Source organism: Trachypithecus francoisi, unplaced genomic scaffold (assembly GCF_009764315.1).
Source record: "Trachypithecus francoisi isolate TF-2019V2 unplaced genomic scaffold, Tfra_2.0 Lachesis_group0, whole genome shotgun sequence".
Lineage (NCBI taxonomy): Eukaryota > Metazoa > Chordata > Mammalia > Primates > Cercopithecidae > Trachypithecus > Trachypithecus francoisi.
The window spans coordinates 77,781,099-78,357,814 of record NW_022681453.1 but is presented as its reverse complement, the minus strand read 5'-3'; the positions used below and the strand labels follow the sequence as shown (position 1 = coordinate 78,357,814).

The 576,716-nt window shown below is 37.2% G+C and overlaps 1 protein-coding gene, 1 long non-coding RNA gene and 2 pseudogenes across 8 annotated transcripts; 2 read left to right on the top strand and 2 right to left on the bottom strand.

The window, feature by feature from the left end:
• Positions 1 to 164,095: 164,095 nt before the first annotated feature.
• Positions 164,096 to 356,712, bottom strand: LOC117083551. Its single transcript, XR_004437120.1, has 4 exons — positions 356,494 to 356,712; positions 204,416 to 204,487; positions 170,263 to 170,338; positions 164,096 to 164,378 (listed from the first exon to the last, which is right to left on the bottom strand). It is a non-coding gene; the product is annotated as an uncharacterized LOC117083551 (long non-coding RNA).
• LOC117083550 lies at positions 184,869 to 186,498 on the bottom strand (annotated as a pseudogene).
• A 2,269-nt stretch (positions 356,713 to 358,981) lies between the features above and the next one.
• NECTIN3 (nectin cell adhesion molecule 3) lies at positions 358,982 to 489,473 on the top strand. 6 transcript variants are annotated; one of them, XM_033211346.1, is made up of 9 exons: positions 358,982 to 359,400; positions 395,751 to 396,092; positions 402,336 to 402,632; positions 405,945 to 406,062; positions 410,591 to 410,742; positions 430,038 to 430,176; positions 432,223 to 432,304; positions 487,664 to 487,726; positions 488,512 to 489,473. In XM_033211346.1, exons 1-9 carry the CDS (start codon positions 359,241 to 359,243, stop codon positions 488,689 to 488,691), a joined length of 1,533 nt encoding a protein of 510 aa, XP_033067237.1. In that variant the 5' UTR covers positions 358,982 to 359,240; the 3' UTR covers positions 488,692 to 489,473. The 6 variants fall into 6 exon arrangements, 5 of the variants coding, with proteins under 5 accessions (XP_033067237.1, XP_033067239.1, XP_033067236.1 ...); XM_033211349.1 differs by lacking the exon at positions 358,982 to 359,400 and adding an exon at positions 359,518 to 359,745; XM_033211348.1 differs by lacking the exons at positions 487,664 to 487,726; positions 488,512 to 489,473 and adding an exon at positions 474,876 to 474,981.
• Positions 445,431 to 447,349, top strand: LOC117083549 (annotated as a pseudogene). The gene has a single exon (XR_004437119.1). The product of XR_004437119.1 is annotated as an E3 ubiquitin-protein ligase Mdm2-like (transcript).
• Positions 489,474 to 576,716: the final 87,243 nt, after the last annotated feature.

Here is a 576,716-nt window from a genome sequence, read left to right as displayed (position 1 = left end):
TACATAGTAAATATTTTAGATGTTGGGAACCATAGGTTCTCTGTCAAAATCACTCAACTCTGCTGTTGCAGCACAAAAGCAACCAAAGAAAATACATAAATGTAGGGATATGGTTGTGTGCCAAAAAAATTTTATTTACAAAAATAGGGATGGCGCAGGATTGGTTCCTCAAGCTGTCATTTGCTGACCCCTAGTCTACAACTGCACTATGGGTGGAAAAGACTATTTAACAAAGGGGTGGGGCAAGATGGAGGGGATAATCATCTCCGGTATTCTCACCAAGCACTGAATATTGGAAGCAGAGGCCTTTCATGTATGGGGAAACCTAAAGCATGGCTGCAAGTGATAAAGCACTCACATCATGTTCAGTGAACATTTCTCATTCTATCAACAGAATTCCACCCTCAGGAACATGCCTGCCTTTCCTCAGGATAAACAGGGAAGAGAGAGCTCAGAAAGAAAGAAGAGAATTCAGCAGACTGAGTTGGAATAGAGAGATTCATACCATTGTAGGAAAGGCAAGTTTTCAGAAAGATATGCCTAATGATCTCATACCTAGCTATAGCCCTGCTGGGAATTGTACGTTGTAGGGAAAATGGTAGAGCAATGCACAAGGTGAAGTTAGAAACAAGGCAGTAGGCAATTTTAAAGTCCCATTTTGAGCTAGGAAGAAAAAGGAGATATAAATACTGCATAAAGTAGTATCTTAAAATGCTGTTCTATCCCTTTCAGCAAACTAGATACTCAGTGTTTAATAGCACCGGAAGCCAGCTATAATGAGGAGGAAGGAGAGAGATGTGCACCAGTGGAGTAGCCACCTCAACAGCACCGATAATACCAAGAGCTAAAAGGTCATGTTTGTTTGATGCTTCCCATAAGCAACTGGTCTGACCAAAATAATTCTGCAGGAATGATTAAGCTTTCTTTAGCACTTATTGTAGCCTAGATATGGTCAGCAAGACCAAGCTCTGCAATCAGTAGAAGGGAACAATCACAGATATGTTTCAGTGACCTCTCTTGGCAGCAGTTTTCCTCTCTGCCCTCACTGGCTTCAATAGATTCCCTGGTTTGCAGTTATTACCTTGGCAGGACTGTTCTGCCCCTCTCTGTCATGTAAGATAGCCTGGGATAAAAAGGGAGATGGCAAAAACTGAAGCAGGTGGATATTATAGGGGGTTATTAAAATACTGAGTACTTGATATTTTAAAATAAAAAATTAAAAGCAAATGGTTTCCAAATACCTGCCAACTTTGGAGATACTGGTGATTTGTTTCCAGACTACTGCAGTAAAGCAAATATCAAAATAAAGCAAGTCGCATTTATCTTTAGTTTTCCAGTGCATATAATAGTTATGTTTCTATACACACACACACACACAACACACACACACACATATAGAGAGAGAGAGAGTGAATATACAATAGTCTATTAAGTATGCAATGGTATTATTTATAAAAAAACAATGTTCATACCTTAATTAAAAACACTTTGTTGCTAAAATATGCTAACAATCATCTGAGTCTTCAGCAAAGCATAATCTTTTTGCGAGCAAATGGTCTTGCCTCCATGTTAATAGCTGCAGACTGATCAGGGTGGTGGTTGCTGAAGATTGGGTTGATTGTGGCAATTTCTTAAGATAAAACAACAATTAAATTTGCTACATTGACTGATCTTTCCTTTCATGAAAGATTTCTCTGCAGCATACAGTGCTATTTGACAGCATTTTACGCACAGCAGAACTTTTGAAACTGGATTCAATCTCCTCAAACCCTGTTGCTGCTTTATCAAGTGAGTTTATGAAATATTCTAAATCCTTTGCTGTCATTTCAGCAATATTCACAGTATCCTCACTAGGAATATATTTATTCTGAAGAAACCACTTTCTTTTCTCATCCATAAGAAACAACTCCCCCCATTCATTCAAGTTTGATCATGACATTACAACAACCCAGTCACATCTTCAGGCTCCCCTTCTAATTCTAATTCTCTTGCTATTTTCACCACACTGACACTTACTTTATTCCCTGAAGTCTTGAACCCCTTAACGTCATCCATCAGGGTTGGAATCAACTTCTTCCAAACACCAATTAGTATTGATATTTTGACCTCCTCTCATGAATCAAAAATATCCTTAATAGCATCTAGAATGGGAATCTTTTCCAGATGGTTTTTAATTTACTTTGTTTAAATCCACCAGAGGAATCCCTATTTATGGCCGCTATAGCATTAACAAAGGTATTTCTCGAGTAATAAGACTTGAAAGTCAAAATTACTCCTTAATCCATGGGCTACAGAGTGAATGTGCTGTTAGCAGGCATGAAAACAAGAGTAATCTTCTGTGCATCACAATCAGAGCTCTTGAGTGACGAGGTGAATTGTCAATGAGCAGTAATATTTTGAAAGGAATATTTTTCTGAGTAGTATATCTCAACAGGGGGCTTAAAATTTTCAGTACACCATGCTATGAAGAGATGTGCTCTCACCAAGGTTTGTTGTTCCATTTATAGAGCAAAGGCGGAGTAGATTTAGCATAATTCGTAAAAGCTCTAGGATTTTAGGAATGGTAAATGAATACGGGCTTTCACTTAAAGTCACCAGTTGCGTTAGTCCCTCACAAGAAAGTCAGCCTGTCCCTTTGATGCTTTGAAGCTGGTCATTAATTTCTCCTCTCTAAGCTATGAAAGTCCTAGATGGCATTTTCTTGCAATAGAAGGCTGCTCCAAAATTTTCTTCTGCAACTTCCTCACCTCTCTCAGTCTTCATGGAACTGAAGTGAGTTAAGGCCTCGTTCTGCATTAGGCTTTGACTTAGTGAAATGTTGTGGCTGGTTTGCTCTTCTGTCCAGACCACTAAAAACCTTTTTCCATATCAGCAATAAGCCTGTTTCACTTCCTTATTCATGTGTTCACTGGAGTAACACTTTTAATTTCCTTCAAGAACTCTTCCTTTGCATTCACAATTTTGCCAACTAATTGATGTAATAGGCCTAGCTTTTAGTCTATCTCAGCTTTGTTTTTTTTTTTTTTTCCTTCTTTTCTTTTCTTTTTTCTTTTTTTTGAAACTGAGTCTTCCTGTGTTGCCCAGGCTGGAGTACTGTGCAGCCTCAAATTTCTGGGCTCAAGTAATCCCCCCACTTCAGCCTCTAGAGTAGCTGGGACTATAGGCACACACCAGCACATCCAGCTAAACTTTTTAGTTTTTAATAAAGACTGAGTCTCACTACTTTGCTCAGGCTGGTCTCAAACTCCTTGTCTCAAGCAATCCTACCACCTCAGCCTCACACAGTGCTGGGATTATAGGCTTTAACCACCATACTGGGCCCTATCTCAGCTTTCGACATGCCTTCCTCACTAAGCTTAATTATTTCTGGCTTTTGATTAAAAGTCTGTTATGTGGCCAGGCGCGGTGACTTATGCCTGTAATCCCAGCACTTTGGGAGGCTGAGGCGGGTGGATCATGAGGTCAGGAGATCGAGACATCCTAGCTAACACAGTGAAACCCCGCCTCTACTATAAATACAAAAAATTAGCCCGGCGTGGTAGCAGGCGCCTGTAGTCCCAGCTACTGGGGAGGCAGAGGCAGGAGAATGGCATGAACCCAGGAGGCGGAGCTTGCAGTGAGCACTCCAGCCTGAGTGACAAAGCGAGACTCCATCTCAAAAAACAAACAAACAAACAAAAAACAAACAAAGTCTGTTGTGTGACTCTTCCTTTCACCTGAAAAATTAGAGGCCATTGTGAGGTTATTAATTGGTCAAATTTCAACATTGTTGCCTTCAGGGAATAGGGAGGCCCAAGGAGAGGAAGAAAAATGGGGGAATGGTTGGTTGGTACAGCAGTCAGAACACATTCTACATTTATTGATTGTTCGCTATCTCATATGGAGATGGGTCATGGCACCCTAAAACAATGACAATAGTAACTTCAAAAATTACTGATCACAGATCACCATAAAAGTGTAATAATAACAAAAAAGTTTGAAGTATTGTGAGAAATAGCAAAATGTGTCACAGAGATATGAAACACATGAAGTGAGCTTGTGCAATTGGAAAAATGGTGCCAATAGATATGGTCAACACAGGACTGCCACAAGCCTTCACTTTGTTAAAAAAAAAATTAGCTTAATATCTGTGGAACACAATAAAATGAGATGGACCTGTAGATTTTCCACGGTTTGGAGGCAATATAGCACAATGGCCAAAAGCAAGCCGAGGGTTTATTTTATTTTATTTTATTTTTGAGACGGAGTCTGGCTCTGTCGCCCAGGCTGGAGTGCAGCGGCCAGATCTCAGCTCACTGCAAGCTCCGCCTCCTGGGTTTACGCCATTCTCCTGCCTCAGCCTCCCGAGTAGCTGGGACTACAGGTGCCCGCCACCTCGCCTGGCTAGTTTTTTGTATTTTTTTAGTAGAGACGGGGTTTCACTGTGTTCACCAGGATGGTCTCGATCTCCTGACCTCGTGATCCGCCCGTCTCGGCCTCCCAAAGTGCTGGGATTACAGGCTTCAGCCACCACGCCCGGCCAAGCCCAGGGTTTATATCTTAGCACTAGCCAGCTATAGGATTCTGAGTTATTAATCCTCTCTCAGACATAGGTTCCTTATTTGAAAAATGGGAAGAGTAATTCTACCTCTTAGAATTACCGCATCTCCTAAGTGAGATTAAATACGTAAAAAGCTGAACTTAACATCCTTGTCCTTACTGCAAATGTTAGTTATATTATATATTTTATATTATATTAACAAAAGTTTTAAACTAGGTAGCTACAGAAAAGTCGAAGAAATATTAAATCATCACTGTGATTGATATGTGAGAAAATTAGGGCTCAGAAATGTTGAGGGGCATTTTATTACTCCTTGAGTCAGTATATACAAAACTCCAGAGTCTTGGCTACTTCTTTGAGAAGGTTAATGATATGGACTAGCTTCATTTGTCATTACCTTACCTGTTCTCTTATATGTGGTATGTTTCATTTTACTATGCTATGGGATTCCTTTAGAGCCAGAAAACAAACATCCAATTGTTAATTGTTTAGCAAGTATGTCATCTATCACAGCATCCTGCATTACTATGTCATGCACTTGAAATATAATCATGGCAGAAATCTGGCCCTGTTTCCTAGGGAATTATTATCTAATCCGTAGGTGTGTCCTATTGCAGAGTGCCTTGAGGCTCATCTGTACACTGGGAAAAACTTTACTGCAAAGGTTTAGTGGGTATGATATTTCAGACCATAAACTCACAAAGGAACAAATGGAGTTAACTTTATTTTTCTATAAATGAATTTAGTTCATATCTAGAGGCCTCATTCTGTCTGGTAGTAGAAAATGTAATCCTGGTTAGTTTGGAGTCCACTCCGTAACATCCCAGAGTCTTCTCTATTTTTTTCCCATGGAGTTTCATCTCCATTCCTCGGGCTTCATAACACCAAGATATTTGGTTTTCTGGTCCCAGGGAGCTGTCTGTCCACTCTGACATTCAACAAAAGATGTATCACATTATCTCCTCCATCATTACTATGCCCTTAGGCCAGCAACGGCAGGATTATTCACATTCCCCCTAATATCTAGCTGAATAGCCTACATTTCATCCTTCCCCCAAGACCTTATGAAGTGTACGAGTTCGCCCTCTCAGTTATGCATTTTCACCCTTCTCAGATTTACAGAAAATATTGCTCATACACTCCGAGGCTATCTTAGGCTTTCTCTGTTCAATATCTCTTGAACTATCTTTTATGGAGATTCCACATCATGTTAAAGCAAGAAAATCTGCAAGGCTGTCACACCCAGAGTCCCCAGTTAAGTGAGGGCAGATCTCCTTTACTCTCATATCCCTGAATCTATGTGGAAATTCTATTGCTTTCACAACCCAAGGAGGCAGAGGTAGGTTCTCCTCTGAGACATCCATACCAGCAATTTATTCTACTGTTTTTTTCTCCTCAGTTTTAATATATTAATCTCTTACAGAATTCTTTGCTTCTTTCCCAGATAATACAATTTTTATCTTTTACTAATTTAGAAAAAATTTGGAATGCGAAACTGTTCTTTCAATTCCTTTTTTTTTTTTTTTTCTGAGACAGAGTCTTGCTCTGTCCCCCAGGTTGGAGTGCAGTGGCGCGATCTCTGATCTTCCCTCACTGCAAGCTCTGCCTCCCGGGTTCATGCCATTCTCCTGCCTCAGCCTCCGAGTAACTGGGACTACAGGTGCCCGTCACCTCACCTGGCTAATTTTTTTTTTTTTTTTGTATTTTTAGTAGAGACAGGGTTTCACCATGTTAGCCAGGATGGTCTCGATCTCCTGACCTCATGATCCGCCCACCTCGGTCTTCCAAAGTGCTGGGATTACAGGCATGAGTCACCGCGCCCAGCCTATTCTTCCAATTCTATTGTTTTATTCAAGGTCGTCAGTTTCTGAAGTATAAAAGTCAATTAATAAGTAATGGCTCTTTTTATTTTAACTACTTATAAAGTTTATGAGTTATGTCCAGATACCTCAGTGAAAAAGTATTATGGGAAAAAATAAATTTCCAAAGGTGAAAGCATCACAACATCCTATTCTGCTACAGTGTTAAGAGTCTGAGTCCTGTTTAAAGGAATGGAGCCTCCTTTGTGGAATTTGTGAGAATTCTGCAGTAACCAAAGCTGGGTCCTGGTCTTCATGTCAAGATAATGATGGGATGGGCTGGGCACGGTGGCTCATGCCTGTAATCCCAGCACTTTGGGAGGCCGTGGCAGGTGGATCACCTGAGGTAGGGAGTTCGAGACCAGCCTGGCCAACCTCGGGAAACCCCGTCTCTACTAAAAATACAAATATCAGCCGGGTGTGGTCGCGGGCGCCTGTAATCCCAGTTACTTGGGAGGCTGAGTAATGAGAATCAGTTGAACCTGGGAGGTGGACCTTGTAGTGAGCCGAGATCCCGCCACTGCACTCCTGCCTGGGCGACAAGAGGGAGACTCCATCTCAAAGAAAAAAAGATAACGATGGGATGTTTTCTCAACACTGAGCTAAATCTTAAGTCCTATCTCCATATCAACTGGTATGGGTAGAATTGTGCACCACTCCCCCCAAAACATGTTGAAGCCCTTACCCCTGGAACTTGTGGATATAATTGCATTTGGAAAAAGGGTCTTTGCAGATATAATCAAGTTAGGATAAGGTTATTAGGGTAAGCCCTAACTCAAAATGGCTGGTGTCCTTATAAGAAGAGGAGAACGGACAGAGAAACACAGACACACCTAGGGAGAACACCACATAATAAATGAAAGCAGAGATCAACATACAGCAGCAACAAGCCTTGAAATGCCAATGACTAACAGCCACCACCAGAAGCTAGGAAGGATTTTCCCCTAGAGTCTTTGGAGGGAGGATAGCCTTGCAGGCATGTTGATTTCAAACTAACTTCTAGAACTGTAAGATAATACATTTTTGTTAAGTCATAGGGTTTGTGTTATTTTGTAGTAGCAACCCTAGGAAACTAATACACCTAAGCTCAGCACCCCAAGAGTTGCTCATTTGGAAGAATATAATATTCAAATAGATTGACTTATACCATCTAAGGTCTCCTAACATCAATTTTCAGAAAACTAAAGAAAGCCCCAGATAGAGCCACAAGCTGATTGTAATGAACCTCTCCTCAGGACCTGATTACCTGAGTCTTAAGAAGCCTAAAGAACACAAGAGCTAAGACAGAGCTGACTCTAGAACATAGTTGGAGTTTCTTTGAGTAGCCACAGTTTTTAATCCCTGTGAAAAGGTAGGGAGAGTCTGACCTCAAGGCACAGCCATGGTCCTTCTTTCCTTCACATTTAAAATTTTCTACCTAGGTAATATCATACAGTCTAATGAAGTTAAGTGTTATCTATATGCTAATGGATTCCAAATATATTGTTTCAGTGTATGGCCTCTACAATTAAGGCCAGACTTCTACATCCAACTCTCTGCTTGACATTTCCATTTGATTGCTGCCCTGCAACCCAAATGTTACATTACTAAATCAGAAATCTTGATCCACAGATACTCTCTCTACCAAAGCTCTGCCTAGTTTAATATTCCCCATCTCAGTAAACGACACCTTCATTCATTCATTTAATTGGTCCGAAAACACAAGTGTATCCCTAGATACCATCCATAAGTAATTCCTGTCAATTATATTTCCAAAATATATCCTCCTCAATAATTACCCCCCTCCCTATGACACTATAATCTATCGCCTAGACTTCTACAATAACGTCTTTAGACCTTACAGTCCATTTTCTACTCAGTCATCAGAATTTTTTAGTTTAATTTTTAAAAATTTAAAACACCATTCAAATATTCACACTTAAAAGGCTGAACAGATTACATAGTGTTAACCTAAAATGAAGGAAAGCTAATGGAAAAAATTAATCAACCCACTAAAAATGTTTATATTGGAATCTATAACAGGCCTGCACTTTATAAAATGTGGTCTGAGGAAACGGCCTTCTAATACACAAGAACAGACAAAACAGTTTGAGGTGCAGAAGACACATTATCTTTTTCATGGAGTTTTACAATACGTGTTAGTGTATTTGAAGTCTTTGAGATATCAGAAAGCAAAGACAAACACTCAACATCGTTTAACCCAGAATTTTATGTGATAGTTCTTATTTGTAACATTTATTAATATACTGTAGTATTTAGGAATACATTCTGGGAAATACTGCCTTAAATCAGAGAATTCCAGTCAAAGACCAGCATCAACAAATTTCAAAGCCTAAGCTGGCAGATACGCAAATTCTGTCCAGCTCCACCTCTTCATAGTTTGCAGAGATGTGTAGCACACACAGAAGTGCTAAAAGTGGCACCTCTCCTTTAGGGGGAACTTACTGTCAGTGCCTCCAGCCCTGTGGTCTGAAATCTTAAGGGAGGTTAAGGTAGCTCTTCACGATGAATGGGCCAAATAGAACCCTCACCATCTGGAATTGATAAAAAAAGAAAACAAAAGACATGGGCCCTATAAGCAATTTGATTATAAAGAGGCAGATGCTTGACTAAAGCTCTATCAGAAGACGTTGAAAATCATTCTGTAAGATTGAAACAAAGAATAAAAATCTGGGGTTCACTTCTCAGTAATTAAGTTCAAAATCATAGTAATATGACAAGCTGTTATTTAGTAATAAAATTGTTAAGCTACATGTATTAATCAAGTATCATCAAAGATTTGCAGAGGGTCACAAAAAAAGAGGGCATCTCTGAAAGACTTAGTGTCAATCTTTTTTCTGTAGAAAAAGGAAAGAATCAGGATGTATATTACATAATCTGAAAATAACAGTTTCAGGTGACATTTAATAAATTAAGCTTTTACTAATAGAATATGCTTAATTCAGGAAAATCAGTTGCAAGAAATCAATTTAAAGGATTATGTACTGGAATAAAATAAGTAATACTTTATTATATATACATACAGAATATGATATAGAATAACATATAGAATATTGAAGGAAAGTTTATTCTATATGTAAGTACTTTTTTATTACTAGTAGAAAAGCAAAAAGTGTCAATAAATGTTTTTTGTGTATCTTAAAACTGGAGAGTGAAGGATAAAATGGTGGTAAACAAACAAAAAAAATGATACATTAAGCTATAAAAATTCAGAATGAGTAAGAGATTGTTGTAACTATTTTAAGGAGAAAAAGAGAAAATATAGTGTACGTGAGCTCCTTAATAAATTAGACCTATTAAATCCATGATGGGTAAAACACTGAGCCACTGAATTTCTTTTAATTGTCCTTTAGGTAAAAAAAATAAAGTGAAACTTTTAGGAGCAATAAGGTGCAAAATGAGAGTAGCATGGTCCTTTGGGGAGATGAGCAAAACATACTCAGTTAAAAGAGAAAGGTGATGGCCAGAAAGGTGGGGATCAGGTATATTCAGTATAACCTCCATTTATTTGGCTTTCTATTTCTATTAATTTTCTATTTCTATTAACTTTCTGTTGTTGAAACTGGCCAAAGTTACCCCATTCTGCACAAAGTATGTGGTGGAGGAGGGAGGGGAAGAAAGGGTTTGCCTAAGCAAATTACTAGTGTAAACACTGTTAAAGAGCTATTGTTTAAACAAATCTGGCAGGTACTCTGCTTGGAAACCCTTCGTTAGCCATTAGTTGGTGTTACTAATTAACCTACTCCTTCTGCCATCTGCTCTTTTCTCTTCACAGTCTCTCCCTTAGAGAGTGGATCTGTTCTCATGACTTTCCCTATCACCTTTTTGCTAATGTCTCCCAAACTCAGGTATCCGTCTCTCAATTCTTTCCAGGTGCCAGCCTCAAAGTTTCAAACACTAAATAAAATTCTGTATTCATAAAGCCAAGTTCATTGTGTTCTTCCCAAAAAATGCCACCTGTCCTAACTTCCCTATTTTAGTCAATGACACCATCGTTCTTCCAGCCAGTCAGCCTTGATATCTTGGGGCAATTTAGAATTGCTTTCTTTCTTATAATGCACATATAGAAAAGCTCCCAAATGCTCCCTTCTAATAAGACCACCCTAGGCCATTTAACCATTGACCCATACTGAAATACCTCCTGGAATCCCTGACTCTTACTTTTCTCCAATATACACTTTTTTTCTGTATAGAAGGGTATACACACACACACACACACACACACACACACACACTCTTCTAAATTAAAGCTTACATATACATGTATATACTTTAATATATTACATAATATATTAATTTATATATATATTAAAGTGTATATTGTATATACTTTAATTTAGAAAGTGTGTATGTAAGCTTTGTGTCCATCCCTTGATCAAAAACTTTCATTTTCTACCTGCACTGTACCTTATCAAGTATTATAACAGTAGTGATAAGAGTATGGACTCTAGAGCCAGGCTGCTTGAATTCAAACACCAGCTCGGCAACATCTTAGCCATAAGGCCTTGGTCAAATGATTTAAACTTGCTGTACTTCAGTTTTTCCCTCTGTAAAATAGGAATAATAATATCTAAATTATAATGTTGCTATGAGAATTAAATGAGTTAACACATTATTTAGAACAATGCCTGGCACACAATTAATGTGGAATAAATAATAGCTATTATTATGAAAAATCATTTCTATTTTCAAGGTCCTCTAAATCAAATTTTACCTCAACCTAATAACCTTCTTTCACATGACTTTATAATAAGACCTTCTATTCATTAGGCTGGGCCACTTCACCATTAGATAAGATCATGCGATTTCCTGCCTCCAGGCCTTCCCTGTAAGAAACATTTGTGTTTTCCATGTCTCAAAGCCCATTGACTCCTATCCTATTCCAGCCTGATTGGTCAATCCATTTGTTAAGATCCTCAGACTTTATCAGTGACAGGCTTGATTTCAATTGCATATTATTTTACAATAACTTAATATTATTTTATTTATTTTATTATTATATTATTATTTTATCTTATAACCATTTATTATTATTTATTATTTTACAGAGTTCCCTATTGTTTTATTTGTATGATTGTTTTTTCTTGCTATCACCATGTACGATGAATAAAAGCTCTAGACTGGAGTCAGGCAAAAGAACTTTATGACCTCAGCTAGTAATTTAAGCACTGTGTTCCTTATTGCCTCCATTTATTAAACATTACCTGGTAAATTGTAAGCACTTAAGAAATATATGATGTATACAGTCAAATTCTACCAGATATAAAAGGAAGAGGTGGTACCATTCCTACTGAAACTATTTCAAAAAATAGAGGAGGAGGGACTCCTCCCTAACTCATGCTATGAGGCCAGCATCATCCTGGTATCAAAACCTGGAAGACACACACACACATACACACACACACACAAACTTCAGACTGATATCCTTGATGGATATTCATGCAAAAATCCTCAACAAAAATACTTGCAAAATGAATCCAAAAGCACATCAAGAAGTAATCCAGAATGATCACATAGGCTTTATCCCTGAAATGCAAAGTTGGTTCAACATACACAAATCAATAAAGTGATCCACCACATAAACAGAACTAAAGACAAAAACCACCTGATTTTCTCAATAGATGTAAAAAAAAAAAGGGGGGGGGCTTTTTATAAAACTCAACATTCCTTAAGGTTAAAAACTCAAAAAAATCTAGATATTGAGGGAACATACCTTAAAATAAGAACCATCTACGACAACCCCACAGCCAAGGTCATACTGAATGGGCAAAAGCTGGAAGCATTCCCCTTGAAAACCAGCACAAGACAAGGATGCCCAGCTTTCACCACTCATATTCAACATAGTATTGGCAGTCCTGGCCAGAGCAATCAGGCAAGAGAAATACATAAAGGGCACCCAAATAGGAAGAGGAAAAGTCGAACTATCCCTGTTTGGAGATGTCATGATTCTATTAATATACCTGGAAAACCCCATCATCTTAGCCTAAAAGCTCCTTCAGCTGATAAACAACTTTAGCAAAGTTTCAGGATACAAAATCAACATCCAAAAATCACTAGCATTTCCATAAACCAGCAACAGCCAAGCTGACAGACAAATCAGAAATGCAATCCAATTCACAATTGCCACAAAAAGAATAAAATACTTGGGAATACGGCTAACCGGGGAGGTGAAAAATCTCTATAATGAGAATTACAAAACAGTGCTCACCGAAATCAGAGAAGATACAAACAAATGGAAAACTGTTCCATGCTCATGGGTAGGAAGAATATGACCATACTGCTCAAAGCAACTTATAGATTAATTGCTATTCCTATCAAACTTCCAAGGACATTCCCCACAGAACTTGAAAAAAACTATTTAAAAATTCTATGGAACTAGAAAAGAGCCTGAATAGCCAGGCAATTCTAAACAAAAAGAGCAAAACTGGAGGCATCACATTACAGACTTCAAACTATATAACAGAGATACAATAATCAAAACAGCATAGTACTGGCGCAAAAACAGACACATAGACCAATGAAACAGAATCTAGAGCCCAGAAATAAAGCCACACACTACAATCATTTGATCTTTGACAAAGTTGACAAAAACAAGCAATAGGGAAAGAACTCTGTATTCAATAAATGGTGCTGTGGTAAATGGCTAGCCATATACAGAAGATTCAAACTGGGACCCTTCCTTACACCATACACAGAAATCACTCAAGATGAATTAAAGACTTAAATGTAAAACCCAAAACTATGAAATCCTGGAAGACAAACTAAGCAATACCATTCTGGATATGACAACTGGCAAAGATTTCATGGTGAGATGCCAAAAGCAATTGCAACAAAAGCAAAAACTGACAAATGGGATCCAATTAAAGTTAAGAACTTCTGCACAGCAAAAGAAATTATTAACAGAGTAAATAGGCAACATACAGAATGGGAGAAAATATTTGCAAACTATATATGTGACAAAGGTCTAATATCCAGCATCTATAAGGAACTTAAACAAATTTACAAGAAAAAAAAAAAAACATTAAAAATGGGCAAAGGTCACAAACAGTTTTCAAAAGAAGACATACATGCAGTCAACAAGCATATTTTTTAAAAAGCTCAATATCACTGATCATTAGAGAAATGGAAATGAAAATCACCATGAGATACCATCTCACACTAGTCAAAATGGTTATTATTAAATGTCAAAAAATAACAGAGGCTGGCGAGGTTGCAGAGAAAAAGAAACACTTATACACTGTGGGTGGGAGTGTAAATTAGTTCAAGCATCCTCAAAGAGCTAAAAACAGAACTACCACTTGACCCAGCAATCCCATTACTGGGTGTATATATATATATATACACACACACACAAATGAATTATGAATTATTCTGCCATAAAGACATATGCACACAGATGTTCACTGTAGCACTATTCACAATAGCAAAGACATGGAATCGACCCAAATGCCCATCAGTGGCAGACTGGATAAAGAAAATGTGGTACATATACACTGTGGAAAACTATGCAGACATAAAAAAGAACAAAATCATATTCTTTACCAGAACATGGCTGGAGCTGGAGATCATTATCCTTAGCAAACTAATGCAGGAACAGAGAACCAAATACCACATACTCTCACTTGTAAGTGGGAGGTAAATGATGAGAAGACATGGACACAAAGAGGGGAACAACAGACACTGAGGCCTTCTTGAAGTTGGAGGGTGGGAGAAAGGAGAGGATCAGAAAAAATATCTATTGGGTACTAGGTCTAGTACCCAAGCATTGAAAAAATCTGTACAACAAATCCCCATAACTTGAGTTTACCTGTATAACAAATGTAAACATGCACCCCTGAACCTAAAATAAAAGTTTTAAAGAAGAAAAGAAAATGAAAAAATGAAATACATAATGTATAAATGAGTGAGTTAAGAAAAACAAAAAGAATTAAGGAGTAGATCATGACAGAGGCCATTTCAAATAACTCTCAGTAATTTTAATTTGTAGTCTATCATTTCTCTTTGCTATAGCTCAGACAGACATTGAGAAAAGCAGGTGAAGGGCAGTGGCAGGCTAAGATTGAACAGCTGCTTTGTGACAAGCAGTTTATTTAGACAATCTCATTGAATCCCCTATGGAGGGAGTATGATTACCACTATTTTATGACAAGGGAAGTTCTGTTCAGAAATATGAATAAATGTGGAAACACTGCATTAGGAAGTTCCACAGCTTTCCCGGATCCAAATCAAGAACAGTTTAAAGGAAAACCCATTTCTTTCCACTGCCCCACACTACTTGTTTCATAGTAGTTGCCCAGTGAATAATTCTGGCAGGTCAGTTTACTGTAAGTACTCTCATTTACTTGAAATGAGAGTCACATTTATGTTAACATATTGCCATCTTATCATACTACACTATGTACTCTATAATGTTTAGGAAGCTGACGTTTTATATTTCAAACATTTTAATAATTCATTCATAACTTTTCCAATATTATCCAAAGTGGTAAGTGTTTGGTGAGCTTAATAGGTTGAAAATGTGTGTTGGTTTATGCTCTTTTGTATCCAAGGCTAATTTTCTTAAACATCTGCCTCTAAATGATAAGGCATCAGTAATTAGAACAGCAGCTATCAGTTGAACAAATTGATCTTTAAGTTGTAAACCTGAAACTACTCATGGGTAAATTACCAATTTGGTGATTATTGACTAAGTATAGGTTTTGAAGAAATTCTCTAGTTTATAAGCCACAAGCAGCTTGAAAATGAGATAAGTTAGAAAAACAGATGCCAAAAAATTATAACAGAAATGCAAACAAGCTACACAATATGTTAAAAAGAAAGGCAATCTCGGCAATTATCACTGGACAGAATAATGTAAGCAGCGATGGCATTGGACAAAGAGTACGCAAACCTGAGTCTGCAAACTAACTGAGCCACTTCCTGAATATAAAACATTGGAAAAAATCACTCCACCTCTTTCTCCTAATCTCAGGTTCTTTATCTGTGAGATTTATTACCTAATTTGCATGTATGCCTATGTGTGTATACCATTAATCTTATTTACTGCCACATGAAATTACACGCAAATATAGATATATTAACACAATTGCATATGTAATATCTATATGTTTAATCTATAAAGTGTAAAGTAATATTAAATAGCAAACACTAATATAAACAGTAATTGAAAGGTTAGAGTTTCTAGAAGAAAATAATCTTTATGTATATCAATGGGATATTTTTAAGATAATCCAGTTAAAAGCAAAGCATTTTTTCAAAGAAATTATTGGGTAGTAATAAAATTGATAGATTATATATAGTAAGCTTTAATCAAGATTTTTAAAACAATGCTACCAATTTTTTGCAGGGAAATATTCAGTTTGATATGACGGAATGCTACATAGCCTGAAAACAATTTAAAGCAGGGGTCTCCAACCCCCAGGCCACGGGCCTGTACTGGTCTGGGGCTTAGGAACCAGGCGGCATAGCAGGAGCTGAGTGGCATGTGAGCATTAACACGTGAGCTCTGCCTACTGTAAGATCAGGTTCTCATAGGAGTGCAATCCCTATTAACCCTGTTGTGAATTGTGCATGCGAGGGATCTTGGTTGTATGCTCCTTATGAGAATCTAACTAATGCCTGATGATCTAAAGTGGAACAGTTTCATCCCAAAACCATCCCCCACAACTCCCCACCCATGGAAAAATTTTTTCCACAAAACCGGTCCCTGGTGCCAAAAAGCTGGGAACTGCTGATTTAAAGGATATCTTTACATGGCCAGAAATTGCAGTAAAAAGGGAAGAATTCCAGAAAATAATGTGAGCCATCAAGCTGGGTTCAAGTTGTTTTTGTCTTTCAGATAGTCTGAAAGAATAGTACCAGATCGTGTCTTCAAATGCAAGAAATACAGACGCGTAGGCAGCAAGAGAGAAATAATAAATGCCTTTTATATGTAATATCACAGCCAGGAAGAGCAGAAGCCTAAACCCTTGCCACTTTAAGTGATGTGAGCTTCAATTCAAATAGTTGGCAAATTAATAGAACTATTTCCCATGATTCATCTTTGTGTCATTTCTCTGTATGAACTACCCTGTTTAATCTCATAATCTCTTCAGCCTATTCTTCTGAATATTTCCTTTTTAAAGGTAAGGGAAAGGAAGGAAATTAACATTAATGTCTAAATCCCTCATCTACTATCAACTCTTGAAATTACAATAGCCTTTGAGATTCTTCCTTCATTTACTGAATAGCAAAGACTCATGAGAATTAAACAACTGTTGGTGGAAAGTTCACAGTTATCCAGCATTTATAAGATTTCTATTTGACGTAAAAATCTCACCAATACATTTAAAAAAAAAAAAAAGTTGCTTAAAGCAAAGTCTGCTTAATAAAGTTTGTGGGTATTTTTGTGAAAAAAAAAAAGACAGGAAGATAATTTGCATTAATTGAAATATAGTTTGTATAATGCATCCATTCAAATTTCAAATTTTGTCTCAAATTTTATTCTAAAGGGAAAAAGGCCTAGTAATTCAGGCACAGTTGAATGTTATGATTTTGCCTATAAGGGCAGAAGTGAATTAAGAGAAAACACTACCAAATGGCCAGTCTATGAGAAGGGAAAGGAAGGAACAAGGACTTGAGAAGCAGTTGGTAATAGCAGAGGAACAAGTATTGACTAAATCTCTTCCCACACATCACGATTAAGCAGCTGGTGACACCCTTTGTTTTTCTTCACAAGGAGAAGGCACATTTTGGTCATTAAATCATCCACTAGTGGTTTGGTTGTTACTTAAAAAAAAAAAAAAGAAAAGTGCTTATGTTGAAAGTAGCAAAATGGACTCATGTAAAGCAAATAGCTTACCTGAGATTCTTTCCAAAATGCAGACGGAAAGAAATATTCTGGCTGAGTTAGAATACATGAGCCAATTCAGTAATTCATGATTTAAAGACTTAAACAAAGTTTTTTATGTAGCACCACCTGCATAAATGAGATCAATTCTGTGACATCTTTGCTGGACAACAGCAACCTTTTTTTTTTTTTTTTTAACTATTACAACTTCCTGCTCATCTATAGTTTTCTCTTTTGCTTGAACTGTGACTTAAAATTGTCTAGAATATCACTCCCTTGTCTGATCATAAGAAACCCCATTGATACTTGTTAAAAATACAGGTTCTTCAGCTCCATTCCAAAGTTACTCACTCAGAAACTTTCCCAGAGAATTTTTAATCTCCAGGTAATTTTAATGATGAGGAAATTTGGACTAACTGCCTCCAAACATTTCTGTGACCCTTTCTGACCCTGATCTGTATCCTCCTGTACCTTCACCTAACATATACATATCAAAGTGAGGGAATAAAAAATATATAACTTTAATTCAAATTGGTTTTCTGTGCTCTAAGCATAATTGCATCATTATTTTATCACCACTTAATGTCAAAGTATCCAATAAAAAGTTGCAGAGGTCTTTTTTCTAACGGATAGAACTTAAAATACTTTAAAGATCAAGTCATACATTTTAACTTGCATTCTTCAAATGATTCAAGGTGGAAAATGAGAAGCAACTTTGTCAGACAATAATGCACCATGTTTTTCTCTTTGCCTGGGGTGAGCCAAAAGGTTATGAGAAGCCTGTTCCATGTCATAAAGTGAAATTATGCATAGATGATTAATCTTAAAGGTTGTAGAAACAGTCTGACCAATAACAATACAGATTCCTTGTATATAAATAACTATAACACAAGAAACTAGCTGCTTCATAAGCCAGTTTGTAACCATGAAATTCTCTAAGCCAACATAGTCATTTTCTCTGCCACTCTCTAAAGATTTCTGAGGACAAGGACTCCTTGGGATTACTATTCTATCACCTGTATATCATAACTTTTTCTGATGTATAATGAATACATAATTTCTTTCCACAGCTCTAATTCATTAGGTTTGTTCATTTGGGCACACTGGCATTATAAGATTGATAATGAGGAATTTCAGGGGAAAAAAAGTCACAATCAGCTATTAAACCTAACTGCCCATCTGAGTTCTCCCTACAAGATTTCTTCAAACTAATCATTTAGCTTTGGCTTGAAATTTCCAGAAAGACAACTTTCTGGAAATTTCCAATGCATCTGTTGCCATTTCTGTGAGAAAGCTTTTGTCTTAATTTGAACAAGGCCATGTTCCTGCATCTTGTACCAATTCTAGTTCAACTCACTGAAAGCTTTATCTTCTTCCATTTGACATCTACAAACATTAGCATCAAACCAATTTGAAACTTCATATCTGCTGGTTAAATTTCTCTGGTGGCTTTCACCCTTCCATATACAATATCATGTAGCTTGCTGTTTATACCATTCCGGTTTGCTTTTGTCTTACAAATTGTAAAGACGCAATCATACCCCAAGAGGACAATACCTTCCCTTTCTTCATCCTTTGTACTGTGCATCCACCAAAGCATCTAAAGTAGCACAGGGAACTTCACCCCAAAATATATTTCTTTGACATTTTGAGATGGCTATTCAGGACAGCTGGAAATAGAAGAATAGATGAAAGGCGATCTTTTGTTGGGGAGATTTGCCTTTGTAGAGACAAATCTGTAATGCAGCCAGTTCTCTGAAGCGTTCCTTGGTCTGATCTAGGAAGATTAACTGAGAGTCTGACATCTTTAAAAGGTCTGAAAGAAATATTCACTATCTACTTGCTACCTGTAAGGTTTCAGCTTCATAACAAAACCATATTTGCAAGCCAGGCCTCCTCTTCACCTCTCACAACCTGTTTTACCACTATAACCTGTTTTGCCACAATCCAAGCCCCCATTCTTTCTGTAAGCTCAAGAAGGTATATAAGCTACTGTACCCCATTGGGGGGTTGGAGTGATCACACTGTGGTTGTCCCTAATGTGCACATTTGTATGCCTCTTCTCCAACTGATCTGCCTTTTGTGAGTTGATTTTTCAGCAAACTTTCAGAGGGCAAAGGGAAAGCTTTCCCTTGGCCCTTGCATCCCTAAGATTGCAATTGTGTTATGGTAGCTGCATTGCTTTGGTGCCTCACATTGCCCATGCTATGATACAAGATCACCATTTGTAAATATCTCTGTAAAAGAAACATCTCCTACATTATTTCCTGGTGAAGTTATTTTTAAGTCCAGGAACTGGCTCTCAGATTTGTTCCTATTAAGGTTTGTTTTGATAAATTTGGGTCTGTTATTTCAGCCTGTAAAGATCATATTAGTCTCGGTTGTATCATCCAGTATATTTAGCATTGTTCCCATTTTGGGGTTACCTATGAATCGGATTTAAAACTCTGAGAACACAGGGCTTAACAATACCACAAGAAGTTCCCACTGCAGGATAACTCTGTGCCACTGAGTTATTGTGTCTGGAATTGGTTCCTTCTAGTGGGTTCTTGGTCTCACTGACTTCAAGAATGAAGCCGTGGATCCTCGTGGTGAGTGTTACAGTTCTTAAAGATGGTGTGTCTGGAGTTTGTTCCTTCAGATGTTCAGATGTGTCTGGAGTTTCTTCTTTCTGGTAGGTTCGTGATCTCGCTTGACTTAAGGAGTGAAACCACAGACCTTCACAGTGAGTGCTACAGCCCTTAAAGGTGGTGCATCTGGAGTTGTTTGTTCCTCCCAGTGGGTTTGTGGTCTTGCTGACTTCAGGAGTGAAGCCGCAGACCTTCACAGTGAGTATTACAGCTCATAAAGGTAGTACAGACCCAAAGAGTGAGCAGCAGCAGATTTACTGTGAAGAGCAAAAGAACAAAGCTTCCATATTGTGGAAGGGGAGCTGACCAGGTTGCTGCTGCTGGCTTGGGTGGCCAGTTTTTATTCCTTTATTTGGCCCCACCCATGCCTGCTGATTGGTCCATTTTACAGAGTGCTGACTGGCCCATTTTTACAGAGTGCTGATTGTTGCGTTTACAAACCTTTAGCTAGACATAGAGCGCTGATTGGTGCGTTTTTACAAAGTGCTGATTGGTGTGTTTACAATCCTTTAGCTAGACAGAAAAGTTCTCCAAGTCCCCACCCAACCCAGAAGCCCAACCGGCTTCACCTCTCATTATCTTATTGTGGAAAGTCCTTCAACCACTTGAAATCTCCAATTGTACTATAATTAAGGTAACTGTCACTGTTCTCTATTTCTCCATTGTGTCCCAGGGGCTACCATGGAAAGCTTTATTCAGAAGAAAGAGAAAATTTGTATAAATCAGAAAAGAAATCAGGAAAAATAACTTACAATTGGATGGGAACTTCTAAATCATTTAATATCTTTTCAAGCAGAATTTTTAGAAATTCAAACTTTAATAGTTCTAAATTCCAGATGAATATGTAGTATTTATTAAACTCCCTTGCAATACTGCAAATCTTCAGAAGAATAAATCTCTATTTAGTGTCATTTGTTCATCAGAGAAACAGACAACTTTCTCTCAGAGAAAATAATCTGAAGCTTACATAAACATCAAGCATACATAGCAGAAACAGATAATGGCTGATATTGGTAAATCAAAGATTTCTGAAAGCAATATGGTGCCCTTTCCATACCTAAGCCAAAGGCTCTATGCATCAGCAGGTAACCAAAAGCAGGATTTCTAGATTTCAAATGCAATTTAGAACCAAGTAATTCACTATTTTCACATGTGACAATTTGATTTGGTCTCAACACAGAGGGAAACAAATCCAGCTGGCAGCAAATGCTGCACCAGGCAGGTGGAGAAGCTAACTCTTCCTTCAGATGGGTCTCTCGTGACACTCAAGCTCACACATTCCAGCTGGCTTTGAAGATTACCCAAGTTCCTCAGAATCTGGAACTCCAATTCAGAAACTCAGTTCATCCATTATTCATCATTACTTCACACCAAATTTCTAAATTAGTATCTGACCTGGAAAAAAAAAAGCCTGGCTCCTTTGAATTTGAGGGGTTGTGCAGGAATGTGATGGAACGGAACACAATGTGGCAGATCAACGGAAGGAGGGGCACCAGTTGAGATTTTCAAACTTAAGTTGAGATGTTTTTTAACCCACTCATAAAAAATCTAGTTGCCAACCATCCCTAAAGATCCCCATCTCCAGCTGTCAAAATAATAATTGTCCAGAAAAAAAAGTGCATTAGAAATTGTAAATTCCCACCACGATTTCTAATACAAAGTTTAACATTCCATTGATTTTTTACTATGGACAAGAGCTGAGTTCTTATCATTTGAGTTCAAAGAGAAAGAGCATTTGCTGAGAAAAATGAAAAATGAGACCAGACCAACATAATTCCATGGTGCCAATATCTCATTTTTTTCTTTTGGTCCTAGGAAGTATGTTTTAAGGAAACCCAATAGTTATATAACCAATGCCATTAGGTAGTTTTCAACTGGATTTGTTTCTATGGCAGGGTCACGCTCAGCCTGTAGCAGCACAAGTAATGAATGAAATGCAAACGTTCAAAGTGTTTGCTGTTGCAAGTCAGAGAGAATCTACTTACAGACTGCGGAGGTCTGAAGGAGAGAGGGCTCCCTGAGCCTGTAGAACCTAAGATTGTCAGTTTAAATAATAAGACCACACACAACTGTGTTAATTGCCAAGAGGCAGGTCTGAGAGGTTCTCTTAATTAGGATGAATAGATTTCTACCTGAAATTTTCAGTTTACTGTCAGGGTTTCCATTGTCTTCTCTAAAGCTGTCTTATTTAGGAGCCAGGTTTGAATGCTGTGTGCAATGAATGTAAATGATCTCAAGCTGAGGGACCTCTGCAGACAGACCCAGGTAGTCTTATTACCAATGCTAATAACACTCTGCTTGTCAAATGCTGGGCTGCATGTGTCCCAGGTTTTGACATCTCTGCATGTCTTCACATTTTATACAGATGTGCTAAGGGTCTTGACTTGCATGGAGAATATCAACACCAAATCTTAGAAGCAGGACAGAAAGTTATGTCCACTGTGTGATAATCATAGTGGTGTGTGCTGTGTAGACTGGAGGAGAAGTCCACTGCACCCCCATCCACCCCATTAGGACTTGTATAAATAAGTAAATAACAAAAGGACAGATTGAGAATCAGCTAAGGGATCTAAATGATAAATCTAGCTAACATAATGACAATAAAGCAGGCTCAATGAAGTCTCTTCAATAGGAGCCTGCTACATTCTTTAAAGTGAGTGAATACACACATAATAAAGGGAAATAAGTACTGCATTTTCTTTAATAGGCAAAATCAAACCACAAATAATAGAAAGGTTTCTTTACACGTGATGAGTGAAATCAGATTCACCAAATTATCTATCTAAATTACCACTAACATGATTAAGCACACCATATTTTAGCATAATACTGGGTAGAACAGGTGCGACAAAAAATATGTGAAACAATCTTTGTCTTTGTTGGCCCTTAAAAACTTCACTTATACTGCAAAGATTGACTGAGTAGTTGCGAGCAAAGCAGTGTCCTAGGTTTCGGGAAAACAAGAAAGTTAGAAAGTAAGAGAAATCCCCTTCTCCACAGTACTCGCCCTGGTGAGAGAAGAGACTGGTGATCACAATTCATTGTGGGTGGTGGGGCCTGAGGTCAGGAGGCCATGTGTACTTTGAGCTGAGGCCTTGGATGTTTGTCTTACAGCAAACGCGATTTCAAATCATGGCTCTGCCTGCTTGGCTCTCTAAGTCCCTCGAACAAGTTGCAGTTGTCTCATGCTTAAAATAGTGATGCCAAAACTCAACTCCTAAATTGCTGTGAGAATGAGGCAAAGCAATATATGTAAGATGCTTTGAAGCGGGCTTTCTTCTATGGTCTCAATAAATGGTAGTTTAAATTGTACTAGAAGGGAAACTGGAAGAAATTTCGTGCAAAACTCTGTTACAAAGATCTGCTAACTGTCAAAACAAATTATATAGAACATAAATTATTTTTTAGTTACTGACACGTATCTTGATGACTTGTTAATTAGAACATATCTACAATTTTATTCCCCCTTACCTCAAAAGGCTTAATGCAGGAATTTTGAGTGGTCTTAGTAATATTATTCTGTTTCTTGTTGAAGTTTAGAATAAACTAAGAGACAAACATTGAGGTCGAAAAGATGGAGATCAGCACATCTGAGAAACGTAGCAAGAAGAATCTCCCTAATACTGGATCCTAGAATTAATCAGGAATTAGTCACTGACAAAGCTGGAAACTTACATCATAGAGAAGCCAAAGATATACTGCCTGAAGGCGGGCTGCTTCTCCAAGAAGGCTGGCAGAGATTGAATAACAAGGGCTGGGTTCCTTTCCCTAATCACACAGAGACCAAAGACACTCCTCAACCAGAGTAAGAGTTAGTGAGCAAGCAGAAAGAGGTCAAAGATATTATTCTAGGGCAGCAGCTCTTAGCGTGGTCCCAAAGACCCTTTCAGGGATCTACAAACCAAGACTATTTTTATAAAAATACTAAAATGTTTTCTCTTTTCAGATTTATCCTCTCACTAGTGTACACTGTACACTAGTGTCACTAGTGTACCGTGGAGCTCTCCAGAGGCTACATGGCATGTAATATGACAACACAATGGTTTGCAGAAGACAGGAGACTCCAGTTGTGTTCCATTAAGCCAGGCATTTAAAAGACTTGCAAAAATTTAAGCAAGGCCATCTTTCTCACTAGTTTTAATTTGGGAAAATACAGTTTTTTATTGAAAAAGAGAAAAAGACAAAAGAAATGAAAAGTAATGGGCTTGTTATTGTTACGTTGTAAGAGTTATTAAGAAATTATTTTAGGCAGATAGAGAGGAAAAGGGGTTCTTGCGAAGTTTTTGTTTTTTAAAGCATCTCACAAAAAGTTTCATGTAAAGCTCCGGCTCTTAGAGCCAGGCCAGCAACCTTTGATATGCAAATGCAAGCCATTAGAAACTGGGTCCACCCAAACATGGTAATTCCTGAGGCCTTCTTGCCCTTGCCCCACATTTTCCTGGCAACATGGCAGCCCCCACATATCCCCACATGTGTATAATATCAAGGCGCCCTGTATTTGCATATTAAAATGCTAGGGTGGGAGAGCCAGGACTATGTGAATGACATACCTGGTCAAACCAATCCCCTAACCCCTATGCAAATCAGACACTGCCTCCTCCAGCCTCTGTATACATCTTGGCTGGTTTCTGCCCCACTTGGGGTTCCCTCTCTCTCGACTTTGGAGCTCCCCTCCCTCTGTCTCTGTGTAGGGAGCTTCTTCTTTCTGCCTTCTTTCTGGCCTATTAAACTCTCCACTCTTTAAAACCACTCCACGTCTGTCCATGTCATTTTTTCTAATTTGACTGGAGACCAAGAACCCTGGTGTTCCTCCACTCATCAGAGATGTATCAATTGTTTTTGAATAAACAAACTATTTAAAATTTTACAGTTATTTCTAGTATGGTAAATATATATACATAAAATTCAAATAAAGGAAAGTTATCTGAGATTCTCAATAATTGCAAATAGTATAAAGAGATTCCAAAACCCAAGAGATTGGGAACTACCCTTCCAGTGGAGATTCCTCCACATGGAATCCCAAATATTGGGGAATAAGTCTTTACATGTTACACTCAATACAGATACTTATCATAGTATATGTGATATTAGGTAAATATGTATAGGTTGGTTAAAATACACAGATTTGAAAGGCTGTAACCTACCACTAATTCAGGTTTCTTTCCCTGTCAAATAAGAGAAATAGAGTTTAATTTGCATGTTTACTTTGGAGACTGTGATTATTCTAGGGATTTGATTAGTCTTCTTGTGACATTGCCCTATGGAGAGCATCTACTTTCCCAACCCCCATATCACCTCCCCAAGTTCTTTAGAGGTCTGCTTTTAAATGTTAATAGAAAGTGTGGTATTTGTTGTAATATTAGGGAGGAAACTATCTAAACAGGTCTCAGTAAACATTTTCTGTAAAGGGCCAGATAGTAAATGTTTTAGGAACTGCAAGGTACACAATCTTTGTCACACTATTCAACTTTGCTATTATAGAACACACACAATCATAGGCAAAACATAAACACATGAATAAGGCTGTGTTACAATAAAACTTTATTTACAGAAACAGGCAGCGGGCCAGATTTGGTGGCCTCTGCTCTAGGGGAACTGTAAGAATATGTTTGAAACAAATAAGAAATTTATGAATAAGTATCCTACAACAGAGCTTTGCGCTATGAGTATAGTATTCTAATGAGTTACATGAACTACACAGTAGTTCCCTGAGTGTAAAGCTAATAAGATTGAAACTTGTTCCTCAGAAGAGTTTTTCTCAGGAAAAAAACAAAAAAACAAAAACGAGACTCATTGCAGCTGCTATGAGACATCTCAGCAGAGATGCTGCTGAAAAATGAACGAGAAACTGAGTATGTGGGAGATTCTAGGAACCATTTGAAAGCAGCTGAAACGCTTGCTGATGAGTTTCCACAGTGAATCATACTAGTAGGATCTAGAATTGTAGAATAGGGAAATCTCTTGATTTCCTTGCTTCTTATAATAAGAGTTAGTCACAATGAAGGATAAAGGAATAATCTCCACACTTTACTCAGTATATTCCAGGGAAGTTTGTAAAATGATTGACCTAAATCTCTCCCAAAGAAAAGAATAATATAGGCCTCCATTGGGAAATATGACAGGTTTGGAAACCAAGAAACTCTGAGTAAGTACTTGAGCCATCCCACACAAAGATCAAACCAAATATTCCCAATCAGGAGTTTTGAAACTATATGGATTGACAAGATGATCAGCTATTTCAAATCTTTTTATAACTTCTTGTATTGGTAAAATATCAAACATACTGAAAAGTTACAAGGAATGCTTGTGTACCCTTTGAACATTCTCACCAATTGTTTACATTTTGCCCTATTTGTTTTATCATTCTGAACCATTTGAGAGTAAGTAGGATATAATGTCTCTTTACCAGTATATATTTCAGTATGTGTGTGTCTCTTGCATAGCCACAGTACAATTATGAAACTCATGATGTTAAACATTCCTACAACATTATTATCTAAACCACAGTCCATATTCAATTTTCAACAATTTTTTCAACAATATTCTTCATTTTTCTTGGTCTAGACTCCAGGATCACACATTGAATTTACTGTCTACACTGGAAAAGCTCTTCAACTTTTATATTTTGAAAAGGAAGGGCCAATTGTTTTTGTGAAATGTTCATCAATTTGAGTTTGATCATGTGTGTCATGTCAGGGGGCATAGGAAATTAAATTATTCCAATATTTGACACATATATTTGATCACATTTAAAATACAGTCTGCCAAATTTTGTCCCCTAAAAAACTACCTATTTTTTATTTCTTTTTTTTTTTATTTTTATTTTAAGTTTGGGGTTACATGTGAAGGTTTGTTATATAGGTGAACTCTAGTCATGGGGATTTGCTGTACAAATTATATCATCACCCAGGTATTACCCTAGAACCCAATAGTTATTTTTTTTGCTCTTCTCTCTCTTCCCACCCTCCAGCTTCAAGTAGACCCCAATGTCTGTTGTTCCCTTTCTTGTGCTCACAAGTTCTCAACATTTAGCTCCCACTTATAAGTGAGAACATGCAGTATTTGATTTATCTGATATTTTGCTTGTGTGTTAGGTTGCTGAGGACAATAGCCTCCAGCTCCATCCACGTTTACGCAAAAGACATGACCTCTTTCTTTTTTATGGCTGCATAGTGTTCCATAGGGTATATGTACCACATTATCTTTTTCCAGTATACCACCCATGGGCATTTAGGTTGAGTCCATGCCTTTCCTAAAGTGCATAGTGCTGCAGTGAACATTTATGTGCATGTGTCTTTATGGTAGAATGATTTATATTCCTCTGGGTATATATCCAGTAATGGGATTGCTGGGTTGAATGGTAGTTCTGTTTATAGCTCTTTGAGGAAATGCCACACTGCTTTCCACAATGATTGAACTAATTTACACTCCCACTGACAGTGTATAATATTCACTTTTCTCAGCAACATCACCAGCATCTGTTATTTTTTTACTTTTTATTAACAGCCATTTGGACTGGTGTGAGATTGTATGTCATTGTGGTTTTGATTTTCATTTCTCTGATGATCATGATATTGAGCCTTTTTTCATATGCTTGTTGGCCACATTATGTCTTCTTTTGAAATGTGTCTGTTCATGTTGTTTGTCCACTTTGTTATGGGTTGCTTGTTTCACTCGTGTAAATTTGTTTAAGTTCCTTATAGATGCCGGATATTAGACCTTTGTCAGATGCAAAGTTTGCAAATATTTTCTCCCATTCTGTAGGTTGTCTGTTTACCCTGTTAATCCTTTCTTTTGCTGTGTAGTTTTTGCTTAAACTCTTAAGTTTAATTAGGTCGCATTTGTCAATTTTTGCTTTTATTGTGATTGCTTTTGGCGTCTTTGTCATGACATCTTTGCACATTTCTATGCTTAGGGTGGTATTGCCTAGGTTGTCTTCCAGGGTTTTTACAGTTTTAGGTTTTACATTTATGTCTTTAATCTACTTTGAGTTGATTTTGGTATATGTTATAAGGAAGGTGTCCAGTTTCAATCTTCTGTATATAGCTAACCAGTTATCTCAACTCCATTTATTGAATACAGAGTCTTTCCCTATTGCTTGTTTTGTGTCAGCTTTTCAAAGATCAGAATAGTTGTATATGTGCATCCTTTTTTCTGGGCTCTCTTTGTTGTTCCATTGGCCTATGTGGCTGTTTTTGCAATAGTACCATGCCGTTTTGGTTACTGTAGCCCTGTAGCACAGTTTGAAGTCAGGTAATACGATATCTGCAAGTTTATTCTTTTTGCTTAGGATTGTGTTGGCTATTCAGGCTCTTTTTCAGTTCCATATAAATCTTAAAATAGTTTTCTCTAGTTCTGTGAAGAATGTTGTTGGTAGTGTTTGATAGGAATAGCATTGAATGTATAAATTTCTTTGAGCAGCATGCCCACTTTAATGATATTGATTCTTCCTATCCATGACTATGGAGTGTTTTTACATTTGTGTCTTCTCTGATTTCTTTGAGCAGAGTTTCTCATTGTAGAGATCTTTCCCCTTGGTAGTTAGCTGTATTCAGAGGTATTTTCTTCTTTTCATGGCAACTGTGAATGGTATTGTGTTCCTGATTTGGCTCTTGGCTTGGCTGTTGTTGCAGTATAGGAATGCTAGTAATTTTCATACATTGATTTTTAATTCTGACACTTTACTGAAGTTGTTTATCAGCTGAAGGAGCTTTGGGGCCCAGATGATGGGGTTTTCCAGATATAGAATCTTGTCATCTGAAAATAGAGATAGTTTGACTTCCTCTCTTCCTATGTGGATGCCCTTTATTTTTTTCTGTTACCTGATTGCTCTGGCCAGGTCTGCCAATACTATGTTGAATAGAAATGGTGAGAGAGGGCATCCTTGTTTTGTGCTGGTTTCAGCTTTTGCTTTTGCTCACTCAGTATGATGCTGGCTGCAGGACTGTCATGGACGGCTCTTATTATTTTAAGGCATGTTCCTTCAATACCTAGTTTATTGAGAGTTTTAACATGAAGTGGTCTTGGATTTTAGAAAAAGCCTTTCCTGAATCTATTGAGATAATCTGGTTTTGGCCTTAATTCTGTTTATATGACGAATCACATTTGTTGATTTGCATATGTTGAACCAATCTTGCATCCCTGGGATAAATACTTGATATTGGTGGGTTAACTTTTTCATGTGCTGCTGGATTTGGTTTGCAAGTATTTTGTTGAGGATTTTTGCATCAATGCTTACCAAGGCTATTGGCCTGAAGTTTTCTTTTTATGTTATGTCTGTGCCAGGTTTTGGTATCAGGATGATGCTGGCCTCATAGAAAGAGTTAAGGAGAAGTCCCTTCTCCTCAATTCTTTGGAATAGTTTCAGCAGTAATGGTACCCACTCTTCTTTGTACATCTGGTAGAATTCGGGTGGGAATTCATCTAGTCCTGGACTTTTTTTGGTTGGTAGGCTATATATTACAGATTCGATTTTGGAGCTCTTATTGGTCTGTTCAGGGAATCAATTTCTTCCTGGTTAAGTCTTTGGGGGGTATATGTGTCCAGGAATTTATCTGTCTCTCCTAGGTTTTTAAATTTGTGTACATAGAGGTATTTATAGTAGTTTCTAATGGTTATTTTTATTTCTTTTGGGTCAGTAGTAATATCCCCTTCATCATTTTGAATTGTGTTTATTTGGATCTCCTCTCTTTTCTTCTTTATTAGTCTAGCTAGTGGCCTGCTTATCTTTTGTGTTTGTTTGTTTGTTTGTTTTTTGTTTTTAAAAACACCTGTTTTTTGAATGTTTTTTTTTTAATTGTTTTTCACATCTTGATTTTCTTCAGTTCAGCTCTGATTTTAGTTATTTGTTGTCTTCTGCTAGCTTTGGGGTTGATTTGTTCTTGACTCTCTAATTCTTTCAGTTGTGATGTTAGGTTGTTAGTTTGAGATCTTTCTAACTGTTTGATGTGGGGATTTAGTGCTATGAGTTTCCCATTTAACACTGCCTTAGCTGTGTCCTAGAGATTCTGCTATGTTGTATCTTTGTTCTCATTAGTTTCTGCCTCAAATTCAATATTTACCCAAAAGTCATTCACTAGCCTGTTGTTTAATTTCCATGTAAATGCATGGTTTTGAGCAATTTTCTTAGTCTTGACTTCTGTTTTTTTTGCACTGTGATTCAAGAGTGTGTTTGGTATGATTTTGGTTCTTTTGCAGTTGCCAAGGATTGTTTCATGTCCAATTATGTGATCACTTTTAGAGTATGTTCCATTTGGCTATGAGAAGTATGTATATTCTGTTGTTTTTCAGTGGAGAGTTCTATAGAGGTCTATCAGATCCATTTGGTCCAATGTTGAATTCCAGCCCTGAATATCGTTTAACTTTCTGTCACAAATGCTGTCAGTGGAGTACTGAAATCTCCCACTACTATTGTGTGGGAATCTATGTTTCTTTTTAGGTCTCTAAAGCTTGCTTTATGAATCTGAGTGCTCCTGTGTTGGGTGCATACATATTTAGGATGATTAAGTCTTCTTGTTGAATCAAATCCTTTACGATTATGTAATACCCTTCTTTGCCAGTTTTTTTTTTTTTTTTTTGTCTTTATTGGTTTAAAGTCTATTCTGTCTGAAATTAGAATTGCAACTTGCGCTTTTTCCTTTTTCCATTTCCTTGGTAGATTTTCCTCCAACCCTTTATTTCGAGCCTATGTGTATGATTACATGTGAGATGGGTCTCTTAAAGATAGCATACCATTAAGTCTTGCTTTTTTCTCCAAATTGCCACTCTGTGCCTTTTAAGTGGGGTATTTAGCCAATTTACATTCAAAGTTAGCATTGATATGAAATTGATTATGTCATTGTGCTCTTAGCTGGTTATTATGCTGGTTTCTTTATGTGTTTGCTTTACAGTGTCACTAGTTCTGTTTAAGCATGTTTTTGTATTAGCTGATAGTGGTCTTTTCTTTCTATATTGAGTGCTCCTATTTAGATATCTTTTAAGGTAGGTCTGGTGGCAACAAACTCTCTCAACATTTGCTTATATGAAAACGATCTCATTTCTCTTTCACTTATGAAGCTTACTTTGGCTGGATATAAAATTCTTAGTTGATTTTTGTGTGTGTCTTTACAGATGTTGAATATAGGCCCCCAGTCTCTTCTGGTTTGTATGGTTTCAGCTGGGAGGTCTACGGTTAGCCTGATGGGTTTCCCTTTGCAGGCAACCTGCCCTTTCTCCCTAACTGCCTTTGACATTCTTTCTTTTCATTTCTGCCTTGGAAAATCAGATCATTACGTGTCTTGTGTCAATCTTATTGTGTAGACTCTTGCAGGCATTCTCTGTATTTCCTGAATTACACTGTTGGCCTCTCTAGCAAGGTTGGGGAAGTTTTCATGGACCATATCCTGAAATATATTTTCCAAGTTGTCTGCTTTTTTTCCTTCCCTTTCAGGGATGCCAATGAGTCATAGATTTGGCCTGTTTACACAATGCCATCCTTCTCAGAGGTTTTGTTCATTCCTTTCATTCCTTCTTCTTTATTTTTTTTCTGTCTTATTTTAGAGAGCCAGTTTTCAATTCTGAGATGATGTCCTCAGCTTTGTCTATTCTGCTATTAATACTTGGAATTACATTGTGAAATTCTTGTATTATTCAGCTGTGTCAGATCTGTTAAGTTCTTTTTCATATCAGCTATTTTGTCCTTCAGCTTCTGTACTGTATTATTGTGAGTCTCAGTTTCCTTGGATTGGGTTTTGCCATTCTCCTAAATCTCAATGATCTTTGTTTCTATCCATATTCTGAATTATATTTCTGTCATTTCAGCCAGCTCAGCCTGGTTAAGAACTCTTGTTGAAGAACTAGTGAAGTTGTCTGGAGGACATATGACACTCTGGCCATTCACGTTACTGGAGTTCTTGTGTTGGTTCTTTCTCATCTCTGCATGTGAGTGTTCCTTTAACTGCAGTGTAGATTGAGTAAAGTTAATAGATTTATTTCCGGATATTTTCACAAGGTCAAGGCTTTGTGCAGAGTCTTTATTAGAAGCTGATTTCTTGTCTTTTCTTTCAGAGGTGGACATATTAGCAAAGTATTTTTGGGGTTGAAACTTCAGGGTATGACCCAGTAGGTGGCATTTAGGCATATTGGTCAGTTGGTCGACTCTTGCTCAGTTGCATTGCTCGCCTATGTTTCCTCACAGTTGCAGCCATGTTCCTTCTCAATCCTCTGAAAGTGTGGGCTTCTCTCTCCCTTGAGTGCTGGCTGTCAATCATAGCTTGGTGTTCCTGGGCTGCCCACTGCAGCTCTGGGGCAATATCATGGTTTATATTCCTTCTCCAACTTGAAAGCAGCAGCAGAAGAGAACTTAGTAGTGATTGTGGCCAAGGTTCTTTTCCTTATATTCTGGTGGCTCCATCCCAGAGGGATGCAAGTCAGCACTTAGAGCAATCAGCCCAGGATGGAAGGTCTGTGCTATTGGCCCAAGCCAGAGCCTCCTTGTTAGGTGACAAGCAGGGGTTGTGGTTGGGACCTGTGGAAGATGGGCTGGCCTCTTCTCCTTGGGTCAACTGCAGCTTACTGGAAGTATGGATAAAGCACTTATGGTCTTTGCTCCTTCATTAGTCTTATGGTAGCAAGGGCAGTTCCACTTCAGAGATGGTGGCAGAGAGGCTTTCTATTGCCCCGGGGGCTCTATCTAGGGAGTTGCCAAGCTCTTACTGCCTCAATAGCCCCAGTGGGGGATGGCTGGAGACCCAGGCCTGGAGGACCTGCCAGGTGAGGAGGTATGGGAATGGGCACCCTCAGTCTGGCCAAATTTCTGTAGGGCTGCTGTGGTATGCTGGGGGTCTGCTCCAGTCCCTAATCATCTTGAATTATCCAGTACCTAGAGGTTATTAACAGTGAAGGCTGTGAAACAGCAAAGATGGTGGCTTGCGCCTTCTCCTGGGAGCTCCATCCTAGAAAGGTACAGACCTGTTGCCTCCCTGAACACACCTGTAGGAGATGGCTGGATACACAGTTGAGAGGTCCTGCCTGCTGAGGAAGAATGAGATTGGGGACTCAAAAAAGCACTCTGGCCATGTTTTGGTAAAGTAGCTGTGCTGCACTGAGGGTACCTTTTAGCCTCTACTTGCCTCAAACTCTCTGAAGTCCAAATGCCAAAATGACTAAGTCACTCAAACAGCAGAGATGGTGGCCTCCCCCTCCCTCTAGAAGCTCCATCCCAGGGAGGTTTGAAACCTTTGTCAGGTGGAGAACACCAGCAAAACTAGCTGGAGACCCTAGTTGTGAGGTCCCACCCAGAAAAGAGGAACAGGATCAGGGACCCACTTTAAAAAGCATTCTGGGTATGTTTTTGTAGAGCAGGTGTCCTGTGCTGGGGGCCCACTTCAGCCCTCGGTCGCCTTGGACTCTCCAAAGCCTGAAAGCCAGAATGACTGTATTGCACAAACAGCAAAGATGGTGGCCCACTCCTCCCTCTGGGAGCCTGTCATCCAGAAAACACTAGCAGGGGTAGTGGGAAGTCCCCAGCTGGAAGGTCCTGCCCAGTGAGGAGGAAGAGGATTTGGGACACATTTCTAAAAGCAGCCTGGCCATGTTTTCACAGAGCAGCTGTGCTGTGCTGGGGGTCCATGCTGGGTGCCATGGAAGCCTGCAGCACCCCACAGGGGCCTGTAGACTATTGCTGCTCTGCTCTCTAAATTCAGCCTCTTTCCTAGGGGTGTGTATGGTGGTATAACCTCCTGTTTTTTCATAGTTGCAGTTACTTTTGCTGGGAAGCCCAGAAAAAAAAAAAAAAAAAGCTTGGATATCTAAGGCTCCTGGGTCTGTGCATGTGCCTGAGCAGCTGCTTTGCCAAGACTCCACATAGCTTTGTGTGGAGTGAGGCCCTGATGGAGTGGGTTCACGAGGGGATCTCCTGAAATGAGGATTACAAGGACCCATGGGAGAAGTGTGGATTTCTGGAGTCACACATTCACTCACCACTTCTCGGGGTCAGGGAGGTTCCCCTGGCTCCACGTCACTCCTGGATGACCCATTGTCCTGCCTTGCTTTTCTTCATTCTCCATTGGTTAAGTTGTTTCCTTGATTAGTCTCAAGGTGTATACCTGGGTGTTTCTGTTGAAGGTGCTGTATTTACTCACTCCTCCTCTTCCTCTCTGTGAGAATGGCACACACCAGCTCCTTCTAGTCAGCCATTTTGTCCATCGCCCTCTCTTTTTATTTTTAATTAACAAGTAAAAATTTCATATGTGAATGGTGTACACTATGACATTTTTATACATGTATACACTGTGGAATGGTTAAATCAAGCTATGTAACATGCATTACCTCATATACTTATAATTTTTTTGTGGTGAGAAAAAATTCTACTTTCTTAGCAATTTTCAAGCATACAGTATATTGTTATTAACTGTAGTCACTATGTTATACAATAGATCTCCTGAATATATTCCTCCTATCTAACTGAAATTTTGTGTCCTTTAACCAACATCTCCCCAATTTTGACCCTCCACACCCAAGGCTCTGGTAACCACCATTCTACTCTCTGCTTCTCTAAGTTCAAGTTTTTTTGATTCCACATGTAAGTGAGATTATGCAGTATTTTATTTATGTGCCTAGCTTATTTCACTTAACCTAGTGTCCCCAAGTTCATCCATGTTGTTGCAAAAGACAGAATTTCCTTTTTTTAGAAAAGGCTAAAGAGTATTTCATTGTTTACATATGCCACATTCGCTTTATTCATTGATTGATAGGCACTTATATTGATTCCATATCTTGGTTATTGTGAATAATGCTGCAATGAATATGAAAGTGTAGATATCTCTTCTACATGTTGATTTCATATCATTTGTATACATACTAAGTAGTAGGATTGTTGGATAACATCATAGTTTTATTTTTAATTTGCTGAGGAACCCCTGTATTGTTTTCCATAATGGCCGTATTAATATACATTTCCATTAGCAGTGTACATGGGTTTTCTTTTCTTTATAACCTTGCCAACACTGCTCTCATCTTTTGGATAATAGCCACCCTACTATGTGTGAGGTGATATCTCATTATACTTTTGATTTGCATTTTCCTGATAATTATGTTGAGCATTTTTTCATACACTTGTTGGTCATTTATATGTCTCTTTTGGGAAACATCTATTTGGGTACTTTGTTCATTCTCTAATGAAGTTTTTTGTTTTCTTACTATTGAGTTGAGTTCCTGAGATATTTTGAATATCAACCATTATCGGAAATATAGTTTGCAAATGTTTTCTCCCATTCCATAGGTTATCTATTCACTCTGTCAATTGCTTCCTTTGCTGTGCAAAAGCCTTCTAGTTTGATGTAATCCCATTTGTCTATTTTTACCTCTGTTGTCTTTGCTTTTGGGGTTATACCAAAAAAAATATTTTGTCCAAACCAATGTCATGAAGTTTTTACCCTATGTTTTCTTCTAGTAATTTTATACTTTTAGATTACATTTAGGTCTTTAATTTATTTTGAATTGGTTTTTGTATATGGTGGGGGATGAGAGTCTAATTTTGTTTTTATGCATGTGCACAGTCAGTTTTTCCAGAATATTTTATTGAAGAGATTGACTTTTTCCCATTGTGTATTCTCGGCACATTACCAAAAATAAATTGACTATAAATGCATGGACTTATTTCTGGACTTTCTATTCTGCTTCATTTGTGTCTATGTCTGTTTTTATGACAGCCTCATGCTGTTTTGATTACTATAGCTTTTTAGTGGACTTTTAAATGAAGTAGAGTGATGCCTCTAGCTTTGTTCTTTTAGCTCAAGATAGCTTTGGCTATTTGGGGCCTTCTGTGGTTCCCTACAAATTTTAATATTTCTTTTCTATTTATATAAAAATGTTATTAGAATTTTGATAGGGATTGCCATGAATCTAAATTACTTTGGATGATATGGACATTTTAACAACATTAATTCTTCTAATCTATAAACAGAATATTTTTCCATTTACTTGAGTCTTCTCTTTCCATGAATGTTTTATTATTTTCAAGTTACAGATTTTTCACCTGCTTGGCTAAATTTACTTCTAAGTATTTTATTTTGGGTACCTATTGTAAATGGGTTATTTTCTTAATTTCATGTTTGAATAGTTCATTGTTAGTGTATGAAAACACTAATGATTTTTAATCTTAATTTTATATCTTCAACTCTATCGAATTTATTAGCGGTAAGTTTTTTGGGCATCTTTAGGGCTTTTTTAAAATGTAAGATTGTGTCATCTGCAAACAGAAAAAAAAAACTTCTTTATTTTCTATTTGGATGTCATTTATTTATTGCTCTTTCTTAATTGCTCTGGCTAGAACTTTCAGCACTATGCTGAATAGAAGAGGAAAAGGTGGGCATACTTGTATTGCTTCTTATCTTGGAAGAAAACCTTCAAAGTTTCACCACTGAGAATATAAGTTAGCTATGGGCTTGGTGTATATGGCTTTTATTGTGCAGAAGTACATTTCTTCTATACCTAATTTGGTGAGAGCTTTTATTGTAAAACATTGTTGGATTCTGTCAAATGTTTCTTCTGCATCTATTGAAATGATTATATGATTTTTGGTCTTCATTTTGTTAATGTAGTAGATCACATTTACTGACTTGTATATGTTGAACCATTCTTGCATCCCACTTGATCATGGTGAATGATCCTTTTCATGTGCTGTTAAATTTGATTTGCTAGAATTTTATTGAGGATTTTTGCAACTATACTTATGAAGGAATGTTGGCCTGTAATATTCTTTTTTTATAGTGTCCTTGCCTGGTTTATTATCAGAGTAATGCTGGCTTGTAAAATGAGTTGGAAAGTACTCGCTACTCTTCAACGTTTTGGAGGAGTTTGAAAAGGATTGGTAATAGTTCCCTTTAAAGATTTGGTAGAATTCAGCAGGGGAGCCAGAAGGTCCCAGGCTTTTCTTTGATGGGAGACTTTTTATTATTGATTCAGTCTCATTACTTGTAATTGGTCTGTTCAGATATTCTATTTCTTCATGATTCAGTCTTGGTAGGTTGTATGTGTCCTGGAATTTATCCATTTCTTCTAGGTTACCCAAATTTTTGTCATATAATTGTTTATATTAGCCTCTTGTGATCCTTTGTATTTCTATGGTATCCATTGTAATGTCCCTCTTTCATTTCTGATTTCATCTTTTGAGTCTTTTCTCTTTTTTCTGAGTCTAGTCTAGCTAAACATTTGTCTGGGCCTAAACGAAAATGTATATTATAGTCTTAGCCTACATCTAGTCTAACTAAAGTTTTGTCTAAACCTTTAGCCTGAGGAAAGGTTTGTGGATTTTGTCTATTTTTTTTTAAACCTACTCTTTGTTTTGTTTTCTTTTTTCTTTTTTGCCTTTATTTTATTTATTATACTTTCATATTATTACCTTCTTTCTGCTAACTTTAGACTTTGTTCTTGATTTTCTAGTTCCTGAGGTGTACCATTAGTTTTTTTGTTTGTTTGTTTGTTTGTTTGTTTTTAATTTGGGATCTTTCTTCTTTATAACTTAGGTGTTTATTGGTATAAACTTTCCTCAATGAACTGCTTTTGCTACATCCCATAAGTTTTGGTGTATTGCATTTCCATTTTTGCTTGTCTCTAGGTATTTTTAATTTCTCTTTTAATTGTTTCTTTGACACATTGGTTGTTTCAGAGCATGTTGTTTAATTTCCACATATTTGTATGTTTCTAAAAATTCTTCTTGTTATTGATTTCTAGTTTCATACCATTGAGATTAGAAAAGATACTTGATAAGAGTTTTTCTTCTGGGTAATTTATAATGAAAAGTAATTTATTGGCTCACAATTCTAGAGGCTAAGCAGTATAATATCAAAGTGCCAGCACCTGATGAAAGCCTCGGTGACTATGATATAACATGATAGAAAGCATAATATGGCATAAGGGCAAAAAGAAGGCAAGAGTGAGATAGCAAGAGAGGGCAAACCCGGTTTTGTGATAGCACACCCACTCCCACAATAATGGCATTGGTTCCCTCATGAGATTGGAACTCTAAGGACAATAAACACCTTTTAAAAGTCCCACCTTCTAATACTATCACAGTGGCAATTTTCAGTGTGAGTTTTTGAGGGAATAAATGTTCACACCATAGCAGTGGCCTAACATATAACGTACCCGGAACAAAATTATGTGTGTTCTTGAGAAAAATATGTATTCTGCTGCTACTGGATAAAATGTTCTCTATATGTCTGTTAAGCCCATTTGATCTAGAATATATTAAAATCTTAGGTTTTCTTATTGATTTTTTGTCTCTGTGATCTGTTCATTGTCGAAAGTGTGGTACTGAAGTCCTTAACTGTTACTTTATTGTCTATACCTCTCTTCAAATGTATTAATACTTGTTTCATATATTTAGGTACTCTGATATTGGGTGTGTGTATATTTACAATTGTTATATGTTTTTGACAGACTGATCCCTTTATCATTATATAATGACTTTCTTTTTCTTGTTTTGCAGTTTTTGACTGAATGTCTATTTATCTGATATAACTATAGCCACCTCTGCTCTCTTTTGGATTTCATTTGCATGGAATATCTTTTTCCTTCCTTTCACTTTTAATCTATGTGTATTCTTCGAAGTGAGTTTCTTTTGTAGGTGGCATATAGTTGAGTCTTGTTTTTTTTTTTTTTTTTTCATTCATTCATCCACTCTATGTTTTTTTATTGGATTATTTTATCTATTTACATTCAAGGTGATTATTGATAGGCAAGAATTTGCTAGTGCCATTTGGTTAATGGTTTCCTCATTGTTTTATAGATTATTTTCTTTTGTTGTTGCTGTCTTCCTTTGTGGTTAGATAATTTTCTATAGTAATATGTTTTGATTTCTTGCTCTTAATCTTCTATAGCCAGACATGGTGACTCATGCCTAAAATACCAGCACTTTGGAGGCCAAGGCAGGAGGATCACTTGAGCCCAGGAGTTCGAGACCAGTCTGGGCAACAGAGAGAGACCCCATCTCTACTGCAAATTTTAAAAGTAGCCGGGCATGATGATGCATGCCTGTAATCCTATCTACTTGGAAAGCTGAGGTGGGTGGATAGCTTGAGTCCTGGAGTTTTACGTCGCATAAACCTATGCACACATAGCAATACACTGGGAAACAGAGTGACACCTTATCTCAAAAAAACATCTTTTGTGTATCTACTATGAGTTTTTGCTTTGTAGTTACCATGAGGCTTACATAAAACACCTTATAGTTATAACTTCCATAAGTGCTGCTGGGAAAACTGGCAAGCCACATGTATAAGGATAAAACTAGATCCTCATCTCTCACCTTATACAAAAATCAAGTCAAGATGGCTCAAATACTTCAATCTAAGACCAGAAACCAGAAAAATTGTAGAAAATAACATTAGAAAAACTCTTTTAGACATTGGTTTAGGCAAACAATTTGCGACTAAGATCCAAAAAGTAAATGTAACAAAAACAAAAATAAATAAATGGGACCTAATTAAACTAAAAAGTTTCTGCAAAGCATATAAAATAATCAGCAGAGTAAGCAGACAACCCACAGAGTGGAAGAAAATATTTGCAAACTAGGTATCGAACAAAGGACTAGTATCCAGATCTACAAGGATCTCAAATCAACAAGAAAAAAAATAACATCATCAAAAAGTGGGCAAAAGACATGAATAGACATTTCTCAAAAGAAGATATACAAACAGCCAACAAACATATGAAAACATGCTCAGCATCACTAATCATCAGGGTAATGCAAATTAAAACCACAATGAGATACTGCCTTACTCCTGCAAGAATGGCCATAATTAAAAAGTCAAAAAACGATAGATGTTAGCATAGATGTGGTGAAAATGGAGTACTTTTATACTGCTGGTGAGCATGTAAATTAGTACAACCACTATGGAAAACAGTATGTGGATTCCTTAAAGGACTAAAACTAGAACTAACATTTGATCCAATAATCCCTCTACTGTGTATCTACCCAAACAAAAATAAGTCATTATATAAAAAAACGGGCCGAATAGGAACAGCTCCAGTCTCCAACTCCCAGCGCGAGTGACACAGAAGACCACGGATTTCTGCATTTTCAACTGAGGTACTGGGGTCATCTCTCTAGGGAGTGCTGGACAATCGGTGCTGGTCAGCTGCTGCAGCCTGACCAGCGTGAGCTGAAGCAGGGCGAGGCATCGCCTCACCTGGAAGCACAAGGGGGAAGGAAATCCGTTTTCCTAGCCAGGGGAACTGAGACACACAACACCTGGAAAATCGGATAACTCCCACCCCAATACTGCGCTTTAAGGAAACAGGAACACCAGGAGAATATATCCCACACTGGCCGGGAGGGTCCCACGCCCACGGAGCCTCCCTCACTGCTAACACAGCAGTCTGCGGCGATCTATCCACAAGGCAGCAGCGAGGCTGGGGGAGGGGCGCCCACCATTGCTGAGGCTTAAGTAGGTAAACAAAGCCACTGGGAAGCTCGAACAGGGTGGAGCTCACAGCAGCTCAAGGAAGCCTGCCTGTCTCCGTAGACTCTACCTCTGCGGACAGCGCACAGCTGAAGTCCAATAGGGGAAGCAGCGGGGGCCGGTGCAGACGCGAACGACTCTGTCTGACAGCTTTGGGGAGAGCCGTGGATCTCCTAACGTGGAGGTTGAGATCTGAGAACGGACAGACTGCCTGCTCAGGTGGGTCCCTGACCCCTGAGTAGCCTAGCTGGGAGACATCCCCCACTAGGGGCAGTCTGACACCCCACACCTCACAGGGTGGAGTCACCCCTGAGAGGAAACTTCCAAAGGATCAGACAGGTACACTCACTGTTCAGCAATATTCTATCTTCAGCAACCTCTGCTGCTGATACCCAGGCAAACAGGATCTGGAGTGGACCTCAAGCAATCTCCAACAGACCAACAGACAGTCCTTCTGACCATCAGACGGAAAACTATCAAACAGGAAGGACACCTATACCAAAACCCCATCAGTACGTCACCGTCATCAAAGACCAGAGACAGATAAAACCACAAAGATGGGGAAGAAGCAGGGCAGAAAAGCTGGAAATTCAAAAAATAAGAGCGCATCTCCCCCTGCAAAGGAGCGCAGCCCATCGCCAGCAACGGATCAAAGATGGTCAGAGAATGACTTTGACGAGATGAGAGAAGAAGGCGTCAGTCCATCAAACTTCTCAGAGCTAAAGGAGGAATTATGTACCCAGTGCAAAGAAACTAAAAATCTTGAAAAAAGAGTGGAAGAATTGACAGCTAGACTAATTAATGCAGAGAAGATCATAAACGAAATGACAGAGATGAAAACCATGACACGAGAAATAGGTGACAAATGCACAAGCTTCGATCAACTGGAAGAAAGAGTATCAGCAATTGAGGATCAAATGAATGAAATGAAGCGAGAAGAGAAACCAAAAGAAAAAAGAAGAAAAAGAAATGAACAAAGCCTGCAAGAAGTATGGGATTATGTAAAAAGACCAAATCTACGTCTGATTGGGGTGCCTGAAAGTGAGGGGGAAAATGGAACCAAGTTGGAAAACACTCTTCAGGATATCATCCAGGAGAACTTCCCCAACCTAGTAGGGCAGGCCAACATTCAAATTCAGGAAATACAGAGAACGCCACAAAGATACTCCTCCAGAAGAGCAACTCCAAGACACATAATTGCCAGATTCACCAAAGTTGAAATGAAGGAAAAAATCTTAAGGGCAGCCAGAGAGAAAGGTCGGGTTACCCACAAAGGGAAGCCCATCAGAATAACAGCAGACCTCTCGGCAGAAAATCTACAAGCCAGAAGAGAGTGGGGGCCAATATTCAACGTTCTTAAAGAAAAGAATTTTCAACCCAGAATTTCATATCCAGCCAAACTAAGTTTCATCAGTGAAGGAGAAATAAAATCCTTTACAGATAAGCAAATGCTTAGAGATTTTGTCACCACCAGGCCTGCCTTACAAGAGACCCTGAAGGAAGCACTAAACATGGAAAGGAACAACGGGTACCAGCCATTGCAAAAACATGCCAAAATGTAAAGACCATCGAGGCTAGGAAGAAACTGCATCAACTAACGAGCAAAATAACCAGTGAATATCATAATGGCAGGATCAAGTTCACACATAAAAATATTAACCTTAAATGTCAATGGACTAAATGCTCCAATTAAAAGACACAGACTGGCAAACTGGATAAAGAGTCAAGACCCATCGGTCTGCTGTATTCAGGAGACCCATCTCACATGCAGAGACATACATAGGCTCAAAATAAAGGGATGGAGGAAGATCTACCAAGCAAATGGAGAACAAAAAAAAGCAGGGGTTGCAATCCTAGTCTCTGATAAAACAGACTTTAAACCATCAAAGATCAAAAGAGACAAAGAAGGCCATTACATAATGGTAAAGGGATCAATTCGACAGGAAGAGCTAACTCTCCTAATATATATGCACCCAATACAGGAGCACCCAGATTCATAAAGCAAGTCCTTAGAGACCTACAAAGAGACTTAGACTCCCATACAATAATAATGGGAGACTTCAACACTCCACTGTCAACATAGACAGATCAACGAGACAGAAAGTTAACAAGGATATCCAGGAATTGAACTCATCTCTGCACCAAGCGGACCTAATAGACATCTATAGAACTCTCCACCCCAAATCAACAGAATATACATTCTTCTCAGCACCACATCGCACTTATTCCAAAATTGACCACATAATTGGAAGTAAAGCACTCCTCAGCAAATGTACAAGAACAGAAATTATAACAAACTGTCTCTCAGACCACAGTGCAATCAAACTAGAACTCAGGACTAAGAAACTCAATCAAAACCACTCAACTACATGGAAACTGAACAACCTGCTCCTGAATTACTACTGGGTACATAACCAAATGAAAGCAGAAATAAAGATGTTCTTTGAAACCAATGAGAACAAAGATACAACATACCAGAATCTCTGGGACACATTTAAAGCAGTGTGTAGAGGGAAATTTATAGCACTAAATGCCCACAAGAGAAAGCAGGAAAGATCTAAAATTGACACTCTAACATCACAATTAAAAGAACTAGAGAGGCAAGAGCAAACACATTCAAAAGCTAGCAGAAGGCAAGAAATAACTAAGATCAGAGCAGAACTGAAGGAGATAGAGACACAAAAAACCCTCCAAAAAATCAATGAATCCAGGAGTTGGTTTTTTGAAAAGATCAACAAAATTGACAGACCGCTAGCAAGACTAATAAAGAAGAAAAGAGAGAGGAATCAAATAGACGCAATAAAAAATGATAAAGGGGATATCACCACCGACCCCACAGAAATACAAACAACCATCAGAGAATACTATAAATACCTCTACGCAAATCAACTAGAAAATCTAGAAGAAATGGATAATTTCCTGGACACTTACACTCTCCAAGGCTAAACCAGGAAGAAGTTGAATCCCTGAATAGACCAATAGCAGGCTCTGAAATTGAGGCAACAATTAATAGCCTACCCACCAAAAAAAGTCCAGGACCAGATGGATTCACAGCTGAATTCTACCAGAGGTACAAGGAGGAGCTGGTACCATTCCTTCTGAAACTATTCCAATCAATAGAAAAAGAGGGAATCCTCCCTAACTCATTTTATGAGGCCAACATCATCCTGATACCAAAGCCTGGCAGAGACACAACAAAAAAAGAGGATTTTAGACCAATATCCCTGATGAACATCGATGCAAAAATTCTCAATAAAATACTGGCAAACCGGATTCAGCAGCACATCAAAAAGCTTATACACCATGATCAAGTGGGCTTCATCCCTGGGATGCAAGGCTGGTTCAACATTCACAAATCAATAAACGTAATCCAGCATATAAACAGAACCAAAGACAAGAACCACATGATTATCTCAATAGATGCAGAAAAGGCTTTTGACAAAATTCAACAGCCCTTTATGCTAAAAACACTCAATAAATTTGGTATTGATGGAACGTACCTCAAAATAATAAGAGCTATTTATGACAAACCCACAGCTAATATCATACTGAATGGGCAAAAACTGGAAAAATTCCCTTTGAAAACTGGCACAAGACAGGGATGCCCTCTCTCACCACTCCTATTCAACATAGTGTTGGAAGTTCTGGCTAGGGCAATCAGGCAAGAGAAAGAAATCAAGGGTATCCAGTTAGGAAAAGAAGAAGTCAAATTGTCTCTGTTTGCAGATGACATGATTGTATATTTAGAAAACCCCATTGTCTCAGCCCAAAATCTCCTTAAGCTGATAAGCAACTTCAGCAAAGTCTCAGGATACAAAATTAACGTGCAAAAATCACAAGCATTCTTATACACCAGTAACAGACAAGCAGAGAGCCAAATCAGGAATGAACTTCCATTCACAATTGCTTCAAAGAGAATAAAATACCTAGGAATCCAGCTTACAAGGGATGTCAAGGACCTCTTCAAGGAGAACTACAAACCACTGCTCAGTGAAATCAAAGAGGACACAAACAAATGGAAGAACATACCATGCTCATGGATAGGAAGAATCAATGTCGTGAAAATGGCCATACTGCCCAAGGTTATTTATAGATTCAATGCCATCCCCATCAAGCTACCAATGACTTTCTTCACAGAATTGGAAAAAACGGCTTTAAAGTTCATATGGAACCAAAAAAGAGCCCGCATTGCCAAGACAATCCTAAGTCAAAAGGACAAAGCTGGAGGCGTCACGCTACCTGACTTCAAACTATACTACAAGGCTACAGTAACCAAAACAGCATGGTACTGGTACCACAACAGAGCTATAGACCAATGGAACAGAACAGAGTCCTCAGAAATAATACCACACATCTACAGCCATCTGATCTTTGACAAACCTGAGAGAAACAAGAAATGGGGAAAGGATTCCCTATTTAATAAATGGTGCTGGGAAAATTGGCTAGCCATAAGTAGAAAGCTGAAACTGGATCCTTTCCTTACCCCTTATACGAAAATTAATTCAAGATGGATTAGAGACTTAAATGTTAGACCTAATACCATAAAAACCCTAGAAGAAAATCTCGGTAGTAGCATTCAGGACATAGGCATGGGCAAGGACTTCATGTCTAAAACACCAAAAGCAACGGCAGCAAAAGCCAAAATTGACAAATGGGATCTAATTAAACTAAAGAGCTTTTGCACAGCTAAAGAAACTACCATCAGAGTGAACAGGCAACCTACAGAATGGGAGAAAATTTTTGCAATCTACTCATCTGACAAAGGGCTAATATCCAGAATCTACAAAGAACTCAAACAAATATACAAGAAAAAAACAAACAACCCCATCAAAAAGTGGGCAAAGGATATGAACAGACATTTCTCAAAAGAAGACATCCATACAGCCAACAGACACATGAAAAAAATGCTCATCATCACTCGCCATCAGAGAAATGCAAATCAAAACCACAATGAGATACCATCTCACACCAGTTAGAATGGCAATCATTAAGAAGTCAGGAAACAACAGGTGTTGGAGAGGATGTGGAGAAATAGGAACACTTTCACACTGTTGGTGGGATTGTAAACTAGTTCAACCATTATGGAAAACAGTATGGCAATTCCTCAAGGATCTAGAACTAGATGTACCATATGACCCAGCCATCCCACTACTGGGTATATACCCAAAGGATTATAAATTACTCTACTACAAAGACACATGCACACGTATGTTTATTGTGGCACTATTCACAATAGCAAAGACTTGGAATCAACCCAAATGTCCATCAGTAACAGACTGGATTAAGAAAATGTGGCACATATACACCATGGAATACTATGCAGCCATCAAAAAGGATGAGTTTGCGTCCTTTGTAGGGACATGGATGCAGCTGGAAACCATCATTCTTAGCAAACTATCACAAGAAGAGAAAACCAAACACCGCATGTTCTCACTCATAGGTGGGAACTGAACAATGAGATCACTTGGACTCGGGAAGGGGAACATCACACACTGGGGCCTATCATGGGGAGGGGGGAGGAGGGAGGGATTGCATTGGGGAGTTATACATGATATAAACGTCATGCACATGTACCCTAGAACTTAAAGTATAATAAAAAAAAATAAATTAATTAAAAAAATAAAAACTAAAAAAATAAAATAAAAATAAAAAAACACATATTCTCAGGCATGTTTATAGCAACACAATTTGCAACTGCAAAGATATGGAACCAACCTAAGTGCCCATCAACCAATGAGCGGATAAAGAAAATGTGGTAAATATATATACACCACAAAAAAGGAATGAAATAATGTCTTTTGCAGCAATTTGTATGGAGCTGGAGGCCATCATGCTAAGGAAAGTAATTCAGGAATAGAAAGCAAATATTGTATGTTTTCACTCATAAGTGAGAGCTAACCTATTAGAATGCAAACACATAAGAGATACATAATGGACTTTGGGTACTCACAGGGGAAGGCTGAGAAGGGGATGAGGGATAAAAGACTACAAATTGGGTACAGTATACACTGCTCAGATGACAGATGCACTAAAATCTCAGAAATTACCACTAAAGAACTTATCCATGTAACCAAAAGCCACCTGTATCTCTAAAACTATTAAATTTTTTTTAAAAAGCTTATCATTATAACAATTTTAAGCTAAAAACAACTTAACTTTTATCACATAAAAATAGCTACACTTTTACTCTACCTTCTCATACATTTTATGTCTTTGATAGCACAATTTACATCTTTTATATTATATATATCCCTTAACAAATTATTGTAGCTATTAATATTTTGATAGTTTTGTCTTTTAATCTTCATACTGAAAATACAAGTGATTTATGCACCATTACAGTATTAAAACATTCTGAATTTGACTGTGTATTTACTTTTTCCAGTGAGTTTTATACTTCTATATATTGTTGTGTTACTAAGTTGGATCCTGTTCTCTCAGCTTTAAAAACTCCCTGTAGCATTTCTTATAAAACAGGTCTGGTGGTAATGGGCTCCCTCAGCTTTTGTTTGCCTGGGAAAGTCTTTATCTCTCTTTCATTTCCGAACAACAGCTTTGTCAGTGTTCTTGCTTGGCAAGATGTTTGTTTTTTGGTTGTTTTTCCCCCTTCAGCCTTTTAAACATACTATCCCACTCTCTGCTGGCCTGCAACCCTTCTACTGAGAAATCTCCAGCTAGCCTTATTTAAACTCCTTTATATGTGACTTTTTTTTTTTTCTCATGCTGCTTTTAGGGTTCTCTTTATCTTTTTTTTTTTTTCCAGTTTCATTATAAAATGTCTTGGTACAGTCTTCTTTAGATTGAGTCTGATTGGGGACTTTGGGACTGTACCAAAGTCCAGGTACTTTTAAATATCCAGGTATCTTTATCCTGTACCTGGATATTTAAATATTTCCCTATATTTGGAAAATTTTCTGCTATTGTTTCCCGAAATAGCTTTATACACTTTGTCTCTCTCTTCTTCTCGAACTCCTACAACTCAAACATTTACCCTTTTCATGATGTCCATAAACCCCATAAGTTTATTCATTCCTTATTCTTTTTTCTTTTTTTTCCTCCTCTGACTACGAATTTTCACATGTGTCTTCAGCTTAACACATTCTTTCTTTTATGTGGTCTGTTCTGATGTTGATGCTCTCTATTGCATTTTTCATTTGTTCCATTGTATTTTTCACCTCCAGAATATGTTTGATTTTTGTTTACAATTTCAATGTCTTAGATTTCTTATGTTGTTAATTTATTGGTTTTTTTTTTCTGATTTCATTTAATTGTTTCCTGTATGTTTTTTTGAAGTTTATTAAGTTTCTCTAAAATAATTTTAAATTATTTGTCAGACAGTTTGTATGTATATCTCCATTTCTTTGGGATCAGCTTCTGAGAGATTATTGTGTTATTTGAGTGGTTTTATGTCTCCTTGGTTTTCCATGTTTCTATTGCCTTATGTTGATGTTTATTTATTTAGTGTAGCAGTCACCTCTTGAAGACTTTAAAGGTTAGTTTTACTGTGGAAACATTTCCTTAATGAAAGGGATACAAGGGCACTTGCTAGATGTGGTACATTGGTTCTGCATTAGTGAATATTTCAGCTGTTTTGTCTCTGTGCAGCTCTGGCAGCAAAAATCAGTGTTGATGAATATTGCAGGGATCCAGTATCTAATGCTATAAATTTTGCTGTAGCAGCAAGGCTCACTGGGGTCTTCAGTGACAGTAACTGCCAAAGTGGCTTTGCTCTCTTTTTCGCCCACTGGGAAGTTGTGGCTGAGGGGATTCTTCCTAACACTGGATCTGGTTTGTGCGCTCACTTGCAGTAATGATGGCACCAGTGTCTGATGAGTGGCCCCTATGAAGAGGCCATGAAGCTGAGGCCGAAAACATTGTCACATATGGAAGAACTATGGTTTTGGGATCCAGGGCAGTATTGGTATTGGTGCCTAGGTTGCAGACACCTTTGCTGCTATGTTGGGGACAAAATGTGAGGTTTGGATTGTTATGAAGCAGACTGGGGAAGCAAGAATAAGAGCACCAGTGGGCACAGTATTAGAGTGGCTCTGGGGTTGGGCAGGACCTTGCTCTTTATGGCAGCCAAGCTAGTGCCTGAAGTGCAGTCACATGCAGGCTTTGACTCCAAACCAGGATTATGAACTACCTCTCTCTGGCAGTGGCTCTGATGTTTGAGATGTGGGTGCACACAATGCAGCCTTACAGCCAGGATCCAAGGTATAAGCATGTGCTAGCCTCAGCATCTATAAGGTCAGAGTGAATCTTAGTGAAGCATCTACAGGGTCAGAATGAAGCTCTGTGGTGGCTGAGCTGGTGCCTGGGGCATGAGCATAAGCAGCAAGAACTTGGCTCCAGAACCCAAAATGCAAATTAGCTTACTATGGCAATGGCTCCAATGTCTAAGACATAGGCAGATCCAGTGTAAACACAGAGCTCAGGTCTGGATGTGGATACCACAGAGTGGCCAAAGCTCTGTTGGCACTCACTGGGCTCATGCTGGGTTCAGAAAGGTGACAGTTCCTCTCCCAACATGGATAATCAGTGGCTGCTTATTAAGTCACAAAGGGGTATAGAGCCACATCTCCCTCTCTAAGGTATCCTTGAGGGAATGGCTATTGGTTTCCTCAGTGGCAAGTGATGTCTATATTTTCTCAGGACCAGGCTGCTATAAACCATGATGATTCCTGCCACAGGACTGAAACTAAAAAGCTACATTAAAGTCTTCTAATTCCAACTTCTGACTCAGTTCATCATCTGTTTCTTCTATTATTTTTCTTGATCATGGATATCATTTTCTTCTTTTTTCAGATGTCTAGTAATTTTTATTTTATACTGAATAATGTGGATAACATATTGTAAAAACTGTGGGCTTTATTACCTTCCTCTGGGATGAGTTTATTTTCTTATTGGAGGCAATTATCTTTCCAGACTCAAATTCAAATCTCTACTTTTCTTGTGATAGTCTTTCAACCTTCCAGTTGGTATTTTTTGTTTGTTTGGTTTTGGTTTTGATTTTACTCATACATCTTCTTGTAGTCTTCTCTGACTGAGAAGACTACAAAATTTGGCTGATCTTTCAGGGATCAGCCGAATTTTGATCAATGTTTATAGATTGATCAAAATCTGTAGATTTTGACTCCAACCTCTATTGTTACTTCCATTGCTAGTTTGTTTTTTTTTCTCTCTCTCTCACTTTCCACTACTCTAGAAGTCTTGAATGCTATCCACCTCCTCAAGTCATTGTGATTGTACCTTAATGCTCAAGTTTTAGTCATACCAAGACACTTGGACTTGGGAATATTCTCAGGTGAAAAGCTGTATAAAATTCAAATGCACTGTTTGGTATTTTTCTTTCAAGGATTAATGCTGCTACAATTTTTGTTTTTGTCAGTAACCTTTGCCTTCATACTTACATATGTTTTTTGTTTGTTTGTTTGTTAGATTTTGTCCAAAGGTTATAATTGTTATCTGTATCTGTCAGAAGGATAGTCCAATAAAAGCTACTCTATCATTACAAAAAATATAAGCTTGCAAATTTTAAACTTGCAAAACCCAAACTTTTTCTGCCATAATGTTTCACAAGAGCACTAATGGCATTTTTTCTACTTTGAGCTAAACTTTTATAAATTAAGTATATAGATCCTACTGATCTCATCTGTCTTCCAATAGTCTTTCAATGTATGTATTGTCAGATACTTCTGTAAGTACTGGGGATATGATAGTGGATTACATAAAGGCTTGATCAATAGAACTTCTATCTAAGGACCATTATATTTAATTTTAATTTCAGAAAATATAAGTTATAAAAAGAGATTAATTGAATAAAGAGTGATCAGGTTATAAGAGAGGTGGAAGTATTTGTTTTAGGTGGCTAGAGAAGGTCTCTCTGAATAGGTTATACAAAACTAAAATGTAGATTACAACGATCAGAAAAAATCAGCGATGAGAAAATTTAAAGACTAGTTTCTTTATCTTGGCAATGTTAACATTTTGAGCCAAATAATTCTTTGTTGGAGAGAAGGATGTACTGTGTGTTACATAATATTTAGCAGCAGCATCCCTAGCCTCTATCCAGTTAAAGCCAGTGGCATCCTACCCCTAACTGTGATGATGAAAAAATTCCTGCAAACATTGCCAAATGCCCCATCAGATGCAAAATCACCCCTAGTTGAAAAACCACTTGTCTAGATGAAGAATAGTCCAAGTATAAGTTATACTAAGAGCAAAGATTTTGAGGCAGGAACAAGTTCAGCAAGCTGAAAGAAGAAAAGGAAGGCTGGTCGATCTGATGCCTGGTGAGCCAGGAGAAATATGGCCAAGATATGCAAAAAGGTAAAGGAAAATCACATAATTGCTTACTTTAAAAGAAAAGGAAAACAAAGCATTATTCACTGAATGCACATTTATTGGGAATATATATATACACACACCCCTATATATGTATATATAGACACATATATATTCCCAATTAATGTATACATGTACTCCCAATAAATCAGTATATAGTGAATAATTATATAATATACCAATCCTAAATATATATATATGTGTGTGTATATATATGGATTTGAAAGAGTATGTTATTATACATGCTGAGACTTATCTATAAAATTGCTATAATAACATGTCAACATTCTAAAACAAATTCTTTACATTTAACAGATGATAAAATGCATTGAAATTTATACTACTTGAACTTAATTCTACCATAAAGTGAAAGCAAATAATGAAATTTAAAATGGAATTGGCCAATCTGAAAATAATCTATTTCAAACTCTCAATATTTTCCCCAAAGTAGAATTTATTTCTTAAACAAAGAATACTAGCCTTCAAGACTGCTATTAGCAATAAGGCAAAGGGGAACATATACATATATACATCTATATATATATGTGTGTGTGTATATATATGTGTGTGTGTGTATATCTAAACATACATATATATATATTTCGAATGCAAGATGTGACCTGAAGGAAAGTTATAGTACAAAATCAAGAAAACTTCTGGTATACAGGAGTTTGCCTCATTTTTTAACTTGGATTCTTTCTGCCATAGAAAATTCTGCATGATTTTCTTCATAGAGAAGCACATGATGACAACCCCTCCATAGTCAGATCCAAAGGTCATTTCCTTGGTTAACATAAGAATCACACATAATAAAATCAAGGCAGATTCATAAAAATCTAACTAGGATCCAGATAATATTTGAATAGGCATGATAGCATATTTTTATTTAAGAAATTTCAAGCAAGGAGCATAAAGAGAGTTAAAGAAGAAAAGAATACACCTTCTAAATTGAAAAATAATCTCAAATTCCATTCACTCCTAGAAAATAAAGCTCTGGCTTGTTCTCCTTTGCCTTGTTGCTAATAGTAGTCTTGAATAGTAGTCTTATTCTTTGTTAAGAAAGAAATTCTACTTTGGGGAAAATATTGAGAGTTTGAAATAGATTATTTTCAGATTGGCCAATTCCATTTTAAATTTCATTATTTGCTTTCACTTTATGGTAGAATTTAAGTTCAAATAGCATAGATTTCAATGCATTTTATCATCTGTTAAATGTAAAGAATTCATTTTGGAATGTTGACATGTTATTATAGCATTCTATAGATATGTTTCAGCATATATAGTAACAGATATTCTTCCAAATCCCTTTATCTTATGTAGAAAGGATGACATGGGTTTTTCCATGTCTATAGTAGTATTAAGATGTCAGTCAGTGTCAAATGCTATTTTAAATTTCTAGTATCCATTTCTGTCTTGAATTCCTTTAATGCTGTGTATTTAGGTTGCACCTGAACATCTTCTAATCTTATAAGCTTATGGCAGACTAGAAAGAAATACCATACATTTATTTATAGCCTCAACATAGCATTGGACTGAATAGAAATATAAAACACACACGAAAAGAATGGTTTGCATTTTGGTGATATCATATGCTTTGCACCAAATGGGCACTTAAATATGCTTAAATGAATGAATGAATGATTAGTGTCTCAGGGCTGCATTAAAGACCATCAAGTTTAACCTTCTCAGTTTATCAAAGAAAAAAACTTAAGTCCAAAATATTTACTCAAAAGTAAATACATTTCCCAAAGCATTACTAATTTCAGACCAAGTCAAAGAATGGGTCTGATAATACCCTCTGACTGGTTTTGCTCATATTAATTATGTTTAACATAGTTATATCCAACTACTCATATATATCCATTAAAATTGTCATTTATTCATCTATTTTTTAAAAAAATCTCTGGGCGTTCCCTAAGTACTAAGCATGACCCGAGGTACTGTGGATACAGGAGTAGGGGAAACATAGTCTTTATGCATCAGTTGCTTAGAATCTGGCAGAGAGAAATATATGTATAACCTAATTGAAGGGGCACATGTGCTATGACAAAGAAAGGGACAGTTTTATGAGTACCCAGATGAAGGATACATTGGTTCTACCTGAAAAAAAACAGTAAAGATGAGTTGTTGTTGGGTCTTAAGGTTAAGTAAGAATATGATGGCCTCAAAACATGCAACCAGGAACACACAGGCCCCAAATGTATGAATGCTCAAAACATATTTGAGGAGATGTCATACATACAGAGGAGTGGCAGAGTTGAGGTTAGATATGGGCATCAAAGCCAGATTCTAGAGAATCTTGTAAGAGGCCAGACTTCAGAAGAAATATAAACTTGAAAGGATATTTTAGTATCAGAATACAGATTTGTGTTTTTAAAAAATATCAGTTGATGGTGAGAAGGATGGATTTGTGATAACAGGGAGACAGAGGCAGCGAAAGGAGAAAAGAGGTCAATGCAAGACTCCAGATGGCAGATGATGAGGGTCTGGACAAAGAGTAAGAGAAACTAAGCCCTGGGTGTATGATTGGATCAAGCAAGAGATGAGGGGGAAGATTAAGGTAATTAAGGTCTGAGGGTTCTCTAGGACAACTTGTTGCATTAATTTTCTTTGCTGATATTCTTGAAAATATATAGACTAATTGCTTTAATCCAAGTAAAAGCCAAAATCCTTGTAACACTCTAGAAAACCTGCATGATATGGCTCCTATTGCCTTGTTAACCACATCTCCCACACCTTATCCCCCCTCACCACCAGCTCTGCCACAGCCACACTGGCCTCCTTTTTTTCCTGCAAAAATGCAAGGCACAGTCCACCTTCGAACTTTCCTGACCCAATTGCTTGAAACTACAGCCTTCTCCTTCAACATCAGTATCTCCCCTGCTTTAGGTTTTTCATAATTGTGTGTGTGTGTTACTCTATGAGGACTAGGGTTGTTTTCAGGTTTTATTCACAATTATATCCCACATAGAAGAATAGAAGAACATCCAATAGATATTCAATACATATTTGATTAATATTCCCTTAAGCAGAAACATTAATTAATGTTTCAAAAAATGTTAAGCAATGTTTCTAAATTTGACAATTTACATGTCTTTATTCCAGATAGGGGCATAGGAAAGGAAGGAATTTGCCTTTTACCATCTTCACTTACTTCCAGACAATGTGCTTGATGAGTCTATTTTTAGTTTAGTTCAGGCTTTCACCTCTGCCTCTTACATGGCTTTTAGAATCTGAACAATGTTGACTAGACTTATGGGTTCATATTAAAGGTTTTTATTTTTCATTGTCATGGAGTCTATCTTAAAACTTAACCCTTGAGAGTATTATTTAATTTATACTTCAAGTCTCTATATAAATTCACTCCCATCTCCCTTCTAGAAATTTTCAAGCACACATTCTTCTTCCTTCACTTCAATATCCCTATTAATACTCTGAAAATTTAAAATAAAGTAAATCCTCTTTTATTCTTCTAGTACTATTTCCTCTTCCATCTAGACACCTGTATCTAACCTCACAGTTACTCTTACAATCTCAGAATAAAGAAGAAAGTGCTACTATAAAAAGAGGATACACCTTATAACCTTATTTAGATGCTTCATAGTATACACTATTTTAATTTAAAATTAAATTAAAATGGAAATAAAGCCTGTTATTATAGTGTCAGAGGGAAGAAAGCACAATTATTGAGCTAATATTCTGTGCCAAGGCCTGGAGCTAGGCAACCCTATATATATTATGTTACTACTTTGCACAGATCATACAGATCTATATAATGTTGTAATTGACCTTTTTCTTATATATATAGTTGAGGATACTTAGGCTGAAGGAAGTTTGATAACATTCTGATGGTTAAATGGCTACTACATGGCAAGAAAAAAATTTCAATCTAATTCAGATGCTAAAATTCAAACTTATTGTAAGGGATGGAAGAAATGTTGTGATAACGTTTTTAGGCTATATTATCTCTAACATTGCTTTAAGCATTATATTCCATGGGTCTAGAAATCCACACAGTGATATTTGCCTATGACTACAGTAATTCCAAAACAAAGCAACCTCAAATTAATATTTATTTTAACACTAAGGTTAAGCAAAGATAAAATCATCTGAAAAATTTCTAAGAAGACAATAAAAGTATGACTCTGGAGCTGAAGAAGTAAAAAGTACAGTTCCTAATTACTTTTCCATCACATTCCAAGTCTATTTATGACAAGTGTTTGGAGTTTAAGTGACAAGATTTAGACAAGTGGACAAGCCATGGTTTAACTTAATATCATATCGAATATCAACAGAATGCATAGTATAAACTTGGGTACTCACTGCATGCCTTGTCATCACAAAGGCATGCTATTATTACCAAGTTAAGATGCATAAGTGTGCTTGTACTCTGCCCTTCAGCTTCAAAGCAGAGTTGCTGAGGATCAAGACACCAACATTTCAGTCACTGGTAATCCCAGTTAACTCCCGCGCCCAGTGTGCTATCCCCATATACGGCAATGGCATGCCCTGTGATTCACAGCCAAGGGGCTCTTCAAATAAAGGAGGGTCTGGGAGGCCCATAGGTCACGAACATTGAGCTCCACACAGGCAAGAGAGCAAATGTCCCATTCTTCTCATTTGCCAAATATGCCTCTCATGAAGTAAAGAATAAAGTTCCTTCTGAGATAACGCCCACCCCATCACCACAACAAATAGACCCCGAAGGTAAAAAAAAAAAGGAATGTTTGAGCTTGAAAGGAAGTTGAAGTTACTTAACACACTCTCCTTGATTTATGTGATCATAAGTAAGTACGTGGCCAGCATAAAGGTGCAGTGAGGTTGAAGAAGAATCAGGGCCCCAATTGTCTTTCTTTTCATCTCTTTCTGAGGGTGATATTACAAAATGGTTAAGAGCTCTACATTAGGGTATAATACTCATGATTTTTGCAATTCTGCTTCTGTTTATGTTACCTGTATGCATGATTCTAGGTCTGTTATTTGCATCTCATTGGTGAAGATTAAATAGGATGCTGCATGAAAGGTATTGCCATCAGAATTCATACAAGGTGGGTGTTTAATAAAAGCTAACTATAGATATAAATTATATTCTTTATTCTCAATATCGAATATAACATGAATTATTATTTATAAGGGAAAAATAGGAAGAGTAGTTTATGCCTTTGTTCTTTTGGGGTATTACTTTATTCTGTATGTATTGTAAGAAACTCCTGAGATCTCCCAATGTGACTATGGATGCTTGACCCAGCATTTCCGTCATTAACCAGGATCACTCCTCCCACAGGCTGCAGAAAGTCCAATTAATTTCAATTAAATTAAAATTTAAATTTAATTAAAGTAATTAAATGTAGTAAAGTAATTTACCTACATTTGTAAAATGTAGTAACTAGATTTATCAAACAGCCATAACATATAGCACAACATTACACTTAGAACAAATCCTAGTGAAGTTTGGCAAACATGTCTCCTCCTTACTCTTCTAAAACCTTATTCCCTTCTTTTGAGTCTGCCTCTTACTGAACCACATGAGCCGAGGTTCCCCTCCATTCCAGGAACATTTGCAACTTCCCTGTATTACATCTCACTGACTTTGAATAAGCAAAATATTAGAGGTCTGAAAAAGACCAACAGACTCACCCTCAGATGTTGTAATTCATAACAGAACAATGTGTGAGCCTTCCCAGGGTCACTTGCATTCAAAAATATTGACGGTTTAGTAAAGAAATTATCCTTCAGTTGTAGAATTTTAAGTAAGAAAAATAGAGGAATATATTTTGAGGCAAATTGTTTTTCCAGTTCCTCCCAGAAAATGTCATTTCAAGATCTGCTTACTCTGTTGATGATGTCAGGCAAAATTATGGAAAAAAAAAAAAAAAAAACTTTGTAAAGCTGAAAAGGAAATGACCTTTCTGGATATTTAATTTGCTGTTATATGATTCAGTCCCCTGAATAAAACTAATGCTATTAGGCTACTAGGCATCTATCTCAAAAACAGTGAAAAAATGAATGCGGTCTTCTCCATGACGCTCTATGGCAAGATGGCTCATGTGCCTGTACTGACTTTAAGTCAGCCCAACAATTCAGCACTTGCTATACACAAGACATGCTAGGCATCATGGGAATAGAAAAAAATTTTTTTTGGTCAAGTGACATGAACTCAGTGGCTTTTCTCAGTAAGATTTAACCTTATTTACCTGTTTACCCCCCAATTTTTTTTCTTTATTGGTAGACATCAGTATCTACTACATTGAATTATGTTGTCAATTGTGTCTGCCTTCCTCATTAGATAAGCTGTCCCTCCACGGCAGGCACCATTTGCTAGATGCATCTGTAGGCCCAACACTTAACATAGTACCTGGTTCTTAGTAAATACTCGTTGATACCTAGGCCTGAAAATCCCAACATTATATTGCCCAGAGCTGATAAGCAGGTGCCAGTGAATGAATTCTCTGGGTTTAAAGGCCCACTTCCAAAATGAAGAAATTAAGTTACCGTAATGAAGCCCTGGAGTCAAAACAGAAATCTAAAACATGTTAATTATTATCTATGTGTTTCAAGGTAAAGTTTAAGACAGATTGTTAATATTTTTCTACTTTACAGATTAATATTTAAAGACATAATAATGTAAAATAACATCACCCACATATTCTTTCCTGAAAAAATAAAATTATATGTAACACAATGCAAAATCCTATAAAACAATTATTTAAAATTAGGGTGTACTTTCGTTATTTTATTCCTGGTAAGATTGATAATATCTTACTAGATTTAAGGACTTCAGGCTTTAAAAAAAATACTTTTTTCTCCTAAAAACCTTGGAAATTGTGGATTTGCCAATTGATTTTCATGTGAATTATGAATATTTTTCAAGTACAGGTACTCCTTATGGCTAAAAGTCATTAGAGAAAATTATCTTATCATAGCATGTATACATAACAAGGCAATGAATTCAGATAATTTCTTTATGTTTGAAATCCTAATATCCTCATGCCATTTTAATATCTTAGCTCTCTCTGGTTTGTAGTCTTTCTTCTCACCTCATTCTGCTCACAAATTGTCACTAAAATATAATTTAAGAACATGTTTATTTAAATGATCATTTCCTTAAAAAGTACTAAAACCCTCTTTGAATTTACAAAAAGAAAAAACACCTCCCCTTTTCTACCTGTAAGTTAATAGAGCCTAAAATGAATCAATTTTTCTTTGTGCGCATAAAAGCATATCAAATTCCCAATGCAAGCAATACTTATCACACTTCTATATTGTATATAATATCACTTGTGATTACTGGTTATTTTTTTAAGTGGAATATTCTTTTTCCTCAGTTGACTTGAAAGCATACCTTTCCTTGATTTTTTACATTCATTTTGACATTAAAATGAAATATAATTTCTTTTGAACACATTTCAAAGAACACTAGCATTGTAAGAAAAGTAACTGTCTTCAATTATACTTGGAAATATTTGCCATCCTTTCACCTTGAATCAGTGACTTAACTTTACCTTACTCAAACAGATGCAACAATTGCTCTGGCGTTAGTACTACGAAAGTGTTCACAGAGAGTATGTAAGCTTCTATATGTGTTTTTGTGAGTATTCTATTTTTCTTCAGTCTATTACTTGAGTCATTTCATTGTTGCCAAAATATTGGGATTCCTGGAACATTTTGATGTTTTAAGGCACAAACAAGGTAGAATATCTAAAATCAGGACTATTCTGGAAAATTTTTCAATCTGATTAAGAATAACAACACAAAGAAATAACAAATAATGTTTTGTAGAGAAATCTTCACAATAACAGCTGACAAGATAGCCCAGTACTGGCCACTGAATTTATACCCCTTGCTCAGAAAAAAAGAAGCACTATGACTACTTGAATAATATTAAATATCCATAATTACCACTTATCTGCCAATCAACTATTGTCAGTTGTGTATGTATTTTAGGAGGAAGAAGACTATTATTCTAAAAGTATAAATTTGCTAACTTTTCTTGTATTCAAGTTGCAGAGAAAACTCTTATGTGAACAGCATGGTGGCTAGGCCCAGACTGGCAGCAGTCACTTTCATCAAGGCTTTGAAATAATGCATCATGTGACCACACAGGTCCACAGGCTAGTCCTCCTTATAAAGCTTCAATGTGACTGGGGCGATACAATTCCTACTTACCATAATATAATTTGTGGTCCAGGAAACAAGAAACTGGAGGTAAAGTTAAAAGTTGAACATGATATCTAGATCATAGATCCAGGTGATACAGCTTGCTAAAGTTAGAGTTCTAAGTTCTGTGATTGGGAGTAATGAAGCTCAGCAAGCTCCTTCCTGGGACAGAGATACTGCAGGACTTTTCCCTGGAAAAGTAGAATACCACTGCCCCCAATCAAGCATGTCCGTTCTGGGGAACTGGGAGTTCTGAGGAGCCACACCCAGTTCACATCAATAGGCCTGCTGGGTGTTGCTAAGAATACATCCTTTTAGCTTATCCCAATTAACTATAACTTCTAAAAGAAAAATTTACAAATGGGCCGGGTGCAGTGGCTCACGCCTGTAATACCAGCACTTTCGGAGGCCGAGGCAGGTAGATCACCTGAGGTCAGGAATTCGAGACCAGTTTGGCCAACAAGGTGAAACCCCTGCTAATATAACAATATTAGCCAGGAGTGGTGGCAGGCACCTATAATCCCAGCTACTTGGGAGGCTGAGGCAGGAGAACTGTTTGAACCCGGGAGGCAGAGGTTGCAGTGAACCGAGATCACGCCATTGCACTCCAGCCTGGGGACAAGAGCAAGTCTTTGTCTCAAAAAAATATATATATTTATATATAAAGTATTTATATATATATAAAATATTATATGTATTTATATATAAAATATTATATATATTTATATATAAAATATTTACATATATTTATATATAAATACATTTATATATATAAATGAATTTGACCTTTGCATGTTGTCTAACCCATTAAATGTTTTCCCTTTGTTTATAGGTATATATTAATGATATACAATATAATTTTAATACAAGGAGGAAAATAGTACATATGTGAACATGAACTAAATGACCATCTAATACCAGCTCTATTTCTGGATGGCTCTCTGTATCACAAGATTTGAATTGAAATTCATGTCAAAACATGTGTGTGTCTCATAAAAATTTAACAATACTTATTTTATTAGGAGAGTCCAGGATATCCTCAGGAGACATTAGATTCAATCTGGAGTTTAGGGTTCCAATTTGAAACAAGACACAGCTATGTGTTATGGGACTGCTACTAATAGGAATAGAACAGCCTACGTTATGTTGCCCGAGAAGTGATTGGGCTAGATTAGAACTGTCCCAGTTTGAGCATGTAGGATTCAAATAGCTTTTAAATTATCTTTATTCTAAGACAATGAAACCAAAAGTCAAGGACATTTGGTTTCACACTGGGTTTTGCCATGAGCTAGCTTTAAAACCTTATAAATTAATTTCTTCATTTATTCAATAGTTTATTGGCTGCCAACTCTGTGTCAGACACTGTTCATTACTGGAGCTAGAGTCAAACAAATGCTACAAGATCCCTGCCCTCATGAACCTTACAATCAAACAGGGATGACAAATATTAAATATTATCACATAATATACAATAAATACTATAAGCAAAAATTACAGTCAGTTTGGGATTCTAACAAGGGGCCTGTTGAGTTAGGGAAGGCCTTTCTGAGATAGTGACATTTAAACCAACAGTTCTAAATTTTGCATATTAGAATCACCTGGGGAGCTGTAAAAACTATGAGCGTCTGGCTCTACTGCAGATAAAAAGAATTGAAGCTAAGAATGAGGTCTGGGTAGTAGCATGTATTAAAATTTTTCCTGAGTGGTTATAATTTATGGCCAGCATTGAGGGCCACTGATTTCAGCAGATACTGGAAAGCAGGAAGAAACTGAGTAAAAAGAAAAAAAAAAAAATGTTTTCAAGGCAGAAAAGCCCACCTTTGGCAAAGCACAGGAAACAGCCTGCCACATTTAGGAATTAGAAGGCAGGCAGTGAGAAATAGACTAGGCAGGGACTCTGGAGCTGGGTCCCTATGTGAGCAATTTGAAAGATTTGGAGTTTTGTCATAAGTACAATGGAAACCTACTAAACATTTAGCAGGGAATTGGCGTGACCAGTTGTTAGTGATCACTGTAGCTCCTCTCTAAAAAAAAAGTATTGGTTAATAAGGAGATGAGAGAGGATGATGATGACTTGCACTGGACTTGTAACAGTAGAGATGGAGAGAGAATTATATTAAGCTGTTTCAGAAGTAGAGCTGATGTTTTGCTGAATAAAATAAATGAAGGTGAAGGAGAAGTGTGAGAAAAGGTTCCCAGGTTTATGGTTGGAACAGCTGGGCAAAAGAATGCACATTTGCTGAGATATTTAACACTGAAGGAGAAGATGAGGGGTTGGTTTGTACCTGTAAATGTAAGATACCTGTGAAACATTTGAGTAAAGGTGTCAAGTAGGCTGTTGGATATATGGGTCTTAGGAAACTGTCTAGAGATGCTAATTTAGAAGTCAGATGCATATATATAGTATTTGAAGTCATGTGTGGTATAAAAGCCTGGAGACAGCATAAGAGAACTCAGGTAGTTTCAATCTCTTTTTAATTATTATTAAATGAAAGAACTGGATATGACCAGTGGTTCTCAAACTTCAGTGTGCCTCAGAGTCATCCATAGAGAGTGTTACAACATTCATTGTTTTAATCGGAAACATTCAGTTTCTGATTTTGTGGGTCTGAAATGGAGCCTGTGAGTTCGTATCTCTAACAAGTTTCCCAGATTACACTAACGCTTCCGGTAGAGGCCAGACTTGAGTGCGAGATGATCTAAGATTTCACTTCCTTCTCTGTTATTCTACAGTAACAACACTGTGTCATCTGCAAAAACACACAGGAAAACTTGTCCAAATACTAGAGAGAGACTTCATTATTGTAAGATGAAAGGATTTTAAAATGAAAAGATAGAGATATGATCACAGGAAAGGTAGGTTAAAAGATGTTTTATGCCTTCATAATTTGTTTTCAAAATGTTGGACAAATAGAAAAGTTGACAAATACATATTGAGTATATTCTTCATGCAAAACATTTTATAGCAAGATGAATCTCTAACTCTCTCAAAGTAAGGTGTATACATTGTCCTGTTAGTGTTGCAGTTGTTTTTGAGGAACATGAAGAAATTTAGAGATTTCATTTATTTAAGCATCATTCTTTTGTACATTGCAAAAGGAGCATGAACTATAACGACAAGGGAGAGGAGCACCTCAGACCACAATGTAGACATTTTGCATCCTGCACACACACATTCATGCAAGATCAATTACTATTGTGAGAATATTGTTTTACTTTACTCTTACTATTATAATTCATCTAATTTATGCTTGACATTAAGTAAATAAATACCTCATCATTTACAAGAAGGTTTAAAGTACATGACTGTTATTAGCTATTGGCAACTAACATTTATTTTTTAAAAACACTCCCTTGCTAGATTTCTCCACTGCCACATCATCGAAGTTTGATTATACACTTTTCATAGAATTGTCAGGATAGATAAGTTATTCAACTTCAACTTACCTTTTCTGTGGATGGTTCATGGATAAGTATAGCTGATGCTTCCAAAAGGAGGCAGCTAAGCCAACTTTCCATACCTACTCAAGAGAGCTATCTCCATGCTTCTACTTTCTAAAGAAGCATAGTGATCATATCAATGCAGATATGACCACAAACTCTTCCTCCAAAATCCTAATTTTCTACAGGGTTGTGTTTGTGTTTAGGCATAAAAATCACAAGGTACCTGATGTAGATGAGGGGCCCGTTCTGTGAAAAAATGAAATAGATCCCTTTTAGAGCCAAGCTAAAGTGAATATCAACTCCCCCATGTTGGGTGAAGCATTTGCTCTGATTTTTAAAGTATCACTAAATAAAATTTTCAAGCTACCAAGAGACAAAAAAACAAAGATTTCTTTTTCTGTTCCTTTTTTTCCTATACAAGACACACAAATAAAATTTCCGTTGCTTTCAGCCCCCAGCTGAAGGTGGGCTTACTTCAAACAGTTAAAGTTCAGGACTTTTAAATTGGTAAACTGACTTGGACCAAATGGCATACCCTACAGACAATATCTTATGCACACAGAGCAAGTATTTCAAAGACAAGAGGTAGTCTGCACCCCTTTTCTTATCTCCCAGTGAGAGAAGGCATGAGTCTTGGGTGATATCCAGTCACGCTCCTACCTCATTTGAGATGTCTTCAGTGTGACATCCAAATACAGTTCCTAACCTCAGTGAATGGGTTGACTTCTCTCTATTCTCTACCAGAAATAGTATGCTGTAAATAAGCAGATTTCTGGACAATGAGGGTCTTCTCATGGGAGTTATGCCAGCATTACACAACCTGTTCCCTTGCTGAATAACAAGTGAAGGGGCATAAAATCTTGGTGACACTTAATGTTTCTGAAATAATTCATTTCCCATGAAAAAAGGTATTACTTTTTATAGGTCTTCAGTCTATTAATTTTAATTATGAAGTCTTCAGCCTCATAAAGGGAAATTTGACAGAGGTATCCTGTTACGTAAGATTAAGTGTTTGACAAAGGTGTGGAAACATAATTAACAGAATGTTCTGAACAAAAATAATGAAACTTAGCAGAGGTACAGGATATATATATATATACACACACACACATATATATACATACATATATACATATATGATATGTAAATAGATGTAAACACAATGTTTTTGAAACTAGGTAGGTGTGCTAGTTCAAGTCCTCTGAGAAACAGATGTCAAGACAGGATTAGATATATAAGAGATTTACTGGAAATACAGGTATAAGAGTCCCATTTCCCTTTCCTGTCTAATAAACAATAACCCCACTCCTAATTCTTGTATAGTAATATTCTTTACAACAATTACATTTCAGATGAAAAGAAGATCATTTTTTAGCTGCATTAGTAAAAATACAACCAGTATTCACTGAGTTCCAAATTCCTAGCACATTGTGCTGTATATTTTACACGTACTATGTAATTTGATTCTCACAACAAACCTTTATAGGGGAGGAGGGGATATTTGTATCCTTATTTAACAGATAAGAAAATTGATTTAAGCAGTTTAAAGGCTACAGCTAATAAACATTGAGGTTTTAGTCTAGATATTCTGTTACGATAGCCACCCATTCCCTTAAACTGATTTGTCTCCTTAAACAAATGAGAAAATCAGTAAATCTATAAACAAGCATTTTAGGTAACTAGTATATTCTCGGTGTTGCGGAGAATGCTAAAAAAAAAAACAAGGATTCCTTGCTTCTATGGCCTTTTAATGCAAGGTTGCAACCAGGAAGACACATCTTTTACAGACAAATTTTATAAGAGACTGTGTATCATTAAGTTCTATATTATTTGGCCTATTCTGGAAGTACTGTCAGAATTCAGAGAAAAAACTGTTCACTAAGTACTGAAGTGAAACAGAGCAGGATTCCTAAGGAGATAGGATTGGAACCCTTTGGATCGTGCCTACAGTTTAAATTGGCAGGGAGTGCATGAGAAGACCTTACAGCCCAAGAGAAAAACAGGAACAAAACTTTAAGGGCAAAAATGAGAGGCATAGTTTTAGGATTTTAAGGGGTCGAAGACACAAGACAGGCAGTATATCTATCCAATTACAGTGAAAGGTTAATTTTGGAAAGCCAGGTGTTCTATAAATGTTCTCCAAGTAAGTAAATCAATGAATAAGTGGATGACTAAATGATTACTATATTTCCAAAATTATAAAGGACAAATTGTTAAGATTAAATTATCACTTTACATTTAATTCCTTCTGTCTTTTTTTCCCTATCTTTAATGATTAAATGCTGTTAAAAAGTTAAAACAGAAAATGAAATCTCTAAAGTATACCTTCTATTTTGACTGGTTTTACTTCCAAATACACCATTAAAACTCAGAAACCTAGAACCCTAAGAGAAAATGCTGCTTTATCTATTTCTCTGATTTCACCCACTCTGTGATTTTAATGGGAAAAGAAGTCATTAGTAATCTCCCTTATTGAAGTTGAATCTTAAAAAGAAAATTTCTCCCAAGGGCTGGGCAATATCAGGGAAATATGAAAAACATAAGGGAACAAAATGAGCTACACATTTTTAATGGAAAAAGAAACCTGAACACCCAAGTATTTTCTTTTAAATAAATTGAGAAACATTCCCCATATATATGTGGGAAGTTAATGGTAACTTGATAGGTCAATTTAAAATTTATAATGTGAAGCATTGTTCCACGCTTGAAGGAATTGGGGTCAGAGAATACAAACTCTCTTTCTTTATCAAGCAATAGATCACGCAATGACAGTCTGTGCGAACAAGCAGCATCTTCACAATCTCAAGGCTATACACAAGAAGGTCGGCATGTGGCACAGCATTCTTTGTTTCCTATCTCCAATCAAGTTTAGAATGTTTTGTGCGTAACAATGTGAGAAAGGAAAAAAAAAAAAACTTAAAAATGACCTTTGCCATGAGGGAAAAACTCCCTTAGCATTGTCGAAAAAATCACTACTATTCAATTTGCACTACTCATTCGGCCAATTCTCCACCCCTGCTAATGAAACATCCACAAAAATGGATGCAGGTGAAAAGAAAATTCAAACGCTTCAAACCTCATACTTCCTGACACTGTGAAGCCAATGACAGAAAATGCAATTAGTGAATTAGGAAATTTGTTAAAAGAATGTCTTAACCAATCAAGTTCAATATTTCCAGGCCTGGGACATCAGCTGTGGTATTGCTTTGTTAGCAAGGATTCTCAAGACAACATGAGACAGTAATACCCAATTAAAACATTTTAAAAGGCCAGGTACAGTGGCTCATGCATGTAGTTTCATTGCTTTGGGAGGCCAAGGCAGGAGGATCACTGGAGGCCAACAGTTTGAGACCAGCCCAGGCAACATAGTGAGACCCTGACTCTACAAAAAAAAAAAAATATGTAGCAGAATGTGGTAGTGTGTACTTGTAGTCCTGGCTATTCAGGAGGCTGAGATGGGAGGTTCACTTGAGCCCAGGAGTTCAAGGCTGCAGTCAGCTATAATCATATCACTGAACTCCAGCCTGGGCAACAGAGCAAGACCCTATCTCCAAAAAATTAAAATTAAAATTAAAGCAATTTAATAAGAAAACACATTATATTTTCCTAACCAGAGAATCTCCAATGGCTATTTAAATTGATGGAAAGACAAATAAGTCTTATTATGGTATCTCCCAAAGTGTGTTAAATGAAACCCTGATTCCATTAGATGTTTACAGCTCTGACAGAATGAAATGGTTCTGTGATTAAAAGTCTGGGAGAAACAAAATGGCTTTACAACCGGGTTTCTCTGACTCCTTCATATGATGATGTGCACTATTAAAATCAAGGGGAAATAGTATGTGGTATTTTCCCAATTTGCTTGACTGAAGAACTCATTTTTAATGGAGCATAAGATAAACATGCTGATAGTCTGGTTTAGGCATTTTTTTAAAGGAGGAGGAAGAAGAACATGAAACCACTAATGATGAGGCAGTTCATTTTACTTTTTTACATTCCAACTTTATTTTAGGTCATGTGTTACATGTGCGGGTTTGTTACATAGGTAAATTGTATGTTGCTGGGATCTGGTGTGCAAATTGTGTTATCACCCAGGTAGTGGGCATAGCATTTGAGAGGTAGTTTTTCAATCTTTACCATCTCCCAACCTCCACCCTCAAGTAGGCCCCAGGGTTGTTCTCTTCTTTGTGTCCTTATGTACTCAATGTGTAGCTCCTACTTATAAGTGAGAACATGCCATATTTGGTTTTCTGTTTCCTTTCTTAATTCACTTAGGACAATAACTTTCAGCTGCATCAATATTGCTGCAAAGGACATGACTTTGTTCTTTTTATGGCTGTATAGTATTCCACAATGTATACATGCCACATTTTCTTTATCCAGTCCACTATTAATGGGCATCTAGGTTAATTCATCCACAATCTTTGCTATTGTGAATAGTGCTGTGATGAACATATGGGTGCATGTGTCTTTATGACAGAACAATTTATATTCATCTGGGTATATACCCAGTAATAAGAATGCTGGGTAAAATAGTAGTTCTGTTTTAAGTTTTTTGAGAAATCTCCAAACTGCTCTCCACAGAAGTTGAACTAATTTACATTGCTACCAGTAGTGTATAAGTGCTCTTTTTTCTCTGCAACCTTGCCAGCATCTTCTGTTTTTTAACTTTTGAATAATAGTCACTCTGACTGCTGCAAGATGGTATCTCATTATGGTTTTGATTTGCATTTCTCTAATGATTAGTGATGTTGACCATTTTTTCATACGCTTATTGCCCATGTATATGTCTTCTTTTGAGAAGTGTCTGTTCATATCCTTTGCCCACTTTTTTTATAGGGTTGTTTGTTTTCTTCTTGTAGATTTGCTTAAGTTTTTTAGAGATTCTGGATATTAGACCTTTGTCAGATGCATAGTTTGCAAAAATGTTCTTCAATCCTATAGATTGTTTACTCTTTTGATAGTTTATGCTGTGCAGAAGCTGTTTCATTTAATTAGGTCCCATACAACAATTTTGTTTTGTTTTAATTGTTTTTAGAGTCTTTATCATAAAGCCTTTGCCAGGGCCTATGTCCGGAATGGTATTTCCTACATTTTCTTCTAGGATTTTTATAGTTTTATAATTTTAGGTTTTACATTTAATTTTTTAATCCATCTTGAGTTAACTTTTGTAAATGGTGAAAGGTAGAAGTCCAGTTTCAATCTTCTGCAAGTGGTTAACTAGTTATCCCAGCACCATTTATTGAATAAGACAGTCCTTTCCCCATTGCTTATTTTTGTCAGGTTTGTTGAAGATTAGATGGTTGTAGATGTCCAGCTTTACTTCTGAGTTTTCTAACTTGTTCCATTAGTCTATATGTCTGTTTTTATACCAGTACCATGCTGCTTTGGTTACCGTAGCCTTGTAGTATAGTTTGAAGTCGGGTAACATGATGCATACCACTTTGTTCTTTTTCTTAGGATTGCTTTGGCTATTTGGGCTCTTTTTTTGGTTCCATATGAATTTTAGAATGTTTTTTTTTTTCCAAATTCTGTAAAAAAAAAAGTCCTTAGTAATTTAATAGGAATATCATTGAATATGTAAATTGCTTTGGACAGTGTGGCCATTTTAACAGCAATGATTCTTCCTATTCATGAGCATGAAATTTTTAAAATTTGTTTGTGTCATCTCTGATTTTGTTCAGCAGTGTTCTGTAATTCTCTGTTGAGATGTATCTCCTCTTTGGTTAACTGTATTTCTAGGTATTTTATTCATTTTGTGGCTATTGTGAATGGAATTGCACTCTTGATTTAGCTCAAAAGTTGGATGTTATTGATGTATGGAAATGCTACTGATTTTTATACATTGATTTTGTATCCTAAAACTTCACTGAAGTCATTGATCAGATCTTCTATTAAGTTCTTTTTATCTCTTACTCTTGCCTGGTTGCTCCGGCTAAGACTTCCAGAACTATGTTGAATAGGAGTGGTGAGAGTGAGCATCCTTGTCTTGTCTTGGTTCTCAAACAGAATGCTTCCAGCTCTTTCCCATTCAGTACAACATTGGCTGTGGGTTCATAATAAATAGCTCTTATTATTTTGAGGTATATTCCTTTGATGCCTAGCTTGTTAAGAGTGTTTAACATGAAAGGATGTTGAATTTTATCAAAAGCCTTTTCGGTGTCTATCATGATGATTATGTGGTTTTTGGTTTCAGTTCTGTTTATGCAATTAATCACATTTATTGATTTGCATACATTGAACCAATCCCAGTTACAAAGTCTACTTTATCTTAATGATTAACTTTTTGATGTGCTGCTGGATTTGGTTTGTTAGTATTTTGTTGAGGATTTTTGCACTTAGGTTCATCAGACATATTGCCTGAAGTTTCCTTTTTCATTGTGTCTCTGCAAGTTTTTTTATATCAAAATGATACTAGAGTCATAGAATGAGTTAGGAAGGAGTCCCTTTTCCTAGATTATTAAAAATAGTTTCAGAAAAACTTGTACCAGCTCTTCTTCATACATCTGATAGAATTCAGCTGTAAATTTGTCAGGTCCAGGGCCTTTTCTGGTTGGTAGCTTTTTTGTTACTGATTCAACTTCAGAACTTGTTATTGGTCAGTTTAGGGTTTTAATTTCTTCCTTGTTCAATCTTGGGTTATTTTATCTTTCCAGAAATTTATCAGTTTCTTCTAAATTTTCTAGTTTGTGTGAATAGAGCTGTTGTGTACATAAGTCTCTGAGGGTTTTTTGTATTTCTGTGGGGCCAGTGGGAATGTCCCCTTTGTCATTTCTGATTGTGTTTATTTGAATCTTCTCTCTTTTTTTAATTAGTCTAGCTAGAAGTCTATCAATCTTATCTATTCTTTAAAAAAACCAAATTGTGGTTTCATTAATCCCTCATATGGACTTTTGCATCTCAATTTCATTCGGGTCAGCTCTGATTTTTGTTCTTATCTTCTGCTAGCTTCAGATTTGGTTTTTCTAGTTTCTCTAGGTGTGATGTTAGGTTCTTAATTTGAAATCTTTCTATCTTTTTTTACATGGGCATGTAGTGCTATAAACTTTCTTCTTAACACTGTTTTAGCTGTGTCCCAGAAATTCTAGTATGGTGTTTCTCTGTTTTCATTAGTTTCAAAGAATTACATTATTTCTGCCTTAATCTCATTATTTAACCAAAAGTCATTCAAGAGCAGATTTTGAGAGATCTTCTTTGTATTAATTTCTGTTTTATTGTGCTGTGGTCCAATAGTGTGGTTGGTATGATTTCAGTTTGTTTGCTTGTTTTTTTTAATTTGTTGAGAACTGCTTTATGGCTGAGTGTGTCATAAATTTTAATATGTCATATGTGAATGAGAACAATGTATGTTCTGTTGTTGTTGAGTGAAGTATTCTGTAGATGTCAATTAGGTATAATTGGTCAAGTGTTAAGTTCAGGTCCTTAATATCTTTGTTAGTTTTCTGCCTTGATAATCTGTCTAATATTGTCAGTGGGGTGTCAGAGTCTCCCACTATTATTGTGTGGTTATCTAAGTCTCTTTGTAGGTCTCCAAGAACTTGTTTTATGAATCTGGGTGATCCATGTGTGGGGTGTGTGTGTATGTGTATGTGTGTATTATATATATATATATAAATTAAGCCTTCTTATAGGATTGAGCCCTTTGTCATTATGTAATGACTTTCTTTGTCCTTTTTGATTGTTGTTGTTTTAAAGTCTGTTTAGTCTGAAATAAGAATAGCAACCAATCTCTCCTCTTTTTTGTTTTCCATTTGCTTGATAGATCCTTCTCCATCCCTTTGCTTTCAGCCTATGGGTATCATTGGATATAAGATGGGTCTCTGGAAGATAGCATACAGTTGAGTCCTGCTTCTTTATCCAACTTGCCACTCTGTGCCTTTTTTGTGGGGGCATTTAGCCCATTTACATTCAAAGTAAATATTGATATGTGCAGATTTGATCCTGTCATAGGGTTGTTAGTTGGTTGTTATGTAGAATTGATTGTGTAGTTGCTTTACAGTGTCAACAGTCTATGTACTTAAGTGTTTTTTGTGGTGGTCAGTTATGGCCTTTGATTTTTATGTTTAGCACTCCCTTAGGGACATCTTGTAAGGTAGGTCTGGTGGTGAATTTCTTTAGCATTTGCTTGTCTGAGATGGACCTTATTTCTCCTTACTTGAAAGCTTAGTCTGGTTAAATATAAGTTATTGGTTGGAATTTCTTTTCTTTAAGGATGCTGAATACAGGCCCCAATACCTTCAATCTTACAGGGTTTTTGCTGAAAAGTCTGTGTTTAGAATGAAGGGGTTCCCTTTGTAGGTGGCCTACCACTTCTCTTTAATTGCCTTTAACATTTTTTCTTTCATGTTGACCTTGGAGAATATGATGACAGTCTTGGGTATGGTTGTTTTGTATAGTATCTTACAGGGCTTCTCTGAATTTCCAGAGTTTGAATATTGACTTCTCTAGTGAGGTTGAGAAAGTTTTCATGGGCAATATCATCAAATATGTTTTCAAACTTGCTTGCTCCTTCTCCCTTTCTTTCAGGGATGCCAGTGAGTCATAGGTTTGGTCCTTTACATCATCTCATATATCTTGGATGCTTTGTTCATTTTTAAAATTCTTTTTTCTTTATTTTTGGCTGACTGAGTTGAGTCAAAGAACTGGCCTTCAAGCTCTGATATTCTTTTCTCAGCTTGGTCTATTCTGCTGTTAATACTTTTGATTGCATTATGAAATTCCTATAGTTTTTCATCTCCAGTTTGGTTCTTTCTTAAAATTGCTTTTTGGTCTTTTAGCTCTTGAATCATTTTACTGGACTCCTTAGATTCCGTGGATTGAATTTCAACTCCTCCTGAATCTTGATGATACTAATTGCCACCTAGCTTCTGAATTCTATGTTGCCATTTCAGTCATTTCAATCTGGTTAAGAGCCATTAGTGGGGAGCTAGTGTGGTCATTTGGAGGTAAGAAGACACTCTGCCTTTTACTGTTCAGGCAATTCATTTTAAATCCACTCAGATAATTTTGTGATTTTTCTTTTTTTGCTTAATTTAAAATGAAAATTAAAAATTCTTTGATACCAATTACATTTGAATGTGGCAAGCATAATGCTTTTTTAAGGTTCTATGTTTTTCTAGCTTTCTTTTTAGTTTCCCTAAACACTCTGGAAATACAAAAATATTTTTCTTAAAGTAGAATTTTTTGTGCAAATTCAAACAGTAGAAAACTTAAAGTGACATACCTATAAATTAATTTTTCTTCAGCAGAAAAATTGTTAAAATAGAAAAAAAATGTACCATAAAGCATGTCAGAACTTGAAAAAATGTGGCTATTTTGCTACCCTTAAAGTATCATCTTAACAAAACCATCCAAAACTAAAATTTATTATTTACATTAGTTGTTAATGAGTAAAAATTAAAACTACTCAACAATAATCTGCACACAGATATTTACTGTCCTTTGAATATGTTAACCTAAAAATTTCTAGCATCATATGCTTTCTATAAAATGAGATGAAACTAAGTCTACGTATTTATACTATTTTGAAAAATAATACATATATTGCATACCTTTTATAATATTAATTATATCAGAAAATTATCCTGAAAATTTATCTTTCTAATAAAATTTTGAATATTTTACAAGAATATCCAATAAGAATCAACTGCTTTAAAAAATTTTTAATTTTCCCACATTGACTTCAAAGATGAAATGAGTGAGCTGATCTATCTGAAAACAGCTGAGAAAGAAGAATTTATAGAAAAGTAGATGGAATCGTAAAAGAGGAAAATATGATGTGAACAGAATAAGACAGTCAGAGAAGCAAGACATCTCTGTGAAACAAGGAAGAGAATAACCAGGGTCTTAAGTGTTCTGTGGCTTACTAGCAGCAGGATAAAATATAAAGATATGCCTTGTTTTGGAATAAGAAACTAGAAACAAAGTGTTTCTTGTGTCATCTTCAATCAAATTCAGAATACAGTATATCCCTGGTTTCTTTTTCCAGATCTTCATTAGTATTCAAGAAATAAGTATTTATTTTGCAAAGCACAGCCATTAAAGAAAAGAAAGCATGAAGAATGGCATGGAAGGAAATATTTTCTTATTTGCTTGCATGAATAGCCACGAAGGAAAAAAATAACTCAGTAAATTTTCAAATGTTTGGCTCTAAAGATTTTTACAACACATAGAAAATGAAAAGGTATTCCAAATATTCACATGAAAAGCTCACTCTAAATGCCCAAATGTTTATGTTACCCTGATTCCTCCCAACCCTTCTTTTTAGTCATTTACTGAATTAGATAGGTATATCTTTTTTAAACAGTTTCTCAAATAAATGAATTTACTGACATTATATTCAGTTAATACTACACTCACAAATGCATTTGGATTGTTGTTTAATTTAGCATGTTTTTAGCTGTAAGGAACAAAAACCTTGTCTCAAGCGAATTTAGCCATTAGAACATGTATTATCTTACATAACAGGATTTCTGTATGTAGGGAAATTTAAGGACTGGTTGATTTAGCAGATCAATGACACTAACAGTAGCCCAGGTTTCCTCTTCTCAGTTCAGCTGCATTCACAATTAGCACCATCCTTAGATATAGTGTGATATGGCTACCCCGGTTTCCAGAAACATGTAATCATGACAATGTCCAGAGACATTATTTCCTCCTGCGGAATTTTAAAGTAAGGAAAACTCTTTCCAGACACTCTTTTAAAAATCACCCTTTAATTTCATTGGCCAAAATTGGTTTATGGGTCCATGTCTCAGAGTCAGTAAGATTACCCTTAATCTAATGGGTCCAGTACAGAAACTGGAGTGGTGATTAGCTTTTCCATAGGCACATGGCTGGATTAGGAAGAGGAAAATATCTGGAAACAATTTTATAAAGAAGAAGATTTTATATAGGAAGAAGAAAAGAAAAAAATGAAAGCTAAATAGAAGCCAACAGTGCCTTCCACATGTACATGTGTTGCCTGGACTTTTAAAGACAAAAGACACATAATATTTCTGGGGCTTACGTAGTAATACTAAAGAAAGATTAACTTAAATTGAATATATGAATAAACAGTTCATGTTTGCATAATGTTCTTCTTCTGAGAAACCCAATAAAATCCTAAAAGCTCAGTTTCTGGGAAACTCACTTCTTAAGCATTTACTTGGGCATCCTGTTTTTTTCTTGCAAATAGCCTGCCTACACAGATCCTTGTAATAACTCACTTAAGAATAATGCTATGCTATCAGGCAGTTAATTTCATCAGCTTCCCCAGGAAAGAGAAATCATGACCTAGTGATGTTGCTGGCTCCTGGAGGTCTGTCATGGCACTGTTTCCCCTGCATGTTCATGAGAACCCCCACACATATCAATCATCTAGTGTCCCATTTTTGTCTTGACAACTGGTTATTTACTGTTATTAACAGTTCCCTGCTAAGGTGGTCACAAATAATTAATGTTTCAGTGAGTAAACTCAGTGTTAGGACTGAGATTGAAAGGATAACACCCCCCCCCCCACACCATAGTAGTCACTTTAAAAAGACAAAGATGAATTATCTTTTATTTTCACACAGCATGAGACTAGAGTGGCCACCAAGATTTAATGAGATCAGAAGTGACATCAGATAGGAATGACAAACTACTATTAGAGCATGAAGAGAGTATCATTCAATCTGCCTAAGAGATACAGTGATAGTATTCACAGGTCTCTGCCTGTTTGAGATTTTTGCTTCACCCTAGTCCCACCACTGGTAGGAAGGGTGTCTTTAAATTCAATAGCTCACAGAAGTTCTTCTATAAAAGCTGATGGATATTAGCAAGACAACATGGTGTTTTTGTTTAGTAGGTTCTCCATTTTGAGAAATACAAGAATTGATGTAACATAGAAGCTGCCAGCTTGGAGCATGGGGCATTGCAACAGGATTAAGTTGAGACAGAGGAATACACAAGGGGAAAGAAATAAAAAGGACAGGGGATTTCTAGTGCCTATGAGAAGTTTTGTGCAGCACTGAGAAACAAATATTTAAGGTAAAGTATAAAGAAAGGTATGTGCCCTGCTTTGGATCCCCACTCAGTCATAAAAAAGAGTAGATTTTTTTTTTTTTTTTCTGATGATGAATCAAGTCTATGATCCTCTGAAGGGCATAACAAGGGTACACATGCTATAGGGAAACTTCAGTCAGAATTCAAGTTTGAGCTACTCCCAAAGTTCAATTCTGGCTCCAGAATCAAGGATAGCATAGGCAGCTGGCTTCCCCTTCACTCATAGGAAGACGCTTCACCCTTATGCAATCTTCCTTGGTCTACATAAGGAATTATGTTTACTCCATTATCTAAGAGGCAAAGAGGCAAATCAAAGCTACGTATTCCCGCAGACACTCTGTAACTCACCTTAGTTCCTGAACATTGGCCATATGACAGCTTTAGTGTTAAGCCAGCCACAATGCTATCATCTTCATCTTTTTTATGGAAAGGGAAAATAGAAGCTTTCAAAGATTCCCTGTTAATCTCTGAGGAAAGATACTTGAAAGTCCAGCTACAGTGCCATGTCATAGGGGACAACAGTGGTCTCTGGGTCTACGTGCGCTAGATCTCTTCATTTAAAATAATATTGTAACTTCAAATTTGTACCAGATCAAAGGTAAACTCTATTACCTGAGAAACATTCACTGGCATGTCTTCTGTCCATTCAGTTGTTATCAAATACTTATTAAGCACATACTCTGTGCCAGGAATTGTTCTAGGTGTTGGAGACACATTGTTAAACAAAACTGGCCTGTTCTGCGACTAAATGATATTTAAAAAAAAAAAAAAAAAAACCCACAGTGATGTTATGTCTATATCCTTTTCTATTTGACTCATTCCAAACATGTTTTAGTAAGAAAACCATGTTCAATGATAAAACATGTTATACGGTATAAATGCAACAAAATAGTCCAAGTGACAATAGACTGATTAAGCAGGCTTGGTAGGGTATAAGTAAACTCACAGTAAAAGGCCACTGGGTGATCTAGGACTACCTTTCCAGAGCCAGATTGAGGCATTCTCATTTCTTGATGAGGAAACAGATGAAATGTATTTGTATAAGATCATTCAGCTACCACCTGTTGGAACAGAATTTTAAATGGTTTATTTTCTGTAAGGTTACCCAAGAGAAAGGATGAGAGAGAGAGAGAGAGACCCAAGGTCAGGCTAGTACGTTTATTAACCTGCCAGGCTGCTCCACCAGTCAGAGGAGACAGCCCTGAGCTTACAAAATGAGGGGTTTATATGGGGAAGAGAGACCCTGGGGTTGTCAGTTAACTTTACCACATAACATCTCGTGACTGGCTTACAATATAGGAATTTACAAGAGAGTGTAACTCAGGTTTATCCATGTTTCTGGTGACCCCCCCCCCCCCCCATGCCACCCACAGGGCTGTAAGCAAGTGTGGTAACCTTGCTGTAGAACCTAGATAAGGGTCCAGGAATGCAGCTCCTGAGTGTTCAGGGTAAGGATCAGCTGCATTGCAAGTGGGTGGGGGGAGGGCGGTGGGTGGTCCTGGGGCAGCTTGTCCCTAACACTTTCCACCTGAGACCATGCCCCCTGCAACCCTTTACCCCTTTCTTCCGGTCATCCCCTAATTTCTTCACGTTTGTCCATAACTCTCTGAGCAGGTATTAGCGTACTTACACAAAACTGCTGTGATTTTTGAATAACAACTTAAACTTAAAGATCATTAGAATAAAAGAGGTCAGTTGCAGTTAAATATCACCTGAATCAAGTTTAGCTCCTCAGGTTGTTCCAACTTTGAAATATAAATTAAACACAGCAGTTTTAGTCCATGCAAAAACAACAACAACAACAACAACAACAACAAACAAACAAAAAAAACACCTTTCTGGATATATTCCACAGCCAGTCCAAGCAGCTACTGCCTCAGGGTTCTAAGTCTTTGTTAATTTGTTTCCAAAGCTTCTACCTAAACCCAGACCCTTGACTTTTCCTTAAGACCTGAGACAGTCTTCTCTGCTTTCTTTGGCACCTAATTACCCATCCCAGGAAGTTAGTAGCTGCTGTTAAATTAAGTTTAGCCTAAAGCTGCCTCCTTACATATTTTAAGTTCAGCCTAAAAGTTTCTCTGTACATCATGAACTATAACCTAAATGGAGTTGTATACAGAGTGTAAACAACTCTTGTGCTAATTACCAAGTTTAGGCCAATGTGGCCAACTTGAAACCCTGTTAAAATAAGACAAATGCCAAGCTGTAACCAATCTGGCTGTTTCTGTACCTCCCTTCCATTTTCTGTATGTTACTTTCCTTTTTCTGTCCATAAATCTTCTTCCACCATGTGGCTGGGCTGGAGTTTCTGAGTCTTGTCTGGCTCCGGAGGCTGCCTAATCAGCGAATTGTTCTTTGCTCAATTAAGCTCTGTTAAATTGAATTTGGCTAAAGTTTTTATTGTAGCACTGCCATCAAGTTCATATTCACTTCTGGATTGCATCTCCTTTCAAATTTGAGGATGTCTTCTGCCAAAACCAGTTCATTCTTGTTTTTAATTTATAGGTCAATGGTTCTCATACTCCAATATGCATCAAAAGCACCATGAGGTCTTTGTTAAAACAGATTGCTGGACTCCACCCCCAAGAGTTTCTGATTTAGTAGGTCTAGGGTGGGGCCTAGGAATTTGCATTTCTAACAAGTTCCCAAGTACTGCTGATGCTGCAAGTCCAGGGACTGCGTTTTTTTTTTGTTTTTGTTTTTTGTTTTTTTTATTATACTTTAAGTTCTAGGGTACATGTGCATAACGTTTATATCATGTATAACTCCCCAATGCAATCCCTCCCTCCTCCCCCCTCCCCATGATAGGCCCCAGTGTGTGATGTTCCCCTTCCCGAGTCCAAGTGATCTCATTGTTCAGTTCCCACCTATGAGTGAGAACATGCGGTGTTTGGTTTTCTCTTCTTGTGATAGTTTGCTAAGAATGATGGTTTCCAGCTGCATCCATGTCCCTACAAAGGACGCAAACTCATCCTTTTTGATGGCTGCATAGTATTCCATGGTGTATATGTGCCACATTTTCTTAATCCAGTCTGTCACAGATGGACATTTGGGTTGATTCCAAGTCTTTGCTATTGTGAATAGTGCCGCAATAAACATACGTGTGCATGTGTCTTGTAGTAGAGTAATTTATAATCCTTTGGGTATATACCCAGTAGTGGGATGGCTGGGTCATATGGTACATCTAGTTCTAGATCCTTGAGGAATTGCCATACTGTTTTCCATAATGGTTGAACTAGTTTACAATCCCACCAACAGTGTAAAAGTGTTCCTATTTCTCCACATCCTCTCCAACCCTGTTGTTTCCTGATTCTTTATGATTGCCATTCTAACTGGTGTGAGATGGTATCTCATTGTGGTTTTGATTTGCATTTCTCTGATGGCGAGTGATGATGACATTTTTTCATGTGTCTGTTGGCTGTATGGATGTCTTCTTTTGAGAAATGTCTGTTCATATCCTTTCCCCACTTTTTGATGGGGTTGTTTGTTTTTTTTCTTGTATATTTGTTTGAGTTCTTTGTAGATTCTGGATATTAGCCCTTTGTCAGATGAGTAGGTTGCAAATATTTTCTCACATTCTGTAGGTTGCCTGTTCACTCTGATGGTAGTTTCTTTTGCTGTGCAAAAGCTCTTTAGTTTAATTAGATCCCATTTGTCAATTTTGGCTTTTGCTGCCATTGCTTTTGGTGTTTTAGACATGAAGTTCTTGCCCATGCCTATGTCCTGAATGGTACTACCTAGATTTTCTTCTAGGGTTTTTATGGTATTAGGTCTAACATTTAAGTCTCTAATCCATCTTGAATTAATTTTCATATAAGGGGTAAGGAAAGGATCCAGTTTCAGCTTTCTACTTATGGCTAGCCAATTTTCCCAGCACCATTTATTAAATAGGGATCCTTTCCCCATTTCTTGTTTCTCTCAGGTTTGTCAAATCAGATGGCTGTAGATGTGTGGTATTATTTCTGAGGACTCTGTTCTGTTCCATTGGTCTATATCTCTGTTTTGGTACCAGTACCATGCTGTTTTGGTTACTGTAGCCTTGTAGTATAGTTTGAAGTCAGGTAGCGTGACGCCTCCAGCTTTGTCCTTTTGACTTAGGATTGTCTTGGCAATGCGGGCTCTTTTTTGGTTCCATATGAACTTTAAAGCCGTTTTTTCCAATTCTGTGAAGAAAGTCATTGGTAGCTTGATGGGGATGGCATTAATCTATAAATACCTTGGGCAGTATGGCCATTTTCACGATATTGATTCTTCCTATCCATGAGCATGGTATGTTCTTCCATTTGTTTGTGTCCTCTTTGATTTCACTGAGCAGTGGTTTGTAGTTCTCCTTGAAGAGGTCCTTCACATCCCTTGTAAGCTGGATTCCTAGGTATTTTATTCTCTTTGAAGCAATTGTGAATGGAATTCATTCCTGATTTGGCTCTCTGCTTGTCTGTTACTGGTGTATAAGAATGCTTGTGATTTTTGCACATTAATTTTGTATCCTGAGACTTTGCTGAAGTTGCTTATCAGCTTAAGGAGATTTTGGGCTGAGACGATGGGGTTTTCTAAATATACAATCATGTCATCTGCAAACAGGGACAATTTGACTTCTTCTTTTCCTAACTGGATACCCTTGATTTCTTTCTCTTGCCTGATTGCCCTAGCCAGAACTTCCAACACTATGTTGAATAGGAGTGGTGAGAGAGGGCATCCCTGTCTTGTGCCAGTTTTCAAAGGGAATTTTTCCAGTTTTTGCCCATTCAGTATGATATTAGCTGTGGGTTTGTCGTAAATAGCTCTTATTATTTTGAGGTACGTTCCATCAATACCGAATTTATTGAGCGTTTTTAGCATAAAGGCTGTTGAATTTTGTCAAAAGCCTTTTCTGCATCTATTGAGATAATCATGTGGTTCTTGTCTTTGGTTCTGTTTATATGCTGGATTACGTTTATTGATTTGCGAATGTTGAACCAGCCTTGCATCCCAGGGATGAAGCCCACTTGATCATGGTGGATAAGCTTTTGGATGTGCTGCTGAATCCGGTTTGCCAGTATTTTATTGAGAATTTTTGCATCGATGTTCATCAGGGATATTGGTCTAAAATTCTCTTTTTTTGTTGTGTCTCTGCCAGGCTTTGGTATCAGGATGATGTTGGCCTCATAAAATGAGTTAGGGAGGATTCCCTCTTTTTCTATTGATTGGAATAGTTTCAGAAGGAATGGTACCAGCTCCTCCTTGTACCTCTGGTAGAATTCAGCTGTGAATCCATCTAGTCCTGGACTTTTTTCGTGGGTAGGCTATTAATTGTTGCCTCAATTTCAGAGCCTGTTATTGGTCTATTCAGGGATTCAACTTCTTCCTGGTTAGTCTTGGGAGAGTGTAAGTGTCCAGGAATTATCCATTTCTTCTAGATTTTCTAGTTGATTTGCGTAGAGGCATTTATAGTATTCTCTGATGGTTGTTTGTATTTCTGTGGGGTCGGTGGTGATATCCCCTTTATCATTTTTTATTGCGTCTATTTGATTCCTCTCTCTTTTCTTCTTTATTAGTCTTGCTAGCGGTCTGTCATTTTGTTGATCTTTTCAAAAAACCAACTCCTGGATTCATTGATTTTTTGGAGGGTTTTTTGTGACTCTATCTCCTTCAGTTCTGCTCTGATCTTAGTTATTTCTTGCCTTCTGCTAGCTTTTGAATGTGTTTGCTCTTGCCTCTCTAGTTCTTTTAATTGTGATGTTAAAGTGTCAATTTTAGATCTTTCCTGCTTTCTCTTGTGGGCATTTAGTGCTATAATTTCCCTCTACACACTGCTTTAACTGTGTCCCAGAGATTCTGGTATGTTGTATCTTTGTTCTCATTGGTTTCAAAGAACATCTTTATTTCTGCTTTCATTTCGTTATGTACCCAGTAGTCATTCAGGAGCAGGTTTTCAGTTTCCATGTAGTTGAGCGTTTTGATTGAGTTTCTTAGTCCTGAGTTCTAGTTTGATTGCACTGTGGTCTGAGAGACAGTTTGTTATAATTTCTGTTCTTGTACATTTGCTGAGGAGTGCTTTACTTCCAATTATGTGGTCAATTTTGGAATAAGTGCGATGTGGTGCTGAGAAGAATGTATATTCTGTTGATTTGGGGTGGAGAGTTCTATAGATGTCTCTTAGGTCCGCTTGGTGCAGAGATGAGTTCAATTCCTGGATATCCTTGTTAACTTTCTGTCTCGTTGATCTGTCTATGTTGACAGTGGAGTGTTGAAGTCTCCCATTATTATTGTATGGGAGTCTAAGTCTCTTTGTAGGTCTCTAAGGACTTGCTTTATGAATCTGGGTGCTCCTGTATTGGGTGCATATATATTTAGGAGAGTTAGCTCTTCCTGTTGAATTGATCCCTTTACCATTATGTAATGGCCTTCTTTGTCTCTTTTGATCTTTGATGGTTTAAAGTCTGTTTTATCAGAGACTAGGATTGCAACCCCTGCTTTTTTTTGTTCTCCATTTGCTTGGTAGATCTTCCTCCATCCCTTTATTTTGAGCCTATGTATGTCTCTGCATGTGAGATGGGTCTCCTGAATACAACAGACTGATGGGTCTTGACTCTTTATCCAGTTTGCCAGTCTGTGTCTCTTAATTGGAGCATTTAGTCCATTTACATTTAAGGTTAATATTGTTATGTGTGAACTTGATCCTGTCATTATGATATTAACTGGTTATTTTGCTCATTAGTTGATGCAGTTTCTTCCTAGCCTCGATGGTCTTTACATTTTGGCATGTTTTTGCAATGGCTGGTACCCGTTGTTCCTTTCCATGTTTAGTGCTTCCTTCAGGGTCTCTTGTAAGGCAGGCCTGGTGGTGACAAAATCTCTAAGCATTTGCTTATCTGTAAAGGATTTTATTTCTCCTTCACTGATGAAACTTAGTTTGGCTGGATATGAAATTCTGGGTTGAAAATTCTTTTCTTTAAGAACGTTGAATATTGGCCCCCACTCTCTTCTGGCTTGTAGAGTTTCTGCCGAGAGGTCTGCTGTTATTCTGATGGGCTTCCCTTTGTGGGTAACCCGACCTTTCTCTCTGGCTGCCCTTAAGATTTTTTCCTTCATTTCAACTTTGGTGAATCTGGCAATTATGTGTCTTGGAGTTGCTCTTCTGGAGGAGTATCTTTGTGGCGTCTCTGTATTTCCTGAATTTGAATGTTGGCCTGCCCTACTAGGTTGGGGAAGTTTTCCTGGATGATATCCTGAAGAGTGTTTTCCAACTTGGTTCCATTTTCCCCCTCACTTTCAGGCACCCCAATCAGACGTAGATTTGGTCTTTTTACATAATCCCATACTTCTTGCAGGCTTTGTTCATTTCTTTTTTTCTTTTTCTTTTGGTTTCTCTTCTCGCTTCATTTCATTCATTTGATCCTCAATCGCTGATACTCTTTCTTCCAGTTGATCGAGTCGGTTACTGAAGCTTGTGCATTTGTCACGTATTTCTCGTGTCATGGTTTTCATCTCTGTCATTTCGTTTATGATCTTCTCTGCATTAATTAGTCTAGCTGTCAATTCTTCCACTCTTTTTTCAAGATTTTTAGTTTCTTTGCGCTGGGTACGTAATTCCTCCTTTAGCTCTGAGAAGTTTGATGGGCTGAAGCCTTCTTCTCTCATCTCGTCAAAGTCATTCTCTGACCAGCTTTGATATTGCTGGCGATGGGCTGCGCTCCTTTGCAGGGGGAGATGCGCTCTTATTTTTTGAATTTCCAGCTTTTCTGCCCTGCTTCTTCCCTATCTTTGTGGTTTTATCTGTCTCTGGTCTTTGATGACGGTGACGTACTGATGGGGTTTTGGTGTAGGTGTCCTTCCTGTTTGATAGTTTTCCGTCTGACAGTCAGAAGGACTGTCTGTTGGTCTGCTGGAGATTGCTTGAGGTCCATCCAGACCCTGTTTGCCTGGGTATCAGCAGCAGAGGTTGCCGAAGATAGAATATTGCTGAACAGTGAGTGTACCTGTCTGATTCTTCCTTTGGAAGTTTCCTCTCAGGGATGACTCCACCCTGTGAGGTGTGGGGTGTCAGACTGCCCCTAGTGGGAGATGTCTCCCAGCTAGGCTACTCAGGGGTCAGGGACCCACCTGAGCAGGCAGTCTGTCCGTTCTCGGATCTCAACCTCCGCGTTGGGAGATACACGGCTCTCCCCAAAGCTGTCAGACAGAGTCGTTCGCGTCTGCACCGGCCCCGCTGCTTTCCCTATTGGACCTCAGCTGTGGGCTGTCCCCAGAGGTGGAGTCTACAGAGACAGGCAGGTTTCCTTGAGCTGCTGTGAGCTCCACCCAGTTTGAGCTTCCCAGCGGCTTTGTTTACCTACTTAAGCCTCAGCAATGGCGGGCGCCCCTCCCCCAGCCTCGCTGCTACCTTGCGGATAGATCGCCACAGACTGCTGTGTTAGCAGCAAGGGAGGCTCCGTGGGCGTGGGACCCTCCCGGCCAGGGGTGGGATATATTCTCCTGGTGTGCCTGTTTCCTTAAAGCGCAGTATTGGGGTGGGAGTTTCCCGATTTTCCAGGTGTTATGTGTCTCAGTTCCCCTGACTAGGAAAACGGATTTCCTTCCCCCTTGCGCTTCCAGGTGAGGCGATGCCTTGCCCTGCTTCAGCTCACGCTGGTCAGGCTGCAGCAGCTGACCAGCACCGATTGTCCGGCACTCCCTAGAGAGATGACCCCAGTACCTCAGTTGAAAATGCAGAAATCACCGGTCTTCTGTGTCACTCGCGCTGGGAGTTGGAGACTGGAGCTGTTCCTATTCGGCCATCTTGCTCCCCAGGGACTGCGTTTTGAAAACCACTGCTGTAGTTCAGTGATTCTCATTCCTGGCTATACAGTAGAGTCCTCTGAAGAGATTTTCAAAATAGAGATGCTTAATTTCTTCAGAGACTCTGAAGGTCAAAGTTCAAAGGCCAAACTGGGATGGGGCCCAAGAAATATATTTTAAAAAAATTCCCAGATGTTTCCACATCTATGAGAATAGCTAAAATTTAAAAATTCAGAAAATTCCAAATGCTGGCCAGACTGTAGAGAAACTGGATCTCTCATACTTTGCTAATGGTATTGTAGAAAGGTACAGTCATTCTGGAAAGTGGTTTGATAGTTTCTTAGAAAACTAAACATATACTTCCCATATGACCCAAAAACTATACTCCTGGGCATTTATTGCGAGTAAGTGAACACTTATGTTCACACAAAAACCTGTATATAATAGTTCATAGCTGTTTTATTTGTAATAGCCAAAAACTGGAAACTACCAAAATGTCTCTCAATAATTGAATAAACTGTGGTACATCTATACCAAGGAATCCTACTCAGAAATTTTAAGAATGAATTATTGATACATGCAACAACTTGAATGGATTTCAAGTATATTACAAGGAGTTAAAAAAAAAAGCCAATCTCAGAAGTTCACATATTGTATGATTCCATTTATATATTATAACATTTTTGAAATGATGAAATTAAGAAACGGAAAAGAGATTAGTATTGTCAGGGGTTAGGGGTGATGGGGAGAGGGAAGAACGACTAAAAAAGGATCAGAAGGGAAATCACTGTGGTGATGGAATAGTTCTGTATCTTGATTTTTGGTGGTAGTTATGTCAGAGGAGTTTGAACCAGAGTGACTCTGTCTTGAATAAAGGCTGGGTCAAATAAGGCTGAGACTTACTGGGATGCATCCCAGGGGACTACGCATTCTAAGTCACAGGATGAGATTGGAGGTCGGCACAAGGTGTAAGTCACAAAGACCTTGTTGATAACACAAGTTGTGATAAAGAAGCCAGCCAAAACCCACCAAAACAAAGACGGTGATGAAAGTGACCTCTGGTCATCTTCACTGCTCGTTATATGCTAACTATAATGCATTAGCACGCTACAAGACAATTCCACCAGCACCATGACAGTTTACAGATGCCATGGCAATGTTCAGAAGTTACCCTATGTGGTCTAAAAAGGGATAGTGCCCACCCCTTTCCCAGAAAATGTATGACTAATCCACCCCTTATTTAGCATATAATCAAGAAATAACTATAATTAGTCAAGCAGCCCATTTCACTGTTCTGCCTATAAAGTAGCCATTCTTTATTCCTTTACTTTCTTAACAAACTTACTTTCATTTTATCCTAAGGACTTGTCCCAAATTCTTTCTCGTGTGAGGTCCAAGAACCCTCTCTTGGGGTCTGGATCAGGACCCCTTTCCAGTAACAGTTACAGGAATCAGCATATATATATGAAAAATGACATAGAACTATATACATACATTGTACCAATGTAAAATTCCTTGTTTGGATATCATACCATAATTATGTAAGATAGAACCAATGGAAGAAACCAGGTGAAGGGTGCACGTGCCTTTTCTGTACCTCTGTGTAATCTGTATAACTTCCAGTGAATATATAATTATTTCAAAATAAAAAGCTAAGGAAAAAAAATATATCTGTTGTCAGCAGCAGCCAGGGTTTGGAAACATTGTTTCAAGCCTGTTTCTTTCTTGAGGTCCCTACACAGCTCTGCCCACAGCTGGCTCAATCTGTGTTAGATTGTTCCCTCTTTTACAATTACCCAAATTGACTGATCCTCTACATGCTACTACAGGGAATTAATCGGTATCATCTGTCAGGAGAGGCAACTAGGCTGTGTCCATCAAGGTCCTTAAAAATATTCACATCCTTTCACCCAGTGATTCCAGTCCTAGCAATCTATCCTAAGGAAAACACCAGAGATGTAACCAAAGATTGTCTGCAGTTCTAATTACAGCAGCAAAAATACTGAATGTAAACAAAATAGTTAAATAAATGTAGATAAACCTATATGCTAAAATGAGGCTTTTAAAACAAAGTTCTTGAGAAATTTTTGCTAAGTCTCCTAAAGTATGATATAAAAAATTACATATAGATTTTGTTCCCAATTACATTAATTTGTATTTGTGAAGGAAACACACCAAATAGTAAATGGAGGTACTTTTTGAGGACTTAGATAAGTAATTTTGAATTTTCTTTTTACAACTTTTTCTGAATTTTTTGATTTTGTATGATGAACATGAGCTTTTATAATATAAATAATGCTGCCCAAGGCAGGTACGAATTAGCAGTCACATTTACAGGCTTTCAGAATGTTTACAGAAGAAAACGTTGTCCCTGACCATATACAGAAACATAATCTACTTCTGTCCAAACTTTATACCAGGCTCTTTTTGGAAATCTCTCAAATCTCCCTGCTGACATTATCTCCCAATCAGACCATTATTCCCAAAAGTGTGATCAAGGCCCTTTCCTCTGGCTATCCTATCACTCCTCTCTCAGTCTATGCCCCCACCATTTAGCCATCTGCTAGCTGGACAGGATTGCCTCCCTCCATTTTCTCAGATGTGAATGTATTAGAGTTATGTAAAACAGGAAAATGGAGGAATATTTTCTGGTATTATATAATTAAAAATTCCATTTAGTTGACAAGCTTTCAGCAATATTCCTATAACATTTGGCTGCCAATAAAAATTTCTTTAAATTGATATTTTCAATGTTTGTGATTTCAAAATACATTTTTAAGTGCCATGGTATTTTGTTATCAGCTTTCTTTTTCTATAAGTTTCTTTCTAGCAGTTTGAACTATTCTAATAAAGTGCTTTAATTACAAATAGTATTTTTGTTTTACTTTTCCTGGATTCAAGCTTTATTTTTAAAAAGGAGTACAAAATGAAGTTATCTTTATCTCCTCAATTTGATTATATTCTACCTGTCAAAATATTTATATTAATATCATTAAAATATGAATGCATTTTTATAGTGCTTGATTTTACAGAGTTCCCTAGAGCTCTTTTAAATGTCTTCCTTTGTATATTTTCTACATGATAGATCACCACAGTGCTGTCCTCCACACTGCCTCTTTCATCTCAATAATCTAAAAATCTTCCAGTAATTACAGTTCAGAGATATGCTTTCAGTCGAAGTTCTAAGCATCACAATAGTCTCACTCTTTTATTTTAACCCTTTGAAAAATAGATATATCCAAAAAGTGTCACAGGGTAACCACCAGAATCCCAAATTCTAATTCAACCCTCTTACTCATTCTGTCAGCTTGGGGGATAGCTTGCAGTCAGCATTCTCATGTATAAACTGAAAACACTGGACCAGATAAACCTCCAAAAGCGGTTGATGGGTTGCATTCTGTTTGTTGAATTTAAGATACTTCTTAGCCATGTATAGCAACACTCCCATCATTGCAATTCATTTCTCAGCAGTACTGACATTGAATAGGCTTGTTTTAGAAAGTAAGCACAGATCAGAGAGACCTGGACTTCGAATGCCAAAGCCTAATTCCTACCTATCCACTCTAAAGGTAACAGAAATTTTTGTAAAATAATAGATTTCAACCTTAAATTCAAATGTTCTCAAGTCAGTTCCATAGTTTCAACCTTGGATAGAATTTTACTAGTGTAAGGAGTCAGGGAACCAAATCTTTGAGGTAGTGTGGGGCTAGTGGACAGTCATATGACAAGACTATGATTAAGCTTCAGTGAATCTTGCAACACTCCAGGTGAACAAACTTAAGGAGACTGTCATTACAAGCACTACAGTGACTGGCCTAAGGCCTTTCTTTGGTGATGATTGAAAACTAACTGTGAGACTGTCAAAGGAGGGAGAGCCAAGAGCCTGCAACTGATAGATGGTTAACTTAGACTGCAATCCAGAGCATATTTTTCATTTAAATCTGAAAAACTTAAATATTCATTAAAATTGAGTTAAAATTGAACATTTTCATCTGAAGAAAAATAAATCAGATTAATAATAATCCCCAAATCAAATTATGGAGCTTATTATTTATGCAGAGCAGCAATTTGTTGACTACATCTATTAATATAAGGAATGAATTATTAATAATTTTTAGCAAGCATTTATTGAGTATCTAGATTGTATATTGCTCTGTTAGAATGAATGTAATCAAGAAAGCATTATCTTTGGGTTTGTACCCAGAAGAGGGATTGTTCTATTTTTGTGTGTGGTATAAGATAGGGGTCCAATTTTATTTTATCGCATATAGAAATTCACTTTTCCCAGCACCATTTATTGGACAGACTATTCCTTCCTCAGTTGTCCTCTTGGTATCCCAGTCAAAACTTAGTTGACCATATATATGCTTGGGTTTATTTCTGAGCTCTCCATTCTATTCCACCTGTGGAGCAGAATAGAAAGTTCAGGGTTTTTTTTTTTTTTATTACTATAGCTTTGTAATATAATTTCAAATCAAGAAGTATGATGCCTCTAACTTTGTCTTTCTCAGAATTGCTTTGGCTATTTGGGAATCTTTTATGGTTTCATATGAATTTAGGATGTTTCTATTTCCATGAAGAATGCCATTGAAATTTTGGTAGGAATTGCACTGAATCTATGTATCACTCTTATGAACATTTTAACAACACTAATTATCCCAATATATAAACATGGAATATCTTTTTATTTATTTGGGTCTTCTTCAATTTATCTAATCAATGTTTTACAGGTTTCAGTGTGTAAGTCTTTCACCTCCTTGGTTAAGTTTACTCCTAAGTATTTTTATTTTTTGATGCTATCATAAATGGGATTGTTTTCTTGATTTTTTTTTCAGAGAAGTCATTATTTCTATACAGAAGTTTATGGAAAGAGCAATCCCTTTTCTGGGTACATACCCAAAGGAAATGAAATCACCACTTCATAATGATAGCAGTACTCTCATGTTATTTCAGCATTATTCACAATAGACAGGATATGGAAACAACTGAAGTGTCCAGTAATAGACAAGTGGATAAAGAAACTGTAGTGGAGATATATGATGATATATTATTCAGCCTTAAAATAAAAGTAGATCCTTCCATTTGCCACAACAGGGATGTAACTAGATGGCATTATGCTAAATGAATAAGCCAGACACAGAAAGAATAATACTGAATGATCTCACAATATATGTGGAATCCAAAAAAAAAAAAAAAAGTCCAATACAGAGATAGAAAATAAAACAGTAGTTACCAAGGGTAGGACAAGGAAAAGAAATAGGGAGATTTAGGTCAAAGGATACAAAGTAGCAGATAGATAAGATGAACAAAACAACATGAGAAATATATTTTAAAATATTATATTGTTTTGGGATTTTTGCTTAACAAAGTGGATATTTGATGTTCTTGCCACAAAATAACTGTGAGACAATGGATATGTTAATTTGCTTGACTACAGTAACCATTTCACTCTCTACATGTATTTTAAACATCATGTTGTACACCTTAAATATATACAATAAAATTAAAAGCTGAAGAAAAAACACATTATCTATTCAATCAGTTATTTCTACAAATATTCCTATGATCTCTATAATATTTAAAATCCTATGGTAGATAAAACATGAATCTTAAGTAAATAACAATAATAACAATAGCTTATAATTATAAAGTATCCTACCACAATTAGAGCATCATAAACTTATATAAATTAGCTCATTAATCTTTCCAGCAACCCCATGAGATTGGTAATATTATCATACCCATATTGCAGATGAGAAAATTGAGGCATAGGCTGTTAGGAGCCATGCCCAGGGTCTGGATCCCAGATCTATTATTTGGCATAAACTCTGAGTTTTAAGTTCCAGCATTTTAACTATTACAATCCAATATAATGGTTGAATTATTAAAACATAAATTTGCCATTTTTTAATCAAAATGGATGAATATCATCAATTAGATATAATTCAACGATATAGGTTTGCATGCGTGAAATAACAGATTAATTCTCCTAACAGGGCTATAAGAATTTAGAGGTAGTAGAAACAATTCAAACAGTTTGGTATTATCAAAGAACACTTAATGGAGTAGGTGGAAACTGATCTCAGTTTTAAAGGATAGGATGTGAATAAAAGAAAAACCAGGAAGGGGTTTCTAGGTGACAGGATGACTTATACCAAGCCAGGGAGGTAAGAATGCATGCATGTCTTCTATAAGTATTGACATTAATTTGATTTCTGCTATGGAGTCTTGATACTTATCTCCTGCCTAATTTCCTGATTCCAGGTATCCCCACAGTACCACTACCAACTAAGTTGCCCTAAACAGGGGCACATGGATTTACTTGTGCCCCCCCTCCAAAATGTGTATGTTGAAGCCCTAACCCCTAGTACCTCAGAATATGGCCTTATTTTAAAATAGGATCATTGCAAATACAATTAGATAAGATGAGGTCAGTAAGATGGTCCTAATCCAACATAATCAATTGCCTTATAAAAAGGAAAAATTTGGACACAGAGACATATACCCAAGAAGAACACATGTGAAGGTGAGGGCACGGATTGAATAAGCAGCACAGAGGTACTTCTACAAGCCAAGGAATACCAAAGATTAGGGAATGTCAAAGAATACCAAGGAATGCCAAATCACTAGAAGCTAGACAAGAAGCATGAAACAAATTTTCTCTCACAACCTTCAGAAAAAAACCAACCTTTGACCTGAGACACCTTGATCTGAGAACACCTACTTCCCAGAACTGTGAGATAATACATTTCTGTTAAGTCACCCAGTGTATTAGTCAGGGTTTTTCAGAGAAACCAATCACATAAATGAAACTATCTAGAGATATACTATGAGGCATTGATTCATGTGATTATGGAGGCTGAGAAGCCCCATGATCTGCTCTCTGCATGCAGGAAACCCAGGAAAGCTCTAGTCTACACCCACAGGCCTGAGAAGCAGGATCATCAATGTCAGAGGGCAAGATAAGATGGACGCTGCAGTTCAAGCAGAGGGTGAATTTGCCATTTCTCTACCCTTTGGTTCCAAGTCCTCAGCAGATTGCAAGATGTCCACTCATATTGCCGAGGGCAATCTTTACTCAGCTTACCAATTCAAATGCTAATCTTTTTTCAGAAATACCCTCACAGATACACCCAGGAATAATATTTTACCCACTACTTGGGCATCTCTTAGCCCAATCAAGATGACACATACAATTCACCATCACATTTGGTTTGTGGTGCTTTATTATGGAAGACCTAAGCAAACTAATTTGAGGGAGAAACCCAAAAAGCCTGCTTGAGTGTTTTCATTCTTTCTCCCTTTCTCCACAGGAACCCTGGGAAGATGTAGAGATTCAGAGAAATTCTTCTGGCCTCCAAATTCTGAGCCTCGATCAGCACCTCAGTCCTTCTCTCAATATTTTATCATAATAAAAACTTGGCCATTAATCCAAACACTATTTTTTAGACATCCTGATTTTTGCATCTTCCAACTGACACATTTTTGTAGTAAAGAATCAACTGGGATCTATGATCACACTAGATCTATGTCTTCAGTCATTTCTTTCTTTGTGTTAGCATTTTTATCTCCCAATTTAAGAATTGTTTATAGACCATACAAATATGTGACATGATTTTATATAAAATAAAATTATGTCTTATATAATATTTTATATAAATAATTATAACCTATAAAATATAGATATGCCCACTTCTAAATATAACCACTTTGGATCTTTTAGAAAGAATGTACAATTTCTTGAGACAATTCCAAGAAAATGAAAATAGCTAATGTTATTTATGCTTGTAAAAGATACTTTTTAAAGCAGATTTACTTGTGTTACCTCATTTAATCCTCACCACAAGCTATGAAGTAGTTTCTATAAATTATAGTGAAGACAGTAAGTCACAGAGATCAAAGTCATACAGCTACTTTGTGTTATAATCAATAAAAAAATTAAACATTTATGAGTAACTACTGCATATGTAGAACTGTATCACCTGGTTTGATTAGTTATCTTCCTTAATTTTACTTAATCTTTGGTAGCATTGACCAAAACTGTGTGACTAACATGTTATTATATCTAAGATGTTATTGCATCTTTTTTTCCCCAGATAATACAGCTAAGGCATAGAGAATTATTTTGCAATTTGTCCAGTTCACATTGCTAGTAATTTGGGGGATAATATTTTAGGCCTGTGTTTGGAACGTATTTTCTCTTCCAAGTTAATTATATTAGTCAGTCTCACACATCTTCATAAGTCTTTTTTTTTTTTTTACCTCAATCTTCCTACTGGTGTTCCCTAACCACTGTTGTAAACAGAGCCCCACCCAGCTCTTTGGATCCAGGGTAAACTCAACAAAGGGCAAACATAAGAACCACTTTATCCACAGCCAAGCAGTCGGTCTTCAAAATTGACATACTGCTTTTCTTACTGCTTTTCTTCTCTGGTCTTTTATTCTGGTTTCAGAAACCAAGCTCATTTTTTCTTTCTTTGTAATCAGATGTCCACTTTAAGTCACATACTGAGTAATTAGACCCCTAATTTGATATCCTCACTCCAGTATGTTGCTTGCCGGCAGAAAATTTCCTCCACAGATCAGTTTTTTATATTAATTTTTATTGGTGCTGGTTAAACGCTTCTATTTTGAACTGTTAGAGGCACAAACAAAGGTTTCTGAAATTTCTTGAGAGTCTTCTGTTGATTACACCATAAAAGAGACACACTGCACGTTTTGTTTGTCCTCTTGTTTTCATGACTGGTGCTAGGAAAATCCCCACTGTTGAAGAAATTTGATCCCAGAAAGAAACATAATAATCAGCTCAGACACCAGAATGAGGAGAAAGAGGTGGAGGACACAAGTAGAGACTGGAAGCATGATGCCACTTTTTTTTACATTACCTACTGTTGTAAAATGTAGTGTATTAATATAAATTTGAAGAATAATAAGGCCAACAGATCAGGAAATGGCTGTCGTTGAAAACACAGTTTATTACTCACAGTTCCCAAGAGGAGGCAGCACACCATGCCACAGGAGGCCACAGGGAAGCACCAGGTTGACCAGGAGGCAGAGGGAGAGGGAAGAACTGTGGACAAAACCCTTTATGGCAATTTTCATAAAAAAAATAAGGAATGAGACACAGTAGGCAGGCTTAGGATTGGCTAATTTGAATTCCAGTGGGTTCTAGGACATAAGAACTGACCTTAGTTGTTTGGTACCTGGCCCTGGAGTAATTAAGGTAGATGAATAGTGGCTTAGAGTGTGAGAAACCTGTAAAGGTAGTTGGGCTGTAGGTTGGCTGGTTTGTATTTGATAAGTGCACTCACAGGCTAGTTGTTTACAATCTCTGTGAATTGGCTAGCCCTGGGAGAAGCAGTTCTTCTAAGGCCCCAGATGTCAAAGCATCTGAATAAAGAAAATAAAAGACATAGTTAAGACACCAACACATGACCACTCAGTTGTGGAATAGTAATTTTTTTTAATTGTAATGTTTAAAAAATATTTTTATTTTATTTTTTGACTTTTAGGTTCAGGGTTACATGTGCAAATTTGTTACATGGGTAAATTGTGTGTCGCTGGGGTTTGGTGTACAAACGATTTTGTCACCCAGATAGTGAGGATGGTACCCAATAGTTAGTTTTTGATCTTTTAAAATTATAATTTATACATGTTTTTTAGTTGGAGTCTCACTCTGTCACCCAGGTTGGAGTGTAGTGGCTTCTAGCCTCAAACTCCTATAGCTTTTATTTTGATATTTGCTAATATTTTCAAAGAAAAAATAACTTTTTATGAACAAAGAAGCATGTAAGAATTACCAGATAGATCTAGATATTACTTTAACAACATTAAAAAAATCACAATATAAGTAATAATTATTAATTTAATCTATTCATCATATGCAGCATCATTACAATGTTTGGACATGGTATGCAAATTTTGTGGTACATTTTTAAAGATATATGAAATTGTTGGTTATTGTGTTGCATAATTACCATGAATAGTAAGCATTTGGTGTAAGGGCTTGAGAGCTGAATTGCATTAAGTGAGACTTTCTGAGATTAGTGTGTGGGCAATGAAAGAGAAGAATGGTCTCAATCCTGGAGAGCAGGCTATCACGGCAAATCTGTCCTCAGCCTACCCCAACCTGCTTCCTGACCCCAGCCCTCTTCCCTGCTCTCAGGGAAGTTTTTTCTGACAATGCTGCTGCCCCCACCATTGCTGCCCAGATGCTATCAAGAAACATTAATGCAAAAGAAGGTGAAAGCTCTATGTGTCTCGGGAGAAAAGGTCTTGTTCTGTGATCTGGGCTGGCATTATAATACGATTAAGTACATCTTTTCAGGACCACAGTCCACATTACTCTTTACAGTTTTCTCTTTCAGGAACTCTGAGCTGACTCATCAAGGGAACAAATGTCAGAAGCTATTGCTAGCTAGTGTTCCCCAACACATACGCCTTTCCTATGTCTTGCAAAAGAGTTTATGTACATTGACCCTCAGCTACAATTCTATGTGCTCTCTCTCTTTCCCAGGTTAGACCTAATCAAACATTCCCCCTCAATTTAACATTTTTCTCACCTAGAATTTTAGGGATCCTCATGCAGATAGAAAACCTCATGAGAAGATACAACCTTCCAGAACCTTACTTCTAGAAGTGGCTATGCTTCTCGCATTCTCCTGAAGCCTAGACAATATTCTATACTGCTTGGAACAACAAATTACACTTCAAAAAGATATATTTCAAATTATACAAATATAATATACAATATAATACAAATTATACAAATGTACATATGTATCAATGAGTTCCAGACTTAGAGCTAGACAGCTGAATTTAATTCTAATACAGAAGAGATTAATTGGCTAATCAGTTGTCTCCTGTTGCCGTCTTTTCCTCATCTGTAAAATGAAGAGAGACAATAACCTCCCATTGTGATAATCAAGTGAGATAAAGTGTAGTTATTACCCGCACTATAAAAGCTGGCGAGAAAACGCCCCAAGGAAACCACTCCAGGGTTCTGCTTTGCCCAAAGCTTTTCTTAAAGACTTGTGGCCAAAGTCTTAAAAGGGCAAGGGTTTGAATGTTGGTTTTCAATAGAATTGAACAAGTTAGGGGACAAGGCCAACATTCACAATCAATTATGGGTAGAGGCAACCCTGAAGAAAGAGATGACGTGTTGATAGTTTTAATAAGAAAGAGTAAGAAGACTGTATTTCGGTTTTTTGTTTTGTTTTGTTTTGTTTTGTTTTGACGGAGTCTCGCTCTGTTACCCAGGCTGAGTGCAGTGGCCAGATCTCAGCTCACTGCAAGCTCCGCCTCCCGGGTTCACGCCATTCTCCTGCCTCAGCCTCCCTCCCGAGTAGCTGGGACTACAGGCGCCCGCCACCTCGCCCGGCTAGTTTTTTGTATTTTTTAGTAGAGACGAGGTTTCACCATGTTAGCCAGGATGGTCTCAATCTCCTGACCTCGTGATCCGCCCGTCTCGGCCTCCCAAAGTGCTGGGATTACAGGCTTGAGCCACCGCGCCCGGCCTGCTGAGAAGAAAGGAAAGAGAAGAACAGGGAACTGGCTAAGCAGAAGTCACAACCAAGAGCTGCATTTGCCCAACAATGATATACAGGTAAGGTCCAGTTTTTATTTTTTGTTTTGTTTTGTTTTGTTTTGTTTTGAGATGGAGTCTCGCTCTGTCACCCAGGCTGGAGTGCAGTGTCGCGGTCTTGGCTCACTGCAAGCTCCACCTCCCGGGTTTACGCCATTCTCTTGCCTCAGTCTCCCGAGTAGCTGGGACTACAGGCGCCCGCCACCACGCCTGGCTAGTTTTTTGTATTTTTTTAGTAGAGACGGGGTTTCACTGTGTTAGCCAGGATGTTCTCGATCTCCTGACCTCATGATCCACCTCCCAAAGTGGTGGGATTACAGTAAGGTCCAGTTTTTACATTAAAACATTTTCAACAAGGGGTTGTATTCACATTAGGGATTTTGCGTTTTGCTTGCCTCATCTACCCAGGTAAACTTTTAAATTACTATGGTAAGCATTGTTTCCTCGTAAGTTAAAATAAGCAATTCTCTTATAAATATTTAAAAGAAATCACCATATTATGCCTTAATATAGCAGTACACATACCAAAGAAAATTTCTACAATCAAAAAATAGAAAAATATATTTAAATATGCCCCAAATCCTCCAGAACTACGTAAGTGCTACAATAGCTTTAAATACATTCCATTAATTTCTGGGACAATAATCCTACCACAAAAACACAAACTGTATTCTCTCAAACAGAGATATCACTCAATCAGAGAAATAACTTACTCCAAAACAAAAAAGTAGATCACTGAAATGGGAAGCTGATACACACACATATTTACATACACATGTATATGAACTATATAAACAAATACATAGAAATGTTACATAAAATCTAAAATTTGAAGTATGAAAATTTCTGTTTGTAATTCCATATTATTTTAATGCAATTATAGAGAAGAGTTGTTCCTTTTAAAGCATCACTTTGACAGATACTAGAACAATATCCCTGAGGAAAGGCAACAGTAACTATTCTTAAGGCAATTTATAGGCTATATTCTTTGATTCACTGAATACATAGTCTTGCTAATATGGTGAGAAATTAGATAACTGTGTATTCCCCATAAAGTGGACAGTTGTCTGAAGCCAATTGCTAAGTCAACTGTATAATTGTTGTAAACATTTCTTATACATTAGTCATTTTTCCACACTATAAAATTAGTTGAGACTTAAATTTTCAGGTTTTAGTCCCCTGATTGGAAATTTATTTACCAAAACAAAGCCCCCAGAGCACTATATACTATCATATAATTAAATGCCTGCATATGCTTTGAAGATAAAGCAATTATTATAAATTATTTGAAGGAATTATTTTAGGAATAAATTCAACAAGTACATTAAGTAGATATATTGGTATTTAGGTGGAAGTATGCCTTTTTACACCCTGTAATATCAACCATAATGAGCACCACTAGTTTTGAACACTGTTAGTCTTTAGTTGGCCTGTCTCCATTCTGGAAAAGGCCATCAATAAGAGCTGATAACTTCTAAAATGCAAAGATATTCAGGGTTTCTGCTGGTTCTTTAATTGTCTGTAACTGTTCTCTCTCTTCTTCTTCCTTAAAATGTTAAAGGAGATCAAATAGGCTGGAGTGCCCAGAAAGAATAGGCACCTGCCATGAAGAATTCTTAAAGCTGTTGAGTGAGAATATTCACTATCAATATCATTAGTGCTTTTATTCAGTTATCCATTAATATATCTATTCAGTTACCCGATATTTTCTGAACAATTGTTATAGGTGCAAATTATGGAGACAAAAAACATCCCCAGATTTTTACCTCAATCAACTGATGCTCTAATAGTCACATAAGTAAGAAATACTATCAAATCACTGAAGACCTGGGATATTTTCTATAAGATTCACCAAGACAGGAAAAAATGATAACAAAATCTTAAAATAATACTGTAATACTTAATTATTTTTCGTGGTATACAATCTTATGATCTCTGGGTGTTGCTTGAAAACCATCCACATGAATAATTGCAATTATTGATGTGGATCAGGATCAATGCTGAGCCTCTTTGCTTGATAGAAATTAAGAGAACAGTGAATGTTGGGCTAGCCTCAATTTCCAATCTATCCCCACCCCTCAAACGGCTGAGCACAAAAGAGGTTTTTATATTAAATAGAAGAAGTACCCTCTACCCCTGTCCTGGCAATCTTGTTTTCAGTCTTTAGAGATCACACTTCAAAAGCAAAATTTATACTTTTCAATATAAGTCAGAAAAGGAATTTGTTTCCTGAAGAAATAATTCTATAAATTTGAAAGTCACCTATAAAGGGATAATATCCAAATTAGTTTTCCAGTATCCAATAGATAAGAGAGCTGGTGAAATATGGACTATTTACAAATTCATCTCCAAATTATTGAGTGCATACTAGACCAGATTTTAAAATCAGTGCCAAATGAACATAACAACTATAATATTGTATAACTTTCTTTGTTAAAAATTTAAAATTCTGAACCAAACTCTTCAGTTTATTGATGCAGTATACCTGATTAGAGACATGAGCTCTTGCTGTTGAAAAATGTTTTTAGGGAGATGAAAGTAATTGGTTTCTACAAATTGTGTTCTTGCTTCCTAAAAGTAATATTACCTATTTTTCTTTATACAGATGCTATATGCCAGCTGAAAAATAAAAGATAAAAGAATCAGAGATGGAGTACGGAATCTGGATTTGGAAATGTGTAAGGGACAATGATTGTCTGGGGAACAATGGGAGAGAATGATGCAGGAAAGGGAGAATATGTGTTAGCTTAGAAGTTTCATTTCCATTTGGAAAAAGAAAGAAAATTGGATACTTCTTGAGTTTCAGTGATGAGTCAGGTCATTTCGTAACCTTGCTTAATGTTCATGGCAACTGTGTGAGAGAGTATTTTTTCCTATTTTACAGATTTAAAAAATGAACTTAAATAAAATATCCAAGATCCTATAGTGGCCAAGCTAGGAATGGAATTGACTCTGTATGATTCCAGAGCCTGTCTTCATTCTCTTCTGGATAGAACAGGGATCAGAGAAGAATAGATTATTTGGGAAATAATGATGTATGCTGACATCAGAGGACTCAAACTATAAAAATGTAATTTATGTTTCAATGCCTTAGTGACGTTTTATTCAAAATGCCAAATAATTATATTATTTTTTGCAATAATCTTAATGTTCTAGCATGGGAACTTTCTCAGTGTAACCAGTGCTAGACCACCAAGGGAATTAGGAATTTTTGTTTCAGTTCAGGCTTTTACTGATAAACTTTCCAAAGACTATTAAAATAGCTCCTTTCTTTAACTCTAAAATGCTTTTCACACTGTGAGAAAATTATAAGATATTAATGAGTTCATGCATGTGATGTCCTTTGAGTTCCCTGAAAGAAGGGACTTTTTAGAAAAGTGATGCTGTCCTCTTTTGTTCTTTTTTATTTGGTATCTTGCCTAAGTTGACTGAATGTTTGTGGCTTGTTGATTCTGTTAGTCACAAGAAAAAAATGAAGCCATGCTTCAATGGCCAAATTAGAATAGAAGTCAGTTAATGATTTAACTTCTACCTCCAGACTTTCAGGAATAAAGATTTCGTCTATGCTTTGATTGCCATTGCTTTAGTGTGTGTAGATTGGTACTTCACCATGATGTTAGATTTACTTAGTAAGAATTCAGAAGTTATTTGTAAGAGCATGTGATGTGAGCATCAGCGAGATTGTGACAGAACTTGAGAGCTACCTTTCAAAAATCCAGAAGGTAAAGAAGGAGTGGAGAGGGTATAAAAGTAGCTGTTAATAGACCCAGCAATATTCCAAGTAAGCATATTTAACTTCATAAAGCACTGAAGATGTCATCAGTTTGGTGACCTGGAAGACAAGCTCACATGAAGAAATATCTTTTTGACAGGAGAATGGTTTGTATGTAAATGGACTTTAAATGTACCAGAGATTGTTTGTATTTGGTATTACATTACTTGAAAAACTAATCACACAGTTTATAACTAACAGGCAACACTCTCTTTGGAGGAAATAATTTTAACTCAATATCTGGAGTTGCTAATTTCATTTTCTCAACTCTTCTCAACCTCCCTTGATCCTAGTCTTCTTTGTACTTTCTCACCAGTCACCTTCTTCTCACTTTCTATTGGTTTCTTTCCAGGAACATTTAAACATAATCAATAGGTCATTTGTCTAAAACAAATAAACAAAACCCTCTCAACCCCATAACCTTCTCCAGAGATTGTCCAATCTAATTATTTGAATTATTTTTGTGTTTTATACATAATAAATACTCAATATGTATTTGTCCAATCAAATAATGTTTGCTAGAACATAATGCAGTCTTTTGTAAGTTTTATCACTTGCATCATGATTCTTTCTATTTATATGTGCCAAGGTTGTTTTAATTCATAAATGACACCTAAATCTATACTCCCAGGCTATTGTCTGGATTTACAATCCAATTGCATATATTTTCAGCTATCTATTGGACTTTTTCACCCATGTGTCTCACAGCACTTCACACTCAGCTTGTCCAGAGCTAACTCATCAGGTCTCCTTCCATATGCGTGTGTGTGTGTGTGTGTGTGTGTATATAGTCTTCCCTATCTCAATGAAAGACAGCAAAGCAGTTTCATCCACTTCATTTTCCAAGCCATTTATCTAGGAGCTATCTTTAATCTCTTCCAGCTCCTCGTCTCCAATATTTTTGTTAACTACTGCATATTCCCAGTTGTATCCCCTTAATACTTCTTAGATCTCATTTCCCTCCATCTCACTGTACTCTAAGCCATGCCATCATTATCTCCCTAGATTATTGGAGCTGCCTCCTAATGCTTCCATCTATTCTGCATACTTGATCTAGAATAATCTTCCTAAACATAAATATGGTATTAACACTATCCTGCCAAAATCTTTGCCCATTGACCTAATAATCAATGAACAATCCTTTAACACAGCTTGTGAGTCCCCACCTGCATCATTTATCCCTACTAGACCAACCTAGTCTATAGTGATACTGAAGTATTTTTCTATTCCTTGAACCTGCCATATTCTCGTGTTAGATCTTCAAGCATGCACTTCTCCCTCTCTGGAGCACACTTTCCCCATTCTATTGTCCTCCAACCTGAGAGGGGAAAAGTAAAGTCTCAGCTTCTATCAAGAGACCACCTCTAGTTTGTCTGGATAAGATTAGGTTCTTGTCTATGTCTTTTTTCTAAGTTATTATTGATCATATTTTAATTATTTTATAGTTGTCTTTTTCAATAGAATCCATAATTATTATGAAAAGAAATCATGTCTCTTCTTGATCTCACACTATCCTCAGCTTCTAATACAGTGCTTTGCAAGTAGTGGACGCTTAATGAAGTTTTTATATAAGTAAGTTTATCTGAAATAAAATGTAGTATCATTTAAGCATACAAGTTTTGATAGTTGATTGCATCCTTTCCTTAGACAGAACAGATTCAGAGTCCTCTGAATTGTTCATTCCCACCAGGCCATGTTTTAAAACCAAAGGGGATAATATTAATGAATTATAGGTCAATAGGGTAAATGAGATTCTTACAGGCAGACTAGGAAATGTGGTCACCCTCCTTTAGAAGTTAGGCAGATAAGTAAAGTACATGTACCTCTCCTTTTTCTGGGGAAAAGGAAGGATTCTATTGATCTAGAGATGGCTGGAACTATGCAACTCCAGACAATTACTTGTATGTAGGAATACAGACCCAATCTTACCCAATCTTCTGATTTGTCAAGAAAAAATAGGAAATTCCATCTGAATTCTATTTTATCTGAAATATATTAATGTTTTAATGTTAGTAATGCAGTGAATTTATAATTTTTTTTTGAAAAACAAAGAAGTTCTAGGTATGGGCAGGAGATAAAATAAAAATGAGTAATAATCTGCATAGACCAGACACACAGATATCAGTATTAGCCACTTCGTAAGAGCAGGGTACTCCAGGCATTATACCTTTAGTTTCTGAGTCATGGGGGAGGTTTGGAAAGTCCTAAGCAAGGGGCCTATTCAGCCAGGATATTAGGAAGACATTCAGGAGGCCTAAAAGCATCATAATATTCTAAACCCAGCACAGCCACACCTAAATATTCGTCCTGGTATAGCTATAAGGAATACTTCATGAGGCCCTCCAAAGTGACATTGTTAACTTCTGAAATCATGTGATAATTTTTATTTCCCTACTCACTCACTACACGATCATTTCCTAATTGTTGTCTGTGTTTGACTTGCCCCTATATTAGGTAACAAAGATTCAGAATTTTATTCACTCTGGTTCCACTACAAAGTTTTACTAGTCAATTGAGAAACAGATACCGTTAGTTGTCAATTCCAAAATCATCAGTTTGGTGACTACAACTTGGGTCAGAAAGATTTAGCACTGTTTCTCCTTCCACATCCACAACTTCTAGCTCACAGTTTGCCCCTTAGAAGTATCTAACACTCTTAGTTTAGCCTGTAAACTGTTGCTCAGTCTAGTAATGATACATACAGAATGGTTTTATGGTCAAGCACTGAGTCATTCCCCAAGCTGCTTGTTTTAGTTATATTCTCCAAATGTATACAATATAGATTTATAAAAGTGATTATGCTGAGGTTATAATTTCAAAATGAGTCAAAAGTACATTTGACGTACTCATCTGGTCTTTTCATTTTACAATGAGGAAATACCCACAGGCGGTTGAGCAAATTCCTGAAGATCGTGCAACTTGTGAGATGATGGCTTCAAAGTTCTTTGAATGCTATCAGGATTTGTGAGTAACAGAGGCTTCAGCCTATGGATGGGGATGGAGGCTACACAATTTGAGATAGGGAAGGGTGGGAGTTTGGGAACCAAAAGTAGTTACTAGCCTGTTACCAAAGATAGATTTTGTTTGCAAAGAGGCAAAGTAAACTGCCAGTGACCTCACCACAAGGCAGGGGCAGACTTCCTGCTAAGGCATTAAGACCTTCTCAGCCATCTGGGGAACAAAGTGGCATTCACAAGGAAACGCCTCTGACCGCAGACCTACTGGGTACCGGAGGTTTTTCATTCTTAAGTTTGTTCTTTCATTCCTATCAACTTGCAAATTTTCTACTATCATCACTCACCTCCTCTCAAACCCTCATTTCTATTCAGCTTAGATCTCCTCTTTTCCTTTTGTTTTCTCCTTGATTATTTTTATCTTATTTTATGCCATCATGTCGCATTTCAAAGAAATGTTCTTATTTTCTTAAAGCCTTCCATGTAAGATCCATTTATCTCCTCACTCCTACTGAAACCTGGATTTCCTGTGGCAAAACCACTTCCCTCACAAACTTCCAAGTACACTCTTTTTATTCTCCATCCTCCCTCCCGTTCCCTTGGTCACTGAGTCATCCAAAGCCTAGGTCACCCATCCTGGAATCCTATCTTCTCTGTCAGCAAGATTCTGTTTCAAAAAAGGAGCCATTGCCCCCTCTTCATGTCTAGTAACAATGTCTTAGTTCATACACTTAGAGTTTCTAACTCAGAACATTGTGATTGACTTTCGAATGATTTTTCCACCTCCTTCTTCCCTTTCAGCTCATTCTTCTAGCCACCAGAGCTTTTTGTCTAAACCACAACACTGATAATGTCATTACAGCACATGTGTCATCACTTCCAAGATAAAGTCAAAATGCCTTGGCAGTAAAAATGCTTTGACCTAGTGAATTACATGCTTTCTTATGTTTTGATCTAGTGATTTAGTTTATAAGAACTTCTTTTAAAGAAATAATCAGATATAGAGAAATGTTTATTTTAACAATACTCTCTGTGATGCTATTTAGAAGAACCAAACAAAGAAGAAACTCAAATGTTCCTAAATAGAAAAGTCATTTTAAATTTTAAAATATCCGTAAAGCGAATTATGATGTAACCATCCAAAATTATGTTTATAAAAAGTTCTGTTGCCAGCCAATATGGATAAGCCTACTATAGCTTAATTCCCTAACTGATTACAACTAAAATCTGTAGACAAAATACAGAAAGTAATTATCTGAAGAGGATAAAAAAGCAGGCAGTTTGGAGAGAGAAAGTCAAAACTGAAAAGGGAAACTCAGATGAGTATAATTTTCTTGGGAGTTTTTTTCATCTTTTCTTTTCTTTCATGAACTAGGCCTGAGAATGAACTCCAATCACAGAAATCTGGGGGTAGCACAGACACCTAAGACTGCAAGACAAATCTAATCTTTTTGGTCAGAGGATTGGGCAAGACATCCCCTGCAAAACAGAAAATGTAGAGGAATCCAGTAGAAAAGAGAGCAGAGGAAGGAAATTTCCTAATTCTATGTTTAAATTAGCTAAACTCCTGAGCTCGTCTCTGAGCTGTGATTGCATAGGAAAACTGCAAAGTAACACAGAAAAAACTTTAAGAATTGAGCCTCAATATAAAGCACCACCTCTTAGTTTCTGACTAATCCCTGGTGACATATGATTGGCACAGGCTCAAAGCAATGTAGCAAAGGTTTAGAAACTAAACTGATATTAAAACCACTAATCACCTTTTGAAACCAAAAAGGTAAGAAAAATTTTAATAAGTCACTAAATATGTCAAATGCCTGCTAAAAACAGTAACTTTCTATATTTTGTTTAGAAGTTTGAGTTACAATCAGCTGGGGAGTTAAGCTATAGTGGGCTTATCCATTGTGGCTGGCAATGGAACATTTTATAAATTAACAATATTGTCAACAGGCTTTTAATAGAACCTACAGTGTCACAGAATAATATCAAAAATGTGTAGTGTATACTCCAAACAATTCCATGTGCATGAATCCAGGAAACTATGATGAATTGTCCAGGAAAAATACAATAAACTAATGCTAACCACAAGGCAACCCAAATGTTGGAATTACACAGAATGACTTTATAGCAAAGAACATAACTATCCTTTAGTTGTAGGTGCATTAGTTAAAAGTAGACACACTGGAAATAAATGGAAATGTAGTAATTTTCAGCAGTGAATTAAAAAAATCTAAAAATGAAAACGTTAGAACAAGAAAATGTAATAGATAAAAGTTTTAAAATTCACTGGTGAGTTTACTTGCTGAATCAAGAAAACAGATGAAAGAGACTGGGAACTTGGAGATAGCCCGACAGAAATTATCTGTTAATTAATTTATTTGTTAGTTAAGAAACTTAAGGAAAAATGTTGAAAAAAAAATAGAACTCTAGGTGCCTGTGGGAAAAATATCAAAAGTCATAACATCCATGTCACTTGAGTCCTATAAGGAGAAACTCAGAAAACTTTTAAAAGGATAAACTCAAATTAAATTAGGATTAGACAGATCATGATCAAAGTGATAAATACCAAACATTACATGAAGTGAGCACAAATTCAAATGATTGAAGTTTCCTCATCAGAAAACATGAAAGCCAGAATACAACAAAACAAATCTTTAAGATACTGAAAGAAAAAAAAAAAAAACTATCAACACAAAATTATATAGCCAATGAAAATATCTTTTAGATATGAATGCGAAATGAAGATCTTACCAGATGAAGGAAAGCTAAGAGAATTTGCTAATAGCAGATCTATTCCAAATGAAATACCAAAGGAATCGCTTTAGGCTTAAGAGAAATAACATCACAGGGAATCTTGAACTTCAGAAATGAAGAAAGAACAACAGAAATGATAAATATCTGGTTAAATAGACTATTTTATTTTATTCATTTTTTTTAATTTAAAAAAGTGAAGATGCACAATAAGTGTATATATTTGTGGGATATATGAGATATTTTGATATGGGCATACAATGTGTAATATCCTTTCTTGGTGTTACAAACAATCCAATTATATTATTTTAGTTATTTTGAAATATACAGTAAATTATTGTTGATTGTAGTCACCCTGTTGTGCCATCAAATACTAGATCTTATTCATTCTAACTACATTTTTTGTACCTATTAGCTATCTCTACTTCCCCCTTTCCACCATTACCCTTCCCAGCCTCTGGTAACCATCACTCTTCTCCCTATCTCCATGAGTTCAATCATTTTAATATTTAGCTCCCACAAGTAAATGAGAACATGCAAAGTTTCTCTTTCTGTGCCTAGCTTATTTCACTTCAGATAATGTCCTCCAGCTGAATAGTACTCCATTGTATATACATACCACATTTTCCTTATCTATTTGTCTATTGATGTACACAGGTTGATTCCAAATCTTGGCTATTGTGATTAGCGCTGCAATAAATATAGAAGTGCAGATATCTCTTTGATATACTGATATCCTTTCTTTTGGATATATACCTAGCATGAGATTGCTGGATCATATGGTAGTTCTATTTTCAGTATTTTGAGGAACTTCTAAACTATTCTCCATAGTGACTGTGCTAATTTACACTCCAATCAACAATATATGAGGGTTACCCTTTCTCCACATGCTCTTCAGCATTTGTTATAGCCTGTCTTTTGGATAAAAGCCATTTTAACTGGGGTGATATAATATCTCATAGTTCTGATTAGCGTTTCTCTGATGATCAGTGATTTGAGCACGTTTTTATATACCTGTGTGCCATACGTATGTCTTCTTTTGAGGAATGTCTATTCATCTTTTGCCCATATTTTTATTGGATTATTAGATATTTTTTCCTATTTTGTTGAGTTCCTTATATATCCTGGTTATTAATTCCTTGTCAGATGGATAGTTGGCAATATTTTCTCTATTCTGTGGGTCCCTCTTCACCTTGTTGATTGTTTCCTTGGATGTGCAGAAACTTTTTAACTTTATATGACCTTTCTTCGATTTTCAAAAAATATATATAACTGTTGAAAGCAAAAATTATAAAAGTATTTTGTGAGACTTTGAAATATAATTAGATGAAATGCACATGACACCTAGAAAAAGTAGATAGTAAACAAATCTATATGGTTGTAAGACTTCTACATTTATATTTTAAGTGGTAAAATATTAACTCAAATAGACAGTGAAATGTTGAGTAAACATACTGTGATCCATAGAAAAACTACTGAAATAAATAGAAACTTTACCAAAAAGCCAATATGTTAATTAAAATGAAATACTAAAAACAGTTTAATCACCAAAAATGTCAAGAAAATTAAACATGAAACAAGAAATAGAGGGGACAAAGAATATTAGTAATAAAAACATAATAAATTAATAATCAACTAAATCTAATCATATCAACAATTAAATGTAAATGATTAAACACACTAAGAGATAGATTTTCAGGTTTTTTGTTTTTTATTATTTATTTATTTATTTATTTTTTGAGATAGAGTTTTGCTCTTGTTGCCTCCGCTGGAGTGCAATGGCGGGATCTCGGCTCACTGCAACCTCTGCCTCCCGGGTTCAAGCAATTCTCCTGCCTCAGCCTCCCGAGGAGCTGAGACTACCGGCATGTGCCCCCATGCCCAGTTAATTTTGTATTTTTAGTAGAGAGGGAGTTTCTCCATATTTGTCAGGCTGGTCTCAAACCCCCGACCACAGGTGATCCTCCCTACTTGGCCTCCGAAAGTGCTGGGATTACAAGCGTGAGCCACCACACTCAGCACTGTGCCCAATCCAGCCCAATTTTCAGGTTTTTAAAAAAGAAGGCTCCTTTGGGAGGCCGAGGTGGGCGGATCACGAGGTCAGGAGATCGAGACCATCCTGGCTAACACGGTGAAACCCCGTCTCTACTAAAAATACAAAAAATTAGCCGGGCGTGGCAGGCACCTGTTGTCCCAGCTACTCGGGAGGCTGAGGCAGGAGAATGGCATGAACCCGGGAGGAGCTGGTAGTGAGCCTAGATTGCGCCACTGCACTCCAGGCTGGGTGACAGAGCCAGACTCCATCTCAAAAAAAAAAAAAAAAAGAAGGCTCAAATATATGTTATCTAGAAGTAACCCAATTTGAATATAAAATAACTGGTTAAAAATACAATAAGTAAAAAGATATACCATGCAAGCATTACTTAAGAAAGCTAGAGTGTCTATATTAAAATCAAACAAAATAGACTTTAGAACAAGAAATATTAGTATGGATGAAGAGGGATATTACATAATGATAAATATGTCAACATACCAAGAAGAGATTACAATCAGAATTGTTTATGAACATAATACCAGGGCTTTAAAATAGCTGGAGCAAAACCAGAAAGAAATCTGAGAAATAGACAAAACAGCAATTATAATACTTAGATATTTCAAAACTCTTCTCCCCAAAATTGATAGAACAGATAGACAGAAAATAAACTAATATATGGAATATCTGACCAACACTATAACCTTCTGTCCTAATTGACATTAAGAAAACACTCTACCAGGCCGGGCGCGGTGGCTCAAGCCTGTAATCCCAGCGCTTTGGGAGGCCGAGACGGGCGGATCACGAGGTCAGGAGATCGAGACCATCCTGGCTAACACGGTGAAACCCCGTCTCTACTAAAAATACAAAAAACTAGCCGGGCGAGGTGGCGGGCGCCTGTAGTCCCAGCTACTCGGGAGGCTGAGGCAGGAGAATGGCGTGAACCCGGGAGGCGGAGCTTGCAGTGAGCTGAGATTGCGCCACTGCACTCCAGCCTGGGCGACAGAGCGAGACTCCGTCTCAAAAAAAAAAAAAAAAAAAAAAAAAAAAGAAAACACTCTACCAAACAAGAGAACAATATTTATTTCCAGTGCACATGAAGCATTAACTAAAATCGACCATATTCTAGGCCACAGAACAAACCATAGCAAATATGAAAAATCAAATCAAAATCATACAATAAATATTCTCAGTTCATAAATAAATTCAACTAGAATTCAGTTACATAAAGATATCCGAAAATTTCCACAAATATTTCAAAATGAACTATTTTCTTCTAAAAAACCTATGGATCAAAAAGGAAGTGATAAAATATAAGAAAATATTTAGAGTTGAATAACAATGAAATTAATGCAGCTAATGCAATGTTTAAAGGGAAATTTATTAGCACTGAATGATTATTTTAGAAAAGAAGAAGAAACTTATAATCTAAACTTCTACAATAAAGCACACGAAAGAAGACCAAAGCAAACAAAAATAAGGAACTAGTCAAGAACAAAACTCAGTAATCTTGAAAATAGAAAAATTTTTTAAAAATCAATAAAACCAATAGATGGTTATTTGAAAAGATGTATGAAATTCATAACTATCTAGCAAAAATAACCAAGGAAATAAGAGATACGTTGCAAATTACCAATATCAGAAATGAAAAAGGGAACATTACCACAGACATTTAAAAGACAGTAAGAGAAAGCCATGAATAGCTCATACATAAAAATGGCAATGTGGATAAAGCAGACCAATTTCTTGGAAGATAAAAGCTACCTAATTTTACTTAAGATGGAATATAAAAGCTAAATACCTCTGTATCTATAAAAGATATTTAATTGATAAACACTTTCCAAAAAAAAAAAAAAATTAAAAAACTACAGGCCAAGATGCTTTCACTGATGAATTCTAGCAGACATTTCTGGATGAAATAAAATCAGTACTATACAATGACTTCCAGAAATCGTTAAGAGGAGGAAAATCTTCCCAAATCGTTTCACGAAGCCAGAATTACCATGATACCAAAACCAGAACATGATAATAAAAAAAAAACTATAAACCAATATTCTTTGTAAACAGACACACAAAAATCCTAAACAAAATAATATCAAACTGAATCCAGAAAGGTATGAAAAATATAATCCATCACAGATAAGTGATGTTTGTCCTGGAAATGCAAGAGTGGTCCAACATATGAAAATTAATCAATGTAATTCACTATACCAACATTCTAAAGATTAAAAAAGTGATCATCTCAATAAATGTAGGAAAAGGCTTTAAAAACTTCAATATGTATTCATGATCTTAGTAAATGAGGACAGGATAATTTCCTTAGTTTGAAAAAGGTCATCCACCAAAATACACACACACACACACACACACACACACACACACACACTACAATTAATATGATATACGATGGTAAATGTCCAAATGTCTTTTCCCTAAGATCAGGATCAGGAATAGGACAAGGATGTCCATTCTCACCGCTCCTATCAACATTATACTGAAGGTCCTGGGAAGTGCAATAAAAACAGTAAAAAGAAATAAAAGATGTACAAATTAGAAAGGAGGAATATAAACTTTATTCTCAGAAATAATTGTCTACATAAAATAATATTTAAAAATCTGCAAAAAGCACTTATTACCAATTAGTGTGGTTAGCAAAGTCAGAAAATACAAGATCAAATATGTCTAGAATAAGCATCCTTAAAACTACAAAATACTGAAGAAAGAATCAAAGATTTAAATAATTGAATGATAAATCATGTTGTTAATGAATTGGTGAACTAAATAAATAAATATTTAGTATTCCAATTATTCCCAGATTGGTCAACAACTTTATTACAAAAATTCTCAGTAAGATTTATTCTGGACTGGGCGCGGTGGCTCACACCTGTAATCCCAGCACTTTCGGAGGTCGAGGACGGTGAATCAACTGAGGTCAAGAGTTCAAGACCAGCCTGACCAACAAGGTGAAACCCCGTCTCTACTAAGATTACAAAAATTAGCTGGGTGTGGTGGCAGGTGCCTGTAGTCCCAGCTACTTGGGAGGCTGAGACAGGAGAATTGCTTGAACCCGGGAGGCAGAGGTTGCAGTGAGCCGAGATCACACCACCGCACTCCAGCCTGGGCAACAGAGCGAGACTCTGTCTCAAAAAAACAGAATAAAGGTTTGTTCTGTAGATATTAGTAAGCTGTTTACACAATGTATATGGAAAGGCAAAGGAACAAGAATCAAAAATTTTTTGAAAAAGAAAAACACAGAGGATGATTTAATTTCAAGACTTACTATAAAAACCACAGTAATAAAGACATTGTGGTATTGGGGTAAGGATAGACACAGAGGTCAATCAAATAGAATAGAGAGTCCAGAAATAGACCCATATTAATATGGTCAATAGATTTTGACAAAAGTACAACGTCAATTCAGTGGAGAAAAGATAGTCTATTATACAAATGGTGCTAAAACAATTACATACACATATGCAAAATAAAGTGAACCTCAACACACACTTTATACCTTATACAAAATTTAACACAAAATAGTACATAGACCTAAATGCAAAAACTAATACAGTAAAACTAATAGAACAAAATGCAAGAAAAAAAAGCTTTTTAACAATAGACAAAAATACTTTAGATAGACCAAAAATGCAAACTAAGAAAAAAAAAAAAAGACAAACTAACCTCATTAAAAATATAAACTTTGCCCTGTTAAGTAAAAGCAAGCCACATACTGGGAGAAAATATTTGCCAATGACATATCTTAATCCATATTATATAAAGAATTCTGAAAATTTGATAATAAGAAAACAAACTGCCTAGTTTTTTTAAAGGGAAAGATGTTTGAAAAGAAACTTCACAAAAGACGTATGGATTCACATAAGCATGTGAAACAATGTTCAACAGCAGCCATCAAGTAAATCCTTATTAAAACCACAATGGGATACCATTACACCTATTGAAATGGTTCTAAATGATTTAAAAATACTGACAATATCAACGTGCTGATGAGAATGCAGAACAACCAGAGCGCTAACACGTTGCTTGTGAGAATGTAAACTGCTATGGTTACTTTGGAAAACAGCTTAACAGTTTGTTTTAAATTTAAATGTAGATGCACATTTATGATACAACAATCTCACTCCTAGCTATTTACCCAAGAGAAATTAAAGCTTATATTCACACAAAAACCTGTGTGGAGGTTTTAACAGCTTTATTCATAATCACCAAAAACTGGAAGAAACTCAAATGTCCTTCAGTTGTCAAATGAATGAACAAACTCTGTTACCTTCACACGGGAAAATGCTAATCAGCAGTAAAAAAAAAAAAAAAAGAAAAAAAAAAAGAAAAAACTTGACAATTAAAGGTAACAACCTGAGTGAATCTCAGATCATTTTATTCTATACTACTGTAGAAAAGGAAAAATATAGTGATGATTACTGGTTAGTAATAGTTGCCACTTTTGACGTTTTGAGGGCTGGGGAATGGATAAACAACAGAACAAAATATATGAAATAAATGAAAATGTGTGAAAATGTGAGGGCAGTGATGAGGGAACTGCTCAGTCTTGATTATGGTGGTGGTTGTGCAACCCCGCAGTTGTCAAAGCTCATAGAACCACATACAAAAATGAGTGATTTTGACTCTATATAATTTTTGTAAATAAAAAAAATTAAAATATCACATTTGGAAACTTATTTAATTACCTGGGAAACTTTCATTACAAAATCAAGACAAAATTATTTCTCAATTTTGTGAAGGAAAAAAGTCAATGGAAAAAAATTACTTCCGAACATTAGTCCCAAAAGCTATCATGTCAAGATAGAGAGCTTATAGATGACTTTTATTTCCTCCTTTCTCCTATTTTCCCACAAAAGTGTCTATAAAGAGCATATATTACTTTTGAAATCGGAAACAAATCAATGCTTTTTAAAATAAAAAATCATGGCTAATAATTGTCCATTGGATTTCTCCATATAAATAACCCAGAGGCTTTTAGAATACATATGTATACATGTATATATGTATAAAACTAAGTTATTTTCCCTACTAAACTTTCTCTTCTCTTTATCTTTGCTGTCTTAGTGAAAGGCTCATCATCCATCCAGTCTCCCATTCCTCAAAACCAAAATTGACCTTTGGTCCTCTGTATTTCACATCTATCCTCCTGATTTCACCCATTCTCCTAAATTCTCTGTTGCTTTAAATTCCTAAGTATTTTTTGAATTTATTTCTTTCTACCTGCACTGGTAATATCCAGCTATAAGGGCAAATTATTTGCCACTAGAAAACTGCAACATTCTGTTTCTCTTTGTTTAGAATGACCTTCCTCCAATCTAACATCCACACCACCATTAAACTAACTTTGTGAAAATCAAATTTGACCATATAGAGTTTCTGCTTTAAACATATGAGTAGCCACCTCTTGCCTGTAGAATAAAGTGTAAGCTTTCTAATGTGGTATATGAAGTCCTTTATTACATTAGATATTTCATAAATAAATTATAATTAAATTAATAAGTGAATGAGCAAAAGAACATATTATACTTAGTGGGTATATTTGCAAACGATGCAGCATAAATGTATAATTAACTAAGGACTTTCCACCCATTTTACCCTCACCCCAGCTTAAATGCTTCTCTTATGCTTCTGGGGCAAGCAGGTGAGACTATGATATGAAATTCCTGCTCAAAGAGAGTCTTTACTTAGGTAAAGTCAACTTTATACTTATTCTAGTGTTTTTCTAGAACTTCTTAAGACCCTTTATTCTTTTTAACTTCCTCCCCTCAGAACTTGACTCAGGAAGGAGGTCCAAAAACAGGCCTAAACAGCTATCATCCATTCATACCTCTCGAAGCACTCTTATGAATAAGAGATAAAGGGGAACAAAGGGCATCTTTAATTTTTGTGAAAAGAGAAAAATTAAGGTTCCTTTGCAATTTATAAATCTACTTATTTAATGACAGGGCATTTATACCTTGCTATGTTAAAATAACATCTCACATGCTTATTTCCATTTGCAACCACACGATCTGATAAACTTATCATAAAAATTTGGTTATTATAATGTATTGCAACAAATCAAATGCCACCTCTTTGTATTAGGGCCTTATACTTTATTGTAGATGTGTAAATGAAACAGAAACATTGATCTAAATTAAATGTGGTATTAAGGCAGGAAATATGCCCAAAATAATATTCATTCCATTAGACTGGCATTTAGATTTTAGAGTCTCCATCATGGCTCTTCTCTGACTTAATAGATGCTGAAATGGGACAGACTCTTGTTTATTAAACACTTCTTGGAAGGCTTTGTGCTGGTCATCTCAAAACACGTGTTTTCTCAAAAATAGTGGCTTCAGAATGGTAAATGGATATTTCATGTGTAATTCAGTGGATTTTGTTTAACTCTAATTTTATTGTGTTTTATCAACAAATAATATTTTGTAATCCAGTTCTATTTCACAAGTGATCTTTTACATTATTTTACATTTGGATATTTAGTAAAAACAAAAAAAAGGCAATATGTAGAAGAGCAACAATAAGAATAAAAGTAAAGATTTATTCAAGTACATTTATTCATAAATGGCATAGAATTTTAACATTTAAAGTAGAATTATAATTATGCCTTTGTTAAACTAATGATTGTAAAAATGTAAGATATGTTGTAAGATATGGATCATCATTTTAATAATGACAATTATTTGTTTTTAAGTTAGAAAAATAAAACCAAAATGAAACGAAATGGTCAATAAGTCCAGCTGTCATTTTAAAAATTAATGAATAAATTTAAAACTAATACATTCATATAAAAATATAATGAATGGGCCGGGCGCGGTGGCTCAAGCCTGTAATCCCAGCACTTTGGGAGGCCGAGACGGGTGGATCACGAGGTCAGGAGATCGAGACCATCCTGGCTAACACGGTGAAACCCCGTCTCTACTAAAAAAACACACAAAAAAACTAGCCGGGCGAGGTGGCGGGCGCCTGTAGTCCCAGCTACTCCGAGGCTGAGGCAGGAGAATGGCGTAAACCCAGGAGGCGGAGCTTGCAGTGAGCTGAGATCCGGCCACTGCACTCCAGCTTGGGCGACAGAGCGAGACTCCGCCTCAAAAAAAAAAAAAAAAAAAAAAAAATATATATATAATGAATGTATATAATTTGTAATGTATATAAGGAAAATGTAAAACTACTTCTCTCTCTTTCCACTAGGTTGTTGGCCCTAAATATAACAACACTTAATATTTTTGAAACTCAGAAACAGCATTTCTTTAAAAAAATACCCACTTTTGTACTTTGATTTTTTTTACCTTTGCTATTGGCTTATTAGCATATATCTCTCTGTCTTACCCTTTAATAGTAGCTCTAGTATTTACTATACAGCTTTCATGTCTCACAGTCTCACCAAATAATATCAAAGCCACATATGTCATTTTTTGTTATTGTCATATGTTGTTTCTTCAAATGCTATAGAGTTTTATTACTTTGTTTAAAATAATCAATTATTCGTTACAGAAATTAAAATGGAAAAAATGTCTTTTATATGTACCCACAGATTTAAAATTTCTAGTGCTATTCATTTCTTTGTATTAACCCAAATTTCCATCTGGTATCATTTATTTTTACCATTAAGTTAATAGTAGTGCAGGTTTGGTGGTGATTAATTCTCTAAGATTTTTGTCTAAAAATATCTGTATCTACTCTCATTTTTGAGAGATACTTTTACTGAATATAGAGTTTTATGTTGAGTTTTTTTTGTTGTTCTTTCAATATTCTAAAAATGTCCTTACCTTGTTTTTTGTCTTATACCGTTTTTGGCAAGAAGTCATTTGCAGTTTATTTATCTGTATGTAACATTCTTTCTTTTCTGGCTACTTTCAAGATTTTTTGGCAATTTTTTTCGGAAATTTTTTCCAGCAATTTGATTATAATTTTTGGTGTGGTTACTTCTGCTCAGGTCCACTGAGGTTTTTTGATCTCAAGGTTTATAGTTTTCAACAAATTTTAAACAATTGTAATTATTATTTCTTCAAATATTTTTTTCTATGCCACCAATCAAATTATGTAAATTAAACAAATTGATTTTATTCCACCACTCACTTAATGCTGTGCTCATTTTTTTTCAGTCAATTTTGCCCAATATGTGCTATTTTGAATAGTTTCTACTCCTGTGACTTCAAATTCATTGATCTTTTCTCTGCAGTGTCTAATCTCTTGCTAACCCCCTCTGTTATGAGCTGAATTATGTCACCCCTAAAATTCATATTTTCAAGTCCAAACCCCAAGGTACCTCAGAATGTGACTGTATTTGGCAATAGGGTCTTTAAAGAGGTAATTATGGTTAAATAAGCTTGTTGACCTCATTCCAATATGACTGGTATTATTATAAAAAAGGAGATTAAGACTCAGAGGGAAAACCGTGTGATGATACCAGAAGACAGCCATGTACGAAACCAAGGAGAGAGAGGTCCAAGAATGAAACTAACCCCGCTGACACCTTGTTATTAAAGCTTCTAGACTTAAGGATGATGACAAAATAAACTACTGTTTAAGCACTCCAGCCTGTGGCACTTTGTTATGGTAGCCCTACCAAACTATAATAATATACTGTCTAAACTATTTCTTTTTTTTTTTTTTTTTTTTTGAGACGGAGTCTCGCTCTGTCGCCCAGGCTGGAGTGCGGTGGCCAGATCTCAGCTCACTGCAAGCTCCGCCTCCGGGTTTACGCCATTCTCCTGCCTCAGCCTCCCGAGTAGCTGGGACTATAGGCGCCCGGCTAGTTTTTTTTTTTTTTTTTTTTTGTATTTTTAGTAGAGACGGGGTTTCACTGTATTGGCCAGGATGGTCTCGATCTCCTGACCTCGTGATCCGCCCGTCTCGGCCTCCCAAAGTGCTGGGATTACAGGCTTGAGCCACCGCGCCCGGCCTGTCTAAACTATTTCTTATCTGTAGAAGTTCTACTTGGGTCTTTTTTTCTTTTAAACCTTTTTCCACTTCTCTCTTCATCATGTGCCACTTTCTTCTATGTTAAATATGTAGAGCATGTTTATAATATCTGCTTTAATATTCTTCTCTGCTAATTTCATCATTTGTGTTATATCTGGGTCTGTGTCGATTGATGTTTCTCATTATAGGTCATATTTTTCTGCTTCTTTGTATGTCTGATAATTTTTTACTGGATAACACATTTTGAATGTTACATTTTGGGTCCTGGATTTTGTTGTATTTCTATAATAATATTTTACTTTATTGTTGCATGATGTCATTTGAAGTCAGTAGGATCCTTTTGAGGCTTGCTTACAAGGATTATTAGGTCAGGCACAGTGCAGTTTTTAGTCTAGGATATTTTAGCAGAAGTAATAAAGCAATACTTACTGAAGATCTACCAAATATCCTGCATATTAAGATGTCTTATTACTTTGCTGCTGGAATCATAAACATTCCTCAGTCCTGAGCTCCAAGACTTGTTAAGCCTACTGCTTTCTGGTGTTCTTTCTCTAGTCTTGAGCAGTCTTCTTCATGTACGTGTACAGATTAGAATTTAGTCAAATACTTAAAAGCCCTCCACTACAGATATATGAAGCTCTGTCTCTGTGTGGCTCCTTTCTCTCTGGCACCCTGACAGTAAATTCTAACCACTTTGACCTTCTCAAAATATAATATCTGTCTCCTGAACCCAGTGAAACCTCCAGGCTCTATTTAGGTTCCCTCTCGCTGCATCGCAAGATAGGTATTACCTCCAGAGAGAAAATAAAAACCATAAAGTTTACCAACTTCATTCATTTACCTTCTCTCAAGGATCACAATCATATGTGGCCTATGGTCCAATGTCTGAAAACTACTGTTTCATATGTTTTGTCCAATTTTCTAATTGTTTAAGAACAGAGGGAAAATATGTTCCCTGTTATTCTGTTGTAGTCAGAAGAAGTTTGCACTTTCATTCTAAACTTTTCATATCATTATATTCAAATCTAATCCATTGTATATATTATATATATTCCATTCAATTAATATAATAAATGTATTAACAAATATAATAAATGACATTTAGGTTATAGACAGTATTTTGCTATCTAAAATACGGTTGCAATAGCATTCTTATTCTTACAATACAGAATAATTTTGTGATATTTTATTTTATTGGACAAATTTGTAGAGTAGAATTTTCTGGATCAAAGAGTATAGATATAGATATTTTTAAATAAACATTTATAAATTATCATTTGAAATTTGCAAAATTAACACTAATTTGAGTAGTGTAGAAGACCATATTTTTCCACAGTTTTCCCCAGCATAAGAAAATTAAGTTTCTTATGAAAATACCAATATGAGAGGAAAAAGTGTGTTTTGTTTTGATTTTTACTTATTTAATTATATGTAAGACTGGGAATATTTTGTATTTTATCAGCAATTTATTTTCATTTGCTGTCAACTGACCATTTTCTTTATCCAATAGGTATGAGCTTCTTGCAAAGAATAAATTTAGTTTATTGCCATATTTTTGGAACTATTTTTCACAGTTTTGTTTCTTTTAACTCATATTATTTATGACATACTGAATTTTTGAATATTTAAATTTTTCAATTATTTTGTGTTTTGTGCTCTTCTTTATAAGCTTTCCTCAAAGATACATTTTCTCATCTATCATTCTAAAACTTGAATTTAACTTTTTACGATTAAATTTTTTAAACATTTAAGCTGAATTTTGGTACAAAGAGTAAAGTAGAAAGTCTAGATTTATTTTTTTCCCAAATAATTATCTAGCTGTTTTAACTCTATTGACCTCCTTTTCCCAATGCTAATTCACCTACCATATTTATCATTTAAAAAAAATCCTTTTTGTGGGCTTTATATACATTACTTTGGATATATATTTTATCTCTACTATCAAATTTCCATTATTATAGCCTCTTAAGTTTCAGTATGGACTTTATGTTTCTTGGTTTTTCAGCCCTAGGCAAGAAATCCACTTTTCTATTTCTATGGATTTGTTTTTTCTTTTTTAAAATTACACTTTAAGTGCTGGGATACATGTGCAGAATGTGCAGGAATATATATGTATATTCCTGATTTTTTCGAATAGCTTAATACGCTTCAATATTTAATAGAGCCAGTGTACCCATTTTTCTTCTTTTAATAAATTCCCTGAATAATGACATGTACTTACTTTTCTAGATGAACTTTACTTTGAGTAGAAATTTATAGATTAATTTATAAGTGATTTATAAACTGGCAATGTAAGTTGTCCTTTGAAAGAATATAGTGTATGTTTATACTTACTTTAGTCTTCTCTTATATTGTAAACTATTGTATTTGAAGTACTGTATATTTTCTGCTACATTTATTCTTATGTATTTTGACTCTTTGATATCTGTATCAATCAGGGAAGGCTAACTTCTGTAACAACAAACTCAAATTCCCAATCACTTAGCAGAACAAAAACTTGCCTCTTGTTCACACTATAGTCCATTCCAGTATGGAGAGCAGCTTTTCCTAAAAGGATGCAGAGACCCAGGGTATATCCATGGATGTGGCTCTTGCCTTGGAGTCATCCACTGGATCATCAGCATTTTTCCAGGAGATGAGAAAATATAGTCATGGGAAAATATTTGGTTGTTGGTCTAAAAATAACATACATTATTTTTGTGCATATTCCATTGTCTAAAACTAGTCACACATCTTGACCCAGCAAAAGCTGTGAAATGAAGCCTTCTTCTAGGCCCAAGAAAATAAAAGGGGGAAAAATAGTCTGATAAACATTGTCTCTGCTGCAATGATTATTGTGATGGGATATTTCTCTATTTATCTATCCTTTTAAAATCATAAATAGCTTTCAGGTTTTGTCAAATAACTTCTAATTATATGTTGAACTAATCAACAGGACATTGTTTTTACCTTTATAATTAAATATGTATATAGCTTTACTAAAATATATTTTTATATAGCACAACGCACATATTTAAAATATATCATTTGATGAGTTTTGACATATCTACACTGTAAAACTATTGCCACAATCAAGACAATGAAGATTTCATCACCCTTAAAAGTTCCCTTATGCCCTTTTATAATTAATTCCTTCTCCCACATTTGTACCTAGGAACTAAGGTTATGTTTACTATTACTATTGATTAATGCATTTCTATACTTTTATGCAAATTAAATCATACAGTATATCATCTATTTTGTCTAGCTTTTTATGCTCTGGAAAATTATCTTGATTTCCACCCAACTTGTTGCAGGTGTTAATAGTTGCTCCTTGTGATTTCTGAGTAGTAGTATATTCTATGAATATTCCACAACTTGTTTATCCATTCTTCTTTTGATCGACCTTTGAATTATTTTCAGATTTGGCTATTATAAATAATGCTACTAAGAATATTTATGTACTGTTCTTTCTTTGAAATTATGCTTTCCTTCTTTGGGATAACGGTATAGGATAGGATGGCTGGGTTATGTGGTAGATGTATATTTAATGTTTTCAAATAAATATATTGATGTATAATTTATATACTATACAATTCACCCATTTTATACATACAATCCAATAGTTTTTAGTGTATCACAGAGCTGTGTAACCATCACCACAGTCTGATACTTAAATATTTTCATCATCCTAAAAAGTGACCCCATACCTATTAGAGTCACTGTCCAATCCCCACTCTCCCCTGTCACCATTCTCAGCCCTAGGCAAGTAATCCACTTTTCTGTTTCTATGGATTTGTTTTTTTCTTTCTTTCTTTTTTTTTTAAAAAATTACACTTTAAGTGTTGGGATACATGTGCAGAATGTGAAGGTTTGTTACATAGGTATACATGTGCCACAGTGTACCCATCACAGATGCTGCACCCATCCATCAGTCATCTACATTATGTATTTCTTCCAATGCTATCCCTCCCCTCACCCCCACCCCCTGATAGGCCCCAGTGTGTGATGTTCCTCTCCCTGTGATGATCTATTCTCATTGTTCAAATCTCACTTAAAAGTGAGAATATGCAGTGTTTGTTTTTCTGTTCTTGTGTTCGTTTGCTGAGAATAATGGGTTCCAGCTTCATCCATTTTCCTGCAAAGGACATGAACTCATCCTTTTTTATGGCTGCATAGTATTCCATGGTGTATATATGCCACATTTTCTTTATCCAGTCTATCATTGATGGGCATTTGGGTTGGTTTCAAGTCTTTACTATTGTTAATAATGCTGCAATAAACATGTGCATGTGTCTTTATAGTAGAATGATTTATAATCCTTTGGATATATACCCAGTTATGGAATTGGTGGGTCAAATGGTATTTCTGGTTCCAGATCCTTGAGGAATCGCCACACTGTTTTCCACAATGGTTGAACTAATTTACACTCCCACTAAAAGTGTAAAAGCATTCCTATTTCTCTACATCCTCTCCAGCATCTGTTGTTTCCTGACTTTTTAATGATGCCATTCTAACTGGCGTGAGATAGTATCTCATTGTGGTTTTGATGTGCATTTCTCTAATGATCAGTGATGATGACCTTTTTTTCATATGTTTCTTTGGCTGCATAAATGTCTTATTTGAGAAGTGTCTGTTATATCCTTCTCCCACTTTTTAATGGATTTTTTTTTTCCTTTTAAATTTAAGTTCCTTGTAGATTCTGGATATTAGCCCTTTGTCAGTTGGATAGATTGCAAAACTTTTCTCCCATTCTGTAGGTTGCCTGTTCACTCTGATGATAGCATCTATTGCTGTGCAGAAGCTCTTTAGTTTATTTAGATCCCATTTGTCAATTTTGGCTTTTGTTGCCATTGCTTTTGGCGTTTTAGTCATGAGGTCTTTGCCCATGCCTATGTCCTGAATGGTATTGCCTAGGTTTTCTTCGAGGATTTTTGTGGTTGTAGGTCTTCCATTTAAGTCTTTAATCCAACTTGAGATAATTTTTGTATAAGGTGTAAGGAAAGGGTCCAGTTTTAGTTTTCTGCATATGGCTAGCCAGTTTTCTTAACACCATTTATTAAATAGGGAACCCTTTCCCCATTGCTTGTTTTTGTCAGGTTTCTAGAAGATCAGATGATTGTAGATGTGTAGTGTTATTTCTGAGGCCTCTGTTCTGTTCCATTGGTCTATATACCTGTTTTGGTACCAGTACCATGCTGTTTTGGTTACCGTAGACTTGTAGTATAGTTTGAAGTCAGGTAGTGTGATTCCTCCAGCTTTGCTCTTTTTGCTTAGGATTGTCTTGGCTACACAGGCTCTTTTTTGCTTCCATATGAAATTTAAAGTAGTTTTTTTCTATTTCTGTGAAGTAAGTCAATGGTATCTTGATGGGGAAAGCATGGAATCTATAAATTACTTTGGGCTTTGTGGCCATTTTCACAATATTCATTCTTCCTATCCATGAGCATAGAATGTTTTTCCATTTGTTTCCTCTCTTATTTCCTTGAACAGTGGTTTGGAGTTCTCCTTGAAGAGGTCCTTCACATTCCTTGTAAGTTGTATTCCTAGATATTTTATTCTCTTTGTAGCAATTTTGAATGGGAGTTTACTCATGATTTGGCTCTCTGTTAATCTATTATCAGTGTATAGGAATGCTTATGATTTTTGCACATTGATTTTATATCCTGAGACTTTGCTGAAGTTGCTTATCAGCTTAAGGAGATTTTGGGCTAAGACAATGGAGTTTTCTAAATATACAGTCATGTCATCTGCAGACAGAGACAATTTGACTTCCTTCCTTCCTATTTGAATACATTTTATTTCTTCTTCTTGCCTGATTGCCCTGGCCAGAACTTCCAATATTATGTTGAATAGGAGTGGTAAGAGAGGGCATCCTCGTCTTTTGCCAGTTTTCTATGGGAATGCCTCCAGCTTTTGCCCATTCAGTTTGATATTGGCTGTGTGTTTGTCATAAATACCTTTTTAAATTTTGATATATATATTCCATCAATACCTAGTTTGCTGAGTGTTTTTAGCATGAAGGGGTGTTGAATTTTATCGAAGGTCTTTTCTACATCTATTGAGATAATATGTGGTTTTTGTCATTGGTTTTGTTTATGTGATAGATTATGTTTTTTGATTTGCATATGTTGAACCAGGCTTGCTTTTCAGGGATGAAACCGACTTGATGTGGTGGATAAGCTTTTCAATGTGCTGCTGGATTCGATTTGCCAGTATTTTATTGAGGATTTTCGCATGGATGTTTATCAGGGATATTGGCCTGAAATTTTCTTCTTTTGTTGTGTCTCTGCCAGGTTTTGGTATCAGGATGATGCTGGCCTCAAACAATGAGTTAGGGAGGAGTCTCTCTTTTTCTATTGTTTGGAATAGTTTCAGAAGAAATGGTACCAGCTCCTCTTTGTACCTCTGGTAGAATTCGGCTGTGAATCCACCTGGACCTGGGCTTTTTTTGGTTGGTGGGTTATTAATTACTACCTCAATTTCAGAACTTGTTATTGGTCTATCTAGGGATTCCACTTCTTCCTGGTTTAGGCTTGGGAGGGTGTATGTGCCCAGGAATTCATCCATTTCTTCTAGATTTTCTAATTTATTTGTGTAGTGGTGTTTATAGTATTCTCTGATGGTAGTTTGTATTTCTGTGGGATCGGTGGTGATATCCCCTTTATCATTGTTTATTGTGTCTATTTGATTCTTTTCTCTTTTTTATTAGTCTGTCTAGTGGTCTATCTATTTTGTTAATTATTCAAAAAAACCAGTTCCTGGATTAATTCGTTTATTTCGAAGGGATTTTCATGTCTCTAGCTCCTTCAATTCTGCTCTGATCTTAGTTATTTCTTATCTTCTGCTAGCTTTTGAATTTGTTTGCTCTAGCTTCTCTAGTTCTTTTAATTGTGATGTTAGGGTGTCGATTTTAGATCTTCCCCACCCTGATGTGGGCATTTAGTGCTATAAATTTCCCTCTAAACGCTGCTTTAAATATATCCCAGAAATTCTGGTTCGTTGTGTCTTTGTTCTCATTGGTTTCAAAGAACTTTATTATTTCCACCTTAATTTTGTTATTTACCCATAGGCATTCCAGAGCAGGACATTCAGTTTTCATGTAGTTTTGCGGTTTTGAGTGTGTTTCTTAATCCTGATTTCTAATTTGATTGCACTGTGGTCTGAGAAACTCTTTGTTATTATATCCATTATTTTACATTTGCTGAGGAGTGCTGTACTTCCAATTATGTGGTCAATTTTAGAAAAAGTGTGACATGGTACTGAGAATGTATATTCTGTTCATTTGGAGTGGAGAGTTCTGTAGATGTCTATTAGGTCTGCTTGGTCCAGAACTGAGTTCAAGTTCTGGATATCCTTGTTTTTTTTCTGTCTCATTAATCTGTCTAATTTTGACAGTGGGGTGTCAAAGTCTCCTACTATTATAGTGTGGGAGTCTAAGTCTCTTTGTAGGTCTCTAAGAACTTGCTTTATGAATCTGAATGCTCCTGTATTGGATGCATATATATTTAGGATAGTTAGCTCTTCTTTTTACATTGATCCCTTCACCATTATGTAATGCCTTTCTTTGTCTCTTTTGATCTTGTTGGTTTAAAGTCTGTTTTATCAGAGACTTGGATTGGAACCCCTGCTTTTTTTTTTGCTTTCCATTTGCTTGGTAAATCTTCCTCCATCCCTTCATTTTGAGCCTATGTGTGTCTTTGTGTGTGAGATGTGTCTCCTGAATACAGCACACAAATGGGTCTTGACTCTTTGTCCAATTTGCCAGTCTGTGCCTTTTAATTGGGGCATTTAGCCCAGTTACATTTAAGGTTAATATTGTTATGTGTGAATTTGATCTAGTCATTATGATGCTAGTTGGTTATTTTGCCCATTAGTTGATGCAGTTTCTTCATAGTGTTACTAGACTTTACATTTTGGTTTGTTTTTGCAGTGACTGGTACCAGTTTTTCCTTTCCATATTTAGTGCTTCCTTCAAGAGCTCTTGTAAAGCAGGCCTGGTGGTGGCAGAATCCCTTAGTATTTGCTTCTCTGAAAACCATTTCATTTTTCCTTCACTTATGAAGATTAGTTTGGCTGGATATGAAATTCTGAGTTGAAAATTCTTTCTTGAAATTGTTGAACATTGGCCCCCACTCTCTTCTGGCTTGCAGGGTTTCTGCAGAGAGATCCACTATTAGTCTGATGGCTTCCCTTTGTGGGTAGCCTGACCTTTCTCTCTGGCTGCCCTTAACATTTTTTCCTTCATTTCAACCTTGGTGAAACTGACAATTATGTGTCTTGGGGCTGCTCTTCTTGAGGAGTATCTTTGTGGTGTTCTCTATATATCCTGAATTTGAATGATGGCCTGTGTTTCTAGGTTGGGGAAGTTCTCTGGATAATATCCTGAAATGTGTTTTCCAACTTGATTCCGCTCTCCCCATGACTTTCAGGTACACCAATCAATTGTAGGTTTGGTCTTTTCACATAGTCCCATATTTCCCAGAGTGTTTGTTCATTGCTTTCCATCTTTCTTCTCTAATCTTGTCTTCATGCTTTATTTCATTAAGGTATCTTCAGTCTCTGATATCCTTTCTTCTGCTTGACCAGTTTGGCTATTGATATTTGTGTATGCTTCATGAAGTTCTCGTGCTGTGTTTTTCAGCTCCATCAGGTCATTTATGTTCTTCTCTAAACTGGTTATTCTAGTTAGCAGCTTCTGTAACATTTTGTCAAGGTTCTTAGCTTCCTTGAATTGGGTTATAACATGCTCCATTAACTTGGAGGAGTTTGTTATTATCCACCATCTGAAGCCTTCTTCTGTCAATTTGTCAAACTCATTATCCATCCAGTTTTGTTCCCTTTCTGGTGAGGAGTTGTGTTCCTTTGAAGGAGAAGAGGCATTCTGGTTTTTGGAATTTTCAGCATTTTTGCTCTGTTTTTTCCTCATTTTCGTGGATTTATCTACCTTTGATCTTTGATGCTGATGACCTTTGGATGGGGTATTTGTGTGGGCATCCTTTTTTGTTGAGGTTGATGTTACTGCTTTCTGTTTGTTAGTTTCCCTTCTAACGGACAATTCCCTCTTCTGCAGGCGTGCTGGAGTTTGATGGAGGTCCTCTCCAGATCCTGTTTGCCTGAGTATCATCAGCAGAGGCTACAGAACAGCAAAGATTGCTGCCTGCTCCTTCCTCTGGAAGCTTCATCACAGATGGGCACCTGCCAGATGTCAGCTGGAGCTCTCCTGTACGAGGTGTCTGTTGACCCCTGCTGGGAAGTGTCTCCCAGTCAGGAGGCATGAGGACTCACTTGAGGAGGCAGTCTGCACCTTAGCAGAGCTCAAGTGCTATGCTAGGAGATCTGCTGCTTTCTTCAGCCCTGGCAGGCAGGAACATTTATGATTTGTTTTTTCCAGACTTTTTGAATAAATGGAATTCTACAATATATGTTTTCTGTGACTGGCTTCCTTCACTTAGCAAAATATCTTCAAGGTTCTTCCATGTTGTAGCAGGTATCAGTACTTTATTGCTATTTTATTGCTGAATAATAATCCATTGTGTGGATGTATCGAATTTTGTCTATTCATCAGTTTATGGACATTTGAGAAGTTTTCACTTTTTTGCTATTATGAAGAATGCTGCTATGATCATCCATGTACAAGTCTTCATTTGTAAATTTTCTTTAATTATTTTGGGCAAATACAAAGAATATAATGGCTGGATCATATGGTAGATGAAACTCTAACTCAGTTAACTCTCTGAGAAACTTCTGAACTCTTTTCAAATCAGTTGTAATATTCTACATTTCTACCAGAAGTTATGAGAGTTCCAGTTGTTCTACATTTTCTCCATCACTTGGTGTGATCTAGATTTTAATCTTAGCCAATATAGTGGGTATTTAACTGTGGTTTTAATTTGCATCTCCACAGTAACTAATGACACTAAACACATTTTAATATATTCATTTGCTATCCATACATCATTTTTGGTGAAGTATGTGTTTAAATTTTTTGCCCATTTTTATTGGGTTTTCAGCTAATTATTCAGTTATAAGAGCTCATCATATATTCTGGATATAAGTCCTTTGTTGGATTTGTATGTTTGTCAAGTATTTTATCTCAATCTGTGTCTTGCCTTTTTCCATTTTTAATACTGTATTTTAAATAGCAAATGTCTTTTATCAGCTTTATTGAGGTAAAATTGACAAATAAAAATTGTTTATATTCAAGATACATAATGTGATGTTTTGATATACGTATACATTGAAATGATTTTCAAAATCAAGCTAATTAGCCTATCCATTCCTTCACACAGTTACTTTTGTGTGTGTGTTAGTATAGTGAGAATACTTGAGATCTACTCTCTTAGTGACTTTCAAGTATACAATAAAATATTAACTACAGTCCTCATGATGTAATAGGTCTTTAGAAATTATTCATTTTATAACTTCAAGTTTGCACTCTTTGACCAACATATCATTTCCCTGTAATGTCTAGTCCCTTAGTAACAACTCTTCTACTCTCTGTTTTTGTGAGTTAGTCTTTTTTAGATTCCTCATAAAAGTGAGATCATATAGCATTTATCTTTCTATGTCTGGCTTATTTCACTTAGCTTAGTGTCCTCCATTTTCATCCATGTGGTCACAAATGGCAGGATTCCCTCCTTTGGAAGGCTGAAAAATGTGTGTGTCTGTGTGTGTGTCTGTGTGTGTGTGTGCGCGCGCACGCGTGTGTGTGTACATATATATTTATATATCACAACATCTATTTATGCACTGATGGGCACTTAGGTAGTTTCCATATCTTAGCTATTGTGAATAATGTTGCAATAAGTATGGGAGTAAAGGTACCTCTCTGAGATAGTGATTTCATTTCCTTTCAATATATACCTAAGTGGGATTGCCGGATCATATGGCAGTTCTATTTTTAGTTTTCTGAGGTGCCTCCATGCTATTTTCCACAATGACTCTGCCAATTTACATTCCCACCAGGATTGCATGACATCTGTAGATTACCTTGGGCAATATGGCCATTTGGCAATATAATTTCTCTGTTTCATGAACTAGGGATTTATTGCTATTTATTTGTGTCTTCCTTAATTCCTTGCATTAATATTTCAGTTTTCAGTGTACAGATTATTCAACTCATGGATTAAATTTAACCCTAAATATGTCCATTCTTTTTTGATACTATTGTGTGCCAATAAATTGGATAATTTAGAAGAAATGAATAAATTCCTAGACACATACAACCTACCAAGAATTAATAATAAAAAAATAGAAAATTTGAACAGATCAATAACGAGGAAGGAGACTAAATCAGCAATCAAAAACCTCCCATCAAAAAAAAAAAAAAGCTGAAGATTTGATGGTTTTGCTAGTTCATTTTACCAAACAGCTAAAGAAGAATTAATAATACTGTTTCTCAAACTTCTCCCAAAAATGGAATCGGAAAGAACACTTCCATACTTGTTTTTACAAAGCCAGCATTATGCTGACACTAATGCCAGACAAAGATACATGAAAAAAGAAAACTATGAGCCAATAACCCTCCTGAAAATAGATGCAGAAAGTCTTCAACAAAATGCTAGCAAACCAAATTCAACAGCACATTAAAAGGATCATACAGCATGATCAATTGGAATTTATTCCCTGGATGCAAGAGTGTTTTAACATAGCCAAATCAATAAAGGTGATATACCACATTAACAGAATGAAGGACAGGAATCATATGATCATCTCAATAGCTGCAGAAAAAGTATTTCACAAAATTCTGCATCGTTTCATTATTACAAACGCTCAACAAATTAGGTATAGAAGGCATGTACCTCAACACGATAAAGGCCATACAGGACAAGCCCACAGCGAGCACCATATTTAATGGGGAAAAGGTGAAAGAATGGTAGCTACAGTGAAGAGTCTGTTAATTCAACTGCAGACATGTCTGAGGAAAATGATATTTGGAATAAGGAAGAAGAAAAGTATAAGGATCCCCACTTATGCATATTTTTATATAAGATCAATCTGGCAAAAAAAAAAAAAAAACTGAACAGCAAATCAGCCCTAATAAATAATACTGGAGTGAAGAATAAATATAAGTCTCTCAAAGGCAGTGATTATAGTCTCCTTAGAAGAAGATCATGTCTTTTTGGATCATCATTATATACGTAGAGCTTAGTACCCAGAAGTTGCTCTAAAAATATTGAATGCTGAGTGACCAAGAAATAAGTAGGAAGGATGGGATAAACAGCCAACTGAAAGGATTACAAGTGAAAGATCACTACACATCATACATCTTGAAATGTTACTATGTACTCCATGAATATGTACAATTATTTGTCAATTAAAAAATAATGTAAAAATTACAAAGTAAAAGTAGACATTTAATAATATTTATCGTCATCATCATCATTGTTTTACTGATTAAATGAAATTTAGTATCCTGGATTGGATTCAAGAAAAGAAAAAGGACATTAGTGGAAACACTGACAAAGTCTAAATAAAACTTGTAGTTTGATTAAAAAATAATAATTGATAAATTCTGGATTTAGATGCTGGTCCTTTGGAAACACTGATGAAGAAAGGACACAAGTGAGATCTAAATGCCTCTAATGTGGATGTTTTAGAGTCTGAAGAAGGAGTTTCAATCAGGCAAGAATTGAAACCAGTCCTGTGATATGGGGCCTGGGACTGGACCTTCATGGATTCTGGGTGGTGAAACTTCAGAGGCCCAGTAGGACCTCTGAGCTTTTGGGGGAGTCTCAGAAATAAGGATATATTTGGGAAGGGCTTATAATATTGGTCTTTCGAGAACAGTTCTGGATTCTAACAGATGTGAGTATAAAAGTACTGTGAGTATAACAGTGTGAGGAGACTTCAGGGTTTGTAGACGAGGGAAATAAAAATGACTCCTATGGGTTTGTGGATGGTGGGACATCGATGTTGCTCCCTGGATACTCCAAAGCCATGGTTGTCACATTTACTTTGTATCAGAATCACAGGGGAGCTTTCCAAAAAATGCAAAGCCCTGAGATTCTAATTGAATTAGAGCAAGATTCCGGCATCTATAGTTCTTGAACTTTCCCAGATTATTCTAATGTGCAGCCAAGGATTGAGACTGACTTAAACCAAGTCAGTCTAAAGACCAAGGAGGCTTTAGGTTAGCTGCACTGATGAATCTTTAGAAATGTATTGCAGGTTATAAAGTCTGTGGCTGGACCTGAGAGCGCTGGTGGAAGAATCTAGGATTATGAGGTGAAAACATTTGGAAAGTGGAGGATGAGGAAAGGAGAAGATCAGTCATTGGGCATACTTCATTCAGTTATATTTCAAGTACTGGAATTTACTCTATCCCTTACAAGCTAGCAGATTTTGTGGAAAAGGTAAAGAATCTGCAGTCAGATACCATGAACTTAAGTTCAGCCTTATACCCTTACAAACTACCTGACTTCAACAGATTACTCCACCTTTCTCAACCAGATTTTTGTCATCTGCAAAGTGAGAATAATAATTTTTAAAACCAAGGAGTCACTGGGAATGGAGGAATTATGGAATGTCTATGTTCATGTCACTTATTATTAAAGTATGAAAGGCCTCCCCAAGCTGAAGTCATTGTCAATTTTGGGGACACTGCTCACAAACCCAATTCCAAAATAAGAGTAGAGTTATACAAGAAGTACAGTGATGACCAGAGAGAAGTAACAAAGGAATACGAAGGCAGGTATCTGAGGTCTCCATGATTCAGAGTTGAGGAGCTAGATAGGAAAGAAAAGTAGAGTTTAGGTCCATTGAGGGTTTCAGGCTGAAAATGATAATGTGATTTTCTCTGAGGTAGTTCAAAGATTAGATAAATGAAAGCTGCACTTCAGAGACTAAAATAACTGAGTTCACTGGAAAGCTGGGTTTTTTTCTATCCATGAGTGCCTTCAGGGACCACCCTTCCCATGCACTTCTCCACTTGTACACAAAGATCCATATTCACAAATAAAGACCCTATGTTGGCTGATGTAAAAAGGCAAAGGAACCATCCTTTTCACTGTAGCTTCAAATAAAGGAATTTTTTTTTTTTTCTAAAAAGAATGGTCAATAATTGAAATTGAAATAAGAAACACCAAAAATAAAGTTTTTCATCATTTTTTAGGTAGAAGGTAGGGCTGAGGACTATAACCACATTAATCATATTTCTACTATGAGAAAGTATTTAATGAGCTTCCCATGAAATGCTACCTTGAGGAAATGTCATTATTAAAATTGTATGGGCTGCTCTGAATACATAAAATTTTTTACCAGAAAACAAAACCAGACACACTAAGAGTATTGTTGTTGAGGCTGGCATTATTATGATGGTTGCTCGGTGCCCTACCTCTCCCACCTCTTCCTGTCCAGTCATTGCTTATCAGTGTCAAATAACTCCATATCTACTTCAGTAGATGGAAAAGAATATTCAAACATGAAAACTCATTCTATGACCATATTTGCTCCTTTAAAGGCCTGCTTCTTTATGATCTGCCTTCGACATTTTTACCCTTCAAGCCCTTGAGCTTGGGATGCAAGGCTGGTTCAACATTCACAAATCAATAAACGTAATCCAGCATAGAAACAGAACCAAAGACAAGAACCACATGATTATCTCAATAGATGCGGAAAAGCCTTTTGACAAAATTCAACAGCCCTTCATGCTAAAAACGCTCAATAAATTCGGTATTGATGGAACGTACCTCAAAATAATAAGAGCTATTTATGACAAACCCACAGCCAATATCATACTGAATGGGAAAAAACTGGAAAAATTCCCTTTGAAAACTGGTACAAGACAGGGATGCCCTCTCTCACCACTCCTATTCAACATAGTGTTGGAAGTTCTGGCTAGGACAATCAGGCAAGAGAAAGAAATAAAGCGTATCCAGTTAGGAAAAGAAGAAGTCAAATTGTCCCTGTTTGCAGATGACATGATTGTATCTTTAGAAAACCCCATTGTCTCAGCCCAAAATCTCCTTAAGCTGATAAGCAACTTCAGCAAAGTCTCAGGATACAAAATTAATGTGCAAAAATCACAAGCATTCTTATACACCAGTAACAGACAAACACAGAGCCAAATCATGAATGAACTTCCATTCACAATTGCTTCAGAGAGAATAAAATACCTAGGAATCCAACTTACAAGGGATGTAAAGGAACTCTTCAATGAGAACTACAAACCACTGCTCAGTAAAATAAAAGAGGACACTAACAAATGGAAGAACATACCATGCTCATGGATAGGAAGAATCAATATCGTGAAAATGGCCATACTGCCCATGGTTATTTATAGATTCAATGCCATCCCCATCAAGCTACCAATGACTTTCTTCACAGAATTGGAAAAAACTGCTTTAAAGTTCATATGGAACCAAGAAAGAGCCCGCATTGCCAAGACAATCCTAAGTCATAAGAACAAAGCTGGCAGCATCATACTACCTGACTTCAAACTATACTACAAGGCTACAGTAACCAAAACAGCATGGTACAGGTACCAAAACAGAGATATAGACCAATGGAACAGAACAGAGTCCTCAGAAATAATACCACACATCTACAGCCAGCTGATCTTTGACAAACCTGAGAGAAACAAGAAATGGGGAAAGGATTCCCTATTTAATAAATGGTGCTGGGAAAATTGGCTAGCCATAAGTAGAAAGCTGAAACTGGATCCTTTCCTTACTCCTTATATGAAAATTAATTCAAGATGGATTAGAGACTTAAATGTTACACCTAATACCATAAAAACCCTAGAAGAAAACCTAGGTAGTACCATTCAGGACATAGGCGTGGGCAAGGACTTCATGTCTAAAACACCAAAAGCAATGGCAGCAAAAGCCAAAATTGACAAATGGGATCTAATTAAACTAAAGAGCTTCTGCACAGCAAAAGAAACTACCATCAGAGTGAACAGGCAACCTACAGAATGGGAGAAAATTTTTGCAATCTACTCATCTGACAAAGGGCTAATATCCAGAATCTACAAAGAACTCAAACAAATTTACAAGAAAAAAACAGACAACCCCATCAAAAAGTGGGCAAAGGATATGAACAGACATTTCTCAAAAGAAGACATTCATACAGCCAACAAACACATGAAAAAATGCTCATCATCACTGGCCATCAGAGAGATGCAAATCAAAACCACAATGAGATACCATCTCACACCAGTTAGAATGGCAATCATTCAAAAGTCAGGAAACAACAGGTGTTGGAGAGGATGTGGAGAAATAGGAACACTTTTACACTGTTGGTGGGACTGTAAACTAGTTCAACCATTATGGAAAACAGTATGGCGATTCCTCAAGGATCTAGAACTAGATGTACCATATGACCCAGCCATCCCATTACTGGGTATATACCCAAAGGATTTTAAATCATGCTGCTATAAAGACACATGCACTCGCATGTTTATTGCGGCACTATTCAAAATAGCAAAGACTTGGAATCAACCCAAATGTCCATCTGTGACAGACTGGATTAAGAAAATGTGGCACATATACACCATGGAATATTATGCAGCCATAAAAAAGGATGAGTTTGCATCCTTTGTAGGGACATGGATGCAGGTGGAAACCATCATTCTTAGCAAACTATCACAAGAACAGAAAACCAAACACTGCATGTTCTCAGTCATAGGTGGGAACTGAACAATGAGATCACTTGGACTTGGGAAGGGGAACATCACACACCGGGGCCTATCATGGGGAGGGGGGAGGGGGGAGAGATTGCATTGGAAGTTATACCTGATGTAAATGACGAGTTGATGGGTGCTGACGAATTGATGGGTGCAGCACACCAACAAGGCACAAGTATACATATGTAACAAACCTGCACGTTATGCACATGTACCCTAGAACTTAAAATATAATTAAAAAAAGAAAATATAATTATCATAAAAAAAGTTAAATGAAGGTGTTTTCTATATTCTACCTTTACGACCTTTTGCGAGAGGTAGGAAATTTCAAGAACATATCATAATATGCATTGTCTTTCCCTGCACTTGGCTAGAGGAAAAGATATAAAACAAACTCAAAGGAAAGAACAACAAGAAAAATAACACCATCTAAGCAGATGTCAGATGGAATATCCGTTTAGCCTTCTGAAACCGACACCACAACAGCTACTCCATGGGTAGGGTCAATACAGAGCCCAGGAGCTAGCTGGGATGCTGATTCTCTGACACAGCTTTCTCAGACTCTGGTGCAAATCTGCAAAATAGCTCAGACTTAGAGGCACACCAATAACGTGCATATAATTATTATGGGAAATTTATAAGTTATTTACTCAGTAAGCTTGAAAATATCAAAGGATGAATTCGGCTCTGATTAGCATGAAGCCTTTTAAAATGACACTCAGGAAATTCTTTTCTGTTCTTTTATTTGCAGTTTATTTCCTGAGTACCTCTGTACCACATCTTGAGATTACAGAACCACCCAGAAATTTTATCCTCTTCTTTTAAACAAATACTGATTTTACCAGTCCTTCTGAGCCCAAATATTTCAGATGGGATGGAAATGAATGTCATATTTCTTTTTAGGGCTAATGATGAGATTCCCTCGGGTGATATGGCACTAGCCCAAGAGTCAGTTATGAATTTTGGAAGGGGGGTCCAGATGAGGAGAGCAGCTTCTTTGGTTTTAAGCTCTTGCTTGAAAACCAAGGCTAAAACCTGGTGATGTGGCATTTCGTCTGAGAGTGTTATTTCCATGCTGAAGAGCCAGTCCCTCCCAAGTGATCTACACTCAAACTATCTTATCTAGGATGAGCTGAATCAAATAAACTTTGGGCTCCATCACAAAGGTTCTGTGTAAAATTCCCTTTGGGCAGAGTCACTGGGCATAAGAGCTGGTTAGCACAGAATTTGAGCAAATTTCCTGGGGCCTCCCAACTGTAGAGTAAGTTTTTCTGGGAAATCTGTATCACCACTCCTCTCCACTATGTGTAATCTGTAAAGGCTATGGGAAGGGAGGATATGCATTTCTAAGGAGTTAGCTTGCAATTGTCAAAACTAACCCCGTCTTGTGGTTTTTGTAATTGGTTCTGTTTATGTGATGAATTACGTTTATTGATTTCTGTATGTTGAACCCGCCTTACATCCCAGGGATGAAGCCAAATTGATGGTGGTGGATAAGTTTTTTGATGTGCTGCTGGATTTAGTTTGCCAGTATTTTAAAGAGGATTTTCACATCGATGTTCATCAGGGATATTGGCCTGAAATTTTATTTTTCTGTGTGTCTCTGCCAGGTGTTGGTATCAGGATGATGCTGGCCTCAAAAAAATGAGTTAGGGAGAAGTCCCTCTTTTTTATTGTTTGGAATAGTTTCAGAGGGAATGGTACCAGGTCCCCTTTGTAACACTGGTAGAATTCAGCTGTGAATTCGTTTGATACTGGGATTTTTTTTGGTTAGTAGGCTATTAATGACTGCCTCAATTTCAGAACTTGTTATTGGTCTATTCAGGGATTCGACTTTTTCCTGGTTTAGTCTTGGGAGGGTGTATGTGTCCAGGAATTTATCTGTTTCTTCTAGATTTTCTAGTTTATTTGCGTAGAGGTGTTTATAGTATTCTCTGATGCTAGTTTGTATTTCTGTGGGATTGGTGGTGATATCCCCCTTTATCATTGTTTATTGTGTCTATTTGATTCTTCTCTCTTTTCTTCTTTATTAGTATAGCTAGCTGTCTATCTATTTGGCTAATCTTTTCAAAATATCAGCTCCTGGATAGATGCAAAAAAGGCCATCAATAAAATTCAACACCCTCCATGCTAAAGACTCTCAATAAACTAGGTATTGATGGGACGCATCTCAAAATAATAAGAGCTCTTTATGACAAACCCACAGCTAATATCAAACAGAATGAGCAAAAACTGGAAGCATTCCCTTTGAAAACCGGCAGAAGACAAGGATGCCCTCTCTCACAAACTCCTATTCAACATAGTATTTGAAGTTCTGGCCAGGGCAATCAAGCAAGAAGAAATAAAATGTATTCAGAGAGGAAGGGAGGAAGTCAAATTGTCTCTATCTGCAGATGATATGACTGTATATTTAGAAAACCTCATTGTGTCAGCCCAAAATCTCCTTAAGCTGATAAGCAACTTTAGCAAAGTCTCAGGATACAAAATCAATATGCAAAAATCACAAGCATTCCTACACATCAATAATAGACAAACAGAGAGCCAAATCATGAGTGAACTCCCATTCACAATCGCTACAAACAGAATAAAATACCCAGAAATAGAACTAACAAGGAATGTGAAGGACCTTTTCAAGGAGTACTACAAACCACTGCTCAAGGAATTAGGAAGGGACACAAACAAATGGAAAAATATTCCATGATCAGGGATAGGAAGAATCAATAGCATAAAAATGGCCATAAAGTCCAAAGTAATTTATAGATTCAATACTATTCCCATCAAACTACCATTGATTTTCTTCACAGAATTAGAAAAAACTACTTTAAATTTCATATGGAACCAAAAAAGAGCCTGTATAGCCAAGACAATCCTAAGCAAAAAGAACAAAGCTGGAGGAATCATGCTACCTGACTTCAAACTATACTACAAGTCTACAGTAACCAAAACAGCATGATACTGGTACCAAAACATATATAGACCAATGGAACACAACAGAGGCGCAGAAATAACACTATAAATCTACAACCATCTGATCTTCCAGAAACCTGACAAAAACAAGCAATGGGGAAAGGATTCCCTATTAAATAAACGGTGTTGGGGCAAGATGGCCGAATAGGAACAGCTCCAGTCTCCAACTCCCAGCGTGAGCGACACAGAAGACCGGTGATTTCTGCTTTTTCAAATGAGGTACTGGGTTCATCTCACTAGGGAGTGTGGGACAATCGGTGCTGGTCAGCTGCTGCAGCCCAACCAGCGAGAGCTGAAGTAGGGCGAGGCATCGCCTCACCTGGGAAGTGCAAGGGGGAAGGGAATCTCTTTTCCTAGCCAGAGGAACTGAGACACACAACACCTGGAAAATCGGGTAACTCCCACCCCAATACTGCGCTTTAAGCAAACGGACACACCAGGAGATTATATCCCACACCTGGCCAGGAGGGTCCCACGCCCACGGAGCCTCCCTTATTGCTAGCACAGCAGTCTGTGATCTAATCTTAAGGCAGCAGCGAGGCTGGGGGAGGGGTGCCCACCATTGCTGAGGCTTAAGTAGGTAAACAAAGCCGCTGGGAAGCACGAACTGGGTGGAGCTCACAGCAGCTGAAGGAAGCCTGCCTGTCTCTGTAGACTCCACCTCTGGGGACAGGGCAAAGCTAAACAACAACAACAACAACAACAACAACAACAACAACAAAAGCAGCAGAAACCTCTGCAGACGCAAACGACTCTGTCTGACAGCTTTGAAGAGAGCAGTGGATCTCCCAACACGGAGGTTGAGATCAGAGAAGGGACAGACTGCCTGCTCAAGTGGGTCCCTGACCCCTGAGTAGCCTAACTGGGAGACATCCCCCACTGGGGCAGACTGACACCCCACACCTCACAGGGTGGAGTACACTCCTGAGAGGAAGCTTCCAAAGCAAGAATCAGACAGGTACACTCGCAGTTCAGCAATATCCTATCTTCTGCAGCCTCTGCTGATGATACCCAGGCAAACAGGGTCTGGAGTGGACCTCAAGCAATCTCCAACAGACCTACAGCTGAGGGTCCTGCCTGTTAGAAGGAAAACTATCAAACAGGAAGGACACCTACACCAAAACCCCATCAATACGTCACCATCATCAAAGACCAAAGGCAGATAAAACCACAAAGATGGGGAAAAGGCAGGGCAGAAAAGCTGGAAATTCAAAAAATATGAGCACATCTCTCCCTGCAAAGGAATGCAGCTCATCGCCAGCAACGGATCAAAGCTGGACGGAGAATGACTTTGACGAGATGAGAGAAGAAGGCTTCAGATCATCAAACTTCTCAGAGCTAAAGGAGGAATTACGAACCAAGCGCAAAGAAACTAAAAATCTTGAAAAAAGAGTGGAAGAATTGATAACCAGAATAATTAATGCAGAGAAGGCCATAAACGAAATGACAGAGATGAAAACCATGACACGAGAAATACGTGACAAATGCACAAGCTTCAGTAACCGACTCGATCAACTGGAAGAAAGAGTCTCTGTGATTGAGGATCAAATGAATGAAATGAAGTGAGAAGAGAAACCAAAAGAAAAAAGAAGAAAAAGAAATGAACAAAGCCTGCAAGAAGTATGGGATTATGTAAAAAGACCAAATCTATGTCTGATTGGGGTGCCTGAAAGTGAGGGGGAAAATGGAACCAAGTTGGAAAACACTCTTCAGGATATCATCCAGGAGAACTTCCCCAACCTAGTAGGGCAGGCCAACATTCAAATTCAGGAAATACAGAGAACGCCACAAAGATACTCCTCAAGAAGAGCAACTGCAAGACACATAATTGCCAGATTCACCAAAGTTGAAATGAAGGAAAAAATCTTAAGGGCACCCAGAGAGAAAGGTCGGGTTACCCACAAAGGGAAGCCCATCAGACTAACAGCAGATCTCTCGGCAGAAACTCTCCAAGCCAGAAGAGAGTGGGGGTGAATATTCAACATTCTTAAAGAAAAGAATTTTCATCCCAAAATTTCATATCCAGCCAAACTAAGTTTCATAAGTGAAGGAGATATAAAATCCATTACAGATAAGCAAATGCTTAGAGATTTTGTCACCACCAGGCCTGCCTTACAAGAGACCTGAAGGAAGCCCTAAACATGGAAAGGAACAACCGGTACCAGCCATTGCAAAAACATGCCAAAATGTAAAGACCATCGAGGCTAGGAAGAAACTGCATCAACTAACAAGCAAAATAACCAGTTAATATCATAATGGCAGGATCAGGTTCACACATAACAATATTAACCTTAAATGCAAATGGACTAAATGCTCCAATTAAAAGACACAGACTGGCAAACTGGATAAACAGTCAAGACCCATCAGTCTGCTGTATTCAGGAGACCCATCTCACATGCAGAGACACACATAGGCTCAAAATAAAGGGATGGAGGAAGATCTACTAAGCAAATGGAGAATAAAAAAAAAAAACAGGGGTTGCAATCCTAGTCTCTGACAAAACAGACTTTAAACCATCAAAGATCAAAAGAGACAAAGAAGGCCATTACATAATGGTAAAGGGATCAATTCAACAGGAAGAGCTAACTATCCTAAATATATATGCACCCAATACAGGAGCACCCAGATTCATAAAGCAAATCCTTAGAGACCTACAAAGAGACTTCGACTCCCATACAATAATAATGGGAGACTTCAACACCCCACTGTCAACATTAGACAGATCAACGAGACAGAAAGTTAACAAGGATATCCAGGAATTGAACTCATCTCTGCAACAAGCAGACCTAATAGACATCTATAGAACTCTCCACCCCAAATCAACAGAATATACATTCTTCTCAGCATCACATCACACTTATTCCAAAATTGACCACATAATTGGAAGTAAAGCACTCCTCAGCAAATGTAAAAGAACAGAAATTATAACAAACTGTCTCTCAGACCACAGTGAAATCAAACTGGAACTCAGGACTAAGAAACTCAATCAAAACCGCTCAACTACAAGGAAACTGAACAACCTGCTCCTGAATAACTACTGGGTGTATAACGAAATGAAGGCAGAAATAAAGATGTTCTTTGAAACCAATGAGAACAAAGATACAACATACCAGAATCTCTGGGACACATTTAAAGCAGTGTGTAGAGGGAAATTTATAGCACTAAATGCCCACAAGAGAAAGCTGGAAAGATATAAAATTGACACTCTAACATCACAATTAAAAGAACTAGAGAGGCAAGAGCAAACACATTCAAAAGCTAGCAGAAGGCAAGAAATAACTAAGATCAGAGCAGAACTGAAGGAGATACAGACACAAAAAACCCTCCAAAAAATCAATGAATCCAGGAGTGGTTTTTTGAAAAGATCAACAAAATGACAGACCGCTAGCAAGACTAATAAAGAAGAAAAGAGAGAAGACTCAAATAGACACAATAAAAAATGATAAAGGGGATATCACCACCGACCCCACAGAAATACAAACTACCATCAAAGAATACTATAAACACCTCTACGCAAATCAACTAGAAAATCTAGAAGAAATGGGTAATTTCCTGGACACTTAAACTCTTCCAAGACTAAACCAGGAAGAAGTTGAATCCCTGAATAGACCAATAGAAGGCTCTGAAATTGAGGCAATAATTAATAGCCTACCCACCAAAAAAAGTCCAGGACCAGATGGATTCACAGCTGAATTCTACCAGAGGTACAAGGAGGAGCTGGTACCATTGCTTCTGAAACTATTCCAATCAATAGAAAAAGAGGGAATCCTCCCTAATTCATTTTATGAGGTCAACATCATCCTGATACCAAAGCCTAGCAGAGACACAACAAAAAAAGAGAATTTTAGACCAATATCCCTGATGAACATCGATGCAAAAATCCTCAATAAAATATTGGCAAACCGGATCCAGCAGCACATCAAAAAGCTTATCCACCATGATCAAGTGAGCTTCATCCCTGGGATGCAAGGCTGGTTCAACATTCGCAAATCAATAAACGTAATCCAGCATAGAAACAGAACCAAAGACAAGAACCACATGATTATCTCAATAGATGCAGACAAGGCCTTTGACAAAATTCAACAGCCCTTCATGCTAAAAACGCTCAATAAATTCGGTATTGATGGAATGTACCTCAAAATAATAAGAGCTATTTATGACAAACCCACAGCCAATATCATACTGAATGGGCAAAAACTGGAAAAATTCCCTTTGAAAACTGGCACAAGACAGGGATGCCCTCTCTCACCACTCCCAATCAACATAGTGTTGGAAGTTCTGGCTAGGACAATTAGGCAAGAGAAAGAAATCAAGGGTATTCAGTTAGGAAAAGAAGAAGTCAAATTGTCCCTGTTTGCAGATGACATGATTGTATATTTAGAAAACCCCATTGTCTCAGCCCAAAATCTCCTTAAGCTGATAAGCAACTTCAGCAAAGTCTCAGGATACAAAATTAATGTGCAAAAATCACAAGCATTCTTATACACCAGTAACAGACAAACACAGAGCCAAATCATGAATGAACTTCCATTCACAATTGCTTCAGAGAGAATAAAATACCTAGGAATCCAGCTTACAAGGGATGTAAAGGACCTCTTCAAGGAAAACTACAAACCACTGCTCAGTGAAATAAAAGAGGACACTAACAAATGGAAGAACATACCATGCTCATGGATAGGAAGAATCAATATTGTGAAAATGGCCATACTGCCCAAGGTTATTTATAGATTCAATGCCATCCCCATCAAGCTACCAATGAGTTTCTTCACAGAATTGGAAAAAACTGCTTTAAAGTTCATATGGAACCAAGAAAGAGCCCGCATTGCCAAGACAATCCTAAGTCAAAAGAACAAAGCTGGAGGCGTCACGCTACCTGACTTCAAACTATACTACAAGGCTACAGTAACCAAAACAGCATGGTACGGATACCAAAACAGAGATATAGACCAATGGAACAGAACAGAGTCCTCAGAAATAATACCACACATCTACAGCCAGCTGATCTTTGACAAACCTGAGAGAAACAAGAAATGGGGAAAGGATTCCCTATTTAATAAACGGTGCTGGGAAAATTGGCTAGCCATAAGTAGAAAGCTGAAACTGGATCCTTTCCTTACTCCTTATACGAAAATTAATTCAAGATGGATTAGAGACTTAAATGTTAGACCTAATACCATAAAAACCCTAGAAGAAAACCTAGGTAGTACCATTCAGGACATAGGCATTGGCAAGGACTTCATGTCTAAAACACCAAAAGCAATGGCAGCAAAAGCCAGAATTGACAAATGGGATCTAATTAAACTAAAGAGCTTCTGCACAGCAAAAGAAACTACCATCAGAGTGAACAGGCAACCTACAGAATGGGAGAAAATTTTTGCAATCTACTCATCTGACAAAGGGCTAATATCCAGAATCTACAAGGAACTCAAACAATTTTACAAGAAAAAAAACAAACAACCCCATCAAAAAGTGGGGAAAGGATATGAACAGACATTTCTCAAAAGAAGACATTCATACAGCCAACAAACACATGAAAAAATGCTCATCATTACTCGCCATCAGAGAAATGCAAATCAAAACCACAATGAAATACCATCTCACACCAGTTAGAATGGCAGTCATTCAAAAGTCAGGAAACAACAGGTGTTGGAGAAGATGTGGAGAAATAGGAACACTTTTACACTGTCGGTGGGATTGTAAGCTAGTTCAACCATTATGGAACACAGTATGGCGATTCCTCAAGGATCTAGAACTAGATGTACCATATGACCCAGCCATCCCACTACTGGCTATATAGCCAAAGGATCATAAATCATGCTGCTATAAAGACATATGCACCCGTATGTTAATTGCGGCACTATTCACAATAGCAAAGACTTGGAATCAACCCAAATGTCCATCAGTGACAGACTGGATTAAGAAAATGTGGCACATATACACCATGGAATACTATGCAGCCATAAAAAAGGATGAGTTTGTGTCCTTTGTAGGGACATGGATGCAGCTGGAAACCATCATTCTTAGCAAACTATCACAAGAACAGAAAACCAAGCACCGCATGTTCTCAGTCATAGGTGGGAACTGAACAATGAGATCACTTGGACTCGGGAAGGGGAACATCACACACCGGGGCCTATCATGGGGAGGGGGGAGGGGGGAGGGATTGCATTGGAAGTTATACCTGATGTAAATGACGAGTTGATGGGTGCTGATGAATTGATGGGTGCAGCACACCAACATGGCAGAAGTATACATACGTAACAAACCTGCACATTATGCACATGTACCCTAGAACTTAAAGTATAATAATAAATAAATAAATAAATAAACGGTGTTGGGAAAACTGGCTAGCCATATGCAGAAAACTTAAACTGGACCCCTTCCTCACACCTTATACAAAAATTAACTCAACATGGATTAAAGACTCAAATGTAAAACCTAAAACCATAAAGACCCTCGAAGAAAACCTAGGCAATACTATTCAGGACATAGGCATGGGCAAAGACTTCATGACTAAAATGCCAAAAGCAATGGCAACAAAAGCCCAAATTGACAAATGGGATCTAAATAAACTAAAGAGCTTCTGCACAGCAATAGATACTATCATCAGAGTGAACAGGCAACCTACAGAATGGGAGAAAATTTTTGCAATCTATCCATCTGACACAGGGATAATATCCAGAATCTACAAGGAACTTAAACAAATTTACAAGAAAAAAAAAATCAAAAAGTGGGTGAAGGATATGAACAGACACTTCTCAAAAGAAGACATGTATGTGGCCAAAAAACATATGAAAAAAAGCTCATCACCACTGTTCATTAGAGCAATGCAAATCACTGTGGAATGAGATACCATAGGGCATCTCATTGTGGAATGAGATAGGGACCAAGAGAAGAAAAAAATGAAACTCAGCTAAATAAAAATACTCCAATGCCAAGTGGAAGCAAAAGACTCAAACCTTGCCTGGCAAAGCAATTATTGGAAGGTGTGCAATATTGTGGAGTAACAGATAGGGTAAGCAAAGAAAGTCACATGGAGTTCTCACGTGACTTTGAGGTCAGGTTGATCTTGGAGAAATTGATTCGCTTCTTTGAATTTCATAATGTGTTTCTTAATAAGAACATTTACAGAATGTCTCAGGCCTAACAGGGAATGTTTTCATATCTATTTTCTCTTTTGTTCATATCTATCATGCCATGGAATGAGGACGAGGAGAAAGAAGAAGAGAAGAAACATTCAGCTAATTATCTAAGTCAAATTCTAAGTGCTAAGGTATATTCACTTCTTTTTTCAACAACCCTATGAGGTACCTACCAGTATGAAGCCTATTTTATAGAAGAGACATTGAAGTCAGAGGGTTATATAGTATGCATGTTGACACTGTCAGTAAGTTTTGAAGACAGAATTCAAACTGGGTCAGCCTAGTTTTGAATTTTAATACCAGATCTATAATTATTGCTACTTTCACAGGAAAATAATAAAAATATGATGATGACAAAAAAGCACTACAAAATAATTATGCAGAGATTGAATTATATTTCCTGAGACTCAAAACTGCTTTCCTCTTGTAAGCAAGGCAATGTTGAGAACTAGGTGAATTGATGTCAGTGAATCCATATAGCAAGTGGCATCGAAGAACCATGCACCTTCCTAAAGTGCTTCACATTACTCAGAACACTGGGGGAAGTCACTTCCAAGACGAGAGAGAATGTGGGCATTATGGTTATTATTCTTATTACTCAGTTGAGTAAACTGAATTCACACAAGTGTAAAGAATGGAGTACACAAGCGTAACATAGTTCAACCTTGTTGATACCAAAGTACAGTGTAATGTTCCATGAACATCTTTTCAACCAGCTTCAATCCAGAATTATACTCCCATTACAGGAGCGGGAGGATTCCACTTGTGGGGTTTACTAGGATGTTTCCAGAATACTCTGGCTTTCTTTCTTATCACCTAGTAGGATTGTCCTTCCCAATCCCTTGAAGTTAGGTATGATCATGTGACTTATTTTAGCCAATGAAATAAGAGTGTGACGTGTCATTTCTAAACAGAAGTTTTAAGCACCAGGGTGATTCTCCAGCTGTCCATTTTCTCTCTGATGTGGGTAACAGCAATGTTTCACAGGAGGGTGCTATATAAGCTCACGACTGCAAGTAAGGAGACACAGAATAGTATCCTCCGCTGACTGACTTTTGATGTCTAGTGTGTATGAGAAATTCATCTTTTGCTGTGTTAAGTCACTGAGACTTGGAGACTGTTCCAAATTTCAATCAAGGGACTGTTCCCATCCTTACTGATACACAAGCTTATCTCTGTATTTGTCAGAGGTCAATGAAAGAACCAAAAACGCTTCCCAGCGGCTTTGTTTACCTACTTAAGCTGCAGCAATTAAAAAAAAAAAAATGAACCAAAAACGACCATACATATTCTTTTAGCAGCAACATTATTAACAAAGTGGACTAGGTGCTACAGAATGACTGGAAAGCTTGAAGGAGAAAGGTTTAGGTCAGAGGGCGGCAAACTGTAGCCTGAAGATCAAACACATAACTGCTATCTGTTTTTGTAAATAAAGTTTTATTGGGACATAGCCATGTCTATTTGTTTATGTATTTTCCATGGCTATTTTTAAACTATCACAGAGTTGAGTAATTGCAACAGAGACTGAATGGCCCACAAAGCCTAAAATATTTACTATCTGCCCTTTAAATAAAAAGTTTTCCTATTGCTGATTTAGGGTAAGCTTCCTGGAATGGCTTTTAACAGCATTCAGAACCAACAAACTTAGGAAGTTACTACCTCTAAGGCTACAACTGGAGGTTGCCAGATGAAAGAAGGCAATTTTACCTCCAACAGATAGCTATCCCTCAACAGAGAGAAGGCTGGAGAACAAACACTGGACAGCTGCTGCATAAAAAACTGCGCATTGGCCGGGCGCCATGGCTTGCGCCTGTAATCCCAGCACTTTGGGAGGCTGAGGTGGGCGGATCACGAGGTCAGGTGATCGAGACCATCCTGGCGAACACCGTAAAACCCCGTCTCTACTAAAAATACAAAAAATTAGCCAGGCGTGGTGGTGGGCGCCTGTAGTCCCAAATCCTCGGGAGGCTGAGGCAGGAGAATGGCGTGAACCCGGGAGGCGGAGCTTGTAGTGCGCCGAGATGGCGCCACTGCACTCCAGCTTGGGCGACTGGATGAAAAAGATGCAAAAAGACAGCCTCTGCCTCATTTGTGTCTCCAAAATATTATGCAAGTGAACCTAATTGGTATAATCTGGTTCTCATCCAGAATTTTAGCTTTTAGGGCCTGAAAAAAAAAAAATCATAAAGTTCTTAGCTCTCCAACTTTTTATCTAAAAGTACAATGAAAGGGGAATTGAATTAACCAACTCAGAGTATTTGGCTTATGGTTACTGTTTTACTGTCCTCAGATTTCCGGGATAGTCCATCCTCTTTATGATTTCACGTAAATCCTTGCAATACACACTTTCTTATTTAGACTAATATGAGTGCATTCCTTGCAAATCATTAGAGAAGAACTTGAAATTGAGCTATCAAAAATATGTGTCCTGGCTCAATTTTATAAAAACAGACATAGATGTACACATTACATCTTCATTTATGTATCAGTCACAGCAGAGTTACCAAATGACAGTAAGTGGTTAATAAATGTACATTACTAAATTGTCAAAAACCTTCCCAGTCCATCCATTTCCCTCTACATCAAATAAAATTATTTTCATTTCAGTTTCAAGAATAATCATATTCTGGTCCTATTCTATTTAACCATGTACCCATCAGCTCTTAAGTCAGTTTCCCTGTCTCTGCTCAGAATGATCTGGCTACATTCTGTCCCCTAAATCCATGTGAACACCTACCTCACCTACCTCTGTGCTTTCCTGATGTTATTCTCCCTTTCTCCTTTCCTTTGCATCCATCATATCAAAGTTGTTCAGAGCCACCTTCTCAAATCAGCTGTCTACATTTGTTGTCTCAATTCCACCCTGATTATCAATTCCTTCAGTCCAGGGGACAGCAAAATTATGGATGCCATCAATTTAGTGAACATTTGATCCTCATATTACTTGCCCCCTCAGCCACATTTGAAGCTACTGATTGCTCCTTTCATGTTAAAATTCTCTCGGTCCTTAGTTTCTGTGAAAACACCCTTGCCCAGTGTTTGTGACAACATCCTTCTTCCCCTCTCTACTGGCAGCTTGTTATCTTCCAACCAGGAGCTAGATCAGATCTTTCTTCCATCATCTGACCTAGACTCTTCACACTCTGTATTCTCTTCCTAGGTAAGTTTGTACAAACCCACAGAATCAATTACTATCCTCACACTGATGATTGATTTTGGTTTATGTTCTAGTATGAAGAAGATAATTCTCTCATTCCTTTTGTTTCTTTTCTTACAGATTTCCATTATAGAGAAACCCAACCCTTTCTTGTGCGTCCCCGAGAAGAAATTATTTGTCAAATACTAATTTTGAGAAGAATAAACTAAAATTGCTTGGATCATCACTTTCTACTTTCTCTTTAGAAATCAGACACAAAGAGCATATATTCTGTTTCCTTCCTCCATTTGCAAGTTTCCAGGCATGGGTCCACTCACGTGTGATACAGCACTGCCTATGACAGAAAAGGTAGGTCTGTCTATTTGTGGGGCTCACTATTAATAAACAGAGTGCCTGCAGTCAAAAGCCACGTTCATCAGTATCATTCTTAGCAGTAATAAAATCAGTTTACCTTTCCATTTTCTCTCTTGATTTATGTCTCATTAAATTTGAATTGAATAGAGAAAATGGCACTCTATAATGGGCCCACATACAACAACTCTGAAAGAATTGAGTCCCATTTTCAGAGCAACCACTTCACTCATTTCAGAAATTTTTATTGAACATTTACTATGTCCAGACACTGTACTATGTACTGAGAATACATAGTAGGTATTCCCAGTGAACAAAACATCTAGCTTTGCTTCCTTATTCATTTATTTGTTTGGTCAACAATTACATATTGAGCATCTGCTCTACGTGCTTGATATGCATCGCTTAAAGTAAACAGACAGAAAATGAGATACATGCCCTTGTGGAACTTTATTTTACTAGGAGAAGATATGCAATAAATATAATAAATAAACAAATTACATAAGATGTTAGAAGGTATTACATACTATAAAAAAGAAAAAAAACAGTACAGAAGGGTAGGGAATAAGGAGAGTTGTTATAGTATTATGATTTGTAACAGGTTAATCAAGGTAAGTCTCCTTAGGTGGTTGAGCAAAAAAGTGGAAGAACATGAGCAGTTAGCTTTGTAAACATCTGGGGAAACTATTTAGACAGAAAGAACAGCCAGTGCAAAGGCCCTTAGGCAAGATCATGATTGGTGTGCCTATAAGGGAACAGTAAGGAAGACTGTGTGGCAGGAGTAGAAAGAACCAAGGAAAGAAATACAGGAGATGAGGGTAGACACAAACCCTGGGGCCAGAGCATGTAGTGTCTTGCAGGCCATTATCAGGACTTTGATATTTAATGGAGTCACTCTGGCTCCTGTATTAAGAAGAATGACTCACTGGAAATAAGGATAGAATCCCAGACACCAGTTAGGTGACTTTCGCTGAAAGTATAGTGGCTTAGACCAGGCTGGTAGCAGCAGAGGTGGTGGAAAATAGTCAGAGTGTAGATATAGTTTGAAAGTAAAGCAAGCAAAATTTTCTAAACAATTGGATCTGAGATGTTAGAGAAAGAGAAAAGCCACCGATAAAACCAAAGCTGCTTTTGCTTGTGTCTTTTAATTTTTAGTGTCCCATTTTACTTTCTGTTTTAGCTTTTTCATTATACCACTTTGCATTAATTATTGTTTTACTTGTTTCTTTAGGAATTATAATATGCAGCACTTTGGGAGGCTGAGGCAAGTCAAAAGTCACATTCATCAGTATCAGTCTTAGCAGTAATAAAAGCACTTTACTTCTCCATCTTCTCTCTTGATTTATGTCTCATTAAATTTGAAATTGAATAGAGAAAGTGGCACTCTATAATGGGCCCACATACAACAACTCTGAAAGAATTGAGTCCAATTTTCAGAGCAACCACTTCACTCACTTCATAAATTTGCAGGTGAATCACAAGGTCAGGAGTTCAAGATCAGCCTGGCCAAGATGGTGAAACCTACCTCTACTAAAAATACATAAATTAGCTGGGCATGGTGGCGGGTGCCTGTAGTCCCAGCTACTTGGAAGGCTGAGGCAGGAGAATAGCTTGAACCCTGGAGGCGAAGGTTGCAGTGAGCTGAGATCATGCCACTGCACTCCAGACTAGGCAACACAGCAAGACTCCATCTCAAAAAATAAATAAAAATAAATAAAAATTACTGTCCTGCCACTTCACATAATATGGAACGATTTTTCCACAGTATAATTCCAACTCCCATCCTATGTGCTACTGGTGTCACATATTTTACTTGTATCTGCATTGTAAATAACAAAAGAAAATATTTTTATTTTTGTGTTAAATTGTTATCTATTTTTTAAATTTCAAGAATAAAAACATGAGTAGTTGCTTATGTTTGCCCATATATGTATTATTTCTCAAACTCTTCATTCCTGTCTATAGATCTGAATTTCCATCTTATATTATTTTCATTCCACCTGAAGAGCTTCCTTTAGTATTTCTCGTAACCCTAGTCTGCTGGCAGCAAATTTTGCCAGTTTTCCTTTATCTAAAATTGTCTTTATCACATGCCCATTTGAAAAGATGTTTTCGTGGAATTGAGGCTCTAAGATGACAATGTTTTTTTCTTCTAGCTTTTTAAAGCTCTTTCTATCATTGTTCTTCTGTATATAAAGTCTTTTTTTCCTCTGGCTATTTTTGTGATTTTTCTCTTTCACTTTAGTTTTCAGCAGTTTGTATGACTATGATGTGCATCACTGTGGCTGTTTTTGTATGTTCCCTGCTTGCGGTTTGCTGAGTTTCTTGCATCTGTAGGTTAATTTAGAAAATTTTGGCCTATATTTCTTTTTAATATTTTTCAGCCTCGTTTTTTTCTCTCCTGTTTCTGGAAGTCCAGTTACATGTATATTATAGTTACTGATACTGTTCAATAGGTCGCTAAGGCTTTATTCCTTTTTTATTTCCTTTCTTTTGGTTCAATCATTTTTTCTCTCTCTTCTATGTCATACTGTGATCCCCTAAAAGTTCTTACTGAAAATGTGTCCACATATATATATATATCACTCTTAACAATCTATCCCAATGGTCAGACGTACCCTAGTCTTCATGGTGGTAGAAGAAACACTTCTAAGAATAGCAACTAGATATTTGTATAGCTGCTTTTGGAAGAAGATAATTATCTTTCTCTGCCAACAGTGAACCAAATAAAAGTCTAGCATGAACATTTGGCAAATACGTGAAACCTTGTTGCCATGGACTTGGAGGATGCTCCATATAGCAAATTGAAAGACATTTCTGTGTTGGGTATTCTGTTAAAAGTGTGGCTCATTTAGTCATGCCACAGCATTCAATGATATTTTACTTATTTTGCCAAGATTTAAAGCAAATAGGCATTAATTTGTAGTTTATTATTATAGTTACAAAAAAACTCAAAATATTTCCAGTGGACACATTGTGATAAATGAAACAACTAACATTCATTAAAAAGAAAAATATTTACTTCCTACCCTCAACCACCTCTTTTCAGTCTCCCAAATTGCTTATGAAGGGAGTTTTTGTTGCTGCTTGTTGCAGTGATCCAGGCTTGCTGCCTAATTTTCTTTTCTATTTCTCACTTGACTCTCAATCACAGTGCCCAAATAGGTGCTTAAAAACAAAACCAAAGTCCCAGTGTTTTGGGTACATCACAGAGTGGATATGTGCTCTAAACGAGAGAGTGTTTCTCTGAACATTATTAATGAAAAAGGCCCTGAAGATGTCATCTTGGATTTTATCTGCTTTAAGCAAGTGTTCATCTGTTGCTAAATTCACAAGACAGAATTGCAGAGACTAAGGATATACAGAGGGTTGAAAAAACAGTGACAAATCTTCTCTGAGGTGAATATGGGAATCAGGCTGCTAGTTCATCATTGAAAAATCCAAAGTAGTAAATGGACAGGGTAGATGTTGGGGGAGACCTACTGAACTATATGCCACTAAGGGAAGAAAAGAAGACATAAAGGTCATAGTTCTTGGCCCTGATATTCTCAGGATCTACTAAAGTAGACAAGACATATGCAAACCCACCCAAGGAAGAGAGACAAAGAAAACTATGTAAAAAATCAAGAATAGAAAAAAAAAAAAAAAAAAAAGGTTGAAAAAAATAGATCAAATTCTAGAATGATTTGTTTTGGAATTTTTGTATTATAATATTAATAAAGTTAAATAAAACTAGAACCCCAGAGCAATGATACATGCTGTGGGTTAAACTGTAAGGTATAGGGATTTAAGGGAAGAAATTCATTCATTTATTAGTTTTCTCAATAAATATTGCATTGAGTATTTATTACACATCTACTATGGTAAAAAAGCAGTGCAAGATAATTGTTCTTGATATTCATGGAGCTTATTATGGTCTGCTGGGTATGAATTGATATTGGCTAATTAACCGTAATATAAAGAATGTAAGCTCCACTTTCTCCCTTGATTCTAGGACAAAAATCTCTTGTTTTTTCTCCCACCTCTCTGATCACTAATTTTCAATCTCCTTTCCTAGTTTCTCCTCTCATCCCTGGGCTTCTAAAGGTGAAGTGCTAAAAATTCCATCCTTGGGCCTCTTTTCTCTTTTAAAAATCTATGGTTGGTTCCTCGGTTGAGTTGAGTTCCCTCAAAATTCACATGTTGAAGTCCTAACCCCTTCTATCTCAGAATGTGACTTTATTTGAAAACAAGGTTGATGCAGATGTAATCCGCTAAAATTAGGCTATACTGGAATAGAGTGGACCCCTAATCCAATATAAATGGTATCCTTTTAAAAGGGGAAATTCGGACCCGGACACACACACAAGGAGAGCACCATGTGAACCTGAAGACAGAGATTAGGGTGATGCATCTATAAGCCAAAGAACTCCAAAGATTGTCAGCAAACACCAGAAGCTGGAAGAGAGGTATAAAACAGATACTTGATTCTCCCTCATAGCCTTCAAAGAACCAATCCCTCTGACACCTTAATCTCCAGCTTCTAGCCTCCAGAGCTGTGAGACAATAAATTCCTGTTGTTTGAGCCACCCAGGTTGTGGTAGTTTGTTATGACCTCCCTGTCAAACTAATACAGTCCCCAAGTAATCACATTTTGCCTGTTTTAAATTACATATCTATGCCAGAATCTCCCACATTTACATCTTTTATAAGAATATCCTTTCATCTTCCAGATTCATATATGCAACCACCTACTGACATTTCCACTTAGATGTCTTAAAAACACCTCCAATTCAACGTGTCCAAAATTGAACTCTTGATCTCTTACCGTAAAACTTGTTCACCTATAGCCTTCCCTGTCTTATTAAATGGCAGTTCTATTCTCTTGGTTTTCAGGTCAAAATCCTTGGTGGGTGTAATTCCTGGTTCCTTTATTTTTCTCATATTCTATATTCAGTCTTCCAGGAAATCCTGTTGACTTCACCTTCCAAATACATCCAAAACGTATTATTTTGCCCATGACCTCTACTCTATTACTCAGATCTGAGCTAGCATCTCTCTCCCCTGGATTCCGGCAATAGCCATCTAACCCCCCTGCTTTTACTCTTAACTCCCTTAATCCATTCAACACAGCAACTAAAATGATCCTTTTAAATATAAGTTGCCTTGTGTTGATCCTCTGCTGAAAACTTATAATAGTTCCCCCTTTCCTTCAGTGGAAATGTCAAAGCATTCACAATGGCCTGTGATGTTGGTTTAACACACAGACCTTTTCTCCTCTGTCACATTCTCTTCAACCACACTGATTAAACAACTTCAGACTTTTATCAAGTGTTTTGAGTTAAATTTAATTGTATCAATTCAATTGTCATTTCTGAGAACCTCAGTTTCTTCACTTGTAAATGAAGAGGTTTAAATAATCCATAAGGATTCTTTCAGCTCTAACACTTACAATTTTTCACTAACAAGAGAATTCACTCCACTATGTATTATGGTGACACTGTGTTGAAGGAGTCCAAATGAAGCTACTGTTTTGTAATTATAGAGTTGATCTAATCACCAAAGACAGAGCACTAGGTAATCTAATCCCCAAAGTGAATTTTATTCTGTTTAGCTGACTACATTCAAACAAATTAGATAATTTGATAACCTCAGCCACTATGTAAGAAACTAGTAATCTTTAGACAAGCTGCATGTTCTGAATGAACTGGTCCACATTTTACATGAATCAAGAGGACATATACACATGTAAGAATACCTACATGTGAGATATATATATGTGTGTGTGTGTGTGTATATATATATATATATATATCACCATAATATTGTAAAGTATACCTAGCATGCTGCAGTATAAATACATCACTATAATATTATAAAGTATCTCAATATTGCCAGATCACATATAGTAATATATTATCATGAGATAATTGCCCCTTATCTCATGACTTCTACTAACCTGCCACCTCCAAGACTGAACCTTGAGTATTATTGCCCCATGAAAAGTAAGGGCAGATATTTGGTTTATTTATTGGTAAAATAATAAATAAGCTTGAAAATCAAGCATGGAAAACCAGAATTTTTCTAACTTTCATAATATATTTGGCCAAGCGTGCTCAGACCATAGAGTTTCCATCAGGGACAAGACAAAAAAAAAAAAAAAAAAGCTAGGCCAAGGGATTTGCTGCCCTAAGGTAGAAGGAAAGAACCTTCTCCATACTTGACAATAGGATGTGTTTTAGATAAGGTAAGGGACACACTGAAAGTAGATGCTGCTCACATAAGAGTCTGGAAAACACCATGGTGGAGAACAGTTCTATACCCACATAAGGCTACAGCAAGGTAAACAGCGTCGGGCAACTTGATGGGCAAAGTGAGATACAGTTGGTACTCCTAAAGTAGCCTCTGTTTCTCTGTGGCATTTTGATACATCAAGAGAAGGTAGATTTCCTGTAAGGACAACTCTGTTCTCACATTTAAGCTAATCATCTGTGTTTTGCTGGCACTTTCTGTTATCTGCATCAATTCAGAGACAAAATTCTCTGTGAAGCTCTCATGTGTTCACAAATCATCCACTCCTGTCCTTTCTCTCTGGCCCGCACACCAACGTTTATGGCTTTCTGAGACACTTGAGGGAAAGGGCCACTTTGGCTGGAAACCAGCAAAGGGAATTCCAAGGGTGCTTTCTCCCGATGCTCCCAAAGTACCCAACCCTCAATATTTCAAAGCCTCTTCGTTGAGCTACGCATCAGCACTTCACCATCCTCATCCTACTTACAAATTTTAAATGACTAAGATGCCACTGTGTATGTGTCAAAGTCATGGTCAAAAGGCAGAAACTGAAGCAATCATAGTTGGTATTCATTCTGGAATGTGCTAAGAGTGTGCTGGAATGACTAGGGTAATCATATCTGTCTGACCTTAATCCAGAAAGATAACAAGGAAAAGGTGAGTTATGAGCCAAAATTTTAAAGAAGATTGGAAGGGAAGAAGTTAGGGCATTCCAAAATAGTGCAAGTTGGAGGCCACTTATCTGAGATATACAAAAGAAGCACATTTGTTTTACTGGAGCAGAAACTGTGTCAGCGAGGAGACATGGAATAATTACAGAGTAAAAACTGATGGCAGCTGTGGAGGAATCATTTGATATAACTTCCTTAAGGCCAGATCTCTCCACCTCAAAAAAATAGTATTTCATACTTCAGAACCAAAATATAGCTAATACTACCTTTCAACTGAGATTATATATAGAAGAATATTCATTTTTTAATGTTTTTGCCCCAAAGTATTTTCTCCTTTGAGAGGCACTATTAGAACTATGGTGATAATGAAACCACTCAACAACTGTAGCCACATTTGTAATGATTCAGCACTACTTAGCTGAGGTACCATGACATCAGAAAACACAACAAATGCTTTGGAGGGACAAGGAGTGTCGTCTATACTTAGCAACACTGTGCCTGCATATGTTATAGATGGAAAAGCCTCCTGAATAAGCACTGGATAATAAAGAATTTGATTCATCTTTGCTAAAAATTCTGATAAAGAGGCTAAGTTCAACTTCCTGGCTATGGTAGCAAGTATTTAGGTCAGATGTATGTGTGCATAGCACTTATGGTATATGTTCTGTGTATATGCAAGCACATTCATAAATACATATACACAAATATTTCTGGGAGGCAAACTCACTTTTGTTTGAGAACTTACCTTAGATAGTAGCCGTGTCATTGACTCTAGATCCATCAAGCAATATTTATTGAAAAATCTGTATATTATTTGTGCTACATGAGATGGAAGCTTGAAAAACTGTCTCAGACCCTCAGAGAGCTTTTATCTGTCTTACCTTAGAGCAGCAAAGGCAGGAAGAGAAAAGATGGTGCTTGAACCTGGCACATGTCCAGATAACTGTGCAGTCCAAGGTGCAGAGGGCTTGACAAGACCTTAGCATGCTGCAGGCAACAGTGAGCCCTTTACCACCAAGAGGACATGAGCTTCCAACAGGTAGGCACTCTTCGTCCTAAGAAATCCAACAGTTGTGAACATTTATTCCAAGAACACAAGAAGACAAGGTCACATGAAACTTACCCCATCGGCCTGATAATCATGCTAGGATTCAGATTTATAGGTCATTCAGAAATCTCACAGACACCAATAAAATGTGTTCAGCATCTTCTACCTGGGACTCCCACAGAAGCTATACATTTCAAAATAAAAAAGGTCAACATGCTGTCATTCTTTATAGTGCACCCATTGTGTAGAATTTACCCCAAGCCACTTTAGAGACCCCTGAGCTTCCTCATGGGCACCCTTTGTACTTATCTCATGCTCCTGTCTCCAACCTAATTGTATCTGGCTATTGCACCAGAGTTACTTTCCCTAAAAATCCACACTGTGAGCCCTACAGTAGCCTCCAAAAATAACAGTATTCTTGCCACTTTCCCTTTCAAAGTTAGTTGCATACAAATAAGCCTTTGAGGCACTACAGACTCTAGCAGCCTGCAATGGAAAGAACTGTGAGTTCTAGCAGCAAGAGTCAATATCTGTTCATGGGTGACCTCCTCAGTCAAGAAAACCAAAGGGAACAGGTATCACCTATAATGAACCAAAGTAGAAGCAGAGTTTTAGGAAGTGAAATGACAAAGCACAGGTCATTAGTGGGCACCAGAGCTGGGTCGGGTTGTAAGTGAATGATATCATGGTCAAGGTAAAGCTAAATCTTCATGAAAATAAAAAAAAAAAAAGATGGTCTTAGCTGAAGAGCGTGATCATAAAAGCAAAAGATAAAGTTCGAAGAAGCAAAGGAAGACACAGCATAAACAGGTGTACAGCTAAATGACAGTATAGGCCATAAATCATGAAACATGGTACCGAGGCAGTGCTAGTGTTCCTCAGGCCTCCTTCAGTCACTGCCATCACTCCAGGAGCCACCTTCAGAGCAAAGGAGAGGTTTGGACTCAGTCTTAAATGAATAGGCATCATCAGGGAGTGGGAGAGAGGGGTGCGGGGTGGGGGAAATCAATGTGACTACAGCATAGGGTGGGTATAGGGAAGGAGCAAAGATAAGCATTGTGTAAAGAAACAAAAGATGAGTGCAGGCACACCACCAGAATGGATTTAATAAAGTTTGTCTCCACTACATGAGGCCTGAATGAGAAACTGTCGTTCTGTGTCCACATTTATTTGAATATCCAGAAAGAATATTCAGAAGAAATCTCATAAACACTTTACATTCTTCATACTGAAAATAAAACAAAAAAAAAGGCAAGAGAGTCTACAGATGTAGTCAGCATTGAGTCTGCCTTAATGAGGCATGGCATAATCTGTCAACTAACCCAGGAACTGAAGCCCACACTACCAGCCAGGCATATCAGGAGAGCACTGCATCAGACATCTCAGTTCGTCAGTCTAATAAATGAGTTCTCAAATGTCATTTTCCTTCTATATGCAGCAAATATTTTTCTATTATTTAGTTACACTGTTTTAACTGTATTAACTCTCAGTGTACCAGCATGGTCTTATCTGAGAGAGAGATTTACGTCACTTAATGGAGAAAAAGAAAGTTGCACAAGGAAGGGAATCACAGTTCAGAGGGACATGCGGTATATGCTTGTCAATACAGAAAATAAGCATGCTAACTTCATATTTTTTAATTAAGGATCATAAAATCAACTGGGGATATACCTTTTATTTCTTTAAGAGAAACATTATCCATGTTAAATATCCTTCAGCAAAATATGCATTTTAATTAAATGCTACAGACAGGGGCTATGCTCCTGGTCTCTTTGCCATATGTGACAAATATAAGAGAGTTATTAATATAATTTGAGAAAAGAGTACAAAATGATATATATCACTTATAAACCTGGGTAAAATAACTAGCCAGGCTACACCTTGGCAAATGGAACCTGCTCATGTGCAGCAAAATTCTGAATGATAATGAATTCAGAATTTCATTTCAGAATTTCATTCTGAAATGATAATGAATTGGGTTATTAAAATATTTTGCTAGTTCAGAAGTGGTTAAGTCAATAAGATAATATTTATTGTTTCAACAATAAAACAAACAACGTATTGACAGAAATTTTCCAAGTCCCAAAGTGTTTTATCAATTTCTAAAGTTTAATATTAAATATGTTTGAAACCATTTTCCTCTGTAAGACTGTGAATCAGGTTTTTCCAGCCCTTGGTGACTTTTCTATACATGAGCTTGATATACACAGCACTTTCATATGCATAAGCCTTGAGTGTGTGTGATCTGTGTGAAATGTGGGCAGTGCCTTCAGAGTCCACAGCTTGACTGCAGATTGCTGGCTTCTTACACAGAGACCATGGTTACCTAATCACTCAATTTATGTGATCACTATAGACAGTCAAACTGAACAAAACCCACTTCAGGAGTGAATTATATGGTTTAGTTGCCTGCATTGATCAGATTTACTGTATTATTACAAAATGGTCATTTCCATTTGTGCTAGCTCCACATACCATGTAGTATATTCCCTTGTTCACAAAGAATTATAGAATTTTTTAGCCAGAAGGGGCCTGAGAGATTAATTCCTTATTTTACAGATGAAGAAACTGAAGAATCAAAATTTGTTCAATTCAATTGGCACAGTTAAATCAGGAGGAAAACACTTGCTGGAATCTGAATCATTTCAATTTGTTTGCTAGGACCAGTATCATAAAACAGCGTATCAGACCCCTTGGCTAGAATGATTTTAGGTAAGTTTCCTAAACCGGATGGCATAAATGGGTGAAGATATTGATCCTTTAGACCCTAGTATGCCTGAGAGGACCTAAGGCAGACCGAACTCCCAGGCCAGTCACCCCAACCCTTGAGTAAACACGACTATTTATCCAGATGTGCCAAATAAATACTATCATCTTTTGTTAGTGAAGTAATATGCAGGGATTGGAAACAATGTGATCTTTAGTGCTTCAAGCAATTAAATCTAGCCTATCTGTATCTCAGATACTTACTTTATAAAGTTATGGGCTCTTACTATATTATGTGTACTGTATTACTCATATTACTTTGTAAGAAATTTCTTACTTACCAAAAAGTTCTTTCATTTATCAAATTATGCTAGCATAATATTGACTAGAAGCCTTACTGACAACATAAACGGTCAATTAACACATATTTTATATATTATATGCATTATATACTGTACACTTAACAATAAAGTAAGCTAGAGAAAAAATGTTATTAAGAAAACTGTAAGGAATAGAATATATATTTACTGTTTAGTAAGTGGAAGTAGATCATCATAAAGATCTTCATCCTCATCATCTTCACATTGAGTAGGCTGAGGAGGAGAAGGCACAGGAGGGGCTGGTCTTGCTGTCTCACAGGTGGCAGAATCAGAGAAAATCTGTGTAGAAATGGGCCAGCGTAGCTGAAACCTGTGTTGTTCAAGGGTCAGCTATATTTTTACGTATGTGGAAAAAATTTAAAAATTCAAGGGGATGTATTGATATGAACTTTTATGAGAAGTATTATATTTCATCTAAATAAAAAATATTATGTTTTATGTTAGGAATCCCCACCCAATTGTCATATATTTTGAGGGTACTAAACCAGATTCATTGGGTGAATAAATATTATCCTTCAGGGGAGGATATAATTATGAGTAAGGCACAGTGCACTGTGTTAGCCAGAATCGGCAAGTCTATGCTGTAATAAGAAATAAATAATAATATCTCAGTGGCTTACTGCAACTCAATCAAGTTCAATGCAAGTCAAGTTTCCCTCCTCCATTTTATTGTTATACCATCTGGGACATATGTCCTCCAAGATCATGACTGCAGGAGAAAATAAAAATGGGGGAGACATATCTACTCCTTAACTACTTGACCCAGAAATGATATACATTAATTCTGCTCACATTTCATTAGACAGGATTGATTACATCTTTGTATCCTACTTCTCAGAGTTCTAGAAAATGTAGGAGATCACATAAATATTTGGTGACCACTGATAGCCTCAACTTTATTCACACAGGAAAAAAATATATGTATACATATGTGAGTATATATATATGTACATAAACTTTTCTAGAAACTTTATTTTAAAATAAGATGTCATGCTTCTGTTTTTTCTTATATAGATGTTAATAAGCACAACATTTATTTACCCAATGGACCTCGTTTAGTACCCTCAAAATATATGACAGTTGAGTGGGGATTCCTAACATAAAACATGAGTTATTTTTCATTCAGATGAAATGTAATACTTCTAATAATAGTTTGCATCAATATAGCCCCTTGAATTTTTAAGTTTTTTTCACATATATGAAAATAAAGTTGACCCTTGGACAACATAGGTCTCAGCTGTGCTGGCCCACTTATATACAGACTTTCTCTACCTCTGCCACTCTGAGACAGGCAAGACCAAGACCAACCCTTCCTATTTCTTCTCCTCCTCAGCCTACTCAATGTGAAGATGATGAGGATGAAGACCTATATGATGATCCACTTCCACTTACTAAACAGTAAATATATGTTCTCTTCCTTATGATTTTCTTACTAACATTTTCCTTTCTCTAGCTTACTTTATTGTTAAGTATATAGTATATAAAATATGTGTTAATTAACTATGTTATCAGTAAGGCTTCTAGTCAACAGTAAGCTATTAAGCATTAAGATTTGGGGGTGTCAAAAGTTATGTGCAGATTTTGGACTATGCAGGGAGTCAGCACTCCTAACCCCCACCTTGACCAAGGTTCAACTCTAATAACAACCACTGTTTTAGTCAATCTGAGTGGCTATAACAATACAAAACACCACAAATTGGGTCACTTAGAGACAACAGAAATTTATTTCTCATAATTCTGGAGGCTGGGAAATCCAAAATCAAGTAAATCTGGGTGTGGTGAGGGCCCATTTCCTGGTTTGTAAATGATGCTTTCTAGCCATGTCCTCACATATCAGAAAGAACAAGGCAGCTCTCTGAGAATTCTTTCATAAGAATATTATTCCCACTGATGAAGGCAGAGCCCCACGAATGAATAACTTCCCAAATGGACCCAACTTCTAATACCATCACCTTAGGCAATAGGATTTCAACATACAAATTTGTGGGAAGCGGGGAGGTGGACAGCCACAAACATGCAGACCATAGCCCTCATCTTATATGACTGTTGTAAGAATTAAGTGTTGTTGTTGTTGTTGTTTTTGAGATGGAGTTTTGCTTTTGTTGCCCAGGCGGGAGTGCAATGGCGTGATTTTGGCTCACTGCAACCTCTGCTCCCCAGGTTCAAGCAATTCTCCTGCCTCAGCTTCCCAAGTAGCTGGGATTACAGGCATGAGCCACCACACCCCACTGTGCCCTGCTAATTTTGTATTTTTAGTAGAGATGGGGTTTCTCCACGTTGGTCAGGCTGGTCTCGAACTCCTGAACTCAGGTGGTCTGCCCACCTCAGTCTCCCATAGGCTGAGCCACCACGCCCAGCCAAGAGTTAAGTTTTAAAACAAGTTTAAAACACTTTGCACAATAACTTTGGAAGAGCTAAATAAATGTTATCTTTGTCACCAGCAGTGTCATTGTTGTATTGTTGCTTGGTCTCATCTGACTGTCTGCAAGCCATATTTAGCCTCACTAAAAGAAGTTACATTTAAAAGTTTAAGCCATTGGCCCAACAACACAGAGCTTAAAGTACAAGAAGTATAAGTGCAGGGTTGCCGATCTAAATTACCCTAACATCAAATTCAGTAAGCTCCATATTTTTTAAAAGGAATAAGTAAAACAGTTCTATGTTTGGACCCCAAGTTTATCAGTAATTTCTGAACAATCTTTTAGTTGTGTAAATTAGTGAGTTAACTAGGAGATACTCTGAACTCTTCCTGTTCCAAGATTTCAGCAGCACCCAATTATTTTATAATCATATAACTTATGGCATAAAAATTGAAATAACTTTTTAAAAGTAGAAACATAAATGTGATTTGGAATGGCACAATTCTTATGACATCTTTGCCTAAATTGATAACTGTAAAAGTCCCTCTTAATCCTCAAATTTGATGATTCTGCATTAATGAAGTGTACCAGAAACTGTTCTCTTTACTTGTTGAACTGTGTGTGTAACTCTCACACTTAATAGTAATATAAGCTTTTACTTAAGCTCATGTAATAAAAGATATTTCTCACTTTTTAGTGGGACATACCATCCAGGACTCAGACGCTGACAACTCTCTTGCATCTTTCCAGGCTTATTGGGTTCACTCTTTATCCTCTATATAACAAGTTAAACTTTAAAAATTATCTGAGTTTCCCCCTTGCAGTATAGATCAATGCGACTAGTGTAGCTCTTTCTAGTGTATTTTAACTAATAGTCTAGTATCATTTTATACATTTGGAAACAAATTTAGCCCAATAAAAAGCTAGTGTTTCCCCTTTTCTTATTTTCTTCTTTATTTAAGAATGGTTTGGCGTGTCTTTAGAATCAGGATACTAGAACACAGAGCAACAATGTTCTCCTCACTATCTCCCACCCTTAAGACTCAGAATTGGCCAAGAGAGTTGTGTAAGTCAGGTTTTCCAGAGAAACAGAGTCAACAGGATATATATAGATATATAAGAGAAAATTTATTATAAGAATTGTTTTACATAGTTATGGAGACCAAAAAGTACCACAGCATGCTGTCTGTAAGATGCAGAATCAGAAAAGCCAGTGGTAGAATTTAGTTCAAGTTCAAAATCCTAAGAACTAGGAGCTCCAATGTCCAAGGGCGGAAGAAGAAGGATATCCAAGGTCAAGAAGAGAGAAAAATAATTTGCCCTTACTTTGCCTTTCTGTGCTATCTGGGCCCTCCATGGACTGGCTAATGCCTATCCACATTGGTGAGAACAGATCTTTACTTAGTACTGATTCAAATGCTAATATTTTCCTGAAACACCATCACAAACACAGCCAGAAATAATGTAATAATGTTTCACCATCTATCTGGACATCTCATAGCCTAGTCTAATCAAGTTGGCACACAAAGTTAACAAATACAACATTAAAAGCAAGAACCAAATTAATTTTTAATAATGTTCCATATAAACAATCAATCTTAACAGTTATTTCCTCAGTTTTTGGTAATTTTTCAGTTTAGTCAGTCCAAACCATTGAATGTTCTATTTCTTCATAGGTTTTCTTAATACATATAAAGATTTTAGAGAATATGGAGGGACCAATTTGTATATTTGTTACTTCCCGTCTATCCTATGATATAAATAAAAATGCATACAGCAATCTAGTCTACTAAACCATTGTATCAGTGACTAAGATGAATATGTAGAAGGTAGGCATAATTCAAGCTGCAGATGATACCAAGAAGGGAAAGCTAGCTTTTATGATGAAAGGGAGAATCAGATTTAGAATGATTTCAACAGGTTGAAACAGCATAGAAACACCAACAGGAAGAAATGTGAGGGGTGTTCATTTATTTTTTTTAATTCGTCTAGCAAATATTTACAGAGCATACCTATATATTGTGTTATGTAGAGGATGAGTAGGGAAATACATATAAGACATGCTTCCAACCTCAAAGAATGACAGTCATGAATCTGCACCATACCTCCTTGTTTTATAGTTAAAGAATATTAGAACTAGAAGCCTTAAGTGATTTATCCCAAATAACACAGCAAGCCAGTGAAAGAGCCCAGAGCAAGCTCAAGTAGAGAGAAATCCGCACTCTCCACATAGCAGTTAAGCAATAGTTGCATACGTAAGAAGATATGGTACAAAAGAAGTACTTTAAAGGGTAATAACTAACAAGAAATAAATAACTTTTTAAAAGAAGAAACATAAATGTGATTTGGAAGTGGCACAATTCTTATGACATCTTTGCCTAAATTGATAACTGTAAAAGTCCCTCTCAATCCTCAAATTTGATGATTCTGAATTAATGAAGAAACATCCATCTAACTTGCTTTTCTCTTTCATATCTTTGAAATGAGGTATAATTTAGAGTGACTGTCTGCAACACAAGGGTAAGTGGCCAAGGCAATATTGGCACAGGATTGCTGGGATGGCATCCCTTGGAGAAAATTCCATGAAGACATCATGAACAGTAGGTATCCAGGTCTCCTCTTGCCCATTTTTTTTTTCTGGGATTGTTTATGGAACCCTTGACTGTGGAATTTAAATGCATGATTATGGATGTGTAAGCCCATCCCTAGTATAATCAGGGCCAGGATACAATAGCACTGTAATAACAGAGAGTCCCAGGTCATTGGAAGAAACCAGGAAGCAATGATGCCTGTGATGGTCTTTTCTCATTCTCCATGTTGAGGTTCAAATAATGACCCTGTTATACTTTGCAACTAGATATCTCCAGGGCTATTCAAATTAATGGCCCTACCTACTCTACTTTAAGTAAATATGAATTCCTCTGGCAGTACTTACTCAGCCATTTCTAACTGTCCTCCAGTGTCAACCACAGTGACGCTGTGACTAGCCACACAACTCTTATCGATTAAAATGATAGCTCATAATGCCTAGACACTGCTTCTTTGGGGAGAAGAGGAAGAATTGAGAGGAAAGGTTATCTTGACTGACTCTCTGAAAGCTAATCTCACATAAAAAGAGGTGATCTTTTGCAAGGCCCCATGAGAATTGCCTACAGCCCAGTGATTAAGGCAATCAATCACAGTCAACTGCAATGCTTGGCCCCCAGGTCCTTGAAAAAGTCAGGCAAGAGGCCCAACCTGAAACACAGGCAGGTGACAGTAAGGCTGTAGCCAATGTCCTGCCAGTTCATATAGTTTTGTAACCCAGATTCGAACACACTAAAGAAGTGCTTGTCCACTTTTAAATTATTCAGTTTAAAAGTCCATCACCTAAGAGACAAGAATCCCTCTCTTGGAGTCTGATGAACAAATCTAATAGATCACTGTGCACTGCCCTAGAAAGAACAGTTGTGGAAGGTGTGGAAGATGTGCCCGCAAATCTATTACTGATCCAGTACCAATGCATGTTCCAGAACACTACACCAGTAGGCCTTGTGTGAGTGCTATTTTGCAATTAATCTTTTCTTGCACAACAGGCACATTACAATTTATTGTTAAAACAAGAACATTATTAAAGGTGAAAGAGAACATTATTACTATTTACATCTGAACAAGGAGATTGTCCCTGGAAATCCAGGACATATGGTCACCCTAGATACCTTGCCTTTCAGAGGAGAAAAATGAAGCAGTGAAATGCCTGGAATCCTGGAAATCATATAATATGAGTACACGAAGATATTCAGCATGAAGATAAGTCTGACTGAGGACGTGTGTGTCTGTGTGTGTGTGTGTGTGTGTGTGTGTGCGCGCGCATGCATTGGAGACCAAAAAAGGGCAGCTTACTCAAAGGGCAATCATTTGGCAAAGTGAAAAGGTTTCTTCCCTCCTGTGCCAAAAATCAGAATTGTAATCAAGAAGCACATCCAGGCTCCATGTAAGAAAGAGTTTTTTTTCAGAACTGCCCAACAACAGAAGAAGTTGCCTTGCCAGAGTGCTATCCTCATACTTTGAATGCATTCAAGCTGAGGAAGAGTAGATACCTTTCATGGGTATAGTGAGATGTTTTCTGCAGTTACTGAGGAATTGTATAGATAGTTCCTAAGACTCTTTGAAGATCATAACAAATAGCTATTATCATAAAAATATATGATAACTTGTTGGTTTTGTAATACCAAGAATCTCATGCATTAGTAAATAGACTACATTTAAACCAAGGCAGACAGGGAAAATCTAACGCAGGAGAGAAAAATTACAAATTTTCCTGAGTGAGATGGGTCATCCCAACAGGCCATGGAAGATAATAAAATTCTATGCCTGATTTGCATCCATGAAGGAAAATCATAGCACTAGATCATTAACAAGGATGTAATTAACTTGTATTACTTCAGCAATTTGAAAATTCAAAATTTCATTCAAAATTTATGGTTACTTATGTGGAATTAAAAGATTTAAACACTAATTGAAAACTGATGAAATTTTATTAACTCTTCGATCCTTTGGCTAACTAGCATATTTCTTTATAATATTAATTCTTCTGAAATAGAGTTGAACTTTGGCTAAATTATGAAGGTGGTAAAATTTAGCTTTAAATAAACTTCACTTCCTCACTCTCTGCTTTCTCTTCCTTGAGGCAACTCTTTCTTATGTATAACTTCCTAATGCTTATTGCCTCTCCTCTTTCCTGACTGTTTACTCTCAGGAAAGGGTAGAATCAGATCTGGTTTCCTACTATTAAACTGACCAAAAAGGGTAATATGCTACCACCTACCAATGATTTTATATTTAAAAAGCATTTTTGAACCTTAATCCCAGTGTAATAAATTCTAATAATGGAATTCCAGAAATCAGTCTTATAAACAGTTATTTGGAAGAGAATTCTTGACTTCTGAATTTATGCCATGTAGGAAGCTACCATTCTTCAAACTTGTTAATCCTGTGCTATATTTATCTACCCTTGTAAGACCAAAGAAAGATTTTGTTATGATCTTCATCTTTTAATAATCATAGTATCACTAATTTAAATTTCATGTGCTAAACACTGTACTAATTACACACATATATTACCTCATCCTGTAATCCTCACAACAATCATATAAATTACATGTTGTCACAGAGCTAAAGAAATTTTGGTGTAAAAAGATTGAGAAATTTTTATAAAACCATAGGAGCAAGTGATGTGATTGGAACTTATCACTAAGTCTATCAAATTTCCAAGCCTGGGCTTTCAACCTGGAGGTTCTATTCCACATTAGCATGCCAAAACTAACTCGACAAGTATTTCAAATGTGCGTACTGAGAAAATGCAGAGAAATGAAAGACTGACCTTTCTTTGTAAATTGTCCAGTGTCTTATATCTTGCTTTCTTCCACTGATGCCTATGCCTGTGGCAAATTTAATCAGAATTCACCCAGACATTTCAGGAACAATTAGAAAGTATTAAGCTCCTCTCAGACTTCAATATCCAACAACCCCCTCACATTTCTTTTTCAAAAATACATGAGTTTACTGTCTCATTCTTCTTTTGATTAAATTATTTTAGGTAAAAGTGAATTCTTCCTTCTGGAAATTGAAATTTATGATTTCCTTCTTTTCCCAGATTCCTTTTAAACAGAAGTCTGTGTGATTTAAAAGGAAAACAGAATCAATTATCTCCATGTTAAGCCAGAGGGGAAGATAGCAGAGATGGAAAAGGAAAGGAAAAACTGCTGTCTCTTTGTGTTTCCCTTACCCCCACCAAACTGATCAATATCAAACATTTAATCAAATTGTATGGTTAACTGTGCACAAAGTGGTCCTCCACTTTATTGCTTGTTAATGAGGAGAAATTGGGGAGATGTTTGCAGATTGGACAGCATGAAGTTAGTTCAAAGACAGCTGCCTATGGGAGAGCAAGGAGACTTCCTTGTCAGTCTCATAGTCAGTTTCAGGTCCACCTTATTGTAATATAAGATTCATCCTGGGCCGGGCGCGGTGGCTCAAGCCTGTAATTCCAGCACTTTGGGAGGCCGAGACGGGCGGATCACGAGGTCAGGAGATCGAGACCATCCTGGCTAACACGGTAAAACCCTGTCTCTACTAAAAATACAAAAAACTAGCCGGGCGAGGTGGCGGGCGCCTGTAGTCCCAGCTACTCGGGAGGCTGAGGCAGGAGAATGGTGTAAACCCGGGAGGCGGAGCTTGCAGTGAGCTGAGATCCGGCCATTGCACTCCAGCGTGGGAAACAGAGCCAGACTCCATCTCAAAAAAAAACAAAAAAAAAAGATTCATCCTGAATGAGCATAATATTTTGTTTCCTTTTAGGCAAGTTACTGAGGGGCACACTCACTAAGTGTTCAAGGAGGAAAATTTGTGAGCATTATGGAGAGAAAAGCAGGCAAATCATTGGAATTCTGATTGATTCAATCAGATGAGGGTTGAGGTGGGTGGGTGGGTATGCACAATGCTTATTAAGAAAAGATGGCAACAGCTGGGCTGTGTATGACCCAGCCCTTCCCACAGTCTATCACGGCAATCTTAAATCCATTCAAAGGCAACAGTAAGAAGTACCAGAGATGTCTTCACTTGATCCTGGCTTCTTTAAGAGACTGTGCCTGTCTGGGGAGATTTCTCTGAGACAGGCAAACATGTGTGAGAAGTCATGGAGGAGGCACTGACTACTATTCAGACCCTTAGTACCCTGGATTGGGTTTGCAATGTTGATGAAAGTAACTCACTAGAGAATGAGAAACTGTTTTAAGAAAATCTGGAGAAATTCTTGCTGTCAGCCCTGCTGCTTTGAAAAATTCCCCTATTCCTTATGTTGAAACAAAGTAAGAATTTAAGAGAAGTTACCTTGATGAGGTAGCATCAGATACCCCAGATTAAGGTGGACTCCTTTATAAAAATTGCCTTGATGAGAATCAAGACCAAGTCAGACGAAGGACATAAACCTGGATACCCCAACTAGAAACCAATGTGGCTCAAGGGCCTTCAAAGCAGTAATTGATGGTGTTGGTTGTGATGACCTTCATGCTTCATACTGGTTTTTGATTGGATCAAAGACAGTGGAGGTTCATTTGGTTTAGCCACACAAAGCTGCTGCACCACTCAAAATGGAAAGTAAATATGACTTGCTTACTGGAGCCAAGTCATTGTCTCCCTATGTGACCCCTGTCCTCTCTCCTCTAATCCAAACTTAATCACATTAAAGAGAAAGCCAACTAGAGGTAGGGCCAAGATGTCCCTGTCCTCAAGGAGCATACTTTGTTGTCAAGTCAGTGTTGTGGCTTTCACTGCTGAGTGTATAACTGCTATTGATGTTTCACATGCTTGGACTCTAAATATTTATTAGTACTGTGTCTTCCTAGAGACATGCTAGGGAAACACCAAAGTGGCTCTCTAATCCATCTTCCAGTTCCCTCCAAGGTATTCCAACAGAAACAGTATAGAATCCCAGGAGAAAAAAAGAGAAATTGCCACTCTGTGATTAAAGACTTAAAAGCATCAAGGGTGGTAAAAAATGCAACAGCCTATATGGCAAGTGAAAGTGCCAGCTGAATGTTAGAGTGCCATTATCACCAATTAAATCAGTATTTACTGATAATGTGAGTTTTTTACATATATTGATTCTTCAACCATCACCATAGAGAGGATGCAAAACAGTTGCAGCATTCAAGAAAGATCTCTTCTACAACCATTTTTTTTTTTCACAACCTCCTCACTCCTAAGCCCTGGTAAACATAGTTGTGTTCTCTATTCTTTTTTTTTTTCTGGAAGGTAGAGCGGGAACATTTCCAGAATTTTATATTAATAAAATAATACAGTATATAATCTTGTGAGTTTAAGTTCTTGACCTTAGCATAATTCTTTGAAGATTCACTCAAGTTCTGGAGTGTATCAATAGTTCATCCTTGTCACTGGTACTAGTATTTTATTATGTAGATGCACCACAGTTTGTTTATCCATTCACCCACTGAAGGACATCTGTGATACTTCTGGTTTTAGATCATTAATAATGCTGCTATAAACATTTATGTGTAGGTTTTTGTGTGAACATAAACTTTGATTTCTCTAATATGCATACCTAAAAGTGAGGTTGCTGAGTTATATGATTATGTCATAAAATATTTTGGCATTTTTTAAAAAAGCTAAGCGTAAGTATATATTCAGCTTTTGAAAAAACTGCCAGAATATTTTCCAGAATGGCTGTACCATTTTGCATTCCTATCAGCAATGTATGAGAGTTCCCTTTGCTCTGCATCCTCATCCACACTGGATATTATGGGTATTTTTTAATCTTAGCCTAGTAAATAGCTATGAAATGCTATCTCCCGGTGGTTTTAATTTTCAGTTCCCTAATGACTAATGATAAAAAATATCTTTTCATGTGCTTATTTCTCATTTGTGTATAATTTTTAGTGAAGTGACTGTTTCAATCTATTCCCCATTTTTTCAAATTGAGTTGTTTATTTTCTATTTTTGAGTTCTGAGAGTTCTTTACCTATTCTGATACAAATTGTTTGGTTATTAATATCATAAGTATTCTAATGTTCAGCATACAGATTCTGTACATCTTTTGCTATATTTATCTCAAAGTATTACATTTTCAAACCATCATAAATATTACTGCTTTTTAAAAAATCTCAATTTCTAACTGTTCATTGCTAGTGTATAAAAATAAAATTGAATTTTGTCTATTGATCTTGTATACAGCAACCTCACTAAACCCAATTATTAATTCTTGTAGTTTTTTAATAGATTTCTTGAGATTTTTCTATACAGACAATCGTGTCATTGCAAGATAGAATGGTTTTATTTTTTTCTTTCTAATCATTTAGAAAGAAAATAAAAGGAAAATATCTTTTATTTCATTTTCTAGACATAACTGCATTTGCTAGATTTCTAATAAAATATTGAATAGGACTGGTAAGAACAGACATTTTTGCCTAGTTTCTGATTTTACGGAGAAAACAGTCTTTGACCATTAAGTACAATGTTAGCTGTAAGATTCTCATAGATGTCCATTAACAGATTGCAGATGTTGCCTTCTATTCCAAGTGGGCTGAGATTTTTGTCACCAATTGGATGCTTAATTTTGTCAAATGCTTTATCTGCAACTATTGATATGATCATGTGTTCATTCTGTTGTTAATGTGATTACACGCACTGATTAATTTTAGTGTATTAAATAAATCTGGTGTTTCTAATATCTTAAGATTTTCCCAGGATAAAGTTCACATGCTCATAATTATTATTCTTTTTATATATTGCTAGATTTGACTCACTAAAACTTTGTTGAAGATTTTTCTATCAGTGTTCAAGAGGAATATTGATCTGTAGTTTTCATTTCTTGTGCTATCTTTGATATTAGAGTAATGTTGGTGTCACAAAGTAAGCTAAATATGTTTTCTCCTTTTCTAACTCTAAGACAGATTGTGAAGAATTGATGTTATTTTTTCCTTATTTAGTAGAGCTGACCAGTGAAACCATTTAGCTTGGAAATAAATTTTTGAAGGCTTTTACATATGTTTTACAATAGCTATAGGAAGACATATTATCTATCTTTTTAATTCAATTTTGATATTTGCATCTTCAAAGAAATTAGTCTATTTCATCTAAGCTGTAGATTTATGTGCATAAAGCTGCTCATAATTTCCTCTATCTTTTTCTAACCTATTGGATCCATGATAATATTCTCTCTTTCATTCTTCATGTTGATCATTTGTGTTTTCTCATATTTTCTTGGTCAGTCTCACCAGAGGTTTGTCAAGTTTATGATTTTTTTTAAAAAGAACCAGCTTTTGGTTATATAGATATTATGTTTTCAATTTTATTGATTTCTGCTTTTTTGTTTGCTCTTTTCTGCATTTTCCTAGGAAGAAGCTTAAATTGTTGATTTGAGACATTTCTTTTCTCATATGAATTTTTAATGCTGTAAATTTCACTCTATGCACTGCTTTACCTGATTCACATAAATTTTGATTGGTTATATTTTCAGTTTTATTTTGTTCAAAATTATTTCTACTTGCCCTTGAGATTTCCACTTTGACCCATTGATAGGTAGTAATGTTTTATTTAATTTTCTAGTATGTAGGGGGTTTGCCAGATATGATTCTGTTACTTTTTCTAGTTTAATTTGTTATAATCAGAAAGCATATTTTCAATAATTTCAATTATTTTAAATATAACGAGGTTTGCTTTGTAACTCATAATATGGACTATCTTAGTGGTGAATGTTCCATCTTTGTTTGAACAGAATTTATTCTGCTATTGTGAGTTGGAGTGTCCCATAAATGTTAATTAGGTAAAGCTGGCTGGTGATGTCATTTAAGTCTTCCATATACACTTTGAGTTTTTTGTGATTTTTTCAAATTTCTCTTCTCTTTTTAAGTTCTGAATTTTAGACCTGTTGATATTGTCCCACAGATACCTGAGGCTCTGTTTCTCTCTCTCTCTCCAACCCTCTGGCTCCTTGCCTTCCTTCTTCGGTTCCTCTCATTGTTTAGACTGAATATTTTCTATTGCTATATCTTCAAGTTCACTAACCCCTTCCTCTCACATCTGTTTTCTGCTATTGAGCCCTTCCAATGACGTTTTAAATTTTTATTATTCTAGTTTTCTGTTCTAAAATTTTGTTTGAGTTTTTGTTTGTTTTATTTTGTATTTTTTTGATATAGCTTCTATTTCTTTGCTGAAAATTATATCTTTCCATTGTTTTTAAGAATGTTTGCCCTTACTTGTTGGAGCACAGTTAAATAACTACTTCAGAGGTTTCTTTCCTGATAATTCCAACCTTTGAGTCCTCTTGTAGTTGGTGCTTGTTAACTTTCTTTTGCCTGTTAGTTGAAAGTTAGAATAAGAAAAGAATTTTTCTTATTCTTTGTATATTGAATACTTGGGGGTTGTATCTGGGATATTTCAAATATTATATCCTCAGGCACTGGATCCTATTTAAATCTTCTGTAGAACATTATTTTTTTGTTTTGTTTAACAGGCAGTAAATACATATCCTGGCCCATATTCTGTGGTTTATCTTTCCCATATCAATTTAATTTGCAAAGAATGTACAATCGTATCTGGTTTGCCCAGTGTGTGAGCCACTCAGAGTTCAAACTGAAACCTAGACACTGGTCTTCACTGAAGTTCAGTTTACAAAGTTTTTGTTGAGCTGATTCCATTTAGTTTCATGCCTGAACAACTTGGGGGTTGTCCAAGACTTTAAATGCAGATTTAAATGGTCACTTTGTTTGGCTACTTGCTTTCCATTATCATTTCTCTGACTTTGGTTCCCAGGGTTTCCCCTTCCAGGTGTTCTTGTTAGAAATACGGAAAGTTAGCCTCCCCGCACTGATGCCAGTGTTCTGCCCCTTATGAGTTCTGCCTCTTCAACACCAGTGAGGAGTGGTAGCAGGTCCATCTTTTTACTGGCATTCTGAAGGGCAATAGGGCTGGGCAGTTTTACAGGGCTCAACCCTGTGGTGTTTGCTGCTGCGATGATAGTGGGAAGTAAGGAGGTCCTACCTCTTTGTTGCCACTTTCTGGGTGTAAGGCAAGGAGAGTTCACCGGGCTCCTTTCCTCAGGATTTGCCGCAGCATGCTGGGGGGAAGGAACTACTTTTCACCTTCTGCCATGATTGTGACGCCTCCCCAGCTGCATGGAACTGTGAGTTCATTAAACCTGTTTCTTTTGTAAATTGACCAGTCTCAGGTATGTCTTTATCAGCAGCATGAAAATGGACTAATACAGGTAAGTATTATTATTATCTACATTTTACAAAAAAGGAAAATGATGACCAGAGAGAATAAGTGACTTGTCAACGGTCAGAGAGCTAGTGACAGATCTGTGATCGAAACTCCTGAACTTAGCTCTGGAGTCTGTGGCTATATTGAACACACCATGTCACCTCCCAAAAAGCCGTCCCAATAACTTGTTCATCATGATCAGCAACCCCACCTCTTTGTCTTCCAATCATGCATACCTTAAAATGTGGCCTGACCACATCAATTATATCATCTTTTTTCATACTTCAAACAATCAGAACTATCCAACCAAAGCTAGCACTCTCTTCACAAACTGTTAGTCTCTACCCAAAGGATTGGCCTAGCTATTTCGCACCATCATCAGCCTTGTTGCAAGCCTATTAAAAATCCTTTGTCTTCAGTTCTTGCCAATTAATAGGATCGTGATTTGAGGGCAAATAGCCAGTTGGAAGGGAATTTTAATGTGTATGTTTAATGCAGCGGTAGAGAAGTTATGGCACTTTATATAAAATATCTTGGCCGGGCGCGGTGGCTCAAGCCTGTAATCCCAGCACTTTGGGAGGCCGAGGCGGGCAGATCACAAGGTCAGGAGATTGAGACCATCCTGGCTAACACGGTGAAACCCCCTCTCTACTAAAAAGTACAAAAAACTAGCCGGGTGAGGTGGCGGGCGCCTGTAGTCCCAGCTACTCTGGAGGCTGAGGCAGGAGAATGGCATGAACCCGGGAGGCGGAGATTGCAGTGAGCTGAGATCTGGCCACTGCACTCCAGCCTGGGAGACAGAGCAAGACTCCATCTCAAAAAATAATAATAATAATAAAAATAAATAAATAAATAAATATAAAAAAATAAAATAAAATATCTTGCATCTTTCTTTTTTTTTTTAATTATACTTTAGGTTCTGGGATGCATGTGCAGAACATGCAGGTTTGTCACATAGTTATACATGTGCTGTGGTGGTTTGCTGCACCTATCAACCCGTAATCTACATTAGGTATTTCTCCTAATGCTATCCCTTCCCTTGCCCCCCCTACCCCCGATAGGCCCCAGTGTGTGATGTTCCCCTCCCTGTGCCCATATGTTCTCATTGTTTAACTTCCACTTATGAGTAAGAACATGTGAACACCTTGCATTTTTCAACACTGTTTCTCTTGACTAAAATACCTGTCCAGGTACAATACAGACAGCTGTGATTTTTTTTCACCTGCCACCAAAGCCAAAAGAAAGGTGTAACAGGTTAAAACGAAGCCATTAATAGAAGTAACCCAATCTTAATAATCTGGTCCTTTCATAAATTAAATATGTGAGATCTAAATACATTTTGAATATTTCTTAGAGGAATTATGGAAAAAGTAAAAAGCAAAATAATCTGGAAGCAAAATCTAGAAAAAAAATTTCCTGTGGACCATAGACTTCAGATAAGTGCTGACATTTTAAAGAAATTAATGTCCTATCATTCAAGTCCCACAATATCCTATCATAGTGTGTGTATGTTGTCTGTTCCAGTAGTTCTCAGACTTTGTTGTACATTATAACACATTTAGGGAGGAGGGCAAAGAATGTTGTTAAAAACACTGGTTCTTGAAGCCTAGCCCAGATGTACTCAATAAGATTTTTTGAGGGTGGAGCTCAAGCAAAAATATTTTTAAGAAGCTTCTCTGGTGATTCCAATGCTCACAAAACTTGAGAAACATTGACTGTATACTTGACTTTTAGGGTTGAGAAATCCTGGAATAGACAAATGTTAAAGAAATTTCAATTAATTAATCTTTATAACATCTCTACTCCAACACTGGACACTTATTCATATTAATATTATGTTGATTTTCTACTACTTAAATATTCCTTTGAAGAAAAGTACAGTGTTGGTCCCCTAAAATAAAAATACGTTTTCTCACATTCCTTTCTAGAAAAAAAAGCATATAAAATTATGATTCAAAGAGTCTAGTTCTCTCTGATATAGATAAATGTACTACTCTTTTTTTTTTAGTGTATGATATTCCAATCAGATGTGCCTTTGTCTTTCCTACCAGTTATAAAATCACAACCTATCTTGCTGATTTATTTTGTGGAATGTGGGTGTCTCTCTCTCTCTCTTTCTCTGTGTGTGTATGTGTGTGTGCATGCACAAAGTTTTAAAATGTTTTATATTATATACATATATATGTATATATATAACAAGTATGTGTGTATATACACGTGTATATATATTTTAAACTATTGGCAGCTAGACAATTAAAACGTTTTTCGTATCATGTAGCCTTTGGCTTTTTACATATCATCTTCTAAACCTCAATCAGCAAACGGACAAAAGAATTGTATTAAAATCATTGGAGAAATGCTGAAAAATGTCATGTGCAATTGCTACAAAACATCTTTAATAGTTCTATTAATACTTGTCAGTCACCAAGTGTCCTTGAACTTCATGGATTTTAAATATAATTTTCAGTTCCTTGTTGAAGTCTTTTTTCAATACCTTCAGTATCTTCTACATAACTGCACATTTTCCATACTAATATCAAAATTCCTTTCCATTTGATTTGTCATCATATCCCTTCAAATGCTAAAGATGCTACTACAATTCACAAAACATTCAAATTCTAAACTTTCCTGTCAATCGTTGAATCAAAACACTCACCTGAATGCTTTTTGGATAATTTTATTGTATGTTTATTTCTGCCAGGCAAACCATTTCAGAACGCCTAACAATAAATTACTACCTGTCTAAAGAAGTCATGCTGTTTGAAGGGTTTTCTAAGTCTAAGTCCTTGAAGCAAAATGTAACAGGTTCATTTAACGTTTCTTCTGAAAGAAGAGAAGCATATACACTGCAAAACTAAACTGTTTATGTGGTCTATGTCATATTAGTGTTTCAAGACATCTAAGAATGACTTTTCTGAAAGCAAAGGTAGTCATTTGAAAACACAAATGGAACTTGGAATAGAAAAAGAATTAAACTTGAAGAAGAGAGAACACCGAGCTTCAAAATAACTCCTTTTGGAACATGCTTCCAAGCACAATATTAAGTGCATGCAATCAGTTACAGGTCATAGGTTAAAGGACTTGTGTTACTCACAAAAAATGTACAATTTTCAACCTTATGGACTGTCTTCACTAAAGGAGATGAAATAAAAACTCCAAGTTTGTTTTCAATCTCTGCCTAGTGTCAGGGAGAGTAACCTTAGCAGTTAACGCAGTCGCACAATTTTTATGCCCTGGCAGCCTCAGAGGGTGTTGAAATTTAGGTTCTGTGATCAAGGCAATGTCTTTAATCCCGTACATGAAGTTGTCGAGACTCAATAAATTATCAGATACAAATCAGTAAATGGTAAGAAGGCTTAAATAACATTGACAGTCATATGATCCTGTTTCTACCTCAGCTCTCCTAGGCAAATGCACCCACAGATCCATTCTAAGAAGTGCCCACATAAAGAGATAAAAATCCTTCTTTTATGTATGTTTCTAATTCTTCAGGTCTAGCATTTTCCCTTGAGGTACCAGAGATTCCCCATCCTGACGACAGTGGTCAGATACAGAGTACACATGACTTTTACAAATGCATCATCATTTAACTACCCTGGTTCTTCATCAGGAATCTAAATGATTAAACAAAAGAAAATTACTGAAGCATATTAGATCAGTTAATACAACGGTGGAAAACAAATGACAAGAATACTTCTTGGAGGTCAGTAAAGTGAGAGATCAAACACAATTAATTTTTTCTTCTGCCAGGGCACATTCTGTCTGCCAAGTTAACATTCCATAAGAAAGAGAAAAACATTGTCATGTTCAATTATAACTTGCCTTTGATAGTCTTCTTGGCATGGAAGAAAGCAAGCTGAAAGTGACAAATATATTTTGAGGAAGAAAATGTATTGTTTATGGTCTCTTTCCTGCTCCAAATCCTAGACAGAGAAAGGATATGGCTTTTGGGGAAGCTATCACTTGTATGCTATCGCCTCATTATACAAATCAATAGCAGTGCACTTGTGAATAAAACAGATGCAGGCAGAGACTAGCAAAAGCCACCTGGGCCAACTGGTATAGATTTCAGCAAACTGATTTTGCCGGGTTTCCACACAAAGTCCTAAAATAGATCCTTTAAAAGCCCATTTAAATGGCTCTCCTCTGGCAGAAGGGTCAAAGCTTCTGGCATTTGATTTGCTGATCACTGTTTTTGGCTGAGCTCTAACAGGCCTTGAAGGAATACTCCAGTGATTATTTATATTTCACCTGCAAGAGCTAAATAAATATTTACTAAATAAGAATGTTGATACATACTTTAGATATACATTTACCTATGATTTTCCTGTCTGCTTTCAATTTGGTGGGTCAGATTCCTGTCATAAGATTTTTCTGAGCCTCCAGTCTTCATGGAAAATGTTTAGTCACAGAAAAGGAAAAGCTAGATTTAGCAATGTGCACTCTATGGTGTCTCAAAAGACCCATGGCGGCAGGTCCTCGGCTGCTTATAATATTCCCTTTCATTGACATCAGCAGGGCGAGGGGGTTTCCTAACTTCAGTTTTTAAATTGTTTACCCTCAGTTCTTCTTGTTAAATTATCTGTCAGCGAATGCCCCATCCCTTTATTCTATTCATGGCGCCTTTTATATCTAGTTGAAATCTCCACAGAAATATTTCCTCCCTTGGAATGTGTTTCTTTCTGAAAAGATTTCCTACATACCACAATAGTCTGGTCACTTTCGGGAACTCAGAGGTGACTGAATTAAAAATTCCTTTAAATAGTGTCCAAAAATGTAGAGCTCACTGTGGCAGATTGTATTATCCAAGACAGCCACAAGATCTCCCACCCCACGCGCTCTTCTAACAATGTGACGGATACGGTTTGACTCTGTGTCCTGACCAAAATCTCATCTTGAACTGTATTCCCTTAATTCCTACATGTTGTGAGAGGGGCCCAGTGGGAGATAATTTGAATCATGGGGGCAGTTTCCCCCATACTGTTCTCCTGGTAGTGAATAAGTCTCATGAGGTCTGATGGTTTTATCAGGGGTTTCCACTTTTGCATCCCTCTCATTTTTTCTCTTGCTGTCACCATGTTAGAAGTGCCTTTTGCCTCTTGCCGTAATTCTGAGGCCTCCCCAGCTATGTGGAACTGTACGTCCAATTAAACTTCTCTTCCTTCCCAGTCTCGGGTATGTCTTTTTCAGCAGCATGAAAACAGACTAATATGGTGACACCGACAGTCATCCCATAGAGATAAAGGCTGGAGTGATCGGGGAGAGGTTCCCCTTGAAGATGGGTGGCCTGTGACTATAGCAGAATTGAGTATAGGTGCTTTCTAAGACTAGATCATAAAATCTAGCTTACACCTGTTTCTCTTGGGAAGCTCATCCTTGGAACACTGCCACCATGCTGTGAAAGGAAGCCAACCAGTCTGTAAAGGCCCATGTAGACAGGAACTGAGGACCCTGGCCTACAGCCCAGCTTTGCTTCCAGCCAACGGCAAGCACTAAGTTGCCAATTATGTGACTGTGCCATCTTGAAAGTGAAACCTGCAGTCAAAATTCTAGCCAGCTTAGCTGATGCTACATGGAGCACAGATAGTCTTTTCAACCAAATTGAAGAGTCATATGTTAAATAAATGATTGTCATGGTTTTAAGCTACTAATTTTTAAGGTGGATTGCTGTGTAGCACTTAAACAAAAATTAATAAATGGATATTTTAACTGTGATATATTTTTGTATTTGTGCCTGTGCATGTATGTTTGTCTGTCTGTCTGTGCACCTGTGTGCATTTTAAAGCAAACTACTGAGAGGACTAAAAAGAGGACTGCATTACTTCTTCTTAATCACTGAATATAGCAGCTCTGAATTTATTTTCTAAAATCAGCCCAATGCTGATCTCATTCAATCCCATTTAACTGATGAGTAATTCATACTCAATCTCTTTGGGGGATCTCCCCCAATGTGTCACAATCAGAGTTATCTTCAATGCCAAAGACTGCAAAAGCTGTCTTTGGATGAAATAAATTGTTGTTTCTATGAGTGATACATCTAATTGTTTACATACTGGAATTCTTTTCTTCACTGAATCATTTACTCATTCACTTAACAGACATTTACTGAAACGTTGTTATGTACTTACTGTGGTTGACACTATGCTAACCACTGGGTATGAATAGGTGAGTTGGACTCCTTCACAATTAGGTATTAAGAACATGCCCCATAAGGCCCAGTGTGGCGGCTCATGCCTATAATCTTAGCACTTTGGGAGGCCAAGGAAGGCAGATCACTTGAGCCCAGGAGTTTGAGACCAGCCTGGGCGACACGGTGAGACATGGTCTCTACAAAAAATAGAAAAATTAGTCTCAGCTACACAAGAGGCTGAGGTGGGAAGATCACCTGAGCCTGGGGAGGTCGAGGTTGCAGTGAGCCAAAATTGCACACTACAGGGCAACCTGGGAGATAGAGTGACACTCCATCTCAAAAAAACAACAACCACAACAACAAAAAAAATGCCCTATGGTCATAAAATAACTGGGGTTCTGCTTACTGAGATAACTTATGTTTTACCACATAGAATCCCTTTAGGTTTGTTGATTCTACCATCTCTGAGCCATGTTCAGAATATTTAGTGACTCTGGGAGCCCCTACATTTAGGGTCAGTCTTCTCATGTACTTCATGCAACCTTCCCCTTGGAGACTTTACAACCTCTCCTCACACAAATAAGTATTTTTTTTTAAAAAAAAATCTTGCCTGTATGATGATAACAGATGAGTATTTGTTGAGCTGACACTCTTTATGCTAATCTCCATTCTAAGTTTTAAAAATGTGTTATCTCATTTAATTCTCACCAAAGCCCTGTAAGATAGGTATAACTATTCCTATTTTTCAGACGAGCAAACTAAAGCATGGAAAAGGTAGTTCTGTTTAAGGTAGATATTAAGTGATAAAGCCAGGATTGGACCCAGAAACTATCTGCAGATGCATTCTCAAATACTAAGTTATATTGCTCTGTTGTCTTATGGAAGAATAAATATTTGGAACTTTCCAACAAATGTATCACATTTAATTTTTATGTTTCATTTGACTAATGTAAAATGTAAAACCATAAGTCAAGAGGTCATAATTTTCCACAGTCTTAAAAATACAAAATACTGTGTGCTTACACATAAGGGGTTTTTTTGTTTGTTTGTTTGTTTGGTAATTGTTCCTTTAGTTTTATCCACTATTCTTACAAAAATATACTAGTTACAAGCAAGTGGTGAAAAAGAGGCAATCATCTAGGTCACATGCAGTGAAAGGCAGCTAACCAAACAACATATTCCTAGAGGTCAGTATTGAATCTAGGTCTATGCCCTTGCACATCTCTCCTACACTCGTTCCTTCTTGAGCTTACTAACTTGGGCAATGTTATCTTCTTAGAGAAGATTGAGAATCTACAGTGGCTCCTTTTCATCTATAAAATCAAAGCCAAGTAGGGAATTCAAGTATCCAATTCAACTGGCCCCTAACTTATTTCTTGTTACTCCCACTATACATTTCTATGCTATTGCACGCCTTCAATATATGACGGAAATTGCTACATCTGTACGTAATGCTCTTCATCTACATTATTTGCTTTCATGTCCTTTAATATTGCCCACCCTATTTTTCATTTGGAAGGGACCTCTCCACCAAAACCATTTCATGGCCAGCACCCCATAGACCTTTCTCTTGTTCAGATAAAAGTCCTGGGCCCTCTCTTTATTTCAGCCTTTGTGAATGCCTTTAAACCATTTCTGCCTTTATTCAGACCCTAACTTTCTAGCTCTCTCTTCTGCTCCTCACTTAGGCAAACCTGTCCATAATGGTTTCACAATTTCTATCAGCTTTATGTCCTGGATCTGGTTCACAGTTGTGCTTTGGTTTGACTAGCCTCCAAAACGACTCTGCCCAGTAAAGTGGTTTTATCCTCTTTGCATGTGGGATTGGATAAATCTATACCATACTCTTTTCCTTCAAGGTCCAGCTCGAAAGTTACCTATTCAGAGAAACCATCCTATATATTCTACCTTGCAATAATCCTTCCTTTTCAAGACATTCCATCAGTTCTTACTCACATTGTATAACATTCTCTTGAGCTCCTTTGGATACCTTTGCGGTTGTTCAGTGGTCATTATATAAGTGATTGCCTTATTTTCTCTGAACACATTGTATATTATTTAACAGTACAGACATGTTCTTCTACTTTTTATTTATGCTTACTTTCTTTGACTTTGAGATAAAATAGCTTCAGTTTAGGCACAGATGTTCCATAACTGCCTCTTGAGTGGAACAGAATAAAATTCCAGATCATAAAATTTTACGGTCCCTTACATAGTCAGTCTTGGTGTAAAATTCAACAGGTGGACAGAAGAAATGAAAAAGGGGAATATTAGAATATAGGGGAGATTTTCCAATGAAAATTTTTTCAAAAATCTAATATATCTTAGAGGTCCTTCTATCCTCATTTCATTAATAATCATTGACATACTGAAAGTATTGCTATTGATAGAATAGCTCCTATCATTCAAGAGGGTTGAAGCAGAAAAAATAATCATTAGATTATGACAGCCATTGAATAAACTGTCTTTACAATTAAGTCTTTTTAGAAAACAATAAGGACAGCCAGGCGCGGTGGCTCACGCCTGTAATCCCAGCACTTTGCGAGGCTGAGGTGGGCGGATCACGAGGTCAGCAGATCGAGACCATCCTGGCTAATATGCTGGCTAACCCCTGGCTAACGCCTTCCGGGTTCACGCCGACAAAAAATCAGCCGGGCGTGGTCGCGGGCACCTGTAGTCCCAGCTACTCCGGAGGCTGAGGCAGGAGAATGGCGTGAACCCGGAAGGCGGAGCTTGCAGTGAGCAGAGATCCTCCACTGCACTCCAGCCTGGGCAGCAGAGCAAGACTCTGCCTCAAAAAAAATGAAGACAAAGGCCCAACTAATATGGATTTCACAGGTTGCAACAATAAAGGGTTTTTGGCTTGTCTAATTCTGGGGTAAAATATTTTTCTAGGTACACACAAACTGGGAACAAACACATATTAAATCTATTTGCCTGCACATTATTTCCCGAGATACAAATTTCCTTTCCTTTCAGATAAGAATTTAGATGAGTAGCTTACCCTCCTGTAGCACTTAGTAGAGTTTACGTTTTGCTTTATAGGAATTCAATAGACATTATAATGGCAAAAGCTTTCTACTATAAAACAGCCACTAGGCTCTTTCAGAGATATTATCTCATACGATTCTCAGAAAAACCACCTGATATGCTAATACCCTTCTTTTTTTAGAAGAGAAAACTAGAGATAAATGAGTTTAAATAAATAGCCAAAGTTACAGAGTAGTAAATGGCAAAACTATGAGCTAATATCTGCTTTTTAAGTCCAGACTTAGGCAGATATTTCACAAGTACTTATTATGTAAGTACTTACTGTGAAATATTTAGGATTAGATAATTTATATAATTGGATTTAGACCTTTACTTCATAATTTTAACTTTAATATGAGACTACATTTTAAATTAAGGTGAATGGTAGCTTTTAGAGAGGAGGTTACATGATTACTCTTCTATTTTTTAATCTATTATTGTTTGTATATAAATTTTAGCCAGAGATTATTTTTGAGCATCGCTGGCCAAGAAGTTTTAGTACTACATACTGGTTGAAATGTGTGTGTGTTTTTAAAAACTTTTCAAGGGATTTTAATTATTTCTTCCAAATAAAAGGAGAAATATAAAGGAATATTTCTCACAGTAGTTATTAAAAATCTCAATTGCTGTTTCATCACTCTTTTGTGAATGGATGTTTTGTGTCAGCCACCAGAAGAGTTACCATCATAAGGATCCAGTACTGAGTACTTTCACAGGCATTCTAGAATCAGAATGGTGATTACAACTAGAAAATAAGTGAAGTTCACGTTAGAAATCATTTGTAATAGAATCGCAGAATGTTGAATTCATTTAAAATTATGCAATTTGTGTAAAGAATGTTGTCATTTGTTTTGAAGTTTATCTTTTTATGTAGAGTATTGAAAATCCTATTAAAACAGCCATCATGGCCCTGTCACCAACTGCAGGACTAACTCTAAGGCACAAGGTGTTGTGGGATGGGAGAACCAAGGATCATAGTCAAAGCCCTTCTCTAGATGAGCACTGTGAACTGGGAGGGTGATAACTATATCTGTGTCTGAGACAGTCCATCACAAAGGTTCCAGTCTGGGGGCAGGGCTATCATTCTTTATAGCTGTCAGAAAATAGTTCAAGAAATCTGCACCAATCTGCTCTCCCACATACAACGGCACTTGTCCTCGTGTCTTGAATCTGCAAAAATGAAGAACCAAATCCCTTGATCATACAGCCAAGTGGTTTGAATCTTCCAGTTCTGTTGTTCTTTTATTCTGTCTTGAAAAAGGCCTTGTCATATCAGAATGAAAAGAATGTTTTGAAGCGTGAGAAAATTCAAATTTCCTATGTAAAGCCTGGAGTTCATTAGCAGGAGTATACTTACTTATTTCAAGGGTCACTGGGTTATGGTGAAGAGCCTGTCTTTCTGCTACCCAAGTCTCAAACTCTTTACCTGAAAACATTTTAGAAATGCCTTTAAGTCCATTAGCTTTCTATGGAGCCTAATTCGACTTTGTTGTGCCTTGTCTTGTGACCGTGTCAAGTCTGACCCTGCTTTGATTATGTGCTATTCCTTCTTCCTTAATCACTTTTCAGTTAAGTAATTGTCTCAGTTTAATTGGTTGTAATGATTAAAAGTTTATTTATATTACACTGAAGTTTTCTTTTATCAATCCCTTAGGTTCTATTTTATTATTTACAGCTCAATACAGAAATGTTACCCAAATAAATAGTCTTTTTAATTGGACTTTTTAAAAATTAGAACCTTTTTATTGTATATGTGCTAAAGCTAAAATCTAAATTTTGGCAAATAAGAGAAATTATTTATTCTTAATATTACAGTTAGACTTGTAACAGGCATTTTATATTATAATACTGAGAGGCACAATGTAATAAGTATTGGCTTCAGAGACTAACAGACCTAGGTTTGGATTCTGCATCAAGACTTGCCAGTCCTGGGACCTTTCTGAACTTAAACTATCATTTTAACCCTATGCAGATTGCCTGAAGATGACTGATGTGTGAATAAGCACAAGATTTAATCTAATGGTAGCTATTATTTATTTTAGCTTTGTCACTAACCAACTGTGTCACTTTGAGAGAGCTATTCAATTTCTCTGCTTCAGGTTCCTCTGATAAATAAGAGGAAAGGACTAGATACTTTCTACTATTTCTGTCAAAATTCAGGTAATAAGTAAACCCTTTTTATTGGTTTATTTGGGGGGTATAATTTTACATTAGTCAGGGTTTTTTCATGTTAAAATTTTCCCAGTGAGTAATAAAGGCATTAGTTGGAATTTGGACACTAATATGAGAATAAGTTGACAAAAACAAAATAGTCAGTAGGAAATGTTTTGATACTGAATGTTGGGACAAGAACCCAGAGCAAAAAAATCTCATTTACAAGACAAAAGCACAAAACTACTAGTTCGATAATTTGGTTTAAAAACTTGTATTATAATTCTTTTTCAAACAAAACAAGTGATCTAGAAAAATTGCTGGAAAAGTTTTATTGACCTGTTTAATCTCAGCTTAATCAACCTGTAGCAACGAGTACAGTAACATCTGATACCTACCTAGTTCTCTAAGTTCCCGTGGGGATAAAAAAGAGAACTAAATACATTAAATACGATCACTTCTATACTTGTCAATTATGTATGTTTATAATACATGTGCAAAACTGTTTATCCACTTTGCAGGGGAAACAGTTTTTTTAAATGACTAATAAGCTCTATCATCAATAGCAGCAAGTTTTATTTTTAAATTTGTTTTTGCTTTGAAACAGCTATACTATTTTTCTAAGTGTATTTTTCAAAAGCAGCTCTATTAAGTCATAAATCATGTTTAGTAATTCAAACCATAAAGACAGCAACACAAAATTTGAAACACAGAAACATACACTTTCCCATTTACAAACTGCATCAGAGGAGATAGAAACACCCTTTCTTGGCCGGGCGCGGTGGCTCAAGCCTGTAATCCCAGCATTTTGGGAGGCCGAGACGGGCGGATCACGAGGTCAGGAGATCGAGACCATCCTGGCTAACCTGGTGAAACCCCGTCTCTACTAAAAAAAAATACAAAAAACTAGCCGGGCGAGGTGGCGAGCGCCTGTAGTTCCAGCTACTCGGGAGGCTGAGGCAGGAGAATGGCGTGAACCCGGGAGGCGGAGCTTGCAGTGAGCTGAGATCTGGCCACTGCACTCCAGACTGGGTGACAGAGCGAGACTCCGCCTCAGAAAAAAAAAAAAAAAGAAAGAAACACCCTTTCTCTTGTTTGTGAGTAAAGGGTCAAGACACAGAGCAGAAAAATTTCAAAACTAAGTGCTTATATAGATCTTTCCTTATTTTAAACCTATGTACCAAATTTGTAGCAAATAACTTTTATGTGAAAATCAGTATTGTAGATGGGGCTGAAGATATGGCTAACTAGGTTCCCACTAATAGTTTTTCTATGATAGAACAACTAACCTGAAACACTTATTATGATAAATAATAACAATAATAAAATATAATAGCAACACTAATATCTGCATTCTGGTGAGCTTTTAATAACAGGCTCTATGACTCAGGACTTTCATACATTATGCCTTACTTGGGAGTGTGCTTCTTGTATTAAATGGAGAAAATATGTATGTAAATATAGATATAGTTTGGATAATTTGAAATTTTATGTACTAAAACCCATTTATCATGGTCAATTAACTCAAGAAAACTCAATACTGTTTAAAATGAGAAACCAACCACTTTTTAGACAACTAAAAGTATCAAAGCATGACTGACTTTAGAAAGGTGTCCTATTTTACTCTAAGTACTATGACATTTTGCAAAATTTCTCTAATTCTAATTTGAAATCCTCACCAAACCATGAAACTTCTTCAAATGTGGTTGTAACCTGTTACCTCCAAAGCATCCTTGAGGATATTTGCCACCACTCTTGCAAGTCATTCTATTCCCTTCCCCACTACAGCAACACAATCTTTGAAACCTGGAAACATATACTTTCTCCTTTATGAATGCATCAGAGGAGATGTAAACTCCCCTTCTCTTGGTTATGAGTAAGGGGTCAAGACACATGGGAGCAGAAAAGTTTCAAAACTAAGTGCTTGTGTAGATCTTTCCTTATCTGAAACCTGTATTCTTCCAACAGTACAAAGCCTTGTTCTAGGCATGAAAAGAACCAACATACTGGTCACATTTCCAATTTTCGTATAGTAATCATCAGAGTCAGTGCTAAGGAAAAAAGAAAATTAGTTATATTATTTCTTTCTTATGTAGATACTTTGCACATTTATTTATATTTGCATTTCTATTTATTATTCTTACATGAATTGGGAAACTGGGACAATTAGGAAATAACAACAAGTAATAAAGCTACAGGGAAACTCCTCAACTCTTCTTAAACATACTCCCTCAAAAGAAGGTGTAAGATTAATTTAAACTCTTACATCCTGGGAAAAGGATTAACCTAGCATACCAGAACAAGAGGGAAATGAAATGATCTTGAACTTTTCTTAAAGAACTTATCTTGTTTAGGATTCTCAGAAGAACTCAGGATTCTGTGAAAGTCTGACTACAGAATGACAAGGAAGAAACATTACCTTGTGTGACTATGCTTTCAATACAGATGGCTACAGAACACCAAAGGTACATTTTAGAAGGGAGAGCTAGGTACCTTACTACCAAGTGACAAAAAAGAAACCAAATATTGGTTAGAGATGGAGGAAGTGAGAGCTGTGTAGCAACCAGGACATCCTGAGGCTTATTCAAGTTAGAAAGTGGCAGAATTGGCCAGGCGTGGTGGCTCACGCCTGTAATCCCAGAACTTTGGGAGGCCGAGGCAGGCAGATCCTGAGGTCAAGAGATCGAGACCATTCTGGCCAACACGGTGAAACCCCCTCTCTACTAAAAGTACAAAAATTAGCTGGGTGTGGTAGCACTCGCCTGTAGTCCCAGCTACTCGGGAGGCTGAGGCAGGAGAATTGCTTGAACCTGGGAGGCAGAGCTTGCAGTCAGCCAAGATCATACCACTGTACTCCAGCCTGGGCAACAGAGCGAGACTCCATCTCAATTAAAAAAAAAAAAAAAAAGTGGCAGAATTTCAACAAAATAGTGAAGAAGAATATAAAATGAATCTGTAGTCGAAGGTAAGAGAAAATGAAAGGAGTTGGACATGAAAGGTCTCCATTTGGTTGTTGGTATCAGGAAACACTACTGAAAATGATGAAATTGTATCACTTCAATCCTGAGTGAAACACACATGAATTTTGGGAACAATCTTCTCCAGAGAGAATCACACCTTCAACCTAATAGGAAGGAAGTAGGAAGTAATTCCACCACTGAGTAAAAGTTGAAAGCCTCAAAGTTTTGCTTTGCTTTTACTATGGGTTTTGGCTTGAGGATCTCAGCATAAAAGCAGTTCTCTATCTCCTTGACAGGCAAAAACTCAACTAAGAGGAACAATGACATACAGAGAGAACCATAAAACTAAACACAAAGGAAGGCTCTATCAATTTCAAGTGGCTACACGTTTTGCTGAGGCTCAACTCTGATTTTGCCTGGCCAGGTCTCAGGACCTCAGCATCACCTCCTGCCTCAGCCTGGTTGTTACCCTTTCTTCTGGGTGCCTTCTGCTTCTAGACCTTGAGAAGGTCTGACAGACACAGCTTAGGAAACTGCCAAAGCAGAGTGGTGGTTATGCTGAGAATGTCACTGCAGGAGAAGAGGGCCTGGGCTTCTGAGCCACTGAGAGCTCTCAGGACTCGAGCTGACATTCCTGATGCATCACACTGGAACCCTCTTCCTGCAGACACTGTAATCTGTCCTGTAAGTAAAATAAATAAGTTCAAAGCCCTCAAAGACAGCAACCATGTGCAAAAAGGAAAAACAACATGACTCTCTGAGCCAAGCCTTTTTTTCTTTTTTTTTTTTTGAGAGGGAGTCTCGCTCTGTCACCCAGGCTGGAGTGCAGTGGTGCAGTCTCGGCTCACTGCAAGCTCTGCCTCCCAAGTTCAAGCAATTCTCCTACCTCAGCCTCCTGAATAGCTGGTACTACAGGCGCCTGCCACTACGCCCGGCTAATTTTTTGTATTTTTAGTAGAGACAGAGCTTCACCATGTTAGCCAGGATGGTCTCAATCTCCTGACCTCATGATCTACCCACCTCGGCCTCCCAAAGTGCTGGAATTACAGGCATGAGCTACCGTGCCAGGCCACCAATTCTTGTATGTTCTGTCTGGGACTAATGATCCCAGTTTGTTTCTCAAGCTCCTTACCCCCAATTCTTCCTACTCCAGGTAAAGAGCTGTCACTATTTTTCCTATGGAAGAGTGACAATCCCAGGATTTTGCCACCCCTACTTCATGGAGAAGGTCAGGATTATCTTCCTGGGCACTGAGTAGAGTTGGCTTTTTGTCTACAGCCTCATCTTCTTCACTTTGTGGTGTTGTTGAAGGTGTTGGAGGAACGGGGGGCACTTGGCCTCCATCTTCTCCTTCCTCCTTCTTTTTGTCCTTGTGGCCTTCTTATGATGCCTATACTTTTTGGGGAGTGGGTCTAGATTTCTCCTCTGGACTGGAAGCATGGTGGGATCTTGTGAAACCTCAGCCACATGACTCTCAGGTGTCCCCTCCAATGGCTTTTTTGATGATTTCACACTTCTTTTCAAAGGGTCATTTTCCCATAGATAAAATCTCTCTTCTGCATCTGGAGCTTCTGTTGATGTGCTCAAGTCATTGAGAACATGTCTTGGGATAGAGATTGGAGATTCCCTATCTCTGTCATTGATGGATTTTTTGACCGACTATGGTGACCCCAGTCAACTTTGCAGGAACAAGGAGCTCACAAGGACCAAGAGTCAAATGCTGAAGGAAGTAGTAAGTACAGTGAATCTTTCAAGTGATGTATCCTTAGCTATCATAGATACAAAAGACGTACCGATCTCAGATTTCTCCTCTGGACTTGCTAAAGGAGTTCAATTACCTCCAGAAATAGAGTCCTCAGGTTGTTCTTCTTGGCCTAAGAGATCTCACATTTCCTAAAAAGAGAAAGTCACTGAAGTACTTACTCCATGGACAATGGAGTTCCTTCTAGTCACACATAACTACAGTTCACAAAAACTCTAGCAAACATCATAAATTCCTGGGTAGTAATATATTTAATGACTTATCAGAATGTGTATCAGAATTATCCACGGTGTTTGTGAAAATACTCATGTATAAGCGGTACCCCAGATCTACTTGGAATCTTGAAAGCTGGATGTAAGGAATTTGCATTTTTTTCCTACTAATTCAGGTAATTTTTATGTATCCTAAAATTTGAAAACTACTGCTTTACAGGGACATTGAATCCAGTATTTTACAGGGCTATGAAGATGACTGTAAAAAAATACAAAATCTCACTTTCCCCTACAGATATTTCCCTAATCATGTCAGTCCATAAAGATACTTCTCCTCTGAAATCTTTTAAACATTATCACTTAATTTGGTATGTTATGCCTTATTACCTTCTATTTTAATTTAAGTTTGAAACCTTGTAGTTATATCTTCTAACCAGATTATAAGTTTCTTAAAGGCAGGGATGCTCTTAGACTTTGTGTTCCACTCTGGTATTAGGAGCTTAGTAAATTGAATGAATAAAAGTATGAATAGGTTTATGTCCCAGTATAAAATGACTGACCTGAGATGACACTGCTCTGTAAGAAGAGTTCTAGAGTAACAATGTAAAGAGGACATGAGCCCTGGGAACAACCTAGTCCAACTCCCCAATTCTACAAATGGGAAAGATGAGGCTCAAGTAATAGAGTGACTTGCCTAAAGATGAGGTTGATAAACCTTTTCTGTAAAGGGCCAGGCAGTAAATATTGGAGGTTCTGTGGGCCATATGGTATTATCAGAAGTATTCGTCTCAGTATTATAGCAAGAAAGCATTCGTAAACAATGAGTAAACAAAAAGTCATAGCTGTGCGCCAATAAAACTTTTTTTTCCCAAACAGATGGTGGTCAAGATTTGGCCTGCAGGCTATAGTTTGACAACCTCTGGCCTAAAGTCCTACAACTAGTTAGCCACAAAATTGAGATTAGAAGTCAAGTCACCTAACTCCCAGCAAGTTCTCTTTCTACAAAAGAGCAGAAGACTAGAATGAGAAAGAATTTTTCTTCAATGAAAAGAAGGGCTGTCAATGAAGAGGTCAAAATATGCCTGGGCAAATAATACTTCTATGCTCTCTAATGACCCTTAGTCATTTACACAATTAGTTAGCTAAATTCTGAAATTGGACAATTTTCAAACAAATTCATAGATTGGCCTTCAAAAGGATGAGGGAGGGGAGTTAGGCTCCACATTTTCTATCACACTTGCCTAGAAAACCATGCTATTTAGTCTCTTTATAAGCAATAGAAAAGCCTACAGATAGATAATGGAAAACACTTTCTTTGCTCATCTTTCAAAATTACTGTGACCTGTGAATATGGCTCCACATTGAAGAGTCCAGGGATCAAAGTTTCAAGTAACTATCAGAGAAACATGAAAACAGAGATATGATTCCTAGGTTATCAAAGAAGCTAAAACTTTATTCCCTAAACCAAGATGCTCTTTAATAACAAAAGTCGTCAGAGTATTAAAGATTAAGTTGCCCAAAGTTCTGAGAGTATTTTTAAATTTGGGAATTTCTGAGAACTTTGAAGTCCACTTTGAACTTTCTGTTCTATTTTTACTCCACCTCTAATGTGTTCCTCACCTCATGCCATTAATTTGCCTTCACATAGTAAATGCTGAACAAATATTTGTTGACTTATAAATTGAAGGATTAGTGAATAAATGAACCAAATGCTTTGAGAAAGTTCCTTGACTTGTGGCTATAGAGAATAAAGCAGGCCTGGCAATTTCTGCCAGAGGATGATATTCAGTGCTTTTTTGTTACCCTTCGGTGAAGCTAATAGTGCCTTCACATCACAAATATCAATGAAAGTTTTATGAATGAATTAATACATTTGATATAGGCCACTTCAGCTATAATTACCTGCCACAAAACATGGTATCAAAAGACAGAATTTATTTACTAATATATTAACATGAAATTCTTTATATTAGTAATTGGGTTTAGTTTAACACTGTGAGGAAAGTTTGGTAAAATCTATGAGAGGGAAAAAGGCCCATGTAATATGAGAGAATGCTGGCCCACCTTCTCTCTGTTCCCTCTATCAAGAGCAACTATAAGAGCATCAACCACAGAAGCCCCCAAAGAGGTGGAGATAGGACTAAAAAGGGAGTCAACATGACAAATTCAAGCTTCAAAAAGTCAACCTGGCTTCTCCATCAGCTTAGCAATAGCCCTGAGTTAGGCCTGAATCATGCTTCAAGCGTACTTTTACAAGGTTCTACTCTGAGTCTGGCCTCTGTTCTCTGGAATCCACCCTCCATAAAAGAGCCAGAATGTATCTTTCTAAAAGAAATCTGATCATGTGACTCCTCTGACTAAAGCTCTGCTCCCTGCAGGTCCTTGATGATCTGATTCCATGCCATCTGTCCAACTTCAACTCCACCACTCACCCTCAGGTATCTTATGCTGCTGCAGAAACAGACTGCTTGCCATTTCCTGAGAGCACCATACTTGTTTAAACATTCATCCTTTTACCTGCCATGCCCTTGCCCCTCTTCACTACCTGGCCTACCTATATTATCATTTCTAAGAAAACTTAGCTGACTTCTTCAGGCAGAAAAAAATTGATTTATATTCTTGCATAACACTCTGTCCCTAAAGATACCATTCGACTGAATTATAATAAGGTGTTTAAATATCTATCACTTTCATAAGGCCTGGAGTCCCCTGAGGGCAGGAACTCTCTAATTACTTGATCCCTAGCATCTCCATGGTGCTTGGCACCAGGAGGGCATTCAGTCAATGTTTGTGGACTTCAAAATGCAAATTTTTATAGACTGCCTCCCAGAACCTGGGCTCTAGGGATGAATTCTCCCCTTTATCTGGGCCTCTTTCTGAGGAGGACAAAGCTGAACAGGTGTGGTTAGGTACTCAGAAAAGAGCTGCTCAGGTAGTGGCTAACACCACTCAGTCCAATTCTATCCTAGAAGCATTATTCTACCCACCTACCTATTAGAATCATATGAATAAGGGATGCTACCTAAGGAGGTCCTTTGGTCATTCAGACCCCTGGCTCCCCTGCAGGTCCACTTCCTTCCTGCCTTACCAGATTTCTCTGTATTCCTGGTAGACTCTCAGCATGCTATGGCCATCCCTACCTCCCTATGCTGGTCCATGTGGAGCCTCCTTGAAATCTCAATGATCCCTGGGTTTTCAGTTTTTAACCCAGAATCACCTATCTCATCCCCAGAGAACACATACCCATTGTTTGGTGTCCCTATCCTGAGGAATCTCTTCCCCAAGGACTAGATGTACTGACATGCAAGGATGCTATTCAAACCACATAGATCTTTTACCTGACAAGATGCAAAAGAGGTTTGTACCACATGAATCTCGCTGAGTCTGGAGCACATAATTTCCCTGGATTTCACACATTAGAAATAATTGAGTGTATAAAACATATGAATTCACATCACAATCTGAGTCCATTTGTCTCCCCAAACCTGTTACACTTCAACTTTCTTTGTGAATTTTATTTTCCCCCATTTTCACCTATTACCTTAGGCAAAGCTGAGAGGTTCAGAGCCCTTGGATGAATTTGCTGCTTAAGCAGACTCAAAGCCGACTTAGAAGTCTTAAACAACAAACTTTTGGCCACTGAAGTTTTTAATGGTCCTGAAGTAGAGACTAGAGGAAAAATTCACTAATCATTATTGACAATGAAGTGACTTTCCTTCTTTAATGGGAAATAAATGATTGGCATGAACCAACTTTGCTACTCAGTGACTCGTTAGAGAATTAAATAACTGAAGCATCAAACAACCATTTTCTTTGAAGATGACCTTTTTCATATTAAATGAAAAGCTGAAAAGCTAGTCTCAAAGGAAAAGAAAATGAATAATCTGTGAGGGCAACTATTCATTCCTGAGCAGACAGTTAAAAAAAAAGTAGAGAGAGAGAGAGACACTAAAATATAATAGTAAACATCACAGACTGTTGCATTACAAATTAAGTGCCTCTTCCATTTTCAGGGTAACACTGAGAGTCTACCATGAATCACTGGAATAGGAGCTCTTCAAGATGGTTATCAAAAAACTTACACTCATCAGCATAATTTAAATAGTTGTTTTCTAATGTAGCAGACATCAGGATCACATGGAGGGCTTTTAAAACACATCACTGGGCTCCATCCCTAGTGTTTCTGATTCTGTAGGTCTTGATCCAATAGAATTTGCATTTCTTTTTGTTTGTTTGTTTTGATTTTTTCTTTTACTTTAAGTTCTGGGATACATGTGTAGAATGTGCAGGTTTGTTATATAAGTACACATGTGCCATGGTGGTTTGCTGCACCTATAAACCCATCATCTAGGTTTTAAGCCCTGAATGCATTAGGTATTTGCCCTAATGTTCTCCCACATCTTGCCCTCCACCCTCTGAGAGGCCTCAGTGTGTGATGTTCCCCTCCCTGTGTCCATGTGTTTTCGTTGTTCAACTCCCACTTATGAATGAGAACATGTGGTGTTCGGTTTTCTGTTCTTGTGTTAGTTTGCTGAGAATGATGACTTCCAACTTCATCCATGTCCCTGCAAAGGACATGATCACATTCTTTTTTTATGGCTGCATAGTATTCCATGGTTTACATGTGCCATATTTTATTTATCCAGTCCATCATTGATGGGCATTTGGGATGGTTCCAAGTCTTTGCTATTGCAAAGAGTGCTGCAATAAACATATGTGTACATGTGTCTTTATAGTAGAATGATTTATAATCCTTTGCGTATATACCTAGTAATGGGACTGCTAGGTCAAATGGTATTTCTGGTTCTAGATCCTTGAAGAATTGCCACACTGTCTTCCACAATGGTTGAACTAATTTACACTCCCACCAACAGTGTAAAGTGTTTCTATTTCACCACAGCCTCGCCATCATCTATTGTTTCCTGACTTTTAATAATCATCATTCTGACTGGCATGAGATGGTATCTCATTGTGATTTTGATTTGTTTTCTCTAATGACCAGTGATGACGAGCCATATGCAGAAAACAGAAACTGGACTCCTTCCTTACTCCTTATACAAAAATTAACTCAAGATGGATTGAAGACTTAAATGTAAAACCCAAAACCATAGAAACCCTAGAAGAAAACCTAGACAATACCATTCAGGACATAGGCATGACCAAAGACTTCATGACTAAAACACAAAAAGCAATTGCGACAACAACCAACATTGACAAATGAGATTTAATTAAACTAAAGAGCTTCTGCACAGCAAAAGAAACTATCATCAGAGTGAAATGGCAACCTACAGAATGGGAGAACATTTTTGCAATCTACCTATCTGATAAAGGTCTAATATCCAGAATTTGCAGGGAACTTAAACAAATTTACAAGAAAAAAACAAACGACCCCATCGAAAAGTGGGTGAAGGATATGAACAGATACTTCGCAAAAGAAGACATGTATGCAGTCAACAAAAATCTGAGAATTAGAATTTCTAACAAGTTCCTGGGTAATGCTACTGGTCTAGAGACTGAACTCTGAGAACAGCTGCAAGATGAGGCACACTGACACAAAATAAGTTAAAAAAAAAAAGGAATTTCTAACCACTTACAATGACCAATGTAAGTACAATTTTGTAAGATGCATGGATTCTGAAATGATTATCTGGGGAATTTTGTAAACTCCAGCCAAGCTGTCCACCATCTTGGGGCTTTTCAGAGAATATAGCCAAAGGGTATATGCCTGAAATGTGGGTATGTTTGACATTGGATTTGCCAGCAGGTCTTTTCTCCATGAGGACCTCTGCACTCAGCACCTCCCCTCCCAGGTTCAACCTCAGACTAGTTACAAAGCTCCAGAATGTGAATGCCAATGAAGTTGTCTAACTATTTAAAGGCTAGGAATGCACATATAAAGTAGTCATAAAATAGTTTTACTTTTCTAAATAAAATAATTGAGTATTATCCTTTTATTAAGTACTTGCTTAAAACTTTACCCCTCTGGGCTGAAAATCAAAGCAGAAGATGAGATACTATAACCTTTGATTTAGCATAATAAAAGAGTAACAAATAACGTACTCAGTGGGTGGTTAAATCTGATAATATTTTGTGCTGAATTTTTTGTGGTAATTCAATTAAAAATTCTATTGGCCAGCCACCAGAAAGTATACAGATCACCAAAGTTTTATAGCATTCCATATTTATTCCTAAAATAGCCTATATTAATTTGGTTTCTTTATTTACTAACTTAAATACCTCAAGTAGAGTTTCTTCCAAATATAATTTAGAATAACCATTTATATTTGTGCTATTTAGAAATCTCTGTTGGCTCATGCCATTGCAGTCCTTAAAATTCTCAATAAAGAGAGAAAAAAACAATTAGAAAGAGAATACATTACAAAAGCTGTATTAATATGACCACCACAATATTTCTTCAAGGTTCTGAAGAACCAATTTACTCTGGCTCCTCTATGCTTTCCTCCAATTAGTAGGGCCCCAAGAAAAGCAAAATTGCCACCCAAAGAAAGCTGAAGTCATTCAGAATCACTGAATTGTTTGGTTGCATTTAATCCTGCCAGCGTTCCTAGCCAAGGAGTCAATGATCCTAGGCTCTCTTCATGCCTTTTCTAATGACAGCCTTGAAGCATTCCAGAAAACTTTAGCACTTCCTTTTTTAACCATAAATTGAACATAACTCTCCCAAATTCTTAGTCTATAATTTCTCATAAAACTCTTTGAGATCCTCTTGTGAAGACAAACGGTAAGAATTATTGGACTTTAAATTGTGATCCTTCAATGTTATATGCACTGGATCATAACTCTATGGCTTTGGTTCCCTCATAAAACTAAACCACAGAGTCATTCTTTTCATTTCAAGCTTAACAGCACACAGGCCCACGGGTGAAGCAATATAAACACTCCGGAGTAATTTCTCAAAACCAAATCTCTTCTCAAAAACAGACTGGCAACTCAGTGGTGTGTAATCTCTCCTCTGAACCTGTGAAGTTTGTAGCTCTCAGGGCACCCAGGTAGAATAGAGAGAATAATGTTCATGTGTTAAAGTGGGACAGGTCTAAGAATTGTCTGTAATTATAGAACTGGGGGTTAGAACCAGCTCTACCATTTTGTTGCCCTAGATAAGTCACCAAGTCAGGTGATTGCTTTTGGGGGAGAAAAATGAGGTCTCAGGTTTACAGATATTTATTTTTTACCTTAGTTCATATAATTCGTTTAATCAAAATCACTGGTTTATGACACCCTCTGGCCATTGGTCCATGCATGGCCCTCTTTTTTAATTTATTGCTTTAAATTAGCATTTTAAACACACATACTCTACGGTGTGTAGCTGAGAAAAAATTTTGCAAAATATGCACTAGAAGTATTCATATAAATGTTCATAGAGGTACTATTACAATAGCAAAAACCTGGAGAAAAATCAGATGTCCATTGTCAGGATACTGTAGCAGACTTTCACAGAGGAATAGTAAACAAGAGTCAAATGAAGAAACTACAGCTACACACAACAATATGGAACTATTTAATGTTTCTGAGTCTCTGTTTAGACCTCCTAAATGAAGACAATATCATTTACCTTATTATTTTCTGAAAATAAAACAGATACTGTATGCAAAAACCCTTAGAGAATTATAACTAGTAAATGTTACTATAACTAGTTAGTGTCACTTATTTTCCTCCATATTCATGATCACTTCTCAGGTTACACAAGAATAATCTGGAAACATCATACTAAAGAAGAGGAAAGCAGTATAATCTGGAGGTCTCAAATTCAGAGTCACACCAAAGGGGTCCAAATCCCTGATTCAGCAATTATCTTCTGTGTGAACTCAGGTAAATTAACCTCTCTGAACCTCAGCTTTCCCACATGTGAAGTAGGAATAAAATTAGTAACTATTTAATTGGACTTAAATGAAGTAATTCCAGTTCTTATTAGCGCACTGCCTGAAACACTATAATAAGTGCTCACATCAGTGATAGGGTTATATTAACAGGGATCCCTTTTACATTTGTCAAGTGAACAGAGTTGCTTTCCCCTACCCTTACCTTCCCCTCAGTCTCAACACAAGACACACACACATACACACACACACACACACACACCCCTCACTCATGCACACATATATTTGCTTTGCTTTTTCTTTTCTTGCTCTTCAACTCCTCATATCTAGAATATAATTGAGAGTGGTAAATAGGCACAATAATTAGGCCCAGGGTTTCTGCCTTGAACATCAGGCCATAAATAGACACAATTCAGTCAAATTAAAGCACCCTTAAATGTAAAGTTACCCTAAGAACTTTTCTTAGAATTTCAATTAAAAGTGAGGTTCATTTGCATGTTATTACCTAAAAGAACTGCAGATAGAGAAAGGCAACAATTTCCACAATCCACATAGAGTAATAAAAAGTATGGGAGTAATTCTTTAAATGTGAACCTAATTGAAACAGAAATGATTAAATGATTGTATTTAAAACAAACATTTCAAAGGACATGTTTTACATTTGCTGAATTTGGTAAACCAGACACCTGCCTGGTCAGGTCATGAGGGAAGAAACTGGGACCTGAAACTAGACCTACCCATGAGAGAGGATGGCTCAGTTGCAGGTGCTGGGAGGATGTCCACTCTGGCAAGCATAACAAAGTATCTGAAGAATATGGCAGAACACAAGGATTGATAATGCAGCCAGGAAATTGGTAACAGGAGGCAAACATGAAAGAGCAGAAGTTCACTCAATATGAAAGCACGGCTTGGTGCCAAGAAGCAGCTAAACGTGTCCCAAAATTCAGGCAGGCAGCATCAGAAAGCCTTATCTACAATAGTAGAGCCACAGTCAGACTGTGGAGCAGGAGCTGGACCCCGGTGGCTGAGAGAAAGAACAGCAAATGTAAGGTTGGGTCTTAGGTGTTCTCAGAGGACCTGGACAGACCTGGCAAACTTTTAAAACAGGAACTCAATTCTGGGTAATGAGAGAAGAATGCAGGTATGAGAACTTCAGCATAAGGTAGACACTGAATCCAAGGAATGAGAGACATACATGACTCTAGAAATTACAGCAAAAGCCAACGGCAGACCAGAAGCCAAACTAACTTGATGCTAAGGAACAAAAGTGTTGGATTGGAACTCTTTAAATGCCTCCTCTCCCAGGTAAAGCCTGGCCACAGGGAGCTTAGAAGGCTGAGTGAACAGGCTGAAGTAATGGTAAGCAGAGGTCTGCAGAGACTGGAAACTAGGAAGGACTTGACAATAACAAGATCAGGAAAACCAGGCCCATAGTTCCAATTTTGTAATCAATATAATTATCCTGAAACTTTCTAAGCAACAAGTAGCAGCACTCTTATTTAAATCAAATCTCAGTACAACAGTTGAACATATAATCAAGAAAATTCATGTACGTTTGTTTTAATGAATTTGACCTATACTAACAAGATAGGTTATTTTTGCTGCTCAGTCCACTGTCCACAGAAGATGAAAAATAAAAGTAACCCTTTTCCTATTTTCTCTCGTTTTCATTAGTGTATACATTTAACCTATGAAAATGAATCGCCTGTCTGAATTTCTTCTCATCTCTGAAATACAAAGATGTCTTTTGGCCCTGTCCTCTCTCTAAAAAACAATAAATACATTTTTCAAGTTTTTTCATTCTTCTGAGAGCAACATCTTCTAATGGGGCCCTAAAGCATTGAACCCTAATAATAAAAATGCAATATCAAAGTTATTCATGTATTTGGCACACCACTATGTGTTACTGCCTGCCACAAAGTGGCATGCACACACAAAATGTCTGTCATACCCATGGCCCAATTCATTTTGGAGAAGAATCACCACATAGCCATCCTTGGAAGTCAAGGATCTCCTCTTTTGGTATGAACACTCATAAGATGAAGAAGGATTAGTTTCATAAGCCATACATGCCCATTTCTGTTGTGACGGCCTACCCCTAAAATGTAACAGCCAGACCACTGGCAGCCTAGACCCCTAGACTACACAGAAGCAACAAGAATCAACAACTGGCAGTTGTCTTCATAGCCAACGTCAGCATGTCCTAATGAGCAAGTGATGTTTAGCTGAATAAGTATTCATGAGCAACTGCTTCTGGAATGCTCCAAAGCCTGATAATGAACAGCTGCATGCTGCAATTAATTTTTATTTATGCTTTAGATATCCAGGCAAGATATATTTCTTGTGTATGATGGATTCATACTTCATGTCAAATCTCAAAGCAGCAATAAGATAAAAACACCAATGTTGTTTTTGTTTGTATTTTCTTCTCAATTCAAATGCTCTGCTATTTGTATCTCAAACCACCACACTGCCTTGCATTCAGTAAGAAAATTCCAAAGCCCATGCAAAGACCATGAGGGAAAAGCTGGCAATGGCATCTAAGGCTTTCCCCAGGTATTCACAAACCCTTGGAGGGTGTCCAAAGCAATGATCTAAATTAAGATGATGACACTGAAGTCTCGGCAGTCTCAATTCACCTCAGGGGCCCCTGTGGGCATGTTATTTCATTCAACAAATGTTCATTGAATGTCCACTATATGCATGGTACTGTTCAGAAGTTTGCAAAATTCAGGGGTTGCTTTTCCAGGTCCTTTCTAGTTTTATGATTTTATAGTTAAGAAAACACACAGACCAATACCTCAAGAAGTTTACAATTCTGAAGGTGACATCAGATTATACAAACAAAATAACAATAACATATGACAGGATGAATAAGTGCCATACAATTGGCAATACAAGAGGCAAGTGTTGTAAGACAGCAAACGAGAGTGCTCTGAATATTAAGTGGAAGAGCTCTCTATGGCAGTGGTTCTCAAACTCTAGTAGACAGCTGGGTTTGTTAAACAAATCACTGGGCCCTACCAGCAGAATTTTTTTTTTTTTTTTTTTTTTTTTTTGAGATGGAGTCTTGCTCTCTCCCCCAGGCTGGAGTGCAGCGGCCCAATCTCGGCTCACTGCAACCTCCACCTCCCAGGTTCAAGTGATTCTCCTGCCTCAGCCTCCCAAGTAGCTGGGACTACAGGCGTGTGCCACCATGCCAGGCTCTTTTTTTGTATTCTTAAGTACAGACAGGGTTTCACCATATTAGTCAGGATGGTCTAGATCTCCTGACCTCGTGATCCACCCACCTCGGCCTCCCAAAGTGCTGGGATTACAGGTGTGCAGTAGGTCTGGGGTAGGGCCCCAAAATTTACATTTCTCACAACTTTCCAGGTAATGCTCATGGGACTGGTTCAAGAACATCTTGAGATCCAATGTTCCATAAGGAGCCATTAAAGTTTACTTACTGCAGAGGGGGAAAATAAAGCAATATGATGAAAACAGTGTTTTGAGAAAGTTAATCTAGAGAGAGTGGGTAGGATCTGGTAGAAGGAGAGTGACAGATTTACAGCCAGCTCCATGGAGGGAAATGATCCAGGACAGAAGGCTGAGATTTCAAAGATCTGGCTTGACTAGCACAAAGCTGCTGTTTGGTGACTTTAGTTCAAAAGGATTCCCAATGCCTGGAATAGAATTAGGCATTGAATAAGGATAATTTGGTCCTGCTGTGTCCAAGTCTCTCCAGAGATGATAGAGAATCTCTTGAAAACCACACACAGCCTTAACATGGAGCTGTTGAGATTATCCAGATAGAAGAGGTTCAGAAGCCTCTATTCATATTTTTCTCAAGTTGCTCCCTGCATTATAAACTCCTACCATTTGAGGCACTACTTTAGGTAAAGGCACTGACTCCCTAAGGCCTGTTAAAGTTGCACCTCAAATGCTTACCCCTTCTGTCACCACCAGGGAACAAAAGTGGTATTTCTCTTGAAACTCCAGTTTTAGGAACTCAGCTCTCCATAATGTTCTTTTTCATAATGAGCCATTTGGATCCTCACACACTCCAACCAGTAACTGAAGACATAAGAATCTCCACAGCTTTACTGCATGAAGGGAAGTCTTTGAACACATGTTATATGCATGTCAGCAAATTGAAGGTACGTGGTGGTTACCAAGTTGTCTTTTCTCACTTTCCCTCAAAAGAGAGGAATAATAATAAATATTAAATCATCATCATAATAATAAAGGTGGCTTGCTTTATTATTTCAGGTCAGCCAGCTAAGGCCTCTTAGCACCATGTCATACCATCCACCTCTTATCTCAGCCTCCTCAAGCCAAATGTCCCAACAGCTTTTCTTAGCTACTTGACATACATCTGCCCTTCCCCTCACCCCAAACCCAAAGGCCATTCCTGACCTCTAAGTTTATAGAGTTTCACTCAATAATAGGGGGGTCTATCTGAAGTCACATTAAGCTGATTGTTCCCAAGACCTGGCCCCTCTTTGCTTTGTTCATCTGTTCTGGTCATTCATATTGTATGCCAAAGTCCCTGTCTCCATTTCTTGCAGATGTGTGGCCTACATTTGTCACTTTGTCAGCTTGGGCCCTGTCCCAACCCTTTCCGAAACATTTTAGAGTAAATGTACAGTCATCTGTAATCCATCCCTTTCAATTAAAAAATGGGGAGGGGAGAACAAGCTAGAGAGCTTTATCAATGTTCTTTGCTATGTATTGTCCAAAGTATGAAGCCTTCATACTTTAGTAATGACATGCAAGAGATTCCAGCCAGATTCCTCAGCCTTCCTCTACCTGCTCCTCCCCTATTTGCCCATATTTTGGCAGGATCTACTCGGTTCCATTTTGACCAGGTTTGTCCTTCAGGTTTTCTCTGTCCATCAGGGTACTGACACCTCAGGGAGAAGGGAAAAGAGCTTTGTTCTGTATCCTAGTCAGTTGGCTGAAGGGCTTGCTTCCACCTTGTTCTGTTGGCACTTAGTAAGTTATCAGGCCATAGACTAGATGCTGAGGATACAAAGATTAATTACAGACAAACAAGCAAAGAAACATGATTCCTAGTGTCACGGAGCTTTCAGTCTAGTGGGCAGGTACCAATGCCCTGACTTCCTAAATATATATAAAAGACCAGAAATATTAATGTGGAAGTAATAATCCTATTTGGAAATAGGCCAGAGGTTTAAAAATATTAAATGTGTATCTCAATGTGTAAGAAGTCTCCTTAAAAATTACTTTAAAAAATAGAAAGGATTTACACCTTTTTCAGTCTGTTTGATGGCCCAGAGAGAAAGGCGGTTCTAAAGATTTTGTCACAGTGTAATGCAATCTCCCTTGATTGTTACCCCAGGTGCCTTTTCCTCAGTGAAATCTATCATTAAAAGAAACTCCTACATGTCAGATGAAGTGAAATGGGGGGAAGAATAAGAGAAGGTCTTTTTCCCAACTTCCGGAGTTGGCACTAGTGAAAAATGTATTCATGAAATTGTGTTTCTAATACAAACACCAACTTTTCACCTAGCAGCAAAGCTCTTTCTTTCACTTTCTTGCTACCTTTTTTTATGATTATAAAAATAATACATGCACATTGTAGATAATTTATAAAATATAGGGAAGTATAAAGAGAAGAAAACCTGTAAGCTCACTAACTGGTGATAATCACTTGTAATATTTTGGTTTATTTCCTTCCAGTGTTCTTCGTTTTTCTATGTAAATAAGTATTCACAAACATACAAATATTTTGCATATCTATTATCATGCCATATATGTATAGATTTATATTCTGCTTTTTTCTCTCATCATTAAATATAAAACACGTTTGTACAATTAAATATTATTTTAAAACATCAGCAAGGCTATCTTCATACTTACAATGACTTTATTTCTCCCGTTAATCTAAGTCCAAATATTTTATAAGAAAGACAGAGTTACTTCTCATTTATGTTAAACTTTACCTTGAGAACACATCAACTGGAAAAGTAAAAAGAGGAAAATCCTGTTAATAAAAATCTCTGAAATCGATTAAGAAATAGGACATTTCTGCAAACTTCACTTTCCTTCCTGAAGAGAATTCCAGAAAGTCACAAGAGGTGAGGGTGGTGTCCAATTCTCTCTTCAGATCTAACAGGTAGGTCTTTATGATTTTATAGTAAAGTCCAGGGTCCCGACTATAGACCCTCATCCTAGAAGCATATAAGGCTTTTTTTTTAAGTTTGGAATTTCAGTTCAAAGACTTGGTTGCACAAATATAGCACAAAATAACCTGAGTAGACAACAATCTATCTTTTAACAACAAATTCAGAGATTTTTAAAATCTGGCTGGATCTCCTCCGCATCTTTACTGAAATGTGGAGGTTTCATACTTTGGAAAATACAAATTCAGAAACTTTTTAACATAAAGTTAAGAGGGAAAAAAACAGTATTTAAATTATATCTTAGTTTTTAATAACTATTTATTATTTTGAATACAGTTTTTATGTTGACTTGGTGATAAAAGTAGCACATAATCATTCAAGCCACTTTGTTTTCTGTCTTATTCTCTGAACAACCCTATGAGATCTGTGTGTAGGCAGAGAAATATTGCTATCCCAGTTTCACAGACAAGGTCTTTAAGATTCTGGAAATGTTAAATGACTGGTCCGCGCTCACACAGTAAGCCAAAGAACTGGGGTCAGAAACTTTTATTGTAAGCACATCATTCTTTTCAAATAATTTATTTTAAGCATCTTTAAGAGAACTATGGTTTGCCTATATTCTGTCTTGTTCAGAAATGTATGGTATTCTGTCCAATTCTGTCACAAAGCATATTTTAAGTGGAAAATTGACAATCTCGAGTTGGCTCCAGAGGAGGGTGATCAAGACTGTGAGAACTATAGAGACCATGTTCTATCACCAATAATGGATGAAGGAATTTGGTATATTTAGCCTAGAAAGAGAATATCAAGAGGAGATAAGAGAGTTCTTTTAATGTTTGAACGGCTGTCAAATGGACAGACAAGCTGACTCGTTCCACATTGCTCCAAATATCAGGCAAGAACAATGAATAGAACTTCAAAAGAAACAGGTTCCTGCACAATAAGAGATTTGTCTTTTGAACCAATGGAACTGTTCAAATGTGGAGAAAACTACTCTCTATAAGAGAGTGAATGCCTCTGCCCTGGACACATTTAAGGAAAAGCTGGCAGGGACACTGTGATGACTTTTCTGGTTCCTAATATCTTCCATTTATTTTTCCTTTGTTTTTCTTGGCTCACGAATGCAATATACAGTACACAGTATATGACAGAAGAGAAGCTGCTATGAGTCAGGTGCTTCCAAACTGTTTCCCAGAGGAAAAAATCACCTGGGGTAGTTGAACAAGGAGCCTGGGAAAGTTGGGTTTAACAAGTGCCCCAGGTGAATTTTATCATCATAGAAGTTTAAGAATACTTTTCAAAACATCATTTCATTTAATCCTCACAACAATCCTGTAGGGCAGATGAGAAAATTGAGGTTCAGAGTTATTTAGCAATGTGCCCAAAGTCACATAGCTATTAAATGATAGAGAGGGATTCACAGTGAGGGAGTTTGACCTGGAGTCTGAGATATTACCCTCTACAAGACACTGAAAGGAAGACACTAAGAAGGAAATGGGTAACTTGAAGAATGGCTTTATTAAATGTGCATGTTGAATTTTTAAAAATTAAGTCATGATTCCTTTGCAAGCATAGTAAAATGTGGAGGTTTGTAAATGATAGTGTTCGGACTCAGGCAGGAACTATGTTGAAGTTCACTTTTTTGTCTTTCATGAATAATTATGAAAAGGGTGTACTAACCAAATAAATAATTTCAACATGATTACAAAGAGAACAACATTTTAATGCACTTAGCAGAAGCAATTTACATGCACACAATTAATGTGCTAATTTCAGTGATCTTTAGCTATTCATTAAAACAGGCCTGGCAGGTCCTGTACTTGGCAACACTTTGTTAGTCATTTCCTGCTATTACTTTATGTACTCAAAAGTAATCAGCCATCTATAATTTAAGACTTTTCACTAATTAAATAGCCCTTTTTCTAATTATGTCCAAATTAGAGAGGTTAGTGTGTGGATAAATATATTTGTGTTTGGTTCATGTATTCAGAGATGGTGATTTCTCTGCATGTGGCAACAAAGAACATGTGATCAATAGTCTTTAACGCAGAGCACAGGGGATTGTTAAGTGAGCAAGAAGGACCTTTTGACTTAAAATCTGAGCAGCAGAGAAAAAGTATTGTTATTGAGACGGGTTTTATGTTCAGCCTTGTAAACCTAGCAAGGTCTGGATTTGTTGCCCTTCAGGGAATAATACGAGGATCATCTGTTTTTTCAGGCCTTTGCCCAAGAGATGAAATGGAATGAAGGTTGAGGGAGAAAAGGAGTTAAAGGTTGTGTTTGCAGGAATGCGTTTGCTGACATTGATCTATGGGTAATTTTGTGATTGTAGGTTTATTCACAAAAGGAGTTCAAAAAACAAATCAATAAGAAAGCAATGGTGAAGATGCTTGAAGAAAAGGTGATTAATGAAAAATATGGTGAAGGTGCAATCTGCCATGTAGTATGAATGCTCCTTCTTTCAGCACCCTATAAATAAATATGCATCAGATAGAACAAGAACATTCCCTTGGAATATCGTTAGGGCCAGGCAGAATCTCATCAGAGCCCATGCTTCAAAGAGCCGTTCCTCATGTCCATGGAAGCAAGTTTAAATTCTCTTGTGTAAACTATGTAAGCAGTTCCACTCTTGCATTATGCATGATTCTGACATCTTGTAACATTAGCAGTGTTCTAAAAGTGATTTCCAATTTTATTTCATGTGTTATGTTTTAACGATGCTATTTAGGTTAGGATTTTACTTTGGCCACATAATATCTTGTTACATTTCCTCATATAGCATCTAATTATGGTAACATTACTGTAACTTAGTACTGTATAGATAGACAAGGATTTAGTGTAGCCTTAAAAGAATTTGTTGCCTTTAAAGCCAATGCTTTCTTCTGTCATTTTTATTGCGCTGATTTAATATGTAATGATAAGTGTTAGGCTGAATCCCAGCTCCTTATACCAGGGAACTGATAATGAGTCGTGCTAAAGTGAATACCAAAATCTAAGAAAACTAAACGTTACGGTGGGTTATGTGTCTTTCCGAGGATAACAACACTCAAGTTCTTAAATACAAAACTCCGAGAGGAATTAATCCTCCATAATCTTGTGACGAAGCAGAAAGCTTTACTCGTCCCATTCTTGGGTCTCTGTCCTTATCCTCTTTTGCAGAAATCCAGGCTTTTCTGCCTATTGACCCCTGCCCTCAAGAAAGGATTTGAAATCAGGCTTTAGCGCCTAGAAAATATCATGTCACAGAACTTACTCTCCTTATTTCATATGTATCTAAGTCTTATTATTTTGAAATAACAGTTTCCCATTTAAATTATTTAATCAGCTAGTCATCCTGGGTAGGACCTGGGTAGCAAATGTCCTGGCAGATTTCTTTCAGATCTCTCTATGTTTTAAAGATCCAGGTAGAGGCTATATCTACACTGCATGAAGGATACAATTAAATGCTTTCAATTAAATTCTTAATTTGGTCCATGAGTCAGAGAATTGAGAAATAAAATAACTATTTTTAAATTTACTATAGGAGATAATCTAAGCATCTTTACTGATAACCAAATGATTACATATGTTACTCTCCCTGGACTATAATTGATACATCTAAGAAAAAATATTTATGTGGAATATGTGTTATGTATGTAATACACTGTATGAAAAGCAAGTGCTATATGCCAACTGCTTTACGTACATTATTTCAATCAAGAACTCTGCATACAATCTTACCTTGGACAAAACTGTCCAGATGAGCAGGCAGAAGTCAGGACTGAAATCCAGTTCAGGTTCTCTTTGCCAAGTCTGAGAAGAGACATGGGCAATGTTAGCCCTAAGAAATGAATGCTTTTTCCTAATTGGTTTCCCCAGAGAGGGCACCTTTTTCTAATTCACTGTATGACCTAGTATTAGCCCTGATCTCATTTCATACTCAGAACAACACCTCAAAGAATATATGTTTATAGGTGAAGAACACAAGAGCTAGAGGGGTTAAATCACCCACCTACTGAGATACATCAGAACTTGCAATTAGACTTGTCTGCCTTTAAATACCATGCTTCCTCCCAAAATAAAAAGGGAAAGTGGGAGGAAACTCACTTATGTCCTTGGTCGTTTTATAAGTAGCCCAATTGTTTGTAGCATTGTGCTAACGAAACTACAAAGCCATCAGGTTTAGTTAAAGGCAGTAAACTATATTTTGTGTTAAGTTATAACTGTATTCTACGCATGGTGTGCTTCCAGATGCAAAACAATGAGAGGAAGGAGTCTGACAGTGTAATGCAGTGGTTCTCAAACTTTAGTGGGCTTCAGAATCATCTTGGAGGGCTTGTTAGAGATCACTGGACCCCCAGAACAGTGTTTCTGACTCAGTAGGTCAAGAATTCACCTGAAAATCTGCATTGCTAACAAGTGTTCAGGTGATATTGATGCTGCTCATCCAGAGACTACACTGGCATAGTTTAAAGGATCTATCAATTAAAAAGAAACCAACCAACCAACCAAAAAAAAAAAAAAAACCCCTCAAATTAAAACTAAAGAAAAGCCACTAGTCTGCAAGTGGGTAAGGAGTGTTGCCTAAGAACATAAAAGCAGCATGGGTTTTGTGTCTCATTTTTCTCTTCAATCAAGTGAATCAGCTTGCAGGATTATAATGGTATACAGAGCTTTCAATTTACAGCCAAATTGTATTAAAGATTAAAACAACAATAAAGGATAACAAGGTATCAATCTGACAAGATTTGGCATTAGATGCCCTGCTTAATATTATCATCTTTGGGAGAAGATACTGCTGGAAATGTCAGAAAACAAATAAAGAATAGGAGGCCTGCCCTATTAATTGCATATTTATTCTTATCCTGCCCTCATTTTTCATATATGGACAATCACAGTTAATCACAAAGCATTTCTCTCGGGATCCTTTGTGAAGTGTGAAATAAATTTTCCAATAAAATGTTTAGTATAGTGTCTGGTTTCCAATTAAAGAAACATACTTGTATAATATCACGAATTCCTTCCACGAAACATTTCCTTTGTATAGAAACACTTCGCAATAAATTTTAAAATAACCCTATTGTCAGGAAAACTTAGCAGAGTGCCTGGTGAGTGCCCCTACCCTTACTCCCCCAACACTCCCTAAGGAATAGTCTATACAGAATAACTTGATCTTGTCTGTATATGCAGTCAGCCAATGTGGTGTGAAAACACTGTTAGTCATCACACTAATCTATATGTATCACCCCATAATCAATACGGCTAGCACACCGCCAGAGTGATCTCGTAAACCAATTCTGTCAACACATACCGAATGATTACCTACGGTAATGTTTTCACTCTGTTTCCTTTTGTCCCTTCCATGCTTTTAATCTTCCTTTAAAGAATCCCAATCTCTCTCTTAGTAACACGGAAAAAACACAGTGAGGCAATCCATTTTCTGAATGGTGGAACCACAGATTCACAACATTTAATTAGAGCTAATTTAAGAGGGTTTTCTTAGTCTTTAGGACAAAATCCCTCAAGGGAAATAGTGATGCAATTATTTGATGTCTTTCACTTGGTTTGTTGGCTCACCTTTGGAGTTCTTAGTTATGTCTGGAAAAAATCAGACAGGTGGGCTTGTCTTGATTCTCATGGAAGCAGCATTGTCCTGACAGTTTGATCACGGTTCTAGAAATCAAGTTTTTCCGGCTGTGAGTTACTGACAAGTCTGTCTCCAGCTTTAAGGACAGCCTTGCTTAGAGAGCTATTTTCTTTGATGTGGATGTCAAACTAACACACTGATCATACTGTAACAACTAGGTTTTTTCTTCCTTTATTAAACCCACAGGTCAAAAGAAGTTACCTGGCTTTCATGTGAACTATGAGAAGTGAGAATTTCCAAAGACTTTTTTAAAGGAACAAACTACCAGGAAATTTTTAATTGAAAAAAAAAAAAAAAAAAAGATAACTGTGGTCATGTGAAATGAACCTAAAATTCAATATATCATTTGAGAAACCTCATTGAAAGGCTAAAGTATCTTCCTGTGTATGATAGACCAAAGTCAGAATGGTAATTGACTAGAGTACAGGATTTTAAAAGAATCAGATTTGCTGCTTTATCTCAAGTTGTCTTCTCAAGAGACTTTTTAAACTCCTCAATTTTGAAATGAAAACAATAAGAATAAAAATAATAGTGTAGATGGATGACTATTGAGGCAGAACTTGAAGTCTTCTAATGAGAAATTATGCATTTTAAAAACTGCCAAATACTTTGACTTTTACCAGTGTAGACATTACTTCGCTGTGGGAAGAACCATTTTTAATTAAGTGGATGTAAGACAAATAGGCATCCATTGTTCTGGGGCAAAAGTGCATTAGGCTTCTTTTTAATTTTTCCCCTGTGACTGAAGCTGCTCCATTCTAAATCCCTTAGAATATGAAATTCTAAGAATGCCATGAGGGGGATGGGCAAATTTCTAAAATGATTTCTGGAAAGAAAGTAATGGAAAACCTCACCCCTGTTTCCTTTGAGGTTGCAGGTTGTTCACACACCTTTAGTTGACTGAGGATGATGTAGCTGAGGTTAGCTGGAAGTTTAGAAGCCCCTGAAAAACTTATCACAAAGAATAGATTCTGGACTATGGAGTCAGGTTGCAGATTAGGCCTGGGTTTTCTTAGGCGCAGTTCTCTTCCATGGAAAACTTTCCTGAACCAGCCACCTTGACACAGTGGGTTTGCCACAAAAAGAAAATAAATAAGTAAGCTGTGTGAGCACCTGTGTGTTTAAAGTGGGTGTCTGTACGTGGCTGCATGATGTTGGGTCCACTGTCTTCTGGCAAGGGGTAACCACGGCTGAGGCTAAGAAAGCTTCCTCCCCCTACTCAGACCTACACCTGTGGAATCTCAGCAGGGCACAGTGAGAAAGCAGCATCATTTTTAACAGCCAATACCTACCCACTGAAGCCAGAGGCTGAAGACAACCAATCAACTAATTTCCTCTTGATGGAATTTGGTTATAATCTCAATTACCCACAGAATCTGAGATAGTCTCTGGATTATTGAGCTCTGCTAGAACAGTGGTATCCTTATAATGCTAAGATGGCTGCTCCAGGTCAAGCTGAATTGAATATTTAAAGAGATATGTCCCCATTTGGTTCTGGGGTTCATAACTGCTAGTGAATCTATGCCAAAATACATCATTTAACATTTATTCCAAGCTTAGTGTATGCCAGACACAGCAGCAAACATTTCACACATATTAACCTTCATCATGTCTTATTCTTATCTTCAGCATGTCATGCTTTGACAAAAAATCATGCAATCATTAAGTGAAAGGCAAGCATTCAAACTCAGTCCCATCTGATTCAAGATCAGTTTAGCAATATAGAAGAAATCAGCCAGCATTATCAATCTCAAATTTCAAATGCTATTATGAAACTCTCTTAGTAAAGAAAATAATAAATAGCTGAAGCCCTGTTCATTTAAGGCATTAGCTACTTAATCTCTTAAAACCAATCCTGATTTATTAGAGAAAAAATGAATGCAGTACAATGTAAACATTATATTTTCAGAGAATAATTTCTAAGAAATTCTAAGCGAAGAGCAGTCAATGATGTTGTCAGTACACTTAATACTTTATCTTTCTATATGTTTTACACTGTATAACCCACCCTCCCATATGTAATTTTAATTGCTCTCCATAGGTGGCAATTTGATTGGAATTAAAGTTTAACTTGCCAACTTAAAAAGGTTTATTTCTTATTTAAAAAAAAAAAAAGAAGGACACATTGGAAGTATTAGCAATAATCCAAGCAAATACCATTTTCCCCTCCTATTTTCCCACTTCTCTTATTGGTCCCACTGTGCTCTCAGTCATTCAATCCAAGCTTAAAACCCTGAGGTCACTTCTCTTTCTCCTTCTTCTTTCGTATTTATATATACACCAAGGCCTGTGACTTTTTACTTACTTATTTAATTATCCCACATTCTTGAGGTGACTTTTCTTTCTAGATTAAATATTAACTACTATAAATTCTACTAATGATCACCTCACATTATATCCCAAGGCTCTTCATCAGCCTGCCTATCTTCAGTCTTACCTCCTTGATCCATACCATACGACCCCAAAATTGACTCACCAAACACCATGTATATCAGTTTCAATGGAGCTTTTTTGACTATTCAAGAATATATTAAATCATTAGCCTAATATTCAAGAAAACCCACAACCAAGCCCCAACCTGCATTTCTATCTCCCCTTTCACCTCTGTTCTCCTAAAGTCATTCCTCTTCCATCTTTCAAAGTTCAACTTAGATCGTATTTCCTATAGGAAAATGCTCTGACCATGCCAAATAAAATAGATAGTCCATTGTAAATGGGAGGTGTCTATTCTACTTACTTAGCACAAAATTATTTCATGGAATTACCAGTTTCTTTCCATGTATATATCTTTATTTGAACTAAACTGCAGAAACTTGAGAGTAGGAACTGCATCATGTATGTTGTTAATTCTTCATGGCACTTCTTATTACATATACATTTATACTCTTAATATTGAGTATAAATTCTATATCATATATAAATATACTATATATAAATATTACTATTTTTGCCTCAGAAAGTTCCATTTAACTTATTTTGGGAAACCCTCCCCTTTGTGAGATTTGTTTCCCTGACCTTAAATGAAATAGAGCGATGGCAGCAGATTGGAACTAGTCAGGAACTAGTCTAGGAGCTAAACTAAAAAAAATTTAGCTCCTATTTTAGTTGTTACTTAACATAAAGCTCTTTTTTTCAGGGCCCCATGGTGGAGTTCTGTTAGTCTCCACGTACAGAGTCTGTAATTGGCATAAATGTTCAGTGTCTATAGATGTACCAAGTGTCACAATCTGACTTTGTGACTCAAATGGATTTTGCAGCTCATACCACAGAAAAAAAAAAAGACTATTTGATGACCAGTGACATCCCTTAAGCTGACAAATCACTTCCTTGTTATCCCTGGCATCTTCCACACCTAGCCCATTACTAAGTGACAGCTCTAAGGGATACTGAAAGTTGAAGCAAAAAAATGAAAACCAATATCATTAATTTAAATACTGACAGGCCTTAGGCAGACTGGAGCTTTAAGCCAACCATTTTGAGACAGATACAGGATTTTGCTGTTAAGATCAAAAAGCTAAGTCCCATAGCTTTCCTGTGTGGCAGGTTTTAATGCCTAAAAGAAGTTTTAACAGTGGCTCAGCTGGTGGCTGATCACATACACTGTGCCTTATGGTCCTCCTCTTAAATGGGTTAACATCTTCTTTAGCTTAGATAAGTATTATTGATATGAATTCTGCTATGTCACATTAAAAGGGCATAGTAGGGGTCTCACAGCTGAGATTCAAACATCCTTGGGAGATGCTGCGGACAAGAGATCTGGCTGCTAGTCTATCTGCCCGAGGCAGTCTGGAACCTCTTGGAAAATAATTCTTTCTAAGAAAAGAAGGAATCAGGCCCAAAGCCTCAGCTGACAAAATCAGCATGGTTTCTGTCATGCCATCTCTCCAGGGACTCATATCTGGGTCCAAAGAAAACAGAAAGCTGTCAGTAAAAACTAGACAACATTGGGGTGCAAGTTACTACTACTTTGAAAGAACCTCTAATAAAGGATAGCTCCCAAAATGGAAAAGGTAGTCCCCAGCAGAAGAGGCAGCAGTGCAGGAGAGACTAATGCGAGCAATCAGTACCACCTGCACCCAGAGGATGGCGCAATGCTGTGTAAATGCACCAGCGGCGCCCAGAAGACATCATAGAGTTTATGATCGTCTTGGTCACAAGCACATAGCCGTCACCCTTGTTGCCTTCTCAGAAATACCTGAGAAGGGTGATTAAAGGCGTGTAGAGGGCTGGAGTCTGGCAACGACCAGTGACAGCAATGAAATACCATAAAACTACCAAACTGATCCCATTTTTACTCAGGGTGCACTGAGTGGAAATAATAATATAGCTAATGTTTATTGAGTGCTTTGAACAGACATTTTTTACTTACTAGTTTATTTGATCCTCAAGTCAATTCTATGAGAAAGGTACTACTATCGTCTTCATTTTAGAGGTGAGAAACCTGAGTTCTAAAAAGGTGAAGTAATTGGCCCTAAAGCTAAGAGCTGATCAGTAATAGCCTAGAGATTTTAATGAAGTTCCAGAGCCTGATAGATAGCCACAAGTAATATAAGCTACTACTTGCTCGCACTATGGAAGGAGTTAGGAGGGCTTGTTATAAAAGCTAAATACAAATTCTTTGTTTCAATAAAGGCTAAAATTGGTACAGCTGTTTAACATTAGCTAAGTATGTACTACAGCTAGGTAGGGGATAGGACCTCACTCTTAAAATGAGCCACAAAAATCTCCATAGCCTGGTAACAAAACATCCCAGAGCAGGTAGCCTAATATACAGCAGGATAGGCTGAGACCAGTACAGCACTGTTCAGCATTCCTGCAGCTGCTGCTACGCTGTCTGAGACTCCATGGGAACTGCTCACAGATATTGGGAATTCTTTTTTTCTTTTTTCTTTTTTTTTTGGATACAGAGTCTCACTCTGTCGCCCATGCTGGAGTGCAATGGCGCTGTCTCAGCTCACTCTGCCTCCCGGGTTCAAGCAATTCTCCTGCCTCAGCCTCCCAAATAGCCACCATGGCCTGGCTAATTTTTGTATTTTTTGTAGAGATGGGATTTTACCATATCGGCCAGTCTGGTCTCAAACTCCTGGCCTCCAGTGATCAGCCCACCTTGCCTCCCAAAGTGATGGGATTTCAGGCGTGAGCCACTGTGCTCACCTGGGGGGAATTCTTATTCCTTTGATGTGGACAGAGCAGGAGGTAGATACTCTCTGCATATTGGGAAGGCCACTGTTGGTACTTACCTGGGCTAGGCTTAAGGAGACTTTAATTCTTCCTGATTTTTCCTACAAACTTACTTCCTCTCTCTAGGTATTATTTTCCTTTGTTATAAAATGAAAGAGTTGGAACAGCTCACCTCTGAATTTCCGTGTGACAAAGAAAGAAAGACTCTCTGAATTAGAAAACTGGGAAAGCAGTTTTTATATTTTTACTATAAACATTTAGCAGGCAGGCAGGAAGGAAGGAAGGAAGGGAAGGGGAGGGGAGGGGTGGGGAGGGGAGGGGAGTGAGGGAAAGAAGGAAAAGAAAGATTAACACTTCAAAAATAAGCTAATAGAGGCAGGGCTTTAGGATTGTAGTGACTCTAGTGACTCTAAGAAAGGTAAAACAGATGACAGAAAGAGAGGGGGGAGAGAAAAGACATCCCAAAGTTAGTAGCTCCTAGAAAGGGGTGAAAAGTCTTCTCCAGGTTTTAATAGAAACAGATTAAACCTTTCCTTAGTGTGTTAAAACAGCCTGTAGGGTATTTTATGGGCCAAGACAAATCACAGCCTTCTCCATTCAAGACCCAATGTACAAAAGAAATGAGGTGGAGAATACCAGGAAGCTTTAAAAGTGACTCTATCGGCTAACAATCAGGGACACGCTTCTTGACCTTGTAAACAATGGAACTTCTGGATTCATCTCCTTTAGAAAAGAGTGAAGCCTTTGTCCCTTAGAATGTTCTAAACTAGGCTAGACAACGACTGCACTGTTTTAGAAATGTTCTATATTGTATTGAAGAGCTTATGGTAGAGAAAGATCTGATGGGGATCCCTGGGGTAGAACTGGGTGACCTATAACTTCTTTATTCTTGTGGATTTCTGCTATCTTAAACCTTTTGCTGCAAGTATCACGTCCCTGAGGAATGGGGAATTGAAATGCAACAGGTGGCTTGGCTGGCTTTTCCAACAGATGTAGGAGACGCATGCCAAATGTTCTGTCACCAACATCACCTAAATCACATGCATGCGAGCTCACCCTTGCTCTCTAATAAACACACACACACACACACACACACCCCTACACACTTTTCTCCTGCCCTGTACTTCTGGCAGGGGACTACAAAGTCAAAGTGAGGAAGAAGGCTTTGCTGCTGTGCAGTGTTTAGAGTTCCCCATAGAAGTAAGACACAGGGAGAGGGCCAGTCATACTTCTTATCTCATCATTGCCCTAACAATGTACCCATTTTAGGATAGAAACCTAAACAACAACAACAAAAAAGACATCCTACAATGTATCAACAATATAAGAATAAGAATAAATTCACTCAGGAATACCTCAATTCTCTGATCCTAAATACAAACAAAAATAAAACAAAGTACCAGTTAAACAAACTGAACTGAGATTATGCTACTCTCTGTTACAATTTTAGTGTCATATAGATTCTATAGCCTCCAATCCTAGAAAATGCCTGAAAATAATGCTGGATACAGAAAATTGGGTGGTGTGGGGAGGAGAGTGGAAAGGAATCATGTAGCTCCAATTTAGTATATGTCATCATGTTTTTTATTGAATATTTGGTATGCACTGGGCAAAATATTATCCTTGCCCTCATGGGGCTTTAGCTCATCAAAAATAAAATAAAATAAACTGGACATGTAAATAGCCAATTATAATGAAACAAAGTACTTTTATTATTGAGGCAAAGCAAGCATGGTAACACATAGGAAGGATTTTGATTGTGAGGTAATGGTTAGGGTAATCAGAGGTTTCACAAATGGAGGAGGTTAAAGAGGAAGAAGAAGAAAATATTTTTTTCTTGCCTAATAGTTTTATACCCAATTTACAGATTAAAAATTAAAGCTCACAGGAATTTAAAAACTTGCCCAAGATAGCTGAACTGAACTATAACAGACAGTTGTGTCCAGGCCTCTCTGTGTTGAATGCCATGTCACCACACCAAGGAGACAACTTTGAACTGATCCATCAAGATGTAGAAAGATTCAATAGATGGAGATAGAGAGATCAACATGAATAAAGAAACAGGGGAGTAAAAGTGCATTGCAAATTTTGAAATTGAATGAAGTTGAAGCATCAAGCACATGAGTGGATACAGAAGATGAGGCTGGAAACATTTCAAGTGGTAAATGTAGACACAAAAAGTTCAAATCTTAGAAAAATATAAATCAGTCACTCTCCCAGTTATTCATCTGTGTCTCCTCCTCACTCTGATCAATCTTGAATTAAGAAAATTCCACTACATTTAAGGCATATATGTTAGATACTCAATACTTACTAGATGGCTAAAATTGTTGGGGTTGGCGTTGTTTTTAGCAATCAGATGAGCAATAAATGGAATATTTTAATATTTAATATTTAAATATTTCTTGAAGAAAGAAAAGGAAGGAGGGAAAAGAAGAGAATGGGAAAACCAGAGCCTAAAGAAATCAAATCTATAGATTATTCTCATGCTCTTATAGTCTTCAAAGTACTTGAAATTCATCATGCTCTTACAGTCTCCAAAGCACTTGAAATTCTATCATTGGCACATGTTAACCTACTGACAAAGTTTTAGTAAATGGGGTAGGAGAAAGAAGTCATTTGATATACAAAATTTGTACTAAAAAATACCAGAAAAATGAATTTCTCTTCAGCTATTGCCATAAATTCAAGTTACTTGGAAACTTCATCAAATTTGCCCTAATTCGTAGGCTTCTCAAAATACTTTATCTCATGACTCGATTTATTCTCAGGCTATGATTATACCAAGTATGTACTAAGTGTACATGAGATGTACATTTAGTTACAATATGATTATTGTAGTCAACCAAATATATACTATATGCTAAAAATGATTCTATATATATAATCAAATATTAAATAATAATTCAATGAATACCCAATTTTTCCTTTTCAGAGACGAAGTTTCTAAATATATTTTCATTAATATTACTTCATTATTTCTAGAATATGTATGTTCTTGTTTGTATGCCTTACCGTCTCTATAAAATATCAAACAAAATTGTTTTCCATATTTCCCTGCCAAGTCAAGAGAAAAAGAATCCAGAAATTTACCAGGTTTCTATTGACACAGTAAATGTAAGATAGAAATCTAAAGGTTCTTAACATTGTTTATGCTGAAAGTGTACCAAATTCTATTCTCAAAGGATATTGACCTGTAAAAAGTATTTGTCTTGCTTTGGTAAATAGAAGCCCTATGTAAAAGGATATCTCAACTTGAACTGAAGATTGCTTTGTTCTAATCAGAACTGATGTATCAGATCACTTCAGCAGTGTCTTTGTCACAAAGAAGAATCATCCATTCCCCAGATTTGTATTGCAGTATACGGTACCTCACTAAACTCAAAATGAATAAAGAAAACACAGTCATGTGTCACTTAACGACAGGGTTATATTCTGAGAAATGCATTGTTAGGTGATTTCAGCTTTGTTCAAACATCATAAGGTGCACTTCCACAAACTTATATTCTATAGCCCACTACACACCTAGCCTATATGCTATAACCTATTGCTCCTAAGCTACAAACCTGCACAGCATGTTATTGTACTGAGTACTGTAGGGAACTGTAATACAATGGTATTTGTGTATCTAAACATAGCTAAAACTAGCAAGGTACAGTAAAAATACAGTATTATATCTTATAAAACCACTGTCTTATAATTCGCCTGCAGTTGACCAAAATGTCAGTATGTGGAGCAGGACTGTAGAATTCTGTAATTCTATAAAATAGATGTCTCTCTGAAGATAAATCATAATAAAAATATAATTTTTTGAAGTTGTCATCCTCAAAAACAGGCTCCTCAGAAATAAAAATAACAAACAACTTTCAAAATGGATTTTGTTCAGTCCTGCGGCCCAGAAGTTCAAATATCCAAAGGCATGGTGGGTACTCAATCTCCAAGATTAGCAGCTCTATCAGGCCTGTGGCCTTGTAAGAGACTTAAAGGGTATTGGGGATCTAAATTTTCATTTAGCATCCTATCAGAATAACTTTTTTTCACTTTTTCTCCCCCTTTGCTGTGTCTACACCAAAGCAAAATATGAAATAACCACATCCCTTAAAAACTCAGCTCAAGTGTCACCTCAATGGCAGGCAAGTGCTCCTTTAAGTACCAAGTTCTACTTAAATGTCTCCCCTCTGTGCTCCCATAGCTTCTTATGTACAACTCTGAAGCTGAATTTACTTACTCTATCCTATAGTTTTTCACTTTCTTGTCCTTAAGAACAAGGAGTATGACTTACTCAACTTTGTTTTCCCATTGCCAGCTCAGAATGTGGAACAAAGCAGCTGCTCAATACATGTTTTGTTTAAATGAATAAATGGCAACTAAACAATACCTATTCACTTAATAGGTAGTTCCCTCTGCATACATGCTCAAAATTGTATCCTCAGACCTTTCTATTTATTCCCTATCCTACATTTCAATGTTATACAAAGATATTTGAATTTTGGCTTCTGTGCATAATCTGACACATTTTGGTTTTCAACATTATAATTTGTATCCGATAATACATCTCACCAAAAGGGTTTTTAAAAAGCAAAAATAAACATACATTTTACCTAAATATTACTTGAAACAACAGCAAGGACTTCTGAACACAATGATGAATTTATAATCTGAAACTCAGTGATTGTGTTCCACTGTGACTTGGGTATATAATTCTTCAGGCAAGGAGTTATCAATAGACAGCTTTGAAAAATAATGAATGTTTGCAGTAATAATTTCATGGGTTGACTGAAACTTAATAGCCTTGATTTCCAATTTGGGTTTCTGATATGTTCCAGTGGAAGCAGTCTCAAATGAAATACAGTCTATTACAGTACTACTTAACCCTCTATTATTTTGTTAATCCTTTTTTGATATTTTATTTGGTTTTATGTTTACAGCTATGGCAGACTGTTAGCCACTTCAGTTTTTACTTTACTGCATCTATCTCAGCCTTCCTCAGTCTATTCTCCATTACCCAAGAGACACCTGTCTAGTGACTAATTTTACCTGAGTGATGAGGACTCTTGCTTCATCTTGATACAGCCAATCTCCTTCTTGACCCTTTCACTATTCAAGCATCATATCCAGCAGAGGATAAAAGAGGAAACAAAAAGGTAAAGGCTAACTTAATTTGTTTTGTCAGTAGTAGGAAGGTAAAGACTGTCACATTAATAAAAGTTTTTGGTGTTCATAGGTGTGGAAATGTTTGACTACCAGGAATATAAAATTTGAGGGGTTTAGGTGTCCAGACCTACACATACATACAGAGAGACAACTGAGCAACTTGTTACCAGGTACAGAGTACAATCTTAGCATTTTGAGGGAGGAAGAAGTGAGACAAAAGCAAGGTTAGTATTGAAACCTTTGGTTGCTAAGTATATAATATACAACAGAACATACTTGCAAATAATGGTTCTTATTTAGGAGTATGCATCTAGTCACTCGAGCTGGTTTTGCAAAAATACACATAGCTAGTGTCTACCCTAAAAGAATGAACCCAAAGCTCCAGAGGTTGCCTAAACACAAGTATTTTAAAAACAATATATCTAAGTATCCAGGTGGGTCTGATGAACATTTTAAATAATAATAAACTACTGCTTAATTATTGTCAACATAGTGCCAAGACCTATTAATTCAATAAAAATTAATAAAATACTTTAGAATAGTTAAAGAACAAAAATTCCTTGGCAAGATGTTTTCTTTGGATCCTCTGCCTGTGCTCATGGTGACAATGGCTAATATGCTTTTCATGATACTGATGCACAGTGAAGTGTCTAATACCACAGACTCATTCTGTAAGAGAACAGATCAAGTCAATAAACACAGCAATCACCTTCAATTACCTTGATCTAAACTAGACTAAAAAAATTACACATTTAATTAAAGCCAGAAGGAGGTATCACCTCACACTTGTTAGGATAGCTATTATAAAAAAGACAAAAGAAGACAAGGGTAGGCAAGGGTGTGGAGGAAAGAAAATCCTTGTTTACTGTTTGGTGGGAACATGAATTGGTACAGTCATTACGAAGTTTCCTCAAAAAATTAAAATGGAACTACACAATATGAAAGTCCCAATTCTGAGTATCTATCCAAAGGAAACCAATATCTGAGAGAGATGGCTCACCCACATGATCACAGCAGCATTATTCACAACAGCAAAGATGTGGAAACAACCTAAGTGTCCACTGACGAATGAATGGACAGAGAAAAATGTGTTTATATATAGTATATATATTACATATTGTGTATGCAAAGGAATATTAATCATCTATAAAAAACGAGAAAATCACACCATTTGCAACAACATAGATGAGTCTGAAGGACATTATGCTAAGTGCCAGACACAGAAAGACAAATACTGTATGATCTCACTTATATGAGTAATCTAAAAAAATTATAATTTACAGAAGCATAAACAGTGGTTAGCAGGGGCTGGGGCCCAAGGAAAATGGGGAGACGATTGTCAAAGGGTACAAACTTTCAGTTAAAAGACAAATAAGTTCTGGAAATCTAACATACAGCATGGTGACTATAGCTAATACTGCATTGTTTACTCGAAATTTGTTAAGAGAGGAGATCTTAAGTGTCCTCACCCCCCCAACACACACATGTACACACATGCACACACATATACACAGATATATACACATATAAATGATAACTAAGTATGGTAGTGGATATGTTAATTTGATTGTGGTAAACATTTCACAATGTATACATATATCAAATTATCACATTGTACCCTTTGAATATGCATAATTTTTATCTGTCAATTCGACTTTAATAAAGCTGGAAGAAAAAAATTGTAACCCTAAAAATATCACATATTTAGACAAAATTTCACCAAGAGCACATTTTAAACTCGGTCTTAGTCCATTTGGGGTTACTCGAACAGAATGTCACAGACTGGGTAATTTATAGAGAACAGATGTTTATTTCTTCCCATTCTGGAGGCTGAGAAGTCTAAGATCAAGGGACCACACGTAGTGAGGGCCTTCTTACTGTGTCATAATATGGCAGAAGGCATCACACATCAAGAGAGCAAGAAATCAGACTGGCAGCCTCGAAGCCCTAATGCCTTCAGGAATGGAATTAATCTATTCTTGACGGTAGAGCCCTCGTGACCCAACCACCTACCAACACTGTTTCATTGGGGATTACATTTCTAACGCATACATTTTGGGGGCACGTTCAAACCATAGCAAACCCAATGAATGGACTATAATAAAGAATGAGAGTTTTTTCAGAGTTCCTTTTTGCCTGTTCTAGAATTAATGAGGTACCTATACAAACCTAGTAAATTCGTAATTTATGAAAGTGAAGCTGTAATAATTTTACTAAACTACAGTATCCAGAAGATACTACTAGAAAAGATTTAGGCTATCCAGGATATGTTTCTTTTATTCTAGAGTTGATGACAAAGTAATGAGAGTAGAGAGACAATGACAGCAATCACAGAGGAAAGCTGTTTTCAATGGAAACATAACATCTGGGATGGGGTTGATAAAAGGAAATGGTTGATCTCTTTGATTCCAGTCAAATGACTCCTCTGCTGAGCAAAAATTTAAGGGGAAAAAACACCAATAGTTGACCTCTCTACCAGAATGATTCTCTGGACAGAAATCAAGAATGCTTCTATGTTCTCAACGGTACTCATCATCTTGCTGGCCTTCAGTCAGTGTTAATAATTATAACATGTCTGTCCCTACTGTGACCTCCAAGAGAACTTGTCTTCCAAGTCCCTTCTCCTAAGAAGACCATCTTTTTCTCTCTGCTCCAGGGCCAGCCCACTTCCTTAGGCAGGGATGAACTTCATCCAAATCCAGACCATTCCCACTGGCAGCTCTTGTCTGGATCCAATTGGTCTCAGCTGGAGGTCCAGATGGCTCATTCCTCATTCCCCAGCAGGGTTTCAGCAGCATCCACCCCTTCCTGATCTCTCTGCCATTAGTGCCATCAGGCTTCATGTCTTCCCTAAATTTTAACAGCAGCTTAGTAGAGCATTTATTCCCATAGAATAGAGTCAGCTTTAGAAAAGATGAAATATCTTTATACAATATAATGAGGTCCAAATATGGAGTATTCTAAAAGTTGATTTTTATTCATAGCATTTTCCTAGGTATATAAATGACCCTTATATCAACATATCTATATCTTGAATTGATCTTATGAATGGCAGATAGCTATGTCGAACTGACAGACGAACAGACACTGTTTGAAAAATACCATATGTAGAGATATAGACATATGTATATATAGATATCCATATCTACAGCTACATCTATACAGATATAGATATAACATTTTCAAAACTGACAATAGACACTATTATAGATAGTGGCAATAGACACTATTACAGATAGATATATCCATGTTCATCTATCCATATGAAGATTTTTAAAGAGTTTCTGACAATTTATCAGTTTACCTGTGGTTGCCATAACATGTGAGGCAAGCTAGCTATAAAGATTTTCACCAAATTTAAAGAGTGTGTTTGGGATGATCTGACTTAAAACATAGATTCCGTCAAATGCCAGATTCAATCCAGGAGGCTTTCTAAGGTAGCCAAAACTGAGGATGGATTGTTACCTCATTTGAAGTACAGGTAACCTCTGAACAACACAGGGGTTAGGGATGCTGACCCTCACACAGTAAAAAACCTGTATATAACTTTTGACTCCCCAAATACTTAACTGCTAACAACTTACTGCTGACCAGAAGCCTTATCAATAACATAAACAGTTGATTAATGAATTTTGTATGTTACATGTATTGTATATTGTATTCTTACAATAAAGTAAGCTAGAGCAAAGAAAATATTATTTAAAATCACAAGGGAGTGAAAATAAATTTGTAGTACTGTATTTATCAAGATCATAATATCATATTGTGTGTTTACAGGATGAATCACCTATCTGAAATGGCAGGCAACCATAGCTGCAGACCTCAATCTAAGGCACACATCAAGCAATTCAACTTTTTCTGCTAATATCATGACTTTGCTTCTTGGGAGCACTTCTAGCATCAGTGTGGCACTTCATATGGGTCCCATAGTGTTACTCAAGTTTTATGGTATTGCACTAAACACGATGCAAAATGCTGAAGAACCATGATAGATCACTTTTTACTGCAGTATGCAATTTACTGGAGACAATCTGCGCATGTGGAAATAATTATCATCACATGATGTTTTTAAGAGGATACTCCCAACACCTGGGCTTAATGTACTAGCAATAGGAAGTGCCTATGAAATTATTACAGTAGCATGGTATATACTACAGTTAATTTTATACATCTATGATTTAATACTGCATCTTTATATTTGTTTACATTTCTCTCAACTATGAATAGTGCCATATATGGTCTTCATTTATTTGTATATGTTTTGATAAATTTTAACTTTTTATTGTAGATTCATGTGTATGTTAGGGAAGTAAATGATAAAATAAGTTAGTATCTACATATATTTTAAACACTCACAACATATCTAATTTTTCTTCATTTTTCAATGTTTTTAGGCTATGAGGTTTACCTGTGAGCTTTTTCAAATTGTCAAAAATCTCCAAAAAAATTTCCAATATATGTATTGAAAAAATTCCATGTGTAAATGGACTCACACAGTTCAAAGCTGTGTTGTTCAAGGGTCAACTGAATACATTTAGGATGCTGTGAATTAAGATGTGGGTTATATGGAGTATACAAATTTCACTTTTTGAGCCCCAAAGAACCCCTCAGTCATCTTTCAGAACAGATGAATAGAGGAAATTATTAGTAGTTTCTTACAGCTGCTCTATAAAAAATTACCACAAACTAAGTGACTTAAAACAAATTGATCTCTTATTGTTTTGGAAACTAGAAGTCTGAAATCAGGATGTTTCCATGCTTCCTCTAATGGCTTTAGAGGAAGCTTGCCTCCTTGCTTCTTGCTTCTTCTATCTTTACTTGCTTCTTCTATCTTTTGGTGGTTGCTGGCAATCTTTTGCGTTTCTTGCCTTGTGAAAACATGACTCTAATGTCTGCCCTGGTCTTCACATGGCCTTCCTCCCTATGTCTCTTCTGTGTCTTCAAATCTTTCTCACCTTATAAGGACACTAGTCACTGAATTTAGGACCCACCCTCAGCCAGTTTGACCTTATCTTAATTTGGTTACATCTGCATCACATTAATAGTTTCCAGGGATTGAGATCTCAATGTATCTTTTCGATGGACACAATTCAATAAACGTGAACCATGTGCCCACCATGAGTGGAGAAGCCACTTTATGCCAGGCTCTAAATAACAATCTAGGAAGGTGGGCCCCAGGATATAAGATGCTATGAACACAGAAAACAAATAGGATTGCAATTAGAACTCTAAAAATAATAAAGAAAAAATTACCATCCAAACTAAATTAATTGTGATAGTGACAGTGAGTGCAATTAATGTCAGGACAACAGATATAAACCAAACTATTCTTAACAAACTGTAATGAATGGTCACTTTAGCCCTAAAGGGAAAAATCACAAAACTAGACTAAGGAGTATTATTCTGCACTTGAGTTGCTTCTGGAATGGGCAATGCCATGTATGGTGTTCTAGACTGAGGCATAGGAAGAATTTATATATTTAATGATAGATAATAATTTCTTCGGAGCAATACTAGCTAACTGAAACAAATACATTGTTTGTATTACAGTGTTTCAATTTACCTCATAATCTGCAAATGTTTTTCCTGTGAACTTTTCCATGTATTTATAAATAGACTTGGCTACATTTAAGTCTGAATCTCATATTTTCAATTTATGTTAGAAGCTTTCAAAGAACTGTTTCTATGTTGTTCTTCCCCAGTATATTTTACCACATTTGGCAGGAATGTTACTGATTAATTTTCCTGAAACTTGTTTGTCATGCCACCAAAATTAAATCTACCATCTAAATACTTAAGGATAGAATCAGTGACTGCACAGCAAGTGCTTAGCTATCCAAAGTCACTGAAATTCAAACACAATCACAGAATGAGAAGTTATGATTTTGTTTTAATTTTTGCAGGAAAAAAAATGTTTAAAAAAATCCCCAACCAGATGATAGTTTATCTTAAAAAGTAGGTCATCTCACACAATCAAAGGATGACTATTTAATTAACTAGAAGCTATAAATCCCAAAGTGGGTAAGCCACTGTGTGTCCCACATTAGAGGTTAGCATTTTAGATATTTTATAAATCTAGGTGGGTCCTACATAATAATAATCAATTCCACAGTTTATGGAACCCGCATTACCTAGATACATGTTAGTTACTATGATAGTTACATAAAAATGAAATGCCACAAGTCTACAGACATTTTTATTGAACACTCTGGATATACTTACACATATAACTAGAAAAATATAATAACAAACTGATGACCCAATTAAAAATAAGAGGATTTTAGTCCCAGCTACTTGGGAGGCTGAGGCAGGAGAATCGTTTGAACCTGGGAGGCGGAGATTGCAGTGAGCCGAGATGGTGCCACTGCACTCCAGTTTGATGACAGAGAGACTCTGTCTCAAAAAAAAAAGAGTATTTTAAAGCAGAAGGCCACTCGGTGTGGACTGGAATTATAAGGAAATTCTCAGAGTAAGTGTTATAAGTGCTATTCCTTGAGGTAAGATGGTAGAAGAGAATCTACTAAGAGGGAAAAAAAAAGTGCAAAGGCGCAGAGGAGAGAAGAAAGAACTAACGTTTATTAAGTAACATTACATGTTAGCCAGAGCACTGGACACCTGACTTACATTATTTAACTTGATCCTCACAGCAAGTCTAGGAGGTAAAATATAAGTGATAAATAAATTGTAAAAGTAACCCAGCTGGAAGGCAGCAGAGAGAATATCTGAGCAAAGATCGTCTGAATCCAGAATCTACTTTTGTGCTGTACACCATGGTACCTATTCCAGATAATAAAGGGACTAGCCTAGTAGGAGCCAAGACTTAATGTTGGAAAGGAGTGGGCTCTCCCAAGCAAGGGGAACCTCAGCTCTCTGGAAATAGGTAATGCACTGAGGTAAAGTTTCCTAGTTTGGAAACTGGCACATAATCTCCATTTTCTCTTCTACAACTATTTAAAGAAATTACTGTAAAATTTCAGTTATTACAAGAAAACAAGTGAAAAAAGTGACTTTACACAGCTGCCTGTGGGAGTAATTTTTAGCAGCTTGAATTTATATTAATATAAGCTAGAATGTAAGTGTAACTGTGATGAGTCAGTACTGCCATTTGGTATATTTCAGGGTCATTTTTCTTTACTTGTTTGACATCAGTTATCAGGTGTTTTCTTCTTTTCACATACAAAGTACCATACAGGAAAGGATGGAAAAAAATAATCACTTTGCTCTTCTTAGGGGTTTTTGGCTTGGCTATACATACAAGGATCAAGCTTTTCAAAGTTTTCAAGTAGCCTATATAGGAATGGATAGTCTATATGGGAATGACTAACTACCAAAGAACAAGAAAGGTTCCTATATAAATAAATGATTTGAACTACTAAAACTTTAATGTATACTTTCTCGTTGATGGATAAGAATCTATAGGTTTCTTAATTCACAGTGGCAAAAGGAGCTATTGATGCCATCCCCTAATCTCTGCACATGGGAACTTGTTTCTACCAGTTAATTAGTGTTGGTAACCCATGTGATATCCTAAAATAAAAATGCTAAACAATATACATAGACGTTGGTGAATGTATTAGCAGCAGTATTTGTATTTTCTTGCATTGAAATATGGATTCTTCTTAATGTGTTTTATATTCCTTAAGGTGAAGATTTTTTAGCAAGGTAAGTTTCAACTCATTTAACTCAAGATTTTACAGGAAAACTTAAGTAGCTAATAATGTGTAAAGATGTTTCTCTCAATCTCTTGGATTGGGCAAATGTGCGCCACATTAACTCACAAACAGGTTAAGAGCAAACCAACTTTCCTTCCTCTGAAATATACTGGAGAAAACTGTCTAGGCAAAGAAAAAGGGGGAGGTGGAAAAAGCTAAATGCTTCTACAAAGTTATTGGACAGAGTAAAAGAAAATCTCTCTCAATCTAAGAATGCTAGCTCATTGGAAGACATTTTACTAGGTTATAGATTCTATGCTAGTCATTCAAGGTACGACTTGAACATGACAGACACAGAGCCTGCAATCTAGTTGAGGAGGCATACAATGAAGCCAGCAATAAAAGTAGTGTCATAAGCATTTTTCTCTGACTTGGAATATCAAGGAATATTTTTTAGAGACATAATATATGAAGGTGAGTTATTCAGATGAACATTTGGGATAGATTATAATAGAGTGGGGAAATTGGTTTACTGGGGATGTTCCAGGCAAAGGTAACCATATGTTCAAGAGCCTATGGTATATTCATACTCTAATCAAGAAACTAAGAAACATTCAGTATGCCTGGAGCATAGAGAGTTCCTCTTATAAGGCCTGCTTCATATAAATACATTGAATGGACATAGCTGTGAGCCTTCCTCTCAAAGAGATTAACTCCATTTGGGCAGATAAGACTAAAACGTGACTCAATCAAGGATTAACTACATAGAGAAGAAGTGTTCAAAGATTATTAAATCAGTCAGAGAAAAGGGGACCTCACCTCCCTTTCTCCTCTCTTCAGCATCTCTGTGAACTATAAAGGAAGTTCTGTGAAAATGAAGAACAGGATCCCATGTAACTCAAACTCCTTAGAAGAGGTTGGAAATTTGTCTGAGTATGAGTATGCTCTCTGGTAATCTTACAAGAAGAAGTAAGTCAAAAGTATGCAAGGAAATACTAGTAAATGTCAGTATTTGACTGAAGGTAGGAGCATGTGATGAAGAAGCCACATGGCAAAAGCATCAGGTAACCTAGCAGAGGGCAAGAGTTGGTCAAGAATGCAGTGAGTCAATACATATGGCTCTTTGATCTGAGTGGGAGTTCAGTAAGTGGACTGGAAAAGTACAACAGAATACGATAGATATATAGATAAATAGATATGTAGATATATAGTAAAGAGGATAATTTTATTATTCTCTAGGAAAATTCTAAGACCTAGCACAAAACTATCGGGGAAAAGTGGGTCCTGGGATCTTTTTAAGTGTCAAATCCCTTATATCCCTGTACAAGTTGTAAGAAACTCCAGCTACTTCCATCCGCAGGAAAGATGAAGCAGCCACATCATCATTCACTGGTCAATTTTCACAGGGCTTACCTATCACCCACAGATGGCTCATTTTCCATAAGAGGATTATTAGACACTTGAGTTAGTCAAGAGGTTAGAGACTCCATGCTCATCTACTTCTCCTCCTTTCTTGGTGCAGACTTAGTGTTCTTTTTTGTGGTAGTAGAGGTTACATCACCCAAGGTATCTCTGGGTAGGTCTATCAGCAAGAGGATACGTGAAGCCTGCTATGCTGATCTTTCCTCTGTACAGTTTAGATGATCAAGTATGTTTGTCTTAGAAGTAAGAAAATAGGACAAAGATGAGGGAGGGAAAAAATGAAGTGTATGGAGTAAGCTACATATAAGTATAAATGAGGATAAAGAATATACAACAAAAAAATGAAAGACAGGGATACAAAAGTATAAGTTTACAAAGTGAGGAAATAAGCGGTTCGGTGAAGTACATGGGACTATCATTTATATAAACTTTCATATATAACAAAAGAAATTATATGTTGTTTTAGGGACACATTTGTAACTAAGTTTTTTAAACTGACTGGAAAAATTACATTCAGTTCATGAAATGGCTCCCTCTGTGAGAGAAGTAGGGAGAAGAACGGGACTGAGAAAATGAACCAAAGAATGTCAATTTTATCTGCACTTTAAGTCCAATGCAAAACGTGACAACAGCCACATTTGTAAATTCCAGGTGAGTACATGTGTGTTTGTTACATTACTCTCTGTATTTTCACAACGTGTGTTCTTATCTTGCTGTTTTAAAGTTTCTAAAATCAAATGTGAGAGAGAGAGATGGAAAGGATTTTGAAGACAAAATGTGATATAGTGAAGTACATGGTCTTACCCACTAATTACCAGCCAAGGGAGACAGACAAGTATTTAATGTCACAGCATCTGGAAGTGACTGGAGGGCAGTTTCTCACACAGACTAAGGAGAATGATGTTTGGTTTCTCTTCTAGTGTTGGTATGTTTTTCCTAACACCACCTTCATGAAACACTCTGGCTGCTTCGCAATTGTTGTCTGTAGCTCAGCTTTGTTTACTTTCTGAGATTGCTGATTAACTGACATGTTTTCTGTCAGGTGAAATTTACAGACACATTACCATGTTTGACAGGCACTGTGAGCTAAAGTACAAGAATTTCCTGAGGAGCAAAGTTTAGCATGCACTATTGGAGGGCTTTTATAGTCATCTAGCTAAGGTGGTGCTCCCTAGGTCTATTCACACCACTGGTTTGAAAAGTTAAAGTTCCCTCACTTAAAATTCTTATTCATTAGATGTCTGTATTTCCAAAAGGAAACTTTTCTTGTAAATCAAGATGAGGGTATAACAGATAGTTCAAACAAACATTATTACTAATAGGGTATGCTTAGCAAGCAAGAGAGCTGCTTCACATCATATGAGAGCAGTGTTTTAAAAGCTTCAAGCCAATAAGTTTCCCAGGACTCTAAATAATTGCAGAACTGGGAGAAGGAAAACTGAGGTGCTTTGAAAGACAAAATAATAGAAGCAAGTACATAGAAAACAAACTGATTTGTGTATTTTATTGTGCAGGAGACATAGTAGCCCAACGAAGTAGATAGGTTTATGAATTTCCTGGGGTCACATACAATGAGGTTAACAACAGCAGATAGAATCAATGGATAACCCTACATCTGAAGGAGAAAAAAACAATGACATACAAAGTAATTTTTAGATATCCTTCAAGCACAGAGGGAGCCTTGAATATAAAATTCAGACTGAAAAAGTTTCTGAAGATGAAAGTGGGATTCTGTGATTTAAGGAATAAATACTTTTTGCCTATTACAAACCACGTCAATACCCACTATCAGCCCACTAGCCCCTACTTACCAGAAATAAGGCAAAAAGTGGCTGAGGGTCACACAGTAATGCAGATTATAATGTATCACTCTAGGCCTGTTGCTTAGCTACCAGAATAGCCTGTCTTCTTATTCATATATTCCCGGCTGCATCATTAGCAGTTACTTACATATATTTGAGTGAATTCTGAGGCTGAAGTAGAGACCAAGAAACTATCACATGGATACAATTAAATGAAAGAAAAACTGAGTTCTTAAGATAAAATCTATGACCTGGGCTATAGTTTGGAAGTACCGAAAGAGTAAATTCTTGCTTTGGAGTATTTCTGGTCCAGGGTAGAAATCTCACTAGTAGAACTGGAAGCAAAGGAACAACTGGTCACTCACCTGAAAGCAACTGTAAGATAGAACTGTCTCTGTGATGGTTTTGTGCTAAAGAAGAGGCAGGTTTGTTTCCTCACTGATAAAAATTGACAGTTAAGCTGCCAATCTTCTAACCTTGTTGTAAATAACATATTACATATGTGACATGTGCATCCATATGTGTTACACATACACACATATAGAAATATTACTTCCAAATATATTTACACAAGTATAAATTTATTAAGGAAATACTAGTAATTTGATACAGTAAGGGCCAAGTATTACAAAACTATGGCATAGTTTCTCTCGTTACTAAATGAGTCACAAAATTAAAAAAAAAGATAAATACAATAAAATTGAAACAAGAACTGGACCTCTGGCAGATGCTTTTCTTATGTGTAGTTTCTTCTAAAAGGGATGAAATGCAGATGAAACTGAGAAGTGAGAGTTTAAATGTGTTTTGTATAAATGTGTGGAGTAAACATGTTGAGCAGCTGAATTACTAGCATATGTGTTGAAAGAGAAGTGTGATACCATTTGAAGATCTAAAATTGGAGGTGAACAATGACAATGACCAAGAAACAAATTGTCTAGGTGTTAGTTTCAATATAGGAGATGAGAAACAGAACCAGAGGCTAGAGAGAGGATAGGAGAAATGTTCTGAACCAATTATATTTGGCCAGTATTTGAGAAATGTGTGGGGAGAGGAAAGTAGGCTAAGTGGATGATAAAAAGAAGGCAAGAGCAAGAAGCCCATACCAACATACTTTCTTAAGCAACCAGTTAAATACAATTTCAAGTTAACTTGTAATCATGATGTTAAAATATGGTTAAAAGGACCAATGTGGCCTGGCACGGTGGCTCATGCCTGTAATTCCAGTACTGTGGGAGGCCTAGGCAGGTGGATCACCTGAGGTCAGGAGTTCACGACCAGTCTGGCCAATATGGTGAAATCCCATCTCTACTAAAAAATACAAAAAAAATTAGCTGGTTGTGGCGGTACGTGCCTGTAATCCCAGCTACTCAGGAGGCTGAGGTCAGAGAACTGCTTGCATCTGGGAGGCAGAGTTTGCAGTGAGCCAAGATTGTGCCACTGCACTGGGCAACAGAGTGAGACTCCATCTCAAAAAAAAAAAAAAAAAATGGACTGATGCAAGTAGCAAAGTAGACGAGGAAGAAGCATGCTATTTGGTAACTAAGACAATACCAAATGTTTGTATCATGACACCTTAGTTATCCAAGGTAGCATCCCTACAAGATGATGGGTGGGTCTTACAAGCGAGCAATTAATATAATGAAATATTTTCCCCTTAAATCTCATTACAAAACAATATAATTATTTTGTTGAAAATCTAACTGAAGAGCAAGATGGTAAATTAGGAAGTATCAGCCTTTCTTATCCCCCAAAGAAAGTTCCACTAGCAACTATCCAAATAGATAACACCTATTTCACTAGGTGTTATCCAATAACACCTTGGTGAAACTCCAAAAATGGGAAATAAGCCTGAGTAACCTGCATAGATGATCCACTGAACAGAATAAAAACCACATAGAAAAGGTAAAAGAAATGGTCTCAGTCTGACCATGTCTTCCTTCTCCCATCTGCAAGTCAGCGCAACATCACACAGAGGGGATTCCCCAGGGACCGTGGTCTTGACAGAGTGAAAAAAAGAACCAAAGGCAGATATGCAGATTCCCTAGCATTCCCAGATGCTTTCCAGGAAATTGGTCTCACCTAATGGAGAAAGCAGGGGAAAACAGCACAGCGAGACTACCTGGAATCAGGTAGAAATAAAGCAAGAAAGCAAAGCCCATAGCAACCAGCATGCAGATCTTGGTGGTAGCCCTGTGTACCTGCCAGCAGTAGTGTCCAATCAAAGGTATCAGCTAACAGCAATGACCACCCAAAAACCCAAGCCAGTTGCTCCCATAGGTGGTGGGTGGTAAGAAGTTCTGCCTGGCTTGAATCCCTAGACAGCTAGCCTTGTACACTATCGCAGGACCCCAACCAGGGAGGGAGACAACTACTGAAGTCATCTAGAGAACCCAAAAGCAACTCTACCTGCCCTGGGTTATTACCAGTTGGTCCATCCTGAATCACACACTAGACTAAATAGTGAAGATCTATTCCTGTCAAAAAACATCTGTATAAGCCAGAAAAGGTGGCTGTGTCCTCAGATGCACAGAAACCAACACAAGGGCACGAGGATTAAAAAGGCTCAGGAAATATGACACCTCCAAAAGAAACTAAACTAGCAAAGCTTCAGTAAAGAACCAGAAAGAAATGGAGATCTATGAAATGACAAAGAATTCAGAATAATCATCTTGAAGTTAATGAACTATTAATCTAAGAGTATATGGATTAAAATGAAATAAAATTTGGAAAACAATACACAAAATGAAAAGTTTGGCAATGATCTAAGAACAATTAAAAAATAGAAATTCTAGACCCCAAGCTGGCAGGCTAGGGGCTTTTACACTGTGCCTCACTCATTTTGAAGAAGTGAAATAGTGTGTAGAGATTGAAACTGTGACCTTTTATCCAAAAAGGAACACAGAAGTTCAACAGCAAAGCAAAAGAAAACTTCAGATACCAGAAAAGAGAAGATAGGCAGGCACACTACATGTTGCAATCTGGCTGAAAACTGTGAGTGAATCCCCAATACAGAAGAAGGGGAATGAGTGTCTCTCTGCAATCCACTTCTTACAGGGGAACCATGTAATCCAGGCAACAAGAGAGCACCCTGACCTTCTCCATCCCTGGATCTAACTTAAGGAGTGGCTGGGAGACTGTCAGAAGGAATGGCACTAGCCAGTATCTCACACATTTTCCCAGACCAAAGCATTGATACGAGGATGCCATTCTCAATCCCATTTTAGAGCAAGCTGCACAGAATCCTGAAAACTAGCAGCAGCAGTAGCCATTGGCATTAGAGAATCTCAGGCCAGGAAATGGAGATCTGGGTCTCAAATCAGCAGGCAGGTGGGGAGAGGATCCCACTGCCAGAATGAAAAAAACAAGTGTAGTATGGTGTCCACTCATGGGTGCTGGACTTTGGCCCCATCCTTCAAGGAACCAGAGAAGAAGGCTATTTTCCTGAGAAGTATGATTTGCACCTGCGTGGCAAGTTTTATAGCTCAAGGTAACTATGCAAACTGAAAGCAAACTGTGTGTGACTTAACTGTCTCTGACAGTTGAGACAGTGGAATGTGCCCTGCTGGGTCTGGAGCATGAGAAGGAAGCATGTCCCACTCTTGCTCACCTATGCTATGTACCCTGGGTCACCCCTAGTTTCCCAGGCTGAGACCTTGGTGCAGTTACAGTTGTTTCACTCCTTGCCCAGGCATCTATACAGGAGCCAAGAACTTCTCCCAGATCCCCATCAGGGCCAGTGCTTATGCCTGCCATTGGGAGGCCCAAGTGCAGGCTTGCCCAGTCCAGCTCTACCCAGCTCCCTCCCAGACCCTCCACTGAGACAGAATGTGGGACCCAGACCACAGAGTGTTCCATGGCCCAAATCATTACCTGGGACACCCAAACACTTCTCTGAGATCACAAAGGTCAAATATAAATTGTACTGCTACCACCACAGCCATTTCCTATCTGCAAATGCCATCTATTGGCCTGGAGTTTGACCCACACAGCCCATTCATTACAACATCTGCTGACGCAAGTGCACACCTCTTGGGAACAAGATAAGCTTTTTGCAACTTCTACTACAACCATTGCATCTTGCCACCTCAGCTACTCAAGAGGCTATGAGCCTGCTCATCTGTCTGGTACACTACTGTTAAAACTGACATTTGAAAAAGTCATCTCACTAAGGCTATTTATAACAAAGAAAATCATACAGAGTCTTTGCCACTGAACATATCTAGAAGCAGAGTCAAACAGCCCAATTCAGTATACACGATAGTCACATTTCCAGAAAAAAAAATATACCACTGTAAAAAAAGTAAATTCAAAAAACAGACAAAAAAGTGACTGTTTCTCCAGTTGTGAAGAAATCAGTATAATAACGCTGGAAAAATAAGAAAGAAAGATATTATGACACCTTCAAAGAAACACAGTAATTTTTTAGCAATAGATGCTAACCAAAAAAAAAAAAAATCCTAAAAATGCCAGATAAAGAACCCAAAATATTAATTTTAAAAAGATCACTGAGATGCCAGAGAAAACTGAAAACCAATACAAAGAAATCAGAAAATCAATTCAGAATATGAAGAAGAAACGTAGTAAGGAGATATATATCTTTCACAAAAACAAAAAGAACTTCTGAATATAAAAAATTCATTAAAGGAATTATAAAATATATTTGAAAGTTTCAATAATAAACTAGAAAAAGAATAAAGAATCTCAGAACTTGAAGACAGGCCTTTTTAATAAATGCAGGTGGAAAAAATTTTAAAAAAGAATTAAAAAGAGTGAACAAAGCCTTTGAAAAGTATGGGACTACATAAAACAACCAAACTTATGAATCACGAGTATTCCTGAGGGAAACAAAAAAAGCAAAAATTTTAGAAAACCTATTTAAGGAAATAATTGATGAAAACTTCCCTAGTCTAGCAGGAGATTTAGACATCCAGATACAGCAGTCCCAAAAATTACCGAGAAAATAAATTGCAAAACAGACAACCATACCATATAATCATCATGTTTGTCTTTCATGTTTGTCTTTCATGTTTGTCTAAAGGAAACATGAAAGAAAAAAATTCTAAAATCCAGAAGACAAAGGTATATACTCACCTATAAATAAAACCCAATCAGACTAACAGCAGAATTCTCAGCAGAAACCTTACAAGCCTGAAGAGAACTGGATGTTATTTTCAAAGTGCTAAAAGAAGAAAAAAAAAACCTGCCAGCCAAAAATGTTATAACCAGCTAAAATAAACTTGATAAATGAAGGAGAAATAAAGTCTTTCCTGGACAAGCAAACACAGAAAATTAATCAACACTCACCCAGACTGACAAGTGCTCAAAGAAGCCATAAAAATGAAGACAAAAGTTTCATGTTTGCCATCATTAAAACAAACAAAAGTATAAAATAAAATTCACAGATATTATTTTAAAATTACACAGAGGAGGAAGAGAAAGGAGTCAAATGGCAATACAAGAGAACTCCACCAAACCACAAAGACAGAAAAATAAAAAAATGAATTAATAAAACAAATAGCTAACAATCAACAATATGAGAGAAACAAAACATCACATATAAAAATTAACCCTGAATGTAAATGGACTAAATCCTCCACTTACAATACATAGATCGGTGAAATGGATTGAAATAAAACATGATGCAACTATACGCTATTTACAAGAGACTCACCTTACCGGCAAAAACACATATAGCCTGAAAGTAAAGAGGTGGAAAAAGATATTCCATACAAACAAACCAAAAGCAAGCAGGAGTATCTATACTTAAGTCAGATAAAACAGACTTTAAGTAAAAAAATTTAAAGAAAACAGTTAAATAAATTAAAGAAAGTCATTATTTAATGACAAAAAGATCAACTTACCAAAAGAATATAACAATTCTAAATATATATGAACCCAATACCTGAGCACCCAGATTCATAAAACAAATTGTACTAGAGCTAAAAAAATAGATACATAGCAGTACAATAACAGTGGGGTTCATCAATACTCTAACAGCACTAGACAAATAAATGAGTCAGAAAAATTAACAAAGAAACATTGAATTTCAGACAAAATTAACCTAACAGACATTTACAGCAGCAGAAAACATATTCTTCTCAAACACAAACAGAACATCCTCAATAGATCATGCTTCAGGTCATAAAACAAGCCTTAACAAAGTTAAGAAGATTAAAATCATATAAAGCATTTTCCTTCCATAATGATATGAAACTAGAAATCAATAGAAGATATTTCTAAGAATTCACAAATATGTGAAAATTAAACAACACATTCCTAAACAAAAGCTCAGGACTTGATAGCTTCACTGATAAATTCTACCAAATATCTAAAGAACTAATACCAATCTTTCTCAAACTCTTCCAAAAAATTGAAGAGGAGGGATGATATATTTTGGGTGTGTGTACCTGCCCAAATCTGATATTGAAAAGTCCCAGGCTGGGTGCTGTGGCTCACGCCTGTAATCCCAACACTTTGAGAGACCGAGGTGGGTGGATCACCTGAGGTTGGGAGTTTGAGACCAGCCCAACCAACATGATGAAACCCTATCTCTACTAAATACAAAAAAAATTAGGCGGGTATGGTGGCACTTGCCTGTAATCCCAGCTACTCAGGACGCTGAGACAGGAGAATCACTTGAACCTGGGAGGCAGAGTTGCAGTGAGCAGAGATTGTGTCATTGCACTCCAGCCTGGGAAACAGGAGTGAAAGGAGAGAAGGAAGGAAGGAAAGAAGGAAGGAAGGAAGGAAAGAAGGAAGGAAGGAAAGAAGGAAGGAAGGAAGGAAGGAAGGCAGGGAGGGAGGGAAAGACAGAGAGAGAGAGAGAGAGAGAGAAAGAAAGAAGAAAGAAAGAAGAAAGAAGAAAGAAAGAAAGAAAGAAAGAAAGAAAGAAGAAAGAAAGAAAGAAAGAGAAAGAAAGAAAGAGAAAGAAAGAAAGAGAGAGGAAGAAAGCAAGAAAGAAAGAAGGGAAGGAGGGAAGGAAAGGAGGAAAGAAAGAGAAAGAGTTTCGAGTGTTGGAGGTGGGACCTGGTTTGAGGCAACTGGATCATGGAGATGGATTTCTCATGAATGGTTTAGCACCATTCCCTTGGTGTTGCTCTCATGGCAATGAGTCCTCATAAGATCTAGTTGTTTAAAAGTGTGTAGCACCTCCCTCTCCATGCTCTAGCTCCTGTTCCAGCCATGTGATGTGCCTGCTTCCCCTTTCCTTTCTGTCATAAGTTTCCTGAGGCCTCCCCAGAAGCTGAAGGATACCAGCATCATGATGCCTGTAAAGCCTACAGAAATGTGAGCCAATTAAACTACTTTTCTTTAAAAAAGAACTAGTCTCAGATATTCCTTTAAAACAATGAGAGAAGGAACTAACACAGAAAATTGGTATGAGGAGTGGGAAATTGCTATAAAGATATCTGAAAATGTGTGTATTAGTCTGTTCTCACACTGCTAATAAAGACATACCTGAAACTGGGTAATTTATAAAGGAAAGAAGTTTAATTGACTCCCAGTTCCACATGGCTGGGGAGGCCTCACAAACATGGTGGAAGAGCCAGGGTCATCTTACATGGCAGCAGGTAAAAGAGAAATAAGAGTCAGTCAAAAGAAGTTTCCCCTTATAAAACCTTCAGATCTCCTGAGACGTATTCACTACCATGAGAATAGTATGGGGAAAACCACCCCCATGATTCAATTATCTCCCACCAGGTCCCTCCCATAACATGTGGGAATTATGGTAGCTACAATTAAAGATGAGATTTGGGTGGGGACACAGCCAAACCATATCATTCCACCCTTGGCCCCTCACAAATCTCATGTCTTCACATTTCAAAACCAATCATGCCTTTCCAACAGTCCCCACAAAGTGTTAACTCATTTCAGAATTAACTCAGAAGTTCAAAGTCCAAATTCTCATCTGAGATAAGGCAAGACCCTTCTACCTATGAGACCTTAAAATCAAAGGCAAGTTAGTTACTTTCTAGACACAATAAAGGTACAAGCATTGGATTAATGTACCCATTCCAAACGGGAGAAGTTGGCCAAATGGAGCTGCTGAAGGACCCATGCAAGTCCAAAATCCAACAGGGCAGTCAAATCTTAAGGCTCCAAAATGATCTCCTTTGACTCCATGTCTCATAACCAGGTCACACTGATGCAAGATGTGGGTTCCCATGGTCTTGGACTGCTGAAGCTTTGCTGGGTACAGCCTCCCTCCTGGCTTCTTTCATGGGCTGGCATTGAGTATCTGCAGCTTTTTCAGGTGCATGGTGCAAGCTGTCAGTGGATCTACCATTCTGCGTTCTGGAAGATGGTGGCTCTCTCCTCACAGCACCCCTAGGCAGTGCCCCAGTGGGGATACTGTGGAAGCTTAAACCCCATATTTCCCTTCCACATTGCCCTTGCAGAAGTGCAGGCCCTGCCCCTGTAGCAAACTTTTGCCTGGGCATTCAGGCATTTCCATACATCCTCTGAAATCTAGGCAGAAGTTCCCAAACCTCAATTCTTGACTTCTGTGCACCCACAGGCTCAATACCACATGGAATTTGCCAAGGCTTGGGACTTGCATCCTCTGAAGAAATGACCTGAGCCATACCTTGGCCCCTTTTAGCCATGGCTGAAGTGTCTGGGACACAGGGTTCTAAGTTCCTAGGCTGTAACAGCACGGGGGCCCTGGGCCTAGTCCACAAAACCATTTTTTCTTCCTAGGCCTCCAGGCCCATGATGGAAGGGGCTGCCGTAAAAGTCTCTGACATGCCCTAGAGACATTTTCCCCATTGTCTTGGTGATTCACATTTGGCTCCTTGTTACTTATGCAAACTTCGGCAAACAGCTTGAATTTTTCCTCAGGAAATGGGTTTTTCTTTTCTGTCATATTGTCAGGCTGCAAATTTTCAAAACTTTTATGCTCCACTTCCTCTTCAATGCTTTCCCACTTAGAAATTTCTTCTGCCAGATACCCTAAATCATCTCTTTCAAGTTCAAAGTTCCATAGATCTCTAGGGCTGGGGCAAAATGTTGCCAGTCTCTTTGCTAAAGCACAGCAAGAGTCACCTTTGCTCAAGTTCCCGACAAGTTCCTCATCTCCATCTGAGACCACGTCAGCCTGGACTTCATTATCCACATCATTATCAGCATTTTGGTCAAAGCCATTCAACAAGTGTCTAGGAAGTTCCAAACTTTCCAACATTTTCCTGTCTTCTTCTCAGCCCTCCAAACTGTTCCATCCTCTGCTTGTTACCCAGTTCCACCATCACTTCCACATTTTTGGCTATCTTTAGAGCAGCACTCCACTCCCAGTACTAATTTACTCTATTAGTTCATTTTCATGCTGCTGATAAAGCCATATCTGAGACTGAATAACTTATTTAAAAAAAAGAGATTTAATGGACTCACAGTTAGACATGGCTGGGGAGGCCTCACAATTATGGCGGAAGTCAAAAGGCACATCTTACATGGCAGCAGGCAAGAGAGAAATGACAGTCAAGCAAAAGAGGTTTCCCCTTATAAAACCTTCAGATCTTGTGAGACTTATTCACTACAAGAACATTATGGAGGAAACCGCCCCCACGATTCAATTGTCTCCCACTGGGTTCCTCCCACAACATGTGGGAATTATGGGAGCTATAATTCAAGATGAGATTTGAGTGGGGACACAGCAAAACCATATCAATGTAGAAGCAGTTTTGGATTTGGGTAACAGATAGAGTTTAGAAAAGTCTGGAGGACTCAAAAGCCAGGAAGATTAGTTACAGTTCGGAACATCTTAGAGACTGGTTAAATGGTTGTGACCATAATACTAATAGTGATATGGACAATGAAGTCCAGGCTGAGGAGGGCTCAGCTAGAAATGAGGAACTTATTGGGAACTGGAGCAAAGGTCACTTTTGCTATGACATAGCAAAATAACTTGGCTACATTGTGCCCCTGCCCTAGAGAACTGTAGAAGTTTGAACTTGAGAGGTTTGGTTTAGGGTATCTGGCAGAAGAAATTACTAAGCAGCAAAGTAGCTGAAGCTGTGATGTGGTTGTTTCTAACGATGTATGCTCATGTGCTTGGGCAAAGAAGTGATCTAAAGTTGGAACTTATATTTAAAGGGGAAGCACAGCATAAAAGTTTGAAAAGTTTGCAGCCTGGCCATGTGGTAGAAAAGAAAGTCCCATTTTCAGAGGAGGAATTCAAGCAGCCTGCAGAAATTTGTATAAGCAAATGGGAGCCAAATGCTAATAGCGAAGACAATGAAGAAAAGGCCTAGAAAGCATTTCAGAGACCTTCAGGGCAGCCCAGCCCCTCATAGGCCCTAAGGTCTAGGACAACTGAATGGTTTCAAGGGCCAGGGCCAGGGCCCCACTATCTTACGCAGTCTTGAGACACTGCTCCCTGTTTCCCAGTAACTCCACTTCCAGCCATGGCTCAGATGGGCCCAGGTACACCTTGAGCTGCTGCTACAGAGAGGGCAAGCCATAAGCCTCAGTAGTTTCCATGTGTTGCTAAGCCTGCAGGCATGTAGAGTGCAAGAGTTGAGGTTTGGAAGTCTCCACCTAGATTTCAGAGGGTGTATGGAAAAGCATGGGTGCCCAGGCCTGCTGCAGGGGCAGAGTCTTCATGGAGAACCTCTACTAGGGTAGTGTGGAGGGGGAATGTGGGGTTGGAGTCCTCACACAGAGTCCCTACTGGGGCCCTGACCAGTGGAGCTGTGAGAAGACAGCAACCACCCTCCAGACTCCAGAATGGTAGATCCATCAGCAGCTTATACCCTGTGCCTGGGAAAGCTGGAAGCATTCAGCTACAACCTGTGAGAGGAGCTGCAGGGGTTGAATACTGCAAAACCACAGGGGCAGAGCTGTTCAAGGCCTTGGGAGCCCACCCCTTGCATCAGGCTGCCATGGATGTAAGACATGGAGTCAAAGATTATTTTGGAGCTTTAAGATTTAATGACTGTCCTGCTGGGTTTTGGACTTACATGGGACCCACAGCATCTTTCTCTTGGCCAATTTCTCCCTTTCGGAATGGAAATATTTACCCAAGACCTATAACCCCATGGTATCTTAGAAGTAACTAACTTGTTTTTGATGTTGCAGGCTCATAGGCAAAAGGAACTACGCTTTGTCTCAAAAAAGACTTTGAACTTTTTGGTTAATGCTGGAACAAGTTAAGACTTTGAGGATTATTAGGAAGGCATGATTGTATCTTAAAATGTGAGAAGGACATAAAATTTGGGAGGGGTCAGGACGAAATGATATAGTTTGAATGTGTCTCCACCCAAATCTCACATTGAAATGTAATCCCCAGTGTTGGAGGTGGGGACCTGGTTTGAGGTAATTCAATCATTGGGGTGAATTTCTCATGAATGGTTTAACACTATCCCCTTCATCCTGCTCTAATGGCAGTGAGTGAGCTCTCACGAGATTTGGTTGTTTAAAAGTGTGTGGCACCTCCCCCCTCCCCCTTGCTCCTGCTCCAGTCATGTGATGTGCCTGCTCCTTTTTCACCTTCTACCACAATCATAAGTTTCCTGAGGCCTCCCCAGAAAACATGCAGATACTAGCATTATGCTTCATGTATAGCCTATGGAACCATGAGCCAATTAAACATCTTTTCTTTATAAACTGCCTAGTCTCAGGTACTTATAGCAATGTTAGAATGGACTAATACAAGGAAATACTTCCAAACTCATTTGACAAGGCAAGCACTGCCTTGATACCACAGTCAGTATATTAGGCTGTTTTCATGCTGCTGATAAAGACATACCTGAGACTGGGTAATTTATACACAAAAAAAGGTTTAATGGACTTACAGCTCTAGGTGGCTAAGGAGGCCTCACAATCATGGCAGAAGGTGAAAAACATGTCTCCATGGTGGCAGACAAGAGAAGAAAGCTTGTGCAGGGAAACTCCCTTTTAAGATCTCATGAGACTTTTTCACTATCATGAGAACAGCTCCCACTGGGTTCCTCCCACAACATGTGGGAATTCAAGATGAGATTTGGGTGGGGACACAGACAAATCATATCAGCCAGGTAACAACATTACAGGAAAAGAAAGTTACAGTCCCAGTATTCCTCATGAACATATATGCACAATTCTGCAACAAATACTAGTATATGGAATTCAATGTCACCTTAAAGTGATCATTCACCATGCTTAAGTGGGATATATCCCCAGGATTCAAGGATGGCTCAACATAAATAAATGAATAAATGTGATACACCACCTTAACAGAACAAAGGAAAAAAATAGATGATCATCTCAATAGATCCAGAAAAGGAATTCAACAAAATACAACATACATTCATGATAAAAATTCTCAACAAATTAGGTATAGAAGGAAGGTACATCAACACAATAATGGCCATATACAAGAAGCTCATACTTGTATGCTGTAAAGTTGAAAGCTTTGCCTTTAAGATCATGAACAAGACCAAAATGTTCACTCTTGCCACTTCTTTCAACATAGTACTAGAAGTCCTCGGCAGAGCAATTAGACAAGAGAAATACAAATAAAAATAAAAAATAAAAATATAAACAACACTATAGAAAGAAAACAATCTGATTAAAAATGGGTAAGGTACATCTAGTTCTAGATCCTTGAGGAATTGCCATACTGTTTTCCATAATGGTTGAACTAGTTTACAATCCCACCAACAGTGTAAAAGTGTTCCTATTTCTCCACATCCTCTCCTCCACCTGTTGTTTCCTGACTTCTTAATGATTGCCATTCTAACTGGTGTGAGATGGTATCTCATTGTGGTTTTGATTTGCATTTCTCTGATGGCGAGTGATGATGAGCATTTTTTCATGTGTCTGTTGGCTGTATGAATGTCTTCTTTTGAGAAATGTCTGTTCATATCCTTTCCAAGGATCTAGAACTAGATGTACCATATGACCCAGCCATCCCACTACTGGGTATATACCCAAAGGATTATAAATTATTCTACTACAAAGACACATGCACACATATGTTTATTGCGGCACTATTCACAATAGCAAAGACTTGGAATCAACCCAAATGTCCATCTGTGACAGACTGGATTAAGAAAATGTGGCACATATACACCATGGAATAGTATGCAGCCATCAAAAAGGATGAGTTTGCGTCCTTTGTAGGGACATGGATGCAGCTGGAAACCATCATTCTTAGCAAACTATCACAAGAACAGAAAACCAAACACCGCATGTTCTCACTCATAGGTGGGAACTGAACAATGAGATCACTTGGACTCGGGAAGGGGAACATCACACACTGGGGCCTATCATGGGGAGGGGGGAGGAGGGAGGGATTGCATTGGGGAGTTATACATGATATAAATGATGAATTGATGGGTGCTGACGAGTTGACGGGTGCAGCACACCAACAAGGCACAAATATACATATGTAACAAACGTGCACGTTATGCACATGTACCCTAGAACTTAAAGTATAATAAAAAAAAAAAAAAAAAAGAAAAGAAAAGAAAAAAGAACATGGGAAGGGAATCTAGAAAAAAAAAAAAAAATAGGTAAGGGACCTGAGTAAGCATTTCTTAAAAGAATACATACAAAGGGCCAACTGTTAAATGAAAAAAAATGCTCAACATCACTAAATATTAGGGAAATGCAATGAGATAGCACCTCATACTTGTCAGAGTGGCCATTATCAAAACAAACAAACAAACAAACAAAACAAGTGTTATCAAGGATACAGAGAAAAGGAAATCCTCATATACTGTTGATGAGATGGTAGGTTAGCACAGCCATTACAGAAAACAGTATGGTGGTTTCTCAAAATACTAAAAACAGAACTACTATATGATCCAGCAATTCCACTTCTGGTTATTTATCTGTAAGATTTAAAATCAGTATGTCTAAGAGTTGTCTGCACTTCTCTCCTATGGTCACTGCAACACTATTCATAATAGCCAAGTTATAAAATCAATCTAAGTGTCCATCAGCACATGAATAGATAAAGAAAGTATGTGATATATACTCAATGGAACACTTATTCAGCCTTAAAAAAGAAAGAAATTCTGTCATTTGTGACAACCTGAATGGAACTAAAGAACATTATGCTAAGTGAAATAAGCCAGGCACAGAAAGACAGATACTCCTGCATGTTCTCACTTACATGTGGAATCTAAAACAATCAAACTCAAAGAAGCAATGAGAATAATGGTGGTTACCAGAAAGACCACTGGGGTGGGGTGGAAAGATGATTGTCAAAGACAATAAAGGCTCAATCAGTAGACAGACTTTTTTTTTTTGAGATACACTTTGTTGCATGATGAATATAGTAAATAATAAGGTATTGTACATTTTAAAATTCCTAAGAGAGTAAATTTCAAATCTTCTCACCACAGAAAGTTAAGTATTTGTGGTGATGAATATGTTAATTAGCTTGATTTAATTATTCTGTTTCATAATTCATAATTTATGATATCACTTTGTACCTCATAAATATATACAACTATAATTTGTAAACTTATAATTTTAAAATATATTTCAAAACAAAACTCACCAAGTATAATATTCTTGCCTATTCAAATCAGCATACAGAATAAGATTTAACCTTTTCCTGCAACACAGAATCCTTATCGTGAGCATATCATGCTGTTCTGAACATCTCAATGCCAGTGAGGGCTACGGATTTCAGAACGGATTCACTGAATTCCTCCCACCTACTAAGTCTATTCAAGTTGACAATTTTGGTATCTCTTCCCTATGTGGTAGTACAATGGTATAGAGGGCAATTTGCAACACCAATGACATTAGACTGTCTGCTGCTCCAGTTATTTAATCAGTTTTTTTCCCTTAATCCCCAGGCTGGCTTTCTAGACAAGCCCCCTCCACCTTGCTTGCTTTCTGGTTGTAACTTCACATTAAGTAAAGATTGACAGTGGTAAAATTAGTTTTTATCTTATGTAGTATTGACTCAAAAAAAGGAAAACTGTGGTTTTACTTTAGGTGGCAAAATGTATCTTCATGCACTGGCTGTTATTTAAAGGTATTTCCTACTAAATTTTGGATAATGGAAGTTATATACTACTTGACACTGATAGCTACAGGGGTAGTGTGCCTTGGTGTTACCTTGCTTTCCCTCATCTCTGATTTTCCCCTTGCATTCAACTTTGTTCCAATTGTCCATACTCAGCCTTGATCATTTTCCTATTTTTCACATGGCTACTTCTGTGTTCACGCAAAAGCTCCAAGGAAGCCCTGATCTATTACAAAGTTCAGGATAGGTGTTACACAAATATAATACAATTGGAAAACATATCACAACCGTAAATGCAAAATTTTTCCCAAGTCCTATTTCTTGTTCATTTTTCCTTCTTTCAGAAGGGAACGGGAGGAATTAGATGCAATGAGGTAAAGCATTTCCCCACTTGAAAATCTGTTTGCTCAATAATTTGAGCTCTTGTTACTATAGCTTTTTTTTTCTTTATTTTTTGTTTTGTTTTATTTTGTTTTGTTTAAGAGTATTTGTTACAGGATATAGCCACACAATGTAAATGTATACCCAAACTTAAGGAAAATGACTTGAGTGCCTCAAGATGAGGTTTTACTTTTACAATTCCTTCTGAAATCAGAAGGTAGAGATAAATAACCCCTCTTATTCTAGAGGGAAAGAATTTTGAGTTTGTCATTTCTTTGTGTTATTTTGTCTTCTTTTTTAGAAGTGAGGTATCCTGAACTTAACAGCCAGACAAGTTTCATCATTGCTTAGAAAGTATCTAAATGTAATGGCAAAGAGCCATAAAGAGCAGCATTAAGTGTTTTCAATTTATAGAAAAGTTATCATGGCTTAATAACTAGACATGAAACTCTGAAAATTCCTCCAAGTAAAAGGGCAACATGGTACTCAAGAAGTCATCAGCATGAGTAACCGAAGAAGAGAAGGCTAGATAACAACAGACAAGAATGAGACTCTAACCTAGAGTCAGGCCAGAGAGATACTACTCATTATTCTGAAGAAGCAGCCGGTGGTAAAAGGAAGAACTCTCCTTACACAATATGTTTGTTTCCCAAATGACTAATGACAAAATGCCTCCAACTCTAGGTCCTCCTGGCTTCTGGGGTCAGTCTTCCTTTAGCTGTATTTTAAATAACTCAAGCCTCCATCCTACTTTATCTTCTGAGAATTTGGACTCTTTTCACAAGAAATCTGAGAATTTCTGGAGTCGAATGCTCTCATAGTCACCTCTTATCCTGCTTCATAACAGCACTACCAACAACCTAAAATCAATTATTATACTTCTGTGTTTTTAAAGTCTTTCAACCCACCCCTCTTCCTCCCTCCACCAAGCCCTCTCCCCAAGGAAATTTTTCATGGGAAAACATTTTCTCTCCAAGTGAAGCTTCCTAATACATTGCTATATCCCCCACCATATAGATCCTTAAATTTCTCCTTTTTAAGTGTCCTTAACCTCAATCTCCCAGGCTACCTGAGCAAACTGTGGATTTTTTATGCAAAGTTAATCAGCATTCAGCTTTGCCCTCTATTTCACAATCATGACCACACACTGGAACCATCTGAGGAGCATATGGCATATCAAAGACCAGGCCCCACCATACATCAGATGAATTACAGTCTCAGTAAGGAAGGCCAGAATATCATTATACTTTAAAACTTCCCCGGGAGATTCTAATGTACAAGCTAAAAAACTTTTCTAGCCCAGCGCTTCTTGAGCTTTAGTGTCCGTAAGAACTACCTGGGGATCTTGTTAAAAGGCAGATTATGATTTAGTAGACCTAGAGTGGAGCCCAAGATTCTGCAATTCTAACAATTACTCAGGACCACACTTTGAGTAGCAAGATTCTAGACCAGTGGTTTCCAAACTTGTTCCACATTAGTATCACCTGGACATCTTTAGAAACTACTGCTGTCTGGCTTCCAGCCCCAGATATTAGGATTTTTAAAATTTTATAGGTGCTTCCAAATCCTTATTTTAAACCATGAATTCAGGAAGGGTGAGTCTATCTGTCATCGTTTCCATTTCCAAACAAATAGCAGCTCACTGACAAGAATCTTGCAACTTCCCTGGTATACTAAAACTTCTGTAGTTGGCTCTTATTCTAAACATAAATTTTCCTTCCCAATTATAGAATGTTATACATGTGTGTAAGACAACTATTCAGTAAAATGTGTTGATTTACACTTTTATTTCCAAAGGCCCAATATAATAATGTCTTTAAGTATAAACTTTAGCAGAAATTTCTAAACCCAGGTGGATTTTTTTCACGCATCAGGTATTACCAATAAGACCAACAGGAAAGAGGCTGCTCTACAACTGGTACCCTGTCATGTGCTCTTTACAAAATTACTAATTACTACATAAACTAATATGCCAAGCTCTTACCCTTGGAAGTGGTCAATAAGTAATTCATTGAATAGGCATCCCATCTTGACTTCAAGATAATCACTGGTGAGTTTATACAGCACAAACTATATATTAATAGGTGAACACTTCTTTGTTTAAATTCTCTCTTTCTAAGTATTACATGAGTGATCTTGAAAAAGTTTATTAACTTTGAGCTCATTTGTCCCATCTATAAGGATTAGAATAACAGACTGCCATATACACATGTACACACACACACACCACATATACATATTGGGAATTTAAAGAAAAATAAATATTAAGTTAAATTACTCCCTGTCCATTACCCTGTGCTCAATAAACATTAGCATCTTTCTTTTGCATACCCCAGCCAGTCCGTTTGCAATTATAATAGGCTAGTAAGATTTTCCAAAATGTCAGTACTTTGTAGCTTGATTTTTATATCTATTTCTAATTCCAAGGAAAAACATGATACTAGAGCAGCATAACAGATGTTGTAGAAAGCTGTGAAGGGAGTAGATATGTTTTCTGTACTTGAAAAGCATATCATTTACTGCTAGATAAAATAAACATAAATATGTAAGTATATAAAAACACAGAAAAAAACACACAGCTAGTTTCAGCTATGCAAAGGATCAAACATGAGGGCTGCACCATTGCTGAGAGACCAGGCTCTGGGGCCATGTATCTGAAAGCTGCATAAAAATGGATAGTTTGTGCAGAAATTTTAAGGCACAAAGGATGGGCCTTGGTGTGACAAAAGGCAGAGAAATAGAACAAAGAAGACTACTATTTAAAGAGTATCACTGGCAGTGTTCAGTAACAATACAATCCCATCAAGTAAACTGCACAGAACATTAGGTTTTAAGGACCCATATTTTTTATGACTGAATATAAAATGAATTCAATTTTTAAAACTTAAGATCCAAAGGTACTATGGGATTCTCCGTCCTCTTCTCTGATACTTCTGTAGTGTCAATATACAAAATAGACACAGTTTAAGGGATTTAAAGAGTATCCTTTTACCTTAAAAATCAGTCTGATCTGCAATTGCCTTGCTGTTATGTGTTCTTATTGCAGAAACTGGAGACCTTTGTATAGCTTTCACTTCAGAGTACTTTTAAGTCTTTTCCTAAAGTGAAATGTGTGTTCATAGTGTATATTTGACAGGAAGGACAGGAAAGCAGATAAAGCTTTTTGTATACTTGATACTGTGACAATTTGAGTTTCGTTCACCTATAATGAGATGGCTAAATTTCACAATACATAATAGCTGTACTGTCTTTTAATCAACAGGGCTCCATGCTTGTTTATCCAGCTGGTATGTATGTATATGCCAAAAAGTCACCAGTCTTGCTGAAACAGGAGAGTTCCCAGACCCCCTCACAGGACATGTGACAGGGGTGTGGCTCATCTGTTCCATCGTTGCCACTGCTGAAATCCCTGATGGGAGGGGGGATACGCAGACAGACAGGTGTAGAAGCCCAAATGGGCATGTGTTACAGTGTGTTCTTTTAGTCTTGTTGTCTGTGCAGGACAACAGTTAACCAGCTCGGTGGACCCTCTGTCTTTCTGCAAGGCAGATAACCAGCTCAGTGGACCCTTTGTCTTTCTGCAAGGCAGAGGACCAGTGTGACAGTCTTCTGTATCCTGAACTCTTGTCTAGTGTCCTAGAAGAAAAGGGTCACACATGAACTTGAAGGATGAATGTGGGAGTTTTATCGAGTGGTGGAAGTGGCCCTCATCAGGATGGATGGGGAGCCAGAAGTGGTGATGGAGTGGGAAGATGATCTTCTCCTGGAGTTTGGCCATCCAGCAGCCAAACTCCTTTCTGACTGCCCCCTAGTCAAATTTCTCTCAGTGTTCAGACATTTCTCCTCTTCTCTGTTTCTCTGCTGTGTCGTTTCATGGTACATCTGCTTGTCTCCTCGTCTGTTTGTCTGCTTCTGGAGCCTGGGGTTCAGGTTTATATGGGTACAGGACAGTGGGCGTGACAGGCCAAAAGGCAACTTTTTGGGCACAAAAACAGGAATGCCTGTCCCCATTTAGGGTCGTGGGTCTCCAGGCTTGAGGGTGGAACCTTTGTCGGAGAACCACCCTCTTCTACCCAGTATTGTCCTGCATCCTGTCTGTATCATTGCTACATATTAACCATGTTGAATTTGTCAAATATCCTTTAAGATTATAGGTAAATGGATCCTGTGATATGAGATAACTGGGATGGCCAAGAGGTTTTCCAGCAACATTTAGCATTATTCGGAGCTCAGTTGTCATTTTATCATCTTTTTTCTTCTTTTTGTTTAAACATGTATCAAGGGCACTTGAAAACAAGAATTGTAAAATCCAATTCTTTGTGTTGTCACTACTCTAAAGAGATCAGAAATCACTGTTCCCACTTCTTACAAGTAGTCTCAACAAGACATGTCTTCTCCTCTAGAAAAGGCATAAGACTTCTCAGTTTTAATATATAAAAGGCTCTAGTGGAAAAATTAGACAACATGCAAAGCCAGATAGGTAATTTCAGTAACAGAACTGAAACCGTAACAAAAAATCAAATGGAAATCCAAAAAATTAAAATATAATAGAGATGAAGAATGCCTTCAATAGACTCAGCAATAGACTTGACACAGCAGAGAAGAGAATAGATGAAATGTAAGATAAGTAAGAGAAGTCAATAGGAATTAACCAAAAAAAAAAAAAAAAAAAAGACACAGGGAACTATGGGTGGAAAAAAAAAAGTGAGCAGAGCATCTGGGAGTAATGAAGTAATATCAAACAGTTTAAAGTGTGTGCAATTAAAATATCAAAAAGATAAGAGAGATAGGACAAAAAAAATGAAGAAACAATGGGTAAAAATAATTTCTGAATTAATGACAGGCTCCAAACTATAGATCCAAGATGCACAGAGAACATCAAACAGGATAAATACAAAAATGAAACAGAAAATAACTAGGTATATCATACTTGTACTGTTGAAAACCAAAATCAAAGAGAAAATCTTGAACATAACCAGAGGAGGAAAACAGATACATTATGTACAGAAGAACAAATATAAGGATTGCACTAGATTTCTCATCAGAAACAATGCAAGAAAAAAAAACACTGAATGACATCTTAGGTACCAAAAGAAAAACTGTTAATCCTCAATTCTCTATCTAGTGAAGTATCGGTCAAAAATAAAGGAGAAATAAAACCTTCCTGAAACAAATAAACTCAGATAAATAAATAAATTCAGATAGATAAATAAATAAATAAATTCATGGCCAGCAGAAATGCGTTATACTAAATTTTAAAAGAGTTCTTCAGGCAAAGGTATATGATACCAGTCAGAAACCTGGATATACAGAAAGAAATGAATAGCACTAGAAATGGAATAATGAGTGTGGATATAAACTTATTTTTTTATTTTTAATTGGTTCTAAAAGATAACTGACTGCCTAAAGCAAAAATAGTAGCAATGTATTTTATGCTTATAGCGTATGTAAAAATAAAATGTATGACAATAGTACAATGCGAGTGAAGGATTGAGAGTATATTGTTATAAAGTTCTTATAATACATGTTAATTGCCATAATATATTCCTTGACTATTTAAAAATGAATACTAAAAATGTTAGGAAAGTCACTAAAATATTTTATGAAAAAGAACAAATAATAAGGCAATAGTAGTTAAAAATTGAATCATAAAAAAATGCTCAGTCTAAAATAAGGTAGAAAAAATAAGAAAAAACAAATAGAAAACAACCAGCAAAAGGGTAGATTTTAACTAATCATCTCAATAATTACATTATATGTAAAGGGTCTAAATATATCAATTTAAAAGGCAAATTTATCATACTGGATAAAAGAGTACAACACAACTTATTTTTGTCTGTAAGATGTCTTAAATATAAAGCCATAGAGGGGTTAAAGTAAAAGATTTATTGTGTAAGCACTATAAAAAGAAAGATTGAGTACCTACATTAATATCTGTCAAAGCTAACCTCAGAACAAGGAATATTGCCAGGGATGAAGAGAAACGTTAGAAAATTATAAAGAGGCCAACTCTTCAAGAAAACGTACTAATCTAAAAGATAATAATCCCAATGTTTATGCATTTAACAACAGAGTTTCAAAATACATAAGGTAAAAACTAATAGAAATGAAAGAAAAAATAGATGAATTCACAATTACAGTTGAAAATTTCAATTCTCCTTTCTTGGTAATTGAAGAAATAAGTAGACAAAAGATATGGAAACCTAACACCAACTTGGCCTCACTGATATTTTATACGACACTCTACCCAATTATAACAGAATACATATGATTTTTAAGAGTACATGAAACATTCACCAAGATAGGCCATATTGTGGGTTATAAAACAAAATTTAACATATATAAAAAAATTAAACAAATATATTCTCAAACTTACCATATAATCAAAGAAAAGCACATTAAAAAAATGAATCTACCTACTAACTTGGAAATAATTTTTTAAATACTAAGGTACAATTTTGGAAAAAATTGCTAAAATAGACCCACTCATGTACAGCTAATGGAAGTGTATATTGGTATAATTATTCAAGAGGATTTTAGGTGATTTATTATAAACTTTAAATTTTGCATAATTTGACTTAGAAATTTACCTTGTAAAAAATGTATACTAAACAAACCATAATGTGCACATATATGTACTTTCTATGCTAGTGGGAGAGACAAACCATTAAAAACTAAACTAAATACAAAATTTCTGGTAGCAGTAAGAAAATGTAGGAAGTTGCTAAGTAAATTTTGGTATATTTATACAATAGCATGTTATGTAGCCATTAAAATAACATTGAAGCAAGCAAATAAGCAAACAAAAATAATGACATGAGAAGACGTTGCCAATATATTACAATCTGTAATGTGCACTATGAGATATATGTAAACTGAATAATACCATATTTGTCACAAAAAAAGTACAGTATTAGAAAAATAATGTAAGAATATACCCTACAAAGTTAATAATCTTTTGACTGTGGATGTCCTTCCTTTGAGTGCTTTGTTTTCCAAGTTTTCTGAGGTGTATATTACTTTTGTAATTAAAAAAAAAAACAAACATGAAGTTTTTAAAAAATGAGGTTAGGCAATAAAAGGAAGTAGAAAAATAATAAGTATAGAAGGAGACATTTTTGCGTGAGTGGTCCTTGTTTTTTTTTCTTGTTTTAGGACAGGAGAAATTTCATAAAATGAATAGGTTCAGGAGAAAGAGTAAATATATAAGGAGATGGTAACAGATGCAAGAGATACTGGTTGTTTAGACAAAGTCCAAAAAAAGAGGTTATGGGGTCCTAGGCACAGAAGGTAAAACAACTTTGAAAAGGAAAAGGAACACATCTTTCTTTGAAACAAAAACAATTAGAAGATGAATGTAACTGCAAAGACAGTTTAGAAGATGCATAAAGATACAAAGACAGTTTAGAAAGAAACAAGGCTGGGAAACTTCATAACAGATATATTCAATGTTCTTATTTAACAGGTAAGCAATATTTTTGCTCACAGTTAAAAGATCAGAAACCAGTATACACGTTTGACAAAGCAAAAAAGCATTGAATGACTGTTAGGAGCCAGTGCTTGGTGTCACAAAAATAAATACTGAGACAAGGGATCTCTCAGCAAGGCTAGTTTACTTTCTGCAGAAAGGGTGCCACTCACTAGCAGTCTTGCCATGAGAGCACACACGAACAAAGGAGACAGGGTCATTTATAACATGACGCATCCACATTACTGCTCTGTCTAGTTTCCACTGGCTGAAACAGGACCTCACATTCTGTACTCAACCTGATTGGCTAGCAACTTAGAATTTCCCAAAAGAGGCAAAGACAGAGAAGAACAAAGGAAGAGAGGAAGTAACTTGTGGAACACTGAGAGAGGCAAAAGCACTTCCAAATAAGGAAGAGGAATAGGCTATGACCTAATGCTTCCTTGGACTGGTTCAGGCATGCCAGGGCAAATATCTAGGCTAAAATGTGGGAGCTAAGAACACAGAGTATATTGATTTCTTTATGACAGCTAGAAGATGTTAAAGAATATTAGCACAATTCTTTGAGTACATTTTGCTTCTAAGAGAGGTTACTATCTCTTCTCAATGAGACTGGGAGGAAAGTCCCATTGAAGAGAACCTCTACTTATTTCATTTTCTACAATTCCCCCCTTTTATTTTATAATTCCTCTTCAAACTTGTTTACTATGTCTTGACTCAATTGCTCTGTTTGTCCTTCTAAGAGAAGTAATCTTTCCAAATAGGGTGGAGGAGAGTTAGGAAATAATTTTGTGAGAGTAGCAGAGACAAGTTTTGTATAAAACTTTGAAGACAGGGAATAACAACAGCAGCCTACAAGATTAAGTACACTAACAGCAAGAGTGAACAAGGTGAGAACTGAAGTCAAAATTCCTTTTCATTTGCTGAACCAATGTTCTATTATTTTAGAAAAAAGATCATTTATTCCAGAATTTTTGGCAAGTTCATCGGATAAGTCTGTTAATCCCTACAGTGTTCTCTTTATAGTTCCATCAGGGGCAGTATTATTAGGAATAAAGGTACAACATTACATCACGATCATAACACAAACACCTCCTTTTTCCGCCAATATCATATCTAAGGCTATTCTATTTTCTCAGGCCATCTGACCGGTAGGTCCTAATTGTTTTGCTGTCCCTTTAATGGCATCCCTGGTGCAATTTATGAATCATTGCTGATTGTAATAGATATAGTTTATCCAGTCTACATTTTTATTAATAGTTACCCACCAGAATAACATAGACTCAAATCCTGCAGCTATTTAATTTTGCACTTTGAATTTATCTGGCACTCCTTGTGGAGCCCCAATAGCATCTTTATAAACTGAGGATCAAAGGACTTATAAGGAGTTTCTTTTGGCTTATAGTGTGTTGTTTTTACTTTCCCAGACTGGTGAGATGGCAGGGTAAAAGGGATAACCAAGTGGACTAAAGCACAAGTTCTGCTCCAGTTACTTGGCAGAGTGTCCAGTAAAAGTCTACCACAATACCAGCATACATCTGCTTGGCAATGGCTAAGTACAAACTGATGGGCAAGCTCTTGGAAAGGTTTGAGCTCCTTGCATCCTTTTATGCTTTCAAGGAACACCAAATTTTCCCCTTGCTGTGAGAGGCACAAAGTAAACTTGGCATTTAGAGGTGGAAGCTTGATTGCCCTCGGGGGTTGACCCACAGGGTGTTGAACTTCAGGAAACAGCAGAGAGAGCTCAGCATGATGGATTATCCCAAGCAGTGGGATTCTGAAAGACAGCCACCATACAGTCTGTACCTGGTCAATGAGGAGACCATCCAAGTGGAAAGGTGACAATTTGAGCTTCTGGCCTACCACGAGCACAAGCAGAACAATCACTCTTATTTAAAGTGTGAATGGAATATTTATTCCATTCCAGCCAGGCATTTGCATCTTGATATTCTGTCTCAATGGCTAAGGTCTGTCTTAGATCTTTTACCTTCACAATAGACACCCTAGTTTTATTATTATGTGTAGGAGCAACCGGTGTGGGATCTAAAACTGAAGCTACTGAAGAAGGGGAAGACAGGGTAATATTGCATATCTTAAAAATGCCTAGGGGCTCTTTCCCATTTACATCACTCTCTATACCAGAGAAGCAACTAAGGGCAGGTCTAGAGTCAGTTAAAGTGGAGGAGAAGGGGTAGTCCCTTTAGTGAAATAGATGAGGGGTTTTAGATCTGCACAAACCTCTTCTGTAGAAGTCCAACCTTGCTCCTGAGTAGTCCAAAGGACGTAGTCCCATCTACTACAAGGTTGCCAGGCTGTAGGAGCAGAAAGTCAGCGTCTCAGCTACAGGTGATCACAATGATGAGTACTAGGAGTAACTATGTCAATTAGAGGGCTGGGACATAAATATTTGTGTGAAAAGGCTAGCTATTGTTGATCCATCACATCTCCACAAGGTATGACACAGCAAGCATCAAAAGTCTGAGGTGAGTCAGACTTAGTTACATGAATAACAAAGGAGCCAGTAACAGAATAAGGAAAGGAAAGGAAAGGAAGTAATATACAAGTTATATGAAAATTAAGCTTTCTTTAACTTTAACTTGGTAGGGCTCGATCCTGGTACAGTAACCCATGATTCTGATGAAGAAAATTATTTCTTGACTCGAGTACAGCGGATTCATCCTTTCTCTGCTATGCAGACAGGAGTCTCAGTGGTTAACAGCACAAGATAGTGGCCTTCCCAGGTGGGTTCGAGTTTCCCTTCCTTCCACCCTTTGATGAGAACATGGTCCCTCGGTTGGTGCTTGTGTGCTGGAAATTCTAGTGATGGCACCTGTGCTAAGAGACCTTTGATCTTAAGAGAAAAAAAGGTAGAGGAGAGACCAAGTATATAATTTCTGAGGAACTGATCCTTAGTTTAAAACATAGGAACATCAGCTCAGGAATGTAAATAGGGCAATCCATATAACATTTCATATGGAGACAGGCCTATATCTTTTCAAGGAGCTGTCCTGATTCTCAATAAGGCAATGGGAAGACATTTGGTCCATGGTAAACGAGTCTCTAGAATTAATTTAGTCAGATGATTCTTAAGGGTTTGATTCATTCTTTCTACTCATCTGGAGGATGAGGGATGCCAGGGAATATGGTATTCCCATTTTATGTCTAGCACTTGGGCCAGCTTCTTAATAATATGTGCCATAAAATGGGTTCCATTGTCTGAGTTAATACTCTCTATTAACACAAGGAGCAGTATATTCTCAATTAATGTTGTAATTACATTATTAGCTGTTACATTTGGAAAGGAGATAGCTTTGATCCAGTGAGTGAGATGATCTGGTATTACAGATGAATACTTCAGGTGACCGATTGGAGGCACTTTGGTGTAATCAATTTGAACACTTTGAATGGTCTTAGCTCTGGATCTCGTCCCCCAGGGGGGTGATTTTCTTATGGCTTATTAGTTTTCCTGCATGTTAGACAACTGTCTGTGACCTGCTTGGCTAGGGTATAAATTCCAATACACCCATAAACTCTGAGAACCGTAGTTAAGACCTCCCTTATGAGAGGTTTGGATAATATCTCCCTTTGATCTGGTAATATCCATTTTCCTTCTGTGTTCTCTTTAGCTCTTATTTTTATTAACTTTTCTTTTTCAGTGGAAGAGAAGATGGGGACTACAGTACGGGAAGGAAGGCAAGGAGTTAAGTGAAAGGCATTTCAGAAGAAATAGCAGTTTGTTTGGCTATCTGATCTGCAAGATCATTTGGTTATTTCCCCAACTTGTGGGGGGAAAAAAAAAAGTCCTTTTTATGCCTTGGGACATGTACAATAGCTATCTCTTCTGGCAACTGGAGATTGTCTAGAACACAAACAATTAGTTCTTTGTGGACTAGATCTTAGCCTTTACTGTTAATAAGACCTTGCTCAGCCCAAAGTTTTCTAACTGTATGTGCTACACCAAAGGCATACTTAGAATCAGTATAAGCAGTTCCTTCTTTGCTCTGCAAGTGTTTCAAGGCTTGGTTGAGTGCAAACAGTTCACAGGTTCAGGCAGACTAATTATTGGGCAGTCTTGCTGACTCTACTTCTTCAAGAGTTTCTCCACCAATTATTGAAAACCTGTTATGTTTTTCTCCTTTGACTATTTTGGAGGAACCATCTATAAACAAGTGTCGCCCTGTTTCCAAAGGGGCTTCTCCTAGATCTGGCCTGACTTTTGTTTGGTAGTCAATCAATCTAGACACAAGTGTTATTTTTTATTTTTTTATTTTTATTTTTTAGATTTGGGTCTTCTGACAAGAAACCTGCTGAGTTGAGTGAATTATCAGTAGTCAAGGTTAAATCATCTTTTCCTAGCAAAATAGCCTTATATTTTAAGATTCTGGAGTCAGTAAGCCACCTTCCTGCTTTTTATTTTCATTGATGTTGGTTTTTTTTTTTTTGAGATGGAGTCTTGCTCTGTAGCCCAGACTGGAGTGCAGTGGCCGGATCTCAGCTCACTGCAAGCTCGGCCTCCCGAGTTTATGCCATTCTCCTGCCTCAGCCTCCCGAGTAGCTGGGACTACAGGCACCTGCCACCTCGCCCGGCTAGTTTTTTTGTTTGTTTGTTTGTTTTTTGTTTGTATTTTTTAGTAGAGATGGAGTTTCACCATGTTAGCCAGGATGTTCTCCATCTCCTGACCTTGTGATCCACCCGTCTCGGCCTCCCAAAGTGCTTGGATTACAGGCTTGAGCCACCGCACCTGGCCCTTTGCTTTTTGATTTAAAATAGCTCTACCTTGGTGGGGCATGCTTACAATTAATTCCACCCCCCCCAAAGGTTAATTTTCTACCTTCTTCAACTAATACTGCTGGAGCCACAGCTCTTTATTTTCCCTGTTTTACTCGGAACATTCCCTCTCTTGAAGGTTTGGGGTGGTGCCTAACTAGAATAGGCCTTTTCCCTGGAGCTTTCAACCCCCCTTGCTGGAGGTTTCCAGCACTCCTGGGTGCATGGAAGGGGGCTCAACCTCTCCTACTAGAGGCTTCTCACCCTCCCTTCCTCTGGAGGCTTGCCAAGGGCCTTTTCCCATGTTTGATCCTAGATAAGCCCAATCTCACATACTAGAGATGTCTTGCCTATCTTTCTCCCGGGGAGGCCCAATCCTCCAGATCCTTCAGACTGGAGATTTCTCACCTGTCCAGTCTTTAAAAGCTTGCTAAAGGCTCAATCTCTCACACCAGAGATGCCTCCCCGATTCTCTTTCCCAAGAGGTTAACCTTCCTCCCTTTCCTGTTTGGAGGTCCCTTACACTCTTTCTGTCTATGTTCACACATTCTGCCGAACAGCAGGACTCATAGCACAGATAATCATTCACACATACACATAATTACTCAGCCTCGAAAGCTGACCACCAAGGAAGTACTTTGCCGCCTTCTTGTGACTTTTCCTACCTTGGCCTGTGCATGAAGTCACCTGGTCACCGTGGTCCCGCAAGCCTCTCTCTTTCCCCATGTTGCTGAGAATCCAAGTATATTCCTCGCACAGGGTAGGTCCTGGTTCTCCTCCTGGGGCCACCGCAACAGATGGCAGGGTGCCTCCCCATGGGAAAAGATTGTCCCAGAGGGGAATGTTATTCCCCATATGGGCCACCAAATTGTTGGGAACGGGTGCTTGATGTCACAAAAATCAACACTGAGACAAAGGATCTCTCAGCAAGGCTAGTTTACTTTCTGCAGAAAGGGTGCCGCTCACTAGCAGTCTTGCCAGGAAAGCACACATGAGCAAAGGAGACAGGGTCATTTATAACCTGACACGTCCACCCTACTGCTGTGTCTGGTTTGGTTTCCATTGGCTATAATGGGACCTTACATTCTGTACACCACCTGATTGGCTAGCAACTTAGAACTTCCCAAAACAGGCAAAGGCAGAGGAGAACAAAGGAAGAGAGGAAGTAACTTGTGGAGCACTGAGAGAAGCAAAAGCACTTCCAAATAAGGAAGAGGAGTAAGCTATGACCTAATGCTTCCTTGGACTGGTTCAGGCATGCCAGGGCAAATATCTAGGCTAAAATGTGGGAGCTAAGAACACAGAGTATATTGATTTCTTTATGACAGCTAGAAGATGTTGAAGAATATTAGCACAATTCTTTGAGTACATTTTGCTTCTAAGAGAGGTTACTATCTATTCTCAATTAGACTGGGAGGAAAGTCCCTTTGAAGAGGAACCTCTACTTATTTTTTTTCTATAATGACCAAAATTAGATAAATTATTTTTTCTCCGTAACATTCATTATCTTCTAACATACCATATGTTTTACCTACTTACGGTTTATTCTCTTAGAAAGTAATCTCCATCAGAAAGTAATCTCCACAAGGGCAGGGATTTTTGTCTGTTTGTTCACTATTGTATCATCATCATCAAATTTTGTATCATTATCATTAAAACAGTGCCTGGCACACAGAAGATGCTGGCACATAGGAGATGCTCAATAATTCTATGTTACAAAGTATGCTTTTTATATAAATCAGTTACCTAATTTAAGATGACCAACTTCTCTTGGGATACAATATGAAAATATATGACATTTTCATTATCTTTTCCCGTAACTGAATCCTCAAATTACTAACTTTCATGTTTTCCCAGGAGGAGAATGTAAAGTGTTATTCTGTCTTTCAACTGATAGCTTTTATTTACGTTTTCAATGTTGGTTGCTTGCAAATAAAGAAAATCTAACTTAATCTCTTCATTTTCTTCATTAAGTAGTTGACTTTACAACCCCAATAAAGAAAAGAAATTTTACATAAGACCGTAATAAGCATTTAAAATTTACTAGAATGGTATTTATACACTGCCACCAAGTTGACCACAGAAAATCCCACAGGAGAACCAAGAAACACAAAGACACCACAGTCAGATATTTGACAAGAGTTAATGTTGAATTAGGTCTGGCCCACAAATAATAACTAAGGACAATTGGATAGTTGGCTAATGGAACCAAAACATTACCTTTACTACTACTGAAAGCTCCAGTAGAGGTATGGGGCAGTAATGGACTTCCTAATTGTGAACTGCAGAACTGAGCAGACTAACCCACACACTCACTGGCAGCATTAGATGAATGGCTAGACTTCCCCATTCAGAGCCTTTGGGTTAGAGATGTTACCTGGTACAACACGGAGGAGCAGACTTCGGTTTGCATATCCTTAGAAGTGCGCACTTTCAAGATGACTGGAAGGAACAGAAATAGGCATGCCTAGTTCCTCCTCTCCTATCCCCTAATATGATCAAGTCCTTCATCCTTGCTCAGGGAGGAGCCAGTGAGAGGTAGAGGATACTATAAGGGTTACAAGAAAAGTCTTCCTCCAGGAAACTAGAGGAGCTGAAAATGAAGATTGTTGCTTACAGGGATCCTGAGCCTTGCCTCTGAGAACATCAGTGTGGCCTTTTAAAAGAATATTAGGAAGGAGAAAGGGCCCTCTCTCTGGGATGATCTTTGAGATCATGGTATGGAGGTAGTGTGGAGGCTTGCAGTTTACACTCCAGGCGATATTTCAGGGTGAAAGGAGAAACAGGGGCCTCTCTTTTCCTTGTCCCTCCTTTAGGGAACCAGAGACCTTTGGACACCATAGGCAACAAGGTAAAATAGACTGAACCTTCTTATTGTAAATAAGTTAAATCCCAATATTTAATAATTAGTTGTTAATCCTTACATTTATCAGAGTAATATATGCACAGAATTTAAAGGCTTGTAATGGAAACAGCAGTCCCCTGCCTCTAACTTATCCTACTATACAGTCACTTACAAGGTTGTGGATTTTTTTTCTGACATTTAACTTCATGTTAAAAAATAATATGCCTATTCTGTTATATCCTGATTTATCAAGTTAGACTTCTGATTTTTTCATATTTGAAGACAATAGCAGTCTTACTCTGCTTTCTCTTTCTCTACCTAATAAAATTAAAAATATATTTTTATAAAGGTAGTATTTAGTATCTACATTGTTTTCTGCAAGACCACCTACTATTACATTTTCTTTCTTAATTTCAGTTTTCCCTAAAGTTAACAATTTCTTTCTTTTTTATTTGTACATCTTTAACATTTTTTGGTTCATTTATAACTTTACTTGCAGCTTCCAACAATTTCTTGTTTCACTTTTCCACATAGTCACATTTTTAAAAAAAAATCCATGAGTTCTATGCTTTTCCAAAGTCACTCTACCTTCTCTTAGCTTGTTGCTAAGTCTGAAGCACAAAAGCTCTCATCCTGGCACTTTTCTTTGCCATCATTATGGAAAGTGCTTTCACCTCCTTAATGCTGAATCTACTATTTCAAGATTTTGTCTTGTTTTTGTTTGGTGGTTGTTGTTTTGGAATTAGCCCCTCATTTTAGAGTAACTACCTAAAAAATAGGGTAGGAGAGTAAACATTTTTAGACATTATGGTATTCTCACAATTTCTTTATAATTTGTTTGTAGATTGAGTCTGGGGAGTGAAAATTGTTTTTATCAGAGTTTTTAAGGCATTCCTTCTGATGACAGCTGTTGAAAAACATGATGGCATTTTTAATCCCAATCTTTTGTACGCAATCTGTTTTGTTCTGTGAAGAATTTTAGGATTTTCTCATTATCCTGCTGGTATGAATTTCATGAGGGCATACCTTGGTTTGGGTCTATTTTACCTTTTTTCCTCTACTTTTTGTTTTTGTAAATTAATTATCCTAATACCTCAGAAGTCCCTTTCAGTCTCGAGATTCATGCCTTTTATTAATGGAAATTTTCTTGTATTATTTTTTTGAGATTTTTTTTCCTATTTTATTTATTGTCTCTTTCTAGATCATCTATTAGACATCTATAATAGATGGGGGATGTGTTCTCATCCACTGTAAAAACTACTGGATTGATCTTTGATTTTTCTAAGCTTTTCTCTCCTTTCTACCTTTTCATTCTATTTTCTGAGAAATTTCCTTGATTTAACTTCCAAGTAGTATATTGATTTTTTTTATTATTTCAGGTATCATGTCTTATTTTCTAAGACTTCATTCTTAATTTTCAATAATTTACCTTTTTGGCATTTAGTTATTTAATGAAAATGACATCATTTCTTTTTTCTGAGAATGAGAATCATAATTTGTTTTTAGCTTTTCTCTGATTCTTGTATTGCTTCTATTTTTGTCAATTTCCTTTACTTTGTTTTGTCTTCTTTCTTGTTGGGAGGAGTTCCTCAAATGTCAGGTTACCCTTGATGATTTATTCATATTTGAAAGTGATATATGATAAAGCTTATAGGAAACTCCATAAGTCTTTCAAATATGAATAAACAAAGAAAAGTCTTTTCAGAATATTCACTTCACTGTGCAGACTGGGTGGCCAGCTAACTTCTTTTTTAGGGTATACAACATGTCAATATCTGTGGTTAGTTTCACTTTGGCTCTTCAATATCCTTAGAAAGGTACCCTCCAGGTTCCTGCCTCAGGAAGGAGGTGACTGCTGATTTTCTGAGAGCTGTGCAGGAAAAGGGGGAAAGATGTGTTCTCATCATATATTGCACACTTTCACTTAAACTATTCTGATTTGATTTCAACAACTTACCTTTTATGACTGCTAACCACAAGTCTAGTCCTTATGGTGACATTTCTGTGAAATCAAACCTTTCATCGCCTCTGGAGGTGGCAGAAGGATGGGCACGTGCTTCTCAGATGGGGGTGAAGGCCTGGATGTCTGCCTAATTTTAATTCATATCTTAAATCTATATTTCAAACCAATTCCTTTGTTTTTAATCTCCATCATACCCCTCCTTCTTGATAACCGGTACCTCTAATATCTCAATATTTCCATGGTTTGACACATCAATAGGTTTGCACCTTGTTATTTCCTTCTGCCTGCTTTTAAGATTCATTTTCCTGTGCCTTATTTTTTCTTTCATCCCTTTGTCATATTCCTTTCTAACTTTTCTCTTTCTTGCCTGTTGCAGTCTTCTCTTCCATTTTCATTATCTTGTCATGTATGAATCAGTACATTTTCCATAACTTCTTGTAATTTTGCTGGAAATTTGAGAGGGAGCAGAGATTAACACATTTGTTTAATCACCCATGTTTATCTGACAGGTTTCAGTGAATTTTAAAGTTTCTCTACTATGCTAGGTGATAGGAGGCATAGCAATAAGTAAAGGATTTGCTTTCTTCATGAAAACCTGAAGAATTAAATTAGACTTTTAGATAATAGTTCAGGAGTATCCCCAGGTAGTCTAAATGAATGGTCTAGATGAGAAATAATATGACTGTTCAGATGAAGGATTGAGTGATATGTGACCTTGATGTTGAAGAATCAGTAGGCTCTAAAAATTTAGAAAGAATTGAGACTGTATTCCAGCCCCAGGGAGCTAAAGAACTATGTGTATGAAAGATTACACAAGTTCTGATGAAATAGGAACTTCAAATTCTAACACATTTTACACATGATTTAAGTCTAGAATTGATCTATTCTAAATTTCCTTCTCCCTATCAGCTCTCATAACTTCTAAAATGCTGTAAGTCACTTGCTATAATAATTTTTATGCAGTCAACATCTGAAATTATGATAATTTTTTAGCTAGTTCTTGCCTAGTGTTCATCTCCAAAATATTTTGTTAAAATTTACTCATCTAGCCTCATAGTCTATTAATTTTGCTTTAATCTTCTGAATAACAAAATAAAGTAATATAATGGGTATATTTCTCAAGGCTTTTCCCCAAAGTTCTAATAAATATCACATATGCATATTGAATTCTTATCCATTACATATCTTTAGATACGTTTCTCTAGAACAAGAAAGGGATGCTTGTATTTGAGCAGGTAAAAGAGCCAGAAGTTGCTGTTGTTTGATTTTACAACATAAAAACTTGAATAAATCCTTTCCTAGCTTAAAATTTTAAAGTTTTAGGGCTTTACAGGAACTTAGAATTTCAATCAAAGATTTCTGATATTTTACACTGCTGCCAAGATAAACAGCAACAGTTGTGAGATTTATCTGTAGAACACATGGTTAATGACCTTCAAGGCAATTCGCCTCATATGTCAACAAGAAAAAAATGTGAGCTATAACTATTGAGATGAGTTGCTCTTGTTATTTTTGCCCACTTATGTTACTCAATGTCTGGTAAAATAGATGTAACATAAGGGCCTAGAGGTGTTTTTAAGAACAGTTTTTAATCTTAAATATGTCATGTCTAAAACTAATTATTAAGAAAATTCATTTTTTGGCATTTTGATCTAAAATATGTCAGTGTTCCTCAAAGTAATTGGGTTACGCTTTTCTACAAATGTGTATATTGGCTCATGTTAATCTTGGATGAACAAACTGTTACCATGAGATTGTGTTTAAAACAACTGGTGGTACTTGTGGAAAATACATTTCAACCACTAAAAACTTGCCTTCATATTACACATTTCTTCAAGCAACTTAAAGGGGTTTATAAGGCATTTGTTTGTGTTACAAATATCTCATAATATCTCACAAATATTTTTTATTCTCTCCTGTAAGGAAAGATTATGAATAAAATATTACAAATAAGAAAACTGGAATATTGCTGGAGTTACTCACTAGTAAAAAAACTAACAGGTAGTAACAATTCTTACATTAGATTCTGTGTTTACGATCCATGGTTATCAACAAAAGTAGGATAGTTTTGACAACTATCTAGGTTAACAATAGTCTAGTGCATGAAAACAGAAGAGGTTCTGGTACTCCAGAGCATTTAGTAAGATACTTACAGGGTTTATAGTCATACAGGGCTGAGGTTAAATACCATCTACCACCTCTGTTTTACCTGAGGCAAATTGCTTCACTTCTCAGTTTACTGATATATATAAAGGTACCAAATCATGGCAAATAACAAGTAGAGACGATTATTAACTTTTGTAACAGAGGTAAGAGTTAACAATGGGTCAAGACTTGTTGATCCTTACCCAAAATGGCAGAACCTGCCTGTCTTAAAAGAGATAATTTAAGTGAAGAGAAATTTTGACAGATTTCTTTGCAAGAAATCTCTGTTCCCTTCTGCTCTATATTTTAGACAGTGCTTTGTAATTTTGCCTAATAACCTAAGGTTTTCTTGTTTTCTTCTATTCTATACAAGAAAATGGTTGTCTTCATTGTTGCTAAAAATATATAACTAAAAACAAGTTACAGCTGGAATTCTAGGAACTGAAAGAAGTTTGGTTTGGCACTTTAATGGAGTACAGGTCACAGCATTACAAGAAATAGTAGTGGAGAAGTAGGCATAGACTAGAAAATAAAGAATTTTGAATGCCAAATTAGGAGTTTGACATTTACCATGAAGACTATTGGAAGCCATTGGAGATTTTAAGGAGAAACTTACAGGATCAGACTCACATTTTGGAAGGATGATTCTGGCAGAAATGTGAAGAGTAGATACCAGGACAATGACATTAGTGATAAAAGGACAAGTTAGGGACCAACTGAAGGATTCCTGGTAATGCAGGATCTAATGACCCTGGAGGTGTGGCCATGGCTATGGGCATAAAAAGACAGGGATACATTTTTTAAATGAGTAAATCTGTACTACAAGAAATCTTAAAAGAAGTTGTTTAGTCTGAAGTGAAATGAGACTAGATAAAAACTCAGACTTATACCAAGGAATGAGAGCACTAGAAATGGTAAATATGAAGGTAAATAGGAAACATTTTTTCCTGTTTCTCAATATCTTTAAAAGAAAATTTACTTTTTAAAACAAAATATAATTAAAATTAATTGTAGGAAATATAAAAGTACAAGTAAAATGAATAACAGCAATGACACAATAATCTAGAAGAGGATAAATGTAAGTATATTCTAAGAGTCTGAAATTATGTATTCTATGATAGCATATTAACTCCAGGTAGACTGTTATAAGTTGTGGATGGATACAGTAAATCTTGCGGAGACCATACACAACAAGAAACCAAAGAGTTATATCAAAACCACATAGCCACAAAATGAGATAAAATGAAATACTTATAAATATAAATTAGTCTAAAAAAGAAAAGGAAGAAAAAAATGAACAAAGAACAAATGGAACAAATAGAAAATAAAAAGAGAAGTGGCATAGTTAAATATTATAATATCAATATCTATCAATATCAATAAACATGTTAAATGTAGTAGCACTGAACATACAAATTTAAAAGCAGAGATTGTCAACTGGATTTAAAAAGTGAGATAAAAATACATTCTGTTTAAAGGAAATGTCACTGAAATAAGTTGACATAGAGGGTTAAAAGCAAAAAATAAGGAAAAAAAAACAGGAAAATGTGACAAACTGCCATTTAAGTGACTATGTTAATAGCAGACAAAATAGACATTGGGACAAAAAGTAGTAGAGATATAGAGGGACATTTGATAATTAAGAAGGAATTAATTTACCAAAAAGACATAATGATTGTTAATGTGTATGCACCGAGTAACAAAGGTTCAAAATAAAGCCAAAATCAAAAGAGTGAAATAGAAATAGCTAAATTAGAGAGGGAGGTTCTAAAACTTCTCCTAAGGCATTGATAGAAAAACTAGATTGGAGAAAAGAAAGTGTAATGTGTATGGAAGATTTGAACAACAGTAGCTACCAACTTAAACTAATTGATTTTATAGAACACTACCTTCAAAAATGGGAGGATACAAATTCTTTACAAATACAGATGGAATATTTACTAAGACAAGGAATATGCTTGACCTTCCAGAAATAAATTTCAAAGAATCAGAACAATATGCATCATATTCTCTGGCCAAAATAGAATTAAATTAGAAGAAAAAAATTAAGATGCTTTAAATAGATGCATATGCTTAGAAATTACACAACATAATTCTAAATAACCTTTAGGGCAAAGAAGAAATTATAAGAGCAATTTTTAAAATTTTGAATTAAATGACAATGAAAACAAAATATACACAAATGTATGAAATATAATTAAACCAGGGCTTGGAGAAAAAATAATAGCGTTGAATATTTATATTAGAAAAGATAGCTGTTTTAAAATTCATTATTTATGCTTCTACCTTAAGGAGCTAAAGAACAAATTGAATTTAATGTGAGTAGAAGAAAGGGCATAATAAAACTGAGAAGAAATCAATTTTTTAAGAATGAATTCAACAGAAACAAATTTGGTTCTTTGTCAGGATTAACAAAACCAATAAATCTCTAGTTAGACTGATTAAGAAAAAAATAGAGAGAAAACATTAATTACCCATATCAAAGTATAAGAGTATATTCAGTGTACATTAGGAGATCTCATGGGGTAACTCAGATATAAAATTATAGTAAAGAAATACTATCGGCAAGGCGTGGTGGTTCATGCCTGTAATCCCAGTTCTTTAGGAAGCCGATGCAGCAGAATCCCTTGAAGCTAGGAGTTTGAGACCAGCCTGAGCAACATAGAAAGACCCCATAGTTACAAAAAATAAAAACATTAGCTGGGTATGGTGGCAGGTGCCTGTAGTACTAGCTACTCAGGAGGCTGATGTGGGAGGATTGCTTGAACCCAGGAGTTCAAGATTACAGTGAGCTATGATTGCATCACTGCTCTCCAGCCTGGGTTTGAGAATGAGACCATGTCAAAAGAAAAAAGAAAAAAAAAAAAAAGAAATATGAGTAACTTTATGTCAATAATTTGGATAACATCACTGAAATGAACTAATTTCTTGAAATACAAATAATCCAAACTAATACAAAAAAAAAAAAGAAAATATGGCTAGGTGCTGTGGCTCATACCTATAATTCCAACACTTTGGGAGACTGAAGCAAAAGGATTGCTTGAGCCTAGGAGTTTGACAGCAGGCTGGGCAACATAGTGAGACCCCATCTCTAAAAAAAATACAAAAATTTGCCAGGTGTCGTGGTATGTAACGGGAATCCCAGCTGCTCAGGAGGCTGAGGTGGGAATATTCCTTGAACCCAGCAGGTTGAGGCCACATTGAGTGGTAATCACACCACTGCACTCCAGCCTGGGTGGCAGCGTGAGAACCTGTCTCAAAAAAGAAAGAAAAAAGAGGGCTGGGCGTGGTGGCTCACATCTGTAATCCCAGCACTTTGGGAGGCTGAGGCGGGTGGATCACAAGGTCAGGAGTTCAAGAGCAGCCTGGCCAAGATGGTGAAATCCCATCTCTACTAAAAATACAAAAATTAGCTGGGCATGGTGGCAGCCGCCTGTAATCCCAGCTACTCGGGAGGCTGAGGCAGAGAATTGCTTGAACCCAGGAGGCAGAGGTTGTAGTGAGCTGAGATCACGCCACTGCACTCCAGGCTGGGCGACAGAGAGAGACTCTGTCTAAAAAAAAAAAAGAAAGAAAGAAAAAGAAAAATAAATAAAATTTGAATAATGGTATATAAATTAAGGAAATTTAATTTAAAACCCTACCACAAGAAAACTTTAGTTCTTCCCATAAGAGCTTTAGTTCATGTCATACATTTTGGTTTTATTTTTTGTTTCGGTCTACGTTCTGGGGAGGTGAGGTTACTGGCAAAGTTATAAGTAAGTAAGTTATTACTGTACATAAGTAGTATAATAAAATTACTAAATATAATTAATTTAAATAATTAACCTTTAGTAAATTTTAAATGAGTGATACTAAGCCAAAACTCCTTCAGTCCCAGTGGGGTTTTTTTTTTTTTTTTTTGGCCTATATATTTTTTCATAATTTGGAAAGTAAACTAAAGATATTTTTAGTGAGCCAAGATCTAAATTCAAATGAAATTGATTCCTTTGGGAAAACCACTAATAGTATCATTGAAATTTTGAGCTCAGCCTGAAGCTATTCTTTACACTGGATTGAAAATAATCATATCATAATTTGTAAGGACAGCATATACTCAAAATATGGTCTAAGAAGGGTCAGAAGACAGATATTTAACTGTAGAGCCACATACATTGTGGTAACGTCTTAGAAATCTAACAAATATCCTAATTGTCTATGAATATCATCTCTCTCCATATCACAGACTATCATCACATTGCTTTAAGCTACAAAATGAAGTCTTCTGGTCTAAACTATTAATGTCTTTGGAAAAACATATAGGAGACATATTCTTGTAATATTTGGATTATATATAATGAACATGTATTACTCCTGTACTTAAATAAAAGAGAGAGCATGAGAAAAAAACAAGATAAGATTTATACAATCTGCTAGATGCTCAAATTACACTGGAATAAAATTGAAGTTCTACTAATTCGGAAGTTGTGTGACAATTAATGAAGTAAATGGCTTTTGTAACAAGAGCTAGCTCTAAAGCACTGTGTGGGACTCAGCAAATCACGTGTCTGCCACATTTTTCTACAGGTTAAAATACCTTAACAAGAAGATCAAAGAGTATTTTAGGAAGCAAATAAATAAATATGTAAATATTATCCATATATATGTACATTTTTGCTTATGTAGTTATATAGACATTAAAAAAGACCAGCCTTGCCCTAAGGATGTGAGAAAGACAGAGTGTATACTCCCATCCAATTTTTATTTGGTGAAAACTGATGTCTGAAGATAGGCTAGGAGGATGGATGCCATGGGTTTTCTTTTATTTTTCTGACTACCTTCTGTAACACTGATAAATCATCCTATTCTTGTACTAAAGTTATAATATAGATAGAGTTGACTTTATTTTTAGTACTATCATTACCACAAGCAAAAGAAATGTTAATTTGCTTGTGTTATTTTTTTCCAGCTTCTTCAGAATAGGAAGGAAATTGATTTAAGATAGAGGTAGTTTTCTACTTTACATATAATAGGCCTATGTTATAATTTATAAATAAACCAAATTTGTCAGTTGCTTTTACCTCATTATTTAAATACAAAACAGTTATTTTTGGTGGTTGTTGCTTTTTTTAGAAAAATTGTATCTGTACACATTCAGTGTAATCTTGAATTCCAACTTTGATTTAGTAATCAACAAATTTTCATTTGAAATTCTGAAGAATAGTATGAGTAAATGTTGTTACTGTTTTCTCCCTCTCTCTCTTTTATATATTAAGTACGTTATATTTAAAGTTGAAGTTGAAATCTTGGGCAATTCATATATGTAGTGATGGGAATTATATTGTAATCAACATATTTGAGTTTGTGTTTCCTAACCGTGCTATTATGTTTACATGCAGAATATAAAGTGGAGAGCTTTCTAAAAAGAAGGCATTCTAAGTAAATTTAACCTTGAAAAATGAATTATCTCTTCAAGTATTTATAGAATTTTATGAATATTTACAGAATTTATATTAGAATTGCTAGAGAATGTGCCGGAAAATCTAGGGATATATTGCTTTAAAAAATAACCTTAACATTTAACATTGTCTATGTTATATTGATTTCCTTAGTACAAGTTTTATAAAGCCAAATTGCCTGTGCATGTTTTCCAGCATGTAATATTTGAAAAAAATCATTCCACTGGAAATGATGATAAATGAATTATCTTATAATTCACCCTGGCCATAGCCATTAGTCTGGTTTCAATATCATGAATATTGGTGCAAGGACCAGGCAGTAGATACCAAATCAAACCACAACTGCAGCAACAGGTGAAAGCAGGCATGGGACTCCAAACATTAGATTCTTCCCTTAACATTTGATTTAGAACCACAGAATGCCGAAGTTTGATATAACTGAGGACCAAAGAGATGAGTGCAGAAAGATAATTTCTTAATTCCTCCTGCCCTGAACCTACTGTTTTCCTAGTTACCTCCTACAGGAGGGCCTCCACTGCCAACAGTGGAGTTACCAAAACTCTCAAACACACAAACTTATTTTTTTTTTTAAGATCAAAAGCCTTGATCCAGGTGTAATGTGGAAAATATTGAAAAATTATGCCATCAGATTTATGTTTTCTTAACTTTTCTGCAACCAGTCTAAAAGCCCTGTTTGAATATTGTTGTTGCTGTCATTTTCTCAGCACACCAATCTTCACATTTCTCCAGTGATGGGTTTGCGTGTAGTGTGGGGCATGAAAGTGCTGAAGGGCTCTTCTCAGTGCCCCTGCTCTACCGCTAGATTTCATCAGACCCTGAACACACATGCCTCACAGGGCATGTCTCTCCAAACTCTTGCCCCCTCCCTCAGCAGTAGACTTTTATTGCTTATTATTTGGTGCTAAGCTAATGCTGGGAACTGTAGTAATGCCCCGTTCTTCTGGTCTCGCCTTAGTGTTAGGCAGAATATGTGCACCTGGGCCTTGGAAACAGGGCCCTCTTAGCATGCCTGCCTCTATCTCCTTGCAAACAAACCTCCTCTTGTTTCTAGCAGCTCCAAGAACAGTTATTATTGTTCTTTTTCCTTGACCTCCAATCTTTCTTGTGAGCATCCAGTGTAAGCCCATGGAGAAGATTTTGTAAATGACTGTGAATGGAGCTCCCAGTTATTCTAAATTGATATGCTAGCCCACACTTGGCATTTAGAAATGTGTTGAAATTTTAGCTGCTCTCTTCCCTGCTTTTATGGAAGCCACCTCTTCCTCCCATACTGTGCTAAAGATGAAACAGATCATGTGGCCTATCCCTGCACAGAGGGGCGTGATGCTCATTGGTATTCAATTTCCTTAGCTGTTTTGCAACTTCAGTTATATGATGAGTTTAAGAAAAGATTTTTTTTTAGATTATATCTGGACTTTTCTTCTTGTTAGTATGGGGGCAACATTTTTTTGCATTTTTCTACATCCTTAAGCAGAAGTGGAACCTCCGCTTTTTCATTATTATCTAAAACAAAACATTCTTAAAACTTTCTTATAAAATGTTTAAATCAGACTATAATATTCACAGTGAATTGAAAGAAAATGAGGAACAACAGTGTCTTTGCCTACAGAACTTTCTCTGTATTTTTCCTCAAAGGACTTAGAAAAACACATTATTGCCTTAGGACAAATACCCTGCTGGTAAGCTCTAAAAGATGGGTATGAGAAGTATTTCCTCTAGCTTCTCATACTCAGGCCTGCATAACTCAGGGCCCTGATCACTCAATATTGAGCAGTCAAGAATCTTGTCTAGAAAAATTCCTTAACAAAAACTGTGATGGTTTGACAGTGGACTATGAAAATCTCTAATCTAGAGAGTTTTAGTTACAAAGTGGCTTTTGTGTAACATCAAGATAGCCTTGCTTGGGTAAACCAAACCATTAGAAGAGATACGTAGGATGGATCTATGTGCCTCGAAGATCCACAAGTCACTCCTATGAAGACGGCCAACAAAGCGGGGACAACATCTTCAAAAGATTCTGATTAAAACACTTACATTTTCCCATATAGAGTATCCTACTAAGGACGTCCCTTTCCTGTGTCTCTTCTTTGCATGTGTAGAAACCTTCTTTTTAAATTGATTTATTCATTTAACAAATAATGTTGAATATTTACCATATTCTAGGCACTGCCCTGGGATGCTGGACTATATCAGAACACAAAATTAAGATTCTTACCTCTGATATGGAGTTTCTATTCTAGTAATGGGAGTCAGAATTAAACAATGTATGTAGAGGGGGCAGAGCAAGATAGCTGAACAGAAGCCTCCAGCAATCATTCCCCATACAATAATACAATATTGAACAACTATTCACACTAAATGCCCCATGGAGGGGGCATTTAAACTAGCCCTGGCCAAAGGCAAGTTGTTCATGCCACCGGTCAGAACTGGAGTTCTGGGAAGCCCCACTGCCACATGCTGAAGTGCTCTAGGGTCCCAAATAAACTTGAAAGCAGTCTAGGCTACAAGAACTGCAATTCCTGGGCAAGTCTTAGTATTGTGCTGGGCTCAGAGTCAGTGGAAGTGGGATGCACATTACCTAGTGAAACACGAGCAAGGGAAGCCAAGGGAGTGCTTGTGATACCCTTCCTCAGCCTGGGGCAGTTCAGCTTGCAACTCCAAGGAGAATCCTTCTTTTTGCTTGAGGACAGGAGAGTGGAGAGTAAAGACGATTTTGTTTTGCAACTTGGATACCAATTTAGCCACAGTAGACTAGGGCAACAGGTAGTCCTCAGAGTCTCAACTCCAGGCCCTGGGTTCCAGACAGCATTTCTGGAACTTCCCAGGGCCCAGAGGAACTCTCTACCTGAAGGGAAGGACACAAGCCTTCCCTAGATTCCCTACTTGCTGGTTGTAGAGCCCATGGGCCTTGCGTAAACATAGGCAATAGTCAGACAGTGGTCACCACCAGCCTCAGACAAGACCCAGTGCTGTGTTGTCTTCAGATCTGACCCAGCACAGGCCTGGAGGTATTGGTCACAGAGGTCTTTATGTCAGCCCTCCTCCAGCTCCTGGGAGCTCAGCACAGAGAATGAGACTCCCTTTGGAGGAAAGTAAGGGAAGAGAACAAAAGTCTCAGCTTGCTAATCCAGGGAATTCTGCCAGTTCTTACTCAAGACCAACAAGGGAGTACTTCTAGAAGTCCCCAAGAACCACAGTATTACTGGGCTTAGCGTGCCCCTAATACAGTGACCAAAAACTTAGAATACAACACCAAGTCCCTTTGAATCCTTGGAAGGTCTTCCCAAGAAGGACGGGTACAAACAAATCCAGGCTGTGAAGACTACAATAAATACCTAACTCTTCAATGCCTGGAAACTGACAAACATCCTCAAGTATCAAGACCATTCAGGAAACATGACCTCACCAAATAAACTAAATAAGGCATGAAGGACCAATCCTAGAGAGAGAGATATGTGACCTTTCACACAGAGAATTCAAAATAGCTGTTTTGAGGAAGCTCAACACAATTCAAGATAACACAGACAAGGAATCCTACCAGATACATTTAACAAATTCAGAATTCTACCAGATAAATTTAACAAAGAGATAGATCCTACCAGATAAATCCTACCTGCAATTCAGAATCCTACCAGATAAATTTAACAAAGAGATTGAAATAATTAAAAAGAGTCAAGCAGAATTTCTGGAGCTAAAAAATGCAATTGACATATGGAAAAATGCATCAGAGTCTCTTAACAGCAGAATTCATCAAACAGAAGAAAGTATCAGTAAGCAAATGTTAGAGGCCAAAGGAATGAGGGTCATGATCAACTCAGTATACCATGGAGGCTATATAAGCAAACAGCAAACTGTTCTCATGAAAGCAGGATGTTGGCAAGCTGGCAAACTGTGTCTGCCACCCAGAAGGAATACTGAGGGCAGTCATGCCCCAGGTGCAGTGTTTCTTATGAATATATACAGGTGCATCTGAAGCCTGTTAGCAATCATGTGAACCTGTGATAAATCAAGCAGCTGGCCAATCATTAACTCCTTCTCCCTGCTCTTTCTACCGAATAAATACAAAGGGCTGTGGAAGCTCAGGGTCCTTGCTCATTAGAAGCAAGGAGCCCTCTGGTCCCTTCTTTAAAACAGATTATTTTATCTTAGTTTTCATTTCTGCATTCACCCCCCTTTGTTCAATCCAGTAGTAACCATCACAAGCAAATGGCAGGCTATTTGAAAATATATAGTCAGAAGAGACAAGATAAAAGAAAAAAAAAGTATACCAACAAGATTTAGAAAATAGCCTCAAAGAGGCAAATTTAAGAGTTACTAGCTTTAAAAAGGAGGTAGAAAAAGAGAGAAAGGGGTATAAAGTTTATTCAAGGGATAATCACAGAGAACTTTATAAACCTAGCATTAATATTCAAGTACAAGAAGGTTATAGCAGATTTGATAATAGATTTGATAGTAGATTTAGATAGTAGATACTTGATAGTAGATTTAACCCAAATAAGACTTACCTCAATATATTAAACAGATTCCCACAGGTCAAGGGTAAAGAAAGGATCCTAAAAGCACCAAGAGAAAAAAAATAACATACAAAGGAGCTCCACTTCTCTGGCAGCAGACTTCTCAGTGGAAACTTTCAGGCCAGAAGAGAGTGGCATAACATATTTAAAGTGTTGAAGAAAAAAATATTTTACCCTAGAAATATATATCTGGTGCAAATATCCTTCAAACATGTAGGAGAAATACAGACTTTCCCATACAAAAGCTGAGGTACTTTAACAATACCAGACTGGTCCTACAAGAAATGCTAAAGAAAGTTCCTCCATCTGAAAGAAAAGAATGTTAAGGAGAAATAAGAAGTCATCTGAAGGTGGAAAACTCACTGGTAATAGTAAGTACACAGAAAAACAGAAAACATTATAACACTGTAATTGTGGCATGCAAACTATTCATATCTACAGTAGAAAGATTAAAAGATAACTCTATCAAAAATAACTTGAAAAACAGCTTTTCAAGACACAGTATATGTAATAAGATGTAAACAGAAACAACAAAAAGTTAAAAAGTTGTGTGGGAGATGGTGCAGAATTTTTATAAGTTGTCTCATTGTTAGTTTCTTTATCCAATCTGTGGTAAGTTGTCATCTGTTTAAAATAATGGGTTATAAGATATTATTTGCAAGCTTCATGGTAACTCAAATCAGAAAACCTACAATGGATGCATAAAAAAATCAAAAGTAATAAATGAAAACATACCACCAGAGAAAATCACCTTTAGTAAAAGGAAGATGGTAAAGAAGGAAGAGAAGGGCACAAAACAACTAGAAAACAAATCATTAAGTGGCGAGAGTCAGTTCTTACTTATCAATAAATACACTGAATGTAAATGGACTAAACTCTTCAATTAGAAGAGATACAGTAGCTTAACGGATAAAAAAAAAAAAAAGAAAAAAAAAGAGCCAATGATCTGTAGTCTACAAGAAACCCATATCACCTATAAATACAAACAGAAAGTATCATAAAGGAATGGGAAAATATATTTCATGTAAATGGAAACCAGAAAAGAGCAGAATTAGCTATACTTATATCAGACAAAATAGATTTCCAGACAAAAACTATAAAAGGAGTCAAAGAAGGTAATAAAAAGTATCAATTCAGCAAGAGAATATAACAACTGTAAATATACATGCACCCAACACCAGAACATGTAGATATATAAAGCAAATATTATTAGAGCTAATTAGAGAGATAGACTTCAATAAAATAACAGTTGGAGACTTCAGCACCCCACTTTTAGCATTGGGCAGATCATCCAAACAGAAAGTCAACAAAGAAACACCAGGCTTAAGCTGCACTGTAGACCATATGAACCTGATAGATATCCAATAGGGATAGTGATTCAATGTCTTCAGAATACATTTTCTCCTCAACACATGGATCATTCTCAAGGGTAGACCTTATGTAAGGTCATAAAACAAGTCTTTAAAATTTCAAAAAATTGAAGTTATGTCAAGTATCTTCTTTGACCACAATGGAATAAAAGGAGAAGTCAATAACAAGAGAAACTTTGGAAACTATACAAACACGTGGAAATTAAACAATATGTTCCTGACTCCTGAACAGCGAGTCAATGAAGACATTAAAAAGAAAATTTTAAGTTTCTTGAAACAAATGAAGATGGAAACACATCATACCAAAACATTTGGGATAGAGCAAGAGCAGGAGTAAGATGAAAGTTTATAACAATAAGTGCTTACACTGAAAAAGCTTTTAAAAATTCAAATAAACAACTTAACAATGCTTCTTAAAGAACTAGGAAAGCAAGAGCAAACCAAACCTAAAATTAGCAGAAGAAAAGAAATACTAAGTATCAGAGCAAGAATAAATGAAATTGAAACCAAAAATAATACCAAAGATCAACAAAAGAAGAAGTTAGTTTTATGAAACGGTAAGCAAAATTGACAAACCTTTAGCCATACTAAATAAGACAAAAAGAGAGAAGACTCAAATAAATACAGTCAGAGACGAAAAAGGAGACATTACAACTGATACTACAAAAATGCAAAGGATCATTAGAGGCTGCCATGAACAACTACTAATATATGACAATAAATTGGAAAACCTATAAGAAATGGATAAATTCCTAGACACATACAGCCTACAATGATTGAGCCCGGAAGAAATTTAAAATCTGAATAGACCAATAACAAGTAATGAGATTGAAATCATATAAAACGTCTCCCAGCAAAGAAAAGCCCAGGACCCAAAGGCTTCACTGCTGAATTTGATCAAACATTTAAAGAACTAATATCAATCCTACTCAAACTATTCCAAAAATAGAGGAGGAGGTAATTATTCCAAACTCATTCTACACAACTAATATTACCATGATACCAAAACCAGAAAAAAAAAAAACAACATTAAAAAAAGACAATATCCTTGGTGAACATTGATACAAAAATTCTCCACAAAATGCTAGCAAACCAAATTCAACAACACATTAAAAATAACATCCAGCATGACCAAGTGGGATTTATCCCAGGGATGTAAGGACACTTCAACATACACCAGTCAATCAAGGTGGTACATTACATAGGCAGAGTGCTGAAAAAGCATTTGATAAAATTCAACATACCGTCATGACAAAAACCCTCAAAAAACCAGGGATAGAAAGACCTTACTTCAAAGCAATATAAGCTACAAATCACAGACCCACAACTACTATAAAAATCACACAAGAAAAGAAATAAAGGATATCCAATTGGAAAGGAAGAAGTCAAATTATCCTTCTTTGCAGATGATGTGATCTCATATTTGGAAAAAACCTAAAGACTCTACCAAAAAAACTATTAAAACTGATTAACAAATTTGGAAAGTTTTCAGGAAACTGAAGCAACATACAAAAATCAGTAGCATTTCTATACGCAGTGAACAATCTAAAAAAGAAATCAAGAAAGTAATCCCATTTACAATAGCTACAAATAAAATTAGACACCTAAGAATAAATTTAACCAAAGAAATGTAAGATGTCTACAATGAAAACTATAAAACATTGATGCAAGAAATTGAAGAGGACACAAAAAAATGGAAAGATATTCCATGTTTATGGATTGGAAGAATCAATATTGTTAAAGTGTTCATGCTACCCAAAACAATCTACAGATTCAATGAAATCCCTATAAAAGTACCAATGACATTCTTTACAGAAAAAAAAAAAAAAATCCTAAACTGTATGTGGAGCCACAAAAGACCCAGGAAAGCCAAAGGCATCCTGAGCAAAAGGAACAACAGTGTAGGAATCTCATTACCAGACGTCATATTGTACTACATAGCTATAATAACCAAAACAGCATGGTACAGGCAGAAAAAACAGACATAAAATTCCAATGGACACCATAGAGAACACAGAAATAAATGTATACATCTACAGTGAACTCATTTTCAACAAAGGTGTCAAGAACATACATTGGGAAAAGGACAGTCTCTTCAATAAATGGTGCAGGGAAAATTGGATATTCATATGCAGAATGAAACTAGACCCCTATCTCTCACAATATACGAAAATCAAATCAAAATGGATTATATACTGAAATCCAAGACCTAAAACTCTGAAACTACTGAAACGAAACATTGGGGAAAGTCTTTAGGAAATCTGAATGGGCAAAGATTTATTAGTTAATACACCCAAAGCACAGGTAACCAAATAAAAAAATGGATAAATGGTATCACATCAAGTTAAAAGCTTCTCTACAGCAAGGAAACAATCAACAAAGTGAAGAAACAACCCACAGAATAGAAGAAAATATTTGCAAAGTATCCATCTGACAAGGAATCAATAAGCAAAGTATGCATGAAGCTCAAACAACTCAATAGGAAAAGATCTAATAATACGATTTAAAATGGTTAAAAGAGCTGAATAGACATTTCTCAAAAGAAGACACACAAATGGCAGACATATGGAAAGGTGTTCAACTTCACTAATCATTAGAGAAATGCAAATTAAAACTACAATGAGGTATCATCTCGCCCCAGTAAAATTTGCATTTATCCAAAAGTCATGCAATAACAAATGCTGGTGAGGATGTGCAGAAAAGGGAATTCTCATACACTGTTGGTGGGAATGTAAGTAAGTACAGCCAAGATAGAGAACAGTATAGAGCTTTCACAGAAAAATTTAAATAGAGCTATCATATGACCCAGCAATTCCACTACTGGTTCTTTACCCAAAGGAAATTAAGTCAGTATGTCAAAGAGATATCTGCACTCTCATGTTTATTACAGTACTATTCACGATAGCAAAGATTTGTAAGCGACCTAAGTGTTCATCAACAGATGAATGGATAAAGAAAACGTGGTACATAAACACAATGAAGTACTACTATTCAGCCATAAAAAAGAATGACATCCTGCCATTTGCAACCACATGGATGCTCATTGCACTAAGTTAAATAAGGCAGGTACAGGAAGACAAACTTCACATATTCTACAAACTAGAACTACTCCACAAATTGTAGAATTTGTAGAGGGACATTCCATAAATTAGCTAACTGGTACACTCATTTGTGGGATCTAAAAATTAGAACAATTGAATTGATGAAGACTGAGAGTAGAACGATTGTTACCAGAGGCTAGGAAGGATAGTAAGGGGAGGGGGAGTGGGAATGTTTAATGAGTACAATAATAGATAGCATGAATAAGATCTAGTATTTTATAGCACAACAGAGTTAACCACAGTCAACAATAATTCATTGTACGTTTAAAAATAACTAAGAGTGGCTGAGCGCAGTGGCTCACGCCTGTAATCCCAGCACTTTGGGAGGCCGAGGTGGGTGGATCACTTGAGGTCGAGGAGTTTGAGACCAGTCTGGCCAACATGGCAAAACCCTGTTTCTACTTAAAAAATACAAAAATTAGCCAGGCGTAGTGGTACACACCTGTAGTCCCAGCTATTCGGGAGGATGAGGCAGGAGAGTTGCTTGAACCCAGGAGGTGGAGGTTGCAGTGAGATGAGATCGTGCCACTGTACTCCAGCCTGGGCAACAGAGTGAGACTCCATCGCAAACAATAAATAAATAAATACATAAAATAATTTAAAAAAAAAACTAAGAGTATAATTGGAATGTTTATAACACAAAGAAATTATAAATGCTTGAGATGATGGATACTCCATTTACCCTGATGTGATTAGTATACATCGTATGCCTTTATGAAAATATGTACTCCATAAATATATACACCTACTATGCACTCATAATTTTAAAAAAACTAATGTATATGACTAAAAAGTAAATGGGATAATATGAGGACAGTTGTAAGTGCTATAAGAATAAAGAACAAGTCAGGGTAGTCAAAAGTGGTTGGAGTGTTAAGTTTTAAGTAGGGTAATCAGTGTAGACTTCTGTGCAAATGTATCATTTGAGCAAAGACTAGGAAGAGGTAAGGGAGCTAGCCATGCAGATAACTGGGAAAAGAATGTTCCTGGCAAAGGGAACAGCCAGCAGAAAGACCCAGGGTGGGAATGTGCCCAGTGCATTCCAAGAACAGTAGGAAGGCCAGCAAAAGAAGACTAGTAGGAGTATATGTAGAGAGGTAATAGATGAAATAAATTCAAGTAGCATGGCTTATCTGGACATGTTGTTTCTAATCCCCATGTTAAATCCCCCCTTTGTTGGTGAATGATTTCTTTCTTTTTCTATCTGGCTTTTTAAATACAGAAGATACTTATAATGTTCGTACTGGAAGTCACCAGACAGAGAGTGATTCAAAGAAACATAATTCTGTCCAAGATTCATAATACAGCAGTTAACAGAACAATTGTTACCAGGTAATTGAAGCAGGTCACCATCTAGAAACTGAAATAAAAGCAGGTCAGAGAATTTGGTTGCTATCTGTGTAAAAACACATTAAGATCAGAAACAAATAGAGAAACACAGATAATTAATAAGCAAAATAACAAAGAGAATCAGTCTTTTTGGTCATCACTAAGAAATAATTTTCTACTATTAACATAAATTGTTTTTATATAATCTGTTTTGAAATATTGCAAGTTTGATATACTCTTATTCACTGTTACCAAAGATAGAGGAACAGCAATTCTCCTATCATGTAATTGGGAACATAAATAGGTTACAACTCCACTAGAGGACAACTGGAAACACATCAGCAGCTCTCTTAACTGGTCTCTTTTAAACAGCTTTCTAGATTAACCGGAACTCACCATTCCCTCTACAAAGCACCAGGTACTCTCTGCATGCAGAACACTTGAAGCTAGCAGGCTTCTCTCGAGTTCACCTAAGAACTGCTGCTTTCTCAATGGTTAGTGACCAAAGGGATTTATCTACCAAGAGTCAGTTTTGTTTTTCCTAAACGTACTCATTTCAGTTGTATTCTTTATTATAACGCTTATTTAAGTAAATATTATACAGTATGACGAGATTAAAAAGTGATTTGTTTTTTCAGTGAAAACTAGGTGCTTTGAAAACACTCAATGAATATGCATTTGAAAAGAAAATAGAAAAAGAAAATTGTCAGATGTGGGTGAGTCAAATTCAAAATAAAATTGTAAAAATCTTTAATTTCAAGTGCTGTAAGTTCTCTCTCCATTTTAAACAAATTGAAACTAGAATAATGAATTATTTATTCATTATACTTGTGATTTATGAAAGGAAGATGATTTAGAACTCCAAGCAGTAGAATTTACTAGTAACAAAAAGCAAACAAAACCTTGGCCCAACATAAAAACACTGCCAAGTGAAGTCATTAAAAGCAAATTTTATATACATAAATATATATGTGTATCATTTTAAAAGCTCTCTTGCTTTAAACAACTTATTTAACCTATCACTCATAATCACTCATATTGGGTGAGAAGGCTTCTAATGTATATGTCAAAAATCTTTAAACAATATGGACATGTTTCCAACCTAATGATGAAAAAAAATCAGACAAATTCAAATTGAGGGACATTCTACAAATTAGCTAACAGGTACTTTTCAAAAGTATCAAGGTCATGAAAAACAATTTGAAAAAGATTAAAAAAAACATGATGACTAAATGCAACATGCTTTTATGGATTGGATTCTTAACAGAAAAGACAAGACATTAGTATTTTAATACTACTAATTGTAGTTCAATTAAGAGCATATATCAGTGTTGATTTCCTAGTACTGATAAAGGTACTATGTGTAAGACATTAACCATTAGGGGAAGCTGGATGTAGAGTATAGAGAAACTGTCTGCACTGTCTTTTTTTTTTTTTTTTTATATACTTTAAGTTCTAGGGTACATGTGCATAACGTGCACGTTTGTTACATACGTATATTTGTGCCATGTTGGTGTGCTGCACCCATCAACTCGTCAGCACCCATCAATTCATCATTTATATCTTGTATAACTCCCCAATGCAATCCCTCCCCCCTCCCCCCTCCCCATGATAGGCCCCAGTGTGTGATGTTCCCCTTCCAGAGTCCAAGTGATCTCATTGTTCAGTTCCCACCTATGAGTGAGAACATGCGGTGTTTGGTTTTCTCTTCTTGTGATAGTTTGCTAAGAATGATGGTTTCCAGCTGCATCCATGTCCCTACAAAGGACGCAAACTCATCCTTTTTTATGGCTGCATACTATTCCATGGTGTATACGTGCCACATTTTCTTAATCCAGTCTGTTACAGATGGACATTTGGGTTGATTCCAAGTCTTTGCTATTGTGAATAGTGCTGCAATAAACATATGTGTGCATGTGTCTTTGTAGTAGAATAATTTATAATCCTTTGGGTATATACCCAGTATTGGGATGGCTGGGTCATATGGTACATCTAGTTCTAGATCCTTGAGGAATTGCCATACTGTTTTCCATAATGGTTGAACTAGTTTACAATCCCACCAACAGTGTAAAAGTGTTCCTATTTCTCCACATCCTCTCCAACAACTGTTGTTTCCTGATTTGTTAATGATTGCCATTCTACCTGGTGTGAGATGGTATCTCATTGTGGTTTTGATTTGCATTTCTCTGATGGCGAGTGATGATGAGCATTTTTTCATGTGTCTGTTGGCTGTATGTATGTCTTCTTTTGAGAAATGTCTGTTCATATCCTTTCCCCACTTTTTGATGGGGTTGTTTGTTTTTTTCTTGTATATTTGTTTGAGTTCTTTGAAGATTCTGGATATTAGCCCTTTGTCAGATGAGTAGATTGCAAAAATTTTCTCCCATTCTGTAGGTTGCCTGTTCACTCTGATGGTAGTTTCTTTTGCTGTGCAGAAGCTCTTTAGTTTAATTAGATCCCATTTGTCAATTTTGGCTTTTGCTGCCGTTGCTTTTGGTGTTTTAGACATGAAGTCCTTGCCCATGCCTATGTCCTGAATGGTACTACCTAGATTTTCTTCAAGGGTTTTTATGGTATTAGGTGTAACATTTAAGTCTCTAATCCATCTTGAATTAATCTTCGTATAAGGAGTAAGGAAAGGATCCAGTTTCAGCTTTCTACTTATGGCTAGCCAATTTTCCCAGCACCATTTATTAAATAGGGAATCCTTTCCCCATTTCTTGTTTCTCTCAGGTTTGTCAAAGATCAGATGGCTGTAGATGTGTGGTATTATTTCTGAGGACTCTGTTCTGTTCCATTGGTCTATAGCTCTGTTTTGGTACCAGTACCATGCTGTTTTGGTTACTGTAGCCTTGTAGTATAGTTTGAAGTCAGGTAGCGTGACGCCTCCAGCTTTGTCCTTTTGACTTAGGATTGTCTTGGCAATGCGGGCTCTTTCTAGGTTCCATATGAACTTTAAAGCAGTTTTTTCCAATTCTGTGAAGAAACTCATTGGTAGCTTGATGGGGATGGCATTGAATCTATAAATAACCTTGGGCAGTATGGCCATTTTCACAATATTGATTATTCCTATCCATGAGCATGGTATGTTCTTCCATTTGTTTGTGTCCTCTTTGATTTCACTGAGCAGTGGTTTGTAGTTCTCCTTGAAGAGGTCCTTTACATTCCTTGTAAGTTGGATTCCTAGGTATTTTATTCTCTTTGAAGCAATTGTGAATGGAAGTTCATTCCTGATTTGGCTCTCTGCTTGTCTGTTACTGGTGTTTAAGAATGCTTGTGATTTTTGCACATTAATTTTGTATCCTGAGACTTTGCTGAAGTTGCTTACCAGCTTCAGGAGCTTTTGGGCTGAGACGATGGGGTTTTCTAAATATGCAATCATGTCATCTGCAAACAGGGACAATTTGACTTCTTCTTTTCCTAACTGAATACCCTTGATTTCTTTCTCTTGCCTGATTGCCCTAGCCAGATCTTCCAACACTATGTTGAATAGCAGTGGTGAGAGAGGGCATCCCTGTCTTGTACCAGTTTTCAAAGGGAATTTTTCCAGTTTTTGCCCATTCAGTATGATATTAGCTGTGGGTTTGTCATAAATAGCTCTTATTATTTTGAGGTACGTTCCATCAATACCGAATTTATTGAGCGTTTTTAGCATGAAGGGCTGTTGAATTTTGTCAAAAGCCTTTTCTGCATCTATTGAGATAATCATGTGGTTCTTGACTCTGGTTCTGTTTATATGCGGATTATGTTTATTGATTTGCGAGTGTTGAACCAGCCTTGCATCCCAGGGATGAAGCCCACTTGATCATGGTGGATAAGCTTTTTGATGTGCTGCTGAATCCGGTTTGCCAGTATTTTATTGAGGACTTTAAATCGATGTTCATCAGGGATATTGGTCTAAAATTCTCTTTTTTTGTTGTGTCTCTGCCAGGCTTTGGTATCAGGATGATGTTGGCCTCATAAAATGAGTTAGGGAGGATTCCCTCTTTTTCTATTGATTGGAATAGTTTCAGAAGGAATGGTACGAGCTCCTCCTTGTACCTCTGGTAGAATTCAGCTGTGAATCCATCTGGTCCTGGACTTCTTTTGGTGGGTAGGCTATTAATTGTTGCCTCAATTTCAGAGCCTGCTATTAGTCTGTTCAGAGAATCAACTTCTTCCTGGTTTAGTCTTGGGAGAGTATAAGTGTCCAGGAAATTATCCATTTCTTCTAGATTTTCTAGTTGATTTGCGTAGAGGTGTTTATAGTATTCTCTGATGGTAGTTTGTATTTCTGTGGGGTTGGTGGTGATATCCCCTTTATCATTTTTTATTGCATCTATTTGATTTCTCTCTCTTTTCTTCTTTATTAGTCTTGCTAGCGGTCTGTCACTTTTGTTGACCTTTTCAGAAAACCAACTCCTGGATTCATTGATTTTTTGGAGGGTTTTTTGTGTCTCTATCTCCTTCATTTCTGCTCTGATCTTAGTTATTTCTTGCCTTCTCCTAGCTTTTGAATGTGTTTGCTCTTTCCTCTCTAGTTCTTTTAATTGTGATGTTAGAGTGTCAATTTTAGATCTTTCCTGCTTTCTCTTGTGGGCATTTAGTGCTATAAATTTCCCTCTACACATTGCTTTAAATGTGTCCCAGAGATTCTGGTATGTTGTATCTTTGTTCTCATTGGTTTCAAAGAACATCTTTATTTCTGCCTTCATTTCGTTATGTACCCAGTAGTCATTCAGGAGCAGGTTGTTCAGTTTCCATGTAGTTGAGCGGTTTTGATTGAGTTTCTTAGTCCTGAGTTCTAGTTTGATTGCACTGTGGTCTGAGACAGTTTGTTATAATTTCTGTTCTTGTACATTTGCTGAGGAGTGCTTTACTTCCAATTATGTGGTCAATTTTGGAATAAGTGCGATGTGGTGCTGGGAAGAATGTATATTCTGTTGATTTGGGGTGGAGAGTTCTATAGATGTCTATTAGGTCCGCTTGGTGCAGAGATGAGTTCAATTCCTGGATATCCTTGTTAACTTTCTGTCTCGTTGATCTGTCTAATGTTGACAGTGGGTGTTGAAGTCTCCCACTATTATTGTATGGGAGTCTAAGTCTCTTTGTAAGTCTCTAAGGACTTGCTTATGAATCTGGGTGCTCCTGTATTGGGTGCATATATATTTAGGATAGTTAGCTCTTCCTGTTGAATCGATCCCTTTACCATTATGTAATGGCCTTCTTTGTCTCTTTTGGTCTTTGATGGTTTAAAGTCTTTTATCAGAGACTAGGATTGCAACCTGCTTTTTTTTGTTCTCCATTTGCTTGGTAGATCTTCCTCCATCCCTTTATTTGAGCCTATGTATGTCTCTGCATGTGAGATGGGTCTCCTGAATACAACAGACTGATGGGTCTTGACTCTTTATCCAGTTTGCCAGTCTGTGTCTTTTAATTGGAGCATTTAGTCTATTACATTTAAGGTTAATATTGTTATGTGTGAACTTGATCCTGCCATTATGATATTAACTGGTTATTTTGCTCGTTAGTTGATGCAGTTTCTTCCTAGCCTCGATGGTCTTTATATTTTGGCATGTTTTTGCAATGGCTGGTACCCGTGTTCCTTTCCATGTTTAGTGCTTCCTTCAGGGTCTTGTAAGGCAGGCCTGGTGGTGACAAAATCTCTAAGCATTTGCTTATCTGTAAAGGATTTTATTTCTCCTTCACTGATGAAACTTAGTTTGGCTGGATATGAAATTCTGGGTTGAAAATTCTTTTCTTTAAGAACGTTGAATATTGGCCCCCACTCTTCTGGCTTGTAGAGTTTCTGCCGAGAGATCTGCTGTTAGTCTGATGGGCTTCCCTTTGTGGGTAACCGACCTTTCTCTCTGGCTGCCCTTAACATTTTTTCCTTCATTTCAACTTTGGTGAATCTGGCAAGTATGTGTCTTGGAGTTGCTCTTCTCGAGGAGTATCTTTGTGGCGTTCTCTGTATTTCCTGAATTTGAAAGTTGGCCTGCCCTACTAGGTTGGGGAAGTTCTCCTGGATGATATCCTGAAGAGTGTTTTCCAACTTGGTTCCATTTTCCCCCTCACTTTCAGGCACCCCAATCAGACGTAGATTTGGTCTTTTTACATAATCCCATACTTCTTGCAGGCTTTGTTCATTTCTTTTTCTTCTTTTTTCTTTTCGTTTCTCTTCTCGCTTCATTTCATTCATTTGATCCTCAATCGCTGATACTCTTTCTTCCAGTTGATCGAGTCAGTTACTGAAGCTTGTGCATTTGTCACGTATTTCTCGTGTCATGGTTTTCATCTCTGTCGTTTCGTTTATGACCTTCTCTGCATTAATTAATCTAGCTGTCAATTCTTCCACTCTTTTTTCAAGATTTTTAGTTTCTTTACGCTGGGTCAGTAATTCCTCCTTCAGCTCTGAGAAGTTTGATGGACTGAAGCCTTCTTCTCTCATCTCGTCAAAGTCATTCTCTGACCAGCTTTGATCCATTGCTGGCGATGGGCTGCGCTCCTTTGCAGGGGGAGATGCACTCTTAGTTTTTGAATTTCCAGCTTTTCTGCCCTGCTTTTTCCCCATCTTTGTGGTTTTATCTGTCTCTGGTCTTTGATGATGGTGAGGTACTGATGGGGTTTTGGTATAGGTGTCCTTCCTGTTTGATAGTTTTCCTTCTGACAGTCAGGACCCTCAGCTATAGGTCTGTTGGAGATTGCTTGAGGTCCACTCCAGACCCTGTTTGCCTGGGTATCAGCAGCAGAGGTTGCAGAAGATAGAATATTGCTGAACAGCGAGTGTACCTGTCTGATTCTTACTTTGGAAGCTTCCTCTCAGGGGTGTACTCCACCCTGTGAGGTGTGGGGTGTCAGACTGCCCCTAGTGGGGGATGTCTCCCAGTTAGGCTACTCAGGGTTCAGGGACCCACTTGAGCAGTCTGTCCGTTCTCAGATCTCAACCTCAGTGTTGGGAGAATCCACTGCTCTCTTCAAAGCTTTTCAGACAGAGTCGTTCGGGTCTGCTCAGGCCTCTGCTGTTTCCCCTGTTGTTTTTTTTAGCTGAGCCCTGCCCCCAGAGGTGGAGTCTATAGAGACAGGCAGGTTTCCTTGAGCTGCTGTGAACTCCATCCAGTTCTAGCTTCCCAGCCGCTTTGTTTACCCACTTAAGCCTCAGCAATGGCGGGCGCCCCTCCCCAGCCTCGCTGCTGCCCTGGGGCTAGATCGCCGCAGACTGCTGTGCTAGCAATGAGGGAGGCTCCGTGGGCGTGGGACCCTCCCGGCCAAGTGAGGGATATATCCTTCTGGTGTGCCCCTTTGCTTAAAGCGCGGTATTGGGGTGGGAGTTACCCGATTCTCCAGGTGTTGTGTGTCTCAGTTCCCCTGGCTAGGAAAAGGGACTCCCTTCCCCCTTGCGCCTCCCAGGTGAGGCGATGCCTCGCCCTGCTTCAGCTCTGGCTGGTCAGGCTGCAGCAGCTGACCAGCACCGACTGTCCGGCACTCCCCAGTGAGACGACCCCAGTACCTCAGTTGAAAACGCAGAAATCCCCGGTCCTCTGTGTCGCTCGCGCTGGGAGTTGGAGACTGGAGCTGCTCCTCCTATTCGGCCATCTTGCCTGTCTGCACTGTCTTTGCAACTCTTCTCTAAATTTAAAACTATTTCAAAATAAAATTAAACATATATATAAAATACCCTTTACCCAGTTTCAGACACTCTACAACTGATGATTTATACTAAGGAAGTAAGATACGTGCAAAAATGTAGCCACAAGCTGTTAATTGGAAATAAAAGTACAAAATAGTTTTTTTGTTGTTGTTGTTGTTAAGGATTCAATCCATAAATTCATTAAGCATTACAATCAGTGAAATATTCTATAGTTACTACAATAATATTTTAGATGTATAATGATATGGAAAAACATATACTATTAAGTCACTATATATATATATATATTTGAAAATAGTCTGTAGAGTATGAATCCATTTGTTTGTGTATGTAGACACTCCCACAGAAAAATACACACATATACTCACACAAACATGCATAGAGAAATCTTTGAAAGACCAAAGACGTTATAGTAATAGTGATCACTACTAGATTTGGAAATCATTGTTGCTTCATTTTCCCCTAATTTTAATAATTATTAAGTATTAAATGGTGTTTAATACCAATTTAACTGTGTCCATTGAAATAGAACTTCAAATACTTTTTTCTTTCTTTCTCCTTTTTCGGTATGCCCAGAGGTGGAACGTTCCATCCCTCTGTCTTTCTCCCTATTTCTCTCTTCCTCTTTCTCTCTTGCTCTCTCTCCTTCCCTCCTTCTCCCCTCCCCCTTTCTTCCTTTCCTTTTCCCTTTCCCATCCTTTTCCTTCCTTCTTTCCTTCCTTCATTTGTCAAGAGATACTACTATACTAGCTGTATTTTTTAGATTGCTTGAAGGAAACATATTTGCCTAAGATTAGTGGCTTCCTGAGATATGTAAAAGGGTAGGAGCTTAAACCACATTCCCCCCAAGACTCAAGATTATTAAAACTTGTTAGATTAGGATAACCCTAAAAGAGATTCACCACCAATGAAAGGCAAAGAAGCCACAGAAATTTGGTAACCATGAGGGCAGAAGAAGCTGAGCCCAAGCCACATGACTATTGGGAGAAGAGTGGTTCTGCATAGGTGAGGGGACCCAGGCACATCCCAAATTAGTCTTTCCATGGGCAGCCTTATGTCTTCCCAAAGTAACTATGTGCATAAATCTAAAGAACTAGAATATTGGGACCACAGGACAATTTCATTATGGAACACCACTGTCCTCAGAGAGTACTGATGAGGGTATTAGGGAGAAAGGTTATCCTCAGAAATATTGAAGAATCACTGGGCAGTGATCTGCAATGGTTGACACAAAAGTTACTGGATTTTATTGTTCATCGTCATAAGCTTTATCTTATGGTACATTGCTAAAATTTATTCAATAATATTTGTTAAAGCACAGTAAGGAAGACTCTATTCAGGACAATCATAAAAGGTATAGAGACCACTGCAACTGGGTCTTGCAGTGAAAGAGAGAAATTGGGTTCAACTCTGAATACAGCGTGGGCAAGTGGGAGTTTACAGCCAAGTAGCAAGGTAGGAGTCAGTTGACAGAAAATTACTAAGAGGAAACATCAGGGCTTAGAGAGATTCTGGCTAAGCTGACCTAACAGGATTCTAGCTGAAGACAGGCTGAAGTGATCATTTATCACTTGGGGAATAGCGGAGGATGAGGAAACCAATCAGATATTGAGGATGATCAGATGTTTGCGGGGGTGGTTCTTGCTAAAAAGACTTAGTTGTGTTCTTTACTAAAACTGGGTTTTACAAGGAGTTACACAGATGGATGCTGTTGGAGAACGTAGTGGTTTTTAAGAGTAACCAACATCTGCTGCCATTTGCGAAGTCCTCCAGCTCATGAAGTAGGACTGCCAGATTTAGCAAACTAAAATACAAAATGCTCTGTTAAATTGGAATTTTAGATAAACAATGAAAAATTTTTCAGTGTAAGTATGCCTCAAACTTTGCATAGGACATGCTTATGCTAAAAAATTATTTGTTGTTTATCTGAAATTCATGCTTAACTGGGCGTCTGTTTTCCAGCAACTCTATCAGGTGATGAACCCAAATTCACACTCTAGCAGGGTAATTGTATATTACTTCTCATTTTTCTAACCTAAAATATTACTACAGAAAATATTATAATAGAAAACATTAGCATTAGACTTCATGGTGTCTTCAATACCTTGTCAAGTAGATACTACAAAAAAGAGAAAAGATAGCACATGGCAGCTGAGTTCACTTTGTAAGAGGGGTCCTATTACTCTTGAGCTAGGAGTCACCGCATATTAGATTTAAAGGAGAACTTTAACCATAGGAATTGCTTTGGGCATTTTAATTGCATGAAAAATAAAACCAGTAGAGCTAGCAACAAGACAAAAATAGGCCCAGTCCTTGGAATACAAAAGGGAGGTTAGGTGAGTGTCAGGGAGACAGATTGGATTTCTTGTTCTCCTACTAATATAAATTGGCAAAGTCAAATATAATACTTGGAATTGTGGTTTGCTGCTGGGGGCAGTTATTCATACTCAAGCTATAAGTCAGGACACCTCCAATTACATCTACAATCATCATTTGGGAAATAGAGAATTAGAATGATTAAGAAATTAAAGAAATAAGCTAAGCTTTGGAAGCCAGGAATTCAGGTAAGAAAAGCTAAAGAAATCAGATGGGTAACTATGTCAGGGCAAGCAGATGTGGAACCCAGAAAACTGTGTCTTAATCAACACCCCTGCCACAAAAACTCAGAAAAGCTTAATTCCAAGGCAGGAAGTACTTGATTTCTTGATATTTCCTGCCAGAGGGAGATGGTGACTAAACTAGTCTCCCTGGGGCTGACTAAAGGGATGTCATCATAGTTACCCTTGTGTTCTAAATGTGCAGGCTTTTGCATATCATATAAATCATTCAAACTGTGTGGGAAAAATTGATAGTACAACTGGAGTTCTAACATAAGATAGAGGTTAAACAAAGTTATTCAGGTTTTTCAGCAACAAAGAATACTAATCCACTTTGTAGCCATGATTTCATTTGCAATACGATGAATAACTAAGCACTTAATAAATGCTTTTTGATGGGGATTGGAATGTAATGAATAATAATAGAAGGACCATGAAGAGACCTGAAGGGAAAATTTACTGCCACCTATATAAAGACCAATATGACAGGAAAAGTCAGCTGGGCAAATATTTGACTTACTGTGCTTGTCTCTATCTGTCTTTGCCCCTAAAAGTTTTAAAACAGCTTAGCTGGGCAAATACGTTCTTGCTTGGTGGTCTAGCATGAACACACTTATTGACAATGAGTTATTCCTTTCTAGTTGTGCTGTGTTTTCTTCAACAAGGGTTTAGTTCCTTCTGGAACATGTAAATCAAATTAAGCAATTATTAAGTCTTTACCTTGGATTCCATCTCCAAATATGTCCTATATATTTGTTCCCCAGTAAATATTTGCTAGGGAATATTAAAGAGACTTTAATCTACTATCAAATTATTGAAATTAATTCATTCAAGCATTTCTCAGGGTCTACTATGTGCAAAGATTTTCACGATGTTAAAGTAAATTTTTTTGATGGAACTAAGCAATCCCTCTGCTGGGCAAATATCTAAGAATGTCCATGAGCATTATCAATAATAGCAAAACTGAAAGCAACCCAAAAGTTCATTAGTAATATAATGAATAAATATTGTAAAATATTTATACAATGAAACATTATTTGTGACTGAAATTAATTAACTCAACTTATATTCATCAATATGAATTAATCTCAAAATCATCTTGCTGAAATCACAAAAATTCATACAGTAGGATTCAATATATATAAAGTTTAAAATTTTTTTAAATATAATAAGACAACAAAATGTAGAATAAACAATATAAAAGTGTTTAAGGATAGATATCTAGATGGCAAAACTTCAAAGAAAGCAAGGAGAATAAAAGTGTAAGACCAAGCTTAATCTCTGGGAGAGAGTCTGAGGGATGAAATTGGCAAGGTGCCTCCAAAGTGCTGGTTATATCCTGTTTCTTAACCCTGGGTGGTGGGTACACAGATATTTCTTTTATTATTTAAGCCCTACAGATAGGTTTTATATACTTCTCTGTATGTACCTATATCTCAAAAAATTTTACACAGAGGTTTAAGAAATAAATTAAATGGAAGCCACGGGGAGATTTTTTTCTATTTTGATATCTCAGGAATATCAAAACTATTTTAAAAATTAATTAGCTACTCTACTAAAAATAACTTCCTCCAGGTATTCTCTAGGTAAGTATTCATACATTGATGGACAATAAATAATTTAGATGATCACCATTGTGGAGCAAATGTGGAAAAATGAGGAATATCTGTAAAGAAAATCTATCATCTATCTTCAGTTTTAAGGTAGTCACATCTTGTTAAACAGGAAACTCAAGTTACTATTTAGTATAAATTTAAAAATGACAATGAATTAACTGAGATGACATCCCATTCTACATAACTGTAATATCTATTATCAGAGAGTAATCGGCTGAATGTCAAACAAAATTAGGCTGCAAAACTGACTGGATGGTCAATGACCCCTTTACACAGATGGTGAGACTTTGATCCAGAGCTAGCCAGTATTAAAAACATAATCTTAGAGATATTTAAAAAGTTTATTAGGGTGCTTAATTCACAAACCAATTTTTCTTTTATAGTGAGAAAGAGAAAAAAGTGTTTAAATAGATTTACCAAGGAAAAGTTAATGGAGTTGAGATTATTTGACCAGGAGAAAGGAAAATTAAAAAGCAATTAATGGTTGACCTCAGACTCATGAAGGCTTATACAGAGGCTGAGCAGATGTTTCCTGTGGCTGGAGAAGAATAAACAGGAGACATCATATTTAAATTGAAATGGGATAGATAGATAGATAGATACACACATACATACACATACATGTATATTACTAGGTTTTTCTGTTTATAAATATACATAAATATGTCTGAAAGGATATGCAATAACACTTAACAGGAATTTTTTACTGAGGAATGGCATCAGGAGAGAGTAAGGCTTGGAATATGCATCTTCGCTTTCTATTCTTACATATTATTTGATGTTTTTGTACATGGAGCATGTATTACTTTTTACTTTTCTAATTTAAATTATTTTTATTATAAATTGAAAACACAGCTCTACATATGTGTGGGTTACAAAGTGATGTTATGATTTTTAGCACAGTGTGGAATGATACCCATATCCATCACCTCAAATATTAATAAATTGTTAATAAAGAAAAAATATAATAGAAAACATTTGAACTGGACAGCATCATGGCTCTGATTGAACTGGACAGCATCATGGCTCTGAGTCTGTTATCTCTGTTATTTCAATTGGAAACAAAGAACTTTTAGCCATAAGCATTGTTTGAGTCAAGCATTGTTTAGTTGTAAGAAATAGAAATTCACTTGAGTTAGCTTAAACAAAGCTCTTACAGAGGACAGGAAGAATGGAATGGCCAGGAACAATGTGTAAGGCAAGATGACCAAATAGGAACAGCTCCAGTCTGCAGCTCCCAGTGAGACCAACGCAGAAGGCAGGTGATCTCTACATTTCCAACTGAGGTACTAGGCTCATCTCATTGGGACTGGTTAGACAGTGGGTGCAGCCCACGGAGGATAAGCAGAAGCAGGGTGAGGCATCACCTCACCCAGGAAGTGCAAGGAGCTGAGGAACTCCCTCCCCTAGCCAAGGGAAGCCATGAGGGGATGTGCCATGAGAGATGGTGCTATCTTGCCCAGATACTATGCTTTTCCCACTCCCACTGTCTTCGCAACCTGGAGACCAGGAGACTCCCTCGGGTACCTACACCACCAGGGCCCTGGGTTTTTTTTTTTTTGTACCACAGTGGCCCCGGGAACACCAGTGAGACAGAACCATTCACTCCCCTGGAAAGGAAGCTGAAGCCAGGGAGCCAAGTGGTCTTCCTCAGTGGATCCCACCCCCAAGCTAAGGTCCACTGGCTTGAAATTCTTTGTCAGCACAGCAGTCTGAAGTTGACCTGTGGCACTTAAGCTTGGTGTGGGGAGAGGAGTCTGCCATTACTGAGGTTTGAGTAGGCAGTTTTCCCTTCACAGTGTAAACAAAACCCCAGATAGTTTGAACTGGTCAGAACCCACTGAAGCCAGACTGCCTCTCTAGATTGCTCCTCTCTGGGCAGGGCATCTCAGAAAAAAAGGCAGCAGTCCCAATGAGGGGCTTATAGATAAAACTCTCATCTCCCTGGGACAGAGCACCTGGGGAAAAGGGTGGCTGTGCATGCAGCTTCAGCCGATTTAAACGTTCCTGCCTGCAGGCTCTAAAGAGAGTAGGGGATCTCCCAGCACAGTACTTGAACTCTGGTAGGGGACAGATTGCCTCCTCAAATGGGTTCCTGAACCCTGTGCCTCCTGACTGGGGGATACCTCCCAGCAGGGGTCAACAGACACCTCATACAGGAAAGCTCCAGCTGGCATCTGGTGAGTTCCCCTCTGGGATGAAGCTTCCAGAGGAAGGAGAAGGCAGTAATCTTTGCTATTCTGCAGCCTCCGCTGGTGACACCCAGGTAAAGAGGGTCTGGAATGGACCTCCAGCAAACTCCAGCAGAGCTGCAGAAGAGGGGCCTGACTGTTAGAAGGAAAACTAACATACAGAAAGCAATAACATCAACATCAACAAAAACGATGCCTACCCCCAAACCCCATCGAATGTCACCAAAATTAAAGACTGAAGGTAGATAAATCCACGAAGATGAGGAAAAACCAGTGCAAAAAAGGCTGAAAATTCCAAAAACCAGAATGACTCTTCTCCTCCAAAAGATCACAATTCCTCACCAGCAAGAGAACAAAACTGGAAAGAGAATGAGTTTGACGAATTAACAGAAGTAGTCTTCAGAACATGGGTAATAACAAACTCCTCCGAGCTAAAGGAGCATATTCTAACCCAAAGCAAGGAAGCTAAGAAACTTGATAGGTTAGATGAATTGCTAACTAGAATAACCAGTATAAAGAAGAACATAAATGACCTGATGGAGCTGAAAAACACAGCATGAGAACTTTGTAAGGCATACACAAGTATCAATAGCTGAATCAATCAAGTGGAAGAAAGGATATCAGAGATTGATGATCAACTTAATGAAATAAAGCATGAAGACAAGATTAGAGAAAAAAGAATGAAAAGGAACAAACAAAGCATCCAAAAAATACGGGCCTATGTGAAAAGACCAAACCTACGTTTGATTGGTAACCTGAAAGTGATGGTGAGAATGGAACCAAGTAGGAAAACACACTTCAGGATATTGTCCAGGAGAACTTCTGCAACCTAGCATGACAGGCCAACATTCAAATTCAGGAAATACAGAGACCACCACAAAGACACTCCTCAAGAAGAGCAAACCCAAGACACATAATCGTCAGATTAACCAAGGTTGAAATGAAGGAAAAAATATTAAGGGCAACCAGAGAGAAAGGTTGGGTTACCCACAAAGGGAAGCCAATCAGACTAACAGCAGATCTCTCTGAAGAAACAGAGAGTCAAGATCTATCTGTGTGCTGTATTCAGGAGACCCATCTCACGTGCAGAACACACAGGCTCAAAATGAAGGGATAGAGGATGATTTACCAAGCAAATGGAAAGCAAATAAAAAAGCAGTGGGTGCAATCCTAGGCTCTGATAAAACAGACATTAAACGAACAAAGATCAAAAGAGACAAAATAGGGCATTATGTAATGGTAAAGGGATCAATGCAACAAAAAGAGCTAACTATGCTAAATACACATGCACCCAATACAGGAGCAACCAGATTCATAAAGCAAGTTCTTAGAGACTTAAAAAAAGACTTAGACTCACACTTTACAATAGTAGGAGACTTTAACACCCCACTGTCACTATTAGACAGATTAACGAGACATAAAATTAACAAGGATATTCAGAACTTGAACTCAGCTCTGGGCCAAAGGGACATCTTAGACATCTACAGAACTCTCCATCCCAAATCAATATAATATACATTTTCTCGGCACCACATAGTACTTATTCTAAAATTGACCACATAATTGGAAGTAAAACACTCCTCAGCAAATGCAAAAGAACGGAAATCATAACAAACAGTCTCTCCGAACACAGTGCAATCAAATTAGAACTCAGGATTAAGAAACTCACTCTAAACCACAAAACTAGAGGGAAGATGAAAAATCTGCTCCAGAATAACTACCGGGTAAATAACAAAATTAAGGCAGAAATAAATAAGTTCTCTGAAACTAATGAGAACAAAGACACAATGTACAGGAATCTCTGGGACACAGCTAAAGCAGTGTTTAGAGGTAAATTTACAGCACTAAATACCCACAGGAGAAAGTGGGAAAGATCTAAAATCGACACACTAACATCACAATTATAAGAACTAGAGAAGCAAGAACAAACAAATTCAAAAGCTAGCAGAAGACAAGAAATAACTAAGATCAGAGCAGAACTGATGGAGATAGAAATACGAAAAACCCTTCAAAAAATCAATGAATCCAGAAGCTGGTTTTTTGAAAAGATTAACAACATAGATAGACCACTAGCCAGACTAATAAAAAAGAAAAGAGGGAAGAATCAAATAGACACAATAAAAAATGATGAAGGAAATATCACCACAGATCCCACAGAAATACAAACTACCATCAGAGAATACTATAAACACCTTTACACAAATAAACTAGAAAATCTAGAAGAAACGGATAAATTCCTGGACACATACAACCTCCCAAGACTAAACTAGGAAGAATCTGAATCCCTAAACAGATCAATAACGTTCTGAAATTGAGGCAGTAATTAATAGTCTACCAACCAAAAAAAGTCCAGGACCAAACGGATTCACACCTGAATTCTACCAGAGGTACAAAGAGGAGATGATACCATTTCTTCTGAAACTATTCCAAACAACAGAAAAAGAGGGACTCCTCTCTAACTCATTTTATGAGGCCAGCATCATCCTGATACCAAAACATGGCAGAGACACAGCAAAAAAAGAAGAATATTTCATGCCAATATCCCTGATGAACATCAATGCGAAAATCCTCAATAAAATACTGGCAATCTGAATCCAGCAGCACATTAAAAACCTTATCCACCACAATCAAGTCAGCTTCATCCCTGGGATAGAAGGCTGGTTCAACATATGCAAATCAATATACATAATCCATCACATAAACAGAACAAATGACAAAAAACCACATGATTATCTCAATACATGCTGAAAAGGCCTTGGATAAAACTCAACACCCTTCATTCTAAAAACACTCAATAAACTAGGTAATGATGGAAAGTACCTCAAAGTAATAAGAGTTGTTTATGACAAACCTACAGCCAATATCATACTGAATTGGCAAAAGCTGGAAGCATTCTCTCTGAAAACCGGCACAAGACAAGGATACCTTCTCCCACCACTCCTATTCAACATAGTATTAGAATTTCTGGCCAGGGCATTCAGGCACAGGAAAGAAATAGAGGGTATTCAAATAGGAAGAGAAGACGTCAACTTATCTCTGTTTGCAAATGATATGATTGTATATTTAGAAAACCCCATCATCTTAGCCCCAAAACTCCTTAAGCTAATAAGAAACTTCAGCAAAGTCTCAGATACAAAATCAACGTGCAAAAATCACAAGCATTCTCATACAGCAATAATACAGAGCCAAATCATGAGTGAACTCCCATTAACAATTTCTACAAAGAGAATAAAATACCTAGGAATACAACTTACAAGGGATGTGAAGAACCTCTTCAAGGAGAAATACAAACCACTGCTCAAGGAAATAAGAGAGGACACAAACAAATGGAAAAACATTCCATGCTCATGGATAGGCAGAATAAATATTGTTTAAATGGCCGTACTCTCCAAAGTAATTTATAGATTCAATGCTATCTCCATCAGGCTACCATTGACTTTCTTCACAGAATTTTAAAAATTACTTTAAATTTCATATGGAACCAAAAAAGAGCACATACAGGCAAGACAATCCTAAGCAAAAAGAACAAAGCTGAAGGCATCACCTTACCGGCCTTCAAACTATACTACAAGGCTACAGTAACCAAAACGGCATGGTACCAGTACCAACACAGATACATAGACCAATGGAACTGAACAGAGGCCTCAGAAGTAAAACCACACATGTACACCTACAACCATCTGATCTTTGACATACGTGACAAAAACAAGCAATGGGGAAAGGATTCCCAAATGGTGTTGGGAAAACTGGCTAGCCATATGCAGAAAACTGAAACTGAAACCCCTCCTTATACCTTATACAAAAATTAACTCAAAATTGATTGAAGACTTAAACATAAGACCATAAGACCTAAATCTATAAAAACCCTCGAAGAAAAGCTAGGCAATACCATTCAGGACATAGGCATGGGCAATGGCTTCATGACTGAAATACCAAAAGCAATGGCAACAAAAGCCAAAACTGACAAATGGGATCTAATTAAACTAAAGAGCTTCTGCACAGCAAAAGAAACTATCATGAGAGTGAACCACCAACCCACAGAAGGGGAGAAAATTTTGCTATCTATCCATCTGACAAAGGGCTAATATCCAGAACCTACAAGGAGCTTAAGCAAATTTACAAGAAAAAAACAACCCCATCAAAAAGTGGGCAAAGGATATGAACAGACACTTCTTAAAAAAAGACATTTATGCAGCTAACAAACATATGAAAATAAGCTCAATATCACTGGTCATTCAAGAAATACAAATCAAAACCACAATGAGATACTATCTCACCCTGTTAGAATGGCGATCATTAAAAAGTCAGGAAACAACAGATGCTGGAGAGGATGTGGAGAAATAGGAATGTTTTTACACTCCTGATGAGAGTGTAAATTAGTTCAACCACTGTGGAAGACAGTGTGGCGATTCCTCAAGGATCTAGAACCAAAAATACCATTTGACCCAGCAATACCATTACTGGGTATATTCCCAAAGGATTATAAATTATTTTTCTATAAAGACACCTGCACACATATGCTTATTGCAGCACTATTAACAATAGCAAAGACTTGGAACCAACCCAAATGCCCATCAATGATAGACTGAATAAAGAAAATGTAGCACATATATACCATGGAATACTATGCAGCCATAAAAAAGAATGAGTTTATGTCCTGGGCAGGGACATGGATGATGCTGGAAACCATCATTCTCAGCAAACCTACACAGGAACAGAAAACCAAATACACATATTCTCACTCATAAGTGGGAGTTGAACAATGAGAACACATGGACCCTGGGAGGGAACATCACACACTGGGGTTGTCAGGGGGTGAGGGACAAGGGGAGGGATAGCATTAGGAGAAATACCTAATGTAGATGATGAGTTGATGGGTGCAGCAAACCACCATGGCACATGTATACCTATGTAACAAACCTGCACGTTCTGCACATATATCTCAGAACTTAAAGTATAATTTAAAATAAAAAAAAAAAGACTTAAAAAAAAAAGAAAAGAAAAAGAATGGCCAGGAACTGGAAAGAAAGCTGGTGAGAGCCCTCCATCCCAAATGCTCTCTTCTTTCTGCTCCTCTATGCTTATTTGCTTTCCTCTTCTCTTTTCCTATGTGTAAACAATTTTCCTCATTTGTCTGCGCATAAAAGATGGTGTCCTTCATTTCTGAATCTACATTATTTTCTAAAACTACCTTTTATAGCCAAATCCCTAAACTTTCTTTTTTTCACAAAGTACAGAGTGTTTCACTGGACAATTCCTGAAGTCATGTGAGCAGAAATCTATAACCATTTCATTACTTTACAGTGGTAAGACTGATTTGTAGCTTTTTCTGTGAATGTGTCAACCTTCACTTCAAAGACTTCAGGCTTGTATTGAATGAGATATATATGAGCTTTATGAAGTTTTTCTAATACAAAATACACAAACAATTTCATGTTGTAAAAATAAACATTATCAATAATAGTCTATGCTTCTACTCAAATGCACTTATGGAAAGGAATGACAATTTATCCAAAAAGCTATTTAGAATTTTCCCAGTGATATCTCATTTAAATAATGTGGTAAGATGTTTCCTAAAATATCTTTTGTTTGTAATTTTCAGTGCAGTACCTTATATAAGCTCCATTCATCCTGCTTTTAATTTGTATTTATTGAAGGTGTGACTGTTAGTTTAGCACCACAAATTTTTTCTTACTTTATTTTAATTCCAAATAAGAAATTTACAACTTCATATCTTAACTAGCAGTTTTACTTTGTAAACATTATAGAGTGGGAGAAACCCTAAAACACGAATCCTTATTTTACTAAAATTAAATTTCTAAATCACATTTTAAATCCCAGATTGGTTCCCTAATGTCAGTCAGCTTTACAGGAGTGTTAGATTCACATGTCCATTTTTTTCCACTTCACAGACATTGATGGAGAGTGATCTCTGAGAGCATGAAATGGACAAGTTCTCTAAGATATGGAAGGTGGGGGCAGGAAGGAAAGAATAGCGTCTCTTCTAAAAGGGTGCTATGTTGCTCTAATAGTGTGCAAAGGTTTGAGTTGTGGGAATATGCTGTCCACTCCATATGTTCCAAAGTTCAGTGTCAAATTTATTTATAATATTTATATATGATATTTTAGTAATATTACATTTGAATTTTTATCAGACTATTTTATCCATGGAAATTTATATTTATATTATTTAGAAAAGATAACACTTAAAAGGGGATGCATTGCTTTATAAATCAGAAACATCTCTGCAAACTCAGAAGCCCGAGAACACTACTTAATATAAAATACCTATGCCACGAGGAAAGGTGAAAATAACAAAAGTCACTCGGGGGCTGTAAAGGAAGATGACACATTATTGATTGCACATAACCTTGTTGGCAATATGTGCAAGGAGATGCTGCCAGTATCCTCTAGACAAAGAGAAATTCTGGTGTTTTGCTGGAAAGAGACAGTCTGAGAGAAGTCAATGTATTAGGTATATTCGTGAAGATAATATGTGAAAAAATGAGCAATAGAAACCAGTTTCTAACATAAAACTTAAAATAGCAACGAACAAAGAGACAAATGCAATTAGGCCAAATAAAATAAAAACCTGTTGAGAGAATAATTTCTTTTTTATTGTCATGACCTGGAAGTGAATTTTTTACTCTTTTGTTTCTCATCTTTATTTCAGTTGTAGCTTCCGTTGTAGCTTTCAACCTGAATATTTAATTAAAGCAAAAGATACTTGAGGTGTGAGGAATTTATTTACAAATAGGAATCTATTGTGAATCATATCTTAATAGCTTGGCATTGCACATCTATTCATACAAACTTTTTTTCAGGCAACGGAGATATGAAAAAGTACAGACTAGATGAAGGACTCTCTCTCTCTTTTTTTTTTTTTTTTTTTTTGAGACAAAGTCTTGCTCTTATCCCCCAGGCTGGAGTGCAATGGCGCGATCTCAGCTCACTGCAACCTCTGCCTCCCAGGTTCAAGCGATTCTCCTGCCTCAATCCCCCGAGCAGCTGGGATTACAGGAGCCCACCACCACACCTGGCTAATTTTTGTATTTTTAGTAGAGATGGGGTTTTACCGTGTTGGCCAGGCTGGTCTAGAACTCCCGACCTCAGGTGATCCACCTGCCTCGGCCTCCCAAAGTGCTGGGATTATAGGCATGAGCCACTGCGCCCGGCCAGGACTCTTTCAAAGTAAGGAAGATTCAGTGTGCTATTAAAGAGTTCCAGAAATTGGTGCAGTGTCAATAAACTGTTAACCTGACAATCAATGAATATGATCAAAACTAGAAGATTTTTATTACAGTTTAATATTATCTTTACTTCTCTTAATTAGTTTGATTGTTATTAAGAGAAAAAAGTCATGGGCCAATAACTTTAAATATATAGATGTTCTTCTATGGCTAGAACTTTACATTTTGCACAGGTCTCCAATCTTGAGAACATGTGTTGTAGGCTAGCCCCAGGTAATATTTGGAAAGACACAGTAGAGAGCTCAGTGCATTTAAAAACCATGTCTGAACAATGTATTCTAAACTTTTTCCTTAGGTGATCAATAATATCTTTCAATAAAGGAATAGAACATAAATTCAAAAAAAAAGTTATTTGTCGGGTAACAACTTTCCTAATTCAAACTAGTGGTTTATTGTGCTCAAAACACAATTCTCAGACCAGCAGCACAAGGACCACTTAGAAACTTCTGGGCAATACAAATTTTTAGTCTCCATAACAAACCTACTGAATCAAAATTTGTGAAAGCAGGGCCCAGCAATTTTAACAAGTCTTCCAGATGACTCAAATGCATTACAGTTTAAGAACCACAGCTTTAAACCATTCTACTCTAATGACCCTTATTGGAAAAAGGGGAAAATCTAGGCCACTGATAAAAATGAATTCTTTATCAAAACACCTGAAAACATATTCTTATGCCTTGATGGATTAATCATTCAGCCTGGAATAAAGATTAACCAAAATAATTGCAATTCAGCAGCCTTTAAGCATTACATTATTTCAGATAAAAGAGGGCAAGTTTCTATTTTTCAGGTGAAAAATATTGCAATAGTATTACAGTAATTTTTCTTTGGCTATTGAAGATTCTAATTATGGCATTCTCCATAATCACAGCACTACAGAAATGATGCTGTGGCAATGACAGAGAATGCTTGTTTAATGAGGTTGTTTAATTCAAGAACTTGAATTGAAATTTCAGAGAAAGTTTTCCCCTGGCCTAAAGGTTTTTATACTGTTATTCTGTTTCAAGAGATCATTCTATACTCATATTTCATTTTTCTCCCCTTCCTAGTTTTCCCAGGCATGAAACCTCTGAGGACTTCAAAAATGTTACAAATGCTATTTAACATAATGGAACTGAAACCTATCTATTTTATAGTTGAATTTCTTTGTTTCTTTTCCTTACATGTTTCTCCATGCTTCTCAGACCTTCCTTGTTGGTTAGCTCTCAGAGGCTAGTAATATTGTCCAGAGATTAATAAAGCTAATTATAGATTAGAAAACTGATTAGACTTACTGAGGATATTAACAACACTTTTATACAACTTTCAAAATAAGTGTTTGGACAATTGTTTAGGCCTAATCAAACTTCTTGCACACAAATGACCCATTTACAAATAGGTTCATTTTAAATTACACTGTTCTGAAGCAGGATTTTAAGTGCACTGTCAACTTATAAAGAAAATAAATTACAACTTTGATTAGAAAGGAGAAAGACATTTGAAGACAAAGGCAGGAAAACACATTCCCTCTTACTTAAATCCATATGAGCTATGTACAAAGTAAACTTGTCTGTGATATTTTGATATAACAAGAAATATATATATTTGGTGTCTGTCTCTGTTTTCTGGCACACAGCTGTTAAACTCCTTGGAGTCTTGGAATAATGAGATGACTGATAGCTGTAGGGTCCTGAATGCCTCCAGAGGGAGGCTGGTTGCAAGGGGAACCAGTCATTAGAAGGTTGAACCTTTCAACCACAGAATATAGCATCCTGCCTCTGGGTAGGGGAGAAGAGCTGCAGGTTGAATGGATCAGCAATAATTAATGATTCAATCAATCATGACTACATAACAAAGCCCCTAAAACCCAAAAGGACAGGGTTTGAAGAGCTTCTGGGTTGGTGAATACTTGGAAGTACTGAGATCCCCACACCTTTTACCATTCCTTGCCCTATACATCTCTTCCATCTGGCTATTCCAGAGTTGTATCCTTTAATAATAAACAGGTAAAAACAAGTAAAGTGTTTTCCTGAGCTCTGTAAGCCGTTTGAATAAATGATTGAATTGGAAAACGGGGTTGTGGGAAACTCTCATTTATAGCCAAGTCAGACCGAAGTTGTGGGTAACCTGTGAACCTAGTTATCTGTAAAAGGCATCTTAAGTGTGGGGCAGCCTTAAGGGACTCAGCCCTTAACCAATGGGGTCTGGGCTAACTGGTCAGTATCAGAATTGAATTGAATTGTGAGACACAGAGTTAGTATCAGAGCATTGATTGGTGTAGGAGAAACCCCCACACATTTGGTAACCAGGGCAAAGTATTAAGTATTGTAATAGAGTACAGGAGAAGGAAAAACACAGCAGAGAGCTCAGTGCATTTTCTCTGTTCACTATTCATTTACAAAATGTTTTCCTTTTTAAGCTTATAAACAGACTAAGAAATTTTCTTTTTTAAGACCTCTTCCTCTTTAGTATATATTCTTAGTTATTTTTCTTTTCTTTTCTTTTTTTTTTTTTTAGATGGAGTCTCACTCTGTCACCCAGGCTGGAGTGCAGTGGTGAGATCTCGGCTCACCACAGCCTCTGCCACCCAGGTTCCAGCAATTCTCCTGCTTCAGCCTCCCAAGTAGCTGGGACTACAGGTGCATGCTGCCATCCCAGCCAATTTTTATATTTTTAGTAAAGACAGGGTTTCACCATGTCGGCCAGTATGGTCTTGATCTCCTGAACTCATGATTAGCCCGCCTCGGCCTCCCAAAGTGCTGGGATTACAGGCGTGAGCCACCACACCCAGCTAGTTATTTTTCTTTAACTTTGAAAGAAAAAATATATAAAATATAACTTTCGAGAAAAATCTTAGATATTGTTGAATCAAACATAATAGCTAAAAATTGTCCTCTGTATGAATTGTATGATGCATACAATATGGTTATCACATATCCTAAAATATTATTATTATAACTAACCAGACTGATAGCCATACTTTCCCTAAAAGGTAGCCAAATATTTGAAGATATTCATTTAGTACCATATATACATATGCTAAATATATATAGTGTATATATACCATATATATATGAAATATAGGTTTCAATCACATTTCTCATTCACATTTCTCAATCAACGTCATCGTTGGCTATAATAGCTTGCAGTAATAGTGGGTGCTATGGTTTGGATGTTTGTCCCCTCCGAACCTCACGTAGAAATTTGATTCCCAGTGTTGGAGGTGGGGTCTAATGGGAGGTGTTTGGGTCATGACGGCCAGCCCTCGCTCCACTGATGGAGAGTGAATTCTCACTCCATTAGTTCCCATGAGTGCTGGTGGTTCAAAAGAGCTTGGCACCTCCCGCCTTTCTTTTTCCTCCACTCTTGCCATGTGATTTCTGCACAAGCCAGTCTTCCTTCACCTTCTGCCATGAGAAGCAGCCTGAGGCCCTCACTAGATACAGATGTCCAATCATTAACTTTTTAGCTATGAGAATCATGAATTAAATAAATCTTTTTTTAAAAAAATAAAGTACCCAGTCTCTGGTAATCTTTTACAGCAACACAGAATGAACTAAGACATTAGGATATAATGATGTTATTATAATATTTAACCAAAGATCCAGAAATACCAAATTTTGTCCCAGTAGCCACCCTTCACATAGGAAGGGTGAAACACCCATTCCTTCAGTCAACAAATATATAAATAAGCACCTACTATTTGCCAAGTTCTAGAGTTACAGTAATGAGCAAAACAAATCACATTGCTACTTTCACAGAATTGACATTCTAATTGGACTGACAGATCATAAACAAATATATCAAGGAAACATTTAATGTATCAGATGGCAAAAAGTAGTGTGACAAAACAAAGTCAATCAAGGGGCTAGAAAGTAAGTGGGATATAGTGGACAGGGAAAGGTAGTTTTCTTTTTTTTAGAGACGGAATCTCGCTCTGTAGCCCAGGCTGGAGTACAGCGGCACGATCTCAGCTCACTGCAACCTCCACCTCCTGGGTTTAAGCAATTCTCCTGCCTCAGCCTCCCGAGTAGCTGTAACTACAGATGCATGCTGCCACGCCCAGCTAATTTTTTTCTTTTTTTTGTATTTCAGTATAGACAGGGTTTCACCATGTTGCCCAGGCTGGTCTGGAACTCCTGTGCTCAGGCAATCCACCTGCCTTGGCCTCCGAAAGTGCTAGGATTACAGGCATGAGTCACCGCACCCGGCCAGGGAAAGGTAGTTTTCTTAATGTAAGGTGGTTAGTTTAGGAAAGCCCTCTCTGAGAAGGTGATACTTGCATAGAGCAGAAAATAAAGAGGGGTTTATGAACACAGGGGTTGGGGGTGAAGGGTGAGTCACATCTACTTTATCAGATGTATAAAGTAGTCTACCGACAGCATCATTTGAAATAAGTATGTTCTAAGATACATTTCATCCCTGTGTGTATAGTATGCATAGTGCATGCTGCAAATGGTATTTTAAATCACTACAAATATGGTGAAGGAGAGATAAGAGTGAGGGGGAGGTAAAGAAGAGGTGTTAGGAAACCAGGAGCCAGATTACTAAGGGCTGTGCAAAACAAGATAAAACTTTTATCTTCGTTAAAGCAGAATTATAACGAGGTTTTTAAATGATCATTCTGGCTGCTGTATTAGTTGCAAAGCTGGAAACAAAGACATCAGTTAGGAAACTATTATAATAACCCAAGCAAGAAGTGGTGATGGAGACTTGGATTAAGGTGGCAGAGGTAGATGGGGTGAAAACTGGTCAGATTGTGGACAGATTTAAAGGTAGATTCAAGTGGGCTTACTTATGGGTTAGATGTAGGGAGTGAAGGAAATGAAGGAATAAAAGATGACTCAGGATTTGAAACTTAAGCACTGAAAGTATGAATGCTTAACAGAGAATATACTTATGACAAGAGTAAGAAAAGTTTTTTAATTAGTAGCAGAAATTTTGACTTCTTGGAGGACTCTATCAACTCACTTGATTAAGAACTTAGTAGGAGAAGGAAATAATTGGCAGGAGAGAACAATGCCCGAAAGAATAAGAGTCCTTCCTATCATAGCAGCTTATCAGAGCAAGATATCAGCAGAACATTTGTGGGAAACAGAGACAGCTGTTTAGGGCACCCTCATGTAGCCTAGTAGACAACAAATCCCTCAGCATCAGACACCCTCAGCTACAGGTCAGAATTAGAGATAAAGAAAATGTAGATAAAGAAAATGGAAAGCATCATATAATAATAGCTGATAAAACTTTGAATAGTAATAAAACCTTCCCAGGGGAACCTTTAGAAATAACTGTGGCCAAGTTTGCAGGAGGCTGGAGCTGGAGATTTTGCACTAAGTATGTAAAAGAGCCATACAAACAGATGTTAAAGTTAATTTAATATTTATTTCACTGAAATAGGGTGTGGCTCATCTAGAATTTCTTGTATGTTTCTTTGGTGTTAGAGATTTTATAAAGGAAAAATTGAAAATTGCCTCCAATATTGCCATTTTTTTTTTTGGCTAGTGGAATGTTTTGGAATTATTATTCTGTATTATGATATAGAAAATACAAGTTCTAAAGTGACACAAAATGGCATTTAAAATGTCTAAAACCTTTCTTTCCAAATGGTTTTATCAGTAAAATATACACACACCATCAATATATATTTCAACACTGCTGAAAATCAAATTGACTTCTATGAGATTTCCCTTATTTTAATATTTCTTTTGCAAGCTATTTGTGATCTTTTAGAATCAGACGTATAGTCTACCAACAGCATCATTTGAAATAAGTATGTTCTAAGATACATTTCATCCCTATGTGTACAGTATGCATAGTGCCTGCTGCAAATGGAATTTTAAATCACTACAAATATGGTGAAGGAGAGATAAGACGCTTTTCATATCATATCTAGATTCCTAGATATGATAAATGCCTCTTCTCTGAATAGAACATATCAACTGTCAGTAAGAGCTGATGATTATTTGTATAATAGAAAAGGTGCATTTTGGCTTTTGTGATGCACACAGCTATTTTTCTCAATTATTCTTGCCATTTCAGCCATCATCCCAAGAACTACCTCAGAGATAAGAAACAATGGTCATTTTCTTCAAGGAACAAAATGAGAATTATTTTGTTTCATGATGTGATTTTTCTTTCACAGTTCTGAAAGCCTTGTTGGTGTGGTTATTTCTTAAAATCTTCACACCAAAGATGAAGTAAAAAAGAGAGAAAAGGGGGGAGGCCATCAATATAGTGCTACTTTCATGTTGTAAAGGAGCACCAAAGAGAAGTTAAAATCCAAATATTCAGGAGCAGTTTTGAGATCATAACTGGTGAAGTACCAAAGGAAAGACTGTTGCCACTTTCATTCACTTTGATAAGAGAAACGGAATCCCATGAGTTAGGATGGGAGTACAGATGACTTATTACAAAGCATTGCTCTTTAGAGCAGCCTTAGGACAATTAGGAACCACAGTATTATAAATACCTCTGCTTATGTGTTTATCCTGGATGATATGCTGGTGAGCTTGTCATTGTGAAAAGGAATAGAAAGAACTATTTTTACAAATCTATAATTAACCCAAAGGACTTTCCACAAATTTGTAGCTTAGCAAGGATTCTAAATGGATTTACAAGGTAGGCAAGAATATAGCTATTGCATTTTCATGATAACTCTTAAAGTTTGAAATTGACATGAAATAACAATATTTCTTCTCTTTCTTTCCAAGTACTAGTACTACTTCCTAGATGTGGGGAGAATTTCAGCGAGATGCAAGTAGCAGATTCCTCGAGTGAAACTTGGAATATAATTACCATTATAGTAGGGAGCTTTTTGGTCTTGTTCATCACTGTATCTATAGTACATAGCACAGTGTCTGGTACATATTAGGAGCTCAACAAATATACTTAATACATGATTGAGCCTATTTGGGAAAACCATACTTGTTTCCACAGTTGCTAATCCAAGATATATGACTAGAGTCCCTAATGTATGGGAATGAGCCAAAAGGAAAGATCATCCAGAAGTGTTGGAGTAACTTTATTCAGGATCAATTAAAGAACTTCCTGTGATCTCATTTGAAAAGTAAAATTAATTACAGGAATGGGTGTTTGCAGTATAAATCTTTGACTCTCTAGTGTACACTGTTTGTGTCCCATCCATACTCCCTTGGACTATAACCATTGTGGTCCACTCTAGTCTCCAACTACCAGCATCTTCATCTCTTTGCTAAAGGGCTCATCTAGCTGGCAGAACCAGAGCTAACTTCATAGTGTGTGATCAGTGCAGCCACCTAGGGCCCTATACTCAAAAGTGGGTACCACATGCTTGAGGTTTAATTCTTTGCATTTGCTGTATTGAAATTCTTACTGTTTATCTTTGAATCTTTGTTCTGTAAGAGAAGTTCAATGGGACAATAGAACTGCACAAGGGGCTTGGAGCCACCACTTCTGCACACTCCCTGCTCCTGCTGCTTCCCTGCCTATTCCCTACCCAAACCCAGTGAATTCTGCTACCCTCCTACCATAGAGGGCGACTGGACACAAGTTGTGATGAGAATCTGGGTTAGGCACATGTGTTCGGCATGCCCTATGTGCCCAATTTCAGGACAAAATGGGGCAGGGACCAGCCAACTATGAGGATCTGCACTTTCCCTGCATGTATCTACATGCCAGAGGGAGTGCGACATTAAAGAGTAAACACACACTGTGTGAGTGTGTGTGTGTTTGTGTGTGTGTGTGAGAGAGAGAGGAGAGACACAGAGAGAGAGAGAGAGAGAGAGAGAGAGAGAGAGAGAGAGAGAGAGAGAAATAGCAAAAGCCTTTTTCCACAAGGGATCTCACATTCTCATTTTGATTTTGCTCTGAGCCACAAAAATCCTGTAGTTGACCCTGGGTGGAACTCTCTCTGCCGATACACATGGCAGACCAGCAGTGCCAGAGAATCAATTCCCACCCTCCTCACCCTACCCTTAGCTAATAACTGGTTGTTGGAGTTAGTGGGAGAATTTTTGAGGCACATGTTCTACATTGGCTCCAGTGCTCTCCGGCAGGATGCAACTCCTTCTATCCTCAGTGGTAACCTGCATGATGATGCACTCTTTATTGGCTGCCTTCCCTTCTCTATCTCTCTTCCTCACTTCTCTACTGGTGTTTCCTGAGATCAGCTCTCAAGTGAACCACTTGGACTTGAATCCTTATCTCAGGGTCTGTTTCTGGAGAAACTCAATATAAGATAGATTCATAAGCCAAAATTTGAGAGAGACATTTCTAATAGCCTTGACTACTTGAAAAATAAATTTCTCCAGTAGAGTGGGTCCTTTCCTCCTCAGTCTTCTCTCTAATTCAAAGGCTTAGAGTTTGTATTTTTGTTTACCTTTTGGTATCTAGAACACAAAATCAAATTTCATTTTTTCCCTTTATTTTACCCCCTGGTCTGAATGAACAGGGTTTGAGTCTCCCAAGTTTCCTCCCCACTCTATAATTCAATGAATATTCTGGTCTCTCTCTTCAAGAAATGAAAAAGTTGCCCTATACCTATTACCACAAAGCACAATAATTTTTTATAGATTTCTGAATTCTGTATGGAGGTGTTTATTTTTGTTAAATATGACCCTAAAATTACAAACAACCTACACAATGTATTTCTGAACCTTTGTTCTTGAAAACAAATACAGTATGTTCAATTGAATCTGTAAATGTGACTTCAACATTTCTTTCCAGATTTGGGTAAGAAGTTGGAAATGATATAAAGGTATGGGGGTGTGGGTTTTTTTAGATAAAAATATGTTTTATACTTAATTTTTTTAAGTTTTAAATCTTTATTTTAGAATTTTTAATACTAAGGAACTTGATTTTTTTAAAAAAATTAAATATTCTCAAGCACTGCTTCTTACTCCTGACGTGAAAGGGAAAGATTAGAGGATGTTGACAGGGTCTTAGTTAGACATCCCACTTGGGGAGTTGCCTTGGAAGAAAAAATAATAGGATGCTAAAACTTAAAATATTAATTGCTACTTGCTACTTCTTCTCTCCAATGATTCATGGGCTTTTGGATAAAAGTAAATGCAATCACTAATAAAAAGAGCCCCTTTCTTGCTATGTTTCAGACCTAATAAATGCAGGATGAATAAAATCAAACTAGAGCTGCTAAGAAATATTCTAGATCATCTCTTAACATAAGTACTTGATGTAAACATCAACCACTCTAGGTACAAACTTAACTACTAGGCCTTTTGACTGACCTATCTGTTCTGCCTATCTACCTGGTTCTTCCATTCTTACCTTCCTTTCTACCTATCCCACTGCACTGTACCAATTCCTTGTCTTGATGAAAAGTTCACACATTCATATATTCACTCTTTGAACAATGATTAGTTGATAACCTATTATGGGATATGGTGATCTACAATTCAAGTAAAAATGTGGTCTGCAGAATGGCAGCACCAACGTCACCTGAAAGTTTGTTAGAGGTACAAATTTCTAGTACCCACCTCACACCCACTGAATCAGAATCTCTGAAGGTGGGACCCAGGAATTTTTGTCACTACCTGCCCATGGAATTCCTATGTAACCAAGGTCTGAGAAACATGTCTGGATCTAGATTGGGGTCTAAGAATTTGCATTTCTAATAAGCTTTCAGGTAATGTTGATGCTACTAGTCCAGAAACCCCACTTTGAGAACCACTAATAAGTTCTTTTCCCTGTTCCTCAACAACAGCCTATATCTAAATCTCCCCAAATTATTTTTTATCTTCATTCTCTACTTTTCCAAACTAAACCCAAGTTTGTCAGAAAGTTTGAGGCCGAACTTGTGAACTTAAAGCCTTTCAAATTTGGTAGCAATACACAACAACTGCCACTGTACCCTGTTAGTATTATCTCCCTCATTATCTTCACTTTTGCTTCACATGCCTTATCAGAAAACCTCACAGCATGTTGAATTGGGTACAACTTTGAGTTAGATTGTATAGGCCTACATTATAAATTTGCATTACCTGTGTAATTAAGTGAACAAGTCACTTAAAATTTCTGAACAATGAAATGACACTTATCTGCACAATGAAAATGACATGGATTGGAAGAGATTATGTACAGTCATCCATATGTAGGATTGTTAGTTCCAGAGTAATCCCCATATAACTAAATCCATGCATAGTCAAGTCCCACAGTCAACTCCCTACAACCCATGTACATGAAAAGTCAGTCCTCCACATACTTGGGTTGCATCTGAGAATACTGCATTTTCAGTCTGCATTTGGTTGGAGAAAAAGAACACATACAAGCACGTCCACACAGCTTAAACCCATATTGTTCAAAAGTCAGCTCTATTTGAAATAAGCTATCAACAAGGTCTGACTTACAGTAGTTGCTCAACAAATATGATTTAAATTTTTGTATCACAACCTTTTTCTCTTTCTTTTTTTTTTTTTTTGAGACGGAGTTTCGCTCTGCCACCCAGGCTGGGGTGCAGTGGCCGGATCTCGGCTCACTGCAAGCTCCGCCTCCCGGGTTCACGCCATTCTCCTGCCTCAGCCTCCCAAGTAGCTGGGACTACAGGTGCCCGCCACGTCGCCCGGCTAGTTTTTTGTATTTTTAGTAGAGACAGGGTTTCACCATGTTAGCCAGGATGGTCTCGATCTCCTGACCTCGTGATCCGCCCGTCTCGGCCTCCCAAAGTGCTGGGATTACAGGCTTGAGCCACCGCGCCCGGCCTTCTCTTTCTTTAATATCATGTGATACCAGGTAATGATATGAGAGTGCTTTTTTCTTACTTTTAAAGTTTAACTTTACCCTGTATATTTTATTCTTCCTTCATTTTGGTGACCTCTAAGAAGTATAAAATAAATTTCCTTTGATTTAAAAAATATCTAAAGTTTTAAAAACTGCAACAGACTGTAATAGAATGTCACAGTGGTTGTTCTAATGTTCAGTTTTCTATATTTTCTTGTCATTTGATGCCAAATAAAAGTCTTAGCTAAATGTACCTTAAAATTTCTCATTAGAAAAAATAGCTTCAACATTGACTAAGTCATTTATCCAAGTACCTGAAATTCCTTTATAGGCATTACTAATTAAGTTTTAAGACACCTTCATCAGTAAAGTAAGAATTAGAACACCTAGACTAAAACCACATAGGCTAGTTTAAGAAATAGGGGCTTATACTATATCAATCAAAGTAAACTGAACAGATGACAGCACAGCCAGTCTGTATATTCTCATTTTGGTAACTGAAAAGAGGTCTGAAAACTTTTGAACTCTGAGAATCATTTGAAAAGAATTTTTAAAATCATGTTTATATAAAAGCAATTCATATATATGCTTATAAAAATCAAATAGTACTGAAAAAGTTATAATGAATATATCAATCATTGTTTTCTCCATCTCTCTCCAACACCAGATTCTATTCCCTAGAGATAATCTGTTTTTAATACAAGCTTCTGCATTTATAAATAATATGTTTATATTGCTATTTGTGTGTGTGTGTGTGTGTGTGTGTGTCAGTGTCTTGCTCTGTTACTCAGACTGGAATGCAGCGGCACCATCACAGCTCCCTACAGCCTCAACCTCCCAGGCTCAAGCAATTCTCACACCTCAGCCTCCCAAGTAACTGAGAACACAGCCATGCCACCAAGCCTGGCTAATTTTTTGATTTTTTGCAGAGACCAAGTCCCACTATGTTGTCTAGGCCGATCTCCAAAGCTTAGGCTCAAACCTTCCTCCCACCACATCATCCGAAGTGCTGGGATTACAGGCGTGAGCCATCACATGCAGCCTATATTGCTATTCTTGATTTACCAATGTTAGACACTATTCATGTCTTTCTCTAATATGTGATGATTTAGCTCTTACAATACAACCACAATCTCTCCCCAATTCCTTCCAATATAATAACATAATTTTTAGTTAAGTAACCTAACAGTGTTTATATTTTATAAATAGCAGTGTAGTCAAGTAATTGGACCCTCACCCAAGCAATTTTACTATAGTTATTTCTTACACAGCTTTTTTGGTTTGTTTCTGGAATTCCTAATTATTTCACTTTATTCTTATATATTATTCCTTAAAGTCATTCTTACTTTTTTTCCTGTAGTCTCGTCATATCAGGTATTTATTAAATGAGTCCTGTCTCTCCCCACCCCTATCCACAGAAAGTTTCTGTCTCAACTTTCAGCTTCATCTGGGGCTGCTGCTCTCCAGACCTGCTGCATAGGTATCCTGGGTCTACCCTTGACTACTCTTCTGGGCTGCAGCAGCAATTTCATGTCTTCCTATTTCCTGATTTACTACCTGTATTGCTGGAGGCAAATGTTCTGAGTCTTTGCTGACTGAAAATGTTTTTCTTCTCTCCACCTTCACACTTGATACTTTGTGTAAGTATATAATTCTAGGTAGAAAATCGTTTTCCATGAGAATTTTAAAGACAATAGATCACTAACAATAAATACACTAGAAAGTAATGGATTAAACATGCCATGGTCTAGTTTGGCACCCCCATATGAAAACATTGTAAGAATTCTTAGAGAATGATTTGATACACTACAAGCTTAAGGGAAAGAAAAAAAAATAACTCTTGGAGAATTAAAAAAAAAGGTATAGATCCCATGATAACAAGATTTTGGTTTAAAGTAGAACTGACTACATAATCTTCAGAGCCCAATGCAAAATGATGATGTGGAGCCCCTTGTTAATAAGTTATGAGGAATTTCAAAATATTGACAGTAGAGTATTAAACCAAACACAGGGCTTTATTTTTTTTTATTATTTTTTATTTTTATTTTTGGAGATGGATGGAGTCTGGCACTGTTACCCTGGCTGGAGTGCAGGGGTGTGATCCTAGCTCACTGCACCCTGAGCCTTCTAGGTTCAAGCGATTCTCCTGTCTCAGCCTCCAGAGTAGCTGGAATTACAGGCACCCGCCACCACGCCCAACTAATTTTTGTATTTTTAGTAGAGACGGAGTTTCACCATGTTGATCAGGCTGGTCTCGAACTCCCGACCTCATGATTCACCTGCCTCCACCTCCCAAAGTGCTAGGATTACAGGCGTGAGCCACCGTGCCCAGCCCACAAGGGCCTTTTAAGTTCAGGGCCCTACTCAACTGCACAGGTCATATGCCTGCGAAGCTGGCCTTGCTTTAAGATGTGCATCTATAGACCATCTCTTTAATCTTCAATCCCTCAATTCATTTCACTGAGCCTTATAGTTCCAATTCTAAAGCTGGAAGTTCCAATTCTATAATTCTAATACTATAGTTCCAATTCTAAAGCAAGGGCAGATAATGGTATCTTCCCTTCCAACCATGGATTGTGTTGGCTTATATATAATATATACTTGCCACTATTGTTATAATATATACAGTTGCCACTATTGTTAAAATAATATATGTGTTAGCAGTATGTAAATCATAAGAGTGTAAAAAATGTTATTATATGTGGAATACTTTCCTGTATCATTGACAGAAAGTGTTAGGTTGATGTGTGCTTCATTGTACCCTCTTTTACAGATGGATAACTACCGTACAGACATTTCACAGCTTCAGATACTTCAAATATATATTTTAGAGCTATCCCAACACTAGTTTTGTAGAACTGAAGCTGTAACACATTATTGAAATCACATCATAATCTGAAACCCAAAACTAATAAACTTTTTTTTTTTTTGAGACGGAGTCTCGCTCTGTCACCCAGGCTGGAGTGCAGTGGCTGGATTTCAGCTCACTGCAAGCTCTGCCTCCCGGGTTTACGCCATTCTCCTGCCTCAGCCTCCCAAATAGCTGGGACTACAGGTGCCTGCCACCTCGCCTGGCTGGTTTTTTGTATTTTTTTAGTAGAGACAGGGTTTCACCGTGTTAGCCAGGATGGTCTCGATCTCCTGACCTCGTGATCCGCCCATCTTGGTCTCCCAAAGTGCTGGGATTACAGACTTCAGCCACCGCGCCCAGCCCCAAAACTAATAAACTTTTTATGGATACCAATGGATACCAAATACCAATGGCATTTTAGTCAGCACTTAAATCTGCCTTAAGTTGTGAAATATCAGTGAAAACACAGTGATTTACTAAACAGGTTGAGTATCCCTTATCCAAAATGCTTCACACAAGAAGCATTTGGATTTCAGATTTTTTTCAGATTCTGAAATATTTGCATTATTCAACTGAGCATCCCAAATCTGAAAATCCAAAATCCAAAATCCAAAATGCTCCAGTGAGCATTTCTTTTGAGTGTCATGTTGAGTGTTTCAAAAGCTTCAGATTTTAAAGCACTTCAGATTTCAGATTTTTGGATTTTTGATTCGCAATCTGCCTTGTGCCTTGTGTTTCACCTGGCAGTGCTATCAAAATGACAGGCCTTTACCCAATTTCAAGCTCTATATTCATTCGTAAGTTTGTGCAGATGCTCCGTTGCAGTGTTTGAATCCTGGATTAGTTACTAACTAGCTGTGTGGCATCAAATAAATTACAAAATCCTTCAAATTCCTTAGGGTTCTTGGGAGGACTAACTAATGCATGTGTAATTTCAGACACATAATAGGTACTCAGCAAACAGTTGCCACTATTGTTATTATGTTATTAGAACAACAGGAATAGTAATACTATTTTTTAAATAACCAAGCATATCAATTTTTATACAAGAAAATTATTTCAAAAGAACCCAATTCAAACATTCTAATATATAGTTTCATGGAGAGAAATTAGGACTCAGCTTCTTAATAGATCAGCACTGTGCTTTAGACCAGGTATTGAAACTATGGCCCACTGCTTGCTTTTATACAGCTTTTGAGATAAAATGGGTTTTTTTTGAGATAAAACAGGTTTTTACACTTTTAAATCACTGAAAAAAAAATTTGTGAGAAAATTTTATGAAATTTCAATTTTAGTGTCCATAAATTGTTTCATCATAACTCAGCCATATTCACGTATTTACGTATTGTCTATGGCTGCTGTTGAGACACAACAACATTTAAATTGTTACAACACAGATCTTATGGCCTGCAAAGCTAAAACGTTTAGTATCCAGATCTTAACAGAAAAAGTTTACTGAACCCCCACCCCCACTAGTCCAGTCCTGACTTCTTGCTACACTGCCACAATCCAGTGAGACCATTCTAGCACGCTCACATTGTTGCCTCTCTGTCTGGAAACAGATCTCCTGTAGCACTTCACATTCCACCATCAAACCATCCTGACTCCCCAACTCCTGATTCCTCATCCATCTCCTGATATCTGCATTTCCCCTGATGGCTCTGACCTCACTTCTTAACCACAACTCACACTTATTTCTAATAATACATCAGCTCCTGCTAATCAGATCGAAGAGACCATTGGATCCCATTCAGATATAAAACCCTGCTCCAGCAAGTTAATCCAGTGGGAATTTCCAAGTGTTTTCTGGATGAACTTTTGGAAAATTTGGTGCATTTCACTCACCCACTATGTATATTAAACAACTGCTATATACCTAAGACTCTAGTATGTAAGAGGGAGGTGTATAGGAGGTAGTGAGAAGGGTGGTTTTGGGAAGAAGGGACAAAAAAAAGGTAGTGAGATAAAACAATCAAGAAAATGAATCAGTTTAGTGATAGGTTGTGAGTTACAGACAAGATGATAGAAATTCAAAAATAAAAGATGGATGGGTGGAATGGAAATAATTTTTTAAAAAAAAGACTCCACTGGGAAGATTAGACCTAAGCAGTAGAAGATAGTGTGACTTTGCAGAATAGACACTAGGGGAAAGCAGAAAAAATAAATAGGCAGGTGAAATGAGTTCTATATTTGAATGATCTTCCTACAATATATGTCACAAATTGTGAAGCTGCCTCACTTCCCCAGTCTCCCACTTTCTGTAGCAATAAACAGCAAAAAGCCACACCCACTGAGTAGGCTAAAAATTGGCAACTCTCTCCGGCTGGACCTGTGAGGGAAGGCACACTTTCCTCCAGCGATGTAAGCAGACCCATATTTGGGCACAAAATAAGGTAAAGAAGGATGACTTTCAGTCTCCATTGCATCCCCAAAACTGAACACTCTTGCACAGCACAACCTGACCAATAATACATTGCAGATCTGCAAATAAGTGGATCCCTAACTGTAGCTTGTGTTTGGACATATTTTGTTGACATCTTCTACTGCATTAAAACCACTTGAATTAACAAATTAGTTGGCAATATGTTATGTTGGCTAGACTTGGGTAAACAGGTACTGTCACACATTGCTGGTGGAAAAGTAAAAATTATACAATTCCTACAAAGAGGAATTTGCCAAATTCTACTGTAATTACCTATGCACTGTCCTTTGGCACAGCAATTCCAATTTTAGGCATCTGTTGTGAAGACATACCAGCAAAAATACAAAATGACTTATGTTGAAGGCTATACTTTAAAGCTTTATTTATTTACTATTTCTAGTAAACTGGAACAACCAAAACATCTATTAATAGTAGATGGGCTCAATAAACCAGAGTTGGGAAAATTTCTCTGTAAAAGGCCGGATAGTAAATATTTTAGGCTCTGTGGTCTACACGGTCTTTGTTGCAACTACTCATCTTTCTCATTGTAGCACAAAAGCAGCAATAGACAATATACAAATGAGTATGGTTGTGTTTTACTATAACTTTATTTGTGAACACTGAAATTTGCCTTTTAAATAATTTTCATTTTTTAAAAATATTATTATTTTAATTTTGTTTTCAGTAATTTAGAAACATAAAACTGATTCTTAGCTTGAAGTTCATAAAAAATAGGTATAAACAATGGTACCTCCCTATAATGGAACCCTGTATAGTTGTCCATACTAATACGGATCCAGAATGTAGTAAGTGAAAAAAACAAGGGGTAGACAGTGTTTATAGTATGCTATTGTTTAAAAAATTGAAGGAAATATGAGTGTATATATATACAATGTTTTTATTTTCAAAAATATAGGATGGAGGTCAAAACAAAAACTAATTAAAGAAATTACTTATAAGAGGGATGAAACAGACCACAATAAAAAGAAATGGAAGCAAGACTTTTGTGAATGTAACTGGTAATATCATTTTGACTTTGGGATGCAGTTTTGACATAATCAACAAAAAATGAACTCACAAAGAAAAAATTGATTTAGTTGTCAACATTTAAAAACTGGGATATTTCAAAGAAATCTGAATTTTCTTTCTCTTGAACTATCGAAAGATCTGGCTGGTATTTCTGAGTCCACTTTCCCATGTGGCAGTCACCTGAGGAAGCCAAGCTTCAGCAACCTCTTTTTCAGGAAGATATATTCTCTGATTGGCTACAATACCTGCTCAGTTGGCTTCACTTTACTTTGTTTGGCATGTGTAAGCATTTAAGTTTGCAACTTCTGCCTTAGAAGAAACAAACTAATTAATATTTGATGCTTAATATGACAGGTAATAGGAAACTATTCAATATTTTGAACATGAGTGTGCAATGATAAAAGTAGTGTTTCACGGAAATTAACCTGCCAGTTTATGTATGATAATTTGGAGTGTGAAAGAGTCTGATTCCAAAGAGTCTAATACATATTTGGTTAGGTTAACATAGGCATGGGATAAACTGATCAGGTGGTTGATGACTGCAAGATGGAGAGAAAGTTAAAGAAAAGTCACCAGGAGAGGGAAATTGCTACATTAGAGCTGGAAAAAACCTGAGAGATCATTTAATCTCATGCCCCCATTTTACAGGAAACTGAAGCTCAAAGTGGTAAAGGATTGTATTTGCAGTTTCACATCTGGTTAATATCAAAGTTAAGATTACCATCTACATTTTCTGGGTCTTAATCTAATCTAATTACCACTAAATTTTATTGTTTTGAGATTGCAATAGGCAGGCAAAGACAAAACCAGTTGAAGAATTTAACACTCATAACCATATAAGGACTAATTGTGCCATGGTGCCCCCAACATGTAAAGCAGGTGCTTCTCTGCCTGGAGGCAAAGTAGTGCCACTGACAGAACTAGAGAGTTGGAAAGAGAATTTCTCCTAGAGGAAGATACAATAAATTTGAGTTTTAAACATGGTGGGTAAAGTGAAACATGTATTTGGCAATGGCAGCTGAAAATCTTTGCAAGTAGTCAATTACATAAGATATCCCTCAGTTTCTTACTGCTATAAATTAATGTCTATTTAATCTATTCAGTTTACTACATCTGTTATAACAAAAGAGCATAGTCATTATACATTTGTTACAGCCATAGGTGGAATAACACAAAGAGTAAACCTTCAAGTATGGACTTTAGTTAATAATGATACTGTATCAGTATTGTCTCATTAATTCTAACAAATGTATCACACATACAAGATGTTTATAATAGGGAAAAACTGGGGAGGTAGGGAAAACAAATAGGAACTCTGAACTTTCTGCTCAGTTTTTCTGAAATCATAAAACTGTTCAAAAAAATAAAGTCTATTAATTAGTTTTAAATTATACTGGTGGAAAAATCCACCAGTAACCTATTGTGAGGCTACAACACCATATCACCAGTTTGCTCCCTCAATGAAGCTCCACTGGAAACACCTTCTTTAAAAGGCACAGATGACTAAATGCCAACCCAGATTTACAGTGAATATTAAATTTTGCTTCTGGAAAAAAAAAAGTGAGAATGCTTTAAAAATCAATTTTTAGAAATCAGTGAGAAATTTTTTAAAACCTTTAATTTTAAAAAGGGAATTACCTTGAAACTGATACAGATTATTTAGCATTTTCTCCTGCTGAAATGTGACCTGCTGGTTATCAGCATTATTAGGGAGATTGATCTTTGTACCTTACAGAGGTTTTGTACAACATAGATTGCAACATACACAACATATATTCACTCATTCTATGATGAATGGCTGGAAAATACATGCACAAGCCTGCTGACATTAGTCATATTGTCACCAACCCAAATGTTTAAATGCCAAGGAATTAAATACTTATTTCTAAAGCTAAACTGATTACATGGTAGTCCACTTGGGTCATTACAGTCAGAGCAATTAAATCAACCCAGGGATGAATGACCTTCACATAATAATGTAATCACATTTTCATGATATTAAAACAAGAAGATTGACTTGTCAGTCATGTTTGCTCTCCACTGATACTTCAAAAGTAGTTCTTTTTTTCTTCTCCTCCTCTTCCTTCTTTATTACTTTTTTTTAAGTCAGTTGCTGCATAACCACAGGGAAGTGGCTGAAAACATATTTATACCCTGATTTTGTTATTCCACAGGTTTAGAATATTGGAGTGTTAGAACTTCTAGGATTGATTCAATTATTTAATTTCAAAGGGTCTCAACTGGGAAGCTCCACCCATCCCCAACTCTTTGAAAGCCATTGCTATAGTCCCAACTCTTTATTTTAAGACGAGGAAGCCAAGGCCCAAAGAGATTGGCTAATTTGGTCAACCTCTGTAGTGACAGATCTTGGACTTGAATCCATTTCTCTTGTTCTATACAGTATCCTCCTTTTCACATCATGTTACCTTAGGTCAATTGATTCAGTTCTGCATACATTCGTGCTGTATCAACCAAAAGCAAACACATTAAAATGGGCTGATCTCTATAGCCCCTTATAAATTCTAAGATTCCTTCAGTCAACTGTGTGTGGGTATAAGGAAATAAATGTAGGGGAAGAGGTGGTAGTATTCGGCTTCAATTGTTTTTTTCCTCTTTCCCTTCACTATACAGCAAACAAGGAAATTGAATATATTTGATCCAGCTTACCTATGGAAATTAGACTGTAGCTAAAAGTGACTCCTAGAGTCATCATGTATATCACTGCAGGCACTGTAAGGCTCTCATGAGATCTCATGTTTTGCAGTTAGACTAGACTACAACTTTTCACCTTCCACCCAGCTATTCCCCCAAAGTTTTCAATTAGCAAAATACACACACTGACAAGAATGCTCAGTCTTAAAGTTCTGCTTATTTCCAGAGGACTCATTCAGTAAATAGCTGTTAGAGCCACTATTTCTATTTCACATGAATATAATTTTTGGTAATTCTCTTCATACAAATTAAATAGCTTCTTTACGGCTGTCTTACCCACTCTATTAGGGTGATAAGATCTCATGTTACTTTCAGATTTTTCAGGTCTGGGAGAAATTGTGGGAAGCCTGATAAATTACTCTATTTTGTGCCTACCTCAACTCTATAGCTTATATCCTGCATACTACAAGGGAGAATCCTTTTCAATGTACTGCCAATTTTGAGAAACACAACAAACTTCAGGAACCAAATTGCTGCCCTGTGGCCAACAGGCAGTTCCTGGCTTCTGACTCTAGTTTCTCTGTGTACCTCTGAATTGTGAAGATTAGTGGCATAGTAGGTCACTGTGGGCTGTCTTGCCTTGAGAAAAGGACTTTGGATACATGTGCCTTTCTGGTCATTCCCTGAGCCAAAGAATATGGCAGGAATTCTTAGAAACAAAGGTACACCTCAAACATCAAGTATAGTCATGCACAGAATAACAAAGTTTCTGTCAATAAAGGAACACATATATGATGGTGTCCCCATAAGATTATAGTACTGTTGAAAAATTCATATCACTGAAGTCATCATAGCCATCATAATGTCATAGGTAAATACATTGCTCACATTTTTATGGGGATGCTGGTATAAGTAAAGCTACTATGCTGCCAGTAGTATAAAAGTATAACACATACAATTATATACAGCACAAAATACTTGATAATGATAATAAATTACTACTACTGGTTTATGAATTTACTATCTATACTTTTTATTGTTAATTTAGAGTGTACTCCTTATACTTATTTTTTTTTATGTTAAACATAAACTAGCCTCAGGCAGGTTCTTCAGGAGATATTCCAGCAGAAGGCATTGTTATCATAAGAGATAACAGGTTCATTTATGTTACCACCCCTGAAGACCTTCCAGTAAGACAAGAAGTGGAGATGGAAGATAGTGATATTGATGATCCTGATCCTATGTAAGCTTAGGCTAATGTGTGTATTTGTGTTATTTTTAACAAAACAATTTAAAAAGTAAAAAAATAAAATAAAAATAATAATAGAAAACAGCTCATAAATATTAAAGGAAGAAAAAACTTTTGTAGAGTTGTGTAATATGTTTGCGTTTTAAGCTAAGCATTATTACAAGAGACAAAAGTGAAAAAATCTTTAAAGTATATAAAATTAAAAGGTTACAGTAAGCTCGGGTTACTATTGAATAAAGAAAAATTTTTTATAAATGTAGTATAGGCTAAGTGTACAGTGTTTCTAAAGTCTACAGTAGTATACAGCAATGTCGTAGGCCTTTACCATTCACTTACCACTCACTTATCAGTCACTCACTCACCCAGAGCAATGTCCACTCTTACAAGCTCCATTCATAGTAAGAGCCCTATACAGGTGTACCATCTTTTATCTTTTTACTGCATTTTCACTGTACCTTTTCTATGTTTATATATGTTTAGACACACAAATACTTACCATTGTGTTACAATTACCTACAGTAGAGTAACTTGCTTTACAGGTTTGTAGTGTAGGAGCAATAGGCTATGCCCTATAGTCTAGGTGTGTAGTAGGCTATACCGGCTACATTTGTGTTAAGTATATTCTTTGTTTGCACAATGACAAAACCACCTGACAATGCATTTCTCAGAACATATTCCTATGGTTAAATGATGCATGACTGTATTAAATGTTTGTATTACGTAACAGGAAATCCAGTATCTTGGGGAAAAAAATGAAATTGGAGGTACAATTTTCTTGAATATCTAGCAACCATTTTTTAAACAGGATCCCCTTAATGATTCACGTATCTGAGATTGTTTATGTAATAAAACTAAGAGAGTAACTCAGAGTTAGAGTTTATATAATTAGAAATCAAATTTACTGAAATATTACTAACTTCGCTTACTCCACAATGTTACACACACACACACACACTCCAAGATAAAAAAAATCATGAAAAGATTGCTTCAAATACATTTACTTTTTTTTACTTTAAGATAATAACCACAACTACCAGGACAGGGTATGAGGAAGCTTTGAAAGCATCAATCAGTTTCATAGTTAGCACCATCACCTTTCTTTGGAAAACATTTTGTTTTTTTGTTTTTTGTTTTTGAAGTAGAATGTGCCCTTGTCCTGAGCAAAGCAGACAAACAGAACTGAATAGACAGGATGGCAGCAATGTCTGCCCTTTCTTCATGGAAGGGAAGGCTAGGGGAAAATTGCCTAGCACTCACTCCTTCACCTGCTTCCCAGTCCCAGATGCCTCTTATTGTTTTGCCTTGTGTTTTCCCTCTAAACTTTACTGTTTGCATATATAGGCAAAAAAAAAAAAAAAAAAAGTACTCCTAATCTTGCTACAAACACTGAACAATTAAACTGGATTTTGTAGAACTGCTTGATACCACTTCCTCTGGACCAACTTTTCAGGTTTAGAACTTTTAAAGAGAGGAAAATCTCAGTATAAGAATGCCTTTTAAATTATTTTCTTTTCTTCCCTATGATTTTTTTCTACCATACTTTATGGAAGAGGAAAATACGTAAATAAATATGGAATATTTCATTAAGAGCACTATCAGTTATTTGCTTTTATTATTTATTCATTTAACAAATATTCGTTGAGTTCATCAATGTATAATATTAGCTAAATGCTGAGTATGGATAAGGTAGTCAACAAAATAGACAAGGTCATAATGAAGCTTATATTCCTGTGAGTTACACATTAAATTAAATAAGCATTTGCTATGTGAATAAATAATCAGGTGTAATTAATTTAGACTGTAAGGTCAAGGAAAAATTTTCTGAGGTAATGACACATATGAATATTTGAAAAAGGGTCCTACTTAAAGAACTGACTAGAGACTTTAAACATCTTCCCTCTCCAGAAAGCAAAAATAAAATTACAAATAGATAATCATACCACAAACAGAACATCTAGGAGAGAACACTGGAGTCCAACAGCTAAGTCACGAGAAATACCTGAAGCACAGAAGTAAAAGGAAGCAAAAGGCCAGCTTGGCCAAAGTGGCTGGGAGCCCAGATGGGTCTGGTATTGCAAAGAAAAATTCAGTGAGAGAAGATTAGTTGTCCACATACCCCCCATGTACTGCTATGATCTGAACTATGGGAGAGCTTCTCTATTCACACAAACACTTCCACTAGTGTGGGTGGTGATTTGGAGACTTCACATGAGGTCATTGCACCAGACGGAGAACTCATACTGGGTCACCCACCTCCCTGAGACCTAAGCAGCTGCAGCAGGCTGTCATTGTGAGAGCACAGCAGTGATGGGGCTGAATCCTGCCCTGGGAACCCCAGATCTCATATATCTACATACTGGGAGCTCCAAATGACATCTCCCAGTATCTGCCTGGAGGGCTACAGTGCCATAGTGCTGGCTGGACCCAAAGGTGCTACAGGGTCCCTAGTACCTGACAATTTTGAACAAAAAAGGCAGCCCCTGTGACAAAGGAAACCAAAATGCACATTTTTCAGAGCTTGAGAGCTCCCTCTCTGTGGCCATGAGAAATGACCTCACCCCTAGCTGTGGCACAAACTCTGTGCTCAGTCATGCAAGTGGAGAGTGAGATCTCCTCCCACCAGAGGAGTGGCCTCTGTGCTCAGGCTCACCCATAGAGAGCAGAACCCTTTCTCCTCCTTTGCACACCACAATAGGCACAGCCACTACTGCTGCCACTGAAGGCTGAGGTGGGTGAATTAGCATACTGTCTGTTTGAGGCTATGGGTGGTGACTGTACCCCCACTGATGGTGTGGCCTTCATGCCTGGGCTTGCACAAGGACTGGGTACTTCCCCTCTCCGCATGGTGCTGCAGCACTTCTGCTGCAAGAGCAGTGAACTTGAGAGCTGTGTGTCTGAGGCTGTGGATGGTGATCCTGCACCATGGCAACCGCCAACATCAGTATGTAAAGCTCAGGACCCACAGGGTCACCGTTCCATTCTACTGGTATCACCCAATCCATGTCAGTTACTCAGGGATCCAAGAACCTGCTCACTCATTTTGCCCACTGCTGCCACTACCAGCATGTGAGCAAGCCACCTGGAGGTCCAAGAATTTGCCTGCCTGCCTGATCCAAATATCCCCAGGGCCAGCATACAATACCATGATGCCTAATGCCAGGCATACTCAGCCAATCACTGTCACAACTGGGGCCCAAAGACTAGCCCACCTGGCACCCCTGTCCCTGGCAAAACTTCATTACAGCCTCCATTAATAGCCCTGACTTAAATCACTGAGGAATCACAGATACCACTGATACTGATTATAGACAAAGAAAACATATAGAGACTACTCTACTACATATACCCAAAATCAAAGCCAGAGAACCTACCCAATCAATAATACTGATACACTTTCAGGAAAAAGTCCTCCCCTATGGAGTCAATCCAAAAAATTGAAAGAAGTATCTATTATTGCAGATGTGCAGATATCAAAGTAAGGACAGAGAAAACATGAAAAATTAAGAATCTATGACAACTTCAAAAGAATATAATAATTCCCCAGTAATAGATCATGATCAAAAAGAAATTCTTGAAATCCTAGAAAAAGAATTCAAAATTATGGTACTAAGGTTCAGTGAGATACAAGAGAATTCTGAAAAACAATGCAAATAAATCAGAAAAAGCAATTAAGAATATAAATGAGAAATTTACCAAAGAGATAGATACTATAAAAAAGACCTAAACAGAAATTCTGGGACTGAAGAACTTCTTCAATAAAATAAAAAAAATACTCAAAAAGTTCAACAACAGACTAGATCAAGCAGAAGAAATCATATCAGAACTTGAAGATGGGTCTTTTAAAATAACCCAGTCAGACTAAAAAAAGAAAAAAGAATAAAAAAGAATGATAACAATCATCATGATATACAGAACACCACAAAGCAGCCAAATATACAAATTATCAGAATCTCCAGGCAAAGAGAGAATGAAAGTGTTAGAAAATCTATTTAACAAAATAATAGATGAAAACTTCCCAAGTCTAGCAAGAGATTTAGACGCCTATATACAGGAGGCCCAGTGATCCACAAACAGATAAAATGAAAAAGGTTCTTCTCCATGGCATGTTATAATAAAATTGTCTAAAATCAATGACAAAGGAACATTTAAAAAGCACCAAGAGAAAAGTGTCTCATTATATAAAGGAGACCCTAACAGATTAAGCACAGAGTTTGTAGCAGATACTTTATAGGCCAGGAGAGAATGGAAGGATATATTCAAAGTGCTGAAAGATAGAAATGGCCACCCAAGTATACTATATCCAGCAAAATTATTCTTCATAAATGAAGGAGAGATGTGGTGTATTCCAGATAAGCAAATGCTGAGGGAATTCATCACCACTAGACTGACCTTACAAGAAATGTTCATAGGAGTTATAAACCTTGAAGCAAAAGGATGACAGTTTCCATCAGGAAAGCACACAAAAATATAAAACTCACTGGTAAAGGAAACAAACAACCAAGGAAGACAGTAAACTCAAATGGTACCATCACAGAAAATCAACAAAACACAAGGAATATTGATAAGAGGAAAGAAAAGGAAATGACGAATATAAAAACAACCAGAAAACAACAGTATGACAGAAATATAACCGAAAACAACCCTCGCATATCAATAATAACTCTGAATGTTATTAAATTCTCTACTTAAAAGACATAGACTGGATGAATGAATTTTCAAAAAACAAACATCTAGTTATATGCTGCCTACAAGAAATGAACATTACCTGTAAAAACATACAGATGAAAAGTAAAGGGATGACGAGATATCTCATGCAAACAGAAACCAAAAGTGAGCAGGAGTAGCTATACTTATTTCAGATGAAACAGGCTTTCTGTCAAAAACAGTAAAAAACAAAAACAAACAACAAAACCATGAAAATGAAGGTCATTACATGATAAAGAGACTAGTCCAGCAAGAGGATATAACAATACTAAATATATATGCACCCAACACTGGAACACACAGATTCATAAAGCAAATATTATTAAATCTAAAAAGAGAGACAGACTGCAATACAGTAATAATGGGAAACTTCAACACCCCACCCTTAGCTTTAGACAAATCATCTAGACAGAAAATAAACAAAGAAACATTGGACATAAGCTGGACTTTAGATCAAATGGGTTTAATAGACATTTACAGAATGTTCTACCCAAAAAGAGCAGAATACATATTCTTCACATCAGCCCATGGAGCATTCTCTAAGACTGACCATATGTTAGGCTACAAAACAAGTCTCAACAAATGTAAAAATAATATCAAGTATCTTTTCAGACTACAATCAAATAAAACTAGAAATCAACACCAAGAGGAACTTTGGAAAGTATATAAATATATGGAAATTAAACAACTTGCTCCTGACAACTATTGAGTCAACAAATAACATGGAAATCAAAAAAAGAATCTTGAAACGAATGAAAATGGAAACATAACATATCAAAACATGTGGGACACAGCAAAAGCAGTACTAAGAAAGAAGTTTATAGAAATAAGCCCCTAAGTTTAAAAAAACAGATTTCAAATAATCTAATGATACACTTTAAGGAACTAGAAAATTAAACCAACTCCAAAATTAGCAAAAGAAAAGAAAGAAAAAAGATCAGAGCAGAACTAAATGAAATACTAAAAAATAATATAAAGGATTAACAAAATGAAAAGTCGATTCTTTAAAAAGATAAGCAAAATTGAAAAACCAGTGTATTAGTCTGTTCTTACACTGCTAATAAAGACATACCTGAGACTGGGTAATTTATAAAGTAAAGAGGTTTAATTGACTCACAGTTCAGCATGGCTGAGGAGGTCTAAGGAAACTTATAATCATGGCAGAAGAGGAAGCAAACACAGCCTTTTTCACATGATGGCAGAAAGAAGTGTCAAGCAAAAAGGGGAAAACCCTCTTATAAAACCATCAGATCTCATGAGAACCCACTCAGTATCATGAGAACACCAGCATAGGAGTAACCACCCCTATGGTTCAATTACCTCTCACTTGGTCCCTCCCATGACACTTGGGGATTATGGGAGCTACAATTCAAGATGAGTGTGTCCCCACCCAACTATCATCTTGAATTGTAGTTCCCATAATCCCCATGTATTGTGGGAAGGACCCAGTGGGAGATAACTTAATCATGGGGGCAGTTTTCCCCATACTCTTCTCATGTTAGTGAGTCTCACAAGTTCTGTTGGTTTTATAAGGGGTTTCTCCTTTCAGTTGGCTCTCATTTTTCTCTTGCCTGCCACCATGTAAGAGGTGTCTTTTGTCTTCCACCATGAGTGTGAGGCCTCCCCAGCCTCTTTTCTTTATAAATTACCTCTTTTCTTCATAAATTACCCAGTCTTGGGCATGTCTTTATCAACAGCATGAAAATGGACAGTAAATTGGTACCAAATAGTGGGGCACTGTTATAAAAGTACCTAAATATGTGGAAACGACTTTGGAAATGGATAACAGGAAAAGGGTGAAATAGTTTGGAAGGCTCAGAAAAAGACAGGAAAATGTAGGAAAGTTTGGAACTTCCTAAAGATTTATTGAATGGCTTTGACCAAAATGCTGATAATGATATGGACAATGAAACCCAGGCTGAAGTGGTCTCAGATGGAGATGAGAAATTTCATGGGAACTGGAGTAAAGGTGACTCTTGCTATGTTTTAGCAAAAGGAATGGCAGCATTTTGCCTTTGCCCAATTGAGATCTGTGGAACTTTGAACTTGAGGGAGACGACTTAGGGTATCTGGTGGAAGAAATACCTAAGTGGCAAAGTGTTCAAGAGGAAGCAGAGCATAAAAGTTTGGAAAATTTGCAGCCTGACAATGCAACAGAAGAGAATGGGAGAAATACAAGCCTGCTGCAGAAATTTGTGTAATAAGGAGACCAATGTTAATCACCAAGACAATAGGGAATATGTCTCCAGGGCATGTCAGAGACCTTTCCAGCAGCCCTTCCCATCACAGGCCTGGGAGCCTAGGAGGAAAAATGGTTTTGTGGGCCAGGCCCAGGGTCCCCCTGCTGTGTGCAGCCTAGGGACTTGGTGCCCTGTATCTCAGTTGCTCCAGCTATGGCTGAAAGGGGCCAAGGTACAGCTCAGGCCATGGGTCCAAAGGGTGTAAGACCCAAGCCTTGGCAGCTTCCACATGGTGTTGAGTCTGCGGGTGCATAGAAGTCAAGAATTGAGGCATGGGAACCTCCACCTAGATTTCAGAGAATGTATGGAAACACCTGGATGTCCAGGCAGAGGTGTGCTGTAGAGGTGGAGCCCTCATGGAGAAATGCTGTGAAGTGTGAAAGGAAATGTGGGATGCAAGCCTCCACATAGAGTCCCCACTGGGGCACTGCCTAGTGGAGCTGTGAGAAGATGGCCACCATCCTTCAGACTCCAGAGTGGAAGATCCACTGACAGCCTGCAGCAGGCACCTGGAAAAGCCACAGGCACTGAACACCAGCTCATGAAAGCAGGTAGGAGTGGGGTTATACCCTGCAAAGCCATAGGGGTGGAGATGCCCAAGGCTGTGGGAGCCCACCTCTTGCATCAGCATGACCTGAATGTGAGATATGGAGTCAAAGAAGATCATTTTGGAGCTTTAAGATTTGATTTCCTGCTGGATTTTGGACTCGCATGGGGCCTGTAGTCCCTTTGTTTTGGCCAGTTTCTCCCCATTCGGAATGGGTGTATTTATCCAACTCCTGTACCCCTATTGTATCTAGGAAGTAACTAACTTGTGTTTTATTTTACAGGCTCATAGGTAGAAGGGACTTGCCTTTTCTCGATGCAGCTTTGGACTGCGGACTTTTGAGCTAATGCTGAAATGAGATAAGACTTTGTGGGACAGTTGGGAAGGCATGATTGGTTTCAAATGTGAGGACATGAGATTTAGGAGGGGTCAGAGGATGAATAATATGGTTTGACTCTGTCCCCACCTGAATCTCATCTTGAATTTTAGTTCCCTTAATTCCCATGTGTTGTGGGAGGGACCTGGTGGGAGATAATTGAATCATGGGGGCAGTTTCCTCCATACTGTTCTTGTGATAATGAATAAGTCTCACAAGATCTGGTAGTTTTACAAGGGGTTTCCTCTTTCACTTGGCTCTCATTTTTCTCTTTCCTGCTGCCATGTAAGATGTTCCTTTCACCTTCAACCATGATTGTGAAGGCTCCCCAGCCACATGGAACTGTGAATCAATGAAACTTTTTTTCAAAAATTACCCAGTCTCATGTATGTCTTTATCAGCAGTGCGAAAACAGGTTAATACACCATATCAACCACTAACTAGACTAACCAAGAAAATACCCAAATAAACAAAATCAGAAATGAAAAAAGAGACATTACAGCTGATGCCACAAGAAGACATAAGATCAGACTATTATGAACAACTATATATTAAAAAACTTGAAAACCTAGAGGAAATGGATAAACTTTTGTAAACATACAACCTACCAAGATTGAATCAGAATGAAATAGAAAGCCTGAACCAACCAACAATGAATAGCAAGATTGAATCAGTAACAAAAAACTCCCAGTAAATAAAAGCCCAGGACTGGATTGATTCACTGTGGAATTCTATCAAATGTATAAAGAAGAACTAATACCAATCCTCCTCAAGCTGTTTTTAAAAAACTGAAGAGGAGGGAATTCTCATTAATTCATCTATGAGGCCAGCATTACGCTGACACCAAAATCAAACAAGGACACAACAACGAAAGAAGAAAGCTACAGTCTAATATCCCTGATGAACACAGACGCCAAAATCTTCACCAACACAAGCAAACCAAATCCAACGGCTCATCAAAAAGATAATATACCATTATCAAGTGTGATTTCAGAGATTCAAGGATGATTCAGCATATGCAAATCAAATGTGACATAACAACAGAATGAAGAACAAAAACCATATGATCATCTCAATAGATGCAGACAAGTCATTTGACAATAGTCAACACCCTTTATGATAAAAACGAAAAAACTCTCAATAAACTGGACATGAAAGGACCATACCTCAAAATTAAAAAGACCATATGTGACAACCCCACAGCTAACATCATACCAAATCGAAAAAGTTGAAAGCCTTTTCTCTAGAATTAGAAGACTAGGATGCCCATTTTCACCACTCCTATTCAACACAGTGCTGAAAGTCCTAGCTAAAGTAACAAGAGAAGAAAAAGAAATAGAAATGTAGAGCAAAAATTGGAAAAGAAAAAGTCAAATTGTTCTTTGCAGACAACGTAATATAGCTAGAAAAAACAAAAGGTGACTCAAAAAACTCTCAGAACTTACAAACAGGTTTACTAAGGTTGCAGGATGCTAAATCAATATACAAAAGTCAGTAGCATGTCTACATACCAATAATAATATAGCTGAAAAAGAAATCAAGATAATCCCATTCACAACAGCTACAAAAAAAAAAAAAAAGAAAGAAAACGAAATACCTAGAAATAAATTTACCCAGAGCTAAAAGATCTCTACAAGGAAAACTACAAAACAATGAGGAAAGAAACTGGAAAGACATGATCAAATGGAAAGACGTCTCATTCTCATGGTTTGAAGAATTACTATTGTTAAAATCAGGGGTCCTCAACTTTTAGTACTGGTCCATGGCCTGTTAGGAACCAGGCCACAGAGCAGGAGGTAAGCCACAGGTGAGTGAGCATTACTGCCTGAGCTCCATCTTCTCTCAGATCAGTGGCAGCATTAGATTCTCACAGGAGCATGAACCTTATTGTGAACTGCACATGCAAGGGATCTACGTTGTGTGCTCCTTATGAGAATCTAATGCCTGATGATCTGAGGTGGAATAGTTTCATCCTGAAACCATCCCCCCTCCCCGACCCTAGTCTGTGGAAAAATTGTCTTCCACAAAACTGGTCCCTGGTGCCAAAAAGGTCAAGGACTGTTGGTTAAAATGTCCATATTACTCAAAGCAATCTATAGATTCAATGCAATCTCTATCAAATGTCAACATTATTCTTCAAAGTAATGGAAAAAACAACTTTAAAATTGGTATGGAACCCAAAAAGAGCCTGAATAGCCAAAACGATTCCTAAGCCAAAAGAACAAAGTTGGAAGCATCACATTTCCTGACTTCAAAACATGTTACAAGTAACCAAAACAGCATGGCATTGGTATAAAAATAGACACATAGACCAATGGAACGGAATACAGAACCCAGATATAAAGCCACATATCTACAGCCAACTGATCTTTGACAAAGCTGCCAAGAATACACATTGGGGAAAGGGTACCCTCTTCAATAAATGGTGCTGGGATAACTGGATAAGCATATGTGGAAGAATGAAACTGGGTCTTTGTCTCTCTCCTTATGTAAAAATCAGTCAAGATGGATTGAAGACTTAAATGTAAGACCCAAAAGTATAAAACTACTAGGAGAAAACACAGGAAAAGCTCTTCAGAACATTGATTTAGGCAAAGATTTTATGGTTCAGACCTCAAAAGCACAAGCAACAAAAACAAAAATGACAAACAGGACTACATTAAACTAAAAAGCTTCTGCACTGCAAAAGAAATAATGAACAGAGTAAAGAAACATCTTTTTTTTGTTTGGGTTTAGAGATGGGGTCTTGCTCTGTCACCCGGGCTGGAGAGCAGTGGCACAATCATAGGTCACTGCAGCCTCAAATTCCTGGGCTCAAGTGATTCTCATGTCTCAACCTCCCAAGTACCTGGGAGTACAGGTGTGTGTCACCACATCCAACTAGTTTATTTATTTATTTTTGTAGAGACAGGGTCTTGCTACGTTGCCCAGGCTGGTCTCAAACTCCAGGCTTCTAGTGATCCTCTTACCTTGGACTCCCAATGCACTGGGATTACAGGCATAAGCCATTGTGCCTGGCCCTAACCTCCTAAATGGGAGAAAATATTTGAAAATTTCCTATCTGACACGAGACTGATATCCAGGATATACAAGGAACTCAAATATATTAATAGTTAAAATAATAATAATAATCCCATTAAAAATGGGCAAAGAACATGAATAGACACTTCTCAAAAGAAAACATCTGGATAGTCAACAGGTATATGAAAAAATGTTCAATATCACTAATCATCAGGGAAATGCAAATCAAAATCTCAATGAGACATCATCTCACCCCATTTAGAATGCTGATTATTAAAAAGACAAAATATATCAGACACTGGCATAGGATGTGGAGGAAAGGGAATTCTTACGCACTGTGGGTGAAAATGTAAATTAGTACAACCACTACGGAAAAGAATATAGAGATGTTTTCAAAGAAACTAAAAATAGAACTAATATACTATCCAGTAATCCCACTACTAGGTGTCTACACAAAGGGAAAGACATCAGTATATCAAAAGGGTCTCTCCACTCATGTGTTATCATAGCAGTATTCACAATAGCAAAGACATGGAATCATCCTAAGTGCTCATCAATGGACAAATGGATAAAGAAAATGTGGCATATGTATACAATGAAATATTATTCAGCCATAGAAAAAAATAAGATCATGTCATCTGCAGCAACATGTATTGAACTGAAGGTCATTACATTAAATAAGCCAGGCACTTAAAGACAAATACCGCATGCTCTTACTCATAGGTGGGAGCTAAAATATTTGATCTTGTGGACATTAGAATAGAACAATAACAAAAACTGGGAAGGGAGGCTGGGGGAAATGAAGAGATGTTGATTATGGGTACGAATATACAGTTAGATGAGATAAATAAGTTCTAATGTTTGATAACAGACTAGGGTGACTAAGCAACAATTTTATATATATTTCAAAGTAACCAGAGGAGAGGACTTTAAATGATACTAACATGTAAAAATGATAAACACTCAAGGTGATGAATATTCCAAATACCCTGACTTCATCATTATACATGCTGTGAGTTTAAAACTCAAATGTACCCCACAAATATGTAATTACATATAAATAAAAGGAGGCAAAAAAGCAAAAACAATTAAAAAATTGAAAAATATTTGAGGATGATTCTATATATTCTCGACAAATTACTCTCCTAAATCTTCTGATATAATATTACCTCTGAGCAAATCTACATATCTGGAAAATGAATGTTGTAAAAAAGGATAAACATTTATTTGTTAGAAAAGAAATATTAAGCTTTTTAGGATTGAAACCAATTTCACCTAGCAAAATTGCATTTTCTAATACTATGAGAGAAGACCCCAAATAAAATACCTTATTATTTGATGCTAATGAGGCATACTAAATAAAGTGACAGGGTAAAGAAAACAACACTGGGTCAGACCCATTTTCCTTTAGATGTGTAAGAAAAGGTTTTGGCCGGGCGCGGTGGCTCAAGCCTATAATCCCAGCACTTTGGGAGGCCGAGACGGGCGGATCACGAGGTCAGGAGATCGAGACCATCCTGGCTAATACGGTGAAACCCCGTCTCTACTAAAAATACAAAAACTAGCCGGGCGAGGTGGCGGGCGCCTGTAGTCCCAGCTACTCGGGAGGCTGAGGCAGGAGAATGGCGGAAACCCGGGAGGCGGAGCTTGCAGTGAGCTGAGATCTGGCCACTGCACTCCAGTCCGGGCGACAGAGCGAGACTCCGCCTCAAAAAAAAAAAAGAAAAGAAAAGAAAAAGAAAAGGTTTTAAAATCTCACTATGAATGAGAGTGGAAATCTGATTAATACTATAAACAGACTCAAATCCTTTTACATCCGTGTTGTTATTGCAACAGAGTGAACACAAAACATAAAAACACGATAAACTAATTTTTCCAGATACTGTCTTGGTTAAACTTTAGAATTTTGTTATAAATTCATGAAATACAGTCTACCTCAAAGGAGGCCCACATTGGACCACCCCTAGTAAGATGACTAAATTAACAAGATAATGCATTTATAACTTGCTTCCTTGTTCATAAAATGCTTACACATACATTAATATTTCACTTGATTCTCAAACCAAATTTTTGAAGTAGGTAGGCATTATTATCCATTTTCAGATTTCAAATTATGTATGTGCTCATTGAAAATTAGTGAGTGGGGAAACTGAGCTTCAAAACTTGGTATTCTGACACCAAAGCCTATGGTGTTGCTGTTGTATCACCCTGACAACCCTAATCGTGAGTCAGAGGGCCCCTGACTCTGTCCCTCAGGATTCAGCAGGAACAGAAGATGAAGGTTTCACACAGTAAAGTGTCGGCTAGACAATCGTACTTTCTGTCACGTAACTTCATGAACAGTCCAAGGGATCTGAACCTCATCTCCTCTTTGTTTTCTTCAGAGATCCAGTATAGGTTCTCACATTCAGAAGCAAAACAGTAGATCCTAAATTTTAACGTGGTTTTGAGGCCCTTTGTGACTCATGCCTGTGCAGACAAACTTGACTAAGGTGAAACCCACAGTTTCACAGATGCATTTCTGCCATGAGTATATTGCGTTAAAAAGAATGCAAAAGAAAGAGGATAGAAGTCCCTGAATAAGGCAAAAACTTGCAAGCGATGGGGTTAAGGACATATTACCCCAAAATATGTCACCTTGGCATTTGAGAAAATAGCAGAGGCAGGAGTTACTCTCTGACCTTCTCCCACCCTCCTTCCCTGAAGCAAGGTCATAAGACCCACATCTTAGAAGTACCATTCCCATTCCCGGAAATAACAAATATTCTTGTCTGTGAAGACCCAGTGACACAGAGAAGAATCTGTGCAAACCTGCCTTGCTAACCCACTTAGTCCAATCATACCTCTCCATGACTATCCACTTCTCCATTAAACCTAGCATACAATACACATAGGTTTACCTGTTCTTCAGATCTTCATTTCTTTATGAAGTCTCCCACGTCACATTAACTTTATAGTAAATAAACATTTGTGATTTTTCTCTTGTTGACCTCTTTTTTTTAATAGGGGCCTAAGCCAAAAACCTAGCAATGGGTGAGAAAAGAAATCTTTTCTTCTCTACAAGTCTGTTTCCTTGTGCATAAAGTAGGAGAAGAGGATTGAACCCATTTAAGTCAAAAAATTATCTGATTCAAAAAGTACATTGGCCTAATTGTATTCATAAGCAATAAAAGAAGTACTGTACACATTTCAAGCTTCTGATTTTGTTTTTTAAAATAGCATTACCTTTGTGTGCCATGAATATATGTAACAGTACAAATTTTAAATATATTTTGCTGTTATCAGTTTACTGTTTATTATTAGTTTACTATTTACATGATTATATATTTTGTTGCAAATGCTCTGTGTTTTCATAATTCTTCACAAGTGTGGGTCCTAGTCAATGCAATGGGACTTTCCCATTGGACCTATATGGAAAGCCATAATAATTTTTTGTACTGTAAGAATGTACGATTTATACTCCCATACAAATACATACAGAACTACTGGCCTATCACTGAAGAATATCTAAAGGACTATCAATCAAGTTCTCAGTCTGCACCCAGCATAAAGAAAATTCCTTTTTCAATGAGAACTCTGAAGAAGCAGCCTTTTCATTGTGACTATTTCAATATCACTGTGGGAGGCAATGCTTGGGCACTGACTGGGAACTACCTCCATAAGCATATGAATAAAGTAAGAGCTTTTTAAAGAACTTTCTAAGAGGATTTGCAAAAACAGACTTTCGGGGAATGAATATTACCTTCAATTTCAATAGGAGGCCATGTTATCATAATAAAAATAAGCTATTGGATCTTCTCACATATAATTTTAAGAGTTTTAAATAACAAAAGGCACTTAATACATCCGAAGATTAAATTACTGAGAAATCACATTTATTTTTAATCGTAAAAATTAGTATTTTAAAAGACATTTTCAGTGAACAGAAATAGAGTGCTATATTCAAGAGGAAAAGCTTAAAAATAATAATTCATTATTATTTTTATGTCCTTCAATTTTTAAGTTAATATGTCAAGAACAGCACATACACACATTCTTCCTACTAAACATTGTAATAATTATAAATCAGTGTGATTCAAGATATAACAGTTCTGCTTCTAAGTTTGGCTTAAATGGTAGAATATTTTTTAAATCCAGTTTAGCATATTATTCTTTTTAAAGTTCCTTTAAGAAATCTCTCAAAATAGATTCTTATTATACTGAATTTAACATGAGTAACAAATGAGTAAAAAGGAGTTTGCAAACTGACAACTTGTTTATAGTTTTTACAGATAGAGCTTAAACTAGTCAGGATCTTACAAAACTTCTGAGAACTTAGGAAAACCAAATAGGATTTTTGTTGCTTCTGTGTAAGCAAATCTTTGTAAATTTGTTCTTGTCTCTTTGTGACAGATGATGGCAAACAGTCAAACGGTACTTTTCCCTACCAGGGTGGCATTTCCTGGCAGCTTAATCACCCATTTTTAGGGTGTTCTTCCACTCATAGAGATCATCTTGTCTTCAGTCTTCCTCTTAGCAAGAAAAGTGAACATCTCATTTTCATTAACTTTTTTGTCTCACCCCAACCAGTTAAGAGTTGATGGTGAAATATCAGACAACTGAGCAAATAGAAATCAGTTTTGATCTCTAATGCCTAACCTTTACTTGGCTCTTAATACTGCCTTGCAATTTTACACTCCTATAGTCAACTCACCCTCCTATATTCACAATAATTATTTCAAACTTCTACTCATCTCTTATACTTTCATGACTTTGCATCCTCCCTTAAAAAAAAAAAGCGTCAAGCAAAAAATTTCTTTAACCCTTCAACTTCCTGCACCAAATCAATGCTACAACTCCCCTATATTCTTTCTGATCTGTAAAAATGGAGGAAATATTTCCTCTTACATGCAAAGTCAGTGTCTCCACTATTCTGCCATTTATTCCTTTATATCTTTCCAGGAATCTTATACTTTTTGCTCAAATTTTAACTGTTTTCAGTAAGCAAAATATTCAAATGTCTAAAATTTCAAAAATTACAAAGGGATTATGACAGAAAATTTCTTTTTTATTTCTAGCCCCAGTAATCTACCTTCTCTGAGGGGCATGTGTCCTGCCAGAGATATTCTATGCACACCTAAGTAAATCCATATAAATATTTTTTTCTCAAGTTTAAAAAAAAAAAGCAACGCACTTTATACACTGTGGTATATCTTGCTTTTTTCACCTAAAATATATCTTAGACACAATATTAATTCACAAAGTATTGATTCATTCTTTTTAAATTGCATAATATAAACTATGAATGTTGCATAATTTATTTAATCTGACCCTACTGATGGACATTTACATTGTCTCCAAACTTTTACTATTATAAGCAACATTGCAGTGAGTATTTTTGTACACTATTTCACATATCTAAAAATATATTTATGAGTTAAATTCCTATTAATGGGATTACTTGACTAAAGAGTAAACGCAATTGTAATTTTGATAAATACTGCCAAATTATTCTCCATAGAGATCAAACCAAATGGCAGTCCCACCAAAAATATATGAGAGTGTAGGGGCCATGGGAAACCTTCCCCTTTGCCCTCTGAAGGTTTGCTGAAAATCACTAAGAGGCAGACTAATAGGAGAAAAGGTATATAAAATTATTTGATTATACTTTTATGTATATGAGTGTTTTCAGAATGAATACCCAAAGAAACAGGGAAAACTGTCTATTTTTATGCTTAGGTTAAATGTAGTATGTACAGCCATGTAGAAATATGACTGGACACAAAAGATATGATCTAATGCTAATAGATTGAATGGGGAAACCCAGTAAGGCCTGTCTGCCTAGATTCTTGACCTCTCAGGCATGCATTTCTTCCTTCTAGATATGGGGCAGGACCCTCTCTGGAATGGAAGTCTTATAATCTACAATCAAACAAGACAAGTCAGATAATTTCTTTATGGTAAATTTTTACACAGAAAATGGGGACACTGGGGCAAACTGGAGTAATATTTTTAAGTTTTATGGCTGGTTTTAGGGGAAAGGGGCTCTGGTTTCTGTGATCTGCCTTGGAAAAGATGGATTCTAGTTTCTGTGGCTAACCTTAAGGAAGAATGAAAGGCCAGAGACAGGAGGATAGGAGAAGGTCAAAGAAACACCTTTGCTTCTGAGGCTACTCCTGAAGCCTTCATTTTGGGGTATTTCTGAGCCCCAACAAGCAGTAAAACTCACCCAACACAAGGCCATCACAATGGTTTTGCTGATTTCATAATATAATTTTAATTAACATTTGGCCTATTATAAGATTGAGCCTCTTCAAATATTTAAAATCCATTTGTGATTCCTTTTCTCTGTTTATATCCTTTTCCTATTTTTTCATGTTATATTTTTAGAGAATTGAATTGTAGACATTATTTATATGTAAAGATGGCTTTTTTAATGTGTGTTGTATTTTTTTTTTTTTTTTTGCCATGCAGGAAATTTTTTATAATCAGATTTATTAAAGTTTTACTTTGATGGATTCTGGTTTTTGTTATATACTTGGAAAATCCTTTTTTAATCCATGATTACAAAAAACCTTATGGTTTCTTCTATTACTTTTGTAATTTATATTTTGAAGTTTTCTTCAAATAAATTTTACATATTTCTTGTTAAGATCATTTCTAGGTATTTTATCATTTTCATTGGTATTGTAAGCGGACTTTGTCTTTTATTAGATCTCCCAACTCGCTGTTGTTTCAATATACGAGGGCTGCTAATTTCTGTATACAAATTTTTTAGTCAGTCACCTTACTGAATTCTGATCTTAAAAGGTATTTAGTTAATTGTCTTAAGATTTTCACAAATATAATTATATTACCTGCAAATCATAATAATCTAACCTCTTCCTTTCTCATATTTAAACCTCAAAATTCTTTTTTCATTTTCTACGTTTGGCATCCTCAGAATAACGTTAGACAATACTGTAATAGTAAGCATTATTGTCTTGTTACTCAGGTAATCTCATATCTTAAAACACCTTCTAACTTCCTAATATTATTAGCTTCTCCCTACTTGCTAGATCTTTCTAATCCTGAAAAACTCTCTGTGGATGTCATGCTGACTTTTAGTCACTGCTCTCTCACCTTTCTTTTAAATGTCTTGGAAAAGTTATCTACAATTGACCCTTGAACAACATGGGTTTGGACTCCATGGGTTCACTTATATGTGGATTCTCTTCTGCCTCTGCTAACTTTGAGACAGCAAGACCAACCCCTCCTTTTCCTCCTCCTCCTCCTCCTCAGCCTACTTAATGTGAAAATGATGAGGATGGAGACCTTTATGATGATCCACTTCCACTTAATGAATAGTAAGTACACTTTATCTTCCTTATGATTTTCTTTTATCTGGGCTAGTTTCTTGTATATCATACATTTAACATACAAAATACATGTAAATCAATTATGTTATCAGTATACCAACAGTAGGCTATTAGTAGTTAAGTTTTGGGAAGTCAAAAATTACATGTGGAATTTTGACTGTGCAGAGTCAGCACCCCTAACTCCTGCATCATTCAAATGTCAACTGTATTCTTTTTCTTCTCAAATTCTCATCTTCCATTTATTCCATTAGTTTCAACCTAGCTTCTGTTTCCATTACTAGGTAGGTCAGGTGCACTGGCTTGTAAATAATGCAGCCCTCAAGAAAGTCTTTTGTGGTGGTGACAGTTGCAGGGAAACTGAGTTTCAGAAGTGACCATGGCAGCAGTGTAAAAAGTGGTGTCTAATGAATAGTTCAAGTCTTCTCCCTGCTGCCAAATGTGACAGCTAGTGTCCACTGGCTGCATCAATAGTATCTTCTCTTGATTACTTCTGCAACATGGTTTTGGGCGTTGTTTCTCACTGCTGGACTCTAATGTGGTTTACCACACCTTTCAGAGATTTAATAAATTAACTAACTTCTTTTAAACAAATTCAGTGTCTGTTTATATTAGCAACTGTTTGGTTTCTGCTACTTGCTCTTGCTGAGATTACCAATGTATTCATTCAATCATAGTATTCAACATTATTTCCTCTTTCTAGAAATATTCTTGTCCCTCTGTTTCTATGATGCTACATTTTAATTTCCCTTCTTCCCCTCTGGCCACTTTTCATTTTCTTTTTCTGGCACTACCTTTTCTTCAGCATGTCGTTTAAATATTCCCATTTCTCAGGATTAGACCTTATTCTTCTCACAATATGCTCATGTCCTAACAGATCTCATATATTTACATGGCTGGAAATATAATCAATTTGCTGATGACTCCTAAACTTACTTCCCAGCATAGATTGATGTTAGGAGTTCTACATCTACATATATAACTATACTCAGCATAGCTGCTTGTATATCTCATATGCAACTCAAACTCAAAGCTATGATACTTGCCCCTAAAATTGTCTTATCTCAGTGAATTACCTCATCATCTACCCAGTGCTCATGTCAGAAATCTTAGAATCATCCCTCACTTTTCCCATCTTACCCCCTAAATCCAACCAAGCCCTAGTCCTATCAATTTCTTTTCAGCTCTGTCAACTTCTCCACTTTTTCACTTTGGATCTAACTACCATCATTTATTATTTGAATTCTTATATCCACTCTTGAATTAACTCTTATTTTCACCAAATCCATTCTCTTTATGGCAGTCAAATTGCTATTTTTAAAAATGGAAAACTGATGATATCTCTTCTCTATTGCAAATCTTTCAACGGGTTCCCATTGCTATTACAATGAAATCCAATATACTTCATACAACCCATAAGAATATCCTTTACCTGGTCCCTTTTGACCTCATTGGGCTCTTACGCCATTATTCTATCCTGTATTAGTCACTGTACATCCAGAAAAACAGAATCCAAGAACCATTTCAATGAATGAAATATTACCTGGAGATCAGGAAGCTGTTATCCCCTTCCACTAGCCTTTATTTCCCTTTGATATGTTGGAGGCACTGTGCCTATTCCTGCTGCCTTGTAACAGAAATTAATATGAAATGTGTTTACCAAAGACTTAACAAAATGTAGGTTGAAGGCTTTCAGCTCCTGTGATTGAGAGGGGATCAAATAAAAGGCACATGTTCCTACTCTAATTTTTCAAATTAACCAAACTTGGCTTTTAAACCACTCTATCAAGACACACACATACACACACACACACACTTTCCAAAGGGTTATCCTTTGAGTCTTAGCCTAAATAACAACAGTTCATTAACAAAGCTATTTTTGTTTCCAACATATTAATTTTGTTCCCTCCATATGTATCCTGTGGTACCCTGTGCCTTTCCTTATAACATTCATAAAATTGAGACTAAATAATTAATGATATTCATTTAATATCTACCACTCATGCCAAACTGAAAAGTCATAGAAATGAAAGACATATACGCCTTATTCATTGCTACAACTCCACTGGATGGAGCATGAAGATGTGGAATAAATACTTGCTGAATATATGCGGTGTATCTTCTATTAGAGCACGCAAAAGGGCAGTTCCTTCATTTATTGTTAATAATCTCTTCAGCGACAAAAGCTGTTTGGAATGGTTATTTTACCATAGACAAAAGAGTCCGTTTCTCAGGGATTTCTCTTATGTTATACAGAAATTTACCAAAAAGTGACATATTCATTGTGATGATTAATTTTAGGCGTCAACTTGACTGGACTAAGGAATACCCATAGAACTTGTAAAGCAATACTTCTGGGTGTGTTTGTGAGGGTGTTTCCAAAGGAGACTGGCCTGTCAGTCAGTGGACAGAGTGGAGAAAATCTGCCTCCACGTGGGCAGGCACCATCCAACTGGCTGGAGGCCCAATAGAACAAAAAAGGACAGAAAAAGATTTCCCCTGTCTCTCTCTTGAGGGTTGGATGCTCTCCTTTCTCTGTCCTTGAACATCAGAACTCCAGGCTCTCCAGTCTAAGGACTCCAGGATTTATACCAGTGGCAACCCCACCTTGGGTTCTCAGGCCTTTGATGTCAAACTGAGAATTATACCATCCACTTCCCTGGTTCCAAGGCTTTTAAACTTATACCGAGCCATGATGCTGGCATTCCAAAATCTTCAGCTTGCAGACAGCCTGTGGTGGGATTTCTCAGCTTCCATAATCACATGAGTCCATTCTTCTAATAAATCCTATCTATCTATCTATCTATCTATCTATCTATCTATCTATTATGTACCTATCCATTTATCTATAAATCAATCATATATCTACCTATTTACCTACCTACTTACCTACCTATGTATCCTATTGGTTCTGTATCTCTGGAAAACCCTGACTAATATAATTGTAATGGAAGCATGAATGCCTAGATATTTTTCAATAATCTAATGTATTTCACATTAATTTAAGTAACCATGAAGACAGTTATGAAAATAGATAGGAAAGGAGGCCAAAAAAAAAAAAAAGGAAAAATTAGAGAGCAAAGATTCCCTCTAATCTTGAGGTTCTAGCACATCTAGTTATAGTAACACAACAAAATCTGTGAAAACAGATTTTCACAGATATGAAGACAACAAAATATAAAAACAAGGAAATCTGTCATCTTAGCACATTGGGAGGTTAAGGTGGGAGTCCAGGAGTTAGAGACCAGCCTGGACAACATGGCAAGACCCTGTCTCTACAAAAAATTTAAAAAATTAGTTGGACTTGGTGGGGCATACCTTGGTATAAGCTACTGGGAATATGAAATCAACAAAATCTGTTTATCCAAATATTCACATACATTTTATGCCATAATGATATTTTCAAATAGTGAATGGCAACAGCTGAGCATTAAAGTATTTCATTATGAAAGAAATAGAACTGATTCCCTTGACAAGCTGGCTGATAGTGCTCCAATTTAATTCTATCTATTAGGTCAACTCCTTTAGCTCTTTATTCCCATAACAAAAAGACTCTAGGGTAGAAGAGGGCAGCTGAGCTATCAGCAGTCTGTTATCTTTGAAGCTGGGTTCCTGATTCTGAAATTAGATTTTAGGAATTCTAATATTCAGTGTTGGGTCTATTTTTAAGAGGTGAATTATATCTATGCTCTTCCATCTTCAGCTGTTTATAATCATTTATAGGTTCTGATTTGTGGGGGAGGGTGGAGATAACGCTACAGTCAACGAACTTTGAAATTATTGCTGAGAGAGAGGAAAGGGTGACAACAGAAGTTACATTAGTGTTGGTAGAAAAGCTGAGGACAGACTGGCTTGTCTGTCATAATATAAAAGAACCTTGGAAGATGTCTGGAGTCCAGGGTCTAAAACCCCTTGTGGCCTTTGGAACAGTAAGCTCTGTGCCAAAGAGCGGAAGGCTGCCCTGCCGCATCACAAATCTAAGCCCAGGGCATAACATCCCTCCTGGCTTGAATGGAATCCAAGGCTCAGGGCATAAAACCCCTCGTGGCCTCTGGAATATGCACAGACTTGTTGGTTGCTCTCCCAGGCTCATAAACATGTTTTCCATTATCTCAGGTAGCAGAGCATATTACATATGCATCAAAGAAAATGCTAAACCATCACAGCTACACTTGATGCACCACTACCTGTCTACCACCACGTCCTCACGTCTCACCTGTTTACCCCCACATCCACAGGTCCTCACCACCTGCTTCTTTGATCAACAATAAATAATGTGGGCTCCCAGAGCTCAGGGCCTTTGCAGCGTCCATACCAGCATTGGCCTCCTGGATCCACCTTATGTACTCTTAACTTTTCTTTTCTCATTCCTTTGACTCTGTCAGACTTTGTAGCCCCAATGGCCTGGTGTTGGGTCTGATCACCCCAACACATTAGAAGGCAATTGATGTAGTTCATCTAGGAATGCTTTTTTCTCAGAGAAATAAGAAGCAGTGTTATCCAATGAGAGTGTACACGCTAAGGAAATGGATGGAGGCATGAGGAGAAAGGGAAAAATGTGAAGCAGTCACTGCAAAGGTTTCAAAAAGATGACTATAGATTCTTGCATAGCTTTGAGAACCTAAAGAGAAGTTTGATACCATGAAATACCAGGAATTATAATTGGCACCTTGTTGAGATTTTATGCAGCTACTCCTGATAGGTATGGCAGGAGTGCTGAATGCCATTAGTGAGGGTTAGCAAGGCACACAAGGGCTGATGAGCACGTTATTGAAAAGTTTACTATGAAGTCCAGTCTGAATATAAAGGAAGAAAAGCTAAATGCGAGTAATGGATTTGGAGATAAGTATTAGAAGACAAAAATTGGAAGACAAAGATAAATTTAACAGTGATGATAAATTGGTAGGGAAATAGCAGGCTAGGATAGAAAAAACTCTTAAATGAGAAATTCCTACTGAGACTAGAGGTTCTCAGGTGATTGAAAACAATGATTTTGTCAAGGACTTCAAGTAGAAGCAGAATTTTAAAAATAGACACAGAAGTCCAAAGGTGGGGGAGGGGGGTTGTTGAAGAAGGTCTAGACATTGGCCCCCTGGATCCACCATTGTTCTAGACAAACAATGGTCTAGAAGTAGATTACCCAGTCCTGTTTCAAGCAACATGTGTTGAAGAAAGTGGAATAAACAGAAGCTTTCTTTTAGAAAAGGCTGCAGAAGATCTTAAGTTTTAAGGTAAAAATTCGTGTTTCATTTAGTTTGAGAAGGTAGACTGAGATGTTTGTTTACAGTGGAACAGGGTCCTAAAGGGCCTTATGAGGAAAACAAAGAGACTACTTAGGAATGGAGCGGGCCTAGGGCCTAGGGAAGCAAGCTAGATAAGGTAGTTAGAAATAAACAGAATTTTGATTTCCCAGGCAAGATGGCCGAACAGGAACAGCTCTGGTCTGCAGCTCCCAGTGAGATCAACACAGAAGGTGGATGATTTCTGCATATCCAACTGAGGTACCCGGTTCATCTCACTGGGACAGGTTAGACAGTGGGTGCAGCCCACAGAGGGTGAGTTGAAGCAGGGTGGGGCGTTGGCTCATTTGGAAAGTGCAAGGGTTGGGGAACTCCTTTCCCTAGCTAAGGGTAGCCATAACAGAGCGTGCCAAGAGGGATGGTGCTATCCAGTCCAGATACTACGCTTTCCCCACAGTCTTTGCAACCCACAGACCAGGAGATTCCCTCGGGTGCCTACAGCACAATGGCCCTGGGTTTCAAGCCCAAAACTGGATGGCCCCTAGCGCAGACATCAAGTTAGCTGCAGGAGTTTTTTTTTCCTACCCTAGTGGTGCCTGGAACACCTGTGAGACAGAATCGTTCACTCCCCTAAAAAGGGGTTGAAGCCAGGGAGCCAAGTGGTCTAGCTCAGCAGCTCCCACTCCCACGGAGTCCAGCAAGCTAAGATCCACTGGCTTGAAATTCTCGCTGTCAGCACAGTAGTCTGAAGTCGATCTGGGATGCTCAGGTTTGGTTGGGGGAGCGGCATCTGCCATTACTGAGACTTGAGTAGGCAGTTTTCCTCTTACAGTGGAAACAAAGTCCTCAGGAAGTTGAGACTAGGTGGGACCCACCACAGAGCCACAAAGCCAATGTACCCAGATTACCTCTCTAGATTCTTCCTCTCTGGGCAGGGCATCTCTGAAAAAAAGGCAGCAGCCCCAGTCAGGGACTTATAGATAAAACTCCCATCTCCCTGGGAAAGAGCACCTGGGGGAAGGGATGGCTGTGGGTGCAGTTTCAGTAGACTTAAATATTCCTGCCTGCTGACATGGAAGAGAGGAGTGGATCTCCCAGACTTATAGATAAAACTATTCTCTGCCTGCCGACATGGAAGAGAGGAGTGGAGCTCTGCTAAGGGAGAGTCTGACTCCTTAAGTGGGTCCCTGACACCTGTGCCTCCTGACAGGGGGGACACCTCCCAACAGAGGCCGACAGACATCTAATGCAGGAGAGCTCTGGCTGGCATCTGGTGGGTGCCTGTCTGAGATGAAGATTCCAGAGGAAGGAGCAGGCATCAATCTTTGCTGTTCTGTAGCCTCCGCTGGTGATACCCAGGGAAACAGACTCTGGAGTGAACCCCCAGCAAACTCCAGCAGACTCTGCAGCAGAGGGGCCTGACTGTTAGAAGGAAAACTAACAGAAAGCAATAGCATCAGCATCAACAAAAAGGACATCTGCACAAAAACTCCATTGCAAGATCACCAACAGCAAAGATCAAAGGTAAATAAACCCATGAAGATTTATTTAGCGCAAAAAGACTGGAAATTCCAAAAATCAGAATGCCTCTTCTCTTCCAAAGGATCACAAATCATCACCAGCAAGGTAACAAATCTTGATGGAGAATGAGTTTGACGAATTGACAAAAGTAGGCTTCAGAAGCTGGGTAATAACAAACTCTTCCGAGCTAAAGGAGCATGTTCTAACCCAACGCAAGGAAGCTAAGAACCTTGATAAAAGGTTAGAGAAATTGGCAACTACAATAACCAGTTTCGAGGAGAACATAAATGACCTGATAGAGCTGAAAAACACAGCATGAGAACTTCATGAAGCATACACAAGTATCAATAGCTGAATCGATCAAGTGGAAGAAAGGATATCAGAAATTGATGATCAACTTAATGAAATAAACCATGAAGATAAGATTAGAGAAAAAATAATGAAAAAGAATGAACAAAGCCTCCAAGAAATATGGGATTATGTGAAAAGACCAAACCTACGTTTGATTGGTGTACCTGAAAGTGATGGGGCGAATGGAACCAAGTTGGAAAACACACTTCAGGACATTATCCAGGAGAACTTCCCCAACCTAGCAAGACAGGCCAACATTCAAATTCAGGAAATACGAGAACACCACAAAGATATTCCTCAAGAAGAGCAACCCCAAGACACACAATCATCACATTCACCAAGGTTGAAATGAAGGAAAAAATGTAAAGGGCAGTCAGAGAGAAAGGTCAGGTTACCCACAAAGGGAAGTCTATCAGACTAACAGAAGATCTCTCTGCAGAACATAACAAGCCAGAAGAGAGTGAGGGTCAATATTCAAGATTCTTAATGAAAAGAATTTTCAACCCAGAATTTGGTATCCAGCCAAACTAAGCTTCATAAGTGAAGGAGAAATAAAATCCTTTAAACAGGCAAATGCTGAGGGATTTTGTCACCACCAGGCCTGCCTTACAAGAGCTCCTAAAGGAAGCACTAAATATGGAAAGGAAAAACTGGTATCAGCAAAAGCATAAACAAACCAAAATGTAAAGACCATCCACACTATGAAGAAACTGCATCAACTAATGAGTAAAATAACCAGCTAGCATCACAATGACAGGATCAAATTCACACATAACAATATTAACCTTAAATGCAGATGGGCTAAATCCCCCAATTAAAAGGCACAGACTGGCAAATTGGACAAGACCCATTGGTGTGCTATATTCAGGAGACCCATCTCACATGCAGAGACACACACATAGGGTTAAAATAAAGAGATGAAATAATACTTACCAAGAAAAGGGAAAGAAGAAAAACAGCAGTAGCTTCAATCCTAGTCTCTGATAAAACAGAGTTTAAACCAACATAGATCAAAAAAGACAAAGAAGGGCATAACATAACGGTAAAGGGATCAATGCAACAAAAAGAGCTAACTATCCTAAATACATATGCACCCAATACAGGAGAACCCAGATTCAAAAAGCAAGTTCTTAGAGACCTACAAAGAGACTTAGACTCACATACAACAATAGTGGGAAATTTAACACCCCACTGTCAATATTAGATAGATTCATGAGACAGAAAATTAACAAGGATTTTCAGGACTTGAACTCAGCTCTGCACCAAGCAGACCTAATAGACATCTACAGAACTCTCTACCCCAAATCAACATAATATACATTTTCTCAGCATCACACAGCAATCGTTTTAAAATCAACCACAAAAATGGAAGTAAAACACTCCTCAGCAAATGCAAAATAATGAAAATCATAATAGTCTCTCAGACCACAGTGCAATCAAATTAGAACTCGGGATTAAGAAACTCACTCAAAACCACACAATTACATGGAAACTGAATGACCTGCTCCTGAATGACTACTGGGTAATAATGAAATTAAGGCAGAAATAAATAAGTTCTTTGAAACCAGTGAGAACAAAGACACAATGTAACAGAATCTCTGGGACACAGCTAAAGCAGTGTTTAAAGGGAAATTTATAGCACTAAATGCCCACATCAGAAGGCAGGAAAGATCTAAAATTGACACCCTAACATCACAATTATAAGAACTAGAGAAGTAAGAGCAAACAAATTCAAAAGCTAGCAGAAGACAAGAAATAACTAAGATTAGAGCCGAACTGAAGGAGATAGAGACACAAAAAACCCTTCAAAAAAAAATCAATGAATCTAGAAGTTGTTTTTTTGGAAAGATTAACAAAAGAACATTACCCAGAATAATAAAGAAGAAAAGAGAGAACAATCAAATAGAAACAATAAAAAATGATAAAGGGGATATCAGCATGGATCCCAGAGAAATACAAACTATATCAGGGAATACTATAAAACCTCTATGCTAATAAACTAGAAAACCTAGAAGAAATTGATAAATGTCTGGACAAATACACCCTCCCAAGACTAAATCAGGAAGAAGTCAAATCCATGAATAGACCACTAACAAATTCTGAAATTGAGGCAGTACTTAATAGCCTCCCAACCTAAAAAATCCAGAAGGATTCATAGCCGAATTCTACCAGAGGTAAAATGAAGAGCTGATACACTTCCTTCTGAAACTATTCCAGACAAAAGAAAAAGAGGGACTCCTCCCTAACTCATTTTATGAGGCCAGCATCATCCTGACACTAAACCCTGGCAGAGAAACAACCAAAAAAGAAAATTTCAGGCCAATATCCCTGATGAACATCGATGCGATAATCCTCAATAAAATACTGGCAAACTGAATCCAGCAGGACATTTTAAAGCTTATCCACCATGATCAAGTCAGCTTCATCCCTGGGATGCAAGGCTGGTTCAACATATGCAAGTCAATAAACATAATCTATCACATAAACAGAACCAATGACAAAAAACACATGATTATCTCAATAGATGCAGAAAAGGCCTTTGATAAAATTCAATACCCTTCATGCTAAAAACACTCAATAAACTAGTTAATGATGGACTGTACCTTAAAATAATAAGAGCTATTTATGACAAACCCATAGCCAATATCATACTGAATAGGCAAAAGCTGGAAGCATTCCCTTTGAAAACTGGCACAAGACAAGGATGCCCTCTCTCACTACTCCTATTCAACATAGTATTTAAAGTTCTGGCCAGGGTAATCAGGGAAGAGAAAGAAATAAACAGTATTCAAATAGGAAGAGAGGAAGTCAATTTATCTCTGTTTGCAGATGACATGATTGTATATTTAGAAAACCTCATCATCTCAGCCCCAAAACTCCTTAAGCTAATAAGGAACTTCAGCAAAGTCTCAGGATGCAAAATCAGTGTGCAAAAATCAGAAGCATTCATATACAGCAATAATAGAGAGTCAAATCATGAGTGAACTCCCATTCACAATTGCTACAAAGATAACAAAATACCTAGGAATACAACTTACAAGGGATATGAAGGACCTCTTCAAAGAGAACTACAAACCACTGCTCAAGGAAATAAGAGAGGGCACAAACAAATGAGAAAACATTCCATGCTCATGGATAGGAAGAATCAATATCATGAAAATGGCCATACTGCCCAAAGTAATTTATAGATTCAAAGCTATTCTCATCAAGCTACCATTGACTTTATTCACAGAATTAGAAAAAACTACTTTAAATTTCATACTGAACCCAAAAAGAGCCCATATAGCCAAGACAATCCTAAGCAAAAAGAACAAAACTGGAGTCATCATGCCACCTGGCTTCAAACTATATTACAAGGCTACAGTAACCAAAACAGCATGGTACTGGTACCAAAACAGATATACAGACCAATGGAGGCCTCAGAAATAACACCACACATCTACAACCATCTGATCTTTGACAAACGTGACAAAAACAAGCAGTGGGGAAAGGATCCCCTATTTAATAAATGGTGTTGGGAAAACCGTCTAGCCATATGTAGAAAACTAAAACTGGACCCCTTCCTTACACTATATGCAAAAATTAACTCAAGATGGGTTAAATATTTAAACGTAAGACCTAAAACCATAAAAACCCTCGAAGAAAACCTAGGCAATACCATTCAGGACATAGGCATGGGCAAAGACTTCATGACTAACACACCAAAAGCAATGGCAACAAAAGCCAAAATTGACAAATGGGATCTAATTAAACTAAAGAGCTTCTGCACAGCAATAGAAACTATCATCAGATTGAACAGGCAACCTACAGAATGGGAGAAAAATTTTGCAATCTATCCACCTGACAAAGGGCTAATATCAAGAATCTACTGGGAACTTAAACAAATTGAAAAGAAAAAAACAAACAAGCATCAAAAAGTGGGTGAAGGATATGAACAGACACTTCTCAAAAGAGGACATTTATGCAGCCAATAAACATATGAAAACAAGCTCAACATCACTGGTCATTAGAGAAATGCAAATCAAAACCACAATAGGATACCATCTCTTGCCTGTTAGAATGGCGATCATTAAAAAGTCAGGAAACAAAAGATGCTGGAGAGGATATGGAGAACTAGGAATGCCTTTACACTCTTGGTGGGAGTGTAAATTTGTACAACTGTTGTGGAAAACAGTGTGGCGATTCCTCAAGGATCTAGAAGTAGAAAAACCATTTGACCCAGCAATCCCATTACTGGCTATATACCCCAAAAATTGTAAATCATTCTACTACAGACATATGCACATGTATGTTTATTGCGGCACTATTCACAATAGCAAAGACTTGGAACCAACCCAAATGCCCATCAATGATAGACTCGATAAAGAAAATGTAGCATATAAAGACCATACAATACTATGCAGCCATAAAAAAGAATGAGTTAATGTCCTTTACAGGGACATGGATGATGCTGGAAACCATCATTCTCAGCAAACTAACATAGGAACAGAAAACTGAACACTGCATGTTCTCACTCATAAGTGGGAGTTGAACAGTGAGAATGTATGGGCACAGGCAGGGGAACATCACACACTGGGGCCTCTCAGGTTGTGGGGGGCCAGGGAAGGATAGCATTAGGAGAAATACCTAATGTAGATGACAGGTTGATGGGTGCAGCAAACCATCATGGCACATGTACACCTACGTAACCAACGTGCACATTCTGTACATGTATCCCAGAACTTAAAGTATAATGATAAAACAAATAAATAAACTGAGTTTTATGTTAAGGTTCTTGAGTGTTGGTCAAATAAGTTAAGGTAAGGGGATTGGGGGATGGATTAGTTTTCTACTGCTGCTGTAATATTACCACAGATTCAATAGCTTACAACAACACAAATTTATTATCTTATAGTTCTGTTGGTTAGGAGTCTTAACACGGATATCACCGGCCAAAATCAAGGTATGGGCAGGGTTGTACTCCTTTCTGAAGGATCTAAGGGGAATATGTGTCTTTGCTCTTTTTTTTTTTTTGAGATGGGGTCTTGCTGTGTTGTCCAGGCTGAGGTGCAGTGGTGAGATCTCAGTTCACTGCAGCCTCAACCTCCCAGGCTCAAGTGATCTCTCTACCTCAGCCTCCAGAGTAGCTAGGACCACAGGTGTGCACCACCATGTTCACCTATGTTTTAAAATTTTTTGTAGAGACAGGGTCTTGTTATGTTGCCCAATCTGGTCTCAAGCTCCTGGACTCCCACCCTGACCTCCCAACATGCTAAGATTACAGATATGAGGCACTGCACCCAGCCTGCCTTTTCAGTCTTCTAGATACTGCCATATTACTTGCCTCACTGTTCCCTTCCTCTATCTTCAAAGCCAGTAACCTGTTTCTTACTGACCATTCTTCTGTGGTCACATCTCTCTTACTCGTCTTTTACCTTCCTCTGACTTTTAAGGACCCTTGTGATTACATTGTGCCCAACTGGATAATCCAGGGTAATCTCCCTATTTTTAAGGTCAGCTGATTAGCAATCTTAATTCTATCTGCAAACTTAATCTCCTTTTGCCATATATTGTTCACAGGTTTGGGGGATTAAAATGTAGACCTCTTGGGGAGTGTTATTCAGGAGGTAAACTGCAGAGGTTTATAAACAAAAAAGAATGATGCTGAATTAACAGTCTGGTTAATGTAAGTCAGACTTTATCAGAATTGGTTTTGAGATTTCAATTGGATTGTTGGCAACATAAGCCTAATAAAAATTCCACTCCCAGGCTGCTACCATTGATATGCAATTTCTAAATGTATGTTTAAAACACTAATACAGCTTGGGTAACATAGTGAGACCACTCATCTCTGCAAAAAATAAAAAAATGCCGTATGGTGGTGCATGCTGCTAGTCCCAGCTACTTGGGAAGCTGAAGTGGGAGGATCACTTGAGTTGGGGAAGTTGAGGTTACAGTGAGCTGTGATGGTGTCACTGCACTCCTGCCTGGGTGACAAAGAAAGACCTGTCTCAGAAGTATAATAAAATACTAATATTAACATTACTGATAATAAAACTACTACCACACCTAACATTTCTTGGGCTTTATGTATTAGGCCCCTTTTAAACTAATTATATGAATTAATTTTATCCTGAAATATGGTGAAGAAGAAACAATCATTTTCCCTATTTTCACATGAGGAAAGTAAGACAGTAACTCGTCCAGGGTTACAAGGTGAGGATTTGAACTGCAACCCAGGCAATGTGGCTGCAGGGATTTTGTCATTACATTACACAGACTCCTTCTGTGTGTCTCTCTGGGTTGGGGGGCATGGCGGTCTCATGAATATCTGTTTTGGGTTAGATATCAAAGGGTACAAGTTAGAAACAATGCTTTAGGAGATTAATTAGGGCAAGATCTTTTGAAACACCCATGGGGGAAGAAGTGGTTTTTTACTGTACTGAACCTACACAGACACCAGGCTTCTTTAGTTCAGGTCAATCTAAATACAACAGCAAAACCATCTACTCTTTTCTTTTCCCTCTCTTCCTCTCTTCCTTTCAACAAATATTTTTTGGTTATTGACAATGTTAAAACAAACTGTACTGGACATTACATAAAGCTGGTTAACTCAGACATGAGACTCCAAGGAACAATATTTAGTGGAAGTAAATGATAAAATCTGCCCAAAATTTTGCTCATTAATTTACAAAATCATAATTGCATTATTGTAAACCTTTGTCATTTGTTTTTTCCACCCCTATTTTCTTCTCTATGTTCTGTCTTCTAGTATCTCTCTGCCTCTACTCATATTTTCATTATCTTCTTTGAGTGTTGTTTTTCATCACTTTGCTCTCATGTCTTTTGTTTTTTGCTTCTCTCAATTGTCTAGATTATTATCTCCTAGGTAGCCACACCATATATTGAACCCACTCTGAAAATAAACTATTTTATTTTAAAATACTAAAATTCCCCTGAATTCATTTTCTCCTTTCCAACTGCTTTATCACTTTATTTCATCCATGAATGAAAGTTCAGACCTTCATTCACTCTGCTCCTTATAACAAGTTTTTTTTACTAAACTCCTGCTTATAATTCTCCCAAATCCCCTGACAATATATCCGTCTTCACATTTTTCTCTGACTTTTCTAGCAAATCGAATCTTGTCATTCCCCTACTCAAAATTCATTTGTTCTCATGATCGACCAGATAAAATCCAAAGTCCCTTACAAGGTACAAACAATCCCTACCTACCCATCTAACTTCATTTTTACCTTATCTCCCAATTCCCCTTTGTGTGGTAGTCTCTAGCAGCACAGGCATGCTTGTGGGTTACAGAACACATCACACTCAGTCATGCCTCTGTAACCTACCATCTATCATTCTCCTATTCACTCTGCTGCTTTCCCTCCGTCCATATGTAAAATTTCTAGTCATTCTTTAAGACTGTTCAAATGTTATCTGTGCCAGTCTGATTTGGGCAGACCTGAGAGTCCTCCTCTGCTCTCTCACATACTGTACATCCCTCCAATGTTTGCAAGAATATTGACATTAGCATTTGGAGTCAGGACTTGGGGTTTTCTATGTCCAATATGTAACACAGACTCCAGTACATAGTAGTTTAATCATCTTTATTAAAGCTACCTATTATTTAGCCTACCTACCATAATGATAGAGTATAGCTCTTCTTTCTGCCTGCATATCAGTTTCTCAAACTATATTTTTTGGAACACCAGCACCTCTACAGGAGTTGTATACTACGAATAGAGTTAGGCTTTAGATAGTTATGTAAAATGTAAGTTTGTTTTTATTATAAGTTTAAGAGAAAAGTCCAAATTTTCTTTTCTCATTTTTTAAATTTCATTTGTTTGCACTGATACATAATAGATGTACATATTTGGAGGGGGGTACATGTGACAACACATTCATGTAATTTGTAAAGATAAAATCAGTATAATTGGGATATCCATCACTTTAAATATTTGTTTTTTATTTCTGTGAAACATTTGAATTATTCTCTTCTAGTTATTTTGAAATACACGATAGATTATAGTAAACTATAGTCACCCTAGTAGCCTATCAAACACAAGGTCTTATTTCTTTTATCAAATTGTATATTCCTTTTGTTTTTAATTTCATAATAATTCTCAAGTGCAAAGTTAATTTAAAAATCACCTAAACCATCTAAAATGAGAAATTTATGTTTGTTTTACCATGACCTGGATGAGGAGCAACAACAAAAATACAAAGCATACGTATATATTGCTGAAATGACAACATAATTACCTCCGAATTTACTTCTTTCCAACCCATCTCTGCTAACCTGGATTATTGCCAATGAAAGAATAAATTTTGCTCATTTGCCTTGTTTTTACTTACATTAATTGACGGAGTGATGTTGGCTCTGTGATTTTAAGCAGTTCATCTTAGCAAAAAGTAACTGTTAGAAGGGAAGATTTGGGGAAATATTCACTGAAAAACAAGTTGAGGTCCAATCAGGAATACAGAAACTATACTATGTAACCAAGGGAATATTATTAAAATGTTACACAGGGATGTGGGGATGGTTCTCCAGACCAAAAAGGGAAACACTGTGGTGACCCACAGATATAAGCTGTGGTAAGCTGTTACTACCCTTAGAGCTAGGAGGACAAGGGGAAAAGGTTGTGTTATTAGAACTCAGAAGTTTAGAGGAGCCATCCTTCTTAGCTGGGGCTTGGACCTCCGAGAAGTAGAAACAGCCTAGCTGGGGCTGGTACTTTTGAGGAGTCATGAGGACTCTGGGACTTAGAGTGTAAAAGAAGTGGGAGACTGGAATCAACAGCTAAAGACAGGATGACAGGTTATTATAGCTGAGGTGATGCTGATAGCAGGAAGCAAATGGAAAGGAACAAGTCCCTTTTCTCCTACTCCAGGAGTCCACATTTCCTCCAGTAACCTCTATTGATAGAACCTGTCAGGAAGCCAGTTGGTAAAGGAGATACATTGTTTGCAGAGTCCTAGCACCAGCCTTACAAAACCAGGGCAGAACTATGAATATGAAGTGGAGAGATAATAGTTTAATAAACAGCACTAACAACAATTATATCAAGAGTGTTAAGCAATGGTCAGAGTAACCACCTTCCAGCTTAAAAAACTATACACGATCAATCCTATGTTCAAAACCTTCAAGAAGTATAAACCTCTACTCAATGAGACATGCACATGAGTACGGTATGTCATAACAATCATTTAGTCATCCAATTTGGAATCTATATGGCAGACATTATTCTAAGTACTTGGGGTTTTTGTTTTGTTTTGTCTTGGTTTTGGTTTTTTGCGGGGACAAGGTCTTTCTCCAGCTGCCTAGGCTACAGTACAGGGATGCAATCTTGGCTTACTGCAGCCTCGACCTCCCGGGCTCAAGTGATTCTCCCACCTCAGCCTCCAGAGTAGCTGGGACTATACGAACACGTCACCACACCCAGCTAATTTTTTTTGTATTTTTAGTAGAGACGAGGTTTTACTATTGATATGGTTTGGCTGTGTCCCCACCCAAATCTCATCTTCAATTGTAGTTCCCACAATTCCCACGTGTTGTGGAAGGGACCTAGTGGAAGGTAATTGAATCGTGGGGGCAGGTCTTTCCTGTGTTGTTCTCCTGATAGTAAGTCTCACGAGATCTGATGGTTTTATAAAGGGGAGTCCCCCTGGACATGCTCTCTTGCCTGCCACCACATAAGATGTGACTTTGCTCCTCCTTGCCTTCCGCCATGATTAAGGCCTCCCAAGCCATGTGGATCTGTGAGTCAATTAAACCTCTTTCCTTTATAAATTACCCAATCTCAAGTATGTCTTTATTAGCAGCATGAGAACAGACTAACACAGCCATGTTGCCCAGGCTAGTCTTGAACTCCTGGACCCAAGCAATCTGCCAGCCTCGGCCTTCCAAAGTGGTGGGATTTCAGGCAGGAGGCACTGTGCCTGGCCTACTTGAGTCTTAACAGCGAAAATACAGATACTTCCTTGCCCTTGTGGAATGTTCATTCCAGTGATAGGGAACAGACAGTAAATTAGAGACATGTCAGATGGTAAGGGCAATGGAGAAAATAAAGCAAGTTAAGGGCATAGGGATTAGGGTGGGGGCAGCTCTTTCATATGATGTGGTCCTGGAAAGCCTCAATGATAAATTTTATCAAAGACTCAAAGGAAGTAAGAGGGATAAAGTCACATGAGCATACAGGGAAGATCTCTTCAGTAAGAAAGACTAGAATTTAATAAGAGTAAGGTTGTTGAATGTTTTGCAAGTGAATGGACTTTTCCGTGGTTCTGCAGTTTGTTTTTTATTATTTGCATAATTCTCTTTACAAAAACTGTGATCCTAACTGGGTAACATAAGCTTATTATCAAATACAGTACAAAGTTCAAATATTCTACAAAATATTGTTCACCTCTTCTACTAAAGAAAAAGCTATGCTTCCTCACACAGCAGGTTATAAAAAATTTGCTGATGTTAAGAAGAATTAGTTGAAGTATATAATGTCTTACCTCTCCTATAAAAATACCTCCTTTGTTTCAGAGTCAGGTATGAAATTCTAATAATAGTCTCAAACCTTTCACTCGGATTATGTTAGTAAATGTAAAATGCCCAGCACTGTACATAATTACTTCTTTGTTAAGATGTCAACCTTTATTTTTTAGTTAAGAGTTAATGAACCTTGATAACTGGCAAACAATCTTTGAGCCAAAAGTAGGATGGACACCATCAGTACTTAACCCAAAACAATGAAACCATTGTTGCCATTAGGATTATGTTGCTTTCTGTTCAGATAATTTTTTTTCTGAAAAAAATGCATGCATACTTTGTTATTCAATGGTGTCAGAAATATTAATAAGTTAAGTATAATTAAGTATTCCTTAAACAGTTTGTCACTCAAACAATAAATGTGAACTTATCTATAAAGTTAGAGGACTAAAAATGGCACAGAAAGCAGTAATACTCTCATGTTAAAGGTTTTTAAAAAATTAACAGCATTTCTGCCCTTGAAAAACATAAGTTGTATATGTAATGTAAAATGTTTTTCTGTGGCCAGTAAAAATTTCCAACAGGAAAGCCTGGGTGGGTATGTCTAAAATTCATTCATCTGAGAATGTAATTTAAGATTGGGCACTTTTATTATAGAAAATAGAAATTTGAGTTACCTTCTATTACTTTTTAACTTAAAGAATAATCTTGAGAGGTCAATGGTGTCCACTGGAAGGCAAGAACTTGCTTCTGGCAGGAAAACCACCACACATGGCTGGTAGTATTTGCAGAGCACTTAACCTCTGTGCCTAGGTTCTTGTAGCTGTCAAGTAGAGATAATAGTAATTGCTACCTTCCGTGGGAAGTGAGCTTGTGCTTTGACATCTTTAGTTGAAGATGCTGTATAAACACAAATTATTATTAGAACACAATACATATATGCACATAAAACACCAGCATGGTGCTCTTTTAATGCTTATATAACATCTATAAATAATGCTCTTCCATGCTCTCTCTTCACTTTAGGTCAGAGAAGACCACTATTCAATTTCCATAAGTACGGAGGAAATATATTTGTTAAAGCTCCATGTCATCTTTTTGAGAACTAAACCTGCTAATTCCTTATGGTCTCTGTAGCAATTGCCCAATGGCCCCCACCCAGGTTAAGCCGTTGGTATCTTTTAAAATGTTGGCTAAATTCTTGGAGATGCGGAACCATCAGGGAAAACCTGGGGGAATGAAATTGGTTAGTGATATTAAAATTTTGGTTGTTTAACATTTAACTGAGTCTCAACAACGTGTTAAAGTGCTATCCAAACAGATAATTAGCTAGTGGCTGTGCAGTGGGCTGTCTAAATTTAGCAGTGAAATTAGGTTTAGGGGATGAGAATATAGAAAAAGAAATTTTCTCAAGGGAAACGGTGGTGTCAGCACAGCTGAGGAATGTCACAATAGCTACATTTTGTCAATTATGATCATCATCAGGGGATCTCCCAGAGCGATGCAGGACAAGGTGTATTCATAAATGCATCTTGAGGATAGGTGATAGAAAACCTTGGCTGCAGGAGACAAGCTTACAGGGGACGACAAAGGCAGACAGGCACAGGGAGGGAGGGAAGAGAAAAGGGCTGGAGGGAAAAAGGCACTAGACTGAGCACTGGGAGACTGGATGGGAGGCAGAAGTTAAAAGAAAGAAAAAAGAGGTGGGCAGGGTGTAGAATGGCTTGTAGCCTTGGAGGTGAGTAAGGCCTTGTAATCCAGCGGGCGGAAGGTGGGAAGACCCTATTGACTGAAAGCCAAGGACAGCGTGGTCTTGGCCGCAAGCATGCATTAGTTTAGCTGCGACAGGCTAATTTTTGGGCGACTGATCCTTGTTCAGCTTTCCTGCTACTGGAACACATTTATGGCTATCTCGTGGAGATGACAGGACCTACATAAAATTAATAGTGTCAGGCCTGCGGACTGGTGTCCTCTGCCTACAATCCGCCGCCCTACGCCGGACAGTCCAAATTGTCCACCCTCCTACTCCCCCCCGCGGAACCGATGTGGCAGTGGCTCCAAGGTCAAGCCGCCGGTACTGTGCGAGGAGGGAGGATGGAGAGGGCAGGGCGGGCAGCCACCTGGGGTGAGCGAGGTTCATGGTGGACCACAGACGCTCTTCTTATAAGGGCAAATGTTTAATACTTCCCGAGGTCGCTTCTCTGCGATCAAAGGGAAACAGGCAAGAAAACAAAACTACACATACGAACATGCAAATGAAACAAAACCAAGGAAAAACACCAACGCACTCGTTGGGGGAAATCCATGGCCTCCTGTTGCCAGTCGCCTGGCGCGGAAAGTGGACAGCCCAGCGGCCAGTGAGAAGCAACAGCAAGAAAGCAAACCTTCTGAGACCCCTCTCCTCGCCCAGCTCAGCCGACCGTTCTACCAAGCCGCCCTCCCACAGAAAAGAGCAGGAAAAACGCCTGTGCAAACGTGCCTTGGCGAGCGGGGAATAAGTGGGCTGGGAAGAACGGAGGGATTCGGAGAGCACAGCCGTCCCGGGGAACAGGAAGGAGGAGAAAGTCTCTCCCTTCAGTCCCCCGCGCCCCAGCGAGGAGGAAGATTACTAGTCCAGCAGGCTGCGTCCAGCTTCCTACACAGGAACCTTTAGCATGGGCAACGGAAGGGCAGCCCCCTCCTGCCTTTCCCTCCCCACCCCTCCTCGTCCCAGGTCCCCGCCAGAGGGGGAGCGCCACCCGGGAGAGGCGAGGGCCGAGCGTGATTGTCCCGCAGCCCTCGCCTCAGTCAGCGCCGGGGCCTCGGTGGACCCGCTAGGGGTGGAGTGGGCGAGACCATTGGAAAGGCAGGGAAGGGGGGGAAGCCAGTCAGGAACGAGGGGCGGGGCCGACTAACCTATTCCAGATTTTCCTGTCCCTTTTAAAGCTCTGCTTTGGGAGAAACCCCGTTATCAAAGTGGATGAAAAGAGTTTTTTTTTTTTTTTTAAGGGGAGGAGCATGTGTAGGAGGGCGGGGTGGGAGGAGACAGGGCTTGCGCCCGGGGATCAGACGGGAGCTGGAGTTGCGCGGGGAGGGCAGGCGAGTCGGGCGCCGGCTCTGAGGGTCGGCTTCTTTTCCCCCTCTCGCGTGGGGCGGGGTGGTGCGTTCCGAGTTCCCAGGAGTTCGAAGCGGGCGGGTGCCGGGGGGAGGGGAGTGGTGGCGGCGGCGGGCGGCTCCCGCCTCAGCCTCGGCAGTGGCGTCGGCGACGGCGGTGTGGAGGCAGCCGCCAGCGCTCCGCCGAGTGTCAGCCGGCAGCGACGGCGCTAGAGCTGGGAGCTGGGGACGCGCGCGCCGGACCTTCCACAGCCTCCGCCCAGAGCCTGAGGCGCTGGGGCCGGAGGAGCCGGGGGGCGGGCGGGAGAGCGGGCCGGGGGGAGGGTGGGGGATGGCGCGGACCCCGCGGCCAGCCCCGCTGTGTCCTGGAGGCGGCAAAGCACAACTTTCCTCCGCTTCTCTCCTCGGAGCCGGGCTCTTGCTGCAGCCCCCGACGCCACCTCCGCTGCTGCTGCTGCTCTTCCCGCTGCTGCTCTTCTCCAGGCTCTGTGGTAGGTGAACCTCGGCGGCCGGCGTGGGCTGAGGGAGCCGCCACTGAGAGTGCAGGCGCCGCGGCCGGCTCTGCCAGCCGTTCTTCGGGGCAGCGAGGCGGTTGGCTGTGCGAGCGAGTGCCGAGGACTTTGGTTGGAAACTTTTCGCCGCGCCCGGGGCGAGGCCCTGGAAGGGCCGGGCCAGCGAATGCTGCGCCGGCGGCCCGCTCCCCTCCCCCGCGGCCGCGCGGGTCGCCGTGCGGATGGCCGAGGGTTGGCGATGGTGCTTCGTGCGCCGAACTCCGGGTTTGCTCCTGGGACCGTTACTTCCTCGCTCGCTTCCTGGGAAGCCCAGAGCGCAGACTCGTGGGTTAAGGTGCCGGGATGCACGTTTGCCGCTTTCTTTTTTTCCGGCGAAACTTGAGCTGTGAGGCCAGAAACACTAGGGACCAGAACCCGACGGAATGAAGCCTCCGGGTCCACTTCTCATGGCCTTCCACCCTGGAGAAGGCACCATTTTAGCCCACCCAGCCGCAGAATCCCCTACAGCCAGTTTTTTTTCGGTCTTGTGCGCACCCCCCCCCCCCCACCCCCGCGCCGGCTCTGCCCTGGCAGCTTCTGGATCTCTCTAGTTTGAGCCTCGTCCCTGCCTTCCAGCTTGTGGGACGTCTCTCACACTGCTCGTGCTTATTTTACCAGCCCCCAGGAACAAGATTTACGTGTTAAATACCTAATTTCATGGACTATGTGCCCCGGCTGTTCTAACCAAAACAGTCACGCGCCTGTTTCCCATCCTTTCCCTCGTGTTGTGTTCGTGTTTTCCTGTCATATTTGGGAGTTAGTCTCTGTGAGTTTTGTTCCCAGGTATGCCAGACCAGAAGCCTACTTATTAAGGATCGTGCTAAAAAAAAAAAAAAAAGTCTGCCTTTCATACAAGAGAAATGGACTTAAGTGGTAATTAATGGAAGGCAGTGATTTGGGAAAATGAGGACAGCAGCCTTTGGTGGGAGAGGAGTATCAGAACACTGCGAGACATTATTTGAGGGCTCTTGGTAAGAAAAGTAGAGGGGCAGACCTTAAGCTTGCTCAAAGATTGGTTTTCAGTATTTCGTGAAACGGTAAACTGAAGTTTTACTAGTATTTGTTAAAAGAGATGTGTGCAAATTTCTTGGATAGTGTGATTTAGGAGGAGGAGAATCCTATTACACGGTAGGTGAGTCAGGGTAGTTGCTTATGAGGGAAGCAAAGTTTGCATGATGGGATTGAGTGTCTCGTCTGGGCTGAGAATTTCCACTTCCAGTTTACCACCACGTTTCCAGCACTGTAATGAAATCTGATTTACACAGAGTATAGTATGATAAATGGAGTGTTATTAATTGTACGCTGTTTCTGTGTGCCGACTCCCCATATACTTGATTCCAAGACAAAGTTCTTAATGCTGTATATCTTTTTAAATTGATGCTAGAGTCTAGATTGAATTTGTGTGCTGTTCTATTCCATGAAGGAGAATTGGGGATGTTGCTTACAGTTGAGTGACAGGACAGTTGGAGGGGACCTTACGAGTTTACTATCCTGACTTCGTTTATGTTAAGGACTGAGAGAATATACCTCTACAGAGGCAGATCTAGTTAGGCAAAGCTCTGTGGAAGACCGAAGCCAGGTAGTATGCATAGCTGATACAGGAATTATTTACATGATAATTTCTTAGTGGTTGTGAAAATGAATTGTTGATTACTTTTTGAAAGAACACATTGGTTTTCCCATGGAAGAAGAAAACACTTTTTAAAAATCTCCTCAATAGTGTAGCATTGGAAGGACTTGATATTTTAATTCAGAGCCTAATGTTAAAACTTAAGCAGTGTAGGCAAATGGACTGTGTTTTAAAGCAGGTGTAGTGTTTAGAGTCAACTCTTCTTGTTGTAGAGGTAGACACTAGTTTTGTATTCCTGTGTGCTACTCATTTAAAACAGCTTCCTTTTTTGGCTTATAGTGTTATAACACCCTAATTTGTGAACCCTTATGACGAGTTTTTTCCATCAACCTTTATTTTGGAATTCAGTCTTTGAATAGGGCACAGTTGTTGTGACTTATGGAAGCTTAGTGGTATGGAAGCAAAATTTTCTTCCAGTAAGCTGTTAAGTCTAACAAGTTGTTGATTTAACTCCTGTTAGTTACAGTGACATTCATAGTACTACTTTCAAGGTTTGGCATGTAATTAATATTTGCGTGGAGCTAGTTTTAGAGTTGAAAAGAGTTTTAAGCTTGAAAAAGATGACTATAGCTGATGATCTGTTGATGAGAATGCTTTGTTTTATCACATACAGATTTTTCTTTTTGCTGCTATTTTTGATATTTTGATATGTTTGATATGTAGCGTGGCCTTAACTTTATCGTGTTAATTTAACTGTTAAAAATATCCATCAAAACTGGTGGATCTGATATTCTGAAGGCTATAAAAATGTTTATATCAGACTTGCTGGCCGTTTGTTTTAGGGGTGTGCATTATCTTATTTGGAGAACTGAACTTTTAAAATGAGAATTTTACAGGTTGTCAAATTGCCAGGTTTTTTTTGTTTTGTTTTGTTTTTAAGCCTAAGAAATATAAGTATCAAGGGTGCTGGACTTACGTCATCATCTGACTTGATAAACGTCATTTAATTGTGAAATTCTAAGTTTCTTTATGATGGCAATAATCAATTCATAGATGATCAGATTTATCTCACTTTCACTTCTCACATTTTTTTTGAGACATAGAGAATATTAGCATGGGTATGGTCATGATCAATAACAAGGTAGACTGTTTGACCTTTGTAAGGTCTCATTTGGCTCTGGGATTCTACGCCTCTTTTCCATTTTCAGAAAGGTTTCATGTTAAGATGGATGTTTAAAAGAGCACAGAAAAGAAGATCTGATGTGATGAGGAACTTTTAAAAGCACTTTGACTACTTGATAGGCTTGGGAACATAACACACGCATAAGACAGAGTCCTGGCTTCAAGATGCTTATAACTTTGTGATCGACCTAAAGGAAGCATGATTATAGAACAGTTTGGTGTTTATGAGGTATTTTGATTTGCCCGGAAATGGGACAACTAACCCATTAGGTAAACACTTATGAATGTTCAATGAAAAAAAAAAGTCACTTTAAAAAAATCATCTTTTAAAGGATCTTATTGAGATGTCTTCTTCTTTCCCTCCCTGTCCTTCCCTTCCTTCCTCCCTTTCGGTCTCTTTCTAGCTGTAAATCATTGACAAGTTATTTAACCTTGGAAACTTGAAGTTTCTCTTGTTTTAAAAAGAGATAACATTACTACCTTGCTGATAGAGATCTTGTGAGGATTAAATGACAGAAAAGAATAAAACACTTAGAAGAATGCATGAAATATAGTAACACTCAAATGTTAGCATTTATTATATTGCACAGCATAAACTAACTAGGCTAGTATTAGTGATTCTTAAGTTCTACACCGATGTGCTGAATAATTGAGTTTTCAAATTGACTTGCTGTATTTGTACTTTACATCTTTATATTGAGTCTTAGCCCAGTGATCTTCAAATATTTGTTAAATTTATATAAATATACAGATGATGAGTGTTCAGAATATTAGAATATAGTCAAATTAATTCAATTATATAATTGTATGGAACCTAGTTGACTATTCCCTTAATGATGTCCAGTGCATATTAAGATTTGGCAGTTCCATAAGGTCACTTAGAATGTTAGTGATTATACTGAAGATAGGAGTTGGGAGAAGGGACTCACAATTTGCTTCTGCTTTAAGTTAATGATGGTATCAGTTGGGTTCTGTAGTACATATTGCCTGTATGAGTCTTTCTGCATCCTAAACAGATATTTTTGGAAAGTAACACAAATTTAGAAGCAAGCAGAAAAGATCAAATCTTTCTTTCTTGCAGCTATCTACATCAGAAATAAGAATTGGAAAAGCTGGGCAATTGTGTGTATTAATATATTTTACCTTGTTTATGTCACTTATACTTACATCTATTTACAATTTAGTAATTTGGCAATTCCGATGTATGTTTTGTATGTGTATAGTTAAGGGATAAAACTTATGGGTTATTGTTAATTACTTGAAAATTATTGAAGGGAAGCTTTTTATGACAATCATTGTTAAAAGAGAGCATTTTGACATTATGTAACTTTACCATTAAAAATTAGTGAGTAAATAATACATTGCTATAACATATTCTGTAATCTTAAAATCTTCATAAAAATTGACAAACTCTACATGGTTTGCAAAGATGAGACAGTTAATAATTACTATTAATATGTAAATGTAGGTTAAAATCAAATAACCCTTAAGTCAATAATGAAATTTTAAAGACAGTTTTGTGTACCATACACACAGATCCCAAAAATCTGAGCACCATTAATCTATCATATGTTTGATTACTTCATATATTTTTGTCTAAAATGGTCTTTAAATTATTGAATCTATGTTCTTTACTGAATTTTATAAAATTTATGATTTTTATTTATCAGAATAAACTCTGATATAGTTTATTGATTTAACATCTGTTGTGAGGTCGGGCGCCGTCGCTCACGCTTGTAATCCCAGCACTTTGGGAGGCTGATCACTTTAGGACAGATTACTTTAGGTCAGGAGTTTGAGACCAGCCTGGCCAACATGGCGAAACCCTGTCTTTACCAAAAATACAAAAATTAGCTGGGCATGGTGGCAGGACCCTGTAATCCCAGCTACTCCGGAGGCTGAGGCAGGCAAATCGCTTGAACCCCAGGGGGAGGAGGCTGGAGTGAACTCTGACTGTGCCATTGTACTCCAGCCTGGGTGACAGAGCAAGACTCCGTCTCAAAAAAAAAAAAAAAATCTGTTATGAAACTTTGTTAAGGGTAGCTTCAAGGTTTTTTCCTAAAAGAGTTACTAACTATAATGTAACCTACCAATTACAAATTTTAATGAGGGCTGCTTCCTATGAGTCTAGATATAGCCGTATTGCAGGTACTAGTTGTTTTAGAAAGGATATCATATACTTATATTGTGAATTTTACCTGTTTTCTTTAGTATAGCACCCAGGAGATTGTTTTTCTTGCAAGACTATTGACTGCCCACCATTCCTTCTGCTAAATAAGATGAGTAGGGAAGACCTGTTGCATTGTGAGTAGATATTCATAAACTGGAATGTGAGCCATGTGTAAAAAACTTTGGTTTCAACTTTAATGATAAAAAAAAAAAAAGATCAAACTTGTTCTTACTTTAAATAGGTTGGCTGTTGCACCGAGTAGAGGCCCTTTAGGCTCTCAACCTAGGTTTCATCATAAGAAATAAAATAACAGAAAAAGGGAGTGGGCCTGTAAATCGCTATTCTCAAATAGCTAGAGCCTGCAAAGATAGGATGTGTGAGTTAAAATCATAGTTACTAGGGAATCTTTTTCAAAGCAATGTGGCCAGGCCCCACTATGGACTTACTAGATCAACAGTTTTTGTTAAGACGGGTGAGGTTTGGAGTCCAAGGATTGGGACATTTGTATTTTGAAAGACAACATCAGATAATTCTTCTCTCGACAAGTGCTATTTATTATAGCATTTTCATTTATGATTTGACCAAATATTATCAATCTTCTGAAAGAAATGTGCTTCACTGTTTTGTTCACTATTTGTATTCCCATATGCTTGGCATGTAATAGGCACTCTCATTTATTTCAAGAGCTTCATGGCGAAATCAAGGTTAGTCCAAACCAGCATGTTTTAATAGAAATATAATGCAAGCCACGTAATTTCAAGTTTTCTTGATGCCACATTTAAAAAAAAGAAGAAATAGGTGAAATTAATTTATTTGACACAGTGTAACCAAAATATCATTTCAACGTGCAATTGTTATTAAACATTGAAATATTTTACATTTTCTTACATAGTAATTTTTTGAAATCCAGTAGATATACTTATAGATCATTTCAGTTTGGACTAGCCACATTTAATGCACTTCGTAGTCAAGTGTGATATTCCTGGTGGCTACCAGTTTGGATAGTTCAAGTCCAGAGCTTTAATTGTCTCTGAAGTGGATTATGCCCATTTGTGGTCTTTACCCATAAGGCCTAGAATGACGTTGCTCTTCCTTCCTACCTAATCAAATTCTGAAGGTCTTGGTTTAGGATTGACTTTCTCCAGGAAGGCCTCCCTCATCACTTCTTGCATACAATGAGAATGCAATTCTGTTTTCATTTTTTCATACTTTCAGGTTTAGAACAGTCTTTGTTAAAGTGTTACTGTGAAACCCTAGTCTCAGAAGGTAGGTTTTTGGAAGAAGTACCATGGTTTAATACTTTTGGGAATAGGGAAAGCTAATGATATACCCCCTCATGGAAAGTTACAATGTGAATTAGTTTATTAATGGTCTAAGAAATTCTTCAGTAAAATATCCCATTTAACAAACTAATTAAATAAATTCTTGGGTGTAATATATATTATGTTACAGAAGCTATGTTATGCAGAACACACTATAGGAATGTATTCTTGAGATTTGTACTCTTGATAATTAGAAAAGGTTGATAGACTTAAAGATATTATTTGAGATAGTTCTCCACTGATTTTTCCTTTTAAAACAATTATTTTTCCTCTCTTCAGTTCTGTTTCCCATTGCCTCACCCATTTTGAATTTGAGATGTTTGCAGAATTGACTTTCTAGGAGAATAGTAATCTTCTGCTTTGTTATTTCAAAATCAGCTGTATATTATTTACCTGTTTAGCTTAGCAGCTTCTGTGAGTTGTATTGTACTTTATGTGTGACACATCTGACTCTGGAATTGAGTTTTATGAATGAAGTGGGTAAATTTAAGATAGTCTATTTTGTAATGGAAGTATGCTAATATAAAACTATGCAGGACTAGGACTCCAACTAAGTGTCTGAGAACATTATATAGAATGTCAGGAGTGTGCTTGACTCTTCTGTTGCTTCAATTCAGAAGAAAAAAATATTACTGAAATGCTAGTATTGGTAAACTGTAGTAAAATCAATTTAATATAGTAATTATGTGAATTATTCATGATAGATAAGATTGCTGTTACTGAAAATCTTAGGCCCTAGTTTTTGGAGATTATTAATAAGATTTCTAATTTAGTTGTAGCTAGATTCTTAAAGTACTCAGCAATTATGGTGGCTATTTTGAAATTGTGCCTTTTTTTTTTTTTTTTTTTGAGGTAGAGTCTTACTCTGTCGCCCAGGCTGGAGTGCAGTAGCGCAGTCTCCGCTCACTGCAAGCTCTGCCTCCCGGGTTCAAGCGATTCTCCTGCGTCAGCCTCCCAAGTAACTGGGACTACAGGTGCCTGCCAGCACAGCTGGCTGATTTTTTGTATTTTTAGTAGAGATAGGGTTTCACCGTGTTAGCCAGGACGGTCTCGATCTCCTGACCTCGTGACCTGCTCGCCTTGGCCTCCCAAAGTGCTGGGATTGCAGGCGTGAGCCACCGCGCCCAACGAAACAGTACATTGTTTATCAAGCTTGTTTTTCATGTAAAATGATCTGGGCATTGATATATTTTCATTATATTTGTAGTTAATAGTAAAAATGTTTAAATGTTTAAATGTCCTTTCATTATAGACTCAAACTCCCTCCTAATTTGATTTAGAGATAATCATTCATGGTTATACATTTAATACTGAGTCTAACAATAAACTGCCTAGTTTTTAAAACCTGCTTAGAGATACCCTACCTACTTTATTTTAAATGCAAAATAAAAAAGTGCTTCTCCATTCCTTTAATTTTTTGGAAGGGAGTCAAGTGGAAGAAGGCCTATAGCTAACAGTTCTATACTTCTCTTTAAGGGCACAGGGCTAAAACATGATAGCAGCATTTCTCACTAAATCATAAGCCTGCTTATGTTAATGACTACAGCAGTCACTCTAAAACGCTGCATTTCTGCTTGTTAAATTTAAAGGAAGTAAAAAATTACTGCCAACACAATCTTTGAGAAACATGCAAATAATGCAGTTGTATTTAATGTCAGCTTTTATAGTAGTTTCCCCATTCCTGTAAACACTTCTGAGGTTGTAAGTATATGATTATCTTGATGCAGTTTTTCTGCCTAGTTCATATTAAAAGCAGAGTGAGCTTCAATATTGAAATAACAGTAAGGGAATGTCTATTCTTTTTCAAGGTGTTGCATTGTTGATTGTTGTATACTAGTACAGTGCCAAAGGATTTATAATTTTTGTCTTTTAAACTGGTATAGACCCTACAGTTGACTGATTTTGAATAACAAAAAGGCATATCAAGTTTACAACTAGTAATACTAATTAGCAGGAAATAAGACTATCTAGATTATTGACATTCTTTTCTGTATTTAAGAAAATAAAATTAAGAAATAGATTATGTTGGCAGTTTTCAATGAAAAAAGATTTTCAACTTTTAGATTCTTAAAGTACTCAGCAATTATGGTGGCTATTTTGAAAGTGTACATTGTTTATCAAGCTTGTTTTTCATGTAAAAGGATCTGGACATTGATATATTTTCATTATATTTATAGTTAATAGTAAAAATGTTTAAATATATAAGTAGAGCTGATGAAATTTGTGTTTGGCATCCCCAAAAGTCCCTTTTCCTTCAAAAGCTTTAATCCTGACAGCATCTCTTTAAATATAAAAACAAATTTCAAGTTCCCTAAGAAAAATACATGGTTTTCTTTGAGGATACTACTGTTGCTTTGCTGCCCTCTACAGTCATCTAAAATAGTCACTCTAGATTTTTCTCCCATCAGATACTTACAATACTTCCCTGACCTATGTATGAACTTTATATTTCAGGAATGGGTTAAGTAATTTTTACTATTACAGTAGAAGTAAAATTTAGTCACAGTTGATCTATATCTGTCATGCAAAAAAAAAAAAAGGACTTAGAGATTTGAGCAAGTGATAAATTGGGGACTACTGAGCAACAACCATGTGCTAGGGAGTATAAAGGATACCACTGTGGAATGAGGCATGTTGGCCCTCTAAAGCTTATGAACTCATGAGTACGATTAATGGCTTATATATAAAATGCTTATATATAAAATGACATTTGTAACAACATGCCGAGTAATATGATATAGTTTACAGAAATATTAGTAAGGACTGGAAGAGTTAAAAATGAGATTTTTGAGCTATGTCTTCAAGAGTTCAGACAGAAAAACAGGGTGGTTTCAAACATATTTAAAACACAAAGCAGGTTGGGTGCGGTGGCTCATGCCTGTAATCCCTTAGAGGCTGAGGCAGGAGGATCATTTGAACCCAATTCTTGGAGACCAGCCTGGGCAACATAGTGAGACCTCATCTCTACCAAATTAATTAAATAAATAAATAAATAAATAACCAGGCATGGTGGAGTCCACCTGTAGTAGCAGCTACTCAGGAGGATAAGGTGGGAGGATTGCTTGAGCCCGAAAGGTGGAGGCTGTAGTGAGCTAAGATTTTGCCTCTCTGTATTCCATCCTGGACAGTAGGGCAAGACTCTGTCTCACCAAAAAAAACCAAAAAACAAAACAACCCCACAACCCTACAAAGCATCTGTTACATAGAAAGGACTCTGCTAGGCTCCTTGGAGTCTTTGCCCCTAAGAAATGTAAAACTTAATTGTCAGAACACTGGAATGAAAGATGTTTTTCTCTGTGTATATGTCTGTGTGTTTGTGTGTGTGTATTAAACCCAGTTCTCTGCCTCTTTCCTCCCCTGTTAAATTGGCTCAATAATATTGTCTTCACAGAATTGCTATGAAATTAAATTGCAATAAAGTGCTATGTAAATACAACAAACAATACAGTGAACAAAAATGACTTGTCTTATGTTAGAAATTTAAACAACGTATTGTCAGATTATAGAAAGAGGACCAATTTAGGGATGGAAGAAGACTTAGAGAAGTTAATTTTCCAGCTGAATCTTGAAGGAATAGCTTAGATTTCCCTTTGTGAGGGAAGGTCAATGAAAAAGAGGGTGTTCAATTTAAAAAGACCACTGAGATGAGGACTCTAGAAGGAATTAGTGTTCCCATGTAACTCAAGCATGAACTCTATGGAGGGAAGTCATGGATTTTTAAATACTTTGCTGAGGAGGTTAGACTGTGGTAACCACTGAGGAGCTTTTGAAGGCAGGTAACTGTTGAGTCCATCCATGACTTGATAGATTGTATAGCTCTGACAGAAATGTAAAGGATATATTGGAGCTATGACAAGACGAGGAACTTTGGAAGGCAGGTAACTGTTGAGTCCATCCATGACTTGATAGATTGTATAGCTCTGGCAGAAATGTAAAAGATATATTGGACCTGTGACAGACAAGTGAAGGTGACAACCATTGTGATGTTCCATGGAAAGAGAGGATTACAGAGATAAATGGCAATTTTGCAAAGGGATTTGAAGGGAGGCTTGGATCTGAGAAGTAGATGATACGGTGTTTGGATATCATTGTGGATGAGGAAGGAGGAGTTAGATATGAACCAACTTGGAATAACTAGGAATAACTAGGAAAGGATGATGAGATGATTGATTAGTCAATCCAGTAAGGTTTCACATGCATTTGTGGTGCAGTTTTGAGCTGTAGCTGGAAATTTGTGAGAGGTGGAGATAGGAGGGTGAGGCACAAGGGGTAGGAGGTAGGTTGTGAAACTGGGAATTATCAGGATTGAGGTATTTGCATTGGATAAGCTGTTTCAGAGAGAGAAGGGAACACAGGCAGAAGAGAGAGGGGGGAGAAGAAAGAAAAGTGGAAAGAGGGAAGGGAATAGTGGATGGGGCCAGAAATGTTTTTTAGGTGGAGGTATTTTGATTGGATAAGCTATCAGAGGGAGAGAGGAGAAAAATACAAGGAAAAATCTTAGTTGATAGATAAATGAATACATTTAGTAGAGGTGAGGGCATTCATGACTCTTAATAATTTTAGTAAAAGTGGTTAGGAGAAAAATGTCACATCTTAAAGCAGAGGTCACCAGCTTTTTTGGCACCAGGGACTGGTTTTGCAGAAGACAGTTTTCCCATGGACTGGGGTTAGGGGAAGTGGATGGTTTTGGGATAATTGAAGTGCATTACATTTATCGTGTAGTTTATTTATTATTATTACGTTGTAATATATAATGAAATAATTATACAGCTCACTGTAATGTAGAATCAGTGGGAGCCCAGAGCTTGTTTTCTTGCAACTAGACAGTCCCGTCTGGGGGTGATGGGAGATAGTGACAGATCATCAGGCATTAGATTCTTGTAAGGAGTGCACAACCTAGAGAATCACGTGCAATTCTCAGCAGGGTTCGTGTTCCTATGAGAATCTAATGCTGCTGCTGATCTGATAAGAGGCAGAGCTCAGGCGGTAATACAAGCAATGGGGAGCAGTTGTCAATACAGATAAGAGATGGGGAGTGACTAGTAAATACACATGAAGCTTCACTTGCTTGCCCACCAGTCACTTGCTGCTGTGCAGTCCAGTTCCTCACAGGCCACTGACTCGTACAGGGATTGGAGACTCCTGTCTTAAGGGATTAAGAAATGACAGGATAGTGAAGAAGTAGAGTAGGGACAACTCTTGGGAAAGAAAGGAAAGAGAAAAAAGTAATTTGTGAGGGAAAAAGACTATGTCAGTTGTTATGGACTGAAAGTTTGTGTTCCCCTTCTCCCCCAAATCCATATGTTGAGCTCCCAACCTTCAATATGATGGTATTAGGGGGCATAGGGCCTTTGGGAAGTAATTAGGTTTAGATGAGGTCAGGAGGGTAGAGCCTCATGATGTGATTAGTGTCCTTATAAGAAGAGGAAGACACTAGAGCTGTTTCTCTCCATCATACAAGGATATAGCAGAAAAGCAGGCATCTGCATGCCAGGAAGAGGGCCGTCACCAGGAACCTGATAATGCTGGCACCCTTGTCTCAGACTTTTATGCCCCAGAGCTGTAAGAAAGAGTATAAGCCAGCTAGTCTATGGTATTTTGTTACAGCAGCCCAAGCCAAGACATCAGTCAAGGTTTTATTCACAAACATCAGAAACTTATCCCATGGTTAAAAGACAGTTTTTTGAAAGATAATTGGATGCTTTAGGTATGGAAATCAAGAACTGAAAGAAGGTAGGCATCTAGAACTATATCCAGAACCATAGCTAAGATACTATATTGAGGGTCAGTTTGTCAAGGTCATTACCTGCTCTCTCTTGGATGGTGGATATTATAGCCTTGTCTCTGACACTGGCATTACTGCTCATAGAAACTGGATGTTGTTGTTGCCATAGCCCAAGAAAATATATTGTCCGGAAGTGTCCACTATAGAAAGTTGAAAAACTTTAAAAAAAAAAATTTATATGATGAGACTTCTGTGTCTTTGGGAGAGAAGCAGGAGAAGCTCATTGATATGGCAAGGTCAAGGAAAAGAGATAAGTGGAAACATTAAAAAAATAGATGAGAGAGGCTGGTATTAGAAATGGAAGACACTTCTTTCTACTAGATAAGGAAGAGAAAATGATAGGGGAAGATGTTGAGACACTTCTAGGTGTGAGAGGGAAGTTAGGTGTGAGAGGGAAGTTACAAAAAGGTTTTGTTCTTTAGTGATTTAAGTGATAAACTTTTAGAATGAGCGTGGAGTGATGTTGGGACTTAGGATAGAACCTGTGGTGAAAAATGGAATAAGACATCGACTAAGAATGAATGAAATGAGTCAGTATTGAAGGCATGAATTAGCATAACATGAACTTGTGAAACGTGAAAGATGGTGTGGAGGTAGTAGTAAGTTTATGTTGGTGGCTGTTAATATTTAGTTGAGCACTAGGTCTACCAGAGACTGTTCTAGGTACTGTGAAAGACTAACCGATAAAGAACAAAATGTGTTCTGGGAACCAGTTGGGTTTATGTATGGAAAGAAGTAGAATAGAGTCAGACCGAGTGCTTTTTGAATATGATGTGATAAGGTGTCTGAAAGTTTGAGAACAGAGGGGTGATATAAGGAAGGTAGGATTTAAGAAATACAGATATTATTGAGGCCTGAATTAGGGTTGTAATGGTAGAAAGGAAGGGAAAGGTTTAGAAACGAGATAATTAAAAGGTAAAATAATACTTCTTAATGATTTTAGGATATAAGAAATGGAGGAAAATCAGTGATTTTAGCGTTTTTAGACAGATAGTGCTTATGACAATTCACACTCCCACCAGTAGTGTTAGAGAGTTTCAGTTGCTCTACATCCTCACCAGTCCTTTGTAAAATCAGTATTTTTCTTTTAACCATTCTGGTCAGCATGTAATGGTGATGATGATTTTAATTTGTAATTCCCTGCTGATTGAGATTTAAGATTATGGGCCATTTGAATATCCTCTTTTGTGAAGTGCCTGTTCATTCTTTATCCTTTTTACTCAGTTAGGTTGTCTTTCATGTTTTTATGGGTTCCTAGGAATTGTTTATATATGCTAAATATGAACCTTTTGTTAATCATATGTATTGCAAATATTTTCTACTCTGGCCATTTTACTCTATGAATGGTTTCTGTTAATAAAAAGCAGTTCCTTCATATCTATCTGTGTAGTCAAAACCAGTCTTTTTCTTTACAATTAATTTGTTGTGTTTTTGTTTACGACATCTTTCTCTAGCACACCATCATGAATTTTTTTTCTGCTAGAATCTTTCTTATTTACCTTTACTGTAGTACATCTAAAGTTTATTTTTGTGATTATATAAGATAGGGTTCATATTTTTTCCCCCATTTACTAATCAGCCATCACCATTTATGGAAAAGACTCTCTGCTGTACAATGCTGGTTTTATAAATCAAGTAGCCATATATGTCTGGGGTTTTTTTGGACTCTGTTCCAGTGGTCCATTTTTCTATCTTTGTACAAGTATCATAATGTCTCATTATAGCTTTATAATAGATCCTCATATTGGGTGGAGTAAGCTCTCCTATTCAGGTTTATTGTACTTGGTCTTGTTCCTTTTTCCTTTCCACATAAAATTTAGTGTCAGTTTATTAATCTTCATAAAAAGCCTGCAGGATATTTAGTGGGAGTTCATTAAATTTATATGGATTAATGTGGGGCTAGATTTGGCATCAAATGCTGAGTCTTCCAGTCCATGAACCTAGTTTATCTCTCTATTTATTGAGGTTTTCCTTAAATGAAACTTTCTGGTTTGTTCTGTGTGTAGAAGAAGTCTTATATAACTACAAATTTTAGATTAAACTTAATCTGATTTTAATTATAGATTTATTTCAAGTTATTTGGCTTTTTGATATTATAAATAATATTTATAAAATGTTTTCTCACTGTTGTGGGCATGTAAAATGCAATGCATTTTGGTACTGTGACCTTATGTAAAGAGACCTTGCTTAATTTCACTTATTTCTAATACTTTGTGGAATCTTTTGGATTTTCCGTCTATATAAGCATTCCATCTACGATGATGAAGCCCTGTTTCTCTTCAATGACTGTATTGTTTTTCTTTTCCTTTGCCTTATTGCAGTGACTATTGCAGTAACTAGGACCTCCAGTATGATGTTGAAGTGGTGACTACAAGCATTGTTACATGTGTAATCTCAGAGGTAAAAGTGTTCAGCATTTCAAAATTACGTATTTTTTTTTGTAGTGTTTTAAAAAAACAGAAGACGCCAGGCCAGGTGCTGTGGCTCACGCCTGTAATCCCAGCACTTTGGGAGACCAAGGCACGTGGATCACTGGAGGTCAGGAGTTCAAGACTAGCCTGGCCAACATGGCGAAATCCCGTCTCTACTAAAAATACAAAAATTAGCCTAGTGTGGTGGCGCACACCTGTAATCCCAGCTACCTGGGACACTGAGGCAGGATAATCACTTGAGCCCAGGAGGTGGAGGTTGCAGTGAGCGGAAATTGTGCTACTGTACTCCAGCCTGAGCAACAGAGCCAGACTCTGTCTCAAAAAAATAATAAATAAAATTAAAAAAAAATAAAAGCCTTTTTAAAATTTATTTTAATTTTTTTTTTTTTTTTTGAGACAGAGTCGTCTTCTGTTGCCCAGGCTGGAGTGCAATGTCACTACCCCAGCTCACTGCAACTTCCGACTCCTGGGTTCAAGTGATTCTCCTGCCTCAGTCTCCTGAGTAGCTGGGATTACAGGCGCCCGCCATCATGCCCGGCAAATTTTTGTGTTTTTAGTAGAGACAGTGTTTCACCATGTTGGGCAGGCTTATCTTGAACTCCTGACCTTGAGCAGTCCACCTGCCTCAGCCTCCCAAAGTGTTGGGATTACAGGTGTGAGCCACTGTGCCTGGCAGAAGAAGCCTTTTTCTTAGGTTAGGGAGGTACTATAGTTTTGGATATTTGACTCTGCCAAGCCTCATGTTGAAATTTGATCCTCAGGGTTGGAGGTGGGGTCTGTTGGAAGGTGTTTTTGTTGCAGGGCAGATCCCCTGATGAATAGAGTAATGCTCTCCGTCGGGTGGTAGAGGGAGATGAGTGAGTTCTCACTCTTATTAATTCCTGCAAGAGCTGGTTGTTAAGAAGAGTCTGGCACCTCCTCTCTAACTTTGTTGCTTCCCCTCTTGCTATGTGATCTCTGCACACACCATCTGTCCTTTGCCTTCTGCATGAATAAAAGTGTCCTAAGGCTCTCATCAGATACCCGGTCCTAAACTTTTTCAGATATCAGAATTGTGAGCCAAATAAACCTTTTTTCTTTATAAATTACCCAGTCTCAGGTATTCCTTTGTTGCAGCACAAAATGGACTAAAGCAGGGAGTTTCTTTCTGTTCCCATTTTTTCCAAGAATTTTTATCGTGACTGGGTACTTAATTTTATCAAATGTTTTATCTTAAATTTGAGGATATGATTTTTTTTCCCCATTTTTAAAATAATGTGGTAAATTGCATCCTATGGGCCCAACATGCTTCTTCTATACAGCTCTACTGACGGTGAATTACATTTATAAAAATATTAACCATTATTGTGTTTCTGGAGTAATCTCAGTTTGTTTTTGATGAATATATCCTTTATTATATCACTGGATTCTATTTGCTGTTTTATTTTCTTTCCACCTATGTTAATGAACTGCATTGTCCTCAAATTTTTCTTTCTTAAAATGCTTTCGCCACCTTTTGGTGTCAGGGCTATGCTGGACTCATTAAAAAGTTGGGAAGTGTTCATCTTTTTTTTTGTCTTGTGTAAGAGTTTAAGATTGCCGGGCGCGGTGGCTCAAGCCTGTAATCCCAGCACTTTGGGAGGCCGAGACGGGCGGATCACGAGGTCAGGAGATCGAGACCATCCTGGCTAACACGGTGAAACCCCGTCTCTACTAAAAATACAAAAACTAGCCGGGCGAGGTGGCGGGCGCCAGTAGTCCCAGCTACTCGGGAGGCTGAGGCAGGAGAATGGCGTAAACCCGGGAGGCAGAGCTTGCAGTGAGCTGAGATCTGGCCACTGCACTCCAGTCCGGGCGACAAAGCGAGACTCCGCCTCAAAAAAAAAAAAAAAAAAAAAGAGTTTAAGATTGATAATTTTTTTCTTTGTTTTGCAGAATTCATCTGAGCATGTAGTTTTCTTTTTAAGGGAAGGATTTTTAATTACAGATTTAACATTTTAGTAATTATAGTATTAGATTGATGGTGAATTTTTTAGTTTTACCTCTTATATTCAGCACTATGATCCATTTTGATATAAATTTTTTATATGGTGGAAGGAAAGAGTCTTAACATCATTTTTTAATATGGATATCTAGTTGTTGCAGGAACATTTGTTGAAAAGATTATTCTTTCCTCCATTGAATTGACTTGGTACTCTTCGAAAATAAATTGATGATAAATGTGATGGTTTATTTCTGGACTCAGTACTGTTATGTTGATTCATATATCTTATTCTAGTGTCACATAGTTTTGATTAGTTTCAGTCATACAGTTTTAATCACTGTAGTTTTGAAGAGAGTCTTGAAATTGGGCATTGTTCGTCCTCCAATTTTACTTTTTCAAGTTTGTTTGGTTATTACTAGACTCTTTAGTTTCTGTATAAATTTCAGGTTTAATTTGTCAATTTCAGCAATTGTGCCAGGTAGGATTTGGATAAGAGAGTATGTTGAATCTGTAGATTAGCTTGGAGACTGTTGCCATTTTAACAGTATTAAGTCTGTTGATACATGAACGTGGGATAAGTTTACATTTATTTAGGCTTTCTTTAATTTCTTTTAACATAGTTTCATAATTTTCAGTGTAAGCTTTACATTGTTGAATTTTTTCATATTTACTTTTGTTGGTATTGTCAGTGGCATTGCTTTCTTAATTTCATTTTTGGATTGTTTATTCCTAGTCTTTAGAAATGCAGTTGAATTTTGTGTATTGATCTTGTATCCTTCAACCCTGATGAACTGTTGTATTAGTTCTAATAGACTCTTCCTCCTGAAATATCTTTTCAGTCCCCTCTCCCAAGACAATGCAACACTGTTCACATTAAAGGAGAAATACTTAAAGGAATTCCGTTTTATCACAGAGCATATACAGAAGGATGCATTTGGAGCTGAGAGGCAATACATTGATAATGTACACATTTCCATAGTGTGAATGTATTTTAAAGGTGTTCATGCACAAGATTAGAAGCTAAGTATTATGTGTGTGGTATTTTGATTTTTTTTTTTTGAGACGGAGTTTCGCTCTTGTTGCGCAATGTTGCCTAAGCTGGAGTGCAATGGCATGATCTCGGCTCACTACAACCTCCGCCTTCCGGGTTCAAGCGGTTCTCTTACCCCAGCCTCCTAAGTAACTAGGATTACAGGCACGTGCCACCACGCCTGGATAATTTTTTTAAATTAGAAACGGGGTTTCACTGTGTTAGCCAGGCTGGCCTCGAACTTCTAACCTCAGGTGATCTGCCTGCCTCAGCCTCCCAAAGTGCTGGGATTACAGGCATGAACCACCGTGCCTGGCCTTATGTATCTCTTAAACCAAATGAAATGAAAAAATGTTTATATTATTGCCTTTCTAGAAACTTTGAGAGTTATACATATTAATTCATGTAACTAAAACATTTAAATATTTAGATAGTGGATGGAATGTAAAAACAATGTAAACAATTGTTTTAAAACCTCTCTTAGTCTGTTTTTAGTGTGTCATAACTTGCATTGACTTGTCACTTATGTGAAACACTTATTCTGTAGATGCTGATCTACTGCTTTAGGATATCAAAATGTGACAATTACTTTATTTCATTGGATATAAATTGTCATTGATTAAAAGATATGATTTTATTAAGGAAAGGAAAAGACAACAAAAAACTGACAATACTTTTGTATCACTTATAATTTTTATTTTACATATTTTGACTTATTTTATATTTACTATACTTTTATTTCATACAAGGAAGCAAAAGACAAAACAAAAAACTATGACATTAATTTTATATCACTTGTAATTTTTATTTTATGTGTATTGACTTATTTCATATTTACTATACTTTTATACTTGTCAATATTTCACCTATAGGCATAGTTTTAAAAATCATCATAATTTGTGTGCATACATGAAAATGGAAATTTAAGTGGATAGTATTTAAGGTACTCCTATTTTTAATATTCGGAGTCTTACTTTTTTGTATTGCTTTTTGCCTTTCTGTACTTTTTCATCTGTGCTATGAGGAGTTATTTGATGCTGTCTTTCATAAAATATACGTTAAAAGATCACCAAGACTACCCTCAGATTCAGTAATTCTGGGGCCTTACAGGACTCAGAAGAGTCATAAGCAAGGCTATGATTTATGACATATAAAGGATACCAAGCACAGTCAGCAGTGGGGCCTGAGGCAAAGTCTTGGAAAAACCAGGAACAAGATTCCACAGTCCTTTTCCAGAGTCACACAAGATGGATTCAGTTCCCTCAGGAACAAGTTGTGACATTTATGAAATGTTACCAACCACAGAAGCTCTTTAGAGACTAGTAACCCAGTGAACAGAGTTTTCATTTGGGGCTGATAATGAGGGTACTCCCTGCCTAACATATACCCATATTCCAGACTCCTAGAAGGAAGGTAGTTATTCAGCATAAACCATATTTGAACAAAGAGTGAACTATCATCAGTTAATAGTAGAACTCCTCCCCAAATCTAAGTTCACCAATGCCAGTTAAGGGCTAATTTTGCAGGAAGGCTTTTTTTTTCAAGGATAGCCATTATGCTTGCTATGTTAATTCATTAGTACACAAAAGACAATAGTCACTGAGATTTTTCTTACAAGGCTCTAATAGCCATTCTGTAAGTTTTCATTCTGGTGCTGTCCTCATCATACCAGAAGAAATTAGTGGAACATAGGGTTCTCATTGACTTAAAAGTCATAAGTCGTAAGTGTTACATACTATCAGTCATGCCACTATGAATAATAAAACAAGTTTGCATATACATAGACCACCTATGTCTCTAATTTAGAGACATTGGGGGTGAAATCTTCATCTTGGAGTCAATGAAAAAAAGGAACCTAAAGTTGCTTTTCAAAAAAGATTTCGTGTTTATTGAGTTATATATTCAAGAACTTAAAGAGATTCGAAGGCTAATGAATATTTGCTGTTGAGGTACTTAATGGAAATTATGGTGGAAGAAAAGAGTGTGGTTGGATTATAGTATTATAGTATACATTTCTGGGGTCTACATTTGATCAGCTTCTGTTCAGAAGGCAGATAAAAGAACAAGTTGCCAAATAGTGCAGAAAAAGACTCCAGACATCTAATCTGGTTATGTTCAGCCTCCTTCCTGTTCCCCTACCCTTACTTTTTTCAACAGTTTTACATATTGGTGTCCTCACCCGAATCTCATCTTGAATTCCCATGTGTTGTGAGAGGGACCCAATGGGAGGTAATTGAATCATGGGGGCAGGTCTTTCCTGTGATCTCCTTGTGGTAGTGAGTAAGACTCATGAGATCTGATGGTTTTACAACGGAGAGTTTATCAGCACAAGCTCTCTATGCCTGTAGCCATCCATGTAAGATGTGACTTGCTCCTTGTTGCCTTCCACTGTGATTTGTGAGGCTTCCCAGGCCACCTGAAACTGTGAGTTCTCCATTAAGCCTCTTTACTTTGTAAATTGCTCAGTCTCGGGTATGTCTTCATCAGCACCGTGAAAACAAACTAATACAGTAAGTTGCTGTCAGTAGAGTGGGGCATTACTGAAAAGATATCTGAAAATGTGGAAGTGACTTTGGAAGTGGGTACCAGGCAGAGGTTGGAACAGTTTGGAGGGCTCAGAAGAAGACTGGAAAATGTGGAAAAGTTTGAAACTTCCTAGAGACTTGTTGAATAGTTTTGCCCAAAATGCTGATAATGATATGGACAGTAAAATCCAAGCTGAGGTGGTCTCAGATGGAGATGAGGAACCTGTTGGAAACTGGAGCAAAGGTGACTCTTGTCATATTTCTGCAAAGATTCTGGCAGCATTTTGCCCCTACCCTAGAGATTTGTGGAACTTTGAGGTTGAGAGAGTTGATTTAGAGTATCTGGTGGAAGAAATTTCTAGGCAGCAAAGCATTCAAGAGGTGACTTGAGTGCTATTAAAGGCATTTAGTTTTAAAAGGAAAACAGACCATGCAAGTTTGGGAAATTTGCAGCTTGACAATATGATAGACAAGAAAATCCCATTTTCTGAGGAGAAATTCAAGCTGGCTGCAGACATTTGCTTAAGTAATGATGAGCCAAATGTTAATCATCAAGACAATGAGAAAAATGTCTCCAGGCCATGTCAGAGACCTCTACAGCAGCCCCTCCCTCCCATCACAGGCCTAGAGGTTTAGGAAGAAAAATGGTTTCATGGGCTGGGCCCAGGGTCCCTCTGCTGTATGCAGTCTAGGACTTAGTATCCTGTGTCCCAGCCGCTCCAGCCATGACTAAAAGTGGCCAAGGTACAGCTCAGCCCCAAGCCTTGGCAGCTTCCACGTGTTGTTGAGCCTGCGGGTGCACAGAAATCAAGAATTCGGGTTTAGGAACCTCCACCTAGATTTCAGAAGATGTATGGAAAGGCCTGGATGCCCAGGCAAATGTTTGTTGCTGGGTTGGGGCCCTCACAGAGAATCTCTGTTAGGGCAGTGCAGAAGGGAAATGTGGGGTTGGATCTCCCCCACAGGGTCCATACTGGGATACCACCTAGTGGAGCTGTGAGAAGAGGGCCACTGTCCTCCAGACCCCAGAACTGTAGATCCACCGACAGCTTGCACTGTTCGCTTGGAAAAACTGTAGACATTCAATGCCAGCCCGTGAAAGCCACGAGGGAGGCTGTACCCTGCAAAGCCACAGGGGCGGAGCTTCCCAAGACCATGGGAACCCATCTCTTGTGTCATCGTGACCTGAATGTGAGACATATAGTCAAAGGAGATCATTTTGGAGCTTTAAAAAGATTTGCTTGCCCTACTGGATTTTGGACTTGCATGGGGCCTGTAGCCCCTTTGTTTTGGCCAGTATCTTTCATTTGGAATGACTGTATTTATCCATTAACTGTACCTCCATTGTATCTAGGAAGTAACTAACTTGCTTTTGATTTTACAGGCTCATAGGCAGAAGGGATTTGCCTTGTCTCGAATGAGACTTTGGACTGTGGACTTTTGAGTTAATGCTGAAATGAGTTAAGGATTTGAGGGACTGTTGGGAGGACATGAGATTTGGGAGGGGCCAGACATTGAATGATATGGTTTGGCTGTGTCCCCACTCAAATCTCATCTTGAATTTCCTACATGTTGTGGGAGGGACCTGGTGGGAGGTAATTGAATCATGGGGGCAGGTCTTTCCTGTGCTGTTCTCATGATAGTGAATAAGTCTCACAAGATCTGATGGTTTTGAAAAGGGGAGATTCCTTGCACAAGCTCTCTATGCCTGCTGCCATCCATGTGAGATGTGACTTTACTCCTTGCCTTCCTCTCTGATTGTGAGGCTTCTCCAGCCCTGTAGAACTGTGAGTTCTCCATTAAACCTCTTCCTTTTGTAAATTGTCCAGTCTTGGGTATGTCTTTATCAGCAGCATGAAAATGGACTAATAGACATATATAAAAATTTTACATGTATAAAAATGAAGCTGCTCTGATAGAAGCTGTAAGCCTTGTGCTTTGAAATTCTCTTTTGTAGTACTTTCCCCCACCTCTTCCTTGAGTTACATTAGTAGAATTGAACATGGAGATCAATTTGAAAACCACTGTTCTAGTCTAGATTCTTCCTTTTCTTTTTTTTTTTTTTTTTTTTTTTTTTTGAGGCGGAGTCTCGCTCTGTCGCCCGGACTGGAGTGCAGTGGCCAGATCTCAGCTCACTGCAAGCTCCGCCTCCCGGGTTTACGCCATTCTCCTGCCTCAGCCTCCCGAGTAGCTGGGACTACAGGCGCCCGCCACCTCGCCCGGCTAGTTTTTGTATTTTTAGTAGAGACGGGGTTTCACCGTGTTAGCCAGGATGGTCTTGATCTCCTGACCTCGTGATCCGCCCATCTCGGCCTCCCAAAGTGCTGGGATTACAGGCTTGAGCCACTGCGCCCGGCCTAGATTCTTCCTTTTCTAGATGAGGAAGGTGAAACCTATTGGGTTTATAATTGTTCTTTTCTTTGGTTTTAATCTGTAAAGTTGTCTGGATTTAGAACAGAGAAGAAAAAAATACATCTAAACTAACACTGATTCTAGGACCTTTGAGCAGAGTGCAAGTCTGAACATCTTCCCTGTTTTTGTTCATGTTATCACTACTGTTGTTGTGGGTACTATGCCAAATTTAGTGCAGTAGTTTCTCATATTAGTTTCCTAGGGCTTCTGTAACACATTATCATAAACTAGTGACTTAAATATATTCTCACACAGTTCTGGAGCGCAGAAGTCCGTAATTTGTGCTATGCATACTATTTCAAAATCAAACTGTGTTCCTTCCAGAGGCTCTAAGGGAGATTTTGTTCTGTGCTTCTTTCAGCTTTGGTGGCTACAGACATTCCTTGGCTTGTGGCTGCATAACTCCAGTCTTTTCCTGGCCTTCTCATCTCTCTGACTTCACTCTGTGTATTTTCTGTAAGGACACGTGTCATTGGATTTGGGATCTACCTGGATAATCCACTGTCATCTCATCCTGAGATCTTTAACTTAATTGCATCTTCAGAGACTCCTTTTTCCAAATAAGATAACAGGTTCATTTCACCTAATTACTCTTTCTGCATCTGTGCTCTCTTTTTTTCCAGTACAGTAGAACTGTTAGACCAGTTTTCCTATTTACTCTTGCTAATTTTTTGACTTCCTCCATTTTCAACCATCAATATTCTGTTTCTCCTCCTGATTATACTTTAAGCTCCCCAAGGTAAGGAGCATGCTTCATCTCCTTTGTCCTTCCTCAGCGTAAATGCCTGGCCCATTCAGGTAGGTTGTTAAATAAATGTTAGTTAAAAAAAAAAAAAAATGGATGAGCAAACACACTTAATTAAGAACTTGCCTTTCTGGCCTTATCTCCTGCCATTTTGTTACTGATACTTGGATTTTTCTGAGTTTCATAAACTTTCCTTGTATTTTTCTGTTTCTGTGAGTCTCTTTGCTTTTGTTTTTCCTTTAGTGCCTTTACCCTGCCTGGAAAATCCCACCTCACCTAACATCCAGCGTAAATGCTACTGATCTCCTACAGCTTACACAGACAAAATTAGAGTCACTAGTTTAGTTGTAGCTGAAAGAAAGTGTTACTTTCTAGATGTAGCTTTTCTTACTCTACATACTTCTCTCATTCCTTTTCCTAAGTATCTTTTTAAGTTTGTACTCTTATCTAGGAGGCTCTCATAAGGATAATATGTCCCCATTTGCCTTGGAATATCTAGGTTTACAACTATTGCGGTACAATTATTAATAATGTTTCTCTAAACAATATTTTGGCTTGGTTAACAAATTACGTGGTCGCTGTAGCCATAATGTTCATTGCCTTGTATGTCTTATTTTCTAGATTATCAGTTCTTGGAAGTTGTAGCTATACCATCTTCTGTGTTGTAGAACATAGTATTAATACTTTATATTCCGTCAGTGAAACTCAATAAATATTTGAACACTTAATATGTGTTATGCATCCTGTATTTTGCCTATGTTAGCACTCTCTTTTCTTAACCTTCAGTTGTCTTGGAGTGTCTAAGTGTCTCAAACAAAAATTTGCAGTCACACCAGCCTTGCAAAATCTAACCATGGATCAGTCTGGCTCTATACATTCTCTGTGCTTACCTCTTACCTGCTAGCGTTGCTGGGGTTCGGGAGCAGGGCAGAAATCATATAGCCTTGTAGATTAGTGCCACTACCGAATCAGGCTTTAGTTTTAACTGGAACTCAAACAATTCTAGTGCTTCTTCCGTTAGTGCTTAGTACCTATTTCCATGTTTGAGTACTTCCTTTTAAATTTTACTGAGACCTTGTTAATTAGGTGATAAAAGTCCTATTTTATAGGTAATAAAACAGCTCAAGGACCCAGAGTCACACTGTTCTTGAATCTGGGTTAGTCCAACTCCAAAATTCTTGCTTTTTTAATTCCATTCGGTTACTCATCTACAGTTTTAAGTCTCATTCTTAAGTCTTAGAAGTACGTGTATTACTGAACAATAAGCCATATGTAATTGTTTAGAGGTGCTTCCTTTAAAACAGCAAGTTTGAGATTTTTGGATTATTAATGAATGTTGACATGCTGTATACAAATTATTACCTGGACCATTATAGAAGGCTATCATTTATGAGAATTGGTAGATTTTTGTCTTTAAAGTGCTAGTTCCTTACATTGTCAACTTCTAAGAAGATATTTACAAGTTCACAAAATTTGAAATGCTCTAAAATTTGAAACTTTCCACAGCTGACATCTTTGTTCTCTGATGGTTCAGTGCACACAGACTTGCTTTCATGCACAAAATTTTAAAAAATACTGTGTAAAATTACTTTCAAGCTATATGTGTAAGGTGTATATGAAACATAAATGAAATTTTTGTTTGTTTGTTTTTTCTGAGACGGAGTCTTGCTCAGTGGCCCAGGCTGGAGTGCAGTGGCGCGATCTCGGCTCACTGCAAGCTCCGCCTCCCAGGTTCACACCATTCTCCTGCCTCAGCCTCCCGAGTAGCTGGGACTACAGGCGCCTGCCACCATGCCCAGCTAATTTTTTTTGTATTTTTAGTAGAGATGGAGTTTCACCATGTTAGACAGGATGGTCTCCATCTCCTGACCTTGTTATCCACCCGCCTCGGCCTCCTAAAGTGTTGGGATTACAGGCGTGAGCCACTGCACCCGGCCATAAATGAATTTTGTGTTTAGGCTTTGGTCCTGTTCCCAAGATATCTCATCATGTATATGCAAATATTTCAAAATTAAAAAAAACAAAAGCACCCAAAATTTGAAACACATCTTGTCATTTCAGATAAGGGATACTCATCCTGTAGTATAATTTTTGTGATACTTTTGGGAATACATTTTATTAGGATTAAAACTCATTTAAAAATTTAAATAGTAATTTAAACTAACTTTAAGACTTTTTTAAAAACTAATTTTAAAATTATTTTGAAAATAATTCATTAGTATTTTAAAATTGCAACAGTTTCACAGGTTGAAGTGGGAATGGAAAGAGTAGAATCTGAATAATTGCTATGAAAACTCTGCCTCTGCATTTTACTTGCCATAGTGCTTGGTTTAAGAACTGCAATACCTCTCTACCTTTGTAATTTGAAAATCATTGAGATTTTGAATGTCATGACTAGTAGTTCTTCTAGATTTTCTTTCTATAAAACATTCAGTTTTACTCATATTGTGCTTAACATGAGGGAGTTGGGAAGATAACTGTTGAAAGCCAGGAGGCTGCTGCTTATCTGTGTTTTGCCACTAACCAGTCATGTAATAGCAGATCACTATCTCTGTAAAATGAGGTTATATCAGATACCTTCTAAGGTCTCTTCCTGTTACAAAGTTTTGTGCTTCTCTTCTGAAAATATGAAGAAATTGTGCTTTCACCCATACAGTAAATTCAACTAAAGAAAACCCTTACTTAACGTGGTTAAATCAAGATACTGTCCTTATTTGAAATTAAAACATAGCAATTGTTTGAGAATAGATGATGAAAACCCCATTTTAGAAAGAATATTTTATAAAAGCCTGAAATTGCTACTGAAAGATTATTAAAAATACCATGATACAGTAGGATTAACTTTGTAGTTAGTATTAATGTGTACGAAATATTTTTGTAGAAATTTGCTATTTTCTGTATCTGTTATTCACTATATTGGTTATGTGTAAGTAATTATAGAAATGTAAACTTTTAAAAATTATTTGAAGCTGAATTTTTTAGCTTCAAAGAAACCTGTAAACCTTTATTTAGAAAGGAAGTTGACTTTTATTGAATTTCTATTCTAGAATTGTGTTATCTAGAACTTTCTGCAGTGATGCAAGTGTAATGTAGCTATACTGTTCAGTATGATTGTCACTAGCTAATTGTGGAAATTGAGTACTTGAAATATGGCTTATAACTGAAAACCTAATTTAATTTAAATTTAAATAGCCACATGTGGCTAGTGACTGAGACAGTACTGTTTTAGAAAATGCTAAGCAATATGCCAGAGAGTAATTACAAGACTTTAGTTCTAGTTTTTTGTGCCATTTCAGATTACTGTCCTTTCCCATTTTGTATTCAGCCTTGCTTTTCAGCCTTATTTGTACTTATATATTTTGGCCTCATACTGAATCTTTGCTTAGCATGGAATGGTCTTCTCAGCCTATGAAAATATGAGCCTTCAAGGGATAGCTTAAATGTCACATCTAGCAAAGTCTTCCTTGATCCTCTGGACTATGGCAAATGATACTGTCCCTTATTATTTATGTGACCCAGGGTAAGTCTTGACCTTTTTGATTCTTGATCTGTCATATGGAAAAAAAATTACCTGTGCCTAACAGGGTGGTTTTTTAGGGGCAAAGGTTTGGATGTGGAGATCAGTAGAAATGGTGTATATAAAAGCTTTTTGACAGTTTTCAAGAATGTACAATTTTAAGGTGATGAGCCATTTTATAAACATTAAGACTGAGTCCCAGAGAAATTAACTTTCCCACTATCCACCCATCATCTCTCATTTTCCACCTCATCCCACTTAGTACCTCATTTGCAATAATTCTTTAGCTATATTGGTTTCTATAACCCTTTCATCCTACTTCCTCCTCCCCCACTTCTTGACCAACTTAAAGTTCATAATCCATCATTAAAATCACTTATTTCTCTACACCATCAACTCCCTTGCCTGTTTCTCTTTTAAATTGTGCATGCCTGGTAAAATGCCCAACCCGGGTTAAATCTTGCTCTGTGCCTTCTTCACGCCTCCACTCAGGCAGCTGAAAGCTGGTCGATGCTGCTATAATTCAGGATCAGTAACTTTAAGCATGACTTGTCTTTTTATTCTCTTTATAGTGTGTTTTGCAGAGCAGCCTAGCTTATCAGGAGTTTCTTTTATGGATCATGCCTTTGGTGTTGCATCTAAAACATTATTGTCATATCTAAGGTCATCTAGTTTTTTTTGCTCTGTTGTCTTCTAGGGTTTTTATAGTTTTGCATTTTATACTTAGGTTTATTTTCTATTTCAAGTTAATTTTTGTAAAATCTATGTCTAGAATTATTTATTTGTTTGTGGATGTCTGGTTGTTCCAGCATCGTTTGTTGAAAAGATCTTTTCTTTATTACATTGCCTTTGCTCTTTTGTTAGAAATCAAAGTTAACATATAAAGACTATATGAGTCTGTTTTGGGACTCTATTCTGTTCCACTGACCTGTCTATTCTTTAGCCAGTACCACATGGTCTTGATCACAGTAACTTTATGGTAAGTCTCGAAGTCAGATAATGTAAGTCCTCTGACTTTGTTCTTCTTCAACGTTGTGTTGACTGTGCCGGGTCTTTTGTCTCTCCATATACATTTTAGGATCAGTTTGTTGCTAGCTGAGATTTTGATTGGAATGTTAAATCTGTAGATCAAGTTGGGAAGAACTAATATCTTGACAATATTGAGTCTTCCTATTCAAGAACATGAAATATCGCTCCATTTATTTAGTTATTTTATTTTCTCAGAATTGTAGTTTTCTGCAGGTAGATCTTATACATATTTTGTTAGATTTATACCTAAGCATTTTATTGTTTTGGGTGCTATGTAAATGGTACTCTGTTTTTAACTTCAAATTCCACTTGATCATTACTGGTACATAAGAAAGTGATTGACTTTTTTTTTTTTTTTTTTTTTTTAACTTTGCATTCTGTAACCTTGCTATAATTGATTATTAGCTCCAGGAGTTTTTTCATCACCCACAAACAATGACAGTTTTATTTCTTCCTTTCTAATCAGTATACGTTTATTACTTGCCTTTTCTTGTCTTATTACTTTAGTAAAGATTTCTAGTATGCTGTTGAAAAAGGAGTAGTGAGGGGGAAAATCCTTGCCTATTTCTAATCTTAACTGGAAAGATTCTAGTTTCTTGACATTAAGTATGATATTGGCTGTGGGTGTTTTGTTTTGTAGATGTTCTTTATCAAGCAGGGGAAGTTGCCTCTATTGCTAGTTGGATGTCCCTTTGTTTTGCTGACTAATATTTCATTGTATGGGTTTACCACAGTTTGTATATTCATTCTTCTCTTGATAAACATTTGGATTGTTTCTGTTTCTTGGGTGTAGAAATAAAACCATTGTGAACATTGGTATATAAGTGTACAAGCCTTTGTATGGACACATGCTTTCTTTACTGATGAGTAAAGACACAGGAATGATATGGCTGGATCATATGGTATGTTTAACTTTAAGAGACTGCTAAATGTATTCCAGTGTGGTTTTACCGTTTTACAGTTTAATCAGCAATGTAGGAGCGTTCTAATTCATCCACATTTTCTTCAAAACTTGTTGTCAGCCCATTTAATTTTGTCCCCTCTTATGGCTATGTAGTAGTACCTTATTTTAGTTTTAATTTACATTTCCTCAGTGATGTTGATCATCTTTTCATGTGCTTGTTCATGTATCTTCTTGGTGATGTCTGTTGAGATTTTTTTTTTTTTTTAAGGGAGAGGGTCTTGATCTGTCTACAAGGCTGGAGTGCAGTGGCATGACTGCAGCTTACTGCAGCTTACAGTGGCATGACTTACCTTCTAGGCTCAAGCAATTCTTCCATCTCAGACTCCTAAATAGCTGGGACTACAGGCGTGCACCACCATGTGTGGCTCATTTTTTATTTTTTGTAGAAATGGGTGCTCACTATGTTGGCCAGGGTGGTCTCAAACTCCTGGGCTCAAGCAGTCCTCCTGCTATAGCTTCCCAAAGTTACTGGGGTTACAGTCATGAGCCACTGCACCCGGCCTCTTTAGCTCATGTTTTATTGGCTTGTCTTTATTGTGGAGTTTTGGGAGTTCTTTATGTGTTTTGAATCTTAACAGATATAAATCCTTTACTAGATGCATGTTTTGCAAGGATTTTCTCCTAATTAGTGGTTTAAGTGTCGAAGAGCAGAATTTTTTTTTATTTTGATGAAGCCCACTCATTGTGCTTTTAGTGACATATGTAAGAAATACGTGCCTAACCTAAGGTCACAGATATTTGCATTTCTAGATAAATTTTAGAACAACTTGTCAGTTTCGAATAAAAATGGGAATTTCATTGTGTTAAATCTGTAGATCAATTTAGAATTAATGTGTTAATAATGTTGTATCTTCTGATCCATGAATACAGTATATCTCTCCATTTCTTTAGATAATCTTTAATTTCTCTCAGCAAATTTTACAATTTTAACTGTACAGTTTTTTCACACCTTTGGTCAGATTTATCTGTATTTCATCTTTTTTTCTTTTTCTTTTTCTTTTTTTTTTTTTTTTTTTGAGACAGGGTCTTGCTCTGTCACCCAGGCTAGAGTGCAGTTGCACCATCTTGGCTCGTTGCAACCTCTGCCTCCCAGGCTCAAGCGATCCTCCCACCTCAGCCTCCTGAATGGCTGGTACCCCAGCTACCATGCCTGGCTAACTTAGTATTTTTTGTAGAGACGGGGTTTGGCTATATTGCCCAGGCTGGTCTCAAATTCCTGAGCTCAAGCAATCTACCTGCCTCAGCCTCCCAAAGTGTTCACATTACAGGGGTGAGCCACTGCACCCAGCCCTTATTTTCTACTTTTGATGCTATTCTAGCTAGCAATGTTTTACAATTTTAATTTTGTAATTTTCTGCTGCTAATGCATAGAAATACAATCGATATGTGTATATTGGTCTTAGGTCCTGCATAAGGGCTACTACTGTCCTTGCTGAACACCCTTGTCATAGTAGCTTTATTGTAGATTCCATCATATTTTCTCTAAAGACAATTGTGTTTTCTGTGAATAAAGACATTTCATTTGTTCCTTTTTGATTTGAAATTTCTTTCTTTTTCTTGCTTGATTGTACTGGCTAGAACCTTCAGTACGATTTTGGATATAACTCCAAGACTGCCTAGCTCTATTTAGTTTCTCTGTCCTTGTGCTTCACTTTGTCTACTGCCTCTGAGGGATTAGAACTTTCTTGCCTGTTGACTATTAACTTGAAATAGTTGTTTCAGGCAAAAGGATAAATCTTGTTACTCCTTCATGTCTGAAAGGAGCAATCTCTGTTCTATTTCACATCAAGCTTTTATTCTCACCACTCCACCAAAACAGTTGCTAAATTCAGTGGTTACTTATTAGTGCTTTTTTTTTTTTTTTTTTTTTTAACTTCTTGGCAGCATTTGGAATAATTGAGCACTCTCTAGGTACTTTCTTCGCTTAATGTATAGGATACCCTCTTGGTTCCCTTCCTGCTTCCCTGGACAGCTTTATTGATGCTACGCAATTTAAATGTTAGGATGCACTATGGATCCTTGACATTTACACCTTTGTTCTCTGTATTTTTACTGCCTTGCTAATTGTCTGTTTCCTCATTAAAATGCAAACTCTCTAATGGCTCAGCACCTAGGGCAGTGCCTGGCACAAAGTGTTCACCCAACACATACCAATGAATGAATGAAGAAATGGTTGGTTTTCTCAACCAGTTTTTGGCACGTGACCCAGGTTTCTCTTTAGAACATAGAAACCTTTAATTCCAGAATTATTTCTAGTTATGACATGAGATGAAGTTAGAGAGTCTTTCATACTCTGATAATATTTGTTTACAGTTTATAGTGTTAGGTACGTTATTTAATTCACTTGGCTTTATTCTTACATGGTTATTTCTGTTTGAGTATTGTTTGGAGATTTTATTGGAAAACCTTTTTGTTTTATTTACAGAGTTGACATCACTTACCTATCAGTTTAAAACAAATCAGGTTAATTACTGAATGTACTGGTGATAAATTTTATTCTTCCAAAATGTGTTTTGTTGAAGTATGTTGAAATTTTTGAGGACAACTATATGCTATCACATTGCTAGTTTGTTAATGTATATTTTATTAGTTGCCTCTAAATTATTCTAAATTTTGAGGATTCTGAAAGGATTCATATCTTAGAGATTTTCAAAGGTGGTGTGTAGTTGGACACAGACTAAAATAAATGTTTCATATATAGCATATTTGCATATACCCATTGTGTAGATCTTAACATTTGAAAGATCCTGGGAATTGAAATGTCCAATATGCATGCTGTTGCTGTAGATTGAGAAGTGAAATGTGGTAAAAGATAGCATCAGAGTTTTAAAAAGTGTACTATCAAAAGTTTGTGATGGTTTCTGTTACTTCTTGGTTCATTTCTGAGAGTCAGGGAAGAAAGAAATGGAATGGTTGCCATTTTATTCATACTTTCATTTCAAACACTTTTAGTGTGATCTGTAATGTGGATCTCACTTCATTTTTTTATAACCCATTTTTTTAATAACCCATAGCAGTTATATACGTCATCACATTTTCTTTTCTGTCGCAAACATCTTGAATGTGTGTATTTACAAATGTTTTGTATCTCCCGGGCACTCTGTAAATACTGACTGAATGACTGTTCAAAGACACATGAAGACTCCAAAGAGTTGTGTTTTCATGGTTGTAGTGTTTTTGTGGAGCTACAGATAGGAGAATAAATGCTGTCTGAAATAAGAAGTTCAATTTAATTAATTAGCTTATGATGCAAAACTAAACTTAAATCAGGAAGACAGAGTAGAAACAGAATATCCTATTTTATTATGGCTTTCCTTCATGTCTGGAGTGTGCAGTAGCCAGGACCACCTTATGACAAGGTTGGAGTCTTGCTAGATATGTAAGATTCAATTCTTTGCTATTCCTTTGCCTCTTTATATTCTAGACTTACATTACCAGTAGTGATTAACTTACTTTAAATAATTTAGCTCTTTAATAATAAACGTTTACGTTTATCCAGGACCTTTCTGCTCTCCAGTTAAACTCAGTTTCATGTGGGAAAGTAGAGGGAGGAAGTAGTAGTAGGCTTAAAGATTGGTAGTCTCTGAGTAGTGAGGCTTTCTCATTTGGACTTTGGTTTAAGAACCACAACAGAAAATCTGTTTCTCCACAGTTTTAAGATTCCATGGGGGAAAATCTTATTCAGAAGTGGTTTTTAACATTTGGATTTCTTCCAGGAATGGAAATGTATTAGATTCTTTTATTTGCAACAACAGAACTCTGGCTAATTAAAACATAACTAAGACATACTACCTGTCTTAGTCAACTTGGGGTGTGTATTATAGTCCATTCGTGTTGCTATAAAGGAATACCTGATACTGGTAATTTTAAAGGAAACAGGCTTATTTTGGCTCACCATTCTTCAGGCTGCATAGGAAACATGGTGCTGGCATCTGTTTCTGGTGAGGGCCTCAGGAAGCTTAGAATCATGGGAGAAGGTGAAGGGGAGCCAACATATTACATAAAGCAAAAGAAAGTGGGAAAGTGCCAGCCTCTTTTAAACAGCCAGATCTCCTCTCCTGTGAACGCAGAGAGTGGAAACTCACTCATTACCACAGGGACAGCACCAAGCTATTAATGAGGGCTTCACTCCCGTGACCCAAATACCTCTCATTAGGTCCATCTCCAATATGGGAGGTCACATTTCAACATGAAATTTGGAGGGGACAGAACATCCAAACCATTGCAGGCTACTGTAACAAAATACTGTAAACTAGGCAGCTTACACAACGTTTATTTCTCACAGTTGGGGAGGTTGGGAAGTCCAAGATCCATGTGCCAGCAGATCCAGTTCTTGATGAGGATCTTCTTCCTGGATTGTAGACAATCACTTTCTCACTGTTTCCTCATGTGGCCTAGAAAAAGTGAGGGAGTGAGCTCTCCTTTCTTTGTTTTAAGGACACCAATCCCATCATGGGGAGCCCCACCTGTATGACTTTATTTAAACCTGATTATCAGACAGAGGCCTACCAAATACTACCATTGAGGTCAGAGCTTCAGAATGAATTTTAGGGAGGACACAAACATTCACTCCATAAAACTTCTCTTACTCCATTTTTTAATTCTTGTTATTTTACCTCCATCTGAAGGGTATAAAATAAAAACTAGAAATTCTTTCTTTAGTCCTCAGTAATGTTAAGTTTACCTTTCTAGGGTAATTAGGGTAATTATTTGACAAAATATACAGAAAGTTTTATCTGCATACATATGTACAGGCAATACTTTTTTACTTTTAGGTCTTCAGTCCATCTGGGTTTTTTTTTTTTTTCTTTCAGTGTTTAGTATAAAAGAGGGGTCTGTATTTTTCCAAGTATTTTGCTCATGCTCGTTCAGCATTTCTTGACTAATATATTATTTCCCCACTCAAAATATTAGCTTTATTATATACCGTGTCCTATTATATATAGGTCTGTTTGTGTATTTTCAGTTATTTTATGTTACTAATACCAAATTGTTATTAATTTTACTTTAATATTTTCCCTCTTCAGTAGTCTGTTAGTGTTTTGAAATATTTTTGGCAGTTGTTTCTACCCTGTTGTTTAAAAATTTTTATCAGGGTTTTCACTATAATTGTATTGCATTTGTGTATTAATATGGGGAGAATTGACATGTAAATAAGTTTTCCTACTTAGGAATATGGCATAGCTGCTATTTTTTCAAGTCAGGTTTATAAGTTTTGTACAATTCATGAATGTTTTAAATATTAATGTTTACAAATTAAACCCTTTTCTGCAATAAATGTGTAAAGATGTCACCCTTTATAGCATACCGATTATATAGTTCATATACATTTTGCATATGTTTATGAGCAACCACATTATTGGTTCTAGTAGCCTTTCATTTCATTTCATCTTCTTGGATTTTTCAGGCAATAGATTTTTCAAATAATAATTCTTTCTGTTCCTTCCTAATATTTATCGTTTCCTTTTTCTTACTACACTGGATTGAATTTCCAGTCTCAGTTGAACAATGGTAATGATAGTGCACCATGTTGTCTTGATCTTTTTTTAATAGCCATGCCTCTTTCTCTTTAGTGCTGATAATGGCTGCTGATTTGAAAAGAATCTACTCCAGAGTCCTTTTCTTAGTTAGATTTTCTTTTTAAAATCAGATAGTAATTTTTTTTTTTTTTTTTTTTTTTTTGAGACGGAGTCTCGCTCTGCCGCCCAGGCTGGAGTGCAGTGGCCGGGTCTCAGCTCACTGCAAGCTCCGCCTCCTGGGTTTACGCCATTCTCCTGCCTCAGCCTCCCAAGCAGCTGGGACTACAGGCGCCCGCCATGTCGCCCGGCTAGTTTTTTGTATTTTTTAGTAGAGACGGGGTTTCACCATGTTAGCCAGGATGGTCTCGATCTCCTGACCTCGTGATCCGCCCGTCTCGGCCTCCCAAAGTGCTGGGATTACAGGCTTGAGCCACCGCGCCCGGCCAGTAAATGTTTTATTAAATACCTTTGTAATATCAAATAAGAGAGTCGTGTGAGCTTTTAATGTGATGAGTAGTCTAAAAATGTCCTTTTGTTCTTAGAATAGTCCTACTCGGCTGTGTAGTTTTCTTAAATACAGAGCTATTATTTCATAATAAATGACATTTTTTATTAATATTCATGAGACTACTTTTTTATTTGTTTGTAAAATACCAAGCTTGTGATAGATTGCTAAACTACATTAGAATACTTTCACATTTCATGTATCTTGGATTAATTTTAAAAGCTTAGTAATTATCTGTACTCTAGCATTATAGAACATGATAGTAAATTTTCAGGGCCTGATACTTTTTTGAAGCACTGGTTAAAAAACTGAAACTTTTAAATTTGTAGCTGTTAAGTGTAGTCAGTGTCAATGTCAGTCCCTTTTTGTAATATCCTCAGTCATCTCTTAGGTGATAAAATTTGCCTTCTAATTTACTTTTTTGTTTTTGTTTTTTCCTCTAAAAAAGAGTCATGGAAATAATATTGCATGAAGTTTTTTTTTAAACATTTGGATGTGTTTGAACATGTTTAAATGTATTTTTCTTATCTAGTGGTACCCTTCTGCATTTCAGTATTCATTTAAAAATATTAATTAGATGTAACTTTTAAAGGTATTGTTTATACAATTTCCATTTTTGAGTGTTTATTTTGGTTTACTTCTTGGTTTGTGTATTTGTTCTTTTATTTTGTTAGGGCACATATGTGAGTGGTAGACCTCCAAGGACTTGTTATACATATTCTAATATACTTACCAATGAGCAGCATCTTGCTTGACTATAGTAGTCATGAATGTTAGTTTTATTTCCCTCAAAACATTGTAAGTTTTGCTCTATTGCTTTTGGGAAGGAAATATATATTATATGGAAGAAGTTTGATGTCATTTTTAACTTTTGCTTGTGAAATTTTTTTTCTTAACCCTAAAATGGAAAAAACAAAATTATTTTACATTTATATAAACATTTCTTCATTAATATTTTCTGGCAATTGATCTGTCTTTAATGACTTTTCAGTAGAGATACTTGATATAGGGATCCTCCAAAAAAGATACTTTAGTCTTTGGTTTGGGAGATCCTGCGTGCATAAGTTATCTATTGCTGTGTAAAAAATTTACCCCAAAACATAATGGCTTTAAAACAATATCCATGTATTATCTGTCAGTTTCTGTGTGCCAGGAATCCAGGCATGACATAACTGAATCTTCTACCTCAGTCTCTCTCTCAAGGCTGCAGTCAAAGTGTCAGGGAACTCATGTGAAGGCTTAACTGGGGAAGGATCATGCTTCCAAGTCAACTCGGTCCTAATCTAGTGCTTTTTTTCACTGCAACACATATTGCTATTGTTAATTTATTTGATAATGTATTGTTAATTTATTTGATAACGTATTGTTAATTTATTTCATAGTCACATTTGGATCTCATATCAAGCCCAGAAAACACCTGGTTCATTTCTTTTTGTTTGTTGTAAGTTTTGTGTGTGGTGCATGTGAGTGCATGTGTGTGTGTGTGCACGTGTGTGTGTGTGTGTCTGTGTGTGTGTGTGTGCAGCTAGAGATAGTTACAGAGGGGATCAGGAAGGGAGGAGAGTGTTGACAGCTTTTTTCTATTTTAAGAATTGTAATAGTTTTTTTTTCCCTCCGTAGGTGCCTTAGCTGGACCAATTATTGTGGAGCCACATGTCACAGCAGTATGGGGAAAGAATGTTTCATTAAAGTGTTTAATTGAAGTAAATGAAACCATAACGCAGATTTCATGGGAGAAGATACATGGCAAAAGTTCACAGACTGTTGCAGTTCACCATCCCCAATATGGATTCTCTGTTCAAGGAGAATATCAGGGAAGAGTCTTGTTTAAAAATTACTCACTTAATGATGCAACAATTACTCTGCATAACATAGGATTCTCTGATTCTGGAAAATACATCTGCAAAGCTGTTACATTCCCGCTTGGAAATGCCCAGTCCTCTACAACCGTAACTGTGTTAGGTGGGTGTGCTTGAATTATGTATTTTGGTGATACTGGTGAAGATTATAATAAAAATATTTTTAAGAAATTAAAATGGTTGAAATTTGATTTAACTTTAGGTTTAAAGTGAAATAATTCAAATATGATTTTTCAAGATCCTTATGATTATTGGTTTCCTTTAAATAAAATCTTGTCTGTATATACCTACTTATCTATGTAATGCTGCATAGTTTTAGCTAGTGTCTATGAAAGATAGTGATGAGTTTTAATTATAATCTAAGTTCTGAGTTTCTGTAACATCTTTATTTTCATTATCTCCCCTCAAATTTTCAGCCTTTAATTAAATTACCATCTTAAGTTTTTTCATTTTTAAAAAATTGAGTTTTGCATCTAGGAGCCATTGACACCTCATGTTTTAATTTTTCATATCAAATTTTATTCCTGCTATTTTAGATTTGCATAACTATCTGAATATTGTGCTTTCACTCATAATAGTGATATTCCACTATTTCCTATGATACCTGTTAAAGTTTATGGTAAAATGTTGACAAAGCTCATTAACCTTAAGCTACTTGCAGTGAAATGTAAACCAATTTGGAAATACTGATAAGTACTTTTGAAATGATAGAAATGAAAATTGAGGAGCAATAGCAACTGGTGGCTGCTCACGTGAAGATCTACTGCTTAGATTCTTATTCAGACTGCTACTAGTAGTGTAGGTAGTTGACAGCTTCCAGCTGTTAGGTCCTTTAAGATTACTTCAGTTTTCAGGGCTATTCTTTTTGTGAGTGACCTCAGGCCAGTGACTGAGTGAGGCAGTGGTAGCCAAGGGTAAGTGCTTCTTGGGGCTAGTGGTTGAACAGGATATTAGTGTGAAGATTTTTACCCAAAGTGGGACTCCTTTAATGGAATATGCCCATTGGCCTGAATGGAGACTTTGTCAGGGTACTGGTAGCTCCATTTACTCAATTGAATCTTCCTTCTCTCTTTTCTGCCAGTTATCACTCCCTGATAAACCTTTTATACTTCTCACATCACAGTGTCTGCTTCCCGGAGAACCAAACAAGTTAATAGCTCCAGTGTTTAAGGACATAATATTAGTGTCTCTGAAGTATAGGACAGCAATTTTGTCCAAATTTATTACATATTTTTTCATGTTGAGAGATATTTTAATATAAAATTAGATATCTGAGGCTTAATATATTTAAGACACTGCCCTAAGAGCTGTGGGGACATATAACTTACATTTAAGAGATTTATATTTTTGAGAAATTTTCTGATTGGAAGGCAAGGCATGAATATCTGAAAACTCACGTGCAGGACATCAGTAAAAAAGGTAACATAAAGTATGTCTATGATCACAAGTATGGCCCACTCCTGTAATCCCAGCACTTTGGGAGGCAGAGGCAGGTGGATCACTTGAGGTCAGGAGTACAAGACCAGCCTGGCCAACATGGCAAAACCCCATCTCTACTAAAAATGCAAAAATATAGCCAGGCATGGTAGTGCATGCCTGTAATCCCAGCTAGTCGGGTGGCTGGGTCTTGAGAATCACCTGTACCCGGGAGGCAGAAGTTGCAGTGAGCTGAGATTACACCACTGTACTTCCAGCCTGGGCAACAGAATGAGACTCTCTCAAAAAGAAAAAAGAAAAAAAAGGACCTTGCATGTGAAAAGAGCAAGCTCATGGGGATAAAATCACTTTTCATTTTGCTTTAAATTGTAGTAGTTCCCTCTAAATTAATACAGTACTTACTGGCTTAAAATCCAGGCTGTTACAAGATTAGTCATTATTTTGCCCACACCTACTTCTCTTGCTTCATTTGTTCTACTCCTTGCTGCTGTTTTTTCAAAAACCCAAGTCTTATCATCATCATAAACTATTTGCAGTTCTTTTGACCTATGTTTTTATGGGTGTTTCTCTTTCTGCCTGGATTGCGTTTTTTTCTGGCCTTTCTTTCTTCCATGTAACTATTATTCATCAAATCACATCCTTTTAGTAGCCATTCTTGACCCCTTTCTCCAAATCTGATGCTTTTTTGGCTGTCATTGTTATGTTGAACATATCTTTATTGTAGCAGTTATCACACTATTATAAATGTTTTCTGCACTATAAACAAACAAGTGTTGGAGAGTAACTATGCATTTAAAAATTTAATTTTATGTCCTTAAAACCAATAAGAGTTTCCAGTATATAGCAGTCATACAGTGTTATTTGAGTAGGATATAGGAATGGATTAGTGAACTTGGTAGTCAAGAAGTATTTCGTAGGAGAGGTAGTTAAGTCAGTCAGTGGTGAGTAGGTTTTGGGTAGGCAAAAATGAAAGAATATGAAAATGGTATTCTAGGATTGTGATAGTATGTAAACCAAGGCAGGGAAAACAAAACGATATGCAGTTCACCCTTGAACATCATGGGTTAGAGCTGTGTGGGTCCCTTTATACATGGATGTTTTTTCAACTAACTGCAAGTAGAAAATAGAGTATTTGTGGGATGTGAAACCTGCATATATGAAGGGCCGACGTTCTGTACATGGGTTCCGTAGGGCTAACTGCAGGACTTAAGTATGCACGGATTTGTTTATACTCAGGGATGCTGGAACCGACCCTCATCCCACTGCAGAATACTAAGGGACCACTATACATTAAGGGAAAATTTTCTTAACCCCAGTGTTGTTGAAATTTGGGGCCAGAATTCTTTGTTGTAGTGAGCTGTACTATTCGTTGTAGACAGCATCTGTGGCCTCTAAACACTATGCCAGTAAATGCCAATAGCATTCCTTGTTGTTAAACTCATAATGTCTCCAGACATTGCCAAGTGTCTTCAAGAGGGGAGCAGGAGTTAGTGGGGAATCACCCCCTGTTGAGAGCCCTGTGTTAGTGGAACACTGAATAAGTAATTTATTCGTTGTTCAAAGGATTTACATAAAGTACAAGAATTAAATTTTAGAATTATGGAGAAGGACCACATTAAAGTAACTTGAATGCTAAAACAGGGAATTTGAGCTCTATGTTACTGGAAATTCATACTTTGTATTCAATAGTTGTACTGCCTCTCACCTGTCTATTCTCAGACCCTTGCTATTTTAAATGTAGTTCATGGACCAGCAGCATTGGCATCACTTGAGAACTTGTTAAAAATAAAGAATTTCAGATCCCTCTTAGGCTTATTGAATGATAGTCTGCATTTTAGCAAGATTCACCAGTGACTTATATATACAGTGAAGTTTGAGAAACACTGCTTTGATCACATCACATAGAGGAATGCCTAACTCACGACTGACCTGATTTAGAGAGCAATGTGATGACAGTTGTGATTAGGAAGATGGGTCTGGTGTTTTTAATCATTTGAAATGAAGAGGTCCTTAAATCATAATATCTCAGCTGTGAGGCCGTGAAGACTTACAATTAATTTTGTAATTTCTGCCACATGAATGCAGACAAGAACTGTTACAGAGGAATAATTAGCAGAATTTTGTATCTGATTGGATATAAGAAGTAAGGAAAGTTTGAACAGTAATAGGTTTTGAAAGTTTGTGATTAAATTATGTTACCGCTAGTTAAATGGGCACATATGAATGAAAAACAGGTGTTGGTGATTGGGAGGATAAAATGATTTTGGTGTTAAGTTTGAGTTTGAGGAGCTAATAGGTGGAAATAACCAGGTGTAGGTAGTTAGAAGCTGAGGCGTCAAGCCTTGTATTAAAATTGGGGAAAGTTCAGAATCATCTGGGTAGTAGTCTATCAGATAAAAGTTTTTAAGTGAGATACAAAAGTAATTGCAGGCCCAGGACTGATTATTTATTTAAAGGAAGAGGTTAGAAAAAATAAGAGTTCTCAGAGAGAGTTATGAGAAGAACTCAGGCAGAGTAATATCATATGAAGAAAAGATAGGAAAGTTTTTAAGGAAATATTACTCTAGCAACCATTTCCACAGTAAGAAATAAGCCCTACAGAAAATGTTTTGACTATTTTTTAGTTTCTCCTAAGGACAGCACGTAGCTAGTATCATTCTAAATGCATAACTTAGGAATTACTTCATTACTTACAACAAATACTTTAACACATTAGGATTTAAGTCTTTTCAACTGATTGGGAAGAGCTGTGCTCAAATATCAAATTCGACAAAGTTAAAGAGACTAGACATAAAAGTGTTGAGTTTTAGATTAGGGGTCTTTGATGACATTAGAGTTTCAATGGAGTGGTAGTAGCAGAACCAAATTTAAGGAATGTAGTATTTGCACCACGTATAATCACAAATGACTGTTTTCCCAAATCTATGTAGAACTTTTACTCACCAGTAAGAAAAAAATAGACAGCTGGCTATAATAGGCATTTTGCAGAAGAAAAGATTCCAAATGACTCATAAACATATGAAAAGATCTTCAACCTCATTCATAATCTGAGATATTAAACATAAAATCTCAGTGGCATACCATTACATACCTATCAGATTGCAAACATTGAGAAGTCTGTGACAATATCAGCTGGGTGACAATATCAACTGGTGAGTATATGGACCAGCAAGAGTGCTAACACTGGGAGGAAATTGGTACTTTGGAAAGGTTTTTGAAATTATGTGATAAAGTTGAAAATAAGTAGTAGCAATTCTGAAGATATACTTGTGCACAAATATGCTAAGATACATGAATGGAAATGTTTCTTGTAAAATTGTTCAGATGAACAGGAACTCCATGTCCATTAATAAACTATAAAGCAATTAAAACTAATAATATATACAATTGTATATAAATCCAAATGGTCTAAAAATAAAAAAGTAAAAAAATGAATTCCAGAAACAATAAGCTAAAGCTAAATGTTCCAATATGAATGAATCTCCAGAACACGAAGTTGAGCCAAAGAAAAAGTACAAAAATACATGTGGTCCAATTCCATTCTTAAAAAGTTCAGAAACAGGCTAAACTGTGTTGTTTAGATTTGCATGAGTTGGTTGTAGAACTATAATGAAAAATAAACAGTTGATCTCCAAAGTCAATATAGTAGTTTCACATTGAGGCAGGCAGGTTTTTAAGATGTAGTAGAGGAATATGAGGGACTTGTGAGGTTCCAGTAATAATGTTTGTTAAGATGTGTGGTGGTTATATGGATGTTTAAAATTGTTCATTGCATGTGTTGCGTGTACTTTTTCATTTGTTATTTTACAGTAATGCATCTTATGAAAGGAACTACATAAGGAAAATAATCATATCCATGAGAGTAAAATGTGAAGTAAAAATAGGTTTCAAAGTAAAATGTGAAACAAAATTTGGTTCTTTCAGTACCATCAAGAACAGATGGTATTGAAAGAACCAACTTGAAATCCTGGAAATGAAAAAAAAAAAAATCTTTGAAATAAAAACTCAGTGCACACAGTAAACTGAAGACTGGACACAAAATTTATGAAGTCAGTACTGAGGAATTTACACAGAAGCACATAACAATTGCTGGAAAATGTGAAAAGATAAGAGATATTGGGGGTTGAGTAGATTGAGAGGTTCTAACATTGTTACTTTACCCTGCTGAGGAACTTTCTTATATTGGAAGAAGATAGGTGGTATGTCCATTCCAATAAACTTAACTATTAGTGATGGTACATGTTAGGATGACCTTGAAGTATATGTTGTAAATAAAAGTAATTGAACACATTCAGCAACCTTAATTGGTTTTTTTGGATATATGAGGAGTTAAAGGTTGAAAGTTCAAAAGGCAGTGTTTTAAATGAAATTATTGAGTCATTTATTGGGCCAAGAAAAACATTGCATCTCCAAAGCGTATATTGAGAGGAACTTTTTTTTTCATAACATTTTAACAGTAAGTCAAAATCATAACTTTTAAAAGTGTTGGCTTTAAAATTTTTTTGCTGCAAAATGAAGCTATATATATATATATTTTTTATGTATGTATAAAACTTATCTTGCAGAGAAATAATACCTTTAATCTCATAAAGGGAATTGTGATCTAGTTCACTGAAATTTTTTGTATATGTTAAGTTGGAAGGAATTCATCGTTCCCTAAAGGAATGTATATCTTTATCAGGTAGAGCCATCTTTGTAGTGGTGGTATGAATTTTTGGTCTCATTTGTCCTGGCTTATGATCTTTAGTTTTTCCAAGAATGTGATTGACGATGGCATTACCTAAAAAATGTGTGTAGATTTTATATGCAGTTGTCCTTAAGCTTGTGAAATATGTTTAGATGTGACTTGCAAAGATACAAACATATTCTTGTTTGAATGTAACTAATTTTTTAAAAAATATTTAAACAGTTGAACCCACTGTGAGCCTGATAAAAGGGCCAGATTCTTTAATTGATGGAGGAAATGAAACAGTAGCAGCCATTTGTATCGCAGCCACTGGAAAACCTGTTGCACATATTGACTGGGAAGGTGATCTTGGTGAAATGGAATCCACTACAACTTCTTTTCCAAATGAAACGGCAACGATTATCAGCCAGTACAAGCTATTTCCAACCAGATTCGCTAGAGGAAGGCGAATTACTTGCGTTGTAAAACATCCAGCCTTGGAAAAGGACATCCGATACTCTTTCATATTAGACATACAGTGTAAGTAAATGTAACATTTGCTTTTTTAATATTTGTCAGTATGTTTATCAAACTATTTTTAGTTTGAATATTTAATAGCTTTTCCTTGTTTATTTTTGTTTTTCTTTTAATTTTGTTTGTATTGTCATGGAAATTTCATTTAACCAAAACATTTTTAATCACTTTTGTAAAGATGAACAGATGACTTTAAAGTTTCTCTCCAACTTAAAATTATAATGTAACTATTTCCTTTTAAGATCTTAAAAGTAGGCTCGACTTAGGGAGCTATGGCAACTTGTACCTCAAAATGTACAGTGCTGAAGAACAAACAACTTCTGCATTCTAATTAATTGAGCTGTTATTCAGTTTCACTGATGCTGCCCATCTATTTTCTTGTTATTTTTGAGATGGAGTCTTGCTCTGCTGCCAGCCTGGAGTGCAGTGGCACGATCTCTGCTCACTGCAACTTCCGCCTCCTGGGTTAAGTGATTCTCCTGCCTCAGCCTCCCAAGTAGCTGGGATTACAAGCGTGCACCACCATGCCCAGCTAATTTTTGTATTTTTAGTACAGATGGGGTTTCACCATGTTGGCCAGGTTGGTCTCCATCTCCTGACCTTGTGATCCTCCCGCCTCGGTCTCCCACAGTGCTGGGAATACAGGTGTGAGCCACCACACCTGGCCTTGTTTTCTTTGACTTCCCTATATGCATATTAATTAGTTTGAAAATCTGTACTTTTCAATATTATTTCTAATCTTGTCTCATTGATCATGTTATAAGAATTTTCTTAGATTAAAAAACAATATTTTAAATACATCACTGGATAATAACCATTGTAGATACAGTCAAAGCTGAGCCACTTGTTACTTGTATATTTTTGTTAAGGTATACTTTCCTGTGTATGTGTTTATATATTCTTTTGTATCTACTTTTCCCTTTGAATAAAGTTTCTTAGTTTTTAATACATTCTTTGTGATTTGTATACCATTTAAAAATTTCGAGTAGTAGAAAAGGTGATGACTGTGGATAGTTTATAGCAAAGATAATGAAAATTAGGCAGATTAGAGATAACATTAGGAAAAGTATTTAGGTTCTGCTTTTACTTCTATCCATGTGCAAATTATAAATTTAGGTGTTTTTGAGGGAATTCTGTTTTTTGTTGTTGCTGCTTATTTGCTTTTTGATATGACATGCATGGAGTTTTAAGTTACACATATTCATTACACTTGGTGTAATGTTTTTTAAAGCTAATTCTCAGGATCTTCTTCAGCCTTTATAGGGTTAACTTGAAAAGCTATCGTTCAAAAACTGTTACTGCCATTGCATTCTTAAATGCTAATACCATCTTTTCCTAATTCTCTGGAGAATTCTGTTAAAATTTTCATTTTCCTTTTCCTACCTTGCTTTTACAGTCTTAACTTTTTTCTTTTTCTCATAAAATTCAGATCCCAATTGGAAGTTAATGTATTTTGCATATGCATATATGTTTACCTTTCCAGTGTCTAATAATGACTGATATTTTCAATTTGTAGTTTTTTGTTTGCTTGAATGAGATCTTAGATATATAAAATATTTCTTCTAATGTAAGTGTTTATAATATGGTTTTGATTTATTGGCTTACTCCTAAAATGTTCTTAGAATAGTCATGATATTTTTCCTTTTGTAAATTGGAGACCTATAGGACATGTAAACAAACTTAAATATTGTCTTATATGACAAATTTATGCCTCAATATTTAGAGGTATCCTTTTGGGATACTTTAATGCCCAAACTCACAGATATATGGACTGTTCTTTCAGCAACATTTTTTAGTACCACTTTTAAGTTACAAAAATGTTTGTTAATCTTTGCTGTTTCTTTTTTTAAATTTCTAAGATAGTTATACCTTATTAAAAGTTCAATTTTTTACAACTCTTTTGTAAACTTTGCTTTCCAGTAGGACAGTCTTCCCTGGCAGAGGTAAATACTGATCTGGTCTCTCTCTAGCTTCTCATTAGATCATATGCTGCTAACTTAGTTTTCTATGTAGCTTATAGAAAACTAGAGAGTCTCTGCATCATATATAATTTAACACTTCCTTGGGGAAGCCTTTTATCACCTCCAACCCCATCCCCAACCTAAATTAGGCCTTTCTCTTTATATTCTCTCTTAGCATCCTATTCTTTTCTTCCTGGCCCTCATAAGGGATTTTAGTTAAGTATTTTTAAATGTCATCTTCCCTATTACTATTAGAATGTAAATTGTATGTATATAAAGTCTGTGTGTATACCAAACACCTAAAACAGTGTAGTGCAGTGGTACGAACTTGGCTCACGGCAAGCTCTGCCTCCCAGGTTCACATCATTCTCCTGCCTCAGCCTCCGGAGTAGCTGGGGCTACAGGCACCCACCATCACGCCCGGCTAATTTTTTTTTTGTATTTTTCAGTAGAGACAGGGTTTCACTGTGTTAGCCAGGATGGTCTCGATCTCCTGACCTCATGATTTGCCCGCCTTGACCTCCCAAAGTGCTAGGATTACAGGCGTGAGCCACCGTGCCTGGCCAAAACAGTGTATTATTTCTAAGTACTATGCCTCGCACTCATTAGGAGCCAAACAGAATGATGGTTGAATGAATGATAGGTTTGGACTTAATAGTTTGGAAGTATATATTTATGTTGCTGGTAGATATGGATTCAACTAATTATGTGGCACATATGCTAAAAGACTTTTGGGTACGTGAAATGGATAAGTTTATGTTTTAGTACATTTGAGTCCCTAGCTAATTTACTTCAGTTGTAAGTATGTAGTCATAGAAAGCCTGTGTCACATCTCTACATGACCCCAATATATTAATTAATTGTAACATAGGGAATCTAATCTCTGCAATTGACCTAATATCTCTTAGAAGATATTTCCTTTTAGATTAAATATCTCTTTAAAGACTGTTTTGTATGGTGACTTGGTACTACATGGTACTTAAATGCCATGTCTTATTTAATTAAATACTATAACATACTTGCTTTGTTCCTGTATCTCTACATCTTGCTTAATAGGATTCTTTCATTTTGCTTTTGGTGATTACAGGTTTATGAATATTCCTTAACATTTAGCATTTCTAATTACTCAAACTGTATGTAGTATAATTGCAATTTTTGGGGGGTACTCATTCTTCATTTTATTCTTTCAGCCAATATTTACGGAGTAGTGTCTTCCATATTGATTATACATGTTGAGACTAAGGAAAAATGATTCCTGTTCTTCTAAGGCTTTGTCTGTTGTGTTAATATTTTATCATGTATGTTGCATTTATCATTAACAAAAGGTAATCTGTCCTGTCATGCATTTGTTTTATAGATGCTCCTGAAGTTTCAGTAACAGGGTATGATGGAAATTGGTTTGTAGGAAGAAAAGGTGTTAATCTCAAATGTAATGCTGATGCAAATCCACCACCCTTGAAATCTGTGTGGAGCAGGTAATGTTATATACTTTGAAAGAGAAATTATCTAAAAGTGAAACCTTCTTAAATCCCCATTAAAAATTGTTTTTATCTGTATAATACATGATTATAGTAACAGCAGAAAATGAAAATTTTAATTAAATTTTCTGTCTTATCCTGCCCTACCTGTCCCCACCTTCCTACCCCCTCAGTTCTGATCTTTTGAGGCTACTTAAGCAATTTTAGCAGTTTCTTGTGGTTAGTTGCAGTCAGAGGTCTTAGGCTGCTACTACTTAATAGTTTTTAACATTGTTGACTTCTTAGATAAATAATTATAATTTTATGTCTACTTCTTCATTTACAAACACACCCATATACACACATTCCTACCTTTCATAGTCCAAATGAAGTTTTAGCAATTTTTAGTTAAACTCAGTAATCACTGTTTGCTTCTCTAGGACAGGTAAATGTTACTAAGAGCTAAGAAGTATACCAGACTTCTGTTTTCTCTTGTCTATAGCCATTTGTTTTCCCAATGGCTAATATTTGCCTCTTTTTACTTGTGTAGTTACAATGTGCATAATTTTCTTTCTCTGAAATTTCAAACTGTTATACCAAGGCTTTTATTCATATTTTGTCAGTATTTAGGACCCATTTTGATCTCCAGATGTATCTGTCAACTTGAATAATTTCTTATTTTTTGGTCATTTCCCTCTTTTTTATTCCTGTTCATTCTTTCTGGAACTCCTATTTATTGTATAATAAATATCCTTCCTTTTATATTTTCAGATGGTCTTATTCTTCCTAGAAGGTTTTCTTGATTTTTAAAAAAATTTTCCATTGACTTAATGATATAAAAAAAATTTTTGTCCTGTTTTCAGTTTTTAAGAGCATATTCTTATGAGACGGAGCATCTTCTCATTGAATATTCTTTTAGAGAAGGAGAAGATGCTCTTACAAACTGAAAATAGGCCAACTATAAAAATACGTTATTTTCATAGCACACTTTTCTTATTTTATGAGTGTAGTATCTTTCTTGTTTCTTCCCAGGGATACTGGAGTTACTTCTTCCCCAGAGAGTTTTTTTCTGCTTTCTACATACTGTCTCTTTTCCCTCTAAGTTCTTTTGTTTTTTTGGTTTGATCTTTCGTTATGCAGATATTTCTTAATCTTGTTGGTTGTTTTAGTCTTTCACAGTGAGGCGTTAAAATAAAATGCTTAGTGGATGCTCTCTCTGTAGTGGGGATTGCTCATTCGATTCCACTTAGAGTGATCAGGTAGAGATGTGATTATTTTCCTGGGGAGACTCCAGATATCACTAATAGAAGAGCGGAAGTCTTTATTTCGTGACCATTCAGTTTATTTCTAGAATTAGCCTCCATTTTTTTGCCCGAGAAATAAATGTCTGGTGTTTGTACAGAGTCGGGAGGAATCTGTTGTTTTGTGGTGTATCTTTTAACTTGCTCTTGGCCTCCTTCTAGTTTTCTGAGGTACACTGAGTTGAACTCCAAAATTTTTGTTTGATTCTTTGGACCAAAGTGGCTGCTTTCTCATCCAAGTGCTTTTCATAAGCAACCCTTCACCCTAAAGTACAACTTTTCAACTTTGGGACTATTGATATTTTAGGCCGAAATTATTTTTTGTAGTGGGCAGTCCTGTGAATTGTAGGATGTTTTGAAGCATCCCTGGGTTGAGAAACACTGACCTAAGGCATATATTGTTTTTTAAATCTATTTTCTGTCTTCTAAAAGTTTGTTGAAACATCTTGTCTGTTGAATTCTGCCTCCTGTTTTCTCCTCTAAGGTTTTTAATAACTTTTTAATTTCTGTACTCTTTCTGGTGGGATTTTATGGGAGTTAGGAAGCACTATATCTGGTCAATCAGTTGTCTTTTTTTTTTTTTTTTTCTGAATTTAAAAAATTTTATTTATTTATTTATTTATTTATTTATTTATTTTTTTTTTTTTAAATTATACTTTAAGTTCTAGGGTACATGTGCATGACGTTTATATCATGTATAACTCCCCAATGCAATCCCTCCCTCCTCCCCCCTCCCCATGATAGGCCCCAGTGTGTGATGTTCCCCTTCCCGAGTCCAAGTGATCTCATTGTTCAGTTCCCACCTATGAGTGAGAACATGCGGTGTTTGGTTTTCTCTTCTTGTGATAGTTTGCTAAGAATGATGGTTTCCAGCTGCATCCATGTCCCTACAAAGGATGCAAACTCATCCTTTTTTATGGCTGCATAGTATTCCATGGTGTATATGTGCCACATTTTCTTAATCCAGTCTGTCACAGATGGACATTTGGGTTGATTCCAAGTCTTTGCTATTGCGAATAGTGCCGCAATAAACATACGTGTGCATGTGTCTTTGTAGTAGAGTAATTTATAATCCTTTGGGTATATACCCAGTAGTGGGATGGCTGGGTCATATGGTACATCTAGTTCTAGATCAATCAGTTGTCTTTTAAGCATAGATACTATTTTAAAGGTAGAGAAAAATTTTCATTTACATTTTAAAAAATGGGAAGCAATCATTAGTTAAGATTTTTATTTGATAGAATATTTCTAAAAGGCATACAATTCTGGATTCTCATCCCAGTGTCTTAACTTCTACATGTCTTTTTTGAGTAAGTCATTTAACCGCTCTAATCCTAAATTTCCTTGCCAATAACTACTTCGTAGAGTTTTTGTGAGGTACAGACAATGAATATAAGTCATGTAACCTAGACACAAAGGCATAGAATATGCTTTTGTTGTAGGTTTAATGTGATATTTAGATATTTCTAACTCTAAGTAATTTTACAATTTCTCAGAGAATTAAAGGGATTAAAACTTCGAGCCCAAAGTACAAAGGTAATTGTTAAGACATATATAATTTATTTTCATTGTTATCCTTGTAGAAAGAGTTTACCTTTTGAAAGACAATACTTGCAAAAATTTTCTTTCCAAAGCCTTCTAAAGGAAAAGGTTGGGTGCTTTTATTTTTGTTTCTTAAGCCATGTAAGCATATTATCTTTATTCTTCAGTGCTGAATTAAAGTACTATCAACTCCAAAAGATTTTACAGATTATTTTACCACTCACTGCACTCGAGATTGCAAAACAGAATTATTCTATCTATTCTTCAGTGTTGATTTGCTTCTTTCCACCTTTTTATTATTGTTCTTATTCTCTGTGTAATAATTTGTTAATCTTCTATGTACTTACCTAATTGAAAATAGAAACTATGTTTTATTTACTTCCGTATCTCAGCACCACCAGCAAAGCAGAGTATGGCAAATAGTGGGCTCCTAGTAATTGAATGAAGGAATAAGTAAATAAACTTTTTGAAAATTTACTTAGCCTAAACTGTAGTAGTTGAGGCCTAGCTTTACTTGACTTTTTAATCTTCTTCTTTTTTTTTATTTTGAGACAGAGGCTCTGTCACCCACGCTAGAGTGCAGTGGTGCCATCTTGCCTCAATGCAACCTCTCCTTCCTGGGTTCAAGTGATTCTCCTGCCTCAGCATCCCAAGTAGCTGGGATTACAGGCACCCGCCACCATATCGAACTAATTTTTGTATTTTTATTAGAGACAGGGTTTCACCATGGTGGCCACACTGGTCTCGAACTCCTGACCTCAAGTGATGGGCTTGCTTCGGCCTCCCAAAGTGCTGGGATTACAGGTGTGAGCCACTGTGCCCGGCCTTATCCTCTTACTTTAATAAAAAACAAAAACAGCAACAACAAAAAAAACACTTTAAGCTTTAAAAACACTTATTTGTTATTTTTTTTTTTTTTGTATCCTCAGGTTAGAAAAGTGATTTTTAGCAGTGTGCTTATTTCCATTACAGTGAATGGCTTTAGAGTTCTCATAGTGGGACTCTACATGGTTTAGAGCAATATGTATACTAGGTATAGGACCTCTTAGCCAAATTAGTGTAAATACTGTTGAAAAGACTTATTATTGATACCACATGGTTTCTTGGTTTTTATTGTCACAGATGCCCACCTTACACATGAAATTATTTTATAAGAAGACCCATTTTGCTGCTTTAGAAACTATCTTTGGATGGAGCACAGTGTCTGTTTGCATTGGCATCAAATGATGCTCTATAAATGTGTTATAGAGGGTGCTAAAACATTACATATTTAAGTAGGATGACTTTGCATGAAGAAAATTGTAGATATGTCATGAATAGATCTCTGATTCAATGAGAATTTTAATTTACTTGATACTGTATATATGTCTTCAAATAGTATATTTTTCTAACTTCCAGTTTTCTGAATAAAACTTCTTTAGTTATATTTTTTCTCTGCTTTTCTGCTGTTTTATTATGTTGGCAGAGCCACTCTTACATGGACTGCTATTTTGGAAGAATGGGTGTTCTTAATGGCCTTTATTAGTTCATCTTTATTAAAATGAAAATTTGTTACTTTTTTTATACTTTCATACTGAATTTTGTCTAAAAGATGCTTTTTTATTTTGACTAGTATCTCAAACATATAGTGTCTCATTTTAACTAGCTGTCAATAAATATAGTCTGAAGATATTTAAAATAATTTTATGCATTTTAAAATCTAGGTTGGATGGACAATGGCCTGATGGTTTATTGGCTTCAGACAATACTCTTCATTTTGTCCATCCATTGACTTTCAACTATTCTGGTGTTTATATCTGTAAAGTGACCAATTCCCTTGGTCAAAGAAGTGACCAAAAAGTCATCTACATTTCAGGTAAGTTACTATCTGCTTGCAAAATGAGTTATTTAAAATATTTCTGAATAATCATAGTAACAATATACCACAATAATTTATACTTGTAAAGGTAACAGTTCCTCAGAGTGAAGTTTTCCCAAATAATCTAAAAGGAATATGATAAAATAGCCCTATCCTGAGATAGGTATGTAATGTGGCATCCCTTATTAAAATGTCAAAGTGTCTATGCAACAAGTTTATATACATTTTGATGCCTGTACATATAGTTAATTTTTCAGTTCAACAGTACTGTTTCTCTAACATATAGTATGACTTTCTAGATTAATTTATCTTTGCACTAAGAACAAATAGTGATTTTTTTTTCTTTTGCTTTAATGCCCACTTTGTACACAGTTGTTTAATAAAATGGAATATTAAATTTGACGACTTGGCTTGTTAAATAACATTGTTTCCCACTTAATATGGGACTATACCATATTGTGTTACCAAGAGGTGAAATAGGAATGCTACTTAAAATGTGTTAATGAAATAAAATGTATGATGTTTTTTATTGTCCTTCAACCACTGACAGCTTAGATTTTTCACATTCTGTTTGTGTCACTGTGAATATTTTTGTTAATTTGGCTGAGTATAAATTTTGGCATTCATAAAATAGCTAAAAATACATCTTTTCCTGGTTGTGGCTGCAAGTAATAAATTATCAATTGAATGCTTATTTATAAAAATCCAATAAAATATTTTGAGCATCTCCTTACTGATACAAGAATGTAGCCATCTTCCTGTCTAACAAATGGAAAATTAAGAGGGAAAAGGAAGAGAACCTAAGAAACGCAGGTTTGTGTGGTAATTATGGAATAAATAGTTAAGGGTTTTACCTTTGTTCAAATCTAAAACTAGATAAATTAGAGGTTTTGGCGAAATTTTGTGCTTGCTTAATTGTTATATTCTCCATCCTTGTGTGATCAGTCTAAGAACAGTACCATGTATTAATGTATTATTGTCTTATGGTACTCACCACAGTTTTTAGTTGTTCGCTCATTTCCTTGCTTATTATTTATCTTCACAATTCAGCAATTTGTGCTTGCTTTATTCATGACTGTATACTCAGCAGTGAGCATTGTGCCTGGCACATTATAGAGGTGCAAACTTTTTTTTTTTTTGCGTGACTCTAGCAAGAAGCTTAGAACTGTATACATCCCTAACCCTTTCTGCAGTTATCAGTGCTTTGGTGGAAATCTATATATATATATATATATATTTTTTTTTTTTTTTTTTTTTTTTTTTTTTTGAGGCATGGTCTCGCTCTGTCGCCCAGACTGGAGTGAGTGCAGTGGTGGGATCTCAGCTCACTGCAGCCTCTGCCTCCCAGGCTCAAGCAATCCTTCACCTCAGCCTCCAGTAGCTGAGACTACAGGTCTCGGCTGGGCACCACTATGCCCAGCTAATTTTTGTATTTTTTTAGAGACGGGGGTGGTCTGTCTGTGTTGTCCAGGCTGGTCTTGAACTTCTGAGCTCGAGTGATCTGTCCACCTCTACGTCCTAAAGTGCTGGGATTACAAGCGTGAGCTACTGTGCCTGGCTGGAAATCTGAATGAGGTTACATATTAGTATATTACTCTCTCTCTCTTTAATTAGAGAATAAGCCAGGGAAGTGCGTAGTTAAAATATACTTAAGGACTGTTTATTTTGTGTTTCTGTTGTACAATTTGGTGTGGGTTATTACTTGTAAAACTTAGACTCAATATGTCTATGTAATCATTTAAATATCAAGGCTTGGCTGGGTGTGTTGGCTCACACCTATAATTCCAGCATTTTGGGAGGCCGAGGCAGGTGGATCACCTGAGGTCAGGAGCTTGAGATCAGTCTGGCCACCACGGTGAAACCCTGTCTCTACTGAAAATACAAAAATTAGCCAGCATGGTGGTATGCACCTGTGATCCCCGCTACTCAGGAGTCTAAGGCAGGAGAATCGCTTGAACCCAGAAGGCAGAGGTTGCACTGAGCCCAGATCGTACATGCATGACAGAGCGAAACTGTCTCAAAAAAAAAAATTAATTAAAAATAAATAAATAAATATACAGACTCATTTTGGACGCTTTTGTATGTACTGATTTAATTAATGATATCCTAAATTTATACTCTTTTATCATTCTGAGTTCAGTGTTAAGTACTCCTGACTTGTGTGTCCAGTTGCCTATTAATGATCATTAACTCTGTGTAGTAGTTTAGTAGGTATTTACAACTTAACATATTCAAAACAGAGGTCCTGATGTTTCTGTTGCTTCTTGATACCAAACATATTTCTGTACTCATCTTCCTTCTTTCAGTTACTGGTACTTCTTTCCTCACATTTGTTAAGGATACAACCCTTGATAGTTATTCTTGATTTTGCCTTTTCTCTCACACCCTAGTTAATTCATTAACAATTCAATACCAGCTCTTCCATTATATTAAATACAGAATCTTACCAGTTCTTCAACTCTTCCACTAGCTACTACACACTAGTCTAAGCCATAAGCCACTCTTACTTCACTATTACAATAACCATTTAATTTCCCTACTTTGCCTCTATCCCCCTTCAGTTTGTCAGCAAATGAGCAGCTAGGGTGGTTCTTTTAAAGGACATGTCAGCTCATGTCACTCCTCTCCTCAAAACCTTCTGTGGGCTTCCCATTTTACCCACAATGAAAACCAAATCCTTAAAATTGTACTTACAAGACTCCGTACAAGCCCTCCTTCCAGATGATCTCTCGAACTTCATTTCTTACATGTTTTGTTCATTGGGTGAGTCACTACTGGACTCCTTGCTAGGAGCAGGCACATTCCTACCTCAGAGTCTTTTACAGTAACCGTTTTCACTGCCTGGAATGTTTTTACCAGGGATCATCAGAGTTCTTTACCTCATTTCTTAAGGCCTTCACCTTCACCTTTTTCAGCAAGGTCTTTCTTCATGATTATATTTGAAATAAAATACCCTCCCTTCTCACCCCTTTACTACTATTGGTCCCCTTCTTTTTCTTTTTAGCATGTATTGCCATGTAAATTTTATTGTTTTTTATATGCTTCTCTGTTTTTACCCTCAGAACATAAGTCTAAACATAAAGCCTGCTTTAATAACTGCCATATTTTCATTATCTACAATAATGTTTAGCATATGATAGGTGTTCAGTAAAGTTTTGTTGCATGAATGAATTAAATTTGAGAATAAAACAATCAGGAATCAATTTACAAATCCAGAGTCTGCTTTTATGTAACTTAAAAAGGGAACTCAAATTTTGAGTAAATATGAACAAAATCACAGTTTCAGCACTTTTTCGAAGAAGTGGCATTATATGACATAATTTTTGAGGGTGTTTTTTGGAGACGGAGGCTTGCTCTGTTGCCCAGGCTGGAGTACCGTGGCGCTCTCTTGGCTCACTGCCACCTCTGCCTCCCGGATTCAAGCGGTTCTCCTGCCTCAGCCTCCCGAGTAGCTGGAACTACAGGCACATGCTGCCATGCTCGACTAATTTTTTGTATTTTGGTAGAGATGGGGTTTCACCGTGTTGCCCAGGCTGGTCTTGAACTCCTGAGCTCAGGTAATCCACCGGCCTCAGGCTCCCAATGTGCTAGGATTACAGGTGTGAGCCACTGTGCCCAGCAGAGAATTTTTAATTTAATTAATTAATTAATTTATTTATTTATTTATTTTTATTTATTTTTTTTTTTGAGACGGAGTCTCGCTCTGTCCCCCTGGCTGGAGTGCAGTGGCGCAATCTCGGCTCACTGCAAGCTCCGCCTCCTGGGTTCACGCCATTCTCCTGCCTCAGCCTCCTGAGTAGCTGGGACTACCAGCGCCCGCCACCGCGCCCGGCTAATTTTTTTTTGTATTTTTAGTAGAGACGGGGTTTCACCGTGGTCTCGATCTCCTGACCTTGTGATCCGCCCACCTCGGCCTCCCAAAGTGCTGGGATTACAGGCGTGAGCCACCATGCCCGGCGTATTTTTTGAGACGGAGTCTCACTATGTCACCCAGGCTGGAGTGCAGTGGCACGATCTCGGCTCACAGCAGGCTCTGCCTCCCGGGTTCACGCCATTCTCCTGCCTCAGCCTCCTGAGTAGCTGGGACCACAGGTGCCCGCCACCACACCCGGCTAATTTTTTGTATTTTTAGTAGAGACGGGGCTTCACCGTCTTAGCCAGGATGGTTTCGATCTCCTGACCTCGTGATCCACCCGCCTTGGCCTCCCAAAGTGCTGGGATTACAGGCATAAGCCACCACACCCGGCCGAGAATTTTTCTTTTTAGTAATCAATAGTTAGACTTTACTTTTCTATCCAGAGTCTGTAATACAGCATACTACGCTGAGATTAGTTAACTTGTCTAACAACTGCTTGGAGTATGTCAGGTGCCCTAGGTGTAATGCTGCCTTTCCAGAATGACTATTTAGTAAAACTTAGTAGGCTTTTACAAGAGTAAGAAGCCACAATTCACAAAATAAATGACCAATTAATCTTTTTCATTGTTGCATGTACTCATTGTCCTCTAGGAAAAAAATGTTACCTCAGTGTTAAAATAGATATTTAAAAATTTGATAAATTATTTTTAATATATGTTCAATAAATGCATCTTAGGACTAGAGATGAAAGTTCTGCTCAGAACAGAATAAGCAACTCTGAGGGAAATTGTTCTTAATTTTGTTACACATTTTCCCACATTGATAAATGTAAGATTTTTGGATAAGAGGTTTTTGATTTAGGATTGCAATATTCAACCTCAGTTATTAAATTGTACTCTATTATGTAATAGTAATACTCTCAAGGGGTATAGTAGCTCTTTGACTAGTACTTACTGACTACTGGAAATTGTGTTTTTCTGGTTTGCTTTTGATGTATATTTTTCCCTTAACACCTGTTACTTCTCTTTAAATTTAGAAAAGCAAATTTTGATATGTCTAATAAGTGCCACTATGTCTAAAACTCTTATTCCTGTGCACAACTTGAATTTCAGATCATATTGGTTTTAGGATCCAAGTGTGGTATCAGACTTAAGAATTTGCTTACTTAGCAATCCTTAAACTTTAAAATGCATTTATTTCATATATTTAAATAACCCATATGAAGTCTAAAAGAAAAATAGGCCAATTAATTTTTATGACACTAAAAATATACCTTAGAAGACTGAAATATGCCTTTTATGGGGCATTACATGACTTGTTTTATGGTTTGGCAGAACTCATTAGAAAAGGAAACTTAAAGTTCTTCATTTGGGCGAGAAGAACTATGAAAGTCATTATGTCCATTATATACTCATTTATCAGACAGTCAGCAAAGAGTATGAAAAATAATATCTAACTGAAAAATGAGGAGTGCTTTTGGGAAGGATTTAAAATCATGATATGGTGATTAAAAATAATCCTGCCTTATAATAATTGTGACTCTCATTGTAAATTAGAAAACAGAAGAAATATTTTGCATGCATTGTCATATTTCCATTGCTTAAAATGCAAAATAATGAAGTGTTAAATGTCCTTTCTTTCATAGAATGACATTACTAGTGAGGCTCAGTTTTTTTTTTTTTTTTAACATTGATTAAGGAGTGGGATGGTGGGTTGAAACATTTCTAGAACCATGAACAAAAATAAGATTTTAAAATAATCCTTTTGGTTAGATTTTTCTCAAAGCTGTATTTTGTTAAATCTGAGTGAAATGGACAATAGATGACCATTTGTGTTCATATAAAGAAATTTGCAAGTAGAAGTAATAAATGTCACGGTTTCATTATTTAGGATACTTGGTAAAAATGTGTCTTATTTGGTGAGAGCTCAAGTATAGTCACTGTTCTGAAAAAAACTAGCATGTAAAGAACCATGAAAAACTTTAAAACTCTATTGGCAGAAAAGCAAATTATAAATAATTAGATTTTTACTTTAAATATGCTGATGCCAGTTTTTTGTATTTTTTTCTTTGCGAATCATTATGACATTCAATACATTAAAGTTGACTTTCCCAGTACTCCTGCTTCCTCAGAAAATAGATGAATTGTCTTACAAATGATTTCATTTTTAGTCTATATTTTTAATGTTCTAATGCTGTGAAGTTGAATTATGTGAGACTTTACTACTTTTATACTAGACATGATCCTTCAATTCTACACTTGTTTTCTTGAGATTGAATTTGTTCCATTAGTGAATGTTTTCATAAATTAAAACTTCCTTGATTCACTTAAATATACTCTGATAACTCATATTCATCTCAAAGTACTTGACAGGGTTACCTGTTATAAATTTAAACTCATAGAAAATTAGTTATATTGTACTTATTAAATTTTATACTGTACTTGCTAAATTTTTACCACATTCTATACATATGGCATTCCGTGATGAAACCTGTTCAGTAAGTATTTTTCTTTAGCTTGTAATATTAGAATAACTTACCCCATGTAGATTTAGTATTTTTCTAACAATCATTTTTTAAAGCTCTTATCAGTACCACTCATTTAAAAATTAATTATAGGAGATTACCATTTGGGTCATTTATTTCTTTCACTGTGAAGGAAACAATATTTTTAAACTTATCCTTTCTTCAAACTCTACAGTTTTGTGTTACATGACCTATAAATACTACTTAATTGATAATTAACCAGTCTTTAATTTTTGCTATTTATGTTTAGTTGCTTTTTAATATTACTGGCTATTTTCTCTGTTATCTAATGTCAATACACAGGTTCATTTGCATCTAATATTTAAGTATTATTAGAATGTTCTCTCTAAAATATTAGCTGTTCTTTTTGAGACTCCATCCTAAAGTAGTGACATTAAATTTTGCAGATATAGTTGAAGTTTTTAAATTTCTGAATGTTTGGATAACTTGCTCATAGGGTGTTAGACATGGCGATGATATTTTAATTACTTTATAACATATTTTTACTTTTTCTATTAGTCTCTTTTGGTAATAGCCTATCAGGCTAACATAAGTTTAAGCATATGCTTTTTTATTTTTTTAATTACTAAATAATAGTATTTACTATATATCTCCTTCCAAAAATTTTGAGCTTTTTTATTTAAAGAAAATATTTTTGAGAGAATTATTAAACCAACAGCTTATACTATGCCCACTTAACAAGAGTCTATAGTTTTTCATTCTTTTAAAGATATTCTCAGCTCTTATAAAAATAAACCATATTATTGGTAGGTAAAATGGATATTGAGAAAAACTTTAATTTTTTTATGCTTTTTATTTTCTTGAGCTACTGGCTAAGAAAATGTACATTTGAATTATTTGATTTACTTTTTTGTTATGGTAATTATTAAACCGGCTATGTAATAGGACACTTAAGTAATACTCTTCTTTAAAAAAATAAGTACCTCTTTTCTAGAGTACAATATCACTCATAAACTTGGAATGGAAGAATTACAACATAGGTTTACATCATAGGTTTTATTCCTTTCTCTTTATTGGTGACTGACTAAATGTCAGTTTTGTTTTTTTTTAAATAGATAAGTACCACTACATTGTAATCTTAATCAAATTAAGAATGAAAAACTATTGTTACTATGAATATATATTCATTAACTGTGATGTCTTGTCAACTTGCTGCTGAATCAGCCTGCATTGACATTCTTTGCCTTTCTGTGTCTTCTCTGTCTTTACTGTTTCCATTAGATCCTCCTACTACTACCACCCTTCAGCCTACAATTCAGTGGCATCCCTCAACTGCTGACATCGAGGATCTAGCAACAGAACCTAAAAAATTGCCCTTCCCATTGTCAACTTTGGCAACAATTAAGGATGACACAATTGCCACGATCATTGCTAGTGTAGTGGGTGGGGCTCTCTTCATAGTACTTGTAAGTGTTTTGGCTGGAATATTCTGCTATAGGAGAAGACGGACGTTTCGTGGAGACTACTTTGCCAAGAACTACATTCCACCATCAGATATGCAAAAAGAATCACAAATAGATGTTCTTCAACAAGATGAGCTTGATTCTTACCCAGATAGTGTAAAAAAAGAAAACAAAAATCCAGTGAACAATCTAATACGTAAAGACTATATAGAAGAGCCTGAAAAAACTCAGTGGAACAATGTAGAAAATCTCAATAGGTTTGAAAGACCAATGGATTATTATGAAGATCTAAAAATGGGAATGAAGTTCGTCAGTGATGAACATTATGATGAAAATGAAGATGACTTAGTTTCACATGTAGATGGTTCCGTAATTTCCAGGAGGGAGTGGTATGTTTAGCAACCACTGAATGTGACTTAACTATGTACAGTGTTCATTCATACTAGTTGATCATTTTCAGATTGTTCATACTTTTTCTTGAGGAAGAATAAGCTTTTTCAAGTTGATTTTCAAGCTTTTTATATTTTAATCTGACAAATGAAAATGTAAAATCTGAGTTCAGTATATCTAAGCTGCTTTACAATTTTTTTTCAATGCTGTACTACTGTCTCAAGATTTAAATTTTAATGCAGAGTACTTTATTGATGTGAGGCACACAGGTAAGAAGAAATGTCAATATTAAATGTATGACTTATTTGGTACAAAAATTTTTTAAAAAGGGAACTACCTTGACATTGTGTATTAAATGTTTACCTAAGACAATAATCTCAAGTATGTTTGTTTAACATATACCTCTCAAAATTTATCACCACTCAATGACACTGCATCAAAATTGACTATAAAACTAATTCAAGAAATATTTATATATATTTTTTAATATACAAAAAATATTTAGCCTGATGGAATGGCTTTCCTTTTCAAACATTATTTTCTAAGTTTCTATACAAATGAAATCTTTACCTCTGCATATTAATGAGCCTTGCCATAATTACTGTAGAGTGGCTTTTCAAAGATATTTTGTTGCACTAAAACTGTGGTAGTAAACTCAGTGAACATGATGTGTGGAAGAGCATAATTAGCTGGTCAATATTTTTGTCCAAAATACATACAAGAGTAATAAAATACATGCCTTTCAAACGTGATAATTATTAGTTTTTTTTTTCCTTTCTGGAAAACAATTCTTAACATTGTCATGTGAACATGGATTTTGATACATTAGCAGTAGCCTTATTTTAATGCTTTATGTCCTAAACATACTAATAGAAATGAAAAGATGCAGAGAGAGCATTTCAGAATACTGAGGTACTAGTTTTAGAAATGAGACATTTCAGCCAACAATCTATAGAAAGAATTTTCTGGACCATCTTGTTTTAGTTATTTAATGTTGATGTTCAAACGGGTAAATGTATAGAAAGAAAATTTTAGAGTAAACTTGGAAACATTGGATTTAACTAGAAAAATCTAAAGTATAAAATCAGTCGGTAACACTTGCTAATGGATATTGGCATTCATCTCCTTTTTCCTCCTAAGTGTATGTATGTATTTTAAGATTTTTGTTTTTACAATTAAAACTGGAAACATGAGGTTTTTTGTTTTTGTTTATTACATAAATTATGTATATTCCTTCTGAATCGTTTATCTTTTGAGAAAGAAATGTTACCTAAACTTCAAATGTGCTTTTTGTTTGTAAGGTAATTAAATTGCTTCTACAGTGGAGTCTTACAAGATTATAATAATGACAACTATTTTGAAGCTGAAAGGATATGTTTTTCTATTGATAAGTCATTTGAAAAAGTGACTACTTTGCCAGTGCAATGAAGTGGAAGTTAGTAGGAGAATCATAAATATATTATTTTGTTAATAAAAAGGCAAAGTAGTAGGTACTTTTTAAACCCTCCCAACTAGCCGTTTCTCAATATTCATCAAATCTAAAACATTTAGGGGGCGAAATTCTAACATGTTCATAGTATCTTGCAAATGGTGGAAGGTTTATTCTGAAGGATTATAAACTAGTTTTCTTCATTATAACTAGCACTATTTTGTGGAAATTAGAAACCTATTTTATTTCTCTTCCCAAAAGTAATACTTAGTATAAGACTGTAGTATCAGGTTAAGGATACAGGTAAATAAAGTTCACTTATATCTTCTTACAAATGTCTGGGTTTTAATATGGTTAATCACATATACAAATACTACAACTTTTCAGTACAAGTTTTTGGAAGAAAACTTTTTGATAAAACACTGTGATTGACGTAAGTTTATTTTTAATATAAATATCATTGATGAGGTGGCCAGAAGAAAGATGGGTCTAAAATTTCTTCCCATGAAAGATGTAAAACTATGACTTTTTTTTTTAAATCAAAATTTCATCTTTTAAAAATAATGGTTTGAAATACTATATGGATCTGAACAGAATAATCACATTTAGGATTCTATATAAATCTGAACTGGAGTATAATCTGAAAGAGTTTAGCAATGTATTTTAAGAAATATATTTCAAAAATATAAATACTGGTTATGAACTTCCTTTTACATTGTGGTTATGTGTGTGATTGGGTTTTTTTGTTTGTTTGTTTCTTTTGTGTTTTTTTGGCGGGAGAGTGTGACCTGGAAAACCACAAGTGAGTATTTGACATATTCTGTATCCTTAATCCAATCATTTGGCAAACTAGAAGGTTTCTGTGTTAGAAGAATCTAATACTAGTGCTTAACACTTTGGGAAGCATTGCACTGTTGTTTATTAGAACTTTATGTATATTTACTGTACATAGAGACTTGTTTGAAAACATGAATAGTCATTAAATAAACATATTGTTAAATTAGTTTTTGAATACCAGTGATATTCATAGCTATTTGACAGGTATATATGAAAGTTCTACTATCTTGAAAAAAAAAATATTTGTACTATTTTTTGCCATTTATTTATATTTATTTCTTTCATATGGTTTAAACTGTTTTTGCATTTTTGTAAATTCACTTGAGAGTTTTCTTTCACACTGGTTAAAATATTCCAATAATATAATGAAGATGAATGCAACTCTTATTTTTTCTGCCATTTTTATTAAAATACATTGAAACTAAAGTAGGCTAGGGGTTAACTTTAAAAGTGATATTTGAGAAGTGCTTTAGAGTTGAAAGATTTGGTATTTTACCATGTGCCTAGTAGGGTTCTATTTGCTAAGTCTAATATTAAGGAAACTATTAAGGTTTTTCAGTAGTAAGTGTTGCTTCTAATAGCCATATACAAGAAAGTTTTATAAGATAACCCATGGCTAAATATTTTGCATTAAGGAGCTGTAGGAGTACAGTGTGTAAGTACAGAAATAAAGAGAAATGTAGTCATTTTAAATGTGAAAACATCTGATTTGAGTTTGTTTTTGATAAATACTGCTAAAACACAGTATATGAACAAGTAAGAAGTTTATGTATGAAAGTAATCAATGTAAAATGTAAGAAAGGGATAAATGGTACCCAATTTGAATTTTTAATTCTAATAGGGGAGTAGATTGTAGATTGAATTGTCTTTCCTGTTTACTTGTTAATTAGAAAATGCATCCTTCATAAACAGCTCCTTTCTCAAATTTTTCGTATATTGTGTTTGGGTTTGGGTTTTAGTTTGTACTATCGCTAAGTTTTGGGTTGTTTTTGTTTGGTGGTTTTTTTATTTTGTTTTGTTTGTTTGTTTCTTTTTTAACCAACCTGTGTATTAAGTGTTAGCCCCAGTAGCCATGCAAGAAATCTTTAAAGTTTAAAAAGTTATTTAGAAGCATATTTCTGTAATAAGTTCATTGCTCTGTGTTACTTTCTTTGTCCTCATTATATTTACTAAATGTATGTACGTGTGTGTTTGTATAATGATCATTGTATTTGCTAAAGTGTGTAACCTAGTTTATTTTAATTAACAAAATGTAATTAATGATTTGTGGGAATCAGAAACCTGTTTTCTCTTCCTGAAACAAGACTATAATATCAGGTTGAGGATAGTTGGCATGTGGGCCACTATACAATTTTTTCCTTTTTTTTTTTGGTTTTAGGTGGTTGGGTTTTTTCCTTCCACTTTTTAAGTTCAGGGGTGCATGTACAGGTTTGTTACACAGGTGACGTGCCATGGTGGTTTACTACAAAAATCAACCCATCACCTAGGTATTAAGCCCAGCATGCATTAACTATAATATTTGATTTTTATTTTTTTTAATTATACTTAAATTTCTAGGGTACATGTGCATAATGTGCAGGTTTGTTACATATGTATACTTGTGCCACGTTGGTGTGCTGCACCCATTAATTCGTCAGCACCCATCAACTCGTCATTTACATCAGGTATAACTCCCAATGCAATCCCTCCCCCTCCCCCCTCCCCGTGATAGGCCCCGGTGTGTGATGTTCCCCTTCCCGAGTCCAAGTGATGTCATTGTTCAGTTCCCACCTATGAGTGAGAACATGTGGTGTTTGGTTTTCTGTTCTTGCGATAGTTTGCTGAAAATGATGGTTTCCAGCTGCATCCATGTCCCTACAAAGGACACAAACTCATCCTTTTTAATATTTGATTTTTAATTAACCATTTAATTCCCAGTCATGAATTAACGTTCTCCATAGTTATAAATTATCTCTGCAGCTGTAGCTCTTAAAACTCATTTTAGATGTTTTTGCTATTACTTTGGCATAAGTCAAATTTTATATATTGGCTTTTAATTTGGAATTAACACGTTTTATAAGGTTATTTCTTAAGTTGACATTTAGTGTTTTTTACTTATTTTTGTGAGCTTCTTTGATTAGAAATGCCATTGCTTTGAATTGTTTATAATCACCTTGTGATGCATCACTTTGTTTCCTATTTCTGGCTTTTTAAACTGTATTTTTTAAACTATTTTTGACCAGGGTTTTTCTTTGATAATACACAATTAGACTGGATTGTTTTTTCCCTTCTTGGTATCCCAATAAAAAAATTCATGCATGAAACAGTCTTTCAGGGGTTTGCACAGTAAACCAACTTTTATCTGTTTTTTTAAAATGCTTTCTGTTTATATATTTGTTTTTTTTTTTTCTGTTATAGTCCAATCATCTGCTTTTTTGTGAAGTACATATAAACTTTGACTTGACCACTTTGACTTGAGTAGTGTTAGGTTTTTATCAAGAGCTTGAAACCAAAATTGTTTACAAAAGCTTTGCCTTGTATTCCCTTAGGTATCATTTATTTTCTTGAACCTTCGTGACAGTTATGTTTATTTCAATTTAGAAGGATAAAACATGATTCAATTTTGGGATATATCTTGTTTCATTTGCCTTTTAGTTAATAGCTGCTGCTTTTTCTGGCTGTTTGCTAATGAAGCTGATTGAAAGTGACCTTTTAGAGCAATGACCTTTTAGAGCAATAACTATAGAATGTAATCTTCAAAACTTGAGAATAGTTTAGAGCCTCATTTCCTTATATGCATAGTATTGCTACATAGACATAATAATGCAAGTTGTACAGTCTCAATTACGAGAAATATCCCAGGGAAAACCTAATTGTAAAGTGACAGTTTTATCTAAAAGCCAAAAGTAGGATCTAGGTGACTTGGTCTCTCTTTAAAAAAGGAAAAACAAAACAACAACAACACAAAAACTTCTTATTATGGAAAATTATACAAAAATAGGACAGAATAATGAAATGGACCTCCATGTACTAGCTTCAGTTATCATCAATTCCTGGTCAGTCTTATTCCATTTTGACCCCTACCTATATAATCCCTCCTGATTTTATTTCAGCTGTAAATAAATCAGTATATAGCTCTGAAAGATAAAGACCATTTTAAAAACCACAGCATCATTATTACACCAAAAATTAATAATTCCCTAACATTGTATCAAGTGAGCATTCAAATTTCTAATCATATGTATTTTGCAGTTTTAATCAGGTTTTCTAAATATGATCCATTCATGATGATTGATAGAAATATCTTTTACTCGATTTACCCCCCACCCCATTTTCTTTTGCAATTTATTTCTTAAAGAAACTGCTTCATTTGTTGTAAATTTTTCTGGTTTAAAGTCTGCCATTTGCATTCCACACACATCCCTCTGTGTTTTCTGTAAATTGGTAGTGAGATCTAGAGCCTTGGTTAGATTGAGGTTTAATTTGAAAGCAAGATTACATCATACATAAGTGGTGCTATGTTTTTCCATCAGAAAGCACATAATGCCTACTTTTTTGTGTGTGATATTTGCTGTCATTTGGTGCTCGATGCCTAGATCAGTTAACCCTGTTCTTTTACCATATCATATACTTAGATGTCTGAATAATTGTCGTGCTGTTTCCTATCAACTTCATCTATCATAACCTCACATCCTCTTCTAGTTTTTATTTCTCCTCTTCTCCAGATGAGTGAAAACTCCTTTAAGTGTACCTACCAGTTCAAAATTAGTATGTACTCCCATTATACATGAGCTACTACAGCAGTTTGTTACATGCATTATAAAATATTCAAATATGGAAATTTTAGATATCTGATGATATATTTAACATGTTAATTTTTTCTCATAAAACTAAGATTTGGGGGAAACAGTATGATTGCATTTCATTTTAAAAGTTAACTTTTTATTACTAAAACTTTTGGTAAAACTACGTGATTGTTCTTCATGCATTTTTTATTTTCAATTTTATACCTTTTGATTCAGTGATTGAAAGGTCTCATATCATGGTCAGTGTATGTTGATACTTGGTTTTTAGATGTGATAACTAAAATGCCACCTCTCAAGTAGATTCAAATGGAAGAAGTACATTGTTTGGATGTTAACAGTTTTCATCCCAACCACTATTTTTAGAGTGTATCTTTATGTCCTGGATATTTGATTGTTCAGTGTCTTGCTAATCAATAACGTCTCCTTCACATTAGCTACTCTTTCAGCACATTATAGGCTTAGTATGAGGTTTATTGTTAATGAGTAAATGTAAATATATTTTAACTGGTCTGCTGATGCATTTGATCTTTTTTTTTTTTTTTTTTTGGTTGACTTGTTACATCTGGTTAGATTGCCATGCAAATTTTACTTCATACTGTAGCTAACTGATAAAATTTGTGTATTAAGAGTAAGATATCTGTATTGCCAGTTATTAGTACCAGTATTAGTGTTATGTGGGAATTTTTTGCCAATTATTTGCAGGAATGATACTGGGAATAAATGCTTTCTAGTATATAACATGTAGATTAGCACTGATACCTCCACAGAGTCCATGTGTCTTAGCTGTTTACCTGTCACATGGGACACTCATACAATTCTTCCTTTACATTTTTGACTACTGGCTGAATCTACATAAGTCACTAGTTCATTCTGCTGAGCTCGCATGAATCGTGTCACAAGACGTGAAGGAACAACCAAGTGAAGCGCTGTCTACTTAATTTTGTTCTGGAACTATCCCATTTCACTCTCACCATAGATACAGTGGGCGCTCTGTGTGACAGGAAAACACCTGATACTTGGACAAGGGGAGCAACCAATGCCAATCCATGTATTATATACTAGTAAACAATTATTTTCATGAAATGTCTTTTTTGAAGATAAGTGGTAATATTTCTATACTTACTGGATGATATATATTTTGTGGATTCTTTGACTCTACTTTGGGGGATTTTGCTATTACCACGTAAAATTTATCCCTGCGTTCCTGGCACTTAGCACAAGGCCTGACACATACTAGGTGCTTGGGGTAATTTTTTGGTTGAGAGGCTGAGGAGACTGACCTGATCCAAATAGAGCACTTTAATAAATAAGTAGTGAGACGTAAATGTTTGGATGGATATAAAAGCTAGTAAGTCATATTGAGAAGATAAACATTAAAGGGGCTGTTACAATTGGAGAATGGGATTGTTTATGGGGAAAAATTGGTAATACAATAATATATAATATGGGAGCAAATCAAAGGTGGGAAGATAACTTTGTAAACCAACACATAAACCTGTGATGCCATCACTAAAGTTTTGTCAAAGGGCCTGAAGAGAAAAAATAGGGCGTGTCTCAGTTTTTTTAGATGTGAATTAGGTGTACACATGTTTCAATAGCTTTACTTTAAAAAATTATTTATGAATGATTAAAAAACTTCAATTATCTATAATATTTGTGTACTTTTTTCCAAAAAATAATTAAATCATTTCTTATATCCGTATTCATTTTTTTATGGTTGGTAGCTAGTTGATTTTTAAACATCTTCCCCAGAAGACATGTGCATGCTGTCTTTTTATAAGTGTGGCAGTATAATCTTGTGTTGGGGAATGCTCTTTTTCTATTTTTGGAGGTAAGTTTCCAGTGAATATGAGTTACCATTACTACTGTGATAACAGCAAGCTGGTCTTTTTAGCAATGCATGCACCAGTCTTTTAATGGTAAATATTCTATAATATTTGTCTTGTTTTCTGCCTCTTGTAAGCATATATTGCTCTTAGTAGAACATCTCCTTAGGTTGATGGTAATGTTTCATGTTATTCACTCAGTAAACTACCTTAGTGTTTAAAAATGCTGTGTTTATACATTTGATCACTTAATTTTTTTCCTCTATAGTGGTTTGGTTGGAATACAGAGTCTATGTAGTATGTATGTGTTTATTTGGGCTGAGATATGCAGGAAACAGTGTTGAGGCTAAATTCTCAATTTTTGTCAGAATACTTGCTTATTTCATCTGCGATATGTGGGAAACAGTGTTGGGGCTAAATTATCAATTTTCATCAAAATACTTGAATGTAGAAGATTCAAGCACCTCCTTTGCTTTCATACTGGTTTTCATCAACTGTTAATACCCTTAAATTATTAACACCTTAAGTACTTACCTCTTTTTTTCCCTCAATTAGAATCAGAAAAGAAAACATGAAAAATATCCCATATGCATATTTAGCATAATCAATTGACCTAAATAAAGTAGATTATCTAGTTGGGAAATAGATTCATATCTAGTTTGTCCTCCATTTGCTCATTTCAGCAGCTACCAGCCTATTCTAATACTACGAAGAGGTATCGGAGAAAGAGGATACATATGATAAAGAATGAATGGAACCAGGTGAAATGAAGATGCCTAAATTAAGATAGAAGGAAGTGTTGTGATACAGTCAACTCTCACAGAATCCTAGAGCTAAAAATTTTATAAGACTAGTGTGACAAAATTAGGTAGATTGTAATTAAAATGTTTAAGAAATAATATATATGTAGACAAGCATTACTTGAATATATTAAAAATAGTATTTAAAGTTGGAAACTAAAGAGATTAAAAGTCTACATTATGTTGTTTTATTACACATCACTACCAAACCTCAGATTATTGCTGAAGTTAAATGAAAGGCTTTCTTAGAGGAGATGTATAGTTTGATAAAAATTTGTAATGATCTCTAGATTGAGAATCTCAGTTTGGCCTCACTCAAAGAGTAACATGAACTTTTCAAAAGCAATTTTGAAAAAATTTGTCATCAAAATAAGAACAAAAATTTAAATTCTGTACAGTTGGGCAAACATGATAGGTCATCTTTAGCAAAAGAAAAATTTCCAAGAGAGGAAAACCTTTAGAATAATTGATGTGGAGTAAATAACGTACTGGACAATTAGTATTTTTTATTTGTGCCACTGACTAGAGATGTATGACCTTGGTCAAATGACATAATCTTAATAGTTTTAACTGGCCTATTATTAAGGATTGAGTAAGACCATCTACTTTATGGCTGTGTTCAGTGGTCAAAGCTATAATCTATATGGTGGGGAAAATGATAATAGAGATTATCCATAGGTCATCCCAAATCTCACATTTACAAGTGCAGAATGATATTTGGATGTACTGGATTTCAATTTTTTTTTTTAATCTAGTACATATCCAAATAGAGATAGATTAGAAAATTGAGCAACAATAGATAAACCAGGCTGTTATTAGCAAATGAAGGTCACCATGAATGATTGGGTTATAATGTTTCGGAATCTATACATTGGAAACGTTATTGAAATGAGTGACTTGCACTTACTGGTGTAAGATTTTTATCTCAAAATGAGTCTAACAAAATAAGCCATTAATAAACTCAGGATTGTTAGTATTCTGAAGACATTTTTTATAATTTGAAAGAAAGTAAAACATTCTTTTTGGTAATCTAAACTACCATGTTACTCACATTTTAATAAAAACAATTGGAAAATACTTATGTATTTATATGGGAATACTATCATGGTAAGTAGGTGAAACATATTTCAAAACCAACAGTGCTAATTCTGTAACTTTGCTGTGTCTGGATCCCAACAATTATTGCAGTTATTTAAGAGTATATGTGAAGATTATGTCAATTTAAGTAAAGCTGAGACCTCTTCATTCGTCTATATTAATGTTAACAAAAACATTCTTGTCTTCCAACAAGGGGTAACAGTGGAGGCTTCTACCCTCCAACCTAACTTTATTTCTTTCTGTGCTCTCTACTATTCATTGATTGAATGGTCTTGGCAGATTATTTAACTTCAGAACTGCAATATCTTTATTTATAGAATGTTATCTCAGTATCTTTTTTTTGTTGGTAAGAAAGACAAAACAAAATCAGATGTGTGAAGGAACTTTGTAATTCACGAATCTCCACAAAATTTAGTTACTGGATTTAATATAGGCGAAATTGTCAAAGTAATACTTACACATAAAGATTGTTTTGTTACATTCCTTAATACTTAACATTTGAAAATATGTAGTACTTGTAATAGTTTTAGTACATTCCATTATTTGGGAGTTCATAAAATTGTGATTCAATTTTCTGGGAAAAGTGTGAAATGCTAGCAGCCAAATATGTTTTTTAAATCCTTTCTTACAAAATTGTGGTGCAGTGTGGGAAAGAGAAGTTGGTATTCAGAGATGACGTATGTCTATGGCCAGGAGATAGTAAGAATTTCTATTTAATGTTGTAGTAGAGAAGCTATTTTTAGTGCACTTTGTATTAAATGTGCATGAATTAAGGGAAATTTTGTGCAAGTCTTGTTTTAATATTTACATTTTAAAATACTTTTCAAATTTTACAATGTCCAATGTCAAATGTTTTTTTGATATGAGATATTTTCTGTTTTGCACCTGAAATTTTTCAATTTTGTTAATAGTTTTTATTTTAAGAGAATAAAAGTGCTAAATGTCTGTATTACTGGTCATTTATATTAGAGAATACTGATTTTTAAAATTACCTTTTAGAGTACAAACTTAAAATTACTTTCATCTTTTTCTCTATCTTCTTCTCCAGATACTCTTTGCATATCGAGAATATATTCTCTGGTGATGTTTGGGGATACTTACATAATTTTTAAAAAGTTAAGTTGAGGTATTAAAGTAATATAAGAAAGAAGGAAGGGTTTTAGCATAATGCCACTAAACCTAATGAATCAAATTTGAGGTCCTATAACCTGGCTCTTGAATAACATACTTCAGCCAAATAGTTTGCACATTGTAGAAAAGGTATGCAATTTCAAGAATTAATTTTAAGATTATTTGAAAAGCCTAATTTTTGTTACTTTACAGATGTTCCATTTAAGCAGACCTCTTCCATAGCTGTAGCTGGAGCGGTAATTGGAGCTGTTCTTGCCCTTTTCATCATTGCTATCTTTGTGACTGTGCTGCTGACTCCTCGAAAAAAGAGACCATCCTATCTTGACAAAGTGTAGGTAACTGTTTCTGCCTTTGTTCAACTATGCATATCAGTATGTGTCTATGTTTACCTTTACAGCTCCTCATAAAGAAATTAAGGGATAGAAGTAAGGATAATATTAGGCCTTTGTTAGATGACCCTAGTTTTATCAGAATATCTCAAACTATATCTTGGTAAATGAACATTGTCAAGGGGCTGCTAGAAGTACAGAACAGCTTTACATTTTTCACCTAGAGTGTATTAGACATCTTTCTAGAGGGTAACATAGTAATACTTTATGTTGTCCTGCCTTCTAAACAGAAATGTAGGCCTTTCATGAAGTGGTAACCAAAAGACATATAAAAATATCTTTGAAGTTTTCATGGCTTCTTCAGATTGTATATGCATGTCTTATGTATAGATATAACTTTGAACTATCAAGTTATTAAATAGATTGAGTTTTATAACTTTTTTCTTAAAAACACTTTTTTTGGTGAATTGTAAAATATATATCTTCTTATTTAAAGAATAAGCAATATTTTTATCCTAGTCATTGAGATAGAATTGTAAGGCAGAAATTGCACCTTGCAGTAGAATCAGATGACCAGTGTCTCAGTTCTGTTAATTCCATCAACAGCTTTATTGCTTCATTTGAGAAATATGAATAATGCTCTTCCTACTTGCCTCACATGGTTGAGATGATAGTAGAATAAGATAATATTTTATAAACTGTGAAGCTCTTTACAAATGGAATTCTTTCTTATGTGGTTTATTAATGTTTTATGTTAGGACGTAAGATAGTTCTTCTGTCTTCATAAATGCTTTGTATATGTCTTTGCTTCTCTAATTTGGCACAATTATAGTACTAGTCTTTGGATCAAAGACACTTGTGTGTCAGTTACAGCTCTGTCATGATCAAATTAGTACTATGACCATGAACAAGTAAGTTACTTTATCTCAATGAGCCTCAGTTTTCTCACCTGAATGGCCTATGGCACCTTGGAGCTAGAAATTTGCTGTGATTTTCGTTAGATAAGAAGAAACAATTATTTAAACAAAAAGATGAAAAAATGCTCTTTCAGTATAATACTTGTGGGACTGGAGTCCTTCAGTCTTCAAGAGCGACTAGCATGTGGTTACTTAATCTTAATTTCCAGATTATCTTGGCTTTTCTATAATTTCAAAAACATAATGTACTGGTAGGCTAACAAATTAATGTAGCCATTTTATTTATCACTTAAGTTTTAATCATTTAAAATACTAGTTTATGTCCATGGAGACATTATTACACCACAGAGAATTTATTACTTCAGGATCTATAGTTTTCATTCCCTTTATCCTTTAATATAGATAACTTTTTGATTTTCTAAGCACAAGTACTAAAAATGTTATCTGTGATCTTCAAAAGCATGAGACTATATTTATAAAATCTTGTAAAATGCAGAGAGCTACAAGGTATATTAAAACCTATATTTGTTATAAGTAAACAATTTTTAAAATATATGAAAATGTTGATTTTCTGATATGCAACTTTGAAAAAAATAAATGCATTCCCTAAAAATGTATCGATTATTTTGTTTATTTCAGATAGCAAAATTTATAATGGTTTGTAGGTTGAAAATATTAATTATCTGACCAATATTGTAAGAGTGACTAGAGCTTTTGAAAATCAGTTTTGGAAGTATTTCTAAAATACAGTGTAAATATTTCTTATTGTGACACTTTGGAGGAAAGTGTAGTGACACTCTAAAATGTTGATAGACATAGTCAAATATTAAAACATGCCCTAAAGTCATGTCGTATACTGGATTACTTAATTTCAGTTCTTCTATTTTAATTCTTTCTGTAAACATGATTAGTTCTACATACAGGAACCTTTAACACCAATGTTTACTTTTATTTTTGATCTTTGATAGATTCATGGCAATCTAAGAACTGAATTAAACATGTAGGCTAGTGTAAATATTATGTAGTATGAGGAAAATATTCTCAAAAATTATGAGAACCTTGATTTTCTTTTGCTCTTTTTTTTTTTTTTTCCTAAATGTGACAATCACAATTTTAACCTTTGCAATGCAGGATTGACCTTCCACCCACACATAAACCACCTCCTATGTATGAAGAACGATCCCCACCTTTGCCTCAGAAAGACCTGTATCAGGTATGTGTTCATGAGTACACTTAAGATAATGTAAGATACAATAAAAAAATACTAAGCCATTTATATTATTTCTTTCAAAACGTTGTTCAGTCATTATACATTAAAGATTACATAGCAGTACCTAAGTTTTAACTTGCTCAGTCATTTCTCTGAAACATTTAAGAGATCAAATTTTGTCAACGAACAAGTTGTTATGGCCAGTATAAATAAGAGAAATCAACATTACATTAGGCTTTTTACTAAATACTTGTTGAAGACTTACTGTTAACACAGTTTTATTGACATACAAGTTTATTGTAAAATAAAAAATAGAAAATTAATATCTATTGAAGGGCTTCTTTTCCTTGGAGTGTACAGTATTTTATTCTATTTTGGAATCAGTTCCCATTAATTCATGTGAAAGTATGATTCAGTGCTTTTATCTTGTATTCTATACCTGGATTAATGTGCTGTACTTGTTATTTGGGAAAGTTGTAAACTATCAGAATTTTTGAATTCTTTGATTCTCAACTTTAGTGGTTGTGTTTGTATGTTTGTTTTGTCTTTTTCTCTATCACCAATACAACGTATTGGATCTCTAAGCCTGTACTGGGGTTTTATAACGTCTGGGGGCATATCCTATAATACTTTCCTCCTAAAATATGTCCTGTATCTTCAGCCTGATTAAGGCAAATCATTAGCCCATCCATTCATTGATTTAATTTGGTAGAAAAATTCTAAAGGAATGTTTCTGCCAAGATGTTCTCTGCTTCTCTTCCTTAGCTGACTGTGTAGTCAGTCTACTGACCAATTATGGGGCAGGAAGGAGCATTCCCTGGCACGTGGACCCACTGTCAGTGGGTGCTAGCTTTGTCATCTTACACAGTTAGATGTCCTGATAGTGAAGATGTGCCATCTTTTCAGACCTTTTGTTCTCACATAAGTAGTGTAGTCTCATCTCTTGGCAAATAAATGAAATTGACAAGTGGTGTGAAATATCATAAAATTTTTAGCTGGAGCTGTTGTTTTTTGTTGTTGTGTTTTGTTTTCGTTTCGGTTTTGGTTTTGGTTTGTTTGTTTTTTTGCCAGTTAGATAACTGAAAAAGTAGGTCATTAAAATGTTTTGTAGATTCCTAGGTGAAGTTGGTCTGCTTTTCATAATCGATTGGCTATAGGTATTAATAATTCTGTAAATTACCTTTTTGCGTCATTTTTCAGATTTTTGGTTACTTTTTGAATTTTGCTTCTTAGATTTTTAGGAACTCTTTGATGTGGATAGTAATCTTTTGTATTATATTCATCTCTTATTTTTTAACCTTATAGTGTCATATAGAAAATACTACATTTTTATGTAGTAAAAATCTGTCTCTTTCATTGTGTTTGTTGGAAGTTGTGTGTTGTCTGAAATTACTTCCTTACATTTCCTTCTCTCTCCTTGAACTAGAGTGTAGAAAAAAGTCTTAGAAAACTAATAGTTTTATGGTTTATGTTTCATTTTAATCTGAAACTTTATTAAACTTAATAAAGAGGTAGAGACCCGTTTTTTCCCAATGGGATAACGAGTTGTCCAAATACTTTTCAATTACCTATACTTTTGCATGGTTCGAGAGCACTTTTATCCTAAAATAAATTCTCATACATATTAGGTCTGTTTCCGAGCTCTTAATTCTGTTATATTGCTATGTCTTTCTCTTCCTAAACCAAGATACTGGTATTTCAATTACAATTGTTTTTTAATATGATTTGATATTCAGTAAATTCCCTTATCTCTGTTCTTGCTTTCAAAATTTTTCTTGACTTTTCTTTTCTCTGTCTACTTCAGAATTACCTTCCCAGATTCCATAAACATTCTATTGAACTCCTGAATTAATTTAGTAAGAATTGACAACTTTATGATAATGTCATTTCTTCCCATCTAGAAACCAGATAAGACTCTATTCTGTTTTCTGGTGGGGTGTGTGTGTGTGTGTGTGGGGGGGGGTGTGTGTGTATGCTGGAATAAAATCTCTTTCTCGTATGTGCTTTCCACATTCCTATTAGGTTTACTTTAGGCATTTTAAGTATTTTGATAGTCACTAGGATTTTTCTCCACCCTCGCCCCGTGAACTTTTTAAATTGGCTATTAGCATATAGAAATGCCTGATTAAAAATATGAATCTTATATGCAGCCTCTTTTATCAAGTTTTTGATTCATTCTAATGGTTTTTCATTTTTTTTTTTTAGGCATATTAATCTAGTTGCTGCAAATGACAATTCTCCTTTTTATCCCTTGCATATTGTGATTTCTCAAGGGAATACATATGAGGGGTTTCCTTATGTCATTCAGTTTTAAATCTGATATGAAATAATTGAAGACTAGTATAGAATTTCCTTGCATTAAAATTTTTGAAAACACTGCATTCTATGAATAATGCTGTTTTTTAGCCTTGATTTGAAAGAATTAAAAACATTATGAAAACTATTTTCCAAACCAACTAAAATGATCTAGGGAACATTTTCAGGAAAACATATCTCATATTTTGAATATAGTTGGGATTTCCGATATGGAAAAATCTTAATGAAAATGTAAATCTTTTAGAATAGTCTGTGTTTCAGCCTAAAGTAGCATTTACTCTATAAATGATGACCAGGAGATACCATGAAATGGATATTTATTTGACTCTACTGAGAATGATAACAGGAATTTCAGTCTAGCAGCAATATTATGGGGAATGAGGCTTTTGAAGTTATTTTTACAGTGCTGACATACCATGTTAATAAAAGCTTTTCAATTGCTTGAACTATCATGAGATTTTCTCTCCTTATACCTATTTTCACAGTAGTTGTCTGTCAGATGATTTTTGGTAAATGTTTAATTTTTAACAATCTTAAAACAGTTTTATGAATAGCATTTCACGTATAAGAATACACATACCAGTTTTCATGTCAAGATATTTGGTTTATGTATACACAATATGTATATTTGTATATGTGTGTGTAAGCTTTCTATGTGATGAAATGTAATATATGCATAAAGTACTTTAATGAATGACACAGAATATAAAAAGCTTATTGGTATGTTTTTAGATTCCACATAGCAACTAACCTTAAGAAACTACCACTTGTAGAATTTTAGTTTAGTATTGCAGGAGTATTTTTCTAATTATCTGAAGACTATTGAAATAGTCTCCCTTTTCCAACTAATGTATTTGTGTGAAGCTTTTATTTTTCTTTATATACTTCAGCTAAACAACATATTACGGTAGACTGAATGCTGTAGCAGATATGAAAATCAAACTTTCCTCTTTTGACCCAGATATTAAAATATTTATAAAATTTAGGAGATACTGTTTATATTAACCTATAATAGGTTTCCTATTCTTTTTAAATGAATTAAATTTTTAAAAACTCTTAGTTTAAATGAATAACATGATAAATATAGATAGCTATTATTCCTATACATGAAAGTGCTTGGGGTCCTCAAAATGTAAAAGTTCATAAAGGGGTCCTGGGGCCAAAAATTTGAGAACTGCTGTTGTAAATTGTAAGCAGTATGAAGGCAGGGGTCATGTCACTATGGTTTAGTACCATAATCTTAGTGCATAATACAGTGCTTGGCACATTAAGTACCTGATAATTTTTTTTAATTTGACAGATCAAAATTGTATATTTTTGTGATATACAACATGCAACATGATGCTTTAATGTATGTGGAATAACTAAAGCAAATTAACATATGCATCACCTTATGTATTCTGATAAACAGTTTTTGAATGAGTAGGTGAAAGAATCAAGCCCTTTTTTATATCCTCTTCAGTTTATAATCTGTGAAAATTTCTGCATCATTTATAATATCCATATCACAGATACTATATTTCAGTATATTTAATGTCAGTGTCCATAATATCACTGTATCAAATATGAGATATCAATATATAATATATGTAAAAGAATAGAGAAAAAGAGACTATAGAAATATTTTTAAATGTTAGCAATTATCTTTGTAATAGATTTCTCAGTGAATATTATTTTTGTTATATTTTCTGTAGTTTCTGTTTTTTCTGCAGTGCCTTTGCCCGCCTCTGTAAGTAGCCTTTTAGCACAGGAAAATAGAGATCTATTGAACACCTGAGTCACTGACCTGGAATGTTAAGCTAGTCATACTGGTCAGTGTGTCAGCAGTGTTAACTATCTGAAAAAACTGAATTTCTTTCCAATAATTTACTATAGTATATTTCTTTCTTTAGTAAATATTTGTAAATATTCATGACAGTGTTAGTAGAGAAAGAATGTTTTTACATGTTTTGAAGTGTATAGATAATACATACACAACAATATAAAGAGTTGTTTTCTAAGGTCTCATTCCCATACCTATTTACCCTACCCCCATCTACAGATAACCACTTTTATTAATTTGTGTCTTCGTACTGTTTCTTTAAGCATAGACAAGAAAACACCACACACACACACACACACTCAGGTGCATTTTAATTTATTTTCCCCCTTTTAAAAGTAATGTATACATATACCTTGTTACATATCTTGCCATTTTCTCCTAAAATATACTGGAGATCTTTTATTATTGAGATTCAGAGAGCATTCTCAATCTTTTGTATGTCTACATAGTATTGTAATGTGTGTATATTACATAGTTTGCAATGTCAAAAGATTTTAATAAACCAATAATGCTATAACGAATAGCCAGGTATCTATGCTCTTTTGTATGTATGCAAGTATCTGCAGGGTAAATTTTTAAATTTGATCTTGCTACATCAAACAGTAAATGTATTTATAGTTTTGATATATATTGCCAAATAATCCTCTATAAGAACTGTACTATTTTGCACTTCTACCAATAATATATAAAAATACCTGTATCTCCACAACCTCACCAATAGTATGTATATGTATTCCACTTGATTATTGCTAATCTGATAGGAATGGCATGTACATGTAATTATAATTTTGCAATCTTTTAGTGGGTTTCTGCATCCTTTCAAGTGTTTAAAAAGCCATTTTTTCCCGCAAATTGTTATTCTTTTGTCTGTTTATTTATTGGACAAAATTGTGATGAAAGTTTTCTAAACGTTTTGTAAGTAGATGTGAAAATATTTTGTTTCATGTGCATTGCTCCATGGTATCCAAATCTGTGGCAAAAACAGTTTAGTAAGATGAATCATGTGTCTCCATTGGTTTATGTTATAAGAAGATTTAGAAAAGCAAAACAGTTATGATTGGAACTCAAATGTTACTAAACTTTGTGGTTTTAAGAATTTAAGTTCAAGAGATAAGTCCCTCCAGGTATTCAGTTATAATCAGGCCATATTTCATTTAAACCTTTCTTGAACCCATTCACTTTTCTCCTCTTCATAATTTCATGTATTTTCATTATATCTTTTTAAAAGTCATTTTTCCAATACATCATTGCCATCTTCCAATAGTAATTTTTAGGTAGGCTGCTTTTGTTAGTAATCATTGATGGTCTTATTTTCTCCCAGGATCTGAATATTTTAACATGTTTCCAGGCACTACCGGTGCCTTATGTATTCTGATAAACAGTTTTTGAATGAGTAGGTGAAAGAATCAAGCCCTTTTTTATATCCTCTTCAGTTTATAATCTGTGAAAATTTCTGCATCATTTATAATATCCATATCACAGATATTATATTTCAGTATATTTAATGTCAGTGTCCATAATATCACTGTATCAAATATGAGATATCAATATATAATATATGTAAAAGAATAGAGAAAAAGAGACTATAGAAATATTTTTAAATGTTAGCAATTATCTTTGTAATAGATTTCTCAGTGAATATTATTTCACAGATTATAAACTGAAGAGGATATAAAAAAGGGCTTGATTCTTTCACCTACTCATTCAAAAACTGTTTATCAGAATACATAAGGTGATGCATATGTTAATTTGCTTTAGTTATTCCACATACATTAAAGCATAACTACCGGTACTTATGATCTTTGGGATTAGGGAAGAGATAGAGGAATATGATAGAAGAGTTAATATTTTTTTTCCAAATTATAAGAAAGCATATGACTGAGTGGATTATTCAAATAAGGATTATTTCTAGCATGGTTTTCCCCTTGAGTAGAAAAATGTTTTCATCTTTTATATGGCCTTCAGTTAGTAAGTACTGGCAGTTATTGAGACAAGCAGTGCAAGAATTGTGGGGCCTTATTCTGCTCTGAGGTGAAAAAAAATTTTGTGATCAACAAAGCTTGGTTAAAATAATCATTTATTAACTAATTTTAGTTGGGGAGTGCCCTTCAAAGCAAAAAGAAATATTAAAAATCTAAATATCAGGCCGGGCGCGGTGGCTCAAGCCTGTAATCCCAGCACTTTGGGAGGCCGAGACGGGCGGATCATGAGGTCAGTAGATCGAGACCATCCTGGCTAACACGGTGAAACCCCGTCTCTACTAAAAAATACAAAAAACTAGCCGGGCGATTTGGCGGGCGCCTGTAGTCCCAGCTACTCGGGAGGCTGAGGCAGGAGAATGGCGTAAACCCAGGAGGCGGAGCTTGCAGTGAGCTGAGATCCGGCCACTGCACTCCAGCCTGGGCGTGAGACTCCGTCTCAAAAAAAAAAATCTAAATATCTAAAAATATTTGTCAAGAATCATAAAGTTAATTTAAAGGAGATATAGCTGTAACATGTGAAGTGTAAAAGATTGATGTCTTCATCATATCAAAGCTTTTGCTATCTGTCTTATAAATGAGAAAAAGATAAGCTTGTTTTATAAGGTTTTATAGGGATTAATAAACTAATATATGCTACATCCTTAGAATAGTGCCTGACACACAGTAATTACTGTGCATTTGCTATTATTGTTATTTAAAAAGAAGCTGTATAATTCTTGATAAAAATATTAAAGATGCTAAGCAGTGAAATTATTTCAGTAGAAAAACAAAGCTGATGCTACTTAGATTTATTTAAACTTAGCATATGTTTGTTTTGGAAATATTCATAACTTTATTATAACCTTGGTAATGCTTGAAATGAAACTAGAATATATGGGGTCTACACTTTTTAATTCATAGTAGTGTTTTGTTTTTTTTTCTTTGTCATTCATTTATCAAATAAATATTTCTTGAATATTTAATATATGCCAGTACTGAGAATATGTAGTTAATAAAAGATGAAAAAAATTGTCTATGGAGCTTACGTTTTAGTGATGAATGGACAACTCCTATGGTGACAGCTTTCTTCCTTTTTTAAGAAGAGCTTTATTAAAATATTAATTACACACTAAACTTCACATATTAAGAATGTAAATTTGTTATATTTTGCATATACTGCGCACACACACAAATATACCTGGCAGATATCACCACAATGAAAATATTGTATATATCCATCATTTCCAAAAGTCCTAGTGTCCCTTTGTAATCTCCCCCCTCTAGTCTTTGACCAGCTTCTCTTTCATATCCTCTGGAAACTAACCACTGATCTGCTTTCTGTCATGTATTAGTTTACATATTCTCAAATTTTACATAAATTTTATACAATGTGTTCTCTCTTTTGGTCTTGCTTCTTTCACTTTACATAGCGATTTTGAGATTCATTCATGTTATGTTGATCAATAGTTAATTCCTTTTACGTAGCTATAATATACTGTATTTTGTTTATATATTTATCTTTTGATGGACATTTTTGTTTCCAGTTTGGGACTATTACAGAGTTGCTATGAACATTTATGTACAAGTCTTTGTGTAAATATATGCTTTCATTTCTCTTGGGTAAACACCTAGGAGTGGAATGACTGGGTCATGTGGTAAGTGTGCTTAACTTTCTAAGAAAATGGCAAACTGTCATCCTAAATGGTTTTACCATTTATGTTCCTATCAGCCATGTGAGTTGCTTCATACCCGTACCAACACTTACTATGGTCAGACATTAAAATTTTTAGATATTCTAATAGTTGTGTGGTCGTGTTTTATTTAGGTTTAGATTTTCATTTTTCCTAGTTACTAATATGTAGAACATTTTTTCGTTTGCTTTCTTTGGTGAAATATCTGTTCAGATTTTTCATTTTTAATGGATCATTTTCTTATTGATGAGTTTTGAGAGTTCTTTATATATTTTAGATACAAATCCTTTGTCAGCTGTATAATTAGCAGATATTTTCTCCCGTTCTTTTGCTTGTCATTCTCTTTAACAGTGACTTTCTTTTCTTTTCTTTTTTTTTTGAAACCAGTCTTGCTCTGTTGCCAGACTGGAGTGCAGTGGTGCAATCTTGGCTCACTGCAACTTCCTGCTCCAGGGTTCAAGCGATTCTCCTGCCTCAGCCTCCCAAGTAGCTGGGACTACAGGTGCGCGCCAACAGGCCCAGCTAATTTCTGTGTTTTTAGTAGAGACGGGGTTTCACCATGTTGTCCGGGATAGTCTTGATCTCTTGACCTCGTGATCCGCCCACCTCAGCCTCCCAAAGTGTTGGGATTACAGGCATGAGCCACTGCGCCCAGCCAACAGTGACTTTTTAAGAGAAGATGTTAATTTTGATGATGTTCAGATTATATGATAACAATGTAGTGCTATGCTTTTATCTCTGGAATGGGGGTGTGGAGGACCTATTTTTTGTTAGTTGTCATTTTATTTAATCAAAACTTGATTGACTCATGAGTAAACAGAAATAAGGAACCATTGAAGCTTAATGTGGTAAGCCAAGTACAATGAAATTTCCTCCCAATTTCAGAGCACCTAGTAGTTTTCTTTATAAAAGCATGATGTTTATGTATTGGGAGCAGTTCCTTTGTAAATACGAAGAAGTCTGGACAGAGAGCTGAACTATTTATAAATGTTCAGAACAAAGAAACTAAATTGTTGTCAGAGAATGGACATATTATTTGTGAATTAAATTTTACATAACCACTATTAATCTAATTTTACTTTGAATTTGGCCATTTAGTGTTGATTTTATTCTGGACAGATGGTTTTGTTGAAGTTCTTTTGATATGTTAAAAATAGAAAATTGGTCTATTTATGGACTTTTGAGAGAATAAAAATTAGGCTAAATTAAGGCTGCCCTAAGTGGAGAGTTGTCCAAGTTAGCTATCTTCATATTGTAACATTAGCAATGCCAGTGAGACCTCAGGGCCTGCCTTACTTCCCAGGATTAGAGATTAATAATATCTGTTACTACCTGTTTACATGAAAATACCAATGGGGAGACTATCTCAGGCTATTGATACCCTCCTTATATATGAGCACAGTAATCTTATATCCTAGAATGTCCAGGATTGTCCTGATTTCACATATTTATGTCCTAGTGCCAGTATGTATTTAAGTCCATGTAGCCTGACTTTGAGCTGCTAAATAATCATGGTGTTATATTAACTCCTGTGATAGTGATTCCACTGAAAACATGACTTTTTGACTTTTATCTCAAATCACCAGCCTTCACTGGTGCTTAAAGCTCTCTAAGATACTTCTCTCGTACTCTAGAAGTGTCTTAGAACAAATTTATTGAATACTTAGCACACTTTTGCTTTTGAATCTATTCAGATACTTTGAATAAAATGAAATTAGAATTAAAACTTTTGTTAAAGTAAAATTTTTATTTAGAAACATCTTAAGTTTGAAGAAGACATGTTAGAATGAATTAATTTAAATGTTTTTAAAGAGTTCATTAGTTAAAAAAAAAATAGACCACAGCTCTTTAAAAGGCTACAGTTTTCAAATAAGTTAGAAATACCAGATTAAATTCAAGATACATTTTGGTTTAGAAAGATTTAAAATGCCAAAAATTAAGAAATTTTTTAAAATAACTGAATAAATGGAAAAACATTCAAAAGGATTTGTTTTGGGGAAAGTAGTCATGACCACAGTTTATTCTTGGTTGAGGTGACCTTATCTGCAGCCACCAAATTATTCCATTTTCTTTTATGAGAATGGGAATCTTTAACCCAGTTTGCTTTGGCAACCTCTCAGGTAAATTTCCATAGCTACCAAGCTACCATAGTTCAAATTCCTGTTTCTAGGCATGATAATAGACATAGTTACCTCTCTTTCCCCACACACATGTTTTCACCACTGGCTAAATCTGGTTGTGGTATGATTCCAAATTTATGTTGCTGATTTCTTGGAACATATTTTCAAACCAAGATGTTCATCCACTTAGGTTTTTGTATAATAACATTCCATTATTTGATTTATTGATATATCTTGATTGGGAATGTGTTCAGGGCAAGCAGTTAGCCAGTTGGTAACTCCATCTTTTTAAATATATATCGCTTGCTACTTGGGAATCTTATTCTGAGAAATAAGCCCCACAGTGACATATGTGTATTTTTGGGCATGTAAATTAAAATGTTAATCTTGAAATTCAGACTAAACAGCATTTTATTATTGAAAAGTTAGTAAGACCCACTGTTTTGGGGGGGGCCCTATCTGGAGTGGTACTTTAGTTTGAATCATTGATACTGCTTTACAAATATGTTTCAAAACGCATTAGGCCTGTTAAAATCATTTTCGTATTTACTAACATGTCACAACTTACTTTCCTTACCTTTGATTAATAGCAAAATATATATGTTACACATTCATATTCAGGATCATTCTTTTTGATGAGTTTCCATGACAACCAAACAAAAAACTTAAAACCTAAAATACATTAAATTCTTTTAGGCCTACTTCTGGTTTTTCAAGAGATCCAGCTTGAGTTCATTTAACATTTCTATGACCGCATAATTTGTCTGTTTCTTCCACAGAGCCAAACTCCATGATGATTTCTTACTGTTCCATTGATGGGGGAGTGTAGTTTTCTTTATAATTTTAAAAAGCAGAACTTGAACTGCAAGGTGAAGGTCACAAGAAGGTAGAATAGAATACTCAGCATAAAGATGACGTTTCCAATAATTAGATTTGTCTGATAGTGGGGCTGATACTTTGCACAGTAATACTGACATTGTGTATTGGACTCAGCTTTTGTCTATTGTTGTAGGTCATAGGAAGCATTCCTGCATTGGGAATAAAGTTACATTTTAAGGCCCCTTCCAGTTTTACATCTTGACTCCTTTTTTTCCCCTGGGAAAATAATACAGATGGTAGATTCAAAAGTAACATTGGTATTACTTGAGACCAATGTTCTACATAGATATCTTCATGTGATTCTTAGTGTAACATTTAACTATACAGTTGATTAGTTAATGGGTTATTATAAAAGCATACACAGTAGAAGTAACCAACACTATTCTGTAGATGTTTTTGAGTTTCATTTTAAGAACTGTTGCCAATCCAAATATCACTGAATTTAAAAAACAATATAAACAAAAATTACTTCAAATTTTTTTTGCCTTAAGAACAAGATTTTCTTCTTAAAAATGTGAATTAAACATTGTATTATGGTTGCTTTACACTTAGGACTGTTTGACAGCTCACATAGATACTAGAAGCTTAAAATGCACTTTGAATGATATCTTTACAGTAGCTTTAACCACAATGAATATAGATGAGATATAAAACTTGCTGTTGGTGGAGTATTTTTTGTACATAAGTAACTTTAGAAGAATGAGATTTGTTAAAGGCCTTTAAAAGGAAATGCTTAGCTTTATGAAGATTCGTATTTTAAATTCATTGGCACTTTACAGAAGGTAATAATCTTAATTTCAGATGTTTGGCGGGCAGTAATTCTATAGACTATCAGTCCTGTTTATGAAAAGAAATGGCATGTAAATGTATTTGTCTGAAACTTTTCAAATGCCTTATTATTGATATATGTGTTCCCATGGAAACCACAAATACCTTTTTAGAAAAATAATGTAAAATAGTAGCTTTACTTTTAAGTAGAACCTGAGAAATTGCAGACTATATTTAAGAAAAGGTAGTTACAAAGTTGAATAATTTTACTGTGGTTATGTCCCATTGAGAAATGAACTGCATGTATAATTGTTAAACCATGTGTGTATGTTTACACACACACACACATATTAATTATACCAGATCATAAAAACATAAAACTTAAAGTGATAAGTCGGACTTCATTAAAATGAAAAACTTTAGGTCTTTGAAAGACACCATTAGGAAGGCAAAGGCAAACCACAGACACAAAATTTGTGTCAGACAAAAGACTTTCTTCCAGAATGTATGAATAAGTCTTACAACTCAATAGGAAGACAACCCAGTTTTTTAAATGAGCAGATTTATTTAGACTTTTTGTCAAAGAAAATGTACTAATGGCCAATAAGCACATGAAAAAATACTCAACATTACCAGTCACCAGATAAATACAAGTTAAACCACAATGAATTGCCACTGCACACCATTAGATTTGCTAACATTAAGACTGACTGAATTGTTTGTTGATATTATAATTAACAGCTTCCAGTTTCTTTTGTAAGTCTGTTTTTATACGTGCTTAGTTGATACAACAATTTATACTTAATTTTATTATTTTCTATTTTTGCTCTAGTAAGTTTATATTTTATTGTTTTCTATTCTTATGTCCCAAAATAATGCATGTAATTATAAGTCCAAACACCAAAATTGTTCTGGGGGAATATTCCTTCACTTCCACTCCCATTATAGTTCTTGTATACAGAGATTTATAATGAATATGGTTTTTGGCTCATAAAAAGTGACTCAAGTTTATTTTTATTTTAAAGTCCTCTACAACTGAGTAATCCTATCCTTGATGGTAATTTTCCATAGTGAACTAACTGGAATTAATTAAGTAATCTACTGTACTTTTTTTTTTTTTTTTTTAAGTGAGGAATGTGATATTATGAGTTACGTAACTTGACAAGGGAGAGAGTTGTCAGGGCAGCACATGGCAAGTGTGAGTCATTGCCCTGGAATTGGAAACACGATTTGAGGTCTTTCAAAGCTCAGTCTTCTACTCAAGGCGAAATTTCCTCCAACATCACTCCTAAAAGATCGCCATCTAGCTTTCAACTGAAAACACTTCAATTAACAATTTTACAATTGGCGGAAGCTGGGCCGGGTGTGTGCACGCGCACAAATGCCCGGATGCGCCGCGACACACCGCGCGCTCCTCTCCGGCGGTAGGGGGCGCGCACCACGGCACCGCTGCTAGCTTGGTTGCTTGTGGGCCGTGTCCGGCCCTGTGTGTCGGGAAAATGGAGCAAGAAGCCGAGCCCGACCCCTCTGACCGAGATCCTGCTGCTTTCGCAGTCAGGAACCCCGTCCCTCCCCGGATTAGTGCATTCGAGCGCCCAGAGCCCTGGCCCCGAGAGTGGAATGGTCCCCGAGGCCCAGGGCGTTGTGCTTCCGCGGGCCCGGTGAAGGAAACTGGGGAGTCTCGAGGGACCCCCGACTCCAAGCGCGAAAACCCCGGATGGTGAGGAGCAGGCAGATGTGCAATACCAACATGTCTGTACCTACTGATGGTGCTGTAACCACCTCACAGATTCCAGCTTCTGAACAAGAGACCCTGGTTAGACCAAAGCCATTGCTTTTGAAGTTATTAAAGTCTGTCGGTGCACAAAAAGACACATACTATGAAAGAGGTTCTTTTTTATCTTGGCCAGTATATTATGACTAAACGATTATATGATGAGAAGCAACAACATATTGTATATTGTTCAAATGATCTTCTAGGAGATTTGTTTGGCGTGCCAAGCTTCTCTGTGAAAGAGCACAGGAAAATATATACCATGATCTACAGAAACTTGGTAGTAGTCAGTCAGCAGGAATCATCAGACTCAGGTACATCTGTGAGTGAGAACAGGTGTCACCTTGAAGGTGGGAGTGATCAAAAGGACCTTGTGCAAGAGCTTCAGGAAGAGAAACCTTCATCTTCACATTTGGTTTCTAGACCATCTACCTCATCTAGAAGGAGAGCGATTAGTGTGACAGAAGAAAATTTAGATGAATTATCTGGTGAACGACAAAGAAAACGCCACAAATCTGATAGTATTTCCCTTTCCTTTGATGAAAGCCTGGCTCTGTGTGTAATAAGGGAGATATGTTGTGAAAGAAGCAGTAGCAGTGAATCTACAGGGACGCCATCGAATCCGGATCTTGATGCTGGTGTAAGTGAACATTCAGGTGATTGGTTGGATCAGGATTCAGTTTCAGATCAGTTTAGTGTAGAATTTGAAGTTGAATCTCTCTACTCAGAAGATTATAGCCTTAGTGAAGAAGCACAAGAACTCTCAGATGAAGATGATGAGGTATATTGAGTTACTGTGTATCAGGCAGGGGAGAGTGATACAGATTCATTTGAAGAAGATCCTGAAATTCCCTTAGCTGACTATTGGAAATGCACTTCATGCAATGAAATGAATCCCCCTCTTCCATCACATTGCAACAGATGTTGGGCCCTTCATGAGAATTGGCTTCCTGAAGATAAAGGGAAAGATAAAGGGGAAATCTCTGAGAAAGCCAAACTGGAAAACTCAACACAAGCTGAAGAGGGCTTTGATGTTCCTGATTGTAAAAAAACTATAGTGAATGATTCTAAAGAGTCGTGTGTTGAGGAAAATGATGATAAAATCTCACAAGCCTCACCGTGACAAGAAAGTGAGGACTATTCTCAGCCATCAACTTCTAGTAGCATTATTTATAGCAGCCAAGAAGATGTGAAAGAGTTTGAAAGAGAAGAAACACAAGACAAAGAAGAAAGTGTGGAATCTAGTTTGCCCCTTAATGCCATTGAACCTTGTGTGATTTGTCAGGGTCGACCTAAAAATGGTTGCATTGTCCATGGCAAAACAGGACATCTTATGGCCTGCTTTACATGTGCAAAGAAGCTAAAGAAAAGGAATAAGCCCTGCCCGGTGTGTAGACAACCAATTCAAATGATTGTGCTAACTTATTTCCCCTAGTTGACCTGTCTGTAAGAGAATTATATATTTCTAACTAACCCTAAGAATTTAGACAACATGAAAATTATTTACATATATCAAAGTGAGAAAATGCTTCAATCCACATAGATGTCTTCTCTTTAGTATAATTGACCTACTTTGGTAGCGAAATAGAGAATACTTACTATAATTTGCATTGAATATGTAGCTCATCCTTTACCCCAACCCCTAATTTTAAATAATTTCTATTCTGTCTTAAATGAGAAGTATCTTTTTTTTAATATATGTATATGGCATTTAAACGTAACTTATTAATTTTTTTTTTGAGATGGATTCTCGCTCTGTCGCCCAGGCTGTAGTGCAGTGGCGCAATCTCGGCTCAGTGCAAGCTCCGCCTCCCAGGTTCACACCATTCTCCTGCCTCAGCCTCCGGAGTAGCTTGGCCTACAGGCATCCGCCACCACACCTGGCTAATTTTTTGTACTTTTATTATAAGAGACAGGGCTTCACCGTGTTAGCCAGGATGGTCTCAATCTCCTGACCTCATGATCTGCCCGCCTCAGCCTCCGAAGTGCTGTGATTACAGGCGTGAGCCACGGCACCCGGCCTAAATGTAACTTATTTAGTACCTTTCATGTAAAGAGAAAATGTGTGAAAGATTTAGTTTTTTTTTTTTTTTTTTTTTTTTTGAGATGAATCTGTTACCCAGGCTGGAGTGCAGTGTCCTGATCTTGCAGTCTTTGCTTCCCGGGTTTAAGCCATTCTTCTGCCTCAGCCTCTGGAGCAGCTGGGATTACAGGCATGCACCATCGCGGCCAGCTAATTTTTGTATTTTTAGTAGAGACAGGGTTTTGCCATGTTGGCCAGGCTGGTCACGAACTCCTGACCTCATGTGATCCACTCGCCTCGGCCTCCCAAAATTCTGGGATTACAGATGTGAGCCACCATGTCCAGCCAAGAAGTAGTATTTAAATTTTAGACACACTTTTTTTTTGAGACGGAGTCTTGCTCTATCACCCATGCTAGAATGCAGTGGAGTGAAATCGGCTCACTGCAACCTCAGCCTCTGGGTTCAAGCTATTCTGCCTTAGCCTCCCAAGTAACTGGATTACATGTGTCACCATACCAGCTGATTTTTTTGTATTTTTCGTGAAGATGAGGTTTCACCATGTTGGCCAGGCTGATGTTGAACTCCTAAACTCAAGTGATCTACCCACCTCAGCCTCCCAAAATGCTAGGATTACAGGTGTGAGGCACTGCACCTGGCCCCAGATTTTTGATACTCTTAAACCTTCTGATCCTTAGTTTCTTTCTCCAAAATACTCTTTCTAGGTTTAAAAAAAAAAAAGGCTCTTATATTTGGTGCTATGTAAGTGAAAATGTTTTTTAGGTTTTCTTGATTTAACAGTAGAGACGGGGTCTCCCTATGTTGCCCAGGCTGATCTCGAACTCCTGGGCTCAAGAGATCCTTCTCATTATGTCGGCCTCCCAAAGTGCTAAGTAGGATTACAGTTGTGAGCCACCACACCCAGCTATAAAAATGTACTTATTTTCCAGCCTCTTTTGTACAAACCGTAGTAAGGGATGGGAGTAATCATGTTATCTGTGAAAACAGCCACCATTTACCCATAGGACAAAACTTGTTAAAGCATCCTGAGTCTAACTTAGTACATCAGGCCCTTTTTCACACAAAAAAATCCTTTTTGGAATTTAATGGAATCTGTTATTTCCCCCTAAGTTGAAAAACAACTTCCTAAGACACTGTAAAGCACCTTCTTGGCCTGGGTTACATAGTTCCCAGCCTAGGTTTCAGACTTCTGCTTAAAGCCAGTTTTAGAAACCTGTGAATTCAGAAAAGTTAATTCAGAAATTTGATAAACGGAATTGTTATTTTAAAACTAACTGGAAAGATTATAAGTTCTTTCTGAATTATTCGGAAATGATGCATCATTTTCCTTCAAGAATGACATGGTCAGAATGTGGAATTCCAAGATACCTCTTGACTTCCTCTCAAGCTCTGTGTTTGCTCAGTGGAGGCCCATCCCAGCTCAGCATGTGTACTGAGAAGTGTTAGTTTTTTTGGGGCCCATCTACCCTGACCACATTATGATGTTCATCTGCAGCTGTTGCAAGGTGTTCAGATTGTGTAAATACAAATGGCATAAACACTTTAAAAGAAGTGCAATCCTCAAAAGGTTAGGTGGACTCAAGCATTCTGTAAAGCAACTATTAATAATGAGCTTACAGTGGATACTTCATTTGAATTTGAAAAATACAGAAACGAGCCTGTGAAATACCAGTAAGAGCTATGGAATAAAACTACTGATGCAATGAAGACAGTTGAAAAGATCAAATGCCAAGCTAAATGTGTAATGAACAAATTGAAGAAAAATAAAGGACTACAGAAAGTTCAGGACATCAAAGAAATTAGACAAAACTCATCTTGACTTCTCTTGCAGCAAAGGAAAGCAGCTGGAAGAAAAGATGATACAACAGTTACAACAGGATGCAGACATGGCAGAGGTTTCTTAAAAATCTCATTGTCTATAACCTTTTCTATATTTACATTTGAAAATCTCCTTTGGAGACTTAGAACCTCTAAATTATTGACTTATTTTTTATATAAGGTCACTCAAATGAAAGGTGATTAAAAAATCATCTACATTGCTGTCTACAGAATGTCAGATAATATGAATGTTTGATTGCATCTCATTGTTAACTCTTTACTGATAGATATGTTCGTAAATACAGAAGTGAAACGTGGACATAAAATAGTTAACGCTATTTGGTTAATGGTACTAGGCAACATTTATATAATGACATTCAAAAATTTGTGGCTAGTGATATATATAAAGTAAAATTTTCTTTGCAGTAAAATATGCCCTTTATTATAGAAGGGAGGATATAAGGAGCCAACAGTTTGTATGAAAATAGCTCAAATAATATTATTATTTCTTATTTTGGTTTATTAGCATCTTAGAACAAAATGGCCTTATATAATGAAGCCTAGTTATGCTGGACTGTTTTGACCTCTTTTAATTATTCTGACAGATAGCTGGGGATGAGAGCCAAATAACATTTGCCTGAAATGACTGACACTATGTACTTTCTGCTTGGGCAAATACTCAGTTCTAACTTGTGATTCCTGGTAGAACAAGCTTTATTTTTCGAGCCTAGCACTGATCTGGAAGCAGATATTATCTCGGTGCCTTTTACAATTTGTTGTGTGTGTATTTTTTTAAAAAAAGGCCACACAATAACTTTGGAATACATACTATGGGTAGAACATCTGTCTGTTATTTGCACACAAAACCACTTTTAATGGGTACAAAGTTAAATTAGGAGGAGTACATTCCAGCTGAAGTATTATCAACTCCAAATAAAGCTTTGAGGACTTCCAAAGGTAAGAGTTCTGATCCCTTTGGCCATTTATTGAGAGAAAGAGACACACTAGGGTGACTATAGTTAATGTATTGAATGTTCTTGCTACAAATAAATGATAAATGTTTGAGCTGATGGGTGTGCTGATTGCACTGATTTGATTGATACACATTGTATGTGAAAGTCATATGCCATAAATATTTACAATTATATATCAGTTTAACATTTTAAAAAACATTTCTAATGTAAAAAGTACCTCTCAAACTGGATTAGCTTCTTAATTTATATTTAAATATGAATCTTAAGTAAAATAGTGAAAATAACCATCTTGATTTAGTGTTTTTCTCTCATGTGAATTGTATATACTTAGGTGAGGACAATAAAATCAATTGAACTGTAAGCTTAGAATAGGACTGGGATAATTTTGCACAGCAGCTTTACTAATGGTACATTGTTGCTTCAAAACTCTCTCTCTCTCTCTCTCTCTCCCTCCCTCCATCCCTCCCTCCTCTCTCTCTGTCTCTCTCTCTCATCTCTCTCTCTCTCAATAAATGGCCAAAGGGATTAGTACTTTACCTTTGGAGGTCCTCAGAGCATTGTTTGGAGTTGGTAATACTTCACCTAGAACTTAGTAGAAGCTGTTTTTTCCTTTGGGGGTCCTCAAGGCATTATTTGGAGTTCATAATACTGAAGCCTAGAACCAAGTAGAACCTTTCTTTTTCTGAGGAGTATTATAGCATAAATGTTATTATAAACAAAGTACACTTGATACATGTATGCAATGACTGCTATTTATACAAAATTTAAATCTGCAAATGGAATCAACATGTTTATGGGTTATTAAAATTGTCTAATTTCTTAGGTTCTTTATAGTACACGTGTTGAAAATAAATGATTAAGTGATTAAGAAAAAAAAAATTTACTACCTCACGAGACATTATATTTCTTTTTTGATAGGCCAAATTGCTAGCAAATCTACCCTCCTTTCAACTTAATTAGCCCTGATTATGATCTCTATAATTTAAAAAAATCTCTTTAAGCATTTTAAGCTACATTTATTAAGAACATAAATTTTTTAGCTCACTTTTTATACATAAATTAAATGCTTGCAACAATCCTTCAGGAATTGATAGCCTTTCAGATATTTATAGTTCTCTGACTTGCTGTCACTATTTTATTTAAACTAGCTTGAGTACTCCCAGTATTTTTAACCATTTCTAATATAATGTATTTTATCTCCCCTCACTGGTCCCTCTGTTTCATTGAACTGTAATATTCCTCATGAAATATGTTTCTGGAACAAAATAGAATACTCCATGGTGATAAGTGCCAAATGAATTTATAACCTTTTCTAATCCCTGTACTTCTGTTAAAATTATCTGCTTCCATTTCTGCATATACGTATATATATTTCACAGCTAGCTACCATCTTAATATCTTAAAATCCCTGTCAATTCAGACATCTTCCATACAGATATATACATTTTGTTAACCTAATTGTGTTTCTGTCCCTTAAATTTAACCTTTCTTTTAGATTAATGTTCCTTTTTTGCCAGTTTTTTTTTTAGAGTCAAGATTCATAAATTTTGATTTTTCTAGTGCCCTGAACTGATGTGAAAAATGGGAAACCAAAGTGATAAGACCCAAAACAACAGTAAAAGAAAATGGCCAAACCCAGTTGGATTATCAAAATCAGTTATTAGTATCTTGCTATTTTTACCAATGTTTCACATTAACTCTTTTTTACATGATTTTTTTTTTTACTTTACATATTTTTCCACTGTGTAGTTTTTTTTCTTTTTGCAACCAAAGTGATGATCATTTATTTTCCAATTTTAAAAATTATTTCTAGTGGAAAATTGGAGCTAATGGGAGAATAAAATAGAATGGAGTTTAGGGGGCCGGGCGCAATGGCTAATGCCTATAATCCTGGCACTTTGGGAGTCCGAGGCAGGCGGATCAGGAGGTCAGGAGATCGAGACTATCCTGGCTAACACGGTGAAACCCCATCTCTACTAAAAATACAAAAACTTAGCCGGACATGGTGGTGGGCACCTGTAGTCCCAGCGACTCGGGAGGCTGAGGCAGGAGAATGGCGTGAACCTGGAAGGCGGAGCTTACAGTGAGCTGAGATCGTGCCACTGCAGTCCAGCCTGGGCGACAGAGTGAGAATCCATCTCAAAAAAAAAAAAAAAGAATAGAGTTTAGGGAAGATGAGTTTTGGGAACGGAATTAGAGAATGAATTTATATCTCTAGTAATCTTGAAAGTAAGAATTAGTGTGACGGTATGGAGTAAAAGTAGAGTAGGGAGAAATATTAGATATGTGTGAGCTTCCAAAGCTTTTCAAACACAACCTGGAGACTAAGGCATATTATACTAATGAGGTAATTAAAGTTTCAAACAGAAATTGCTGTCTCACGGTGTTAGTCTGGCACCATATCCACCTTGTTTCTGGTGGTTAAATGCTGCCACTTGGCCTTTGTCACTGCAAAGTGCCATTTTTTTAACTCACTGCCATGCTTGGGTCTACAGAGAAGAGCAACCAGTGAGTTCTCAAGGATGCCAGATCTCCCCTCATGAATGTATTTCACACAGAATTGGTAAAGGGAATGTTCTTAAGACCTCTGGAGCAGGGGTCCCCAGCCCCCATGCCACAGACCAGTATTGGTCTGTGGCTTGTTAGGAACCAGGCCACACAGCAGCAGGTGAGCAGCAGGGGAGTGAGCATTACCGCCTGAGCTCCACCTCCTATCAGATCAGCAGTGGCATCAGATTCTCATAGGAGCGCAAACTCTATTGCGAACTGCGCATGCAAGGGATCTAGATTGCATGCTCCTTGTGGAACAGTTTCATCTTGAAACCATCCCCTGTACCCTGATCCATGGAAAAATTGTCTTCCATGAAACCCATCCCTCGTTTCAAAAAGGTTGGTCACTGCTCTTCTGGAGGACAAAGTTAACAGGTGATTAAACAGATCTTACATAAGAGAAATCCACCTTAGCATTTTATCTCCTTAAGCATTTGAATTCGTTCTTCTACAGTATATCAAGGAAGTTCTAGAATTTCACCTTCATTTAGTGTAGTCCACCTTTGAGCCTGGATTTCAGTCAGCCAGCCAACCTGTTACCACTAACAGCCACTCTTAATACATTGAATCCAGAATCACAACTTAGCAGATCTGTATAAACAAATTTTAACATTTAACATTATGATCCTTCCATTCTGATCCCAACCCCTTAGCATCCCTCTGCATGTAGATTCTTAAGGTTTCTGTCTCTAATTTGGCAATATCTTGCAGGGTTTTCTTGGGAGGGCAGGTCACTCTTTGTGATTTAACCTCTGGGTTAAATAGATCTTGAAAATTAAACACTGCCTTTGAAAAAAAACTCAGTCATAGACAGTTAAAAGGAAATATTTGGCACTTATATAATTGATATGGTTTGGCAGTGTCCCCACCCAAATCTCATCTTGAATTGTAGTTCCCATAATCCCCACGTCATGGGAAGGACCTGGTGGGAAGTAATTGAATCATGGAGGCAGGCTTCCCCATGCTGCTGTTCTTGTGGTAATAAGTTCTCACGAGACCTGATGGTGTTATAAGGGGCTTTTCCCCCTTTTGCTAATGTGAAGAAGGATGTGTTTGCTTCCCTTTCTGCCATGATTGTAAGTTTCTCAAGGCCTCACCAGCCATGCAGAACTGTGAGTCAATTAAACCTCTTTCCTTTGTAAAGTATGCAGTCTCAGGCTTTCCTTTATAGCAGCGTGAGAACGGACTAATGCAATCAAACTGCCTAGAAATCTCAGATAAATTCACCAATTCATTATATATATAATTTTGCTTACAGCACCACAGCTAACAGTGTTGTTAAACTTTTTCCTACCATATAATGATTCCCTTTCAGCTTCCAGTAACATTTTCCTGATATTCCTTTAAGCTTTTACCAACAGCCTCCTTGAAGACCATCAAGCTTCTTCTGTTAGCTGTCTCTTTTAAGACCCTTCCAACATCTGCCCATAGCCTGGTCTCAAAGCTGTTGCCACATGTTTTAGGTTTTGTTACAGCAGCACTCTACTTCCAGGTGTAAAAATCTTTTGGCTTTCTTTTGCTGTGTAACAACCTAAATTTAGTGGCTTAAATGAACAGCAGCCATTTTATTACTCTCTCTTATGATTCTGAAGTTGACAGGGTGCTTTGTGAGAAGCCCTGGGCAGCTTAGGGTTTCTCACATAGTTGCAGTCAGATGGTGGCTGGGGCTGTTGTCATCTGAATGCTCACTCACTTGTTTGGTTCCTGGGATAACAAAACACAAACAGATGGGGGCTGAACAGTTTACACTTCCACTGCCCAAGGGTCTCTCTTTATAGTCTTTCTACATGGTCTCTCCAGCATGGTAGCTTCCTAGTAGCTAGACTTCTTTCATGGCAGCTCAGGATTCCTGAGGTGCATGTTCACAGAGAAAAAGGTAAGTGAAAGCTGTGTTACCATAGGATCACTTCCACCATACTTTAGTAGTTGAAGCAACTACAAAGGCCCACTCATAAGGCAAGGTTTTATGTAAACTCTAGTTCTTAATGGGGGAGTGGCAGTATTCTGGAAAGTCTGTGTGACTAGAAATAATGCTGTAGCAGTTTTTGGAAAATACAGTCTGTGTCCTCTGTGTTGTCATATATCCAGAATGTTTTGAAACATGCAAATATAAAACTAAAATGCAGGGTAAATATCAATAGAAGTCAGTAAATCTTTGCAAGGTTTGTAATGTCACTTTATAATTCATTTGCCTTATATTTGCATTGTATTGTTATACATCATTGGATAGTCATAACATCTGCTGACCAATGAAAGACTGAAAGTAAAATTTTAATGCTAATAGGAAAGAATTAATTAGGGAAGGCTATGAGAGGGAAGATTCATTTTATAGGTGGTTAATACATTAATTTTTTATGTCACAATGATTTTTTTCTTTGTGCATTGTCATGACTGCAGTTACTTGAATAAGTAGTATATTGAGAAAGAGGATTTTCTAATTTTTATATATGGATAGATCAGATCTATAAAGTAAATGGAGAATTCAGAATCAAGAAAAGATTTCCCAGTGAAAAGATGAAACAAGTACGATCTGGGAATACTATCAAAGTAAATCTGAAAAAAAAAAAAGGTCAAATAAGAAACAGGAATTACTATTTGTGAAACCAAAAGAAAACCTAAGTACAAAAGAAAAGTACCAAATATGCAAAGTATTTGTATTTCATAATTGATATATTGATAATCAAATGTTTGTGATATTTTTAACTAGAATTAAGATTTGAAAGTTAGCAAAATATCATAGTTTTAAGAGCCAGTTTTTGTAAATCTTTACCTTGTATACATTTATCATTTTTTAAAAGTCTGGTTACCAAGATATATCATTTACATCAAATTTAAATATTTAATTTCCTCAAATATAGTTATATTTGTTAAATATGTAGATGCTTTATGTTGAAGCTATCTCCCATGTGGAGTCTTTCAGCTTTATTTCTGTCAGCTGTATACCATCATGTCCTGCCCTGGTTTTGCATAGTCAGCCTTCAAAGGGGGTTTCTTTCCTCATCTAACTACCATTAGCAAATACTGTGACTGAAATATATTACCATATGTTATATATTTCCACACTGCCTTAACAAAGTACCAAAAACTGGGTGACTTAAAACAACTGAAATTTATTCTCTCACAATTCTGGAAGCAGAAATCCCAAATCAAGGTGTTGGCAAGGTGTCTGAGGCCCTGAGGGGAAATCTTTTCCATGCCTCTCTTCTAGCTCCCCGTGGTTGCTGGGAATCCTTGACATTCCCTGGCTTATAATCTTTACATGGTGTTCTTCCTCTCTATAACTACATTTTCTTTTTCTTACAAGAACACCAGTCGTTGAACTAGGGTCCACCCGAATCAGCATGTCCTCATTTTAACTTGATGACATTGGCAAAAATTCCATTTCTAAATAAGGCCACATTCACAGGTACCCAGGATTAGAACTTAGATGTAACTTTTTTGAAAACACAGTTCAACACACACCACCATGTAACTCAGGCACTAGACTTAATGCCAAAAGCATGTTGAAATGACAAAACATTTCATGCCTGTTTCATCTTTTATTGTCAAAATTTTACCATTGAATACAGCTAAGCTTAACTTTAATCAGAATGCAGATACTTTTTTTTAAAGCATTCTTTTTGCTGTCCACATTATACAGTACCTGAACTGATGAAATTCTTCAGCCAAAAGTTGTTCACATGACATGTTAGATCTTTACTACTTAGAGAATGAGATGGGTTTCTTCAAATATGGCTTTCCTGAAAGAACCAGAATATGTATGAGTAGACAGAATCTTTTAAGGAAATGTAAGGAGAAGACTGAAACTGCCCCATACTGCCTGAGTATGGTATGGAATTGACAGATGAGCCATTGACAGAGCACAAAGGAAGTCTTTTTAGTTCTGATTTTCCCAGAGGGCAAACTTGGATGCTTCACCATGCCTGTAAAATTTTAAAAGCCATCACAGATAAGTAACTTGGCTACTTTGCATGAGCATCACTATTCCATAAGCTTGTATTAGTTGCACAGTGGGAGGCTATAGTTATAGAATAATGAATTACTAATGAGTAAGATACTCTATTTCAAGAACAATATTTGGGAAATTGCCTGGTCTGAATTGTAGCCAAATATGAATAAAATAAATAAAAGAGAGATAGCTGAATGCCAACAGTAATTCAGAAACCAGTAACCTAAACTCATTCTCCAAAAAAGTTTTCCTGAGCTGCTAAATGTGGCAAAATTAGATACTTCTTGTATCAGTCAGGACAGACTTGGTTATGCTGCAGGAACCAGCAATCCTCAGATTTCAGGGACTTAAAACAGCAAGTTGGTTGCTGCATGCCTGAGGTCTGCTGCAAGTTTTGGTGATGCTCCTGAGTAGCTTCTCTACATTTGCCAATTTAGAGTTGCAGTTTCATGTCAACACGTACCGCCATAGTTACTGGAATTGGCAAAGGAAGGCTAGAGAATTGACCCCCAGCAATTAAATACTTGAAGCTTGAAGTATCTTGAACTTGAACTTTCTCTTTCTCCCATTCTATTGGCTCCAGCAAGTCACATAACTTCAAGGGGGATGGGTTATATAATCCTCCCGAATACCTAGAAAGAGGGGAACAACATGCCAGTGAACAATATTATGTCCCCCGTGCTCGTTTTCTGATCCCTGTCCACTTTCTTGTGACATGATATACAACCGAAGAAAACAATGAGCAGCAAGGAAATTGAATGATCCCCAAACTAAACTCATAATTATCTACCTCATTCCTTTGTAGAACCTGTGGAAGTCTCAGATGGGACTACATTAACTATTCTCTGAGTTATAGTTAAGACTAGGAAATCAGCCCAAGATAAATGACTTTCTTATATTATCCTGTTTTCTGTGCCTACTTGATGTTTATCTAATTAGAGATCTGGGATGAATCTAGATTAAGGTCTGCCTTTAAGAGACAGAACTCCTGGGTGCAGCATGAATGTGGATTATTAGATATGTATAAATATTGGCTTTGGTAATCTTGAGGAGAATGATCCTCACTTGACAGTAATGATCAAAAGCTTTGAGTCCATTCTCTTTAGCTATATCTCAAGCCCTAGTAATCTTTCTGTTTAGAATTTGTATCACTAAAACTATGTATATTATGTATATGTGAATACATGTAATGTAGGAATAATATATAAGTAGTAAATAGTGTTTATAATATTTAATAAAGATAGGTAGGTAGGTAGGCAGATTTGAACCCATAAATGACTGAACCAGATGTACATGTAGGTGATTCATCCATTTGAGCTAAGTGATTTTTGCATTTTGTAGCCACATTCACTTTGTAAAATTGAACGTCAGTTAGAAGTGAATTTTTGCAATGAGTCAAAAGATATTTAAAGAGATAACTCTACATCTGGAGATATTTCTGCAGCTGGGAAATAGTTCAAGAATAAAGACTAGCAGACTAGTTTGTTAGTACTATTTTAAGAAAGGCATTAGAATCAGCATTTTCAGCGGTAAGGGACCTCAGAAAGCACATTATCTAACCCCCTTTCCTCTTTTAAGTACATAATTACTATCTAAAACAACATGCAATTTCTTCTAATATTGAGAGTTGTAATGAGACACTAGCTGTTCCTGAGTAAAAGGGCCTATGCTAGCCATAAATAGAAGGATGAAGTGAGTTCCTCTTAAAAACTGACCTATTCTTTATATTTGTTGTTATAATCACAAAAAAAACAATAAAAGCTCAATTTTTTTATATTGAATATAAAAGCTGGTGTGTTGTAGATACAACTTAAAGTAGGTTGATGAAGATGGTGAAAATAATTCTGTGAGTTATGGGAAATAATGAGAGACTCTGCTGGGGATTGGTAAGTAAATGGGCGTTAGAACCTTTGGAGGTGAGTGGTCTCCTTTGCTGGTGGTATTTTTGTGTCTCCCTGTGTATAAACTTTATATACACATCTGCTCCAGGGTGAGCAGAGAGGCCACAGACATCAGTGTCTGTGTCATTGGGAAAAAGCCCCCTTTTCACAACAAGAAGATTAGGACAGCATTATAATCCTAGGCAACTCACTTTTTTTCTTTTTTTTGGATATTAGTTACCAGCTTCTGTGTTAGGCACTCCATACAGGTGACACTTGGGACTAGAAGTGTTTTGGATTTCAGGTTTTTTATTTCAGACTTCAGAATATTTGTGTTGTGCTTACCAGTTGAGCATCCCTAATCTGAAAATCTGAAATGCTCCAAAAAGCATTTTCTTTGAGTGTCACATCAGTGCTCGAAAAGTTTAGAATTTTGGAGCATTTCACATATTCAGATTAGTGATACTCAACTTGTAGTAACCTTGGATGAACAGCCAGATAAGGGGGAAAAAAATAACCTGCTAGAAATACAAAGAGCTGTGATAATACAGAGGAGAAGATAGAGGCATTAATTCTAGTTAGGAATCTGCGAAGGCTTTGCAAAGAGAGACAGTAATTTGAAGTAAGTATTTAAAATGGAAGAATTTTAGTAGGCAGAGAAGAAGCAGAAGACATTCCCAGGAAGAGTAAATAGGTGAGCAGAAGCAGGAAGACAAGAATAAGCTAGATACGTTCATACACACATACATACACAGACTTCCTACCCCCCTTCCCTTTTATATCTTCCCCTAGTACTTATTACTAACATATGTATATGTGTGTGTGTGCGTGTATATACACACACATATACACGCACACACATATAAATGTTTTTCTATCCTATTAGAATACATTAGGAATAATATACAAGTATGTACATTAGGAATATTATATATCCTATTAGAATACATTAGGACAGGAATTTTTTTGTCAACACTGCCCTGTCTTAAGCATCTACAAAAGTGTCTGGCAAATGGTTGGTGCTCAAATATTTATTGAGTGGATTAATCAATCAAAAGTGTTTGAGAAGCGCAGTGACATGATCTTATACTTTGGGAGGACAGTTCACAAGCTGCTATAGGGATAATTTGTAAAAGCAGATTCTGGGCAAAGGAAAGTTCAGAGACTACCAAAAGAATATAGGTTTTCAAAGCTAATCACAATTGAGGATAGGAGCATGCCTTAGTTATTTGAATCCTCTACTGCTGCCTTTTAGCATATGTCTGGCACGCATTAGGCATTCAGTACATTGATGGATAGATGGTTGCATCTGTAGTTATTAGAGTAATATCTATATCATTTAGCTCTTAATTCTATAGTCCTCCCTATATTACCTTGTACTGGGGCTCTGTAAGTTTTCGGATTACTAGAATAATGATTAGGGAAAAGAAAACAAATAGACTTTTCTTTATTCAAAAAGAAAGGAAATCCTTGGACAAATGTAGTTTATACTAGTATATCAGGACTGTTCACTTTTTTTTTATTTTTATACTTTATGTTCTAGAGTACATGTGCACAACGTGCAGGTTTGTTACATATGTATACATGTTCCATGTTGGTGTGCTGCACCCATTAACTCGTCATTTACATTAGGTATATCTCCTAATGCTATCCCTCCCCCCTCCCCCCACAAATTTTTTTTTTAAAGAGAATACAGTTGGATATTCAAGATGCTTGATGTCTTAAATCAAAATTTGACATCAAGCATAATACAACATACTGGGATATTGTCAATAATATTTTTGCCTGCTAAATTATGCTCAAGGATAAGTAAAATGCATTATCATAGAAAATTAATAGATTATAAGCACAGTTACTAGAGCACATTTTAAAGTTGTTGATGATTATTCCATTCATTTCCACAGTCTAATGTGGAGATGTCCTTTCTCCATTAAAACACTCAACGACAACTACGTTCTATTTATCTCCTAACTCCTGGAAAGATGCCTAAAATCTCAAACTAAGAATTAGGGCAACAGTGTTATATTCAGCTGCAGTAATGAAATTGCAAATATAAATATTAATGCATATGGAAGCATACCAATCAAATGAATCCCTTAGAAGTGAAAACTCATGGATACATGGATTTTAATTTTGATGGTTATTGCTAATGAATTTATACTTTGTACCAATGTACACTGCCACTGATCGCATATAAGAGGAAAGTATGCTCTTTAGTTATTAGCTAGCTTGGCATTTAACAAAACCATTGCTATGCTACTAAGTGATATACTGTCCAGTTGAAAGTGTTCTTGTGTGCCCCCCTTTGTCTCTATCCAAAGTGTGAGCTCTTATACACTGATGTATTGGATAAATTTGTCTGTTTATATATTAAGTGAAATGCTCTTTAAACTTTTATTCTTCCTTCCCATATTTAAGCTGAAGCATAAATCTCCAACTCTGTTCTTCTTTATTAGGTATGAAGATGAAGAAAAGTGAAAGGTAGAGGGATACAGTAAGTGAGGGTAGGATGGAATTAGGTTGGTGATAAAACATTAAAGCTTTTATTGAATTACTCTATTGTGAATAATAGCTATTATTGAGCACTACTTATATGGTAAGCATTGCTACAAGCACTTTACATGAACTGTCTCATTTAATCCTTACAGTCAACCCCTCAGGTGGTAATTATTGTTTTCTCCCTTCTATCAGTGAGGAAACTGAGGCTTTAAGGGATATTAAGGGAAAAAAAAATTCAGTGATACTTTATTAAAGCATAGTAAGGCAGACTTTATTCAGGACCATAGAAATAGATATAGGGAGTCTTGCGATAGGGGAGAAAGATTGGGCTTAATCCTGAATACAGCATATGCAAGTGGGCATTTATAACCAAGGAGCAGAGTGGGGGTCAGAGGAAACATCAGAGGTAAGGGGAATATCTGGCTAAACCAACCTAACAGGATTCCTGTTGAAGACAGGGCAGTGTGATCACATACTACCTGGGAGATAGTGGAGGATGAAGCACCTGATGAGCTATGTGGGATGATCATATATTGAGGGTGGGAAATTCTTGCTAAACTAACTTAGCAGGGATTGCTAAAACACATATTTTATGAGGAAGTGGACAGATGGGCCTTGGAGAAGGTTCAGAAGACTCACTCAAGTTTGACCAAGCAAGGAATCTTTGTCACAGATTAAGTAATTTTACCAAGATCTTCTTTAATATACAGCTTCTGAGTTTGGGTTCTTCTATTCCTTGCTGCCTACCAACCAAGAGAACATATGTTAATACTAATTAGAGCTGATATTTATTTAGCATTTTCTACATGTATGGCATTGTTCTAAGTTCTTTATACACATTACCTCATGAAATTCTCATAACGTTGTGAAGCACATGCCATTATTATCCTCACATTTAAGATAAGCATACTGAAGCTCAGGAGGTTAATCACTTCGTTAGTGCCACCATCTATCTGAGGTAGAATTAGAACCCATGCAGTCTAGCTCAAGAGCCTGCAATGGGTTTCAAGTACTGAAAAGATCACTGGCTTACCAGTGAAGGAGATGGATTTGGATTTGTGTCCCAGCTACATCATGAGTGAACCCTTGGGGGAAATCCTTTCACCTCAATTCTGTTTCCTCATGTAAAAGGAGGGTGTTTGTTTCTCCATAGTTCTGAGGGACTACTTGCACTAACACTTTAGGTTTATCAATGAAAGGGGTTGACCAAGTGTGCTACTTCTCATTCATCAGTTGTTGAGGATAACCTTAGACTTTAGTAGTTATGTTATTCCACAGCCTCTGAGATTGTACCCAGAAGATGCTCACCTTCTGCAATTTAATATACCATCCTTTTCCCAACACATCAGGTGCATTTACATCTCTGTAGGACAGAGCTCCATACACCAGTGCATATTGACATTTGAAACCTACTTATAGAGATATTATATGACCCTACTGCACATGTGGGTGGGACCTCATAAGAAAAAAAAAAAAAACTCTGGAAAGCAGTTGAAAGATACACATGTCATCTCCTGGTAAGCTTAAGAAAAAAGTTAACTTACAGTGTAAAGTGCACATATTTTCTTAGAACAATTCACTTCTTTATTCAACTTGCCCTGCTAAACGTCTGTAACCAGATTTGTGGCCAAGTACTTGAAGTAGATTATTCTCAACATTTTATAAAATAAGGAAACATTGAGGCATTTTTGCTGACAAAGAGTTACGTAAATATTCTGCATCTTCTTGTTTTGAACAATATGCAGATTCAACTAAAATGATATTTTAAAATAAAGAAATTGGGTACTTTGTACTGTCACAACTCTTTTTTCTTATGGACACTTGCCATATTTTAAGACTTTTCTCCATGAGTTCTACAAGTAGATTTTTTAAGCCCTGTAATCTTAGTGCTTATCGTTTTCCCTTGTGTTTGTAGCAGCTGTTTCCTTTCATGATCCTCTTTCTTCCTTCTAACTTCCTCATTTTAGTGCCTCTCATCACCGTCACTCCCCTACTTCCAGCTCCACATACACTCATGCGTGTGCACACAAGCATACCCATACATCATTTATTATTCTGGGCACTTGTCACTTCGATGCAGAAGGCTTAATGATACTATGTTGAGATACATATGAGGTGACATAAACATTCTTAGATCTTGGATGAGGAAGGATAGAAATAAAAATAATATCATTTCCATCTACTTTTACACATTTAAAGTGTCCAGAGTTATCTCGGATTTTGTTTTACAGAACTTTGGATTACCTCAGCTTCTTTATGTGCTCATTTTTTAAAAGCTTACATTTCTTCAAACCTTACTAAATGTAAGATGGTATTGTGTTCAAAAATGATACTATTAATAGAAGAGAAAAAAAGGAAAGTGGATCCTAAAGTTGAATTATTGAACATGCTGACAAATTAAACTTTCATGCTTAATGGTGACATAATACTCATTATAGAATTCTCTACCCACAAATTGTTATCAGGTAGATATTTTTCCTATTGACCTGTTTCCTTGATCTGCCATTTACCATGCACATTGGTTGGAGGCCCCATTTTTCTATAAACACTTTCTGGCACCTAGACTTATTTTTGAAATCCTGCACATGTTGTTCTGAGAACCTTTTGTGTTTTACTGTATATTATCCAGTTTCCTCAGGTCTTTTAAACATGAGATTACAGCAAATCATTCCAAGCTGCTGTGAAAGAAAGTGATAGAAGATTTTTTACATCTTTTGAAGTCACTTATATCCAGTATGATCTTTCCATTTTTTCCTCCAAGCAACTTTCATACAAATGCCATATTCTTCTAGAAACAGGGCTACAATCAAAAGTAAACAATTGTGCCTTTTTCTTTAATACATAGATGATGCATATTCTCTTTGATGTGTTACCCTTTCTGGGTCTGTTAGGAAAACTTGACTCCTATTCCAAGAGCATGCCACTCCCCTTTAATACAAGATGCTTCATCTCTGTGAACAAGGAAGATCTATTTCTGAACCTGCATCTGCTCCACATCTTTACAAGACCAGTGGTCTTTTCCTGCAGGTGATAACATTTAGCCCCTCCCATTTTCTTACATCTTATTATCAAAACATGAACAGCTTTCATCTCTTCTGGATCTTTTACCTGTAATCATACATGATTTTTTCAGTCAAGATCCTCTGCAGGGCTTATAAACTCTTATGCATCTGTTTCAGTTCATGGCAGTCTTACACCTTCTGCTGCACCTCCCTGAACCTCACAATTGGTTTGTAATATGAGCTGCCCACTCACCACCCAGGGAATTTACAGTCTTTGTCCTCTCTTGAAGAACAATCGCTTCTCCCTGTAGTCAGCCCCTCTAATACATTCCTTTCTTCAGTTGAGCTGGTATTCCTTTCTCCTTCTATTGTTGTTTTGAAAAATCTGTGTTGTGATTTCCTGGGTAGAATATGATCCTCCTCACTCTTAGACTCAATGTACAGTAATAATCTCTTTTATTATCCACACTGCTATCCTTTCATAGACAAATAGTATCCTTTTGTCTCACAAGCCTTTAGTAAAGTTTACAGCCTACATTTTTTCTTATTTCTTCTCCTTTTTTTTTTTTTTTTTTGTACACCTGCAGCTTCTGCATACTTGATTACAGTCCATTGCTATTTTTTGCATGGTTTTGTTTCCCCTTCTTGACTCCCTATTGTTAATAGTAAAATCCTGGATTCTCCTGGGCTCTGAGAACCTAGCTATCATCATCATCATCATTATCATCGTCATCATCATCCGGATTAATGTTTCTCAAGTCCTGCTCTCACTGTGTTACTTTCACCTAGGATCTGGGTGGCTCTGGAGGCTTGGGACTCTGAGTCTAGCCCTATGTGATGTGACTCCACCATACCTAACTCAGTACTCCCAGTATGTTCAAGTGAGTTCTCCCATCCAACCAATAAAGTGTGAGTCCTCACTAATACTGGTTAACCTTTACCTCTTCATAGCTTATGTTGATTGCTGTAGCCTCTGAACCCCTGTCATTTCTGTAGTCTGTATTGTAAGTCTTCAGTGTATAATCTACAATTTCAAAAATCTCTAAGCAAATCAAGTTTTTCCTAACCCATTTTGCACTCAAGTCTGAGCTGAACTACTGATTCTCACAGTGTTATTTATAATCATTTTTCTCACTTAATATGAACATTCAGTTTTGCACTGCAGATATATTTATGTGCTTGATCATAGGGTTCTGTACCATATCCTGCTGGAGGTGCTTTATAAATACATGGACTATATACCTGTAACTTTTCTAAAATCAGAAAAACTCTGAATTCCAAAACACATCTGGTCCTAAGAGTTTCAGAAGAGAGATTGTAGTGATTTAGTCTGATTGTAGAATCAGACTTGTAGTGATTTAGCCATTTAATCATATTAGGTCAGCAGGTAGTTACATGTCTACAGTGTGCTGGGTACTGAAACAGGAGGGTTCCTTGATCCCTTTTGAAGGACATACAGCAGGGTTGTGGCTTGCCTGTTCCATCACCACTGCTGCTCAAATCACTGAGGTTTGGGGGGAGCGGGTGTGGGGTGAGCATGCAGACGGACAGGTGCAAGAGCCCAAGTGGGCATGTGTTACAGTGTGCCCTTTTAGCCCTGTCTGTAGATGGCTTGAGTGTTAACCAGCTCACTGGACCCTCTGCCTTTCTGCAAGGGCAGAAGGCCATTGTGACAACTTTCTGTATCCTGAACTCTTGTCCAGTGTCCTGGTAGAACTGGGTCACACACGGACTCAGTCGATCAGTGTGGACTTGAAGGATGAATGCAGGATTTCATTGAGTGGTGGAGGTGGCTCTCAGTGGGATGGATGGGGAGCTGGCAGCAGGGATGGAGTGGCAAGATGATCTTCCCCTGGAGCCTGGCCATCCAGCGGCCAAACTCCTCTTCCACCATCCTCAGCCAAACTCCTCTCAGTGTTGAGATGTTGCTCCTCTTCTCTATTTCTCTGCCACATTGTTCCACCATCCGACTGCTTGTCCCCTCCTCTCCCTGCCTGCTGGTCTGCTTCTGGAACCTGGGGTTCAGGTTTATATGGGTACAGTAGTGGGCATGGTGGGCCAAAATGCAACTTTTGGGGCATGAAAACAGGAATGCCTGTCCCCATTTAGGGCCGCTGGTCTCCAGGCTTGAGGGTGGGACCTTTGCCAGGCAACCACCCTCTTCTACCCAGTTTCTTCTGTTTGTATCAGTACCATGGGACATAAAGACAAGTAAAAGCATAGAAAGGCTTCCCATTTGTGTTCAAATTGCCTCGCTTTGTTGTTTAACCGTTTGAATGATAAGCCACATGAAACAAGATTATAAATTCCTGGAGGACAGGGGCCCATACATTGTTTTACAAGTAGATCCTACTTATGATGAGATTATTTCAGAAGATCAAATTATTAATTTTCAGTCCATTCACCTCTGTAGAGCTCAGTTCTCATAGACACAGAACCACAATTCTCATCAGATTTCAAACTAGATATTGCAAACTTGATGACATTTCTCATTGTGTTTTAACTAACTTCCTGGGACTGAGGGAAGAGCTGCTTCTGCTTCAGTAAAACCCTCTGATGGCTCCCAAGGAGGTATGCCTAGGTATTACCAATTCCAGCCAGTGTCACCCAGAGGGTGGGGCCATTCCAGTTTGTTCAGGGAGTAGGTAAAATGATAAGTATTTAACTGCTAAGTGTTTTTTGCATTGGTATTTAAAAACATTTATTTCCTCTACTATTTTTCCAAAAGTCTACATTTAGTTATTTGTTACAATGAAAATGCGCCTATCTCAACAGAGTGACACCTTTCACTATCAGGTCAAGGAATGTCATCCTGCAATGACATTTACCAATTCCACACTAAGTAGATGACCTGTTATTTGTAGTTATTAGCATGTTTTGGGGGCCAATAGAAAATACCCAAACTTTATTTGGCCATATGAATTATGTGTACATGAAGAGAAAATAGTTTTCACTGTTCTTGCCTCATAGAGTGGCATCTAAGTCAGTATCACTATGTGAAAATGAAATAGTGACGCTGTAGGGTGAATTGAAGACATAAGAAAAATCCTTGACTCATTTTATTAGCCATGCAACCTACCTTCACTGGAAGGATTCTTCAGCTTTTGTATCATCTGCTTCACTTACCTTTTAAAGTCACTGGTGTTGTGAGCCTTCATCCTAATCACTGATGCACTCTGGCTCTCCTGAAGTCATAAGCTGGATTCTAGCTCAAGCTGCCTCTGTGCAGGTCACTTAAAACTTTAGTGTTTCTGTGGGGAAAAATGCCAAATTGAGACTACAGTTACTTCTCTAATTCAAATAAAACTGCATTCTTTGGGTTTTATATTTACAAAATTGGTGTTCCTGAAAGTTAATATTAACTTTCCATAGCAGACAGTTTATCTTTGTATTTTACCTCCTTAACCATTATTAGGTTATTTTCCTTCAGAAGGAGAAACTATATATGTTACCTTTATTTTCTTTTTTTTTCTTCTGGGAATATGTTGAAAAATATTCAGTTAATTAAGATCCCAAGAAAAATACATGTATTAACTAAATATGTTCAAGAGATAACTTAGAAGGCTTATAGAAAGTATTTCATTTTCTACATTTCTTTTACACCCCCAATAGGAAAAATAGATTGTTGGTAAGGGCAATTATTTCTGTATTGTCTTATCTTTCAATAAGAAGGAATATAAGGGAACTGGCATTCTTCACTTAGTATATAGCCTATTGTTTTAGGATCTAAAATACATTCAGTATTGAAGATTTTGGGAGGCCTTTTCTGTTTTGATTTTTACTTTCATTTTTGCAAAGAATGGCGTAAATTATTAACTACATGAAAAATCTTAACAGAGTGTCTTTTTCCAGTTCTGTGAGTGAAGGGTCAGCAGTTAGCTTTGAAATTACTTATTTCAAAAAGACATAAAAATTAAGTTTTTAAAAAGAAGAACTTAGTTAATATATGAAATAAGGTGGCATTTTTAAGGAAGCCCACATTTATCTATACCCTTATCTTTTTATTCATTATTTAAAAATATATATCTAATTTTTCTCTAATTGATATTTATTATACATGTAGATAAGGAAGATATGAAAGCAAGAAGGAACTTAGATACTAGATTAAATATGAGATTTGGGAAGGCCCATATTAATGATCTCTAGAGAGGAATTCAATTTTGGTTCTTATTTTGGCATGTAAAATTTTGATCATTACAACATCTAGTCAGTAATGGAATGATTTTTGGCATAGCTTCTCTGAGAACACATCTTTTAAGATGTGTGTTTTTTAAGATACTATGTAGTAGTAAGATGATAGGTAATATTTCTGTACTTGTTGGCTTTGTGGCAATACTGTGCTTGATACAGAAAAGGCAGCTACCATCTTTGAGGGTGTTTGGGTGTGTAGATTAAACTGAGGTTTACCTTATGGGAAAATTTGGAGATAAAATGGTGTGAGTGGGTAATTAGGTACTGCATTAGGGCATCGCATTGAAGAGCAGAAATGCCCATTGTCAAAATGACAGCCTGGTTTTCTGATGTTAAAATGTGTAGGCATTTATTAGTTATGGAAAACTGCATTTGTACCCCATAAATGGTTAGGATTTACAATTAAGAACATCTTGGAATTATATTTGGGTATCATTTGCCTGTAAATAATTCATCACCTTTACCATCTATCTGCTTTAATTAGATACTTTGCTTTGCATATATATTACAATTTAGGTAAAGTATCATTTTCTGGTGTATTTTAATATGAGAATTAAGCAAGACCATAAACCAAGATAAGAAATTTCATTAAAATGTGTCATATCAAATTTCGCTTTGAAAAATTAAAACCTAGAATGTATACTCAGTAGAAGTAATGAAATGTATTTACCAGTGATAACAAGAAACACTGCCTTTCTTTTGGTTAAGACAGCATTTTCAGCCACAAAGCTGCTATAACTCTGTGGTGACTTGAGAAAAACTCAGTGCTACCTTGTGGGATAAAATATCCAATATTCTTCTATCTTGCAAATAAACCTCATGATAGTAGCCTATATTTGAAAACTTTGCCATGAGGACTTTCTTTCTATAGTCATTTCTTCTTTAACTGACTCATTATAATATTATAAATTAGGGGATAAGACATTGCATTTTGAGGTACTGCACTATATCACTGTGAGTATAAACAAACACTCAAAAAGAGAGGGGAAATACCCTCCTACTAAATTTTTAAGGCATTATCCTACAACAAATGACCACTGTGTGTTCAGCCCTGGGCTGGGGTAGAATGGGAAACTCTCAGAGTCTCATTACTGCTTGAGAAAAGCCTTGCCTTTGTTTTCCTCTAATTGAGGCTGGAGCTCAAGCAGGAGGTGAAGTAACTTAGACTCGTACAGATGAAGATAAATCAGAGCATGTGGCAAAGCTCACCAGTCTTAAGCATCACTAGTCTTTCTCCTCACTTATCTGCCATCTGCCCTCTCAAATGTTTGTTGTCTTCCTGCTTTTTAGCCCCCTTTTGCAAGCAGATTAAGAGACTGGATATACTCAAGATGAGAAGTTTTATGTGATGGTTTAAGGCACAGACTTTGGAGTTACATAAAGATGAATTTGAATCTTAGCCGTACGTACTTGGAACCATTGCTCAATCATTCTAAGCCTCAGCTGCTCCATCTGTGATATGGGAAAAATGATATTGCCTCAAGGGCATAGTGTAAGACTATGAGTATAACCAAAGCATCTTAAACAGTGTTTATCTTACTATAAATCTTGGCTGTAATAAAACTTGGTTATATTATACTTTCAGGAAAATGTAATTATATTGATATGTTAAATCTCTGAGACATTTTCAATTGAAGCTTTTAGCCTGAGATTGTATAGTAAACAATTAAAAATGAGTATTAGCTAATGAATAAGGCAGGTAGTAGCGGAAGAATCTTTTGTCAGTCCTTATAAGTTGTAATTGTAGTTTTACCTAAGCTGAGCCTAATGCTGTCTATTTTAATCATGTTGCCATTATTGAGCCAACTTCCATGTTCCCTTGCCTTCTTTAATGCTAGAACCTCTCCTTCGGTCTGTCTAAGTCCCAAGGATCTAGAACCTCTTTTCACAGCATTCACTCCCTTCCCATGAACCATCTCAGACCTATCTCTGCCCTGTTCTTTGCAAGTAGTAATTCAGACCTCAAGATTTCTAGTCTAGCTGGCACAGGCAGATTTCTCTACATAATCTAGCACCCAAGATATCTGTGGGGACCTCAGACTAAAAGTGGGAGTCAGTTTCTGTGCATTGATAGTTTTTCAATAAGTGTTTACTGAGCACCTGCTTTGATAGCAGTATGTGTGGTTTGGGAGAAATCTGTCATTCTCTTAGAGGATTAACAGTAGAGGATTTATGGGATGGAATACATGGACAGAAGACATTGGGATAGAGGAACTATAAGCAAATAAATCTCAAGTCTTGGGGAATAAGATCCGGGCAGACTTTACACATTTAACTCGTATAATATGTGGTGGCAGTCTGCATTGATCACAACTGATTGTAGATACTAGAGAACAAAGAATCAACTTAAAAAATAACAAAGACAGAATTTCAAATGTAAAAGAAAAAAGTTGATTAATAATACTACAGCAACCCTGTTGACATTCACAGAGAATACTTCATAGAATTTTGAGAAACCTGCATTACTAAATACCCCTATCTTTTATAAAATTCATATATAAGAGTTGAGAATAAAAGACACCTTGAGAGGTGGATATAGCTAAATGATTAGCCTCATATTGAAAACCTTCCAGGTCTTGATTTCAATTTATGTCTCAACAAAATTACAAATTACTACCTATCATAAACCTTTTAAGCTTACTCATGAATGAGTCAGCTTTAACATTAACCAACAATGTTGAATCTGTGAATACTAAGAGTCTGCTAAATTATTAAGACATTCATGTGACTAGCATACCCATATGTGTAATTATCTTGGAGAACAGTAACAATTATGTATCTCATTAAACAACTGCCTAATTAATGTTGTTGTAAATTTTGCCTCATTAGGATACAATCTTTATAGTTGCTGATCCTGAAACATGGTCGACCTCTCTCATAACTATTTTAAAAAGTGAAAGGGAAATCAACCTTTGGTTCACAGTTTTAATAATATTATATTAATTCTTTTAGAGAGGTACTTAATAGATACGAGTGTAATATCCTATATGCCTTGAAGAATCCGTATTTTGTGAATCATATATGGTGGCCAGTTGTTCATGTGCTGCTCCTTTAGTGTGGAGAAATCATCTCTCTAGATTAGAAACTCAGTCATCCAAATCAGCAATTGGAGACTTTTTAACGGAGAAACTTCTGCATCAGGGACAGTCTGTTATAAAGTATTTATTAAGAATTTAATATGTACTTTTATCATAGCAGATTCCAGACTATGTCAATGACTTCTCAGTTTACTAAATCTCCCTACCCATGTTTCTCTAAAACGAAGTAATTATAATAAAATGACAAGTTAGAGTTTTTTTAAAAAAAACTTTGAGTTGGAGTTTACATAATACCATGCCATATTTTAAGTGTACATTTTGATAAGCTTTGCCAAATGTATACATGGATATAACCATTGTCCCTAGCAAGAACTTTTCCATCACCTGAAAAATTTCTCATGTATACCCTCCACCATCATCATTATCATCACTACCACCACCATCATCCCACACACCTCCTATCTCTGGCAACCACCGATGGGATTTCTGTCTCAATATATTAGTCATGCCATTTTTAAAGAACCTCACATGAATGGAATCCCAGTGTGTTCTTTTGCATCCAGTTTCTTTTGCTCAGTATAATGTTTTTAAGATTCACCCATCTTATTGCATGAATAAACTTTCTTTTTTGCTGAGAAGTATTCCATTTTAAGAGTATACCATAAGTTTTTATATTCATTCACCTGTTGAGGATCATTTTGGTTTAAAGTTTTGGGATGTTGTGAAGAAAAGAAAAAATTTTTCTCACTCTGTCTCCCAGGCTGGAGTGCAGTGGCACAATCTGGGCTCACTGCAAGCTCCGCCCCCCAGGTTCACGCCATTCTCCTGCCTCAGTCTCACGTGTAGCTGGGACTACAGGCACCCGCCAGCACACCCAGCTAATTTCTTGTATTTTTAGTAGAGACAGGGTTTCACCGTGTTAGCCAGGATGGTCTCGATCTCCTGACTTTGTGATCCACCTACCTCGGCCTCCCAAAGTGCTGGGATTACAGGCATGAGCCACTGCGCCTGGCCTTTTCCTGTCTTCTTTTAAATTAGCTGAGGGATTTAGTATTTTTAAATTTAAAGCCTTATTTAGTCTATTGAATTATTAGCTGTACCACTTTGTTTTTACTGTTATCGTGATTTATCTAGAGTTTAGCATACACATTTTTAACTTACCACTATCTACCTTAATATTACATAATACTACTTCATATATATTAGATGAATTTTAATATACATTTCAATTTCTTTCCTTCTTTCCTTATCAACTTATGCATTTTATTTCTCCCTGTGTTATAAACCTGACAACATATTATTACTATTTTTGTTTTAAACCATAATGTGTCTTTTTTTAAAACTACAGACTGATAAAGTTATGTTTGAAGTCCATATTCTTCAACCTGAATAACTTTTCCATAACATTTCTTATGGTACAGATCTACAATTTTTTCTTTATTTCACTATTTTTTTTTTTTTTTTTTTTTTTGGAAATGAAGTTTCATTCTTGTTTCCCAGGCTGGAGTGCAATGGCGTGGTCTCAGTTCACTGCAACCTCTGCCTCCCAGGTTCAAGTGATTCTCTGACCTTAGCCTCCCAAGTAGCTGGGATTACAGACACCTGCCACCACACCTGGCTAATTTTTTTGTGTTTTTATTGGAGACGGGGTTTTACCATGTTGACCAGGCTAGTCTCAAACTCCTGACCTGAGGTGATCTGCCAACCTCAGCCTCCCAAAGTGCTGGGATTACAGGCATGAGCCACAATGCCCAGCCTATTTTTGAATATTTTGTGGGATATAGAATTCTAGTTTTTAAATGTTTTTTCATTTAGCACTTTAAAATTATAGTTTTATTGTCTTCTGTACTCTTTTTTTTTTTCTAGTGAGAAGCCAATGATAATGCTTTATTTCTCTAATTGGACTATGTCTTGTTTTTCCCTCTAGCTAAATCTTTGATTTTCTCTTTATTGTTAGTTTTTAGCAAGTAGATTTTGAAAGGTGTTAGAGTGGCTTTCTTTATGTTTACCATTTTTGGGGTTCATTGAACTTCATAGAACTGTAGGTTTATATATTTCATAAAATTTGAAAAATTTTGGCAGTTCTTCGAATATTGTAGTTTTCCCTTCCTTCTGTGATTCCAGTTATACAAATGGTAGATTTTTTTATATTATCTCACAGATTACTAAGGCTGTATTCAATTTTTTCAGCCTTTTTCGCCCTCTGTTCTTTTCTGTTGATAGTTTCTGCCTGAAGTACAGTGATTTTTTTCTTCTGCAGTGTCTACTCTGCTACTAAGGCGATCCAGTGACTTTTTCCGTTTCAAATATTGTATTTTTTTCTAGCTCTAAAGTTCTTTTTGGTTATTTTTTATAGTTGTCAACTCTCATGTTTTGTTCATGTTTTCCTTTATAGCCTTAAACATATTTATAATAGCCATTTTAAAGTTTTTGTCTGCTAATTCCATCATATGTCATGTTATGCTTTGAAAACTCATGTTGAAATTTAATTGCCATTGTAATACTGTTGATCTAATCACCTTCTACCTTCATTAATAGATTAATACCATTATCTTTGAAGTGGGTTAGTTATCTCGAGACTCCAGCCCCACTTTTCTCTCTGCATTGTGTGCTTGCTTGGCCTTTTGCTTTCCACCATAGAATGATGTAACATGAAGGCCTTTGCCAGATGCTGGCACCTTGATATTGAACTTCCCAGCCTTCATGAGCCAAATAAACTTCTATTCTTTATAAATTACCCAGTCTGTGGCATTCTGTTACAGCAACACAAAACAGACTAAGACATGTTATTTCTGGTTTAGTTTCCATATACTTATTTTTTCTCACTTTTTTGTTTTATCATGGTCAGTACATTTTAATTGGATGCTGGACACTATGAATGTTGTGTTTTCATTTGTTTGAATTTTGCTCTTATTTCTTAATAAGAATTCAGTTATTTCTGGAAATCAGTTAATTTACTTCAAGATCAACCTGATCTTCTGGAAGTTTGTTTTTAAGTTTTGTTAGGATGGTTCTAGAATAGCCTATCTTCTAGAGCTGCTTTAACATTCTAAGGGGTGAACCTGGGTCTCTGTTGGATGTCTCACATGTTCAGTGAGGATGTTCTACTTCAGCTGGTTGGATCATAAGTGTCACTCAACTCTAATTAAGTTCTGTAATTGTTAAGATAATAGCTCCCTAGCAAATTTTCTTTCTCCAACAGTTATGCTTTGCTCTGTGGATGTCCAGCCTAGTATCCCACCAGGGAACTCTCATGCAGATTTCTGGAACTTTTTCTGTATGTGTCTTTCTCTTCTTCAGGACCCTCCCTGTTCCACAGATTTCAGTCACTTCAACTTTCCTGAATGCCGAACTCCGTCTCCCCAGTTCAGCAAGATCCTGTGCTTTTCTTGATTTTTTCTCTTCTTATGCCACCAAAAAAATATATATATATATATATCAAAAGATAACACATGTGCATGTGTGTGTGGATATTTTGTGTGTATGTATTTTTCCATTATCTGGGATCCCAGTCCTATACAACACAGTTGTCCAGTGTCTGAAAACTGTTGTTTTATGTATTTTGTCCCAATTTTCTATTAGTTTATGACAGGAAGATTAGTCTGGTATTAGTTCTCCATCATGACTGGAAGCAGAAGTAAAAATGTATCACTTGTCAGTATAAGGAAGAAGCATTAGGACAAGATATATCAATCAAATGAAACTTTTACAATGCCTTGTGGAGTTATAAGCAGAAGAGAGGGAAAATGCAATCAGATAGACACAGAGCACGTGGTAGAGAATAAACCGAAGGAAGAAGTAGGAAGGTCTTGGAAGAAAGACTCAGCAGAGAAAATCACTGGGTTTTCCATGATCCAGTAATTCCAGAAATCTCTTTGTTTAGGGTTGAATGAAAAATAATTTCAACAAGAATCCTAGGTATTAATCTAAAGTTCTGGTGGGTGGATAAAGAAAAGAGACAGAATTCCCTGGTCAACAGCAGAATTGGGAGAATAACAGAAGCACAAATAGAAGTGAACTAAAAAGGAAAGGGTAATTATAAAATATTGTATTATTACTTGGATTCAGAGTTTCTTGACAGGCATAGGAGAGCAGTATATAGTAATTTGTTCCTTTTTTCTAAGGCATGACACAAGAATTCAGGCAGAATCAAAGTAATTAAGTAACATATTATGCATTCTTCATATACTCTGTACTCCATAAAAAACAGTGAGTGCACATTAAAATATTTAATTATGTCTAGTATGCAGTGAGTGGCAGTGGGAAATTACCCATGGATGTGACAGGGAAGCTGGGAAACTGCTTGAATTGGGAAGGCAGCAGTGGAAGATAGACCAGTTACACGTGAGGTGTGATGGAGAGTGCTTAGTGTATCTTTACTCACAGCCTTAGGAACTGAAGGAAGATGGATGGTCCTTCAACAGGAAGGTGGTGAGTTTGAAGTATCTTGTCAAGGTGAGATTTTCAGAGCTAGGGGCCTTTAAAAATTTAGGAAGTTGAAGTTTTAAAAGATATTATTGTTTCATTTCATTTTTAAGATAGGAGAATCTCGAACATGCTTGTATGCCAGGAGGAAGGAATCAGTGACAAGAAAAGTAAGAGAGTTGCAAGACAAGGAAATGATATGGAAGTTCTTGAAGGTGTGGGAATGATTTGCTGAAGTGGGGAGAAAAGCTAAAAAAGAGTGAATCGGAGGCATAAGATGAGTCATTTTTGTGAACATCCAGGTCCCTTAAGATAATGGCCTAAACAGAATGGAGAATAGAGTAACCTAGATGCCAAAGTCCTTGATGGGAAAGCTGTTGTGACTATAAAGGTGGTAGCTAGAAGGAGTTCTGCTCTCTCTAGGTTTCAGAAAATCCTGGAAGAGGTAGATACCAGTTGGTGATAGCAGTTAGAGGTAATGGGTTAGGGAAAAGTTTGAGAAGGTAGGAGTTTTAAAAGTAGTATTGTTTAAGGTTTACAAATTGCAGTGAGTTAGGGTAAAAGAGAAGTATGGTTCTAAGGAAGGAAGTACAGAGCTTTGGGGGATGAAATTATGAAAGAAAATAGAAGATTAAAGAGACTTAAATTTGGCATCAGGGACAATGGTTCCAAATGGAACTGTAGTTTGAAGGTTTTTTACTGCCAGAGTCAGGAGAGTGTTTAGGGTTATTTTATGTCCTGTGACAATAGCAACTTGAAATCTTAGTTCTGTCACCACTGAGAATAAACCTTAACAACTCTGAAAGCTCTACTGGTAGGATTTTAAGTATTATCTATATGGAAACAGGATGAAATATAATACATATGAAAGACAAGAGGCTCTGGTTTATTTGTTGGATCAGAGAAGGTAAAATGTTTACTAAGATAACAAATAAGATTCCAGATTCCAGATAGCCAACTAGGTGCAGCAAGGAGGAACATCTGCAGCTGAGAGACAAGGACATTGGGAAGACTAGCACACTCTAGAAAATCTTCAGAGGGAAGGAATTGAGAGTGGATGGAGGGAGGACACTGAGACTGGGCTGAAGCGGGAGGAAGCTGGGAACTCTGCACAGAGTGGCTGAGCACCAGAACTTTTTCCTAACCCCCAATGACTCCTGGTGAAGGGGTGAGCTGAACAGTTGAGGAGTGAGCCTTGGACCTCTGGGATCCTAGCAGGAGGAGACCCAAAACCTCCACAGACACTTGAGCTGCTTAAAGAGGTGGCGGGGCAGCACTCCAGCCTGTGTGGAAACCAGAAGGTTTGGTGTGAGAACAGCTACAGTGGAGTATGGCCAAGGGTGCCCATCTCCCAAGGCTTGCCATGCTCCTCTAGGAGACTTTAGCCTTGGGTGACTGTCGGATCTGGTCAGAGCAGGGCAGTCTTGCCCTTGGGATGGGGCTAGTCTGATCTGAATGCTCCCCTCTCTTCTGGCCTCTCCCAGTCTGGCTGCGCATGCCTGCCGCACAACTTTGAATACCCAACCAGGGTGCTTCCTGGAGGACTGCATCATAGCTCCTTCACCAGCAGACTGTTCCCAGCTGTTGGAGAACTCCAGCAGACTGCCCTCCACTGACATGCACCAGCCCACCCACAGCCTCCCTGCACCACTTTGCCGGGACACACCCATGCCCCTGTGACTCCCCTACTTCCTTGCCAGTGCACGCACATGGGCAGACCTCGCCTCCCCCACTGGCACACGTGTGACAACAAAAAAATAAAACTGCAGGCCAATATCCTTGATGAACATAGATGCAAAAATCCTCAACAAAATACCAGCAAACAAAATCCAGCAGGAAATCAAAAAACTAATCCACCACAACCTATTAGGCTTTATTCCTGGTATGCAAGGTTGGTTCAATATAATGGAACTCAGTAAATGTGATTCATCACATAAAACAGAACTAAAAACAAAACCACATTATCACCCCAATGGATGCAAGAAAGGCTTTTGATGAAAATCAACATCCCTTCATGTTAAAAACCCTCAACAAACTAAGCATTGAAGGAACATCCTTCAAAATATTATAATAAAAGCCATCTATGACAATTATAACTCACAACCAACATCATACTGAACAGGCAAAGGCTGGAAGCATTCCCCTTGACAACTGGTACAAAACAGGGATACTCAGTCTCACCACTCCTATTCAACATAGTACTGGAAGGCCTGGCCAGAATAATCAGGCAAGATAAAGAAATAAAAGGCATCCAAATAGAGAGAGAGGAAGTCAAACCATCTGTTTGCAGATGATATGCTTCTTTACCTAAAAACTAGATAGCCTCTGCCCAAAGGTTCCTAGATCTGAAAAACAACTTCAGCAAAGTTTCAGGTGGCAAAATCAGTGCACAAAAATCAGTAGCATTCCTTTACATCGAGAACCTACAACCTGAGTGCCAGATGAAGAACACAATCCCATTCACAATAGCCACAAAAAGAATAAAATACCTAGGAGTATAGCTAACCAGGGAGGTGAAAGATCTGTATAACAAAAACTACAAAACACTGTTTAAAGAAATCAAATGACATAAACAAATGGAAAAACATTTCTTGCTTATGGATAGCAAGAATCAGTGTTTTGAAAATGGCCATACTGCCCAAAGCAATTTACAGATTCAATGCTATTCCTAGCAAACTACCAATGACATGTCTCACAGAATTAGGGGGAAAAAAAAAAACTTTAAAAATTCACATGGAGCTCATCACAGTGGATCACATTTGTAGTCCCAGCAATTTGGGAAGCCAAGGTGGGTGGATCACTTGAGGTCAGGAGTTCAGGACCAGCCTGGCCAACATGGTGAAACCCCATCTTTACTAAAAATACAAAAATTAGCCAGGCCATGGTGGCACGCCCCTGTAATCCCAGCTACTCAGGAGGCTGAGACACAAGAATCACTTGAACCTGGGAGGCAGAGGTTGCAGTCAGCTGAGATCATGCCTCTGTACTCCATCCTGGGTGAAAGAGCAAGACTATCTCAAAAAATAAAATGAAAAAATAAAATTTACATGGAACTTTAAAATTTCTAACAGAATTAGGAAAAACTTTTAAAATTCATATGGAACCAAAAAAGAGTTTGAATAGCCAAGGCAATCATAAGCAAAAAGAACAAAGCTAGAGGCATCATGTTATCCAACTTCAAACTGTATTATAAGGCTACAGTAACCAAAACAGCATAGTACTGGTACGAAAACAGGTAACAGACTAATATGACAGAATGGAGAGCCCAAAAATAAAGCTGTACAACTAACATCATCTGATCTTTGACAAAGTCAACAAAAAACAAGCAATGAGGAAAGGACTCTGTATTCAATAAATGGTGCTAGGGTAAATGGCTAGCCATATACAGAAAATCAAAACTGGACCCCTTCTTTACACATTATACAAAAAATCAACTCCTACCTATTGGATACTATGCCTATTACCTGGGTGATGAAATAACCTGTACATTAGATCCCCATGATACACAATTAACCTATGTAACAAACCTGCACATGTACCCCGAACTTAAAGTAAAAAACAAGCCTGAAAAACTAGTGTTAACACTTTTGAAATTAGGGATGAAAGCCTCTGTGACTTTAGCAAATCAGGAGAGTGAATATGGATTATAACTCAGTAGAAATTGCTGTAAGATAATACATGAAAGAGAAGTTGAAATACGTATTACAGATTTAGAGTAGCCCAAGACTTTCTAGGAAAAGATACAAGAATAATAGAATAACATATGCTGAGTATCCATCAGTTAAAGTATTATAGTTTTATTCAATACATATATATTAGTCACCAAATATATGTACAGTATTATTTAAGACACTTTTCAAACAGATATTTTGTTAATTTTTTTTTTTAAATATCAAATCCTGTTGAGGACATGGAGCAGCTGAGACTCTTATTCATTACTGATAGGAATACAAAATAGTAAGATGGCCGAATAGGAACAGCTCCAGTCTCCAGCTCCCATCGTGAGCAACACAGAAGACAGGTGATTTCTGCATTTTCAACTGAGGTACTGGATTTATCTCACTAGGGAGTGCCAGACAATCGGTGCTGGTCAGCTGTTGCAGCCCGACCAGCGAGAGCTGAAGCAGGGCGAAGCATCGCCTCACCTGGGAAGCGCAAGGGGGAAGGGAATCCCTTTTCCTAGCCAGGGGAACTGAAACACACAACACCTGGAGAATCGGGTAACTCCCACCCCAATACTGCGCTTTAAGGAAACAGGCACACCAGGAGAATATATCCCACACCTGGCCGGGAGGGTCCCACGCCCAGGGAGCCTCCCTCATTGCTAACACAGCAGTCTGCGGGGATCTATCCGTAAGGCAGCAGCGAGGCAATAATTAATAGTCTACCAACCAAAAAAAGTCCAGGACCAGACGGAGTCACAGCCAAATTCTACCAGAGGTACAAGGAGGAACTGGTACCATTCCTTCTGAAACTATTCCAATCAATAGAAAAAGAGGGAATCCTCCCTAACTCATTTTATGAGGCCAATATCATCCTGATACCAAAGCCTGGCAGAGACACAACAAAAAAGAGAATTTTAGACCAATATCCCTGATGAACATCGATGCAAAAATTCTCAATAAAATACTGGCAAACTGGATTCAGCAGCACGTCAAAAAGCTTATCCACCATGATCAAGTGGGCTTCATCCCTGGGATGCAAGGCTGGTTCAACATTCGCAAATCAATAAACGTAATCCGGCATATAAACAGAACCAAAGACAAAAACCACATGATTATCTCAATAGATGCAGAAAAGGCCTTTGACAAAATTCAGTAGACCTTCATGCTAAAAACGCTCAATAAATTCGGTATTGATGGAATGTATCTCAAAATAATAAGAGCTATTTATGACAAACCCACAGCCAATATCATACTGAATGGGCAAAAACTGGAAAAATTCCCTTTGAAAACTGACACAAGACAGGGATGCCCTCTCTCACCACTCCTATTCAACGTAGTGTTGGAAGTTCTGGCTAGGGCAATCAGGCAAGAGAAAGAAATCAAGGGTATTCAGTTAGGAAAAGAAGAAGTCAAATTGTCCCTGTTTGCAGATGACATGATTGTATATTTAGAAAACCCCATCGTCTCAGCCCAGAATCTCCTTAAGCTGATAAGCAACTTCAGCAAAGTCTCAGGATACAAAATTAATGTGCAAAAATCACAAGCATTCTTAGGAATACTGAATAACCTGCTCCTGAATGACTACTGGGTACATAACGAAATGAAGGCAGAAATAAAAATGTTCTTTGAAACCAATGAGAAGAAAGATACAACATACCAGAATCTCTGGGACACATTTAAAGCAGTGTGTAGAGGGAAATTTATAGCACTAAATGCCCACAAGAGAGAGCAGGAAAGATCTAAAATTGACACCCTAACATTACAATTAAAAGAACTAGAGAAGCAAGAGCAAACACATTCAAAAGCTAGCAGTAACAGACAAACAGAGAGCCAAATCAGGAATGAACTTCCATTCACAATTGCTTCAAAGAGAATAAAATACCTAAGAATCCAACTTACAAGGGACGTAAAAGACCTCTTCAAGGAGAACTACAAACCACTGCTCAGTGAAATAAAAGAGGACACAAACAAATGGAAGAACATACCATGCCCATGGATAGGAAGAATGAATATCGTGAAAATGGCCATACTGCCCAAGGTAATTTATAGATTCAATGCCATCCCCATCAAGCTACCAATGACTTTCTTCACAGAATTGGAAAAAACGGCTTTAAAGTTCATATGGAACCAAAAAAGAGCCCGCATTTCCAAGACAATCCTAAGTCAAAAGAACAAAACTGGAGGCATCACGCTACCTGACTTCAAACTATACTACAAGGCTACAGTAACCAAAACAGCATGGTACTGGTACCACAACAGAGATATAGACCAATGGAACAGAACAGAGTCCTCAGAAATAATACCACACATCTACAGCCATCTGATCTTTGAAAAACCTGAGAAAAATAAGAAATGGGGAAAGGATTTCCTATTTAATAAATGGTGCTGGGAAAATTGGCTAGCCATAAGTAGAAAGCTGAAACTGGATCCTTTCCTTACTCCTTATATGAAAATTAATTCAAGATGGATTAGAGACTTAAATGTTAGACCTAATACCATAAAAATCCTAGAAGAAAACCTAGGTAATACCATTCAGGACATAGGCATGGCAAGGACTTCATGTCTAAAACACCAAAAGCAACGGCAACAAAAGCCAGAATTGACAAATGGGATCTAATTAAACTAAAGAGCTTCTGCACAGCAAAAGAAACTACCATCAGAGTGACCAGGCAACCTACAGAATGGGAGAAAAATTTTGCAATCTACTCATCTGACAAAGGGCTAATATCCAGAACCTACAAAGAATTCAAACAAATTTACAAGAAAAAAACAACCCCATCAAAAAGTGGGCAAAGGATATGAAGAGACATTTCTCAAAAGAAGACATGCATGCAGCCGACAGACTCATGAAAAAATGCTCATCATCACTGGCCATCAGAGAAATGCAAATCAAAACCACAATGAGATACCATCTCACACTAGTTAGAATGGCAATCATTAAAAAGTCAGGAAACAACAGGTGCTGGAGAGGATGTGGAGAAATAGGAACACTTTTACACTGTTGGTGGGATTGTAAACTAGTTCAACCATTATGGAAAACAGTATGGTGATTCCTCAGGGATCTAGAACTGAAAGTACCATATGACCCAGCCATCCCATTACTGGATATATACCCAAAGGATTACAAATCATGCTGGTATAAAGACACATGCACACGTATGTTTATTGTGGCACTATTCACAATAGCAAAGACTTGGAATCAACCCAAATGTCCATCTGTGACAGACTGGATTAAGAAAATGTGGCACATATACACCATGGAATACTATGCAGCCATAAAAAGGATGAGTTTGAGTCCTTTGTAGGGACATGGATGCAGCTGGAAACCATCATTCTCAGCAAACTATCACAAGAACAGAAAACCAAACACTGCATGTTCTCACTCATAGGTGGGAACTGAACAATGACATCACTTGGACACAGGAAGGGGAACATCACACACTGGGGCCTATCACGGGGATGGGGGAGGGGGGAGGGATTACATTGGGAGTTATACCTGATGTAAATGATGAGTTGATGGGTGCTGACGAGTTGATGGGTGCCGATGAGTTGATGGGTGTAGCACACCAACATGGCACAAGTATACATATGTGACAAACCTGCACATTATGCACATGTACCCTAGAACTTAAAGTATAATAAAAAAAAAAAAAAGGAATACAAAATGGTATAGATGCTTTAGGAGACAGTTTGGCAGTTTCTTAAAAAACTAAGCATATACCTCATGCCTATAATCCCAACACTGTCGGAGGATCATTTGAGACCAGGAGTTTGAGATGAGCCTGGGCTATATAGCAATACCCTGTCTCTACAAAAAATAAATTTAAAAAATTAGCCAGGTGTGGTGATGTGTGCCTGGCTAATTCTTATCAGAGATTAGATAGCCACACAGTGCAGAAACAGATACATAATGCTTTCCATAGCCCAGTTCCTAATTCAGGGCCTTTTCTAGGGTGGGTTGGGTCCTTGTCTGAATACACAATTTTATTAAATATTAGATTACAAAAGTTACAATGATTTAATGATGAAGATTCAGAATATGGGGTAGAGAAAAGGAACTTACCCATTCACTTATTGTCCAATCAGTGCAAGTGAAGATTGTTTGTAGTGTCCAGGCACCATTTTTTCCTCTTCAAGCCTGAGAACTTTCTCTTCTTGTCCTTTATTGTCAAATGCACCACTTCTGGCTATTTAAAAAAAAAAATCTTCTACCATGAGCAAAAGACAGCAATGTTATTATTATTCATAAAGCTATGGCTCTTTAAAATCTGTTTGTATTGAAGCAGAATAGACAGATCATTTATCTCTGTAGTTCCCAAATACTATTAATACTTGTTATATTGTTACTTATGACATTGCATTACTGACTTCCAGAGACTTGAAAGTTGTTACCACATTTAATAGGTGATGACCAAATACAGGTCTTAACCCAGGGTGTTCAGCAAAGTGTGAATGATCATTTATTTTCCGGTCATGTTAAATTTACCATTTGGAATTTTAAATATAAGCATAGAACAGCACATCTTCCAACCAAATCTTCCCTTGAACTGTTGAGGCCATAAACACTGTGTTCCTAGAATATGCTCCCTTTCAGTGTTGAGTACCCCTGCTTTCCCCCACACTGCCACGAGGAATAGGCAAGGACCATATTGTTATCAGAGACTATGTTCAAGATTTCTTTTCCTTTTTTTTTTTTTTTTTTTAAACTTTTCAAAATGAATGTACTACTGTTAAGGAATAGAAACAACCACCAGAAATCTTTGGTTGCCCTCCATTTGGTAGCTACTGTTTATTTCTTGGAAGCCAAGGTTGCTTAGAACATCACTTAAATTGCCTTTTTCTTCTACAAGTGTCAGACTTAGAAATTAAGTCACACTATTAGACATGAGGGACTGCTGAAGAAAATGGTATGAGCAGACTGTGGCATGTCTGTCAGAGGTTCCTTGATGCTGGTAAAGGAGGTAGTGGGTTATGATGGCTTCTACTGACTTGTCCTAAGAATCAACACAAATGTCTTTAGGTTTTATTATTGTAATAAAGGGAAACTTGAAGTAGGAGGAAATGAGATTGTAAATTGATTTTTTAAAGATATCCAGATACCACTTTTTAAAATATGGATTAACTCTTTCATGGCTTAGAAAATTCACACCCACCCCCTTTACAGAGAAGCTTCTGATTACACCACCTCTTGTCAAGTTAGATGCAGCAGTGAGTGATGTGAAATCATTTCTTAATTATCTGTATTAATGGATGGAAAATAATAAACGGCAAAGAAACAAATGAAAATGCTGATTTTAATATAAGGTATTTTTTCCCAAGTCTAATTTCCTTTGACCAGGACCAGCTACATAATTCCTGAGGCACAGTGAAAAATGAAAATGTTGGTCCCCATGTTCAAAAATTAAGGCTGTCAAGACGGCATTATTAGGTGCCTAGAGAGGGGGTGAATGAGAGGCTCATCTTCACTGGGACATGGCCTCCAGGCACCTGCCGTATGCACCATGACTGTGGGCATGTGCTCCTAAACCAATGCCCAGGCACCTGCCTGGGCTGAGGACAGCAGCAGTCACTGGAGAGGGGACACTGAGAGGGAGGCCACGTAGGACCTGGGGCAGCCAGATGGGGAAGCAGTGACCAAGAACCACACAGATAGCAGGAGGCAGGGATGCCTGTGAGCCTAGCCTACAAGTCCCTGAAGCATGCTTTTTTGTCTCATTAGACCACTTACAACAGAAATTAATGGTGAAATTATTAAGAAATCTTAGATGACAACTGCAAAGTATTAAAAGTATTAAACCCCAGGGGCCCTGTGTGATTGGCCATCCATCCATGACTGGCCCTGCCTTGGACTTTTACCAGTGTTTACTGGTTAATATCACCCGATCATGTGGGAAGCACTGTAGAATTATGCTGACTTTGACAGGAGGAGTGAACATGTCACATAATTTGCAACATAGATAACCTTGACATAAGATATCAAGAATTGATGACAGTTTACATTCCAATACATTCATTAGTGAACTATTCTTATTATTGCACAAACCCACACTAAGGTAGAGGGATGGAGGAGGATGACTATGTTAGTCTGTTCAGGCTTCTGTAACAAAACGCTGTAAACTAGGTAGCTAACAAACAACAGAAATTTATTTCTTATATTTCTAGAGGCTGGGAAGTCCAAGATCAAGGTATCAGCAGATTTAGTGTCTGGTGAGGACCTTATTCCTGATAGATGGCTGTCTTCTCACTATAACTTCATAAGAAGGAAGGGAAGAACTCTGATCTCTTCAATCCCTTATAAGGGCACTAATCCCATTTATGACAGCTCCACCCTTATACCCTGTTCTCCTCCCTAGGGGCCCCCCCCCCACCTTTTGATACTTTCACATTGCGATTAGGTTTCAACATACGAATTTTGGGAGTGTACAAACATTCAGACCATTAGCAATGGCTAAGAAAGGCTCACTACTTACTGGAGTTGAAAGTTAACATTAGGGACTATAAAACAAGACAGTCATGATATGTGCTATAATAGAGATAAAAACAAGAACAATAGGAGAACTAGGAGTAAAGAGATTAACTTTGACGGAATGTGGACAAGCCTTGTGAAAAAAAAGAATGACTTTAGTCAGGCCATGTTGGCTAGGCAGAATTTCTACTCCCAGAGATTTGTCCTTCCAAACCAAAAGGGACAGTATGAGCAAAGACAGTTAAATGCAGAGCTTGTTGAGAGATATGCCTGCATGTGGCATATCTGATTCAGGCATTATTTTATTAGATTGACTGAACATCTATTTTCCCGACACTAAAATGAAAGCAGGGATGTAAAAATACAGAATTTAGAATTAGACAAAGCCACATTTGAATCACTATTTACCACTTACCGGTTGTGTGACTGGAGACAACTTGCCTAACTAAGCCTCATTTTTAGTCATCCATAAAATAAAGATACTAGTCTTGTTGAAGTATTAGGTGAGATAATATTTGTGAAACACTTCAGCCAGCACTCTCTATCTGGAAAAGGGGAAAAGCAAGTAGACTTATAATTGTGATAATAAATGCTATGAAGGCTCAGAAAAGGGTGGCTATCTCTGCTCGAGGGTGTTGTGCAAGGCTTCGTGAAAGAGGTGATATTTGAACTGAAGTCTGAAGGGTGAGTCATGTGTTTGTAAGCTGAGGAAAACAAAAAAATTCTTCCTGGGGTGAGGTTTGAAAATGAACTCCCTTTATAATCTGTGTGGGGTGAGGGTGGGGATAAGAATGGGAGAGTAGCAAGCAAGAAAAGGATGATCATATATCCTTCAAATCTATGTATAAAGACAAAAAAAAATGTCTCATTAACCACCCCATACCACTTTTGCCTGATTCAAAATATCAGACTCTTCCACTGAGAAAAGACAGGAGACCTTCTGTGATGACTTCTCCCTCATGTAAGATGTAAACCAGTTTGCATGAGAACTTCTGCAGCAGATGTTGTCTATGTTTTCTCTTTTTTTTTTTTAAGACCAAGTCTCGGTTGCTCTGTAGCCCAGGCTGGAGTGCAGTGGCACGATCTTGGCTCACTGTAACCTCTGCTTCCCCAATTCAAACAATTCTCCTGCCTCAGCCTCCCAAATAGCTGGGATTACAGGTGTGCACCACCACGCCCAGCTAATTTTTGTATTTTTAGTGGAGACGGGGTTTCACATGTTGATCAGGCTGGTCTCAAACTTCTGGCCTCAAGTTATCCACCTGTCTCGGCCTCTCAAAGTGCTAGGATTACAGGCAAGAGCCACTGTGCCCAACCCTATATTTTCTTCTTTCTAGAAGTCAAGAGCCAGGAGAGAGTGAGTGAAACTCTTAAAAAATATGGTTGCTTTTCTTATTCTCATGTGGAACATTTTGCTTAGTTGGTAGACATTTATAACAAGACATGATTGGCTCTTTTAAAAATAGGAATCTTACTGGTTGATATGTTTGCCATGTGTTTTACAGTGCATGTCTTTTTGTGTTTTCTTCCAGCCTGAACACTTGCCTTTGCAGACTCAGTTCAAAGAAAGAGAAGTTGGCCATCTTCAGCACTCTGTAAGTAACCATGTTGTGGCTATCAGCCCAGGTGGAGCTGGTAGCTAACATGCTTATTAAAATATCATTTAATTCTGTACAAGTTCACTTTATTCATCTTTCCCCTATTTGAGTGTCTCTGCTAAGATCTGGTAGTCCTTGAATTTTACTCTTAGAAGTAATCAAGTTTTATGAAACCAATAACGAGCAGAAGAGTCTGTACCAGAGACACCACAGAACATCGTGGGGGGTTCATTTTATAAGTGCTAGCTGTGGCAAGGTCAAGCCAGAAGGAAAGATCAAGACAAGATGATATTTTTGGCAGAGTTTATTTTCAGTTTTATCAGGCATATGTTCAAATGCCAGTTCATTTTTCTGTGTCCTTTCCACAGTTCCCCAGAGCTGAGTTGAGGTTTCTTTTGTTTGGTTGGTTTAATTCTCTGTATACCTCGTATGTTCATTTTAAGCTTGAGCCTTGCTTTAGAGACTCCTGAGGTTTATAACCCTGTTCTTCTCCAGTTTACCTTAACTGATAGCAACTCCAAATTTCAAAATGTGAAACTGATCCCAGTCTCCATTAGTCACAATTTAGTATCTAGGAGCTACTACTATTCTTGTTCAGGGTATTGTAAGCAACAAATGACTGAAAAATATAAGTTGTTGAACTTACCTTGCCATTCAGTAGTATTTGGAGTAGTGAATCAGGGACACTAAACTGTAATGAATTGTATTCTTGCCTGTTTTTACCAGTGCTAGAAAAATGCAAACAGCTGCTCTGCTAATGTAAGCAATGTTTGAATTTTTAGAATGGACTAAATAGCAGGAGTTTTGACTACGAAGATGAGAATCCAGTTGGGGAAGATGGCATTCAGCAGATGTACCCCCTTTACAATCAAATGTGCTACCAAGACCGGAGCCCTGGCAAACATCATCAAAATAACGACCCTAAGAGAGTCTACGTCGACCCACGAGAGCATTATGTGTGATTTTTCTCTTTTTCCAATGGGCGTTATAACAAATGTTTATTCTTAGATTAGGGAGAGAAACTAAGGCCAATAGTTGTTTTACTGTCTCTCGTATAGAACCGTCCCACTCTAAGGGTATTGGAGGTCCTAATGAATGACGTAAAGCCAATAGCAAATTTCTTTTCTTCATTAAGGTTCCTTAACCACCAGCTGTGTTTGTGAACTTGACTATGGCTTTGTGTGTTTCTGTGACGATGGTGTTTAACTGCTAACATTTGGCCTACAATGGCATTTTCATTTAACAGTACGGCATCTGTCTGTGATAACTACAGTGATTCTCCAGAAAGAAAGGCCCCAGCTGGTACTATTAACCTCATTGGGTCTCAGCCATGTTAGCCTGTTCATCTGTAATTCACACGGGCATAAAAATGAGTTCAAAATCCATTTCACTAATTATTTAGCTGGGATTTGGATTTCCCTGACATGCTTAATACAATTACAATACCTGTGTACAAACAGAGGCCTGAGGAAAGAGGCAAAATTTGCTCTTCATCCAAACAGCAACAAAAGGCAGTTGAAACCTTCAAGCCTGTTGGTTGCTTTTAAACCCTCGTGTTATTATGATATATATTCCTTGTTGAACACTGAGGTCCTGAGGGATACATATCTCTTTCTGTTTTCTGCCTACTTTTGACTAGATGTATGTAACAAAGGCTCTTCTTTTGCTCTGTCACTGTTCCTACAATACTGTTCTTTACTAGCTAGATTAGCCTATTTTGCACCTATTAAATTCTAAAAACCTTCTTTAAATGATGTACAGCCTTTAACCTTGTTCCTCTTTTCTCTAGTATTATACATGACAGGCTCAGCTTTCACTTCTGAAATTTCTTACAAACGAATCCCAGCCGCATAGTCTTTACCTCCCCTTCTGCAGTCTTCAGACTACTTATCATCCATGTTTTATCTACCTCAGAAAAGCCTGCTGGAAAGTCACCATGTAATAAATTCTGCTCTTAAAAGCCAGGTGAACATTTAGAAAACTTAAAAGAAGAGGCACTTCAATGTGGCATGTATGTTAAACTGACGTGTCTTTTATCCCTTCTCCCCTACTTTACCTGGTCACCAAGAGTCAAGGGATGCTAAAAAGTAAATAATATAATGACTTGTCTACTGGGGTATCCTACAACACTTTAGTGTCTGTAAATGTCTGTCTTGAGTTTTCTCTTCTCCCTTTGCCAACTTTCCATCCCTGAGATTGACAGTAATAATTACAATGAGGTCATAACAGAGCAGAGGTGGAAGGAATGCAGTTTCACATGAATGTCCATCACCTCCCTCACATCTTAAGGAAAGCATCTTACTTTGTGTTCTGGAAGATTAGAGGTGTGTCAAAGGTATAGAAAACACTACAAAGAGTGTTTAGGAAAGACTGACATAAGCAATAAAATACATAAAGTAGTGTATATTTCCAACCTAAACTTCAATGGTAGAGGAGAATGTTAGCACAGATTTCTAATGAGATGCCAAAGATACATTATGATTTATGTTGTGCTGGCTCTAGTTCTTTTTTGTGTGTTTGTTTCTTTTTCCTAGTTGTCATGCTTTATCAAATTATCTAGGTAGTTCTACAGCAGAAATATATTCTCCCCCATTTACCCGAGTGACCAGCAACTCTGGGAGAAAGGATGCTTAAATTTCAACTCAATGCTTTAGCTAGGTAGTGAGCAATTTTAAAGTCTGTAGCTGTAAGGATCAAAGGGTAAATTCCAAGGACACCCATTGCTACTGTGCTACCTCAGAGTAGGAGTGTATTGCCCTTTGTAGCAAAGAAAATATTCAACTTTATTATTTGGAAGGCCAACGCTGAGTTAGTATAACTGAAGGTGTAGGAATCCTGGCATTTGTTTTCCAATAGGAGGATGGCTGTGATCAGAGCTCTGCTTGACAGGGAAGTGTTTCATAAACACTGGATGTTATGGACACAATAAGGTAGTACATCATCTCCTTTAGAAAGCTTCAAAAATGCCAATGCCTTACATGTTGGGGATGGTTTCGAGGGTCCTGCTGGGAAGTAAATTGTTGACTTAGTTTCACAAAAGCATTCTATAGACCCAGGGGAGTAGCTGTCTTCATTTGCACCAGAGAAAGGGATTTGGAAACATTGGTTCTCAAGAGCCCTGTGACCTGTCTTCAGCACCCTCCATACTTTGAGGAACCCACTGTCTACCTTTTAAAATTCTCAGTGTAGTTATGGAAAAGAAATTTCAAGATGTAGTCTCACCTCTCCTGCAGCCAGTGAATTCAATTATCTTCCTTGCCTTTGTGTTAGCTATGATACTTCTTTAACATACTGGTAGATGGTATAACTCTTGGCCCTTTACACAGGTCACATAAGCTCTATAATAGCTTATCCTGGTGCCTTCCATCTGTTCTCTCTAAAAACTGGGCTAAATAGAAAGCAGTTTTAAAAGGGTTTGATAAACCAGCTCTCTCTACCAAAAATTGCCATCCAAAAGTAGCCTGTTGATCTCTAAATTTGGAGCCTAGACTACTTGACGATGCCATTTAAATTTGGAATTTAGATTCTTAAAGGTCAGTGATTGGGGTTTAGGGATATAATCCACAGCTGATATTAGATACTCTTCCGATAAATTGTTTAGTAAAACACTCTGAAACAGAAATAAATCCCCAGAGCTCTTATCTACTTATGGTCGCAACTTTGCATTTCTGGTGGTGGTGTGCATGCTTACCTTAAATGCACAGCCTTTATTGCCTATTTTGTAGGCAGCCCAAGCTCCAGGAATGTGCATTGTTGCTACAGTAGCAGATCACTATGTTCTTTACACACCACATGCAATGGTATAAGAAGTCCATGCTCTTTGGGGCATGTAATAGAAAATTCTTACCTGGGCTAGGCTTCTGTGTAACATGTGCATAATAGATACTTAAGAAATGTGCTGAAAACTACAATGAACTGGTTTCCCCATTACTTTCCTATGAGCTTGTTTACTTAAAGGGACAAGATAGTTTCTTCATCCTGCTATTGCAAATGATTTCCTAAGACCTCTTTCACAGTAGTCTTTAAATTCACAGTAGAGCCTTCCTTTAAGCCTCATTCCCTGGAGTTTGGAAGATAGACCATTTACCAAGAATCAAAAGAAAAGGTACTCCCAGCTTCACCCCTTTCAAGCCATTGAAACAGGCAAGTCACAACCTGTCTGGGGTATCATTTGCAACCTCTCAGAATTGTGAGAGTTAAAGAAGATGATAATGGATGGAGAATTGGAGAATTGTAATTTTCCTTCAAAAACTGACAAATGCCTGTGACTCTGTTATCTTTGCATATTGAACCTAAACGTCCAGGGTCCTTGCCAGTATTGAGAGTACTGTAGTTTCTTTAGGGATTACCAAGTGGCAAAATGAAAAATTCAGTTTGATTGAATTCACGTATAGCCAAGTCCAAGTTAGAGAGATTCCTTTCACTATAACAAATAATTGTCATGTGAAAAGCTTTTTATCTGAATCTTAGCTGCTTAGGCTTTAGCTAGAATTGAAAATGCATGTTACTATTACCAGTATTTACTCTTATTTTAAAAATTACTACTAATAGCAAGTAACATTATTGAGTATGTAGTATGGATTGGGTTCTAGGGCAAGTACCTTACATGAATCATCTCAAGGAATAGAACCAGACTCCTGTTTTTCCCTCTTCCCAGGAGCTCTTGTAGGGACAGACAGGCTCATACTCTCCTACTGTACAATCATAGGGTGTGCTGAGCATCAGTTGGCTGTTACTGCTTTCACATCTGCTTTTGGGGAGTGGGAAATGTAGTTTTTACATTATTTTTAAAGCAGAGATATGAGAGTATATGGAATAAAACAATAAGAAATGTTTATTGACAAAAGCAAGTACATATGCTCATTTTTTTTTTTTTTTTTTACTATGGGTAATCCAAATGCTCAGACTCTCATATTCATTAGATTACCCATAGCTGCAAAGACAACCAACCAAATAATTATAACCACTCCATCTCAGTTGGCTCAATTTTAGTGGGCACAGACTTCTCTCTAACATCTCTCCCTCAATTTAGTTGTTCAATATGCTCATTGCTCTGTTTGTTTCACCTTTATTAAACTGCCAGGAGTGGCGGCACTCCTATGCTGGACAACTGGAAAGAAGCCAAAAAGGCAGAAGAATAGAAAAGCATCAAATAGAAATGTCACAGTGCCCACCCGTGGCTCAGCTCTGTGGTTCTCTTCTTCCTGTGTTTGGCTGACAAGGACCTTCCTCCTTTCTGAAGTCATTTGCAGACCTTATAGCAGGACAAGGGACTTTCATCCCTGTTAAACTAGAAGCTGCTATTTGCAAGCTTATTTCAACTGTAGACTATGACTGGATTAATATTGTTGTATCTATAAAAGTATTGGGTTTCCTCCGCTAGAGAAAATTATAACCTGGCCCTTGCCAGTTTGGGCACTCACAATTATTAGGTTGTTTTGGTAGCCTTCAGTAGATAGAAATGTGTGAGGGCTATAGGTCTCCCAACCTCACCAGGTGATACTTTACACTGAAATCAGGTCTTAGGCCAAGTGCTGTATCATGTGTGTTTATGAGCAAGCAGGCACCAGAACAGTCATGCAACCTGTCCTATAAGCTTGAAAAAATCCCAATTCTGTCCTTCTGTGCAACCCAACATTATCCTGCCTAGAAGAGTTATTAGAAGTGAATCCAGCAATATTCTAGCAGATTCAGTCAGCTGAGTCAATTCTTAGTTTCACTTCTAAAAGAATAAGTTAGAAATCCCAAACTGCTGGACTTGTCAGATTCTTATATACTGCTCGTGGAAGGGCTAGGATGCCCTACAGTATTTGGGCCAATCCACATATCTTTAACACCATTAATTTGATCGTTGGAAATATTTACTTATTAACAGTCTCTGTGTTAAGCTACAGATAAAGCTTTTGTGGTAGTGTCTGAAGTGACTAGAGTTTTTTCAAATGCTAACAGCCCTGAAGTTGTATTCCCAATTAGGATATGTCAGATGTTAAGCAAGCACCCCCAGAGTAAGTATTATGACTGATTAACATATGCCAAAATAATTTTTAAAAATTATATCAAGTATAACAGAACTTGTTAAAGATTTCACAGGTTATTATACCCTCACACTAGGGTGGAGTGGAGCTCTTTTACTACTCTAAACTCAACCTGCTGCATAGAGTTGAACTGGCATTTATCCTTAGTGACAGCCTGTTCTTTCTTAGGGGTGTGTGTGTGCACGCGCGTGTGTGTGCGTGTGTAAGACAGCAAGAAATGTCTACTTAAAATTTGCAGCTCAAAAAAACATTTTGCAGTTCACATGTACAAGAGAATCCCACCCCTGCAACCTTCTCTCAATATTTGAAACATTAGGTTACTTCTATGCTTTTTTCTTCTATGTTTGTTATTCTTCTCCACTCAAGTTTTAATTTGACTGTAGAAGTTTGAAGCAGAGTAGACTAAAAATAAAAAGAGAACGTAAACAATTCAGAAGAACATCGAAAATTTTGTCATACGTTTTCAATTGGGGCAATGACATATAAGTTCCCTCTGGGCCTCAGGGAGAGAGAAAACTACCATTGACAAATAAAAACATTCTCCATTCCGTTAGTTATGAATAAATCAATTCCATTAATCCTTCCCCCAGAATATTCTAGTCAGTGTTTGGGGGATGAAGTTATGATATATATCAAATGACATGCCTCCCTGCATCAAAAAGTACTAGGTACATTCTGTTGTCTTAAAAGCTGTGAGGTTTAGGATTAACTTCCATAATTTCAGAGGAATAGATGTTTTGAATATTGTTGCCATATATATTTACGGAAAACAACATTTTTGAGTTGAAAATGGGCAGGGTACTGTCCCCTAAATGGTCTCATTCTGTAGCTGTGTTTACAGCTGCTACTAGCACAGGATTTCTAGAAGAGGCCTATCAGCTGGACCCAAGGAGATACACTCATGGACTTAAGATGATTAGATTATAAATGCCATCCCACACAATCTTTAATAAACAAAACCCAGGTGAGCTATATAATTCTTTTGCTGCAGTGAAAGATGGGAAACCAAACAGTTGTCCTCTTGTGGTTTTTCCCAGCAATACAATTTATAAAGTTCCTATAATCAGGTGCCCTATGACCCAGCAGGATCCTTGGTACTATGACCTAAATTGGTTGTATTTATTATCCTAGTATGGAATTCAACTATGAAAGTTGATTAGAGACCTTGAGGGAAATCCTCCCTGGAGATCCAGAACATCAGATTTGCTATGCTGGCTTAGAACTGTGGCCTATCCTACTACAGATGTGTCTGTCAGCCATGAAGAGATGTTTTATATGTCTCTTCCAGAAGTTAATTTCCCCTGATAACTCACAGCGGATCTATGAATACCAGAGTTGTACGTGATTTTCCAAGTGAATGGGCGCCATTGTTTTGGTTTTAAATACCCTTTCCAGTAATGACTGATATTTTTAAAAACCCTACCCTAGCATGTTGATCAGGCTAAATTAAGTTCCTCTCTCCAGCTTTATTGATGGCTCAGTGCTCATTATATTTTAACTAGAGGTAACAGCAGTTTGTCCTAAATGCGTTAGTTTGCACTTGTCCAAGTTGTAGCTCCTTTATGCCTCTGCTTTTTCCCACAAGGTCTTATGAGAACGTATTGCATATATTCCCTTCAGCTGAGCATTTCAATACCCAGACAAGTGTTTGTCATTTTAGGCCTCATTGCATACTTGAAATTCCAAGTCCTTTTTAAAAGAAATGTTAAGTAGCTGATGTTGCTACTAGGTCCCTGGATTATCCCACTTGTCCATCCATAAAAGTTCCTGTTTATTCTCTACCTTCTGTTTCTATTTCTAAGTCAATGCTTTAAGACAACATCTGCTCCAGCCTATTCACTATCCATGTGGTTTTAAACTCTTAACTTCTTTACTTCTTAGCTTCATCCTTGTAAGTGCTCTCTACCTCACAGGGGTTAATGAGGGGGAAAAAATAAGATGTTTAAGGGTTGTTTTAAGAGATAGATCCTTCTTTTAAAGTGATTTTATCAAAGCCCCTTGGGTTAGAAATGAGAAACTCTATAGCTATTTTTTTTTTCCTATTCTCATGTTGCTGTTTTTACTTCTGAAAAATGATCTGTCTGAAAAGAGCCTTATATCTGGTTTTAACTTCTCATTAACCCTTTTCACAGTGAAATCTCTACCTTATCCATGCTCTGAACTTTTTATTTATGGAGCCCAAACTAATTTTCCCACAACAAATCCGAAATACTTTTACTTCTATCATTAAACAAATTAATGTCCTTCACAAAGAAACATCTTGCTCTTCCCACTAGAAGTCAGAAGCTAATGAGGTCTCACTCTGGCCCTGGCAAGATCTCACAATGTGCCTTGGTTCTCCCTGTGTAAACTGAGGTAATCCAGCTATTCCCCAACACCCAGGTGTTGTGAGTCCTAATAAATGGTGAAAAGCATTTTGCAAATGTTCTGTACTATATAAATGCATAGTGCCTAATATGGAGAGTCTTCAAGCAGAAATGTGCTCTAGCTCAATTCAGAATACTAATTCACCCATTGTTTTCAAAAGAAATGTTTTACTAACCTGCGTTTTTTGTTTGGTTGTTTTTGTTTTTTGTAAAATTAGTTTCTAGTCATTTGAACTATTTTTATTTTGGTGGGTAGAAGTGATCAACAGTATATATTCTTGCTTGTTAGAGAATACCCAAGTTGTATTGTTAAATGTTAAAACAATGGGGTTACAGTACAGTGTAGTTGGATAGGGAGGAAGATTCTAGCTCAAAGTTTGCAAAATACAGAAATACAAAGATTAGCTTTGAATTAGAGATTGTATTATAAATAGTAGATGTTAATGTGGTGGTTTCTAGATATATACTTTATTTTTAAGTTACAAGAAATTGTCTTATTTTTGCAGTTTTGAACTATATGGTTCTTTATATGTTTTGAATAAAGCTTTTATCAACTAAGATTTTTCATTTACATTATTATCAATAAATTAAAATACATGTAAAAATTAACCTAATTACATGACTATAAAATTTAAATTTAAGATTTAAAGAACATCTTTTATGGCAACTAAGTTTCTATACTTTAGTCCTTTTTAAAAAGATTTTAAAAATAGTAGAAATGCTTTTATGCTTCAAGGAGCATTGGAAATTTTTTTTAATGTGATGTTACTTATTGTAATTACTTACAACAATTACTTAATAATTTTTTAGTGAAGCTACATTTATTCCACCTAAATAATTGTTGTTTATTCCTGATTAATCCTTAGGAGTTAAAATGTCCTTTCTCTTATAAAATTATACTGGTGCTTAATGATCATTAAATGTTCTCATTTACTGGTCCCCCTCCCCTACTCCAACCCCCATAAAAGAAAAGTTGGCGTCTACAATAGATTCCTGAACTTTGTTTTGGGGTTACTTTACTGGTCTTAGAAATCCCAGAGTCTAGGGACTGCTTTTTTAAAAATTACTTTTTAGATACCATAGAATTCACCTCCTTAAAGTGTTACATTCAGTGGTTTTGGTATATTCACAGAGATGTACAACCATCACACAATCAATTTTAAAATGCTTTCATCACTCCAGAAGGAAACCCACGCACATTAGCAGTCATCTGCCTCTCCTTCAAGTCCCTGGCAACCACCAATCTCCTTTCCATCTCTGTGGATTTGCCTATTCTTGACATGTTATATAAATGGAATCAGATACTATGTAGTTCTTTGTGACTGGCATCTTTTACTTCACATAGTATTTGTAAAGTTCATCAGTGTTGTAGCATGCATCATTTCTTTGTATTGCTGAAGAATATTCCCTTGTATGGATATATATCACATTTGATCTGCTCATCACTTGGTGGAATTTGGGGTCATTCCCTTTTTGGAAATAGTTATGAATTATTATGAATAATGCTGCTATGAACATTTGTGTACCAGTTTTGGTGTAAACACATGTTTTATTTCTCTTGCATCTATACCTAGGTATCTAATTGCGGGATCATATGACAACTCTGTGGTTTAACTTTTTGAGGAACTGCCAAACTGTTTTAAGCTGTTGCACCATTTTATATTCCCACCAACAGTGAATGGGGGCTCCACTTTCTTTACATTCTCACCATGTGTTATTATCTCTTTTTTTTTTTAAATTATTATTATAGCCATTCTAATAAGTGGAAAGTGGTATTGCATTGTGTTTTTTATTTGAATTTTCCTGATGGCTAGTGATGTTTGTTTTCTACAGCCCTGGTGGCTAGCAATGTTTGTTTTCTACAACGTGTTAAGAAGATAAAGTCATTCTTAGCTTATAAATATTAACTATATGAAAACAGGCTGTAGGCTGGATTTGGCCCATGGCTAGCCAGCCTCTGACCTAGAGGATAGAATTAATAGACAAACACACTAAAATAGGTATCATAAATACACTCTATGTGTTAAAAATTCTAGAAGAAAGCATAAACCTGTTAAAGATAGATAAGGAAAATTAAAAAGAATATACAAGGTAGAGTGCTGATAAATGGGCTTGCTATGTTTAAAAACAAAAACAAACAAAAACCTTGAATTGCATCATTTGCTGATTTCTGTGGTATACCCGATATCACCAGGGCCAGTTTTAAGCTACCAGCATGACACCACTGAATCTGAAGCTGAGAAGGGAGGTGCACTATCAGCGCTTGCAAGCTGGTCCCAGCTGACTCTAGCACATGAGTGGTGTAACCACTTCTGACTGCATTAAATACAGTAATCACTAAATATAGCTAACATCTTCAAAGCTGTCGTGGGTCTTCTCCATTCCTGCAAGCATACAGTGGGAGGGAGAATATTTGCCCCTTCTCATTGTATTATGAAACTCCCAGATAGCCTTTTGCTTTTTCTCAGCCTTGATTACTCTGGAATCATAGCTACATTTACACAAGGTAAAATAGGTATATAAACATGCATCCTCCCAAAAATGTTTAAAAAACAAAAAACCACATTGGAATAAAGGCAGAGCAACAAGTTATCATGTTCTGATCCATCCAGAAAACTTCCTGGAACATGTATCTTGGTGTTGTGCCAAACCCCTATTGACTATAATGGAGATGGCACCACGTTCAAGAGGCGGAAGAAGAGACCCAGAGCCGGCAAACAAGACAAGAGGTTTCACTGGGACTTACATACTGGGGAGAGAGTGGCAGGCTGGGCAGAAGAACTGCAACGGCTTACAAAAGGCATTTATATAACATTCTCACTTAGTATAACGACCTTCATATGTCAACCTTCATTCAACCCAAACTTGGGGCCTCAATCCCTGTATGGCTGGTGTTCCACAGGAAGGGTTAGGGGCTCAGATGTTCCTCATAGACAAGGAACAAGTCTCCAGGTTAGCCACTCTTGGATTCTCTAGCTTGGAAAACACATTCAGGTACATATGCCATACAGGGTCATTCTCAGGGTACACTAAGTTATTGCTCTCACGTACATTTACCCTGCAGCTGGGTGTTGAATAGATGGGAAATGGCCATGCAAACAAGAGAACAGACATTCAATACATATGGATGGTTTGTGCAAGAGTTCAACAGTGAGAGTCAAAAGTTGGAGATTTGTCTGAGCAGTTAGATATGCAATATGCAGTCAGACATTTTGCCTGTACGTTTCTTTTTTCCAGAGGTTCCAGGAAAAACCTCAACTTTAAACTTCTGTTTCTACCAAAACAGCAATATGCATGGAAAAAAATTGTTCTACACCTGAAATTTCTGCAAGAAAGCCCTCGAGATTAGAGGGTGGATTATCTAAAAAATAAACGGTTTTTATCTCATTTTTAATAACCCTTTGAAGTCAGGCAAGGTGGCTGATACCTGTAATCCCAGCACTTTGTCAGGCCAAGGCAGGAGGATCGCTTGAGCTCAGAAATTTAAGGTGTTCCTGGGCAATATAGTGAGACCCTATCTCTAAAAAAAAAAAAAAAGAAAGAAAGAAAAAGGGAAGGGAGGGAGGAAAGGAGGAAGGAAGGATTGGCCAGGTATGGAGGGATGTACCTGTAGTCTCAGCTACTTGGGAGGATTGCTTGAGCCCAGGAACTCAAAGTGTGCCTGGGCACTGGGCAATATAGTGAGACCCCATCTTTAAAAAAAAAAAAAAGAAAAAAGTTAGCCAGGTATGGGGGCATACACCTGTAGTCCCAGCTACTCAGAAGGATCACTTGAACCCAGGAGGTCAAGGCTGCAGTGAGCTGTGATTTCTCCACTGCCTCCCAGCCTTGGTGACAAAGTGAAACCCTGTCTCTAAAAAATAAAAATTAAATAGCCCTTTGAAATTCAGGTCTAATAAGTCTCTAAATGGGGATTCACATTCTGTATTTAAGAATAACCAATCCTACAAAATCAATGTGCAAAAATCACAAACACTCTTATACACCAGTAACAGACAAAGAGAGAGCCAAATCATGAATGAACTCCCATTCACAATAGCTTCAAAGAGAATAAAATACCTAGGAATCCAACTTACAAGGGATGTAAAGGACCTCTTCAAGGAGAACTACAAACCACTGCTCAGTGAAATAAAAGAGGACACAAACAAATGGAAGAACATACCATACTCATGGATAGGAAGAATCAATATCGTGAAAATGGCCATACTGCCCAAGGTGATTTATAGATTCAATGCCATCCCCATTAAGCTACTAATGACTTTCTTCACAGAATTGGAAAAAACTGCTTTAAAGTTCATGTGGAACCAAAAAAGACCCCACATTACCAAGAAAATCCTAAGCCAAAAGAACAAAGCTGGAGGCATCATGCTACCTGACTTCAAAGTATACTACAAGGCTATAGTAACCAAAACAGCATGGTACTGGCACCAAAACAGAGATATAGACCAATGGAACAGAACAGAACCCTCAGAAATAATACCACACATTTACAGCCATCTGATCTTTGACAAACATGACAAAAACAAGAAATGGGGAAAGGATTCCCTATTTAATAAATGGTGCTGGGAAAATTGGCTAGCCATAAGTAGAAAGCTGAAACTGGATCCTTTCCTTACTCCTTATACGAAAATTAATTCAAGATGGATTAGAGACTTAAATGTTAGACCTAATACCATAAAAACTCTAGAAGAAAACCTAGGTAATACCATTCGCATAGACATGGACTTCATGTCTAAAACACCAAAAGCAACAGCAACAAAAGCCAACATTGACAAATGGATCTAATTAAACTAAAGAGCTTCTGCACAGCAAAAGAAACTACCATCAGAGTGATGGTAACCTACAGAATGGGAGAAAATTTTTGCAATCTACTCATCAGACAAAGGGCTAGTAAATAGAACCTATAAAGAACTCAATCAAATTTACAAGAAAAAAACAACCCCATCAAAAAGTGGGCATAGGATATGAACAGACACTTTTCAAAAGAAGACATTCATACAGCCAACAGACACATGAAAAAATGCTCATCATCACTCGCCATCAGAGAAATGCAAATCAAAACCACAATGAGATACCATCTCACACCAGTTAGAATGGCAATCATTAAAAAATCAGGAAACAACAGGTACTGGAGAGGATGTGGAGAAATAGGAACACTTTTACACTGTTGGTGGGATTGTAAACTAGTTCAACCATTATGGAAAACAGTGTGGTGATTCCTCAGGGATCTAGAACTAGAAATACCATTTGATCCAGCCATCCCATTACTGGGGGTATACCCAAAGGATTATAAGTCATGCTGCTATAAAGACACATGCACACGTATGTTTATTGCGACATTATTCACAATAGCAAAGACTTGGAATCAACCCAAATGTCCATCAGTGACAGACTGGATTAAGAAAATGTGGTACATATACACCATGGAATATTATGCAGCCATAAAAAAGGATGAGTTTGAGTCCTTTGTAGGGACATGGATGCAGCTGGAAACCATCATTCTCAGCAAACTATCGCAAGAACAGAAAACCAAATACCGCATGTTCTCAGGTGGGAATTGAACAATGAGATCACTTGGACACAGGAAGGGGAACATTACACACCGGGGTCTATTGTGGGGAGGGGACAGTGGGGAGGGATAGCATTAGGAGATATACCTAATGTAAATGAGTTAATGGGTGCAGCACACCAACATGGCACATCTCTACATATGTAACAAACCTGCACATTGTGCATATGTACCCTAGAACTTAAAGTATATATTTAAAAAAAAGATTAACCAATCCTTTTTATCCACAATCTCTTGGAGCTCCCACAACCTTTTCTAAATACTTCCCTTCCTACTGGTGTTAAAGCCAAAAGTTCAGTGAAGGATTGATGCTTTGACCTGTATTTGTCCATTTAAATTAAAGCAAAGATAGAAGCAGCTTTACTGGGCAGAAGTATTAGTTATCTTACCTTGTTCAGTGTAGAAGAGGTAGAACTATTTATTGTCAAGAGACATGCTGATCATTTAATCAGAACTCAATTACTAATTTCCCAAACTTGTAATTTCCCAAGTAGGAATATGTAGGGCAAAGGAACTTGAACAATTTGTGAGTTTATCTGCAAACTATCTTATTCTTCTCTTGGCTAAAGAAAAAGCAAAGTCTTTTCTAAAATGCAAAGGACATTCCAGCACAGATGTGCCCTGCTGTGATTCAGCCAGATGTCCTGAATTTCCTAGCATAGTCCTGCCTTCCAAGGTCAGCCTCGTTATCCCTCTAAATACTGGAGCATGTCAGAGAGATTGTCACAATGCTGGGTTAAACACCCAGGGTCTGTGCCCTATACCCTAATCCAAAGAATCACTACTTTTGATTTAGTGTAATATGAAGGCATGGCCTGTGGCATTGGTGCGTTTTCAGGTAATCTTGTTTTCTCCTGCAGTTGGTTTACAGAAACATCCACCACTCTCCCATTCTTTGTTCTGGCCACAGAGGATTCCACTCCCTATAACTGCTGGAAGCAGTATTCCCAGGTGTGAAATATGCTGCCTTCAGGACCTGAAGAGGCCTCCCACACCTCGAACTTGCTTTCTTATGCTGGAAGGTGCAAGAGGCAATGATTTGTTTTTCACTTTAGAGGAAATATTCCAGCTACCTCTGGTCACTGGATTTCTGAATATTTTACTGACATTTCAGGCTCTGGAATCTTTGTCTCCCACCCCCTGGAGTACATGTGTCATGCCGATTCTAAGCCCAGCCCACTGTTGATATGGTAGATCAATGAGGTGTTCCATGGGATGTTCAGTGATTCCAGGTTTCTCTTGACTACATTATGAAACAGGCAGTGGAGTTGATATAGTCCTGAGTCAAAACTGTGCAGGTATATTGTCACCCATTCCACATGGACGTGAACTCTTCCTGATCCTCTTTTTTGATTAGGATAGAAAACACTTGCTATATCAACGACCACATATGCCACATGTGCCTACTAATCTGCTCTAGTAAAGATACCACATTTAGCATAATGGATATAATTGGGTTTGTGGGAGTCTACTGTCTACTTTGAGTTCGTGGAAGCCTACTCTCATCCTCCAGGGTCCTTCTAGTTTCTTTAAGAACTGGACTGGTGAATTTGATGGAAATATGATAGGGACTATCATCCTTTAAATGCTTAGCTGTAACACAATTTCTGCCATCTCTCCTGCGAGGCAATATTATTATATATCTACTATTTGACTCAGCAGGGAGGCAGTTTTAGGGACTTCCATTTTGACTTCCTCATTATGTTAACTCTTAATCACAGGCCAGGGACCAATGTGGGTCTTGTGCCAACTATCAGGTTTGTCTATACCTTTGAGGAAGTGACCATCAAGTGGGTCTTCAGGGCTGCGTTGATTACCAGTTTCCTGTATGTGCTCATTCTAATGAAGGGAAGGTGTAATGACACTTAGGGACTCCAACTATCAATGTCAACTCAGGCCCAAGAGTCCTTGAAATGTTTAGTGTCCCCAGTGTACAGGTGCCTATATAAAGCGCCATATGTTTCTTTGGACAAGAACTGCGGAAATTCTTGTCATGAATACTTGCTGTGGTTCTGCAACGTCCTTCATCGTGGAGATCTGTGGTCATTCCGTAAGTTATAGATCTTAAAACTGTCTCAAGTTCAGAAATGGCAAAACCTTTTGACTTTTTATTTATCAGCTTCCAGCTTCCTTATTAAATGTCCCTCAATTTCTTCTGACAGTACAAAATGACAAATTCTGTTACCTGTCTACCTTTGTAATCCTTGAGAGGCCATGTTCTGTTAAATCGGTGGTTTTCAAACTAGCTTGCGTTGGAATAATCTGAAGAGCTTGTTAAACCACAGATTGCTGGGTCCTAGCCCCAGAGTTTCTGATTCCATAGACCTGGGGAGGATCCTGAGAATTTGCATTTGTAAGTAGTTCCCAGATGATGCTGATGATGCTGCTCCAGGAACCAACTGTAATTGTCTCCATAACTGCACATTAGGCCCCTTTGCTGCCACTACAACCTTACCACTCATTAGGATAATTGTATCCACCTGCCTTGCTTCAGGCAGTCACACATCATTACCTGGCCTCTTATATTGGGGTCCTATCATCACTGCTGTTATCCATTTGAGGTCATTTTCTCATTGCTTAACCTTTTAGTGAGGCTGAACCCCATCACCTGTGTATTCCTCTTGGCCTTAGTAAATGGTGTGTCCTCTGTGCCTTTCTGTGAAACACAGTCCTTTGGAGGATGTTTGGGCCTCGCATAAATATATAATACTTCCAGTCTAACATATCCACTTCCCTGAGCATTTTAAGCCATTCTTCCATCTTCCAGGGAAATTCTGGCATTCCATCTTTGCTTAGTATGGGCCATTGCCTTTTCCATGCTGCTAGGAGCCATCCTAGTAGCAAGGTGACACCATTTCCTGGGGGCCTTGCCAAGGTGTAAATCCTGTGTCTCTGGAGAGTGTTCCCAAATCAATAAACTTTCCCTTCTCCAATTTTATGTTTCAACTCCTCTTGGTCAAGCGGCCTCAAAATCTTGTCCCACTGGTACTGCCCTGGCGTCTGCCAGTATATATTGACTAGGACTTGCAGCTTCTTTGGAATAGAGTGCCTTTTTTTCCCTTATCAGGCTTAGCATGTCCTGGGCTGATTATGAATTAATCCTATGTATACACCTAGTAGGCAGGAGGAGAGGTGGGGTGGGGGGTTATTGAGAGGGGCGTATGTGCTCTCTTGGAGGAAAGAGATAGCATTATTTTCAAGAAAGAGGGAAGTACTAGCTTTAAGTAGGGAGGATAGGCCATTTCTCTAGGCTCAGAGAATTCAGAGGCATTGTAGAGTGAACAACAGCCCCAGTTTGCCCAGTACCATTCCAGTTTTAGCACTGAAAGCCCCACACCACAGGAAACTCCCCAGTCACTGGAAAACCAAGAGAGTTCGTCACCTTAAGATTCACCATTTTTAGGGAATCGTCCTAGAAGTTCCTATCTCAAGTGGTTTTTCCCCAACCATGCTGGAGTAACAGTTCTGCCATAGTTGGACATTTAACTGTATCTAGAAATCAGCACTATATTTAGCTCTGAGCTTGACCCTCAGTTCCTCTACCCTCCTGCTGCAGGATATGAACACCTCTCTGAAAACTACCAGGGAAATCTCATGGCTTACATATTTAGCTCTCAGTTGCCTATTGTCTGCATCTTTTTATTATCTAGGATATCAATGGCCCTCAGCAATACTCATGTAATCCAATTGTCCTTAGAGTTACTGTTTCCCCCTCACTTCTCGTACACCTGATAAATCTCACCTGCTAGTGCATTCTCTTCTGTGGACCTGCTATTCCATTTGACCACCCACTGGACTGTCAGTTAATGCCAAGGGATGGCTGTATTTTATCTGTCACCAATTAGGTCCTCATTGCCTGTCAGGTGGGCAGGGATTTGGCTCCAAAATCCCATCTTTTTAGTTATTTTCTAGGGCCACTCTTAAATATTTTGCGTTCAGTTCTCAGGAAGCAGTTGTGGAAATGGAGTGTGGCACAAAGGGTTTTTTTCTACACATGAACAATTGTGGAAGGGAGTGTCAGGAAGCAAGATTAGGCAGAGAGACAGAAGAACTGGTTCAGGTCCACAAGGCCCTGATCCACCCTAACAATGAGTTCTGGAGCAGGTATGGCCCATCTGAGTTGTTCCACGTTGGGCTGAAACAGCCAGACTTTTATACTCCTGCCTCCCTCAGTCTGGGTGTGAGCTACCACAGGAAGGGCTGAGAGCTGGGGCAACAAGTCTTTCCTTGAAGGGGGATGTGGCCAGTGCATTTCCATGTCTACCACACCAGGAGAGGAATTCAAGGAGGCTGGAGCTACTTTCATTCTATTGGGCTACTATTAATTTATTTGCAGGATAGGGAGGTTCTATAAATGACAAAATGACATTTAATTTGTTAACTTATGTTTTCTCCCTATATGTTCCCCCTTTTATGTTTCCTCTTAGGAGATATTTGTCCCATTCCTTTCTCGGTTTCACCCCCTATCTTAAAGTCATTGTTCTGAAACTGGAGTTTTAAGAGAAAACAATCTCTCTGGAACTAAAGAAAAGGTCTCACAAGAAATATAGACAAGCATGTTGTCTCGTATTTCCCTATTTCCCTGTGTATGTAGCAGACACTCAGAGGGAGAGGTTATGTAAAGAGGGTGAGTAAATATAGAAGGCTGGGACGTCCTGTGTCCTAGTCTCTGGCCAAGAAACTACACAGTGGTTGACGTGAAGAGACGCATGGGCTGACACACAGGTGTCTGAGCAGTAATCTCCAATTGCCACCCCACCGCCATGCTATGTGGGGTCCCAGGACTCTGGCACAATCCTGAAATAGAAAAGGTAAACATAAGAACGTTGCTGCAAGAATAGCTTTGGATTTCTAGCTCACTTTGTTTTATGGGGGCATGGATTTAGAAGAAGTTTAGTAGGAGAAAATAAAGAGACGTGATATTTCCTGCACACCTAAGTGTACGGACTGATTAAAACCCTGCTTCACATATGTAAAGGATGCCGTCATGCCGGTACCTCCATCCCTACCCCCTCTCTTAATTCGTCAAGTCCTCTAAGCTTCCCAGTCTGTCTTTAGGCCATCTGGACCGTATATTGACAGAAGATGCTGATAGGATGTTAAGCATTTGATGCAGAGCCTCCCCCAAGGTCCTCTCCTGTCCATCTCAGAGCATGAACAGGCCCACACTTTCCCCCGCCCCCATCCCAGTTGCTTTTTCTTTCATTGATCTAACCTCAATTCCAGTCCCACAAGTGTTTGTTTATAACAGCACTTTAGGGAAAAAAAATCGGCCCCGTCCGTTCTTAGTTTTACTCTCAATATTTTTCACTCTCACATTCATTTTCCTTTCCTTCATATTACTCACCTCATATGTATTTTTTTATTTTCAAGTTCCACATATGTGAGGTTCCTTTACGTTTCTAATTGTAAAACAATGAATTATAATACTTGTAATAAAAAGCCTCAAAATGATACATTCAAAATGAGCTCTCAAAGTGAGAACATACTAATATTGATTTTAGAATTCTAACTAGTATTAAAATGAGTGCTTGTGCAGTGATATCAAGCTGAATTAAAGATAGAATGGGGGAAAGTACATGTTTCAAAACCTCATTAGTAATATCCTGGAAAGAAAAAGTTGAGATTTATTCATACAGCAGGTCACTTAATGGGTCTCATTCGGATGTTTATCATACTTCAGAGATGGTTCCCCTTCATAAAACTCTGGCCTTCACATCCCATCTCTCAAACATGTTGAGTAATGGTAGTGCTTCTGCTGAAGAGTCATGCATTTTCTTAATTCTTCCTGCATTCATTCAAAGGCTCTGGCATCTTTATGCAGTCTCTCTGTAGTTACCTCCCTTGCCTGCATTCTTCAGCTCTCATCCACTTTATATCTGCAACCATTCTCACCTTACTGTGATTTTCCTGCATTCATTCATCCATCAATTCAATAAATGTGATTGAGTGCCTGCAAAGTTCCTGTCTAGGTACTGAGAATATGGCAATGAACAAAACAAACAAAAATCTCTGCCTCATGGGGGCAGTGGAGGGAAGAGACAGTAAACGTTTAATAAAAAAAAAATGTGAGTAACCACATGAATATGTCATTCCATGGATTATGGGGTTTTTTAACACATGGGAGTATGCCAGAGAGTAATAAGTACAAAAAACAAAGAAGGGAAGGGGAAACAGTTTTAGATGGGGGGGGGGGGGGGCGGGCGATCAGGGCAGACTTCACTAATAAGTTGATCTTTAAATGAAGACCTGATAGAGGGGGAGGAGTCATGCATTCGAGGGAAGAATTATGAGTTATCTAAGCAGAGCAGCAAGTGCAAAAGTCCTGCAGCTGGGCTATGCCCACCATATTTGAAGAATGGCAAGGATTGAGGGGACAAATAGCAGAAGATGAGGTCTGGGAAGGAATGGGAGGTGGGAGCTGGATTAGGTACTCCATTGAGGGTTATTATATGGACTTGGGCTTCTCCTGGAGTGCAAGAGGAGCTATTGGAGGGTTCTTAACAGAGGAGTGATGTAATCTACTTACACTTTAACAGGATCACTCTGGCTGCCCTGTTGAAACTGACCAAAGGTGTAAGTGACAGCAGCAGGCAGTCCAGTTAAGAGACCAATTCAAGCATTTAGCTGAGATGGCATTTAGATCGCAATGGCAGCAGGAAAAGGGAAGAGTTTACTTTGAAGGCATACCTTCCTAACAATCCATGCTCTAATCCTTTCTGCCTCCCAAGGACTGAACAGGTCTTCCTAAAAATCCACTTTTCTCATGTTGCTTTCCTACTCCAGAACACCAAATAACTCCTTGCTGACCAAATCATGTTCTGTTGTTTTTTCTAGTACTCTTTTTGCAGCTTGGCAGTCTTCCTCTCTACTTCATCCCCTCCCACTTCCCAGCATGAGCTCTCTATTCCAGTCTATTTATTTTATTCCTCCCACCCCCACACATACTACCTGCTAATCTAACCTCTGCAAGAAAAGCCCATCCTCTCTTTTTTGCCTAGATCTTTCCATCCTGAAAGCCTATTTCAGGTGCCACCTGCTCTATATCTTCTCTAATGTTGAAAGCCAGTGTGAGCACCTTCGTTCTTTGGCTTGGCCCTGTGAACCTGCACCTCACATGCTCACAGTTTGCCTTACATCATTTTGCACTATTTGCTGTTTTATTATTTAGTGCTTCCATGAGTTCATAAGCCCACAAAGACAGGGACTGGATATATACTTTTGCATTCTTTATCCACCCCACACAGATGAGACATGTAATATGTGTTTGGCAAGTGTTTGCTAGAAAGCACAAAATCTAACATATGGTGTTCAAAACTAAGCTTTGTCATAGTGACCTGGCAATCCATTGAATATATTAAAGACCTGGAAAAACATGGTGATGCTAACTGTCACCTACAATTCCTTATCTGTGTTCTGAACTACTTCCCCTAATGAGTATTTCCTGGGATTGTAACATACTTTAATGCCTGCCTTCTAGGACTGTAATGAAGATATCTTATAGATTTAACATACGTAATACCTATCTCCTCTAGCACACTGTATGGCACTTCTCTAGGTGCCAAATAACTGGCTGACTTTCTCATTCCTTCCCCCATTCTTCCTGCTCTCTCACACTCTGGCTACCCCTTTTCTGCCTTGTGTGGGTTATTTGCAGGAATCACTTTCAAGGATGAATCTCATCAACACCTGCTGAGCTGCATATTTATACAGGCTCCAGGTTTCCTTACCAGCTGTGGACATTTTTGCAAACTCTACATTACCCCCTAATTGAAACGGCTGCTTGGTTCCATTTCTCTTATTAAAGACAGATTAAGGAAATCAGTTCAATACTTTAGCCATTTTAAAGTCATCATTAATCTCATGCTCTTGATTTACTAGCAGGCTTTAAAAAAAAATGTGTCCCTACAAATCCATCTCCTGCTTTTAATCCCCCCTTGCTGGTATTAATGCACACTTCATTTTGGCAGGTCATTTCATTCCTCTTCATCTACTAAACAGTTGCAGTTTTTGTTCAATCCCTCCTGGACCTCTTCTAATACCTATTTTTTTTTCCTCACCCATACATTTATTTTATCATTTGAAGTTTCCAGTTCTTTATGAGCTCAAATGGTGACAATGAAATGCAATATTTTGAGTTTCATCTGGGGTGTCCTTGAGAGCAGCTGCCTTGTTTTGTCTGAAGACATTCCTGGCTCCCTGCCAATTCAGTCTTCCCAGTCCTAAGTCTTGCCCCCTCAGTCTTCTCAGATGCCATAACTGAGCTCTCTCATCCCTCACCCGTTGGCAGGCTCTGGGCCCAATCTCAGGCCTTGGCAGTAGAATGTGTTGAGTCAATGTCACAGGTCTTGAGGATATCCTCTGCCAGCCTGTAGCTTGACATGAATGCTAGTAACTGGCCTACTGTTTGAATGTCCTGGACCCAAGGGCCTGACCTGATAACTTGTCTAGATCTTCAAGTTATCCAGTGTCCCCCTTGCCCTTGCTGGTACTTCTTGTGAGCCACAGACAAGGGCTCAGGGTCTGCTTTTGCATGTTGAAACACCCTGACCTAGACTCAAATTTGGGCAGACAGTGTATTTAGCTCTCCATGCCCTATTAAGGTCATATACACCCATCAGGGATCACTCAGGATACTCCTCCCTGCTAAGTGCTGTCTGCTTGGGTAAGAGCTGCCACCTTATCCTCCAGATGGCATGCTGTACCTTCCTCAATGGACATCTTTCTACCATCTGCTGCTTGACAGGAGGCTGGCTCACCAGATGAGTAGGTCTGACCTGTTTCATTACCAGCAAGCATCTCACTCTGATACCCACTGCTCTATGAGTGTTTGATGATTTCTGCCTACTTCAGCAAACTTTGTAAGCTTTCTTCTCAATAGGAACATTTTCAGCAAAAGGAGCTACTAAACAGTGTTTGTTTCAATTCCTTCCACATCTTCTGAGACTATTTTCTACCTTCCAGCACCTTCTTTCTTGGTGTCCAAAGTCCTCTTGCTAGAGCAGGAGTTCTGACTACAGTCTGGCCTTTCCATGGTGATGCCATGGGCTTAAGAACTGCCCCATCTTCTTTTTTGCAGCTGACGTTCTGATGTGTTGATTTTGCAAAGAACACTCTCAGAGTCTGGTTAAGTTTCTCTTGAAACTCTGAGGGTATGCTTTGCACTGAGAGTATCATAGTTACTACCAAATGGTCCCATTTATGATATTTAAGGGAAGCCCTGTGGGTAGGCCTACTATACGTGGTTTGAAGAAAATATGCTATATACTCAATTATACTCTTTCCTCTATGAAAAGGAAATCTCTTTAAAACGAAAAAGCTTTAAACAGTAATGAATTGTCCATTTTTCACTACTTGTAGTAATAAAGCATTTTTAAATTATAATATTCAGTATTGAAAATGGGATAATAAAAACTCTTATACACTGCTTCTAGGAATATAAACTAATACATCTTTCTAAAAAGCCCATACTCTCTGACCCAATAATTTCCCACTTAGCAACCTACCCTAAGGATATAGCCAAACAGTCAAAGATTCATGTATCAAGATGTTTATTAAATTATTATTTAAAATAGCAAATATTGAGAAATAATACAAAAATTCATTAACAGGGAAAAGTTAATATATAATGATACATTTATACTGTGGAACATTATGCAGCCATTGAAATGTTTTCAAATAATATTTTAAAGCATGGAAATGTTAATAATACTAAGTGAAAACAGTAAAATTCAAAATGCTATATTCTGTGATGTTGGTTATGTCACAGTGGTACAGTGTGTTCATGTGTTTGTGTATGTGTACATTCTGAATCTAAGGCTGAAGTCACTACCTTAAAATGTTAACAGCACTCCTTTATGGGGTTAGAATAGATTTTTATGTTTCTATGTTCTCTCAGATTTTCTATAATAAGCATGTATTACATTTATAACCTCAAAAATAGAATTAAAAAACACATAGATAATCAGACTTTGAATTCAATGTAAGCATTTTTAGCTACCGGAGGTGTTGAGTCATGGATTCTCCAGCAGTTGATAGGAGAAATAGTCAAGTAAAATAGTAATGTCCATCACCCAGTAAGTTTTCTTATTACATTGCTTGAGCTTATTACAAACTTTCAGCTTCTTAGCTTATGTATGTAACTCTTACTTTTTCACGTTAAAGGGAAACTATCAAGGGATTCAGTATGACAATCATAAAGTTGCCTTTGTTGAGATGAACCCATTGATATGGTTTGGCTGTGTCCCCACACAAATCTCATCTTGAATTATAGATCCCATAATCCCCACATGTCGTAAGAGGGATCCAGTGGGAGTAATTGAATCATAGGGATGGTAACCCCCATGCTGCTGTTCTTGTGATAGTGAGTTCTCACAAGATCTGATGGTTTTATAAGGGGCTTTTTCCCCTTTTGCTCAGCACTTCTCCTTCCTGCTATCATGTGAAGAAGGACGTGTTTGCTTCCCCTTCTGCCATGATTGTAAGTTTCCTGAGGCCTCCTTAGCCATGCAGAAATGTGAGTCAATTAAACCTCTTTCCTTTGTAAATTACCCAGGCTCAGGCATGCCTTTATAGTAGTGTGAGAACAGACTAACACACCCATGCAATAAGAGTGCTGGAATTTAAACTGAACAGCTAACTTTGACCATCATGTCCTCATGATTCTTGCTAGAGTTCCAGAGAAAAGTGTACAGAGTAGGTTCACTATATCAGGTCCTCCCTCTCTGGGTATGAAAATGTTGGCATAAACTGTGGAGCTTCTCACTAAAGGAAGTGCAAATAGACTCAAGACATACACAGGAAGATGGAAAGTAATTTCGAACTTCAAGAACAAAATGCGTCTTCTGACTATTTTAAAGTTATTTCATTTTCCTTGAAACAAACTTTTTTAAAGTAAAATCCTAGAAAAACTGCCCTGGAGTCTTTTTTGTGAAGAGTAAGAGAATGGATAGTTGGATGGAGGAGTCAGGTCCTCAAGTAAGAAAGGAAGCAATCCTCAAATGCCTTCAGGGTTGGGCATTCACATGTGGTTTGGTGTTTTGAGCCACAGTGCAGCTATAGTGTAAAACACTGCTCCAGGATCCTCTCTTCCTCCCTGTTGCAGCTGACTTGCTCCAGTTGGAAGGTCTTGCAGGCAAACTTTGAGCTCCTTGCCTCTCTCCCACATTCTGGTTGGGTGAGGCATCCTCTACCCCCAGGACTCCCACACTCGCCTCAGCTTGTAGACCAACATCAGTCCTTTTCCCTTGGTGCTGAATTGCTTGGCTCTGAATTATGCATTCTTTACTATAAAGGTTATATTTTCCTAACCTCAAACTAGAACATGTGGAATAAGGATACTTTTCCTCAATTTGTCTTGGAAAAGTCTTTAAAATATACAAATTAGATCATATTTAGTTATATTTAGTGAAATGCTTCTTTTGAGTAAAAAAAAAAAAAAAAATGCATGAAATCAAGCTGTCCCAGCACATCTGTTTCTTATAGCTCTGTACTTAAGGCTGACTGTCCTGAGAAAGCCCTGGAGAATCCATGAAGTCTTGCCCGGGAATCCCTCTCAACCCAGGCTGAATTACTCCAACCTTAATTTGGCAGCAGTCTTCCCTCTGATGCCCTTGCTCCTGGATAACTTTGTGCATAATTACTTTACTACCTATGGACTAGCAGGCTGGCAGCTTTCAGCCATCTCTAACCTTACTCCTAAAGGAGCTTTAGTGTTTTCACTTCTAAGCTTTTAAAACACTCTATATATTTGATGACCATTTTTAAAAATTAGATCTGTCCTCTGCTATTTATCAGTGGTAGTTTTCATTTTTTTCAAAGGTCAGCTAAAGACAATTTATCTCAAATTACAAATTACCTGCAGCAAATATATAATCATTTCTAACTAGGGAGTAGGCAGAGAGGGAGAAACTTCAGGGGGCTTCCCAGAGCCTTTTGAACCACACTGGGTGGGTAAGTAACCCCTCTTCTGTGTAATGTCTCCTTTATCTATTTAAGATCTTGATCTTCGAAGTAGGAACTGTTCTTCCTTGAATTCCAGGAAGAGTCACATATCTCATGGATGTGGTGTGACTCAGGATCTGAAAGACAATGAGAACTCAGGAATTTTTCTTAGGGAAGAAAGAGAAAAGTCTCAGGATGTTCTTTTAAAGATAGTTTCTTATCTTGGTCCTCTTACTTTAGAAGATGAAGATGCTCTCAGCCCAATGTACTGAGATGAGCTGTTGCCCCATTCCTTTTGGCTTATACTGTTTTTGAGCTGGTTGATAAAGCATAGAACGGTCACAACCAACTCAGGGGCTTGATGATGGTGTAGGCTGGCAGCTGTGCCTTGTGCCCTGGCTATGGAGAAAGCCCACGTTCCTAGCCTGAGGCAACCAAAGAGAGACACAACGTAGATAGACAGAATGTAAGAGTGTTCAGGAAAAGTGCAAATCCATTCCCCAAGGTAAACTTCACTCAGAATACTTGTCCTGCTGCTGGAGAACAGCAGTGGCACCTTTTTCGCTGCAAAGGAGAATGTTGCTATCATGCTAGGTTTTAGAAGTTCTTATTTAAAACCATTAAATATTCTGTTTTATAAAATGGAAAGCCAAATAAAAGGTTTTCTTTTTCAAATCCATTGGGACAGAATGGCCTTGAAGTATATAACAGAGTCACCATTAAAGAAGAGGAGGGAGAAGCAATGTCTTAGTTCCATTTTAATCATTTATTTCCCATGGAGATTTAGATAAACTTGTTTCCTTCTCCCTAATCATCTCCAAGAGTAGAAAGGAATTGCCCCACAGAATTTTAATGCAGGAAGGAACCCTAGAGAATGTCAAGCCTTAAGGCTTAACAGGAAAAAATAAAAAGAAATCAGACATTCAGTAGACTCTTAGAGCCTGCTCTACTTCCTGAGAGATTCATAAAGGTCATTGATTCCCTCATTTGAAATGTAATCAATCACCCAGGAAGACTTGATGAAGCAGGAAAGGAAGGGAGAGAGCTAGAATTACCCAAACATTTAAAAATATCAATCAGTAGGGAAAAAAAAAAGTAGTTTTATTAAATGATCGATAGGAAATGAAACAAAACAAGGTCTTTGAAAATAGTTGACTAGTGATAGATATAAGCCATGAAATATACATTTTAAGCAATATACAGTAACAATAATACTGAGAATCAATACTTACCCAGTGTTTGCTACAAACCTAGTATTGTCCTGAGCACTTTACATTTGTGTTTATATTAAGTCACTTAATTCTTATGAGGTAGGTAGGATATTATTATCCAGACTTTACAGATGAGGACGCTGATGAATAGAGAGATGAAATAAATTGTTGAAGCCTATAAATAAGAGGTTGCAGAGGTGGTATTTACAGCTTAGCAGTCTTGCTTCAGGATTTGCACACTTAACCAGTATACATACATGCCTTGGATTGAATGGTAGTTCCTGTTCAATGGTTCCACTCTGTTACCCCAAAAAATTTCAATAATCTCAAGCATTTATTGAGCACCTATGGTGTGCCAGGTAATTAGGCCAATTCTTACCACAATCCAAAAAATGTTGTTACTCAAGTAAATCTCAGTGAAAACACTTCAGTGAGCATTCATTGAACACCTACTGAGTGCTCATTTGAGTCACTTCTCATGAAACCTTGAGGGGTAGTTTTCTTTCCTGCTGTTTTACAAGTGAGGAAACAGATTCAGAGAGGTGATGTTCAGAGAGGTAAAGTAACTTTCCCAAGGCTAGATGGCTAGTTAAGAAAGAGAGTGGATATTGGAATATGTGTCTATCTGAGCTCCAATGTGTATTCCTTTCACTATTCTACACTAAGAAATGCAAATGAATAATATCTGAATTTATTCTGCTTTCCATATTTTCAGTTTTTAGATATATTTATTAAATTTACCTGTGAGATATTCATTAAACAACACAATAATGATCAGTTAACCCTAACTGCTTTCTTTTAACCTAAGACCATAAACGATTCAAAGCAATTTCAAACCAAATTGCTTTGAAAACAATCACATAAAAAAATAACTGAAGGGACAAACAATATAATTAACATTATCAACATAATACCTGGTTGGGTCACACATATGACACACATATGACTATTAGATCTACTTGAACTTGAAGGATCTTCTAAAGAGATTTCAGAAACAGAAATAGAAATAGTGCCTGCTGTTTCAAATCAGCCACTTGCCACTGACTCTGGTTACAACTTCTTACTTGGCCAACGATGAGCCGAAGCTGAATTACAGACTTTGGGCTTCTCTATAGTCTCCTGGTATTCCAAAAAGCAGCTGATTTAATGAAATTGTCCAGATAAACAGATGGCCTGGCCAGGGTGGTATTTCACAGCAACATGTGTTTGTTTGAATAACGTAGTCATAAACCTTTCACTCTAGGTCTAAAATTAAATTGTGACTTTTGGATGTTACCTGGGGCTACACAGGCAAAAGGATTCAAATGCCAAATTTGTGGCTTGGTTTTTATCAGTAAGTTTTATATAATTTTCTATATTCATGTATAAAAAGAACATAAAACATGCATATGTTTTGAATGTGGGAGAGGATGGAGGGGAGTATTGTATATGAAAATCCAATCCCCATGATTCTGATTTACAACTAAACAGACAGATTAATGTATAGGTTTGTGTGTTATCTGACCAAAAATATGGTTCACTGCTATTTTGAGCCTGAAATTTGACATTCCAACACAACTGCAGGCCAAGACTTTGGGATTCACTCAACTATAGGGGTACTGATTGTCACTGAATCTTTAAAAATTAAGAGGAGGTAGGGAAGGAAGCTAACAGTTTGTATAGCATTCTGCTCTAAATCGTAATCGGATGTTCTAGCTATGAATCTTGAAATCGTATCCCTCAGGAGAGCCAAGGATGATGCAGGTGGTACGGCATACTGATCAAAGACAGGATAGGACTAATAAGCAATAAAGCAGAGTCAGTAATGCAGTTCTGTACTATTTTCTCCTCATAGGCTATATTTGTACATAATAAACAAGACTGAATTTTTTTGTCTTATTAGAATCACACATTATTATTTGGATAGTCTAGTAATCCCCCTCCCATTCTTTGTGTTTATCTGACTACTATCCATATGAATAAAATGAATGGCCATATTGTTACAATAGTGTGATGGCATTATGGAAACTATTTTCTCTTTTCTATTTACTATTATGTTATGGTGTTCTAATAGACATTTTATTTTGGGATAACTATAGATTCACAAGCAGTTGGAGGAAACAATACAGAAGGTATACCCTTTATCCAGTTTCCCCCAGTGGTAACATCTTGAAAAACTGTAGTACAATATCACGAACAAAAAATTGACATTGATAAAATTCATGAACCTAATTCAGATTTCCCTAGTTTTACTTGCACTTATTTGTGTGTTTATGTATTTTGTTTGATACAGTTTTATCACATGTATAGATTCCTGTGATCACTACCACAGTCAAATACAAAACAATTCCTCATAAGGATTCCTCAGGCTACCCTTCTATAGCTGCAGCCACTTCCATCCTTCTCCCCAGTCTCTAACCCCTGACAACCACTAATCTGTTCTCCATCTCTATAGTTTTGCCATTTTTTAAATGCTATATAAAGGAAATCCTATAATATGTAATCTTTTGAGGTTGGCTTTTAAACTCAGCATAATTCCATTGAGATCTAACCAACTTGTATTCCCGGGTATAGATCTACTATAGTTTGTTTAATCATTCACTCCATTTAGGGTAAATGATTAAACAAACTGTAGCTCATTTCTAGCTTTGGACTATTACAAATAAAGCCGCTCTAAACAATTGTATACAGATATTTGGGTAAGCATAAATTTTCATTTATCAGTAACAAATGCCCAAGGATACAATTGCTAGGTTTTATGGTAAGCACATAGTTAGTTTTGTAAGAAGCTTCCATACTCTTTTCCAGAATAGCGGCACCATTTTACATTTCTACCAGCAATATGTGATATTGTTTTTATAATAATGAAATGGAATTCCACACATCTTTGATAACCCAGCTTAATTTAAGTTCTCAGGGAGGTTATCCTTCCCTCATTACTTTTATCCGTCCTCAGTTCTATCTTATATTTCATAATATTTGAGCCATTCATTCACATTTGTGGCCTTCTAATATTTACATTTTTTATTTTACAGTCTCATTCCAACTGCATTGAAAACTCAGTGCATCCTAGGATTGTTATTTTCCTTTGGTATTTTCCTCACAGAACCTGGCACAATAATTAGTAATTAGAAAATAGTTTTTGAATGATTAGAGTTGTATATATAAAAGGCAACATGAATCAATAAAACACACTGTCATTTTCAAAAAATTACCAATTTTCTCTTTAGAAGTGATGTTATCACACTTGAGTATACTCTAGAATCATTTTTATTAATCAATTTACAATAGATACAGCAAATTGACTGTCTGATTATTCTATTTTATTCCCAAAATAACCTTGATGCTTTCTCTATAAAGATGTTAAACCACTATGGAAGTATAAAAATACTGTATCAACTTATTAATTAGAATTGTGTAATTTAATTACTGCTTTTTATTGTCTTTCTCCAGTGTTCCTCACTTGGCCATCCTGGAATAAATGTTTTACAACTAACTTTCTGGAGGCAGAAAAAAAAAGCCCTGATTTGTAGCATTTGCCAATTTTATAATTATTTCCATAATGTAAATACTCCTGCTATGGCCAATTTCATGTTACCATTTTGATACCACTGAATGCAGGTTTTGGAAATAACACTTGGAATAGGTTCTGGTGAGTCTGTATGAGCTGGCTCCAGCACGCCAGTGCTAGGGACATATTCAACTGAACTATTGGGGGATGGACGCAATGGCTCACGCCTGTAATCCCAGCACTTTGGGAGGCTGAGGCAGATGGATCACGAGATCAGGAGTTCAAGACCAGCCTGACTAACATGGTGAAACCCCATCTCTACTAAAAATACAAAAATTACCTGGGTGTGGTGGCGGGCACCTGAAATCCCAACTACTCAGGAGGCTGAGACAGGAGAATCACTTGAACTCGGGAGGCAGAGGCTGCAGTGAGCCAAGATCGTGCCATTGCACTCCAGTCTGGGCCACAGAGCAAGACTCCATCTCAAAAAAATAAAATAAAATAAAATAATGGAAAATGCTCTACAATACACAATTCAAATGAATCATCTGTAATATGGACACACCGTGAGTTTTTGAGTGACTTTGGTCTCAAAAATCTATTTTTTTTCAGCAGTAACCTCTAATGTTTATTGCTTTCCCAGAAGTGGCCCACTCTTCTCCCATTAACATCTATTCATCTGTATCTGGACTCAGATATCTCTTTCTTAGAACAGTTTCCACTGACCACCCTCCATCCCCAATTAAAGTCAGAACCACATGTTATAATTCCTTATCACTGTCTTTTCAGATAATTGTATATAATTTATGAATATATATTATTCATATATAATGCATATATATTTACATAATTCATATAATTTATGAATATGTATTATATATACATATAACTATACAATTATCTGAATATATATTATTATATATAAGAACAAGTGTATATATATTTATACACATATATACACATATATATTTATACACATATATACATATATACACACACACATATATACACTTGTTCTTATTTAATGTATATAATCTTTCCAGACTAGAAACTTCATGAGAACAGGGACTATGTCTATTTTACTTATCTCTAGCCCTAGTAGCACAATGACTATATGAATAAATAAATTCCCATTCATATCCAACTTGGTGATGCCATCTCCTTTCTGGATTGGGTGGCACTGCCTCTGCTCACTTAGCCCATGAGCTTTTTAATTGGGTAGGACATCAAAGAACAATAAAAGCTATTGCTCTTCCAGCTGTTCTCATCCCCAGTCATGCCCACATCAGCAAAACATTCTGCGCTATTACCATTTGTTGGGAATGGGATGCTGGGGGTTGTTGCGGAGGGGGGAGCTTATTTATTTAATTAACATTTATCAACTTTTTTTCTCTTGTTCTATTGTTTTTCCTGTTCTTATCATACAGTAGTGACTTGTTCAACTGGTTCATTCAGTCCTACAAACTTTGCCTGTCCCTGGGTATCACCTTTAATTTTACCATTGTTTTCTTTGTTTTATCACTATAGAAGAGGCATTAAGTGGTCTCATTTGTGTCTTTGTTTTCGTATCACCCACACAAATTGAAAAGAAAAAAAATTATCTTTTCTAATTTTTCCCCCTCTTCCACCCTGAAATATAAAAGTATCTGTATTAGTCAGGGTTCTTTAGAAAAACAGAACAGTAAGATATGCATAGCTCATATATATCATATATATATAGCTCATATGAGCTATATATATATCTTACTGGTTCTGTATCTATATATATGATATATAAGCTATATCTATCTATATCTATATCTATATAAATATATAAAAGAAGGCATTTATTAGGGGAATTGGCTCATGTGATTATGGAGATGGAAAAGTCTCACCACAGGCCTTCTGCAAACTGCAAACTGGAGACCCTGGGATGCTGGTAAAGTGCTTCAGTCCAGGTCCAAAATCTTCAGAACCAGGGAAACAAATGGTGTAACTCTCACTCTGAGGCCGAAGGCCTGAAAACCTTCTTAGGGGGAGTTGGGACTGCTGATATTAAGTCCTAGAGTCCCAAGGCTGAAGAGCTGTGGGTCCTGATGTCCAAGGGCAGGAGTAGAAGAGTGTGTCTCAGCTCAAGGAGTGAGAGGAAATCCTTTCCTCTGCCTTTGTTTCATCCTGGCACCCAGCCAGTTGGATGTTGCCTGCCCACACTGAAGGCAGATCTTCTTCACTCAGTCTACTGACTCACAGGCCAGTCTCCCCTGGAAATACCCTCCAAGAAACACCCAGAATTAATGCTTTACCAATTCTCTAGGTATTTCTTAATCCATTCAAGTTGACACCTAAAATTAACCATCACAGCATTTTAAAAATATTGAATGCTGTATCATCTGAGATCTAAAACAGTACCTGCCACAAAATAGGCGTTCAGTAGACATATGTTGAATGAGTGAATGAATGAATTTATATCTGAATAATTTTAACAAATAAGAAATGTATGTGGTGCATTCTAGACAGAAATTCCTTAGAACAGATGTTCTGCACGAAAACACTAAGTAAATATTTCAAAAACAATCTGTTAATAAAAATAACAAAAATTAGCAACCAGATAAATCTGAAATTGAAATAAATGCTAGTTTAGCAGAGAAGAGGTCAATATATAATGTAATTGATCTTTGTCTTTCCCTAATATACACCTTTCATACAATGGCAATTAAAAGTAGCAGTTTTCTGAATTAACAGCTAATAGATTCTTATCTTCAGTAATAATACTCTCCATTTATGTGACACTTTATTGATTACAAAATATATTTCATTGTCACATTTGATTATTATACAAATGAAATATTGTCTGTGCTTATAGTTAGGTTACATGCTATTGAATACAAAAGAAATAAAGATTGAGTGTCAGAGTATGCTAGTTAACTTTCAGAATCTATTTCTTCTTTCACAGAAACAAAATTATCAATTTTGAGCTGAACATAGATCAACAGCTAAAATATGTGATAATATTCACACTGTCCTGCAAGAAAGCTAAGAAAATTCCAATTTGGTCAATGGAATTTAAGTGAAAGTGTAGACAACTCCTCCCTTAAAGGGAAGAGACATGCACTTTTTTATCCCTCCATACATCTTGGAATGTATATATGATGGCTGGATCTCTAGCATTTATTTTAACCATGAATAAAAGGGCCACACCTGTGTCCATCTTATCCTCCATTGTATTTCCGATACTTAGCACAAGACATGGAACATAGTAGGTATACAATAAATATTGACTGAAAAAAATGAATACACATGATTTCCTTTATCAGTTTCTCTTCTACCTCTACTTTCTTCTTGGAGAGGCCTGGAAAATTATATTCTTAAGAAGTAGGTATGATAATAGAGATAATAAATGTCCACATTTGCAGTCCCATGCCATGCCACAAATCATCTCTAGCCACTTACACAGTTTATTAGCTCCATAAAACTACAGAATTCTTAGGAATTCCCCATTTGTAATTCTTGGGAGAGTCACTGAGTGTAAGCCTTCACCATAGCATAAGGAACTTGTGAAAGAGAATTTTTTTTTTTTTTTTTTTTAGCAGAGTCTCACTCTGTTGCCAGGCTGGAGTGCAGTGGCATGATCTGTGTTCACTGCAATCTCCGCCTCCCAGGTTCAAGCAATTCTCCTGCCTCAGCCTCCCAAGTAGCTGGGATTACAAGTGCACGCCACCATGCCCATCTAATTTTTGTAATTTTAGTAGACATGGGGTTTCACCATAATGGCCAGGATGGTCTCCATCTCCTGAGCTCGTGATCCGCCCACCTTGGCCTCCTAAAGTGCTGGGATTATAGGCATGAGCTACCGTGCCCAGACAAGAAAATTTATGTCACTAACTAGACACCAGATAAGATATATTTTAGTTAGTTAATTTTAGTAAATTAATTTAGTAAGTTAATTTGAGAAAAGGAAGCAGAAGACCTATGGAGACACAAATTATGATCAAAGCTGGAGGGCAGAGAATTAATGTCAGGAGGGAACAGAGGTCTGCCATTGGGATATAATTCATGTCTCAGAGGCCAGCAGAGTAGGTGTTGGGGCTGGGGCTGCTGCATAGGCAGTAACTTTTGCCCCCAGAGTTCTCACAGGTATCATTCAGTCACTGACAATTTCTGCAATTTTATAACCAACTTTATTTAAAAGTTCATTTTATAGTATCTGTCTCTTGTCATTGCATATTGTTTTAAGATGTAATTATTCTAAAGCTTTTGAGAAAAGATATAGATACATTTTATGGCTATATAGCATATGTCCAAGATCATTCAAAATATCCTAAACTCACAAGCTTCCAAAGTTTCTTAGTAAATTGCTCAGGTAAAATAATATTAGTGTAGTATCAGAAAGGCTTCAAGGCACTTTATACAAAGTAATAGCGTGTTTCTACTACCTTACTGATTTGAAAGATAATGCTTAGCAACGTCCAATAAAATATCTTGAAATATTAGGGATTCTCAGTCTTACTGGATCCCAGATGGACTCACTGCCTATTCTTTATAAAAGATGGATTTTGCGTGTGTGTTTAATGGTGGTATTTTTTGCAGTAGCTAATGCCAAGATTTCACTAGAGAAATTTGGTGCTGGAAATATTTACTATAGCGCTGGCACATAAACCAAGAGCTATTAGACTTTAATGCTTTTTTCCCTAAACTTTTTATAGGCTTTCATTTTTAATTGTTGCCAATCTGCTGATTTTATTTTAAATAGATACTTCGAGGCTGTGCTTTGTCAAAACAGACAGATGTATCATTAAATTCCCTCCCAAATTACACATTAGGCAATGTCTTTGTTTCATGTGCGACAGAGGTATTTGAATTTGTTGTAATCTGGAGTTAAAAAGGAGGCCAGAGAGCTGATTTTCAGAGCAAAATACTCTATAATTTAGAATTGATTGCTGTGATTGCATATAGCCTGGTGAAATGCACATTGGCCAAAGTGAAGGTGGGCATGGTTCTTTGTGCTCATTCTTGTGGGTCATAGGGCATGGTTTTCTTGGAAGAGTCTAGTGGAAGAGTTCATATTAGAAATCTCTGGGATTGCTTTCCCCATCTTTTAATCATCTCTTTAAAGAAAAGAGTGAGGAATATTGAAGAGTAATTTTCAAATATTTCTTTTCAACTGGATCATGTAGTAGTTTCCAATTGCTGCTGTAACAAATTACCACAAATTTAGTGGCTTAACACAACACAAATTTAGAATCTTACAGCTCGGCAGAAGTCTGAAATGGGTCTTACTGGGCAAAAATTAAGGCATCAGCCGAGCTGTATTTGTTCCGGGGGCTCGAAGGGAAAATTTATTTCCTTGTTCTTCCAGCTTCTAAAAACTGCACACCTTGGCTCGTGGCCCTTCCTTCATCTTCAAAGCTAGCAGGGTAGCATCTTCAAACCTTCTCTTACTCTGACCTTCTTGAATCTATTTTTCACTTATAAGAACCCTTGTGATTACATTGAATTCCTCCACAAAATACAGGACAATATCCCCCCTGCAATATCCTATACTATCTCACCTTCAAAGTCCCTTTTGCCATGTAAGGTTACGTTTTCACAGGTTCTAGGGATTAGGATCCGGACATCTTTGTCGGGTAGTTATTCTGCCTTCCATGGGTTATGTATCTAATGGATGCATATTAAGCAATTTCTGTGTGTAAGGCTTTTTTAAAAACGGTGAAAGCTCATGACAGATTTTCTTCCATCCTGGACAACTATGTCTGGAAAACATGTTTTAAACAAACAAATCTAGTTAATGGTTTTAGCAAATGTAAAGAAGTGGAGGCCATTTTGAGGAAAGGAGCCTATTTTTCAATAACAGAGGCATCTAAGTAAATTGAAGCTTTATGAGAACTAGATGCATATTGTTGCCCATTGTACCCACCTGATAATATGCAAGACAATGATGGCATAATATTATTTAGTGACCTCTTGTTTTCTCATCCCATAAAGAAAATCCATGACCCAAATCTCAGAATTAGAAGAGGAAAAAGTTGAAAAGAAAAGAAAAGGAAAGAAAGAGAGAGAGAGAGAGAGAGAGAGAGAGAGACAGAAAGAAAGAAAGAAAGAAAGAAAGAAAGAAAGAAAGAAAGAAAGAAAGAAAGAGAAAGAAAGAAAGAAAGCAAGCAAGCAAGCAGGCAAGCCTGATGCACCTTGATTATCATGTTCACATTCTGGTTCACCTGGGTCAAAGGTTGAGGTTAAAATATTATCTTGAAAAGGCAATTTGTGGGAGGGGCTTCAGGATGGCTGACTAGAAGTATTTCATGCCCACTTCTTCCATTTAGAAGAACCAAAATAGTATATGGACAGTCACACTTTGAATACATTATTCAAGAGAATGCTGGAATTTAACACAGAGTGACAAGAAACATCAAAAGTGGGAAAGGGGAAGGAAGAGAGGTAGCCTGCTTGGCCGGTACTGGCTGGGAGCTGGGGGTGACTTTCCAACATGGGGAAAGGGTGAATGAGAGACTTCCGGCAGCTCACATACCCATTATGATGTTATGTCACCTTGGCCACAAGAGAATCCCTTGACTCTCCCTACCCCTGTTACTAACATAGGGAGCTTGTAGGAAACAGAACAGATTTGCAGTCCTTAATCTGGGATACTCTGGGATGGGATGGAACTGCTCCAAGGAAGGAGCTTGTGCTGTGGCCCACCCCCTTTCTGAGATCTAAATGGTTTCAGCATGGCACTGTTTTCCTTTATAGTGATGCAAATGGACCAAGACCACAAAGAACTCAAATGACTCAAGAAAAAAAAAATCCCAGTAAAATGTGGGCAAAGAACATGAACAGACATTTCTCAAAAGAGGACATACAAGTGGCCAACAAGTATTAGAAAAAATGCTCAACATCACTAATAATCAGAAAAGTGCAAATCAAAACCACAATGAGATATCACCTTACCCCAGTCTCCAGTCAGAATGGCTATTATTGAAAGGACAAAAAATAATACTTGTTGGTGAGAATGTAGAGAAAAAGGAACTCTTATACACTGTTGATGACAATGTAAACTAGTACAAGTACTATAGAAAACAGTATGAAGAGTTCTCAGAAAAACAAAAATAGAGCTACTATACTATCCAGCAATCCCACTACTGGGTATCCACCCAAAGTAAAATAACTCAATATATCAAATGCATACCTGCACTCAGTGGTTTATGGCAGTACAATTCACAATAGCAAAAAGATGGAATCAACTTTAGTGCTCATCAATGGATGAATGGATAAAGAAAATGTGAGGCACACACACACACACACAATGGAATACTATGTACCCATAAAAAAGTAATCATCTCATTTGCAGCAACATGTATGAAACTGGGGGTTATTATCTTAACTGAAATAATCCAGGCACAAAAAAAGACAAATGTTATTTGTTCTTATTTATATGTGGGAGCTAAAAAATTTGATTACATGTAGATAGAGAGTAGAATGATAGAAAACAGAGACTGGTAAGAGTGAGTGGGAGGAAAGAGTGAATGAAAAGAAGTGGCTTAAAGGGTACAAACATATGGTAAGATAGAATAAATAAATTCAATGATTTATAGAAGAGCACAGTGATTATACTTAACAAAAATGTATTGTACTCAGGAGTCAGACACCCTAAATAACATGACTTGATCACTATGCATTTTGTATATGTAACAAAACTTCTCACATGTGTCATTAATGTAGTTTGAATATCCAAATCTTGTGACTTTCGATATTAGAGATGGAGCCTGGTGGAAGGTGTTTGGGTTGTGGGGGCAGATCCCTCATGAATGGCTTGTTGCTGTCCCCACAGTAATGAGTGAGTTCTTGCTCTGTGAGGTCATGTGAAATCTTGTTTGAAAAGGAGCCTGACACATCCCCCTCTCTCTTACTTTCTCACCATGTGATATGCCTGCTCCTCTTTCACCTTCTGTTATGATTGTAAGCTTCTGAGCCCTCACAAGAAGATGAGCAAATGTTGGTGCCATGATTGTACAGCCTGAAGAACCATTAGCCAAAATAAACCTCTTTTCTTTTTAAATCATCTAGTCTTATGTTTTCCTTTATAGTAACACAAATAGACTGACACAGAAAATTGGTACCAAGAAGTTGGGCATTACTATAAAGATACCTGAAAATGTGAAAGCAGCTTTGGAACTGGGTAAGGTGCAGAGGCTGAAAGAGTTTGGAGGGTTCAGAGGAAGACAGGAAGATGAGGGAGAGTTTGGAACTTCTTAGAGAGTTTTTAAGTATTTTGACCAAAAGGTTGATAGAAATATGAACAGTGAGGTCTATTGAAGTGAAGACCTTTAAGATGAGGTCTTATATAGAAATGAGGAAGTTACTGGGAACTGGAGCACAGGTCACCCATGTTATGCCCTAGGAAAGAACTTGGCTGCATTGTTTCCACGTCCTGGAGCTTTGTGGAAGGTTGAACTTAAGGTGCCACAGCTACTTCTAAAGCTTAGATCAGATACAAGAGCAAAGAAATGACTTTAAGTTCAAAGTTATATTTGAAAGGGAAGCAGAGCATAAAAGTTTGGAAAATTTGCAGCCTGGTCCTGTGATGGAGAAGGAAGGAGCATTTTCAGGGGAAGAATTCAAGTGGGCTGTGGATAACCAGCTGCTAGAGAGATCAGCATGACTACAAGGGAGACAAATGCTAACAGCCAAGACAATGGGAAAAAGACCTTGAAAGCATTTCAAGTCTTTGAGGCAGTCACTCCCATAACAGGCCCAGAGACTTGGGAGAAAAGAACAGCTTCATGGGCCAGGCCCAGGGCCCTGCTGCTCTGTGTAGCCTCGGGAAACTGCTCTCCATATCCAGGCCACTCCAGCTCCAGCCTCAGCTAAAATGACCCCAGGCACAGATCCACCTGCTACTTTGAAGGGTACAAGTTATAAGCCTTGGCAGCTTCCACATAGTATTATCTCTGTGGACACATGGAATGCAAGAGTGAAGGAGACTTGGCAGCTTTCACTTAGATTTCAGAGGATGTATTAAAAAGCCTGGGTTCCTGTGCAGAAGCCTGCCACAGGGGCAGAGCCCCCACAGAGAGCCTCTCCTATGGCAATGCTTGGAGGAAATGTGGAGCTGGAGCCCCCACACTGAGTTGCCACTGGTGCACTGCCTACTGGAGCTGTGGAAATGGCATTGCTGCCCTCCAGATCCCAGGACAGTAGATCTACCAGCAGCTTGCACCCTGAGCTTGGAAAAGCTGCAGGCACTCAACTCCAACCCATGAGATCAGCCTTGGGGGCTGTACCCTGGAAAGCCAGAGGGGTTGAGCTGTCCAAGGCCTCAGGGATTCACCCCATACCTCAGTGTGCCCTGGGTGCAGGACATGGAGTCAAGGATTACTTTGGAGCTTTGAGTTTAATGTCTGCCCTGCTGAGTTTCACACTTGCATGGGGTGTGTTGCTCCTTTCTTTTGGCTGATGTTTCCCTTTTGGAATGGGAATGTTTACCCAATGGCTGTGCCACCATTGTATCTTATAAGTGAATAACTTGTTTTTGATCTTACATGCTCATAGGTGGGAGGAACATGTCTTGAGTCTCAGATGAGACTTTGGACTTGACGTTGAAATGAGTTAAGACTTTAGGGACTATTGAGAAGGCACAATTTGTATTTTGCAAAGTAAGGACATGATATTTTGGGGGCCAGGGGTAAATTATGTGGTTTGAATATCTGTCCCCTCTAAATCTCATGTGGAAATCTGATTCCCAATATTGGAGGTGAGGACTGGTGGGAAGTATTTGGGTCATGGGGGCAGATCCTTCATGAATGGCTTGGTGCCCTCCCTATGGTAATAAGTGAGTCCTCACTCTGTGAGTTCCCATGAGATCTGGTTACCTCCCCCCTCTCTCTTGCTTTCCTGCCATGTGATACACCTGCTCCCCCTTCACCTTCTGCCATAATTATAAGCTTCCTGAGGCCTCACCAGAATCCAGGCAGATGTTGATGCCATATTGTACAGACTTCAAAACTGAACCAAAATAAATCTCTTTTCTTTATAAATTACCCAGTCTCAGATATTTCTTTCAAGTAACACAAATGGACTGACACAACCATAATTTGTAGAAATGAAAAAAGGGCCTGTGATCCCAGTGCCCTGGGAGACTGAAGCAGGAGGATCACTATAGGCCAAGAGTTTGAGAACAGCCTAGGCAACAGAGAAAGACCCCCTTCTCTACAAAAATATTAAAAAATATAGCCAGGCATGATGATGTACACCCGTAGGCCTAGCTACTCCAGATGCGAAGGCAGGAGGATCACTTAAGCCCAGGAGTCTGAGGCTACAGAAAGCTGTAATCATGTAACTATATTCCAGCCTGGGCAACAGAGCAAGACCTTTCCTCTAAAATAGAAAAAAAAGACAATTTAAAATATTCAGAAAAGGTATCTCCGGATGGACAAATATGAAGTGTGGTATTGGAGCATCTTGAAATGAGGATGACAGGGAATTTTCTGTCAACTCTGGCAGCTGCCAAGTTTTATGAATGATGTGGCTTACCAAGTTGTATGAAAAGTTGTATGAAAGGAGTATGACTTACAGAGTAAGCCAAGCAACTGAGGAAAATTTAGTTGTTTTGAATGTGATAGAAGAAAAGCAAGCCCTGCATTTTATGTAGAGCCATCATTTGAGAAGCCCGTGCATTGTTATTAGTAAGTCTTACTAAATTCTGAAAATGTTGTCTTTGGTTCTAAAACCATCCCTGCTTTTAAGACAAAATATTTTCTGTTTCTTTTAAGGCCTCCAGGGTGCATTTAAACCTCCCTTTCCTACCTGAAGTTTGTCATGTGTTAGCCACTTTGGTTTTCACTGAGTGAAGCAACATCCCATTGGGTTTTGGAGGCGCTTCAATCAATTTCTTACAGGAACTCCCTTGTGACTACCAAATCAAGTTTTCTCTTTTCCTGCCAGGAAAATATAGACACTTTCATATTTCCTCCAAGTTCTTTGGGCCACTTAAACTCAGGGAAGGATATATGTGGGTTTTCCCATACATTTCTGTCATTAGAGGTTTTCGGGCTGCCTCTCTGAGGGTAATCCTGGGCACCCACTGCCAACATGTGCCACAGACAGTGGCAGACTTTCTACTTTTAAGGTAGCTCTTTCTTTGTGTTTTTTTTTCTTATTAAGATAAGAAAAAGAAATTGATGTTTATTTCCAGAGCCTCTTTTTCACTATATAAAGTAGTGATTGTTGATGTTCAACGTTTTTTTTTAGTAAATTTACCTATTCATTCATTATTCACTTACTGAGTATTCTATATACAAGGCACTGTGCTTGGAATTATTTTCGTATTCTATTTTTGAATGCAAAGAATAGGCAGAATAAACACATAGAAAAGAGAGACACATGTTCTTGCCAGGGTTCTAGATCTGGCTTTGTTATAATGTCCACAACACTGTGTGACCATGAACAAATCCCATTCTCTCTCAGGAACTCTGTTTCTTCCACTGTGAAAGAAGACGGTGCTGGTTGATCTTGAAGTATGGTCTAGCCCTAGATTCAGAAGAATGTAAGCCTGGGGTGCAAAGCTTCATGCTTGCACTTCCTCAACCTGTGATGGAGAATCACAGGAAAAGGTGAGATGGAAATATTTATTCTAAAAGGTGATACACTTTAAGGGAAACACTCCTTTATTTCCCCTAAGTTAAACCTTTTATCCTCTTATTAGTATGTCACAAGAAAAGGAGATGAAACTTATTTAAAATAAACCCAATGCAGACAAACAAAATGCCTTGTTATTGTAAATAGAGGGTGGTAATAATTTTTAGAAAGTTAACCAACTTTATTTTTAAATTACAAAGGTGGCATATACTCACTGCTCAAAATTTAGACAATAGTAAAAAGCAAAGGAGAATGGGATAAAATTTAGCAACAATCCCACTATTCAGAGATATTCACTGTCAAAATTTTATTGTGCTTCTGCATAGTCTTACAGTTTTTTATAGCTCCAATTAAAACTGAGAATATTCTTCATATAATACACTTTGTTTTACATAACACCATGTTGTCAATAATTATAAAATAATGCATACCTATTAATACAATTTTGCAAATTATTTAAAAATAAAGAAGAAAATGATAATCACTTTAATCATCATTTTAATTCTTAGATAATGATAAGCTTTACTCTCTCATTTTGTGCTTCATGCTTTATTTTTCACAAAGATCTTGTTTGAGACTCGGTGCTATTTTTCAGTCAACATTGTTTCTTCAGAGATGCGTGACGTTTTCCTCTTTAAGCACAAGTGAAACAGCATGCGGTTCCTACCCCATGGACACTTCTCTTGGCAGCACGGTGATTAACTTGGCATCAATTACACTAACTGCTATTTAAGGAGGGAGGAGGCGTAACCTGGAAATTAGACCATTAACACTAAATTATGGCCATCAGGAAAGAGTCAAGAAGCCTTTTAGACACAAATATTCTTTCTTCTCTATCTTTCTTTTTAGACAGAAATCAGGACTACCTTTCTTTTCAAGACAAGTTTCTATTGCTTTCTGCTAAGACAATTGGAGCCATGCTGTATTTCAGGGCTCATGAAGAATTCACTTTCCCACAAAAGAAACACTTATAGTGCATATTTTTTGTAGTCTGTATTAAGCTTTCTGTGTATGTGTGTGCATTTGTGCCAGGTACACATGTGAAAATTTATAGACACCTACCTAGGCATTTTTAAGTATTCAAGCTCAAGTCATAAATACTACAGAACAAAATTATAAAGGGAATAGAAGTCAGAATACATTTTATTTTTGTGGTTAATATGTGTCTCAATCTGGCTAACTCTGGTTATTTTCTTATGTAGAATGTTTTAATATATCAAAAGTTTATAATATTTATCTATTTATTAATATTTATTGAGGCCCTACTATGTGTCAGAACCTCTAGTAGGTATTGGGGCTAGAACAGTGAACAAATAGACAAAATGCCTGACCTCCCAGAATTTATTCTTCAGGAGAGAAAGGCAAACAAAAAGAAAACAAATAAATAAAATATTTTAGATGTTAATAAGTGCTCGGGAGAGACAATAAAGCAGGGAAGAGGAACAGAAAGTTTGTATGGATGTGAGTAGGTGTTGGTGGGTGACTTAGTTCTTTGTGCTGTTATAATAAGATATCTTAGACCGGGTCATTTGTAAGTAACAGAAATTTATTTCTCACACTTATGAGAAATAGCTATGAAATTATTTTGACTGAAAACCCAAACGCGTAAGGTGCTGGCAGATTTGGTGTCTGTTAAGGACTTGCTGTCTGCTTCCAAGAGGGCTGTAAACCAAAAAGTATCTGAGTCAGGTATCAGTCAATTTAGAGGTTTATTTTGCCAAGGTTAAGAACCATGACCTGTGACACAACCTCAGGAGGTCTTGAGAAGATGTGTCCAAGGCGATTGGGTTATAGCTTGGTTTTATACATTTTAGGGGGACAGAAGATACAGGCCAAAATATAAATCAATATATGTGTTGTATACATTTGTTCAGCCAGGAAAGATGCAACATCTCAAAGTGAGGCCTTCCAGGTCATAGGTGGATTCAAAGATTTCCCAGTTTGAAAATGTCAAACTTTCCTGAAGTGTTTGAAGTCAGCATAAAGAAATGCTTAAGATAAGAGGGAGCTGTAGAAACCAAGGTTGTTGTCATGTATATGAAATCTTGGGGTAGCAGGCTTCAGAGAGAATAGATGGTAAATGTCACTTATTGGAGTTTAAAAGGTGCCAGACTCTCTGGAAAAGACCTAGCAAGAGGAGGCAATTCTCTACAGGACGCAAATTTCTCCCACAAGAGACAGCTTTGCAGGGCCATTTCAAAACATGTCAACAGAATATATTTTAGGGTAAAATACTCTAATTTACTTCAGGGCCTACTATCTGTCATGCAATGCGATATGAAAGTCAAGTTGGAATTTCATATGTTTACGCTACAAAGAACCTGCTTTGTTAGTCTTAAGATCTCTGTTTTAAAGTTGATGCTAGTCAGTTGTGCCTGAACTCCATGAGGAGGAGGAAATAATGGGGCATGTCCAATCCCCACTTCCAGTCATGGATTGAACTAGTTTTTCAGGTTTCTTGGGGATCCCCTTGGCCAAGAGAGAGGTCCATTCAATAAGTTGTGGAGCTTAGCATTTTATTTTTGATTTTCAGGTGTCCTCCAGAGGGGACTAATGCTGTGTCCTCAAATGGTGGAAGGATGGAAGGAAAAAAATCCTAGCTAGTTCCCTCCAACCCTGTTATAAAGCACTATCCTATTTATGAGGACAAAGCCCTTAAGGCCTAATCACCTCCTAAAGGTCCCACTTCTTAACACAGTGGCATTAGGGATTAAGTGATTAAGTTTCCACATAGATTTTGAAGGGGACACAAACATTTAAACCATAGCATTCCATTCTTGGCCTCCCATAGTTCACGTCCTTCCCTCTTACAAAATACATTCACTCCATCTCAATAGCCCGAAAACTGTTAATTTATTCCAGCATCAACTTTAAAGTTCAAGTCCAAAGTCTCAATTACATTTTATCTGAATCAGATATGTATGAAACCAAGGTATAATTCATCCTGAGGCAAATTTCTCTTCAAATGTGAGCCTGTGAAATCAAACAAGTTACATGCTTCTAAAATACAATCGTTGGACAGGCTTAGGAGAGACGTTTCCATTTCAGGAAGGTGAAATGGGAAAGAAGAAAGGATTGATGGATCCTGACCAAATTCAAGACCCAACAGGACAACCTTAAGGCTTGAGAATAATCTTCTTTGACTCCATATTTTGTCTTCTAGACATGCTGGTGTGAGAGTTGGGCCCCCAAGACCCTAGACAGTCAGCTTTTCTGGACACAGCTTATGCCACAGGTCTCAGGTTTTGGAGTCTGGTGCCTGTGGCTCTCCCAGGCTGGGGTTATACACTGCTAGGTTTACAGGTCTGGGAACTTGAGAGCAGCCCTGCCCCCATGGTTCCATTAAGAATTTCTCTACTGGGGGCTCTCTGTGGCAGCCCTGCTCCTGTGGCAGTTCTCTGCCTATGCCCTCAGGCTCCCTGAGATATCAATTTGAAATCTAGGTGGAGGTGGCCCCCGGCTCTTGCACAGCTGCAGAATTGGCACTGTGTAGATGTCACCAAGGTTTAATGCTTGCTCCATCTAAAGGATCAGCTTAAGCTAAACCTGGCCTACAGTGAGCCATAGTTGGGGTGGCCAAGGAACTCCTCCTGAATGTGCAGAGAATAAACTTCAGCTGACCCTGGGCAGTGAGTCTCGAGGCCCCAGAGGCAATGTGGGCTCCTCCTTGAAGCCATTCTGCCCTCAAGACCCTAGATCACTGGGCCTGTGATAGGTGTGTCAGCCACAAAGTTCTCAGAAATGCATTCTGGGTCTTTTTTTTCCCATTGTCCTGATGAATTATAGCATCTGCCTTCCTTCTATCTATACTAATCTCAGCAAATGTTTGCTTGGCCAAACTCTTGACATTCTAATATAGCCTGAATCTGTGTCCCTACCCAAATCTCATCAAATTATAATCCCCAGTGTTGGAAGTGAGCCCTGCTGGGAAGTGACTGGATCCTCATAGGCAGGAGGATGGAGCAAATAAGGAAAGTGAGAATAATATCTTGGAAGAGTTGCAGCTAGGATGCCAACCCAGGTTTTTCCAATGACTCATGTAGGTCCACTAAACCAGCGCTGTCCAAAGTGTGGCTCACTTTGGGAGCTTGTTAGACATGAATAATCTTAGGGCTCGCCTCAGACCTTCTGCATCAGAATCTGTATTTTATCAAGGTCCTTGGGTGATTCTTACGCACATTAAAGTTTGGGAAGTGCTTCTCTACTCTACTGCCCCTGAGGATGGGCTTCTCAATATTCTGATGACAGTCTTGCATCCCAAGCAACCCCCTGAGTGCCAGGCAAACTGGGATGGTAGGTCGATCAACCTTCTATCATTGAAGGCACAGTTGGTCATAATGATAAACATCTGCTAGACATCATTACTCTGGCTCTGTGCCATTCCCTGCAGTGCTCCCACTGTCCGCCTCTGGAAAAATATCATTCCTAGAAGAGGCCCCTCACAATAGGTGAGCTATGGAAAGTCATTTGAGATCTGATGGGATTAAAGCACCTCATACAACTATCCACCCAGAATCATGGTCATTGCTAAAATAACCTCACAGAGTGCATACCAGACGTGAGAACATGTGAGGCAGGGCTCAATCTGCCCAAGCTTATCAAAGAGAAAGTTTCTCCGTGAGAAGCCAAATGCTGTGGAGAGGCCCCACAGAATGTGCCAGACTAGAAGGAGCCATCAGTCTTGTGAGCTGCTTCTCTAGCTCTTCAGAAATAATGAGTGTCTAGCAGGATGTGACTAAATGGTTAGAAGTCATAGAGCTAAGTGCCAACCGAGAGACTGTCCCCACTAAACAAATCTGCCAACAGCCTCTGCACACACAAAAAAAACAAATTAGGTAAATGGCCAGGTCACTCTGGAACCAAAAGCTGTCTCACTCTCCCAACATGATGTGTCAGGCATCTGGTATCCCAAGATGATGATGGAAAAAGTTACAGATTAATGAGGGTGCACTATGGGCCAAGTACAGTGCTAGGTATTTACTAGATTTTCTCCTGTAAACCTCGTAACAATGCCAGGCAGTAGCTTTATTCACAGATGGGGAACTGAGGTTCAAAAAGGAAAATAACTCAGAGAGTAAGTAACAGGACAAACATCCACAGCTAGTTATTTCTGACTCAAACCCATGTTCTTAACATCATTCTAACCTGAATTTGCTTGGGCCACTTTCCCCATACTCCTTGCAAAAGCAATGCATTCTTCAGCAAAGGGGACACTTGTGGGTATCACATCTGAGAGCACAGCCCAGCACACCAAACCTTGAAAGTGGTTCTGGGTTAGAGAAGATAATGAATAGGAAACATATTTAAAATTTTGAGGAATCACCACATTTCTTTCCACAATGGTTGAACTAATTTACACTCCCACCAACAGTGTATAAGCATTCACTTTTCTCCACAACCTTGCCAGCATCTGTTAGTTTTTGGCTTTTTTAATACCCATTGTGACTGGTGTGAGATGGTATCTCATTGTGGTTTCAATTTGCATTTCTCTAATGATTGATATTGAGCATTTTTTATATGCTTGTTGGCCACATGTATGTCTTCTTTTGAAAAGTATATGTTCATGGCCTTTGCCTACTTTTTAATGGGGTTGTTTGTTTTTGTGGTATATTCTCAAAGGAATATAAATCATTCTGCCCCAAAGACACATACATATGTATGTTTATTGCACCTCTTTTTACAGTAACAAAGACATGGAATCAACCTAAATGCCTGTCAATGGTAGACTGGATAAAGAAAATGTGGTATGTATACACCATGGAATATTATGCAGCCACAACAAAGAATGAGATCATGTCTTTTTCAGGAACACGGATGGAACTAGAGGCCATTATGCTTAGCAAACTAACACAGGAACAGACAAGAAAATACCCATGTTCTCATTTATAAGTGGTAACTAAATAATGAGAACACATGGACAGAAAGAGGGGAACAATGACACTAGTGCCAACTTGGGGGTGGAGGATAGGAGGAGGGAGAGGTTCAGGCAAAAAAAAAAAAAAAAACACCTATTAGGTACTATACTTAGTGACAAAATAATCTGTATACCAAACCCCCAAGTCATGAATTTACCTATATAACAAACATGCACGTGTACTCCTGAACCTAAAATAAAAGTTAAAATATATTTTTTAATTTTAAAAATGCAATTTTGAGGTTTTTAAAATTATCTATGGTCTTGGTATTCAAGCAATAATTATGTGAGGGTATGCTAGGTTTAATGAATACAAGAATGACAATACCTAGCATTTTATAATACATAATCATTTACTTGCTAAATATGATATTCATTTATCTCCACAGCAGTTTTGTGGTATACATAGAAGAGGTATTGTTTTCCTTTTTACAGATAAGGAAACAGGCTGAAAAGTGAAACAAGACTTGCCCAAAGTTGTATAGTGAGGATGTGGTCAAGAACTCACGTCTGTGCATACTGATTCCATATCCTGTGCTCTTTCCATGGGACCACAAATGTAGCAGCAACTACAACTGCACTGGCAGGGTGTGTATCCTGTTCTTAGCTCACCATCAGTGAGAAAGTAGAATGGGGAAATAGGGCCCATAATAGTTGACACAGCATCTGTCAGACTGAAATGATCATTGAATTTGTGAGTACCATACATATAGCAGCATTTCAGAGCTTATAGGATGTGTTCACATAAGTTATCATATTATACACAGCAATCTTGTGAGACAGAGCAAGACTGAAGCCACTAGTCACAGGTGGCTATTAAGTACTTGAAATGTGGCTGGCTAAAATTGAGATGTGTTGTTTTGGGCAGGGAGGCTTTCAATGCTTCTCAAATCATGCTGCTATGGTGAATTTTAGGTGTCAGCTTTACTGGGTTAAGGGATACCTAGATAACTGGGTGTATTTGTGGGGTTGTTTCCAAAGGAGGTTGGCATATGAGTTGGTGGACTGAGTGGGGAACATTCTTCTTTATTGTGTGTGAGCATCATGCAGTTGGCTAGGGACAAGACAGAATAAAACAGCAGAGGGAAGATGAATTCACATTCTCTGTCTCCTGGAACTATCGTATCATTCTCCTGCCCATGTGTTTTGGTGTGTCAGTTTTCTGGCCTGAAATCTCTGGCCAGTGGCACCTTTGCCTGAGTTTTACTCAGGTCCCTTGGGCTTGCTTCACCCACTCGGTCTGGCAACTACACTTGGCTCATGCTATCAGCCTGGATCCTACACCTGCCAAGGGCAAGTCAGGCATGCAGCCATGAGGGGTGTGTGAGTGAACATGGAGTCTGATCACTGCACAGTCAGACACACCAGCTGCTACAGCTGAATGGGCAGCTCCACGTGCCAGCATGGTTGCCGGTTCTCTGCAAGGCTGCAGCTGGACCAGGTACACTGTAAGCAGCTTCCTTGACTGGCACTGGGGAATGCAGTGGAACCTGGAATCTCAGAGATGCCAGGCACCACAGAGGGAGTCACAGTCCTGGCTCTGGAAGCTCCCAAATCTGGGCTCTCTGAGGGGCCATGGCTCTTCTCTCTTCACCTGCAATGTGGGGAGCAAGGGGCATGTTTCAGCCTTGTTTGTGTTGTAGCTCTTTTAGTTTCACCATTCAGCAGGCCTGGAGAGCTCTTGTTCTGTGACCAAGTATGCAGATAAATGGAGGGTGAGCAAGATAAAGAGGAGCTTCATTAAACAATAGAACAGCTCACAGGAGACCTGCAGGAGGTACCTCCTTTCTGCAGCCAGGGTGTCCCTATGAGTGTTCAGCTCCTAGCAGAGAGGAGACCCTGGAGTAGGAAGTTCTTCTCTGCAGGCAGGTTGTCCTGTGGTCTCTGAAGCTCTCAGCAGAGAGGAGGCCCTGGGTGGTTTTTTCCTCTCTGCAGGCAAGCCATCCCATCCGTCTCATTGTCTCCTCAACTCCTAGCAGAGAGGAGGCCCTGGAGTGAGTAGCTCCTCTCTGCTGTTGGTCATCCTGATGTCTCCTGCTATCAGCAGAGAGGGTAGCTCCTCTCTGCAGCAGGTCTGCCCATCATCTGCTCTTCTCTGGCTGAGCCCGGGGCTTTTATGGGTCTTGGAGGGGAGGAGGCACATGCTGATTGGTCCATTGGTGGCCATGGGTGGGCCTGGAAAAGGCATCACAAGTTCCCACTCTGGTCCCCATGACAGACAACCTGGCCCTCAGCCTTCAGGCCCTCCTTGACCTGAAGGTGGGGCTTCACCAGGGACCCATCCCCTTCCACCCAGGAATCTGTCTACCTCCTGCTGCTGCTCATGATGCACCTCACCTGGAGATGGGAGCAGGCACTGACAGCACGGGGAAGCCAGGCAGTGGGGGCAGGGGCTTCAAAGCCTGTGAGGGCAGGGGTGCCTTTTAAGGCCCCCCAAGAGTGCAGGGATGCCACGGTTTGAGTGGCTGCAGCTGTGAGTTGTAGGGCCAGCCCCTGCCTGCTCCTGGTCCCCCAAGAGCATAGGGAGGCTCAGGTCTGCAGCCACAACTTGGGCAGCTACAGCCTCTCTTTCTTGGGCTCTGAGAAGTGGGAGACCCAGGTCTACAACCATGATTTGGGCAATTGCAGTGGCACCTGGGGAGCTCCCACCCCAACCTGGAAGGGGCAGGGCTCCCACTTTTCCCTGGCTCCTGCCAGCTCCAGGGAGTCTGCGGCCCCACTGCATCTCTCTGATGCAGTTGGCCTGATGACAGCAACAAGCCATCTGAAGCAGCTACTGCCATCACTTGGACATTGAAAATCTAGGTCCTCTGGTGTTTGGACTCTGGGACTTGTATCCCTGAGTTCTCAGGCCTTTGGCTTTCTCAGTTTTGAGGCTTTTGGACTTGATCTGAGCCACATTACTGGCATCCCAAGGTCTCCAGCTTGCAGACAGCCTATCAAGGGACTTCTCAACCTCTATATAATCTCGTGAGTCAATTCTCATGATAAATCCCCTCTTTCTATCATCTATCTATCTATCTATCTATCTATCTATATCTATGTATGTCTATCATATATCTATCATCTATCTATCATCTATCTTCATCATCATTACTATTATTTTCATCTATCTATCTATGTCTATCATGTATCTATCATCTGTCTATCTATCATCTATCTCATCATCATTATTATTATTGTTATCTATCTATCTATCTATTTATCTATCTATCCATTCATCTGTATAGCTGTCCATCCTATTGGTTCTGTCACTCTGGAGAACCTGACTAATATACATGCCAGGGACAGAATAACTGAAGCAGAATAATGGCCCTGAAGTTGAACACCCCATTTGACATGTGTCCAGTACTGAAGTAGATGAGAGAGACAACCTTATGTGTATAGATGTGTAAATAGGTGACACCCAAAGTGGATAGTGGAGTGAAAAAAGTGTGGTGTTCATTGTGTTTGCGTGTGTGTAGTGTTGGAGGAGAAAGGCTGGGGGTGGGGAGGAGGGTCTTGATGTGGTGAGCTATTAGAGACAGAAATGCCTTTATTAAAAATGTGATTATTTGTATGTTAACAACCCTCTGAATTCTGGCTGTACAATTAATATTTTAAAATATTCTCATGTATACATAGAGCTGGATGGTTTTTATTTTTTACTGGATTTATGTTATTTTCTCAAATGAAACTTCAGGTGAGGAGTTTATGAGAGAAAGGGCCTGATTGAACCAAATAGCAAATAGGAGCTCTGATAGCCTCTTCTATTCTTTGAGTTAAAAATGTTTCCAAAGCCAAACGAGAATTCCTCTTTGTGTTACTAGCTAAGCTCAGTTAATTAAACTGAGCTATTTTTCTCTCTTTGTTTCCCAGTGTTTTGTTGAGGGATTCCCTTCACTCCCTCACAATAGATGCTGAGTATTGCCTAGGACAGAAAACATTCTGTTTCTTTTTCTTCGCTGCTTCTCCTCCCCTCCCCTTTTCTTCCTCCCCCAACGCCTCCATCATTTTCTTCCAATACCCATTTGGCTTTCAGTTGCTTGCTTCAGGAGGTTTGCTTGGAGTGCCTGAGCTTGGACAAGTCTTTGTGTAGTATTTGTGATTAGCCCTTAAGAACTGAAATGAACTCTTCCAAAGGATGAGTGCCTCTTGATGTCTTCTTCAGCACAGTGGAATGTGGAGTGAAGCTATGAAAAACTTTCATGGTGCTACTTGTGCCGCAGCTCCCTCCAGTGAGACACTGTAATATCAAGTGGGCACTCTTCCCGAGGAAGTCATCTCAGCCAAATTACATGTGTTTCTCTCTTAGCATTAAGTTATTATTATTTTTCAGCCTTCTGTCTCTCCTTAAATCCAACATTATCTTATATCCCTCCAAGGAACTCAGCCTTTATTTTGCAGTTTGCAGAAAATTATGGAAAAGGTTAGCTGGGGAGTTCCTTTATAATCACTTTAAAAGCCAGATTGTTAGGATGGTAAAAACTGGGATTTTCAAATAAAAACCAAGAAGCTGATAGGATTATGTTTGAGGAATCGTTGACCAGTGGGAACCATGGTGCAGTGTAGTTTTGAGGATAGAATGCAATATCTATGTTTTCTCAACCTCTATTTTTCTTTTTCTTTTTTTGAGATGGAGTCTCACTCTGTCACCCAGGCTGGAATGCAGTGGCTGGATCTCAGCTCACTGTAAGCTCCGTCTCCTGGGTTTACGCCATCCTCCTGCCTCGGCCTCCTGAGTAGCCGGGACTACAGGTGCCTGCCACCTCACCTGGCTAGTTTTTTTGTATTTTTTAGTAGAGACGGGGTTTCACCATGTTAGCCAGGATGGTCTTGATCTCCTGACCTCGTGATCCGCCCGTCTCGGCCTCCCAAAGTGCTGGGATTACAGGCTTGAGCCACCGCTCCCGGCAACCTCTATTTTTCTAAAATACAGGTGTCTTTTAGTTTGTTGTCTTCTTCATACAAAAGCAATACACACTTGAAACTATGCAGTGAAGGAAGCAGTTTCCATCTCACTTACAGTAAAAGCCAGAATCCTTCTTGTGGTCTATAAGACCTTGTCACCTTTCTGACCCAATCTCTTTCCCTCCTCCCTATTGCTCACTCTGCTCCAGGCATATTGTTTCCTCACTCAGGCTATGCATGTTCATGCCTCAAAGACTTTACACTGAAGGAAAACTCGTCTTCCAGACAGTCCCATGACTATCTCATTTCTTTCAGATCTCTGCTCAAATATCACATTATCAATGAGGCCTTTCTCAAAGAACCCCCTCCCCATAGCACCATGTCCCCTTTACTTCGCCTTATAAACCATAGTACCCATCACCATCTGAGGCATCATATTTTTACTTGTTTATGATCTTTCTTCTCTCACTAGAATGTAAGCTCCTTCTACTACTAAAACAACACTGGCACTAGGACGCATTCAATAAATATTATTTGCATGAATGAAGGCATAGTACTCACGAATTCACCAGCATGGACTGTGCTTTTCCAACCCAGATGAGTATGTGGCTTGCTGGTACTTAGTTTGGGGCAAGAACCAGGATATTCTAATATTGATACACATTTTTAAATCAGAAGCATATAGATGATCAGTCAGAGCTTGGTCAGTAAAAGAGATGTTACTCTAGGTATTTAAAGTAAGAAGAAGTTTAATCAAGGAAATTAAAGTCCAGCACAATTGGAGATTTACTTTGAGAGGCTAGGGGAGCAAAGGTAAGAAAGGTTGCTTCCAGGAAACCTGGAAGAACAGGCTTTAGGAAGCTGTCATCAGTGCTCTTAGCTGATTCCTGTGTGGAGAAGTGGGTGACTCTCAGGAGAATGCCTGACAGTCTCGGGTAAAATCCCTACCACACCTGCCATCTGCTGATATCTACACACTGATCTATAGCTTAGGGAACAAAGTTCTTATTTTCTATCCCCCAAATCTCAAACAAGTGCTTCTCATTGGCCAAATCTGACTGGGTTCTACAGTTAGATTCTCAAAGGAATATGGGAACTGCAGTTTTTGAGCTTCTCAACCCTGCACTATAGAGCAGAGCTTAGAAGGATGGAGTGGTTCTGATTTTTAACAGGCAATATCCAGCACAGATTATTGATTCATTGATTAGGAAACTACTCTCATTTTATGATTTATATAGTTTATTCATGCCAGTTATCAGCTATCTAACATCTGCAAAGGAAAAACTTTAAATCTCATCCTGGGGGACCTAGGGTTATTCTACCTAACATCATAAGATCTATCCTGCACTCCTCTCTCCTGCCCCAAGTAATACTTCCAAATGTGCCTCTAGAAATAACTGTCTAGGAGTATGCAAGATTGCTGAATTCTCATCTCTTTCAGTTGCAGAATGTATTTGTATTTTCTTTACTGGAACTCCTAAGAGATGATTCCTTTACCCTCCCACACTCTCTCCCATTCCCTAACAAGTGTGCTCTTCCCACCTGACCATGCTCTGGGTATACATAAACCCAGGTTTTCAGCTTACTGGTGTGGCTGAAGCCAGTGGGCCAGTGGCACCATACATCTGAGTCTCCAATTTTCACTGATGATCTAGATACAGCCCGAGGTATGTAGGCAGGAAGGGGTGCTGAACCATGGGGCAGGTTTCATAACACCCCACTGGGAACAGAGCAGACAAAGTAAATATTATCCTGACTTGCTATTAGAGAGGAAATGAGGCAGAAGAACTTGCCAATGATGGCATGGTTGATGTGGGGCTCACTCTGTCTCCTGGTGAGTCAGCAGCAGCCCTGCTGAGAATACATCTTAGGAAGGCGGCTCCCATTCCATTTTGCACAGACAGCTGTAATACATTTGAGGCACATCACTGGAAACCAGTGTTCAAAAATAGAACCAGCCTCATCTATAAATTGCTTATAGGCATTTTCCATAGTCCTGTTATGTCATGTTAAAGGGCTTCCAGACAGATACTGCCCATATATTTGACTGGAAATTGTGAGTCAGTTCAACAAAAGAAAATCTCTTGAACTTCCAGGTAATAGAAACATTAAGTTTGCAGCACTCTAGTTAGCCTGGAGTGGCCCAGAAACAGCAAACAACATCTGTGCACCATACTTCCTCCCACCGTACCAGCACAACATGTCTTTCCTCACATAGTGACCAACTTGACCTTTCACTTTCCCATTTGAAATTACGAGTACTCACTTAGAAATATCCTAAAATCAAAGCAATGGACTTGAATTTTATAGAGCATGTCAATTTCCTTCTCTCATCACAAAAACTGCATTATAACTCTTTGAATGTGTGTCTTGATTACACATTTGATTCTTCAGGGTCCTATTCAATGTAAGAACAACAGAAATTTCAGACAAGCATATGATACTCTTTTACACTTTTGTAATTGGCAATCAACAGAGTTGGATACTTTTCCTGAAAAAAAAAACCTGCTTCATGAAATGAGGCCTATTGACACTGCCTGACTTCAGTTTCTTTATTATATTGCCTTGGTGCTTGCAGAAGTCACTGATTTTATTCTCTGTGTTGTATTCTATTCTATTTGATTTCTGAGGACCCTTCTCTGCTATACCATCATTAGCCTCCCTAAGCCATTCACCTCCCCCACAAAGACTGCTTCCTCTACGTTAAGACACTTCCAATAGTATATGATACTAACCATGTTCTTGTTTATTTTAACCTCAAAGTTTCTCAATGATGTGATCTCTTTTTATGACTTTATTTCTTGGACACTTCTGCTGTGCTTAATTCTTTGAAATCTAGTTTTTGCACTTGCTACTTTCCTAAAACACCATCATTCATTCTCTAAGCTCTATAGTGACTATCCTGTTTACAAACTTAATAGTCTTTTCTGTATATCATTTCTCACATATTTGCCAAAGTTGACTACCCTAAGGCTTAGTGTAACTGTATTGCACACCAACCTCAAACTCAGTGACATGAAACAGCAACCACACATTACTGCTCACTCCTTTTGTAGGTTGCTTGGGATTTGCTTGATATAGGATACATTTCTGTGGTGGCTCTTGCTTCAGCTCATGGCTGCTGGGGTGGCTTTGCTTTACGTTAATGCCATCCAGGGAGGCTCTTCTGCACGTCCACTTTTTATGACCAACAAGCAAGCTGGGGCATGTTCTTCTCATTGAAATGGTAGAGATAGAAAAGCTGAGTGGAAACATGTAAAGCCTCACAAGGCTAGGCATGGAGCTAGCACAATCACTTCTTTACATATGATATTGATCAAAACAAGTCATACGGATAAACCCAAAGTTCAAGGTTGGAGCACTACAACCATTGTCATGGTAAAAGTGTAGATGTAGGTAGTGGCGGAGAGTTGAAGCCATTCCTTCAGTCTGTGACATCTGACACACTCTTCCACTTTGGCTTTTGTGTCTCTGCATCATTCTGAGTCTCTTCCTAGGTTTCTAATGACCTTGCACTAGATCCTTTAATTATGAAACTGGATTTTCAGCAATACTCTGTCTCTTGTCCTATGCTCCTATCTTTATCAATAAGATCCTTAAATTCAATTACTATCTCAATGTTGAAGTACCTCTCAGGTCTCTACCCCAAGCCCTATTTTCTCATCAACTTTATTGTGTTTATTTTACTGATACTTTAGTTCGTACGATTCACTGTTACCCTAGATTCAACAATTAAAAAAATAATTTATTGTCTTTCACCTAAAAGCATCTTTCTCTCTTATTTCCTTTCACCCTTTCCAGTGGTTACACCACTATACTTCTTTATCCTTTACATTCTGTATCATGCTTCATATTAGGTCTTAACAAATTTTCTTAAGAAATTACTATTCTTTTCTTCCTAAAATGGCCTATGCTTTCTTAGCCCCTGACCCCCCAGTCAAATTCTATCCCCATCCTTCAAGGCTTAACAAAATATGGTTAATTTTTCTGCAAAGCTACCTTCTCTGACATCTCTAGACTTCTTTGGTTTTCTTTGCTTTTGAACTCCAAAACTATTTTTAATCTATATTATGAGATTATCAATATTATGAATAATCAATTTGTCCATTCAATTTTCTCTGGTATAATTTGTTTTGTTCAGTTTACATATGTATATCTTTATTCTCCCCAAATAGACTATAAACCAAAGAGACAATGTGTTGCATTAAAGGAGTGTAGGATGTGGAGACAGTCAAACGTGGTTTGAGTCATATTCAGCTTCTTCTTACCTGTGTGCCTTGAGAAAATTATTTAAACTCATTTAGCATCAGTTTTGGACTCTATTTAAAAAATGGGTTATTTACACTGAAAAATCTTGCAGAAGAATAAAAGAGATCATGTATGGAAAGTACTCAGTACACAATGCACTCTCAATAATATTTTGGTTTTCTTTCCATTTTTCTTTCTTTTTGTCTCCCATAGCTGCTTCTTGTGTTTAATATTCCTGTGTTCTACTTACATGTATTCATCCCCTGTCTTTACTTCTAAAGCAAATTCCTTAAGGAAAAAAATCTATGCATTTTACATCAACATAGTTATCTGCATATACAGAAGACCTAAATTATGTGACCTGAAGTCTATATCTATTATGAATTTTTTTTAAAAAGCCTGGCCGGGCGCGGTGGCTCACGCCTGTAATCCCAGCACTTTCAGAGGCCAAGGCAGGCGGATCATGAGGTCAGGAGATTGAGACCATCCTGGCTAACACGGTGAAACCCCGTCTCTACTAAAAATACAAAAAATTAGCCGGGCCTGGTGGTGGGCACCTATAGTCCCAGCTTCTCCAGAGGCTGAGGCAGGGGAATGGCGTGAACCTGGGAGGCAGAGCTTGCAGTGAGCCAACATCGCGCCACTGCACTCCAGCCTGGGCGGCACAGAAAGACTCTGTCTCAAAATAATAATAATAATAATTAATAAAATAATAATACTACTAATAATAAACTTCCAAGGTTTCTAGAAAAGTCTTGCTTGTATTAGTAGAGCCCAGTGAATTGTGAAATAACCAAAACTTCTATTGAATGTTTTCAGTTATCTTCTTTTGTATGATGTTTTACTCCCTGCCCTGTTAAGGAATCAAGTCACCTTCTTCCCATAAAACATTTCTCAAGGAGTATCTGATATTGGTCATTCCTGGCTCTGTGTAAATTTTAGCCTGAGTATTTCTTCCTCCAAGCGCCTTCCTAACAATTTATTCATTCATTCATTTTGCTATTGATCAACGGCGTTTCTTGGCTCATAGAGATTGTATCACTCTGGGCCACATCATACACGGATAGTTGGGTTCAAAAATGCCCAACACCCTCATTCTCTTCAATTCACTGAGATAGAGCAATTCCTGGCTCCCTTTCACTCCCGGCCACTATCAGCAATTTAAGAAAATGTTATTTTCCCCATGATTTGGGTGAAAACTTGTCTGGTTTGTAGCTTTGTGGCTGACATAAAATTGGGAAAAATAGAATTCAAAGTGCTGTTAGTAAGACAGAATGGAGAGAAGGCTGAAATCAAACCAATAAGGTAAAACTCAAGAGACAAGCACCTACATTCAGTAAAAAATAAGTTTAATCTTATAATCTTATATATAAACAAACAAGACAACAACAACAAAATGAACACATTAAGAGGGTGTTACTAAAGTACAAGTTATTCCTTGTTAGTGGAAACCCTAGTCTCATTTTACCCTGTCACATCTGGAGCACTGCATTAATTCTGCATGCAACACACCAGAAAGATAATTGGCAAACCGGGAGCAACTAGAGGAGAGCAGCCAGAGAATGGAGGATCTAGAAACCCTTCATGGTAAGAGGCACAAGACAGAAAGGACCTAGTTGCTCCTGATTATCAGGAGGTCTGCCTTGCTGGATAAAGAGTAGTCTTGCTTTATTTTGACCCACAGGGCAGCACTGGCATTGTCCAACAATGAAAGGTCTGTCTTTTAGGGCTCTGAATTCCCTGTCTCTAAAATTTCAACCTAGAGCTCAAGGGACACTTAAAAGTGACTTCTTATATTTAGTCATTGTCAGACATTGGTATAAGCAATTTACATATCTGTCTGTCTATCTATCTATCTATCTATCTATCTATCTATCAGTCATCTATCTATCTAATTCTCACAACAACCCTTGAAGTCAGGTATGAGCATTATTCCCATTTTAGAGGTAAAGGGACTGAGGTTCAGAGAGTTTGTTGCCCAAGGTCATATAGTTCATTAGGGGCAGAACTGGGATTTGCATCTAGGCATTTATCTACCATCTGTCTCTAAAAGGTGGTCAAGACTTTGAGTTGCCTTTCACCTCTAAGTCTTTTTAATAGAGATTATTCTTGTTACAAAAGTAACAGTTAAAAATCCATCCATGCTTCATCTGTGACTCACATAACTTGTACAGACTTATTTGAACTGTATATATTTTAAGTACTGTCTGGTGGTAGAGTACAAGTAACATACAAGTTGGGATATAAAATTGATTTCCTCTTTCTTTGCAAGTTACTGCACATCCAAATGGGTCATAACATATCTTTACTCCCTCTTGAATCACACAGTAAACCTTGAAGTTCTTTTTTTTTTTTTTATTTTTTTATTTTTTTTTTTTTTGAGATGGAGTTTCACTCTTGTTTTCCAGGCTGGAGTGCAGTGGTGTGATCTTGGCTCGCCGCAACCTCCGCCTCCCAGGTTCAGGCGATTCTCCTGCCTCAGCCTCCCGAGTAGCTGGGATTACAGGCATGCGCCACCACGCCTGGCTAATTTTGTATTTTTAGTAGGGATGGGGTTTCTCCATGTTGGTCAGTCTAGTCTCGAACTCCCGACCTCAAGTGATCTGCCTGCCTCTGCCTCCCAAAGTGCTGTGATTACAGACATGAGCCACTGCACCCGGCCAACCTTGATCTAAATCTCTGTGAATTATTAGCGTTACTTTGAATAATTCAGATGGGAGAATAGAAGGAAAGTATACTGGTATTTGGCAAGCTTTTTCTGGATGCCAGAAACTATCTTATACCACTTAATGAACTTAACAAGCTAATGAGCTAGATATTATTCCCATTTTATAGATGAGTAAACCAAGGTTCAGAAGAACCCACCTAACACTGCTATTAAGTTGCAGAGGCTACATTTGGACTCAGAGGCATCTGGTGCCAAAACATGCTTTTCAAACTGTAGCAAATTGTTTCTCAAACACAAACACTAGGGCATCTACTGTGGGCTTGACCAAGTCCAAGAGCACCACAAGATTTATTTGTTATCTTGTTGGACCTTTAAGAATACCTTCAGAGAAAGAAAAGAGACGCACACCTTAGAAGAGATTATATGAGACGGACAATCTTAAACAGATTGACAGCAACACTTGGTCTATCTACAGCCTGAGAGTGGCTGAGGCTTGAGGAAGAGAGAAAGAGTGGAAAAGAGAAGGTTTCAAAGTCAAATCTTACAAGGGAAAATCCCTGGACCCCTGAACATTCGACCTTCCTTTCCCTTGTCCAGTCCTAGATGAGTCTGCTCAGCAACACTTTCCTGTTGGTCCCCACACACCATGTGGTACATTTCCTTAAATACCTGCTTTCCTTCTCTTTCCTTACTAGAATCACCCAGAAAAGAGGGCACAGCTTGCTCTACTGCAGCAGGTCACCTCAGTGAGTTGTTAAATGGCTCCATCATGTGGGAAAGACCCAAACTTTCTGTATTAGTTATCTATTGGTGCATAATAAGTTACCTCAAAGTTTAGTGGCTTAAAACAGCAAAATATTTATTTCACAGTTTCTGTAGGTTATGAATCTGGGAGGGACTCAGCTGGGTAGTTCTGGATTAGAATCTCTTATGAAGCCGCAGCCAAGGAATTGATCAAGTCTGCAGTGTCTGAAGGCTTAATGAGCTGAAGGAACTATTTCCAAGATTATGCACTTGAATTTCAGTTCTTTGCTGTGGAGGCTTCTCCATAGACCTACCAGAAGTATGGCTTTCCCTAGAGCACATAGCAAGTAACAAGAGGGTGTGGGGGGCAGGGGAGGGGGAATAAAATGGAATTTTAGAAAACCCTAATCTTGGAAGTGATACACCATTATTTCTGTCATGTTATTGGCCACCCAGATAAACCCTCATAAAATTCAGGAAGGGATTTTACAAAGGTGTGAATATCAGAAAGCAGAAGTCAATGGGGTCATCTTTGAGGCTGGCTGCCACACTTGCTACTGGTGGACTTTACAATCCTATGGGACCTTCAGTTAAAATGCAGGTGTTTCCAGAGACGGTTAGCATATCACAGGCCGTTCGGTAATTTACCAAGTAGCTGCAACCACGAAAAGCAGAGCATATATGGGTTAGTTGTGTGTGAAGGGTTGATAGGAGGTATAAGAAAAAATTTTCTTTGGAGTTTTGGAGGAGGGATAGTGGGGAAGAATCTATTTATTGGAGAAAGTATTAGGATGGTGCAATGATAAAGTCACCAAAAAGCAGAGTCCTCTCTAAGGGGAGGAAATAGACTGAGAGGAGTCCTTGCAAACATCAGCTATGGAGACTTTGGTGCTTGCACCCACAGTGTTTGTACAGAAATGGAGAAAAAAACAGGTGCTGCAGCTCACTGCTGGTTAATTAAATGTTGATTCCAAGGCAGCTTGTGGAGTATGTGCACTATATATTATTCTCAGTTTGGTTTTTCTTCTTTTTAAAAAAAATCACACATTTTAATTAACCTTCAAGCCCTTGCTGGGGCTTTGAAAGAACGTAATTGGCCTGCAGGGATTGGAACACACAACAGCCAAAGAAAAGCTACATCTCAGTTGTTTTCACTCCAAGGACTTATAAAATTGAAATTATTGTTTTATTTCATTCTTTGAAGCCCAGAGCTACATGTGAATTCATATTTGGAACTGGCAGAAGCATCCTTGAATACCCAAGTGAGGATCACAAAAAGGTATTTAAGCAGCAAGTTATATGTATTTAATACTTGAATTTTATATTCATCTGGTATCTTTGAGTTTGCAATAAGAATAGTACTCTTCCACTTTTTGCTTTACTCAGTGAAGATGCAAAATACTTTGAGTATAATTTAATATGCAAAATTTCAGTCAGGTGGGAAATCTCTTGATATTAAGATCCCTTAAGAGACTTCCAAATGTTTTCAGTTTTGTCAAACGTAATGCTGAGAATCACACTCAATGTGCATATTTCATTTTCCATATGAAAATACGTCTTTACGTGACAGCAAAAGTGTTCCAAGAAAATCAAAGCAGAAGCTGGAAAGCATCTTCAAGCTTGGCCATGGAAGTCACAAACAATAATTTCACCACTTTCTATTGGTCAAAACAAGTCACAAGGCCAGCTCAGTTTCAAATAATGGGGAAACAGACTAACTCTTGATAAGAGGAATGGCAAGTCACATTGCAAAGAGGTGGGGACATAGAGAGATGTTATTCACTGAAAGTCATTGTTGTAACAAATCTACCATATACACTGTGATGAACAAACAACCAGAAACTTATACATGGATTAGAGTTTTCTGACTCCATACTGTGTCATGTACATTATTAGTGTTTGGTTATATATCAGAATACATCTAAAATGATATTTTGCTTCTATCCAATCATAAAAAAAATACAAAAGTGAGGGCAAAATGGATGAGGAATCAGCAGAGCCTCCAACCTTGGCTTAAACCCAGATTCTTGCTTCTTGATCTATAGCTACTACTTCCCTTCTCTCTTTCAAGGAGACAACCACTTTACTGCTCCCATTATTCTGAATTGTTTGGTGGCTGAAACTATGTTAAAAGTAGACTTTTGAGCTTCACTTCATTAGTCAGGAAATTTTGCTTAAGCTTACAGGGGAGATAATTTACTTTAAGATCATGAGAATGAACCCACAGATCTACCAAGTACCTATTGTCAGTGATTATAAGCACTTTTCCAACTTCCATTTTCTTTACCTATCCCTCTCTATTTATAAATATTCCAAAGAATGAACATTATGTCAGCTTTGGTATGTGTGAGTTGCATTTAATTCAGAAGGATTTACGTGTCAACAATAACCTGGAAATGGAGTATCTATGCTTGATAGACATCACATGTTCCTTAAGTATTACTATGAAATGTCAGGGTTCAGTCTTTGAGAATAAATTTCATTATCAAAAGCTGGGGATAACTTGAGCATAATAATGAGCCACAACACAAGAGAATCAAATACAAGGGTGAAGAAGGAAAGGACCTAACACTAACGTTAGCTCCTACTGTAAGCTAGGCACCAAGGTAGTCACATAATCCACATGATCTCACTTGATTCCACAGCTACCAGCAAGATAGTTACTTTAACCCCAATTTCACAAATGGAAAAAAAAAAAGGCAAGTTAGGTTGGCAATACCTTAAGTCATGCAGCTAGTAAGTGGTAGTGCTTGAGTTTTGACTACATTTTGTCAGTTTTAATGTCCATGTTCTTTCCATTGCACTAGGGTAATAACTTCATCTACACTAATAGTAGAAGCTCATTTAAAAATAATATTCTCCATGTTATGCAGTGCTCTTTTATTCTGTAATTCATAGTTTAATTTGGGTTTCATAAATTCTGGAATTCATTATGCTTCAAAGTACAAATGTTATCAAGATAATTTGGATACTATAGACAGTTTAAAATTTACCCTTACCAAGAGTGTTTCTTCTCTTGTTTTTATCAATAGGTGATACACTGATGAAATAAATCAGAGCAGAATAAACATGCAAACTGCTGATCAGTCTATTTGATTGATGGTTAGCTGTTTGGTAGGAAAGAAGATAAAAATAATTGCTAGAACAAATTTACATTTTTTAAGAGTCTTCAGTTGCTTGCCTTATCTCTTTCCACTACTATTCTGGAAAAGATGGTCTACATGCCATTACATCCTCTCTTGATTTTGAAAAGATTTCTCCCCAAATGAAAGCAACACATAACACACAAACCTGGAAAATTCAATTCTCACAGAAGTGTGAATATATCAAAAAAAATTTTCCAAGCAAGAGAAAAGGTCATCTTAAAAATACTTTAATTACTTTTGCTTAGTATCATTAACAATTGAGAAAGTTAGTGAGGAATTATCTTCATCACTTTTATGTTTCCGTTTAATGCTCATTCAAGCTTTCACTCAGGCTGTTTGATTGGAATTTTGTTTCATAAAAAAAGAAGATACATAAACCTGGGCAGTGGTTTTGTTTCTAGTTCATAAAGTTGCTTAGTTTAATAATAAATGCATTTGTGTCTCATTATAATGTATGCATCTGAGATATTCTACACTAAATCTTTACACAGTTTCAATGTAAAGCTCAGTCTTCCAATTTTTATCTCTTGTTATTTCTCCTGTGAACCTAAAACGATGTTTGCTGACTATGGACCATATTGAGAGAGAGGAGCTGTGCAACAATAATTAGGACTGGTGTTCTATGGAGTACTTACCATGTGACCAGCTCTGGGATAAGGCTTCCTATGCCTTAATTCATTGAGCCCTTGCCATACACTTGTGGGATAGATGCTGTTATTAACTCCATTTGATAGACAAAGGATTAGAGTTTCAGTGAAGTTAAGACATTGCCCAAAGTGAAACAGCTATTAATGATGGAATTGGAACTGCAAATTTGTTTCGTCTGACAACAAACTCTCTACTCTTGTCTTAGTCCATTCAGGCTGCTATAAACAAAATACCGGTGGTGTATAAAAGACAATAATTGGTTTCAAATAGTCGTAGAGGCTGGGAAGTCCAAGATCAAGACACTGGCAGATTCCATATCTCGTAAGAACCCACTTCCTGATTCATAGATGGCCGTCTTCTGACTGTGTCTTTGTGTGGTGAAAAAAACAGGGCACTCTTTGGAGTCTTTTTAATAATGGCCCTAATTCTATTTATGAGGGCTCTGGATTCATGACTAAATCACCTTTCAAAGACTCCATCTCTGAATACAATTACATTAGGAATTAGGTTTCAATAAATGAATTTGGGGATGACACAAGCATTCAGTGTATAGAAACCCTCAACTACTATACTTGCTTCCCTAGTGATTTTTTTAAAGTAAACTTTTTATTTTGAAATAATGGTAGAGTCACATATAGTGTAAGAAATAATACAGAAATATCCTCTGAAAATTTTACAGAGTTTATCCAATAATAATATCTTGCAAGTTAGAGTACAAAATCACAACCAGAATATTAACATTGATAAGATATTAGTACAAAACAATTCCTTTACAAGAATCTTTTTTCTGTCCTCTTATTAGGACACTCACTCCTAACCTCCTAACCCCTGGCAACCACTAATCTGTATTACATTTATTATTTTGTCATTTCAAAAATGTTTTATAAATGTAATCATATAGTATGTAACCTTTGGAGACTGGATTTTTAAACTCAGCATAATTCTCTGGAGATTCACCCAGACCATTGTGAATATCAATAGTTTGTTTTTTGTTACTGCATAGTGTTCCAGGATAATGATGTAACACTGTTTAACCATACATTCATTGAAAGATGTTTAAGTGTTTCCAGTTTTTATCTGTTTAAAATAAGCTGTCATAAACATTTGTGTATAGGTTTTTATGTGAACAAGTTTTCACATCTGTGGAATAAATGACCAAGCATACAATTGCTGGGTTATATGGTAATGCATGTTAATTTTATAAGAAACTTCCAAATTACTTTGCAGAGTAGCTATACCATTTTCTACTCCCTCCATGAATGTATGAGTGGTCTAGTTTCTCTGTGTCCTTACCAGTATTTGTTGTTTCACTATTTTTTATTTTAGCCATTCTAATAGTTATGTAGTGATACCTCGTTGAGGTTTTAATTTGCATTTCTCTAATGGTTAATGATGTTGAACATCTTTTCATGTGCCTTTTTACCATCTGTATATTCTCTTCAGGTAAATGTATCTTTATGTCTTTTGATTTTAACTGTTAAGTATTAAGAGTTTTTTATGTATTCTAGATATTCGTTATGTAGGATATATAGTTTGCAAATACTTACTTCCAACCTGTAGCTTCTATTTTTCCTTTTCATGGGATCTTTTGCAGAGTAAAATTTTAAGGAGGTCTAATTTATCAATTATTTGTGCTTTTGATATCAAGTCTAAGAGCTCTTTGCCTAGGCCCAGATCCTGAAGATTTTCTGTTTTCTTTTTTTTTTTCAAAAGTTTTGTGGAGTTTTACATTTAGATCCATGATTCATTCTTATTAATTTTTAAATCAAGTGTAAGGTTTAGGGCAAGGCTTCTTTATCCCCTAAAGATGTTATAGGAATATTTGTTGAAAACTCCATTAAGTTGCTCTTTAACCTTTGTCAAAAGTCATTTTGGCAGAAGGTTAGAGACAACAATCAGTGAGATAAAGCCTAAGCCTAAGTGAGCTAAAATGTTGACAAAGTTGACCAAAGTGATGGTAGAAAGCTCTAATCTCTCTTTCCTACCTCGAGACACTGACTAAACAACAATATGTGGACCCAACTGCCTTTTTGAAAACTCTGGAAACCATTCAATAGATTGCAGACCCCAGGTGGGTACAAAGCCAATAAAAACTACATCCAAGCAGGTAAGAAAGTTTGTTGCATTTACTTGCTATATCCCCTCTCCCTGGCTGGCACATCGTGGTCTGATTGGAAGAAAAGTGTCAACTTGTGGCTTCTCCCTTAGAAAGGAAGAAGAAGAATAAAATGTGCATTCAATGTTCTGACTTTTGGGGGGCTATCTGAGGGGCTGCTTTCTGTCTCAGCTGATACAAAGTCCTGATGAGAGCTGGCAGAGTTTGGATGCCTTGGGGCTGCTAAGTTCACAAAGGTGAGGGAATCAGCTTTTTGAAGCATTGGAGAGACAGTGTTACTATGCAAAGACATCACAGGGAGCAACAGATGTTGAACTCCCGGAAAAAAAAAATGGAGAAAACCCTTTTTAACTGGGAAGTTACTTTCATAAGCTGAGATAAGGCATCTCTCCAGAAAAGGTTTGAGAAGTCCCCAGAATCTCAATTTGCACTGGCTGATGAACACCTTCCCTGAATGAAGTCAATCAGTAATGACTGGGAGAGGAAGTCTTTTTAAAAAAATTACTCAAAATTTTAAAAAAGGTCGCAAATCATACAAAGAAACAAGAAATAAGACCCCAATTAAAGGAGCAAACTAGATCTTCAGAAACTGGCCCTGAAGAAATGGATATCTATCATTACTTGACAAAGAATTCAAAATAACTGTCTTAAGGATGTTTAATGAAGTAAAAGATAACTCATAGAGACAATTACCCAAATCAGAAAAAAATGATGCATGAACAAAATGGGACTATCAACAAAGAGATAGAAAGAGTAAAAAAGAATCAAGCTGAAATTCTGGAGTGAAGAATGGAATAAATGAATTAATAAATTCACTAAAGATGTTCAATAGAAGATTTAATAAAGCAGAAGAAAAAAATCAGTGAACTTGAAGATAGATTATTTAAAATTATTGAGGCAGATAATAAAAAAGAAAAAAAGAATGAAGAAAGGTGAAAAGAGTCTGAGGAACATATGAGACACCATCAAGTGGACCAATATATACATTATGGCAGTCTCAGAAGAAGAGAGAGAAAAATCAGCAGAAAGCCTATTTGAAGAAGTAATAGCCTAGAAGTTTCAATTTCAGGAAGAAAATTGGCATAAAAGTTTAAGTATCTCAACAAATTTCAAATAAAATAAACTCAAAGATGCCAACAGCAAGATATAACAAAATTGTCTAAAGTCAGACAGAAAGAATCTTACTTGTTTATGTAACTGACAAGTGAAAATTGTATATATTTATGATGCATAACATGATGTTTTATATGTGTGCCTTGTGGAATGTTTAATCAAGTTAGTTGACATATGCATTACATCACGTATTTTTTGTGTGTGGTGAGAACACTTAAAATCTCCTCTCTTAGCAATATATTGTTATGGACTATAAGTCCTGTGATGTACAGTAGATCTCTTGAGCATATTCTTTCTAATTTGACCACTATCTCTCCAATTCCCAGTTTCTGTTAACCATCACTTTACTCTTTCTATGATTCCCCATATAAGTGAGATCACAAAGTATTTGTCTTTCTGCACCTAGCTTATTTTACTTAACATAATGTTCCCTAGGTTTACTCATGTTGCAAATGACAGAAGTTCTTTATTTTGAAAACTTAATAGCATTCTGTAGTGTATATATACCACATTTCCTTTATTTGCTCATCCATTGAAAGAGACAGGTTGATTCCATATCTTGGCTATTGTAAATAATGCTGCAATGAACATGGGAGTACAGATATCTCTTCAACATACTGATTCAATTTCCTTTAAATACATACCCCCTATAGTGGGATTTCTGGATTATATGATAGTTCTAATTTTAATTTTTTGAGGAATTTTCTATACTGTTTTTCACAATTGCTGTATTAAGTTACATTCCTTCCAACAGTGTACAAGGGTTGCCTTTTCCCTACATCGAACCTCACCAAGATGTTTTACCTTTTGTCTTTTTGATAATAGTCTTCCTAATATGAGTGAGATAATATCTCATTGTGGTTTTAATTTGCATTTTCTTGATGATTAGAAGAGAGAATCTTGAAAGCAGTTAGAGAAAAGTGACTCATCATGTACAAGAGAGTTTCCATAATAGTATCACAAATTTCTCAGTAGAAACCTTGTGGGCCACAAGGAATAGGATAATAGATCCAAAGTTCTGAAAGAAAAAACCTGCCAATTAAGAATGCTGAATCTAACAAAACTGTACTTTAAAAATTATGGAGAAATGAAAAGTTTCCTAGATAAACAAAAGATAAGAGAATTCATTACCACTTGACTTGCCTTATAAAAAATACAAAAAGAAATTCTTCAAGTTGAAATGGAATAATTCTAGACAACAACATGAAGGCACATAAACACAAAAATACAAACTTTCTGGTAAAGGTAAATTTTTAGACAAATCTAGAATCCTGTATTGTTGTAATATTGATCATAAATCAGTTTAAATTCTGACATAGAATTTAAAAGACAGACACAAAAAATAACTGTATATCTATGTTAATAAATATACAATATAAATAAATGCAACTTGCAACAATTATGTAAAGTATAAGTGGTAGAAAGCAAAAGAGCAGAGTTTGTTGATTCAATTAAAATTCAGTTATTCCCAGTTTAAGACAGTCATAATATTAAGATGTTCTATATCACCCCCATGATAAGCCCAGAAAAAATACCTATAGAAGATACACAAAAGAAATTGAGAAAGGAATAGAATCAAGTAACAAAGAAACAAACAAACAAAAAATCAGTGCAACACAAAGAAAGGCCACAAGAGAGGAAAGTAAAGAAAAAAGCTGTAAGAAATGCAACTAAAAATGCAATGTCAATAGTAAATCCTTTCTGATTAGCAATTACTTTAAATGTAAATGAATTAAATTCTTCAGTCAAAAGATGTAGATAGGGTGAATGGATTAAAAATTAACTACAGTAAGATCCATCTATATTGTGTCTTTAAGAAGTTCACTTTAGATCTAAGGGCAAACACAGACTGAAAGTGAAAACATGGATAACAGTATTGTATGCAAATGTTAATCAAAAGAGAGCAGGGGTGGCTATACTTATATGAGACAAAACAGATTTTAGGTAAAAAACTATCACAATAGCCAAAGAAGGACCTTACATAATGATAAAAGATCAATTTATCAGGAAGATATAACAATTATAAATAAATATGCACCTAACATTAGAGCTCCTAAATACATGAAGTGAACATTAACAGAATAGATGGTAACACAATGGAGGAGGCTTTGATACCTCACTCTCTAGACTTGATAGATATATGCAGATCACTCTACTCAACAAGCAAAATACACATTCTTTTCAGGTGCACACGAAATATTCTATAATATAGAACACACATTAGGCCACGAAACAAGTCTTCACAAATTTAAGAAGATTGAAATAATACCAAGTATATTTTCTAACAACAATGAATCTAAAAATCAATCGCAGAAGGGAAATTGAAAATTTACAAATATATGAAAATAAAAAAAAATTCTTAAGGAAACTATCAGTAAAGAATAAATTACAAGGAATATTTGAAAATATCTTGAGACAAATGAAAATGAAGACACAACATACAAAACAAAACTTATGGGATGCAATGAAAACCATGCCAAAAGTTAAGTTTATAGTGGCAAATGCTTATATTTAAAAAAGAGAAAGATTTAAAATCAACTGCCTAACTTTACATCTCAAGGAACTAGAAAAGGAACTAACTAAACCCAAAGTTAGTAGAAGGAAGAAAATATCAAAAATTAGACCAGAAGTAAACAAAATAAAATACAGAAAAACAACACAAAAAAATCAACAACAGTAAGACTTTTGTTTTTTTCTGAAAGACAAACAAAATTGACAAATTTTTAGCTACAATAAGAAAGAAATAGTACTTAAATACCTAAAGTAAGAAGTGAAAAAGGGGACATTAAAACTGATGACACAAATATTAAAAGGATCCTAAGAGACTGCTATGAACAATGATATGCCAACAAATTGGATAGTTTTGAAGAAATTAATAAATTCCTAGAAATGTATAACTTACCAAGACTGACTCATGAGAAATAAAAAATATAAACAGACCTTACAAGGTAACTGAACCAATAATCAAAAACCTCTGAGCAACAAAAAGCCCAGAATCAGACAACTTCACTAGATAATTCTACCAAACATTTAAAGAAGGATTAACACCAATTCTCCTCAAACTCTTCCAAAAATTTGAAAAGGAGGGAACACTTCCAATTTCATTTTATGAGACCAGCACTACGCTGATCCTGATACCAAAGCCTGACAAGAAAATAAAACTACAGACCAGTATCTCCAATGAATAACGATACAAAAACCCTGCCGAAATTCAATAACACATTAAAAGAATTACGTACAACTAACAATAGGATTTACTCTTAGAATGCAAGGGTGGTTCAACATATAAAAATCAATCAACATAAGAGACAACATTAACAGAATGAAAGACCAAAAACCATATGATTATCTCAACTGATGCAGAAAACACATTTGACAAAATTTAACATCATTGTATGATTAAAAAAAAAAAAAACACACTCAGCAAACTACGAATATAAGAAAACCACCTCAACACTGCAGAAGCCATGTATGAAACCCTGTAGCTAGCATCATATTCAATGACAAAAAACTGAAAGCTTTTTCTCTAACATAAGGATCAAGGTAAGGATGCCCACTCTTACCACTTCTAATCAATGTAGTATTTAAAGTTCTAATCAAAGCAATTTGGTGATAAAAAGAAATGAAGAATATCTAAACTGAGAAAGTAGTAAAATGATCTCTGCCTGTAGAAGACATGATTTTATATGCAGAAAATCCTAAAGATTCTGGGAAAAATCATATTAGAATTAATAAATTCAGCAAATGACACAAAATTAACATACAAAAATCTGTTACATTTTAATACACTAACAATGAACAATCTGAAAAGAAAATTAAAATAACAAACCCGTTTACAATAATATCCAAAAATACTTAGAAACAAACTCAAGAAATTGAAAAACTTGTACACTGAAAACTACAAAACATTGCCGAACAAAATTAAAGGAGACACAAATAAATGGAAAGGCATTCTGTGCTTAAAAATTAGAAGACTCAATACAGCTAAAATGTCCATACTACCCAAAGTGAATACTATGGATTCAATGTATTTCCTATAAAAATCCCAATGGCATTTTTTTTTTTTTGCAGAAATAGAAAAAATTGTGCTACAATTCAAATGGAATTTCAAGGAACACCAAATAGCCAAAATAATCTTGAAAAAGAAAAAGAAAGTTGCAAGCATCATACTTCCCAATTTTAAAATATATTATAAAGCTACAGTAATTAAAACAGTGTAATAGTGCCATAAAGATATACATATAGATCAATAGAGCAGAAGAGAAAGGTTAGAAGTAAACCCTCATACATATAGTTAGATAATCTTGGGCAAATATTTCAAGATTACACATTAGGGAATGAACAGTCTCTTCAACAAATGGTGTTGAGAAAACTGGATATTAACATGGAAAAGAATGAAGTGGGACCATTGCGTGCCATAATATACAAAAACTAACTCAAAATGGATTAAAGACCTAAACATAAGTTTTAAAACTGTGAAACACCTAGAAGAAAACGTAGGGGAAAACTTCATGGCATTGGATTTGGCAATGGGCTTTTATGTGTGACACCAAATGAACAAGCAACAAAAGCAACAACAGGCAAGTGGTACTACATCAAACCTAAAATCATCTGCACATCAAAGGAAACAACGACAAGAGTGAAAGGGCAACCTACAGGGTAGAAGAAAATATTTGAAAATCATACATCTGATAACAGGTTGATATTCAGAATATAAAAAGGACTTGAACAACTTAACAGCAACAAAAACAATTAACAAATGGATGAAGGACTTAAACACACATTTCTCCAAAAAAGTTATACAAATGGCCCAGAAACATTAAAAGATGCTCAATATCACTTAATCATTGGAGAAATACAAATCAAAACTACAGTGGGATATTACTCCACACTTAATAGTATGACTACTATCAAAAAACAGAAAATAACAAGTGTGGGTGAGCATATGGGGAAACAAGAACCCCTGTGTACTGTTGGTAGGAATGCAAAATGGTGCGGCTGCTGTGAAAAATCAGTATACAGTTTCTTTAAAAAATTAGAAATACAATTACCATATAATTCAGTAATCCCTCTTCTGGGTATATATCCAAAATAATTGAAAGTAGGGTATCTTTGAGCTATTTACACACTCATGTTTGCTGTAGAATTATTCACAATAGCTAAGAAATGGAAGTGACCCAAATGTACACTGATGGCTATATGGACAAAGAAAATTAGGTATATACATCCAAAGGAATATTGTTCAGCCTTATGAAAGAAGGAAATCCCATTACTTGCTACAAAAGGGATGAATCTTGAAGGCATTTTGCTAAGTAAAATGAGCCAGTCACGAAAAGGATACTGTATAATTCTGCTTATATTAAGTATCTAAAGTAATCAAACTCATAGAAACAGAAAGTAGAATTATTGTTGCCATGAGCTGTTGGGATGGGGAAATGGGGAATTGTTCAATATGTATAGTTTTAGTTTTGCATGATAAAAATTTTCTAGAGATCTGTTTTATGACAATGTGAATATAGCCAACATTAGTAGATCATACACTTAAAAATGGTTAAAATGGTAAAAAGAAATCAGCTGGACATATTTGTGTGACTTTATTTGTGGTTTCTCTATTCTGTTCCATAGCTCAATGTGTGTCTCTCTCTACCAATCTCATATTGTCTTAAGTTCTATAGCTATAGAGTAAGCCTCCCTCTTATAGGGTAGAGAGACTCTTTTCACTTATCTATTATTATTATTATTGTTTTAGCTATTTGGAGGCAGTGCCTTTTCATATAAATTTTAGAGTAAACTTATCTACGCTGACAAAAATTCTTTTTTTTTTTTATTATACTTTAAGTTCTAGGGTACATGTGCATAACGTTTATATCATGTATAACTCCCCAATGCAATCCCTCCCTCCTCCCCCCTCCCCATGATAGGCCCCAGTGTGTGATGTTCCCCTTCCCGAGTCCAAGTGATCTCATTGTTCAGTTCCCACCTATGAGTGAGAACATGCGGTGTTTGGTTTTCTCTTCTTCTGATAGTTTGCTAAGAATGATGGTTTCCAGCTGCATCCATGTCCCTACAAAGGACGCAAACTCATCCTTTTTGATGGCTGCATACTATTCCATGGTGTATATGTGCCACATTTTCTTAATCCAGTCTGTCACAGATGGACATTTGGGTTGATTCCAAGTCTTTGCTATTGTGAATAGTGCCGCAATAAACATACGTGTGCATGTGTCTTGTAGTAGAGTAATTTATAATCCTTTGGGTATATACCCAGTAGTGGGATGGCTGGGTCATATGGTACATCTAGTTCTAGATCCTTGAGGAATTGCCATACTGTTTTCCATAATGGTTGAACTAGTTTGCAATCCCACCAACAGTGTAAAAGTGTTCCTATTTCTCCACATCCTCTCCAACACCTGTTGTTTCCTGACTTCTTAATGATTGCCATTCTAACTGGTGTGAGATGGTATCTCATTGTGGTTTTGATTTGCATTCTCTGATGGCGAGTGATGATGAGCATTTTTTCATGTGTCTGTTGGCTGTATGGATGTCTTCTTTTGAGAAATGTCTGTTCATATCCTTTCCCCACTTTTTGATGGGGTTGTTTGTTTTTTTCTTGTATATTTGTTTGAGTTCTTTGTAGATTCTGGATATTAGCCCTTTGTCAGATGAGTAGATTGCAAAAATTTTTTCCCATTCTGTAGGTTGCCTGTTCACTCTGATGGTAGTTTCTTTAGCTGTGCAAAAGCTCTTTAGTTTAATTAGATCCCATTTGTCAATTTTGGCTTTTGCTGCCGTTGCTTTTGGTGTTTTAGACATGAAGTCCTTGCCCATGCCTATGTCCTGAATGGTACTACCTAGATTTTCTTCTAGGGTTTTTATGGTATTAGGTCTAACATTTAAGTCTCTAATCCATCTTGAATTATTTTCGTATAAGGGGTAAGGAAAGGATCCAGTTTCAGCTTTCTACTTATGGCTAGCCAATTTTCCCAGCACCATTTATTAAATAGGGAATCCTTTCCCCATTTCTTGTTTCTCTCAGGTTTGTCAAAGATCAGATGGCTGTAGATGTGTGGTATTATTTCTGAGGACTCTGTTCTGTTCCATTGGTCTATATCTCTGTTGTGGTACCAGTACCATGCTGTTTTGGTTACTGTAGCCTTGTAGTATAGTTTGAAGTCAGGTAGCGTGACGCCTCCAGCTTTGTCCTTTTGACTTAGGATTGTCTTGGCAATGCGGGCTCTTTTTTGGTTCCATATGAACTTTAAAGCAGTTTTTTCCAATTCTGTGAAGAAAGTCATTGGTAGCTTGATGGGGATGGCATTGAATCTATAAATCTCCTTGGGCAGTATGGCCATTTTCACGATATTGATTCTTCCTATCCATGAGCATGGTATGTGCTTCCATTTGTTTGTGTCCTCTTTTATTTCACTGAGCAGTGGTTTGTAGTTCTCCTTGAAGAGGTCTTTTACATCCTTTGTAAGCTGGATTCCTAGGTATTTTATTCTCTTTGAAGCAATTGTGAATGGAAGTTCACTCCTGATTTGGCTCTGTGTTTGTCTGTTACTGGTGTATAAGAATGCTTGTGATTTTTGCACATTAATTTTGTATCCTGAGACTTTGCTGAAGTTGCTTATCACCTTAAGGAGATTTTGGGCTGAGACGATGGGGTTTTCTAAATATACAATCATGTCATCTGCAAACAGGGACAATTTGACTTCTTCTTTTCCTAACTGGATACCCTGGATTTCTTTCTCTTGCCTGATTGCCCTAGCCAGAACTTCCAACACTATGTTGAATAGGAGTGGTGAGAGAGGGCATCCCTGTCTTGTGCCAGTTTTCAAAGGGAATTTTTCCAGTTTTTGCCCATTCAGTATGATATTAGCTGTGGGTTTGTCATAAATAGCTCTTATTATTTTGAGGTACGTTCCATCAATACCGAATTTATTGAGCGTTTTTAGCATAAAGGGCTGTTGAATTTTGTCAAAAGCCTTTTCTGCATCTATTGAGATAATCATGTGGTTCTTGTCTTTGGTTCTGTTTATATGCTGGATTACGTTTATTGATTTGCGAATGTTGAACCAGCCTTGCATCCCAGGGATGAAGCCCACTTGATCATGGTGGATAAGCTTTTTGACGTGCTGCTGAATCCGGTTTGCCAGTATTTTATTGAGAATTTTTGCATCGATGTTCATCAGGGATATTGGCCTAAAATTCTCTTTTTTTGTTGTGTCTCTGCCAGGCTTTGGTATCAGGATGATGTTGGCCTCATAAAATGAGTTAGGGAGGATTCCCTCTTTTTCTATTGATTGGAATAGTTTCAGAAGGAATGGTACCAGCTCCTCCTTGTACCTCTGGTAGAATTCAGCTGTGAATCCATCTGGTCCTGGACTTTTTTTGGTGGGTAGGTATTAATTGTTGCCTCAATTTCAGAGCCTGCTATTGGTCTATTCAGGGATTCAACTTTTTCCTGGTTTAGTCTTGGAAGAGTGTAAGTGTCCAGGAATTATCCATTTCTTCTAGATTTTCTAGTTGATTTGCATAGAGGCATTTATAGTATTCTCTGATGGTTGTTTGTATTTCTGTGGGGTCGGTGGTGATGTCCACTTTATCATTTTTTATTGCGTCTACTTGATTCCTCTCTCTTTTCTTCTTTATTAGTCTAGCTAGCGGTCTGTCAATTTTGTTGATCTTTTCAAAAAACCAACTCCTGGATTCATTGATTTTTTGGAGGGTTTTTTGTGTCTCTATCTCTTTCAGTTCTGCTCTGATCTTAGTTATTTCTTGCCTTCTGCTAGCTTTTGAATGTGTTTGCTCTTGCCTCTCTAGTTCTTTTAATTGTGATGTTAGAGTGTCAATTTTAGATCTTTCCTGCTTTCTCTTGTGGGCATTTAGTGCTATAAATTTCCCTCTACACACTGCTTTAAATGTGTCCCAGAGATTCCGGTATGTTGTATCTTTGTTCTCATTGGTTTCAAAGAACATCTTTATTTCTGCCTTCATTTCGTTATGTACCCAGTAGTCATTCAGGAGCAGGTTGTTCAGTTTCCATGTAGTTGAGCGGTTTTGATTGAGTTTCTTAGTCCTGAGTTCTAGTTTGATTGCACTGTGGTCTGAGAGACAGTTTGTTATAATTTCTGTTCTTGTACATTTGCTGAGGAGTGCTTTACTTCCAATTATGTGGTCAATTTTGGAATAAGTGTGATGTGGTGCTGAGAAGAATGTATATTCTGTTGATTTGGGGTGGAGAGTTCTATAGGTGTCTATTAGGTCCGCTTGGTGCAGAGATGAGTTCAATTCCTGGATATCCTTGTTAACTTTCTGTTTCGTTGATCTGTCTAATGTTGACAGTGGAGTGTTGAAGTCTCCCATTATTATTGTATGGGAGTCTAAGTCTTTTTGTAGGTCTCTAAGGACTTGCTTTATGAATCTGGGTGCTCCTGTATTGGGTGCATATATATTTAGGAGACTTAGCTCTTCCTGTTGAATTGATCCCTTTACCATTATGTAATGGTCTTCTTTGTCTCTTTTGATCTTTGATGGTTTAACGTCTATTTTATCAGAGACTAGGATTGCAACCCCTGCTTTTTTTTGTTCTCCATTTGCTTGGTAGATCTTCCTCCATCCCTTTATTTTGAGCCTATGTATGTCTCTGCATGTGAGATGGGTCTCCTGAATACAGCAGACTGATGGGTCTTGACTCTTTATCCAGTTTGCCAGTCTGTGTCTTTTAATTGGAGCATTTAGTCCATTTACATTTAAGTTAATATTGTTATGTGTGAACTTGATCCTGTCATTATGATATTAACTGGTTATTTTGCTCGTTAGTTGATGCAGTTTCTTCCTAGCCTCGATGGTCTTTACATTTTGGCATGTTTTTGCAATGGCTGGTACCGGTTGTTCCTTTCCATGTTTAGTGCTTCCTTCAGGGTCTCTTGTAAGGCAGGCCTGGTGGTGACAAAATCTCTAAGCATTTGCTTATCTGTAAAGAATTTTATTTCTCCTTCACTTATGAAACTTAGTTTGGCTGGATATGAAATTCTGGGTTGAAAATTCTTTTCTTTAAGAACGTTGAATATTGGCCCCCACTCTCTTCTGGCTTAGAGAGTTTCTGCCAAGAGATCTGCTGTTAGTCTGATGGGCTTCCCTTTGTGGGTAACCCGACCTTTCTCTCTGGCTGCCCTCAAGATTTTTTCCTTCATTCAACTTTGGTGAATCTGGCAATTATGTGTCTTGGAGTTGCTCTTCTGGAGGAGTATCTTTGTGGCGTTCTCTGTATTTCCTGAATTGAATGTTGGCCTGCCCTACTAGGTTGGGGAAGTTCTCCTGGATGATATCCTGAAGAGTGTTTTCCAACTTGGTTCCATTTCCCCCCTCACTTTCAGGCACCCCAATCAGACGTAGATTTGGTCTTTTTACATAATCCCATACTTCTTGCAGGCTTTGTTCATTTCTTTTTCTTCTTTTTTCTTTTGGTTTCTCTTCTCGCTTCATTTCATTCATTTGATCCTCAATCGCTGATACTCTTTCTTCCAGTTGATCGAGTCAGTTACTGAAGCTTGTGCATTTGTCACGTATTTCTCGTGTCATGGTTTTCATCTCTGTCATTTCGTTTATGATCTTCTCTGCATTAATTAGTCTAGCTGTCAATTCTTCCACTCTTTTTTCAAGATTTTTAGTTTCTTTGCGCTGGGTACGTAATTCCTCCTTTAGCTCTGAGAGGTTTGATGGACTGAAGCCTTCTTCTCTCATCTCGTCAAAGTCATTCTCTGACCAGCTTTGATCCTTTGCTGGCGATGGGCTGCGCTCCTTTGCAGGGGGAGATGCGCTCTTATTTTTTGAATTTCCAGCTTTTCTGCCCTGCTTCTTCCCCATCTTTGTGGTTTTATCTGTCTCTGGTCTTTGATGATGGTGACATACTGATGGGGTTTTGGTATAGGTGTCTTTCCTGTTTGATAGTTTTCCATCTGACAGTCAGAAGGACTGTCTGTTGGTCTGTTGGAGATTGCTTGAGGTCCACTCCAGACCCTGTTTGCCTGGGTATCAGCAGCAGAGGTTGCCGAAGATAGAATATTGCTGAACAGCGAGTGTACCTGTCTGATTCTTCCTTTGGAAGTTTCCTCTCAGGGGTGACTCCACCCTGTGAGGTGTGGGGTGTCAGACTGCCCCTAGTGGGGGATGTCTCCCAGCTAGGCTACTCAGGGGTCAGGGACCCACCTGAGCAGGCAGTCTGTCCGTTCTCAGATCTCAACATCCGCGTTAGGAGATCCACGGCTCTCCCCAAAGCTGTCAGACAGAGTCGTTCGCATCTGCACTGGCCCCCGCTGCTTCCCCTATTGGACTGCAGTTGTGCGCTGTCCGCAGAGGTAGAGTCTACAGAGACAGGCAGGCTTCCTTGAGCTGCTGTGAGCTCCACCCTGTTCGAGCTTCCCAGCGGCTTTGTTTACCTACTTAAGCCTCAGCAATGGCGGGCGTCCCTCCCCCAGCCTCCCTGCTGCCTTGCGGATCGATCGCCGCAGACTGCTGAGTTAGCAGTGAGGGACGCTCCGTGGGCGTGGGACCCTCCCAGCCAGGTGGGATATATTCTCCTGGTGTGCCTGTTTCCTTAAAGCGCAGTATTGGGGTGGGAGTTACCCGATTTTCCAGGTGTTGTGTGTCTCAGTTCCCCTGGCTAGGAAAACGGATTTCCTTCCCCCTTGCGCTTCCAGGTGAGGCGATGCCTCGCCCTGCTTCAGCTCACGCTGGTCAGGCTGCAGCAGCTGACCAGCACCGATTGTCCGGCACTCCCTAGAGAGATGACCCCAGTACCTCAGTTGAAAATGCAGAAATCACCGGTCTTCTGTGTCGCTCGCGCTGGGAGTTGGAGACTGGAGCTGTTCCTATTCGGCCATCTTGCTCCGCCCCTCCCAAAAATTATTGCTGAGATTTTAATAGTAATTTTATTAAACTTATAGATCAATTAGGAAAGATTGATATCTTTATTATGTTGAGCCTTTTAATCCATAGGCATGGCATGTCTCTCCATTTATTTAGTTTTTATTATTTCTTATTATGTTGTAATTTTTGTATAAAAGTTTTGTACATGTTTTATCTATTCTGTTTTCCTTGAAGCAATTGTGAATAATAGTGTAGTTTTAATTTCAGTTTCCACAAATTCATTGTGTGCATATAGAAATAAAATTCACTATTTATATGTTGGTCCTGTATCCTCTGATCTTACTGAACTCACTTATTAGTTCTAGGGTTTGATAGCTTGTTAATTAATTAATTAATTGTTATTTATTTGTATATAGATAAGAATGAAATATGTAAGTGGATATAGTTTTAATTCTTACTTTCCAACTTGTGTGCATTTTTATTGTCTTATTGCAGTGGCTACAATTTCCAGTAATGTTGAATAATATTTATGAGATTAGGTATCCTTGCCTTGTTCTGATTTGGGGAAGGAATGTAGTTTTTTATTATCATGTAAAATTATAGGTTTAGAAATTTTTATATGGTTCTGTGAAAAATGAGGACACTTAGAAGTCTATATAGACATGAAAATTTTCTTTTGACAGCTTTCTTCTATTGGCAACTTTTAAACCCATTTACCCAAGTTCCCCTTTTCCCAACTCAAATCATATTGTCCCAAGTTTCCCTGCCTGTTAGCTTAATTGCCTCCCTTTATCTCCCCAGTAGCCCCTTGGCACTGCTGCAATCAGGCTGGTGGACAAATCCCTGTGATTGGGGGAAAGGTGGGGAATGAGTGGTTTTAACAGTGGCCTGATAGCGGTCACATGTCCACTATCGATATCTTCCTAGTAGCATCACAGCCATGAGAGTCTATCCAGGCTTTGGGCTTGCCATGCTTTCTCTTGGAAAAAAAAAATCTCTCTTTTTCTAGCTAAGGTAGTTTCCGTTTTCTCATGATGAACTGGATGCAATTCTGTATGAAGAGAGAAGCTTGGCTAAACAATTTCTGAGCATATAAATCCATGATATTATTATTAATCAAATAGAAACACACTATAGCTTAAAACATGTTTTCCTATAATGATACTTAGTATGCCTTAGCAGCTTAGTAGTTGCAATAACCTCCTAATTACCAAGTAGTAACTATTAGTTTCCCCTTCATAAATAGAGCAACTATACTTCTTGCCTCTTTTCTTTTTCCTTTTTTCTACCTCAACTAACACTGATCAAGCACTAGATACTGGAGTGGTAGAGAGGGACCCCTGGGCAATAAAATGGGGTAAAACATTTATTTCTATCATCTTTAAAGACTCACATTTTATGATGGACAATAATTCACAAAATAAAAGGATAAAAAGTAAAACCTCAAGGTCATAAATGTAAGGGCTCTGTCTCATAGTACTAGGTAGACCCACACACTGTCATATGCTACTTGATGTTTTGCCATGTTATCTCTCCTAATCCTTCCCCCCAATAACCGTAAAAGATAGGTATTATTTCACCTGTTTTATAGCTAAGGAAGTTAAAGTAGTGTGGCCATCATTATACAGCTAATAATAGGAAGGGTTCAGTTTTGAAACTAACTCTATCTCACTCCAAAGTCTGGGTTCTTTCTACTACACTGTGCCAGCTTCATACTAAATTCAGAGAAGGGGAAAATGCCCATTTATTGGACAATAATAGAAGAGTTCATACAAGAGTTAATTTAGGACTCAGGCCCTGAAGGATGATCAGAGTTCTGGGTAAGTGGAAGGAGCTAGTCATAAGAGTGCAATTCAGGAACAAGAATCAAAAAAAAAAAAAAAAAAAAAAAAGAACAGAAATTTGGTCATAGCATGCAAATATATCTTCAAGTTGAATCATGTGGCTGTTTTTGCTATTGTAACATTTCTGTGGGACTCAGTGGGACATCAAAAGGAAAGGGGACTTGGAAGCAGCATATAGAGTTATGAATGCCAGGCTTAGACATCTGTATTTTATGGTCAACCTTAAGTGAAAGTTTCAGTAGAATGTTACATTCATAACCTGAATGAATCATGACTTCTGGTATACCATACACTTGTGTAGTTTCTTTCCCACATTGACTCTGGGTTTGGCCATGTGACTTGTTGTGTGCTTTGGCCAATGGAACATCAGTGATATAGTTTGGATGGTGTCCCTGCTCAAATCTCATGCTGAGATGTAATTCCCATTGTTGGAAGTGTGGTCTGGAAGAAGGTGATTTGATCATGGAGGAAGATTTCTCATGAGTGTTTTAGTACCATCCCCTTGGTATTGTCCTCATGATAGTGAGTGAGCTCTCATGAGATCTGGTTGTTCAAAAGTGTGTGGCACTTCCTCCATCTTGCTTGCTCCACTGCCAGCATGTGAAACGCCTGCTCCCCCTTTGCCTTATGCCATGATTGTAAGCTTTCTGAGGCCTCCCCAGGAGCAGATGCCACCATTATACTTCCGGTTCTGCTTGTAGACCTTTGAGCGAATCAAACCTTTTTTCTTACAAATTACCCAGTCTCAGATATTTCTTTATAGCAATGCAAGAATGGCCCAATAAAATCAGCAAATATGATGTAAGCAGAGATTTAATAAGCACTTACATATTGAAGTGTGTCCTCTTCAAAGGCAGCTGCCTCAATGTAAGAAATGTGGAAAAGCCATGTGGAAGAGAACCAATGTGCCCCAGTTGGCAGATCTCCTTATGTAAGGCATCTCAGACCATCCACCTAGTCAGCTGCCATGAGTAATCTTAGGTAAAATGAGCTGAAGAACTGATCAGTCCAGCCCAAACTGGAGAATTATGAGCCAACAAATTGTTTTAAGTCACTAAGTTTCAGAATAGTTTGTTAAGCACCAATAAATAACTGACTCACAGGTATGAAAACTCACTGAGAACAGGGCTTGTGTCCCATATGTTTAGATGAATAACCTCATGGCTATTTCAGTTACTCTGCAGAAATGAAGGCAGAGCTACAGTTACCTGGCAAAGATGAGACCACTTAACACAAAGTCAGAGACTGTCTATGAGGGAGGGATATACAGGGGCCTCCTAACAAGCCCTTGAAGTGTAATGATGGGTCACTGAGAGAAAAACTTACATTGGACCAAACAATAAATTGTTGGCCAATTCAAAATCTCTCCCAGCTCTATGATAATTCAAATGTTGTTGAGATTTCATCTTGCATATTATATATTAATTTAAAAATACATTTTCATTGAGAGAATGTAATATTAAAATGGACAACTTTATGATCCATTTCATTTTGCTTCTTGCAGTCTGGTTAACAATCCATTTTAATAAGCAAGGGGCTGCAGAACTACTGTCCGCTTATGTAAATGAGAAGGTACACTCATCTTTATTCTTCGCTGTAATTACCTTTTATTTATTTTTGAAAGCTTCCTGAATTTCAGCTCACTGTTCAATTGGGAATCATATCTTGTCTATTCAGAACAGTTATTTTAATTTCCAGATTCTGAACAGACATTATTTCTGTGATTCATTTCACTCTACCTTTTTGCTTTGGTTTTACTGAATGTAATATATGTCTTTTTCCCTCCATGCCTACTAAAAATTACTTTAACTGTGAGGTCCTTGTCTTTCCTCTCTCCTTTGTTACTTCTCACTCTAATTCTCAATAGAAAACCTCCCTTCAGCGTAAAGAAAATGGAAATTTTGTGGGGTAAAATTTTCTTTCTACTGTTTTTATTTCATGCATGATTACCTTGAGGCTTTAGTTTACAAGCCCTCCAAAAAGAAATATTACAAATCAAATGAAATTACCAATAGCTCCAGGAATATGAAGTGATGAGAGAGCACTTTATTCCATACAATCTTCAAAATAACTGGTGTCCAGAACAGTACAACATGTATCAAGATGACTCATGAAAGTCTCTAATAGAATGTAGAAGAAGCTTGAAAATGAATGCAGCAGCATAGTGTAAAATTGAGCGCTATGAGGTACTAACTCCCTTCTGGAAAATACTATGAATCATGTTTCAGACTAGTCATTCACAAATGTTATCCATATCTTCCCCTTACAGCCATCATTACCTCCTCTGTCCCTCGTTTGCCCTCACTGTCCCTCGACCAGATGCAATCTATCTTCCTAGAATTATAGCACATTCAAAGATATAAGGTGTGTGAAGAAGAGTCCCCAAATATATTTCAAAAAGAAATCCATGATCTTCTCTGAAGTGGGGCCTTCTCAGGTCAGTGTGAGCCCCTGGTTTTCAGGAGTATGAAACTGGGAGAAGTTAGCATGTTGGACCAGCATTGTACCATGAAACAGAGTCAAATTCCAGAAGATTATCTGTGTCAGTAGGTGCACTTAATTCTTTATATGCATATACCTACACTATGAGCTATAAAAGCTGACTGGAGTCATGGTTAATTTCATTTAATCAGATATCTGCCATTATTTTTTGTATGTAAAGGTATATAAAACAATGTGTGTCTTTGAATTTAGCACATACAATATCGAACTTAGCTGGGAGGATTTTAGTTGCTAATGGGCTAGCAGCACCTTTGTTTGTGTTTTTTGTTTGTTTTTTCATTTGTTTGTTTGTTTGTTTTAGATGGAGTTTTGCTCTTCTTGCCCGGGCTGGAGTGCAATGGCACGATCTCGGCTCACCCCAAACTCCGCCTCCAGGGTTCAAGCAATTTTCCTACCTCAGCCTCCCAAGTAGTTGGGATTATAGGTATGAGCCACCATGCCTGGCTAATTTTGTATTTTAGTAGAGACAGGGTTTCTCCATGTTGGTCAGGCTGGCCTCGAACTCCTGACCTCAGGTGATCCACCCCCCCTTGGCTTCCCAAAATGCTGGGATTATAGGTGTGAGCCACCGCACCAGGCCAACAGTGTTCTTAAGTAACTTCAAATATAATTCTTTAGCTTAGATTCTCTATCTGTAAACTTATGAAGCATGTACTTCATTGCTCTTCAGGCAGGGCTATCCAATTTTTAAGAAACAGAGACCCAATCAAATCAGAAGATCAAATAAAGGTGGGAGGATATTGTCAGATACAGAGCACATAGGATATACAAGGATCGGAACGACAGTAACTAGATCTTATTGAAATGGTAAGTCACCAGAAATCAAAGCTGCTTTCTCCATTCTTTGGGGCCTGATGATCTACCAGCTCAGATCTCCTGTGCATGTACTCTCTATTCTCCTTTCTTTAAATATTCATTTATTTTACTCATCAGCTTCCAAGTGCCCCCCACTAAATTTCTAAAATAATCCCTAATCTAACCATTTAGAAACTGTGGGTGTTGGGGGCAGCCCATAAAATATATGAACTAACTTTCCACCTCAGGGGGAAGTGAAAACGGGTTAAGTCAATAGAGAGAAAAACTGTAATCATGTTATTGACATCACAAAAAGCAATACAATCATCCCTTGGTGTCCACGTGGATTGGTTCCAGGACCCTCAGTGGATACCATCGTCTGCAGATCCCTCAAGTTCTTTATGTAAAATGGAATAGTATTTGCATCTAACCTATGCACTTCCTCCTCTGCATTTTCAGTCATTTCTAGATTACTTTTAATAACAAATACAATGTAAATGCTATATAAATAGTTGTTATAATGCATATTAAAATTTGTATTATTTAAAATGTTTAAGATAGTCTCAATTTGTGTTTTGTTGAATCTAGACATGCAGAACCCATGAATATGAGGGTTCTCTAGTATTATGAGTTTTCTGTGTTGAAATGACACAGTGGTGCTATACATCACTGGGAGCAAAGCCAAACTTTTGGCCCATGGCATAATTAATATTTCAGTGTAGCAGCAGTTTGAAATGGATGTTTTCTATTGATTATGCATACTCTGTATGTGACAGAGGGCAAAAAGAGGCATTTTTAGCTAGAAGTTAGGCAGAAGTAACTGTTAGAAAACATTAAATAGAACATTCTTCCATTTAGAGTGCTTTAAAAGTTTGAGAGACTATCTCATTTAGTAGTAAGTTGTCAGTCACTGGAGATATTTAATCACTTCAGTAATAAAAGAGTATCTACCAATTTTAACATTCCAATTCTCTGACTATATATTGGAGCTAACTGGTGTACCAAAACAAATGAACTATTGACAAATACTTGATGCACAACACATACACGGCTAAAGCTAAAATTGTGCAATTTTTTCTTGATAGGGTCCAATGTAGTAGGTAAGCTACACCACTCTCTTGAACAGGACAGCTCATTCTGATTGTGATACCAGATGGGCAGGTAATGTCAAGGTTAGCATCCTGTAATAAACATTAGAGAATTTCACCTACATTTTGCTCAGTAAAAACCTATTTCATGTCCACATCAAAACTCAGGACTATCACCAATCCACAACATAGAAAATCAGCATCTTAGACAGGTTTGAAAGAGCTCAGTCTTGAAGTGGTCCCTATAAAGTATCTATCCCTATAGTAAAGTCCCTATAGAGTATAGCTGACAAATGATGGTAGAAAAAGACAGGCCAAGAGGTATGTATTCATTTATCCAGGTTCTTTAAATCTTACTTTTGTATAAAATAAGATGATCAGTATGGTATGGACAGGGACTGCTACCTTAACTTCCCAGAAAGCTGGCTTCATGTCAAACTTTAACTTCATGCTGTGGATTTTTCTTAAATTTTGATATAAAAAAGCACTATTCGAAAAAAATTTCAGTGGCATCTACAAAAGCTGTCATTTTTCATTGTGCCTTACTCTACTGCTCACTGTTTCCTGTATAATGGAAAATGGAAAACTATTGTCCAGGAATTGGTACCAAGAAAATATCTCCCCAGGCAACATTGGGTATCTTTTTAACATCATTATATGATGCTGTGTTTAACTTTTGCCTTGGTCATTTGGAAATTGTGAGCTAAAATAAGTACTTAATTGTAGTAATGGTCTCCTTCTGGATGTGGATATCTGGACGTGGATAATTCTTCTCTAATTTTTTTACCTTGACTTTTGATATATGAATTTAAATCACACAACATTTATTTTAGAAGCAGATACAATATAAATTTAAAAATTAGGGGAATGAAGAAGACAGCTTCCGGACCAAATAGGCTATCAAATCAGTTAGTATTACAAAACATTTCAGAGAGATCTTGATATTTGAAATATGGGTGCTTCTGTGACTCCGACCTAACCCCACCTTTCCTAATAGACTAGCATATTTATTAATCATTGATAAAAAATATCTATTGACAAGAGTGAAAACTAAAATGTAATCTGTGGTGCATTGAGAAGAAGACTAAAGTTGCCAACCGGAGTAAATACCTGCTTTATTACAGTTTGAGATTTGTATTCCACATACTCTATTATGTATTTAAGATTAGGGTTATCATAGGTTTAGTCTTGCCAGGTTTTATACTTTAAGCATTGACCCCTCTATCTGGGGGATGAGGGGTGGGGAACTTGGACAGAGTCACCATATCCTCTTATATTGACCCTGTGGGATAACCACTCTCAGAAGGATAAAAGAAAACAAAAACCAGCCTCCAAAAAACTATACAATGTTCAATAATAGTAGTGACTTTATAAAGAATATGTACGTTTTCCTTAATACTTATGAGGAAATGATTACTATTGATGACTTGATCACTTTTTTTTGAGACAGAGTCTCACTCTGTCACCCAGGCTGGAGTACAGTGGCATGATCTCAGCTTACTGCAACCTCCGCCTCCAGAGTTCAAGCATTCTCCTGCCTCAGCCTCCCGAGTAGCTGGGATTACAGGTGCCTGCCACCATACCTGGTTAATTTTTGTATTTTTAGTAGAGATGGGGTTTCAGCATGTTGGCCAGGCTGGTCTCGAACTCCTGACCTCAGGTGATCCACCCGCCTCAGCCTCCTAAAGTGCTGGGATTACAGGCATGAGCCACCATGCCTGGCTGAAGCCTTGAGTGCTATTGTACCCTTTTTGCCTGACATACATCTTGGGACGTGATATACTCACAATAACTATTGTGATAAGTGTGTTGACTGAAGTACTGATGAAAAGGCAGATTTCAGTTTGCAACAAAAGCAGAATAAGATGAAGCAGTGATTTTGAATGGATAGGGAGAAATAAAAGTAATGGTGAAGAGGTCTGCTTAGATGAGCAGGAAAAAGTTCCAGCTAGGGGTAGGCTCTTACAGAAAGCTATTAATTATCTAATTTTAATATACCATAGGAATGCAACATAAAATGTTACAACTGCTTTCTTCCCCATTTATCAGGCATAACTCCACAATCATGTTTTAATTATGGTAGGCACAACTTAGAAAACATGAGCGTGTTTTCCACAGCTTTCAGGAAATTTCAGCCACTAAAATATGCACTGCTTAACTTCATTTGTGAGACTGGGTGATTTGTCATAACTTCCGTTATTTCCTCTATCAATTTAAAAACATGGGCACCAAGTCTTTTTGAATAAACAGAGAATTATTCTGCTGGTAATAATCCACAATCTCATAGTTCTTTGTTTGGGTTTATTACCCACGGCCAGGAGACAGACTCATAACTACATAATTTCCTACCTGTTTTTTTCTAGATGAATGTTTATTATTATTACCTGTTGTCCAGCTCAAAATGCTGTATTCAGAGCAGCTTGGTGGGTCTAGTTCAACCAGGGGTATAATGTGAAGAAACCTGGATTCCTGGTCCAGAACACCTCCTTACTAGACATAAAATTTTGAGCTAGCCACTAATTATCTCTCTGACTTTCTTCACCTAGAGAGAGCAAAATGGATAGACGACCAAATGGGCTAACATAAGTGAATGTGCTTTAGGAATGAAAAGAAGGTATTAAGGTGCAAGGCATGTACCTTGGAGATTCAAAGGAGAATACAGAGGGGAGATCTTACCCACTCAAGTGTTGAAAGGTTGTGAGGGTGCAGCGTTGCTCTCTTTTTGGGTAAAAAGGCAGAATGTGATGGAGTTTGGTGTGCCACTGTCCGAGTTGTTCACCTGCCAGTGAGAAGAGCAATTGCATTATTATTTCTTCCCCATTCCTGAGTCTGTAAGAAAATTCTCCATTACTACCAACTATCCAGTATTGATTACCTGATTTTTACTGTCATCCATTGCGGACTTACTATAATCCTGTGACAAAAACAAATGAAGAGGAAGATGGATCAATAGTTCTCAAAGGAAAAGGGTGGCAGCAACCTGTAAGAAGATCTGAGCTTCTAGGAATGATGGGCTATTTTTTCCATTTTTCAGAGACTTTTATGGTCTATAAATACTTTTCTGAAGAAATTAGTTCCACAGAATGACAGTGAAGGTGTGATCACATCCCACCACATTGTAATTTTACATCCCCTTCCTCCATCAAGGTTAAATTGCACCTTCCCACGCTACAATGTTT

What these genes read in the sequence shown, in the direction of transcription:
- NECTIN3 (XM_033211345.1), top strand. Translation starts at nt 359,241, where the DNA reads ATGGCGCGGACCCCGCGGCCAGCCCCGCTGTGTCCTGGAGGCGGCAAA. An exon ending in TTGAAATCTGTGTGGAGCAG is followed by an intron (nt 406,063 to 410,590) that starts GTAATGTTATAT and finishes TTTAAAATCTAG; the next exon opens with GTTGGATGGACAATGGCCTG. An exon ending in AAAAGTCATCTACATTTCAG is followed by an intron (nt 410,743 to 418,367) that starts GTAAGTTACTAT and finishes TGTTTCCATTAG; the next exon opens with ATCCTCCTACTACTACCACC.